At 32.3% G+C, this 576,716-nt stretch overlaps 7 protein-coding genes across 11 annotated transcripts; 4 read left to right on the top strand and 3 right to left on the bottom strand.

Annotated features, from left to right (window-relative positions):
* Positions 1–25,318: 25,318 nt before the first annotated feature.
* Positions 25,319–52,936, top strand: LOC142330359 (enkurin-like). The gene is made up of 5 exons (XM_075375585.1): positions 25,319–25,462; positions 37,474–37,722; positions 42,832–43,058; positions 48,065–48,205; positions 52,549–52,936. Exons 2-5 carry the CDS (start codon positions 37,500–37,502, stop codon positions 52,822–52,824), a joined length of 867 nt encoding a protein of 288 aa, XP_075231700.1. The 5' UTR covers positions 25,319–25,462; positions 37,474–37,499; the 3' UTR covers positions 52,825–52,936.
* Positions 52,937–61,310: 8,374 nt separating this feature from the next.
* Positions 61,311–98,694, top strand: LOC142329984 (leucine-rich repeat flightless-interacting protein 2-like). Its single transcript, XM_075374977.1, has 7 exons — positions 61,311–61,435; positions 75,243–75,375; positions 83,083–83,231; positions 85,956–86,102; positions 89,405–89,521; positions 91,391–91,580; positions 98,472–98,694. The coding sequence occupies exons 4-7, from the start codon at positions 85,995–85,997 to the stop codon at positions 98,543–98,545; spliced, it is 489 nt and encodes a 162-aa protein (XP_075231092.1). The 5' UTR covers positions 61,311–61,435; positions 75,243–75,375; positions 83,083–83,231; positions 85,956–85,994; the 3' UTR covers positions 98,546–98,694.
* Positions 98,644–119,376, top strand: LOC142329983 (uncharacterized). Of its 3 annotated transcripts, none has more exons than XM_075374975.1 (8): positions 98,644–98,781; positions 101,702–101,918; positions 104,932–105,096; positions 106,198–106,376; positions 110,956–111,075; positions 113,987–114,054; positions 115,627–116,334; positions 119,245–119,376. In XM_075374975.1, coding segments are annotated over exons 1-7 (1,413 nt in total). In that variant the 5' UTR covers positions 98,644–98,779; the 3' UTR covers positions 116,289–116,334; positions 119,245–119,376. The 3 variants fall into 3 exon arrangements, with proteins under 3 accessions (XP_075231090.1, XP_075231089.1, XP_075231091.1); XM_075374974.1 differs by lacking the exon at positions 98,644–98,781 and adding an exon at positions 99,707–99,863; XM_075374976.1 differs by lacking the exons at positions 98,644–98,781; positions 110,956–111,075 and adding an exon at positions 99,707–99,863.
* On the top strand, positions 116,326–132,988 carry LOC142330756 (uncharacterized). The gene is made up of 5 exons (XM_075376201.1): positions 116,326–116,334; positions 119,245–119,503; positions 124,393–124,577; positions 126,225–126,693; positions 131,848–132,988. Exons 1-5 carry the CDS (start codon positions 116,326–116,328, stop codon positions 131,880–131,882), a joined length of 957 nt encoding a protein of 318 aa, XP_075232316.1. The 3' UTR covers positions 131,883–132,988.
* Positions 132,989–162,394: 29,406 nt separating this feature from the next.
* On the bottom strand, positions 162,395–167,828 carry LOC142329841 (small ribosomal subunit protein bS21m-like). The gene is made up of 3 exons (XM_075374703.1): positions 167,672–167,828; positions 163,290–163,356; positions 162,395–162,691 (listed from the first exon to the last, which is right to left on the bottom strand). The coding sequence occupies exons 1-3, from the start codon at positions 167,755–167,757 to the stop codon at positions 162,575–162,577; spliced, it is 270 nt and encodes an 89-aa protein (XP_075230818.1). The 5' UTR covers positions 167,758–167,828; the 3' UTR covers positions 162,395–162,574.
* A 16,282-nt stretch (positions 167,829–184,110) lies between these two features.
* On the bottom strand, positions 184,111–490,992 carry sNPF (short neuropeptide F precursor). Of its 3 annotated transcripts, none has more exons than XM_075374874.1 (4): positions 490,938–490,992; positions 286,578–286,723; positions 248,916–249,061; positions 184,111–184,611 (listed from the first exon to the last, which is right to left on the bottom strand). In XM_075374874.1, the coding sequence occupies exons 2-4, from the start codon at positions 286,678–286,680 to the stop codon at positions 184,561–184,563; spliced, it is 300 nt and encodes a 99-aa protein (XP_075230989.1). In that variant the 5' UTR covers positions 286,681–286,723; positions 490,938–490,992; the 3' UTR covers positions 184,111–184,560. The 3 variants fall into 3 exon arrangements, with proteins under 3 accessions (XP_075230989.1, XP_075230990.1, XP_075230988.1); XM_075374875.1 differs by lacking the exon at positions 490,938–490,992 and adding an exon at positions 486,717–486,800; XM_075374873.1 differs by lacking the exon at positions 490,938–490,992 and adding an exon at positions 486,628–486,794 and having other exon boundaries at positions 184,112–184,611.
* Positions 490,993–509,630: 18,638 nt separating this feature from the next.
* On the bottom strand, positions 509,631–510,692 carry LOC142330755 (uncharacterized). The gene has a single exon (XM_075376200.1). The coding sequence runs from the start codon at positions 510,690–510,692 to the stop codon at positions 509,631–509,633; it is 1,062 nt and encodes a 353-aa protein (XP_075232315.1).
* Positions 510,693–576,716: the final 66,024 nt, after the last annotated feature.

Raw genomic sequence — 576,716 nt, 5'->3', positions numbered from 1 at the left:
AATTTAACCAAGGACAAGGAAGAATCACTCTTCCATATCTCATACTACACCTAATCATCCTTTGCTGTAAAGATTACTTCATCATAACTACTTTCTCCTGACAACTCGATAGTCATTTGCCGAACAGGCTTTAAAACAGCAATACAATCGGTGTCGATTATCCATTCTAAGGCATCCAAAAATCGAAGAGCTTTTGGAATTTCAGATATCGTAACGAACAATGGATCTTTAAATAGACTTTCCAGCATCATTAAAATAGAATTCCACCTGGTCCAGACATCCTGTTTAATTTTTAATACAGGTTATCCCACGATCAGTTATTAATTTGCTTGTTGCCGTAACACACTACGTTTAAAATGCGAACAAAATACCTGAATTTTTTCAATAAATCTAAGTACTCTATGTTCTTTTTACCATCATCTTGTACAGGTAACAAGCTTGTGAGCCACACACGGACGGTAATGCAAATTTAAATGTTCATTAATCGCATTCTTTAACTTGCATCCGTTGTCTGCAACTATTGCCACTATTTTATCGGTGATATTCCATTCTTCGAAAATTGTTTTTAACATAGAGCCGATTGCCACTCCCGTTTGAGCAACTGATTTTTCGCGAGTCGCCGGTACAATTGAATGATGTTTGTTACCGCGTGTAAAATGTAACAAACAATTTATTGCCATCGGTCCACCAAATATCGGTAGTTACTGAAACATGTTTTATTGAATTTAAGATATTTTTAACTTTTTCCGACGTTCGAGAATAAATTTGGGGTAGCATTGTACACGATAAATGTTTCCTACTACGTGACGTATACAACCGGTTCAATTTTTTTGTATAATCTAAAAAACCAGAATTTTCAACCGACGATAAAGGTTGAAAATCGGTAGCTACAACCTTAATGTTGCACATATCGATTGCACTTTTTTCTGCGATAGATAATTATTTTCATAGTTGTTTTTTAGGCGGAGATATATTTACTTTATTAAATTTAATTTTACTACCTGGTGTTTCGGCTGATGATATGGAAGGAACGCGATCCGCTATTACTGGTACTGTGCGTCGGTGAGGTTGATTAACCGATGAAGTAGAAGTTTCAGAAGTATTTTCTCTTTCGTTATTATTATTACTCTAAAATCACCTGACCATTCGATAACGTAGACTGGAATAAAATGTTCAACATTTAAAAAAAATTAGTGTTCAAATACAGAGATAAAAGAACAATTGCTAACAGGTACAGGAACCCAACAGCAACAGTATTGAAGTGTTCTTCAATAGAACATATGAAAGAAGCCGTAATAAGAAAGGGAGTCCGACAAGGATGTTCCCTATCTCCGTTACTTTTTAATCTTTACGTGGAACTAGCAGTTAATGATGTTAAAGAACAATTTAGATTCGGAGTAACAGTACAAGGTGAAAAGATAAAGATGCTACGATTTGCTGATGATATAGCAATTCTAGCCGAGAATAAAAAGGATTTAAAAGAAACAATGAACGGCATAGATGAAGTCCTACGCAAAAACTATGGCGTGAAAATAAACAAGAACAAAACAAAAGTAATGAAATGTAGTAGAAATAACAAAGATGGACCGCTGAGTGTGAAAATAGGAGGAGAAAAGATCATGGAGGTAGAAGAATTTTGTTATTTGGGATGTAGAATTACTAAAGATGGACGAAGCAGGAGCGATATAAAATGCCGAATAGCACAAGCTAAACGAGCCTTCAGTAAGAAATATAATTTGTTTACATCAAAAATTAATTTAAATGTCAGGAAAATATTTTTGTGTATGTTTGGAGTGTCGCTTTATATGGAAGTGAAACTTGGACGATCGGAGTATCTGAGAAGAAAAGATTAGAAGCTTTTGAAATGCGGTGCTATAGGAGAATGTTAAAAATCAGACGGGTGGATAAAGTGACAAATGAAGAGATATTGCGGCAAATAGATGAAGAAAGAAGCATTTGGAAAAATATAGTTAAAAGAAGAGACAGACTTATAGGTCTCATACTAAGGCATCCTGGAATAGTCGCTTTGATATTGGAAGGACAAGTAGAAGGGAAAAATTGTGTAGGCAGGCCACGTTTGGAATATGTAAAACAAATTGTTAGGGATGTAGGATGTAGAGGGTATACTGAAATGAAACGACTAGCACTAGATAGGGAATCTTGGAGAGCTGCATCAAACCAGTCAAATGACTGAAGACAAAAAAATAAAATAAAAATAAAAAATAATAAATAAATAATAATAATTCATTAATAACAAAAATATATATGTGAAAAAAATCAGAAGTTATTAATGAAGTAAGATTTTATGTAATTTTCATTTTAAAAAAATATGTATATGTAATATAATAGGCGTACAAAGAAGTCATGTGGTGTCCAGATCAGATATTTCCTGTATGACACAAGTACATCAGGGAGGCTTCATGGAGAAAATCTGAAGTTTTTAATCGAAAGAGTACCATAACTTAGAGGAATACAAAAAAACTATTTTCAAGTTAAAATAAAAAATTAATTAAATCTCTGAACGGGTATGGGGTGGGTTTCGAAGTAAATAATACGGGGTTTTTTCTTTACCTTCTGTTCACTAAAGATCACGTTTCCAAAATTTAGATGGGGCTTGTCGTATGCTAAATATGTGCTTTTATCAGTCACGTTCAATACGGTGTTACTTTCAATATAATTTATTATAAATGTATTTTTTAAATGTTATTAATCATTTTTTTCACAAAAAATGCTTTAATTTTGCTTTAAATTTGTATTTTCAATTAGAATTGCATTATCTTAAATTAATTTCAGTAGTTTTCTTAGGAAGACTGATTATTAGACTAATTAAATAAGTGAAAATCTCATTTTAAGTGAAAAGTTTTTCTGTGTAATATTTTATGTACTTTAATTTCCGTAAGATTGATAATAAGTTTTAAAAATAACAAAAATAATTTAATATTAGACAACATATATAATAGTCTATTGTTAAAAAAATTGATGGTAAATGAAATTTTAGATGGAATAATTTTTCATTTTAATTTTGTTGTTTAAAAATAGTGGTTTGTTGAATATGTCTATCAAGGTCGTTGCCGTAGTGTGGAAAGGCAGAGAAGCTATGAGTGTGTAAATAAAAAACATGAAACGTATGACAATACTATTCGTAATAGGAAGCTTGTATATGATGTGATGGAGAGACGCTATGTTGCCATTTACACTGATTTACTATTGTAACATTTAAACTGTTATGTTGCCACTTCTTCCGTTGTGGTCCCGTAGCCGCCGAGCTTGGCATCAGACAAATCGCCGCTTTGCGTTTTTTCGTATTCAATACGTTTACATAGAAGATGAATAAAAATAATAATTTTTAATATTTTGGAAAAATTTTTATTATCTATTTTTTTAAAATTTAATAACGAATCAATATATTATAATTTTACTATTAAAAAAAAAAAAAAAAAAAATTTCTGCATTTACACCCTCGGGCTGCTGTTCATAAAAATATAGATCATAGGAAAGTAATTTGGAAGCCGTAAAAATATTATGGGCATTTTACTAAAAATGAATTAAACTTGCAAAATTATGATTGCCTCCACTAGTAGTATTTTATGCATAAATTTTTTTTTGGAATCTTTGTAATTTTTTTTATTATTTTCATTTCTTAAAAATTAAATAATAATAATAATAATAATAAATTGTACTTAAGTTGTATTATTTTTGTATCGTTATATTTATCCGAGATATGATAAGGCGTAAATGTTCCTCAGGATTGAACAATGAGCAGCGCCCGTGCGAAGTTAGATACGATAACTAATTGTACTACATTGCATCTTGAGTAAAAAATAATATTACTGTCTCTTTTGACAAATGAAAAATGACAAGTGACAAATGAAGAGGTATTGCGGCAAATAGATGAAGAAAGAAGCATTTGGAAAAATATAGTTAAAAGAAGAGACAGACTTATAGGCCACATACTAAGGCATCCTGGAATAGTCGCTTTAATATTGGAAGGACAGGTAGAAGGAAAAAATTGTGTAGGCAGGCCACGTTTGGAATATGTAAAACAAATTGTTAGGGATGTAGGATGTAGAGGGTATACTGAAATGAAACAACTAGCACTAGATAGGGAATCTTGGAGAGCTGCATCAAACCAGTCAAATGACTGAAGACAAAAAAAAAATATTATTACCCAATTCTTTATTTAACTGTAAAGAATGTTTCCGTTTTAAGTGCTCTTTTAGGTTAGTAATATTGTCGAAAAACATTAAATGGTTTTTTGTTTTTTTTTTTGCAAATTTTACAACAAACACTTTTGTTGTCTTCATTTTTAGTAAACAATGTTTAAACGATCGATGATTTCCCCCTGGTTTCATAATTCTACTTCATAAATAAAACTTAAAAAAGAAAGTTTCTAAACGGCTAAATTATATACGAAAAATAATCAAACTCGATAAAACCAAAGTTTAACGAAATAATCTCTAAACGAGTAAATTCTAATAAGTAATAATTCCTACAATACTAAAATAAATGAAAAATTCTGTAGACCTAATCAAAAAACTAAAGAAACAAAATTGAAAAACGCAACGCTAACTGAAACTGTGACAAATAACACCGTAAGAATTGACCCAATATATAAAAACAAAAAACAAGTTACCAAAATATTAGGTACTGATTGACAACGAGATAATAATTTAAATAAAACCACAGCATCTGAAGAAATTAATGTTTAGGGAGCGATTAATAGCGGCGCCAGTAGCCCGTAGACAGTCAAAACTTATTAAATGATAAATTACTCAAACTAATGTATCTTATTCGATGTTTGTACTTGTGGAAAAAATAAGTAACGTTCATATTTCGAACGAATCATCGATTATTTATATCGTTCCATTACTAATACCTCTATTATTAAAATCAATCGATTTTGCCCATCCCTAGAGACGAGAGTCGTAAAATAAACAATTAATAGCGGAGTTCGTAGTAGCAACGGTATTAAAAGTGACACGATAATAATTGTAGCTCGAACCGGGTCGCTTAGTTTTTAAATCTCTCATCCTGTTCATATGAAAGTAATTTCGCTCCCTAATTGATAATTTTCAGTACGTTTTTGAAATAAAATAAACTGTAAAACAATCGTGTAAAGAATTACTAAACAAATAGTAAAATATGCGAAGTATACGACTTAACTGAATTTCGTTGTAATAAAACAGGTTTGGCTAATTATCCTTTGAATTATTAAAATAAAATCTATTAGGAATTCAGTAAAAATAACGTTTGATAAATTTAGTACGCTTCATTAAAAGAAAATGGTAATAAAATAGAAAAATTCCAGTACGTTACGAAACTTGACTTATTTCTCTACACGTAGCGGCAGCCTATTTGGAAACATCTTGGATTTAAAATGCATTACGATTTTGATTCGACGAAGTAGATGCGTACATTACAGACGCGAAAGAAACAGACCACCGTGTGAGAATTCAGATAGCCTTACTCAACGATCGGCGAAACCGTTAAAAGATAGCATAAAAACCTTTGTTGTACAGTTAAGTTTCTCAGTTAACAGAATAATCTACGAATTACGCATAAAAGGCGACGTAATTTTTTCCACATAAAAGTAATAACTGAAATCGGTCAACCTAGTTTAAAAATTAGTCGGTTCTAAAGTTATTTAATAATAAACTCCATTGCCCGGTCAAGATAGGCCGAATATACATATTTTTTTATTCACCATCGCTTGGGAAGCGAAATAACGGTAAGTACGAGTTAAATCAAGTAATTCAATTAACTGTAAGATAGTTCGTAACAATGAGGACTTTGAATTTAGCGTTTGAAATACCGATGTTTTTTTATTACATTTCATTCGACGTACAAGTGTAAAAATTACTTACGGCTAAAAAGTTTCACACAAATAACTTTCTGATGCTAATCTAACGTGTCACCTACTAAACGGAGAATATTAGAGGAAAATCCTTCATTATATAAAAAAATATAAATATATATATATATATATATATATATATATATATATATATATACACCAACACACACATGCACGCAGCCAACACTGCTCCATATTGTTGGTAAGTAAAGTACACCATATCCCGCCAAAATTTTATTGCACATAATCAGAAAATGTTATAAAACATTACGTATTACGCTAAGATAAAAATAAGAAGTAACAAACTTAATACAAAATAATTCCAAATAGTAATTAAACAATAAACTATACGAAATACTGAGTACTTTAACCCACAAATTACTTTAAATAACCGCACGTGGAAGTCAGTATAATAGCTGTTGTTATATATCAACACAAAAAAATATTCGTGAAATTCAAAAAAAATTTTTAGAAAACTTTTATGAGGAAAAAGGGTTTCCCATTTAATGAAATATACGCGTAAGTTTAACAAACTTTTTAATTATAATATTATATTTCTTAAATAATATTTTTAAAATTTATACTGGGATATCGACTTGGAAGAATTTTATTCGCTATCAAAAATATCATGCGTTCACGTTTAACGATGAAATTTAAACAAGCAAAATAATAAATCGATTTGAAACGGGAAATATTCAAAACGGAGACAAGATGAGGTATATTGTAAATATGTTACCCTATAAAAAATGATAGACCGCTGGAAGCAGTCAATTGATTTATAGAACACCAGAAAGTTTAAATTCGTGTAAAATTTTTGTTCAATCTGGTCAGTTCTTTCTAACGATTGAATTTTAACCGATTCAATTAACTATCAAAACCGCAAAAATCAGATATAGCTAAGCCTGGCGCAATACGCCTACTGCGATGCACGGAGTGGTCAACTGCTGAGCGATTGCCGCGCTCTCTTCTACGTTTGAAAAATGGAATCGCTCCTATTTCTGTAGCGGAGAGAGAATTTTATAAAGTAACTTTTTTCATCGTAAACTCTACGTTAATATATACTCTAAACATTATTTTTTAACACACGTGAAGTCAGTTGAAAATAAAAATAAAAGAAAAAATCTAACAAAAACGGACCCAGAAATGGCCTAATTAAATAGATTTATACGATAAAAACAAACTTGTGTTAATTGTGTATCCACCTACTAAAGGGAAGAAATATTTTTAAGTTAATTACTTTAACGAACAATTATTTTTTTTACGATTTATCTTTTTTACTTATCACACAAACACACAAATTTATGTGCGTTTTGTATATGAAACGCACAACATATGTGTCTCCAGGCACAAATTCAGCGTAAATGAATAATTATATTAAGTAAAAAAATAATATATTTTACGTATTTAAAAACAAACTCGAGAGTATAACAAATATTTACCGATTTGATAAATTTATTTTTTATTTTTTCTAATTAATTACTATCCACCCTCGTGTTATATTTATAATAATCATTACGACAATTTTATTTTAAACGAAATAAATTAGAGAAAAATAAACCGTTTAGAAAAAAACATACACGTAGTGTAGTTCTTTGCATGTATAAATTAAATTATTAACACTGACATATTTAAAACATTTAAATACGGTACGGCAGCTAGGCCCTCCGGGCGGGTTTCTCTGGCGGGCAGCATCTCAGTCCAAAACCGATTACCTCTTGTGTGAAAATGTTTTTTTTTTTTTTGAATGATGATAATCGATCAAGGAAAAGCGAAAAAATATCAGCAAATCTTTGCGATTAAATTTGGTTTAGGCATCTTTTAAAGATAGCACGCTCTCAACATTTTCAAGATTCACAATATCCATGTGTAAATTCACTCGATACGAGAGCTGGAAAGCTTAAATATAAATTAAATTAATTAATTTATCGTTTATATAATATTCGATTTACGAAAAAAATTATCGTAATACGAAACTAACCTTCCTTGACACAATAACAAAAGAAAAGTCGGCTGCAAAATCAATAATTGGCTAAGGAGGATATATAGGATTCAAAAATCTTCTAATTCTGACCTTTATTGTTTACCGTTTGATTTGACCCACGTGTTTTGCCTATATGCATGTTTAATTATCTACAAGGCCAAAAACAAAATCATAAATACGATTTATGATTTTGTTTTAATACTATCGGATAATCGATAGTATTTACTCTATCGATTTATTCGTATCGAAAATACTTGTTTTAAGATATGCTACGATATCGAATGAATTATAGTACGGATTAAAAGATAGTACGATACAAACTTTGTTAGACATTTAAGTTTCTCGATGAGGAGAATAATCTTCGAATTACGCAAAAAGTTAACGTAATTTTTCCCGCGTAAAAAAATTAACTGAAATCTGTCAACCGAGTTCTAAAATCGGTCGGATCCAAAGTATTTTAACAATAAACTCCACTGCCCGGTCAAGGTAGACCGTAATATATTTTCTAATTCATCACCGCTTGAGAAACGAAATAATAGTAAGTCGAGTTGAATCGTGTACATCAAATAACTAAGAAAATCGGTAACAGTGAGGACTTGCAATTTCGCTTTTCAAAATAAAACATTTCATTTAACGTACGCTTGTAAAAATTACTTACGGCACAAACGTTTCACACAAAAAACTTTCTAATACCAGCCTAACGTGTCAGATATTAAATGAAAAAACCACCGTTAGAGGTTAACAAATATGCATATTTACAAAAAAATAAAAATAAACGGTTTTTTTAGAATTACAATTTTGATCATTTTCAAAAATTATATTTTAACACCGAGATATAAATTAAAATTTTAGCGCACAAAAATATACGCAGTAATTACATCTATAACATTAGTAAACCTAAAGGTGATTTTAACTTTAAAAAAAGAAGAAACATGACGCCTCATTGTGCGCAACAGGCGAATTTATTTATTCTTTAAACAAACAGTATATCGCTTGGAATAAATACTTTTCTATTTATAGCCTATCGCCTTCGATCAATTTTCTTTATTTGTACGAAAATAATTTGAAAAAATGGAATAGCATATATTTTTCTGGAAATTTTGAACCGATCCGAAACTTCTTTCGTATACTACATCGAAAATAAATTTAAAAAAGATTTCAAAGGACGTAAATTAAGAAAATTAATTTTGTACAAAAATTTGTTTAACTTGAAACAACGGTTTAACCCGTTTCTTCTCAGAGAAATCTAAAAAATTGTCATTGTAAAAACAAATGTTCTTACACTTCGAACGGCGTTATCCCGCTTTAAACAAAATATTTGTTTAACGATTAACTCGTCGGTTATACAAATTATAGAACAATAATAACAATAAATAAATAAAGACTGAAAAATCGCGTTAAAAGTACGAAAGCCTTTTTTAATGCGGGTTTTAACCCTCCAAAATAAAACTTGGTTCGCGAATGAAGTTTTTTTCTTACAAATCTTATACTTTTTTGTGCAGTCGTAATATATAAGTACGTATCATAACTCTCTCTCGGTGTATCGGTGTTTGATTCTGTTTTCGGCTCGACGAGTAGGAACGGGAAAATCACGTGTTACTCTTCTAGTACCCGCGGTATGAAATATTATTTTAGAGAATACGTATGCTTTTTTTTTAAGAAGTAAAAAAAGTTCTAAATCGTGTCACCTTCTACCGTTTGGTTACAGAATATAACAGACAAAACTTTCTTAGATTTTAAGATAACCCGGCAAAACTACCCAAAATATTATTAAAAATTTTCCGGTTTTATTTTGCGGTTTAAAAACTAATACTTTATTTATAATGAAACACTTGAGAACACAAAAACACCGACCGGGTGTTCTCGAGGAATAATAAAAACAAGCGAGCGAGCGCGGTAAAATTGAAAAGTTAATTCAGGCTAATTTGATAGTCAACGGTATACAAGGAACTACTTTCAGCAGCAACACGCCTGATCTCCTTAAACTACCAACATCAATGTATCCTTCACGAGTCGGTTGGAGAGTTATCGATTCGGTTTACAAATTTTAACCTCTCGCAGCAGGTAGAATTTGAACCGGCAAATTTCACATTATAAAACTAATTATTATAAATAAACCTTCATTCCGATCGGGAGACAATAATACATCATATAGATTACGTCTACAAAATATAAATTACAAAAACAAATTATAAGATAAACAAGACATAAATATTAAAAATAAAAAAACACGACTGCCGAAAAGAACTTGCTGACAAACGTTGTTTTTTTTTTTTTTGTGCAGCTTTGGTTCCATCATGATTTTCTATACTAGTAAACACCCCGTTTAAATTTTGAAAATCGGAAGATCGGTTGCGAAGATATAATATTTCTGAATAACTGTTATTTGTTAGATCGAGAGTGTATATGATAAAACGCAAAAGTTAGCCTTCAACCTACTAACAAGTAGCGATTTTGAAAATCGGACGATTTTTTGCAGAAATATTATAAGAACATCCCATTGCACCCCCCAAATAGCACTTTAGGGGCACCCCGTGTATTACCAATTGTTGGTGATGATCGGTCTAGCCTCGCACGAGGTTTCTGGATCACCTCACCACTCTAGCCTTACCCACAGTCCCCCATGGGAAGCCCGTTATTATTAATTTAATCTATTTAATATTAGTCTGTTAGTAATTTTATTTAACGTAAATGTAATTCTATTATTTTTGTAATATTATTCGTACGATTTCCTTGAATCATTTAGTTCAAACCCGGTTCACACAGCGATAGAGGCTCACAAATTCACAGTTCATTAATTCACTTCATTAAAGTTTGTACTTCAACCGGCAGATCTCCACTATTACATACATATTTATAAAATTTATATATATATATATATATATATATATATATATATATATATAGAGAGAGAGAGAGAGAGAGAGAAAGCCTATGACAGTGGTTCCCAAAATTTTCCGAGCCGCGGAGTCCTTTATCAATTAAAAGTTTTTCCATGGCGGTTTACCCTAAGTATGACTACTCGTATGTAAGAGAAAAATAAAAAAACTCGTGTACTTCATTATTTAATTTTTTTTTTTTTTTCATTAAAATTAATCAATAATTATAAATGTCTTCGTTCAATTAATTATGAAACTTTTAAAATATTTCGCGGCGCCGCTGTGAAGAGGCCGCGGCGCACAGTATGGGAATCATTGGCCTATGACACTCCCGGTAACGAAAGGATTCCAACGTGCAGGCGTACATCTAAATCGGTTCGGCCGTTGAGCTGCAAAGATGGAACATACATACGGACAAACATACACCCTAAATACATTACACTCATTTTTGTGCAGTCGTGTAACAATCGAGAACGTGATAAAACTGAAATTTAAAAAGTACAGCGCGTATAATTACAGTTTGTTAAATATAAGAAAGTCTTGATGCGTTTAGTTTATGAAGGGGAAGGATAATACACCCAAAAGAAATGAGATCGGTATATTTCCAAGAATAATTTGCAATAATGTAGTTGAACGAACGAAATCTACGAATCGCTTCCGGGATAGCAGACGTTTTATCAGAAAACGTACTTATTTCGCTAAACGTTATGTAATAGTATACAGAATGTAAACTTTTACTTGGAAGACGAAAATTTACAAGGTTTGTATTACAATACGGTGTAATATTTAAGGATTTCACTGCAAGCGAAAAAAATAGAAAAAAATTAAAACCGCATCTACATATTTTTTAAAGTAAATAAAACCTAACGCAAAACTAAATAAAACGGATGATATTTACATTTATCGATACAAAAAGAACCAAAAGGTAAATTCAATTACGATAGAACATTTTTGCAACTACGTGTTTAAATACTTCATAAATAATTTTACACAAGGTCCTCGCATGTCTGCTGATAACACCGCACTAATATTTTCAGTAATCATAATTACAAATCGATACAGATTGAAACGTTGTCTCCTCTCTGTTCCGCTTTAAATTTTGAATTCAACATTCGAGCCGCTATAGATGTCCATAGTACGTCGACTACGCGACTTCAAACTTCTATCGCGATTACAAACTCGGAATTTAAATGTCTTGTAGTTCACCGTGAATTAAATCCATTTTCAAGACGAAAAGCGATCGCATCTTAATTTTTCAAGCCGCAGATAATTTGGAAAATATCCATGTTGTTTATTATACTAGTTTAAATTTTATTACACAGTCGTTTTAAATTACTCCTTACAAACTGAAAATCGCTAAGAATTTTGACATTATTCGCTTTAATATTTGTTTATTGTCGATTGAAAATTACATATACAATTTTATTCGACATATTTATCCTTGAAGCAGATACCAAAAGAAACCTTGAGCGCTACCCGCGAGTTCATATTATTGTAACAGAATTATTAAAAAAAGAATTAATGAAAAATACAATAATTATCTAAATAAATATATAGGATTTTTCTAACAAGATAGATAGAAATAAAAAACATAAAAATTTAAATTGAAAAATCAAGTAAAAAAAAATGCACAGCACCAGAACGTAAAATTAGTTAAGTTTACATTGAAATTGTATATAATAAAATACATTTTGGAGAAATAAAAAAAAAATCATTATAAGATAACTACGATAAGACAACAATAAATACAATTATGAATTTATACTGCCTTAGCATTCACTTAAACATATGTAGATTTTTTAATGTTAAGTAGTCTATTATTAATTTATTTTGTCGTATGTTATTCGTTATAATAATATGTTAAATTTATTGTTATTAGTGTAGATTATTTTTGTCTTTCGATGCGGTAATTTAAAATATATATTGCGCTTCACCCGTTCATCTGTTTCTTTTATTAGATTACTATTTATTATTTGGACGTTAAATCGGTCGGGAACTTTTTTAGAAAACATACCGGTGTAATACGAAAATTAATGTTTGCAACGGTTAATTTTGAAAAGAATGCGGTATAAGTATTTTTTCCTGCCGAACGATTGTACGATGTATTTTTAAATTCAAATTCATTTATATATTTGTTTAAAAGTGTAGTAGTATTACTTTCATGCAGCTGGTCGAGTGCATTACGCCAACGAGACTGTTTTGAATAGTGTAGATTTGTTTACGTGTAATTTAATCGTGTAATCCATATAGTTACACGATACTAAGAAATTCATGAATATTCAAATTCGTATTAAAATTACGTTATCAGTCTTTATATTTTGTAGATAAGCATTTAAGCCAGGGGTCGGCAACCTTTTGAGTCAGAAGAGTCAAAAATTACAATTTACAAAATTTCAAAGTTTTTAAAGAGCCACAAAATTTTTTCGAAAATAGGTTTATTAAATAACAATTTATAGGTACTTACACTTATAATTATTATTTTACCTCTAATTTTTAAATAATAAAAGCTATAAAATATATAAATAATAAAATAGGTGATTTATTAAATAATATATTTTAATAAAAACACTTTTGCGGTAATATCCAACAGTAGTACTTTTTTTCTTTTTTAACAATTCTTATAGACTTCAAAAAAGTAGTTAGGTATCTTATTTGGAAAAAAATATGTGTAATATGTATTTTAAAAATATAATACTTATTATGTTACCTATCTTTACTTCGGTTGTTTTATTATTATTATTATATGTACATACATAACTTTGAGAAGATAATTCGCTTCTAACTCTTTTACTTGAAACAACAAACTATACGTCACAGCCAAAGCGCTGTTGAAGACGCCAAATTGTCTTGCGTCGAAAGCGAATTAAAACCTACATAGAAACAACCGACGACGGCGTCATTCGAGAGCTTCTGACGGACTGACAACAGTGACGACGCGTGTCACGGGGGAGGGGTGCGGTGAAAAGCGAGTACAAGTGGAAAAGTGATAGAATCGGTGCCTAATCCTCGTTAATCGATTCAGAACGATTTTTAAATGTTTATTTTTTTTTTATAAAATAAATAATATTTGCGTATGGAACTAAATAGCCGCAGCTTCACATCCATAAAGCACCATGTGGCGCATGTGGCTCGCGAGCCGCAGGTTGCCGACCCCTGATCTAAGCCGATCAGGGGGAAAAATGTATTTCTGTGGAGGCGATCGATTAACGGCAATCGGTTTAAAGTTCTTGTTATCGATTCTAAAATTAATATCGACTGAATTCGCGTTTTGTAACTCTTTCATTATCTCGTGTTAATATTTTTATCTACAAATATAAAATAAAAAAATATAATAATATAAATAAAATATAAAAAAATAAATTATAATATAATAATAAACATTTTTATCTGCAAATATTATCACGGCACGGATGAAGTCCTACGCAAGTACTACGGCATGAAAATAAACAAGAACAAAACGAAAGTAATGAAATGTAGTAGAAATAACGAAGATTATTGAATGTAAAAATAGGAGGAGAAAAGATTATGGAGGTAGAAAAATTTTGTTATTTGGGAAGTAGAATTACTAAAGATGGACGAAGCAGGAGCGATATAAAATGCCGAATAGCGCAGGCGAAACGAGCTTTCAGTCAGAAATATAATTTGCGTACATCAAAAATTAATTTAAACCACACGATAAGATTTTTGAAAGTAGACGTTTTGATCGTAGCTTTCTACGGAAGAGAAACTTGAACGATCGGAGTACCCGAAAAGAAAATATTAGAAGCTTTTTTTTAATGCGGTGCTATAGGAGAATGTTAAAAATCAGACGGGTGGATAAAGAGATAAATGAAGAGGTGTTGCGGCAAATAGATGAAAAAAGAAAAGTTTGGAAAAATATAGTTAAAAGAAGAGACAGACTTATAGCCCACATATTAAGGCGTCCTGGAATAATCGCTTTAATATTGGAGGGACAGGTAGAAGGAAAAAAACTGTGCAGGCAGGCCACGCTTGGAATATGTAAAACAAATTGTTACGGATGTAGGCTGTAGTTGGTATACCGAAATGAAACGACTAGCACTATATAGGTAATCTTGGAGAGCTGCATCAAACCAGTCAAATGACTGAAGATAAACAAAATCATGTTACGTTTATCACTACCATTCCTGTTTGATTTTAATCTGTAAGTTACTGGGTTTGATTCCCAATCTGCCTTGTAATTTTTCATTTGCTGTTAATTGATCCAAATCGTTAAAAATATAATAAACTGACAATAATCAGTCGTGAACCTGTAAACAATAATACACGAAATAAATTTTGCACTTTAAATAAACATAAAAATATTACAACAACAATGTAATATAAAATATGTAATATGTAAAAATGTAATATGTAAAAATATTATAACAACAATGTAATATTATAAAATATTACAACCTGCATAATAAATTACACTTCTTAAGGGTTTTCTGAAATTTTTACGATAAGAATTCGACGTAATACTTCAAACACAATTGAACAGCGAAATGTTATTTAACACGTTACCAACAATTAACCTACAACAATGAGTAGTATTTAAACAAATGTGATGAAAAAAAATCAGTGTTTCCAACTTGTTTTCCGTAGGTCTAAAATTATTGTACCTACTAGAAGACACATCTGTTTTCTTTTTTGTAACATTTTCTTCTGTTTTCGTCGGTTTTGTTGTTAATAAAAGTCGACATGTTTAAAATTTTATTTCTTTTTTGTTGACATTATTTACGTTAATCTTCTTGTAATTAAATTCTCTACAATTTATGTTTAAAAGATCTACGATTTATTGGCAATTTAACAACGTTATTGTACGTAAAAGTAAAATAATGTGTTTTTTGACCCTATTTTTGGCGTTTTACACGAGATATCTTAGAAACTAAAAGAGATAAGGTTCTGGGACCTATTTTTTCGATATCCCAGCTCAAAAACTATAAGAAAAAATTGAACTTGCCCTCTTAATTGACCTTCCCAGAATTTCTGAAAGCCTTAATTTACCCGGAGGAATTGAAACTCGAGCGAAATATTTCACCCCGTATAACTCGCTAACGAAGCGTTTTCGGACCTATATTTATGTAAACTTTTTTCTTATTTTTAGCCTGTAGAATGAGTTGTTAAAGTCGCCCTATCATCCCTGAATCACTCTGTATAGCTGCTAATTAATAAATAACCGAATAAGAAAGATCCAGCAACAAGGGACCGATATCCCGGCTCTGAAATTAATACGGGTATAAATATCACCCCGTGCGTTGTTTCGTTCCGACGCATTCTTCGCTCGTACGTTCGACTTACCGCACACACGTTTCTTATGTTCCCGCCAATGAACTCAAGTTCGGTGGTCCTCGACAGTCTTTATATTTACGGGCGTAGGGCTTGATCTGCAGTAACAGTACGATTTACCCTTTTGTTCGTTTTTTTTTTGTCCGTCAAATTCTCGATTTACATTTTTTCATTTTCTCCCCCTTTCTTATTCTGTCATTTTACTAGAAGTTTCTCTACCCGTTACAATATTTAAACTTGTTTGTCAATACATTTTGTTTATTTTCTAATATACATTGCTTTTTGTACAGAGTAAGTGCTCACGATTTAGTAAACACAATAAACAAAGATGTAACACTGAATGAGCTTGTTTATAAATTTATTTTATTAATATTAACTTATGAAAAAAAGACTACGACATTCATCCTTGTGTTAAAATAATAATATAAATATTTCCATTAGTTATATTAAATAAAAAAATATGTGATGAAGTCGGATTCGAACCGATGTGTGCACGGTTACGGACTCGACAAGTCATTTGCACCACCTATCTACTAGAGCGACGCGAAACAAATGCGGTATATAAAATCTAAGAAAATTTTTAGAGCCATTTTCCTTGAGTATAATTGAATATTGGGTTTTAGTATTTGTGATGAAGACGCATTAACGGTGTCCCGAAGCTCGTGCCTTTGCCTTGTCGGCTACAGTAATATGGATCTTAAGTGCCTATACCGATTTAAATTTTTACAGGAAAAGGTCACTATAGTTATTTTCTTTCATAATTAGAAATAATTTGCTTACGAAAAACAACCTTTTTTTAAACGTTAAGCAGATCTTGATAGGCTTTGGAAATAATAGGCTTGTTTTACTTTTTATACGTTCTCAAAAACGATTAGCCGTAGAATATTAAAATTTTTTGTTTAGGACTGTTGTAACATCTAGTTGTGGACCATCTTCCTTTTTTATTGCAATCGACTAATAACTGAATCGATGATGTTTACGCTGTTATATCTTGTTGTAAAAATCTTACTGACGGCGTTTTTCTTTCAACGATGACTTATTTTAACTATTGACAATCGACTGAACGTAATAATTAAAATTTTATTTTCATTTTAATTCCCATTTATAAAAATTTATATGCACAACTATAAAATTCATAATAAATCAGTAATCTCTGATGATGGAGAAATAATTCGAAAGCGGCTTGGATAGTCAACACTCACAATTGTTGGTAAGTGCATAACATCTTTGTTTATAAATTACAAGTTTTAACAATAGAGTTATGTACTTACTATTACTTCGTTTCACGATAAACAGGAAGTGCAAACTAGCGAAAGAAGAGTGGATTAAAGAAAACTGTTCAGAAGTGGAAAGAGAAATGATCATTGGTAAAATAGACGGAGCATACAGGAAAGTTAAGGAAAATTTTGGTGTACATAAATTAAAATCTAATAATGTGTTAAACAAAGATGGTACACCGATTTATAATACGAAAGGTAAAGTCGATAGGTGGGTAGAATATATTGGGAGGAAATGGTGTTATAGAGGAAGAAGAGGAAGTCGAAGAGGATGAAAGGGAAGAAAAAATACTGAGATCTGAATTTAAGAGAACGTTGATGGGGCGGGGAAGAGAGGGGTGATGAAACGAATGCAGCAGGTGGCTAACTTCACTCTGATTGGCTACCCACGTACAGTACTGGTCACGCGATGGTACAACAATTCAAATACAACCGTAAATGTGCGTACGTGTGTGTGTATTTCTGTCAAATAACAAAGCTAATATCCCTATTATATTTCTTATATAGACGTTCGATATAATTAAATTAAATCAAGATTTGTCAATCATTTTATATCTATTATTACATTTTATTTAAAATAATAATTAATCTCCCTTAATTTTAATATTTTTTTTTAAAATATTACGATTAAATTTATCAGTTTTGTAAAGTAATTTACAAAAAAAAAAGATTCTAATATTACATAATAACAGATAAAATTTTTCCAGTTTTATTTACAATTCGACCTCGTAATCTTTATTCCTAACACGTATTAATAACTAATACATTTTTCTATTTATTTATTTGTACGGGCAATAGACCGACATTCAGTTCGTCAATTACTTTTATTTCAAATTTTAATAAAGCGTATAAAAAAGCCAATTCTGACCGAAATTTGAACATAGAACTTTCTGTCTACCTGCAATTCTGGTGTCTTTTGCCAATGTTTACATTACTATTATTTTTGTTTTTACTATTTATTCTCGTAAATACAAGTTTAAAATTATAATTTATCACCAACAAATTTCAAGCATTTTAAAATACGAAATTTAATATTTCAGAAACGAATAAAAGTGAAATACAAAATACCGTAAGAATTTGGTACGAAATTATATACTTATTTAGAGAATACGATTATCAAAATAAGAGTCGCTCTTGGAAAGTAATAAAACATCACAATCACTATCATCACCCCGTCTCTTAAACCTCACTCTGTCCCAGACAGCGCGAAAATTCTCTAACATTCTCTCTCTCTCTCCTCTCTCTCTCATTCTCTCTGGGTGCGTGTGAGCGCGTAAATTTTGACGGGTATAAAGATCATTTAATTTCTTACCGAAGATGCACTATAGTGGATAATAATTTCTTATCGGATCTAACTTCTCCAGGGCGCTTTCAATTTCCAACCTCCACGATATTTATGCCAAATCGTAGTTCTGTTAAATATTATAAGGAATAAATATAGCCAAATCAAATTTAATTCGAATCTCTGACATATTTTTTTATGTATGTGTATCGATTCTATGAAATTATTTCGTAAGTACAAAAATTATATTTCTCACTGTAACAGGAGAGTAATCCCGTCTAAATTTTTTAAACGTTGAAGTTGATCGTCGCATCGAATTTACAAACTTTATTAAGACTTTTAGTGAAGAAATTATTTTATCATAAATGATGTTTTTAAAAAGGTAATTTTATAAAATGTAAACTATACATTTTATATTTGCGTATTTTTACTTTATATTTTAATTTGTGTAATTAAATATATATATGTATACACACACAAGATGATTTACGAGGAAAGAGAAATAATTTGGGAACCGATTTTAGAGCTTGAAATTAAGAAGAAGGGTTCGTACAAACATATGTCCGAAAACAGTTTGTAATCGAGTTACGGCTAGCAAATTCTTTAAGAAGAATTAGGAAGAAGCCGTTTCCCGTTAAATACTTTACATAGCTAATATATGTTGTCGCGTAACAAGGTACTAACCTACTGAAACTGAAATGATGTTCAGTCGTACAAATGACACCTTCACTTCTTTCACCTCAACGAAGGCTGTATATACCGAGCATCATTACTATCCGAGAAAGCAATTCTTATTGGTACCTCCTATACCAGAGACGGTTTATATTTATCACAATCGCAAGAAAGAATGCGAGAAATTAATGGATTCTTTCCTCAGGAAACGATGTATTATACACAGACTCCAGTTTGTGTGGAATGTATAGTAATTAAGTCTATATCAGATAGTTTTCTACCGATATTATTTATTGTTTCTTAAAAGCACTTTTACAAAATTAATAACAAAAGTTATCGTAATCATTTTTTTTCATAAAATGATCAACAGTTTTGTAAAAAAAAATCGAACTAGCGAGTTACAAATTAAACATTTTAATTGCATGAAAAATGCGTATTATTTTTACGAGTAAATCCAGTATAAACTTTTCTTTATACTTTTGTTAATGATTTTTTCTTTATAAATTAAAAAATTATAGTTTTTATGAATGAAAAAAGTCATGGAAAAGGGCAAAAAGAGGCTTGACATAAGGGTCTCTGATAATTCGAGTACTTAAACAAGCAATAGTTTATGTAAATTTTACGGATAAATAAAATATATAAGTCCAGTTAACCGAGAGTCGGATGTATAAAATCAGTGATTATTTTACTAATTGTATTATAACATAAAAAAAAATTAAAATAAACAAAAAAGTTATCAAGTATGATTTTTAAGTTTTTAACACTAATACATAAACGATAAATATCAAATAAGTTCATTGACCTTATTGTCAAACACAAAGAATTTAACACGATTTAATTTTTTTTTTTTTTTTTAATATATAAATATAAATAATAGTAAAATAATAATATGATTCATTATTAAATTAAAAAATAAATAAATAATAAAAATTTTACAAAAATATTAAAAATTATTTTTTTCATTCATCTTCCTTACTGGTTAGCTTGGAAGATGTGTTCTATGTGTTGAATAACTCAAACGCAACGCTTAAATTACCTGATGCCGATCTTGGCTGCCAAAGGGTCAGGGGGGAAGGAAAACTAAGGTTAATTGGCAACATAGGCACCTGTTGTAGTCACAATGTTAGAGCTGCGATTATATACCACTCCGTATTAAGAATAGTATTAGAAGAGAAGAAAAGTAAGAGAGAGAGACCCTCTGTCTCGCTTCCTCTCCATCATTGATCCCCCTACCAAACCCTCTCTCAATTCTCTCCATCACCCTCGCTCTCTCACACTACCCGCTCTGTCTCTCACTCGACCCCTCTCTCTCCCAGTCACTCTCTCACTCACCCCCTCCGTCAATCTCTCTCGCTGTATGCGGTGGGCTACTTAAACATGTTTGTATTTTTTTAATTTTCTCACTCAAAGTGCATTTTTACAAAAACTTTGTAATAAAAAAATTGACCGTTAAGGTTTTCGACACTTTTTAAATTTATTAATGCCTTTCCGTTCGTGAAAAAGCTTTAAAAAATTTCTCGTTGGAATTATAACAAAAAAACGGTAACTGTAAATGAAAAATTTACGTAAAATTTAACCTCTGATCCAAAGATTTTTCCCGGCGAGAAGAAAAGTTACAACGTCGTTTGTAGTAATAAAAAATTACGCGTATAGAATTTTACTTCGAAAATACGAGTACATCGTTAAATTTTGTTACTTCAATTTTTTTTTAATTTCAGTGCTCCTTTGATCAGCCAAATAAACATAGTTTTTTTTGTAATTTCTTTATTTTGCGTCGTTTATAAATGTACGTAAAGAATTAGATGAACTGTAACCGATAAGGAATGCCAAACGATGCCGAGATTCGAAGCTAGGATTATCGGTATATCAGTCGCTTAATTTATCAACCGATCGATCTAAGGAGGGTCGTTATATCTTTCTTAAAAATAGTTTTCCTCTAAAAGAACGATCGACTATACATTTTCAACAATGTTGTGATTTTTTTTAATTTAGCTTAAAAAATATAAAGTAAACACGGGAAATGTTAAATATAAAAATCTGTAATGAACTATTTGTTGTATATATCTCGTTGTACTGTTTACGAATAATTTCTGCTTTAAATATTATGTACGCATAATTATTAAGATGATACACGATTATACAGAGTCCTTGTCGAACTCATATTATAAAATATTGGTTGCCTTCTATAAACTCACTACCTATGTTTTTTTCCTTTCTTACTTATATTATTAAATATATATGTTAAATAAAAACTACGCCGATAAATTTCTAAAAATATTTTTACAAATTTATTAAAACGATTATTTGTTACTTTCTTTCCTATCAAAAAATAGTTTCTTCAAATTTTTGTGTTATTCCCGAGTATTATTCATTTATTTGAATATTTAACGATATTAATTGAGATCGGTGAACAAACGGTAAGCTATTTAGGTGTCGAACCCAGGAGATCCAGTAAATCGTATATTTTTGATAACGATACAGATGCGAATTATTTTCTTGATTAGCTTCATTCTCGTTACCCGACTTAAAACTTAATATATTTAACACGAAATACATCTAATATATCACTAACGAAATACTCTTAAAAACATATAACTTGTTTATTTTTTCGATATTGCTTAGCCGCTACTTAGAACTATTGAATAAATTATTAAGAGATAAATACAAGAAATTTATTTATTTATTATTACATTTATTTTGTAAAAATAGACGAGAGTAAATTGGATTCTAACATTTTTAATCTAATAAATAATTTGAATAACACATACACAGAATAAAACAACTGCCAATTATTGTTTCAAAAATTGTAATAATATTAAAAAAAAAATAAATACAACTCACCTTAATAAGAAATATTTCAGTAAAAAGATGTAAATTGGATCACGTTACAAGTGGATAGGTTAGGTTAACAGCGGTTACTCGAGGCATTAACAGTAAAGCATATTCAGCCATCTATCTACCGATAATTCCCGCCAATAACTAACTACAAGACAAAACATCTCGGTGAATTTCTTTAATTTACACTCATGACGCGCTTCTCCATCACCCTCCCCCCCCCCCCACGTCAACGGAATCAACCGTCATCGATAGACACATCGAAAGACACAACCACTTGTTTTAAACAACAACAATATTATAATGAAAAATTATTACATCTAAAATTCGGTTCGCAAACTGTTTCTATCACCGTCAATTTTTTTTTAACATCAGACCATCGGTTACACGTCCTCTAATATTAAATTGTTTTTAAAATTTACTATCGATCTCGCCCGACTTATAATTAGATAAAATATTAAAGAGAATAAATTTTCACTTAAAACTATAAATGGACATATACTACAACACAGCCAACCGTACACAAAGGGGTTATAACGAGATTTTTACTTATTATTTAATTGCATGTAATAATCATTTTATATACGTAATCAAGTTCAATATATAGTGCAATACAATTTTGTTATTAAGTGTTATTATATTTTTTAAATATCAAATCAGGAATTTAAAAAAAAAAACAGTATTAATCTTTTTTAGATGTAACATGACTTCCGTGCCATTAGAGAGGTAGCTACTTTACCTGCTAGACTAAAAGTTCCAGATTCGATACCCGGTTACATCTAGAAAATAGGACCTCAGAAATGGTCGGCCTGAGACTGTACAAGACTACACTTCATTTACACTCGTACATATCATCCTCTGAAGTATTATCTAAACGGTAATTACCGGAGGCTAAACAGAAAAAAAAGAAAAAGGTTAACCCGATTAAAAAAAACTGTAGGTACTGGGTTCGGCTCTTTGAATTAACGTTTTTTTTAATATTTCATTCTTAATTTGCACATAAAAATAATTCTTAACCCGACAAGAAATTCAAAAACAAACAAATAAAAACCATCAGAGGTGAAAGCGAACACAAAGCTTAAAGTTATTTTATTTTATATTTTTGACTTTATTTCCTGCCACTGGGTAAAGGGATATATAAAAGCGATAAGACTCTGTTAACCTTGAACGTACGTGATTGGAGTGAAAAACGGTTACATAACTGTGTACAGCAACAAAACGCTGATGAGACAGGGCGGCAAGGAACTTTTCTCTTCATCACGCATTATAAAAACAAATATTCATAATCTATTTTATCTTAAATAATTTATTAATATCAATTGACAACATTAACATCCAGTTATTTTTTCTTTTTAATTATGAAATAAGGATGGCAGTTAACAGTTTGGAAAGAAACATAGTTATTATTACTTTTTTTTTTTAACCTCCGGGATCACCGTTAGGTATTACTTTCAGAGGATAGGATGAATGATTTGTAGCGTGTGTGAAAATGCCATGCCTGACCGGGATTTGAACCCGGGATCTCCGGATGAAAGGCCGAGACCCTACCACTCGCGTCACGGAGGCCGGTTATACTTAGTATACTTGATTACTTTTTTATAATCGTAATTTATTTTTCTCGGAAAACCACAAAAAAAATTCACATAAAATACTGTAATTATAAAAGAAAATAAAAGTTTATAGCAAAATTAAAGCATTTTTTTTTTAATTATTGATTACATTTAAAAAATACGTTTACAATAAATTATATTGAAAGTAGTTTAAAAGTGTTATAATATTTAAAAACACCCTTTCGGCACACCGGAAGGCAAAGGTAGATTTCACCGGTGCTAAGTATGGGATAAAAAAGATTTCCACCTTAATGTTAAGAAAAACTTCATATTTACTCGATACAAAAATAATTTGCACGTGAAAAAAAAGTTTCACATGTTTAGCGTACGACAATTTTAGCAAATCTTACAATTCCGGCAATATTTTGGTCGTCCCTTGCCGTAAGGGTTGGTCATATCAAAAATTGTTTCAGACAAAAGCTTTAGGTAATGTTAGAGGATTAACGATCACTTTAAACAGATTCGATATTGTGCCTATTAAGGGAGGTATGATTTTTTTGTCTTCAAACCCCCATTTTTTCCATCCCCTGGGCCAATAGTTGGCGATATCAAACAACTTTACTTACATATATTTTAGGCCCTTATAGGAATTTGAACGTAAGTTCAATATTTTACTTAATAAGAAAGTTATAGCGATGTTTTGTTTTTTCGAAAAAGCCACCCCATTTCCACTCCCATGGATTTTTCCCATTAACGAACTCGATCGAGATTTTGGGTAGTTATATTTTATGTATCAATTTGAAAGTGACTGGCGCAAAATTACGGCAGTTATCGTGTCCATAATATAAAATAAGTGAAATATATATATATATATATATATATATATATATATATATATATATATATACTTATGATATATCGTTGAAAAGCTCTCAGTGAGGGCTTATTATTTTTTGGATTTTGGGCCCGTTTTGTTCAGTCGATTGCAATCAAAAGGGGAGGTGAACAACTAGATATTACAACAGTCCTAAATCCAAAATTTCAACAATCTAAGGCTAATCGTTTTTGAGTTATGCGAGATACATATGTACAAACGTAACGCCAAAACTAGTAAAAATGGATTCAGGGATGGTCAAAACGGATATTTCCATTGAAATCTGAAAACCGAAATTTTTCGCGATCATAATCTACTTTCTTTAATTCGTACAAGGAATTAAAAACATTAACTCGAAAATTGAAACTAATGAATGCAGTAATCTGTATTATTAATATAAGGAAGTAATAATAAATAAAAAACTAACATTAGTAAAATAAAAAGATGGCTCTGAACAAAATTTACTTCCTGTGGTAACGTTGTACGAAGTGATGATTGTGCACGTGAATGGGAGAAGATAGCAAAATTTCTGGACTATTCCGACTCCCGTCCTTCCCATCTGGTTTGCGCCGTAATTCGTCAACAAAAAAAAACTGCGTGTGTCAAAATGTGTTACGTTGATGAAAAATTATATTTGTTTATAATATTATTACCAATAATAAGCAATGTAGGGAAAATAAACCACAAAATAAACTTATATATATATATATATATATATATATATATATATATATATATATTATCTAATCTTTTCTTTCTATAATTTGTTAAATTAATATTATTGTTATTAACGATTAAAGTTGTCAAATACACCAAATAATATTTCTTTACGATCTGTAGCGTCGTTATTAAAGTCGTATCAGATTTTGTTTACTTGATTATTTGTATTTGGCGAACTCAGTATATATTTAGGAATAATTTATATGAATCTAAACGACCATTCAGAAAAGAATTCAACATGTAAACTAGGTAAGTTCTTTTAATAATGTGTTTTGCATGTATGTTAATTACAAAGTTAGGTTAAGTTAGCAGTAATTGTCGGAATTTAATGAACTAAACGTTTTTTTCATTTGCACACTTTATAAGGCTTTAACAAATGATTATTTATAGTTTAATCAAATATATTTTAATTTAAATAAAATAAAATTTATATTGATTACTTTATACATAATAAAAATAGTTTGCTTTCAAGTAAGTATCGATACACTAAAAGAGACGTTTCTGATTATTTTGTAGACTAAATTTTTTGTATTTAATTTCTACTTAAATGTGTTTTAATAGTTGCTACTTATTAATTATTTCGGGTGTCAATATTTTATTGAAATTCTGTTTTTTGTTTTAAAAAAATTTAGATTTCTGTTAATAACAAAATCTTTTACCTGCGTCTGCATTTGGTGACTAATAAATTAGCTGTATATTTTAGAAAGGTAAATTGCCTTTATTGTTCAGTATGAAATACTTTACACATAGTACATTCAATTTGTATTTTTATTTGAAAATCCTTACCTACCGATTGATGTTTTTTCCATATGTTAGGCGTTTTCCAAAAGTCATTAATCTCAAAAAAACAGACAACTTTTTTTTATTTAAACAATTTTCTAGTACGACTCACCGTTTTGGAGCTGTAGCTTTTGAAAGTGTGAAAATGTTGTGAATCGGGCACGTGTTCGAAACCGGTCTAGTCGCTGAACAATGCCTATCTCCCCGGCTACAGTAACAATAGGACCGCTGCGTTGCCGTTGTATCGCTATAACTCTGGAATGCTAAGTCGTACAAGAAAATTGTTTCAATAAAAGTTGTCTGTTTTTTTGAGATTAACAACTTTTCCAAATGCAATACAGACGAAAAACAATTTTTTCCGGTGAAAAAACCGAAAAAAAACCGTTTTTTCCAACTTCAGCGCCACCTAGTATTTCAATTTTAAATTATACGGCTTAACTTTAAAGACATTATTTATAGAGGAGAATGTCCTCTACATTTTTTGTTTGAAAAACTTTTCTTTAAAATGGATAGATTCAGAGAAAAACGCATTTCAAAAACTTTTTGAGTTTTTCAAAAATCTATGGAGGGGGATATTAAAAATCTGGAGTTAAGCTTCCCTCATCGCTCCTATCGCAATCCAATTTTTGACTAACAAGCATTTTTTTCAGTAATTTCAATCGAAATAATATAAATAAATATAAAAAATAGAATAAATAAATAGAATATAAAAAAATAAATACATCGGTGATGAAAACGTTTGTAGTGTTAAAGGGTTTAATTTTATATTTTTGTATAGTTATAATTTTATAAAATACAGAATATAACTGATGCATTTACGTTCTAACTGTGTAACCTTGAATGGTTGTATGATGAGGAAGGGAGGATTCGGTTTCCTAGCAAACGCTGGTACAGAGTAGCCAAACAGACGTTGGCAGATACATAGCGAGTTGAAAAAAAAGATGCATTTAAGTTCTAACTGTCTAACCTTGAAAGATTGTAGTATTCGAAGTGAGGAAGCGAATTCGGTTTCCTAACAACCGTTGCTACATATGTTACATTCAGATAGACAGCGGGTGAATAAAAATTGTTATGTCTTCCGCGTTACTAAAACAAATACTCTACTGACGCGTCAAAGTGCATCTATTAACAAATTTGAATCGACAGCATATCAACATTAAATTATTTTAATTTTTTTTTATTATGAAATTAATATTTTGGCATGTTAAAAATACAAAGGCTGACGGATTCGGCACCTTTATTTTAAAACGGATTATTTTTATAAACACAAGACCCAACATTGTATTAATATTATACGTATTTTAAAGTTTATGTAATTTAACATTACATATTGTGTAAGGGGCTGATGATGATCGTAAAATAATAATAATGAAAATTATTTTATATTGAAACGGTTTTTTTTGCATTTGAGAAACACAAAACATCTGCTTAGATTTAATACATAATTTACTACGCAAATAAGAATCATAATGTTAGTATATCATTTTTTTTCATAATTCACATATACTTCACGCTCACACATTTACACTCCAATAAAAGTTATGAATTATTATAAAGCTAATCGTCGATTTTTCTTTCTCGCCATAATATCTAAAATTTCATCAGGATTAACAGTAATATCTCTACATGTAATCTATTATATCTCTAAAAGAAGCACAAAGACCGACATCATATTCATATCAATAATATTGCAATTCCTTTTGTATGCGTTTGTAATACAAACATCTTGTTTTGTGTTTGTTTTTTCTGTATCTGAATATGACTGGAAATGTCATTACACAGAGAATGAAAGCGATCATCTTCAACAGAGGGCTTACCTTGTTTGCTCATTTCAACAATTTGCTCTCTGATTTGAAGAGGATTGTACTAGCCACCACTTTTTTTATGTAAAACATTAGTATTAAATATAATGATATTTAAAAGTTGACAGAACTGCTTTTATATCATCCTTTTTGTTGTTTTCTTTCGAGCGGGTATGCGCTCAGCATTTGATATCCACCCTTTCAACTCCATCCATAAAAATATAATCGTTGACAGTCTTTGGAACCATTACCTTCTTTCTTTCTTTGCTACTTCTACTCATTCTAATTATTTGCGTAGTTGTCAAACACAAGACATCTCGTTTACTTGCCACTTCAACAACATCATTTTTCCCACCTTATCATACACAGCATAAATTTCATTTTTATTTAATTTCTTTTAATACTATTCCTATATTCTTTGTGACATTACCTGTAAATCAATATTTCACTCGTTCAAAGTTAGGGGCTCGTTCAGGGGCAATAATATTTGTCAGTGTAAATACAGTAACCTTTCTCTAACAGGTTACTAGTTTCTAAAAGAGTCATGACAATATTAGTGGTATAGCCATGATAAGGGTTGTACAATTACTGTGTCTGCACCGACATAAACTATCAAGTTATATATATATATATATATATATATATATTACAAGTTTCTTATTCTGAAAGAACATATTTCTTAATGCCAAAGTGTGCCAGTTATTACGGTTATATTTAACCTTTTCCAAAATTGATTAAACGAATAGCAACTCTAAATATGTACTTATCAATAATTGGTTATATGTCATTTGTTTGGAATTATAAAAATCTGTTAAAAACAGAACTTTCTCCAGTCATTAACATATTTTTTGCACCTCAAAAAACCAAATACTAAAATTCTTTTATTTTGTTGTAAAGCAGTAAGACTGATAAGAGAAGATTTAGTTACCGGTTTATCCCTGAGATCATCTGATTAACAGTTTACTGTTACTGCTGATAATGCTCAAGATTGCTATCGCTGTTGGAAAATTACTCTCACTTTGTAACAATATGCTGACGTAAAATATATAAAACAATTCAGTGGACTAAAAACATGTCCCAGAAGTGCAATAATAGTAATATTGATTATATGATTATGGCTTTTGTAGATAGGAAGATCTCAAACTGCTTATTATAAATTAGTTATGTATGCCAAATATTCTAGAAAGTGAAGGAAATATTGAAAATCAGAATAAATAAATCAAATCTTAATTATTCACAGATGATATTGTAGAATTAGGAGAATGAGTATTAATTATCGAAGAACTGAGATATCTAGAAATTGGAATGAAGATAAAAAAATGTAGGAGTAGCAATCTGAAAATTCTGATAAAATGGATAAGAATAGGAACAGGCATTATTAAGTTAAGGAAGAGAGTGTGATTCAGTAAATAAATAATGCTTATCGTATGTTAAATTATTATGTATTTTCATACTTGTAATATCTTTACAAATAATCTCATTTTTTTACGGTCTTAACATGTTATCAAAGTTCCTAAGTTTGTAACATTTTGCTAATTTTTCACGGGATGTTTTATAATGTTTGAAATATTTTTCTTATAAATTCTCTTAATGTATTTTTTTTATGAATGAACCGATATCAGCAGACTGTTCTAATGTGTATAATTTTCTGTTGTTACAATTAGATTTTTTGTGATCTTCACTTTCAAATTAGTAGAACGGGCAGGTAAAAACCAGTTATTTTGTTTTACCGTACTAGCTGAAATGTGTGGATATTGTTTTGTTTTTAACATTTTTTATTCCTTGTGTTGTTTCTTAATGGATAAAAATTTCATTTCGGTTGCCAGTATAAAAATAGTGTAATATTCTGATATAATGGAACATAATAAAACAAGTTGTACGTAATAATAGGTTATACATTATAATTTATTCATAAATCATTTTGAATATTAAATCTTGCAAGTCTTTATGACGATAAAATATTTTTCACTAAAAAAAAGAATAAAAAAATTTCCAAATAAATAAACTGGTAAAAATAGATAGTAAAGGACCAGTTACTGTCATATTGTAAGTGTGATTTGCTACTTCTCCACAGAGACTTGGAAGTTTATAAAAGTCGGTTACTACAGAATAAAAATTAGAGGCTATTTATTTCGTCATTGTTGGACTGGGGACAATTGAAGAGGCTTTGAATCCAACTCGGAATAGAAATTGAAAGATCGATTTTGCAAAGGTTAGTAGTGATACACAAATTAGAGCCATCAAGCAAAAAAAATGTGAAAAAATGTAAATTCTACTTTTGCTGTTCAACCAAATTTGAAATAAAGTAGCTCACTATCAGGCCCAATTCTATGCCGATGCTTTGGAATTTTTAAATATGGGGAGAAATTTACATTTAATCAGGGTTGGCTTGATCGACTGAAGTCCTAGACAATTAATAACATTTTGTCAGTGAAAACACTACAAAATTAAGAAAATAACCGATGCTGAAATCTTGAAATTTTAGTAAAGGTTTTCAGATGTGATGAAACTGGTTTAAATGACAAAATAATATCATCAAAACTCTGTTTTTAAAGAAGAAAAGTCAGCTCCTGGGTACTGTGAAGCAAAAAGAGGTTTAACTATCACACTTACTGTTCAAATAAATTGGGGTTTAGTAAGTCTGTTGTCATTGATGAAGCCTAACACCCAAGAGCTTTTAAAAACATTAACTCCCGTCCTGTGAAGTATACTAAAAAAAAAGTGTACGGATGGATTTACAAAATGGTTTTATGAAGATCTTTTTTTTGTGTGAAGATAATCTGCTATATAAATCATTCATGATGTTGGATAATTTTGTCAGATAAAATTAAGTCGGTTAGTGGGAATATCCATGCTCTTTTCAATGTTATTAATGTAAAAGATATACTTTAATAACTGCCAGAATTTTGGGAAGCTGTCAAAACCGATGAATGACAGTTAAAAGTCGGGATAATATTTTAGCTCAACATCAACAAGAAACTGAGCGAGTCAGAAAGTTATCAAAACCTCTTTTATGGCTTGCAGTAATCTACAAACTACTGAGGGTCCAACTGAAAAAGCCATTGATAAGTAAATTATTTCATGATTATGATGAATCTGATATTTTTTTTTTGTCTTCAGACATTTGACTGGTTTGATGCAGCTCTCCAAGATTCCCTATCTAGTGCTAGTCGTTTCATTTCAGTATACCCCCTACATCCTACATCCCTAACAATTTGTTTTACATATTCCAAACGTGGCCTGCCTACACAATTTTTTCCTTCTACCTGTCCTTCCAATATTAAAGCGACTATTCCAGGATGCCTTAGTATGTGGCCTATAAGTCTGTCTCTTCTTTTTACTATATTTTTCCAAACGCTTCTTTCTTCATCTATTTGCCGCAATACCTCTTCATTTGTCACTTTATCCACCCATCTGATTTTTAACATTCTTCTATAGCACCACATTTCAAAAGCTTCTAATCTTTTCTTCTCAGATACTCCGATCGTCCAAGCTTCACTTCCATATAAAGCGATGCTCCAAACATATACTTTCAAAAATTTTTTCCTGACATTTAAATTAATTTTTGATGTTAACAAATTATATTTCTGACTGAAGGCTCGTTTCGCTTGTGCTATTCGGCATTTTATATCGCTGCTGCTTCGTCCATCTTTAGTAATTCTACTTCCCAAATAATAAAATTCTAATCTGATATTACAAAACAGTCATTTTTCCAGAAGTATTATAAGGCGCTGAGTGTTTGGAAATTTTTTTGGATAAAGATTTAAAAAAAAAAAAAGAATTTAAGAAATGTATATGGACCCAATTACCAGAACAGAATTTATAAATTAAAAAGTGAAGCTGAAATTTATAAAAATACGGAAAAATAAAAGACACCATCTGGAGAAGAATACTACAATTTTATGGGCATTTATACAGATTGAGTGAAAAGAGATTAATAAAACAAATATTTAATTTTTGTAACAGTAGAACTATTAAAACTAACTGGTTTAAAGAAGTAGAAAACGATCTAAAAATTTTAAAAATCTCCAAAAAACCTTTTTAAATAGTAACCGATTTAGAAAATTGATTAAAGAATCTAAGTTTCCATAGAAGAAGGATAAGAGGAATGTAGGAAGAAAGTGGACTGCGGAAGAAAAACAACAAAGTAAAAAAATATTGGAAAAACAAAAGAAGTTCTACACAATTATGCAAATGTGATCCTTAGTGGTCCATATGAACAAAAAAAAATTATACATTGTGCACATCATATCAGGAATATGTGCATATGGTACTCCATGGATAAATTAAGGTACTTGCTAACATTTGGTCGAAAGGATTGAAGGAAACTGTGAAAATATTAATCAAAGCAGTATCACAAAATCCAATTTAAATTTTTAAAATTTGACAAGAGCAACAATTATGAATGTACTGTGCGTGAACCAAAAACACCTGATCTGAAGACAATTGAAAATTATTACATAAACCTTATTTTTTTGAATTTAGTTGTAATTTTGGGAAAAATTTTATATGAAAAAAAATCATCTTTTTTCTAAAAAAAGTCTCAAAATTCAAACATACTAGTAAAATTTTCATTAAGACCATCCCTAGATAAGATATGATTCCTGAAATAAAGGGAGGTAATTAAAAATTAAACTGTAATTATGTTACATTCTCAAAAAGGTGTAGACCCCCTCTTTGAGACCTTTAAGCTACAATTTAATAATAATAACAATGCAGCAAATGTAGAAGCCATCCTTACTAAATATGAAGATGTCTGTTCAGTCGATCTTGATTTATTAATCTCAGTGGAGATACTAACACCCATACAATTTCAAATGAACAGATTATACTTAATGTTTTCATTTTCAGTTCCCTGAGTCAGAAACCAGAACAGTAGAAAAATTTTTTTTCACTATTACCTTACTTTCCCCTTTTTATAGTATATATTATGAGGTTGTTGTTGGAGTAAAACACTTGTACAAAGGACAGTTATTAAATTTTGGATTAATACTTAAAAATATATAATGTAATCCAGTTATTTAAGTGTACAAGTAGGACAGCACAACAAATTCTGTTTTGTAATCAGTTTTATTTAAAACCTGTACACTAGATTAATATTGGTGTTTCTAAAGAAAATATTTTATTTTTATTAAATCGGTGATGGAATTTCAAGTTGTAGATAATTTACTTAAAATGTATAAAAGCCTTTTTAGACTCCGTTTCTTGAACAATTTGATTTTTAAAGAGCCATCACCGCCAAACAAAACATTGTGCTTGTATTGTTGAGGATAAATTTTACTTCAAAAAAATAAAATTTAAAGTCTCCCACAATTTGTGTTGATTTAAATCGATTCCAACCTCTACTGAACAACATTCTTGCAAAATAGATTTTTGCAAATAAAATTCAGGTTAATGAAATTACAGCAAATAACATTTGAAGAATAATTTTTCAAAATTTTGGCAGGATTCTTCCTTTTGTAAATAGTAAGACTTTCGGGAAAACGAGCTTTTAGTTAATTTTTTTATAGCAATATTTACCGAGGTTACGCGTATTGTTAATAGTGAGTAGTACTTGTCATAGCGCAGTAAAGATGGATTTCTTTTCATATTATTGAAAACGGAAGGTAAACTGCCTTCAACTCCGTAGTACTACTGAGTTAATGTTACGAAGAATGTAGTAGTGAATACGGCAGGCAGGCTGTGGCCAAAATGCGGTATTAGCTGCAGTATTTGAGTTGCTATGGTCGCAGATTTATTTATTCATTCGGTACTTACCGTAGTTTGTGGGAGCTGAAAAATTATTATATACTATTGATTTTTCATCGAAATTCATTTAATTTTAAAAAAAATATCAGGTAAAAGGTTGATTTACTTGAGTAATTGTTATCAGTATTTTTTTAAAGATAAAAACCAGTTGCTATCAAAATTACGAAGTAAATTGTTAGGTTAGATTTCTCAAAACATTGATAACTGCCCCGTGTGGTTCTAATATAATTTTCATTGTATACTCTTATGAAAATATTCAAATATAAACTATGTGTTATTTATAGATTTTATTTTTCAGAAGTGAAATGAAATTTGCCCGTGCCATTATTTACGTTTATTTATAAATGTCTGCTTAAAAGTATGATTGTTACTTAATATTTGACTTAATCTCAGTTATACTGTAATAACTTTTAATTTTATTTATTTTTCCCAATTTCTGTTTTGTATTTTAGATTTATTTACATTTGTAGTTACACTCAATTAAATGAGGAAACCTGCAGTTTCATTAACAAATGAGTTAAGGTTTATATGTTTGTATAAAAAAATATATTTTTGTTGTGTGAGAAATTCAAGTAGTCAATAACTTTAAATTTTACTGTTATTTTAAAATGAACTTCCTATCTACTGCTGTGAACTATGGATTACAAACTTGCTCCACATCCCTCTTTCCACTTTCTTAGTATTTATAATTTTTTTCTTTCAACATAAACAAAATAATAAGTATATTAAAGTGGAATATGAAAGAGAAAAATGTGTCTTACTTGCACATTGGTCTGTGATATATAACACTTATCTACGTTTATCCCTGTTTTATTTTGGTTTTCATTTTTTATAGCAGTGGAGCTGCTGTGACAACAAATATATATATATGTACTTGTGTATGTATATATATCCTGATGAACCTTATGTTTTGGGAGGCCCCTCAGTATTTTAAATAATCTCCTATTCGAATAAATAGCAGTAATTTGATAAAGATACAGTTCTTATATGTACATTTTTATATTCTTTGATAAGCATAATGAAAGATCCCTATTAAAAAATTGATTACTCACTGAAATTAATATAGATACTATTTTCACAGGAAATAATTTTAGAGCAATTGTGTAGCTTTTTTTTTATGTGAATAATTTTTTATTTTATCCAAAAAATGCATTTACAGTATAAATTAACAGAGCTAAAAATTTTTTCTCACATTTTACTTTAGATAATATAACTAAAGCTATATATTATAATTGTAGTTATGTAACTATAATACATAGTAATTTAATTTTTTAAACATTTTTATAAGATGTTGCACTACATCTTTACATCTAAAATGTAACCCCTGGTTAAACACATTATTTTTAAGAAAAATTCATTTTAAGTGATCCTTTACCTTAAAGTACTATATTTTCGTTAAAATGAATACCTCATATAATTTTACAAATTAAAAATTTTAATTACATAAAGTTTCTCCATGGGACTATGGTGTAGACATTTTTAAAAAGAATTATAAGGCTGATTGAAATTCAAAAAGAGGGACCTTTGAATTAAAGGTTGAGACGCCACCACGGAAATTATCATAGATCATTAGATCATTTTCTGTTTCCAAGTATAAAAGCATATTCTTAGATTAAAATTTTTGGTGTCTGCTGTCAACTGTTTTACATTTTAATTTAAGATGCAAGTTTTTGGTGGATCTTTGTGGATTTTTTTTATTAATAATTCTTGTTTTATATATTTATAGTTGACTAATTTTGTATTATCTGTACATTCCTGACTTATTGTTACAAAAGATACACTATTTTATAATGTATAAAATTATACTGATTTGTAAAATAACCCTATGAATTGATTCAGTGATCCTTTTACATGTACTTATATAATTATAACAACCTACTCACCAACAAACTATTTATTGAAGTTGTAAATACCAGGTAAATTGAATACTCTAACAATGGTAGGTTTACATAGGACAATCAGGGTGCAGATTTTTACATAGTACAAAGAATGCTAAAAATACTTGATTCTTCTACAACTGAATCCACCTTTTGCAAATCATATTATTGAATTGAGTCACTTAACATCAAAAACAAATAAAAACAAAACAGATATCAGGAACCATATGAAATCCTTGTGTGTAAACATTGAAGAACAAAGACTAAACATACTTAAACAAATCAAAATCTACAATTATTTAAAAGTAAAATTCTAAATGAACAAAGAAATATAATTGAACATAGGCTGAATACATCTTAAACAGTAAACAGTTCTAATTCACATACCACCACTGTATCCAATGATATAAAAACATTCATTGGAAGTCTCTGAATTAGATTTGATTTAGAATGAAAGCTAGCCCATACTCTGGTAGAGTTTTTAAAACGTTCACTATAAATTAAAGTTTCCTGTAGATATATGGACTGTAAAAACTGTTTTTAGATTATTTATATAATAGTCAGTCGTACATCAACACCCAGAACGGCTTTTATCGTGTCATTAACTTAATTATATAATTCATATATTTATTAAATGATATCTTCAAGTATTTATTGTTTATAGATAAATTTTAATTAAGAAAATAAAACTACAATCAACATGTATATATTTTTTTAATGAAATTTTATTTATTTAATATTATTCCATAAAGTCATTGTTGGAAATTGTCCTCAGTATATTCGTAATGTACTACTATCTATTAGAGTGGAATAGCAGTATAAAAAATAAGGATATTGTGATTTAAATTGTTACTTGCAAGTGTATTTATTTGTTAGATAAGTAAGTACATATAGATATATATTCCAAAAGTATAAACTAAATTCAGCACAATCCACCAAAGTACAGAATCAATAAGAGCTCTTACTTTATCTTCTCCTTCTATGAAACATGAGATCTTGCTGATGGTGAGGGCTTGAGTGCTCAGTAATACAGAGTAGCTGGACCAAAAGTGCAACCATGTCGGAGAGGTATCTGCTGAGAGCCAGACTAAGGAATATTCCAGCTCTTTCAGTAGTTGTTAAGAGCGTAGGTCAGGAGGACTTAAACGGCCATATCAACACCAACCAATCTTCTGTGTACTGTACAACTGAAAACAGTGAAAAACTACAGCTGCTTTTTTCCAAAAAAATGTAACTCTGCATTTTCATCTAACAGAGATGGAGGCACCTTCCTTGGTAATATATTCCAGAGGTAAACAAGTCCCCTGTTTGAATCTCTGGGTGGGGACTTTAAGGAAGGGGCTCATCAGAAAATTAAAAAATAACATTCTACAAGTCAGGTCATGTTATGTTAAAGTCTAAAAAAGGTTGGTAGGTTAGAAAACTTAAAGAGGTAAGTGGGAATAGGTTAAATTTAGATGTAGTAGGAATTAGCGAGGTTTGGTGGGAAGAGAAAAACAGCTTTTGGTCAGATGATTTTTGAATAATTAACTCAACGTCAAATAAAGGGAGCAGGCAAGAGTAGGTTTCATAATGAACAAGAAGGTAGGGAAGAGAGTATTTCAAAATGCATAGTGATAGATTCATTGTAATAATGATAAATCAAAACCTAAGCTGGCAACGATTGTTTATGTCTATCTATATGCCCCCTACAAGTGTCTCTCTCTCTCTCTCTATATATATATATATATATGAATATTTTTTTATAATATAATTTTTAATTTTTAAATTGATAATAGCAAATGCTTCAAAATTAAATTTTTAAATATTTTTATTGAGAAACATGTTTGTAAAACCAATCATATTTATAAGTATAGATTTATATATAAACATGCACATGTGTGTGTGTGTGTGTGTGTGTGTGAAACAAAACATTTGTAAAGCTACATAAATTTATATCAGTATAATTTAATATTTATAAATTTATTTTTTTGTTTAGAATAATATTTTATAAAAAAATTGATTAAAATGTTTTCAAGATATTGATAAAATGTTAATTTAATTTTTTTTATAGATTTGTGTTTATATTAAAATAAAAAGATGGTACTGGAATTTGATGAAAATATTAAATCACTTATTCCTGAAGTGAAAGTGGCTAAATTAAAACCGCCACTGCATCACTCTGTATTCTCATCAAAAGTACATGACGAAAAGTTAAGTCATAAGAAATGTCATCAAACTATGGGATATGCTCAAATAAAACTTAATCCACCATCATGTTATCTAAAGAAAAAAACACGAATTGTTAGACGACCTCATGTTGGTAAGTAGTGATCTTTAATTTAGTTGTACATACATTCTGTTTATTATATAATAATTTTTTTACTTTTTAAAGTTTGATAAAATAAATGTTGATTAACTAGAGGCAAATGATGATTATTTTGTTTGGGGAGAATGAAACCTTTAATATAAATCTGTTAGAGTAAACACTTATTGTATAGATTTTTTTATTTTTCTTTGTTTAAGTATAGTGTAAAAGTCAAAGTGCACTTCATTTTATCAATTAATGCTTACAGATTAATAATGGTTTTTTTTGTTTTTGATTAACAGAATAACTTTAAAAAAATGGTAGAAGTAATCTTCTTTTACAGATGTCTAGTCCTGTTCCCATTGTTCAGTTTCTTTTGAAACGCATTTTATTACTCGATTATATAGAATATATATTTATGCAGTTACCCAAAGATTTATTTATTTGAACCTGTTTGGTAAGTTCAAATTCAGTGATTGAAGATGCTAAAAGCTTACTGAGATGATCCAATTTTTAATACAACATTAGAATGTTTTGGTTATGTTAGATTTATGGCGCTATTTTTCCAGAATGAAACAAATCTCTGTTTTTATGACTTGATCAGTAGTATTCATTATACAATTATTTAGAAAAATGATTGTGATTATCAGTATCATGAAATAGGATAGGATCCTAAATACATTTGTATAAAATTCCAGTCTATTTCTGGGCTTGATTTCTTAACACGCAAACTGTAAGGAATCTCACGAGTATTACAGTTATCTATTCTGGAAAGTAATGTTAAATTAACATTTTTTTTCTATAAATAATGTGATATGAAATGCATGCTAAAAATTAAAAAAAAAAAATAATGTTTTGAGAAGTTTTAATAACTATGGATTTATTTGTTGATACTATATAGTGTATGTGGATTATTATTAATTCATTAAAATCAAGTTAATTTAGTGTTACTTTAGTATGTGGTCTACCAACATCATGAGGTTACCCGCTATAGTACATGCCATACTATTGTATATGTAATTTGTATGTTTGATGTTACAATTGGACGAGGTTAGCAAGCAAAGCAAGCGCTAGGTTAGGTCCCAGGTTTGAATTCTGGTTGTGCATGGCAATTGCGATCTCTTCTTATTCTCTAAGGCAATAAATAATGGTGGTCTCAGAGGCTTAAAAAAAAGGTTGTTTGGTTAGGTTGATATACAAAGTTGAGTAAATGGAAAATATGTTACCTAACTAAACTCTTAACCTCTCTTTTTTCTGTTTAGCCTCTGGAACCACCATAAGGTATTACTTCACAGAATACGTATGAATGTAAATGAAATGTAGTCTTGTAAAGTCTCAGGTCGATCATTCCTGAGATGTGTGGTTAAATGAAACCCAACCGCCAAAGAACACCGATATCTATTATTCAAAGATTTAGTATTCAATCGATCTAGTATTCAAATCCATATAAAAGTAACTGCCTTTACTAGGACTTGAATGCTGGAACTCTCAACTCAACTTCCAAATCAGTTGATTTGGGAAGACAAGTTCACCACTGAACCAACCTGGTGGGTTAACTAAACTTAATCTAACATTATCTAACCTCAATTAATTAATATTAAATAAACAAACAAATTATATACAATTTGTGTATAATTTACAATATTAATTTACTGTTTCAAATAAATTAGGTGGCCCGATAACTGAGTATATTGGACACTGCAAGAAGACCGCATTGTTAATTCATTTTTTAAATTCAAGATGGCTTGACTGTGTAAATGCAGTGTATTTTAATTAAAAAGTACTATTTATATATTAGGTAATATTTATATATTAATAATAATATATTAAATATATTAGGTAATATAATATAATATAATATAATATAGTATAATATTAGCTAATATTTATATATTAGGTATTTATGTATTAGGTAAGATTAGGCAGCTCTGCTTTACATGATAAAAAATTTTACTCTTAGTTTTCTATTTTTTTTTACAATCACCATATTACAAACAGAATTTTGAATAGTTCAAAGTCATCTCGGATAAATTACACAAATACCAAGGATGAAAAACAGGTTCACCACAACCATAACACATATTCATTCAACCTAGACCCACAGAACATTTACATGGACCAAAAAAATTGGATAATTATAAAATGATTCATTGATAGTATGATCGTAATGAAACAAATAATTTCAGCAAAAAAAGGAATACTTCATAGCCTTCACAAGCAGTGGGCATCCAACCTACGTACAATTCTTCAGGAAGGCAAGATATCTTTACCAGGACGGGAGCAATGTACTTGGTATACAAAAGAGGATACCTGGGTTTTAATTTGTAATAATATCTCTAGGGTTAGATGTACAGTGCTGCTTTAAGGCTAGAATCAAGGAGAAAGAAAAGCAGTTTCAGTTGCACGCATGGCTGCAGATTGATTTCATATCTTTCCACCTGATGGCGCCATTATCAAATGATGACTCCTGAACCGAAAGCTTTCTATGTATTGCAGATCGCTAAATATAAATATAAATCTGTAGTTAAAGTTCAGCATACATAACGTATAAAGTTTAATTGTGATAACTCCAAGCGACAATAACATTTGTTGATGGCTTAATCAGTTCGAAACGACCAGATGTCAATGTAAAGGAAAGAGTACAGGACGACGAAGGGTGTCTGAAGAAAAATGTTGGCCAGCGAGTCTTCTCTGCTTAGTCCTAAAATATCTGTTAGAAAACTGTTACAGGCTTTGAACTTGCAGCATGAAGATGATGACTTTCATGATGGTGTTGTGGTTTAGTGATAGGTCAACATTTTATCTTAGCGGAAAAGACAACACACAATATCTGTATCTGAGGTAAGAAAATCCCCGTGAATTCTTTTAATGTGAATAGGACTCCCCAAAATTAAATGTTTCTGTGTGATATCACCACAGCGAGTTGACAGGTCAACCTTTTTATTGAACCAAGCATAACAGGAGTTACTTATTTGTAAATGCTGCATACAGAGCTCTTTTCTTGACTGCAAGATGGACCAGAGAATTTTATTTGGCAACAAGATAGTGTGCTCCTTCATCGGCCAACTCTGTATGGGATTTTTTCCCCATCCCTGGATTTGTCGAATGGACCTGATGACAGAGTTGCGGTGGCCTCTGAGGTCGCCTGATCTGACCCAATGTGATTTTTTCCTTTGGTGTTTTATCAAGGTTCTTGTGTATGTGCTTCTGCTACCTACTCATCTATCTCATTTCACTTTTGCTTCTGTTGCTCCAAACATGTGGCTAAAGTGTAGGATGAACTCTCCTATCGGTTGGATGTGTACTGCACGATGAAAGGTACTCGCATTGAACACTTGTTGGAAAAAACTGTGTTACTGTTTTATTTTGTGATTCATTACTATAAATCAAAATTAAGAGACATTAAGTAGCTTTAAACTTAGTTTTTTTTTTGTACACCCTGCATTACTGGTCAGTGATTTTTTATCAACCGATTCTCTTACAGATTACTTTTGCTAGTTTTACTAGAGCCAATAAAAAATACGCTCAGGCTCCCTAAGGTCATTTGTTGATACAAAATATAATCGGTGTACCAAGAAGTTGATTTAGTGGAAGAAAGTTGGCAGTTAACAAACTTGTTTAAATTGAAAAAATTATTACGATAAAAATTGTTCTTCAGCACAAAATAAGATGAACAAAGTAGTCCTGTACTGATGTTGATGTTTGATTATCTAGTAAAGAAGGATTTTATTATTTCATCCTTTAATGGTGAAATGATAGTGTTCAAACTACTGATAACCGATTGATTTTTATACATAATTTTTATGTTAATGGTCTAGCTGAAATTTGTTTCACTAGTGTTGTTTAAACTGACCCCTTAGTATCAGCCAAAATAAGTTTAGTTCTTGAAACCGTGATTTCTACAGTACTAAGTAGTTACATCTATGTTTAGAATCAAAGTGCATTAACAAAAAAATGATCATTTATCTCAGTAATGTTTAAAATAATTTAATCTCTATTTAGTTTTAGCAGCTTGGGAGTGACAGTAAGGTCTGCTAAGATCTTCATCTCATAATAAATTAGAACAAGGATGGATTGTTGGATGCTCATCTGTAGAGAGTAATAATTAATTTTGATTAGAAAATTAGTGTGGTAAGACTGCTGCTGGTTCATTCATTGGAATGAACCAGCCTGCATAACACTAGATAAAAGTTAATTAAAAGGGTGGATCTCTGTATGAGATTAAATGTTATAATACCGTACTTTTAATGAAATTTTACAGGCTTCTGATTTAAGAGCCCAGTAAAGATCTTGTAGATTCTCTTCTTCAGTTGCACATAAAGGTTAAATTAGATTATGTTTTCCTAACTGCTGCATGGTATATTCAAGAATTATTTAGAAGAGCAATTCGGAAAATTGACTCCCAGATAGTTGTTGATAATAACCCGGTTATGGTGGCAATGGGGCACGCACAGCAGTCATTGGCAGTTTACAAATTTTTTACACTTAAATGAAATAAAAAACTTGTCGCTTGTTAATAGTGGGATGTGACATTTTAATTTGTTTTTGTTTTTTAAGTAGTAAAATCAAGCAGTGCTGGTTCAATCGATGTGATATGTGATTTTCATGATAATAATATTATGAATTACTATAATATCAGAGTTGGTGCTAGACATTTGAGAGGAGTGCACATCAGGAAGACAAATTTAAGCTGATACTTTCAAACTGAAGATTTACGGTTAGTGTTGTGGGGGCTGCAAGGAAATTTCTCTTTGTAATAATTAAATTTTTTTTTAATTTCTTGCCACAAGCTTTTACACTTATGTGTCGTTTGTTTGAAAAAAAGACTCTTGACACAGGTCTTCCCTTTTATTTTAATGTAAAATGCTTCTCATATAATAATTTTATTTTTCCTACAAAAAATTGATGTTTGATATTTTGGTAAATTTTATTTTCCTCATTCTTATCACCTTTGATTTTTAAAATTGCATCATTGGTTCTGCATACTTTAATTGTCAAGGAAATTTCAGTAAATAAATTACTTTTGTAATCCAGTTTAAAAATTTTTTAATCATAAATTAATATTATACTTGTACGCTAATTGTAGTACTTGTATTTGATTAATTTTTTATTTTTATTTTTTAGAAGATAAAAAGCCAATTAATTTGGAACCTAAACCACCAGTACCATCATTTAAAATTAAACCGAAAAAAAATGATAAAGCATCGGAGAAAAATTTTCGGAAACAAAATATAATACATATGATTAAATCAACTCCTAAAAAACCTACTCCTGCATTAGTGGATACACCTTATGGTAACAAACAAAAATTAAAACCGTCTGGTCTTTTACCGAATTTTATATTCAAAGAGGTAATTATTTATTTTTATTATATAAATAATGTGCATTATTACTTGCATTTTTTGATGAGTGATAAACTGAATAGAATGTTACCATCAACAATAAACTTTGTCCGGTTAAAAACACTGTGTCACTATGGAGCACCTCATAGGATTAACCATCAAGAGGCGGTTATTTGCCATTTGCGAATAGGATATCTAAGCTCGCTCAAACTGATGCACCCATTTGTGTTTGCTGCGACTGCCAACTAACTTTACACCACATTCTTGTGGATCGTGTCTGTTATGCGGCATTGCGTTGCAAGTTTAAAGTAGGGGCTAATGGGCAAAATATGTTAGGGAGCAACAAAACAATTTTATCTAATATTTTATGATTTCTTAGGGCCATAAGTTTATTTCTAAATATTTGAATTTTCTGTAGTATGTTTCAGCTATTTATACCAATGTTAATTTTTAATATTTATTTATTTCCAATATAAATATCATGTCCAGGCGCTGATAATGACACTTTGTTGTGCACTCGGGAAAAAACTTGCATTTTTCAATTGTTATTAGTATTTTTGGTTCCTTTTCCCATATAAGAGAAATATTGTTTAGATGATGTTACTTGTGATAAAAAGGCATTCAACTTTGAACTCTTTTATTTCTTTTTGTCGGTTATTAATTTTCAGAACCCAACTGGCTCATGAATTTTTTTCATTTTACAGAATTGTAGCTGATAGCAGTAACTGTAAACTGTTTAATTAATATGTTGATTAATTTAATCATAAATATGTATCCAAAATTATAATTTGACATAAGGAATGTATATGCAGTTATGATTTAAATGAAGAATAAGTATGTTGTTAGTTATCTACCTTAATGTCATCCCTAATAAAGTTTAATTAACGTGTTCTCATATAAGTGTTTTTCTTAGTTATAACTCGTGTTTAGCTAACTGAACCAGTTGGTTTCATGTTTTACAAAATCATAAATTGTCAGGAAGTCATCTTATAACATGTGTTACAAAAACAGAAGTAGTTTGTTTATACCTAATCACGAGTAATTTAAAAAAAAAGTAGTTCCTGATATACAAATAAATTTTTTTAATTCTTCATATTTTTCATTGTTTCTTATCTTTACTATTGGATGAACCCATATTTCTTGTTTCGGTCCTTATTTCTAACAATAATGCAATGATGATAACAGAAATATTTTCATTTCTTCAGGTATCTTTATTATTTTTCCCTAAGTTCTACAAATTAATAACATAAAGTTCCCTGCATTAATAACATATTGTAAACTATAGATATCACTTCTGGCAAAAGGTTACCACACACACACACACACACACACACACACACACACACACACACACACACACACACACACACACACACACACACATATATATATATATATATATATATATACAGTCAGGGATGCATCCATAAATTTTTCCAGTACAGGAACATTTGATTTTTATTATAGCAGATCACAAAAAAACAATCCACAGCTACAAGCAGGGCTGACTACATGACAATGTTATGAAAAATGCACATTCATTTCGATGTTTGTATTGATAAGAAGCAAACTTATCTTTTTTATATCAGATTTTTAATTTCTTTTAATGAATTACATTTTTAATTATTCATTTTGTTGCCATTTTCCTACGGATATTCAAAATAAATGATTTTTATTATAGCAGATCACAAAAAAACAATCCACAGCTACAAGCAGGGCTGACTACATGACAATGTTATGAAAAATGCACATTCATTTCGATGTTTGTATTGATAAGAAGCAAACTTATCTTTTTTATATCAGATTTTTAATTTCTTTTAATGAATTACATTTTTAATTATTCATTTTGTTGCCATTTTCCTACGGATATTCAAAATAAAGAATATTTTCATGTGGTCTGGTTTTTATAATTTAGTTAATAGTTTATCGGCTCATAATCTGTTAATAAGATAACAATAAAAATAAAAGTGAAGTGAGAGTTAAGAATCAAACCAAATAATTTTAATATCAACAAAAACATTTAATACATGAACATTTGTTATGCAAATTTGTCTTGTACCATTTGAGGAAGTAATAATGTCTTTCATTAAGATATATAATAACAATTAATGTCAAAATAAAACAAAAACCAAACTTTAAGTTAAAACAACCTTTTTTTGCATTCTTGCAGCAGTTTGTCCTTGATATATATATATATATATATATATTTTTTTTTTTTTTCAATATATATACATATATGTTTGTGTGCTGTCTACGACCTTACAATAAAAAAATTTGTTTGGAGTCATCCTTTTCTTTTTCCTGTTTAGCCTCCGGTAATTACCATTCAGATAATACTTCAGAGGATGATGTGTATGAGTGTAAATGAAGTGTAGTCTTGTACATTCTCAGTTCGACCATTTCTGAGATGTGTGGTTAATTGAAAACCAACCACCAAAGAACACCGGTATCCACGATCTAGTACTCAAATCCGTGTAAAAATAACTGCCTTTACTAGGACTTGAATGCTGGAACTCTCGACTTCCAAATCAGCTGATTTGGGAAGACGCGTTCACCACTAGACCAACCCGGTGGATTTGTTTGGAGTCATCCTAGTGAGCCCTTTTGTACTCTACAAATCATCTATCATTAAGAGACACACTTAGGCAGATGTTAAGGACAAATATACAAACAAAAAAACTTTTTATCCAGATAATTCCATCTGAGAAATTAAAAATTACATAAATTTTTTATTAACCTCATATAATTAATTCACAGTTTTTTTCTTTTTTGTTAAATTTCCTATAGAAAGGAAAGAAAACAAGTTTTATTAAAACTTACAGAACTAATTAAATAAAATTAAAATTCAGTTATTCTGATTTTTATAATCTTGCATCATATATTACTCTTTCTCTAAGTTTAATAATTTTTAAATTCTGGGTTTTTCATTCAATTTTTTAATTTCTAATTTGTTTATTATAAAAATAAGAATATTATCATAAGTTTACTAGTAATTCAATTTTTCTTTTCAAATTGAAAACAATATAAAAATTCAGTTTATTATTTCACTTGAAAATTAATAGTTGAAAATAATAAATCAAACCAAATTTTACAAATTATATTTTAATAACTTTCTTCAAAACATTTTCATTTATCCTTTTGATCGTTCTCACTAATTAGTGCTTGCTTGATCAGCATTGTTTCTTAATTTTTATACATTTAAAAAAAAACTGTATCAATTTTTCTAATTAGGTGGGTATATATAAAATGCCAAAAGCTATGTTTTATAGTGTGTAGCTGTTCATTAGTGTTCCAATTAAAGCCCAACAGGGCTAAGAACAGGGGTGGTGGTGGCGACTGGAACATCACTAGGTGGGTGTCTTCCCTTACAGGGTTGGGATGTCCATTAAGTACATTGTTGTGTTTATATATTTCATAAAGTTCAAGTTTGTCAAGATGGATCCTTGTTCTACCCAACCCGATGGCCTTCTATGGGTTCCCCTATTTCTAGCATCCTAACTGAATTCTTTCTACAACACATACATAGCGATAACAAATATGTTCTTCACAAAATAGTGTACCAACACAGTTATGTTGAAATTTTACTATTATGTTTGAACACAATAAAAAATAAATCCTCTTTACCTGTTTATCACAAAAAGCAACAAAAACAGCTCTGTTGAAGTATACGCTACACTTGACAATGTCATTGATAAATGTAATACATAGTGATAATATATATGTTTTACTCTGTTTAATTTTTTCATCTAGACATTAATGGAATGAGCTTCTTAAATCCTATATACATTTATGTAAAAATAAGCCTTTTAATATTTAAGAGGCAAAAATTAAAATAAAAAAATCAGAGATTGTATTATGTGATTAGTAGTGATAATTTAAAAAAAATAAAAATAAAAAAAAATAAGGTTTTACATTTATCAACTTCCCAGTTAAACATTTAATCCCAATATGAAAAAATTGCTTTCTACATTACTTTCTTAATATATTGATTGTAATAAAAAAAATTATCAGTAAAAAATTTAATAATTTTTAAGTTCAACTTTAATTTTTTTTTTTCTTTTCCCTGTTTAGCCTCCGGTAACTACCGCTTAGATAATTCTTCAGAGGATGATATGTATGAGTGTAAATGAAGTGTAGTCTTGTACATTCTCAGTTCGACCATTCCTGAGATGTGTGGTTAATTGAAACCCAACCACCAAAGAACACCAGTATCCACGATCTAGTATTCAAATCCGTGTAAAAATAACTGGCTTTACTAGGACTTGAACGCTATAACTCTCAACTTCCAAATCAGCTGATTTGGGAAGATGCGTTAACCACTAGACCAACCCGGTGGGTTCAACTTAATTTATCACAATGCAACTCTCCTAATACATCTTTAATGTCGTTTAATGTTTTATTTAATTTTTTTAATATTACTATAAATATTATGTACTTGACACCTCTGATTCAATCCTGAACATCTTCGAGTTCTATTGAAAAAAATCAAAAGAAAAAACAGGAAATCATAATACCTATGTTAAATTTTTCTTTTCCAGGAAAAAATTAATCAAATTTCAAAAATAATTTTGTAAAAAAGATTTTTTTAAATTTTAAATTGTTTAATAATTATTAACATTCAACATGTACTATTTTAAAGATAAAATTATGAGAAAAAAATTAAAATATTAACAAATTTATATTTTTAAGAATAAAAAGTTATAAAAATAAAAATTTATCATTGAAATTGTGTCTACACTTTACAAAAAGATTTATAAAATGTATAAAACTATTTTATCATTTTTGAATGGCCAAACACAGCTGATGAGATCAAAGTAACATGTGAAATGGCAAACTAGGTCCAAGGTGATGCAGCATGAGTTGTTTTGAGATTTTTTACTTGCCAACATTGAAGGAGTTAAATTAAAGAATGTTGTGTTAATTGTTCTGAAGTTATTAAGATTTTGGTTAAATATGTTAGTTATGTAATTACAAAAATTACAATGGTTAAAATTATAATGTTAAAAATATTTTAGGGTTTTGGTAAGGTTCCTAATTATTTGTTAATAAGGAAAAAGGAAGCTGAAGATATTGAAGATAGAATTAAAGAGAAAGAATCAAAAATACGACCGCCATTGAGGTATATAACTGAAGATGAGAGACAAGAATTATTAGAGGTTAGTTGTACTTCATATTTTATAAATATATTTTCTCAAATTCATTGGATCATGTTGTAACTTGTAGTAGATAAATCTTTATGGGATGAGGATTGGATCCCCCATTAAACATTTTTTCAATAATTTTTTATTTTTAAATTTATGTTAATATCTTTTTCTGTTGAAATATATCCAAGTGTGTAAATCACAAAAAAATTCATCTTTACCATTTCAATAGGTGAACCAGTTGTAAAAATTTTGAGAGAAAAACAAAAAGCCAATATCTGTCTTTATACAGGCTGGTAGTACACAACCTCAGGACAAGAAAAAAGGGATCTGTAGGTCTCAGTGTTAAATGGTGTATCAGGAAATTAAATCTCTATACATTCCATGATATTTTTTCCCATTTATTTTATATACATTTATCCCTTTATTGATATGTATTACACAGCAAGAAACAAGTAGAGAAAATATTATTCTGGCATCACTGTTTTGGTTCTTGTACAAAGGAATATGAGGTAGGACTATCTGTACATTACTCATATTCTTTTATAAATTTACTTTTTACACTTTATTTACAGTTTACTCCAGAGCATGAATGTGCAAGGTTTGATAAAAAGTAACAAGAATTTTAATCTTTTCTACAAGTACTTCAATGTTTATCCCATCTCCTTCAAATTATTCTCCCTCTGCTATTTAATGTAGTTAACAGTCGAGAAAGACTGGTGAAACATCTCTTTAGGTATTGCCTTGAGCTCAGCTTGTAATTTTGCTTTTATCTCATTTATTGATGAAAAACCTTGCCCCTTGAGTCTCCTTTTAAGTTTGAAAAATAAGAAAAAGTCACTGGGAGCCATGTCTGGAGAATAGGGTGGCTATGTTCTGCCAAGAATTTTTGGATAGTTAAAGCAGTGTTCACTGGTGCTTTGTAGTGCAAAATCCACACGTTGTCTCACCAAAGTTTAGATCATTTTCTCCACAGATTGCCTCAGTTAAATTGCATGAAACTTCTAGGTAGGACTCCTTGTTAACAGTACAGCCTTGCAGTAGGAATTCTTGATGAACAATTCCATTGTAGTCAAACGCAAACTAAGCGTTGCAGCTGGCTGAAAGTTAACATGTACATTACTGATTATACTATCAATATACAGAGAATCAACTCAATTGACAAGATACAATGCATACAATTAAAAATTCTTGTTGCTTTTTGATCAGACCTTATATCAAATCGTTTGATCTCACTAATTGTAAAAATAGGTAGAAAGACTTTTAAAATATATAGAAAACTTACACAACACAAACATTTATTTTTGTTAAATGGTAAAATCACCTGATAACACATACCTTTGTCAGCTTTTCTATACTGAAGAATTCGACAGAATAAAACAACTGGTGAGTAATTGGCTTATAGATACTTGATATGCAACAGAAAATGCATAACTCTTACATATATCAATAAAGTTGTATAAAATGACAACATTTTCAGGAAAAAGTGATGTTATTTTCAAAACAAAATACATAAGATCTCATAGAAAACTAAAAAAAATAAACTTTGATGAATAGAAACCCAGAAGTACACAAATTAAATTGAAGTGATCATACTATATACAGCATCAGACAGATAGGTCCACATTTACCTATGACACATCCAGGCACTACATGTAACAGATTCAAATTTTGGAAATTATTTTATAGAAACAAGATATACAGATAATATGTTAATCATAACATGCTCCTTTACACTGACTTGGTTTTTCATAATACTTCAAATCCTACTGTTTTGATTGTTTATATACGAAGTTTGTAAATAAAGTAATGAGACTGGTTCAGAAAAAGTTTTTATTTACAATCCAATTATACATTGACTCGTGTCATCTTCGAAATAGTTCCCTTGGGAAGTCACGCAACGCTCAAATGGTTTTTCCACTCTTAGAAGCAATGTTGGACCAATGTCAGAATATCCTTCAGATAGTTGGTTATATTTTTTTAAATTTTTTCTACTGTTCCAAAATGATGTCCCTTTGAGGTGTTTTTTAAAGTCGAGAACAGGAAAATGTTGCAGGGACTAAAGTCGGGTGAAAAGGTGGTTGAGGAACTACTGGAATATTTTTCTTTGTCAGAAACTTGTTAATTGAGAGTGCAGTATGACAAGGTGCATTGTCATGATGCAGCATTCAATTGTCTGTGATAGCTGGTGTCAGGTGGGCAACTCTTATCCGCAGTCTTTTAAGAATTTGTCGGTAAACATATTGATTTACAGTCTATCCTGTAGGCAAAAACTCCTTATGAACAATGCCATTATAATCAAAGAAACAAACTATAGCAAGGTTTTGATTTTTGATTTGTTCATATTTTTGCTTTTTTGGGACATGGTGAGTTGAAGTGTGCCACTCCTTGCTGTGGCATTTTGTTTCTGGGTTATACTCAAATATCCAAGATTCATCACCAGTAATAACATTTTTTTAGAAAATCAGGATCAGTTTCAATTCGCCCTGGAAGGTCGCAGCACACTTGTTTTTCGGTTCAACAGTGAGATTTTTTGGGACTAATTTTACACAAACATTTCACGTCCAATTCATTTGTCAAAATTTGATGGACTGGTACGGTTCAAATTCAATTGTTGTGCAATCATTCTGACAGTTAATCGCTGGTTGTACTGTATCAAGTCTCTTGATTCACTCAACATTGTCGTCACTTTTTGACGTTAACGGTCTTCCAGAGCGTTGATCATCTGCAACTGATTCGTGGCCATCTGAAAATGCTTTAAACCACCTGGGCTTGTGACAGAGAGTAATCTTTATATGCCTTTTTCGATTTTGAAAAAGTTTCAGTATCTATCTCACCAAGTTTAACACAAAACTTGATCGCATAACGTTGCTCATAATTAGTATCACTCATTTTTGTAACACACAACAAAAACTCGTTTCACGAAAAGTTTGTTTACGTCTCACGTGGCAACAATAGACTAAAAATATTATCTAATATAAATCAGCTATTCATATATGTGTCCTAGTAACTTTACAGTGTTGCCACTTTGGTTGCCTGACTACTTTATTTATAGACTTCATAGTCATTCAAGTGAAGCTGTGCCTTGTCAGAGAAAAATAAGTCCATAACTTGAATTCACTCAATCGGTTGAATTCGATGATCATAAATTTAACTGTATTATACTCGATGAATATTTGATTTTTTGCAAATTAATTTTAGTTGAAAAGTGTCATTAATCTTTTCTTTTTTTTGATGAGGCAGGTAATTGGTAATTCATTTGAGTGACCAAGTCTGCTGTATTCAACATTTTCCTTGATTTTTCTCTTTCTTGTCTTTAACAAAACCACCAAATTGTCACAATTGTCTAAATTTAGTCACTGACCTCAATACTGATGTATTTTTAGAAATTGGTCTGTCTCAGTACTACTTACAGCAAAAAAGATTCTTGCACTCCAGTCATTGATCGTGTATTCAAGTATGGTTGTAATAAAAACAGATTCCTTCCGTGAAAACACCATCTTCTCACTAAAAGTATTCTGATCGCTTTAAGGCTACCAGAAGTAGTCTTCTCCCGTGGGTGTGATACTCAGATGTCAGATGAGTTCATTCCAGTAAAATGAAGGGGAAGTCAATTCAAATTTTGTAGAAGGCCAGTTAATGAGTTGACTTTTATATAGGACACCCTGTACTTAAATAGCTTTTATGTTTTATATTATTGAGGTTGTAGAATCTTGAAATAAAACTTCCATAAAAACAGGTAAAAAATGTACAGTATACTTTAATGCATAATTTGTTATAATTCTTGTAGATTTGTTTTTAAATAGGTTGAAACTCATAAAAATAACACATAAAAGAACAGTATAACATGATATAAAACTATTTCTTTTTTAAATTGTTTGTAAGTTATAACTTCCAAAGATGAGCTTATTTTGTAAAATAGATATCATATTAGAGTCTAAAATGATTATTGATATCTGTAGCATGTAAAATACTATTTTATTTTAATTTTAGAAATTACTAATAAACATTTAGTTGGGTTTATTAGAATAAAATATGGATTATGATTGATTCAAATAATTGATTAATAAAACAGTTTAGAAATTTTATGCCATTTTCTCATGTCCTTCCCATATAATTTTTTTAACGCTTTTGATAATTATTAATTCTTAGAAGTAAGTTACAGCTAGTTTATTGTTACTAAATTTATCTGTATACCAAGGGAAATAATTAATAGTTTATGATGTTTTCATTTTGTAGCTTGACTTTAAAAACATTTAATTTTTTATTGTGATTCAAATAGAAGTTTTATTTTTAAAAAATCAGTATTATGTACAGAAGTTGTTTAAAGTAATTTTTTTTTTTTTTTTGTGTAATAGGGTTTACATAAGAATTGGCGTGATCTACAAAAGGAATTTCAGTTATTACCTATGGTAACTGACACAATACCAAAAATTAAACGTAAAACTCAGCTGGAAAAAGAATTGAAAGAACTTGAAAAAGATATTGAAATAGTCGAAAGAAATCCGTTAATATATGTAAATGAAAATAGAAAACTGAATCAATATTGTAATGATTATAATTGGGATGGTGATGTACAGAAGGAAATGAATAAAAAATTTGTGCAGTGTTCTTGTAGGAAACAATCTGTGTGATTTGCATCTTTATTATTGAATAATTATAAAAATTTGTTTAACAATGATTAATTAATGTCGTGTGTATTTTAATGTACAACTTTTAATTCCACTCTGCAATAACTAGATGGCAGTGTTAGCATTGTGTTGTTCTAAGCACTCTGTCTTTTTTTAATTGTACTGATTGTATTTTTAATTAATTATAATAAATGTGAAATTCTATTTTAATTAATTTTCACTTTTTTTTTATAAAAATTGTATGCTACAATTTTGTATATTGTTTTGAAAACTTTTTATCTACATTTTACTTTATCCCAAATTAGTACAAAAAAAAGTAATTTTATTTTCAAAAATAAGATTGAATCAGTGTGATTTCATTATAGTTTGTCATACATAAAAAGAAACTGCCTTTACAATAAGAGGAACTTATTGCCGTTTCATTATGGTCTTGCTCTACATGCATTATTAATAGAAAGGATATTTGTTCCTGGTTCGTGTAAAGGATTAAGTAATTGTTGTTATCTACTAATAAGTAGTCATTGAAAAAATATTAACACATTAAGGAACAGAAGAAAACTGTTCTTATGATAGAAAAAAGTTAAAAACATATAAACAAATACATATGTAGAAAATCGCTCATGAGTTTGGAGTAGGACAGAGCATTGTTTGTGATCAAAAAAGAAGAGAACTGAAAAAGTGGTATTCTATAAATTGTTTGTATTCTGAAATACAAATACAAAAAAGGGGTTTTATAAAAAGTTAGTGAAGCATTATTTATGTGGCTGGTACAGAAAAGGACCTCTCTCTTTTTCTGTTTAGCATCTGGAATCATCATAAGGTATTACTTCAGAGGATGATATGTATGAATGTAAATGAAATGGTGTAGTCATATACAAATTAGTCACCGGGTTGGTCTAGTGGTGAACGCGTCTTCCCAAATCAGCTGATTTGGAAGTCGAGAGTTCCAGCGTTCAAGTCCTAGTAAAGCCAGTTATTTTTACACGGATTTGAATACTAGATCGTGGATACCGGTGTTCTTTGGTGGTTGGGTTTCAATTAACCACATATCTCAGAAATGGTCGAACTGAGAATGTACAAGACTACACTTCATTCACACTCATACACATCATCCTCATTCATACTCTGAAGTATTATCTAAAGGGTAGTTACCGGAGGCTAAACAGGAAAAAGAAAGTCATATACAAATTTCAAGGTCAACCATTCCTGAGATGAGTGGTTAAATGAAACCCAACCACCAAAGAACACCGGTATCCACTATATAGTACTCAAATCTATATAAAAGTAACTGGCTTTACTAAGATTTGAACCTTACAAATCTCAAATTTAAAATCGGGTGATTTGCGATGATGAGTTCACCACTAGGCCAACCCAGTAGGTTGCAGAAAAGAGCCTGATTTGTATTAATTACTTTAAGATAAAACATTATATTTTTATGAAGAACTCTCTATTTTATAATGGTGAGAATAATTAAGTAAATTAGCATTAACTATTTAATTCTATAGTTGCCTGTAGTATGCCTGCACACAGTTTTTTCAGTTGTAAGTGATATTACATTACATAATTTTATTTTATTTCTGTGTAGTATATAATAAAATTGTTTTTCATAAACTTGCGATGAATGTAAAAATATACAGCAGTTACTTCAATAAAACTTGTTATCCAAATTATTGTCACTCAATTAATTTGGATAACTACTATAATGGTAAAAGTATTGGTAATAACCAAATTTCCATGAATCTATGCATTTTCAGGATTATTAATAAAAAAATTGTGCTCAAAAATGTTTTGATTGATTTCTGCTTCCTTTTTTTTGTAATTGATCAACTTAGAATGTACTGTCAAGATGACAGTCCATTTATACAAAATACAATTATAAATGTACTTTTAAAAAAATTACTAAAATTGTGTTTGGGTATAAGGCAGTACGTGTTAGAAAGATTGATACAATATTTTGTAACATCAGAAATAAGGTTTTGGTAGAGTTAGAGTATTGAACCAAGGAACTTTGTATGTTTTCAAATGTACATTTGAATAATTTAAATTAAGTAAATTATTTCTTTAAACAGATCTTCATGTCTAAATTTAATTGTTTGTTAATTGTTTTTACATTGCTTTTTTTATTACTATTTTTGGTAAATAATTTTTTTTTATTTTACTGTTAATAAATAAAGCGTATGGATCTTGGAAAAACATTGCAAGTTTTAAGTTTACTACAAGCAATATTAACAAATGAAAATATTAATATCAAAACAGTACACATAGTGTGTCTTCTGTCAGTAGTACATAATTGGTATGGTGAATTTGAAAAATAGTTATAAGGCATTGGATCTGGTGAAGACCTTGAAGTTTATCGTTTAGCCAAGTATGCGATTTCATTATTTAAAAATTGTTTTTTTTTTTTAATTTATTGTTTGATATGTATAAGTGTAGTATACAGTTTTATGTACTGTTAGAAAATAATTTGGCTGGCTAGAAGGTATAGTGAAGCATGCTAGGTTATAAATCAGCAAAGGTATTGTTTTGTATATTATCTTTATATCATTATGTCAAATAATATTGAAAATTAAGGGAAAAAAATAAGAGATGCTCTAATATAAATAGTCTATAAAAAACACAAATTATTAGAATATTTATTTCATTTATAAATTGTCTTTTAATTTAGAATCCCAATAAATGTTTTTTTTTTTTTGGAAATCAATTTATTTCTGATTCAATTTTATTAATGCATGTTTTAACCCATACAATGCCAATCTAAATATTGGAACCTACACTAATGTCTACTTATTATTTATACTGAACATATTAAATTTAGATAAACAATGACAGTTGAAATGTAATGTACATTGGAACATAACAGAGAATAAAATTTTGCACAAAGCAACAGGTGCTGCCAACTTTTCCTCTACTACTAACATTCCAAAACTTGTTCATTCATGTCCCCTCTTTTTCTATCAGTTGCCATTGTTATGGAGTCGAGTATGCATGCCTGCTATGTCAGTTCTCTAAAACAAAGTTAAGTGATTGAATATTTTACAATAGAAAAGTGTATACTAGTGATGTTCATCGTCGTCTGAAAGCTGTTTATGGTGATAAAACTGTTGATCGAAGTACTATGAGTAGACGGGCAATAAAATTTTGTCCATTAGAAGCGAGTAAACAGAAACAGTGGGCAGTCGGTTTCTTTGATTGATTAGAAGCATTTAAAATCGATTCAAAATTACCATTCCATCACACAATGACTCATCATCATCCAGATAGGCATAACAAAAGAAGGAGTTGGATACATTATTTCATAATTGGTTACCGTAAAATCTGTTCATGGTGGGTACCATGCAAATTTAGAAAAAGAACAATGAAATGACTATTGTGACTTAACCTGTAACAACTCCATCTGGGATATAATCAAAGAAAAAACCTCTCATTTGTGGCTATGTTGAAGAGCTGAAAACTGCTGTTAAACTGTTTATATGACTTTGATCATTCAAAATCTTAAACATTGAATAGATTGTCTTAACATATTTGGCGACTGACAAAGCTGTGTGCAAACAATGAAGGAGCACATTCAGATGGAATGAATGTAAGTTTTATGTGTAAAAATATTTAATGAAAATTTGTGTTTATTTCTTTATTTGGAAACGGGCTTGTTGCTATAGTGTAATATGAAAAATTACTTCCTGAGTGACAACAAATCAAATGTAACAGTTTAATCTTAATTTCTAATATATAGCACAGAAAATTGTTTGGTATTTTTTTATTATTACTTTATTGTCTGTTATTTACAAATAATTTTAAGATGTGGGAAGTTTTATAGTATGTGTAAGAAAATATAATCATGAAATAAGCTTTTTATTTCCCTGGGTTTATTAACAATTTTGTGTTTGTACAAGATATAGTTTCTCTATAAAAAAACTCTAGCAAGACAAACATTAGTTTTTGATTAAAACTTAGTAGAACATTTTTTTTTTTAAAGTTACACTAAGTAATGACAATTTTTTGAAATTTTAAATACAATGACAAAAAAAACAGGAACTTTTGAAAAATTTTTAAAATATTTTTATTGGCAGAAACCTAACCATTATAATAAAAAGTATAATATTTATAAAAATATCAACTTATCAAGATAACATAATCAGTTCTTGAAAATTACATCAGGTAGATTTTCAAAAACTGATATTAGGTATCTTGATAAATTTTTACATACTTTAGCAAAATCTTTCTGCTCGGTGTCTCTCACTTCATCATATAATAACAATTTTCAAAGGTACAAGATAGATAGAAGTATTATCGTTAAACATTGGTTATTCAGTTGGTGAATTAAACACCCCATTCATATTTAAGGAATTGTTATACGCACTTGCCATGTTTTCACACCTTCCTAATTCGTCACTACAACATTTTTTAAATATTTACAATGGTTTATTCTCCGAACAAGTATACCCGCCCGGCTGGTCAGAAGCATTTACTATACCAGTACTAAAACCTGGTAAAGACAAACCAACCCGTCAAGCTACCGCCCTATTTCTTTAACAAGTGTTTTGTGTAAAATAATGGCGAGAATGGTAAACCGCAGGCTTACATGGTACTTGGAGAGATATGGCTATCTATCTCCAGAACAGTGTGGTTTCCGACAAGGACGATCTTCCATTGACACTAAATGGTCAATGGAAACAGCCATACAAAACGCTTTCTTAAACCCCGAGCACCTCGTCGTCGCTATCTTCTTTGATATAAAAAAGGCGTACGACACGGCCTGGCGACGTGGTATTCTTAACATCCTCAAAGAATGGGGAATCAAGGGCAATATACTTGCTTTTATCCGTGGATTCTTAAATCACTGAACGTTTCATGTTCGTGTGGACGATTCGCTCTCAAGTAGTGTCATATTGGAGACTGAAGTCCCTCAAGGTGGTGTATTAATTTTCTGTAGCCATAAACAGTATTACCAATTGTGAGCAGGCTCCTGTCTCATGTTCTCTATTTGTTGATGATTTTGCTATTTACATTGCGAGCCATTCTATACCCACAGCAGAGAGACTACTACAGAACACTACATCTCACCTTGAAATTTGGTCCAGGATTACTGGTTTCACATTTTCATCCAACAAAACAAAATGTGTAGTCTTTTCTCGGCTACGAAACCCTTCTAATCCGCAAGTTTTCTGAACGGAGAGCTTATCTCCTTACGTCAAGTTTTTAGGTTTATTTTTTGATAGCCGTCTTACTTGGGTCAGACATATAAAAGAATTAAAAATAAAATGTTCCAAACTTTTAGATATGATGCAAGTCCTTAGTAACACCAATTGCGGAGCCGATTGGTCATGTATGATATGTTTTTACTATTCCTTTGTTCATTCCCGTTTAGATTATGGTTGTGTCGCCTACTCTTCAGCTCGTCAATCCGTGCTGGACGGTGAACATCATGCTTTCCTTCGGCTTGCCACAGGCGCGTTTAGGTCAAGCCCCTGTCTCAAGCTTACTTGTAGACTGTGGTGAACCATCACTTTGGGATAGACGAGACCAGCTCTTATTATATTATTTTGCTCGCCTCAGCGGACAGTCGAATCACCCAGCTTTTGACCCAGTTCTTAAGAATGCTAGTTTGAGGAAGTATGAATACCGTTCATGTTGTACTGCGCCTGTGGGTGTCCGTACACGACGTCTGCTGCAGCGTATGAATGTTGGCACTCCCTCGTTCTTTCCATCATGTCCGTGCTCGAATCCCCCGTGGAGAATAAACCATGTAAATTTTACGTTTGATCTTACAACAACGTATGATAAACTATCAACGTCACCTATTGTTTTCCAGCAGATGTTTCAGTTTCTCCTCACCAAGTCGAACCCAGACGTGGTGGTATACACTGATGGGTCGAAACATGACGGTAATGTTGGTTGTGGTTTTGTTTTCAATGAACAGACTTATATGTTTGGCCTACTCAGTGTTACGAGTGATAACTTCTTGTTACCAAATCTATTTTGTCTCAAAACAGCAATGATCAGCAGAGAAACTATCTACATACAATAAAAAAGAATTGTCAATTTTTTTAAAATTAATTTGTGAAGAGTAAGAATGAATGTAAAAAATATATAAATTGATAAAATTGAGGTACTACTACTTTATTTTAGGAAATTTGTAAAAGTTAATATTAAAAAATACAATAAATAACAGGTGTTATGAAACGAAAAATATTCAATTTCTATATTTTTATTATTATTTTAATTTATTTTTTCAACTTAATTATTTTTTATTCAATATAACAGAATGTGGTTAAACTGTATACTTTTATTTAAAAAAAAGTTACACTGTTTTGAATTTCATAGAAATTGCGTATGCTGAAGATGTTTTCAGAGCTGTTTAACAGCTTCCTACAATATTACTGAATTAAATAAAACATGTTTTTTTTTTGGGGGGGGGGTGAAAAGCACTTTTGCGTTATCATCACCTAAGTCAAAATAATAATAAGAAGCTTCTTCTTAGGTATTAAAATACTTGTAAAGTATTTCTTGTTTTCTCACCAGAGAAAACAATATGTGTAATCTTTTCTCATCTACAAGACCATTTCACTCCACAAGTCCTGCTCAGTGGAGAGCCAACTGCTATCTCTACTGATGTTAAATTTCTAGGGTTACTTTTTGACAGTTGCCTTACATGGACCAAACAGATGTTTAATATTTATTATGAAGAGATAAGCATTAAAAGGCATATAAACTTTCTGGTTTTAGCACTGTTTTATGTTGTCTTAATTTTGCATTTCTAGGTAATTGTTTTTTTGTTGTAAATGTTTTCAGTTAATATATGGGCTTTATTTACTTTTATTATTCTTTCTTCTATAGCTTTCATTTCTAGTCTATCTTCTTCTAATGTTACACCTAGGTATCTGAATTGATTGACTTTTCTGTTTTTGTTTTCATAAGTTTAGGGTGTGGTTTTATAAATAGTCATACATATTGTATTTTAATAGAAATTTGTAGACCTGTTCTGATGATTATCTTATTTAATATTTCTATTTCTGAATTGAATCTAGATCTCTGATAGTAATACAGATCATCTGTGAAAGTTAACCGTTTATTTCTAAATTTTGTTTTTTGGTATCTTAAGCAGATTTGTTGAAGTTTTTATTTCCCATCTTTTTACCGTTGAATAGAATAGGGAATTTTATTTTGTGTATTTATCCTTTGTTTTATTTTTAATTACTTACTTAATACTTGAATGATAGTATCTGCTTGACAATTGAGTTACCTCCATCTAATGACGCCTTTTCATTTATCATAAATGATCCTTGAGTACTTGAACATTTTTTTAACAAGTAATAATGTAGTAGTTATATCTATTCATAATTTACTGATGAGTTACTTTTCAACCTTAATATTAATATTAGATTAATGAATTATTTGTTACAAAAATGTTTACCAAAAACATGTTACTTTGCTAATTGTACTAAAACGGATAAATTTTCATGTTTTAGCGTAAATATTTCAAATTATTTTATAAACTTTTAATTTCATCCTTTGACAGAATGCAATCTAACAAACTATTGTTGAGCAAATTCTCAACTTTTTTATCTCAGTTTATGTTCTTTTGCGATTATGATTTTTTCTGTCAATTTTGGATACAATAAACGAGAATTTGAGCAAATACAAATAATGTATGTTCAGAAATGACTATATTTTAAGTAGGTGCATATGAGATGTTTTTCTTTTGATTGTCGTATGAAGTACAGTTAATATAAAAATAAACATAATTCGGTAGTTATCCCGAGATTTGATTTTGACCTGAATAAGTTATATTGTGTCAACCATGGTTTAATTTAAATTTACAATATCAGCAGTATTTCACACTGCTAAATGTTTAATAGCACGGTTACAATTGACGTTTATAAAAAAATAATGAATAGCAGTACTTTTGTTTAATCACGGATATTAAACACAATCTGCTTATCAGATACTGTTGTGAATTTTGGGAGCTACATTTAAATGACAATATCGTATGCTGACACTCTACAGAAGTAATTTAGTTTTCGGTCAAAGAAGCTCTAGTGTTGTCTAAAATGCTCAAAATAAAGGGTCGAGAGATGGCAGGCACACATGTGTTGTTATATTATTGTTAATCAGTAATTATTATTTATTATGGTTTTATTTTAGTTTTAGTGTTAATTTAATAAAATGAAGTATAGTATTATCTACCGGTCTTATTTATTTATTTTTTAAAAACATTCGTTAAACGACTGCATCGATAAGATCAATGGACCCAAATGAGGTACGAAATTTCATCTTGTCATCTTTAATACTTAACTGCAAGGACTATCTGACGATTATTTTTAGCCGACGGCGGTTTATTAATCCGCAATTGTATAAATAGAAATTATGTGATCTAATACTACAAAGTTAGTTTGTTTTGTTTCGTCTTGCATGTCAGATTTCCCCTATCGGTTAAGAAAGGTTAGGGTCACTTCAAGAGTAGGCCGATTTGAGCTAAACTTGAATTTTATATTTAATACGTAAATAAATAAGTGTAGCACGTAATGAGATGTCAATCAGTGTGTTTTATTTTGAATTATTGTTTAATTGTTTGTTAGGTCGCTTCAAATTTCATCACTATATTTTATCCAACTAGGTCAGTAAACTGTCTTAACCTAGCATTATTTAAATGGTCCGTACTATTTCTTGGTTTTAAGCCATTGTTACTAAATTAAATTAATATTCCTTCTATAACCCAATTTATAATTATTGTTAATTATATGAATTGCAATTGTAATCTTTCATCCTTAAATCTTTGAAATATATTTGTATGCAGTAACAGAATATTTTATTTTACTGCGCGATTTTAAGCGAATTCAATCTTAAATTATCTTATATCTTATTTGTTATATGTTATGTGACATAATTTGTATTAATAGTTTTGGTCCAAATTTGTTGTAATTTAGGTTAGGAATAAGATTACCACATTGTTAATCGTTGATGAAAATATGTTCTTTGTTTTAGGGGAAAAATGTTTTTAAAAAAAACATTTAATTAGATCCTTTATTTGTAATTAATTTCAACCAGAATCATACAATTTCTCATGTTTGTCATATGTTTTCACAATTCCTCAAGGACCAATAAAAATGTTTAAAAGAAAAATATTAAACATAATTTTGATTATTTATTGGTTAAACTGTTGTTTACATGTAAATTTTAAATTGAAGTTGTAATGCGTAAATTGTTTTTTTCATAAAAAAATAGTGAACAATTGCGGATAGTAATTTAATTTAATACAGACAGGTCTTATTATAGAAAAATGTTTAGATTTGTTTTAATTAGTTAAAAAATGTTATAGAGAAATTAATAAGCAGTATAAAATATTTAAAAGTTAAGATTATATATAATTCTTGGTCGTAGACAACCTTCAGTGACTTGTAGGCTGCCTTGTATTACAACTAATTATGAGATTGGTTAAATACAATAGCGTTTCCTAATCCTACAAGAGAAAATGCTTTTCATGAAGCTAGGAAATATTCTCTTCAGTGGATGCAATTTACATGTGAACTGCATACTAATAAAAAACAACAAAATTGATTTGATAATACATAGAATAATCTCATGTTATTAATCTTGCTTCCAGATTGTCGATTATAAATATGACTGTTCTTATTACATTTTAATACTATACATAGCTTACATTATTATCTGATTTATTTATTTAACATTTTTCTATTGAAAATCAAAGATAATAATCAAAAATTTTGTTTTCTAATCAAATATAATAAAGCTTAGCCATTTTGAGCATTTGTAGTACAATAAACTGACAACCTTTGTTCATTACAATAAACACTGTTTTTACCCAACCACTGTCATAATCAGCAGTTATAAAAGACCTACATTGTCTCTGAATAATTGCCTACGACAAAGAATTATACTTATAATTTATACAAGAATTATACAGTACTGATCAGTAATTTCTCCTAAATTTTTTATATTGTCAGTCAGTTTCTCTTCAAAAGAGAAACTGACAAATTTTTGTCAGCCAGTTTTTTTAATCAAATTAGAACATTTCAACAGTTTTTTTTTTTGTAATATATCTGTATTAAATTAAATTAGTAAACTAAAAATTGTTCATTATTTTTTTAAATGAAAACAATAAACAATTTACTAATTAAAATTTGAATTTAAAATGTAAACAGCAGTTTACATCTTTTGATGCCCTTGTGTTTGACTACACATTAAATGGATCTACACTAAGGCATAAATCAAAAATCAGTGACTTCGGGACCACTCTATAGTACAATCTCAACCCTGAGGATCTATTAATAACAGGACTGCTCAAGCTCTGGGTCTTCTTATTAGAATGTCCAGGAGAGATCTGAGTGTTGAAGCGATGAGAGTGGTTTATGTTGCTCATGTTAGACCAGTTCTGTTGTTTGGGAGTGGATTTTTAGTATCCTTGTTTATATGATATATAGGATAATAATTATTAAAAAAACAAACATTTTCAGATCATAACAGACAAGCTGAAAGTTGATCTATATTGAATTATCTATATTGATCTATATTTAATTGTTTCAAGTTTTATAAAACAAAATCTGTTTGTTAGGTCAAGAATTGTTGTATTCAGATAAAATATTCAGTAAACATGGAATTTTTGTAGTTCTTTTTTTACAGATACTTATAAACATTATTATTATTATTGTTATAAATACTATTTAATAAACAATCATCTGCGCTAATTAATATGTAAGAAAAAAATGAAAGTTAAAAAAAGGATACAGAGTTTCAAACATATTTTAATAATGACATGAAAACATTCGCCAGTCAGATGCTGTTGTGACTGTCAATATATAAGTAAGCTGCTTAAATTAAACCGTTGAAAAATCTTTAAACGGTGTTTATTTGGAAACGGGGCTAAGTTGGAAGCTGCCATTTTGGATTTAAAGTAGGAATGCCGATCCTATGACCCTGCTAAATAAGGGCATCAATAAAACCAATTGTAAGCAAACCGCCTGCCCCTGTGAACCTCTATAAAGAAGTGACTGCTCGGTCAGCATGTTACTGAAGTTGGAATCAGGTGATCTGATTTCTTTGGCATTCATCCGAGGAAAAAGAGATAAATAATCAGGAAACAGCGATAGAATGGGAGTATAATAAATCGACCGATAATGAACTACATCTAATCGGGATGGTTTAACAACATCTCAAATTCTGTGGATTGATTGTCTGGGATCAAATTTTTATTTTTTGAGGATACATGACATCCTTGATTTAATCATTTCTTCGCTGTATCTTGCTGTTGATTTCATTAACACTATTATCAGAATGTTACTTTATGTAGTTTTTAATTTCATGAGCTAGGAAAATTTATAATATTTATTATTTTTATTACAATCTTCTAGAATCTTTATATTTAAATTATCATTAGCTTTATTTATTTATTTTTTATATTTGTAACTTTTTTTTTTTTTTTTTTGTCTTCAGTCATTTGACTGGTTTGATGCAGCTCTCCAAGATTCCCTATCTAGTGCTAGTCGTTTCATTTCAGTATACCCTCTACATCCTACATCCCTAACAATTTGTTTTACATATTCCAAACGTGGCCTGCCTACACAATTTTTCCCTTCTACCTGTCCTTCCAAAATTAAAGCGACTATTCCAGGATGCCTTAGTATGTGGCCTATAAGTCTGTCTCTTCTTTTAACTATATTTTTCCAAATGCTTCTTTCTTCATCTATTTGCCGCAATACCTCATTTGTCACTTTATCCACCCATCTGATTTTTAACATTCTCCTATAGCACCACATTTCAAAAGCTTCTAACCTTTTCTTCTCAGATACTCCGATTGTCCAAGTTTCACTTCCATATAAAGCGACACTCCAAACATACACTTTCAAAAATCTTTTCCTGACATTTAAATTAATTTTTGATGTAAACAACTTATATTTCTTACTGAAGGCTCGTTTAGCTTGTGCTATTCGGCATTTTATATCGCTCCTGCTTTGTCCATCTTTAGTAATTCTACTTCCCAAATAACAAAATTCTTCTACCTCCATAATCTTTTCTCCTCCTATTTTCACATTCAGTGGTCCATCTTTGTTATTTCTACTACATTTCATTACTTTTGTTTTGTTCTTGTTTATTTTCATGCGATAGTTCTTGCGTAGGACTTCATCTATGCCGTTCATTGTTTCTTCTAAATCCTTTTTATTCTCGGCTAGAATTACTATATCATCAGCAAATCGTAGCATCTTTATCTTTTCACCTTGTACTGTTACTCCGAATCTAAATTGTTCTTTAACATCATTAACTGCTAGTTCCATGTAAAGATTAAAAAGTAACGGAGATAGAGAACATCCTTGTCGGACTCCCTTTCTTATTATGGCTTCTTTCTTATGTTCTTCAATTGCTACTGTTGCTGTTTGGTTCCTGTACATGTTAGGAATTGTTCTTCTATCTCTGTATTTGAACCCTAATTTTTTTAAAATGCTGAACATTTTATTCCAGTCTACGTTATCGAATGCCTTTTCTAGGTCTATAAACGCCAAGTATGTCGGTTTGTTTTTCTTTAATCTTCCTTCTACTATTAATCTGAGGCCTAAAATTGCTTTCCTTGTCCCTATACTTTTCCTGAAACCAAATTGGTCTTCTCCTAACACTTCCTCCACTCTCCTCTCAATTCTTCTGTATAGAATTCTAGTTAAGATTTTTGATGCATGACTAGTTAAACTAATTGTTCTGTATTCTTCACACTTATCTGCCCCTGATTTCTTTGGTATCATTACTATAACACTTTTTTTGAAGTCTGACGGAAATTCCCCTTTTTCATAAATATTACACACCAGTTTGTATAATCTATCAATCGCCTCCTCCCCTGCACTGCGCAGTAATTCTACAGGTATTCCGTCTATTCCAGGAGCCTTTCTGCCATTTAAATCTTTTAATGCTCTCTTAAATTCAGATCTCAGTATTGTTTCTCCCATTTCATCCTCCTCAACTTCCTCTTCTTCCTCTATAACACCATTTTCTAATTCATTTCCTCCGTATAACTCTTCAATATATTCCACCCATCTTTTTGCTTTTTGCTTTACTTGTAATTATTTTATTATAAATTAATATATATTTTTTGTCATTATTATTATTATTATTGTAATACTACTCGACTGATAATACACGATTTATTATTAGCATTTATTAAAAACGTTTTATTATATTTATTTGATATTTACTGTGTTGTTTGATCGGTTACGCTAATTGTTAATTAATAATTGTACAAGATATTGCTTATCATTTTTAAGCTATTTACAACACTTATCGTTTTTATTGCGTCTAAAATATGATTTTTTGTATTTAGTAATAACATTGTTTTGTTGTCGTTCCAAGTGGATTGTTTTTTTTTTTTCATTGAAATTATTTTAATTATGTTATTTAACGGCAATACTGTGAAACATAATTAATTCAAGGTAGTTATGGTTTTCTTCTGGCTTATTCAGTTTCTTTGTTTTTTTTTTTATATAAGTTGTAATAATATTTTATGGGTACAGAATATTCTATTATTAGTTTTTTTTTGTTGGTATAAATCGTCAGTTTATGGTAGCTGCCCTAGGATAGATCCTGTACCATTCTATCTCCATTTGCTCTATTATTCTTACTCTTTACCATCCTCTGTTCTTTGCTTCTACTGATCTTTTTAGCGCGGTTTTAATTAACCCTTCTCCTTCCTCACCAGCTACTTTTTTTTTGTTTTTTTTTTGTCCTGATTAAGGATCTGTTCACATTTATCACTTAATTTTGGCTATTCATTATTTAATCTCTCCAGTTTTCTCTACAGTCCCATTTCAACTTTTTCCCATCTCTTCTTATTTTCCATGTTTCACATCTTTAAAGAAGTTCATTCCAAATATAATATGCGATAAACACTGGAAATGTAACTCCATCTGATTATTTTATGAAATAATATTTTCTTTTTAATGTTATTAAATGTTCCTTTAACCATTGCTATATTTTTTTTTTTTAATTTCATTTTTGCTTTTTCTATTTTCTATTATGCTACCGGAGTAATCGTGTAATGTTTTCTTATTTTATGAGGTACTCTCAGTTTATTCAGAATACTCGTTTTATCTTATAAAAATCTCATGTCATTTGTAAATCTTTTACGGTTTATTAACTCATATAGTCATATCTTCAAAAAGAAAATTGGGGTTAGTCGATACCGCATCGTTACTTTACTCTTTATCCTAGATTAAGTTATTAATTTTGTGCTGCCTTTTAATTTTTATGGGTGTTTTATGATTCTGGTAAAAAATATGAAGAAATAGTAATAAAAGTTTTGTTATTGTAACCTGTTCATTACTGTTTTCAAAGGAAGTATTTTTTTGGTAGGTGAATAATTGGTAAACACCATTTTTCACTGTAAGAAACTGAAGTTCGGTTTAACATTTCAAAAAATGTTTTGGGCAGATGTACTTTATGTTATATGAAGTATAATTTTTGATCTTATAAAGTTTTTGATGAGCGCAAAAAATTTGGAAGAAAATAAGAGAGAACATTTGTTTTTTTACTAATAGAGTAGGATAGATTTTGATCTGCGAGTTCAAGAAATATTGTAGAAAAAAATTATTGCAAATTGTGTGCGATATATTTTTTTTGTGATAGAAAACAATTTTTCTTAAAAACCAAGTTTTAAATTCCTTGTTGTAATGCAGAATATTTATTTATTCCAAAGCGATTTATTCCAGGCTTATGCTTGGAAGATGGAAAACTTCCTCGGCTTTCACTGTTCTATGCTGATAGGAATATAATCGTCGTTTCTCATCAACCACTCCTTTTCCTTACCTTGATTACATTTTTCCTTATCGCTTCTACGGGTGCAGATCTAACCCATCTAGAACCCTGCTAAGAATGCTGTAATCTTGATGATAGAACTAGTGCGTCGTTTGTGTTATCAAGTAAAGGTCTGCTTGTGAATCTCATTTCCCGTTCATTGATCGTGCAACACAACAAACTAAACAAAGTTCCCATCAGATAAAGCCAAGTACCTCCTGATTTCTTAGTTTTCTCGAAGTCCTCCTCGATAATAAAGAAATGGTAAGGAACTGGCTTATATTCAATTACTCTTGACAGAGCACTTCATTTTACTGCCACATATAGGATTATATAGAAGGTGATTGATCAGTCATGGCTCTGGTTAGACTAGCATTTGCATTAATATCCATTTACACAATAAATTAATGTATTTTTCTTTGTTTTGAGTTAATGCTAATTTTAGATTTTTTATCCCGTTTCAAACAATGTTTGCACATTTTCTTTTATTATTTACCTTTTAACTGAAGTAGAATTTGCATAGGTCATTACTCTTTTGTTCAACAGAATACCTGCTACATTCAGTTTGTTAAGGTTTTCTTTTCTTCCTGTTTGATGTTGGTTGCAACACTTTTGTTTATGTGGGTGTGTGTGTGTTATTATATACATTGGTATATATCTAAATATACTCAGGTGTTTTCTCCCACAATTAAATAAAATAATTATAAGTGAACTGTGAAGTACAGTTATATTATCGCTATGAATCGTCTGAAAGTTTTAAAAATAAAATAAAATTGTATAAGTTTATGTATGTACTGTTACATATTTATTTATTTGTATGATGTTGAAATTGACGTACCGTCTCGGTTATAAAAAAAAAAGTCTGGTTACAGATTTTATTTGTTATCTGGAATAAAATTCATAGTAAAAATGCTTTAAAAATATATCTATTTCTGATGAAAATTGCTTTTGAATGTTTGTTTTATCTCGTTTATTTAATTTTACTTGTTTTAATTCAGACATGAGAGAATTAATCCTACCGTTTGAAATAGTTTCTTTGAAAGTTGTTTACACTTCAGGTTGCTTTAATGTTCATCGCTTGAAATGTTTTGCTAATAGCCATCATTTGACTTTTGTCAGGAAGGAACTGCCCATCGATAAATTTTTAAAATGAAGAAATAGCAAACTTTAATAATATTTTATTCATTGAGATATGAAGCTGTGTTTAGGTAAAAAAAGGTTTATTCAACAGATTAAAACCAGGTTATGTCGTTCTTATGTAATCCTATCTGAACTGTACAACAGTTATAAGTCAAAATAATGCACATAAATTGAAATAAATATAACGGTTGAAGAAAAAACTTTTATGATTTAATTTTGTATGGTAGGCAATAATGTCCAGGCAATAGACAGTCCTCCCCGCTCCGGCTCTAGTCATACTAACATCTTCTGCATTATTTTACCCGTCTCTCAGTAATATATATATGTTTTAACAAATAAATGAATTTAATATAATCTTCTGAGTGATGGGATCTCTTTTAAGTTGACCGTGTATTTTATAGTTGGTCGTGGAAAGGAATTCTTTAACGGGTAAAATAATTTTTAAACCGGTTTAAATATGTACACTTGGTAAAATAAGGAATCCATTATTGTTTGATCAATTTTAAGTCATAACTGAAGTTTTCAGATAATTGATACAAATATCTTGATTTGAGTTCTGTAGATATTTATATTCCTTGTATTATGAATGTACATTTAGCTTTTTGAATCCACGGATCATGAAACCTGGATGTTTTATTAATTTTAACTCGATAACCGACTGGTGGCAGAGGACACTAAGAAATGTTTTTGACTGGGCCTCAAATTATTAACCTTCCACATCAAAACATGTTTTCATGTGGCTTCAGTTTGCAGTTTAGTGTTACAGCAATTAAGTTTAATACTAAAATTAAGTGATTTTATAAAAAAAAAATTACAGTCATTTATCTGGATTGACCCTTGCAAGGCCGAATCTGGATAATCAGAAATCCAGATAGTTGGAAAATTAAAAACAGGTTTTCTAATATGTAATGATCATAATCATTCTAATGTTAAATTGTGTAGCAGACATGTACTCAGTCTGTATAGTTGGATGACTGGAAAATCAGTGTCCCACTATTAGTAGAAAATTTTATAATTTATTAATCAAATCCAGGGCTAGCTGCGCTGATTATAGGTGAAGATGAATTTTTATAATGTAAAAAAAAAAAAAAAAAACCAAAACTGATCCAGAACCTTCAGGTGAAAGGCAAATTGGTTATCAAAATAACAGTTTTTAAAGAAATTCAGCTTTAAATTTTTACAAATATCATTTACGCCTTGGGTGCAAAAATAGTATTATAGTGTTTTGCGTTCACCTTAGGTTGGTTTAATTATTAAAATGTTTCTAGTAATTTGAGATATAAATTAAAATGAGAATTTGCTGTTAAAATAAACTAATTCAGTTTCTCATCATTAATGCATTAATAAAATTATATTACACGTATTTGCGTGCGTGTTATATCAGTTTACTTTGTAATTTATATGTATCGCTTGTGGTTTGTTGGAGTGATGCATGTCACAAGCATCAAATTTCACAAATATCGACATTGCAGTTTATTTAATCTTGAATTCTGGAGATTAGATAGTCAATCTGTAAACATACATTACTATTAAATCTATTTTTATTTTTTTAAACCGGCTAAAACCTTTATAATGGCTACTAATTTTGTATTATATAGGTATGATCCTTTTTTTTTTTTTTTGTATATTTTCCTACCTGAATTTATAAAAAAACAATTTTATTATGTTTTTATTTTTAATCAGTCTTCTGTATTTTTGTATCTTAAAGGAATTTTCATAGTTATTAAAAAGTGTAACTTCAAATTTCTAAATTTATAAGTGAATTAACCAAGTAGTTTTCAATCTGTTGTTTTACATGTTGATAAAATGGCTTCATGTATATATAGATTTAGAATTTCCTCATATGTGTGTGTTTGTATACAGCATAAGGATTTGAATAGTTTTACATTCTGTATTGAAGGTTACCATTAAATTATTTAAGGTGAGATTTATGAATTGTAGATCCCTCTTCCTGCTATGTGAATTTCATCAGATTTTAAATAATTCCTCTCGCACAGCTCTTAAGTATATTAATTTAAATTAGAAAAATGAAATGTTAGGTGCAAAGGAAACAATTTTTTTTTTCAAAAATACTTGAATTAGATTTGTTTTTGTTTTCTATAATATAATTATCATGTAGATATTTTTCTGTTTGATTTTCTTTCTTTAAATCTATATAACATTTCTATAAACTTAAGTTTTTGTTTTTTTTTTTTTTGAGTAAACAATAAAGTTAATTGTCCCGGGGAAGTCGACTACTCTGATCTTAGGTAGACTCTCTATGGATTGGTTGTTACCTTCCCATCTCATATTTATCCTTTATAACTTGCATCAGTAAGTGCCATGGAAGTTGGATCGCTTATCACGTGGCATTCTTTTGGTATCTAGAAGACCATTCACTTCTGTAGTAAAGCTTGTAGATTAATATGTTTAAATTATTGGATATTAATTAGGTTTTTTTTTCATAATTTTTCATTAATCTAATGTTTACTGTCTCTTCAGGATCGTAATGATATATATATATATATATATATATATATATATATATATTATATATGTGTGTGTTACTAATAATAATATTAACAATAATAATACTAATAATATCGATTGTTGGGGTGAGCTGACATGAGATATCGGTCACTTATGAAAATGGTACAGTCATTCCCAGGAGTAAACATCTCATGCCAGGCTTATTAAATATAAAGAAATCGAGAATAACAGGAACTGATATCTTGTTGCCTTCTCAGTGTATACCAAATATACTTTAGTAAATCAGCACGGCAAGTCGGCTGAAATTATATTCAGTCTCTATCTGATCGACAAAACCGATAGATATTAAAGTCTCATTAAGTGAAATCTTTAACCCTTTCACTTAGGTATGGATTAAATAATGAACATCATTCTTTGAAAGATAGAAATCTCTTGATCAGTACCACTTTTCATATCTGAGAAAGACCGAAATTGATAGTTTAATGTTACAAAATTAATTTATTTCTTTTTGTTGGGGAAAAAAATATATGTGTTATTTTTTTCACTTGCTTAAGAAATTGTATTAATTTAAATAAATTTGTGTTTAATAATTATTTTAATTACGTATTTTTTATAATGTTAATAGGATTGAAATTATCTAACTAATGACTAATGATTGGCGGGGTGGGGGAATATAAACTTATAAATATATAAATAAAAATCAGTTGATATTTATCAATTACAAGAAATTTTTATTCTTTAGGCCTTATTAGTTATTTATAAATATAAATAACAGTTTTAATTACTTTTATGTACTGTTATTTAAACAATGTTACTGTTTCTTTCTGTGTTTTTGATAAGCTGTTTGTTCCCTTGTGTTTGTATATATATAAACTATAAAGAAAATATGAACAGTATGCATAATAAAAAATTAATTACTTAAGATTTTTATCTCTTGTTAATTAAAACCATCAAAGAAAAATTAAAATAGGCCGGATTTACATTATGTGGTTGTTTCATTTATAATTTTGCTAATAATTGCTGTGAATAATTAGTTTTAATTCTTCTTTTTTTTTTTAAATTACTAAACATATTTTATATATTTTAGGAAAGAATATATTTGTAATACAACACTATTTTCAGCATAGTCAGGTGGTAATTTATGCTGTTGAATCAACATATTTTAGTAGGCATTGTATTTAAATCACTTTTTTACATAAATTTCATACCTGCATTGAAAGTAATTTTTTTATCGGTCATTTGATGACTGGTTCAAGGCTATTCTCCATAACTTTCTGTACTGTACTAAACTATTAATTGTAATAACTGCATGTCCTACATCCTTGGCTTATCTTTTTTTTATGCCAATGATTATCGTCCAAAAACTTTTATCCTATATATATATATCTGTTAATAAATTTACTATTCTTGGATGTATTAATGCATTTCTACAACCTAGATTGTCTCTTTACAAGATTATGCCACAGATTTCTCATACCTCCCATTTGTTTTGAGATCTTTTCCTTTTTTCCTTTATTACTTCACCAAATTTTCAATTTCCTCCTGTAATCACGTTTCATAATCCTCTGGTCCTTTACTTTCTGTTTTTCCTACCGTTCATGTTTCACTGACACTTAACATCGCATTCCATAGAAATACTCTTAAGAATGCCTTTCTAATTCTTAGATTGATATTTAAAATTGGCCTATTTGTTTTTTTTTGAAAGCTTACTAATCTGGTTTTGATCTCTATAAAATTTTGGCTACTCGAAAATTTTACAGATTTTACTCTTTAAATAATAAAATTTTGTAACTTCTAGTGCATTGTGTTCATTTGTCTGAAAATTTTATAACTCGTCAACCTTTCCATCATATTGAATTACTTTTCCTTTATAATTATTTATTTTCAAACTAAATTTTTTTGTTACTATTAGTTTGTTTTCAGAATGTTGGTTTCCAATCAGCATTTTTATCCTTTCTCCTTAATTAGTTGTCCACTCCCAGTTTTTTTTCTTATATACTTACTGATACTTACTGCCTTTCTCACTACATTCCTACAAACATCCTGACCCTGAATAATTCTCCCCAACCTCCACATTTCCGTCTGATTTATCAACAGATGCTTCTCTAATTGATTAGACCTCCGGCATTCATTGGACCTGCCCAATCCATCTAATTCTTTCAAATTAAATCTAATTCTTTCCCTCTTCTACTGGGTCAGTTCATGTTTCGGAATCGTACATGTCAATGGATCTTATCACAGTTTTATGTATTTTAATTTTCACGTTTTTCCTTTTTTTTTAGAGTATACTGTTTTTAAGAGTTCAGTTTAACTTGAAAAATGTTTTTGGGACTGTGATATTACTATTTCCACCTGTAACCTTTTTGTATATGTATGTCTTGTTTCTATTCTTCTTGGACAAAATTGCGTCGATATATTTAAATTCATTCATCCTTTCAAATATCTGTATAAAAAGTTACATCGTCTGTTTAAGCCAACACCTGAATACTTATATTAGAAGCTACCTCTCCTGGACTTTTACCGGTTGGCTAGCCACCTTTGAAAATACATCTCCCTACCTCAAACTTCTTCTGATTGAAAACCTCTTTGACAATTCCCCTTCCATTCTAATTTTGCATGTTGTTTTTTTTTCTAGAATCAGAACCTCTTTCTCTTATACTCTTATAACTGTTACCTCATTCTAGAACAGATTTTATTATTTTTTTCCTTCTTTTTTTAGAGTATATTGTTTTTTAAGAGTTCAGATGATACGATTCTTTCTATGCAATATTCATTATAGTGTGTGTTCATTATACTCATGTATATTATAAAAAATGTACTGAATGATTTACAACTTGCCCGATCGAGTTGAAAATTTTCATTGGTAATCGAGTTCATAAAATTATATTTTGATTCATCTTTTTAAAAAACTTGTGATCTTCCCTTAACACACTACAAATTTTTAAAATAAGGATGATAAATAAAGGTTATGTTATTGATTTAGTGTAAAAATAATTACAAGTTCTACTATTCACTACTTTATTATTTTTTTAATTACTTTTTGGGGGGGGAGAAGTATTATTTAAAAACAAGCATCACCTTTTTAGTAGTGCCACTTAAAGTGTCAAGTTGAAAAGTGTAAAAAATCATAGTTTACATTATTAGATGGTTGTGTACGCTTTTTTTTTATTTTACTCTTACACATTTTATCTCTGTTTTTATTATAGTTTTATTGTAAAAATGGTAATTTAGAACAGAAGAGTTCAACTTACAATATTTCAACAAACTTTTTACAGGAATTTTTTTTTAATAAGATTAACTTCAAAAAATGTAAAATAACTTCAAAACTAGTAAAATATTTTAAGTAATCGTTTTTCTATTCTTCTTTATATTTTGACTTAAAGATGTCTGATTCAAATTAAAAAACAAACAGATAGTAAAAATGTACTAACTGTTTAATTTGGAACTGAATTCAAATAGTTCAAATTTAGAGACGGATAGAAAATTTATTGTTGTACTTTTTGATACAGTTTAATTTCCTGGCTACAACTATATAACTGTTGCAACAGATAGCTATAAAGTGAAAGTATAGCAATCAGCCAAAATTTCAAGGATTAATAATGTTCAAGGGAGCAAGAATCCCTAAGTCCAGGAAAAAATCTGTGGAAATCTCCGTAAGATGTGTATAAATGCATGTATTTGGCTTGTATTTTGATAATATTTAAAGACTGGCTCAATGATATTCTTTATAAAATTCAAAAAAAAAAAAAAAAAAAAATGGAGGCTTGATGGCATTAAATTTTGAAAAATTAAGGGAGAGGAATAGTTTTCAAGATTTTGAATTTTTTACTTTTTGTATAGTGGTTGTAAAAAATTTAGCTTTTGTAATGCAATAAAAGTTAAAACGGATTAAATTGTTCTTCAGCGGCAAGTGAATTGAAAGAGAACGTAAATTTTTTTTAATTTGATCAAAAAAAAATTATTATATTTATTTGTTATACATAGTTATTGGATTTTATTTCATGTATTTCTTCTTTTTTTTTCAGGCTGAAGCAAGGGTTGCTGCCAAGCGGCAAGCAAGAGCTGAGGCTCGTGAAATAAGAATGAGAGAATTGGAGAGGCAACAGAGGGAAGCTGAAGAAAATGTTGATAAAATATATGATATATACAACACATCAGGTATTTAATTATTGATATTAATGTATTTTAATTCACCCCATAAATAATTTGATAAATTTATTTAAAATTTTGTAATTAAAAAAAAAAAAAACTGTCAAAGGTAAAAATTAATTTTACTGAATTGACATAGCTGACAGAGCTGACCATCGTTGTCGGTAAAATAATAATAAGCAGCGTCAAGAAAGCTGTTTGATAAATATGAAATTAATTATTTTAATAAAGGAATCAGTAGGAACAGTAATCAATTTTTTTTTCAATTATCTTAATTATCTTTGCTCTATAGTTAGGTGTGTGCCTATACTCTTCATGATGTAAAGTGGCAGTACTCCATCTTTCATGTAGAAGGTTCTGGCTTCAAATTGGTCACACATATCATGTGTTTTACATACTGAAAGTTTTTTTTACTTTATTTTTTAATAATTCGGCATGATGAGAGTAGGTTTTAAAATTATTGTAAAATTTCTCTAGCCTAATCCCGAAAGTAAAAATTGGGGAAATTTGTATAAAAAGAGAAAGAAATAAACATTGTCCTCAACTGATCACAAATTAAATTAATTTTGATGACAATTATTATGGTGGAATAAATACTATCAATATTACATTAAAAATAAAAAAATAACTGACACAATGTAATTTTTCTTGACGTATAAATAAATAAAACATTTTTAAACAATTCTGTTAGGTTTGCAATTTTCAAATTATAATGTTGTAAACCCTTACTACATTAGCCTATATTAATGGTTATAAATTGAGCTCATAACATTGCACATCCATCGTTGTTGTAGTCTCAATTTGAGGAAAATGCTTTTGTGAGTTTGTAGATGAAATTAAATCACAGTATTTTAGTCAGACATTTGTTACGTATTTTTGTGGCCTTGAAATTAGACATAGGTATTTCTTTGTATGTTTATATAACCATTATCGTGTATATCTCTAGTGGAGGTATTTCTTTGTTATGTTAATCAACCTGATAGTATAGAATATCTTTAAGCAACATGTTAGAATAGTCTTGAAGCAACTGAAATAATATTTTCAGTCGATAAATTCATTTTTTCTCAGTTAGAAATATATTAAAAAAATGTTCATTATTGTAAATATGTTGTGTAATTTATATAACACATAAAAAAAAATGACGCTTAATGAGTATTTAAAGCCAGGACTTTTCGCGTGAAAGACTTAAATGCTATTTCTATTCTATTGTAGTGGTTGATAGAGTATTATACTAAATTTTACAGAATGAGGAAAAAATAAAAATTTTTCATTCTACTTGCCAAATAACATTTTAGCTAATTATTGTTGGAGTTGAAATTCTAATACATAACACATTCTGGATCAGTTTTGGCATTTTTCATAACTATAATTGGACAGCTAGCGTGTAGTTACTTAATAAATTACAAAATTCCCCTAATTCATGGCCAAACGACTACTGGGAAAGGCTTTCTAATTTAAAAAATAATTTTTTTTCAATCTTACAGTGTATGCTTAATCCAATAATTTTCATAATCCAGTATTTAAGTAATTTTTTCCCTGAATAGATTTATTGTTAGGGTTCCAACTTTTAAAAAAATGGTTTTAAGTTTAATAAACTGTTTATGGATAACATGTGCATTTGTAAAACGGAAGTAGATGTTGTAGAAGTACTAATGTGACAGTGGAAGAAGTGTAGAAGCGTATGAAAATCGACTAACAAAGCGATTAAACTTCTTTGGATTTCTTGACCGACAGTCTAACATAGCCTCAAAATAATGTCATTAACTCATTAGAATATTCTAAATTACAAATGCCACAGGTCTTGAAGTAAAATAACAAAGTTACTAAATATGAGTTGAGCTTTAAATTATAAAATTTAGAATAGCGTATAAAAGATGTGTTTATAAAGCTCACCAAGTATGTTTGTGTTGCTTTTTTCTTCTTCTTTCCTCTCTTATCTACAAATTTTCTTTATTGTCATAAATTGGAGTTGCTTCCATACTTGCGAACTAAACTTTTTAAAAGATTGTTATTATTTTGCTGTTAAAACTTGTGTATTATTATCATCTATGAGGCGTGTTTTAAAAAGGATAATTTTGAATTTGCCACGCTTATACGCGATGTAAACAGATTGCGCTTGCTTAGCTCAGTTGTTTAAATCAATAGTCAGTTGTTAGAAACAATAGTTAGTCATCTTGTTGTTAGTTGTTTATATTCATCCATTTATAATGAGTCTACAATTCATGATGTTGCCGAGTGGAGTACAAGGAATTATCCGATCATTGATGGCGAAAAACAATTCTGTAGCTGAAACTCACAGGTAAGTTTGTGATGTTTACGAGTTGTATAAGTGACACTAAAGTAAGACGGTGATGTTCCATTTCAGAAAGGGCAAATGAATGTTCACAATTTGATTGAAAAAGTTGGTGAAAAATTTTGAGAAAACCGTCATCGTTTCATAATTGTCTTTGATGTTTCATGATCTTGGATTTATGACGTTTTGACTGTAAAACATGCCTATAAAAATTTTTGTGCCAGATGGATGCTGAAGATGTTAACCAACACGGATAAGGGAAAACATCTTGCTACAACACACAAATTTTTGAGGTGATATAAAGATGAAGGTGATGAATGGTTTGATCGCATCATTACCAGACATCATGGATTTCTTATTTGAACACCCAGGCAAAGAAGAAGTTCAAACAATATCATTCAGCAAAGAATCATATGGCTATTTTTTTATTTTTATTTTTTTGAGATAAGTTTGTCTTGCTTGTCAAATTTAGTGATCATGAAACTAACCATCGGGTTGGTCTAGTGGTGAATTCGTCATCGCAAATCAGCTGATTTTGAAGTTCAGAGTTCTAAGGTTCAAAGACTAGTAAAGGCAGTTAGTTTTGTACGGATTTGAATACTAGATTGTGGATACTGTTGTTCTTTTGTGTTTGGGTTTTAGTGAACCACACATCTCAGGAACGGTCGACCTGAGACTGTACAAGACTACACTTCATTTACATTCTTACACATCATCCTCTGAAGTAATACCTTATGGTGGTTTCAGACGCTAAACGGAAAAAGAATAAAGAAAAAAGTGATTGTGGAACTTCTGTGAATACCAATACATATTGCAAAACATTAAAAAACGTTAGAACTATAAATAAACAAATAGTATGGGATGGTATACCATGTGATGGTATTTTCATGTGATTTTGTTTTTTCATGCAATGCCCAGGCACACACGACAAATTTTTAGACAGTGAGATGATTGGAAAATCTTCAGCTGCCTACACTACAGCTCTGACGGTTCTCAATGATTATTTTCTTCTTTTCCACCTTAAACAGTGACCTGTATCACAAAGGTTTGACGATGACAACAATTTGCAAAATGACATTACTGCATGGTTTAAGTTACTGGTGGTTGAATTTCTTGAAAGGGAATGAAGAAGCTTAGTGAAGCACTTTGAAAAATTGAAATTGAAGGCAGCTATGTAAAAACTTAATAAATAAATGTAGTTTGAATGATAAATTAAAGTTTTTTCATATTCTTCAGTTTTTTTTTTTTTTTTTACTTTAAAAACGACCTTACTTTAAAAACACACCTTGTAATTTGTTGAAATCAGTTATTGATATGTTGCGTATTGAGAAATCAACTTAAGATGAATATAATTCTCAGAATATATCTTTCCATTTTAATCTAATTTTAAAATTATTATTAAATAAATTTGTTTTATTAATTATCGGTGAATGTGATAAGACTTCTGCAATCTTGAATGTTATATATATATATATATATTTTTTTTTATTAAGCAAAAAATCAGTTTCATATTATTATGAATTACCAGTGACATCTCATTTATTTTCACTAATGTATGTAATTTCACAATGTGGTTGCAATATTGCACATGGCAAAGCTACTATAAAAATACAAATAAAATTACAAAAAGAACATACTCACTTTATGAAGGCATTTGTATTACACATACTGAGCAGTAAAAGTTCTTTGTTTTTCCTTTTTTTTGTTGAAAGTTGAGGTAGAGAATTCTCTATAAGTCCCAAAATTAGATTGCCATTATTTTCCTAGGTAAAAACGTGGTTTTTGTTTTCCGTGGTAAGATTAGCTTGAATATCACCATTGTGCATGCGCTTGTTTTAATGGTTGTGGAATGAAATAATGTACCAATGTTTCATTTCAAGTTAAAATCTAAAAATTTATCTGTACTTTTTGTATTGCTGCTTAACTTATATGATTGCTACCGATTTTATTTTTTTGTGCTCAGACAGAAAAAGGTGAGGAATTTGCTAGCACTTGCTTTGCTAAATTTGGGATGATCTCTTATTACTATTTCATGTTTTTCAGAGTTTCTCCAGGAGTAATTTGTCATTTATCTTGAATAAGCGATTTGTTTTCTATCTATAAAGCTGTCATCGATAGAAGCCATTGGCCTACGGTGTGCGGCTCATTTTCAATTTTTTCCTGACCTCCGAATGTGTAGTAGCACCATTAATAAACTGTGGATTAATAGAAACGCATTCTTACAATATCACTTTAAGTGTTGTGTAAATTTGTGATGGCCAATTTTGAGAAATTGATAATAATTTTGCTGTGCAGCGTTACTATATTTAATACCTTCTGTTCAGACTTATTGTTCATTACAACTGTCAAAGTTGAAAGAAAGAACAGCCAATTCTACTGATGACAGGTTCAACAGACAAGGATTTGTTCGTTGAGTCGTATTTATCATGTACGGTAGATTATGAAAATTCCCATTAATAATTCTAATGTCCTTACTTATTTTTATTGAAACGTCTTTCTTTATTCCAGGTAAATAACAGTAATCTTGACCATTTTTGGGCAGTTTATGATTTTAATTGTACGAGTAAACTATAGGCAGAATAATTATTAGTTCTTCTTTGTTTACTTCCTTCCATTACTGTTGGTTTGTTTATTACTAATAGTGCAAGCTAGTCCAGGCCGCACTGTCTAAAACTAATAATGCTAAAGCAAAGCAGAAATCCTTAAAAAGTAGCGTAACTAAAAGTACAAACTAAAAGAGGTTACACTACAAAGAGCCTCTGTATGTTCAATTTTAATATGAAATCACATTTTATCTAAAAGTTAGTAGTAAAGTTTATACTATGAATAAGAATTTGAATATATCTTTAGCATGTTCAAATGACATAAGAACTTGAAAATTGTCCATTGCTGTTAGGTTTTTTCAGTAAACTTTACTAAAAAAAAAGTTTGTTACTGGAATTGTTATTTCTGTTGATGCTCTTTTCTGGAATTTCAAAATTTTTATTTCAATTTTGATAGTGTAACAAAAACTAGTTAAATAAAGTCTTTGTTTTTAGTAATATCGTATCAGGAAATAGCCAAAATGATGTTAAAAGTATAAAACGTTGTCCAATGTTTTCAAATTTAAAAATTCTGGCTTTGGTTCCTTAAAAATTATCAAAAAGAATTAATATGATTGGTTGAAAAATCAACGTTCTATCTTCTTGGAAAGTTAATCAAAACAGCGGTCAAAGTGTTTAAGAACAGATTCTAGAAAGCTATTTAAAGTTTGTTATGGGAATACATGCTTGAATGTTTTCAACTTTTTTCTTTTTTTTGCTGAAACCATTGACAGCAAATGGTGGTGTATGTTTTCTTGATATATTGATCAGTCGATTGATATTCTGAGATTGATAAAATCAGTTGTTGATATAGAAACAATCTGTAAATTAATAATTATGTAGTAAATTTAACTCTAAAATCAACCGACCAGTTATTTAGAATATGAACATAAATAAGTAGTATTAAAAATCGTTTTAAATATAATTTCTTAAATGTTCACTAACAGTTTTATAAATTGATTGTTGTTGTGTGGGCAAGATTGTAAACTAATTACCATGATGGGAAAATTATTCTTTCTCACCACCTATGCCCCTATTCTTATCTTAATTCCTCCTCAATTAATGATACTATTTTATCTTATATCGTACGTTGTAGGAAACTCCTTGTATTATTTTATGATAGGAAACTGCCTATGGATTTGATTTTCTATAATAACTGTGCAATAAGGTTTATGGCTGAAATGCCTTTAATATAAAAGTGGGTTTAGCAACCATTTTAAAATTGAGAAAGTTGAGTTAAAATATAAATAATTATGAAAAACAAAAATTTGTAAATTTTTATAATGAAATCAGAAGATAGAGAAGATGTGCATTTTAAATAGTAGATTTTGTTGGCAGCTCTAAAGTTTAGAATGTTTGAAGCATGGGAACAATAACTACTAGAATAATAGAAGTATTGTGTTGTAGAGGATCAACATTCTTTCGTTTTATAAAAATCTGATGTGGACACCATATACTTACTTATATATATATTTTTTATTACATTTTTTTTTTTTTTTTTTTTTTTTTGAAACTGGTTATTGTAAATTTTTTACAATCACAGGTTAATAATCATTAATAAATCAATATATTTAAATTAAAAAAAAAAAAAAAAGAAAAGGACATGAAGTCTGATTCCAATTGATGTGTCTTCCTTTTAAGAACCAAATATTTCATTAATTAAATTTTTTTGGGCTATAACTCTGGAACCAATGAAAATAAGTACAAATTATGATATATCATTAAAAGTTTCCCAATGAGGGCTGCAGTTAAGAAAGTTTTTTTTTTAAATACTTTTGGTCCAGTTGATTGCAATTAAAAGGGGAGGTGCACAACAGAGATGTTGTTACAACAGTCTTAAATCCAAAATTTCAACATTCTATGGCTATGTTTATGAATCATGTGAGATACATATCTATGTACATACATACATACAGACATCATGCCAAAACTAGTCAAAATGGATTCAGGGATGGTCAAAATGGATATTTCCATTGAAATCTGAAAACCAAAATTTTTCACCATTACAATACTTCTTCCTAGTACATATAAGCTTTTCTATCACTGTTATGTTATCATCAGCAAGTCATTTATTACGTTGTTCAATAAATCATTTGAAGTACATTCAGAAGTAATAGCTGATCCATAAAAATTTTCATCACCATCATATCATCTTCACTAATGTCTGGAAAATCTGAATTACAACTTTCCTATAGTTAAATTTATTTGATAAAGAAGTAACAACATCAAAAATCTTTCTTTTCATCATGATTCATCACATATCTTTTTTTTATAAATAATTAAATGCACAAAGGCAACTTTAACTACCCTGTAATGTAGTTAATTAGTAGTATGGAAAATAGTTCGCATATTAACAGTAATATGTTTAAAACATCAACACATGCATAATGAATGCAGTCAGGTTTCTCACACCACAAAATTATTTTTCTCATTTACAATTACTTAAGTTTTGTGTTTTTTTTATATTGGTTTATTGTTACTGTACATTTGTATATCATTACTACCATAGTTGTCGGGGTTAAGAGAGAGAAAACCATAATTTTTTTTTTTAAACAGATATTACTGCATTTTTTTAAAGCAGATGCTTCCTTTGGCCTTCATTTTGTATCCATTTCCTAATTTACTTCTTGACTTGATGGAAAAGGATAGTAGTTGGAAGATCCATTGTATGAAAACTTAGAAGTTATACACTAAATAACAAATTTTTATGTTACTTTTGATGGAATATTTTTGGTAGGAATAATGTTTATCCACCATTTGATAATATATGCGAACATTTAGCTCGATGATCTGGTGTAACGTCTATTATAATTGTATGTATAACAATTTTTTTTTTTACAGATGCGTTGAACAGATCATCTCGGGTGGCAGCATCTGTTGCCAGCCCACGATCATCCAGTGTCCTTTCTGGTGGAAATAACAGTTACCATTCTTCCAGATGAAGTTCTGAGGATTCACTAGAGGAAGTCGCTAGCCTGAGGGATATTAAGGTTATTTTAACATCCTATTAGAATTGTAATGCCAATAAACTGTATCTGATTAGTTTCATATTTTTTATTAGGAACCAGGAAGCCAAATTTGATAAAATGTAGATAGTTGTTTTTGTGTTTGAATGCAATTACTGGTTGCAGATTGAATTGTGATTAGATCTTGACCATTTGTATTGTTAGACCATACCGATTAGGTTTATCAGATCTAATATGGGTTGTAACGAATGAGTGACACACATTATTAAGAATTGTACACTCAATGTGAAAAGAAATTAATGGCCTGATGGGAGGTGGGGACAGTCACGCCTAAAATACGGGCAATAACCATTGTTTAAAGAGATAAACAATTTATATTTAAACTTAAAATATGAAAGCGATTTAGTTTTTAAACATTTTTGTACACAATTTTTAGTTGAAGAAAGAAAATTATCAGTTATATAATTTATATTTTGAATATATGTCATTGTGAGTTTACAAAGAAAAAGCAACCTTTCTGGCAAGAGAACTAGTATATGTTATGTTGATACTGTAAGCATAAAATATTAATTTATGTTCTTTATTTGATCACAACAGTTATGGGAAAATATTTTCTCAGCCACATAAGTTTAAAAAAAAAAAAAATATGAATTTATCTATCTTATAGAGATTTATCAGAACTAGAAAAACCTTTAAAGACTTTTAAATAAGATTGTAAAGGTACATTTAGTTTTGGGAAAATAAAATTTTTTGAAGGCAATTATAAAGTTAAGTAGTAATATTGTCATATCGTTTTGAATTGGAATATTAATTATGTAATTATAACCTGTTTAATACTGGCAGGCTAAATTCTTATAAATGTGGTGACACTGTATTATTCATGGCTAATTTATTTTTTTAGCTGTACTTTGTTCCTATAAACTGTGATTGACCTTTATGTATTGAAAAATTAATGTATTTAACGATCTCTGAATAATTCTGGGATAAGTTAAAATCTATATTCTAGTTTCTGTAGCCTTTAAAAATTGAAGTTCATAAAATTTCTATTCAAAATCTTTATAAACTGTATTTAATTAGTTCTGAAATTTACAAGGGTTGTTCAATAAATAATAAACTGTAGGAAAATTATTATTTATTCATTAACAGTGAAAGTTCTACGCTACTTTTCAACATATTCCCGGCTAAACTCATACATCTGTCCCATCATTTTATGAGCTTTATTATTTCAGTAGTAAAGAATTGTTTCTCTTTGTATATAATTCACTGTTGTCCTACACATTCCATGCAGCCATGAGATGTAGCAGCATCTTGACAATGGTAGAAAGCAAGTTAATGTCATGCAGGACTCTGCGATGGATCGAGTGGGAGTAGGAGGTCTGTCCACCTCTCCCTTGTGGACCAGACCGGAGTCCGTAAGTTAACCAAGTCAGGAGTATGAACTGAAGTTGAGTTCACTAAGGGAACTAGAACTAAATTTTCATTGCTGCAAACAATATTTTTGGTGGTATGTTGTTTTTCAATTTGCCTCGAAATCTATGAGACATTTACAAGAAAGTGGTGTGAGATGTAAAACATTAGAGGGTGAAAGACGACTCCTGTTAAAGCCCATCATGGCTTGAATGGGGGGGGGGGGGGCAGAAGCGTCACAAGGCTAATTCAACATCTTTTGCAGTAATTCTGCTTGTAATGAATAATATGAAATGAACAGTGCACTACAAATTTCTCTCGTTTTTATGCATCTCCTTCAAATAAAATAATTAATGCAGTTTTGCAAAGTCTCAGTCAAAACTTCTACCAATCTTCTATTATGATGAAAACTGGTGATGCTTGTTTTGCCTGATTTAAACTGTTTAATCCACTTACAAAAAGTTTTAATTGTACTATTTTAACTTCCGTAAATGAATTTCAGCCGGTTTTACACCTTCAGAAAATAAAAATGTTATCACAGCAAGATGCTGTTCTTCCACGATACACATATAAAGCAGAGCTGACATTTTGAAATAAACAGAAGAGGTTATAATAGTGGAAATTCTTTTAAAACAGCTTATATTTTCTGTGTGTGGTTCTAATTTGAATGTCAGACAGTTTAAGTTTATAAATAGTTTTTGCCATTTATCTCTTGAATTATTATTGAACAACCTCGCGTAACAGGTATTTTAATTTTCTTTAATTACTGTTTATTTTCCGAAGAATTTACAATTTTCAGAGTTGTTTTTAAGTTCTTAATTTATCATTTATCGTAAAAGAGTGAAATACAACATTAAATTAAAATTAACTTTAAGAATAAATACAGACGAATCTCATCTTTGATTAGTTCTTGTACAGATAGTGATTTATGGATGCAGTAATATAAAGATTATACTCAAAATTTAATGATTTATTGAATACATTCCGATGAAGTAATTCATTATTACTATTACTAAAAAGTGATGAAGATTCAATAACATAGAATAAAAAGTGAATTCCGGTGAGAAAAAAAAGATTTTTGATATGTTTACTGATCTTATGATAATTCTAATAAAAGGAAATAAATAGGAATGAATAGATACAAATCAGTAGATTTGTTTGAAGTGTAATCGCTTGCATAAAGTGGGAATGAAATCTGTATAGTTGCCAACTCTCAAGTAGTTGGTAACTTTTGAATAGAGTAACAAAATACGATTACCACAAACTTTATTTGCTTATATATTACTATTTGTTGTCGAGATATTTCTTTTATTCATATAAAGTTGTATTTTGTTATTACAGCAAGAGTTAAAGGAAGTCGAAGAAAAGTTTAGAAAAGCGATGATAGCGAATGCGCAACTTGATAATGAGAAAGCAGCAGCCGCTTACCAGTTAGAATTGTATAAGGACAGATTGGAAGAGCTGGATGAACAACATTCACAGTTACAGGTATTAATCATTTAAAATTAGTGCTTTTAACAAAAAAAAAAAAAAACAAAAAAAAACATGATGCTGCAGAATACTTTCATATGTTGTATAAGATGTAGAACATTCTATAGTATGTGTGAGTTTTGTTCTGTTTTAATTGTTTTTTTTTTCAGTCTACGTTTTTTTCAGTTTAGAGGTAATATGTTCAAGTTTTACTTTCCCATCTAACACTAGCAGAGCTACAGCTCTGGAAGGGAAAGTATTGTAGTCAGTCCAATTTGGGCTAAGCAGTCTTCACCAGATCTTGACATTTTAACACCTAAGGAACCCAAAAAACCGGATGGAATTTTACCAGATGTACATATGTTCGATGTCGCCCTCTAAATCACATTATATCTCCATAACTACTAGACCAATTTTGACCAAACTTGGTCAGACTACTTCTATATATGCGGCATTGATGCCATTAAATTTTCAGGTTAAAAGGTCAAGGGGATGAGGCTGTAGAGTAGGGTCACCCTCATTATCATGAGATTTTGCATAATTAAGGTCACGTTTTTCTTAGGCGCATTACGTTTGTTATCAATTAAACAATAGCAATATTTTGCAAAAGAAGTTTTGCAATATCACATCCCCACCCCAAAAAATGCTCTAAACTAGAGGATAAGTGGGCATACTGCGTTAATAGTACCTCTTGTCACCACAAGGAGCGCTAGTGTAGCACTGACGTACAGCTATTGTAGTAGTCTGCTATGTTGTGACATAGAATTAAATAAATGAATAATATTTAAAGTGTAAAAAAGTAACTCATCTGGTTTTATAGTAAACAATGAAATATTTATTAATATTAGATTATGAGATATATAATATTACTAATGATAATATATAATATGTCACATTTAAAATGCAGTCCATCTATCAACCTGCTATAAAATTTGAATTTACTACCTTACCCCCTTATGTTATTTGACTATCTGACTATCATGCCACCACAGTACCAATTGCTATAACAAAGTGATGAGAATGCTTAGTACATTGTTAGTAAGAATAGAGAAACATGCTTTTATTATTAATCATACTGATAATTTGGATGAATTTCTTACCTTGTATTAAATTCCTATACTTTGATAAAAATCCTTTTGCCATTGCACTCTAATCTATTAATTCTCCAATGGATGTTCCAGTAGTATCACTATCATATGTAATTATTTCTCAGATACTTTTGACTTTATTTCTAGCGTGTCTAATTGTATTTTTGCAGATTGCCTTCTCCATTTTGATCATTCTGTTTCACTACTGATGTCTTTCTTTTCTCTATATTTATTTACATCCTCTACATTCCTAATCCTTGTACCAAAGCACTAAGATTATTTTTTAGTCTACATCCTCCACTGTATGGGAATCATACTGGTGATGTTGGATCAGGTCTATTATTCTATTGTTAATTTAAATAACAGTTAAAGTTACTTTTTTAAAATTGTTTATTTTAAATACGAATTAGATGACTGTCAGAAATGTTTGTCGATTAACCTTGCAAGTTTATAGTAAACACAATGCATATTAGTAATTGAAACCGGTTGGAATTTTTATAGATTAAAATATTTATTAGTTTAATTTTATTGTTAATTATAAAAATGTTGTAAAGCCAATATATTGTAACTCTCTCTCCCAGTTATCCCCGAATGGAATCTGTTCTTATCTTAATATATCTTGAGGTTAGTTTGTGAGTGTAATGTACAGCATATATATTTCTGACAGTTATAGATTGGGTCGATTAATATTTAGAATAATATATGAATAATTCAAATATAACACATTTGGTATACTGAATACCGATACATAAAACTACATTTGTGTAACTTTTCAATGTACATTAGTATAGGTGATGTGTTCTGTACAGCAGGAATAATTTCATTAAAAAAGGTTATGGTTCATACAGTAATATTTTTCCAGGTTAATGAAGAGGCATAAGGTTAATTATAGGGTATTCAGAAAGTCTAGAGTTACTTTAAGATTGATGTTATGAGTAGAGTAATGCATGAAGTTTGTTTACCGATCATCATATTAATTATAAATGTTGGTTTTGTTAGCACTTTTGACTAACAAAGTGCTTATTATGTTTTGTTATACATTTTACTTGAAAAAAAGGAAATGGAATTGAATCAGAGAAAGAAAATTAGATGCATCTGGATGTTATATAATGGAAAAAGCATTTACCTTTTCCTTCATACGCGACTCCTTCACTGTTTGCAGGGATTCATCCCAATAATTTAATGCCGTTCATAAAACCGTGCAAGATATTTCTATCTGAGTGTAAGAGGACTGTAGAGTAATGAAGAGCCATAAAAATGTAAAAGTCTTTTGCAAAATCTATCTGGAGTGAATATCAATATACGGTGTTGCAACTTGGGATTGCAAAAGACAGGAGAAAAATAAACTACAAGCTTTGGAAATAAAATTTCTAAAATGTTTTTCAGACAAGACACAGAAACATCAGGGAAGAAGGGATGGAATAGGAATAAGAAAAATCTGACCGGTTTGAACACGTTACAAGAATGGTGGAAGAAAGAAGTAAGTGTTGAAAGTGTTGAATTTAATGATCAGAAACCTTGTACATTGTGCGGGTGTTTTTAACATCAAGAAAACCATGGCCATGTAAACTTAAGATCGTTGTAAGTAGGGATGCTGAAGTAGAAAGAATTTTAGGGAATGATGGAGAAATTAAATTAGTGACAATTTATAATGCATCATTTGACCGAGTGTACTTTGTAAGGTGAATTAAAGAAAAACGGAATAATTAAAACTACACCTATTTCTTAACCATTCTGAGCTGTAGTTTAGAAAATTATGCGGTATTTTAAGGTATGCAATTCATTGTTTAGTTGTGCCGCTTTAAAAATTGACTTGCCGTATAAGATTGATAAAATTTTATAATTTCCTTAATGCTAGACATTAGCATTAAAGCAACCCTTTAATAATAATAATTGCAGTTGATCTGCACAAAATAAATGTTCCAAAACAGAACTCTGAAACTATTAATTACAAGAAATTAATCTTTATTAATTTGAAAAAAAAATCATTAGCTTTAAAACCCGATGAAAAATTAAACTTAGAAATTAAAAACGTAAAAGAAATCTGATGTATCAGATCATAGGTTTAGAAAGATAAAACAGTAGTTATTTGCCTTATTATTTATCAAATAACATCCCTCATAAATAATTTTGTAATTTGACTTTTGAGGATTTTTTGTTCATCGTTCATATAATTGTATTCTATTTATATTTATTGTATATATAATAATGGTGACATTTTATCTGTTATAGAGAGAGCATAGGGAAAAATGTAGGCAATTTGAAGCTTTAAAAAGTGCAGCGGTTAAATTGCAAGAAGATTTGGAATTTACTAGAGCACAATTAGAAGAACGTGATAGACTGATCGAGGTAATTTTTGTCTGCTTTCAACAAAAAAAAAATTGGCAATTTTAGATTACTAGACGTATATATTTGTTGGTCTTTTAATTTAATTTTAATTGTTAATAGTCACCAAAGGAACTCATCGTTGAAGACACATTCCAGCCAGCTGACCTTCATCATCTTGCACAGTAAGTCTGAAAAGTTCCTGAACTAAATTGCTTTAGTTAATACAAGTAGCACCATCTCTCAGACAACCAAGGAACTATGTAGTACGATGTCTGACGAGTGTGTGTACAAAATTTCATTGTGTATGTGCACTTTTGTCTAGATTTTTATAAATGATGTCATATAACTTAAGAAATTTCATCTTTAGTTCCAAGATACTTCTAAATCCATACTGTGAGTTGGAGAGAATATTATATCTATTCAGGAAATTCAAAATTCTATTATATAATAATAATAATAATAATAATAGTTTTTCATATATCTTTGAAAAATTAGAGACAAGAGAAATAGGTCTATAATTTCTAGGATTAGTTTTATCACCGGCTTTAAAAACCGGTATAACCTCAGACATTTTCAGTTGATCTGGGCGTATACCAGTATTGTAGCTTAAATTTCATAAATATGTTAAAGCATTTTATGAGTTTTATCAAATCCATACTTCAAAAGCATAAATAAAGAGTAGTAAATATATAACAGTGAAGATTCGTACGTTTGGTGCTTGTATGAAAAATCATAGATTTTTAAAAAAGAACCTGTTCGTTCTTTTAAACAATGAACAGTGTTGTATACTAAGACACCATTACACAGTTAATTGCGCTTCTTGACGATGATGAACATGATTGTTGGTTCCAGCAGAACAGTGCCATGTGTCGCACATTAATGAAATCATGCATTTCTTGCGCTAGAGTTTTGGCAAGCATATCATCTCTAAAGGATTATTACCCCATCATTCACGCGATTTGACTTTCCCAGACTACTTCCTGTGAGGTTGTCTTAAAGGAAATGTCTCTAAAAACGCCACACACACTGGAGGAACTAAAGATGAATATAACAACAGAGATTAGCAACATCAGTATACACGTGTTCCACAAAGTGGCCTCAAAGAGAGCAAAAAGAATTCATACATGTATTACTGAACAGAGTAGCCATTTTGAGCATTTGTTGTGAAAATAAATAAATCTTTAAATATTATTATTTAATAAGTTTTTTATTACTTTGATGTGCATGACTTTTGGATCTATTATGTACTTAAAATATATATATATTTTTTTTAATTCGAATAATTCATCAACATATTGACCACTGTGCTAGATTAAATTTAATATTAAATGAAACTTATGAACTTAGAATGTAAACATAGTATTACTGATTGCAAAAATAATATAGAGATTTTGGAAGTTTGTAATAACAATAAAAAAATGAATATACTTGAAAAATATTATATTTATAAATATAAACTAAAATATGAAGTGATGAACCACCAGGTAACATTTGAAGGATTTAATTAAAATCATAATAAATTATAACAGTTGGCAACAGTGATGTTATGAATAAAGGAAAATGCAACGTTTTAAATATTACATCTTTCCAGTCCTGGGCAGTGTTTGTTCATAACAAAATTCAAGATTATAAAACAGTATAATTTCAAAATTAAAAAAAAAAAACAATTGAATTTAGTGTAATTATAGAATTAAGTACCAACTGAAGATGCGGGATCCCATGAAAATCACTTCTTGGTATTAGTTTGGTATAAAATAATAGACAAAATAAAAATTTATTTTGCTAAATTAATTATATATATGTATATATGTATATATACCAGAATTTAGAAAGGTTTTCTACAATAAATTTTTTAGTGTTAATAAATTTCTTTTTATGCATGTATTACAGGAACAAGGTTTAGTAATAGTTGGTGGTGAATATTCAACAAGCGAGGACGAGAATAGCGACAACGATCAAAATTGTGTAACAAACAACAATAATTCAAAGACAAAGACAAATAGCAAGAGGCCACCAAAACGGGCACTAGTATCTGCACAAGTAGCCAGTGCTTTACAAAATGTAGGAGAAGGTTCATTAGGTCAGTTTTTTTAAAAATACATTGTAACATGTTTATTTTAAATATAATACATAGTTTAGTTATATATATGCTGGGGACTGTCTTCTTCAAGCCTATTGTTGGTGTGGTTGGAATGTTGGACATTAGAAACCTCTGATAATTAGAGTGCAAGATTGTTAAACAGATAATCCAGAAGTCACACAACCCAATGAATTGTAAATAAGATTATTAAATAAAAATAAATATAGTATAGGTATCTGACAGATTCCAGTTGAAAAAAACATTTGTCATTCATGCATCACATATGTATATTTTTGTCATGGTTTTGAAATTTACTGTATTTAAATTTAATTTATATCTTCTGATTTGGACAATCATGTATTTTATATATGTTGATCAAATTTTGTTGAATTGTATTATAATTCAGAAGAAAAACTCTTTTAACTGTTACATTACTTTTTTTTTTTTTTAACAAAATACAACTTTGAAGCAGTTTCAATACCTAATCATAGTACAGAGATTAAAAAACCATTTAGAGCACAATTTATAATAATTATTATAAATTATAAATGGTAGATTGTGGAGATGCCCACCACTGAACCTCTATGCAAGCTTTTTACTCTTTTAAACATATTTGTGAATACTTTTTGTAATGTTGCACTTAGAGTTTTTTCTTCTGAATTATAATACCATTCAACAAAATTTGATCAACATATATAAAATATATGATTGTCGAAGCTAGAAGATACGAATTAAGTTTAAATTTAGTATAGATCTCAAAACTATGAGAAAAATGTACGTATGTGATACACGAATGACTTTCTTTCTTTAATTTCATCGTAAGGAAAAGTATCTCATTATGCTCTCCCTTGTATCACAGTAACAGGAAGAAATTTTACTATGTTTTATGATAACCTTTACATGTTGATAACACATGTAACCTGGGTAAACATGGTAAACCCATGTAACCTCTGGATTTGCCATTTAGCTATTGCATTCTTTTAACTAAAATTAAGTGTTTTTCTTCTGTTTTGAGCTGTAGGTACATTCTACAATTTAAAAATTTGTTTCATTGTTTCACATGAAAAGAATTATAATAATAATTATGTTTAAATTTTATTAATATAAACCACCTAGTACTGAATATTGAGATAGACATATGTTGCCTTACTTTTATCATCAAAGTAGTTTCACAGGATCCTGCAGCCTTACTCATGATTGAATTATTCAATTAACTATATATTAAAAAGATTTTAAGAATACTAAAATAAACTGTGCACATGGTATAATGTTTGTTATATTACTGTAATATTATAATGAAAGTTGTATATTAACTTATTACAGGGGTTATTTTTTTTAAGGTCCAATCATTCATGAAATTAAAACCACAGTGAAAATAAAAAAAATTTTATTTGTAACAAGTACTTGCATAGTTACGCTATTTCTCTACATATTCGCCACTCCGATTTGGACATTTAACGTAGAGTGGTACCAAACTTTTCAATACCCTCGTCATAGAGCGGAGCCACGTGTGTTTTCAGCCACGTTTCTACGCTGGTCTGCAGCTCGTTATCTGTGTCAAAATGTTGTCCTCCTAGCCAGCGTTTCATGTGAGCAAAGAGGGGAAAATCGGATGGAGCCCAGTCCAGGGGGTATGGTGGGTGATCAAACACTTCCCAACGAAAACGCTGCAGGGGCTTCTTTCTTACAGCTGCAGTGTGCGGCCTAACATTGTCATGGAGAAAGACAATGCCTGATGACAACATTCCTCTCCGCTTATTCTGAATTGCCCTTCATAGACGTTGAAGAGTCATGCAGTGATGGTCGTGCCACGTTTCATGAATTCCACCAAGAGAACTCCATTCCGGTCCCAGAACAGAAAGTGTAGCCGTACACTTTCTGTTGGAAAAGGTTCGCTTGAACTTCTTTGGTTTACTGGGAGAATGAGAATGCATCCACTGTTTAGATTATTCTTCAGTTTCGAAATGCACCCATGTCTCATCCCCCGTGACAATTTTGTTCAAAAAATCTTCTCCTTCATTGTGGTAACGCTGGAGAAACGTTAGAGAGGCATCCATTCTCATTGTTTTGTGATCGTTTGACAGCATCTTGGGAACCCATCTCGCATACAGTTTGTGGTACTGAAGTCTCACTCACAATGGTGAGAGAGCCGACCTTGAAATTTCAGGAAACTAATCTCCCAATACAGAAATTGTGAAACGATGATTTTCTCGCATTGCCTCTTCCACTCGCTCAACAAGATCATCGGTTGACACTTGCTTCCTTCCCTGACCGCCTGCATCACGAACATCTGTACGTCCTGCTTTAAAGTTCCTGCACCATTGTCGCACTTTGCCGTCACTCATTGAAGTTTCACTGTACACATTGCTTATTTGTCGATGAATTTCAGCCGCATTACACCCCTCAGCCTGAAGAAATCGAATTACCGCACGCACTTCACACTTGGCAGGAGATGCTATTGTTGTAGACATGTTTACGTGCTAGCTGCGTGTTCAGAACTAAACGAAGTGATGCAGCGTGATTGAAGGCCATACTACAGACACTGCGCTACACATATGTGCAAAGGTTCATCCGATTTTTCCGTAGGTTTTTATTTCGTGACCAATCAGACCTAGAAAAAAAATAACCCTCGTATATGAATGCTGCTATCTGTTGCAGTTTTTAAAAGTCCATTTCCCTCAAATGCTGTCTGATGGTTTATCAAATTAAAGTTTTGTTTGTATTTATATATGTAATATTTTTCTAATATATTTAATTTTGTAATGTTTATTAATTTCTAATATTTCTAAATTTGTGTTAATATCTTTAATAAAATGTTTATTATTTATTCGATGGTCTGCCATATTAGATAAACATAATTTATTATTTTTGTTATTTCTATAACAATGATGAAATTTAGTTTTAAAGGAGCTATTTGTTTTTCCTATATAATTATAATCATAATCATTATATGTTATTTTATAAATTCCACATGGATTGTTTATTTTATTATTGTTAGTTTTGTTTATTAAATATTTTATTAAGTGGTTATTAGGTTTGTATGCTGGTTTAAATATTTCTTTACTGTAAGTTTTAGTATGTTTTCAATGATGTTATTAGTGTATTAATATTTTACGTAAACGTTTTCTTTTTTGTGTCTTATTTTTTGCTTGTAAGGTCGCTTACTCTTCAGTGTAACTGAACAAGCTCAAGGTCAACTGCCTTTGCTCTGTTTATCTGTTAGAATGTTGGTATACGGAAGTATCTCCTACCATTTACCAACAATATCTATTTATCTATTACTAGTTTACCGATTTTAAATTACTATTTTTGTTTGTACTTTGTATTTCTTTCTTACTGTTAAAAGTTACAAAATATTGATAGATATTGTTATTGCAGTCTGCATTTACTACATTCGCTACTTTTAATACAAATAAGTATTGATATCAGAAAATTATTATTATTATATACATACTCTATAAACACATTTGTTTATTTTTTGTATTAACTTTTCAAAATGAGCGAAAGGAGTGTGCTTTGACTTAAATATTGGGTGTATAGAAAATTAATTTGAAGAATTAAAAATATAAGTGAACGATTCGAATGTCAAAATGACTAAGACATTGAACACAGTGTAGATAAGGTGAACGGTCAGCTGTAATTATTTGAAAGAAAATTTGTGATTTAGAGGAGTGTTTTGTAATAAGTTTAATAAATCCCTTTTGAATCAGATCAGTAGTAACAAAAAAGTCATATTTTTAATTCGGTATAATATGAAAATGAAAATATTTTCTGGCATGAAGATTATGGTGTTTGCTTACTAAAGAAGAAACTTTGGTTAGGGTATCTCACTAAGAAATATAAGTAGTGCCAGGAGGTCGATCTGTTTTAATGAGGTTGATTATTATTAAGATATAGTTGCATGTTAAAGTAAACTGTAATCAATATTTCACAGAATTTTCCTATGCAAGTACATCAGAAAGAGAAGCAGTCAGAAAGAGTTATTAGGATTAAGAAAATAACTATTGTGACAAATGAAATATTTTTTGAGACATGATAAACCGCAGAAGTTCAAGCATTCTGCTTACAAGCAAATGAGAATCAATGTATTTTGGATTGTTCCTTGACTGAGGAATGGAGTGATATCTTGGAGGGTCAGCAGTAAAAATATAGGTACTGTCATGTTTTGGAATGCTCAGGGTTTACCTAATTTTAAAGGGATTATACTTACACTATTAGATAAAAATAATTATTGGTTGTGTAAAATGTAGATCACATCAGATGTTATCTTCCAGTCCGTTCTCTCTAGTTTTACAGTGGTTTCAGTTGCACCTGTGATATTAGTGTGATGTGAATATCTATTGTCATATTTCTAATGCTATAATAATTTGCAGTATTAAATTTAATATCTTATAATTTTTTTTTTTTAATTTGCTTATACAATCAATTTTGTTGTAATAAAATATGGTTTATATTGTTTATGCTAACTTTTTAGGAAAATTTTGTTTTATAACAAAAAAATGTATATTACTTTATTACTATTACAATAGTTACAGTTTTGTATTTGTATTTTCTTTGCTATTATGTTTACAATTTTATTTATATTATGAGAAGCTTATTTAATTTATAGGTTTATACTCTGCTGTAATTTAATTTTGATTATAAAATTAGGTTAAACATCTGCAGTTATATTAATTTTTATGTTAATGTGATATTTATATAATGGATGTGATATGTGTTGTAGTGATAATTCTGTTAACTTATATAAAAATTTATAAAACTTTTAAGAGGTGAGAGTTAGGTTTACATACATCGGTTCTGTAGCAGTATGTATTTGTACTTTGATGAAAGCTTAAATTAATTTTTATAGTAGTTCACTCTCACAGGAAAATTATTATAAGGGTCATTCGATAATTAAAGAGGCAAATGGCAACAGTAGATGGTGATGTAATGTGGTGGGAGGAGAAGGCAAAGGAGGAGAGAAGTGAAGGGGCAGGCCAAAGCCCACTTCTGTTAAATTGTCAAGAAGAATAAGAAGTCCAACAAGAATAATCAGGTCAAGAATCAGAGACAAAGGTGAACAGCTCTCTACTAGTGGACAGAAGCCTAAATGTGACCAGGGATTGTGTGGAAAAGTAGTGTTAGTTTCATCGTTATTAAATAAATAATAATTTTCCTAGTCGTTTATCACTTAATCATTGAATGACTCTCGTAACTGCTAATAAATATAAGTAATGACAGTATGTGGATCTGGGATGTTAATGTGTGATCTTCTCTAGATGGAGTAGAATGTGAAGTATATGATGTGATAATATATTTCATAAATATGAGAAAATGCACCATGTAAGTGTTGCATTGTGTATATGCAAGATAAACAGGGTGATATCAAATGTAGATGTATGTACAAAACTGTAATAGATAAAATTAATGTGACACAAGATGAAAATAATTCTAGGTTGTAAAACATTATTTAATGTAATTCGTGATTGTTATATACACAAGCAATTGAAGTAAACATGAGCTGATTTATAGTGTGATTAGACAACCATCCTTTATGTGATCTAACTTCTGACATAAATCTGTAAATATGTGCAAGATTCAAAACAAGTTAGGTTATATATATATATATATTTAATTTAGTAAAATAAATTCTCTTTTTGGTGTTTCGTTCATATCTCCCTCTGTACCAATTAATCCCAAAAGCATAATCAAATTTCAGCACAATCCACTAAAGTACAGAATCAATAAGAGCTCTTACCTTATCTTATTATTTGTCTTTTTCTCAATTTTAATTTTTTAAATTAAAATTGAAATTTGATACACATTTAAAACATTAAAAAGTTTTTTAACATAATATTATTCCATACATGACATAATATATGTAGTCAAAATAATTGAATGTTTGTGGCCAGCTATAAATACAGCACTGTATTAATATGATACAACCTTTACCTAATACCAGCACTTAACAAAAGTGCTGCTGTCTATAGCAGCTTTGATAAGAGTATCATTATCAAATTCTGTCTGCAGATTGATTAATCTGAATTTCTGTCTATATTTATATGTATATAATATTTTTCTAAACTGATCAGTTTTTGATTATTATTTTCTTTTGTGACTTCAATAATCTCCAAATTAGTTACAAAGTCAGTAATACAATGTTTATTCACTATTAAATGGTCAGCAACATCAGTGTTTCATTTCCAGTGAGTATACAGTTCAAGAAGTTATTGTCTACTTGTCTGTATATAGTAAAAAATTCAAACGTGCCCCTGACCATCACATTTTGTGATTCTATTTCTCCGAAGAGATGTAAGCATCTAGAGTGTGCAAAATTCAATTTTTTCAGACACAGTTTTGTGTAGAAGCGAACAAGAAATTTCTGAAAATATACACAAGAGATGTAATGTGAATTGTCTATTCTTAAAAATGTTATTATTAACAACACTTGCTAAGTCTTTGGTAATGAAAAATTGTTGCCCTTTCCATTCGTCATTGTGCACATTTTTACATGTTTCTTTAAACAATCCCACCCCCATCTTTTAATCTTGGAATCGCTCATTGCATTTTCACCATAAACGTTACAAATCTGAGTGTGGATTTCAACCGGTTCATTTGCAGACAAGAAATAAGACCAAATACTGATGCGGTGGCTGTTGATTATCTTTAACATCGTAAATTCTCAGTAAGAAGATTAAATATTTGACAGGTGAATGAAAATTGCATCAGTCTTTTCCTAACATATCAGGTGACTAAGCAAGCACACGTAGAATTACAATCTTATCACTACAGTGGCATTGTTTAGAAATAGAACTTTCTTGGTACTATCTCTTAAATCCATGTTAAGTTTTGAAAAATATTTTTAAGAATTTAAACTAGAATTTATGATCTTTTTTTTAATGCTTGTTTCAGTAGGTGCAATAAATCATCTGATGTGGCGACTCAGTCAGAAACAGTGGGTGAAAAACCAGTTGATTATAGTCTAAAATATAAGGATGATAATACAGTTGACGATAATATAAATAAGTCTCAGCATCATTGCGTGTCTGCGGTCAATGCAGCCACTGATAATGCTGAACATCACGGTCACCATCTTCATCAACATCACAATTTAACGGTTGAAGAATTAGACACGCCTACTGATTATAGTCTTAAATATCATGAAGAAGAGTCGAAAACACATGATTACAATTTGATTGTCCGATACGGGCAGCAGCCAGATGTAAGTAATTTAATTCTTAAGGTAATATAAGTCACCCTTGATGGCATTTACTTAGGTTAAAATTTTATCATCGATTATAACTAAATAACTCCAGCAAAAGAAAATTATTAGTGATTAAGTTTATAGAATCATGTTTTGTCTTCAAGATCAGTGAACTTCTTGTGTTCATTATTGTTTGATTAGTATTACTCAATTTACTGTGCCTTTGGTCCGAGCTGATTATTTTATCTTGTAATACTCATCCAGCTAACATCTTAATTTATTTGCTTTATGCATTCTAATCTTCATCTTCCTTGTAAGGTTTTTCACTTCTTTTTCTACAATAGAACGATAATAACAGTATATCCAATCAAACAAGAGAGATAAACCTGTCTCATTGTGTCTTAGAATTAGGTTTACCTTTTTCTAAGATCAAAACGTAATATCCCACGAAACAACTCTCTCTTTTTCTGATTAGCCTCTGGAACTATTGTAAGGTATTATTTCAGAGGATGAGTGAGGATGATATGTATGAATGTAAATGAAGTGTAATCTTGCATAGTCTCAGGTCGAACATTCCTGAGATGTGTGGTTAATTCAATGAAACCCAACCACCAAATAACACCGATATCCATGATCTAGTATTCAGATCCGTATAAAAGTAACTGCCTTTACGCAAAACAACTATTTTGTTGTGTATTTTGGTGATATATTTTAACTTTAGATTATTTTTTAATTAATAGATCGCATCATCAGAAGTAGAAATTGATCAGCCGACAGATTATAGTCTCAAATACAGAGAATCAGTTATGAGTGGAGGCTGTGATGATGAACAACCGGAAGTAGTCGTTAAAGGTCATACCGTTCCATCTGGAGATGATACAACAAACAGTAGTAATGTTAACGCCGTTAAGAATGCAACACATGTTGTTACCAGTGGCCATTATGCAGAGACTGATTTAGATGAGACTTTAGATTATTATTCTGAAGATAAAGTTCAAACTTATTGTACAGAAGGCACACCTTATGCTTTCTCAACTGCTACTTCGATGTCTGATTTAAGGACGACTGAATCAGACGCACATAATGCTGACAATCAGAAGGTCCGTATTAAATCTATTATTTATAAAGAAATTGTGTTTTTCTTCAACTGGTGGAAAAAATTACGTTTTTTATGATTATATAAATAAATTTCAAAAAAATTACTATCTAGCTGGTTACAATTAAATGAATTTTAAAATACTCAGATGGATGAGGCTACATTCAAGTCTCAATGTCGATTATTATTTAAATTAGGTAGGCGTGAGGCAGAGCGCTACCATGGGATTTTTGATGTTAGTTCTAAACTTCTTGACTGCTTCACTGCAGAGGGCAGGTTGTTTGTAGACTTCTCTTCATGTAAGGTCAAGGAGTATTTAGATGTCCAGCACTGTTTTAAGTGCTCCAGGTTTGGTCACAGGGCTAAGTTCTGTGAACATCCTGCAGTTTGTGTTCATTGTGGTGATGAAGGACACATGAATGAGGAGTGTCCAAAGAAGTCGAAGGTACCGACATGTGTTAACTGCAAACAAATTGCAAATAAGCACTCTGTGAACTGTAAAGATTGTGGGTGTTGCTCTCGATATGTTCTATAATTCTATTGCATTAAATGTTTAGATTTGGTCGGTTAAATGCACTGGGTTCTTACATTGCTCAGGTTGAGTTTGAAGAGATTGCATTACATAGAGGATTGGTTGTTGTTTTGTTGCAGTGTCCATATATTGTGTCTGGTGATCTGCCAGGTTTTTCTTGTTGGAAGAGGTTCTATTGTGGTTCTGGAAGCATGTCCGCTGTTTTGTGCAGAAGGGAACTTGATTGTGTTTTTATTCGATAGGTCTTGAATAATCATCATGTTGTTGTCCATGTGGATGTTCAGAACTTGCATCTGTATGTTGCTAGTTAATATTTCCAGTATAGAGATCCTGCTGATAGTCATCTAGAGGTCTGGATAAAATCCAATGATTTTCTGGCACTGGTTCAATCCTTATAAGTGTGGATGAGAATACTACGTCACTCTTGTGGCATAGTGATCTCACTGATGTTGATGGTGAATTAATAGAGAGCTTTTTAGCTCAGCATGATCTACATGTATATAACGTACCTGGTGAGTTGCCCACCTATGTAAGTATGGTAGATGGGCATCAATTGTTTGGTGGAACGAACATTGATGTTACTGTTGGTAGGTTTATCCCTGCTAATGTTTGTAAATGGAAGGTAGTTAGTTAATGGTTGCTCGAATGATCATTGATTGATTGTCTATCAGATTTCTGGTGGCTTGAGTGAGCGCTACTGATGTAACGTTCCGGTTCAGTAGGGTTGTTTGGAAGAAATTTGTTGATTTACTTTCGTCCAGACTCTATATTTTCAACTTGTTATACTGCTCAACCTTTTGTAAACTTTCTTTTTTATGAGTAAAACTACAGAGACATTACTTGTCTGATCCTCATTACCCAAAAATCAAATAAAAGAACTCTATGTAAAATCCACACCTCTCAGAAATGAATTGTTATAATTGTACTTATTTATTCACTTAGGCAAGAAATATTTAAAAACTAGAAGATAAAAAATACTGATCTACCCACACTTAACTTACATAAAAATAAAAAATAAAAAAATAAATTGTACATGATGAATTTCAGAGTGAAAAAATCTTTGTACATGTATCACATTAGTGAAACGCAATATGCTCCTAGAATTTTTAAAAGGTTCTAACTGTATAATAATCTTAATAGAAAAAATACAGTTTCAAACAAAGATACTGCTAAGATATAAATGTGCTCTTATAATAGTTTTAATATTAAGAAACTTTAAGCGAGTATTTATGGAAATATTGTTTATAATTAATTGAATTATTTACTAGTTAATAAATACCTGTTTTACATATGAAATTTATTATTTGCAGGCAACATGTTAAGACACCAAAAAGTAGCAGTACAGGTGGTGGTGTTATGAATAGTAGATTGCCAAAACCAAGATTAAGTGGAATTCCGATTAAATTTAACCATACAAGTACTGTCGGTTGTACTGGTGTCAGTTCTTCACTGACAACTCGTAGCAGCAGCGGTAGACACAACACCACCGAAGTTTGTGATAGTAATGGCGTGACAACAACTACAAGTGTATGTATTTCATATATTTCAAAAAACAATTGTAATAAAATGCAGCGTGTAAGATAAATTTTTACTTTTGAAAAAATGAGTTGTAATTCTGGCACCTACCTTCACATTGAATGTGTTTTAGTTACACGTAGAATTTACTTATCTTTGTTGAATAACTTGAGGGTTATTAATGGTAAATTTTTTTAAAATTTATTTTATGATAGAATATGATGGTTTTAAAACATATTTAGTAGTAATACTCTACTGTATTTAATACTTAAGTATTAATATTTAATACTGTATTTTGCTAGTTAAGAAAAATGAAAAGTCTGATAAAGAAAAATGGAAATCTCAGCAGAATATAGATGCAGTGTTGGCTGCTTGCATTAATATTATTCGAATGCAGCAACAAAATACTAATAGCAGGTAATCATTCAAATCAGTGATTTAACACGTTGGCTGCAGTATTTTTTTAAAACGTAATTTTTTCACGGTTCCATTGTCCGGTATTTATGTTAGCACTGGTGCATTACAGGACACCTATGGCTTGTAAGTTTTGCTTTTCCAATGCTATCTGTCATTGATAGAACAAGGTCTGTAAAGAAATAATTAAACTTTATTTTTTTTTAATCTTTATTATTAATTTTACAGATTATTGGTCCTTTTCCTCTTCAGTACTCTCCTCCCTATTCACACACTTTTCCCAGCAGTGTTTCCACTTCTTGAAGCAGTCCTGGATAGCTTCATTTGAAATGGCCTTTAAGGGCCGCGATGAATTTGTTTTAATGTAATTAATAGTCTCAGAGTGGCATCCTTACATTACTGATTTTAATTTAGGAAATAAGAAAAAGTCACAAGGAGTCAGGTCTGGCGAGTAGTGAGGCTGAGGGAGGACAGTTGTCTGATTTTTGGCACGAAACTGACGAATTGACAAAGCTGAGTGTGCGGGCACATTATTGTGGTGAAGGAACCATGTTCCTTCACCACGAGTTGTCTTGCCACAACTCTGGTCTCTTTTTGTGCATTTTTTCATGTAACTGTTGTAAAACACCTTGATAGTACGCGTGGTTCACCGTTTCACTTTGAGGAAAGAATTCAAAATTCACAATTCCATTAAAAACGAAAAAACAGAGAGCATCACTTTGACGTTGGAACAAGACTGATGTGCTTTCTTGGGGCGTGGAGACCCTTTGCTTATCCATTGTGATGATTTGAACATTTGTCTTGATGTCGTAGCTGTAAACCCAGCTTTTTTCTCCCGTTATGATCTTTTGCATGAATGTTTCATCGTCAGCGGCTTGTTCAAGAAGTTGCTGACTAACGTTCACTGGATGTTTTTTCTGCTGTTCGGTCATCAAACGTGGAACAAACTTAGCTGTAACTCCTCAATGCACGGTCAGTTTTTCAGTCAAAATGTTTTAGCATGAGATGCTAAATCTAGTTGAGATGCTAAACTCTTCTGCAAATTCTCTGACACCCAATCAACGATTTGCATACACCAGATCGTTGATCTGAAATGGATGTCATTAGTTGAAGTCGAAGGCTTTCCTGGTCGTGGGTCATCTTCAGTTTACTAACGACCACTTTTAAATTGTGAAAACCATCGTAACATTGCATAGAACCCAGAGCATCATCTCCATTAGCTTGTTTCAAAAATTGAAACATTGTGAAAGTTTTCCCCAGTTTCATGCAAAATTTTATGTTGTACGTTGCTCCTGAAAATTGCACATTTAAAAATCGCTACTAACATTTATACACGTTGCACTCAATTAACAATAACACAAACACTAAACAAGATATCAACAATCCAAGAACATGTGGTTACAGAGGAGGTTGTGTGGAATACAATGCTGCCAACCACATGTCACTAAATATCTCCATTGCCACATAATTAAAAATGTTCGGTTATTTTCTGAACAGACCTTGTATGTTGTGAATTTTATATTCAAATAGTGGGTTGTATGAAAAAGAAAAAGTATCGTAATAAAAACTTTTTTATTTGCAGTTTAGCATACAGGTTTACTGTTCTGAAAGTGGCATCAGTTAAATCACCAGCTTGGTAACAAACACGTTCACTCATTCTATGGATAAAATCATCCATGACATGCTCCAGTAGATTAATGTTTATTTTCATTACCCTAGCAAAAATGCATTCCTTTAGCTGCTGGACATTTTGTGGTTTGATATACATTTGACTTCAAGTATCCTTAAAGAAGAAGTTCTGCTGCCATAAGTTTTGAAAATATCACAAGCCAGTTGATGTCTTCAGTTGAATTTACACAGATAAAGTGTACTCTTTATCCCAAGATGTGTTTGCTGTTCCACAGTCCTGATGAAAATAGGCTGTTATCATGGACAAGTAGCAGCTGAACTACTTGTTACTTTATTACTTTGTTAGCATGTTTAAAAATGATTAATGTTATTATTGTGATTGTGGAGTTAAAACGTTTTTAGATATCCTTTGGATTTTGAATTTGTTAGATTTCTTTTACATTACTTGTCTTGCATACTGTTTGGTTTTATTTTGTTTAATTTGATCGGTAATAAACATGAACTATTATTTTTAACAGATTATTCTACATTTCTGATATGATCTTTTTAATGTTAGCTAGTACTTCATAAAAACAAATAAAAGTTTATAAATTTTGCTGTTATGATTGACTCATAATTCATTTTAATGAATTAATTAATTAATCATTTTTGTGAATTTTACTGAAGGGCATTACAATAAAAATGTCCTCAATAAATTACAAAATAAATTATGTTACAAAAAAATCATAATATTTCAGCTGTGTAATGTTTGTTTCTAATTAAAGAATTGGTAGTTCAAATTTAGCTCAGAGAGGTTAAGATTTCTAGCATTTTTGATTATACTTCTGCTGTCAGGCTGGTTAAAGAGTGTCGAGAATCTTGCTGACCACATTATTTCTTTGTCATCTTTTTAACTTGAAATGAAGAAAGTGATCAATCTCAAAAATTTCTCTATGAAGTGACATGAATTTTGGATTTATGTTTTCGTATTAATTTTTTCTAGTTTAATGAAGACACTACAACAGAATTCTGCACAGAAGGAACGCCGGCTAACATCAGCCATGCCACATCGCATTCTGATTTGTCTATGTTGTGTGCTTTGTCTGATGATGGCTCTTCTGATCAAGATAACGTCCTCGCAGAATGCATACAGTCTGCTATGCCTCAGGTTAGTTATAACCATTACATCTTGTTTGTAATCGGGTGTTGGTATATCGACTGTTAAACCGTTATTACAGTGATGTTAGTTTCCAGCCAGATGTTTTATTAATTAGCGTGTGTTGCATTATTAATACCATATAAATTGTTATTATTATACTATATTGGTTGATTGTTACTCTTGATTGACAAATCAAATATGATGTTAAAATGAAGCAGAATAATGATTGTCTATGGAAAACTCCAAAGTTTACTGAAAAATCTTTGAAAGGTATATAAGTCTCTTCTGCTATCAGATCATACCATGATAAAGCTTCAGCTTTACCAGTTTTTCCACATTTTCAGCTTGAATCACTATTAGAGTCTGACCTATATAAACAGAGCTCAGAGTGGAGCGGGAGGAAAATTACGAATAAAGGATGATCTACCTTTGAAAGAACTCTAGTATGAGATAAGCTACATCATCCAGATATCAGCCTCTCCCTTTGGGTTGTAGGAACCCCCGTTCTACCCACATCCATCGGAGGGTAAGGCTTTTTCAAAGGATGAAATAGTAGGTGTAACTGATAAAATATTTTGCACAATCTTATTAAGCATATATTGCAATAGAATTTCTTTTCCTTAAGAAATTAATGAACCGCTTAAGAACAGGTTTAGGTTTCAAAAGGAACGTGTTTGCTCATCCCTGGTTTTGTATGTTTTGAGGAAACAGTAAATATAATAAATATTTATCACAAAAAAAGAAGAAAACTTCAGTATTGAGGGCAGGATTCTCAGGGCTGGATTTGGTTTCATAAATATTAAATAATATTTTATGTTTGTGAATGCTAAAATGCTTTTTAAATTTGTATATACTCATCGTTACACACATTATGAAATGAAGAATTTGCTGCTTTTTTTGTGTAAATCAATGCCACTGTGTTTTTTTTTTAGTAACAGTTACACAAACAAACTGATTTGTCAAATGTATTATTCTCTTTGCTATCACAAAGACTAATTCGACTTCTGTCATTAACTATTGCGATTGAAGTTAGTGCACATTACCGCTTGTTAACAACTTATAAATGATGTAATTGTTAAATTATAAAAATGAATGTAATTACTGTTTTAGGCTAGGCATTTAAAACAGCAACGACAGGAAAGTCGTGTTACACTGATAAAGAAAGAAGTGAAACAGCCTTCCTTGAATCAGTCTTTGGAGAAACACGAACCATCTCCTGTGACATCACAACCGCATAATTCGTCACCTGCTGCTCCGGTACCTAGCAGTTCCCGAATTAGAGAATTAAAGTAAGTATAGTACTGCGGGATAATGCATTTCAATTTGTGTGTGTGTGTGTGTATGTGTGTGAGTGTGTGCACACACTCATGGATGCTATAAGTTGAACTTCAAGACCGTACTGTTTCAATTTTATTCTTTTGTTATTGTTTTACTGGAGTTGTATTTTTGTAATATTTCATTATTTTGGTTAAGTAAAAACTAATTTTCATTGTTGGGTTCACGTATTCCATGCGGTTTTGAATTAAAACAAAAACTCAGAATTCTGGTGAAAAAAATATTTTAAACTACAGTTATCAATTATTTGATACAAACGATAGATTTTTAATTCTGAACAAAAATGATGCTTATAGACTTGTGATATAATAATTTTAACCCGCTGAATATTTTATTGTAATCTGGTTATCTCATTGTACTTATGAAACAAACATCAGCGCAATATGTATAACTCATTTTTTGGAAAGTGAGGCCTAGATTTTCACAGACAGTTGTGAATTTATTTTCGTAAATTTTAATTGTGTAATGTTATTATTCTAATATTGAATTTTTCTTTAAAGTAATATTTATTTTTCTTTGATTGTAATAAAAGATTATTTATATTTGTTATTGTAAATAAAAGTGAAAAATTATTTCTCAGTCTCATTAAATTAAATTATTAATAGATATTATTATTATTAAATAGATATAATTTATAAATAAATTTATTTATAAATTATTAATTTATTAATATAAATAAATTATATAAATTATTATTTTCATAAATTGAGATAAAACATATCAATGCTGTTTTTTTTGTTCATTTTTATTAAATTAACAAGATTAGTATTACTGATTTAAATTTTTGTAAAACTGTTAAGACGAAAAATGTGTACAATTTTTAAAAATTTACTAAAATAATGAAACTTTACATGAAATACAACTCCATTTAAATAATAACAAGAATAAAATTTCAACATTGGACTTAGTTCAATTTATATGATATTATATCATTTATTTACATATATTTAACTTGAAATAAGATGTATCTCAAAGATCAAAATTTTCATAATTTTCAGTGGTCTAGAGTTGTTACCCTGATTTCAAATGTATATTAATTTGAACAGGAATAGATTTATTTTTACTTATTTTCATTTCATTCTTTTGAAATAGATCTAAAATTGTTCTCAGTTCTGATTGTTATTTATCATTATTATTTTAATAAATATTTTTTAAACATTGGTTATTTTTTTATGTAATAAAAAGTGTTGTTAGTTGTTAGTGGGACGTAATTTAACTAGAATTTTGGATGAATATCATTCCTTTCAATATAAATTACTGGGATTTGTTATCATGGGGCCAAAGCCAGTAATTTATGTTACTATCAGGAGGAGATGAACTATCATATTTGAAGTCTAATGATATTGTTTTTGTGACTAGTGATTTCACACACTTTTTGAATGAAGAGAACATTACTCATTTTTATTGAGGTTTGGGAGAACTTGGTGCTGAATTGCATTAATGTAAATTGTATTGCAGCGACCATACCTTGTTAGGTATCGTCTCTGCACAATAATAAATTAATCAAGATTGCTAATATTGAGATATGTAACTCAAGTTGATTATTTGGCTTCAAATTATTAAATTTTTGGTCAACTAAATGCTTGTTTAAGAATTGTGACTAATAATTTTAATATCAAGTTCAGTTTATAGACTCAAGATGGGCCTAACAATTTTGATAGAAATTGTCAGTTAGTCTGTAGTAAAATAATTAATAACTTCTGATTGTTCATTTTAATTCTCAAGGTTTTAAGGGTAAATTTAGTGATATTGAGGAATTTCACTTAGATTACAAGACTGATGTGATGTATTTAAATAAGCGCTTTCTTAGTGAGGCTGAAATAAAGTTACATGTTCCACAACTATATATATATATATACTTGCTAGCTCCTACTGTCAGAAGGGACAGTAAAGTGTAGCTCCTACTGTAAAGGGTGGTTGTTCTATTCTGATTATAGCCCAACTTGTGTTTGATTATATTACTTGGGTGATTTATTGGTCGATAAAGATTTTGAAATCTGTGGGATTTATCTTTTATGTGAAAATATCTTTGTAATTTCAATGTATTGTTCGCTTACTAGGGCTCTTGAAGTTTTTCATTTTTAGCTAGAGTTGTGTTTGGCTGATTTTATAAAAAATAGGCCTAATGCTGATTTTGTCTTACGTACGGATCTTAATAATGATTTCAATGAATCTACAATTACCACATCTACCATCTACCACGTACTAGACTTAGGTTCGACTTTCTCAGGTCCTTTAACTTATACTAGCATTGCTCCACCAGAGGGAAGCCTTGTCTTGATTACATTATTACTACTTTCTTTAAATCTAGTTACAGTGTAAATGTTAATCGGTTGTTAATCAAAATCCCATATTTTACATCTATCACAAATTATTGATAGGGAATGTTTTGAACTATCTTCACCTAATCATTTATCTACCGGTTCAGCATTTTATTATCTACATTCAGAGAGTAAGTGGTGCTCATTCTTACTTACTAGGAGTGAGGTAAATTGGACTTCTTAACTTGGTGGTCACATTAACTTGATTGCTTCCAAGCGTGATGGTTATGTAAATGATGTTAGCTATTCAAGGGTTCAGGTCAGATAGAGGGGTAACTCATAAGCTTGGCCGGGAGCCTATAAGTGAAGCTGATGTACACAGAGTGGTTATGGTGATTGGTGATTACAAATTCCAGGTCCTCCTGTTATTATGACTTTAGTAATCATTTCATTAAGACAATAATCTCTTTACTATTACTTCTCTGACTACGGTAATTAACTTAGGTTTTTGAATTCAGGTGTTTAGTCCATTAAAATTAAATAAAATTATACCTATACATAAGGACGCAACTGCCTGGACTGAACCAGGCAGTTATTGCCCTATTAGTCTTGTTCCTGTCTTTTGTAAGGTCTTTGAAAGCTTGATGAATGATCAATCGTTTAGGTACTTTAATGAATATGAGCTTTGATTGCCTAATCAGTTTGTTTTCTATCCAAACAAGTTTACAACTCTCTGAAATATTTCACAGAATTATTAATAGATGCATTTGAAAATAAAAATGTGGTATTCTTCACACTTTGTGATCTATCAAAAGTCTTTCACATTATATCAATTAACTGTTTATTGAAAAGTTACTGTTAATGTTACATCTAAACATGCATTATGGCTTCTTCAGTCATATTTAAACAAAAAGAAAGCAAGTTATATATATTAACAGGACTTTATTGAAGCTGTGGATGTCATGCATAGTCTCCTGCAGATCAATTTTGGGCCCCTTCCTGTTTTTGATCATGATTAATGATCTGCCTCTGTATCTCAGTCCCTCTCCACTTTTGTACGCTGTTGATACTACTTTCATTGTTATTCATCGTTGTTTAAGTGAACTCGAGAGAATGCAGGTGCAAATGCTATTAAGGGCCAAGTAATGATTTTCCTCCAACCGATTTGTCTTAAGTAAACCCAAGTGATGATGTTTGTCTGTGGGAAATTGTGAATGATGTTGATAGTGTTAAACTTCTTTGCTTTCATTTGTACCCCACTCTTATTTGGAAATCAGATGTTTCATTTGTATGTAATGAGTTATCCAAAGTTTTGTTTGTTCTAAGGAAGTTGAGATTTTGTATTTTAAGAGACTGTTTGTGAATGAATATTATAGCCTTTTTCAGAGCCACTTGATACAGTTTGTTTATCTGGGGTCAGTCAAGTCATATTTTTGATATCTGTATTAGAAGGCATTGAGAATTATCATGAATAAATTACCTAATTGGACACTGTTAGCTACTGTTTTGTAGAACTAAAAATTTTAGCAGTTTACGATCCTTTTTTTTGTTGGAGGTTAAATGTAATTTGAGCAAATATTATTCAGAGATTAAATGTATATGAATATTACATGAGAAATGAAGATGATACAATGTTGCTTACAGCTGTAGTAATTTAAAGAAAAACAGCCGGCCTGTAAGGAGTATTACATTTTTAATATGCTTCCTAAGCATACAAAAGAAGCTCCTTTGAAAAGATTTAAACTAGTTATTTGACTGGCTTGTTATGAACCCTTTGTATTTTTTTAAACGATTGCCTTGAACGTGGATTTGACATCGATTTAGGTTAATGTGTTTTTTTTTTTTTTTTTTTTTGCTTGTTACTGTTTCCGTGTGGTTTTTCTATTCTAATGGAAGGTTGGTCAATGAATGAATATTGAAACATATTAAATAAATAGAACACAATATCAATTCCCATGCGGTTATATTGTTTCAAAAATTTGAATCTGATCTGCTGTAATGGTAATATCTCCTGCCAGTCATTATGTTTATTTCTGACTTGCTGACATTTTTTACAAAATTTTTTGACCTACGCAGACCAGCAAATTTCTTTTCTGGCTAATAATCTAATGATTATTTCATCATTAACTCGACCAAATTATAAAATAAATTTTACTTTTCACAATTATTATTTTGAACAAGATGCACTCTCTCAAATCTAAGAACTATTTGAAAATATTTTATACCGTATAGAGTATAAACATATTTTTATGTTGTCTTTTTTTTCCTATAGGGGTGTTTGTGCTGATGATGAAACAGAATGTTTTGCTACTGAGGGTAGCCCGTGTGTCTTTTCCACCAGGTCATCATTAAGCGACTTAACTATTAATTCTACTGCAAAATGTAGAGACAGGTAATTTTATTGAATTAAATTAATGTATGATAATATATGAAAAATGTTTTATTAAAATACGTCCTTTTGGCAGAGTTAAGAGCTTTCATAATGGAAAACTACTTAATTGGTGACAAGCTGTAATGATTTATCTCTTAGGTTCAATTTAAAGCTGTTTGTAGTTATTAAATCTACCCGATACAAATAATCCATCGTTTTATCATTTAATTAATTATTTAGCTTAAAAAATTCAATAAATACACTGTTAAAATATTCATTCCTGTAAGACCAATGGTTCTTTTAAGAGAAAATCAGTGCAGACAAAATTCCTGGAAATTGATATTTATTTATGAAAAGATTGCTTTGTTATATAATTTTGTTAGCTTGTATTTTATAAAAGATATGAATATTTAAAACCTTTTAATGAAATTAAAAATTTTAAATTATAATCTCAACAAGAGATAAAAACATAAACTAATAAAATTTTTTTTTAAATATATAAAAAATTGTTTAAACTTTACAAAGATCAATTAATTAAAATTAACGACGTCAAAATTAAAATGTAATTAAAACAAAGATAAAAATTACATAATTAAAAATTAAAACCTTTAAAATAAAACAAAAACTTATGCAAAGCAAAATCATGTGCTAGCACAATGAAGTAGAATCAATTTCATTGATTCTACTTTTACTCTGAGTAAAAACAGTTTTATAATTTTTAAATATTTTTATATTTTATGTTTTTGTCTCTTGTTGGGATTATAATTTTAAATCTTTAATTTAAATAAAAGGTTTTAAATTTTTATATGTTTTAAAATATAAGTTAAATTTAATTTAAAAATTAAAAAAAAAATTAATTAGTTTAAAAATATTTTTAACATGAAATTATAACTGAATGGGCGGTATGTTATTAGTGGGTGGTATGGATTACAAGTTTTTGATGGTTTGTAATACATATATATATATATATAATGTATGCAGCCGATGATGGAAATCAAATTCATGAAAGCGCTTAGATAATGAAATAAAGTAAGTCATCCTATTTCAATCATTCTGTACATAGGGTTGATCTGTTAAATATAAATTAATTAATATATACATTATATATATATTTTTTCCCCCCTAACATCTGATGTTGCATCATCAGAATAATGAAAATTATGTGTTCAAATTTATCTTTTAACATGCATCCCTCTAGCTAAGGTGTGTTTTGTGGAGCTAGTTTTTTAGCTTGAGCACTAATGCAAATAAAAAGATAAACTGCTATTTAGAGTTTGTTCATTAACAGGTTTACTGACAAGTAGCTGTATTACACGTGTGATTTTTTAACCAGATGAGTTTTGGTTAATAAAATAATTCTTACTTAAATTTTATTGTATTTTCATTAGTTTTTTCCAGCAAAATCTTAATTAATCTTTTGGTTCAATCCTTTTTACAACATAATCAGTTAACCGATAAGATTATTTGAATCGGATAATTTCATTATATTAGCTGCTAGTGAACCTGTATCATGACAATAACTATTAAAATTGTGCATTTTAAATGCAATTCTGTATTATCTTCAACGTGTAGTGTTTTTTATTTGGTTGTATAAAATCAGTGTGTAGTAATGTATTCTAAAGAAGAGTTTCTAACTATTATCCTGTAATTTTAACATACCTGTCTAAGCTTTGGATAATAAATTATTGTGTGGTAAATTATGGCAGGATATCAGACCAGTCTTCTACTTACTTTAAGAAGCGTTAACTAATTTATAGTTCAATGAATTTTACTTTGAACCACTGTTTTTAATTCTCTCATATTCATTTTTAGACTGCTGCATTTCTAGTTTTATTTCTGAAATGCACATTACAGAGGTCTCAGTTTTTTCATTCTTGTTTCATTACTGTCAATCACTAACCCAATATTTTCAACCATTTCTGAATCTATGGATTATTTGACTGAAAAAGTTGATGGAAAAATGGGAGAACAGCGGTGCTTCATCATATCTCAGTTATCTTTGATGTTTCATGATCTTTGATTAATGAAGTTTTGACTGAAAAATTGGATTATAAAGAAGTTATCCTGGGTTGGTGCAGAAGATGATAACCGACACACAAGAAAAACATCTGCTGCAACACATGAATTTTGTAGCGTATGAAAATGAAGGTGATAAATCCTTTGATCACATTGTTGCTAGAAATGAAACCTGGATTTCTTATTCGAATGTTGAGACAAAGCAGCAGTTGATAGAGGGTGGTGGCATTTATCATCTCCTATACTGCAGAAGTTCAAATTAGAATGTTCAGTAAAGGGACAAAAAGAGTGTTTTGCTTGTCAAATTTATTGACTGTGAAATTACTCTGAATGCCAATATTATTGCAAAATGTTAAATAATCTTAGAAGAGCGATAAAAAACAAATGACAGGAGATGCTATCCTACAGGAATATTTTTTGCACAACAATGCCTCGTTCGGATCACACGTGGCAAATCAGACATTGAGGCGATTGGAAAAATATAGTGTGAAAATCTTCAACCGTTCATCCTGTAGCACTGACTTAGCTCCCAGCGATTATTTTCTTTTTCTTCATTTTAAATGGTGACTTGCATCACAAGCGTTTTATGATGATAAAAAATGGCATTAATGCATGGTGTAAGTCACTGGGATTGAAATTGAAGACAGTTGTGTATACAAAGTAGTAAATAAATATAGTTTTTATGCTTATGTAATAAAGTTTCTTTGTATTTTTCAGTTTTGTTTTTATTTCAAAACTGACCTTCCTTTAAAAACACTGCTGGTATATCTAGGATTAAGCTTTGGTCAATCCATTGATTCATTACATGTGAATATTGTGTTATTATAATGCTCATGCATTTGGTAATTGGGAAATCACCAATAGATTGGAGTATAATGTTCAGATCAGCGTTAAATGGGTACTTTCTTATTTTTAGGTGCCAAGTAGTGTCACCTGCTCCTCCCGATGATGGATCTTCACCACTCAGCTCATTAGAACCAGAAGGTAAGATGATATCAGTATATTTATTATTAACTTTTATTTTAGTCTTATGCTCTATATTATGATCCTTGTCCTGATTTAACGTTATTTTCTGTTAAAATTCTGAAGTATTTCATCATATCCAATGTAAGCGCATTAGATAAATTTTTATTTACCATAAGATAAAGGAAAATATCAACATAAACTTTTCACGCTTATTTAAGTTTTGTCTGGTATATGAACAAACACAAATTTAAGATTGAGTCTGATTTGCTGCTGCAACTATGTATAGTTAAAATTTATTCCGTTCTTTTTTTTAAAATAATGATAGAGGGTAGATTTTATTTATTATTGCATATGGTTTTGCAAGAGTTCTGCAAAACTTAATATGGCAAGTTTGTCGTATGTATGTATGATAAATTGGTGATGTTTGAGATCAGTTCAAAACGCTTTTGTATCCTTCAAATCTACGCATAAGTTGCTTTTCAAGCAAGTACATTCAGCTGGTAGCTTTAAGTTAATATATTTTAGCATTTTTGATGGCAATATTAAATTTACTGTTTTAACAGTTTCTGCATGCATGCTTGGATTTGATAAATATAAATGCTTATATAGATGCTTATATAAATGCTTAATATAGATGCTTATTCTCAGATATATGATTTTTAAAATTTTCTGTAATAAAAGGTATGCATGAAGCATAACGATTTAGGTTAAATAGCTCTCTTTTGGAAAAGATAGAGAAAATTAGTTTTAGAAAAGCTTCCAAAAATTATAATAGCTTATCTTACCAGGGTACTATGGGAAGCCACATAATACAGACATCTGACCACGTTAAATCCATCTTCATTTCCGCTTGCTGGTGCCATCCAAGTAGATAAGATCTCTCTTAAACTTCTTGAATACCACATTGTTTTATTTTTAGGAGATGTCATGCATCATGCAGTTGCACAGCTTGGACAAGACACAAAAGAAAGATCTTGAAACATCTTGAATACTTGTATTCTTTGAAAGTCATACTGTCCCTCAGAGGAAATGGACTTACTTACTGAAAAAAAGTAGATTATTGAAAAACTAAACTTAGCATTGAAACATGAAAGGTTACATAACTCTCGACCATGGATGATGTGAAAACACAATGTTAGTGCTGTAAGATTGTCCAGACTAATAATTCGTTATCATGTAATTCTTATTAATATCATTAGTTGTAACACAGAGATTGTAATTTACATTTACACGACTGCCCAAAAAGGAGGATAATGTATTTAGGGTGTATGTTTGTGTGTATGCATATTTTTTCCATCGTAGCAGTTCAATGGCTAAACTGATTTAGATGTGACCCTGCATTGGAATCCTTGCATTACCGGAAGTTTCATGGGTTGTATAAATTTGTATATATATATATATAATTAAATAAATTTAATGAATTTGAAGAAAAAAATTACATTGTATACAAAATTATCAGCCGATGCTCTTTAATTATCCTATATTAAAGAGCAATTTTTTGTTGGCAGTTGTATTTTTTAATATTTATCTCTTGTTTTTAAATTTTTTATTTGTATTTATTTATAAATTTTTGTAATTCTTTTTTTGCAGTGACAGTATTGTCTCGACAGCCTTCCATTGGATCTCTTAGTGGAGATTGGACTGAAGAACAGGCTTTGTTAGAACAGTGTATAACATCTGGCATGCCTAAGACAAAAAACGGGGAGAATCCGTCTGTTGGTGTCGTACAGGACACTCCAGCAGACGAAAACAACGAAGAGGTGGCAGCAGTAACAACAACAATGGAAACAGCTCTAGAAGAAAGAAAAGAACTACATTCCTTGATAACAACAAACCAACAAGTTCCTTCTCAGCAAGCAATAGACCTGATGCAAGCCAGCGCTGATACGTGGAATGATGATATGTCACCGAACGATATATCGTTCCCGAGTATTAGTTTAACCGCTCCATTGATAGCGTCTTACAGGAGTAATGCTGATGATGACCGAAGTGTCAAGTGTCTTTATGATATTTCATTGACAGATTCAAATATAATTCGTTTAGAAGAAGGGAAAGTTGCAATAATCGCACACATGGAAATGGAATCCAGTTTTATGTCAGATTTGGATTCAGTTAGACCTCCTTCTGCAATGAGTAGTCTGTTGTCACTTACCGCTAGCATCTCTGAAGCCGAAAAGAGAAAAGATAAAATGAGAGGATTTGTTGCAAGGCGTTGCATCAGCTGCAAGGCTTGGAGGCGACTCGAGCCTTAGTTGGAATAACATTGATAGCATCAAGCCGCCTTCTGGAATGGATGAGGTAGGTTTTGTCATTTATTAGATGTCTACAATAAAAGGGGCTTATACCAAAAATAAAGTAGAACTGAAATAAATGAATAAAAATTTAATTTCAATCACTTTCTATTGCATAACAAAATAAAGTTGATTTTTATTTATTTTTCAATATAATCCCTGAGTAATTTAAACATCCCCCCCCCCCCCCTATTGACACAAATATTTATTGTGCATTTAAAAAGGATTTTACTGCCAGTTTATAGTCTCTCTTTCCACTTATTTATTTTTCAGAAATCAATTTCTTGAAAGTTGTTGCTTCACTTCCCAAACTATAGGAAATCAAGCTGAAATGTCAAGCGTGTATGAAGATATTCAAAAAGTTTCTGACTATCTTCCCGATCTCCTAACGGTGTTATCCCACTAATTATGGTGAGTTGCATTATACAAAAACTTAATGTTTTGGGTTTGGATTTCTCAAATGACTTCCTGTAAATTGTGCAAAGTTTTAGTGTAATGATCAGTTTTTGCTGATTTTTGTTAATGAGATGACCAATAAGAGTCACTTTTGTTATGACTTCAGGAGTTTTTTCTTCTTGAGTTGCCAGATGTTATTGTCTTTTTACTTTCTGGAAGTATTGTAGATCAGACTTTCATTCCCTGTGTTAAGATTGTCAGGGTGTTTTTTTTTTAGATTAAGGACTGATAATTATTAGACCTTTTTGATAATTTTTCAGCTGTTGATGGAAATACAATTATTAGATTTAGGTTAAAAGTTCATACATGATTTAAACCTGATTTTAAATTTGACTTTTGTGATTTGATATTATGTTTCTATATTGTAGAAAAACTAACTAAAGAATAGTTTGGTGAATGAAAAATGTACCTGAATAATTTAGATTGTAGTAATTTCTCAGTAAACCATCATAAAAAAATGCAATATGTTCCAAATCAAAGCTTGTTCTTTTCTACATTAATTTATAAAATCGTGTTGAAGTAACAAAAAAATGTAACATTTACATTTAAGAAAAGTGCGGAAAACATAATTTTTGCAGATTTTTTATACATGCTATTTCCAGCCTCTAAATCTTTCACACAAACGTTTTGTGAAACATGCAGTTTACATATATTAAAACATGGACCACTATCTTGACCCTCACCAAGTTTCAGACCATTTTGTAAAACAATTTTGGCAATGGTGACATTTAAAAAAAGATTAATATTAGTTGCAGTATCAAAGTGATTTTTTCAGTAAGTTTTATAACAGAAATTCAAAACTGTTGGACTGAAATTCATTAATTTGGACTGGGTGTTAAAAAGGAGGAGTGAAATTAATTAAAATTCAAATTACTTTGAAATTATCCTTTAATGGCCTGTTTCCATGCAAGAACACTACTTCCCTGTGTTGAAGGAACACCGCTTGCTATATTTTTACTAAGATGTAGTTGCTAGTAAATTTGCATTGATTTTTTTTATTAGAACTATATATTATTTAAAGGAGACAGTTTTAATTTCTTTTTAAGAAGTTTACATTCTGTGTTTAAATTATTTTGGAATTTGAGGTTAATTATTAAATTAATAATTATGTGAAAAATTTTTCATAACCAGCAAAAATGTTTTATTTAGGCTAACATTTCAAATGTATAATGGTTGCAGACAACTGTTTATATATGTTATACATTGACTAATAATAATAAATCAACTCTATTACAATGTATAACCAGTCGGTGATTGTTTATTACTTGATCCCACCAATAGAAGAACAATTAAAACTGTTGTAAAATTAATTATTAATGTGAACAATTTTTTTTCTTACTACAAAAGAAGAAGGAGAAGCAATTTTTTTTTAATTCCTGCAATTGCCAAAATATTAGATGAAATGACCTGAAACTTGATGAGGGACAAGACAGAAATTCATACTTTAACAAATATAAACCTTTTTGACATATGACAAAACTTTTTTTGAAGTTTTAGAGGCTAAAAATTGTATAAAATTAGGGTGCAAAAATTGTGTTTTCAAGTTTTTTGAAAATGTAAAAGTTGCGTTTACAGTTTAAAATAAATTTTTTACGAAGTAGATTTAAAACGAACTACCTTTGGTTTTATATATATTATTATTTTTTTTTTTTTTAACAGTGATTTATTGAAAAATTATTGTCTAAATTCAGGTGTATTTTTTCATTTGCTAGATTATAATTATTTTTAAATTGCATTATAAAACAAAGTTCTGAACTGAAACAATGTTGATTTTTATAGTAAGAAAATGAACTTTAAATTGAAATATTTATTTAGTCTATGTTTTTAAAAACTGATATTCTTGGAAATAAATGTTAAGTATGCTGCTTACAATATTGTAAGAAACGTTTATTATTTTGTGATCCAAACACATTCTTAAATATGTTTTTTCTTTGTAGTCAAAACCTTTCTTACTATTTCTTCTGAAATAAGTGTTTGGTGGTTATTTTATTATAATGTTTTCTTTCTAAAATCCATACAATTAAAAGTCAAGATCAGTAGAGCGAAAATCATAAATATTTTATAAAGGTAGGAATTTTTTTTTATTTACCATTTAAAATTACATGTAGTCTGTGATCTACAATTGTATTAACACTACTCATTAATTTCACCCAATTTTTAAATTTTTTTATAGCACTTGTGATAGATTTTTTTTTTGAAAGAATTTTCAGTTTGACAACTGATCCATTGCCATTGTAAATGTTTATCTGAGTAGAGGTGGGTTCAAATTAATTTTCTTGATATTTTGTATCAGATATTCGATTGGAACTGATGCAACATACTGATACTCCTCTATATTACCTGATCCTTTCTCTATCAAGTTCGACAGTACCTAGCCTACGATCGTATAGTGCAGTATTAATATATGCTTTTTTATTTTCTTGAAACATTCATTTTACATATTATATTTTTTGGTTTGCAGATTCTTGATCTTGAAAACAGTATATTGAGCGTTGCCAGTATTACTTCTGAAGTGGCCGATTCATCATTGCACTCGCATTCTGAAGCCGATTCACACTCAGAGGATGTCACATTAGCTGATAATTTGGATGGAAATTTGGATCCTTCAGCCAGTGCACCTACTTCTGTGACCTCTACAACAATTCAGATGTCTTCGTCACCTCCACAGCGTAGCCGAACCACTCCAAAACAAAAACTTTTAACTGGAAAAGACAGGTATGGTATTATATTATTATTAGCATATTTTTTTTTGGTGCATGATGTTTAATTTATTTTATGCTATTTTTCAAGGGGGTTACAGAAAACACTTAATGCACAGTAAAATAAAACTGTTTTAAGTAAGATAATAATTAGTTAAATATTGCTTAATGCTGTACAAGTTATACAGTAAAGTATACTGTAATAAAAAATATAATTATATATCAGTCAGGCTGAATATTTTTATAATTACTATTAGCTGCTGTTCCTCCTCTACTCGTGTTTTTAACTATTATTAGTTGGAGAACAAAATTTTTATCTGGTAAAAGATTCTGCAAATGTTTATTACAAAGTTGTTTAAAATAAAAGTTGTTATTTGTTGATAAAAGAATATACTGGTGAGTGTTTTGCATAAACATTGATAAAATGTGCAGTTTTATCAGATGGAGTGAGTTTATAGTCAACTCTTGATTATCCGCTAACGGTTTAACTATGTTGTGGCTTAAATGCGATGCTCTCAGAAAAAAATTTTGTTTTAAAAACCTATAAAGAAGCTAATATTTCCTTCATTATTCTGTTGTAGGTTTTATCCTTCATTTATTTCCTACTTGAATGTGTGCTCGTTTTGAATATGATAATGTTATACTGTAGTTCATTGTAGATGTGGTGATAGTTTTTTGATATTATTATGCTAATCAAACTACAAAATTCAATTAAAAGAAAATTTTGTCAGTCTCTAAACAAGAATCAATCGTGTCTTATTTTAAAAAAATATCTGAAAGAGTAAAATACATAATTTATTAATTTTTTTTTAAAATGTCTATTAATATTTTTTCTCGTTAGCTACAGTAGTTTTAATTAGTGTTTGTTAATGCATTACAATTGTAATATACTACTGTATGTACAATCTATGTACATACTGTAATATAACTTCTAGATATTACTTTTACCTGGAACATAATAGTGTAGTTTAGTATACTGTATTTCATTATTTACTGTAATACCTTAATATAATAGTGCATGTAAATATTGTACCGCAGTACGTTATTAGATCACTTCAACACATTACATTATTAAATATTATTTTTGGATTGACCACGATTTTGCTTTGATTTTGGATTGTCTGTGATCCTTTTCTCTGTTATTATTGCGCACAACAGGGAGTTAGCAGTATTTTATTTTATTGCGACTTTTTATTTTATTTTGCCTTCTGAAATTACATGAAGTAGTCAATCTTGGGTAAGTAAATCATCTAAAATCTAGTTCTGTTTAGAAAGACCATAATCTCTTCCTATTTATATTTTAATGTATAATCTACGTTTCAGTTTTGGATTGAGTAGCTGTGGAATTAACAATTTCTATTAAATTTGTTTTGACTAATTTTTGTGCGATTAATGGTCAGGCATCAAGAAAATGGCTTAATTTTATCTACTTATTTGTCTATTTCTGTGATAAGATTACCGGTTCAAAAATGATACTTTACAACTAGTGTTGTATAAAAAAGTTAAAAAAATATTGAAAATAAATTTATAATAGCATGACATCCATAAAGTGATGTCGAGGATCACTCATTAATTGCAGAAACAAGTACCTGTGGAGGCAAAACAGTTTGTAAGAGAATTGTAATATGTTCAGAAAAGTAAATCGGTAGCTCTATGATAACCTATAATCAGCTTTTCAGTAAAATTGTTTTTATAATCACAAAATTTCATTTTTCATTGGCGAGTCAGTGTATGCAAAGTTGTATAAATTGCAAACATTTTTACGAATTTGGTAGAAAAATGTGTCTAACTGGCACTGTTCTGGATCTCCAATTGAAGTTCCAACTCCAGCGCTTGAAATTCGCATTGTCCCTCTCATTCAAGAAGATCAATGGATTACAGTTGAAATTGTATAAGAAAAATTACAAGTGTCTGAACATTTCATATATTATTCACCAATAATATAGCATTATTTAGATAACATAGTCATCTTAAGTACCATAAAGCAAGCACAAGAGTTGGTTGCAAGAGAGTTGACAGATCACCATAAGAAGGCAAGACTTTTCATGTGCACAGAGCTATTACAATAGTACCAGCAGGAAGGTAATGCTTTTTTTCACAGTATTTTAAGCTGTACGAGACAAATTCACAAGTATGATCTGGAATCACAAAAAAGAGCATAGAATGGAAGTGCACAAATACACCGGTCAAAAAATTTTTTTTAATCTGACCATCAGCAGGAAAAATCTTTTGGGCCCAGTTTTTGTCAGTTTTGTAGATCAGAGAACAATAAACATCACATACTAATTGATATGCTTATCAACAAAGTGATGCCAGATGTGTTGAAAAAACATCCTGGATTTTTAGCGCAAGGCATCATTATGCTTCTTGATGATGCTCGGCCCCACATGGCTCAGGTAAATTGAGAAACCATCTACAAATTGTATCGGGACGTACTATAATCACCCCCATACAGTCCTGACTTAGCCCCATCGAATTTCCACTTGTGTGGTCCACTCAGGGAGGCGCAACACGGTAAGTGTACAGATGGGACAAGTGTATTAGTGTTGGTGGGGATTACGTTGATAAAAAAAATGTCACATTGATTAAATAAACCGTTTTAACAACAGAACGGTTTGTTTGTTTTTATTGAATGACCCTCATATTAATACCTGTCAAAAAACAGGGTTCCAAAGAAATTATACGTGCCACATTATGAAAAAAAATATTTACTACTTAAAATATATGTAATTAGATAACCTCAAAAAGAAAAACCCAGAGCTCTGAAGTTATTAAAAAAAAAAAAATATTGCTTGACAACATGAAAGTGAAGTGAAGTCTGAATACTGGCTTCTAATTACAAATCCCAACTTATGTGGTTGTATTTGGTTTTACTTAATTATTTATTATTTTGCAAAAAATATAGTTAATTTAGTTAATCAATTTTTTTTATAAATTTATAGTTTTTAATAACAAAATTTTGAGAATCAACTAAACCAAGTTATTACTATTAAAAAATAAAAACGCTTGTTATAACATTGATTAAAAAAAGTTATTACCTATTTAGATCATTCAGTTTTTTTACGTGAAAGTGGAATTTCGTAGAATAACAGACAAATAGAAACACTTTCAGTTGTATAACAATTTTTCTAAGTTTAGTTGTGGTTGTAATGCAGGAAATTAGAAAAAAAATAATACCATTCATCTAATTTCAACAGATTATCCTAAAATACAGCTTTGCCACAGTTTACAGTTGCTAATCGACTTTAAATATGTAGGTTCAAGCTGTGTACTTTCTGGTAAGCTGTACTTTTCAATTTACCACTCTACTTTCCAATCACCACTGTACTTTTCACGAATCTGGGGTTTGAACTAAGTTGAGTTCAGTAAGGGAACTAGGACTAAATTTTCACATTTTGAAATATAAAAAAACTCCGAAAAGTAAATTCTTTCTTTTGAAATATACAGAGTGATTCATGTAGCGTTACCAGCACTTTTTGAGCTCATTCTACTCGCAAAAATAATGAAAATAGTTTGTATAAACATGAAACTTTGACCATATGCATTGGTCAAGGAATTTTTATTTTTTTACAAGATTGAGTCTAAGCATTTTTATACCTGTAATCAACTCAAGTGGAAAGAATTGAACACACAACAACATAAACGTATTGTTTGGGCGGTCGTGTTGTTTGCAAGTCGAAAAATGAAATAATAATAATAATTACTTGCAAAAATAATGTTTTGGAAAACAGTAATATAATGAGATTTCAGCACGTGATGTCACAAGCTCGTAGATTTGCTGGGGTAACTGTATGACCTTTTAATTTTCATTACAAAAAACATTTCCATTAACCTTTATTGAAATTTGTTACAAAAGTACATACAAGATGTGTTAAAACACCCAAACTCATAAAAACTTTATTAATGTATTTAAATCTTCATATAGGCATGTTCCTTTATAAGTGGTACCCATTGGAGTCAATGGTTTCAATGTTTCTTCCTTTTTCATAACATTTCCAGGAACACATTTTTGTTCCTGGAAATTTTTTGGGATGATGCACTGCTGTGTATTTCATTTTCTTCAATCTTATTTGTGCTCTGAAAACAAAACTTGTTTCATGGTCATCTTAATTTTGGGAAATTAGAAAAAAGTCTGCCGGGTTGAAATCTAGAGTAGTAAACACAACACGGCCAATGGTCGTGTTTTGTTTTGCCAAGTAACAGTGGATGAGAATTGAGCTGTGGTGTGGGCTGGTATATTTTCATGGTGAAATGCCCAACTCTGATTTTTCACAGCCAGGCATCTTTCTGCATTAGCATCCCTCAAATACTGTCTAGGAATATATTTTTAAATGTAGATTTCCTTGTTTACTTTCTGATCATGCAAAACAAACTAATAATGCTCCAATAATTTTGCGGTCAAAAATAACATTCAATATTACCTTTACATTACATATTGGTCAACTTTTGCTTTTTGATCTGAACACCATCCATTTACTGTGAGGATCGTGTCTCGGTTTCCACATCATACTTTTTTAAATTCTATAATGATTTTCAAAAAAATTTACTTTATAAATTCATTGTAATGTAACACTCTATGAGGAAGTTCATATTGATTTTTATATATATATTTACGTATAATGTTTTACACTTAAAAAAAAAAAAAACACATACAAATTTTACACTTTTATCCACTTATTAACAAAAAGTGTTATTTGTGATAAAATGAAATAGTTTGTAAAAATTGTGTTGGTTTTTTTCTGAGTTTTGAAAATATATTTGTTCTTCTTTTATTAAGTATATATCATTAAGGCTTCTTTCATTACGTATTCAGTTAGAATATTCCTTACTAATGAAACTAGGGTATTTACCTTGGTTCGGTTAATAATAATAAATAATAATTTGTAAGATTTTAATTTTTCTATTTATAGAGTTTGAAATTGAGAAGGGTAAACCCAGAGTTGTTAAACCCACTGCTCCAGTATCTCCTGCTAATGAAGGTAAAGGCATTCGAGGCAGAAAGAAAGTCCACAGTCACATTCCAGTTGTTTCTAAACCAGCAACTGCTGTAAAAACCATCACTATAGCTACTCCACCTCCTCCTCTTCAACGGCAGGTAAGATCTATATTTACTGGTATTTTAAGAATGATCATTTGTAGATACCTTGTATTAAAAGTTTTCAGAATATTATCCAAAATTATGTCCGTTTGTATTTTTAGTTAGTTGCCTTTTTAAAGTTCCCTTTTACAGAATCGTTATGGTTTTTACTTTATTATTTGTTGACCACAGAATTTTTAAGAACAAATCTCATCAGATTTATACTGACCACGCTTTCATTAGCGTTTGTAAATTTAATTTACAAAAGAATAATTAATATTTATTTAAAAATTAATTGTAAGTCCAACAAATATCAGATAAAATAAGATTTAAAAAAAATATTATAACAATATTTACTTAATTATGATGAGTGAATGTAAATAGAAAGTACATTTCTGTGCTTAAATGAAAAATAAATAAAAAGCTATTCTTGTATTTTATTAAAGATTTGATAATTAAAATAGTGGTAATAATAATAATAATAAATGTAAATATAGAAGTAAAGATATAGATATAAATTGTTTTGTTTATGATATAATCTTGATTTTGTCAGATGGATTTCTCTTCTCGAAATATCTGATAACTTGTTCAAAATGACAAAATAAACTGTAATAATTCATGGAATGTTAGATTATTTTATGAAATTATAAATGATGTAATGAAAAGCCATTGGTGTTAAGTAAGATATTTAATCGGTAAACTTCCTTGGTTTAGAACTTCTGAAAAGAAGTAGTGAACTGATTTATTGCTATTTAATGATAATGTGTCTATTATTAACACTTAAATTTGTTCTTGAAGAAAAACATTTTTAACAGGACTTCGTTTTATTACCACATTTTGAAAAATGTTTATCATCAAAAAAAAAGTGAAAGAAAATTAGGTTGGTGGTCTACACATTTTCTTTATTCATTGTTAATTTTTAAGCAGCTTGTACTTTTCCTAGTTACTGTAATAATTTAATTTCTTATTGTTATGAATATCAGTTAAGTTAAATTTATACAGTTTTGTTCTGAAACGCCATAATAAAAACTCTTAGCTTGTCAAAATTATTAAACATTTATTACATCTAACGTATATTCTCCTATAAAATATAATTTCATCTCTTGCGGCTTCCTCATAAAGTCACAAGTATTTGAGATACGAAAATGCGGCTGCCAGATTATTATCCGGTGCTCATAAGTAAGGTTGTGTATAGACTTGTATTAAGAAAATTGACTACTGTTTTCTTACAGCTAAGAACTATTTTCTTATAGTTCAACAATACTTCGGCTTATGAGAAAGGTTGTTACTATCCTTCTGTTGCTATTTTTAAGACTGTTGATTATTTAAAAGATCTTCCCACCGCTTTAATTAAAATACAATAAAAAATTTCCTTTTAGAGAAACAGTATTACTAAGTCAAGGAGATTTTAAATGCTAATTAAAATAGTTCATCCGCATCCTGTTCAATGTATCTGTAAAAATATGTGCTCAAAATAACTTTTGTTAGCGGGTTCTGAATTTTAACTATGTCATAGTAATTTTTTATATTTATTGTATTTATCTTAATTTATTTCACGTGTTAGCATTTAAATAAAATTGACTTCAATAACATCTATATTAACTTGAACAGTTTATTGTGAGTCTTTGATGAGGTCATACAATTTAATAAGGCTGCTCTTTACAGGGTACATTTACAAAAGATGATACTCCGACTGCTCCATCTGGTATTCCGGTTCTGGCTAAAAAAGGATCACCAGCAAAAACAGTAAAAAAGAAACAAGGAACTCCTCATAACATTACTAATAACACACAGACCGGTACAACTCCAGCTGTCAGAAAGTTAGCCGGTAGAGGGAGAGCGGGTAGTTTGCCGCGGACTGAAACTTCTAAGAAACCTGCTGCTGGTGTACGAAACTCTGTAAGTAATCAGAGTTTAAAAAGTGAAGCGCTGGGTAGCAATTCGAGTCTTAATGCCAACCCGACTGCGAGTGCTCCGCGTTGGAATAGTAACTCGAACCTTAATTCGGCTAAGAAAGATGCTACCAGTAAAATCGCTAGCTTATGGAAAAAGGTTGAAGATACAAAACGTAAGGAAACCGGAACTAAAGATTCAAGAGTATGGATAGCGCCAAACGGTTCCACATTCCAAACAGGTATAATTCTTTGCTTTTTTTCACAACTATAATGTACATTTGTTTTCCGTTATCTTATATTTAAAGAAATGCAGAAAAAGAAATTTCTTTAGAAAATTTGATTTATTAAGAACTGGATTTTTGCATCCCATTACTCTTATTAGGATTCCCTGCTATTGACACTTATTCTTATTGTTCCTGTTCAAAAAATGTAGGTATTCCTGCAAGCTGAACGGTGTAATAAAATAAAAAAATTAAAATTTAGATATAATTTCATAAAATTTCTTTGTTAAACTGAAGTTTATTATGGCTGTGTGGAGGGAAAAGTGGAATTCGATCGAGTTTTGGAAGCAAATGGAAGTAGAATGGAAGCAAATAGTTATTCTATATAATTTGCAGTGGCACTATGTTACATAAAATGAGTTTATTGAATGTTAGACCTTCGTATAGTCTTTTTCTGTTCTCTTAATCCTCTGTAAGACATCTTTATTTCATACTTCATCGAGCCATTTAGCTTTCAACATATGTACACGCTGCTGTTTAGTAGAGACCTTTATTCTTTCTTTTCAGTTTTCCTGTTGCCATATTTTGCTTCCATAAAGGACTTAATAAAAATATCAACATTTTATTTTCTAATTCTTAAATTTATATTTAACACTGTCAGATTTCTTTTTTTTCATGAAAGCTTATTTACTTGTGCAAGTCTACTTTTGATGTGTGCTTTACTTCAATCATTCTTTATAATTTTTTTACATGTATAACACGATTCTCTTGCTTCATGTTCCCTTATCTTAATACTTAATCTCTCAATATCTTCCTTTCTGATTCATTTCATTTACTTTATTGTACTTGTATTTATTTTTTAAATGTATTTTTTAAACTAATTTTCGGTTTCTGCCAAAATAACATTGTGATCAGTGAATTTATTTTCATGTTTCTGCAGTTTGTTTGGGAAATATGAGATCCTCAGGCTGATATGTTTGGAAATATAAAAATCTGAAATATCTTCTTAGAATTGTTATTTCAGTAATTTAACCCTGCTTCATTTCTTACTGAAGGATTATTATTAGATATTGTTGATGACTGCTTTTAATTTAGGCTTTTGTCATTTTAAAATCAGTAAAAATATTTATTCTTGTATTGTACCTTATGGAATAGGATAAATTTTGTCATCTAGAAAAAACTCTAAAAAGTTTTTTCTAAATGACAGTTATTATTAAATATGATACATATTATTGTATTTATTGATTAAATACAATAATTTTTATTATTAGATGCGTAGTTCAATAATTAAAGAGACAATAGAAAAGTTATTGTTTATTCAATGATAATGGTACTTTTTAACATTGTCCCCCGGCTATATTTATGTACTTGACCCACCTTTCTGTAAGCTTTCTTAATCCAGTTGAAAAGAACTGTTCATCTTGGGGTCTGAGGTATTCTTAGCCTGTTTGTTATTGTCAAACATGTTGTGACATAAAAATCCCTTGAGAGGACCAAGCAAACAAAAATCTGTGATGCGATATTGAAACTTTTAATGAATGTAATAACACCTCCCGACCTAATTTTTGATTACCTACTCGTGTCTTTTAAACGGTATGAGGAGGGGTGTTAGGCGAAACAATTATAACACTTGAGAGAGATCCAGGATGTATCTTCCTTATTGCAGGGTTCGCTTCTTTATAGTCTTAAAACACCATTATCATCACTTTATTGGCTGATGCATAGGTTTGAATTATATCCTGGCGAGTGACCTTGGATGTTTCCATACTCCGTACTCTGACATTTAGATTCTGGCTGAAAATGATGAATCCAAGTTTCATTACAAGTTATGTGATCTAAAAAAAATAAGTCTTTCACTAAAAACAGTTGTTTAACCCGTTGACCCCAGGCTAAAATTTTGATGATTAAAATTGTTTTACCTGAACTTTTTTCAGGAGGTATCCTTAAAAATACTAGTGCTTTACTCATCAAAACTGGCAGGGTATTGGTAAAAAAATTAATTTCTCATCTTCTATAAATGCTACTTTTATAGTTAAGGTGTCAAAATATTAAGAATAAAATTCCCTACTTCCAAGAAGTTATTTTATTGATAAAAATACATTAAATTTTATTTTAAAAGTGTACAATTAAGAAACAAATATAAAATGTAAAAGTAAAACAATATTTTGTAAACTTTATCTAAAAAATAAGAAAGAATTTATTCTTAGAAAACTGTTTTATTTCATTCCAAACATAGTTTAAAATGTATGAAAAAAATGTAAGTAAAAAATTAGTTCACTATACAATTTTTTGAAATTTTATGCAATAATTAAAAAAAAACCATTTGAGATTGACTTATAGGCTGTACAAGAAAATTAAACATTGACTAACCTTATATTTGTATTGATAACCATATAAGCCCTTCTGTTATATAAAAAAAAAAAAAACACACAGGAAAAACTATTTACAATATATATATATATATATATATACTCTAAACTATTTACAATTAATTTAATTTTCAAGGACAGTAACTATTTACCTAAGTGATTTGAAAAGCACTCTGGGTAACATCTGTCCTTAAACTTGATGCAGTGGTGTTCCCCTTTACTACATAACCAGCATGTATTTTCCCTTTCTTCCCTCTAATTTTTCTAGTCCTGTTGTTCTGCTAGTATTGGCATTTTCATGTTGTCAGTTAGCTGTTCCTCGGAGATAACATCAATTATAGAAACACAAAGATGGGCATCGGTTTTCTTCCAACCTGAATTTGAGTTTCTTTGAAAATAATGTAAGAGTTTGAAACCATCCGTCCAAATAAATTGAAAACTACTTTTTCCAGAATTTGACTGTGTCCTATGTTCATCGAGATAAGAAACCATATATTTTTTGTTGTCATTAATTCCTGCGCTGGCTTTGTTTCTGTAGTTGTTCTGCCATGCTTTCTTTTAGTTTTCTCAACATCTTTCACTTCTAGTTTTGATGTTAACAACACAGGTTTTCTTTGTGATTTCTTTTCCCTATACGCTAGGCTATATTGTGTTTTTTTTTTCAAATATTTTACTTGTCGTACCTGCAGCTGATTTGATATGGAAGGTGTTTTCTGTTTTTCGTAACAGTTCCAGTGAAAAATATACAATTATCATACAAATATGTAACCACATTAACACTAGTGAAAAAATTATATAGCTAAAATTTGGTATCCTTTCCTTAGATAATTGCAAGTAGTGAGAAGCTTTCTTACAACTGTCCATCCAAGACCATATTTAGTTCGTCTTGGTCATCTATATTAATTTTCCCTTTCAAGCAAACTAAACTGGAGCAGTAATTTGAAGCTGAATCACACAGTACCCGCAGTTTTGTGCACCAGCGATGGTGATGTTTATCGGGCATGTATTGCATAAATTTTGTTTGACTTTTAATTCGTATAAGAGATTCATCTACAGAAAGCTGCTGATGGCCAGTGTAATAATATCTGAATAATATATTACAATGATCAATCATAAGTTAAAACTTTTGGGCTGGATCATAACCAGGTTCACCAGGTTTTGGAAGAGCCTCATTGATTACAATATGAAAAAACTTAGCAAGCCTCAAACCAATTCCTAGTAAACATATTCTCAAACCAAGGGTTTGATTGTGAATTCCTTGTCGACCGATACAATTTTATAGATCCTTCCTGTTAAGTCCCATGTTTAAAACAACAGCTATGAATGCTTTTATTTCAGGGAGAAAAACTGGTAGTCAGTTGTGCATGAAACTGTTCAAAGAAGAATTGGTACCTCTTGAAAAAATTGTCTGGCTAGCATATCTGTTGGGTTCTGTTAAAAACCTTTAAGCAGTGTTTCAGTGAAAAAGAACATAAAAAATCTACTGTATTAGTTACAGGTGGTGGGCAGTGTGTAGGCCCAGGTAATTCGTGAAAATCAAAACAAAGAGTAATATTTTGGGACTCTACTTAGTTTATTCATTTCCAGATTTCACTACCGTTTCACTTACTTCCGATGAACAAGAACTATTACTAATTTCCTGCCTACTAAGTCTCTGTTGAAGACAAGGCCTATTTGTTGCAGGCTGAGTTGAAGTCGAAGGCCTAGACATAAATGTTGAAGCGAAAGGCTGGTCAATCATAAGATCTGTATCGGTAAAGAAAACATCTCTTACATCAGACTCTGAATCATTTTCAAGAATATTTGTAGACTCCGTGTTAGTTTCATAAAAAAAATTTGAAGTTTCTCAGGCCAGTGATCCATCATCATTGTTTGTAAATGTAGAAAGATTCAAATACAAATCGCTATTCAGATCGAAATAACACAGGAGCACCGGCATTAAAATAATAATAGAACACACTCACTGGCAACATTAGTAAACAAAGATGGTAATACACGAACAGGCTAATAGCAAATTATATAATAAACAAAACAACAGTTGTTATCAAACATCGGCTCTATACAGTCTATATATATATATATATATTTTGTTACAGCACTTTTGAAGAGTAATAAAATATTTTATAACAATTACTGATGTATTAAGAGTAATATGGAAAACAAAGAACATGTATTATTTTCACAAAAATATAAAAATAATGTATAGAAATACCTTGGTGACGATACATCGTTGCCTAGGGTTTAAAGGGTTAAGTTACGTCTGTAAATTCAGATGCCTTTGTGATTTTGAGTCTTCTGTCTCAGAACCCACCTTGAGCATATTTTGTGGTATTTCAGCAATTTGCCAAATTTTATCCGACTGTCCTTGCATTAATGCACGTAGATCATTAATAAAATTTGGGAAACATAAATCTGAATTTTGACCAATATTTCAGTACAATTAAAATTGTGACCTTTATTCTGCCCGATTTAAACTGTTCAATTTATTTATTATAATTTGCACAGTGAATAGACTTTTTATCATACTGTTTTAACATCCCGAAGTGAAATTATTATTTATTAGCAAATAAAAATCTTATAACAGCACACTGTTTTTCCATGGTACATGTTTCTAATGAAGCTGACATTTGAAATAAACAAAAGAGGTTATTATAATGAAAATTGTTTTGAACAACTGATATTTTCTGCGTCAGGACTATTAGTTTTTCTACTGTTACCATTTATTTTTAATTATTGAATGTCCTACTATTATTATTATTATTATTGTGGTACTAATTTTGTTTTTTTTTTTGTTTTGTTTCAGGCTGCTTAAAAATAATTTATATCAAGCTGCAGTAGTTCTTAATTCATTAGCTTATTTACCAGACCAGACTTATTTGTTGTTTTATTATTTTTTTTAAATATCTTTATCAGCATTTTTTTAAAGTATGAAAAACATTTTCCTGTGTGTGTATGTGTATGTGTGTGTGTGTGTTTCATTTAGTAAAGCAAAGCAAATATTAATTAATTATGCAGGATTTTATGTAAATATGTAATTTATTTGATGTTTTATTGTATATCATTTTTATTATTTATTATTAGCTTTGTAAGTTTAATCTATTGCACAAATGGTTATTACTCTTTTCCCCCCTCCAATTTTGAATTATTACTGTATTATTTTAATCATTAAAATAATAAATATTTGCTTTGCCGAGTGTTGAGTGAGAAACAGTTATTGTAGCGGGTGTTGTATGGATTTACTTTGAATCCTATACTTCAATTGAATTTACATTTTTATAAAGTTATTGTAACGGGTAATAGGAGTGTAACATGTTGATAATTACAGCGATAGCTTTTATCGGGGGTCATCAAGAAATTCTACCTGTTGTTTTTGTGGGTAGCACTCATATAGATTAGTAACTGATACGCATGAAAGTATTGTTTTCTCTTCATACTAGCTTATAATTTCAAAATTACCAGTGTTGGGTAACAGATGAAAAAATCTGTTATTTATAAAATATAATTTTTTTGCAGTTGAAATGTAAATGAAGATTAAGTTTGAAAGTTTCTTACAGCCGGTAGTTGAAAGTATATATATTTCTTTAAAAAATAGAACATTGCCCTCGTTTCGTTAAACTTTTGACACCTGTTCATTTTAGTATTTTATTATCTTTTTTTTCAGCTTTGATAACTGGCTTTTGATTGTGGATGTTATTGCACCATTCTTTTGAAAGTTGTCTATAAAATCTGAAAATAACTTAAAATAAATTTATTAACTTAAAATAAATTTATTTATTTTATATTTATAAATTTATTTGCAAACTCAGTAGAGAACTGAGATCAGTCAACAAGTGTTGAGTGCTATCCACAAATTGTTAACACTTCTAGAATTACTCTTGTGTGCATTATATAAATATATAAAATTATATGATATTATAATACCAAATATTGGAATAATGATAAGAATAATTGTCTATTGCTATTATCATTTTATTATTGTTGTTTAAATTATAGCTTTTATTCTGATGTCGTATGTATATATACATATAATTAATTATATCTATGTATTGTATTAAAGTATAATCATATGATATGCAATAGCGTAATAAACTTTGTTATAAATTTATTTTCCACGGTTAATGATCGACTGGCTCCTCTGTTTAAATATTGATTTGATCAGTAAATTAATAATTAATTTTTTGTTACTTTTAAGGGCCGATCGTATATAGATTATTTGGAAGTAAAAAATTTGTAAGTAAAGAGCAAGGAACGTGGAAAGTATTAATTAGAAGTAAACACTACTTAACCGTTTACACTGTTATCACATCCATCAAAATACTAGCCAAATCTAGTTTCAAAATCTGTAAGTTTGTTTTTATGAAGAGATTATTCTTTTTTACATAAAGAAAATAATATATGCTTATTGCAAGTCATTCCATTATAAAATTATACACTGTTTAATTATAATGATCGCCTAATTTAGAAGTAAAGCTAACATAAAAATAAAATTTTTGTCACAAGATTAATAAATTTTTTAATTATAATATTTCTATGAGGGCTGTTATAGGTTTATTATTGATGTATGCTGATGTAAAACAAAAATAGTTGTCTTCTTAAGTTTAATTAGGTTGTTGTTTATGGTCTATTTTTATAACGGGCTGTAACAAAAATTTATTAATTACTTTAAAAAAAGTGTTATAAGCTAAAAATAACCTGATCAATTTTTTCTTACTGTATATTTTATGAAGGAATTTCTCTTGAAAAATTAATTACCTTTTTGTGATTTTTGTTTTTGTTCTGACTTAATAGTCAGAAAAATGTTTTTTATATTAACGTAATACAATATTAAAATATGAGTTGCAAAAAATTAGATGCGTAATGATTAAATTATTTGCAAAAAAAAAAATCATTGAAAAATTATACTAAAAGAGTAGTGTATAATACTGATAAAATAAACAATTTTTGCTAAAAAATGTAAGGAACAGCTTATTCAGAAACAAAGAGAGTAATTAATATTATTTCAATCGATGATGATGTGTTTTCCATGTAGATCAAACCATCTATAAGTATATTAAAGAACTAGCTATTAATAACTATTTTTGAAAAAAAAATTATATATATTTAATGAAACATAATAGAATAAGAAGTTAGTTATTAAATTAAAAAGAAAAAACTTGTATTTAATTTTGAGAAGCATTAGGTTTTACATAACAAAAAGGTATATTAATAGATGTAACAAAATTATATTTTGTAGTTATATCTTGAAAACAGTGATTACCAAAAATTGCAAACAAATTATCAGTTTAAGGTCTAGTTTTGTTGAAATGTGTCCTCTCGACTATAAACCTAACATTGGAAATTAAAAACTTATAAACTGTAAATGAAATCAAAGAAAGTAAGAGTAAATATTAAAACAATAAAAGCAAGCAGTAGTTGAATATGAAGAAATGAACATGATGTTTACGCGGTTGGCCTTTTTTTATCGATAAATTAATATGATTTGATTATACTGTAAATTTAATTGAGTTCTAACATAATGAATTTTAAGTTTTAAACTATTATTTTACTACAACGAATGAAAAAATCTATTGCAGCTATAAAAAAAATAGATGAAACTTTTGTAAATTTTTACAACTTTTTTGTCTCTCGATTGTGATGAGTGTGCATTGGATTCAATGTCCAATATTACTGGTAGGAAATAGTTTTTGGTTTATTATAGGATATTCGTTATGCGATATGCAAGTTCGTGTATTTATTATTAATATATTAAATTATCTATCTACCCAGTGGTATAAACTGAAAGTTGTTATTCATACAACATACACACGTATTGTGTATTCTTATCTTTACATATAGTCTGTGTGGCTGTACTTAATTTGGATTCAGGCGAGATTTATGACATTCAAATTACGATATTAACTTTTGGGTAAAAACAAATCGGCTAATATTTGGTAAAAGATTCTGTTTATTTCCCATTTGTCGGGCATTTAATTTTTTATATTGAGTACGCTAATAAGTAATGTATGATACCCGGCGATCTTAGAACAGCTATAAAAAATAAAGCGGTTAGAGCTGCAGATAGGTACGATGATATGAGATGACTTAAAGCATTCGTCAAGTGTTTTAGTGTATGTATTTCCTTAATGTATAAATCTAGTTAATCGTATAGAAGTAACTATTTCATTTTTTATTTTTAATATTAAGAATGAGACTGTAATTTATAATGAATCTGCTGAATTGTCAAGATTACTGTCTTGTTGGTCAGTTTGTAACGACATACATTTTTGTAATATTTATTATTATAATTCATAGAATTTAGATTATAAACCAGGTTAATATTGATAAAATATGCAGCTTTATTTATTTATATTTTATATAAATATTATATACATACTACTATACATATATATAAATAAATTGTGTACAGAATGATACATTGTTATATTACTCTTTAAATATTTATTATTAATTTTAAAAAAAGTTTTTTCTTTCAAGTTTTTTATTTCTGGTTATTTTTTATTTAAAGTTTATGTTTATTTTTAATTTGTTTTTTAGGATAAAACTTTATGTTATCGCTTTTTACATTTAATTTTCTTTTTGTAATTACTATTTTTTAAATATTTCAATAAATTTTAATTAAATTGAAAATCTGAATTCGCTTCATTAACTGTCTACTCTAATCTTTTATTTATACAAAAGAGAATTGTTAAATTCTTTGAACAGATACTGTTGTTTTTTTCTCTAAATATCTACACAAAATGCTTCACTTAGTAGCCAGTGCAAGTCCAGTTCTAGAATTATATATTCGTCCCAGAATTTTATTAGAGATATTCAGTAGTAACACAGGAATAAAATAAATCGTATTTGCTATATTCTCATAAACTAAAAGAAAATACAAACTCATAACGTAAAACTTACATCATCAAATCTCTCGTTTCAAAAATTATAAAATCACCTTTCTAGATGACTACTGCCTTTTAAAATTCACTTACAAAAAAAGAGGAAATGGAAGAATAAGCCTAGTCAAATAACTTAGACAAAAATTATTTTTTAAAAAGATTGTGCATTATTGTAAAATCTTCCAGTCAAAAGTTTTATTTTTGTATTCTTTCAACTTTTTTGTTATTTTTTTTAAAGGTTTGAAAAGTATTAGTGAAAAGTTCAAAGCCGTAAGTTATAAATAGTTGTTTTATAACTTCTTTTCATATTTTTATTTATGAAAAATGAAGAGTGAAGCGACTAACTATCACTATGTTTTTTAAAATATTTTCTCTGACTTTTCAGAATGTACTTTCAAAATTACATTTTGAAAATTAGTATATGGGAAGTAAAAAAAAGATAACTTTGTACACGATTCTGTTACTTGTTTTGGTTGCGAGTGAACAACACAGCAAATAATGTTATAACAGTCTCTTTGAAAAAACAAGAAACAACAGTCTTGAAAATGACAGTTCTTGATGTCATTCCTAATAAAAGGAACATTTATTTTCAAAATTTGATCAGAGTATAAACCTAAGAGGTAAAAATTATATTGTAGATTTCTACTAATAATTGTTAAGCTTAGATAACTACTTCTGGCAAAAGTTGAAGAATAAACATGACAAAATTTTAAACAACTTCCATTCAAAAAAGAATAAAGAAATGATGTGCAGATTTTTTCACTTTTCAAAATTACTATTTAAAAAACGATGTGGGAGAAAATAATGCAAAATGCAAACTTGGTGTTCTTCATAAAACTGACCGAATAAATAAATTATTTTTTAAAAACAGAATCTCTCCTCACTTTACAAATTTTGCAGAAGAAAAGCGAGAAGTGAAAAGTACTTTTAAAAAACAGCCCCCAGGAATGTAAACTAAGGTTTTGTTTGGCGTATGTCCTGATTATTTTAAACTTCAATAATACTTTTTTGACATTAATCCCGTTTGTTTTTTCTAAGTAATCTCTCGTTCTGTACTACTATTTTTATTTTATTTTCATTTTTTTAATGTGTATTTTCTATTTTACATAAAAGTAATATTTAAATTTATTGTAATTTTAAAGACTGAAACTGTACAGTTGTGTTTTTTAAATTTCGATATTTTTTTTTAACTTGTTTCTTATATACAATTGATGGAATATTAACAGTCTTCATTAGTTCCTCACTAATATGTGTCTGCTCTAAATCACGCGATTAGTTAAATTAACAAATTGAATTACTATAATACCGTACAAAATTGAAGCGTGAATGAAGGCGAAAGTTATGATATACAGTCCTTAATGTAAAAAAAGTTGCTTTAATATAAACAATATATATTTTAATTTATTAAAAATTTAGTGTTTTGAATTTAGCAATACTATTTTACTGCATTTAAAAAAAACCACCTTGTAGTTTTATATACAGGGTTAATAAAAGAATGGTGCGGTTTTGAACATGGTTTAAATTAAAACAGAATCACTTACAGTTTATATTTTTTATTTTTCAAATTTGTCGTCTCAAACATTTTTTTACATAATTAATAAATTTCAATTTGTGCGCCCTTAGTCGCTTGACAAAGGTCCAAACGATACTCAACTTCTCTCCAAACATTAGTTAACATTTCTTCGTTAATGGTTGTCATTGCTTCATTAATCTTGTTTTTTAAGCGGCTTAGGTCGTGAATTTTTTGTGTATAAACAACACTTTTGATGTACCCTCACAAGAAAAAATCGCAAGGTGTCAGGTCTGGACTCCTTGGAGGCCAAAGTATGGGTCCTTGCCGGCCTATCCATCGAGCTCCAAATTTTTCGTTCAAAGCGTCTGTGACCAATGCATTGAAGTGCGGGCGGGGGAGCACCATCTTGTTGAAAATGAAGTCGATGAATCTTTTCGAGTTCATCCAGCTGAGGAAACCAATAATCGGTTAACATGTCAAGATACGCGACTCCATTAATTGTTTTTTCAGTGAAGAGAAAGGCCCTTTTACACGATTTTTCATCACACCACACCAAACATTAATTTTAGGCAAATTGCGTTGTTTCTCAATAATTGCGTGTGGGTTTTCAGAGCCCCATATTCGTAAATTGTGTCTGTTAACACATCCATTCGCATGGAATGTAGCTTTGTCTGTAAAAATTATATCATCTAAAAATTATTCGTTTTCACTTATTCTGTCCGACATCTCAACAGCGAAATTGTAATGTTTTACACCATCATCGGGTTTCAATTCCTGCAGTATCTGGATTTTATAAGTTTGTAATTTCAGTTTTTTATGTAAAACTTTGTGAACTGTTGATTTAGAATATTCCAAAATCAAGCGTTCAAAAAATCAAAATTAAGCGTCGAATTAGGTATTTAATTCGACTCTTTGACGGCGGATGGACTTTCCAGGACTTCTAATTGCCGATTGTCTAATTAGTACAACCGTTTCGTCTGGTACACTTGTTCTGCCAGTTGATTTCTGTTTCTTAACCGATCCAGTTTCTTCAAAATTAAATTTTGATTCGTGAAATGTTTTATTTCGATATTATTTGTATATACAAGGATTAACTTTGTTACTAACTTACGTTAAACAAAACTACATTTTTAACAAAAACTTCTACTTTTATCTAATTTTCTACATAGTATCTGAGTAAATTGGTAATTTTTGTGTGTTTCACCAGATTTAGATTTACATCATAAAATGCATCCTTCTGTTTGCGGTTTGAGAGCCGTCTTTTCGTATTTGTATATATTATTAAAGCAGTGAGTTACAAATTATTACTTTATGTTCGCGAAAAGTACATCCCAACCCCGTAGGGGAAGACACCCGCCTAGTGACGTTCCGGTCACCTCACCACTCCCCCTGTTGGGCTTTAATGGGAGTCGTCTATCGCCCTCTGAATTTTATATATCACAGTAATAAGTCATTGGAATATCGTCAATGTAAATGCCTCGGTAGACATTTGCATCGGTGAATTAATAACTCAGCTTATTGCCTTTGCTGTAGGCCTCATCCGGACATCTTGAATGTCCTACATCGTATCCCTCTGAATTAGCTAACTGAGCTTGCGGAAGCGTGTGAACCTCACGCCTAGTTATACCTATTATGAGCCAATTTCATGAATGTCTTGTAATTCGAGGCAAAGAACACAACATACCACCAAGCATGTTGACTGCAACAACGAAATTTTAGTCCTAGTTCCCTTACTGAACTCAACTTAGTTCAAACCCCAGATTCGTGAAAAGTACAGTGGTATTTGTAAAGGTCCCTCCCTATTCCTGATGTTAAGTGGAACTTAGTACTGGACTGTTCCAGCAGAATTTGAGAATACTTAGCCAGTTTGTGGTTGCACATTGCCGTTTCTCAACTTTTGTAATGTCATATTACACTTTTAAATTGAGTTTGGTGCATCTTCCGTGAAATCAACATACAGTATTCCTATTCTTTCCCAAAAGGCAGTTACCAGAAAAAGTTTGAAAGTGTGTGTTTATGAGTGAATAAGGATGTAATTTGATGATTAACATCATTCATTTTAATTTTATCCAAAATAGAATCACTTTCAGTGGTGTAACTCTACGAAAGATTAATATTGACTCCCCACAAAACTTATGAAAGCATAGTAGTGCTGCAGTTGCTTCATGAAAAACTGAATGAAAGATTTGAGAAAACAGAAAATGTTGATAGGTGAATGAAATTACCTCTAAATGTTTTTTCAACTGATTTATCATTCACAATATTGGGCTCCTTCCCTCTGAATTACAATAACAATAAAAATGGTTGCCTTTTTCTGCACTGTGGTGAAGGATTTGATGGTTAAAATTTCTGGTTAACAGGAATCTTATTACTAAGAATATTCACATATAGCGAGGGGAATTCTCAATCGCACCAAAAATTTTAAATATTGTTATTGAAATAACACAGATCTCTTTCTATCACTAACAGATGGATACAGAGTCCTACTACATTGCTATGCTAAAATGGACAGGAAACCCTTTCCCTTACTCTTACTCTTCCCTTACTATTTTTCTACATATTTGCAATTCACTGCAATACATTTTTGACCAGCTTCATTATTCTGTTAACTGAAACATTCTGTTACCTCCCTCCTGCGATTTAAATCCATTAATTACTGTGTTTTACAATTCCTTATCATCTTCAAACTTCTGCGATGCAAGCCATTGTTTTAGGCAGTCATTATTTTCAATTGAGAAAAACAGAATAATCACTCTGTGGAAAATCCAGACTGTAAGGGGGATGTTTTAAGATTTCCCAACAGAATATTTGTACTTTTTCAGTGGTTTTGTTTGCCGTGTGAGGTCGTGCATTATTGTGGAGAAACAAAATGCTCCCATTTAGCTTTCCGCACCTTTTGTTTTGAATTGAACGTCTAAGTTTTGTTAACATTTCACAGTACATATCGGCATTAACAGTTATAAAAATTTCAATCAGCAATACTCCTTAAGCATCCCAAAAAATTGTAGCCGTAAGTTTTTTTATTGAACTTTTTTACCTAAATAATTTTAGCTTCAGGGAAGATGAATGTCACCATCGCATCGATTGCTGCTTTGTCCCAACATCTAAATAAGATATCCACGTTTCATCTTTGGTAATGTGTTTCCATAAATCGTCACCTTCATTCTCATAGCGTCTCAAAAATCTTTGAGCTGCAGTTAAACGTTATTCTTTGTGTTTCTGCCAACATTTTTGGTATCCATCTGGGGACACAACTTACTGTAACCCAGTTTTTCAGCTAAAATGTAAATTACTGATCGTGTAACAAAAGGAAATTCAATCTGTAATTGAGAAACAGTTAGCCTTCTGTTTTCCATAGATTTTGCATATTTTGAAACCAGAGAAAATTGGATAAGGTACATAATTTTAGATACATGATTAGTTTGTAAAGGCTGATCTTTCCCAATATTTACCTCCGAGTAGGAGAAAACCTACCTACATATTTTATAAATGTGATTTATTAATAATCGGTGTTAATTTTTTATTTAATGTAAAATGTAAATGTTTTTTAACTTAATGTATCATTTGAAAGAAGTGCAGCAAGTAGTTTATTCCTAGGGTTATCCATTATACATTCCTACACAATTTTTTTTTTTTTTTGTAAAAGCAGTAAACCTGTATCAATATCTCGGAAATAAGCTAAGCAATCTTAATTAAATAAAAACTTTAAGATATAGTTATAACATCAATTAAATCGTAATTAGGTCTTAAGGAAAAATGCTAAACTGTTTTCTCCTACAATGTAATAAATAGTTCTATAACATTTTAACATTCAGGAAATGATATATTTTATGTACTGATTTCCTTGAATCACCAAAGTTAAATACAAAAACAAAAAAATGAAACAGTGTCATCAGTTACTGTGGTCATTAGTCACTAAGAAATGTGAACAATATTCTTCTTAATTTCAAATGTATCTTAGGTCAAGGTCGTAGTTATTTCTCCTTACTTTAATTTCTTCAATTTTCAGGATGGTACTTGCTGAGATGTTTAATGTGTCTGAAACAAGCAGGTTATAATGATTGCAGTTTACCATTTTACTCAGGTTAAAAAAAATTGCTTAACATCAACCAATTTTACTCATTTATTATTCGACTCTAATATTGTTTGATTGAATACAGTTGTAAAGTTGATGCCAGGAGGATAAATATATTGGAAACTGAAGTACACTATCAGATTTTGATAGTGTACAGATGTAAAATTAGTCTGGTAAATTTTTAATTTTACGATTACCTTTAAAAATATTTACACTTTCAGAAATTTTTTAATGATTCTGTAGGCAGAAGAATCTGTTTTTTAGTGCAATTCTAAAGTTCTGACTTCAAATCAGTTGTTATGGTACAATCAATAATCTGATTCAAATCTTGATGAATTATTTATTACAGTGCGAATGGGCTCTCAAATCTCTACAACTTATAGTGAGTGGTATGCAACATGATGTCTTTGCTTTGTTGCAAATTTGTTGATATAAATTGAAGATTTGTTTATGATGTACAAATTTTTTATTATATTTAAAAAATTGATTTACATGGTAGCTTCATGGGGATGAGAGTTCAACTTTTCAAAATTCTTTTCGGGTAGCCAACGGGTGTACCTGCAAATAATTATTACCTTAATAGCTGTAAAAAAGCTAATACAATTGTTCCCCTTCTCTTTGAGTAATAATTGCAAAGATCTATTCGCATGAAAAATGGATAAGTATAAAATTTAGTGACTGAAGATTTGCAGTCCATTAACTGCACAACTAATAATTGAATCTGATTAGAGATTTCAAAGTCAATTAGTCAAAGTAATTAAATAAATCCTTGAAATCAGACCTCTAAAGTTAAGTTCTTCTCGGTTTCATCTAAAAAATTTCTCCAAATATATCTTGAAATATTTTTAAACGCGATTGCTAAACACAAAAATTTAACGTACTAAATTTTTATTCACATTTAATGATAATCTGATAGTTTATTTTTGTGATAGTTAACCTCAAACATTTCTGTTCATATACCAGCGGACAGCAATTTAACTTTTAAAAGCTTTGCACGGTAGATATGTAGGTGTAACGCTACCTTTATTTTTGGGAAGGTTGCTTAGATTTTTCATGTTTAAAGAAAACTACTTGTAATCTTGATTACGAAAAGACAGCATTTTATTTTGTTGAATTTCTGTTCACTTAATGTTTTTTATTTATTGTAATTACAGTAGATGAAAATATTTTTGGTTTTTGTAGAATCTGTTACATGTTACTTATGAATGTTAATTTTTATCATATTTAAGTATGTCATCATTAATTATACTTAATGTGGTTACATAATTCCTTATTAATTAAAATTAGTAAAAAAGAAATTATAAATTATGTACAAGACTTAACGGTTTTATAATGTATGAATAGTAACCATTATTATTACTACTGCTATGAAATACCAATTTACTGTAAATGCTTACTCTATTCATCCTTGTTTGAATCTGTTATTCGATACGGCTTGACAACATGGGGATCAGCCGCAGACTATCTCATGAATAAAATAAATTTAATACAAAATAGGGTCCTCAAAGATATTGCTCTTTATGATTCTGATAACAATTATGACACTAATTTAAATAATCTTACAAGGTTTCTGTCAGTTAGAGGTCTATTTAAATTCTTAATTATTTTTAAGAACTTTTACAACAGTGAATACAGGGTAAATATAGAAAGTGGATACAATTTGAGAGCAATGAGCTTTATCACAGATAGATATAATAATACTTACGGTAAACGATTAAAGAAGTACGTTGTTCCTGCATTACTTAATTCTTTACCGAATCACCTCAATAATGTAAAAATAAAAAAAAAATGATTTAAAAAAACTTCTCATTGAGTGGGCATTAATTATAACGTAATAGGTACTAACAGGATTCATGTTGGATTTATACTGGCAGTCCAGACAATTATAACATGATTATAGTTATTATTTTAATGTTGATAATTATTGTAAATCAATAAATAATGTATTGTTGAATGGTTAAAGCTTAGTTATTTATTTTCTTTATGTAATTGTTGCAACAAGATATTAATTGTGTAATTCGTTGTTGTAATTAAGTATAGTTTTGTTTCTTGAATATAATTTTAGTTACTAAATCTAATACATTACAATCATTAAAGAAATAATTTGTTCATTAGTTTTTAAATATTTAGTCTAATTTTGTAAAATTAATTTTTATAATTGTACTACTATTATAAGTATTATAAAACTAATAATATCTTTAGTTGTTACATAAAATTGGTTATTACATTAACCACTTAATAATGTAATAATACTCTTTAGTATATCTGTCGACAGACTTAGGTCTGACGGATGACCATGTAAGTTTTAAATTGTAAATAAATAAATAAAATAATGAATGATAAATTCTGGTTAATAAGTAGTAACTGTTAATTTATTTACCAAATAATATTTCTGCTTGTACTTAAAAATGCATTATTAAGCTTTATGAATTGCTGGAAAAATTCCAGTCATGAAAAGCTGAATATAGCCAACAAAGAAATTTGCATGCACGTTATCTTTCACATCCTCTGCAATCTCTCTCAATTATACTTGTGTGGAGAAACAAATACTTAAAAGCAACATAGAGCATGGCCAACTATCATTCAAGGTTTGTTCTACTGTTCTTGTGAAATATTTTAGCTTTGCTTTCAGCATCTTTTTCTCTTAAAAATTACACGAAAACGAATTAAAATTGGGAATATTCATAGGTTTAAGACCTACAACTATATTGTAAAAATAATAAAGAAGAAATTAAAAGTTAAAAAGTTAGCCTTTTTAAAAAAATAACTTTATTCCGATCAATATATAAAAATCCATTATATAAATCACGTCAATATAAGATAAATAATAAATTAAAACAAATTATAAGATAAAAAATAGATTTGAATAAAATCCATGTTAATTATTTAAATATAGACACTAGAAATAAGGTTAAGGTAAAATACATTGTGGAAGGTGGCCGACTGGGGGAATCCAGGCAGAATCAATTAGTCCCGAGGCATGCTCAACCATCTCTCCGCCCACATATTGACTGGAAAAACAATTGTTATGCATGCTTCAACCTCCAAAACGTCTGAGGCAGAGGATCCATGTAAGAACCCATATTTTGAAAAGCCTTTTTCTTCAGAAACGAAGCAAAGGAAGTGCATAGAGTTTAGCGATAAAGAAGAATTTAGAGTCCAGGAAAAGTAGGATCGAACTAAGTTTAAAGCAAAGAGCATATGATTGATTCCTTAGTATTTAGTAATCAAGAGGTAGGAAGATTATTTCCTAAATATTACTCTTTTTGTGATTACTCGAGGCATCACAGAAGATGCAGGAGAATTTGTAAAGGAGACCAGAAGAACAAGTTTCTAAAAATGGTTATTGACTTCCAATCACTACAACTGCTGAAAGTGAAGATTTTTACTTAAATTTCCAGTTTTTGTGGAAAACTGGAAATTTAATAGTTAATTAAAAAACTAAAAACCCGGACACCACAACTATGTCTTCAAAGTAAAAAGAGTGTAACACATGCTAAAATCGAAACAACACAATGCTATATATCAGTTTATATATTTTAAAAAATATTAAATTATAATTTGCATTACACTAAATGGTATAAATATTTGGAACACACTACAGTAATTCATACATCTGAGGATAAGTGGACGGCTCTAAGAAATTGTAAAACACAAGATAAATCCATATCTTTATTCCCTAGAATAGTTCGTATGTTAGCCCCAGTTGAAACTTGCGATGCAACACTGCATAACAGATATAATCCTCAAGGATGTCAAGCACTGTCAGACGGCAGTCGCAGCTAGCCGAACTGGTGCGTCTGTTTGAGTCATCAGATATCCGTGATTGAGTCTAGTGTGCCCTTCTTTCAAACAGCAAATAATAATTTCTTCTCGATGGTTAATTCTGCCTGAGAAGCTGAAATTCCTATATGGCTGGGGATCAAGCAGAAGCTCACATTGTATTACACCTAATAATTTTTGAAATGACAATGAATCTCACAGACAACAAGGTGTTTGGAGTACACACGTCATTCATCACCTGTAGGGCATTCATGGAATCTGAGAAAAGAAGAACATATTGATATTTTTGGCTAATTATATGGAAGGCCTTCTTAATGGCATACAGTTCTGCAATGAAAATACTTATGATGTTGTGAAGGCCAAACATACGTGTTCTGTTGCCAACAACAAGGCCACAACCAACAGAATTAACATTTCTAGAGTCAGCTGTATAAACGAACGGTTCTGTTTAATGCTAGTGTGCTGTTCTTTTAAACGGCAGATAATAACCTCCTCTCGACCGTTAATTCTGCCTGAGGAGCTCCATGGTGAAACAGTGTTCTTAATTGGGCGAAGTTTGTTGTTAGCATCCCATTCCATTTGTAAGGTAGCGTCCCATTTGCATTGCTAATGCTATATTGCTTATAATATTGTATAATTCGTTCTTTAAGATAACCAGATTTGTGTTCTTTTTATTACATTGACAGAGTGGTAATAACATGACAGGACTGCAAAGGAGGCTTATTACCCTTCAATAACTTGGAGCAACCATAAGGACTGGAGGTAACTATATATATACATAGACCTGAAAAAAGGCATCGAGCTCTTACGCCTAGCGGAGCAGTAGATTTCAGCTGTTCCTGGCATCGATTAAGATGCTGGTCTGAGAATATCACATCAAAGGTTGGATGAGTTGGTTGGGCTTTAATGCGAGCCAGTTAGGAGCGTATCATTTGATTTCATCAATTACAAAGAGATGGCTCACCACCACTGTCCACCAGCTGACTTACCACAGGGCTTGGGCGAAAAGCACCCGTGGCAAGATGAATGAACAAATAAATGATGGACTGCATCAAGCATCTTCAGTGTAGCGGCCTGCGCCAAGAAATAAGCTACACAGCTGTGTAGTCCAAGTGGGAATGGACCAGATCTTAGTAGAAGTGCAAAATGCATACACGATCAGCTACCGATGAGTATTAAACAGAATTCTCAGCATTTCTTACATTTTTAGATATTTTACCTTCAGCTCCTTCAAATGTGTTAACCATGTTAATCATTGGTTAAACGTCATACCTAGAAATCTAACCGATGCATGATTCAACCGGTTCATCATGTAAATATAGTTGAGGGTCAACATGTTCCCTCAACCTGGAAAACCAGATGCAACTTGTTTTTTCCAGGGAAAACATTAATCCAGTAGGTTTACTCCAGGATTCTAACAGGTTTTGTGTTTTGTAGTGACCCCTTACCTCTAAATAACTTTACATGCTATGTAAATAGAAAAATCATCTACAAATAAAGAACACATTACCAGTTTGTTATACTGTTTATGGCTATGGCAAACAAAGTAACACTTCCCTGAGAAACTCCATTTTGTAGTGTAAAACTTTAGACACCATCGTTCCAACTCGGAAGGACTGACTACTGAGGAAACCCCTGATAAATGCAAGGAAATTACCTTGTACACCCCATTCATTAAGTGCAGTTAGGATTCCTCTTTTCCATGCGGTATCGTATACCTTTTTCAAATTGAAAAATACAGCTACCAGGCATTGGCAAAGTAAGATGTTTTGAATAGCAGCTTCCAGGGCAACTACATGATCAAGAGATGATCTGTCCAGGTGGAAACCACATTGTTCTAGGGCAATTGGAGAGTTTCTTTCAAGATACCACTCTAGATGGCGGTTTACTACCATTCATTCCATCACCTTGCACAGATTATTTATTGGTCAAGGATGTAGGATGATTACTTGTCGGGCATGATTTATCCTTACCAGGTTTCAGTATGGGGATAAATAACCAGTGCCTCTGACCAAGATTCTGGAAACACCTGGTCAGAGAAAATTTTATTACAGACACACAAAAGGTGTCGTACTGCACTATCTGGGAGATCTGATAACATACTGAGCCTGATATTATCATTTCTAGGGGAAGTGTCCCGAGAATGATTCAGGACACACATAATTTCATTATGTAAAAGGGTATGTTTAATACATTTTGCGAATCTCCAATCACAAACGAAATTCTTAAATATGTGAACGTCTATATTATTTTTTCTACAGCTGTATTACGAGGCTGGAACCTGTATCATAATGAAATACATTTTCATTGTGACACAAGTGTTTAAAAGCCTATTCTTTTCAAGCGCTGACCAATCAGACGAGGGTAATGTTAATGTGCTGTTTTTTTTTAACTTTGATTTTGATTCGATTTAGCAGTTAGCAAGTACAGGTTAATTTGAATGTACACTGATGAATAACAAAGTTTCTATATTACACTGTTTATAGTTTTGTTAATTATATCAGATTCTGAGGAACAAATGTCTTTAACACTGATGGATATTAAAGCAGAAGCCCAAAACAGTTAAAACAAACACTTGCAGTACGATGAAAATTTAATGAAAAAATTAACTTGTCCCTATTAATTTACTAATCTATTTTTTATGGTTAAAATTTATACTTTCCTGAAAATATCTGAAATTGAATGCTTTAGTCAACATGTACTTATATACTGGATATACACTGAATTATTTTACCAGAAACATAAATTATACAAAAGTGCATTTACATGTGCACTGTGTCCATATATATTGTGTATAAACAAGTTACTGCATGAAGAAAATATAAAAAAAGAAGGGCATAAATAATAAAACTGGTGAATTTGAACTTATTAGAATAGTCATAATTATGAATGGAAATTACTACAAACTGAAGATTACAAGATTACAATGGTTTGAATTGCATGCAAAGCGATTTTAAACAATACTTGTAATGCAAATCGATTAACATGTTTAGGTAAATGTTAATGAATAGATTTTAGCTTTAAAGAATTGCCTTTCTGCCATATTTAGTATATTTTGTTTTAAATAAAAGTTTAAATTCTTAAAATTTTATTTAGATATATTTTATTAGAATAAGATTCTCTATACATTTTGTGTACAGAGAATCAGAATCAACTCGTTGACTGCAAAACTTACCCTGGAGCAGACATTGATAGCGACCATAATTTGGTGATAATGAAATGTAGATTGGGGTTTAAAAACCTGAAGAAAAGGTGTCAGATGAATCGGTGGAATTTAGAGAAGCTTGAGGAAGAGGAGGTAAAGAATATTTTTGAGGAGGATATAGCAAGAGGTCTGAGTAAAAAAGATAAGGTAAAAAATGTAGAAGAAGAATGGGAGAATGTTAAAAAGGAAATTCTTAAATCAGCAGAAGCGAACTTAGGCGGAATAAAGAGAACTGGTAGAAAACCTTGGGTTTCAGACGATATATTGCAGTTGATGGATGAATGTAGAAAATATAAGAATGCTAGTGATGAAGAAAGTAAAAGGAACTATCGACAATTAAGAAATGCTATAAACAGGAAGTGCAAACTAGCGAAAGAAGAGTGGATTAAAGAAAAGTGTTCAGAATTGGAAAGAGAAATGAACATTGGTAAAATAGACGGAGGAAAATTTTGGGGTACATAAATTAAAATCTAATAATGTGTTAAACAAAGATGGTACACCAATATATAATACGAAAGGTAAAGTCGATAGATGGGTGGAATATATTGAAGAGTTATACGTAGGAAATGAATTAGAAAATGGTGTTACAGAGGAAGAAGAGGAAGTTGAAATGGGAGAAACAATACTGAGATCTGAATTTAAGAGAGCATTAAAAGATTTAAATGGCCCAAAGGCTCCTGGAATAGACGGAATACCTGTAGAATTACTGCGCAGTACAGGTGAGGAAGCGATTGATAGATTATACAAGCTGGTGTGTAATATTTATGAAAAAGGGGAATTTCCGTTAGACTTCAAAAAAAGTGTTATAGTCATGATACCAAAGAAAGCATGGGCAGATAAATGTGAAGAATACAGAACAATTAGTTTAACTAGTCATGCATAAAAAATCTTAACTAGAATTCTATACAGAAGAATTGAGAGGAGAGTGGAAGAAGTGTTAGGAGAAGACCAATTTGGTTTCAGGAAAAGTATAGGGACAAGGGAAGCAATTTTAGGCCTCAGATTAATAGTAGAAGGAAGATTATATACTGAAATGAAACGACTAGCACTAGATAGGGAATCTTGGAGAGCTGCATCAAACCAGTCAAATGACTGAAGACAAAAAAAAAATACATTTTGTTGCAAAAATTATAAGTTTGCTGGCAATTTAACAAAATGTAATTTATGCCAAATCTAAAGCTGTTTTTTATTGCAAAACTAATAAAGGTGCAGTTATGGACCATTAATACCTCAAGTATGTAAATCTATTAATTTAGTCTTAAGATTTAATCAAGGCTTCAAGGCAAGATTACCTTTTCATCAAAGATGAGAGCAAAATTTTTATTAACTATAACTCAAAAACAACGATATGGTTTCCATTTCTAATGTGACATGCATCCCTCCTGAAAATTGATTTCATTCCAGACTGTAGCCAGGAAGTCGAGCGTTACCTCTGCAGCTGCGATGTTAATTCATCTTAGCTCAACAAGCTCAGCGGGCAAATTTGTTACATAAACTCAGTATTTAATGAAATCCCACAAAATAGAAAATCTAGTGTGGTCAAAGATGGGGAGTGAGGTGGCTATGCAACTGGACCTTCATTCCCAATCCACCATCCAATATAGGTTACTGTAGGTTACCACTGGGGAGAAGTATGTAGGTGTAGATCGAACGTAGGTCATTTTATGTCTGTTAAGGCTAGTGTAGGTCGATGTATGTCAGAGTAGGGCAAAGTATGTCAATGTATGTATTGCTCATAAGCAGGAATAATATTATAATAAAACTGATGTTTTATTATTAAACATTGAAATTAAAATGACATGAATTAATTCATTAATAAAAATAAAGCCCTAATAAATAATAGAATGTTATGTAACATTAACATGATATTCATCTACGTCCATAAACACAAAGAATAATGTTTAAAACTGCAATGTAATTTCAAGGCAGAAATCACAATTAATTTACTAGTATCATTAGAATGTGACTGTACATAGCAATAGTTTGCAAACTCTCCAAATTTGCACCTCGCCTTGTCGACTAGTATTTACTAATGTTATAACAGGATAATAAACATTTGGTGAGTCAAAACGGTTTTTCTATAAATCTCATTTTCTAAAATTTTAAGGAATTCCAAGCGGGTTCTGAAAACCACTATGTTATGGATTGTCTTCAGTTGAATGTACTGGATCACCATGATAATAAAAAGTATAAGCTGAAAAATTCCACCTTTAATGATTTAGACAGAAAACAATCCCCAAATTATTCATACAATTTATTTGACCAGGTAAGTACTGTTCAATGATTACATTAAATCTACATAATATGTTGTGATTTATGCTTGAGCAACATATACATATGACAAAAATAGTGGTAGCAAATTAAAGTTGAAGTTGATAGCAAGTTAGCAATAAAAATTTGCAAGTTAGGCAGGATAAGTTAATTAAAAGAGTAAAATCATTTATTAACCATTCTTTATTTAACAAAAAAATAACATCTAATTAGTAATGTATATTAAGAAAATACAAAATGAATTATTATTTAAGTGTCATTACTGTCACAATCGAATCTAAACAAACTTAATTAATTACATTAAATTGACAAAATCAAAAAAAATTACACTTCACTAGATCAGGTTTAAATACAACCTGGAAAGGGATCCACTCTATTTTTTCTTAAAATAAATTGAATTTTTCTGCTCATATCTTCATCATAGATGGCTCTACATTTTTCATAATTAACTCTACGTCGCATCTGAAATAGAAATAAAAATTAATGAGCAACTGATACTAATAAATTACTATTAGTAAGGTGCAGCAAAAGAGGCAAATATTTATACTACGGACACAAAATCTAAGACTAAACATAAGTATAGTATATAAATAAATGTTTATTTCAAGTTAAGGGTAGCTCAACTAATGTTAGCGTATTATCTGTATATCTCTCCCATCATAATATGTTAGTCTAGATGCCCTTAACCTTAGCAGAAATAAACTATAGTGCAGAAAACTCAACATTGTGCAGCAAAGCTATTCACAGTGTTGGGTTCTGAGACGCTATGTTAATTAAATTAAGCTTGGTCAGAGATAATTTACCGGGTTCTCGTTATTGATGTTTTAATTTATCGTTAAATAACTGATAAATTAAAATTGTTTCTCTGCGCTCAAGATATCAATTTTTAAAGGCATTTTTTTAATCAGTTTCCACAAGTAAGCAAATGATGAATTTTTTTGAACGAATAATATTTATACCTTTTTTTACATTTAAGTACTGTTATTTCTGTTAGTAATCGACATGATTTGGTTTTTACTTGCATCTTATTTATTGGTTCTGAACAAAAATAATTCAAAACCCCTTTACATTAGGTTTCATCTACTTAAATTTATGCCGATAAATCTTGATTTTTCTATTAAAGTGTTTGTTCGGTATAAGTCAAAGGGAACAAAAGAAGTTACTAAAAATTCATCAAGTGTAAATTTATTTAATCAAACACAGCAATTTAAATGAATGTAATCTTAGTAAAACTTGTGAAATTTTGTAAAAAACATAAATATTTTTATATGCTGTAAGAAACAAGATATAACTCTGCTACAATTTGAATATGTTTTCAAGTTGTTTCATGAGAAAAATCAGAAACCTTCTGATTTCAGTTGTTCAGTTTTTGATGATTTTTATTTGTAAAACATGTTTCAAAGAGGCAATCTAACATTTTTGATTTGTAATTAGCCAGTATAAAAAACTAGAATAACAAAATATCCAAGCAACATGAAAAAGCTGGTGTCCCCTCATCATTTTATTTTTCCATGACAACTTTTACACTAGACTTACACGACAAAACTCACTGTTAATAATTGTCAACCACTAATTATGCTAAATTTAACAAAGCTTGCACATCCAGAATGATAATTATTTTCCTTAAAAATTAACTCAGCATGAGCTTTTTCTACAGCTACATCAGCTTATTTGCTACCTGTGATTTGTAAGTGGCAAGGAGTCAAGTAAAAAGTTGTACTTGTTACAGTACTGAGACAAACGTAGGGGTAACACAGTTACTGGAAGGGAAGTAAACATCAAACATATGGATGTTGCTTGAAGAAAATATATAGAAATACAACAACACACAAAATCAAGTCAGAATCTGTTATCAACATGGTAAGACCACAAACACACAATAGTAACTAATTCAACTGTAAATATTCTGGATCAATGAAGCTAGACTGAACATGTAAACATTAAATGAATGGCCCAAGAAATCGTTCTCCTTAGACTCTTCAATGTAAATCATTACAATCGGGTTTACCTGGAAAAGAGATTAAATACAATGATAGAAAGAGTATAGCTGGTAGTACGAGATCCACTGTGTTAAAAATATGCTCAGCTTGAATGCTTATTAGAGTTAATCAGGAATGTTATAAAAAATGATTAACTGTTGTATATCTACAAATGAATTAATAATATCTGATCACACTATAGCTGGCGGAAGGTTAACTACTCTCGACAATATACTTAACACTGAAAGACATACACAAACATCAACAATGTGAAAATCTTGTACATAAATGATGAAAAAACTATAAACTTTAGTATACAAACATAAAAACGACATTTTAAATGAACAAACACAATTCTAAGTACATCATGAACATCTTGATCCTGAGGGGAAGACACCTACCATGGGACCACCAGTCTACTGCCATGCCCTCCCCCTGTACTTAGCCCTTAGGGGCTTCATCAGAGGTCATCTTCAGTAGCCTTAATACACATATCAGTCTGATTGCTATTAAGATGCCACCAATGTGAATGCCACAAGTGACATTCACATCAGTATGTCACCTAACATGACACTAAACTGATACCATTTATCGGTCTGAAATGAAACCACACGATTGAGCTGCACAACCATTGAGAACTAAATACACATGAGACCACACTAATTAAAACAACAAAGTAATAAATCAAAAGACATAAAACCTACAATGAGAAAACAAGAACAATCGAAGCATTCAAAGATAACAGCACAACTTAACCGTGAAATAATAAACAACAAAACTAACTAAACCCTAACAAGAAGTCAAGTAGAAAACAAAGTAATAAAACTACAACGAAATAACAAAACTATAAAAATATTCAGACAAGAGAACACCTATAAAAATATCAAAACATACAAAATAATAAACAACTAAACCCTAACAAGAAGACAATTCACCAAACAAGGGGACAAAAACTACAACAAAATAACAAAACTAGGAAAATCACGAAGCAAGAAGCAGGGACAGCAACAGAAAAAACAAACAACAGAAATACACGAGCAGTATGATAATACACATTAACAAAAACACAGAAACTTAACGAAACATAAAAGTAAAAGAACTTCAAACTGCTTGTACAATCACCTAGATCTAGGTATGAATCTTGTTACACAACACCCACCTGTGCACACCTACATGCAGGACATTCAACTGACCTACAGTCATGAGATTCAGACTTCCCAACATGGGAACAGTTAACACAATTAGGTCCACCTGCTTTCCTAATTGGACAGTCCTTTGCATAATGTCCCTCCTTGCTGCAGCAGCAACATAGCTCCTTGCCCTAATCTGGAGCATCGGAAGCACCGACTCACTCTAATATAATACTTAATCTTGCATGACCCATAATCCACAAATAACCTACCTTTCCCAAGAAAAACAGCATGTAACTGCTTGTCAAATTCAACTACGTAATGCACATTACAGGTGTCTTTGTTCCTGCATGAAAACTATTTGAAAAAACTTTTTAAAATCATCTTCTGAATATTTTTTATTCTGAGTCCAAACCGCAACCATGAACCCTTGCTCTCTCAAATCTCGTGGGACGTCGTAAACAATCACGGGGTCTCAGGACCTTAGTGGCCACCGTTTTTAGTAAATATTCATTAATCTTCTCAGTGCCTCTGATATTTCACTCAATCTCACTACCATCTGCCACAATCCTGCCTGACACCTTGCGGATTTTCCTTCAAACTGAGAATGTGCAAGCCTTCCTTCCTGGCCTAAGTTCTTTATTACCTCTAGGTTTATCAGTTAATAGTATTTTAGGCCTAGATTTACACTCATTTACCCATCATTTAGGCCTAGATTTACATTCATTTACTCATCCTGGCCCTGAAACCCTCGATATATCCCTGAAGTCGGTCATTCCTCTTAACTGTCAATAAATGTAAAAATCGAAGCATTTATGCATAGCAACTGTATGAATGTTACACTTCTTTTTTTAATATTTTTAAGATTGCCGAGAAATTCTTCGATCTCACCGATTGAACATGCCCACCAGTCTGCACTAACAACCTCATTAGAGACTATGTCAGTGGAACCTGATTGAGATCCCAACTTTCACAATGCTGCAGCCTCAGCCTTTTTGGCCTTCATGGCCGGTAAATTTTGTTTCTCAGGACCTACAGAGATAACGAATATCTCTACTATTCTAGCATCACAATTGGAATCATTCTCCTCAGTTGCCACTACGTTAACCACTCCTTTAGCTGCCCCAGCTGCTTCTGCTTTTCCACAGTTCCCTCTTGCTGTAGTTTATGACCTGACACACCTTCTGCAGTGACAGACAGATCCACCATCGGATGCATCGCTGTTTTCTTCAGAAGCTACAGCCTTAATGACCTGCCGCAGGAATACTCTGTAGTCTGTGATCTACAATTGTATTAACACTACTCATCAATTTCACCCAATTTTAAAATTTTTTTATAGCACTTGTGATAGATTTTTTTTTTGAAAGAATTTTCAGTTTGACAACTGATCCATTGCCATTGTAAATGTTTATCTGAGTAGAGGTGGGTTCAAATTAATTTTCTTGATATTTTGTATCAGATATTCGATTGGAACTGATGCAACATACTGATACTCCTCTATATTACCTGATCCTTTCTCTATCAAGTTCGACAGTAACTAGCCTACGATCGTATAGTGCAGTATTAATATATGCTTTTTTATTTTCTTGAAACATTCATTTTACATGTTATATTTTTTGGTTTGCAGATTCTTGATCTTGAAAACAGTATATTGAGCGTTGCCAGTATTACTTCTGAAGTGGCCGATTCATCATTGCACTCGCATTCTGAAGCCGATTCACACTCAGAGGATGTCACATTAGCTGATAATTTGGATGGAAATTTTGATCCTTCAGCCAGTGAAGAATCTTGTAGAAGTCCACTTCTGTGACCTCTACAACAATTCAGATGTCTTCGTCACCTCCACAGCGTAGCCGAACCACTCCAAAACAAAAACGTTTAACTGGAAAAGACAGGTATGGTATTATATTATTATTAGCATATTTTTTTTTGGTGCATGATGTTTAATTTATTTTATGCTATTTTTCAAGGGGGTTACAGAAGAAACTTAATGCACAGTAAAATAAAACTGTTTTAAGTAAGATAATAATTAGTTAAATATTGCTTAATGCTGTACAAGTTATACAGTAAAGTATACTGTAATAAAAAATATAATTATATATCAGTCAGGCTGAATATTTTTATAATTACCATTAGCTGCTGTTCCTCCTCTACTCGTGTTTTTAACTATTATTAGTTGGAGAACAAAATTTTTATCTGGTAAAAGATTCTGCAAATGTTTATTACAAAGTTGTTTAAAATAAAAGTTGTTATTTGTTGATAAAAGAATATACTGGTGAGTGTTTTGCATAAATATTGATAAAATGTGCAGTTTTATCAGATGGAGTGAGTTTATAGTCAACTCTTGATTATCTGCTAACGGTTTAACTATGTTGTGGCTTAAATGCGATGCTCTCACAAAAAAATTTTGTTTTAAAAACCTATAAAGAAGCTAATATTTCCTTCATTATTCTGTTGTAGGTTTTATCCTTCATTTATTTCCTACTTGAATGTGTGCTCGTTTTGAATATGATAATGTTATACTGTAATTCATTGTAGATGTGGTGATAGTTTTTTGATATTATTATGCTAATCAAACTACAAAATTCAATTAAAAGAAAATTTTGTCAGTCTCTAAACAAGAATCAATCGTGTTTTATTTTAAAAAAAATATAAAAAATTTTAGGCCTCAAATTAATAGTAGAAGGAAGATTAAAGAAAAACAAACCAACATACTTGGCGTTTATAGACCTAGAAAAGGCATTCGATAACGTAGACTGGAATAAAATATCCAGCATTTAAAAAAAATTAGGGTACAAATACAGAGATAGAACAACAATTGCTAACATGTACAGGAACCAAACATCAACAGCAATAATTGAAGAACATAAGAAAGAAGCCGTAATAAGAAAGGGAGTCCGACAAGGATTTCCCTATCCCCGTTACTTTTTAATCTTTACATGGAACTAGCAGTTAATGATGTTAAAGAACAATTTAGATTCGGAGTAACAGTACAAGGTGAAAAGATAAAGATGCTACGATTTGCTGATGATATAGTAATTCTAGCCGAGAGTAAAAAGGATTTAGAAGAAACAATGAACGGCATAGATGAAGTCCTACGCAAGAACTATCGCATGAAAATAAACAAGAACAAAACAAAACTAATGAAATGTAGTAGAAATAACAAAGATGGACCGCTGAATGTGAAAATAGGAGGAGAAAAGATTATGGAGGTAGAAGAATTTTGTTATTTGGGAAGTAGAATTACACTAAAGATGGACGAAGCAGGAGCGATATAAAATGCGGAATAGCACAAGCGAAACGAGCCTTCAGTCAGAAATATAATTTGTTTACATAAAAAATTAATTTAAATGTCAGGAAAAACTTTTTGAAAGTATATGTTTGGAGTGTCGCTTTATATGGAAGTGAAACTTGGACAATCGGAGTATCTGAGAAGAAAAGATTAGAAGCTTTTGAAATGTGGTGCTATAAGAGAATGTTAAAAATCAGATGGGTGGATAATGTGACAAATGAAGAGGTGTTGCGGAAAATAGATTAAGAAAGAAGCATTTGGAAAAATATAGCTAAAAGAAGGGACAGACTTATGGGCCACATACTAAGGCATCCTGGAGTAGTCGCTTTAATATTGGAAGGACAGGTAGAAGGAAAAAATTGTGTAGGCAGGCCACGTTTGGAATATGTAAAAAAAATTGTTAGGGATGTAGGATGTAGGGGATATACTGAAATGAAACGACTAGCACTAGATAGGGAATCTTGGAGAGCTGCATCAAACCAGTCAAATGACTGAAGACAAAAAAAAAATACATTTTGTTGCAAAAATTATTTGTTTGCTGGCAATTTAACAAAATGTAATTTATGCCAAATCTAAAGCTGTTTTTTATTGCAAAACTAATAAAGGTGCAGTTATGGACCATTAATACCTCAAGTATGTAAATCTATTAATTTAGTCTTAAGATTTAATCAAGGCTTCAAGGCAAGATTACCTTTTCATCAAAGATGAGAGCAAAAAATTTTATGTTAATAAAAATTTAAAAGTTATAGTTATATAACTCAAAAACAACGAAATGGTTTCCATTTCTAATGTGACATGCATCCCTCCTGAAAATTGGTTTCATTCCAGACTGTATGTAGCCAGGAAGTCGGGCGTTACCTCTGCAGCTGCGATGTTAATTCATCTTAGCTCAACAAGCTCAGCGGGCAAATTTGTTACATAAACTCAGTCTTTAATGAAATCCCACAAAAAAGAAAATCTAGTGTGGTCAAAGATGGGGAGTGAGGTGGCTATGCAACTGGACCTTCATTCCCAATCCACCGTCCAATATAGGTTACTGTAGGTTACCACTGGGGAAAGTATGTAGGTGTAGATCGAATGTAGGTCATTTTATGTCTGTTAAGGCCAGTGTAGGTTGATGTATGTCAGAGTAGGGCAAAGTATGTCAATGTATGTATTGCTCATACGCAGGAATAATATTATAATAAAACTGATGTTTTATTATTAAACTTTTTTTTTTTTTTTTTTTTTTTTTTTTTTTTTTGTCTTCAGTCATTTGACTGGTTTGATGCAGCTCTCCAAGATTCCCTATCTAGTGCTAGTCGTTTCATTTCAGTATACCCTCTACATCCTACATCCCCAACAATTTGTTTTACATACTCCAAACGTGGCCTGCCTACACAATTTTTCCCTTCTACCTGTCCTTCCAATATTAAAGCGACTATTCCAGGATGCCTTAGTATGTGGCCTATAAGTCTGTCTCTTCTTTTAACTATATTCTTCCAAATGCTTCTTTCTTCATCTACTTGCCGCAATACCTCTTCATTTGTCACTTTATCCACCCATCTGATTTTTAACATTCTCCTATAGCACCACATTTCAAAAGCTTCTAATCTTTTCTTCTCAGATACTCCGATTGTCCATGTTTCACTTCCATATAAAGCGACACTCCAAACATACACTTTCAAAAATCTTTTCCTGAGATTTAAATTAATTTTTGATGTAAACAAATTATATTTCTTACTGAAGGCTCGTTTAGCTTGTGCTATTCGGCATTTTATATCGCTCCTGCTTCGTCCATCTTTAGTAATTTTACTTCCCAAATAACAAAATTCTTCTACCTCCATAATCTTTTCTCCTCCTATTTTCACATTCAGTGGTCCATCTTTGTTATTTCTACTACATTTCATTACTTTTGTTTTGTTCTTGTTTATTTTCATGCGATAGTTCTTGCGTAGGACTTCATCTATGCCGTTCATTGTTTCTTCTAAATCCTTTTTACTCTCGGCTAGAATTACTATATCATCAGCAAATCGTAGCATCTTTATCTTTTCACCTTGTACTGTTACTCCGAATCTAAATTGTTCTTTAACATCATTAACTGCTAGTTCCATGTAAAGATTAAAAAGTAACGGAGATAGGGAACATCCTTGTCGGACTCCCTTTCTTATTAGGGCTTCTTTCTTATGTTCTTCAATTGTTATTGTTGCTGTTTGGTTCCTGTACATGTTAGCAATTGTTCTTCTATCTCTGTATTTGAACCCTAATTTTTTTAAAATGCTGAACATTTTATTCCAATCTACGTTATCGAAAGCCTTTTCTAGGTCTATAAACGCCAAGTATGTTGGTTTGTTTTTCTTTAATCTTCCTTCTACTATTAATCTGAGGCCTAAAATTGCTTCCCTTGTCCCTATACATTTCCTGAAACCAAATTGGTCTTCTCCTAACACTTCTTCCACTCTCCTCTCAATTCTTCTGTATAAAATTCTAGTTAAGATTTTTGATGCATGACTAGTTAAACTAATTGTTCTGTATTCTTCACATTTATCTGCCCCTGCTTTCTTTGGTATCATAACTATAACACTTTTTTTGAAGTCTGACGGAAATTCCCCTTTTTCATAAATATTACACACCAGTTTGTATAATCTATCAATCGCTTCCTCACCTGCACTGCGCAGTAATTCTACAGGTATTCCGTCTATTCCAGGAGCCTTTCTGCCATTTAAATCTTTTAATGCTCTCTTAAATTCAGATCTCAGTATTGTTTCTCCCATTTCATCCTCCTCAACTTCTTCTTCTTCCTCTATAACACCATTTTCTAATTCATTTCCTCCGTATAACTCTTCAATATATTCCACCCATCTATCGACTTTACCTTTCGTATTATATATTGGTATACCATCTTTGTTTAACACATTATTAGATTTTAATTTATGTACCCCAAAATTTTCCTTAACTTTCCTGTATGCTCCGTCAATTTTACCAATGTTCATTTCTCTTTCCACTTCTGAACACTTTTCTTTAATCCACTCTTCTTTCGCCAGTTTGCATTTCCTATTTATAGCATTTCTTAATTGCCGATAGTTCTTTTTACTTTCTTCATCATTAGCATTCTTATATTTTCTACGTTCATCCATCAGCTGCAATATATCGTCTGAAACCCAAGGTTTTCTACCAGTTCTCTTTATTCCGCCTAAGTTTGCTTCTGCTGATTTAAGAATTTCCTTTTTAACATTCTCCCATTCTTCTTCTACATTTTCTACCATATCTTTTTTACTCAGACCTCTTGCGATGTCCTCCTCAAAAATCTTCTTTACCTCCTCTTCCTCAAGCTTCTCTAAATTCCACCGATTCATCTGACAACTTTTCTTCAGGTTTTTAAACCCCAATCTACATTTCATTATCACCAAATTATGGTCGCTATCAATGTCTGCTCCAGGGTAAGTTTTGCAGTCAACGAGTTGATTTCTAAATCTTTGCTTAACCATGATATAATCTATCTGATACCTTCCAGTATCGCCTGGCTTTTTCCAAGTGTATATTCTTCTATTATGATTTTTAAATTGGGTGTTGGCAATTACTAAATTATACTTCGTGCAAAACTCTATAAGTCGGTCCCCTCTTTCATTCCTTTTGCCCAGCCCGTATTCACCCACTATATTTCCTTCCTTGCCTTTTCCAATGCTTGCATTCCAATCTCCAACTATTATTAAATTTTCATCTCCTTTTACGTGTTTAATTGCTTCATCAATCTCTTCGTATACACACTCTACCTCATCATCATCATGGGCGCTTGTAGGCATATAAACGTTAACAATCGTTGTCGGTTTAGGTTTTGATTTTATCCTTATTACAATGATTCTATCGCTATGCGTTTTGAAATACTCCACTCTCCTCCCTATCTTCTTGTTCATCACGAAACCTACTCCTGCCTGCCCATTATTTGACGCTGAGTTAATTACTCTAAAATCACCTGACCAAAAGTCGCCTTCCTCTTCCCACCGAACCTCACTAATTCCTACTATATCCACATTCACCCTATCCATTTCCCTTTTTAAATTTTCTAGCCTACCAACCTTTTTTAAGCTTCTAACATTCCACGCTCCGACTCGTAGAATGTTATTTTTTAATTTTCTGGTGACCCCTTCCTTAGTAGTCCCCACCCGGAGATCCGAACGGGGGACTATTTTACCTCCGGAATATTTTACCAAGGAAGGCGCCTCCATTGTTGCTATGTGAAAATGCAGAGAGCCACATTTTCTTGGAAAAAAAGCAGCTGTAGTTTTCCATTGCTTTCAGCTGCGCAGTACTCAGAGGACTGAGTGATGTTGATACGGCCGTTTAAGTCATTGTGACTCACGCCCCTAACAACTACTGAAAGAGCTGCTGCCCTCTTTCAGGAATCATTCCTTAGTCTGGCTCTCAACAGATACCTCTCCGATATGGTTGCACCTTCGGTCCAGCTACTCTGTATCCCTGAGCACTCAAGCCCCCTCACCAACGGCAAGGTCTCATGATTCATAGAGGAGGTATTATTAAACATTGAAATTAAAATGACATGAATTAATTCATTAATAAAAATAAAGCCCTAATAAATAATAGAATGTTATGTAACATTAACATGATATTCATCTACGTCCGTAGACACAAAGAATAATGTTTAAAAATGCAATGTAATCTCACGGCAGAAATCACAATTAATTTACTAGTATCACTAGAATGTGACTGAACATAGCAATAGTTTGCAAACTCTCCAAATTTGTACCTCGCGTTGTCGACTAGTATTTACTAATGTTATAACAGGATAATAAACATTTGGTGATTCAAAACGATTTTTCTATAAATCTCATTTTCCTAAATTTTAAGGAATTCCAAGCGGCTTCTGAAAACCACTATGTTATGGATTGTCTTCAGTTGAATGTACTGGATCACCATGATAATAAAAAATATAAGCTGAAAAATTCCACCTATAATGATTTAGACAGAAAACAATTCCCAAATTATTCATACAATTTAATTTATTTGACCAGGTAAGCACGGTTCAATGATTACATTGAACCGTGCAACATCAATCGTGGTACATCAATCACAATTGATGCTTGATGCAACATATACATATACATATATGCTTGAGCAACATATACATATGACAAAAATAGTGGTAGCAAATTAAAGTTGAAGTTGATAGCAAGTTAGCAATAAAAATTTGCAAGTTAGGCAGGATAAGTTAATTAAAAGAGTAAAATCATTTATTAACTATTCTTTATTTAACAAAAAAATAACATCTAATCAGTAATGTATATTAAGAAAATACAAAATGAATTATTATTTAAGTGTCATTACTGCCACAATCGGATCTAAACAAACTTAATTAATTACATTAAATTGACAAAATCAAAAAAAATTACACTTCACTAGATCAGGTTTAAATACAACCTGGAAAGGGATCCACTCTATTTTTTCTTAAAATAAATTGAATTTTTCTGCTCATATCTTCATCATAGATGGCTCTACATTTTTCATAATTAACTCTACGTCGCATCTGAAATAGAAATAAAAATTAATGAGCAACTGATACTAATAAATTACTATTAGTAAGGTGCAGCAAAAGAGGCAAATATTTATACTACGGACACAAAATCTAAGACTAAACATAAGTATAGTATATAAATAAATGTTTATTTCAAGTTAAGGGTAGCTCAACTAATGTTAGCGTATTATCTGTATATCTCTCCCATCATAATATGTTAGTCTAGATGTCCTTAACCTTAGCAGAAATAATCTATAGTTCAGAAAACTCAACATTGTGCAGCAAAGTTATTCACAGTGTTGGGTTCTGAGACGCCATGTTAATTAAATTAAGCTTGGTCAGAGATAATTTACCGGGTTCTCGTTATTGATGTTTTAATTTATCGTTAAATAACTGATAAATTAAAATTGTTTCTCTGCGCTCAAGATATCAATTTTTAAAGGCATTTTTTTAATCAGTTCTAAGATCAGAAGGAAATAAAATAATCAAGTTTTAATTAATTACCTTAACAAACAGTAAGTGTAGTATAGTATAAGTTTTACATCGTTTAATACAATTTTTCTAAAAAAAAACATTATAATATATTTACTTAAAATTAATATATACTTACTTGAAATGGTTTCTCATAATAACGAGTTCTTCTATACTGTTCAAATATTCCTTCTTGCCCCAATATCCTGAAATACAAATATAATACTGGTTAGGAAAATATTTATATCATGCTGACAGAACGCAATTTGGTAGACTATTTACTAACAGTTAAAAAAAATATACTAATTTTTTTAGAAAACTACACAATCATGAGAACTTACATAACTGAATTCTGATTGGCTTATAAAAAAAAATTATACATTTAAATTACTAAGAAATCTACATTACTTTTCAACAAAGCCCCCACTCATATTGTGATTTATAAAATAACACCATTAGCAGATCCAGGCTGGAGATTAATAGGATTAATTGCCTTATTTCATTACATAAGCAGAAGTGCTTTTGCAAACTTAATTCAACCATCAGCAGCATTACATTTATATATATATACTTCAAAAACATCACAAAATCACAATATATAATAATAACAGTTATTCATTTATATTTTATTTAAATTTCTTTTAATCCAATTAAATTTTATTAAAATCTTTTAAATTATATTTACTTTATCACACTTTAAAAGCTTATAAAAAATTTAAAAAAACTTTTATTTAAATTAATAATTTCAAATTATAAATCATAACAAGATGTAAATTATAAAAAAAAAACTTTTTAAAAATTATAAAGATTAATTAATTAAAATTATGTTTAAAAATTAAAATGTAACAATTTTTTGCACATGTACACAATGTGATGTCAATATAAACAAATAAATTAAAATTAAAAGTAGAATTAAAAACTTTTAAAATAAAATCAAAAACTTTATATATGAATATTAACTTAAATATAATTTATTTTCCTCTTGATTGGATAGAATTAAATAAAATAAAGACATATCTTAGTGAAAAATATTACCTTTAATTTCTTGGGTTAACCAATCAATTATACAAACTTATAAATTAAATACACGTTTCACTTAGAATTCTCTAAGCTTTCTCAGGTGAAAATACACATCATACAAAAAATTCATACATCCTAAAAAATTAGCTGGTCTACCCATCATAGATAATAATATTTTATCCCCACCCTTGTAATAGATCCCTCTACTCATAGCTGACTGATTTTATCTTTAGATAATCATCTCCTTGTATAATAACCTGATTGCTATTTTCCGTGTATTGAAATCTTTACGATGCACAAATTTTTCTAGAAAATTACAAACATTAAACATTATTTTCCTTAAAACTAAATTTACAATATTAATATGATTTTTTAAATTAAATTAACATATATGTTGCTACTGTTCTGTTGTTGACAGCGTTTACGGTGGTATGTTTTCGTTAAATTGCCTCGTATTTTGAGACATTTACTAGAAATCGGCTGAAATTAAAGGTAGAACTAGGCACAGGGTTCGTGCTTCCACAAACTCGGTTAGCTAGTTCAGAGGTTAACGATATAGAACAATCAAGATGTCTGGAAGAGGCCTACAGTGACGGCAAAAGCCGAGTTTGAAAATCACTGATGTAAATGTCTAACGAGGCATTTACATCGGTAGCATCCCAACGAGGCCTGGCTTATTACTATTAGATGTAAAAAGTCAGAGGGTGAAAGACGACTCCCGTTAAAGCCCATCAGTGCTAGGAACTGGGGGGAATAGCGACCGGAAGCGTGACAAGGCGGGTGTCTTACTCTTTGGGGTTGGGATGTGTTTAAAGTTGATAGAATATATAATAGATTGCTCTTCGCTGGCCACTTTCTGGCGTGGAGATTTGGTGTTGTTGTTCAAAGGTGGCAACAAAGATCCTACTGTTAGTTCTTACCGTCCACTAACGCTCTTGCCCGTGATCGGCAAGGTTTTTGAGAAGGTCCTATATTTGCGTATTAATGTCAGATTGGCTACTGATCATTTGTGAATGGGACAACCAGTATGGTTTCTGACCGAGCAAGAGCACTCAGGATGCCACACTAAAGGTGATGGATATAGCTTCCTCTAGTCCATGTAAATATGTATTTGGGATTTTTCTGGACATATCCAGGCATTTAACAACTTATGGTGGCCCTCTGCCTTGTTTCAGATGCAAAATTTTAAGTGTAATCAAGGTACTCGGTCGTGGTAGGATCCCGGGTGGCTAGGGTTACGGCTTAGACGTTGGATTGGTTGGATAGGCCCACTGTCATCATGCCACGGTTATATTTGTAATGTTTGTAATTCAATTTGGGGCTCCCACTGGTGGGGGTGGCCGTGCCGCCGGGATATGTAAACCCATGCGACCAGGGTGTGGCTTCCCTCCGCCGGTGGCGGTCCTGATCGTGACTTGGTAAAGCCACGCGAAACACCATGATGGGACCGAGTGGGGGTGCGAGTTTTGTCCCTGGCTCCTGCGCGGCCCGGAATGAGGTTGCATTCCCCTTGTTAGGTGACCTAAATTGGTCAACTTATTTGGGTGTAGGTCTGAATTTCTATGTTGCGTAAGACATAATTTTGATCGGTATGAGTGTAGCACTGATTTAACTTTAAACTTGGTCGCTCAGTTTTGCTTGTGTGATGAGGTGAGATTCAGTATTTGATTCTTCTGGAATGTAATTAATATCTACTGATTTTGAGGATTCATCAACTGAGCCTTCTAGCGAATCAGAAATTTCTTTCCAAGAAGTTGGAGCAATCGGAATCGGTAAATCAGCACTATGAAGTACTGGTTTCATAGCTGAACGAACATGTTTAGCCTGAGATAACCACTTTCAGTAAACTTTAAAAGAATGTTATATAACAGGGCCACTTGCAAATACAAAACAGACTTTGTCAAATAACAAACAGTTGAAGAAAGAACATGAAAAGTCTTCAGAAAACTTACTTTCAAATATGTAATGCTGAAAAAGTACAAATTTCTCAAACTTTAAATTTTTCAAAAAGTTACTATTTAAAAAAAACAGTAGGGAAGTAAACAATGCAAGGCAAAACGTGAAAGTATAAGTGTTCTTTAAAAACAGATCAAATATGTAAAGTAGATTTTTAAAAAAATACAGAATCTTTTTTCACTTTACAAATTCTGCTAAGTTAAAAGTAGTTTTAAAAACAGGCTTCTGATTTTAGATACACTGGTTTCAGGAGGTAGATCAAACATTTAAACTCCCTGACCACAAATACACGCACAACATAACAGAACCACAAAATAACCATTGGTGTAAGACTGTATCTGGATTTGCCTAGTATAAGTTTAAAACTTCTACTGAAATATCAGGTGATTTGGGATCTGTTTTCTTGAAGGAAGGCTCCGAGTGAAGGTTGGGAGATTCCAAGAAGGGAAATTGCAAGGATGAACAGAAAATAATGGGTAATGGGGAAATAATGGATAATTTGAAGCCGAGCTTAAAAAATGTGCATTAACTTTGAATATCTAGTATATAAGATATGCATGTAAAATGTTGGGCTTTTATTCAACATATGCAAGATATTCTAAGCAAATCCCACCAATGTATAGAGAAAACCAAACAAAAAGGTTACTTCTAGGTTAGTTGTACAAGTACTTTATGCACGAACAAAAATTACTTAGTATAAATGCAGTGTTCAAAGATTTTACTATAAAAACACACATGATAAGTGGAATAAATGCTGCTGTAAACAATCTGCTATATGGAACACAGATACTGGACTAAACGTTTAGCCAACATACTTAAAATATCCCCTGGAATAGGAAGAATATAATAAACAGGATCCACCAAAGACAATCCAAACATGGATTTAAATATTCAACACATTGAAAGGTAGACCACATGATGTCTGATCATAACTTTCCTCAAGGTTCATATTTAAATTATTGAAAAGTTTGAAGACAAGTTGCTTAAACATTCTGACAAATTTTAGAACATTTGGCAACAGATTAACTTTGTGCATGACATTGGAATATTATAATAACGATTACTTTTCCAAGTTCCATGAACATGTAAAAATCATCACTGTCTGTATAACAAACATGGCTGCTAAAAAAATAAAATAAAATATAACACACCCACATATAAGGGTAAACATATATCAAAAATTATCAGTTTTTTGAAAATGGTCAACGGTGCAGAATTACTTTATATGCTGTAACATACTAAGCAATAAGTGATTAATAAAAAGTCAACTGACACATTAGTTTCAATCTTTTGCTCACTACATTTTCTTCTTATAATTAAACATTCTTGGATCTTTCTTTCTTTCTTTTTCCTGTTTAGCCTCCGGTAACTACCGTTCGGAAAATACTTCAGAGGACAGTCTCGGTTCGACTATTCCTGAGATTGTGTAAACATTCTTGAATCAAATACATTGACATTTCACTATGACATTACTTTCAAGAACTAACAATTAATACAAAGTGATATCAGAAACATACGATAAAACAAATTTTAAAATTTAAATACCTGTTTAAAGTCCTAACTGCTTCATCAACATTCCCATTCCGAACTAAAACTGTTCGCGCAATAAAACGAGTGTGTCTGAATCCCATTTATTAAAATGTAAAAACTAACCTCTTCCGACCTTATACAAAGTAATTCCTACTAGAATAAAATTACAAGAGTAAATTCGTTTCAAATGTCAGCGCTGAAACTGGCGTATTATTGAACTAAATGTAGTCAGTCCATTTTTCTTACTAATGAATTAAAAAAAATCTGTTATTACATTTTCTGTAAATTATAGGTTTATCTTCAAATATAACAGTACGAATCCAAATTTTAATCTAGTCCAAAAATTGCTCATTAATAGAATAATATCTCACAATAAAACAAACAAAAATAAAATACAAAATAAACATGAAATATACAATAATATCACAAAATATTAAATAAAACTAAGCTTTGAAATATATATAAAATTTTCAACCAAAGAAGCAGGTTAAGTAATGAATGAGACCGTCATTCGGGGTTTGAGGTAGACTTGACTTCAGTTAGAAAAACAGACAGGGAAGCCAAACTTTGTCAAAAGATTGTTGAACGTATAGGAAGGATGCCGAATAGTATTCCTTTCTTTCTAGGTACTGATCATACAGGAATTTTAAAGCCTGCTTGATGGACGAATGGCCGCCTCTGAAGCCAAGCTGGTGATCAGTTACCCTTCTCTAAGAATGGCCATAATCTTTGAAAGAGCAGTTTTTCAAAGATCTTTGAAAGGTAGGAAGTAAGCTTATATGAAAACAAGTCATTTATGGATTTATTCGGCTTCAAGACCATATTATGGTCCTGCGATACCTTCTATTCTAAAGGAACCATTTAGTTTAAAGTATCACATTTAATAGGTGGGTTATATAAAGCAATCCCTAAAACTGTAAACATTCACATTTTACCAGTAATCATATTCTACGGTCTTCCTCGACCACTCAATCTAATAATCGGTCGCGATATTTCCGCAGTCGTAACGGGTTTCAACGGGAAGCATAGGGAAGTGGGCTATCCAGGAATTTAATGATAATCTTCATCAACATCTCAATCATGTGCCTTGAACACAGCATAGGTGTGCAGAAAATAGTTCTGCGTTTAGGTTATCGCTGCAAGGCCATTCATTAGGGGATCTTATAGATAGAAACGGCACCGGCGGCCTTTTGAAATTCCTCGTAACCCCCCACAACGAATGTTCATCTCCACCCAGGGCGGATAATCGTTCAACATAGTCTCTAAATGTTTGATTTTATGACTGACTTCAAAAATCTCTTAAGTTTGCGTGCAGACCTGTTCTCAGGATTCCTGTAGTGCTGCCAGCTCCACTGAATTATTCTTTTTTCCTTCAAATTCTTTTTTATCCGCATTGAATTCCATCCCCTTTCTTGGATAATTCCTTCCTTCTCTGCCTTAGTTCATCTCCACTGGCAAGAGTGCCATGCTGCCTCCCACATGGTAGATGTCAAATGAAGAGTTGCGTCATCAATTTCATCTATATACTTCAAAGGAACACCCACTCTCTTCTCAATCCAGAATTGGTAAGAATCCCAGTCTTACTATTGTGGGCTTAATAAAAGGGGATTTCCTATTTCACATGGCTTTTATCCTCAAGAGTCAGTATCACTTCAGAATGATTGGAAATAAAGTCAAGACTGTTTCTGATGTCAGGGTATAGAGGGCCAACTCCCAACCTAACAAAGAAATCCAAGAGTAGGTCAGTTCAAGCCAGGGAAAGTACTGAGTCACACTTCTTTATTACTCTACTTCAGGTAGTTATTAATTTAGATCTCTGGTGGATGTGCTTTGAATTCCAGGCACTCCCTGAAATGAAGCGGCGACCCTAGTAATGAAAATACTCAACATCTCATTTGAGACCACATGGTGAGGAGGTCAGTAGGTTGCAGAGAGCCTATGGCCAAGTCAATCTGTCAACCCAACTGAAGTCAGGATGTAGTTGATTCTGAATGGTGGGAGATGAGTGTGCTTGATCACATTTCTAATTACCAGCACAGTTCCTCTCTGCACCCCGCCGTTTGGCTAGTTGGTCAAGTATACGGAATAACTGTGAATACCGAATTAAATGCAGTTGGTGAGACATATCTCATAAATAAGATAGATAAGATTTATCTTCATAGATAAGGTAAATTATATCTAGTATATATCTTATCTAATATATCTAGTATGTAAATATATCTAGCAAGTATATATATATATATTTTTTTTTGTCTTCAGTCATTTGACTGGTTTGATGCAGCTCTCCAAGATTCCTTATCTAGTGCTAGTCGTTTCATTTCAGTATACCCTCTACATCCTACATCCCTAACAATTTGTTTTACATATTCCAAACTTGGCCTGCCTACACAATTTTTTCCTTATACCTGTCCTTCCAATATTAAAGCGACTATTCCAGGATGCCTTAGTATGTGGCCAATAAGTCTGTCTCTTCTTTTAACTATATTTTTCCAAATGTTTCTTTCTTCTTCTATTTGCCGCAATACCTCTTCATTTGTCACTTTATCCACCCGTCTGATTTTTAACATTCTCCTATAGCACCGCATTTCAAAAGCTTCTAATCTTTTCTTCTCAGATACTCCGATTGTCCAAGTTTCACTTCCATATAAAGCGACACTCCAAACATACACTTTCAAAAATCTTTTCTTGACATTTAAATTAAACTGTTTTTCTGTTTTCAAATGCCTTCTTACATGAACCATTTGAGGTTATTATTTTGCCTAGATATTTAAAATTATCTGTGTATTTAATTTTTCCAAATTTTGTTTGTATAAATTCCTTGTTTTCATTTTAGAAATTGTCATTATTTCTGTTTTAGAAAAGGAGATTTGTAAAGTAAATGTTTACTTTCCCTGCCCTAATTCTAAAAGCAGTTTTGTTAACATTCCAAAATGTTTTTATTTTTTTATCTAGTACTAGGTTGAACAGTATAGAGGAAAGACCATCACCATATCTTGGGCCTGTTTTAAATTTTGAATCACTGATTTTCATATTTATTCAATAGTAAATTATTAACAACAATTAAATTATATCTTTGATTGTATCATATTTTTTTCATCTACAATTTTTTACCTTATTTGGTTCTGTCTTTTTATTTTACTTAAAATATTCTTTTTTCATTTCATGTTAATTTTTTTATCTGGCAATATTTACTAAATCTTGCATTTCAATCTACCTGGTTCACGTAATTTGTCTATCTCTTCTAGATTTATCTATGTATAGACTTAATGTCAGTCATAAAACCTATTTGCAGTGGAGCCTTGAATCAGAAGTATCCTTTCTATTGATACTACTATGAATTTCAGTAAAAATTTAATTTTTCACTATCTAATGGAATGCTATAAATACCAAATTGTAACACAGTACAGGAATAAGTTTAAAGTAATTTTCTCTATTAAAACGTTATTAAGAATCTCTTTCAATGAAAGAGATTATTAACATTATTAACAATGTTCACAATGCTTTTATTTTTATTTGAAAATTAAAATGTCTTACTTTGAAACAAATTGAATTATATCAAAAATTTCTTTTTGGGGCTCAATTATACGGCTTCATTGATGGAGCTGAGATGACATTGTCAATAACATCCTTCTTTTAGTTTTTACAAAACAAATTTACTTAGTAACCTAAAAGTATTATTTTGTACCTTTTTGCACTTGAACATATAACATGAGGTTTAATGAGGGCTAAATTATATTTTCAGATCTACATCATCTAAGAGTTTTATATTCGCACGGATAATAAGAAAGCAATTAATCTCCACAATTCATACCTTTCATATATGTGTTATATTTCTATATTAGAAATAGTTTCTGTGGCTGTTTATTAACTAATGTGACCACAACATTTTCATGTTCAGCCGATATATACTCTTATACTTGGAATTGCCAATCATAATTTTATTTTCACATGATCTGCTCTTCTTAAGGAGCATCAGTTCATGTCTATTTTCTATAAAATATAAAATTTATATTTTATTGAAAATATAAATTTTCTATCAGTTCGCATTATACCAGTGCAATATGTTCCTTTTGTAGTAATGAGAACGCAAGACTGAGGCTGTTGTAGAAGCTATCCAATAGACAAATTACCATAATCGATTCAATTTTATAAAAAATACATGACCACTTTTTTTGTATGATCCTTCACCAACAAAAGATAATATTTTCCACTATAAATAGCGAGTCTTATTTTTAGGCAGTTACGTTCTGAGAGGGAATACATTTTAATCCTGTACTAGCCGGTCAGGCTTGCTTCCCTCACTGGACTGTAGCCAAGGGGCTCTGTTCGTGTATAATATTAAGTATTTTACAAAAATATTTTAAGAAATTTTTTAACAAAAGAAATGTTTTAAGAATGCAAGAAATATTTTAATATTTTTCTGAACAGTTTGGTGTTTTTATATTTAAAATACGCTTAAGGAGTAAGTAGATATAGAATTTAATAGAAATATAACGTTTAACACTAGCCATATTGATAACAGGGAGTTGGCTTAGGGACGCCGTCTTGCTCATTTAGTCTTGTGTGTGAGATTGTGTTAGTTGCCAGTCCAACAGCTGCTATTGCCGCAGAGCAGACCATGTGATTGGTGCAGAGGAGACTGCATGATGCTCTAAGTGGCTGTGTACAAATGACTCTCTTGCTAAAAAGAAATACCTTTTTTTACTGATAAATAAAGTCCTTTCTAAAGCCCTTTCTTTTATTAATTAAATAAAATAAATGAAATTAATAAATAAATAAAAATTCAAATATAAAATATAAATAAATATAATCTACGCTTAGAAATTAAATTAAACAATCTGTAAATTAATTGACAATGAACTGCATCCAGCAGGAGAGAATCGTGGAGGGAGCCGTGTGCAGCCATTTGGCACATCATCATTGTTCCACTCTGTGCCAACAGCAGCTAAAATAAAAATGCGAGCACATATAAACAAAAATAAACAAACAAACCAACGCACCATCATTTTTTATAGAGTTTTTTTGTTTTTTATATATTTGATATCACCAACCGTCCTCATAGCATGTTCTTTGGTAGAAGAGTAAATCTTGAGCATTTTATTGTTAAAGTGAGTGGCCTTGCTTTATAAAGATGATCTGTGATATTTTTACCACCAAGATGATTTTTTATGAAATGTAGATATCTCATAATTAAAAGAAATCGATCACAACTCGTACACTTGAGAAAGCATTGCCCATTAAATAAATGATGCAACATATTGAAGATGGTTAATTCTTGTTGTTCCAGTATGCAAAAATAATAAGCCCACCGGACTGGTCTAGCAGTTAACATCGCAAATCAGCTGATTTCGAAGTTGAGAGTTCTAAGGTTCAAATCCTAATTAAGGTAGTTAGTTACTTTGAATTCCGATTTGAATACTAGATCGTGGATACCGGTGTTCTTTGGTGGTTGAGTTTCAATAACTACACTTCTCAGGAGTGGTCGACATGAGACTGTACAAGACTGCATCTCATTCACATTCATACATATCGTCCTTTATCTTCTGAAGTAATACATTACGGTGGTTCCAGAGGCTAAACAGAAAAGAGAGAGTATGCAAAGATGAACTCTTAAATCTTTTAAGTTCATCTACTGTTGATTCTTTAAACTTTATTATACAAGATTTTTGGCTTTTGGAGGCAGTTTGTGAACCGTATCTATTAGAGTCATTACAAATATTCTCAAGAAATGTATCACATAAAGTGTTAAATTAGTCAGTTGGTTGTCCATCTGCAGCAAATAGAAAAATAATTTTATTTTTCATCGTAAATGGGATATTTTTTAGCCACTAGTCATATTATACTTCAATATTTGATTATCTTCCTTTTTATCTAAGTCTCTTTACGACCACTGTCTGCAGACACACACAAGTACAAATAGCAATAATAAAACCTAACACATAAATAAACACTAAATTAATGATACTGTAAGAAATAATAATAATAATAATAATAATAATAATAATAATAATAATAATAGTAATAATAACTTAATATCCTTAAGTTTTATAAAAAATGAGCTCTACTTTAACATTTAAAAATAATGTAGGTTTGCAATTTTTTTTATTATTTATGTTACAAATATAATTACACTTATTTATTGTCATCTTTTTCATGAAATAATCAGTATTATTATGTAATGTTAATATTCTTTAATGTATTGTTTTATTAATTAGCTAAAAAACTGCTTTTGAGTAAAATTATATTTAATTATTTCTATCATTATATTTAATGTAGCACCCATTCAGTATTTGTGTTGAAATAAAATGAAAAAAACTGGATAGTATCCAGTTTTTATTTCATTTTATGAGTATTATGTATGTTTTGCTCTTTAATTATCTTTTTCATTTTTGTAATTTGCTTATACATTGAAACAACAATACAAGTAAACAATATTTTAAATTAAGATTTACAATAAAAATTTCAGTAACAATAGAATAATCAAACATTAAAATCTCTAAAATAATAATGGTCAACGTGGGTTTTGTCTCATAAGTACCAACATGTGTACTTAATGTAGTTTTTTATTATGTTTTCAAATATGTATTTGGAATTTCTCCATCACTCACAGTTTTTTGTTATTTTAATTTTTTTAAATGCTTTAAAATGTTTTTTCATCCATTTGTCCATTGTCAAGTAAAAGCTCCTAGAGCATTGTAGATATGATGGAACCAAATGAGCTAAATCAAAGGATAGCGTTGCTACTGTTGTACAGGTTCAGATGTGTATAGACATGTACAAATGTGATCTAGTGTAGTACACATTCATCAGAACCATGCCGGTTGTGAGATAGTAGTGAACCAGTGAACATGTCATTGTGAATGATTTGTGTGTCTGAATTATTTTTTATTATGTATTTACATCTTTATTTCTTTTAATTAGTCGTTAGTTACAAAATGCCTAGAGCTTGTTTAAATTATCCTAATAATTTTTTTTATGTGTGTGGTGAAGTGACGCTCAAATCCCAAAGGTGAAAGCTTACTCCATTAGTAAAAAAGTGTTATGAACTTTATTTTGGGTGTAAAGTCGGGGACTAAAGAAGGGCCTGGACCCCACATATCTGTTGTTTATCGTGTTTTAGGCTTCTCGCTGCATGGAAAAATGGCACATGGCACATGCCACATGTCATTTGCTATTCCTATGATTTGGAGGGAATAGTAAGATCACTCTTCTGATTGTTATTTCTGCTTAACAAATGTTAAAGGGATTACGTCAAAATCAAAACATACAGTGGTGTACCCTAACTTGCAATCTGCAATGAGACCAATTCCACACTGTGAATAATTGCCCATACCAACGCCGCCAGAATATGAGGTATTAGATGAAGAGAGCTCAGAGTCTGATGGAAGTAAGGAAGAAAAAGAAACAGATTCTGGTGATACAACTTTTGAACAAAGTAGTAGTTTATCTGAGCCTCATTTACTGAATCAATAAAATCTTAACGATCTCATACAAGATTTAAAGTTATCCGAAAAAACAGTCTGAAATGCTTCCTTGCTTCCTGGCTAAAAGGATGGAATAATAAATCTTCTTTAAAAGAATATAAAGATATGTACTTATCGTAATATTTAAAAGTGTTCTTTCTGAATTTAAAGACTATTTTTCTGAAGAAAATGGCTTAGTGTTTTGTAGTGACACTTCTTCTCTTATGGAGACACTTTGCAATGAATATAACCCAACAGAATGGTGCTTGTTCATCAATTCCTCTAAAGTTAGTTTAAAAGCTGTGCTTCTGCATAATGGCAATAAATTCCCAGCAGTACATCACCTGTGGCTCACTTTGCTACTATAAAAGAAACATATGAAAACTTTAAATTTATATTGAAAAAGCTTCAATATGCAATGTATGAATGGAATATTTGTAGTGATTTGAAGGTAATGTCACTTATTCTTGGTGAACAGCTTGGTTACGCAAAGTACTGCTTTTTTGTGTGAATGGGGTAGGAGGGATAGAAAAAAGCCATTTCACTAGAAAAGAATGGCCTAAACACGAATCACTCATTCCTGAACAGAAAAATGTGAAACATGACCCATTGTGTAATTCTAAAAATGTGTATCTACCTCCATTACATATCAAACTAGGATTAATGAAGAATTTTGTCAAGTCCATGAACAATACCCCTGGTTTCTTTGCAATAATTAAAGGAGAAATATTTGTGGGTCCACAAATACAATTACTAATGCATGAATCCGGAACTACTGAATCCGCTGGAGAAAGCAGCTTGGCAAGCATTCAAAAATGTTACTCAAAGTTTTTTGGGAAATCAAAGGGGGAAAATTACCGTGATATTATCAATGATCTTATAAAAATTTAGGTTGTAATATGTCCTTAAAAGTACACTTCCTGTACTCACACCTTAATTTCTTCCCAGAAAATCTTGGTGCAGTGAGTGATAGTGGTAAGCATGGGAAATACTTTCATTAGGAGATTTCAGCTATGGAAAAGAAATTTCAGCTATTTCAAGGCAAATAGAATCCTAATATGCTGGCCGATTATTGTTGGACCATCAAGAGGGATGCTCCACAGGCAAAATATAGCAGAAAATCGTCATTTCTTACTTTCTAGGTGAGTCAAATATTTGAATATTGTGTAGTTAAGAATGCAGAAAGTATTAAAATGTTTGGAATTATAGATACCTGTCTCTTGGAAAACTTGTGTCTTGGAAACTCTGAAACCTTGCGTGATGGGGAAAACTGATATTATTTTGAATTCAGGAGAAAAAATAGTATCAGAATCACATATTTTTGTCCCTGAGACAAAAAAAATTCTTTTTTGTTCCCCAGTGTAATCTACCATGTTAATTATTAATCATAACCATTATAAAAAACATTTCATCTGAAATTTAAACAAATCAATGAAAATAATGAAAAAAATAATATTAAGTGCATATATTAAAAATAGTCAACACATATCCTTTAAACAGAATAAACCTCCCCCTTTTGAAAATGTATTGCTTCATTTTGTAATGCATAGATATCAGCATATTTTATTTAATTATTTGCAACTTCTTTTATCTTCTGGATCTTATTACATTTAATTTTACACTGCTTCTTTTGATCATTTGAATTAATGCTTCTTTATTCATCCATATCTGTTACCTTTATCTCTTTTCTTTTGTTATATCTGACATTAATTTACTTTTCCAACCGCTTACGTTTAATTTTGAGTAAAAATTAACACTTTCATTACTTTTGCATTCAATAATTATAAAATATATGTAAAGTCTGATGACTATAGAACTAACAAAATTAGATAAAAATTTTAAAGAGAGTAATATACTGAAAGTCTTATAGGTTAATCCAAATAGAATTTTCAAATAAAAAGTTTAGTCTAACATTTATGCAATGGAATGCTGAGTATAGTGGATAAAGGAACAAGGTAGTTTCCTTGTAAATCCTCACAAGGTTGAGAATACAGATGAATTCTTTGATTTAGTACTTATTTCTTATACAGGCACTACTTTGAACATTTTTCTTCTTGAAGCAGAATAATTAAAAAATAAAAATTAAACATTTTCTTATTGTTTATGTAATAATAAAACCAATAGTAGAGTTTTTGGTACATGAAAATCTTAATGTGTTCCTAATGTAACTTTTTATAATGAATTCAAAATGTAGTCAGAAGTTTTGAGTGATAAGACAGTTTTTGAGTGATAACATTTTTGAAGTATTGCTTTTGCAGAATTCTACATAGTTTTTTAGAAATAACTGAAATAAGGGATATCCTAAATGAATTCTAATAGAGGGTGGGGTACAAAAACAACATTATGAAAGCAGTAGCTATGTAAGCATGATTATTCATTTACTATCTGACATGTCAGCACTGATAGTCTTCTAAATCATACAATTAACAGCCTCAGTATTGTTTAAACATTTGTTGTGTGTGCATGTACTGTGGTGTCATTATATTTCGTGATTTACAGTTATTGTGTCAAGTATCTTGTGTTAGTGAATAAATATGTCAAGGAGTGTGTAAATTATCCAGATAACTTTTGTTATATGTGTAGGGATTTGAGGTTAAATATCAACAAGGTTTGACTCCGCTAGTTAAAAAATATTATAACTATATTTTGTTCTAAAGTTGAGTACCAAAATAAGAATTGGGTCCCTCACATCTGTTGTTCAACTTCTGAATCATTAGTCGCATAATTATCATCATCAACTACTGTTCTGTGTGATGGCAAGTTCCTTATGCCGCCGCTGTTCCCATCCATTTATTTCTCAAGCCTTTGTCATCCTCTCCTTTGTCATCTTGTAATTTCCAATCTTCACCTCATCTATTAACTTAATTCTTCTACTTCTCATTTCCTTTCTTCTTCTACTGACCCTTCCAATGCACTTTTCAAGATTTCACTTTCTCTAACCGTATGTTTTAACCGGTTTTCTTTCCTTTTGTGTTTCTTCAAAACTATTAAAGTGTTCTTTCATGTTCTTTGCTCCTCATTCCTCACTTCAACAGTCCATCTTGTTTTCTCCATCCACATCTCAAAAGCCTCAATCTTACAATGAGGAAGGGGGAGAGGGCCTGGATTGTAATTGAATTTGGCTAACAACTTCCTTTGTCACTGCTGTCCTTCCTTTGTGCTCTTCCAGTTCTTTGTCACCACAGTATGCAAATATCTGTAATTTTTTTACCTTTCATGTTTTTCTTTTCACTTTTCATTACCTTTAAATCCTCTTTGTTATTTACTTCTATTTCTTTAATTTATGTATTCATTTTCATTCCTTACTATTTTATTCCTTCCTCCAGGGCTTCATAGGGCTGTGTTTGAAGCGTGTACCATCAGTAAATACACATTTCAAACACGTATTTACCATCAGCTGGAATTACCATATTATCAGCAAACTTTTGCATCTTACCTTCTATACTTTTTTCTTCTCTTTCTTCTAATGTACTCTTATCATATCTTCAATGTAAATTAAAAAAAATTGAGCATAAAACCAATAAAAAAACAGGCATGACATTTCACTGACATAGATTTTCAGAGTTTTGAAAACAATCTAAAATGCTTTTAAAGGAAGATAAAATTTCTACAGGTAAAACTACAGATGATAATCACAAATGTAGACCACAAACTTGTTTAAATATGTAAAATCCTTTTTAAATGAAAGCTGCACTGTGAGGCCAATAAAAGAAGAATATAGAATGAGTTGTGCAAGGAATTTGGATCAAATTTAATGAACCTGAAATGAGTACACTGACTAATTACATTAAAGATGGACTGACGGTATATAAAAAAATATATTTGCATGTAATATACATATGACCTATGAATGAGGTATTTATTCCACAATAAAGTAAATGTGTCATTTGCTAAAATAGATTGATAAACGATTAATTCATTTTATTAGGTGTTTAGTAACACTGTTAAGTAAAGAAAGGAGCATTCATAACCTTAACCGTCCTTCTATTTATGTCACAGCTTTGGTTGAACAAAAATTGGTATGATCTATTTAAGAGGTTTTACTACATTTTATTAGCGACATTTCATTTTCCCAGAAACAGAATGAACAGCTTTACTAAATTTTAATGTTAGATGGTAAAGCTATATAAAGTGAAAAAATGTTTGAATTGCTAATCTAGAATGTCCTTTTAATAATTAACCCTGGAAATTGACAGTTGTATCATGTGAAAATGGTAACAAGAAATCATTCATGATTTTGATTCATATCTTTAAATAAGATGTATGGGTATACATGGATCTGGAGGATATGGAGTATATGTGGATATGGAGGTATACAAGGATATGCACTCATATATTAAAGAGAATATATATATTAAAGAATATGTAATATAATATATTAAAGAATATATATATATATATATATACATATTAAAGAGAATGTATAGCATTCTCCTGTGATGAAACTTGCAGATGAAACTTCCTTACAATGATTGTTTCACATAGAGAACCTAAAAAGCAACGCAACACCAATTTAACAAGACAGCCTATTGGTGACAACTAATAAAATGTTGTCCAGAACAGCCTCTGTGCAGAATAGCCTTTAGCAGCAGTTCGAAAAGAAATGTATAGTTAAAAAAAATGATAGTATTCTCAGTACTGAGCAGGGGCTTAAGGATCATGAAGAGGATTAAGGCTGCATCAGATCGATCATTGCCCTGGACTCCTATGTGGCAAGAAACTTAGATAACCCTGTTATGTTGGTTGCTGTTACTGTATCTAGAGACAGACATAAATATGTCCAAATTTATATGATATCTACTGTATAGGTATGATGAGCACTTAATGAACTGCAATGCGATAGAATATAATCGTATCCATTTAAAAAGGGCAATGTGAATGCCATAAAATTCATCATTAAATAAATACATTAGCAAGGCAGATTGGATACTCTTGATGTGTCGTTCAGCTGTGAATTTGATAAATATCAGAATCAATTAAGTCAATTTTAGTTTACTTAGGAAACAGTATTTGGCCAAGGCACAGCGGTAATATTACATTTCTAAGAGAACCCATTGCTAATTTCAAAAATAGTAGGGAAAGAATTTTACCGTAATTTTATAATCTTAAGTTTGACTTACGCTTTATTAATGGAAATGTCAGTTAAAATATTGCAAACAAAAGTTTTACTAGATTATATTTACAAATTATTATCTGTCAAATAAACAGCAATCAACATTATTTTCCAATTTTACCTCCACTCATAACATTTGGTAGATAACCATGACAAATTTCTTCTGGAATTTAGCATCAAATTTATTTTTTTTCATTTTTGAGGTGAATCACTCCTTGAACCTCACTCTTCATAGTCTGTTTTATTTAGTATACACAATTTTAATTAAGTTGTATTTCATTCACTTCCCTAAGTTATCTTCTTAATAGAAGATAAGATAGTATTCTGAATTAGATATTAAGTATAGAATAAAAGTTCCAGTTCTCTGCTCTTCCATGAAACACTTCTATGGGATAACTGTATTAAAAAGATTGAGGGATATTTTGTGATGGTGAATCAATAATGCATAATTGTCTAAAGATTTATAAAATTAAGAAAAATAAATAAACAAGCGTGGGAAAAAAGAAAAACCTTAGACTGTGCAAAGTAACTGTCAATAATACATGACAAATCATTAATTCCCAAGTTGATAATAATTATAAGAACATTTCTCTGCAATTATTATTACTTTATTGTCTGTCAAGTATATATTCCCCTGTTGAGAAGGAGTGAATTCTCTTAGCAATGAGTATTCTTTTGATTTTTTGTATGAATGAGATTTTTCTCTAAGTTAACTATTTCATTGTTTTTCAAAACTACCGAAAAAGGCTTTTCAGTGCTTTCAGTATTACTGAAAGTATTGAAAAAGGCATTTTTCAATAGACTGAAAAAGGCTGGAAAGGAATTTCCATTTGCAAAATTTTAGTGTCAGTTGAATATTGCACCTTCTATGTGATTAATGGAAACTCAATATACTTTCTCTGTGTTTAATGGAAACTCAACAAGCCTTTTCTGTCAGTGATAGAGTGCTAGTCTTGGCTCATCAAACATCGACAGGCTACAAAACAACTTGATAGACTGTCACACTTTCTAAAAGCTACAAAATCAGACTTGCTCACAATTATTGAACATGGATTCTTGAAAGTAAACCTTATTAACACACAAATGGAAGGCTACAGACTTATTGATGGATTGCCAGGCAACACCACATAATGAAGGTGGAGTTGCAGGTGTTGCTAAAAATAACCTTCAAAATTAATATTAAACTAATAAAAACTAGCAAAGCCAACTCCAACCTCATATGTGAAGTGGCCCTGTTTGAAATAAAACTAAAAAAATATACCTAGTACTTGAAACATACTGGCCGTCAAGTGCTAATCTATACAGCGGCGTAGCAATATCAGAAATACTAGACTGAGCTCTCAGGGTGAAAGATTCTATAAAGAACGACTGGAACAAGGAAGTGAGGCTTCTGTTAAGATGTACATACATCCAGGTACGAGAACAAGAGTAGTATACATATAGTGCAGAAGACAAAAGAGAAAGTAAAAAAAAGTGTATGACTCAAAGCTGAAAAAAGTATGAAAGGAACAAACAGAAGAAGCACACAAGTCCAAAGCATTGTGGACTATTGTAAATAGAGAATGGAAGGCAAACTACTGGTTTGCCTTCCAGTAGCACTCATCCAGTGTACTCATCCTCCAGACAGGAGGAGCACTGCATACAGACCCTGAAGCAGTAGCAAATCACTCAAACATGTTTTTTACTAAAACTGCTGACAGGACTTTGAGGGATGTAAACCAAGGATCTATAGCACCAGGCCAACTCCAGGTCAGGCAAAACCAACTGCTTACTGGCAGGCATCATCTACACCTGCAACCCACCATCCGAGGAGAAGTATGAAAAATTATAAATAGCTTCACGCCTAAGACTTCTGCTGGTGTGAACAATATCTCCACAAAGATGACAAAAAGTTGCAGAGAAGAAATCATAATATCACTGACAGTTATAGTAAACAGATCTTTCAAGCATAGTCTCTTCCCAACACAACTAAAAGTTTCAAAAGTATATTCTAAATACAAAAGGGCCCGACTATAAATGCAATAGCTACTGTCCAATGTTACCTGCTCCAATATAGTGGAAGAAATAGTTCTGACAAGACTTCTAGACCTTCTAGGAAAAACAACTTGTTTACTGATCAACAACATGGATTTTTAAGTAGGTCAACATCAACTGCAATCACTCAGCTTATAGAGTACATCATAGACAAGATTGAATAAGGATGCAATGTTACAAGTAGTAATAAGTGTTTCTGAACCTTAGCAAGGTCTTTCACTGCCTGGATTATGGCCTACTGATAAACAAAATGAGGAGACTTGAATTCATAGGGGAAGCAGCTAACTGATTTAATACTTTAACCACCTTGGTGATAGGAGGCTGCTCATAGAACTGAAACACCCAGTGTTTACTGGGTGTTCTGTTTAGAATGCTACTTAAAGTCAAATTGGCTCTTTACTTCGATCAGTCCTCTTTTCACAAACAACCTACCACACTGCTTGCAAAGTCTGTGTCACATGTACGCCAGTAAACAGTATTAACATCAGGTAACAAGAAAACAGCACAACAAAATACTTATTCGCAAGCAGCCTACATGTAGGTAAAACATACTGTACTGAAAAATGACCTAGTTTTAAACAAGTAAAAAGTATGTAGGTATCTGCAAGGAAAGGATGAGGAAAGACTATCAGACTACAAGAAGGAAGACAACCAAAATATCTGGACATAATCATTGACAGGGGGCTAACATGGAAGCCTCATATAGATCAACTCTGTAAAAATACCAGCATTTGACTGTATGTTATTTACAGAATCAAGCAAATAGGCAGTACTAATACTCTAGAACTGACTAATTAGCTTTACTCAAGTCATACCTAAGATATGCAATAGGTTTTGGGGAGGAGCGGCTAGCATTCATATTGAGAGGGTCATGATTGAACAAAAGGAAGTACTCAGATGCCTGCCAGGCCTTGACTGCCGGGAAAGTTGGCAGCCTGGCATATGTATCAGTGATGTTTTACTATGCACCATCTCCACAGAAAAAACAAGGTTCAGAGATGCCCATAACCGCAACACATGTAACTCACTAAACTATGTGCTGTCATCACATCACCTGTGCTTCTATTCCAAGAGGCAAACTTACAAGGGATTAATATACTTCAAAAATTTGCCAGATGACTTGAAAGAGGCACCCAAGACATTCAAGAAGAAGCAACACCAATGGCTAGAGCAGAAACCCTTCTATCCCCCCCTCCCTAAGGTTCGTAAACTGGAGAAGTAGCTTTTGAATCTTACATATGTATTTATGGTTGAACTGCTTTAATTATATAATAGTATCCATTTCTATGTTTATGAGAATAAAAAATGTTGAATATTAATATCATTTAATAGCCTTATTTATCTATCTCAGTAGTAACCTATATAATAAAAAATGACGAACAAGTTTGGTTATCTGACAGTAACTTTTCCTTTTTTTTAATTATCAGTGAAATTTATTACTTACAAAGTTGTTTTTTTTCCACAGAGACGTCGCATTTCGTTTACAACACTGTTTAAATTAAAAAAATTAATTTGTTCCAAGACTAAGGATATCGGTTTAAAAAAAAAAAAGTTGCTACCTCTCGTATTATTGTTTACAATCCGACTTTTCCTCTTTACAGACAATACAATTTAGTGACCTCTATTGGCTATTACCAGAACTTCATCGTAAAACACATTCGTGTCGGTTATAGGGGTTAGAAGCGTAAGCCAATGTTTACAATAACGTAGTTGTATTAAGTAATAATAGCACTTACATTTTTGTAAAGTAGATAATTCTCTATTTTACCCGGGGAAGATTAAGTTAAAAATATTTAAGGGAATAAGGATTCTTAAAGAAAAAATGAAACACATACGATGAAATACGGCTAAAATTTATTAACTTAATACAATTTTAATATTCATAGCAATTATTAAAAAATAACATAATTACTTACTGTAGTAAAACATATATAATTCTACAAATAGGGAATAATAAATTTTATATTTATTACTCTTTTAACAGTTATAACAAAAAAAGGAAACAATACACCACAACATATTATTTTAAGTGCAACTTAAATGTATAATGAGCAGTAAAAACCGAATTAATTTCATTATATTTTGAAGAAGTAATAGAAAAACAAATATAAAACTATCGCTTCTTTACAATATTTATTTTTATAAATTATATATAATATAATACTGATAAATGTTCACAAATTATTTTTCTTGATATACTCGTACTAGATAAATAAGTATTTTAATAAAATAATGGACTTAATTATTTATATTCATATTTGAAATATATATATTCGGTTGAAAATACTTTTAATTTAGTTTTCACCCAAATTATCAGTCAAAGCGTGATCCAAACTGTGTTCTCCCTGTAACAGAAAGTAAAAAAGAATCAATATGGAATCAAATTATTTATTTTTTTAAACTAATACGCAAAGGAAACGACATAAAACAATTAATTTTATTTATTTACACAGTAACAACAGGCTTACACCCTCTTACAATTACTAGCTGAACGGTAAATGAATTTTGCAGTTTGTGAAAAATGCCACGCTTGACTGGGATTCGAACCCGGCACCGCCGGATGAAAGGTCTTACAGTTCTATCTTTTGCACAACAGCTGAAAAGGAGTGTAATGTATTTAGGGTGTCTGTACGTGTGTTCCACCGTAGCAGCTCAACGGCCGAACCGATTTAGATATACGACCCTGTGTTGGAATCCTTAAGTACCGGGAGTGTCATAGGCTAATAAATAAATAAATATATATATATATATATATATATTTAAAATTTTGAAAAAAATTATACTGTATACAAAATTGTCAGCCGTATGCTCTTTAATTATCCTATATTAGTAATTATACTACATTATAGCGTAATGCTTCTTTTGGCCGTCGTGTTTTTTAATTTTTAATATATTTTCCTAATGAATTAAAAATATGAGGAAATTAATTAAGGAAAATGGAAAAAGTTTGTTATTCCCCTCAGATCAACAAAAAGCAACTGTTTTTGCATTTACCTGGAAAAACAAACAGAAGCCGTGGAAAAATATTGGTCAGAACAGTGTTACAAAATACAAATTATAAATAAAGAAACTGGTGGTTTTGACTACAGAGGGCTTCGCCCTCAACCGTTACTACTCAGGAGAAAAAATAAAAGCAGATCGTTGAAGTAAAAAGAAAAATTATTGTACTCTTTGTTTAGATACGAGACTCAAGGTAACCGCACCTTCCCGCTTCCTTAACCGATTGTTGCAAAATCAAACGGTATCAGTGATCAGTAATCAGAAGTTATCGTTCAAGAAATTTCAGAAGTTATCGTATTTTCCAAGGTCATATGTGTGTTTTTCAAGGACAGTGTAATATTTTCCGCTCATTTCATTTGTGAGGGTCAAAAATTGTCATTCCATTTGAAAGAATCCTGTCTACCTCGAAATAACGGAAAAGGTCAAGTTCAAGATAAAATCCAAGGTCATCCCGACTCCGTAGGGGGAAGACACCCACCTTGTGACGTTACCAGTCGCCACACCACCCCCTCCGTTCCGTGCCCTGAGGGGCTTTACCGGAGGTCGTCTTTAGACCCTCTAATTTTAATGCGAGGTGCATACGTACGTACGTACGTACAGACGTCACGCCAAAACTAGTCAAAATGGATTCAGGGATGGTTAAAATGGTTATTTCCTTTGAAATCTGAAAACCGAAATTTTTCGAGATCTCAGCACTTCCTTTACTTCGTACAAGGAAGTAAAAATAGATTGTGTATAGAAAAACACACGCCGATATATAAATACCGGGTGTTTCATTTTAATACCCGCCGTGCAATTTTTTTGTAAACTACGCACAATAAAAAAGAATTCGCCGGTGGCGGTCCTGATCGTGACTTGGTAATGCCGCGCGAGATTCCATGATGGAACCGGCTGGGGATGCGGGGTTTGTCTCCGGCTCCTGCGCGGACCGAAATGAGATTACGTTCCCTTTGTTAGGTGGCCTAATTTTGTCTATTTATTTGGGTAGGTCTGAATTTCTTTGTTGCGTAAAACATAATTTTGATCGGTACGAGTGTAGCACTGATTTAACTTTAAACTCGTTAATTTTCTGAGGCATTCACAGTCACGAACGTTGCTGTCGGTCTGGACTAGGCGCGGGGTTCGCGCTTCCGCGTTTTGGGTCAGTTAGTTTGAGGGAATCATGTTAGGTCGGATGTAAAGACGTCCGTTTGAGACCTACGTGAAGGCGAAATTTGATTTGTATTTTACTGAAGCATATGTCTGCCGTGTCATTTACATCGGTGGCATCCCGACCGAGGCCTGGCTGATGACAGTGAGTTGTAACTGTTTAACGTATCAGATACGCTCTCGATCGACCGGTTCTTTGTTATCCGGACATTAAATCGTTTAGCCCTATGTTTTGATTGCACTTACCCGCCGTAAAACGTACCGATCCGATCTTTCGCTAAATACGCTCAAACCTGTGCGTAGCTGTAAGGTATAAACCTATGAAGACTAAAATGTAGAGAATAAAGCGTATAATTTTTTTTAAAAACCACTCTTATGTTAAATGCACTCAAAATTAGAAAATAAAGAACATGTAAAAAAAATTTTAAAATCTCACTCTTAAATTAAACGCACTTAAAGGTAAAAACTAATTTTAGGACCGTCCTAAATCTATTTTTTACGTTTTAGTGCGTTTAATTTATTACTGGTATTTAAAAAAAAACTATTTTACATATTTTTTATTTATTTTTAGGATTGTTTTTCTTCATAAAATAATGAATTATAATCAAAACGTAGGCAGCTGAATATACTTATCACTAACGGAGAGTCCCGATTCGTTAGTGACAATTTCTAGAGATAAATTTCTAATTTAACTTTAGTTACGTGAATTTTCATCATTCAAAATGAAAAAAAAAATATTTTTACACAATAGGAAATCAATTTTGGACACCTAATAATCCCATTCCGAGACGCCGCCCGCCAGGGCAATCTGCCTGGAGGGCCTAGCTGCGGAGGTGTGCCTACGGCACGCCCTGCAGCTGGTATATAAATAAATTCTTATGTTAAAAACACCTTTTATTGAAATTTGGTAAACAATTTTTAATTATCTTGATAATAAAAATAATTTTAAAAACGTGTTGGTTGTATGTTTTTTAATTTAAATTGACGGCCATGTTAATTTTTAAATTACTAATAATTTTGAATTATGTTTTATAGGAAAAGCCATATTTTATTATAATTGAACGATAACATGATTATATAAATAGTACTTTAGACGATCGAATAATGAAAGAAAGAAAAAATATATATATAGAAGATATCTTTTTAATTAATGGTTCTCAGGAATGTATTAATAAGTTTTATAGGCGATAGCAAAAGTGTGTAGTTGCAAAAATAAAATAGTTACGACAGAAATTGGAAAGAAGGAAAGAAGGAAGGAAATATAAAAACTTTTAATTACATAACATTTAAGTAAAATAGAGATATTTCAGTAATCTTTTGACGATACAAATACAGAGATATGCGCATGCGTATATGTGTATTTTAAATACTGGAAGAAACAAGAACTACAGATATAGGAGTTAGATTTTTATTTTTGCTTTTCAAAGACGGAAAGCTATTTAAGTTATCGAGAAGGGTAATTTGAAAAAAATAATAAGGGAAATATAATATCCCGACCGTAAAAAAATAAAAAATCGACTTATTTACTTCGCGGTAGGCTATTTTAAAAAGGAAGCGTTTCGTAATAACACTAAGTCATTCGGTAACCGGCGAACAGTGCTGACGTCAATATGTTAGTATTTTTGTAGATATACAAAAAAAAGAGGAAGGTATAAATAAAATTAAACGGTTATAAGAAAGATTTAATAAAGCTTTTGAAAAATGTTATACGATTTTTAACAAAAGGGAAACGTTAGTAAATTAAGTAATATATATTCATCGTTTTTATTGTTTAATACGCATTTTAAAACTTGTAAGGATCAAATTACCATGTTATTCTCCTAATTCACCGTTTCCAGAATCGAATTACAAAAATTCTAATACGTTTCTCTTCGGTTGTATATTTCCATTTTTAGTAATATTCTACTCCTCTCTCTTTCTTTCTCTCTTCTTCAATTTTATTTTAAGGCTTTCTTTTTAATTTATTAGCGCTTTTTTCGTAATCAAGTCAAATATTTTTACTTTCCCAACTGTTGTAAAGATTGGCGTTAGTGATCCTGTTGAAATTGATGTGGCGGTACGTCAAGGAAGTTATTTAGAACCGATATTGTTCTCGATATACATAAAGTCTACCGCGAACTAAAATACTGTAGAGTCTTCATGTATGCGGATGACATAGTAATGTTGGCTGCTCGTAAGTTGAATCGCTTCTTTAGGAAGATTTTAACTCTTTTATGAAACGGTCTCACGAGTCAGAGACTTGATACAGTACGACCGGCGATTAACTGTCTGAATGATCGCAGAACAACTGAATTTGAACCGTACCACAGTCTATCAAATTTTGACAAACAAATTAGACGTGAAAATTTTTGTGCAAAATTGGTCCCAAAAAATCTCACTGTTGAACAGAAAACAACCGAGTGAAAGCGTGCTGCGATCTTCTAGAGCGAAGTGAAACCGATCCTGATTTTCTAAAAAATGCTATTACCGGTGATGAATCTTGAATATTTGAGTACGACCCAGAAACAAAACGACAGAGCAAGGAGTGGCACACTTCAAACTCACCACGTTCCAAAAAAAGCAAAAATGAGCGAATAAAAACCGCGCTAATTCGTTTCTTCGATAGTAATGGCGTTGTCCATAAGGAGTTATTGCCTACAGGACAGACTGTAAATCAATATGTTTACCGACAAATTCTTGAAAGACTGCGGCAAAAGTGTTGCCCGCGTAAGACAACTGGATGCTGCATCATCACAATGCACCTTGTCACACTGCATTATCAATTAATTAGTTTTTGACAAAGAAAAACATTACTGTAGTTCCTCAATCACCTTATTCACCCGACTTGAGTCCCTACGACTTTTTCCTGTTCCGACTTAAAAAAACACCTCAAAGGACACCATTTTGGAATAGTAGAAAACATTTTAAAAAATGTAACCGACCATCTGAAGGAAATTCCGTCTTCTGACTTCCAACACTGCTATGAAAAGTGGGAAAAGCGTTTGAAGCGTTGCGTCGCTTCCCAAGGGAACTGTCTGGAAGGTGATAATGGACTGTAAATAAAATGTTTTTCTGAACCAGTCTGATTACTTTATTTACACACTTGGTATGTTCCATAAGTAACGGATTTAAAACAAAAAAAAATTATTCATCAAACCAGGTAAAAATGATCTATTTGTTGTTTCTAAATATAATAACTTTAACTTATACGGTAGAAAGTCATTGAAAGTTGTTGTTCCCAGTTTATATATAATATATTACCAAAAGAAATAAAATATACGACAAATTATAATTTGTTTAAGAAAAAAGTATTTCGATGACTAGCCTCTGAAACTATAAATATTTAGAATATTTGTTAATCTTAAAGCAACGAACGATTAAATTCTTTAATATTTTGTACGATTGAAATATATATTTTTACGACGCCACTAAATATTTTTCATAGTTAATAATATTTTTATTATAAACTTAGTAGTAAACTACATTGTTTTGTTTTTTTTTTTTTTATAATAAATTTAGTAATAGATATTAATTTTTAACTTTCTATTTTGATTTAATTATAATTATATTTTGTTCTGTTTTAGTATTTTTCATTGTTAATGTATTTGTATTGTATTGAATGGGTGCTTGCCGATATGGCTTAGAGCTTACGCCAGACTCAAATTATTTCTCATAATGAGAAATAAAATATGTCTGTTTCTGTTATAGCATGTACGAAAAGAATTAGATAGCAAAAAAAAAAATTTCGAAATATTTAAAATTCAAACAGGCTTACGAAAAGAATTTTTGACAAGTCTAATGGTGACAAGAAGAACGTTAAATGGTACGAGCAAATTAAAGAAAACCTAAAGGTAGCAAATATAAACGTGACTGATTTAAAATACAGAAGGGTATTTTTAAGAAAAATCTTAGAATTCATTTTTCACACGCTACAAAATTCCAGAAAAAGGGATCCAGAAGGAGAATAATGAATGCGCTAACCTAAGATGGTCGGAAGAAAAAAGGAAGCCGCACAATGAAAGAATGGGGCACGGGAGAGCTAGAAAACTAACCACAAATTAACTATTCTATGTGTTACTACAGCGATCGGTGTCTAAAAAAAAACATTTAAATGTTTTTTAATACTTTAATATCCTCAAAATACTCAAACGTATGCGCTCGCAAGAGTCCGTGTTTGTATGAATACGCATGTCTGCATGTTGATCTATAACTGCTTTATATTTCAGAAACAGTTTAATTTGCAATTATGAAATTTGGTACGGTAGTTTGAGCGCTTGATTCTCAATAAACAGCTGCGATCGTTGTTCGTTTTGTAGTAAGTGAGAATCCTCGGGTATCTTGTAACTTGAATCGCCATAATAATAAAGGGTTCGAATCCCGGTCAGGCATGGCATTTCCACACACGCTACAAATCATTCATCTCATCCTCTGAAGTAATGCTTAACTGTGGACTCGGAGGTTAACGAAAAAAAAAAAATAATAATAATAAAGGTTATGACTAGCTATCGTAGATATCCTAAATAGATCTAAAATTATCTAAAAGCGATCCTTTTTTTTAAAGATAAACTATATATGTTTCACGAAAAAAAATGGTGAACCGAAGGAAAATGAATACTGAAAAGACATTTATCCGCAGGAAAATTTTTGTTTTATTTTGTCGTCTTGAATCGATCCCTTAAGTACGGCCAACGCCTCCCAATACATCCTATATACTCGGAAAAGTAAGTAGGTTTATCTACAATTTTAACGTCGATTATAATCAGTGAAAAATATGTAAACGTGCTTTGTTAAATCTACAGTTTTTTACCTTTGTACGATACAATTAATAAATACATGCATTACATTGTTTTGAGATTGTAGAAACGTAAAAAAAATCGCATCGCCCGTTATCAAAGTTCAAAAAGATACATACGTTTTTATATATACTACTGCTGTACGTTAAACATTAGCGGCGTATTTGTTTCGTCTTGATGAAGTAGCTAAAGGAGAAAAGAGAAATGATAATTTTAAAAATACAACAGAAATGTATATACTACCGTGTCAAAAAAAATTTATAAAAAAAAAGCAAACGTTTCAATTCTAACAACAGACTTTCATCTCCGTACTTTTTGTTTATGTGTACGCGTCTTTACAAATCTTTTGAGGACGTCAGATGACAGGCATTAATGTAACGTTCTTTTGTCGTATACTATTACTTTACTTAATCCTTTGTCAAATCGTATCGCATTCTTTTCAAATTTCACGACTATTTTTTTTTTGTTTTACAGAAAAAATATCGAATAGTTTTTTTAACTCGTTTGGCTTCCTTATTATTTTAATAACAAAATAATTAGTAAACTCAAACGTAAAATTTAAATTAATTAAAATATATAAAAATTAAATTTAACGTTAGATAAATTTATTTAGCGTACTTCCTGTTTAATTTTAACGTAAATATTTACTTATAAAAAAGTCAAACTTTCATTGTTATTTTATTTTGCTATAATATCGAGTAGAAATTTAAAAGAAATAAAGAACATCCGGTTCAGTTACAAAAGAATTACTCTTAATAATTATCTCGTATCGAAAACATTTATCGTTACGATGAAGATAAGATTTCATTACGTTAAACAAGCGCCCGTGGAAACGCACACATTTCATCTGAAAAACATCCTGCTGCATGTAGTAAAATGTAAAGTTTTCTTTCTTACTGGGCAAGCTTAACAAATATTTAATAATTCGTGAAAATAAATTATTTTATTGTTATAAGTAAATTTAAATTTAAAACGTATCGATAAATATAATAACTTAAGTAAAAACTTAAATCTTAATCCGTAAATAAAACTTATTAATAAACTGCAGAATCACATTTTTGTAAGTGTATGTGTGGCGCGTGCGCGGGTTCGTATGTATACATTTAAATATTTTCTCAACAATAGAACGCAGTTAAATATTTATTATTCTTACGATAATGCCGTCTAAAATATGATCTCATCTTTTATGTTCCCTCAAAGAATCAGAAAAATGTTTTTAAAACACAAAAATGAGCAGTCATATAATTATTTGACGTCAATAGGTATGAAAAATGTAGTCCTAAATTAGAAAAATGATCTTCCTTAAAAAGGATATAGCTTTTAATATCATCACAAGACGGGTGGTCTTCCCTTTAGGGGGTCAGAATAAACCGTAACCCACATTTTTTATTAGGAACTTTGATTTTTTTTCAGAGTTATACCGCACAATTTTAAAAGGAAAACTGTCATTTGGTCAAAAAGAATAAATCGACTAAAATTTTTTTTACTGAAAATTTTTATCTTTTACTTTCTCGTCTAGATAGCGCTATAGCACTAGAAGGGAATGTAATGAAATCGGTCCGATTTGGGCGTTGCGGTTTTCACCGGACCTTAACGTTTTCACACCTAAAGAACCCAAACAACAGGATGGAAATTTTCCAGGTGTCACATCACACTCACGAATGTACGTCTGTGTGTTCGGTGTTTGCCTCTAAATCACCTTATAAATCGATAACTACTGGATCGATTTTGAACAAACTTTGTCAGATTACTTCTATGTGAGGGACATTGATGCCATTAAATATTCAACTGGGGGATGAGGCTGTAGAGGAAAGTCACCCTCAGTATCTTAAGATTTCGCCTAATTAAGGCCGTATTTTTCTTAGGCGAATTTGTTACCGATTAGAAAATAATGTTTGCAAAAAAGATATCTTTCTTTTCTTTTTTCTATTTCGGCTCTGGAGCCACCGTAAGGTATTATTTCAGAGGATGATACGTAAGAATGTAAATGAAGTGTAGTCTTGAACACTATCAGGTCGACCGTTCCTGAGATGTGAGGTAATTGAAACCCGATCACCAAAGAACACCGATATAAAAAAAGATATCATCTGCAAAAACGCACCCCGTCCGTAAAATAATCTAAACTATTTCTATAGTTTAGTTAACGAATAATATTTAAAGTGTAAAAAAAGACTCGATCTTGAAACCGATCGCTCGCTTGACTCGGTACCTGGTGGGTTAAGCCTCGCGGCTACACCGGTCTTCCGACCGTACAAGCGAAATTTGTTCTACGTAGGTTTTCAAATTACATTAATTTATTTAGTGCCGACCGTCGCCGCTAGTACCCCCACACCCGCGCGAATTAAATACGGTATGCGCGCGCGCTTTAGTTACAATTTTTAAATTAAATAAATAACAATATATTATATTTAAATAAAATTGTAAATATTTTTAATTAAGTTGTGCGTGTAAGCCGTGCATCAGAAACAGTCCACAGGTTTAGGACTTTCCCGGAACACGGCTTAGCCGCGTGACGGGAAAGTCCTGTCACGCTTTTTTGTCAGCTTTTTTTTGTTTCGCAATTGAATTCTAAATTTTACATAATTAATTCATTAAATAAAAAAATCTAAGGAGTATTTAAAATAAAACTCTAAGGGAAAGAAAGTTACGCTACTACCCTTTGCCGGGTCTTTAAAAAATATTTAATATCCTCGATGTTTAACGTGTACTTACCTTAACATTACTTCGTGTATTTATATTTTAATTAATTAATATGAACTTTAATCTCGTCGTCTTTTAATTTATAGTCGACTGAAATAATTAATTATACGCTATATGTACGATTTAAATGATTCGATAAGAAATGTAATTTTATAAAATATAATTTTGATACCGTTATTTGTTTTATAAAACTTAGAAAACACTTGACAGCTATCGATTAATGAAACGATCTTCCTCCTCAGACGCAGAAACGGATCACATTATGATCGAGGTATAACGTATTATATCCGTCTCGTATATCGATTAATTCAATGATCTTATCGTTTCACGTATCGATAACATCAAAGCGTGTTTGATACTTAATATTTGTATAAAAAAAAGCTGTAAGTTGTCCGGTGTAATCTGTTGTTCTTGACGGCATTGATTTCTTAGAACTACGTGAAACGCGTGACTTTTTGGCTCCATAATCATCATTAACTTTACCGCAGTTATTCTTGCGTATCAAAGATAAAGTTTTAACAGCTTAACATATTATATTATTATACTAAGTTATATAACAAAAGAGGTTCTTCATTTGTAACGCTTTATTCACTCTACCTTTCCACTACTTACTTCGTTTTCAACACATTTGATTCGTTCTAGTCGGCTTGTCTCAACTTATTCTTTACATTTCACTGACGTTTACCCTGATGCTCGCTATAGTATTTCCCTTTAGGCAAAATATTTCTCTTGAAATATTCTAATGAGTTTATGATGTAAATTTACTACCGCTAAAAGTTAAATATATTTTCAACTTGAAATACTTTACAGTTTATATTATCTTCTAACCGTCACTAATACATATAAAAAAGGAACACATATACACGCATATATATATATATATATATATATAATTACATAAAAAGGAAGAGAGTTTTTAATCGTTCGGGATAACAAAAAAACTACTCCAACAATCAGAACCAAATATTTACCCGTGTTTATTGGCGTAACTGAGAAGGATTTTAGATATATTTCATCTCGAGAAACAGAAATGAATTTAGTAGTGAAGATTTGACGGTTGAAGCAAAAACTTTAACGAATTTAATTAATGAACTGTTAACTGTGAGTCTCGATCACGAGCCGGCTATGAACTGAACGATTCGAATCGATATAAGAATAATATTAACAAAATAAAAGAATTAAATTTACGTTAAATAAAATAATATAAAATAAATTTATAAAATTTCTGTTTAATAATAACGGGCTTCCCGCGGGGACTACGTGTTAGGCTGAAGTGGTGAGGTGTGTGAGAACCTCGTGGGTGACTAGACCAATCACCATCAACTGGTAACTAACAGCTGTCGGGGGGGGGGGGGGGAGCTGTTTTGAGAGACGCAATGGTGTGCTCTTATATCTCTGCAAACAATCGTCTGATTTTCAAAATTCAAGTGGAGTATTTGTCAGTAGGGTTGAAGGCTAACTTATGCACGTATCAGGTACACTCTAGATCTAACAGATCACGGTTATTCGGAAATGTATATATATATATATATATATATATATGTTTGCCTGTTAGTTTATTATCGCATCACACGAGACTCGACCACCCGATTACATTCAAAGTTTTAGGATATATTCGTGTTACCCCAGGGAAGGTTTTAAGCCGTCGACCGAGGCCCTAGCTCCCTTAAAGGTTAAGGGTATATAAAATATTTATTATTTCTTCGTCAACAAGGAAGGTGAATTCGTGAATTAAAGATATTCATTAAGAAAAAAATAGGATAATACTTTTTACTTCATCGTTACATTTCTGCCACCACGGCAAATAAATAAATTATAATTTTTCATCGTCAAAGTTGTGTGTACTTTAGTTACCGTAGTTACTATTAGTCTATCATTTGTAATTTTCTTTCTTTTTCAGGTTTCTATAAAGCCTGAATATTATAATTATTATTTATCAGTATTATTCTCACAACCACGAGGATAACCTACAGTGCGGGGGTCCAGGGGGTGGAGCCCTCTCGGTAGATGGGAATGTCGACCGAAGCAAGCTCTGCGGTTGTCCAGGGGGTCGTCCCCCTAGCAAATTGGTAATAGCGAGCGAAGCGAGCTCTACGGCCATAGGTCCCTTGGCCCGGGAGGCCCCGACGAGCCCCTGAATTGGCTCCGGGATTCACTTGGGCTGAGCCTGAGTCCCGAGGGTGCAGGTTCTAGCTAGAAGGGGCGGCTAGTTTTTGTATATACCCAAATCTGGTAAGCTCACAAAAATATTTAACGCTAACTTATCACTGTATAACTAAGCAGTACTACTAGGTAGAGCCACCGGGTTGGCCTAGTGGTGAACGCGTCTTCCCAAATCGGATGATTTGGAAGTCAAGAGTCTCAACGTACAAGTTCTAGTAAAGACAGTAACTTTCATACGGATTTGAATACTAGATCGTGGACACCGGTGCTCTTCGGCGGTCGGGTTTCAATTAACCACACATCTCAGGAACGGTCGAACTGAGAATGTACAAGACTACACTTCATTTACACTCATACATATCATCCTCTGAAGTAATACCTGGACGGTAATTCCCGGAGGCTAAATAGGAAAAATAAAGAAAAAAGTAATACTAGGTGCACTCGCCTGGTTTTAGTTAAGTATTCGAAAAGAGGTGATTTTTATTTGTCAACAAATTTTCTTGATGAAATTTATATTAAATTAAAAGCCGTAGAAACCTTTTTTAATTAAATTCGAACATACTATACAAAAGATTAATTTTGGCTCTCAGACTAATTTAAAAAAAATAACTGAAGGTAATTAATTAAAGCCGCCTATATCATATTTGTAGATCCGAAGAAAGTACTTTACGAAAAAACTAATTTTTTAATTTTAAGAAAAATTGTAATTTAAATAAATGGAAAAAAGTTATATAGAATTTGTACAAGAATCGTGTAGCAGTTACTGAAGTAAAGTACGAAGAAAAGTGGAGTCACGATTCAATGACTGTTCCTGTTGACTTTTCATCTTGTAAATAGAAAAAGCGATTCAAGAATTGAAAAAACTTTTGAGTCAATGTACCCGATTTAAGTAATGTATCCGAGATGAAAAAATAAAGAAGATATAATGAAAGTACCCATCTATCTAATTAAAATACATTGCAATTATGTTCTCTACTTAGCGAAATACGAGTATAATTAGTAAAAAGAAATTTAATTTCAATTTTTTTTTAATAAACAATTCTAGCCGAGAGTAAAAAGGATTTAGAAGAAACAATGAACGCATGGATGAAGTCCTACGCAAGAACTACCGCATTAAAATAGACAAGAACAAAACGAAAGTAATGAAATGTAACAGAAATAACGAAGATGGACCACTGAATGTGAAAATAGGAAGAGAAAAGATATGAAGGTATAAGAATTTTGTTATTTGGGAAGTAGAATTACTAAAGATGGACGAAGCAGGAGCGATATAAAATGCCGATTAGCACAGGTGAAACGAAATTTCAGTCAGAAATATAATTTGTTTACATCAAAAATTAATTTGAGTGTCAGGAAAAGATTTTTGAAAATATATGTTTGGAGCGTAGCTTTATATGAAAGTGAAACTTGGACGATCGGAGTACATGAGAAGAAAAGATTAGAAGATTTGAAATGCGGTGCTATAGGAGAATTTTAAAAATCAGGTGGGTGGATACAGTGACAAACGAAGAGGTGTTGCGGCAAATCGATGAAGAAAGAAGCATTTGGAAAAATATAGTTAAAAGAGACATACTTATATGTCACATATTAAGACATCTTGGAATATTCGCTTTAATATTAGAAGGTCGGGTAGAAGGGAAAAATTGTGCAGGAAGCGACGTTTGGAATATGTAAAACAAATTGTTAGGGATGTTGGATGCACGTGGTATACCGAAATGAAACGAGACTAGCACTAGATAGGGAATCTTGGAGAGCTGCATCAAACCAGTCAAGTGACTGAAGACAAAAAAAAAAAAAAACTATTATAAACTGATAACGAGAAATCGGCAGAGGGTCACAGAATTTTCTCGGGGCTGTTCCTTGTGTTAAAATAAATTTAAAAATAGAAATAATACAATAAAATTAAGTTAAGTAAAATTTATTTAATTTAAAAAAAAAATCTTTAATATTATTGTTACTGGGCTATTACCAATAAAAAATGTCAAACTATATTTAGTAACATTAATATATCTATAAAAAAAAAAAAAAATGAAAACAAAACTTGTGAGTATTAATTTGAAATAAAGTTATAAAGAATAGTGAAAATAGTATTTTTACTGGTATGGCTGATCGGATACAGAAAGAAGATTTGATCCGCAATTGCAAAAAAGAACAAAATGTTTCTAAAAAAAAATTTGGATCCGATATAAACCCTTTGATCAAATGAAGTTTCTATCGTAAAACAATTGGGCTATGTCTGATCGCCACTTGCACGATACCTACCTTTTCTTTCTTTTTCCTGTTTAGCCTCCGGCAACTACCGTTTAGATAATTCTTCAGAGGATGATATTGTATGAGTGTAAATGAAGTGTAGTCGTGTATATTCTCAGTTCGACCAATCCTGAGATGTGTGGTTAATTGAAACCCGACCGCCAAAGAACACCGGTATAAACGATCTAGCATTCAAATCCATGTAAAAATATCTGGCTTTACTAGGACTTGAACGCTGTTACTCTCGACTTCCAAATCAGCTGATTTGGGAAGACGCGTTAACCACTAGACCAACCCGGTGGGTTTGCACGATATCTACCAAACATAACATTTATTACTTAAAAAAGGCTGACAACACAGTTTAGCCGTCGCGCGGCTAAAACCGCATTCCAGGAAAGTAATAAAATTACGGTTTGTTTCTGATGCACGGGCTACACACACATCTTAATTTAAAAAATGTTTATCGTTTTATTTATGCATAATAATATTTTGTTTATTTAATTAATGATTCAAACTAAAGCGCGCGGGCATACCGTATTTAATTCGCGCGGGTGTGGCAACACTAGCGGCGATAGTCGCCACTAACTAAACTAATGTATTTTCACAACTTACGAAGAACAAATTTCACCGGTATGCCGACCGTACGGTCGGCATACCGGTGTAGCCGCAAGACTTAAAGCACCAGGTACCGAGTCAATCGGGCGATCGAGTTCAAGACCCGGCCAGACCGAGTTACTTTTTACTCTTTAAATATTATTCATTTATTCAATTCTACCGTTCACCTGTGACGTCACAAGACTAGATGATTACAATATTTGGGGTGGGTACGATTTTTCAATAATTTTTTTGTTGCAAATTGAATCGTTAACAAATGCGCCTAACAAAAATATGACCTTAATTAGGCGAAATTTCGAAATAATGAAGGTGACTCGCTCTACAGCCCTTGACCTTTGAAGTTGAAAATTTAATGACACCGATGTGCCATATGTAGAATTAATCTAACCGAGTTTGGCCAAAATCGGTCCGGTAGTTTTGGAGATGTAAGGTGATTTAGAGGTCAACACCGAGCGCACGCACATACGAACGTCTGGAAAATTTCCATCCGGTTTTTTGGGTTCCTTAGGTGTCGGCAATCAAGATCCGGTGAAAACGGTACATGCCCGTATCGGATCGATTACAATACTTTCCCTTCTACAGCTATAGCGTTATCTAGACGGGAAAGTAAAAACGACAAAAAATTAGAAAGTATGAAAAAATCAAAAAATTGTTTAAACTGTCAAGCCCGGTTCCATGAGTTTTAAAAGAAAATTAATATCGTTTTAATTCAGATGGATTTTCATTTTTGAAAATTAAAATTCAAAAGATCGATATATTTTTCCACTTGATTTTTTTTGGGCGGTGAAAAGCTTTTTTATTGAAGTAATTATTTTTCTTCCATAAATTGGTCCGATTTGATGCAATGTAATCCAACAAGGATTAAATTCTAGTTTATTAAGTAAAAAATAGTACCATTATGTCCTTTGGTTCGATGGAATCGGAAGTCAGGGCAAAGCATATATATATAAAAAACGTAAAAATTTGTGTGTGTGCGTGTATATATATATATATATATATCCATAAATCACATACACACATACATACGTGTGCTTCTGATTTATGGGTTATCGAAATGTAAGCCAAAAAGTATTTAGAAATAATGTGGATATTCTCCACCCACAAATCCGATCGACTTAAAAGTTTGGAATTTAAAATACATAATAAATATTTTTATTGTACTAAAACTCTATTTTCTACGACCGCTATAAAAAAGTGAAAAATTAAAACCGGCGAAACTACCGCTCCCTCGTTTTGAACTTTGTCCGAGATTTAATGCCACTAATGCTAAATTTATAGGAATTGTTTAAGGTATTTTCAAAGAATTTATGTCGAGCCAGTCCGGAAATATTGATCAAAATGCAGGCCAATATACGTACGAATATATTTATATTTCTTTGAATTTTAAACAATTTATTACTTTCATCGTAAAGCTCAATATTTTACAATCACCATATTTATATGTCCGATCAAAAATTAAAAATGGCCAAAACCTCCGCTCACCCTTTTTTAATTTTTTCTAAAATTTAATATCAATTCCCTGTAAGAATTTATGCCGAATAAGTACGGTGATATAATCAAAATACAAGTCGACGTACATGTCCGTCGGGTTGGTCTTAGTGGTGATCGCGTCTTCCCTAAGAAAACAGATTTGGAAATCGAGAGTTCCAGCGTTCATGTCCTAGAGAAGTCAATTTTTTTTTTATACAGATTTGAATTGTAGATCGTGGATATCGGTGTTCTTTGGTGGTCGAGTTTCATTCAATTAACCGTACGTATCAGGAATGGACTGAGCTGTATAAGACGACTACACTTCATTTACACTCATACATATCATCCTCTGAAATGTTATGTGAATGGTAATTACCGGAGGCTAAACACGAAAAAGAAAAAGGTCAACACGCGTACGTATATACATACGCGTACACAAGTACATTATCCAGAAATTTCTATAACTTTTTTTGTGTATTTTTGAGTAAGGGGATCTTGGACCGTTGATATTTGGAAAAACCCGATACCCAAAATTTTGATCGATAACTGTACTTTCTCTTTATGGCTATGTTTCTAATGCAGCAATAGAGCTGTTGCCGGGAGAGTAAAAATAAATATAACAAAACAAATTAAAATTTTATGTTTAAAAAAACCGTAAAAACAAGGGTTTTTTTTTAGTCAGCTTTGACTTTTTTTGTAATAATTATTTTTTGAATAGTTAGCCTAAAATGTAAAGAAGTAACTACTTACTTTACATTGTCTAAACGGTAACAAAAATAAAAATTTAAATAGAAAAAGCAGAAAAATAGTTTACATATATATTTTTTTTAATCTAAAAACTAGACGCGCATTTCGATTAGTTAATAACCACTATCAATAGATACAGAAAAATTATTAAAAGGAAATATAAATTAAAAAAAAAAAATCATCGTAATATACTTATTATATACGATTTGTACAGAAGGAATCGAGTGAAATTTATATAAATGGAGTGAAAATGACGAGGAAAACTAATTAAAACAAAAAACTGAAATTTCGAACGACTTCGATCATTCCATTCTGGAAATAGTTTTCCCTTTGTTTACGAATTGGGAATGCATTTTAATAAATGATTTCAAAAGAACAGTAATTAAAGTAAAATAAATAAATTTTTTCTGTTAAATATTAATTCCGCCATGCTGCCGATCTCCATAGCGGAGTAGTAGTAATTCATCACCTTCTGTGATGAATTAATTTATCATAAAAAAAGAATATTATTTTTAATATTACAATAAATATCACACACACACACTCGCGCGCGCGCGCTGTGAGTTTGTGTCGGCAATCGCACTGCAGTTTTTAAAAAAAAAATATTATTTAAAATAAAATAGTGTATTTTATTTGACTTTTTCTAAACATCTTAGTGGTTACCGCACTTAGACGACAACGCAACACATACTCTCTCAGGTGTATCGTGTATATATATATATATATATATATATATATGGTACTTACGTATTAACGCCACCGCAGCTACAGCTTTTTTAAAAATGAAGTAGTCAATCGGATTTCGGTGGAAAATGGGCCTATATAGAGTTTAACATAGATTCAAAACAGTCTATTAATTTTAACAAATGGTTATTTATATTTATTTATTTTATAAATATAATTTAACCAAACTTAAACTACGCTCGCTAACCTTGACTAATTAACACCGTAATTTTTTGAGTATTTATTTAATAAATTCAGTAATTATTGCAATTATTTATTATTTAAATAATCAAAACACTCCTGTTAATTAGTCAAGGTTAGCGAGCGTAGGTTAAGTTTGGTTAAATTATATTTATAAAATAAATAAATATAAATAACCATTTATTAAAATTAATAGACTGTTTTGAATCTAGGTTAAACTCTATATCGGCCCATTTTCCACCGAAATCCGATTGACTATTTTTAAATAAAGCTGTAGCTGCAGTGGCGTTAATACGTAAGTACCATATATATATATATATATATATATATATATATATATATATATATACGTCTGTATAAAACATTGATTAAAATCGCGCGCATCATTTGATATCTATTTCATGAACGTCACTTTAATCGTTGAGGAATTATAAAAATACAGACAAAACATAAGGGATTACTCGTACTCCCCTTCTGAGCGTTGTCAGGTAATAAAACAGCAATGTGATATAAAAGCGATCTGCTAATACAATCAATCGAATCTACCATCTGTAAAATAAAACAGATCCTTCTTTTTTATTTCTTTATTAATACAGAGGTCGATATACTTATTTTAAAAATAATTATTTTAAAAATCCATTGCGATTTACATTTTACAGTCAGATGTAAACTTATCGTTTATTAATAAAACGATTGATTATTTGTTTGTTTAAATAATAATGGAAAATTGGATGCAAATTAAAACTAAAATAATGAAAGGTTAATGAAATTTTGTCGGGATTTCAAGTTCACCTCCTCCCACCACTTCCTACTTTGATGTGGATTAAAGTATGGTACCTGTAATGTGATTGGATTGGATTGGATTTCTGCTTTTGTTAATTTTGCGGCACACTTTAATGTTCATACACGTATACAGCCTACAATCAAATAATGATTTACACACACACACACACACACACACACACACCTATGTATATATGTAAGTGTGTGCTGTGTTGTCATTGTCGACATGTACCTTTGATATATTTATCTGTCGTATTCTCTGTATTTGTAACTATACTCCTACCTTTATAATAGTAATAATATCAAATATTATTATTACTATTATTATTGCTATTAATATAAAATCGGAAATGTAATTTCTTGTTCATCCCTACCACTCCACATTCGTCTATCTCTTTCAAATTCTCGCCGAAATTGAAATTGAATTGACCGCATTTCAAATTCTATGTCAAAATGTTACATAAATTATGTTCATGCAGGCAAATATAGGAAATTATAAATTGTAATACATTGACGGTGACAACTTTCATTAAAAAAATAATTGAAATTTTCAATTTTTACTCGGAAAATTATTCTATGTATTAATATATATATTAATTAAACACTAAAATTTTTTTTTTTTTAATTTACATTTTCTCGTTATTTTTTTCATATTTTAATTAAATTTCCTATCGAGTTAACAGTATATGTTTGCATTTTCCCACAATATATAAGGGGTACATTAATTCGTTGCTTTCCATTGTCTATTGCAGTTTTTCTTAGCTTACGGAGATTGTAAATCATATCGAGGTACAAGAGGAACCGATCAAAATTGTTTTCTCTTAGAGTAAAAATGATTATTAATACGGCTAGTTGCTGTGGTGAACAAATTGCAAAGTTGATTATTATCTATATTTCGATGGACTTAAAATGATATTGCCGTTTGTTTGCGGTTCGACAAGGATACTGAGAAATAACACGCGTAAAAATTTCTTTTAGATACAATTTATTACTTTCAAATAATTTATAATGTACAGAATACTAATTACTAAAAACTCTATAATGACTAATAAAAAATAATTACGAATTAACGATAAGATAACGATAGAAAAATCTAAAATTCACATTCTGCGAGTATTATTACTGTTGCTGTTTACAAAAGAACTACCCTACACTTTATGAACGAATAGAATACTGTCAATTTAACTCCTGTTAACAAATAACTCGTCGAACAGCTTATGTTTTTCAATCGCTGTCGTAAATGGAATACTCGTAATGCACTCTTCACTCGTTTGTAACCGAACACTTACTACGGTCGCTTTTATCGCACGCCGCACCGAACTCCAACTAAAAAAACTGTCGCTCCGCTTGTCCCCGGTATTATCTATACCTGCTGGCCTGCAGAACAAGTACCCGATCATTTCTTCTTTTGATTGATCAAGCGTAATAATTTACATTATCTGCACGTTTATACATTTTTCTATTAGTCCTTTCTTAAAAATAGTCCCTTTGTTATTTTTTTCTAGATTCTTCTTTCTTTATTTCTCTCTCTCTCTCTCTTTCTTCTGTCTGAAAGCTTCTCTTTCCGTTACAATATATTTCTCTGGATGAAGAAGGCTGAATTTTGAGTATCAAAATCATTTCTTATCTTTTCTAGTAATCTTGGAACGGAATGCTTTTTTTAATATTGATTGAAAAATAACTTAGATTTTACGTTTTGGAACTTAACATAACACATAAAACAAGAAATTTTAGAAAAAGTAAGTAATGAATTGCATCTAAAAAATAATATTTTATAAACAGAGACGTAATTCGTCGATGAACCTTTTAAAGAAGAACGCTTTAATAAAAATGTTAATTTTAGGTGCGATTACGATGCAGTGAAAAAATAAATAAAACATATTTGTAATGAGAAAAAAATAAGTAGAAAAAAATCAATTCGAGTTGCTAAACCGGTAGCGATAGGGCATAAAAAAAATTATTTCAATCATTTTTATCGCATTAATTTATACATTACGGAACTTATACAACAGAGAAAGAAATTCGAGCATTAATCATAAAATTTCGTTCAATTATTTAAATGCCATTATTTTGTCGAATCATGTTTATTTTGTATTAAGAATAGTAACGAGTAAGACGTGTGTGAGAAAATGAATGAATCTGACTTTTTACTTACCAAAGTTTATATTTTTTCAAACAACAATATTATCGCCTTCAAAGTGGTTCCCTTGGGCAGCTATACACCTGCGGAGTGGTTGTTCCCACTCCTGGGAGCAGCGCTGGAAGGCTTCAACTAGTAGGGCTTTTAACCGGTCGGTCACAGTCATTTGAATGTTCTCCAGTTCCAAAATGACGTCCTTTTAAGATATGTTTCAATTTCGGGAAAAGGAAAAAGTCACAAGGACTCAAATCAGGTGAATAGGGGGATTGAGGAACCGTACGAATGCGTTTTGAGGTCAAAAATTCCGTGATGGAAATGGCCGTCACGGGGCATTTTCACGATGAAGCATCCACTTGTCTGCAATGTGCAAACTCTTGGTTGTCAGTTTATCCTGGAGGAACAAATTCTTTATGCACGATACCCCTACCGTCAAAAAAGCAAATCGGCGCGGTTTTGTTCTTCGATTTGCTCGTTTGACATTTTTTCGGTCGAGGAGATGACGGAGTGTGCCGCTCTTCGCTTTGCCGCTTTATTTCAGGGTAGTACTCAAATATCCAGGATTCATCACCTGTGATCACACGATGAAGAATTCTTGGTCGTTGTCGATCCTCTCAAGAAGATCACCGCACACGTTTCTTCGATTGTCCTTCTGTTCCGTTGTGAGGTTTTTCGGCACCGATTTCGCACAAACCTTTCGCATGTCCAAATCTTCTGTCAAAATTTGATGTAATATTTAGCCGTTCACTCATCATCCTTATTGTTAAATAACTGTCTGATCTCACAAGAACCCTCACACGCTCAATGTTTTCGTCAGATTTTCAAGTTGAAGATCTCCCTGAGCGAGGTTGATCTTCAACTTGTCCTCGGTCTTCCGAAAATGATTTGTGCCGGTGGAAAACTGGTTTTCTTGATAAGCAATGTTCCCCGTAGGCCTGTTTCGACTTTTCAAAGAAAAAACTCGCGGATTCCCCAAATTTAACGCAAAGCTTGATCGCACAACGTAGGTTCTAAATTCTGATACTCCATTTTCGTAACGCACAACAAAAACACAACTTCACTGATGGCGCCGTCAAAAATAATGTGTTGGCTGAACGGAGTTGAAACTCGTACTGAGCATGTGGAAGGGATGAACAAACCGGTTTTACACAGACCGGTAGACATAGCGTTGCCAGATCGCTCGCAGTGTTACAAATCTCATTATTTTTCTTACATACCTCGTATTTTACTTTCTCTTATAAAAAGTTATTTCTACTTGTTTAAAAAAAAAGAATAATAATTTTTTAATAATTTCTCATGTTTATTTATTTTTCAAGTTAATCACTATCGAGCAAGCAGGTCAAATGGGATCCGAATTTTTTTAATTAAAAAAATTTTTTTTGCAACTGTTCTCTAAATACCGTACAATTTTGATAACAAAAATGTTATCGAGTCATACGAGTCAACCGTGACCAAAAATGTTTTATTAAAAAAATTTTATTTTCCTCACTTAAACTTTTAATACTGCATCATTTTTATCGCAAAAAAGTCTTTGATTAAGGGGTTAAACTGAACCCAAATTTTTTTATTTAAAATTTTGATTTTTTTTTGTAATTTTATTCTGTAGGAAAATTAAGTCATTAATGTTTAAAACCTGTATGGGTATGAAATAAAAATCTGTCAACAGCAAAGTCGGAAAATTATGCAAAACTTTGCCGGTCTTTTAAATAATTATCATTATTAGCTAATTATTAATTATATTGTTAATTATTAATAATATAAAATAAATTTTCTCGATGGCAGATCGTGACAAATAAGTATTTACATACGACATAATAAACAAATCAGACGATTTATTGTATAGCAAAAAATAACCAGTTAAATTATAGAACTCGCTGATTCTATATACAATAGTGTGTGTGAAGAAGCATCGGCATTGCTAATATCAGAGTAGAGGGAGATACTATACAGAGATTGGACGTCGTAGGTAGCAAGAAACCAATCGTTTTGTTGTACGTGTTTATGTTGGTATCCTATGTTGTTTTATGTTGGTATTGTACAGAAGCCCGTCTGTCCAATCACTACCATGCGCGTCAACTGAGCATTCTAACTTTTGATACGGAATAAGAAATATGTTTGGCTTATCGTCTGATTAGACTTAACGTACGCAATGTATCAGTCGCCTCGTCAGGTTCCATTTACGGTCTAACGATTTTTTTTTTGTCTTCAGTCATTTGACTGGTTTGATGCAGCTCTCCAAGATTCCCTATCTAGTGCTAGTCGTTTCATTTCAGTATACTCTCTACACCCTACATCCCTAACAATTTGTTTTACATATTCCAAACGTGGCCTGCCTACACAATTTTTCCCTTCTACCTGTCCTTCCAATATTAAAGCGACTATTTCAGGATGCCTTAGTATGTGGCCTGTAAGTCTGTCTCTTCTTTTAACTATATTTTTCCAAATGCTTCTTTCTTCATCTATTTGCCACAATACCTCTTCATTTGTCACTTTATCCACCCGTCTGATTTTTAACATTCTCCTATAGCACCGCATTTCAAAAGCTTCTAATCTTTTCTTCTCAGATACTCCGATTGTCCAAGTTTCACTTCCATATAAAGCGACACTCCAAACATACACTTTCAAAAATCTTTTCCTGAGATTTAAATTAATTTTTGATGTAAACAAATTATATTTCTTACTGAAGGCTCGTTTAGCTTGTGCTATTCGGCATTTTATATCGCTCCTGCTTTAACGATTTTAATTAACGATTTTTAAATTATTACTATAATTTTTAATTTTATATAAAAAACTTTTATACTCTTTTGATAAAAAATTAAAAGGTTATTTTTTTGTAGATTAAAAAACGAACAATTTTTTTTACTTACACGATTAAAAATAAATCTTTTCGTTGCGATTCAGCAGAATATAAATTTCAATACGGTTTTCAATGATTTTAAAAAAAAATAAATAATGAGGAAATGGTATAAACTTGATATTGATAATATAATTAGTCCTTTCATTACGGTTATACAACGAAACATTCCATTTTTGATGGCAGTTCTGACCGCAGAACACGTACTAACATAAATTTACAAAAATGCCAGGAGTCAAATGAAATTCCTATTTGTAAAAATAACATTCATTCATACAAATATGTAAAACTTCGCCACATTTGTATTTAAATTAATTATAATTCTTTTATTATATTTCTGTAAATTTAATAATTTTATAATTTGCGACCAATTTTCTTCTTATTGTGCTTTTTTCAACTGTATTTATTTATTCTTTTTATTATCCCGCCTCTTAAGTAATTGTAGCTAATGTACTACCGGGTGTCCCAAATGAAACTCCAAAATGAAAGCATCTTATTATTAATCAATAGAATACGATTTAATGTATTTTTTGATACTGTCAGAAGTGAAGTTAACAGCTGACTTTATTCACAGCTGATTTCCATTTTTTATTGTTGACAATATTTTTTATTTCTATAATCAGTAAAATTCTTTGTTTCCAGTACGTAACCCAATTTTATCTCTTTAAAGCTTCCTACCATTTTAAACCTATCGAACCTTTAAACCTATTGATTTCCAGACATCGATGTTCCGGGTCGTAATTACGTTAAAAACTAGATCGATAAATTCCGAGAAACTTTCTACGTCAAAGTTATGGATGAATGATGTTTCTGATCGCACAGCTGGAAATCCAAAAAAATCTATCAGAAAATTTGCACAACAAGCAGGAATTTCAAGAAGTAGTACGCACAGTGGCTGATTAAATACAGTCATCGAAAAAGGTTGCGGCAATTTAAAAAGATCCTATTTCAAAAACTACTAGAAATAATCAAACGAGTATTTCTTTTAAGTTCACCGACTCAAAAGGTTTTTTTCATATCTTAGAATGCTTCAATATGTCGACTGCAAACATTCAGCCGATAATAGACTTCTGCCCAGGTCCACTGGTAGAAATGGACGTGGAAAGCGACTTTCCATGTCAACGGTTGTGTCAATCGACATAATTGTAGGATATAGGGATCTCACCAATCCAATGAAATTATTGAGATGTCAGAGATTCTTAAAAAATAAACGAATAGTGCAGTTTGATATCGTGTGAATTGCTCAATCGTTTTTCATGAGCCTACAATCACAGCGAATGTTTATTTAGCTACAACTGCACATTGCAACTGCTACAACTGTACGTTTTTCCGTAAGCTGATCAAATTGAACAAGAAAGTAACGTTTCTGTAATGTTTTATCATGACGGTGCGCCCCCACACTTTAACCTACGCGTTCGACGCGCTCTAAATGACAGATTCCTTAATTGTTGGATTGGTAAGGCCGGTCCTGCGCTTTGGCCTCCGAAAAGCCGAAACTTGACAACCTTAGACTTTTTTCTATTGGAATACGTTAAAACCACTGTCTACAGTGAAGCAAATCAAGGATGTACAGCATTTAAGACAACGCATCACTGGCGCTATTGTTACAGTTACGCCTGCGTTAATCCGGCGGACCTGAGCAGAAGTCGATTATCGGATGGATGTTTGCAGCCGACATACTGAAACATTCTAAGGCACGTAATAAGATTTTTTGAATTTGTGAATGTTTAAAAATTACTCGCTTGATTATCTCTAGTAGTTACTGAGATGCGATCTTTTGAAATTGCTTTAACCTTTTTCGACCCTGTATTTAAAACTACACTCGTGCGAAATAATTTTAGTGCAACGGTTATACGAGGGTAGGTCAATTATTATCCGCAAGGTAGTTATCAATTTTATTGCGATACAAATAGGAAACTTACATATACATCATTTTTCAACATAGTTCCCTTGCATTTCAACGCACTTGGTCCGTCGTTGCACAAGCTTCATGATGCCCTCATAAAAGAAGGTTTTCGATTGAGCTGCGAGCCAGAAATCCACCGCTTCTTTCACCGTTTCGTCCGAGGTAAATCGACGGCCCCTTAATGCCTCTTTGAGGGTACCAAAAAAGCGGTAGTCAGAAGGAGCAAGATCAGGACTATACGGAGGACGAGCCGGTACTTCAAAGTTGAGTTTCTGGAGCGTTTCAGCAGTGCGGGCAGCAGTATGTGGACGGGCATTGTCGTGCAACCATACAACACCTTTCGACAGCAGTCCTCGGCGTTTGCTTCGAACTGCAGGCTTCAGCTTGGCAGTAAGCATCTCACTGTAACGCGCACTGTTTATTGTCGCGGCCCTTTCTTCATAATGTTCCAGTACTGGGCCTTGTGAGTCCCAAAAAACCGAAAGCGTCAGTTTTCCTGCGGACGGTTGGGTCTTGACCTTTTTTTGCAGGGCGAATTTGGATGTTTTCATTCCGTACTCTGCCGTTTATTCTCCGGCGCGTAATGATGGATCCGTGTTTCATCACCGGCGATGATTCTGTCTAAGAAGATGTCCCGTTCGTTACCACAGCGATCCAAATGTTTTCGGCAGATGTCCAAGCGCGTCTGTTTATGCGACTGTGTAAATTGTTTTGGGACCCGTCTTGCACAGACTTTATGAAACCCAAGTCTGTTTTGGATGATTTCGTAGACAGAACCGTGACTAATTTGCAGACGATGTGCCGCTTCATCGATAGTTACTCGTCTTTCTAAGTAAAATATGTCACATGCACGCTCAATGTTTTTCTCATTTGTGGCGGTAAACGGTCGTCCGGCTCCTTCGTCGTGCGTAACACTTGTGCGACCGTTTTTGACTTTTTCAATCCGTTCGTAGACACTTCGTTGCGACAACACACTGTTCCCGTACTGTACCGAAAGTCTTCGATGAATTTCGGCCCCTAATACACCTTCCGATCACAAAAAACGGATCGCTGAACGTCGCACTTCTTTGGTGCAAACAGAAAGCGGAGCGGCCATGGTTAACGGCAGAGCGGCGATAATGGAACTAACCTAGCAGCATCAAACCTGCATAGACATAACAACAATTACACCACGTATGCGACATCTACGCAACACGACAGTACTACCAATATAAACAAAAATATAACTAAATTGCGGATAATAATTGAATTACCCTCGTACGATGCTCATTTTCCTAAACATTTTGAGTATTGCCAATGGTTTTTGGATTTTATACAATGCGTTCGGAAAGTCGCTGGCAGTATGCTTTAGCATTATGTGATGCATTCTGTTCTTTCTGCTTTAGGTCGGTTGCCGTGTGGGTTCGCTGGGCGTTGCTCAGTAATAAAATAAGACATCAATTGTTGAGTTGTGACTGAACGTACTTCGTTGTTATTTCGTTTATCGGAATCAATAGTTGCGAGAAACGTGATGGTTCTTTCGATAGAGGAACGCATTTTTCGTTGATCACGTCTTTCGTACAACAAGTGTACTGATTTAGTGAAGCTCAAATTTTCTGAAAAGTTTCAAAATATTCCTGTTCCTTCACCGCAATGCAGTTCGAACTCTCGTCGACAAATTTCGAGTAACAGGCTCTGTTGAAGACGCTGATCGAAGCGGAAAATCACCTAAACTAAACAAATAGAAGTCGCTTTATATTTCGGATGCTATGACCGAAAGCCCATCAAAGTTAATGCGTACGTTAGCACAGCAGCAAGACATCGGACATAAAGCTCTAAGAAAAAAACTGAAACTTTTCCCCTACAAAATAATTTGTGTTCAACATCTGAAAGCTACAGATCATGCCAAAAGACTAAATTATTGTCCACGGTTTAAAGTTTTATTGACTAAACTTCCGTAGGTATCCTCGACATTACGTTATTTACGGATGAAGCGTGGTTTCATCTGGGAGGGTTTATAAAGTGACAAAATACACGACTGTGGTCAACAATTAACCCGTCTTTAAATTATACGAACAATCTTTACACAAAGCGAAAATTGGAGTCTGGGTCGGTTTAAGTAGAACGCGCATTGTGGGTACAATCTTTTTTGAAAATACAATTAATAGTGATCGTTATTGTTCTATGTTAACAAAACTCATTAGTCAACAGAAGGGAAATCAATCACATCGGTTCCAACAGAGAGTGCCACAGCGCACACTGCTGCTAACAGATGAATGATTTTTTTTCGAAATGTGTTTGGTGAACGAATCATTTCGAGGGGTTTGTGGCTTGCTCGATCCCCGATCGGACTCTCCCAGATTAAGTTCTACGGGGCAGCGAAACAAGCAATGTATTACAACTGATCGCGCCCGAATGACGAACTAAAAACCGTAATAACGGAATACGTATAAGATATTCCAGTACATCAGCCGGTTAAGGTGTTGGAAAACACGTTGAAATGTGTGTAGTGTTGTATTGATGTTGGAGGGAGTCATTTTCAACACCTTTTATAAACCTTTTCGGTTATTGTAATATCCGTTTCTAAAGACATATAAAAAAATAAAAATACCAAGTAATAATTAAGAAATTTTCGTCACTGCATTTCCATAATTCCAGTGAGTAGCAACTTTCCGAAAGTATACGTAAAAAAATTAAAATACGTAAAATTCTTGATGTAAAATATTTTCAAATGAAAGGTGATTTCATTTTTTCGGGCCCTTAACAACAGCCTAAACAGTCGGGTGTGGTTTTCAACAATCTTCACGAGTTCTAGGAATGACCATTACACAACGAAAAAATTTAAGTTCTGTGTGATAATTACACGTTATTAATTTTTTCTAGAACATTATAAATTCCAAATATTATTGTAATGAAATCAACATTAAAGAAACGAACGGAAAATCATTTTACTACTCGTCCTCCTCGGCATGGCACCGGATACTTGTTATCCGATGGCTGTGTAGTGTTTGGAAGTTGTGGAAGATCCTTTCATATTCTGGCTAATGAGGAAGAAATTAATTAACCGTACTTCTAAATAGATGAGCGACAGTGCACACCACCATTGTTTCGTCAGCCTTGCCTGGAGTCAAGTGGTGGCTGTATCGCACATCTGAAATATGTTGAAAATGACGACCTCATGGTCGCCATTTTCAACATATTTCTTTGCACTCTTCTGTACTGCTTTTGTTGATCTTTTTACTTCTTCAGGGCTGTCCTTAAGTTGTTCAATCGCATCCGTAATGCGGACAATTCCTCACGAGAAGGTGTTTTTTTCTATACGATATTTTTCATTATTCCCAGACGCAAAAATCTAAAGGACTTACATCAAGCGATCTTGGTGGTCAGAAATATGAACTTCCCCGTTTCTCGGGGAAATGATGATTTAAGCGAGTGTAAACGGCACAAGAGAAGCGAGGAGGCGCCCCATCGGGTGGAAGTATACTTTGCGTCTTAGCGTTAGAGGACACCTTCAACGACCTGCGGCAATTCTTCTTGAAGAAAGTGCAAGTAGACCTTAGCATTTAAGCGGCCATATGAACGGTCCAAACAGGTTATTGCAAAGAAGGCCTGCACATTCATCGACGTTAAATCGGCGTTGAAAATTGTCTTCCACCGTTTAATGAGGATTTTCTTCTACCCATGTACGAGGTAGAAGAACGCGAAATACCCTCGAAACTATCGAATGCGAAACTCCGATCCGCTTAGAAAGACTTCGGGTGACATCAATAAATGAATGAATATCACCTCAGCTTATTCTTCTGTTGTAAATAAGTACGGCATTACTTAGATGGCAAACCGATCACGTTCAAACTAAAATTTACAGAAAAGTTCGGTAACGACAGTCGGTTCACAATACCCGATCTACTTAATGTACATTACAGAATGATTTAAACACATAATATTGCGAGTTGTTGATCCTGTTATTTTATTGCCGAAGTTGAATAATTAATTTTCCAAATAATTCATTCTGTTTCTGTCATTAATAAAAAGATTATTGTGTAAGTAATTTTTACTTATTTATTATTTTTTTTCAACCGTTGCGTAACTCTAAAAGTAAATTTTATTTTTACAAACTTTTCACATCGCCAAAAAATAATTTGGTTTTTATTTATATTATATAAGTAGTTTTCTGACAAATGTAGTGATGTACTTGTTTTAAATAAAATTCCTATTTTTCTAACTTTTCTTTGTTTTATTTAACTTACCTTACACCATTTTGTTTAAAAGTGTTACGTGTTTATTACTCATTTAAGAAAGTTATTGTACGTGAAACATAAAAACACGTTTTTTTTCACTTTAGATTTCCTAAAAACTTGCAAGTACGGTTCTGGGACCTATTTTTTTCGATTTTTCCAATAAGTAAAAACCCGTGAAAAATTACAAATTCTGCTCCTAAAAATTTCAATACCATCACATTTCACCTGGGTAGCCGAAATCCAAGCGAAATCTTTCACAAGCCGTAACTCTCAAATGAAGCATTTTAGAATGTATGCTTATATGAACTTTTTCCCTTATTTTCAGGAGTACAATAGGTAATGAATGTCCCGGGAGAACTTCTTGATGCATTTTGTACACAGAGTTTTTTCTGTGTACTTATCAGTGAATAATGACTATTGTCCCCTATTCATCATGAACTCGCCGAACAGCTTCTTGTACTTGTCTCTCTATCTTATCCTCGCATTTCACATTACCGTAAGCTTCTCCATCCGTAAAAATATTATAACTGTGTAACCTATAAACTATATTTGTATTTTGCTATGAGATGAATATTTTTTATTTCTTTACTGTACATGAATTTCTTTTTATTTTTTGTTCGTAATAAAAACACAAAAATTATAAACAAGATTAAAGTAACGATTTTTTATTTCAATGCGAGTGTCTGTTTGAAGGTCGGGATTAAAAATTCCTTAAGGTCCTCACTTCGTCTTTGAATAGCGACGAGTACATTTCAACAAAAAAAGGTTATTCATTTATTTTCTGTACATCATTCTTGCCCTCTCGATTAATTTTGCCCTACAGGACATCTTTCTTCCTTAACGATTAAAATAAATTTTGTATCTTGTAATTTGTTTTTTTATTAATTGACACTTCATTTAAAAATTTATATGTTTCTATACAGAATGATTCACGAAGAATGCGGCAAACTTTCAGAACATATTCTACTTGTGGAAATACAAAAAGAAAGTCGATATAAACAAACAGGTACGACGGTTCGAAAACGCTTCGTTAGCGAGTATCGGCTGGCGAAAGATTTCGTCCTGATTAGCATTGCCAACTTATCGGCTTATGAAATAAATTATTTAAAACAAATTTGGATAAAATTAGTATTTAATTAACTTTTAACATGTTTAAGAATAGTTTTATTTGATTAATTATGTTTCTAAAATATTTAATTCTTCCCTTTAATAACGAAAATTTTGTTTCGTTAAATACCCAGTAAAAATCTACCACATTTCGATATATATTTTTTTTAATAAACTTCAAAATTCTTACATTTGTAATTTCTGTAGACTATATTCGTAAGCAGCATCATCAAAAAGTTGGAAAGTTCAGGGGAGACCACCCATCCACAATTACCTCCAGTTTTTAGTTAAATTTTCACGCTGAAAGAATGAATTCACTGCAAAATACATAACAAAACACGGGTTTGAGATGACCCCAAAAAATTACTACAAAGAACCAAAAACGTTTTTCAACAGGTCAAAGGCCAAGTGATGTCGTATGTGGATAGATTTTTTCACGGGTTTATTTGAATACATAAAAGAACGACTACTTTCAATGATGAATGTTTGTTCAAGTTAAATTTACATGTTCAAACAGTTGATTTACTGAAAAATTCATAGTAAAACATATGTTTTAACTGAAAACACCATGATTAATTTTAAATTTAAGATGATGATGTAGGTCATCATTACTTTCAGCGATATAGGTGTTTTATCACTAATCATTATTTAATGTATACAATGATCATCATTTACGGTTCAAACTTCAAAATCATCCATGTTTTTTCTATAATCTAACAGCTACTCGGTTAACGCTCTAAATTGGTGTTCTGCATCAATCTGTCATCATTACTTTCAGTGAAAGCGGGTGTTGTGAAATTTTAATTTTTTATAGTTGTGATAGCTAATTGTTGACAGCTGATGTTATTTTATTTATATTTTTTTAAGAAAAGGGATTTCTCAGACATATCTTTCATTAAATAAAAAAATGGCGTATGTCGAAAACGGTGCGTCCTAGCCCAATTCTAATGCAATTATGAAAGGCTCAACTCATTTGCGGACGCTGGAAACAATAGGACCTAGTCCCATGCGTCTAGCGCCCACCGTTCTCGAGATACTAGCACGAGCGAAATTCGCAAATGTCAATTCAGCTCAAATCAACTTTTCAGTATGAGTTATTCAATAAATTTACTTCTTCATCTTGTAAATTTAACAAAAACTATGATGAGGTTCTGATTAATCGGTCATCATTACTTTCAGCGAAAACGGGGTTCAAACATATGATTCTTTATTGTATATGCTCCTTCAGATTTTCGAGACTAAAATAATTTCATATAAAGCTGCAAAATAGAGTAAAATTTATCCATCAAACAGCTTCTACTTCACAAATCATACATTGTTATTAAATGGCTTTTATTATAACATACTATAGACTGTTTATGACTTCAGGGGATTCTCCGTAGCAGCTGTCAATCATCCATTAAATGAAATAATAATTAGTTGTTTGTTTTAAATATATTGGTGTTTAGATAGATATTACAACAGCATTGATATTTGATCTCTACTTAATGTAGTTTTACTACGCATGCGCAGTAGGATATTAATCGACGTATTTCACAAATAAATAAAAGATAACTTTTCGTATGGTATTTTCACAGACTATTATCAATACAAATACGGGTTTTTTAACACTACAAAATTATGTCAAAATGGTGGGAAACAATTTAAAGCACGGTATCGTAATAAAGAAAAGAATCAAAAGAATTAACTGAATTTTAAAATAATAATAATGCGAGGTTAAATGTGAAAATAAAAACGAAACAACTAAAATTATTACAGGTACGTATGTTTATAACAAATTATTATTTATCTAAATTTCAGATACATTAAAGAATGAAAAAAAAAAAAAAACGAAGTCGGTGAGTTTCGAACCGCCTAAGTATAGCACGCGGCCGACTGACACGTTAGACCATTCGGCTACATCAACGCCAGGAAACACGTGCTAAAAATTACTTTACATAAGTTATATATTATCTTTTACGTGTAGTGAATGTTAACAGAAATACCATATGATCATTCCAATTGTTCACCTTATTATTTTAGATGTGTTATCATGTCGGTTCTAAATACTCGGACCAAGTAATAAAAAAAGAGTGCCTATTTTTGTTTTTACCGATAAAAAACTTTTTAAAAAAGTCATTGTGGATAAAATAAAACTTTTTGTTATTTCAACTAGATCTTATTTTATTTATTTTTTAATCGCAATGCAATTACGTGATAATGTTATAAATCTATATTTAATACATTATATAAATATGGAACATCAACACCCTTATATACGAATATAAAGATCTTTTGATTGATTAGTTTCATTCAAATCTGATTGTGTAAGATCATTAAATCTATATATAAGCAAAAATTATTTTTATTCAAATATATTATTGGTTACAGCGGTCGACTTTTCAATGCTAATGATTCTTTAATGCATCACTCGCTTTTTCACCTGGAATTCCAGCTGATGAGATAACTTAATGTATTTAAATTTAGACAGTCGGAATTCAGACCACCAAAATATTTCATAAGTCATTTTTCCAACGCATCATTATCATTACTTTCAGCGAAAGCGGGTGATGTGGATTTTAAATTTTTTACGGTTGAGATATCTAATTATTGACAGCTGATGTTATTTGATTTATATTATTCATAAGAAACAGGATTTCTCAGACATATCTTTAATAAAATAAAAATTGGCGTATTTCGAAAAGGGTGCCTCCTGGGCCAACAGTAATAATAATTTCATGAAAATCTTAGATATTTATAATACTTCTAATTTGGAAAAATAAATATACTGTAATAAAAAAAAAAATTAATGAAAAAAATTGTTTAAGTACTATATATTATTTAAAACTTTATGTATATATAAAGAAGTAGTCTAATCGCATAATTATCTTTGTTAACGTGGTTCCGTTTGATGAAAAAAAGCCGGGGTCGGGATTCCGGCTTCGGCTTCGGTTAAAGAATTACTTTTCCTTTGAAAATATTGTTGATGATAACGTAAAAATAAATTTATCATATTTAATGCTATTAGTTTACTATTTCGAAAAAAATAAGTACTCCTATAACTTATCTTTTACATTATAGTATTTACGTAATGTATAATTTTCATTAACCTGTTGATCTATTTATAGTTCCATTCATGTTGTGACATATGCAACAAATATGTAATATCATTCATCGTTTTTAATATGTAATATTTTATTGTATTTTAACTGTATGTAAAAAATAAATTTACAAACTTCATCAATAGTTCAAGTCTTCCAAATCTGAAGGAACATATGAATTAAAGAATCATTATCTTGAAAAATGATGTTTGCACCCCGTTCTTGCTGAAAGTAATGATGACAGATCGATGCAGAATCTCATTATAGTTTTTATTAAATTTACAAGATGAAGGAGTAGATTTATGGAAAAAGTCATAGTAAAGAGTAGGTTTGAAGTGAATTGACATATGCGGATTTCGCTCGCGCTAGTATCTCGAGAACGGTAGCCGCTAGACGCGTGGGACGACCTATCTTTCCGGGTGTTCTCAAAGTAGGTTTCGGATAAGCCTTTCAAAATCGCATCCGAATATGGCCTAGGACGCACCGTTTTCGAGATACGCCCTTTTTTATATTTAATGAAAGATATGTCTGAGAAATCCCGTTTCTTATGTAAAATATAAATAAAATAACATCAGCTGTCAATAATTAGCTATCACAACTATAAAAAATCCACAACACCCTCTTTCGCTGAAAGTAATGATGACCTACATCATCATCATCATCATAAATTAATCATGGTGTTTGTACTTAAAACATATGTTTTACTATGAATTTATTAATATGCTAATGCGCCTGCGTAGAAAAACTGTAATTTACAAAGAGATTAAAGATCAATGCTATTGTAATGCCAATATATAAAAAAAACAACTAATTATGAGTAATTGACAGCTGCTACGGGAAATCCCCTGGAGTTACAGATAGTCTACAATATGTTATAATAAAATATATTTGATAACAAAGTATGATTTGTGATGTAGAAGCTGTTTGATCAATACATTTTCCTGTATTTTGCAGCATTATATGATATTATTTTAGTCTCGAAAATCTGAAGGAGCATATACAATAAAGAATCAGATATTTGAACCCCGTTTTCGCTGAAAGTAATGATGACCGATTTATGCAGAACCTCATCGTAGTTTTTCTTAAATTTACAAGATGAAGAAGTAGATTTATTGAAAAATTCACAGTGAAAAGTGGTTTTGAGGTGAATTGACATTTGCGAATTTCGCTCGCGCTAGTATCTCGAGAACGGTGAGCGTTAGACGCATTGGACTAGGTCCTATTGTTCCGGGTGATCGCAAAAGGGTAAAGCCTTTTAAAATTGCATCAGAATTGGGCTAGGACGTGCTGTTTTCGACATAAGCCTTTTTTTTTATTTAATGTAAGATATGTCTGATAAATCCCGTTTCTTCTAAAATATAAATAAAATAACATCAGCTGTCGATAGTTAGCTATCACAACAATAATAAATTAAAAATCACAAACCCGCTTTCGCTGAAAGTAATGATGACTGATTGATGCAGAACATCATTATAAATTTACAGCGTTAACCGAGTAGCTGTTAGATTATAGAAAAAACATCGATGATTTTGAAGTTTGAACCGTAAATGATGATCATTGTATACATTAAATAATGATTAATGATAAAACACCTATATCCCTGAAAGTAATGATGACCTTCATCGTCATCATAAATTTAAAATTAATCGTGCTGTTTGCAGTTAAAACATATGTTTTCCTATGAATTTTTCAGTGAATCGACTGTTTCAACATGTGAACACACATTCATCATTGAAAGTAGCCGTTCTTTAATGTATTCAAATAAACTGGTGAAAAAATACGTCCACATACGCCATCACTCCGAACTTTGAACCCCTGACAAAATTTTTTGGTTTTTTTTTTCAATTTTTGGGGTCATCTCAAGCCCGTGTTTTACTATGTATTTTGCAGTGAATGCAGTGTTTCAGCGTGAAAATTTAACTAAATACAGGAAGTAATTGTGGATTGGTGGTCTGCCCTGAATGTTCCAGCTTTCTGATGATGACGTAAAAGGTCGAACTGATGCCGTATGCGCACATATTATACTATTTTCTTGCCATTTTACTGAAAATCAAACGCTACATATTCTGGTAAATAGGTTATTACTCATTTAACAATGAAGTAGTGCGTTTTTCGATTACAGTAATTCATATTTCATTAATATGATTCATATTATCTGAACTACCGTTCAGATAATACTTCAGAGGATGATATGTATGAGTGTAAATGAAGTCTTGTCTTGTACTGTCTCAGTTCGACTGTTCCGGAGATGTGTGGTTAATTGAAATCCGAGCATCAAAGAACACCGGTCTAGTATTCAAATCCGTATAAAAATTTCCGACTTTAGTAGCACTTGAACGCTGGAACTCTCGCCTTCCAAATCAGCTGATTTGGGAAGACGCGTTCACATCTAGACCGACCCGGTGGGTTAAGAACTACAGCCTAGTTTAATTTTACTGAAGTCGTACAAATAAGGGCGAAATCTTACGTCAGCCGACTCTCACTAACCAAGTGTTTCCGAACCTATTTGTATAAACTTCATCCTTCGCACTCACTAGTAAAATACGTCCTGAAAGTTTGTTATATTCTTCGTGAATAACTCTATGTATAAGAGAAAATATACGCATATACGTAAAATTTAATAATTTTAACTTTTATTATATCTAACATTGAATTTCGGAGGTATCCGATTATATTTTTGCAATAAAATTTTTTTTATTAATCAGTAGAAGATTTACAAATTGGATTCATCGTATTTAAGAAAAATAAATCGCTTACACAATTTTAAACGCCTTACGAAAAAATAAAAACAAAATTATATAATAAGAGGGAGTCAAATAAACAAAATTTCCCGACCGAACAGGAGTATTTCACTTAATCAAAAATGGTTTTCTCACTATTCTTCGATAAGACGTAATAAGCGGAATATTTAAACAAACCTTTTTATGTGTATCACAAGTTAATTCAGAGATTACAATTGCGTTGCGATTTTAATCCGGGTAATTGATCGAGCGCGTTAAAAAAGATAAGATGTGATATTTATAAGTAAATCAAATTTATTAAAAAAATATTTTAAAATTAATATCTTTGCTAAAAATTCGTTATATAAAATTTGAGTATAATAGGTTTTAGTTAAATGAAAAAAACGTCTTTAGATATTCGGTATAAAGACAAGGAGTGACACAAATTAATCGTCATATTTAATGGCAGGAATTTCTTGAGTAAATGTGATATATAAGAGACAGAAAGAAAATAACGTTTAATGATTAAATGTCTTTTATTTTTTTTAACATTAAAATATTAAATAGCGTATTTAAAGGGTGTATTAACTAATGAATAAATGATTGAACAAATACTTTTACGATTAAAAATTAATTATAATGTGAACAAAAGAAGAAAAGAATATCAATTTTATTGTATACATGTATTATATACGTGTAAAAAAAATATATATATATATTGTATTTAATTTTAGTAAAGTCAATAAAATTCTGTTCTCATTGATCGTAAATTTTTCAAAGGTGGAAAGAGGAATGATATATATATATATATATATATATATATATATATATATATATATATATTCTGCAAATAAAAATTAAATTTTTTTTTAAGAATAAGGTAGCAATAATTGGTAAACTGACGTAAAGAACCAGAATGACGAACTTTTGTTATCGTAAAGTTTATAGCTCTTTATCATCGAAATATTTAAAAATAATAAGGTCCCAAGTGAATTTAACATTGGTTTTTACCGGATAGTTACAATAATAAAAAAATGTAATTAATGCTATACCATTAAATTCTTACAGAGATTCTATCGTAAATTAATTTTATTATTGTAAAGTATTACGCTTGATAAATATCTGAAAATAAATTTTACTTGTATATACATAATTTTTTTTGCTGTAATTTTAACCGTAAAGTGTAAAATGAGAAGAAATAAATTTATATACCTCATTTATATAACATTTAATCGAATAAGATAATATAATTTTAATAGGGCTGTTTGCTTTTTATCACCGCTGTTGTGATAATCAGTTTGACGATCAATTTTTAGTGGATACAGTGTACGGTCGAATTTGTAACTTTATTTTCCCGATATTACGGAACAAAATACCACGATTATAAGGGATCAACATCTTGAATACTTCGTTTTTTTAAAAATTTCTCGATGTTTTGAAGTCCTCCTATTATTTTTACTTCCCGGCGAATATAGCTATTATATTAAAGGAAAAAATATGGCGATCTTGTCGTAAATTGGGTATCGGTATTTTTACAAATCTTTACGTTTTCTTAACCCGCCCGATTAGTCGAGCGGTTAAACTCGGTCATAACAAAATCAGCTGATTTTTGAAGTCTAGAGTTCTAAGGTTGAAGTTCTTATAAAGGCGGTTGTTTTTCTACGGATTTGAATGCTAGACTGCGGATACAGGTGTTCTTTGGCGGTTGTGTTTCAATTAACCACACGTCTCAGGAGCGGTCGGCCTGAATGTGTTCAAGACTACACATTTACCGTTACATTTACACGTCAGACTCGAACAGATACCTTGTAATCTCTGCAGAGTTCTGTTGACATCATATCACTGCGCTGTTACTATGTAACCCGGTATTACATAAATAAATAAATATAGTCCAACAAGGTAATCTAGACGAAACCGAACGTGTGTCGCACTGCTTTTGACCTTATACCTCCAGACTGACCAAACCGATTTTTAATTTCCCGTGTAGGTAGTACTGTAGAAGAGCTATAGCTCTAGAAGAGAAAGTATTGTAATCGGTCCGATTTGGGCAGATGCGGTATTCACCGGATCTTCACGTTTTCACGCCTAACGAACCCAAAAATCAAAAGACTGTATGGAAATTTTCCGGATGTTAATGTACGTGTGTTCGGTGTCGGCCTCTAAATCACTTTATAACTCCAGAACTGCTGGACCGATTTTCACCATACTTGGACAGATTACTTCTACATACAGGGCATTGATGCCGTTAAATTTTTAACTTAAAATATGAGGAGGATGAGGCTGTAGTGCAAGGTCACCACAGTATCTCGAGATTTCGCCCGATTAAGGTCATATTTTTCTTAGGCGCATTTGTTAACGATTAAAAAATAACAGTAATTGCAAAAAAAACTTTTGCATAATCGCACCCGCACCCCAAAAAATTCTCTAAAGTTTGAAGCTTTTTTGCGATCGATATGATGGTTGTTTTTCATACTGTTGAATTTTTTTTACTGTCGTCTTATTACGCATATAATTTACAAAATCGGTAGGCCTAAACCCCACCGAGCGGCCGGCCCGACCAAAAGTTGTGAATTTTTAAAACTTTTTCTTATTTCCCTTTTTTTATTGTAATCAAGATTGCTTTAAAAAATATTTTTTTATAAAATTGAACTTTGACTCGCGCTTTGGGACTCGTGCAAAAAGTAACAAACATAGGCGTGTGAGGTATCGATTTATGTATTTCCAAGGGCGCTGAAAACGATTTTAATATTTAAAGTTGAAATAAAAGCTTTTTTTTTTAGTAATACCAGATTTGAAATTTGCTGTTTTAACCTCAAGTAAGTATTACAACGTGAGGTTTTTTCAATACGTCATTAATGTACTAATTATATTTTATTTATAAATAGCCGTGTGTCGGGAAAGTTCTACAATTGTGTTGTGAGCTTTTTTTCAAATTTGGCTCAAATATTTTTGTATGTAGGGGTGAGCATTGATCATATTATTTTTTTTGTAATTAGTAAGGAAGAAGGATATAGCGAAAAAATTAATTCCGATTTTCTTTAGAAGTATTTTAGAGAAAACTTTATTAAAGTCAATTTTTTACCTATAATGCATATTTATAAATAATAATTTTAAAAAATCCAAAAATCAAGTCTCACCTCTTAAAATTTAAATACATGTTTTTTGTTATTTTTTCCCCCCTTTCGGTTTAAATATTTTTCAGAAATATGTTGAAAGTTTATATTTCACATATAGTACTACCAAGAAATATACATCCAAGGAACCGAAAAACTGGATGAAAATTTACGCATATAATTTACAAAATCGGTAGGCCTAAACCTCACCGGGCGGCCGGCCCGACCAAAAGTTGTGAATTTTTAAAACTTTTTCTTCTTACCCTTTTTTATTGTAATCAAGACTGCTTTAAAATAATATTTTTTTATAAAATTGAACTTTGACTAGCGCTTTGGGGTTCGTGCAAAAAGTAACAAATATAGTCGTGTAAGATATCGATTTATGTATTTTCAAGGACGCTTAAAACGATTTTAATATTTAAAATTGAAATAAAAGCTTTTTTTTTAGTAATACCAGATTTGAAATTTGCTGTTTTAACATCAAGCCAATTTTTCAGTACGCCATTAATGTATTAATTATATTTTATTTATAAATAGCCGTGTGTCGGGAAAGTCCTACAACTGTTGTGAGCTTTTTTCAAAATTTGGCTCAAATATTTCTGTATATGGGGGAGAGCATTGATCATATTTTTTTTAAATTCGTTAAGGGGGAGGGATATAACTAAAAAATTAATTCCGATTTTCTTTTGAAGTATTTTAGAGAAAACTTTATTAAGCTAAATTTTTTACCTACAATGCATATTTATAAATAATAATAAAATAATTCCAAAAATCAAGCCTCAGCTCTTAAAATTTAAATACATGTTTTTTGTTATTTTGCTTTTCCCTTTCGGTTTAAATAATTTTCAGAAATATGTTGAAAGTTTATATTTCACATATAATAAGTACTACCGAGAAATATTTACATTTTTAAAAATTATTTTTATTTTAAATGTAAATTTTTAATTTTATATTTAACATTATAATGTCTGATTAAGAAAATCAAAAAATTTGGTAATCAAAAAGGTTTTCTTATCGGTCAGTACAATTTTGTTATTGTTTTATAAAAAATGAAATTACTTTATTATAAAAATCAATCGATTGTAAAAAATTACCGGCGAAGCCGGAATTTGCAATGAAAAAGTTATGCAAGGTAGTGCAAGACTTAGCTCCGTAGCCGAGAAAGTCATGCAATACTATACCAGCTTTTTTTAATAATAACTGTAAAGTTAGCCATCTTTATTTTCTAAGTATCTATCTGAATCGTGCTTATATGTGCCAAACAATGATCTGACACACCTTTTCCTTTTTTTTTTTGTATCGTGCAAACTCGTTCTGACTTTCTGAGAAAGCACGAATAAATGATATGTTTCAAATTGTAATATACTTACGATTAATAAATATTTAATATTAATACTAATATATTATAAAATAAACAAAAAAGTAATAAAAAGAAAGAAATAATAAGAAATATTAATTACAAATAAACATTATTTATTAGTCGTAGGAAATATTACTTTTAGGCGCGAAATTCGATTTTTTGCGATATCCTTCCTTCTCAGTAACGAATTAAAAAAAATTTAATAACCGTACATGTAAATATTTGAAGTCAAATTTAAAGATTCCATCGGACTGATCTAGCGATGCTTAAATCGTCTTCGCAAATCAATTGTTTAAGAGCTGATTTTCGAAGTCGATGGTCTGAGGTTCAAATCCTAGTGAAAGTTATTTGCTTTTATACGGATTTGAAAACTAGACAATGGATATCGGTGTACTTTGGCGGTCGGGGTTCAATTAGCCACACGACTCAGGAACGGTCGGCCTGATTCTGTGCAAGTCTATACCTCGTTTACACGTCATACATATCATCCCCATTTCAATGGCTCGTGATGGAAGTCGCTTATATTTCACTAGTTGAACAGATTGCAACATAAATATTAGGAAAGAGAAGATAAATTTGAAGAAATTGGTTCGGTCAGTCCCGAGATATAAAGTTAAGAGCAGCGCCGACATACGATGTGTGTGAGAAAAGTAATGAGATCGGTAACACTACGAGCGATCTGGCAACGCTGTATCTACTGGTCTGTACTAGACCGGTTTGTTCATCCCTTCTACATGCTCAGCACGAGTTTAAACTCCGTTCAGCCAACACATTATTTTTGTCGGCGCCATCAGTGAAGTTGTGTTTTTGTTGTGCGTTACGAAAATGGAGCATCGGAATTTACAGTGACGTTGTGCGATCAAGTTTTGTGTTAAACTTGGGAAATCCGCGACTGTGACCTTTGAAAATTGAAACAGGTCTACGGGGAACATTGCTTATCGAGAGCACAAATATTCCGCCGGCACAAATCATTTTTGGAAGGCCGAAAACACGTTGAAGATCAACCTCGCTCAGGGAGAACATCAACTTCAAAATCTGACGAAAACGTTGAGCGTGTGAGGGTTCTTGTGAGATCAGACCTTCGTTTTAACAATAACGATAATGAGTGAAGAGTTAAATTTAAACACTTTCACCGTACATCAAAATTTTACAGACGATTTCGACATGCGAAAGGTTTGTGCGAAATTGATGCTGAAAAACACACGACGGAACAGAAGGACGATCGAAGAAACGTGTGCGTTGATCTTCTTGAGAATATCGACAACGACCAGAATTTTCAATCGTGTGATCACAGGTGATGAATCCTGGATATTTGAATACGATTCTGAAACAAAGCGGCAAAGCGAAGAGTGGCACACTCCGTCATCTACTAGACCGAAAAAATGTCGAATGAGCAAATCAAAGATCAAAACCGTGCCGATTTGCTTTTTTGACAGTAGGTGTATCGTGCGTAAAGAATTTATTCCTCCGGGACAAACTGTCAACCAAGTATTTTACAAAGGTGTCCTTGAAAGGCTCAGGAAAAGATTGATTCGCGTGAGACCAGACATTGCAAACAAGTGGACGCTTCATCATGACAATACCCCGTGTCACCTGGCCATTTCCATAAGGAAATTTTTGACCTCAAAACGCATTCCTAAGGTTTCTCAACCCCTATTCACCTGATTTGAGTCCTTGTGACTTTTTCTTTTCCCGAAATTGAAACGTGTTAAAATGACGTCATTTTGAAACTCTGGAGAATATTCAAAAGACTGTGACCGGCGGTTAAAAGCCCCGCTAGTTGAAGCCTTCTAGCGCTGCTACCAGGAATGGGAACAACGATTCCCCCGGTGTATAGCTGCGGATACTATGGTGTTTGAAGGGGATACTATGGTTGTTTAAAAACTTTGGTAAGTAAAAAGTCAGTCTCATTACTTTTCTCACACACCTCGTATATACGTACGTACGCACGCAATTACATATGTTTTTTGTCGAGATGATGGCCTAGATAAAACTAAAGGTTTGAAAAAAGAAACCCGATATCCCATTTTTAATACGATTACCGTACTTTCCCATCTAATATAGCTAAAATTTTCACAATATGTTCAATTTCCTATAGGAACATAATCGATTTGAGTGTTATTTTCTGTCCTTCCTAACACTGTCGTTCTACATTTTTAGTTTTCAGGTTTCGGAGTACCTCCATTCTCAAAACTACTTTTAGCGTTCCTCTTAGAGTGCTAAGAATCAAATAATAATATAGCTATTCTAGCTACATTCGCTGGAAAAGAAAAAACGATAACAGCACTCACCTCTATGAAATCAGACAAAAGAACTGTTTTCATATGACCGACCATTCTTCTGCTCAGAAGAAAGGGGCCGAGGAATTGTGAGTTATATGTGAGCGTTGAATTAACTGTACGATACAGTTAATCAAATATAGTTATGATACAGTCTGTATCATAACTACATTTAACTTTGGAAACGGTTGAAACTATCTTTATTAAATTATTTTCAATAATCGGTTGTGATGACGAGGAAGATTATTTCAAAGATAGGTTCGGCGACACAGTTTTGAATGTAATCGAATATAAATAAGATTCTGTACTTTTAGAAACTGCTCGCCCTAATAACTTCTATTTTAGGAAAACTGGTATCATTACCGGTTTTGTAGTTAATCGATCGTGAAAATAAATTCGAACAACGTTCTGATTCTCTTATCTGCCGGGATGACACAGTATTAGATATGAATGAACATAGACTATCTGTTCTTTCAGAAATTATTAATCTAATAATTTTTTGGCAAAAAAATATTGTTACCGATTTTACAATTATTGATGAAATGAATTTCAGCGACCGCTTCAGTACCGCAGATGTAACGGAATACAAAGAACAGGTATAGGCAATAGTTCTGAATCTTTAACATTTTCAGAAATTGACGTAGACCCGAAACTGTTAACAGTTTTAATTCCTATGATGTAGAAATGTAATTACTGTGAAAACTATCACTCTTCTATTTATTATTATTATTATTTATCGTCAAATGATCAGTCGTATTTAAAGAATGTGTTAACAGCTACAGTTGATAATCGATTGTGAACAAATAGGCAATTATCATGAACGATGTCATTATGTTAAAAATTGCTTGTAAATGTTTTAAGTGTGTTAACATATGGCTTGAATTGAATTGTTATAAAAAGTACCAATCGATAACCTTATTACGCTCCAGTTATCATTTTTAATGAATTATCTTATTATTTAAAAAAAATTGTCTCGACTTATTTAAAATACAACTAAAAGATTTTCTTTTATAGGAAAAATATTACTCTATCGATGAATTTTTAAATATTACTAATTAAAGATAAAAAAAATCCCCGATATTTTTTTTCCGTTTCAACGTGCATAAATATGTTCTCAAATAATTTTCATTGTGCTTTCTCAATTGTAATTTATTTTTTACTTACTTTTATACTTAGTATCTTCACGCGTTTATTTTAAAGTCACCTCTTGAGGTATTTTTTAAATAAATAATACGAACTTCAATGACATCTAGTTTTTATTTCCTTTAATTAATTGTGTATTCTGTGAAGCTGCTGCGATCAAGGTTTTACCACAGTTTACCTTCATCATTTAAGAAAATCGAGGTAATATTTTTTCCTTTCTCAGTGGAATAGCATATTTTTATTATTTCTTTTTAATTCGACCTTGAGGCCGAATCTGCTAAATACGATCGTAACCTCAAGGGAGACTTAGAAGAAATTATTCGCCCCTGAATTTCTTCCTCTATCTTTTTACTGTTGATCTTAACCGAAATCGTGAACATAGCGTGCAACGATCGTTCGGTCTGCAGCAAGTTCAGATGATTTTCTCTACGGTAAGCGCGTCGAATTCTGTCTTTCATGCTTTTCTGTGCTGCAAAAACCGATCGCAAACATGAACATCGACTGTCCTGTTCTATTCTCTTCCTCGCAATAATCACATTCCGCGGAAGCATCCGTGCGCGCAGATATGCCTAAAAATACCCGCGACCGGTAATGAATCGGGTCGACTCGTAGTTTCCCCGTGTTTGCGGTACAGCTATCTCTGAAGGTCAGGAATCAGTCTGTAGATCCAGCTGCACATCGTCGACCGATGTCATCTCTCCTACCGCCTGCGGACAAGCTACGTTACCGCATTCTCTTTACCCGATTCTCTGTGTCACCTGGAAATCCTCATGCAGAAACAACCGTCGAGAGGAAGCTATTATTTTCCGTTTGCGATTAGGGCGCATTAACGTCTTTCATGGAAATCTGATGATACAAACAGATTCGTCCGTTTGCGCACGCTGCGACTGCCAACTAACAGTGCACCGCATCCTTGCGGATTGTATTTGTTATGCGCATTGCGTCGTAAGTTTAACCTAGGGGCTAACATGTGAACTATTTTAGTGGATAATGAAGTGTTATCTTATATTTTACGGTGTGTGCCTATCTTATAGGCCGTGTGTTTGTATTCAAGTATTTGAACTGTAGTAGTTTGTTTTAGCTATTCGTGCTAATCGCCCGGTAATTTTATTATTTTGATCGAGGTATATATTGTGATATATGTTAACAAATACACCGTGTCCGTGCGATGATAACGCGGAACAGTTTTTCGCCTAGAAAAAAAATTCTCTGTTCTATTTCTTCTTTCTTCCGGACGAGGAGATCCAGGAGCGCAAGTCCGATCACTACACTGGCGGCATCGTTCGAAATTTTCCTATACCCGCGGCCCAAGAGAGACGCCCTTTTCACCCGGCTAAGAAATGCACGGGCTATTCCCTTTCTCAGCTCGACGGACCGGACCGGTGCTCCACACAAAACGTGTGAATGCACCGCGGGGAAAAGACACTCCGCTTCGATGTGCGGGAACCCCCGACGTCGGTCATTACCCGACCGATGGCGCCGTCAGCTCTTTTCTCGGCTTTCATCGACACTTCTACGCGTCTCTGAAACGCGGCGTTCTTATCTATCCACCCCTCTACGCACTTCACTGCAAAGTTAGCTTGGACTATCTCGGTACCGATTCTAAATGAAATCGGGGTCAGCTTACGCCTGTGTGGAGCGGCTTATGTAACACTTCTAACGCGATAGTGTATTATTGTATACAGATTAAAAACAAAGTAACGACATTTATATTTGCAAATAAATTAATCGTAATAAACATTTATGTTCGTTAAGTAATAAAAAAATTCCTTAATATTACGAAATGGAAAGCGTTCTGGAAAACTTAACGCACCGATTCTTTGTTAACAGATTATCGTTATATAAGTCTCTACGGCACGCTATCCGCGGTCTACTTCTTCGCTAATAATTCAAAAGATACTAAGGAAGTACTCTTTGACTCTTTGCATCGTTCATTATTTTATAAAATAGCGCGGTCTCACACCGACTGCTACATTTTATCTTATTAACTAAGCCGCTATTATGTTTGTCCTTCCTGGAATTAATTGAAGTAATATCGGCATACATCTTAAGATTTGATTCCACTACCGTAAATTAAATTCTACCAAAAAATTAGGTAACGATAAATATTTTATCCGAGTGTTGTACAGATATTTTATCAAATATTTAGGTTAAATATTGACAAAAAAGGAGTAATAGTTTTTTTAAAAGAAAAGAAAACCGAAGAAGCTTATTTTTAATTAAAAAATAGAAAGTTTTTTTTATTGTAATTTTACAGTAATTATCAGACAAAATATCGGTTTTTTTCCAATTCGATCTTAAAAAAATTAAATATTTTATTTTTAAAAAAATATTCTTAATTTTTTTATGTCGTAAAATGGGGAAATCATAAAAGTAATGAATGAAAATAAATATTTATCGAAGAGAATATTCATATAAAAATATTTTATATTTATATGCTTTATTTTTTACTTAAAAAAAGGCCGGTTTATTGAGATTTATTTTTATAAAGCGTTCAAGATTTAAAAAGGAAAATAAGATGGAAAATGCATATATTATATTTAATTCAAGTGCCTCTGGAGTATCCTTTTGACTTCAAGTTTGAATAAAAGTGAATTATACTCGTATTATGGAAAATGCCTTCATAAATTACATAAACTGAACGATCTTTATTTTTATGCAACGAAAATAGTCATCCGTTTAACGTTCTGTACCGATAAGTAAATTCTTTTTACGATTACGTATAGAATTTGTTATGAAATTTTATAAAATTAAACATACTAGAAATTTTTTAATGGATAAAATAAATTTTTATACAGTTTTTATAAATTAAAAAAAATCTCTTATAAATCTAAATTAGAAGCTTTTGAAATGCGCTGCTATATGAGAATGTTAAAAGTCAGACGGGTGGATAAAGTGACAAATGAAGAGGTATTGCGGCAAATAGATGAAGAAAGAAGCGTTTGGAAAAATATAGTTAAAAGAAGAGACAGACTTATAGGCCACATACTAAGGCATCCTGGAATAGTCGCTTTAATATTGGAAGGAGAGGTAGAAGGGAAAAATTGTGTAGGCAGGCCACGTTTAGAATATGTAAAACAAATTGTTAGGGATGTAGGATGTAGAGGGTGTACTGAAATGAAACGACTAGCACTAGATAGGGAATCTTGGAGAGCTGCATCAAACCAGTCAAATGACTGAAGACAAAAAAAAAATAAATAAATCTAAATAGATCGATTACTTAATATTGAAAAAAGAATACTTTAAATTTCATAAAATCATTGTTTAGTTAAAAATATTTATGTACATGCGTATTTGTCCGGTTACGTTCATTTACTACTACATAGACAATAAAAACAAACAGAAAGCGGATTCACAGATTTAAGTGGAAGGCGGGACAGGTTGTTCTAGTCTAACCTTATCGTGTAGAAAAGAGCGGGTAAATTTAGCGGTTTTGTGTGAAATCTTGCCTAAAAAATTGAGAAAGTCGCAGAACTGTATTTTTAGTATTTTTCGAGAAATCTGGGGTAAAAGGCAAAAAAGACTGGGGTCGAAAAACACACTATATTATTCTTAGGGTAAAATAACTTTGTTAAACGAGTAATAAACAAACAAAACTTAAAAAAAAAAACTTGTAGAGAACTTTCTTATTTGTTTTCACCGGTAGAAAATGTTCTAAAATTTATTAAATTCTTCGTGAATCACTTTGTATAACGATCCTAATTGTATTTATTCAAATGTTTACGGGTAAACATTTTTCATACGATTTTTTGTTACCTCACCCGGCAAGTTATATTACGCTTAATATAGCAAATCTTATAGTAACATAACCAACATAAGTTACCGTAAAATTGTTCAGGGATATATTCTGTATTCATGTACATGTGTATGTGTGTGTGTGTGTGTGTGTGTGTGTGTGCGCATGCGACCGCTCATGTATGTACATTTCAATATTTAAAATTTTTGATTTTCATTCTTGCTCTGGTTTTTTTTTAAATAAAAAGATAGTATATTAGACGGATTAATTTCACTTCACTATGTTATACAATTACTACATTATAGTCGAAATATTTACGAAAAAACCTACATTTTATAGAAGTTTATACGAGCACGAAGTATTGTATTTTATTTCACAAAAAATTATATGTTATACTATCCAAGAGATAATAAAAACGATCCTAGAAGTAATAAAAATACTCGTACAATGAATTTTTCTTATGGTCCATTTTTTACAATTTATATAAACTGTTAGTAATAAATAAAAGAAAAATAAAGCTTCTTTATCATCTCAGCGTCGGGTTATGAAGTCTAATACGCGTTAAAAAATAAAAATACTTTCTTAAAATATTTAATAAAAAACCCTTCACCTTTCAACAAAAAAAAAAACTAATTTTCTGATTAAAGTATTTTAAACCATAATTGTTGTATTTAAAAGTCACGAGAATAACTGACCCGATCCCTTCTTTTCGAAATGAATTAATAAAAATAAATATTCCATACTTAAAATGTATATATATATATCGAGTGGCTGAAAAGTAACTTTCTTCCCCCTGTAATTTTTTTTTATTATTGAGATAACAGGATGCGGTTTGAGGCATTCTCCCTTGTACCAAGGGGCTACTTTAATGAACGTATATTTCACCTTTTTGATTTTTGTGCGGCGGGTGGTGGAGGGCAACTAAAAAATTTCAAACGGAACCGACGGTCATTTCATATATAATTTTAAACAGCTCGATGAGAGGAGAAAAATGATACAATTAAAACTAAGTTCCGATCGTTCAATCCGAAATGGCGGCCGACAATGTGTTCGTTACAGACAGCTAGAACTGCGGTTGTATGCTCCTCATTAATCTATTTGTTATTTGAGGTATCCCGTTTCTCTCTTTGGAATTTGTTTCGGTTCCGCCTGGCAGCTTACGAGCTGTGCGTCTGCGGGGAGGTCCAGTCTAACGAAAATATGATGTTCGACTACCCAGCTCTTGGTGGGGGCAGAACTCAGGCCACCCTATAACTTAGCGGCCAAGGGGAAAATTGGCCACTCATAAGCGGCGAGTCAATGTGGCGTGAGCCGCATTTTCGGACCGTGTGGGTGTTTCTTGATGCCGTTACTTTGTTCAACCGGCATCAGTAGTTTATTTAAGGGGAAGACTCCTACCTCACTGCTGTAGGAAGCTACCCGAGAGTTACGGCTGGCCATCAGCCAATTAAAGCTCCAAGCGCTTTAATACTGGTGGACAGATACTTGCTGGCATTCAGCGATCTAGGCGTGACAGCGAATTTCTGTCTTGACGTGATAAATTTAATTTATTGAATGTTTTATATATTTTAGTAATTGACGGGGTGCGCCTACCCATTTTAGTGATATATGACAAGTGAGCGGTGGAACACGAAGCAAGTGGTGTGTGGCATCATGCTTAGTTCGCTCACGCAATTTGGTTAGTTCTAGGAGCTATGTTAGGATACCGGTCGCTAAACTGATTGGAGGCTCGGTAGCCGTTTGTGGCACGGACATTCGGTCTTATGCTTTAGGGCGAGCGAATGGGGTGGTGGCGGGAGAAATGCCATGCAAATCAATCACTCTTTGGAAATCTTATCCCGTACGAGAGGGTTAACTCGGTAAGCCTCAATCTAGATATTCCTCCTTGAGGAGGGGGTGGTGAAGGGCAGGAGTGGCGCAAAACATTTAAATGGGACACGTGGCATGCGGTACATTGTTTTAAAGGTTATTGCGAGACAAGAAAAACGGTATAAAAAAAAAACTAAATTCAGACTTTTTAAATCAAACTGGCGACCACAATGTCATTACATTAATTAAAAATTTGGAAAAATTAATAATTAAAATTTTTCAAATACTTCTTTTAATTAAAGTGACAGCCTTGAAAAATTTAATTTAAGTAACAGTGCAATTTTTATAATTAATTTTTCAATTTTTGAGTTTCCCCCACCTCCGCAGCCAAAAAATAAAAAAGAGTGAAATATACGTTCACTGAGTGAATATACGTCTATACCTTTTGGTGTAATGGAGAATGCCGCAAATCGGATCCAGATATTTCAATTACAAAATAACTTAAAGGGAGTGTAAGTTACATTTTATACATTTTGTGTGTGTTTTGGGGCATTGTAGTTACTGTAAATGTTATTGTTATATTCATATAATAATGTGTATAATAATATATACACACATATTGTTATATATAATAATAATAATAATTATATATATATTTATTATTATTAAAATATACATATTTTTTTACCTTTGAAAACTGTTGCTATAATTCTTGTAACTTGTAAACTTACACAAGCGCTTTCGCCATGGCCATGGATTTATCAGATGTTGTTATTGTAATAAATGGAATAAACATTAAAGATATTAAAAATTATAGTGAATATGTTATACTCTCAAGTCACTCAATTAAAATTGAATTGCTATTATCCAATATATAACAATACAACAATTAAAAGCCTAGAAAAGGCTTTCGATAACGTACACTGGAATAAAATGTTCAGCATTTAAACAAAAACTAGGGTTCAAATACAGAGATATAAGAACGATTGCTAACATTTACAGGAACCAAACAGCAACCGTAATAATTGATGATCATAAGAAAGAAGCCGTAATAAGAAAGGGAGTCCGACAAGGATGTTCCCTATCTCCGTTACTTTTTAATCTTTACATAGAACTAACAAGATCCGGAGTAACAGTACAAGGTGAAAGGATAAAGATGCTACGATTTGCTGATGATATATTAATTCTAGCTGAGAGCAAAAAAGATTTAGAAGAAACGATAAACGGCATGGATGAAGTCCTACGCAAGAATCACATGAAAATAAACAAGAAGAAAACGAAAGTAATGAAATGGAGTAGAAATAACAAAGATGGACCGCTGAATGTAAAAATAGGAAGAGAAAAGATTATGGAGGTAGAAGAATTTTGTTATTTGGGAAGTAGAATTACTAAAGATGGACGAAGCAGGAGCGATATAAAATGCCGAATAGCACAGGCGAAACGCGCCTTCAGTCAGAAATATCATTTGTTTAAAAATTTGTTTCAAAAATTAATTTTAACGTCAGTTAAAGATCTTTGAAATATATCTTTGGAGCGTAGATTTATATCGAAGTGAAACTTGGACGATCGGAGTACCCGAGAAGACAAGATTAGAAGCTTTTGAAATCTGGTGCTATAGGAAAATGTTAAAAATCAGGTGGCTGGATAAAGTGACAAATGAAGAGATGTTGCGGTAAATTCGTGAAGAAAGAAGTATTTGGAAAAATGTAGTTAAAAAAGAGACAGACTTATAGACCACCATATTAAGGCATCTTGGAATAGTCGCTTTAATACTGGAAGGACAGGTAGAAGGGAAAAATTGCGTAAGCAGGCAACGTTTGTAATATGTAAAACAAATTGTTAGGATGTAGGATGTAAGGGGTATACCGAAATGAAACGACTAGCACTAGGTAGGGAATGTTGGAGAGCCTCATCAAACCAGTCAAATGACTGAAGACAAAAAAAAACTTTCCCAGCTACAGCTGTGTTGGTGTTGGATCAGCGAAGCTATATATTTAAATATACAAAAAAAAAAAAATTATGTTGACCTAGTGTGGTGCAATTTAAAACTAATCCATAATTTTAATCTTTTCTTAATTTTTCTGAACCTCTCTTTCTCATCAATTGCTCGTTTATAATATCTTTATTATTATTATTATTATTATTATTTTTAATTATATATAAGTTTTCCAATGTCACTGTTTTAAAATGACCTCACAACTTTAAAAGCATATAAAAATTTGTTTAGATAACTTACGGTCTCGGTTTAGATCTCATTTCATAGCAAAACACAAGTTTTGATTCAGGTAGTTCATTAGTACCGAATTTGGCCGCCAGCACTACCACCAGTGTTGTTAAAAATGCATATTTTTACAGGTGCGGAACGAGCTTGCTGTGGGTTTTGGTTTCACTATTTGCAGTCAGAAACTGCTGTTTAATGTAATTGTTGAATAAAATAGATTCTTCAACTTGATTCGAGTAATTAAAAAAAAAAAAATTCTATTTACCCCTTAATTTAAATTCAAAGAATTTTAATGCGGTTTAATTTTAGATTGGACACAAAAACCGGCGGAAATTTTTTTTCATAAGCTGTAATTTAAAAACAAAACGTTTCTGGATCCATATTTATATAAATTTTTTAATTTATTTTCAGTTGTAAAACATGTCCCGAAATTCTTTCTGTTTCTTTGTGAGACGCTGTATATTTAACGTATAAATTTATTTAGACTGTCTGAAGTAGAAGTGGCTCGCTAGGAAAACGCTCACATTAAAAGAGAAAAGTAAAAAAATGAAAAGTTAAATAGATAAATTACAATTCTAATTTTTTTGTTAGGGTATATCTTGATAAGATAGATGCATATTATGTAGGTTACAATCGCTCATTAAAGTAAGGTAAAACGGAAATAAGGTATGTATATTTTACTTTTATTTTTAGCTTTTGAAAAGCGTTTGTTTTTTATCGTTTATATCGGTTAATAAAATGCTCGTTAAGAAATACTTCAGACTTCAGTTCCTTATTTCTTTACAATACTGTAGTAAGGAGGACGTCAATGATGTCAGAGCTATAACGTTTTATATATCGTGTTACGGTTGACCGGTAGCGCAGCCAGATGGAAAGCGATGAAAATATAAGAAAAAAAAAACAATGCCACGTGCCTTGTTATAACATATCAAAGCACTCTTTTACTGTTCTTTATAAGGTGTGACATCTTTCTTTACCGAGTGAAAATAAAATAGTTACACGTATTACAATATAAATTATAAAATAAAATGAGAAATTCCAATAACATTACGATTAAAAATCGGTTCGTAACTTATTTCCGTTAATTTTTGTAAATCTTTAACTAAGTTTAATAAATGAAGTAAGTTTATAATCCGACTCGTAATGTTTTCTGCTTAAGAGTATATTCAAAGTATTTTTTGTTCTTCTGTAAAGAATTTTTACTACTGACAAACGGTCTGATTACTGAAAGTAAAATAAAGTTTAACTTTGGAAGCTGATCGCTCGACGGTTAAGCTTCATTAAAATTTATTATCCTAAACGTTTACGACTTAGTGATCTCTTGTCTAAGCTCTTCTCAGTATTCGTAAGTGATCGATCGATAGGAATGTAAATAATGTTATAATCTCGGCGAACGAAATCGTCTTTACGTTTGTTTGTCTTGTTTCCAGTGGAATCGCCCGCAAAATCTTATTATAATATTTCGAACGTAAACGGTTTGGAAATTTATTAAAAATCGCAACCGAGGCAGACATATTTCGTTGAATGATTCGAAAACAGGTTTTTTAATAGGTAGGGAGAGGATTTTGGCATTTTTAAGAATAAGCGATCATTCTTTTTAGCAAATATTCTTGCAAGTTCATAAATGTACACAAACATTTTTAATTTATTAAATACCGCTCTATCATAATCATAATTATGAGCGCCAAATAATGATCAGACAGCCCATTTTTGTCTCATAAAGATACATTTGGAGTTTTTCAGGATATTCTAAATAATGATTAAATATAAATAATCGTAATAAATATTTAATAATGATGAAAAACTAAGTTTTCTATTTAGACGCTTCAAAGGAAAACGTACGGTTTAATTATTATTAAAGGAGACTTTTTCTCTAATAAATACCCAAAAATTTGCTTTATGAATAATAGGAATACAATCGTTAGTGAGAATTCCACCCACTCAATAGCAATAATGTTACGATCTCATGAGAAGAACAATCCAACGGTTTTATTCACGTTTAAAGTTAGGTGGTTATATAATCCATCCATCCAGTACCTTCTTCTTTTTTTCCTGTTTAGCCTCCGGTAACTACCGTTTAAATAATACTTCAGAGGATGATATGTATGAGTGTAAATGAAGTGTAGTCTTGTACATTCTCAGTTCGACCAATCCTAAGATGTGTGGTTAATTGAAACCCGACCGCCAAAGAACACGGTATCCACGATCTAGCATTCAAATTCGTGTAAAAATAACTGGCTTTATTAGGACTTGAACGCTGGAACTCTCGGCTTCCAAATCAGCTGATTTGGGAAGACACGTTCACCACTAGACCAACCCGGTGGGTTATCCATCCAGTACCTGGTGTAGAACTTTCAATTCCCTTTAAATAATCACTTTTACACACACACACACACACACATATATATATATATATACATATATAGTCAGGAATAGGATTTTACCGGTTTCATAACTTTTATCAAGAAAAATAACGCAAAAGGATTTTTTTTTCTTAAGATATTTCTACCGATAGTTATATTGAATAATATTATTATGCGATATATCTTATATTCATCCGTACTTAATTTCACAATTGTTCAATAATATATTAGATGAAAAATTATCTTAAGTAGCGAGGGTGATTGATAAAGCCTTACAAAGTCAAGACATGGGACCTTGCAATACATTACTGAGATCATTTTTAGTTTCCCTCATCTCTGCTAGGAGTATACATCAAATTTTTTTTTTAATTTCAAATTTTTATTTACAATCCGTTACATTTTTGTAACAATCTTAAGTAAATTATATCACATATATTCACGTTAAAAAGGAATCGACGTTGAAATTCTTCAAAAATCATACACTACTACTATTTATAATTTTCCAGTAAAGAATGTACGTGCACAAGGCAGTTTTGAAGAACTGGATCGTCAATAGTATAGCGAAAAACATTAAATAAAACAAGAAAAGTAAAAAAAAGGCAGATCGATGAAACACGTAGAACAGAAAAAAATAAACCGTAAAAGAAAAATGAAAAATGAAAGTGTAAACAGAAACAAAGAGGAAGGGAATGAAGGATTGATTAATGCGCAAAATAAAAGCAAGTATAATTACACTGTGGAGTTACTAAGATCAAGAACGTGTCGCCGTTTAAGTCTTCTAATATCCTCACCGGTGTCTAAGAGGTTTACGGCCGAACGGTTAATACGGTCGTTCAGTTGAAGTTCATATTTCCCAACTGAAACGTTGTATTTCTTCTTTGACCTACCGTAAACCCAAACGTTCGGTAATTTCACTTTCTTTTAGCAAACCACGGCGCCTCAGCTGTACACTTCGCTAATTTGTTCTGAAACCGTTGTGTGATTTCAACATTTGTTTTTCCGTGCCCCGTACGGATGGCCGTTGAGTAAAATATGTCCATATCGGTTTCAGAATTGTCGAGTATAAAAGTAGCTTATTACACAAAAATGGCTCAGACCTCCTGCTCGGCAGTCGGTACACGTTTCCTTGAATTTCATGTAAGTCGATTTCACTTTTCTCTCGCATGAACCTTGCACGTCAAACGACGATCCAGGTGATGACCTTTACGCTTTATGCGATGACCTTACGGTACCTTACGCTTTCGGTATGCGAAAATAAAATGCCTTAAAGGTGAGACCCTTGTAAAAAATGGATGAAAGGAAATTTTGCGTGGCGATCAAACATTACTTTTTGAAAACCGGATAAGAAAGTAACGGTAAGCCGGATAAATACTACGCCTAGTCGAAGGTCCGATATTACCGAGCGTTTAATTCACAGAATCGCACAGTTTCGCGGGTACATATCGATAAGGTTTCTTTACAAGTAAAGTTTAACAGATTTAAAATTTAAGTTTTACTGTTAATACTACGCCGAGTCTATTCCGTCGATTAGAACAATTCACAGGCGGTTTGTTTATTTTTGAAACGATCATATACCTTGGACGTCATGTTGAGGTTAGAACTGCAGAGAATATTAAAAACATTCACGATATGGTGATGAAAGATTGAAGGTTGAAAGCGAGTGAGATCCCTAAGACGACAGAGATTTTAAATAAAAGGACGCATCACATTTTACATGAACATTTACGAATTCCTGTCCCTAAGATGGGTGCCGCTTTTAACCACAATCGGTCTAACTAATAAACATTTTTAAGCGCGGTTTAAGGCTGTTTCAACGTATCCGAGAGGAATTTTTGCGCTACTTCATAACGATCGATGAAACTTAGATACATAAACCCGAAACCGAGGAACAGTCAAAACAGTTTCGATCGGGGAACTCGCTCTAAAAAAGGCGAAAGCCGTTCCCCATCGTTAAAAAAGGTTATTGGCATTGTCTCTTGGCATGCTCGGGGCATAATGTTCGTCGATTTTTCTGGAAAATTAAAAAAATTACAACCGTACGCTATTATTCATCTTTTACGTATAGTCCGAATAAAATAACAAAAAAAGCGACATTCGACTAAAAAGCAGGTTTTCACCGAGACAATGGACCGGCTCATTCTTCTACGAATGTAACAGTAAAACTCTTTGAATTTTGCTAAGAAATTCTTCTCCATTCTTTCTACTCGCCAGACCGATCGAATTAGGACTACCTGTATCAAAATATTAAGAAATGACATTTGGAAAGAGATTTATGCGAATCGATGAAGCTATTATTGAAGAGCTATCTATTTTGAAGACTTCAATAAATCATACTATAAGGATGAAATGAAAAAATTTGAGCGGTGTTGGACCAAATATATAGACTTGAAAGAGGAGTTGAGAAATAAAAAAATACCTTTCTCAAAAAAAATATTTACTAAAATAGGTAATTACTGAGATCCTTTACGTAAAAATGAAAGGGGGATTACCTGAATCGTACACGTTATGCAGACGAGTTTATTAACACGAACCCATTAATTAATATGAGATCACTGTCAGGACGTTTGGAATTATTATCAGACTGAATTGCAGTTACGCGGATCGCATTACGCCCTGTCATAATGAAGATGTAAGTATCAAATAGTACTTTTTTAGATCGTATATTTCTCTCGTTTCACAAAATTATATCGCATTATTTATTTAGATGCTTTTTTCCAATTTAACGAATTATAGCGACGAATACTTATTTTTTATTTATTCACTGGAAAAAAGAACTTTTAAAAACAAACGAAGAATATTTCATTTACAGATAAAATATTCTTTTAATAAACATTTAGCTTTTTTGAAAAAGTAATAAATAAATATTAAAAAGGAAACAGACTAAATGTATAAAAAAAGCGTTCGACATAATATTTCAATTACGGTTGATGTAATTTATGTACTGGAGTGCCAACTAGCAAGGATATTGTCTATAAATAACCAGTACGTCAGCAAAAAAAAAAAATAAATAAAAAATATGGAAATATTATTTCAACGGAAATTAATTTAATTTGCTTTAATATAATAGCATCGTGTACAAACAGTACATTTATATACATTATATAATGACAACAAAATTTATTGTTTCACGTAGTAAGCAACAACAATTTAAAAAAAAAATAAACGGTTGTTAAAATAAAACAATATAATATAAATATAGGATAGTATACACGATACACAAAGCGTGTTTACGTATGTGTATCCAATCCCCGTAAGGGAAGACACCCACCTTGTGACGTTCCCGGTCGCCACACCGTCCCCTCAGTTCCGAGCCCTGAGGGGCTTTACCGGAGGTCGTCTTTAGACCCTCTAACTGATATACATGTCACAGTCATCAGCCAGGACTCGGTCGAGATGCCACAGATGTAAATGTCTCGGCAGACATTTGCATCAGTAAAATACAAATCAAATTTCGCCTTGACGTAGGCCTCAAACGGACATCTTCACATCCGACCTAATATGATTCCCTCAGACTAACTGACCGAAAACGCGGAAGCGCGAACCTCGCGCCTAGTCTAGACCGACAGCACCTTTCGTGACTGTTAAAGCCTCAGAAAACAAACGAGTTGAAAGTTAAATCAGTGCTACACTCTACCGATCAAAATTATGTTTTACGCGACATAGAAATTCAGACCTACACCCAAATAGTTCGACCAAATTAGGTCACTTAACAAGGGGAACGTAACCTCATTCCGGTCCGCGCAGGAGCCGGAGACAATCCCCGCACCCACAACCGTCCATCATGGAGTCTCGGGCGGCATTACCAAGTCGCAATCAGGGACCGTCACCGGCGGAACGGAGCCGCGCCATCGGTCGCACGGGCTACCATATCCCGGCAGCGGGGCCACCCCCACCGGCGGGAGCCTCAAATCGAATCGCAAACCATAGCGATATAACCGTGGCACGATGCCGATGCTCATATATCCAACCGATCCAACGCCTAGGCCGGAATCGTAGCCACCCGGGATCCTACCTCGATTAATCTCCTTCTACAAACCTACACACCGCAAGGACGCGAAGAAAACCAGCCGCTACAGATCACTCCTCGCGGATCATCCAGTTAATACGGAGGTCCAGAAAGGAATGTATTCTCTCGAGTTCCATAACAGCTCGTGAACGTTCGACCTTATATCGGGGACAGACATAGAGGACGTGAATCAGTCAGTATCACAAGTATCATCTGTCCCACAATCCGGGCCTGTATGTGTATTCGAGTGTTTTGTATATGAATGCGTGCGCGTGTAGACACGTGTGCTTAGCATTCGATGACTATTTATTACATGAATTTTGAACTGGCCAGAGAAGGAGAAAAATTAATATTGAAAATAAAATATTTTTAAAAAAAACAATTTAAAAAACACAGTAGTAGGACTTTCCCATCACGCAGCGAAAGCCGCATTCCGGAAAGTCATACAACTGCGGGTTGTTTCATAGCTTATACACACAACATAATTAAAAATATTTATCATTTTAATTATTTATAAAAATTTTATTTATTTTACCACTTGTTTTACTAGAATTAATTATAATTTAATTTAATTTTAAAATTGAGGATTTATATCTGTACCTATAAAGCAACGTGTCCTGAGTTACCGATTCATTCACGAACCTCCACCAAAAACTACTGAAGATAAATTGATGAAAATTTGTGTACATGTTTTACTTACGATATAAGTGCACACTAAGAAACGACTTTGAAATTCCGAGTTTAAAGGGTTAAAATGGAGCGACAATGAAATTTATTATTTGTTTTAATTTCTCGGTAACATACGAAGATATCTGCTTGAGTTTTGGTGTGTAATCTTCACGTGTATATCAAAAAACCAATTTATAGATTTCTCGAAATTCAATTTTGAAACGGGTGAAGAAAAGTAAACAAATTTTGAACAATATTTGCAAATTTTTTCCATTTCCGACTACATTAGACGAGATATTCACTAGATTTGGGCTTGCAAATACTCTTCAGATAAATATCTAAAAACTATTTTTGGTTTTTTTAATTTAAATTTTTTAAGGGGTGCGACGGTGTACGGCGCGACGGTTCAAACAACACAGCACTGCCACTGTTGGTTATATGCGAAGCGATCGGCTGCACTTGCCTCCGGTTACGTGTTTAAATATCATAAAATAAAAGTAGTTAAAAAATGAGAAACGAATTACGGTCATCCTCTAGCGACCGTAAGACCCCCCTAGTGGTGTTTGACGGATAACGATAAGAACAGGGCAAAATACATTTACCCACACGAAGTACGTGTAACCAGTTATAACTATTATTTTTAAAACGGAGGCCGACTGTTTTAGACATTCTTAGATCGCTCAAAGTTGCGGGTCCTGTACTGACCAAATTGAAGAAATTACATTGATGTTTTTTATAAATTAGATTGGCTTTGATATTTATTTATTATTACTATTCTCACAAGCGTGAATTTAATGATCAGAGCGGGGTCCAAGGGGCAGAGCCCTCTGGTTAGTCGGGAAGGGCGAGCTATACGAGCCATGATCGGCTTAATATCCCCTGACTGCGAAGGGAAAAGCAAGTAACCATATTGCTCGGGTGAAGCAGCGAAAGGGGTACTAATGTGTGTGTGTGTGTGTGTGTAAATTATTAATAACGAAGTTAAGTTGTTTTCTTTGTGCATGTTTAAATTGTACTAAAATATCATTTTTCCAAAATAATGAATAATAAAAATTTTTAAATGTAATACGTTTAAGCGCACACGCACACGCACACGCACACGCCTAGGGTGTAGGACAATATCTAATAATATTGTATAATGAAACTAAATTTATGTAGTACTTAATTTGTCCATTAAGAAACCAAGCTCTTAAGTGCAGAGAACGCACGGATAAAACAGTTATTTTTAAAAGGGATATAAATATAGAAATAATCTTTTTATTTATAAACGGGTCAAATTTGTTTGTTTATCGATGCGTAAATAAGTTTGGTAATATTTTTTTTATAGTTAATTTAACAAATCTTGTAAAACATTTCATTATAATATAAATATTTAAAAGATTAAAACACCACCTTTTATTATAAAAAAAAATTTTTAATTATTAATTAATTTTTTATGAAATAGTAAATATCAGAATACATTTATTAATTATTTAGGTTATTCAGTTCGTCTAAAAACAGAATAAAATATTCAAATCAATTTTTCGTTTATTTTAAAATTATAATCAGACTGGTAGTCGGCTGTACATAAAGGACTTATTCAGGAAATCAAAATAAATCAAAAACATGTGATAAAGGCCGTGTTTCGCTTCATCCTTTCTCTCCGCTCCATTTTGTATTATTTTAATAAAAATTTATATCTTAAGATCGGATTAAAATATTTTAATGAGATTTGGTGTGCATGCCCTGAATCGGTCCCCTAAATTTGGTTAACCTCTCCGGGTACTAGCTGTATCGAGAAGTATAACATTTTATTGAATTTGTTTTGAAGTCGGTTTAATTTTAAAAAAATTAATTCTACTTTACGTTTATCGGTTTCGTTTAAAATGTTGATAGATCTACAAACGAATGCTATTTAATAAATCCCCGAGCAAACAAAATCTAAAAGGGTGATATCTGGAGATCTAGGTGGTCATACTGGTATACTACTTCGTCCGAACCAACATCCGTTGAAAATGTTGTCCAAGAATACGGTATCATCTCGATGAAAATATAGTAGATCATCATATTGTAAGGGACTGAAGCCTGAAGGAATCTGAAGAACGGCAAAGTTCTCGAGCATGTCGTGGTACGTGTACTGCCACAGTAGGCTCCATGAAAAAACGGACCGAGGACGTCATTTTTGTGCAGTCCTAACCAGTCATTGACTTTCCGTTTATCCCTTTCATTTTCGATTACTATATGGAGTTTTCAGTACCCCAGATTCTACGATTTATTGTGTCTGTTTATTTTCCCGCACATATGAAAGGTTGCAACGTATCAAGGATAATTAGGATTTTTTCGCACGGTGTATTACCTCTTCAGCAGACTGTAATCGCAGGCGGTGATCATTTAATTTAATGTTATGAACGAGTTACAACTTGTACGCTCGTAAACGGAGCGACTTATGAACAATGCCGTGAACTGTGGAACGAGGAATTTTCAGTTCCTAACTAGCCCGCTTAATTTACTATTCAGGACTGTCAGTGAATGCATCTTGTAGACGATCCACAGTCTCGTCACTAAATGAAACTTTTGGATGATTTCCGGTTTGTGAAACCAAGCTTTATAGAATCGGATGTAGGAGGATCGATATTCTATTCGATTCGTACACGCCTGTGAACACGCGTAACTGATTAAAACTCCGCCAACCAAAGCACATATCGAACCTTCTGTTGTGGAATCTACATCTCGACCGACTAAAATCGCACTGTGACGGCTTGCCTGCGCGTGCGTACTCCGCTGATCTTGAGAGCATACAGAACAAATCTTGGAGATATTTCTTGTCGACTAAACTTACGTTTCAGAGATTACAACGATCGGTTTTCTAAAAAATATAGGCCATCATTTTTGGATACCTTTAGCACGGACAACCTTACAGGCCAACATAAATAAATTTTTCCGGAATTTTCCATGATTTTTTTTTTATTCGGAGAAAGTCATGAAACGTCGAGATTTCAAAAAATTCTCGCATCAAAGTTTCCACCGATCACCGTAATTTCATTTATATCCATAGCTGAAACAAAAAAATATATAGATATCTATTACCGGGAAAGTAAAAATATATTTTTAAAAAAAATATCGATGTTAGAGAGAACCTTTCCTTTTATTGAAGTAAATAAAAAAAGAAGATAGTGGTATTTTATTTATTTTATTATTTAAAGGTAGTGATGTTTTAAGTATTAACGAATGTAACTTAAATATTTTTTTTCAAAGTCACGATTAAAAAATATCTTATGTTTGGCACCCGAGATGAAGAACAGCAAAGTTCTCGAGCGTGTCGCGGTACGTGCGTCCTGCCACAGTTGGCTGTATGAAAAAAACGGACCCAGGACGTCATTTTTGTGCAGTCCTAACCAGTCATTAATTTTCCGTGTATCCCTTTAATTTTCGATTACTATATGGGATTTTCAGTACCCCAGATTCTTCAATATATTGTGTCTGTTAACTTTGACGGGTGGATAAAGTGACAAATGAAGAGGTGTTGCGGCAAATAGATGAAGAAAGAAGCATTTGGAAAAAATATAGTTAAAAGAAGAGACAGACTTATAGGCCACATACTAAGGCATCCTGAAATAGTCGCTTTAATATTGGAAAGACAGGTAGAAGGGAAAAATTGTGCAGGCAGGCAACGTTTGGAATATGTAAAACAAATTGTTAGAGATGTCAGGATGTAGGTGGTGTACTGAAATGAAACGACTAGCACTAGGTAGGGAATCTTGGAGAGCTGCATCAAACCAGCCAAATGACTGAAGACAAAAAAAAATTGAAATAAATACAAAAATAGTATATTTAAAAAAAAACCTGTAAAAAAAGACCGCTAAGGGTTGTGTAACCCTTTGAAGACAGCCATTGAAAGAATTTTATTTCAAATACACTATAAGGTTTTTAAATATTACCGATTAGATTATGCAATATTAAGAGTGCAACTGCAAAAAATATCATAATATCCAATTAAAAAATTTTGATTTTCAATCAATGACGTTTTTGCCTTAAAAATTATGCGTATTAAAAATATAATTTAGAAAAAAATAAGGATTTTAATAAACCTTTTTGGTCCCGGTTGACATCCTTCACTAAATGATGTTTCTGTCAATAGAATTATACTGTATTTATATGTAATTTTTTTTTTTTTTTTTTTTGAGTGGGCAAAAAACACATAAATTTTATCACCGCATGGAACAAACATAATACAATATTACAAAAAAAAAACTCAATAATAATTGTATATAGCCGAATAGAAATAGCTCGGCCTTAGGAAACAACAAGATATTCGATAGCATCCTGATATAGCTTCCTAGAATATGTTGGATGTTAGCTCCTAATTTAAATTTACGACGTAATGTCGCATAATAGACGCAATCCACAAGGATGCGGTGCATCGTTAGTCGGCAGTCACAGCGAGCACAAACTCGTGCATCTGCTTACTCATGAGATATTCACAAGCGAGATTAGCTATTCGCAAACGGCAAATAATAACCTCCTCCCGAAGGTTATTCTTGCACGGGATGCTGCATGATAGTACGCATGATGTATCGGAGTTTAATATTTACTGCAGCGTTCCAGTCACCTTACCGCTTTCCTCAAAGAGTATGTTTAATAAAATTAATAACATCGGCAGTAGTAACCCTTTGTCATTTAGTAGTCATAAAATATTTTTAGTGATAGACACAATAGAAAAATAAAATTTCTAAATTCTGTCGCTCTAAATTCCGATGCTCCATTTTCGTAACGCACAACAAATACAGAACTTCATTGATACGCTGTCAAAAATAATGTATTTTTATTAGCGGTAGACACAGCGTTGCCAGATCGCTCGCAGTGTTACCAATCTCATTACTTTTCTCTCGCATCTCGTATGTTGTAGTTTCATTCTTCTACAGCACACTTTTTATGATCCCTATACAAAAATTAAAATTCCCTTCGTAAACTATCCTTCATCTTTTTTTTAATTTGTCCAAAATTAAACGGCATCATCGAGTTATAAATAGAAACATATATCTTCCGGAAATTTGTTTTTTTGGAGTAACGGTGTTGAAACATCGACATTTTCAAAAACTCCGATAACATTTTGCTTCTTTTTTAACTATTTGGTTGCAACAGAAGCAGAGCTATAGCCGGGAAAATTATTAGTCTACGATAAATTTTAATAGAAATTTATAATAAATAAAAGCTACTGCGAGTTCGGTAGAAAATATTTACCGGACTTATAACTAACTGACGGTTCATCTTCTATTAATAAATTAAATAATTACTATGAGGGGATCGAATTGAATTTCTCGTTTTAAAGTTACCGTCACGGTAAAATCTGTACTTTACACCTTTTTAATATATTTACCTGCGAGTAGAGGAGGGGATCGCTGCGCCTTCCGAATCGAAGTCTTAACGATGGGCTCCTGTTATTCTTGCGAACTATGCGATGGTTCAGTAATGAATCGGCCAAAGCTTCTCGCTGAAGTAACACCTCGTACAGATCTCGGACACCTGAAAACGAAAAGTATGCGTGTGTAATTAATAAAACGATAGAGTAATTTATTTAGCTTTATAAATGAATATTGAAAATTTTGTTCCCTTTAATACAAAGTTAAAATCTGTCCCGTTTATATGTGTTTTGTTATTAATAAAATTCTGTATTTACATTTTGTGAACTTTATTTATACCGTTTTAATCAGAATAAAATACGCTGCAAGTTTTGTTTAGTTTAAAACTTTTACCGTTTAATATTCGTTTAACGCAAGTTATTTTACGCTAAACATAAAGTAGAGTGGGTTGCGATCACAATATTCTGTCTTTTATTACAAAATTATGGAAAACTACTAAAAATACAGTTGTTCTGCGGCTCATTTTTCTGCGATTATTCAGGTAAAATTTCATATGAAATCGCAAAATTTACCCCTTAATGTGAATTCCAAGAATTACAGTCCGGTTTAATTTTACCGAAGGCGAAGGAATTAAGGCGAAATCTTTTCCGAGCCTATTTTTATATGAACTTTCTTCTTTATTTTCACAAGTAGGACATATCCTGAAATTTTGTCACATTTTTCGTGAATCATTCTATATAAAAATATATACGTTTTTAAATGAAGGGACAAGCACGAAAAAACAATTTTCAAAGTGCTTATGTTTAAATTATTTAGGAAGAAAAATGTACTGTGGAAAAAAATTAAGCGAGAGGACAAGAATGTGGTACAAAGAACGGTAAATGAATAAGGCTTTTCTGTTGCCGTAAAGCAGTTTAAAAAAATAAACTCGTAGCTATTCAAAGACAAAGTTAACACCGTAAAGGATTTTTTTACACCCGACCTTCAAACAGACAATCGCACCGAAATAAAATGTGTTACTTTAATCGTTGTTTTTAATTTTTGTTTTTTTATTACGAACGGTAAATAAAAAGATATTTATGTACAGAAAAGAAATAAAAAATTGTTATCTGAAAATAATTACGAGTATAAAAATACATATGCTTCCTGAATCATCTAGATATGTATATGTATTTGTTGTTTCCAATCGGTAGACGAAAGGAATAACAGTTGTACTTTTATATATTCATGTAATTACGATATAAATTTCTTTAAAACATTAATTAAATACCTGGTGACTTGAAATACAAGATGTATAACAACCTATAGAAAAGAAACTGAGGAATTTTTTAACGTAAATTAAAATAACTTTTATTTACGTAAAATATTCTTTCTTTTCCTTATTTTAATAAAAAGTGTAATAGAAGTAACATTTTTTAAACCTCATTAAAAAAGCTTCAAATTTCTTCCGTTATCAAACCACACCTGATCTTTTTTTTAATATTACTGGAAATAAATTATGAAAACTTTACTATTAACTTTGGTGTGTTCATTTATCACCAGAATTATTTCTTTTTACGTTTTTCTCTTCGTTATTTGAATCTCTTTTATAACATCGACCTTCTTTTCTTTAAAAACTCTTTGTATAAAAATAACTTTTTGTTTTTAATTATTCTTATATTTTTTTATAAATACCAAACGATAAACTTTAAATTAGTTTTGAACATTTTATTTAAAACAGGATAATTTAACGGACGGTAATTTCACAGGAGTAAAATGAAATATTCTTTGATTTAGAAAGCAATTGTTATTAAATTGCTACGCCGCTGATCTACGTGGTGGAGCGGTAACGTTCGAATCCCGGTCAGGCGTAGCATTTTTCATTCGCTACAAAATTCTATTTCCATATCGTATTCCTCGCACAAGCTTCAAGCTTATGTGGAACAACATCAAAACAAAAAGAACCTTTAAACCCATATAATAAAAGTTGTAGAAAATGTTAAAGCTGCAGTTGTCTATACCGCAAATAGTAATATAAATTAATATTCGGCATTACAACAGAAAAACTTTAAGTAAAATAACGCGTTCAAAAAAAAACTGTTTTATCACATCGGAATATATTTTTCAATTAAACTGAAAAATACGAGATAAACAGATATATATTTTTCAAAAAAGTGTTTGATAGAATTTTTGAAAAAACCGGGATTTGAATATTAAATCGATAGAATTACTCGCATGACGATAACTAGAAGGCACGAGTCACAAAAGCGTAAATTTTTTATCGAGTGAAATACACTAAGTCTAGGAATATTAATGCATTTCTAAATCTTCCCGGTTCCATATACTTTCAAATTTAACGGGGAAGATCTAAAGAATATCCGAAGATTTCTTGATTTTGAAGAGAATGTTTGGTTTACCTCAAAATATCCCCGACTACATTCCGTATTTGAAAACGGGATTTAGTCTTTATTATGGAAATTCTATAAAAAAGGAATTTAAAATGCGTTTTCATTGCGCTCAATCTGCCTGAAAGTAGATTACCCGATATTGTTATTAGGAAATAATTTATTTGGCAGTCCGATCGGATTCACAAAATAATGGAAGAGATTGTTAGAAAGTTATAAGTACCGATGGAAACTTGGAAGAATGGCTACGGGCAGCGCGCGAAATGATTGACGGAATGAAAGAAGCGATTGCAAACAAATGCATACAAGGATCGTGTTCCATAATATATACCTCATATATTCAATAATTAAATAGGTAGATAATACGGACTGTACACAGAATTAACAGCAGAAGATTCGCAACTTTTATTTTTAAGCCTAGAATTCCCCGCGATGCCGCTCTGAGTAGGTACTGATTAGTACCTATATAGGGAGATAAAGCAAAAGAACAAAAAAACATATATATATATATATGCTAAAGTAAAACTTTCCTTAAATCTAACAACCCCTTCTATGGAGGCTAAAGTACGAAAAAGGAGAAATCTCAAAAAAAATTTCTACTTATTAGATCCGGGATCTATAATTAAAAAAGTAGACATTTCTTACCCCTGGATATGAAGATAAACTCAAAATATTTTTGAAAAAATTAAATCGAAGGGAAATAGAGCAAAAGAAAAAAAACACATATATTTCAGAGATAGGGGTTGATTTAAAAAAAAATATTTTATTATTTACGCATTATAGGTATCAAATTTACTTTAATTTTTCTGTAAAATGCCTCTAAAACAAATCGTAATTTTTTTTCGCGATATCATCTACACCCTTAACGAATTTTGAAAAAAAAATTAATACGATCAAAGCCCGATATTTTAAAATATTTGAGCCAAATTTGAAGAAAATCGGTTTGAGTAATGCTAAGATATAAAGCCAAAATTAGTTTGACCCTAAACAGATTAACAAAAAATCAGATACTACATTTTTAGGCATGATTACCATACATTCCCCTTCAATATAAATATTCTAGCTAATTCTCCGGGAAAGTAAAAATTAAAACTATAAAAGTTAACAAAATTCAAACGTACAAATAATTTTCAGAAAAACGAAATATTTTTAGCTAAACTGATGAAATTGAAACTAAACAGTATTAAAATATTTTTTATGACCAATACCATGACTGATACATAATTCTTCTAGGTTGAATAAAATTTCGATAATAAAAACTATAAATTATAAATTATACTATAAACTATAAATTTCGATAAAAGAACAATATATATAAAAACTAAAATTATTTAGTAAAAACATTGCGAAGAAAATAATAATAATTTGTTAATAATAGACAAAAAAAGGTTCACTCTTTTGACAAATTTATTACTCAAGATTACATCTTCTTTGAATTAAATTTGTAAAACTTCATCCTTTTTTTATTGTCGTTAAGAATTTGTAAAAGCTTTGTGCGTCATCGGGTGTCAGTTTCATTGATTCTAATAAATTTTCCATTTTCACTTTAGACCAAATTTTAGTTAAAATTATACTTTACAGATCAGTCGGTTTAATTCAAACTAATTCTAACGAGTTTCGTTGACTCTTATATCTATTGAAACGTTTCGTTGCTTATCGAATCATTCTTAAAAAAAGGTATGCCGGAATAAATATCATAGAATAAGAAATAGAGAATAACTAAAAAAAAAAGAATAACTAAATATACATATACTACTACACAGAGAAAAATAGGGTTTTTGTTTGTTCGGGATAAAAAAAATCTATTCGATCGCAACCAAATTTTTAGCCGTGTTTATCGGCACAACTAAGAATGTTTTAGATATATTTCATCTCAAAAAAATTTCGAAAAAATATATGTTGAAAAAAAGATTTGCCGGTTGAAGCACAAACTTTAACGAATGAAGTGTGAATTGTGAGCGTCACTGTATGAGCTGGGTTTGAACTGAACGATTGGAATCAATCCAGCACATAATATTACAAAAATAATAGAATTAAATTTACGTTAAATAAAATAAAATGATATTAAATAAATCTCTAACAACAATGGACTTCCTGTTGGGACTGCGAGTGAGGCTTGAGTGGTGCGGTATGCGAGCACTTCTTAGGAAAGTACACCGATCGTCACCATCGACCGGTAACGAACGGGGTGCCCCTGGGGCGCTCTTATAATATCTCTGCAAACAATCGTCCGATTTACAAAATCAAACAGGGTATTTGCTAGTAAGTTGAAAGCTTTTTCTTTTTTTTCCTGTTTAGCCTCCGGTAACTACCTTTCAGATAATACTTCAGAGGATGATATGTATGAGTGTAAATGAAGTGTAGTCTTGTACATTCTCAGTTCGACCGTTCCTGAGATGTGTGGTTAATTGAAACCCGACCGCCAAAGAACACCGGTATACACGATCTAGTATTCAAATCCGTGTAAAAATAACTAACTTTACTAGGACTTGAACGCTGTAACTCTCGACTTCCAAATCAGCTGATTTGGGAAGACGCGTTAACCACTAGACCAACCCGGTGGGTAGGTTGAAAGCTTTCTTTCTTTTTCCTGTTTAGCCTCCGGTAACTACCGTTTAGATAATTCTTCAGAGGATGATATGTATGAGTGTAAATGAAGTGTAGTCTTGTACATTCTCAGTTCGACCATTCCTGAGATGTGTGGTTAATTGAAACCCAACCACCAAAGAACACCGGTATCCACGATCTAATATTCAAATCCATGTAAAAATATCTGGCTTTACTATGACTTGAACGCTGTAACTCTCGACTTCCAAATCAGCTGATTTGGGAAGACGCGTTAACCACTAGACCAACCCGGTGGGTAGGTTGAAAGCTAACTTTTGCAATCTTCACGTATACTCTTGATCAAACAGATCACGGTTATTCGGAAATGCTGTTATACCTTCGCAACCGATCTTCTGATTTTTAAAATTTAAACGGGGAATTAGTTAGTAGGTTGAAGGCTAACTTTTGCACGCATCACGTACACTCTCGATCTAACAGTTCACGGTTATTCGGAAATTTATGTATATATATATATATATATATATATCCACGTAAATCCGTGTAAAAATAACTGGCTTTACTAGGACTTGAACGCTGTAACTCTCGACTTCCAAATCAGCTGATATATATATATATATATATATATATATATATATATAGTTTATCTGTTGTTATCGCATCACGCGAGAACCGACCGATCGATTACATTCAAATTTGCAGGATACATTCGTGTTATCCCAGGGAAGGTTTTAAGTTATCGACCGAGGCCCTAGCTCTCTTAAAGGTTAAGATATTAAAAATATTTATTATGTCTTTGCCCGTCAAGGAGGGTGTGAAATCGTGAATTAAATATATTAATTAAGGAAATAATAGATTAATCAGTTTACTTAATTATTATATTTCTGCCACCACGGCAAAGAAATAAGTTGTGAATTTTTCGTCGTCAAAGGTGTATGTACTTTAGTTATCGTTATTCTATCTTTTGTAATTTATTATCTTTTTAACGGTTCTGTAAAACCTTAACACTATAATTATTATTTATCGGTATTATTCTCACGACCGTGAGGATAACGTACAGTGCGAAGCCCTCTGGGGGGCTCAAACCGGGTAGCCAGGGGGTGGAGCCCCTCTGGGTAGACGGGAATGGTGACCGAAGCAAGCTCTGCGGGTGTACAGGGTGCCTTTGGAAAATTAGGAATTATGAGTGAAGCGAGCTCTTCAGGGATGCGGTAGGCCTTTTCATCCTCGGAGGCCCCGAGGAGCCTCTGAATCGGCTCTGGGATTCCCCTGGACTAACCTGAGCCCCGAGGGTCCCGGTTGTGCCTAGGGCCGGCTAGTATATATAAATAAAATATAGAATAAACATCTTAAAAGATTCTCAACCGGTTCGCTTTCCTAACTTCTTATAACTGGTTTTTTTATTCAAACACCTTGAAGCGATGAAGATACCGATATAAATTCTGATACATTCATTGTATTAATTATAACTTTTTAATTTTTTTCTACAGTTTTATACCGCAGTGATATTGTCTATATCAGTAAATAATCTTTGCTGAATTTTCGGTGTACAAATTATGAGATCTACAAATTATGAATCGTTTGGTAAAAATGTGTGCGTTGATTCTACACCACAACGATACATTTTGTAATAAATAACTAGTGAGTATTTTCACAAGAGAACAAGTTAATTACTTCGATTCTATCCCCCCCCCCCCCCAAGAATCAGAACAAGCGCAGTTTATTAATTGCGCTTATATATATAAAATTGCCCAATATTTTTAAGTTTAATTTAGATTTATAGTACATTACTTTAGTAGGTCGGCTCCTTTTGAATAACACTTAATAGGGTAAATAAAGACATTTTTAAAATAGATTTTGTGGTTTTTTTTTAATATCGATGTTTGAATCGTACCGTTATTGCAATAACTTCAGAATTCTAAATAGAATAGTAAAATAATTTAATAAAAATTTTTTGTTTTTTGAGAGTTAGCTTCTTATTGCGTATTTATGTTTTGCTTTTATATTTTCATACAGACGAAAACTAAGGTAATTTATATTACTCTTTTTGAGAAAACACATTTATTTACAAAATTTTAAATTTATTATTTAAAAGATGGACGGCTTAAAAAACAACATAACTGCGTATTTTTGTAATTAATTTGAGTAATCGGGTAGACAAAGACGAATCGAGTTACATAAGATAGCTATGAATAAAGATTGACCGCCTACCGATGCAAAATTCATCATTTATATATGCAGAACTCTGTTATGCATTGCAGTGTTGGTAGCCTACGAGTACAATGCAGTGTCGGTAGCCCCATGCAAACGATTAACAATACACTCGCATACACTTATAAAATACATATGCAGACTCGCACACAACTTACGAAAGCGATTGAGGAGTAGCAGTTTGAGCTATACAGATCCCTCCCGTTGAAAACGTTCACGCTTCACAAATTTGTACCGCTTTGTCAACCGATTTGAAATAACGTAGCATTAATATTTACTAGTTTATACTTTTTTTACGCCGTACATATCAAATTTTAGTTTAAAAATAAGAAATAATTTATTTATATAGTAACTACACGCTTTTCTTCCTCTTACATTTATCGCGTGATAATTGAATTTTCTAGCGCGTGAAAATAGTGACTGAACGGGATCCGTATCCCTCCGGATTAATTAATAACAATTATTATTTATTTATTTTTGTAAATTGTAAAATATTGGTTCCCGCTAAGATATGTCTTATCTGCAGGTTTCCGAAAAAAAAAGTTATAATTTATTTATTTGTTTGTTTGAACGCTGATCGAACGCAGCGTCTAACGCCAATCGCTTGAAATTTAGTGTTTTTCTACAGAAACATACATAAAAGGGAGAAACAACGGTTGAAGTTGATAAGCTTGATAAAACTTTTAAAAGTAGACGTGCAGCATTCATATTGGGTTTAGCTGAACAAAACGCTTTATTTGCTGAATGCTTTAAACCAATAATAGATTCCGTAAAAGAAATTAATGAAAAACTGCATCAATTAGATGAATTCATTAATGAGATATCTTTTTTTTTTAATTAAATAAAATTTGTTTTAAAGATTTATATTGACTATGGATAGCATATGTGAAGATCTTCAACTCCTAATTTAAATACGTTAAAGAAAAATTACAAGATTACTGTTTATTTAAAAAAAAATACTTTATATGAAATATTTTGGTCTAGCAAATCTGCGGGGCCGACATATACATTAAAGAATCATTAACATTGAAAATGTTGTAGATTAAAAATTTGTGTTTATTGTTTTATATGAAATATTTTGTCGTGTGTTCCACCCGACTAAATTTAGATGTATTAATTTTAGTTATTTCGTCTTTGTTATCATCTTTAACCTCATATAAAGCCGATGCGTGAATGTGCGCGTCGGCTATATTAATATAAAAATTCAATTAATTCCTTTGTTTCTTTGTTACATCGCGTTACGGAAGTTCTCTTGAAAGTTGCCATCACGACATATGTAGAAAATGAAATTAAACCTATTGTTGAAGAAATTATTCGCGAAAACGATACGACAAAATTAAAAGTACTTCGTAAAACATAGTGTATTTTATAGTTTCAACCGGTTCAGTATAATTAATCGTGAAATAATCTGTTTTTTCGATAAATTTATTGTATTTTTTCCCCGCCAACTAAATTTAGATACATTAAACAATCATTAACCGTGAAAATATTGTCGTTAAATATTGATGTTAATTGTAAAAATTTGATGCAAAAATTAAATTGTCGTATTAAAACGAGATATCTTTCATTTTTACTATATACATAAATAAAAAAAACATTACACAAGATTTATTTTTTTACATTATAAACTGTTAACGTACTTATCGTATAAATTGTCCGATTCACACCTTAAAATGTTAACGTTCATTCTTGTGTGAAAATTATTAGATTTCCTTTTAAAGTGGAACCGTTCTTGGATAGAGAAGATTTTACCCTCTTCGGATCTTTTAATTTTTCGTATACAGTTTCACAATCCGGAAATCTTTTATTAAATTTAATAAATGTAGATTCTGAAAAATCATATTTAACGCTGGTAGCATAATATTTTTATCGATCATCCGGTTTTTTGTTATCTATAATTACAAGAGAATTATCTTCATTATCACGTGTAAATGGAATAGCTATAGTTTTAAGTCTCTGAACTCTTTTGTTTAATTGAACGTTTTCAAATATACGATTGGAATTTTCACGTACAAGTTGACTGTTTTCTATTCCTAATCTTTCCACAATATTTTCAAGTTATTTTAATTTTGTTTCTAATTGAGCATTATCATGTTAATATCTGTTAAAATCTTTGATGAAATAATCTTCTGTTATATCGTAACATTTATCGTAAAACGTTTTTGATAACCTCGAAGGAATATCAAGTAATAATTTCTTATAAACATTAAATTCCTATAAACATACGTTTTAAATTGTACATATTTAGATAATGTATTAAATGTAGATTAATTACTCCTTAACTCGTCTAAGGATTTGACACACCAGGCTTACCCACGCTCCTTTTGAACCAAACTTATATCTGGGTTCGGATAAGAAATTTCTATTAAACCAGAACGAAGGTGTAAAACGTCTGTTACGGTTCTTCTCCTACAGTGGAGTGAAAAATACGATTTAATGATTTTTGGGTGATTTATGTAATTTATTTGATATTTATTGTTGTTACTTGTTTATGTTTATTCTTTATTGTTCCTGTTTATTTTTGTTGTTTTATGTAATAGTACATGATAGTGTTACTTTAGTCGCTAATGACTATAATTGTTGATGCTACTGTAAATAAAAGCATTAAAAAGAAAATGTAGATTTATACCATTATCATCACATAACGCATTGTGGCTCAAAAAAAAAAAGATAGATCTAGCTGAAATAACAAAAAGTTTTATTTTATTCACAATGACTTTTTAAAAAGTTTCTTATCGGTAGAAACAAAAATAGGCGCACTCTTTTTTTGATTACTTGGTTCAAGTATTTAGGACCGACATGAAAACTCATCTAATATAATAAGATCAATTATAATAATCATATGATATTGCTATTAACATTCACTACACGTAAAAGATGATATGGAACTTATATAAAACAATTTTCAACTGCTGCTCTTCAGTGTTTCGGTAGCCGATTGATGTAAGGCGACAGTCCGCGACGTATAATACTGAAGCGGTTCGAAAACCCGAAGAGCCAGTTTTTTTTATTTTCTATTGTGTGCGAAATGTAGATTAGAAATGATTTCTTTCTTATAAACATACATACGGGTGGGTGGTAATAGTTTTAGTTGTTCGTCTTTAACCTCATAAAAAGCGATCCTCGAATGTGAGGGTCGGCTTTATTATTGTAAAATTCAATTAATTCTTTTGATTCTTTTCTTTATTACGATACCGTGCTTTAAATTGTTTCCCACCATTTTGCCATAATTTTGTAGTGTTAAAAAACCCGTATTTGTATTGATAATTAGCTTAAAATCGGTAAAAATACCAAACGAAAAGTTATCTGTTTGAAACATATATCGATTAATATGCTACTGCCCCATGTGTAGAAAAAATGTAATTTACATTAAGTAGAGATTAAAGATAAATGCTACTGTAATATCTATCTAAACCAATACATAAAAAAAAACAATTACGATTGATCGATAGCTACTATGGGAAATGCCCTAAGTCATAAACAGTCTATAGTAGGTTATAATAAAATACATTTAATAACAAAGTATGATTTGCGATATAGAAGCTGTTTAATCGATAAATTTTACTGTATTTTGCAGCTCTATATGAAATTATTTTAGTTTCGCAAATCTGCAGGAACGTATACAATAAAGAATCATTAACTTGAAAAATGATGCTCTGATTAAGAAAATTTATGTTTTTTAAAATAATATTTTATTTATATTATGACTAACAAGATTAGATAATGTAATTTTTTATAATATACATATGTAATTACAAAAAATAATATATATATCTGTATCTATATAGATGTAGATATAAACGATATGTACGCTAAACTGCATGCTCTCGCCCTAGCTTGGGGTTTGTTGCGCCTTTACGGCGGGCGCGACACTAAAGCGTTCATGAGACGTGTGAATTTTTTTTCTAGAACTCTGTCCGTTCCGGGATTCCTAAGGACGTTCGAGCCGCGTAAAACGACTCGGCCGTTCGGGACACTTTGTTTGCGTACTTGGAACAGAATATATGGGGATGCGGACCTAAGTGTAACACAAACGCATCTAATATAACAGATTGAACAGTTGTAATGATTATTGTTATTAACATTCACTATGTATTTATTTACACGTAAACAGATTACCAACAACTTATTTAAGAAAATTTTTACCCGGTCTCGCTCGAACCGGTGTAGCCGAACGGTTAAAGGCGCTAGTTAACTAATAAAGTGCAATAGTGAATGGGGTTCGAATCTCATACCAGTAATTTTTTTTTTTCATTCCACGCATGTTTTTACTACGAATCGTTCAGTAAATCAAATTTTTACGATTTAAAACTATTTAAAAATTAAAATAGATTTTAGGGGAGAGCCCCACAATAATAAAGCATATGAATTCATACAATTATAACCAATATAAAAACAAAAAAATTTAAAAATCTCGAAAATAAATCTTACAGGAGTGAGTGAACTAAAAAAAAACCTTTACTTACACAGGCGCGCGCGCGCGCGCGCGCACACACACACACACACACACACACCAACTACGGACCGTCTCCTGGGTGCAGTTGTTGAATTGGCTGTTTATGATAAGGATAAGACTTCGTTTGTTTAAGTGTCCTCTAAAACATCGATTGTGAAACTCCGATCCGCTTAGAAAGACGTCGTGTCGTATCAATGAAAGGATGAATACCATCTCAGCGTGTTCCTCTGTTATAAGTACGGCGTTACTTAAATGGCAAATCGATCACGTTCAGACTAAAATTCACAGAAAACCTTGGCTAACGACAGCACAGTTGACAGCACCCGATATACTTAATTTAACTTACAGAACGATTTAAAAACTAGTACAGTATTGCGTATTGTTGATTAAATGTTATTTTATTGCCGACTTTGAAATAATATTTTTTCAAATAATTTATCGTATTTCTGTCATTAATAAAAAAAATTATTATTGAAGTAATTTTTATTGATTTACAGTTGTTCTGTAATTTGCCGTTTATTTTATTTTTTTATTTTTTAACAGTAAATTTTGGTTTTACAAATTTTTCACATCACCAAAAAAGAATTTGGTTTTCGTTTACGTTAAATAAGTACTTTTCTGACAAACGTACTGATGTACTGTTTCTAAATTAAATTCGACATATTCTTATTTTTCTTTGTTTTGTTCAAGTTATCTTGCAGCGTTTGTTCAGAATTAAATATTCTACAAGTTTTGTTTAAAAATTTTTACGGTTTATTGGCCATTTAATAAAGTTATTATACGTCAAACATAAAAACAGAGTTTTTTTTTACCCCGGTTTATTGGTTTTCACTCCGGATTTCTCAAAACTACTGCAGATACGATTCTGGGATCTTTGGCGTACTTGGAACAGAATATATGGGGATGCGGACCTAAATGCCAAACAAACGCATCTAATATTACAGATTGAACAGTTTTAATGATTATTGCTATTAACATTCACTGTATATTTATTTACCCGTAAAAGATTACCTACAACTTATCTAAGATAATTTTTACGATAAGTTGCATAAGCTGGGGTAGCCGAACGGTTAAAGGCGCCAATCATGCAACGTGGTAGTAATAGGGAAAGAGGGGGTTCGAACCCTGTTTCTTTTTTTTTTTCATTCAACGCATGTTTTCCTATGAGTCGTTCAGTAGCAGTAAATCAACTTTTTCCAATTTAAAACTATTTAAAAATTAAAATAGATTTTAGGGGAGAGCCCCACAATAATAAAACATGAATTCTTACAATTATAACCAATTTAAAAAGAAAAAAGTTTTTCTTCGGGTCAAAAACCAGAAGAAATCAAATTCTGTCTCTTAATTAACTTCCTAATAAAAATTTCAGTACGACCTCGTTTCACCGGGGTAGCTGAAATCCGAGCGAAATCTTTCGCTAGCCGTAACTCGCAAACGAAACGGTTTACATCGAGAACATCGTGGTACACTCTGTTTAATATGCTGCAATTAAGATTTTTTTCCATTTCCTTATCTTCATAAAATTCTACTTCTCTTTTGTTCTTCTCAGTGAATCTTAATTTCTCACTTATCTACCGTAAAGTAAATATCCAAAAATTTCAACATTATGATAAATACTCTTAATTTTTTAATTATTTTCTAAATAATTACTTTCAATAAAAAATAAATGATATATTAATGCGTTATAACTTCCTTACTATTTTGGAATATTGTTATAAATATTACCAGACTGTTGAACATCGAAAAATTATACTTTTAATTCGACTATAATTTAAAAATACGTATCTTTTTTTTGTCTTCAGTTATTTGACTGGTTTGATGCAGCTCTCCAAGATTCTCTATCTAGTGCTAGTCGTTTCATTTCGGTATACCACCTACATCCTACATCCCTAACAATTTGTTTTACATATTCCAAACGTCGCTTGCCTGCACAATTTTTTCCTTCTACCTGTCTCTCTAATATTAAAGCGACTATTCCAGGATGCCTTAATATGTGGCCTATAAGTCTCTCTTCTTTTAACTATATTTTTCCAAATGTTTCTTTGTTCATCGATTTTCCGCAATACCTCTTGGTTTGTCACTTTATCCAGCCACCTGATTTTTAACATTCTCCTATAGCGCCGCATTTCAAAAGCTTCTAATCTTTTGTTCTCGGGTACTCCGATCGTCCAAGCTTCACTTCCATATAAAGCGACACTCCAAACATATACTTTCAACAATTTTTTCCTGACGTTTAAATTAATTTTTAATGTAAACAAATTATATTTCTGACTGAAGTCTCGTTTCACCTGTGCTATTCGGCATTTTAAAACAGTGACATTGGAAAACTTATATATAATTAAAAATAATAATAATAATAATAATAATAATAATAATAAAGATATTATAAACGAGCAATTGACAATTGATGAGAAAGAGAGGATCAGAAAAATTAAGAAAAGATTAAAATTATGGATTAGTTTTAAATTGCACCACACTAGGTCAACATAATTTTTTTTTTTTTTGTATATTTAAATATATAGCTTCGCTGATCCAACACCAACACAGCTGTAGCTGGGAAAGTTTTTTTTTGTCTTCAGTCATTTGACTGGTTTGATGAGGCTCTCCAACATTCCCTACCTAATGCTAGTCGTTTCATTTCGGTATACCCCTTACATCCTACATCCTAACAATTTGTTTTACATATTCCAAACTTTGCCTGGCTGCACAATTTTTTCCTTCTACCTGTCCTTCCAATATTAAAGCGACTATTCGGATGCCTTAATATGTGACCTATAAGTCTGTCTCTTTTTTAACTACATACTTCCAAATGCTTCTTTCTTCACGAATTTACCGCAACATCTCTTCATTTGTCACTTTATCCAGCCACCTGATTTTTAACATTTTCCTATAACACCAGATTTAAAAAGCTTCTAATCTTGTCTTCTCGGGTACTCCGATCGTCCAAGTTTCACTTCGATATAAATCTACGCTCCAAACATATATTTCAAAGATCTTTACCTGACGGTTAAATTAATTTTTGGATGTAAACAAATTATATTTCTGACTGAAGTCTCGTTTCACCTGTGCTATTCGGCATTTTATATCGCTCCCGCTTCGTCCATCTTTAGTAATTCTACTTCCCAAATAACAAAATTCTTTTACCTCCATAGTCTTTTCTCTTCCTATTTTCACATTCAGTGGTCCATCTTCGTTATTTCTATTACATTTCATTACTTTCGTTTTGTACTTGTTTATTTTCATGCGGTATTTCTTGCGAAAAAAATAATATAAAAATAATTTTTATATTTCTATACGTAAAAATACGTTTAGAAATATTTAAATTATTATCGTGAAAAATTAACAAAATAATAGGAATATCAATAAACCGGTTCATTTTATTATATTAAAAGTCTTCTATTTTGAACTGCCATAAACAAGGTTTTATTTTTTTTCTTATTAAGCAGAGAGACAGGTATAACATATAATTTAATCCTCCGATAAAGTAGGTTAAACTTCACGAGTCTGTAGCAGCAGTGCTTTGTTATTATTCTGTAACTGTCATACACAATAATAATATTTAAGTACCTCTTAGTCGTATAAATACTAGAATAATTCACCGACTCACTGTCCCGTTCTTTGAACAATTAAAAAGCTGTAATTTAATTATTCCCAAGAGAGATATTTAGGAAAAGTAAAAAAAAAAAAAAGTTATCTCGACAAAAAATAAAAGGTTTATAAAGGACGATAAATAAGGGGTTTCAAATAAATAAACAATTATTATTTTATTTTTATCGGTATACACTACTTTCCCGTCTAGATAGCGCTACAGCAGAGCTGTGAAGGTCTAGAACGGAAAGTATTGTAATCGGTCCAATTTGGGCAAATGCGGTTTTCACCGGATTTTACGTTTTGTTACCTAAGGAACCAAAAAAAACGGATGGAAATTTTCCAGATGTTAATGTTCGTATGCAAGTCCGTACGTCTGTTCAGTGTCTCACCCGTTATATATACAGAACCACTCGACCGATTTTGACCGAAGGGAGTCAGATTACTTCTACATATGGGGCAGTGATGCCATTACATTTTCAACCTAAAAGGTCAAAGGGGTGAGGCCGTAGAGCAAGATCACCCGCAGTATCTCCAGATTTCACCTAATTAAGATCTTGTTTTGTCAGACACATTTGCTAACGATTAAAAAATAGTAATACTTGCAAAAGGATTTTTGCAAAATCGCACACCCATCGCAAAAAAACGCTATAAACTAATGCTGTGTTGTGACGCCACAGATGAACGGTAGATTAAATAAATGAATAATAATAATAATAATATTTAAAGTGTTAAAAGGTAACTCGGTCCGGCTGGGTTTGAACTCGATCCCCCGGCTGACACGGTACCTGGTGCGTTAACCCTCGCGGCTACACCGGTCTGCCGACGGTTCAGGCTAATTTTGTTCTATGTAAGTTGTGTAATTACATTTTTTTTAGTTAGCGCCGACCGTCACCGCTAGTACCGCCACATCCGCGCGCGATTTTAATTTTAGTATTAACTAAATTAACTAAAGCGCGCACGCGCGCTTTAGTCAGAATCATTGAATTAAATAAACGAAAAAAATACTATATTTACATGAAATGATAAATATTTTTAATTAATTTGTTAGAGCCGTGCATTGGAAACAACCCACAGTTGCAGGGCTTTCTCGGAAAACGGCTTTAGCCGCGTGACGGGAATTTAAGACTGCGTTGTCAGCTTTTAATAAAAGCTATCGACAATTTGTATTAATTATCTGGCATCGGCTATTTATTCTTATATAGTAGAAAAATAATTATACATACAGAAAGTTTAAAAAATAAAAAAAATAGATGGTTTTAATCATTGACTGGCACCCTCATCCCCCAAAGTATACTTTTCTTGATCCTCTGTAGTACTTTTATGATTAGGAAGACGTAAAGAAAATTCGGATGAAAAATAAAACATAGTTTCTCGATTTTTGTGGAAGGGGAGAATTTGGGTGAAATTCAAAAAAGAAATATTAAGAGATAAGCTTGCAGACATGTACCGAGCTTAATGTAGTTTTCTGCAAGACTTTGAGAAAATTTATTCTAAAATCTACCTACTCCCTCTAGAGATATTGACTCAAAAATGTTACCTACAAATATACCATAGTATAAAAATGCAAAATAAAAAAAACAAATTCCACTTTTTGACAGATTACCGTACTTTCCTTCTTGCAACGTAGCTCTACGGCTATGATGTCAGAAAGGTTAAAATTGAAACAAAGATAATTTCAACGGTTTGATAATTTTATTAAAAATGGCAACGGAAGTATAAGACTCTTTCTCATAACCCGAAGGATTCTGTTTAGTTATACAAAAAACAGTTTCTTTTCTGGTTTGTTAGAGATAAGTATTGTTATTTTTTTAAGATCGAGTGACCGTTCTTTTTAGCAAAGATTGCACGTTCATAAATATAAATATATTATATAAATATAATTTAAGTTTTAATTTTTTAAATATCTGTTTACACGAGTCATTATTATGAACGCTAAACAATAACGTGGGAATCCAATCTTGAATCTTAAAAAACTCGTTCAGACTTTCTGGGGGAGCTCCAAGAAATGAAACCGGGTAGGAATACTGTGTGTTGTTATGAACAATCTCGCCCGAAGACCGTTAACACGTTGTAGTAGATTTTAGAGCGGGGTTGGACTATATTTTCATAGGTGATGAATTGAAACGCCTTGTTGCTTGTCGAATAACGGTTTAATGAAGTTTCGTCTTGACAGTTGACGAAATGAATTGTAACATAACGTATAACTCGACATAAAAAATTAAATACAACATTAAAGCTAACGTTCATCCGAACAAAGAACGGAGTCCATCCGGACTAACAGTACAGCATATCCATCTCCGATCGGATTCGAGCGCCGAATGAATAAGTCACTCCCTAATAATGACCACGCCCTACAGCATTATGACGTAACACGGCGTGATCAGGTCGCCTGACCAAGCTTGCTATGGAGACTCTAGCACTCGCTAGGTAGCAGCACCCGACTGCAAAGTGGAACGTAACGCGTGTAAGAACGCTCGTGATTAAATTATTCCGGTATCCAGATAGCTAGAAAATAAAACTTTAGCGTACTTATTCAAAACTAGAGTTACAACAATCCTAAATCCAAAAGTTCAACTTCTACGGCTAATCGTTTTTGAGTTATTAGAGATACATATGTACATACGTACAGACGTCAAGTCGAAACTAGTTAAAATGGATTCAGGGATGATGAAAATGGATATTTCCTTTGAAATCTGAAGAACACGCACATACCAATCCGGAAAATTTTCATCCAGTTTTTCGGTTCCTTGGATGTATATTTCTTGGTAGTACTATATGTGAAATATAAACTTTCAACATATTTCTGAAAAATATTTAAACCGAAAGGGGGGAAAAAATAACAAAAAACATGTATTTAAATTTTAAGAGGTGAGACTTGATTTTTGGATTTTTTAAAATTATTATTTATAAATATGCATTATAGGTAAAAAATTGACTTTAATAAAGTTTTCTCTAAAATACTTCTAAAGAAAATCGGAATTAATTTTTTCGCTATATCCTTCTTCCTTAACTAATTACAAAAAAAATAATATGATCAATGCTCTCCCCTACATACAAAAATATTTGAGCCAAATTTGAAAAAAAGCTCACAACACAATTGTAGAACTTTCCCGACACACGGCTATTTATAAATAAAATATAATTAGTACATTAATGACGTATTGAAAAAACCTCACGTTGTAATACTTGCTTGAGGTTAAAACAGCAAATTTCAAATCTGGTATTACTAAAGAAAAAGCTTTTATTTCAACTTTAAATATTAAAATTGTTTTCAGCGCCCTTGGAAATATATAAATCGATACCTCACACGCCTATGTTTGTTACTTTTTGCACGAGTCCCAAAGCGCGAGTCAAAGTTCAATTTTATAAAAAAATATTTTTTAAAGCAATCTTGATTACAATAAAAAAAGGGAAATAAGAAAAAGTTTTAAAAATTCACAACTTTTGGTCGGGCCGGCCGCTCGGTGGGGTTTAGGCCTACCGATTTTGTAAATTATATGCGTAATAAGACGACAGTAAAAAAAATTCAACAGTATGAAAAACAACCATCATATCGATCGCAAAAAAGCTTCAAAGTTTAGAGAATTTTATGGGGTGCGGGTGCGATTTTGCAAAAGATTTTTTTGGAAATTAATGTTATTTTTTAATCGTTAACAAATGCGCCTAAGAAAAATATGACCTTAATCGGGCGAAATCTAGAGATACTGAGGGTGACCTTGGACTACAGCCTCATCCTCCTCATATTTTAAGTTAAAAATTTAACGGCATCAATGCCCTGTATGTAGAAGTAATCTGTCGAAGTATAGTGAAAATCGGTCCAGCAGTTCTGGAGATATAAAGTGATTTAGAGGCCGACACCGATCACACGTACATTAACATCCGGAAAATTTCCATCTGGTTTTTTGGGTACGTCAGGCGTCAAAACGTCAATATCTGATTACAACCGCATACACCAAATCGGTCAGATTACAATATTTCCTCTTCTAGAGCTATAGCTCTTCTACAGCACTAGCTACACAGGAAATTAAAAATAGGTTTGGTCAATCTGGAAGTATAAGGTCAAAAGCAGTGCGACACACGTTCGGTTTCGTCTAGATTACCTTGTTGGACTATATTTATTTATTTATGTAATACCGGGTTACATAGTAACAGCGCAGTGATATGATGTCAACAGAACTCTGCAGAGATTACAAGGTATCTGTTCGAGTCTGACGTGTAAATGTAACGGTAAATGTGTAGTCTTGAACACATTCAGGCCGACCGCTCCTGAGACGTGTGGTTAATTGAAACACAACCGCCAAAGAACACCTGTATCCGCAGTCTAGCATTCAAATCCGTAGAAAAACAACCGCCTTTATAAGAACTTCAACCTTAGAACTCTAGACTTCGAAAATCAGCTGATTTTGTTATGACGGAGTTTAACCGCTCGACTAATCGGGTGGGTTAAGAAAACGTAAAGATTTGTAAAAATACCGATACCCAATTTACGACAAGATCGCCATATTTTTTCCTTTAATATAATAGCTATATTCGCCGGGAAGTAGAGGCCGATACCGAACATAAGTACATTAATATCCGGAAAATTTCCATACAGTTTTGATTTTTGGGTTCGTTAGGTGTGAAAACGTGAAGATCCGGTGAAAACCGCATCTGCCCAAATCGGACCGATTACAATACTTTTCCTCCTAGAGCTACAGCTCTGCTATAACACTACGTAGACGGAAAAGTAAAAGTAGCCTAAATTTCATTATTTCTTATATGAAAAAAAGAGTACTTAATCTAATGTAGTTAATAAGATTGTTAGCTTTAATTTTAAGAGAAAAAAGTTTTTATCTCTTAAAATCAAGAGAGGGTAAAATTTTACCCTCTCTTAAGAAAACCGGTTTATAAAAAATGATTTACACCCTTATGAGGAAATATTCAAGGTACGAAGAAAATTAAATAGTATTCTTTTATCTAACTAATTTTTTAATGCCAAAATGAGAAGTCCCATCTCAACATTCTCGGAAAAAATTTCGTATCAAAAAAGGCCCGGTTTCAGTTAAGAGATTTAATTATGAGAGCAGTTAGAATTTAAAATAAATAAACAAACGCGCCTTAAAACAAACAAATTAATTCCACTGCAATATTACAGAAAATACAAAGAACCATCCTGATTTAATTTTAATTCGGGTATGATGTGTAGTATATATATAAACTTCTACCTCTATCTACTGTGTTATCGTTTCGAGTAAAAACTAATTGGAAGATTGAATTAAATTATTTGGTTTTGATAGGATACGATTCTACGAGGGCGATGGCAGTACCGTTGGCGTTTGTATCATTTAATTTGAAACAGAGCCAGAATAGAACCTTTTAGCAAGCCCCGATCGACATTATGTAATAGTACGTAATAGAGCGGTCGCGGTAGAACGGGGTACTGCTGATGCTGTTCTCATATTACGATCAACTAATGTAACACAATATGGCTGCGCCCTCTTTGATCATGTATCGCCTACAACTAACACGAAACCGTTACAAAAATTATCGGTTCATATCATCATCATCATCATCTTGTGGATACTGGAAACTCTATAAATTATATTTCAGTAAAATCAGACTTAGTTAACTCATTAACTCTATTATTATTATTATTTAAAATTAAGTGCAATCAGATTCTATCACCGCTAAGATATTATTTCGGTTTTAATACTTATTGATTAAATGGTTTTGGAAAAACAGAACTGTAATGTCAATCAAAGGAAGGTTAAACTAGTTAGCACAGAGGGAGCCGAGAATTGTAGTTTTTTTTTTATTGATAAATTTAATTATTAGAAAGGAATTGTTTTCTTCATATTTCAGTTTTTATGTTTTTTCTTATTATTTTTTTCTATTTCTTTTTATTCTGCTGTATCATTATTAATTAATACTACTATCTATTTTTTGTTTTATTTTTTATTAATCCGTCAACCAGACCGAAGACCGTATTAGAAAGAGTTCAAAAAGTGACGCAAAGTCATAAAAGAATGTTTCCTTCTTTTGTTGCATGTTTAATCGAGGTAAAACGGATTGAACAATGCAGCAAAGAATAAGCATTATCTCCCAAAACAGTTGTGCCAGCAATCCCAGACCCAGAATGCCTTCAGAGAAAAGTACGACGTGGATGCATCAAACAAATCCTCCATCAAGCGGCTATACGACGAGTTCCAAGAGACAGGAAAGTACGGCAGGTACAGTCAAAAGCGGTCGACCTAGAGTGCTAACACCAGAAATCTTGATCGACGAGCAAGTTGTCTATTTTGTTAGTCCCAAGAAATCTGTACGACCAGTCTGGTCTTTCCGTCGGTAGAATTCACACGGCGCTGCGGAAATGTTTAAAAATGCATCCGTACAGAATTCGTGTTGTTACCTGCAGACGCTGGGAAACATGTAGTTTTCTGTCAGCGGTTCATGTCATCTGTAACGCCACACGGGGAACAAATCGACGATTAGTTTCGGTCTGACAAGGCGTGGTTCCACGTTGATCGATACGTGAACGTACAGAATTCACGCATTTGGTATACGGGAATCCACATCGGCTGCACGAATCTCCTCTTCACGGACAAGTGAGTGTTTGGTGTGTAATGTCATGTAGGCGAATCTTCACATCTTCAACGGCACAGTGAACAATGACCGCTACGTAAAAATGATGCAACAGTTACACTATACCTGTGGACCTGCTAAGTACAACTGTTTTTAGAAGAACAGCGGTACGGTTCGTACAGCCTACAACAGTATGACTTTCTTGGATCGGTGTTTTCACGAACAAGTGATTTGGAAGTGATTGTGAACCCCTCGGTCTCCTGATTTATCCACTCCTGACGTTTTCTTGTGGAGATACCTTAAAGATGCCGTTAATCCTGACACCGTTCCCGAATTTCAGAGCGAATTTGAATGATGTATCGTTAGAATTCCTCAACAAACGAGAGCATTGCAACCTCATATTCAATTATGTGAATGGCATAAGGGAGGCAATTTTTAATAATTATTGTAACTACTTACTTTCCCATAAGATTGCGTCACTTTTTAAATTTTCTATATATTCTGGTGCGGGGTAGATATTGAAATTATATTTACTTATATGACCGCGATTTTTTTTTGTTTTTCTTAAATGTTTTCTCTTTTGTAAACTTCTTTTAAAAATTAAATACGCACTTTATTATTGTTATTATTACTACTCCTACTACAAATTATCTAAACCGATGGACAAAGATATACCTATCAGATAGATGTTACCGTAACATACGAGGTGTGTGATAAATACAATGAGACTGACTTTTTATTACCAAAGTTTTAATTTTTTTCAAACAACAATATTATCCCCTTCAAAGTAGCTCCCTTGGGCAAATATACACCGGCGGAATCGTTGTTCCCACTCCTGGTAGCAGCGCTAGAAGGCTTCAACCGATAGGGCTTTTAACCGATCGGTCACAATCTTTTGAGTGTTCTCCAGAGTTCCAAAATGACGTCCTTTTAAGACGCGTTTCAATTTCGGGAAAAGTAAAAAGCACAAGGACTCAAATCAGGTGAATAGGGGGATTGAGGAACCGTAGGAATGCGTTTTGAGGTCAAAAATTCCGTGATGGAAACGGCCGTGTGACACGGGGCATTGTCACGATGAAGCATCCACTTGTCTGCAATGTGCAAACTCTTGGTTGTTAGTTTATCCTGGAGGAATAAATTCTTTATGCACGATACCCCAACTGTCAAAAAAGCAAATCGGCGCGGTTTTGATCTTCGATTTGCTCGTTTGACATTTTTTCGGTCGAGGAGATGCCGTATGCCGCTCTTCGCTTTGCCGCTTTATTTCAGGATCGTGCTCAAATATCTAGGATTCATCACCTGCGATCACACGATTGACGAATTCTTGGTCGTAGTCGATCCTCTCAAGAAGATCAACGCATACGTTTCTTCGATTGTCCTTCTGTTCCGTCGTGAGGTTCTTCGGCACCAATTTCGCACAAATCTTTTGCATCTCCAAATCGTCTGTCAAAATTTAACGTACGGTGAAAGCGTTTAAATTTAACTGTTCACTCGTCATCCTTATTGTTAAACGACGGTCTGATCTCAAAAGAACCCTCACACACTCAACGTTTTGTTCACGAAGATATCAAACGATAGATAGCGGTTACATAATAGTGTCGACTTTCTAGCCGTTAATCCGCTAGACAACAGCTAGGATGTCCGGCGACTGAAACGCCCACATGTGCTGAACTTGGAGGAATCTGAGCGATTCTTAAGCCTGTTCAATACCGATGAGCTTCTTTCTATGCCTTCATGAGGAACCTAGCCTCTTTTCATTTATCTCCGTGAGCTTGTAATATTACTGCAGTTACTCGGTATCAAGAATGCGCGTCCTTATTGGCGTAACTCTTTACGGGATCGATTGAATGAGGTTTTCTTCAACCGTTTCAGTCGCAATGGACCCGATGACAGAGCTTGTTCGCGATCGCCTTAAAGATGAACCTATTAATTCGTTTGGGATTTTAAAGTATTAAAGAATCTTGTGTATGCGCTTCTGCTGCTTACCGATCTACCAGATTTGAGTAGCAGAATTGAAGAGGCTGTCGCCTCGATTACTCCAGACACGCCGATTAAAGTACGAGACGAATACTTTGCGGCGTGGCAATAGGTATTCTGATTGAACACTTGTAGGGTAAAACTGTACGAGTTTCACTTTCATTTTATTTGCGATTTATTACTGTAAATGAAAGTTACGAGAGATTAAATAGCTTTAAAATTACGAGATTAATTTTTGTACGCCCTTTATTTAATTCTTCGAGAAATAATTGAGACAAAATACATCGTCTAAAAAATTTATACGGTCGAAGACCTTCCTTTAGGGATAAGTAAGAACGTGGAGGGTACGTTCGTGACTTTGCAAACCGTATCGCATTAAAATATTCAATCTTTAGTACAAATAAGTTATTAAAAGTTATTCTTTCCGATTACTGACGGAAATCATGACGTTTATTTCAAGTGCTATTTAAAAATAATCGACGGTATTAATAAGTTTAGTTTAATTTAAACTTCTTAATCTTTACTCGTTGAAAGTTTAAAATTATTTAACTTTTTCCTTGAATACTTTCAAAAGAAATTATTTAAATGTAACATCAATTTAAAGTCCGATCAAACAGGAAACGATCTCTAACAAGTTACGTAACAGTTTTCTTATACTTCGCAATTGTATTTGTTAAAAAAAATTTCTTGTTTGAAATGGACTTTTTTCTTATTATTTAATTTAAAAAAAAGTATTTCGTCAAATTTCTTGGTTTCCTTTTTTTTTAATAGGTCATTTAGTTTTATTAAATAGAAAAGTAATATATTCTTATTTCATTTATATAAATAAAAATCATTATAAAAATGCTTAAAACAATCTAATTTTAAATTATAACGAGGAAATCATTTAAAATAATACAAAGGGTTTACAAATGTTTAATGGAAATTAAGTTAAAAAAAAAAACACATTTATACTAATATAAAAGGGAAAATGAAAAATAAAAAAAAATGTAATCTAAATAAAGATTGTTGGTTACTGAGAATCAAAATCGGTCATTTATATAGACAATACAATTATATTTAAGATTTTAGAAGAACAAAATCATTCTAGTGTATTATCAGTTTTTAACAGGAAAAATTAAACCGCTTTTGTGCAAGAAACCGTGTACACTATGAACTCTAACTCATTAATTTCATACTGAATTCACACACACACACACACACACACACACACACACACACACACACACACACACACACACACACACACACGCGCGCGCGCGCGCGCGCGCGCGCGCGCACACGCACACACACACGCACGCACACACCACACACAAATAGAATCGTAATTTCGCAATCAGACCGACCTGACAATCTTATATAAATTATTAAATTTCAATTAACATAATTAAAATTTCTTCTGAAATAAACCTTTACAGTTTTATTAAGTTAAAACTTTTGGATAAATAACCTTTTGAAGTTAATATCGTTAAAATTAAAAAGTAAAAAAAACCTTTGCCAGTAATTAAGGTTAAAAAGAAAATAATCTAAACATCTAAAATGATTAAAACTTCTTCCAAAATCAATTTTAATACGAGGTAACTCGAAGATGTTCTTTCTTGAGATGTTATTTTAAATAAAATTACTGCAAAATAAAACGAAAAAGTAAAAAAATTAGATTAAAAGATCGTGATTTATAAGATAAAATATTTTTATTTGATTGTGCTGTTTTTAATAATAATCATTTTAGTTTTTCATACGTTTTATTATTTGCATCGGCTGCTGCGGAGAAACTCACACCTCACATGTCCGATAAAGTTCTGATATACAAAGCTATCCTACCACTGATAAGGACTTACGGTGTGATGTTGCGGGGAACAAGTAATAGTAACGTGGATATCATACAATGCTTCAAAAACAAGGTAACGAAAACGATTGCAGAGGCGCCACGGTTCACAATGAACGATGACATTCACGAATATTTGGAGCTTCGACGGTTCGTGAGGTTGTTAGACAGCAAAGAATTAGATATCAACCATATCTAGAAAATAACGTCAACCACTTCGCGATCAATCTGCTTGATAACAGCGGGGACGTCCGAAAGTTCAAACGTCTCCACGTTCTTGACTTAGGGGTCTACTGAGTGACAGTTTACAATTACTATCGCCAAATCTAGTGATGTTGTTTTTGTTTACTTCTTTACTTTTTTTATTTTTAACTACAAGTTGTAAGGTTCTTGTCAATTTCGATATTGTTCTGTGTCTATCGACTCGCTACCGCTAGATTATTTGTTTCTTTTTATCGACTATTTATATGTTTGTCGGTTATTATCTGTTTATTGTTTGTTTTTATGGATTATGAAGGCAGAAATATTTTTTTCTAATGAACTTTAAGTTTACTGCTTAGTGATAACTATTATTATCGATTAAATTATGGGAGTTCCTTAAAAACTCCTTATCATGTACTTATTATCAAACGATTTACTTATAGTTCTACTTAATTAGCCGGCCAGTTGTGGAACAAAAATAAATTTATCATTTTGCAAATAGTAATTTACAGACATTGTAGTAAGCCTATTGGATAGTTTTATATTTACATATATTAAATTGTTGTTAAATATACTGCTAAATACGGTTTTTTTTTTTTTTTTTTTTTTTTTTTTACTTTTCCGTCTAGATAGCACTATAAAAGTAGTTTCCCTTCTTCTAGAAGGAAAAGTATTGTAATCGGTCTAATTTGGGCATATGCGGTTTTCACCGGGTGTTGACGTTTTGACACCTAAGGGACCCAAAAAACGGGATGGAAATTTTCCGGATGTTAATGTTCTTATGTACGTGTGTGTGTTCGGTGTCGGCCTCAAACCACCTTATATTTCCAGAACTACTAGACCGATTTTGAACAAACTTCGTCAGATTACTTCTATATATTGATGCCATTAAATTTTCAACTTAAAAACTAAACGGGGTGAGACTGTAGAGCAACAACAGTCACCGTCAGTCCGCATTTAGCCTAATTAAGGTCATATTTTTTTAATGCACATTTGTTAACGATTAAAAAATAATAATATTTGCAAAATCACACCCAACCTCAAAGAATGCTCTAAAGTAGTGGCTAAGTGGGCATACAGCCGACTGTCAACACAAGAAGCGCTAGTGTCGCAATTTAGCCATTTATATATATATATATATATATACAGGAGGTGAGAGAGAAACGTAATGAGATTGATAACACTGCAAGCGATTTGGCAACGCTGTGTCTACCGGTCTATGCTAGACCGGTTCGTTCATCCCTTCCACATGCTCAGTAAAAGTTTAAACTCCGTTCAGCCAACACGTTATTTTTGTCGGCGCCATCAGTGAAGTTGTGTTTTTGTTGTGCGTTACGAAAATGGAGCATCGGAATTTACAGCGACGTTGTGCGATCAAGTTTTGTGTTAAACTTGGGGAATCCGCGAGTGTGACCTTTGAAAAGATGAAGCAGGCCTACGGGGAACATTTCTTATCAAGAGCACAAGTTTTCCGCCGGCACAAATCATTTTTTGAAGGCCGAGAACAGGTTGGAGATCAACCTCGCCCAGGGAGACCTTCAACTTCAAAATCTGACGAAAACGTTGAGCGTGTGAGGGTTCTTGTGAGATCAGACCGTCGTTTAACAATAAGGATGACGAGTGAACGGTTAAATTTAAACGCTTTCACCGTACGTTAAATTTTGACAGACGATTTGGAGATGCGAAAGATTTGTGCGAAATTGGTGCCGAAGAACCTCACGACGGAACAGAAGGACAATCGAAGAAACGTGTGCGTTGATCTTCTTGAGAGGATCGACAACGACCAAGAATTCTTCAATCGTGTGATCGCAGGTGATGAATCCTGGATATTTGAGTACGATCCTGAAACAAAGCGGCAAAGCGAAGAGCGGCACAGTCCATCATCTCCTCGACCGAAAAAATGTCAAATGAGCAAATCAAATATCGAAACTGTGCCGATTTACTTTTTTGACAGTAGGGGTATCGTGCATAAAGAATTTGTTCCTCCAGGACAAATTGTCAACCAATTGTATTACAAAGGTGTCCTTGAATGACTAAGGAAAATAATGATTCGCGTGAGACCAGACATTGCAGACAAGTGGATGCTTCATCATGACAATGCCCCGTGTCACAAGGCCATTTCCATCAAGGAATTTTTGACCTCATAACGGATTCATACGGTTCCTCAACCCCCTATTCACCTGATTTGAGTCCTTGTAACTTTATTCTTTTCCCGAAGTTGAAACGCGTCTTAAATGGACGTCATTTTGGAACTCTGAAGAACATTCAAAAGACTGTGACCGACCGGTTAAAAGCCCTACCGGTTGAAGCCTTCCAGCGCTGTTACCAGGAGTGGGAACAACGACTCCGCCGGTGTATAGCTGTCCAAGGGAACTACTTTGAAGGGGATAATATTGTTGTTTGAAAAAAATTAAAACTTTGGCAAGTAAAAAGTCAATCTCATTACTTTTCTCACACATCTCGTATATATATATATATATATATATATATATATATATATATATATATAATAAATATATATAAATTAAATATTAAATTATATATAAATATAGAGCATATTTATGCTATACATTTGGTACATTTTTCTTCGGTGCGAAACCTAATGAAATATATGGCTTGATGTAGAATTATGAAATATTTTCTCAGATTTTGTGAATGCATCGTTTAAGTTTAATTTTTTACAAAAAAACAGTATTCCAAGAACGCTTTTCTTGAAAAACAAAAATAAATATATAATTAAATAACTAAACAATAAAAATTCATACTAAAATATTAATATAATTTTTTTTTATTAAAATAATTACTATCAAAAAAATAATTTTCAATTATGCATGGCTAAAATGAAAAGCATGGGGTGCGCTCTCATATACAGCCATTTAATAATTAAAGCGCGTCTCACAGTTTTTTTTTTTTAGGTTTGCTTAAATAGAAAATCATTTTAAAAGTAATTTTTTTTAAATAAAAAAATGAAAACTTTTATTATTTAGTACGAATTGTTTTTATTTTTGTTATTTATTTATTGTTTTGAAGAAAAGCATGTTTTTAAAAATTAAAAAAAGTTTTTTTATTCCTCCACGGAACGGAGTTGTTTGAAATCATATTTGAACAAATTAGATTTTGTTTAAGTTATAAAATTTTTTTAGGAACTATCGGCAATTAATAAATGCTATAAACAGGAAGTGCAAACTGGCGAAAGAAGAGTGGATTAAAGAAAAGTGTTCAGAAGTGGAAAGAGAAATGAACATTGGTAAAATAGACGGAGCATACAGGAAAGTTAAGGAAACTTTTGGTGTACATAAATTAAAATCTAATAATGTGTTAAACAAAGATGGTACACCGATTTATAATACGAAAGGTAAAGTCGATAGGTGGGTAGAATATATTGGGAGGAAATGGTGTTATAGACGAAGAAGAGGAAGTCGAAGAGGATGAAAGGGAAGAAAAAATACTGAGATCTGAATTTAAGAGAGCATTAAAAGATTTAAATGGCAGAAAGGCTCCTGGAATAGACGGAATACCTGTAGAATTACTGCGCAGTACAGGTGAGGAAGCGATTGATAGATTATACAAGCTGGTGTGTAATATTTATGAAAAAGGGGAAGTTCCGTCAGACTTCAAAAAAAGTGTTATAGTCATGATACCAAAGAAAGCAGGGGCAGATAAATGTGAAGAATACAGAACAAATAGTTTAACTAGTCATGCATCAAAAATCTTAACTAGAATTCTATACACAAGAATTGAGAGGAGAGTGGAGGAAGTGTTAGGAGAAGACCAATTTGGTTTCAGGAAAAGTATATGGACAAGGGAAGCAATTTTAGGCCTCAGATTAATAGTAGAAGGACGATTAAAGAAAAACAAACCGACATACTTGGCGTTTATAGACCTAGAAAAGGCATTCGATAACGTAGACTGGAATAAAATGTTCAGCATTTAAAAAAAAATTAGGGTTCAAATACAGAGATAGAAGAACGATTGCTAACATGTACAGGAACCAAACAGCAACAGTAACAATTGAAGAACATAAGAAACAAGCCGTAATAAGAAAGGGAGTCCGACAAGGATGTTCCCTATCCCCGTTACTTTTTAATCTTTACATGGAGCTAGCAGTTAATGATGTTAAAGAACAATTTAGATTCGGAGTAACAGTACAAGGTGAAAAGATAAAGATGCTACGATTTGCTGATGATATAGTAATTCTACCCGAGAGTAAAAAGGATTTAGAAGAAACAATGAACGGCATAGATGAAGTCCTACGCAAGAACTATCGCGTGAAAATAAACAAGTACAAAACAAAAGTAATGAAATGTATTAGAAATAACAAAGATGGACCAATGAATGTGAAAATAGGAGAAAAGTTTATGGAGGTAGAAGAATTTTGTTATTTGGGAAGTAGAATTACTAAAGATGGACTAAGCAGGAGCGATATAAAATGCCGAATAGCACAAGCTAAACGAGCCTTCAGTAAGAAATATAATTTGTTTACATCAAAAATTAATTTAAATGTCAGGAAAAGATTTTTGAAAGTGCATGTTTGGAGCGTCGCTTTATATGGAAGTGAAACTTGGACGATCGGAGTATCTGAGAAGAAAAGATTAGAAGCTTTTGAAATGCGGTGCTATAGGAGAATGTTAAAAATCAGACGGGTGGATAAAGTGACAAATGAAGAGGTATTGCGGCAAATAGATGAAGAAAGAAGCGTTTGGAAAAATATAGCTAAAAGAAGAGACAGACTTATAGGCCACATACTAAGGCATCCTGGAATAGTCGTTTTAATACTGGAAGGACAGGTAGAAGGGAAAAATTGCGTAGGCAGGCAACGTTTGTAATATGTAAAAAAAATTGTTAGGGATGTAGGATGTAGAGGGTATACTGAAATGAAACGACTAGCACTAGATAGGGAATCTTGGAGAGCTGCATCAAATCGGTCAAATGACTGAAGACAAAAAAATAAAATAAAAAAATAAAATAAAATGTCATCGTAAAGTGTGTGTTAATTTTACAAACTCTTTTTTTACTAATATTTAGTATTGTACAATATTTACATTATTTAGTATTTGTACAATATTTAGTATTGTATTTGTAATCTGACAAATAAGTTTTTACTACTAGTTCTTTTAATTCTTTAGCAAACAAAATAATATTTATATGCAGTTTTTTCTATATTATAAGCTGTATAATTAGTTTCCATTATTATAAATGATACCGGTTATCTATATCTAAATCAGATGATTAGCGTACGTAAATTCTACAAGGTAAATTTACATTATTTATATAAGATCCACTCAAAAGCGATCTATTCGTATCGAATCGACAGTCAAAAATCAATCGGATGGATAGGTACATCCTATCGATTCAGCTTCCTTCCTCAAGATGTTCCCCTTTCATTATATATAGAAATATATGAAATTAACAATAGAATGTTGTATTGTCTTCTGATTTTCATCGCTTTGTAAAATTTCATCACCGTATGAAGTCGGGAAGTGGATTTAATTAAGATTAAGTTGCAAGATTTGAGGAGACGGTTGAACCGTTTTATGTTAAAAAAAAGCATTTAGTAAATATAAAAAATAGAATGAAATTTTTGTTAAAAAACCAAACTTCAATCTTCGGTTTACCGGTAACGGTGTAATTTTAAATGTAATTTAGAGATATAACAAACAATTTATGGCATTTTCACATTATAATGCGCTTCATAAATTCAAATCGATTTAATTTAAACGCGATATAACAATTTATTATTATTACTGTTTATTTATTTATTGTTGTACCGTAAAGTACAACTTATTCAGTTACAAAAATGTATTCGCAGAATAAGCGATATCTATCAACACTAACCGTTATAAGTGGCAATATTCTGGACTATAAAATACATGAGGGCAAAATCTATTATACAGTAACGGAAATACAGTATTCACTTCAATTTTAAACTCGTATTTATTTAATGTATTTATTCTGTTTAGCAAAATAGAATTGATATTTAGAAAAAAAATATATAAAATAAATTGCAGTTCGAATGTATACGCGCTTGTCATCGGAATAAATGCGATTTGATAAGCATTAAAACACATATCATATTAAAACTAGAAATGATATATACTATTTATGCTGAAGCAGTACTATTTTAACAAAAATAAATAGATAAATAAAAGCCGGCTAAGAGTAACACTATCGAGGGATTCTCTCTGCAACAGAGAAAAATAAAATGGAACGTTAAAGTATGTAAGTATACGAATAAATTATTCTACTCTTTAAGTAAAATGTCGACATATAAAACGATGTGAGCTTATCTAACAAACCCCGTGATCTAAAACAAAATTAAATGTAATCATTCAATTACATTAAATAAAAAATCACTTCATCTTCTCTGAATATGTCAGGCAAAAAGATAAGTAACGAAAAAGCAAAAAAAAAAAAAAATTACGCTTATTATTCCCCACCCTTGAATGAAATTGCACAGATACATAACCCGATCGCAATAATAATGTAATGGAATCATCAAATTAGCTCAAAAATATGATAATAGTTCGCAAACGACAAAATAGGATTTTTTCCACCCCTTTATGGAGAATTAATTAAAAATCAACACCGTCAGAAATTATATTAACTATGTAAGGGGCGTTAAATTATGTGAAAAATTTGGCCTAGTTCTACGTCGAGTACTTCTTACCTTCATTCTTTCATCGCATGTTGATGCGTTTCAAATTAATTGTACGGATACTTTTAAATTTCTATTAATCTTTACATAGCGTTTAGTCGACCTTCCTGTATTTGACGTCATGCCTTATCTAAATATAGGGAGGGGTGTCGGCTATATAAAGATTAACAGAAATTTAAAAGTACCCGTACGATTAATTTTGACCGTGGAGTGGTTCCGAAACGCGTCAACATGCGATGAAAGAATGAAGATAAGAAAGGTAAACAGTATTCGACGAAGAAATTATAGCGATCTTAGCAGAAAAGATTAGCGATTGTTATTTTATTAAAAACAAATTTTGAGATACGGGACCCGTAAGCCTCGTATTTCCCTGTCCTTTAATCGATTGTCACGAAAATTACACGGCATCAAAACCCTTTGTATAGAAATCAGATTTCATAAAAATTGGTCAATCAATTTGAAGACATCAAGCAAAAGACGGGCCAACATACATAGCAGATATGGGTTGCATACGTCGAAGCCGGCACAGGTTGACGCGTGCAAGTACACTCGGTTCCATATAAATGTATATAATTTCTTACCGTTTTCTGTCAACGTCATTTCCAACTAAAGTTGACATATTTTATATATTAAATTATAATAAAAGTTTATTTATTTCTATAAAGAAAAAATGAAATAATTTCTTACTATTAACATTATTAATAATCTTTTATGATAGATTACTCATAAATATAGTTAAAATAAGTAATTACATGTTAGGCATGTATAGACTAGGTAAGGGTGCTTTTGTGTATGTTCTTATATGATACACCTTTCGGCCGATGCGGTTCAAAATCAGACCGAAGTTGGATATAAATAATTAAATATTTGTGCCGAATTTTGTTTTTTTTTTTTTGGTCAACGATTTTTCGAGTTATGAGGGAGAAATAGTTTAGAAAGAATGTTGAATATCATCTAACCCTAAATCCGATCGACTTAAACTTTACAATTTTAAATAACTTAACAACTTTCATCGTGTACTAAATCTTAATTTTTGTACGATCTCTATTCGAAAAAAGAAATAAAAAAACAATGAAAATTATCCTTACTTTTTTTTTAATTCTGTCGGAAACTTAACGCCATTAATGTTCCATCTACGGAAATTTTTGAAAAATTTATGTTAAGCCAGTCCATAGATATTAATCGAAGTACAAACGTACTTACATGTTCTGAAAAGTTTCATAGTTCTTTCTTTGTGTTTTTTTTTTGGGGGGCTAAGGGATATTGAAACGGAGATTTTTGTTTAATCTTACTATCCAAATTTTAACAAAACAAAAGTAATGAAATGTAATGAAATGTAGTAGAAATAACAAAGATGGACCACTGAATGTGAAAATAGGAGGAGAAAAGATTATGGAGGTAGAAGAATTTTGTTATTTGGGAAGTAGAATTACTAAAGATGGACGAAGCAGGAGCGATATAAAATGCCGAATAGCACAAGCTAAACGAGCCTTCAGTAAGAAATATAATTTGTTTACATCAAAAATTAATTTAAATCTCAGGAAAAGATTTTTGAAAGTGTATGTTTGGAGCGTCGCTTTATATGGAAGTGAAACTTGGACGATCGGAGTATCTGAGAAGAAAAGATTAGAAGCTTTTGAAATGCGGTGCTATAGGAGAATGTTAAAAATCAGACGGGTGGATAAAGGTGACAAATGAAGAGGTATTGCGGCAAATAGATGAAGAAAGAAGCCTTTGGAAAAATATAGTTAAAAGAAGAGACAGACTTATAGGCCACATACTAAGGCATCCTGGAATAGTCGCTTTAATACTGGAAGGTCAGGTAGAAGGGAAAAATTGCGTAGGCAGGCAACGTTTGTAATATGTAAAACAAATTGTTACGGATGTAGGATGTAGAGGGTATACTGAAATGAAACGACTAGCACTAGATAGGGAATCTTGGAGAGCTGCATCAAACCAGTCAAATGACTGAAGACAAAAAAATAAAAAATCCAAATTTTTTGCCGATCGCTATACTTTCCCTTTATATCTATGCTGCTCTACATCAATAGAGCTGTAACCGGGAAAGTAACAGCAGTTGAAAAAGTAACCAACATAGAACACGCCTGTAACATACGATATAGTATTGCCTTTTTAGGGTACAAAAAATTTCGATCGATACGACAACTGCAAAATTCGAGGATAAAGGTATGTTTACAAAGAAAACAAAAAAGAGAAGAAATGAAAACGTAAGTGTTCGAAGATTTTAGGGATTTTTTTTAATAAAATATTTTATTACTTTCTACAAATCTTTTTTCTCCAATTCCGTTTGATAAATGTTGTAAAGGAATTTTTCAAATTATTATTTTCCTTAAAATCCTCTTTTAAAGGAATTTGAATTACTAAACCTATTCTGAAACATTTCAAAAGGATAAACACAATTTTTATGAACGGAATGAAAAAAAACCCCGTTACAGATTCTACAAGATATTACACACTTTTTTAATCTTAATTTAATTAATAATAATAAGTATATATAAGAAAATTCCAGACAGATTATTAAAAGAAAGTTATCTCGAATTAAGTATTATTTAATTTTGTTTGACGTTTAAAAGTTTTTTTTTCTGAAACAAAATACGGATGAAGAAATTTTTATTAAAAAATATAGCCGAATATTATTTTATTTTTATAAAACGAAGGAAAAATGAAATAAAAATTAAGAATACTTCAGGAATTTAAATAAGGAAAAAATTAATTTTTAATTTTATTTTTATAATTTCATAAAATTATGATTATAACGTCTAACGAGAAAAAGATTGCTTACAAATCTCTACAGAGAGAAAAGAAACAAAACGTTTTACACGAGAAAGGAATTTGTACGTTCTTTTATACAGAACCAGTAATTGGTATACGTAATGTTTCAAAGAAACAAGATATTTACATGCGCACACACACAAGCGAATATATATATATACACACACACACACACACACACACACACACACACACACACACACAAGTTAAGTTTATTAACAGAAAAGTATTAATAAAGTATATTAACCTTTAAATAACTTTTGAACATTTTGGGAAATTAAAAAAAAACGATAGATTCTATTTTGTTTACCAAGAATATTTACTAGAAGTAGAATTTTTAATTGAAAAATGACCGTCGTGCATGAAGTCACAAAAATGTACACGCACCGTCGAAACTGGGTACCAACACCGGTTCCACTTAAACGTTTTCTACATTTTAAACGCTATATTTTAGGCAAAAAATATATGCGGACTATTTATTTTTTTTACCAACGGTTCGGGTGCCCCATACGTAAACATTTTGCAGAATAATTTGCCAGATCTTTTGGAAAATGTTCCTCTGAAAAGATGATTTTCCAGCAAGGCGGGGACAAATCGACAATTTTTTTTCTAGCAGTTAGAGGATTCTTAAATGCGACTTTTTCAAACGAGTGGCTCGGACGTGGCAGACCTATCCAAGGTCACCGACTTAATACCTCTCTACTATCTGTGGAGCAACTTGAAATCATTAGTGTATGAACAAAAGTATAAAACAAGAGAAAAATTAGTTGTTAGAATTCTAATTGCGGTACACCTAATACAAAATAATCCTGTTGAAATACGGAGAGCCACCAAAAAGATTGCTCGTCGCGAAGAATGCCGTATCCACTGTAGCGGAGGATATTTTTAGCAGTTCATTTACGAGATGTGTGAGAAAAGTAATGAGATTGTTAACACTGCGAGCGATCTGGCAACGCTGTGTCTACCGGTCTGTGCTAGACCGGTTTGTTCATCCCTTCCACATGCTCAGTACGAGTATCAAATCCGTTCAGCCAACACGTTATTTTTTATAGCGCCATCAGTGAAACTGTGTTTTTGTTGTGCGTTACGAAAATGGAGCATCGGAATTTAGAGCGACGTTGTGCGATCAAGTTTTGCGTTAAACTTGGGGAATCCGCGAGTGTGACCTTTGAAAAATTTGAAACAGGCCTACGGGGAACATCGCTTATCGAGAGCACAAGTTTTCCGCCGGCCCAAATCATTTTCGAAAGGCCGAGAACACGTTGAAGATCAATATCTCTGAAGTTGAGACCTTCAATTTCAAAATCTGACGAAAACGTTGAGCGTGTAAAGGTTGTTGTGAGATCAGACCGTCGTTCAACAATAAGGATGACGAGTGAACAGTTAAGTTTAAACACTTTCACCGTACATCAAATTTTAACAGGCGATTTGGACATGCGAAAGGTTTGTGCGAAATTAGTGCCGAAAACCTCACAACGGAACACAAGGACGATCGAAGAAACGTTGGCGTTGATCTTCTTAAGAGATTGATAACGACCAAGAATTCTTCAATCGTGTGAACGCGGGTGATGAATCCTGGCTATTTGGGTACGATCTTGAAAGATAGTGGCAAAGCGAAGAGTGGCACACTCCGTCATCTCCTCGACCGAAGAAATGTCGAACGAGCATATCAAAGATCGAAACCGTGGGGATTTGCTTTTTTACAGTAGGGGTATCGTGCATAAAGAATTTATTCCTCCGGGACAAACTCAAAACCAATTGTTTTACAAAGGTGTCCTTGAAAGACTCAGGAAAAGAGTGATTCGCGTGAGACCAGACATTGCAGACAAGTGGATGCTTCATCATGACAATGCCCCGTGTCACAAGGCCATTTCCATCAAGGAATTTTTGACCTCATAACGGATTCATACGGTTCCTCAACCCCTTATTCACCTGATTTGAGTCCTTGTAACTTTTTCCTTTTCCCGAAATTGAAACGTGTCCTAAAAGAACGTCATTTTGGAACTTTGGTGAACATTCAAAAGACTGTGACTGACCGGTTAAAAGCCCTACCATTTGAAGCCTTCCAGAGCTGCTACCAGAAATGGGAACAACGACTCCGCCGGTGTATAGCTGTCCAAGGGAACTACTTTGAAGGGGATAATATTGTTGTTTGAAAAAAATAAAAACTTTGGTAAGTAAAAAGTCAGTCTCATTACATTTCTCACACACGTCGTATAATTTAGTATTAAATTTGCGTTCATTTTTTAATTGATATTTTCGTGTTATTACAGTATAAAATACATACATTAGTATTTATTTATTAGGTGTTGTTATAAAATGTCCTAATCTAGGATTTAATTAGCCGGGTGAGTCTTTTGTGCGATTACTTTTACACCCGGGTACTTGGTATGCGATTCGGAACCGTCGAATTAAATCACTGATCGGTGGTATTTAAAAATTAAAAACGATAATACTTACTGTCATAATCGTAGTTAGATGGCGCCGATGACGCTAATTCAGTCATCAATAACATAACGCACAATGCGACGCTGCAGCTCATTATCACCTGTGATTTGTTCATTTTTCTTTATTTATAACCGACTGACAGCGGCAGATGTGAAATGCTGGAACAAAATATAAATAAATTAATCGACTTACTAAAAATAAAAATGCTATTTATATATTTTCAAGATTAAAAGTTTAGCTATAATCTATAATTATATTAAACACGATGATTGCAAGTATTCAGTGGTTTGCGGTCAAATATAAATAAATCCTTTGTTCTGATCGGTATACCTAATAATAAATTATAAATATAATATATATCGATCAGGAACAGGCAGATATGCTACTTCACTAATAATAATAAAAAACTGTCAAAAACATTTGTTTGAAGAGACGTGAAGGAAACCGTAGTAAAATTTTAATCGAAACAAAGAACACAAATTACACAATTAATTATAAAATCGATTACGGTTAAAGTTCATATTAACTATTTAAAATATAAACGAATGAAATATTATTAAAACGTGTAAGTACCTAAGTATATATAACTGTGAAATAAATCACAACTCTTAATAAATATTATTTAAGCGTATATTTATTACGTTAAGTGTAGAAAATTCAAATTTAAAAATAAGTGTTATTTAACTTTTATAAATATGATTTTTGACTCTAAAAAAGACAAATTTTTAATTATATTTTAAATAAAATAGCGCGAACGTTTTTTAAACAGTTCGTAATTTAATAAAATTGGAAACGAAAAAAACGGAAATTATTTTCCTTTTTTATTCCGTGGTGATTCCTTTTTAACTGCAGAAAATTCAAGTGTTTAAAAATGTAATTAGCATTAACTAAAGATTCATCGACAAAGTAATATCGTTTCCGTAAAAGAAAATCATAATTAAAGAAAATTTTTTTGGGATATTAAACGGTTCGGTCATTTATTAAAAATGACAAAGGAAATGTAATAAGATTCTTTCTCGTAAGTCGAATCGATCGTGTTGAGTTACGAAAAAGAGGTTCCGTTGTACGGTTTGGTAAAAGTGGATATTGTTATTTTTTAAGATACTTTTTAAAAAAGATTACACATACAAAAGGTTAAATTAACGTTTCTTTTTTTTTCAAATATCGGTCGATATGACCCGTACTTTTGAGCGCCGAACGATGATCCGAAAGCCTGTGTGTATCTTAAAAACATTTTGAGGGAGCCCCTAGAGATGATAATTTAACTTAGATGGAAGAATATAAGTAAGCGTAAATAAATATGTTTGTAAAAATTTCAAAATGCCCCTTTTATGAAAAATTGAAAAGTCCTGCATGTATTTCTGTAAAACGTTACGTAATATATATTTAAAACTGCAAAACGGTATAAAGTTTTTAAACATCGATGTACACATTTCCTTTAAATTTGTTATTTGTTTTCCAAGCATATACAGAACGTAATGCTTTATTTTAGAAATAATTAACGTCTTAAAAGATCGATAAGAAAATAAATAATAAATAAGACGAGTTAAGTAATTTTTTTTTTTGAGCCGGTTAAAAAAAGGTTTCTACTGATATATTTAACTTGAAAATTAAAAAGCTAACGACACAGTTGTAGGACTTTTCCGTCACGCGGCGTTTTTCTGATGCAGGGTTTCACACGCAACTTAATTAAAAATATTTATCATTTTATTTAAATATAATATTTTTTCGTTTATTTAATGCAATAATTCAAACGAAAGCGCGCGCGCATACCGTATTTCATTTCCACAGGTGTGGCGGTACTAGGGGAGAAATATTTTTCTACACTTCAAATAACATTCAATTAATTAATTCTACCGCTCACCTATGACGTTACAACATAGTAAAGGACTACAGCAACTGTATGTCTGTGCTACACTAGCGCTCCTTGTGGTGACAGGAGGTACGCACTATACTCGCTTAGCCGCTAGTTTATTTAGAACATTATTTGGGGTGGGTTGAAAACAATTTTTTTTTGGAAATATTATTATTTTTTAATTAGCAAATGCACCTAAGAAAAATATGACCTTAATTAGGGAAAGTCTCAAGATACTGAAGGTGACCTTGCTCTACAGCCTCACCCCTTTTAACCTTTTAAGTTGACAATTTAACGGCATCAGTGCTCTATATATAGAAGTAAGCTGACCAAATTTGGTCAAGGAGATGTAAGGTGTGAAACACACACACACACACACACACACACACTTACAAGTGAACATTTCCATTCGGTTTTTGTCTTTTTTTGGTTTCTTAGGTGTCAAAACGTTAAGATCCGGTGAAGATCGCATATACCAATATATATATGTAATCAGACCGATTACAATACTTTCCCTTCTCTTTAGAAGGGAATGGCCTTTATACCTGTGCCATAGTGCTAGACAAGAAATTAAGAATGAATGTTACGTTACTACCACACTCATTTTATTTATCGTAAACTACGAGTAGTAACAGATTTTGTTTAACGATTTGTTAATTAATAAAAATAAAATTATAACGGGTCGATTGCCGTGAGTAGGTAGCCTCTCGGCAGTTCTTACGAAGATCCGGGGTGTGAAAAGATTCCACGGTATCTTTTCATTCGCTACCGATTTCCACCGGTCTGATGACCACAGCTGTTGATGTCTGCAATTTCATATATATATAAAAAATAATAATTTAATAATAAACCAAATTAAAATAAAACTTTTTTTATTACAACCATTTTAACCATAAAATACTATTAGCTGTTTTATCAACAGATTTGAACAAATAAGGTGTCATATTGTTAACATAATAAAACCGTAATATTTTATCCCATAAAAATCATAATTTAGTTTAACTGATATATACGGAGCTATTATTAAACATTTAAATAGCTGCCGTTTCAGAACTTTCAAAGGTAAAATTGTAATTTTATATTTAGAATATATTTATATTATATTTTATTCATTCTGATATCCTGAATCAAACCCTTAAGTTGACCAACAGCTGCCGGAACACTCTTTATACGTTGCTTTCAACAGGAAAAACAAAATCTATTAAATTGAAACGTTTAATGAATTTTTTTAATAAAGATAAATTTTCAAACGATATTATTTATTCGAGTAATATATATGTATTTTTTAGCTAAAAATAAAAACGCCGCGCTTGTGAAGATTTTCAGTAACTCCAATCTTTTTCTAGGTATAGTAATACGCAATATTTCACCACCTCTCATCCGACGTTTTAAAAAATTTATAAGAAACAATATAATTTTTCAGAAGCTACCACGCTCATATTTCACGATTGTAAGTCAAAACGTTCCTGATACATAAAACTAACGCAAATATATATAAACACGTACGCAATCTTACAACCAATATTTTATTATTTTTATACCGACGCTTGGGATCTCAAAACGTCATGAAATATAAAAATATTTACGAGGAAAACTTTTGACCGATAGAAACCATTTCCTCTTGTTTGTTATAATAATATATATAAGTTCCTCCAACGACCGAAAAAGTAATACATTTGTACAATTTAAAAAACTATACACGAATTTTACCGTTTCTTTCTTTAATTAAAGTCGTTGAATTACGTATTACATTATCATAAAAATGGTGTTTTTTCCCAATCAATTATTTAAAAAAAAAATAAATCGAATAACCTAATCGCTCATAATTGGCGCTCGACAGCTGATAATTTAGCTACCGAGGATTTCGCCCTCACCAGACTACTGCTTAGGAGGAAAATTGAAAGGAAGGTTAAAGTTTTTAAGTAAACTATTTTAAAAAAAAAGAATATTCTACTGTTTGAGTAAAATTTTGAGATACAGGATCCACGGGTACCGTATCTTCCCACCGCCTTGGTCGATCACAACTAAAATTAAATGACATCAATGAACTGTAATCAGAAGTCACGGTACAAAATTGTATAAAATTCTGTTATTCCAGCGGTAAGATATCAAACGAGAGAATAATCGACGAAAAAAGCAAAAGTTAGGTTTATTATTCCCTACCCCTGGATGAAATCGCCCAAGTACGTAACAGACGTAATATACTAATGCGATGGAATCATCTAATCGGTACAATAATGAACTTTGAAAGCGTAAACGACAACAATGTAAAAAACTCTTGCGCAATTCTGCGCAAGAGTTATCGTTTCCTACTATTTCGCAGTTCCTACTATTTCACTATTTTGCAGTAAGAAACGCTCTGATTTTCAGAATAAAACGTATTCCAATAGACCCTATACACAAGCTTCAAGTTTCACTCGCTCGTCCGTATGACTCGGTGCATAAGCGCGTTTGAAAAATACGCAGCTACAGGCGGCTTTGTCAGCGGCTCTCCGAAACTAGTCGGCAAAGCTGAGTTTCCGGTCAATCACACCGAGTTTCTTCGCGGCAACCTCTTCATCGACCCACCGGGAGAGGAGGGTGTCGATACGCTTCTTCGTTAAAACCACGATCTCCGTTTTGCCGAGGCGTATAGACAACCCGTGGTCGTCCAGCCAGGCACTGATCCCGTGCATACCTCGGCTGAGCCTCAGTCGGGCGCGCTCCACGTAGCGGTCTGCAACAAATAACACAACTTCGTTAACGTGTCCAACCAAGGCCGACTCTTCAGATACCTCCAGCCACAGCATAGACGGCGTTCCAAAGGTCGGGGCCGAGAATCGACCTCTGCGCCGCCCCTGATGTGATCATCAATAACAATAATATCAAAAAAAAGGGTTAAAACTATTTACATTATAGAAATAAAAGATTTTAAAAGTAGACCTGATTTTCAGTTATTAAACAATCGTTTTCGTAGATCGAAAAGAATTAGTAAAGTTAGACATAAAAAACGCAAAACTTAATATAAATTAATGAGTGTGAGAGAAATATTAACAATAAATAATTAACTAGAAAAAAAATCTGATTATTTTCTTTGTAAAATAATAAGAATAAAAATAATTGCAAAAGTATACGATAAAATTTTAGGCAGTCCAAGTCGAAAGTGTAAAGTTACTAAAATAACATAACCTATTAAAGCTCACTAGTCAGACTGACAAAAGTATTCCGTCTTCTTATTATTCTATAAAAAGAAAATATAAATACTCTTTTTGTAATGTTTCAGAAGTAATATTTGTTTATTTATTATTTAAACATAAAAAATTTATTTTTATTTTCAGGAAATGTTCTTTTAACACTTTTTTTAAATTTTATTTTTCTATTTTTATTTATTCCTATTAATCCGATGTTTAAAAAAATTACAAATTTTAATAAATGATACATAACTGATTTAATATATATATATATGTATATGTGATGACGTTAATTTCAGAAGTTCACATTTTGGTATTTAATTCACATGAAATTAAATTTGTAGAAATAAAAAAAAAGAAGTTTTATGGGTTTCATTAAAACATGATCGAAGAGCGGTCTGTCCCTGCGTCTCACTCTTTACTTATCCTTATTCCTTATCATCTTAATTATTAATAATAGATAACAAATTTATTTATTATTTTTTTTGAGAGCCTGTTAACTTTGAAATTTGAATGTTATAAAATCTATGTTAATTCAGTTAAATAAGTTAATTGCTTTTAATATGTTCGTACTTCAATGATTTGGTTTTAATTAACGGCACTATCTCCGGAATGTAAGCCTGAGCCTGGACGGTAAGATTAACAAGTAGTTTGAAATATTATAACCGCTTCCCAACGTCGTCGAGGAAATTACAACACATGTACGAAGTGTGTCTTTATATATACACATCTGAATATCACAAAATCCTTGTCGAAAATAATAGAGAATTTACAGTTTTTTGTCTTCCAGAAAATATAAAGCGGCTGAGTACGGGTGACCCTGAGAAAAACAGTTTTTATCGGTTGAATTTTTAATACTGTGAAATACTGTGAAATCTACTGACAGCGCTCAAACGGTATTCCTTTGAGAAAAATATTTCTTTAATACCTTGTCTCTCGTCTATATATCCTATACACAGACAGTATACTACACAGATATAAATGTAAACATCGTACAGCTAGAATACGTACGCACACTAGCGTATATGCGAGTACGCTTTAAGAAGAGGGAGCAAAGTTGCATTGTCATTTGAGAGTCAAATGTACTACACATAGTTTTTATTCAAAGCGAGTACGTTATTTTATAACAAAGGAATAATAATAACTTTTTATTTTAATAAAAGTATCCCGTTCATGTACGTATTAAATTGTAAACGCGTATGTTTTTCACTTTTTAGTTTACAATTTTATTTATTTCAGTTTATCGTTGTTTTAATATTGTTACTTAATAAAGTTTAAATTGTTTTTACTTACAAACATTAAGATACGAATAATATATTTAAAAGGTAGGAGGTATACTCTGTTTAAAATTTAAAGAGAAACGTTCGTTTGTTTTATTTTATTATTATTATTTTTTTAAATAACCACCCTCGGTAAATCTATATAGATTGTAAAGTGAATAGCGAGTTAATTAAAAATTATAAATACCTAATCTTCATAGTACTGAAGAGGAAAATAAATTCTTTTACCGAGATAAAAAATCATTATTATTGATTAATAAAACCGGTATAAAGTATACTATGAAAAGGATATGTAATACCACACGTAATATTTGTCTATACAAATAACTAATTCTACGGAAGAGAAGCCATAATGGACTTTTAGGTTTTTATTATTATTTTCAGTATTTTCGATTTTATTCGAAAGATAAACAAGGGATTAGGATTATTTTACAACCTCCAGACTGGAATCGGAATCGTTGGATCGGTCAGTTGGCAGCCCCACCTACCCGAATAAAACCAGCAAGATAATAACTGTACTGGTTTTTGCTTTTTTTTGGACCGGTGGAATGAAAGATTAGGAAGAATGAACGATACGGAAAACGGGTAAAAGAGAATTGCAAAAGTAATTCCGCTTAAAGGATAGCTTTATCATGTAACGGGTATCCATCCTGCGCCGAACGATCCCCAGGGATATTAAGATATTTTTAACGGTATTGGGATTAGCATATTATTTGTTAAAAATATACTGACCGGCTTAAATGTTTAAGACAAACAAAAATTGCTTCTCCTTAAAAAACCGCGATTAATTAACGGGATGTCTAAAGGAACAAATTTGTCCATCTTCGGGGTTATGTTCGTTCGTAAGGATGAATCCGACTAATAAATTTAAAGAGCGGGTCTCTAAGAGTGTTAGCGTCTCGGTCTTTCATCCGGAGGTCCCGGATTTGAATCCCGGTCAGGCATGGCATTTTCACACACGCTTCAAATCATTCATCTCATCCTCTCAAGCAATACCTAACGGTGGACCCGAAGATTAAACAAAAAAAACAAAAAATTTAAAAATGTTCGGGGCCAGATCCCTTCTGAAGTGATAACAGATATTGCATATGGACTCTTTGCCGTAACGAGCTAACGGTTGAACATTTATTTCCAAAATAGTAAACCCGATCCTAAAATAAAATAAGCATCGCATCCCAGGCTTACTCGGAGACTGAGAAATAAATTAGTTCGTACATCTGAATTCTAATTCCATTGAAATAAAAGTGATATTCGGTGATACAAGTGACACCTTTACTCTGGTCACTATAAATAAATAATCCTTTATTGCTATCTGAATATAATAATATTTTATACAGATCTTGACAGGATGGGTAGATATGGCCCCAATTGGGGACATTGGGGACATCAGGACGTGGTGCCGGAGGACCCATGGCACGCTGAGTTTTGAGTTAACGCAATTCCTGGCGGGTCATGGGGGATTCAGGTCTTATTTGTATAGATTCGGGCTCGATCAATCAGAAAATTGTCCGGAGTGTGAGGCGGAAGTGACCCTCCAACATGTTTTCTTTTTGTGTCCGCGATTCAAGCAGAGACACTCTGTTCGTGCGTCTGATGGTGGCTACTGGTAAGTGGTGTGACTATTTAAGATTTCTGTCTTGACGGCTGTGTGGGTGTGTAACACGTGGGTGTTGTGGATGTTAGTAGCGTGTCCTGTTTTCTGCAGGTTCTTGTTGTCGGTGTATGTATTTGACGTGCTGTATGTGTTGCTTCCAGTAGTGTTGTTTGTGTGGTGTGTGGGCGATTCCCCCTTCTTCTGATGAAATGTTTTTATAATCAGTACCAGGAAGGAGGAAGCCAGGGGTGGAGGTTTAGTCGGTATACATATGCCCTTGGTTATAACTGGCGGAACCTGTTAGCGAGCCCGACACTGCTTAGGCGCCCGTAAATGGGGTTCCTCCACCTCTTAAAAAAAAGGACGGGTAGATATGCTAACCTAGTAATAAAAAAAGGGCTCCTCCAGCATTTGTCTAGGTACATCGAGGGAGACCGTGGTAAACCACGTTCAAATGTTTGGCTAGCGATTGAAAACAAAAGCTAATTATTAACCGCTTTGTAACGAGGATCCACCCGCACAGCTACACAATAGTGACGAAAACTGCATCAGTCGAGCGTGTACAATGTGCTAAGCAGCGCTTCTTTTATTCTGCAGTCACATAATGTACATACTAATTTCGGTGATGAAAAAGATACGATATTATATTAGGAGAAAGAAACAAGAAAAACGATTTTGAGTTCTTCTGTACATCGAAAAAATACATCCGCTAAAATCTATTCGTAGCAGCAAAAGAGCTCCAACAGTTTCTAAATTTATTATTTTCTATAGATGTCGAAACGGTAGTTTTGCAATCGAGTACTCCTGTCGTAAGTCAGCAAAATCCAAACATGAATTTTGCTGACCTTCATCCAGAGTTCATATTTGAGGTAATCTGTGCCGGACGAAGGACGCTAGGAAAGTAAAGATGCTAGATGTCCGGGAAGCCTGGTACATTGGAGCTGATTTCTAAGGATTACTAACGGGTTTGTCGAAGTTTGTTTATTTTTCTGTCAGTCTGACTGTTTGTTTGTTTGTTCTCGCAACATGAGAGAACCAACCGACCGATTGCTTTCAAATTTACATTCATGTTATCCCAGGAAAGATTTTAAGCCGTACACCGAGGCCCTAGTCTTCTCGGCGGTAATGTTGCAAATAAAGATATTATTAATTAAAGGAAATAAAGATTAATTATTAAAATTATTAACTTTACCTTCGGACAAAATTACTACTTTTGGCATTTTTAGATTGCTTAAGACCCAGAAAAATTCAAAATAAACGGCGTTATATATAAAAAGACGTTATAACTTCATATTCACCTTTCTCATGAATTTAAAATAGTATTTATTATACATATTTAACATAGATTTTAACATTTGGACAGGTCAAAAGGTTATGTCAAGATCTGAAAACCTCGACATTAAAAATCTGACCCTAATACATTCTTTATATGGTACTGTAATTTTCAATAGATATAAATTAAATAAAAGTATTATCTTAATGCGTTGCTGGCTCGGTTCTTTTATAGAAAAAAATAAAATACATAAATCACACAAAAAAAGTTCTTTGATTAAAATTTTAAACAAAATTCCGGCTATTATATTTATACTAATGCTGGGACCAGAGAAATCCTGACGGATCTATATAATGGCTGGACTTGTAACTACGATGACTTTTACTTCATGGTAGCTGGCTGGAAATTGCCTGGAAAAAGCTCAGGAAACTGGACGATTTGAGAAACCACTGTAATATTTAAAATATATTATTTTTAAAAAAACAACCATGAAGAAATAAATTTACTGAATTTATACAAATTACCGATAAATTTTTATAGCGATCAAATAGTTAATGCGTATTACCGTACTTCCAGTTTCTTTTCAAAGTCTCCACCTCTCATTAATTTAAGTAACCGAATTAAGGAATTTGTTTTATTTTTTTTGAAAAATATTATATTATGAAAATACACTGTGCTGATCAAAGGAATACCTTTAAAATTTACCATCTAATAAATAATTTTATTGATTACACAGCAATCCTATGAATTCTCAAATGTATTATTGTGTTACTAAACTAACAAAATACAACAAAACTTTTTTTTGGGGAAACTACATTGTTTGTAATCGGTACAAGAATAAGATAAACAGTTGTTAAGATGACAGGAGAACGAAATACAATAAAAGTTTAAAAATTTTGTTATTTAACTGGTAAAAATGACTAAGAATACATGTTATCTAGAACAGACTGGCACAAGGAGAGATCTTTCACACTGCTTAAAAACGTTGCTTACATCAAATACATTTAAAAATTAATAAGAAATTAAAAAAATATATATTTTTGTGGAACTTAGCTCTATATGTAGCGGAACGTAAATAATAAGGAGAGGTCTTTGATGTGCGATGTTTCAGGAGGATGTAAAAATTATTTGGGTCAATCAAATTCTAAAATTAAAAGCTCCTAAGTCGAATAAGAGAGGAGAAAAATTTGTTGCAGATTCTTCTAAAAAAAAAGGAACTGAAAATTATAGAAGGTTATATGGACGGTAAAATTTACAAAGAACATACAAATAAAAATCTGCGGCTGTAAGATGCGGGATATAAATTAAAAGATGAAAGGTCAGCAATATAGAGCAGAAAAGAATGACGGTAAGGTAAGCCTTATACACACTGTCATGCTCTCACCTTATGTATAAGTTTATAATAATCATTCCAAAATTATTATTTTTATTTAGTAATAGTTAAATTTTATTAAATGAAACCCTTTTTTTTGTATAATTCTATATTATAAGGTGTAGCAACTTTGGAGCTTTATTGTTAAGTTGTTAAATGATTTGTTAAATCCTTTTTCCGTTCTTCGAAACGTCTTTTTCAGATATATTCCATAAAAGAATATTCCTAATACAGTTTTTCTAAGAATTTGAAATATCGTTATCGATGTTTTAAATTGTAACTGTCCTTATTAAATCAAAATTAACTAATTCGACGTATTATATATCTATTACGTCCTGACTGATTCATCAATAAACAGAGGATTGCTTAATCTAGGTAAGTGAATTTTGGAAAGCACATTATTTTTATTAAGTCGGCATCCACTAAGGATTTTGGACCAGTTTGTCTATAAAGGGGTGAAAAGGTTAGGCAAATTTTTTAAAGAAAATTCGATAGCTCACGAATTTTAAAAAAAAATCACACTCCTTTGAAAATAAAATTTTACGCATTTCACCGTTTTTCAAAAATTCAATTTGCACGGACCAAACTCTGTATGAAAATTTTAAATCTTAACAATGTATAATGAATAATGATTGTATTCTAGAAGAAATTCCCGATCCACTTTCTCTTTTTCTCATTGGTCTTATCGTTAAAATTCGATTCAAAATATTGTTACTTTATCGCTCGACTAAGATTTACACCAATTTAAAGTCGTTAGTCGCTATGACCACTACATCAATGTTAAAATTATTGTAGAATTTTAACAAAAATTTAATATCTTTTGAAAATTTGTTCTAGGTACGACTCTATCCGGGCGAAAGCTGTGGGAAATAGTTAATGAGGCCGATTAGTTCTGAAGAAATATAATAAATTAAACCGTAATAAAATAAATATAACTCGGTAATTCCGTCATTTAAAAATAAATGTTAATACCGTTAATCGTATTTAAATATGATTCCGTCAAATCATGGACACCTGTTTACCAGAAATATTCGTTTATTAGCCCTGTTATTATTATTATTATTATAATTGATCAAACAATAACTCCGATTTAATTAGTATTCTCTTCAATAACTAATTAATTAGAAGTTCTAGTAAGTTGGGAGTTTGATAAATTAATGAAATGTACGTCCTGATTTGTACAGAGGTTGTTAATATTAACATACCTGTAGCCTCAGTGTCCTGGGAATATAATAAATAAGATATTAGCGCTCACACACACACACACACACACACACACACACACACACACACACACACACACACACACACACACACACACACACACACACACACACACACACACACACACACACACACACACACACACACACACACACACACACACACACACACATTTACTTTTCAATTAAAACTTTGATTGACTTTACCACCTTACCAAACTTGTTGCCTTCTTCCTAACCAAATACCCGTGCCGCATTCTGATTAAAGGAAAAGTTTTTGTTTACTAAATAATTTATTAATAATCTCAGTTAAATCTCTCAGAGTTATATTTTAGCATAATTTATTAAATTTATGTACGATATAATTTTTAATTTTAAGGAGATTAAATTATAACTTTGATATATGTATATTTCATAGTTTTATATATATAATAAAAATTACACGAATCGACGAGTGTATGAAAATTTACAGAGATAGATTACAGAAAAGTTTTATTTTAAAATGAATTTATTTGTCACTTGATGACTTCATTATCATTATTATATATATCATTTGATCATTTTAAATGATAATGGAGTCTTAATTATTGTCAATTAGTACTGTTAAATTATTTTTATTTTAATATGGAGGCACTACTGATGTAACTGATAGAAATATAATACTGGGCATTACAAAGTACGGCAACCTTTAAATAACATTTTGACAGTTAAACGTAGCGGCAAAACGAGATCAAATCAAATACTTCTTCTCCAAACAGTATATTTTTTTGTTACGATTCTACTAAATTCCTAAACCCTATGGGCCAAACATTTCAAACAAAAATATTAGTGAAGCGTTATTGTAGTATCATTAAAAATAATTCTGACGTAAAAAACTTTAGACTACGACAACCTTAAAGAAAATGGCGACCGTTTAACATTTTCACGGCCAGTTTTTTAAAGCGGTGTACAGTATACACAAGTAGTGATTTCACATCGTAAAACAGATCGTTGACTTGTGGAGAGTCTGTAGCGAGGAAGAGGTTTTATCTTTATGCCTTGTCCAAAAGTGAAGTATTCAAATTTAATGTTTACCATATTAGGTAGAAAATATATTAACTAATCTGAATAAACTTGCAAAGAATAGGCAACTGGAAAAAATTGCGCGATCAAAAATTTGCAGCTGAATTTAGAATATAATATTCCTTGATTACTAAAAACAATTTTAATTACAATAGATGAAAAGCTGAATAAATTATTGCCAATTATTCAAACTTCATTTGCTGTAGAATAGTGTGTATGTAGTGTTCGCGCGCGCACGAATACACACACACACACACATAGACACACACCCGAAATATAGACATATAGTACATTCCAAGTAGTGGTCTCATACTGAAAAATATATCGTTGTGAGATAGCAGAGTTTGATAAATTTGATTCTTTTTTCGGCGTATCACTGCCGAGCAGTTTTTTAAGAGGTTTTAATAGTAAACCACTTTTAAAATTGGTCGTGAAAAACACTAAATGGCCGCCATTTTCCACGAATGGCCTGAAGGATTTTAAGTCAATATTTTTTTGTTTTTCAATATAAAGTTATGCGTATAATTCTACCCTTTCTTTTTAAAATTTTTAGTGGCTGGTTTTCTTCGCGCCCTTGCGGTGCAGAGGGAGTTTAGTCGACGAATCTGATGTGGCAGGATCTCGGGTGGCTAGGGTTCCGGCCAAGGCATTGGATTGGTTTGAGGTAGGCGCATTGGCATCGTGCCACGGTTATATCGGTATTGTTTACGATTCGATTTGGGGCTCCCGCTGGTGTGGGTGGCCGCACTGCTGGAGTATGGTAACTGGTGCGACCGGAGACGTGGCTTTGTTCCTCCGGTGGCGGTCCTGATTGTGACTTGGTAATGCCGCGTGAGGCTCCATGATGGGACCGGTTGACGGTGCGGGGTTTGTCCCCGGCTCCTGCGCGGACCGGAATGAGGTTACGTTCCCCTTGTTAGGTGACTTAATTTGGTCGACTTATGTGGGTGTAGGTCTGAATTTCTACGTTGCGTAAAACATAATTTTGACTGTACGAGTGTAGCACTGATTTAACTTTCAACTCGTTCGTTTCTGAGGCATTCACAATCATGAACGGTGCTGTCAAATCTGGACTAGGCGCGGGGTTCGCGCTTCCGCGTTTTCGGTCAGTTAGTTTGAGGGAATCATGTTAGGTTGGCCGCGAAGATGTCCGTTTGAGGCCTACGTTAAGGCAAAATTTGATTTGTATTTTACTGACGCAAATGTCTGCCGAGGCATTTACATCGGTGGCATCTCGACCGAGGCCTGGTTGATGACTGACATGTAGTCAGATGTGTCAGTTAGAAGGTCTACAGACAACCTCCGATAAAGTCCTTCAGGGCTCGGAACGGAGGGGGTGTTGTGGCGACCGGTAACGTTAGAAGGTGGGTGTCATTCCCCTACGGGGTTGGGATGCATACAACCCCCCCCCCCCCAAACTCATGAAGGCTTACAGTGTATTGTCTCTAACCGAAAAATCGATTGGTTCGAGGATTTTCTAAATTTAATTTTTCTATTTTTAAGGAATTGAAAGTTATACTTGATTAACAGTCCGATCATTTATCTAGTGCTAACAGCGTACGAGTTTCTGATTTTGTTTTTTAAATCGCTTAATACATGTAATATTTTCTTTTATAAATTTTAATTACCAAGTTTTGCGTTTTAATATTATTTTTTCAAATAAAAATATTTTATTGAGCATTAAGTCATGTCCTGGTACGTGTTGGTCAGAGTTAAGCGATTGATTTATCTCGCTTTATTTTCCATACGTCTGTCACTTTGAGTTTTGTCGATAAATATGTATACTTAAGAACGTATTGAGATATTTAAATGGAATTTAAACGATATGTATCTGAACAAAATCTTCTATGAAATAAATAAATTTGAGAATTTTACCTTTGAAAATTCCATAATGGCGACCAGTGTCTAATCAAGTTTACTAATCATCAATAAACTTGTAAATATTAGTTATACCGAATTATATTTTTTAGATAAAATGTTAAGCTTTGTACTGTGAACAAACTGGCGTTTCATTTTTTCGAATCTGTGGATAAACAGCCAAGGTATGGAGGATCGCAAAAATTATATAGTTGACAATTTTATGCGTGTTTTATATTTCTTATCTTATGAAGTCACCTCAATCTAGACGGAACTAATTTTTCTATTTCTATACTCACGCGAAGTTGCTTCTGTGTGTTTTCGTGCGCATAAACGAATGAACATCTAACTGATAATAATCAACATTCATGAATTTTTAACTGTGATATTTTGTGTATTAATGATACTGAAATTATAAAACTTTTTCTACACGAAATTATCTACTCAGATTCCACGAGTGCCTTGCAGTCGATTAGTGACATGCAATCCGGAGACGTTTTTGTTTGTGAGATTCAGTCTATTATTTCTGAAATTACTCAGCGTAATACAAGTGTGAGCTTCTGCTGGATCCTCAGCCACACTAGAGTTGTGCACGATGATAGTGCGGAAAGAGAAGCTTGTTTCCAGCTTGCTTTCATTAATCGCGTTGTTTCGAACGATTTTGTTTGTTTTCTGTAGAGTGGTCGTGATGAGTGGCAAAGTGAACCGAATGCTACCATCAACAATAAACTTTGCCCGATAAAGAATACCGTGTCACCGTGGAACTCTTCATGCAGAATAACCGTCGAGAGGAGGTTATTATTTGTCGTTTGCGAATAGGATTCAGACCGATGCACCCATCTGTGTTTGCTGCGACTGCCGGCTGACGGTACATCGCATCCTTGTGAACTGTGTCTGCTATGCGGCATTGCGTCGGAAGTTTAAATTAGGAGCTAACATCTGAAGTATTTTAGGAAACGATGTTATCGAATGTCTTACTTAAGGACAACGAAATAAATTTTGCTATGGATGTCATACATATGTTTAGTAGTCGACGGGATGCCCCTACACGTTTTAGCAAATGTATGACAAGCGAGCGGTTGGGACACGTAAGCCGATGGTATAAGACACCACGCTTAGTCCGCTCACGCTGTTAGATAAGCTCTAGGAGCTACGTTAGGATACCGATCGCTAAACCGTTCGAGGCTCAGTTTCTGTTTGCGGCACAGACATTCGGTCTTATGCTTTAGGGCGACCGAATGGAGTGGTGGCAGGAGAAACGCCAAGCAAACCGATTCCTTAAGGCCGTGCATCTAAATTTCAATATTTTATTTTCATTATAATGTGTTTCGTCTATTTACGTCGTTTGGCGTGTACCAGATAGTGATTTTTTTTGTTTTAATTTACATTTTTACTACTGATATTTGATTGCAGTTTTATTTCGCCTTTAGCATACGGCAGAGTCACTTTACTTCTATGCTGTAGTATGAGGGATATTTTTCATTGTGATATTGTGCTTTTTAATCGGTAATTTCGTTTGTTTTATATTACTGTATTTACTTCATAATTTTTGTATTGTTAACATAGATTGTACATTATCATAATATTGTATGCAAAAGCTAATAACGTTTCTTCGTTGTGCGCTCAAGAAAATGGAAAAAAAAAAGATATAAATATTTTTTCTAAATCAAATGACCGGACGGGAGAAAGGTAAGGTAGTACTGTAGTAAAGAGGGAAATAGTTTTTACGAAACAATTATTTATATATATATACGAACGTGATTGATGGTAGAAGAAAACCCGCTGGCTAAATTTCGTTAATTTTAAGGTCAAAGTTTAAAATTTGATGAATAAATAGGTAACGCATTTCACTTCCGCAGTACAGTACCATCGATCGATTTTTTAACGCGTTAATGAACAGCGATGGTGGGAGATGGGGTTAACAAATGGGCGGGGATAATGTGAAACACATTTCCTTTAAGTTCTATTGTTACGCTCATACTTCCTTTTGAAACACATCTAAAGATATCAGCGGTCGAAGAGGGAAAGGTACTGCTGGAACACAGGGTCAGTTTGTAACGAGGGATACGGTGAAATGAGAATTATTGGCAAACTTCGGTTCGCTCCCGTTTTCTGTTCTTGATTTAGAAAATTACATTAAATGCAGTAATGGAGAAAGGACACAACTAAATGGCCCTTGTCCTTCTCTTGAACGTGTTCAAAATTTCATTAAACGTCTTCCCTACCGATCTAAAATTTCCCCCTTTAATACACACGCACGCAAAATTTCTAGCTTTCATTATTGTTTGCGGGTTTAAAATTTAAAATTACTATTAGTATTACATTTTCAATTATACATCGGCGCTTTTGTATGACATCGTAAACTCAAAGGTCAAAGAAGAAAGTGCAGATGCTCCCCGAGTCCAAATTAAATCAGCATTGTCGCACACTGTGGACATTCTCTTTCATTCAAACAATATATTAATTAATGAAAATGTATATTATATTAAATTACGTTTGAGATACGAATTTACCGTTAAAGGTCCCAAGGGATTAGCATCCTTCTAAACTAATCGGCATATTTAATCTATATTTACCCTTTCAAAGAAAAACTTTTATTTTCATCGCAGATTTATAATAATCATCTTGAAATGAGTATTTCAACAAATACAAATATACAAATATATACAAATATATTTATTCGTACTTTTGGAAAAATTAGAAGCCTGTTTTTTAAAAGTACTTTTCAACTTTTAATTTCCGACGTTTTATTTACAGAATTTGTAAAGCGAAGAGAAATTATTATTTTTTCCTTTTTTTTAAATATAATATACCGTATTAAATATAATATATCGTATTTTGCATATTTTATCTGCTTTATAAGCTTTTCATTTTGAAATATTTACTTCACTGCTGGTTTCTTTAATATTAATTTAAAAAATGAAAAGTAGAGTTAAACCGTAAAATTTGGAAAAATTTGTAGGCTACGCTGTTTCTGCATGCTGTTTTTGAAAACTTTACGTTTACTCTTTTCCTATTCTGCTCGTTATTTGGTCAATTTTCTATTTGCAAAGCGACAATGCTACAAATATTTTTCTTAAATTTCGCTGGACCGGTTATCACAGCTTAAATATGGTTCGAAATTGACGATTTAAGTTTTATCTCTTCGGTTTAAATTTAGCAAATAAAATATTCTTTTATTAAAATGACCTCAATAACTGTCACTTTAAATGCTACTGTTTCGTTTTACTTTCTCGTCTAGATAGCACTACAGCAGCTACAGCTCTAGAAGGGAAAGTATTGTAATCGGTCCGATTTGGGCATATGCGGTTTTCACACCTAAGGAACCCAAAAACCAGATGGAAATTTTCCGGATGTTAATCCTCGTGTGTATGTTCGGTGTCGGCCTCTAAATCACCTTATATCTCCGGAACTATTGGACTGATTTTGACCTAACAAGGTCAGATTACTTCTACGTGTGGGGCATTGATGCCGTTAAATTTTCAATTAAAAAGATCAAGGGGGTGAAGCTGTAGAACAAAGTCACCTTCAGTATCTCGAGATTTCGCCTAATTAAAATCATATTTTTCATAGAAACATTTGTTAATATTTAAAATATAACAATATTTGAAAAAAAACAAAACATTTTTGCAAAATCGCATCCCAACCGCAAAAAAATGCTGTTGCAGTCATCTGCTATGTTGTGACGTCACAGGTGAGCGGTAAAATGAAATAAATGGATAATAATTAAAGCGTAAAAGATTAACTCGAACCGGCCGGTTCCTGAACTCGATCGCCAGGTCGACTCGGTATGTGGCGCGTTAAGTCTCGCGGCTATACCGGTCTGCCGACCGTACAAGCAAAATTCGTTGTATGTAAGTCGTGAAATATATTAGTTTCGTTAGTGCCGACCGTCGCCGCTATTACCGCCACACCAGCGCTAATTAAATACGGTATGCGCGCGCTTTACTTAGAAACACGAAAATAAAATGATAAATATTTTTAATTAAGTTGTGTGTGTAAGTCGTGCATCAGAAGCAACCCACAGTTGTAGGGCTTTCCCAGAACGCGGCTTTAGCTGCGTGACGGGAAAGTCCTGCAACTATGTTGTCAGCTTTTTTTCAAAGAAACTGTTTATATTTTTCGTCTTTGACAAAATAATTTTATATTTATGACAGTTATATATTATAGTATAGACGGGGTGCGCCTACCCGATTTAGTTTAATGTATGACAAGTGAAAGGCTGGACAGAAAGCGAATGGTGTATTGTACCGTGTTTGTACCGTTCACGCCATTAGATTCGCTCTACGAGTTAGTTAGGAGACTGGTCGTATAAACTATTTGAGGAACAGTAGCCGTTCGCGGCACAGACATTCGGTCTTATGCTTTAGGACGACCGAACGGGTTGGTGGCGGGAGTAATACCATAAAATATATATAAGAAAAAGGAGTAAATTAGACAGCTACAGGAGTGGTGAGATCCATTTCACCGCGCCTTTTAAATAGGTTGTCCACAATCTACCTATGAAATGACACTAACTATAAAAGACAATACGATGCGAGAAGTATCGGTTATCAATAAATAAGTCGTTACATCCCAGATGCGCAGTCATGGAAGATTACTCTAAACTTTTTCTATTCATTTACAGTCGTACATTTACATCCTCATTCATCCTCTGAAGTAATATCTGAACAGGTAATTCCCGGAGGTTAAACAGGAAAAAAAGGAACTCTTTCTATCGTTTATCAGAATCACTCGGTGAAGAAGAAAAAGAAAAATAACTATGAGAACTAGAAGGAATTTCATAAAAGTGTGGCGGTTTAATTGATCCTCAGGGAATTAAAAGTAAAAAATAAGTTTTTTCATTTATTGATTCTTTAAAATCTGCTTTCTAATGTGACTTTTTTTCTATATTTTAACTCTAAATATTATACAGAGCGTTTCATAATGTTCTTCGGAGTTTCGAAAATTCATTAACAAAAAACAATTTCACTCATAAGAATAAAACAAGTACTGTACGAAAGATTACGTCAAATAGTTATTTTCCACATTTACTAGGTAGTTAGTAAACCATTTTCACGCTAGGCGTCGACAGTAGAGAAAATGGCTGCCACGGAAGCGAGAAGTCGTTTTGCGTGTTAGAATTTCACTTGTTAAAGTCAGTAATTTCTGTGCAACCTGCGTTTCGGTTGAAATTTAATAAGGAGCCACCAAGTGACAATTCAATTCGTGCACGGTATAAACAATTCGGTGAAACCGGTCGCTTGTGCAGGCGAAAATCAACCGGTCGTCCATCAACCTCAGAAGTCAATGTCGAACGTGTGCGTGCAAGTTTAATTCGCAGCCCGTCAAAATCGACTGCGGCTGCAGACAGAGAATTAGAAATTCCGAAAACAACGGCGTGGAGAGTTCTCCGTAAACGTTTATTATGCAAACCGTACCGTCTTCAATTAATCCAGCGTCTTTCTGATGGAGATAAAACACGTAGGCTCGATTTTTGTTCACAGTTACAGGAAAACATGTTGTTAGATGAAGGTTTACTAAACAAGATCATTTTCAGCGATGAAGCTACTTTCCATATTAACGGCAAAGTAAACCGTCATAGCGTGCGAGTTCGGGGAACTGAAAACCCACACGCTTATGTGGAACGCATTCGGGATTCTCCGAAAGTAAACGTTTTTTGTGCGATCTCTCTTGAGGCAGTGTTTAGGCCGTTCTTTTTTATTGAAACGACAGTAACCGGCACGATATACCTGGATATGTTACAATTATGGCTTACGCCTCAGCTATTCAACGACTTCATTTTCCAGCAAGATGGTTGTCCTGCCCGTTTTCATAACGAGGTTCGACAGTACCTTAACACAACATTACCTCGGCGCTGGATAGGGCGTGCGTCTGAAGTAGAGCAACACATTATGCGGTGGCCAACAAGATCACCAGACCTCACGCCATGTGAGGCTCCTACTTCAGGTTCAATAATTTTAGCGATTTCTTTCTCCGGGGTTACGTGAAAGATAAGGTGTTTATCCCACCGATGCCGCACGATATCGCTGAGCTAAAGGATCGCATAATCGATGCGATCTACTCTATCGAAAATGACATGTTAGAACGAGTTTGGCAAGAACTAGACTTTCGTGTTGATGTGTGCCGTGTCACTAGAGCAACATATTGAACATTTATAGATTTTAACAAAAACTGTTCGAGTCCTTGCATCACCTCGTACAACTTTCACTTAGATAAGTGAAATACTTTTTTTGTACTGAATTTTTGTAACTCCTAAGAGCATTATGAAACGCTCTGTATATATATATATATTTTATAGGTCGTAGCAAGTAAAATTTCTTCTTTTTAAACAAAAAATTTTTCCATTTCTAAAGATTTATTTATCGGGTTCAATAGTGATACGTAGTTCATTTAGGTTTATTTTAAAGGTTATTTTGTCTTAGTAAAATCTTTTTCCTCCTTATAGTAGCACCAAATTTTGAGTAGTACAGTTGTTTGTGTCGTGCACTTTTGTTTACCGTGTAATATTTTGACAAATACTTTTGGATTTTTGACGTAAATTATTCGCATCGTATCATTAATTACTGTTTTTTATTTCACTTTGTGTAGTTATTTAGGTGCCGTATTTAAAACATTGTTCTCATAATTTTGTAGTATTTAGGTTACTCGATGGCCGTAGGTTATAGGTATAGACATTTGCTTTTCTTTTCTCTTTTTTTGTTATAATTTTTATTCGATCAGTTTATTAATGTATAAAGTAAATTCTAATACGGGACCGACAACATGCGGTACATGCGGCACTTTAGATGGTACCGCAGTTTGAAAAATTTTTGTCTAAAGTACGCTAGTGCCATGTGACTCGATATAACCATTATATTACCGTTTTTATAACCGTTTATATTTATTTTATAAATATAATCTAACCAAACGTATCCGACGTTCGCTTCGCTAGTTAACCTTGACTAATTAACAGCAATGTTTTAAGTATTTGAATAACAAATTCAGTAATAATGGGGTTATTTAAGTAAAACATTACTGTTAATAAGTTTAGTTAGATTATATTTACAATTTTAAGCGATGACGCTTATATTTTTAATATGTAAAATACGTTAATATGGAGAACGTTTAAAATGACCGGTATAAAACACCATGTTAGAGTGTTATCGGTTATTTCTCCGACTTGGTTATCGTTAACATCAATTTTCCTGCTAATTTGAGTTATTTCCAGGTGAAAAATTTGCAAACTTTTGGGGGGAGAAACAAAAACTTACCGAAATTTTATCACGTAAAGTTAATAAATACCAAGGGATAACTTTATTCTCGGACTGCCCTAACGTAAGACATGTGAAAGCGACGTTGTGGCGTTTCTATTTTCATATATGTTAACCAGATTACGGTAAAGAAAACGCACGAATTAGTCTTTGTGTTTTCTGTCTTATTAGAAGCTTTTAATCCTGTAGTTATTAAAATTTAAAGAGAAACTTACTCTACTTTAATTTTACTTAATCCGTTTTTGAATACATAAATAATTTATTCGACGCTGAATTATATTACCCAACTAATTTACTTTATAAAGAACAATTTAACTCTCGGCTTATATTAAAGTCGTAACATTTATAGTTCCAAAGGGGTTATATTAGCGGTGAATTACGTGCTTTAATTTTATTTTAGTAATTAGGTTATTAAAAAAAAAATAAAATAAAATAAATCGAGTTAATTTTAATTATTTAAGAAATATAATTTAAAACAATAAAATCAGAATATTAAATCTCTAATTTTATTATTTTCATTTTCTTCTCGTTTTTAAATAAAACTTTTTTGTTAAATGTTAAACTACCATTTATTAAGAGAATAATAAACGCCTAAAATATTCAGTAAAAATTGTATCTAATGTCGCTTTCACTTATGTTTTTTAGGGGCGTCACAGCTTTTCATCCAAAGGTCCCGGGTCGAATCCCGGTGACGCTTTTCACAATCTACAAAATTACCGTTTCATCGCCTTCTCTGAAAAAATACCTTACGGTAGTCACAGATGCTAAATACAAAAAGCTTTTCCAAGGGAGAAATTATTAAATCGGTTAACTTATCCGTGTCTTTATGTTTTTGAATACGAACTCTGTTAAAATTAAGTCACATATACTTAAGAAATAACAATAATCACATCTATCAAACCGTGCAATTGTTTTCATGTAAACCCAAACACAATATTTATCGCTGCCGTTATTATTATTATTATTTTTTTAAATAAATTATCAAACCGTTTAAAAAATCTTCCGACCGTTTCTTTTTTAAACACAATTAAAAACAAATTATTTTTTCGAACAATATTATTAGTATGTTGAAAAAAATAATAAATTTTTAAATTTTAAATAACACTAACTTTTAAAATAATACCGATTTAAAAATCTCAGATTCTTCTTCATCCCGTTCAATATATTTTCTCAAATTATTATTTTATAATTAATTGGATTTTGTGATGCATCTCTGATCAAGGTTTCACCACCGTTTTCCCTTCATCCATCCAGGCAAATATTGGAAACGTTTTTTTTTACCGTGGAGGATCGTATCCTCGACGAGATTTTATGTAATATATTTATTATGAACCGATAATAAAATAAAAATATTTTTTATTTAAATGCTTTTTATCATTAATTATGAGTAGCGTATTACAGGACAATGACCAGCGATATAAAATTCTTCACCTGACATCTGTTTTGAAGTTGAAAACTGGCAATACGTTTCAATGTCTTAGTACTAAAAAGTTTTCCAGTTATATTTATTTTAGGCTCTTTGTTTTATCTGAATATATATATATATATATATTTTATTTTTTATTTTTCGAATTAATCAATTACTGAGTGGTTGGTGATGCTTCGGAGTCATTGTGTAAGAAGATGCAGTTTCCCAGCTTTGTATCTTTTTTTTTGCCTGATGAATTGAATCATCACAAAAGCTACTCATGGAAATCACATTTTTTAGCGTATGAAAAATGCCAAATTTGACCGGGATTTGAAACCGGAACCACCGAACGCTACCATTCAGCCACGGAAATCTGCTTTTTATTACTATTGATTTTATTGAACAATTTTATTAAAAATTAACAAAATTATTTGATAAACTAAATTAACTACGAAAAATTCCACGGAATGTTACAATTAAATTCCGTGAAATAATAGTGCATTACGCAAGGAGCCACTCATTAATGCACGAATGCGACACGCAGACACAATAAAAATTTAAGCTTGACATATATTTTTTTTGATTTTATTTTTAGCATAAACTTGAAGGTGGAATTTGTCCGTAGAATACCATGTGGGTAAAGTCATACTTGCTCCTAAGTAATCTTTTTTTTTTAAAAAAAAAAGATCAGTGATCACTAATTTTAAAAATAAATTTGGGGACAAATTTCTGTTTTGAAATGAGAATATTACGTTATTTATCGGTGTATCGTTATTTTTACGGTGTTTATCGGTGTGCCGCGAAATTCAAACCTTATAATACAGCCGCAGAAAAAAATATTTATTTTATAGTAGTTAGCAAATGCCAGAAAAAATTGAATTATTTTTACGTTATCGATCTTTAAATAGTTTTTAATTTCAGTTAAAGTATATTCATTTAAAAAAAAAAAAACTTTATTTTCCAAAAACTTCCAATAAAATATTGAATTATCGAAGAATAATTTACATTATCGGTGACAGATGGATTCTAAATCGGAGATTTAAAAAAATAATCATTTTTTCTTTTTATATTTATTTTTGTATCCGAAGAATTTTTTTCACGAAACAAAAATTAAATTGGTTTATATCAAGGTTATTAGTACCTCTTTCTTTTTCCTGTTTAGCCTCCGGTAACTACCGTTTAGATAATTCGTCAGAGGATGAATGAGGATGATATGTATGAGTGTAGTCTTGTACATTCTCAGTTCGACCATTCCTGAAATGTGTGGTTAATTGAAACCCAACCCACCAAAGAACACCGATATCCACGATCTAGTATTCAAATCCGTGTAAAAATATCTGGCTTTACTAGGACTTGAACGCTGTAACTCTCGACTTCCAAATCAGCTGATTTGGGAAGACGCGTTAACCACTAGACCAACCCGGTGGGTTAGGTTATTAGTACCTGAACTAATTACGTTTTACGTTTACTAATTACGAACAAAAAATTTACACGGTTTTCATTTTTCTCTATCTGCAACCTTAACAAATTTTTAGATTTTTTTTAAAAGAAATCCTAGAAACTTCAAATAATTGTGGAACGAGTTAAAAAACAAATAAAATATAGACAATGTATATTTGATATTACCTTAATATCGGTTTATAATCGATCTCCGGGTCGGAGCGGTAGCGCCTAGATCTTTCATTCGATGATTCTGGATTCGAATCCTGATCGAGCACGGCATTTTTTATTCGCTACAAATTTATATTTTCATATTCCTACGTACAACCGTCTTTGTAAGTTTCTGTGGTGAATTAATCCATAGGTCAAAAAAGAAAAACTGAATTTATCGATAATAAAATTTGTACACTTTTACATAAAACGAGTTACCGTTTTTAAAATAAATAAATGCTTTATTGTAATCGGTACGTAATAACACATTACGCGTATCACATCAGGAATGCGTAGGTATGCTACCGGATTTTCCAGTTAAAGCGGTGATAAAACTTCGATTGCAGAAGCGTAAAAATATACATAATTATTATAAAATAGAAGCGATTAGAGATCCAAATGAACTATTTACAATAAACACAAATAATATAATGTAAATATAAAAAAATAACTACACAATTAATCGCAATTTAAAAGACGTTAATAAAAATTATTTGAGCACTTATTGAACCGGATGCAGAAAATTCCGTTTTACTTTTCCTCATATAGATCTACTGGAGATGCAGTTGGACAAATATAAAGGTAAAGTATAGAGGATCATCCAAAACTTTGGATATCTCACAATTTGAGTATTTGCAAATACCAACGTTTCGACAAACGTCGGTTTTTGACATCGTCCAAAAAACCCGAAAAGTAAATAGAAATATCTGGCAGATGTATGTACGTACGTAAATATGCGGGCCTGTATTTTGATTAATATATCTAAACTGGCTTGACATAAATTCCTCTAAACATTTATATTTATGAATTAAATTTTGGAGAAGATTAAAAAAGAGGCACTAGTTTCCGCCATTTTTGATTTATTACTTTTTGTATAGCGGTCGAAGAAAATTGAACCTTAGTGCGATGAAAGTATTCATTAAGTTAATTAAAATTCCAAAGTATTTTTTCGATCGTACTTAACGGGTGGAGGGAAATTCAATAATACTTTTAAACAGTTTTTGCCTCGAATCTTGAAAACTCGTAAACCAATAACGTTTAAATTAGGCTGTACATATCTCAGCTTTGGCCTGATTTTCGATTTTATCATACAAGGAGACATCACGGGAACCATTCTTTTTTTTTTTAGTAAACTATAATTGTTTTAGCGTTGATGAATGACAGTGCACCAAATTATTGTGTAAATATGATAAATAAATTTTTAAATCCCAAAAACGTGGGGGCCGAATGGGATCTATACTTAAAATGTATCTAGTATTAATGTAAATGGCGTGGGAACTTTTTATAAAAAGGAGTTCAATGGAGTCGGCTTAAGAATTTAGAAATGTTTCTGTAATCGGTTGTAATTTTTCATACTTTATCGGCTGTGGGTGTTAACAAAAAAAAATTAAAAGAAAATTATAAAATAGCTTTCATGCAAGGAGGTAAAACAAAATTCAAATATTTACCAAAAAAGTTGATTTTTATTTAAGCAGTTGCACTATAAATAAAGTATAATTTTGATTATAAAAACTTAATTCAATCAACAGAATTAATTGTTTAATTAGAACACAAATTTTCTAAGATTTTGTTTTTTTTCTTAATTATAATGTTAATACTACGTAACTGTTACGAGAAAAAAAACGTCATTTGATTAAAGGAGTCAAATCGGGCCCAAAATTTGTTACAATTGTAATCTAAATATCGCATAATTAATTTATCAATATTAAAAATATTGTTAAGGGCGAAGCCGAGTAAGTTATGAAACTCTAAATCGGTTTTTATTAAATTCGTTGGTTTTAATTTTTGACTATAGCTGACGATAGGATCGAGATAAAATTTAAAAAAAGTTAATAAAATAGAATGCCAATAGACTCTAAAAACCTACGGCCTAGCGAAGGACGCATACAAGAACAAAACGGGATGTCAAGGACGAGCAACATCAGACACAATACAACGGTAATCCGACTAGAAGTTTTATACGCGGCAGAATGCGCCGAGGGCTCTGAATCAAGGTGAAATAGATAAACCGGTACCTGCTGAAAGACGAATACTACGGAAAATCTTGGGCGCAGAAAAAATAATAAAGGTTAGAAATTAAGGAAGAACGATGAACTTTACCGGGATCAGATAGAATCACGGAAGCGATAAATAAGCGAAGACTGGGGGCATTCTACGGTCATCTGACAAGAATGGACTCAAATAGGCTTACGAAGAGAATTTTCGACAAGCGTAACGGTAACAAAACGAACTTTAAACGGTTCAAGCAAATTAAAGAGGACCTAAAGGTAACAAATATAAATGAGACGGGTATAAAAGACAGAAGGGTGCTTAGGAAAAAAATCTTATAATTCAAAGGGATTCACAAGGAGAAGAAACGATGCGCTAACCTAAAGCGGTCGGGAGAGAGGAGAAAGCGGCCCAGTGAAAGAATGTAGGAGTAATGGAAAACTAAAAATCTAACCAGAGGTTAAATTATATGCGGTCCTACAGTGACCGGTATTAAAAAAAACTGAATGCCAATCAAGATGTAGTGGTTCAATAAAGACTTCCGAAAGTTCAATTTAAAGAACAAGGAGAAAGTTATTTTTTTGTATGGGTTTTTTAACGATTATGTTACGTTTTGTCTATTTAATTATAAAATAAATAAATGAAAAAAAATTAAAAACCTCCTTATCGCCTATCTTCTCAATCAAAGAAGGTAGCACAAAATAAAAACTGGAAAAGTTTATCGATATCGTTACAAAACTTTTGTCTTTTTTAGATAAATAAAAAAAAATCACTTTTAATTATTTTGAAAAATGATCTAAGCAGTATAGTAAAAATATTACTTTTATTTTGATAAATCTGTTTTTCTTTCGATATAATTAAACTTAAAAAAATAGATGGTTTCGTTAAAATAACCGGCGTTTAATTTAGTCTACATTGTTATCGTCATATCTAGTACCACTTACCCGCCTACGCCATCTAGTAATGATCTACAAGTGGCTATAAGGTATCTCTTGATTAGTATACGGTGTAGCGTAGCTTATGAGAAGGTAGTTGACGGCACGGTAGACGTCAAGGAGGGGGTATTACATTAATTACTCGCTATAGTTAATTATAATTAATTGATACGAAGACGATGACGACACTGAGGAGGTAATTAATATTCCCTATTTTCATTACCAAAGATAATGTACACACATTCAATACTCGTATATACCTAAGGTAAGTATTACCTTTCCAAACCTGCAGCTATCGTTAATGCGACCGGTCTTCCGTTTGAAGTATCCGTTTTTTTAGATATCCAGAAATACGATCGAGATCCAGATAATAATCAAAATTTAAATAATTTGGTCGTTCTTCCGAACGCGTAGGAATTATTAAAACTGGTAGATATTGCGTGGTTTTGTTTTAAAGCTTTTAATATCTGCAAACGATTTTGCGATAATGATAATGAACTTTCCTGGTATTTATTTTTTTCCGGTTTAACATTTAACCGTTCACCGATGACATGTTGAAGAGCATTCCTTATTGACTTAGCACTTATTTTTAGGTAGATTTCCCAAGAAAGCTATCTACTGTAATGGATATCATGATTCGACTTCCGGAAAATTTCGACGTATCTTCGTGTTTCACATCCCCCAGACCCCAAAACCACTGTAAGTTCAAAATTATATATATATATTTCACTTTCTTATGGACACGATAAATGCCGTAATTTTGCGCCAGTCACTTTCAAAATGATACATTAAATATAAGGACCCAAACAAAATTTTGTCGAGTTCATTAATGGCAAAATCGGATCGTGGGGGTGAAAATGGGGGAGAGTTTTTCGAAAAAATTACATATCGCTATAACTTTCTTATTAAGTAAAATATCGAATTCGTTTTAAGTTCCTACTATTTTTTGGACAAGGGCCTAAAACTCTAAGTAAAGTTTTTTTAATATCACCAACCGTTGGCCAAGGGGTGTACAAAATGGGGTTTCGAAGACAAAAAAAATCATACCTCCCTTAATAGGCACAGTATCGAATCGGTTTAAAGTGGGTGTTAGTCCTCTAAAGATTACCCAAAACTTTTGTGTGAAACAATTTTTGATATGACAAACCCTTACGGCAAGGAATGACCAAGATATTGCTGGAATTGTAAGAAGACGGGGCTTGTCGTATGCTAAACACGTGAAACTTTTTCCGCATCCATCCGTTGTCGTATTGAGTAAATTTGGAGTTTTTCTTAACTTTAAAGTGGAAATCTTTTTTATCCCCTACTTAGTACCTAAGTGAAATCTACCTCCGTCTTCCGGCCTGCCGAAAGGGATTTTTGATTAAAAGAAACACGTTTTTTAAAAAGAAGTTGGCAACACAGTTTTAGGACTTTCCCGTTACTCGGTTTTTTCTGATGCACGGCTTACACACACAACTTTTTTTTTGTTTCGGCGGGAAGGGGAAAAATCTGCTGTCAGACGCTCGTTTGCTCTGACTATTGAGCGTGCGAGGTTTCCCGCTAAAAACTCACTAAACGGGTACTCGCTAAAAAACTTAAAACTATACTTAGTATACTACACTATATTGTAATATCATAATACATAATATAATAGATATTATTTATTTATTTTTTTTTTTTTTGTCTTCAGTCATTTGACTGGTTTGATGCAGCTCTCCAAAATTCCCTATCTAGTGCTAGTCGTTTCATTTCAGTATACCCTCTACATCCTACATCCCTAACAATTTGTTTTACATATTCCAAACGTGGCCTGCCTACAAAATTTTTCCCTTCTACCTGCCCTTCCAAAATTAAAGCGACTATTCCAGGATGCCTTAGTATGTGGCCTATAAGTCTGTCTCTTCTTTTAACTATATTTTTCCAAATGCTTCTTTCTTCATCTATTTGCCGCAATACCTCCTCATTTGTCACTTTATCCACCCATCTGATTTTTAACATTCTCCTATAGCACCACATTTCAAAAGCTTCTAACCTTTTCTTCTCAGATACTCCGATTGTCCAAGTTTCACTTCCATATAAAGCGACACTCCAAACATACACTTTATATTATAGATATTATAATTTTATTTAAATATAATATTTCTTGTTTATTTAATTCAATGATTCTAACTAAAGCGCTCGCGCATACCGTATTTCATCGGCGTGGGTGTGTGTACTAGCGGCCATTTTTCGCTTTAAATATTTTTCATTTATTTAATTCTACCGCTCACCTGTGACATGACAACAGATGAGCAGACGATTACAACAGCTGTACGTCAGCGCTATATTAGCGCTTCTTGTGGTGAGAAGGGGAACTAATGACGCTGTATACTCAGTTAGCCACTATATTATTTAGATAACTTTTTTGAGTGAGGGTGCAATTTTGAAAAAAAAAATTTTTTGGAAATATTATTTTGTAATTGTTAACAAATGCGCCTAAGAAAAATACGACCTTAATTAGACGAAATCTGGAGATGCTGAGGGTGACCTTGCTCTACAGCTTCACCCCCTTGACCTTTTAAGTTTAAAATCTAATGGCATCAATGCCCCGTATATAAAAGTAATCTGACCATGTTTGGTCAAAATCGGTCGAGTAGTTTTGGAGATATAAAGTGATTTAGAGGGCGACACCGAACATACACACGTACATAAGAACATCCGGAGAATTTCCATCCGGTTTTTTGGGTTTCTTAGGTGTCAAAACGTAAAGATCCGGTGAAAACCGCTTATGTCCAAACTTGACCGGTTACAATACTTTTCCTTCCGAATCCATAGCTCTGCGCAATAACGCCAGACGGGAAAGTAAATTTATATTATTATCAAACCCGACAGTTTTTTTTTTTATAGCTAAGTATTACTAACGATAAAAAGTTAACCCCGGATTTGATGTTTTTATTTTTTGACGTTTTTAATATTTTCTGAATCCGAAAGCGGTAGAAAAAGGTTTTCCAAATCGCGTATTTCTTTTCCTTGTGTATGGACCGGTATGAATTTTACAAACCTTACTCTCGATTTTGATGATTCATCTTTTTATTCTGCGGCGATTCTTTTTAAATTGGAGAAAATTCAGGTATTTAAAAAAATAATTAGTATTATTTAAAAATTCATGGACAGAATAATATTGTTTCTGTAAAAGAGAATCTTAAATAAACCTTTTTTTTTGTTGAAAGATTTATTAAACGGTTCGATAATTTATTAAAAATGGCAAAGGAAATATAATTAAGTTCTTTCTCGTATAACAAAATAGTGTGTTTAGTTACCCGAATAAGTAATCGTTCTTTTTAGCATAAATTGAAAATTCATAAACATAAACGCAACAGATGCTTTCGAAATTTAAACCGGTCTGAGACAGCGTGATGCTATTTCAAACCTATATTCTTTAATCTAGCAGTAGATGAAATAATGAAAACACTTTGGAGTGTTAACAAAACTTGCTTTTGGAATCGGGCCACGCAAAGAAAAAATAAGAGCAAAATTTTTTAGCTTTCGCAGATGATTTAGCTTTACTGGCGAATTCAGAAAACGAGACAATTTCTCAGGTTGAGAATTTGAAAATAATTGTCGAAAAATCTGGCTTACAAATTTCCTTTTCTAAAACAGAAATAATGAAAAATTCTAAAGAAAACAAGAAACGTGTAGAAACCAAATTTGGAAAAATTAAAAATTAAAAAATAATACGGATAGATTTATATATCTAGGCAAAATAATAACCTCATATATTTCGAATAAGAAGGCGTTTAAAGCAGAATAATAATTTCTAAGGGACTGAAATTCTTAACAAAAAAAAAAAGTATGTACAACAAGAAAAATTTATCTATAAATGAAAAATTGAGACATTATAATACAGTATTGATACCGGTAATCCTCTATGGGATAGAAACCTCCAATATTATAAGTCTAGAATCACTCTTAAAAACCGAAAGGAAAATAGTAAGAACGATTCACGAGCCAAGAAAAACGAAAGACGGGAACAGAATGAAGTCAAACAAAAACATTTATAAAATTAAAAAAAAAAGATAACTCTTTTAAATATTTTGAAACCACAATCTGAAAAGAAGACTAAATTTTGTGGGGCGTATGATTCGAATGGATTCAGATAGACGAATGGATTCAGATAGACCTAACAAAAAACCTTTTGAAGTAAAAAGTCCGCCCCATAGATAAAGCAAGTAAAGAAAGACCTAAGCACAGCAGATATAAAAGTAAAACATTTTTAAGAGAGAAAAAAAATCCGCTAATTAGAGGTTCTAAGCAATGCAAAAAATAAAACAAATCGCATGAGGTACACGAACGAAAAAACGACGAAAGAACTTACGAAAGAACGAAAAAAAATACGAAGAACAAGCATAGTAAAGAATGAAAGAATTTTGGAAGAGAAAGAGGGAAAATCAGAACAGAAGGATATTTACGTTGCAGGCCTAAAACAAAGATAAGTTAACATTTTAAACTTTTCTATATATCGGACTATGCGATTCATAGTTACGGACACCAAAAAATGATCTGCGGTAGCCCATGTTTGTATCTTGAAAAACTAGTTTTGACTTTTTGATGCAGCCTCAAAAGGTGATATATTCGTACTTCAGACGGGAATAGTAGGGAACAGTAGTTTGCTTAATGGAAAATACTTATACCGCGCTGTTGTAGGAAACTAACCGAGAGATATGACTGGTTATCAGCCAGATTAAGGCTCCAAGCGCTTTAATGGTGGATAGGTACTTGCTGGCATTCAGCGGCCTAGGCGTGGCAGCGAATTGCTCTCTTGAGATAAATTTAATTATCGATAATCATATATGTTTTAGTAGTTGACGGGGTGCTCCTACCCATTTTAGTGATAAATGACAAGCGGGCGGTGGGACACGCAAGCGAGTGGTGTATGTTAGCGCGCTTATTCCGGTCACGTTTTTAGATTAGCTCTAGGAGCTAATTAGGACACCGGTCGCTAAACTGTTTCGAGGCTCAGTAGCCGTTTTTGGCACAGACATTCGGTCTTATGCTTTAGGGCGACCGAATGGGGTGGTGGCTGAAGAAATGCCAAGCAAATCAATCTTCTAAAAAAACAAAAAAAAAACACAATCTTCAGACGGGAATATATGAAAACATAATAAATACTTAACATTGATGAGACAAGCTTTTAGATTCTTTCAAGGTGCTTCAAAGCGAAAAGTACTACGATTTGGTTATTTTGTAAAGAAAAACATCGCAAAAGAATTTGAGATTTAAAAAAATAGAAGTTATGGAAACAAAAATACTACCGTTATCGTTAATGGAATCGCGATAACTATTAGCAATTTTAAATTTACTTGTAAAGTACGAGTATATTGCAACCGTTTTTACATATTTGAATCGGATGGTTATAGTCTATGTAATTTAGTTATATCATATATATTTCTTTTGTTTATATAAAACAAAGGAAATATGGGTCGAAATCGGCCCATTTTATGAAAAATAAAACTTAAAAAAAAGATACGCAGTTGAAATCGAAAACCTCTTTTTTCTTTCAAGTCGTTTAACAAGGATATAATTTTAAAAAAATTTGAAAATTAAAATATAAAATCGGAAGAAGGACAACAAAAGAATGGATTATAGGTAGAAGAAATAATGATGAAAGAGTATGCAGTAGCGGATAGTAGCGATCCCTCACGGGAATCGAGCGAGACACGAAGCTGAATGTGTGTGCACACTACAAGGTAGACGATCTCTTACGGCTCAATATAGAGACGCTAGACATCCTCTTCGGTTCCTTTGGGAATATTCTAATATGATTATAAGAATATAGGGCCGGCATTCTGTATTAACACCCGCACGTACACATGTATATAGAAGCGATCACTAGTCGCCAATTTTTATCTGCACCACCACAATTTTCCGACGATATCAGATTTCCTGCTATATCTTTTGTGTGAAGAAACCGCATCGTAAGGCGTTGTTAAAGAATATAAAATCACGGCATATAATAGTTTATTTTACACCAAAAAAAAGGACAATTTTCCAGGGTACATATATAAGTACGTCTTTTTCTTTTATACGGTCGGTAATAAATACTTTTATTGTTGAATTTAACACCGTTTCTGACAGAATTATTTATAAAATCGGTGCTACTGATTTCTTTTTTTAAAAGCTATTCTTTTATTGCTAATTTTATACATCTTTTTCTTTTAGAGAATCTTTAGTAATATTAATTCAACATACACTAATGTACAGAATGCTTTTCAGCAACTGAAAACGTAAAGCGTACGTGATGTGTAAATGTCTTTAACATTTCATACGTGCTTTTTACTAAGAGCACGTTTTATCGACCGGTATTCTTTGTATAACATCTTCTTCTGCCTTGTTCCTTCGTTCGTTGACTTATACGTATAATGTTTTTAAATTAAGGAAAACGTAAAATATAATATTATATTAAATGAGTAATAAATGCACGGATACTTCGTTGTACGCTAGATTCATTTATAATCCGGATATCCTACCGTACTAAAGGGCATTTGTATGTGTGTGTATGTGTGCGTCCGCTTTAGGTTAGCAGAAGAATGTACCTATCATTAGCTGAGAATACCGATTCGTTAGATCAATTTCTAATTTAACTTTCGTTACGTGAATTTTCATCATTCAAAAAAAAAATATTTTTACACAATAGGTAATCAATTTTGGACACCTAATAATCCCATTCCGAGACGCCGCCCGCCAGGACAACCAGCTCAGAGGGTCTAACTGTGGAGGCGTGGCGTAAGCACGCCTCCACAAATTACATTTTAATAAAATATAAATAAAATCGTTAAAAAAAAAAATGGTAACTAGATATACGTTCTGATTATTAAAAAATTAATTCTTACGAAATAATTTATTACTTTAAAAACATTAATTAACAATATGAAGAATAATAAAGCCACTTATACAATACTTGCTTGAAGAAGGCGTTTGATAATGTGTAGTGAAAATAAATTGTTTAACAAATTAATTTTCACATATCGGTTTGCTTGACATTTCTCTCGCCACCACCCTATTCTGTCGCCCTAAAGCATAAGACCGAAATTCTATGCCACAGACGGCAACTGAGCTTCGAACATTTTAACGACCGTTATTCTAACTTAGCTCCTAGAGCTTACCTAACAGCGTGAGCGGACTAATCGCGGTGCCATACACCACCGGCTTACGTGTCCCAACCGGTTACTTGTGATATATTTGCTAAAATGGGTAGACGCACCCCATCAACTACTAAAAATATATATACGGCATCCATAATAAAATTTGTTTCGTCTAGGCAGCAACTCGCTGCCAGGCCTGGGTCGCTGAATGCCAGAAAGTACCTGTCCACCATTTTATAGCGATTGGAGCCATAATAATTGGTTGGTGGTCAACCATACTCAGGGTTAGCTTCCCGCGGCAATGCTGTAAGAGTCTTTCCCTTAAGTAAACTACGGATGCCGGTTGAACAAAGCAACCGCATCTAGGAACTCCCACACGGTCCGACAATGCGGCTCTCGCCGCTTGTGAGTCCAATTTTTCCCTCGACCTCTAAGTTCCAGGATGGCCCTGTCTCTGCCCCCTCCCCAAAAAGGGCAGGGCAGTCAAACATAAGGTGTTAATTTGACTGGACCTCCCCGCAGACACACAGCTAATCAGCTGCCAGGCGGAACCGAAACACATATTGGTTGAAGTTAGCGGGGTTGGTGAGCACCTGGGCACCCGTTGCCCTTAAAATCGAGCTCGAGGCATACCATCCCCCCAGATCCTGTACAAGGAACTTCCCTTAGTCGTGGTGTCCGATTCCAGCTGCCATGCTGTCATCGCGAGGCTCTGCAGCCTCTTCCGCAGGCGGGAGATGGACAACCGAACGAAATTTAGGAGGTTGTTTTAAAAACACCAGTGCATACAATTAAGGCCTTGCGCTGGGCACTCCTTAAATTTTAAACAAGTGCTCTATTCATATCCAACCTATGCGCCCAAACGGGCGCCACGTAAGAGGTCATACTCTCGAAGTCACCTCGGTACACCATGTACATTTGACGGCCCGACAACCCGTAGTCTTTCCGAACAATCGTTCTAAGTTTGTGCATCACTGAGACGGCGTCTGCCGCTACTTGCCTAATGCGGTTGATGTAATGAAAGGTTGCCGTATAACCTTTCATCAAACAAAACACCTAGGTACGTATGAACTCTAATTCGGCTGATTATACAGCCTTTATACTTAATACGGGGGTTACGACAGTAGGATAGTTTGTCTGCACCCTTGAGAAGCATAAACTTCGTCTTGGGAACAGAAATCTTTAAATTTTGAATGTCCATCCAGCCCTCTGCGGTTGTCAAGGCCGCCTGCGCCCGGTCTTCTACCTATGGTCGTGAATTACCATTAATTAAAAGGAAACAGTCATCGGTAAAAGCCTGGGTCGTGATCCCTCCTGGAAATTTCAATCCCAGAAATCCGTTGAATACCAGTTTCCGCAACAGGGGACCGAGAACGGAACCCTGCGGGCTTCCCCCGGTAACGGATTTTTCCAAAACTAGGCCCGCATTCTTAAACAGAGCCGTACGGTTACACAGTCACGTAACACGGCCTGCAGGGCTACGGAAACATTGCGGCGTTCCAACTCATAGAGGACAGAACTTCAACATAAGGAAGGAAATGCCGCCTCTATGTCTATAAAAATCGTTCTGATACTAAGAAACCCCAAAAAACGGGCGATGTTAATGTTCGTCTGCACGTGAGTGTTCGGTGTTAGCCTCTAAATCACCTTATATCTCCAGAACTGCTCGACCGATTTTGACTAAACTCGGTCAGATATCTTCTGTACATGGGGTATTGATGCCATTTAATTTGAACTTAATAGGTCAAGGGGTGAGGCTATAGAGCAACATCACTGTCAGTATCTCGATATTTCGCCTAATTAAGGCCATATTTTTCTTAGGCGCATTTGTTAAAGATTAAATAATTACAGTATTTTCAAAAATATTTTTTGCAAAATCGCAACCCCACCCCAAACTTTCTGATGTTAATTAATGAAAAACCGCGTAAGTAACTACGATATCGGCTCGCTACATTCATATTAGCATCTTTGAAAAAAATGATCAATGGTGCCATCGGGACAAATTTTCACGACGCTTTAAGAGCGCTTTGAAGGTGTAGGGATCGTTAATGGATTAATCTGCGGTTCTCCATGCTCTAAGATCGACTATTCTGTTCGTTTGCGTGTTTACGTATCGTTAAGTGTATTACATTTTATTTATATTCGGAATTGTCATTATGGAATTGTAACAACTTTGTACTTCATTTAAGACGATGTGCACAGTAACTTTCTTAAAGTTGTTGTTCGAGTTGAATTTTATAAGGAAGAAAACGCAAAAAAAAACTATTGGTCGGATTACCGTTGTAGATTGTACACGTCCTTCGTTAGGCTATAGGATTTTAGAAGTTTTTCTGACTTATTTATAGCCGAATTAAAAATAAGTTTACGCAAACGAACTGTTTTTTTGTTTTTTTTTTTATTTATTTATTATTTTTAAATAGTTGAACCATTATTTTGTCATATAATTACAAGTATTACGTTTAGATATTAATAGGAATTAGTCTCTACACGTAATCGCTTTATTAATTATTTATTTTTTGTGATGGTGTTTTGATCAAGGTTTTTCTTTAATTCTTAACGTTGGATTAGTTCATTTTTAATCTTTATTCATGAAGCAATTCATTTAATAATATTTAATTATATATCGATCTGAATGTAAGTTTTATTAATCGGATCAGTTAGCAAAAAAAAAGAAAAAAAAGTAGTAATATTTTGGAATTAAAATATTAATAATAGAGAGGAGAAAGGAATGTAACAATTAGAAGTATGCCAATCCAGCCAGACTGACGGATAGTCAAACAAAAAAATATATTTTTAGACTATTTAATTGACGTTTGGGTTTTGAAATGGAGTAACGTGCGGAGATTCCTTTAGTATTTAAAAATAATAAATGAATCTTTAAATGACAAAGATTCTTTTTATTAAAAAAAAAAATAAAAGTAGATTTAATAAATACTAGTTAGTTAAATTAAAAGAAAAAAAAATGGAAATTTGCTTCCTTTGATCTTTAGTTAAAACACACGCGCGCACACACACACACACACACACACACAACATCCTCACAAAGAGTGAATATGTAGACCTTTACTTATTAGATTCAGCCGATGAAAAGTAACGTTCGTGATTCGTGAACAATTAAACCTCAGACCAGGAAAAAGTTAAAGCCGCAACGTGTCAGCGTGTCACTTCATTCAGTTTAACTTTCCTCAAATTGCCTCGATAGAATATTTTACTTTTTTTATAATTACATTCATTTCCTCCCTTTTTTCAAGGTTTTTATAGCTAGCTCTTTTTTAATTCATATCAGGTTTACGTAAACGTTAATATTTAACGTAAATTTTATAAACTAACTTTTCCTTTTTAATAATATAATTTTTTTAAAGTTTTTTAATTAAAAAAAAAAAATTAAAACTAAACGAATGTATTTTAAGGAATGCCTAGGTCGGAAATTAGGCCTTTTAATTCTTTAAAGTGTAACATTTTATGATTCGTTAAAACGAAATATTTACATTTCTAAGCATTTGTACGCATAGTTATGTTGTTAACAATAGAAGGATGGTGCAATGCCACCTCAATTCATTTCCTAATCAGAGCACTGTAGAAGTTTCTATATGTAGGTTTTTTGCATTGCTTTTCATAATTTTACTAAAAACACCAATGTTTCTCGACTTTATCATTTTTTTTTTTATAAAATCTGACGATTAATCTAAATTTTAAATAAGAATTGTATATCTACATTTTTTTAAATTAAAAAAAAAATTAAATTATAAAAATGTGTAAATTTTTAAATAAAAGCATCTAAATTGAAAAAAAAAACTTTTTTTATATAATCTTTTATAGTGATTTTCAAACCGGTAAAAAATAAAAAAAAAAAACATGAAAATTTAAATCCTATTTCGAGGGACTCTTGTTAAGATGGAGTAAAAAAAACAATTACTTACAAAAATCTCTAATAATAAATAACATGTCATTTGTGATAAACGGGTACATCACGTCAAGGTTACGCAAATATACTTCGTCACAGCCTTACGTGAATTCGAAAGACGTCATTGAGAAACCTTTTTTCCCAAACAACGGAAGAGACCGAATCATAACTCGGCTGAGGACCGAACACACAAAATTAACCCACACCCATCTATTTGGTTCTCCTCAGCAGAACTGCGAGGAGGTAATGTAAAACGGTCTGTAAACCACTTACCCGTAGACCGGCCGATGTTCGGGACTATTCGTCGTCGATTAAACGCGGGTTTAGATGCGAAGGACTTGTTCGACCGGGAAAAATGCATCAAAAGACTGTTGCGGTATCTATATAATGTAATGAAAAATTCAATTTAGCGGTTTTGCTTACGAGAGATCCCTTACGGAGAACTTTGTGCGCAGTAAAAATAGTCTAGCGGTGATGTTCCTGTTTCGATATTTGTTTCCTAACGTTTGGTGTTTATCGCCTAATTATTTATGAACGCTTAGTTTTATTTAAGTCGCTAATGTCGTTTTTAAAACGCTTCGGAAAATACGGTTAGTAACAAAATCGGTCGATAATTCTATAAGATATAGCAATTCCTCAACATTATCCCGTATCTTTTTCCGATCTTTTCAGTAACCGGATTGAGTTTATTCCCTAATACACGAGGTAGGTTTATAACACGTAACATATTGTTACTGGTTAAACCGTTTCTTAGACACGAAGCAAAATATATGCAAACACACACGTACACATGCACCTAGAAATTATTCTTTTTAGTCACGATTAATATTTTCAAGTTCACTTTCAACTTAGAGATATACAAAACCTCCGGAGAAACAGACATCTTTAGACCGATTACAATCCCCTCTGTATATATCTTAAAAACAGCCATGAATTTAACAAATAAAAAAAATTAAAATTTATCGGACTGAACTCTTGTAACGTTAGATACATGAATATTATATATATATATATATTGATTATTTTGAAATAACCAAGACTAAAGGGTTGTAATTGTCGTTGATCACGATCTTATCTACATATTCTAGTTCCGTACCTACAGTTACTGAATATATAATACAAAGCTTACGATAAAAGAGTTAAGAAAATTAAATTAATGCAGATTCTCCGAAAGTAATCAGGTGAACTCGTTTGGAATGAACGTTTTTAAACTACTCAGTATAATGTTTTATAAGGCAAATTCTTCAAAAATATCTCTTTGTATTTAGTCTGCAGTTCAATTTAATTCTAGAAGCGTAAGAAAAATCAAAAGAAATAAAAAAATGTACGCAAATAAAACCTTTGTTCAGAAATTACTAAAGCTGGTCCTTTATTTAGCGACTCGTTAGTGCTATGAGTTTCTGCATTCATAAATTACGTGTAATTTATAAACGAGAATATATATAAAAATTTAAATTTGCATAGGAATAAAACACCACTTACCCCCGTCTTGTATGTTTACATAATGAAAATTTACCTTTCTCTCTTTTTCTGTTTAGCCTTCGAAACCACGAAAGATTAATTTTAAGCACGGCCTGTTGATATTAATAAATACATTATTTACGTAATAGCTGTCACTTAACCAACAATCTTTAATAGTAATGTTCGAGCGCTTTCAGAATATTAATCCATCCTCAGGAACAATGATTTGTTATAAATTATAATTATTTACTTTACATATCATTAATTATACTAAACTGAAATTTATAAAAATATAGATAAAACAATCGATTGTCAAAAGGTAAAATAAAGTTACCGTTATCTGTCATGTCACTATGAACGTCTCAATTGTTATCTCAATTGTTATCGTCGTAAGGCATTACTTCAAAGAACGAATGAGTGAGTGTAAGTGAAGTGTAGTCTTGTACAGTCAGAAGTCGACCGTTCCTGAGATGTGGGCTTAATTGAAACCCGACCGCCAAAGAACACCGGTATCCACGATCTAGTATTCAAATTCATATAAAAATAACTGCGTTTAATAGGATTTAAACCTTAGAAATCTCGACTTGGATATCAGCTGATTTGCGATGACGAATTAACCGCTAGACCGACCCGTGGATTATATTGACCTATATTTTTTTTTAACTCCGGGACCACCGTTTGGTATTGCAGGGTTATATTGACCTGATTTAAGATAACCAACCAACAGATTTAAACAAAAAAATATATATTCCCTAAATTGATATTTTTAATTTTAAAAAAAATATTGAGGTAAAAAGCCTAGGCTTATAATGTAGATTATTTTTAAAACTTTTAGCAAAATTCAATGTTTAATCACCTTCTTACGTCTTGTCGATAATTTTTTTTAACAAAAAAAAATCTGAGCGGACACCGCATGACTTCCTTGTACGCCTATTAAATTACATATACACGTTTTTTTTTTTTTTTAATGAAAAGTACATAAAATTTTATTTCATTAATAACAGCTGATTTATTTAATTTTTTTATTTTATTGTTATTATTGAATTATTATTTATTGTAAAACGTTTTTTACAATCAGAGGTTAATAAATAAATCAATATATTTAAATCGAAACAAATTTACAACAAAAGGACACGAAGTCGAATTCGAACCGATGTATCTTCCCCTTGTAAGATTCAAATATTTCATTAATAACTCTGGAACCAATGAAAATAAGAGCCACTCATGATATATTGTTAAAAACTCTCAACGGGGGCTTATAAGAAAAAGTCCATAATCTAATTTTTCTGGATTTTGGGCTTTTTGGACACTTTTGATCTAATCGATGAAATCAAATAGGAGGTGCAAAACTATATGTTACAACAGTCCTAACTCTAAAATTTCAACATCTTACGACTAATCGTTTTTGAGTTATGCAAGATACACACGTACGTATGTATGTATCAAGCCGAAACTAGTTAAAATGGATTCAGGGATGATCAAAATGGATTTTTCCGTTGAAATCTGAAAACAGAAAATTTTCGTGATCATAATACTTCGTACAAGAAAGTAAAAAGGAAAATATTTACGGTTAAATCGAAAAAAACTAATTTTCAGTTCATATAAACTCATATTTTATAAATTCAGATTCACTTTCTTCCTTTAAAGATTAGCTCATAACCGTGCCCCGACTTCAATCCGTCGTTTTCTTGGTTTCCCTAGGTGGCATCTACCGGTGCAACGCCGAAGAAAAATCCTGTTAAACGTGGCCCACTCCACACTAATGTACGGTGTAAAGGTGCGGGCCGAAGCCATGGTATACGCCAAACACAGGGGAATACTGACGACATATCACAGACGGTGCTGTCTACGGGTCATATACGGATACCGGACTGTCTCAGGAGCGGCTGCAGAGGTTCTAGCGGGACTTCTTCCAATCGATCTGGTGGTTGAGCGACGGAGAAGGATGCGGGAGATTAGGTCTTTCCCACATTAACCACACATCTCAGGTATGGTCGAACTGAGAATGTACAAGACTACAGTACTTCATTTACACTCATACATATCATCCTCTGAAGAATTATGTAAACGGTAGTTACCGGAGGCTAAACAGTAAAGAAAGAAAGGAGGTCTTTCCCACCAGAAGAGAGAAGGTCAAAATAATAACATAACGGTCGAGATGAACAACATACGGCAGCGGAGATGGGGCCGGTGCGAGAAGGGACGGTGCACACATCGGATGCTTGGTGATTTCAAGCGATGGAGCGGCAGACGCCAAGGCTCTGTAGATTATTACTTACGTAGTTCCTGACGGGCCATGGAGGGTTTAGTTCCTATCTGTTCAGGTTCTACCTGGACCATTCCGATGAATGCCCAGTCTGCCACGAGGAGGAAACCGCCCACAATGTGTTTTTTAAGTGCGCAAGATACGATCGTGAGAGAAAAGATCTATTAGACGTCATACATAAAGAGGATATGATCACACCAGAAGTGCAAGATATATTATTGCACTCGGAGACGAACTGCAAGGCTGTAGCTGACTATACCAGGACACGTGGGCGAACAGGCCCTCGGCCGAGCGCGTGGGGGTCGCCTTGGCGAGATGAAGCTGCGGACATTTCGCACAGGTATTGGATGGCAGCCTGGGTGGCTTGGTATTTTAGGTAGGTACTGTATCTGTGAAATGAGTAACAGCTGTGTACAGCTTCTGTGGGTTGCGCTTCTGGTGTGACATACTCTGTATTTTTGTTTTTATCTTCTAGTACGTATATAATGTTTAGTTTTAGGTATTATGTAACATGTATGTATGCTATTTTGAATGATAATATGATGTTTAGTTTTTACGTTTAGAACTTACATTGTTTGTTGTATATGGTTAGCTGTATTTGTACATGTATCGTGTATAATTTGTATCGCTTTATGTTTATACTGATTGTATAATGATCTCGTGTAAGAATCTTTATTGTGTTTTCAACTTCTGTACTTGAAATATGATATGACGTATGGCTGCGTGTGTGGGCGATCTCCTCCTACCTGATGGAATGCGTTATTCGCTATGCCAGGGAAGGAGGATAGCCAGGGGTTTAGTCGGTAGTGCGCAGGCACACATACGCACTTATACCATCTTGCGGAGCGGAACCTGTTAGCGAATCCGACACTGCCTAGGCGCCCGTAAATGGGATTCCTCCACCTCTTTAAAATAAAACAAAAAAAAGTAGTAGATATTTTAAAGCGTGTAATAAGATAATACTACGCTCAGTTATTCGCTCCGTATGGTGAGTTCATCTTTCATGTTACTTGAATAATAATTTTTCTGCTAATATTTCTTTCCTGTGTAGCTCGTCTCAGATATCCCGACTTCTGTTATAGTCATTCAAAGTACGTTATTTTTTTATTTATTGGATCGACATCGGTCTCTGTCGAATCCCAATGAATAATTTTACTTATTGATACCTCTTTTCTTTTCCTGCCAGTACTTTTTAATTTTGCACAAGTTTTTCTTTACTTCGGTGTTTGTTCTCTTCCTCTAAAATCAATCATATATTTTGGGTTTTTGGCTGACGCGTCTCTGTTTGTGATTTTGAATGTTTCAATCTTTGCTTCTTTTAGAACTTCTTTGGCCTGTTTGCTTCACTTGTTAGTTGTCTTTCTGTTGTTTCTTCGGTCAAAAATTCCCTTCGTCAGTCTGTTTTCGTCCGTTCTCATAAAGTGCCTGTAGAAAGCAAGTCCGGTTTTCATAATCAGGTTTCATAGTTCGTCTACCTTCCGGTAAGAATCGTGGTTTTTTTCGTAGTTTCCAACCGTCTTTAGCTTTTTTGGGTCCCAATATTTTCCTTTCTTTGTTTTCAAGCTTGTTTATTTCTCCCCGGTTTATTTCGGCCGCTTCTGGTACATTAGGTTATACCGCTTTTGTGTATTGCCTCAGTTTCCCCGTCATTGAGATTAGTTTTATTTTACTAAATCATTTTACGGTGTAAAAAAACCTAATTTCAGGGGTTTCACTTCGTCGCAGGGATTTGGTTTTTTAAATCTCAAGTTTCATTACTGTAAAACTACATGTCGTACGATTTGAGATGAATCGTGTCTTTATTTTTTTTATATATTAAATGTTCTATTAGTATCGCCATTAATCGATTAAAATATACCCTCCTTAAAACTTTCCAAATCTTTCAGTGAATCGCAGTCCAGGAATGTGAAACGTGTCACCTGTTCCAGCACCTTATCCTATAAAATATGCGACTCGTTTTTTGAGTCCTAAATGATTATCTGATCATCAGAGCGGTAATGCTGAATTCAAGTAATTGCCGTCTTCCAAATCAACACTAATTGTCAGATTGAATTTCCGAGGTCGGATAATATCGTCCATTGAAATATTAAAAAAAAAAAATACGTTCAAACTTTCCATTCTTATCATTTCCTTACCTTTTTTAACTATTTTTATTATTAATAAACACTAAAAAAAAAAAAAAAAAAAATTGAAAAAGCTAAGAATGAATTCACCGTACAATATATACTGCTTTTCCTCTATGTAGTAAAGAATCCTGAGCCTGAAAACATAAGTTAAGGTTTTCTTACGGAAAAACTTGCACGTCCGTTAGATAACACGGTAAATGAGAACTATTTATTTAAAATATGTAACGTTCAGTAAAATTCCTGCTGCTGTGTCACGATTACAAATGAAGATCCTCTTATCGAGTAGGATGAAGAAAATAAAAAAAAGAGGTAAACGTACGTGTATTTGAAACGGAAATTTAATTACAAAAATAAAATGTTTATTGTTTTCGTGTTGATAAAATTGTATACCGAATAGCTAATCTATTCTGGTAATTTGTTATTCTGAGGTTGACAGGTACATTACAGATAGGTGTTTGGCCTAGCGTCATCATCGGGTTGGATTCATATTTGTTTGCGCGCACGGTTCTGAGTGTGTGTGTGTGTGTATGTGTGTATGTGTGTATGTGTGTTTGTGTCAGTCTTGAATGCATGCGTTCATTATGTGTACCGGACAGCTAACATTATACTGTATAATTTCCCCTTATATGCCACCTGCATGACAAATCTTCCCCGTAGGCAATCAAACCCTGTTACACATGATCAACTGCACGCCTTTTAAAAATAGAAAAAAAATTAAACAAGATTAGTTGTTATTTTACGCGCTTATTCGTCGCTTAATTTATTTATTCTTTACATACAACAAATTTATTTAAAAAAATTATTATTTCACCGCTCTACCCGGCTGATTTTACGAATTTTTTTGTTATTAAACACCTTTTTTAAGAGTATTTTACAGAAATTTCAAAAATGCTGATTTTCTCGGCGAACCGGCATAACATATCTCATTTTTTAACCGTTGAAATGATAGAATCAGGACTTTTTTTAGCGATATCTGTACCCAGAAAACTAGAAATTTAGTTGCATCAAAGCGTAAAAACCGTAAATTTATGTCAGAAGTGTCTTGAATTTGTTATGATTAACACTTTCCTGCTCTCGCTTTAAAAATGAATTCCTACATAAACTGTATAACGGAAAACTGTAATAACTATCTATTTCTTTCCCTTCTCTTTTCCTTTTTCTTGTTTAGCTACCGTTTAGATAATTCTTCAGAGGATGAATAAGGATGATACGTATGAGTGTAAATGAAGTGTGGTCTTGTACATTCTCAGTTCGACCGTTCCTGAGATGTGTGGTTAATTGAAACCCGACCGCCAAAGAACACCGGTATCCACGATCTAGTATTCAAATCCGTGTGAAAATAAGCGGCTTTACTAGGACTTGAACGCTGGAACTCTAGACTTCCAAATCAGCTGATTTGGAATGACGCGTTCACCACTACACCAACCCGGTGGGTTTATCTATTTCTTCCCAAATCAATTAATACCCATCATTTCGATGAAGGTTCACATTACATCATAGGAGTCAAGTTGTGCAGTCTGTTTATTTGTTTCAGCTACAAAAAAAAGTATTGTATATTTCAGGTGTTATCGGTTCGACAAAGGATATTGAACGATTTTACATGCGTTTAAAATTCTTACTAATATTCGATTAATTTACGCCTTAGTATTTTCAAAATAAGTAAATTATATGCCGCAAACAATAATTGTGAAATTTAAAATAACTAATGAAAAATTAATACAAATGCGATTATAATTACAAACTCGATAAGTTTTAATTCTATTTACAGATGTAACTAGCTTAAACTAGGCTTTTATTAATGAATAATGTCAGTTTGTCCCTATTCATACAGAATTCGTGTAACAGCTTCTGATGCTCTGCTCGTTCACAAAACAGAACACTGTTGCATTTGAATCGCAAATCGGATTACGTTCGTCAAGCACTTTCGGTCTTACGCTCGACTATTATTGCACGTACAGTTTGATGTTATCACAATACATTCCAAGCGGAACACTAGAATATCTGGGAAAGATTTATCCCGCTACAATTCTGCAGATCCTGGATATTAATCCCTTCGTGCTCAATCTTTCCTTTTAGGCGGCGAGTATATTAGATTTATATTAGTTTTATTCGCTTTTAACTATAAAAACGAATAAATCTTATATATAAGCAAATAACTATAATTTAACATAAGCGAATAAATTCATCCATTAGGATGAATTTTTATTGCCTTCCGATTCTTTTACATCGTGAATCTTTGAATATTTTTTACTGGGATTGTCCTTGGAAGAATCGCAAAAATAATGGCCGTTAAATTTCCCCTCCTTCAATACGTCTTCTGAGGATCTTTAGTCTAACAGGAATGCGAGCCGATCGGCCCTAGTTTGGTGAACGGAGCATTCTCTTAATGAAGAGAGGTACATAAAGAGGCTGAGGCAGTCGCTACTGTCACCAGTCCTCGGCGGTATTTATATCCCGGGCGTAAGCCTTGTATTGACGTAACAGCAGCCGATCCGTCTCGATTGTTCAAGCGATAGTAACGATTTCAAAACATCTATTGTTCGAACCTTCTAAGCGATTCTATAAATTGTTTTCGTCGTTCTTCGGTGTCGTTTCTCGATTTTATTTACGGTTTAAGTTTTTCATTTTTCTCTTTATTTCCTAATCTCGTGCTTTCCGTTGTTACAAGATTTTTCTTTGCGCATCTGTATAAATGTTTTTCTCTTTAAGACATAAGCCGCCTTCTGTCGACTGAAATATGCTACCGTTTAAAATACTCCGGAAGCTGAGTCAGGATTGGAATTTTCCAGCGAAATTTTTCCAATCGCCCCGTTTTGTATTTGACGAATGCGGTCGGGCATCGTCGTGCGAAAACATAATCCCGTATCTATACAGAAGTTTTTCAACATGTGTAACTTAGTTTTTAAAAAATATACGGTACATTATACTTGCTGTGTAACGGTAAAAATAAACACTTTAAAATCCATTCGAAACAAAAAATAAGTTTATAAAATAAACAAAAAAAAAAATGTGTTAGAAACACGCAAAAAGAGACTCAGGTCTCTTTCTTTAGAAGAGTTGATGAAAAAATTTGCCAATTTTTTTTTGGACCCGATTGATTTTATTTTCGTTTTCGAGCGATTAGTTTTATCGACTATAATATAATAATTGTTTTAATGGAACTTTTATCTTTATTTTATTAATACTAGTTTCGCTTCTTTTTTTTCAAGAAAAATATTCTGTCGGCATACTGGTTTACCTATTATCTTTGTGATGTATTGTTATTTCTGATAATTCTATTATATCCTGGATTATCTGTATGTATATCCATTAGCGAGATTGTTGATCTAGTCGCTTAACATATTAAGTTATCAGTTATTCATTAAGTTAATAATACAAATCGCTTAGTATTTCAGTAAGTGTGTGAAGTAATTACAGTCATTTAGTGTGACAATCTTATACAAATATATATATATATATATATATATATATATATATATATAAATACTTACAAAAAACAAACATACTCATACAAAACTAAAGAATCGTACCTTTAAAATCAGTAAAATCCGAGTAAAAATAGCAGAAAAATTGTACATCCATCATTAAGTCTAGAGATAATACAAAAATCTAACTTCCAAAAAATGAAATTTGTAATAAAAAAATAAAACTTTGCTTAAGTAAACCAATTACTTAGTTATTATAAAAAAAGAATAATAACAGTGATAAAATAATAGCGTAGAATGTAGTGTGTGTTTGTGTGTGTGTGTGTGTGTGTGTGTGTGTGTGTGTGTGTGTGTGTGTGTGTGTGTGTATGTTTGTAGCGTGTAACCATTACGATTTATAAAATTATTTTTGATAACCGGCTATTCATAAATCAAATCGCTATGAACTGAAAATTGAATGGTGTTGTTTGGAATTAATCCTTTTATTACATTGTACAATTCAGATGATAAATCGTCCAACGATTCAACACAGCCCGGTTCAGAAAAGAGCAGATTTATTTATAAAGTGGGTTTAGATGTACAGATGTAAGAAGGAAAAATAATAAAAGAGTGTGAGAAGAACAAATAATGAAAAAAAGAATAGTCGAATGAATGAGAAAATATTTTAAAATAGCGTTAAAGCCCGTTACCCGAGAAAAAGAATACAAGAAAATGTAGAAAACAGTTGTCGGGAACTTCTTTTGATTGAAAATGCGGAAGTGAAGAAACAAGGGTGATAATCTTCAGGTGTTTCTACATTTTTTGTTTGTTTTATAATTCCTTTTTTTCTCTTTTTCCTTCTTTTGGGTTGTATGTTTTAAAATATTTTACTGTTTCTTAGTACGAATAACATGTATTTTATATGTGCTTAAAAATCAGTAATACAAACTGAAACATTACTCGTAAGACTTATTTTATTCAAATTTTACCTGAATCGGAGAAGCCTTTACGCGGCCCGTGGATAATTTGTACTTTTAAATCACCAGAATATCGCATTTTTTACAACGCGATATAAATGAAAAGGATAATATCGTAACAGGACTAGAATAACGGACCGGGGTAACGGATTTCTTTCGATTAGAAAGAAAGAAAGAGAAAATAACAACGAAAAAAAGACTCCAGAAGGAACTAAAAGGGATTCTTTTCTCAGACAAACGTGTTCGTTTAACAATCTGTTCTTTGTAATACAGACAACGGGACCTCCAAAAACTGTTCGACCGGAAGGGTTACCGGACGACCGGAATAAGATTTTATAGAAAAACGTAAGGACGCGGACGATGGAAATTATTACGTTTCAGCAATTAAAGGGATGAGGCTGATACCGGTCCTGCAGGCCAGAGGATATAAATACTGCTAGGGACCGACGGAGAGGGTCATAGACCAGCAGCTGCATCAAGTCCAAATTTATATATAATAGGGGGGCGTCTTATTCAAAATTGTCACCACCCCGGCACACGGGCGCTCGAAAAACAACCTGCGTTATGTATATCTCTCCTGCCTGCCCTTACGGCGGGCAGACATCTATCCCTTAATAGAGGTATATCGCGCTCAGACTAGTAAATCCCAATCTATTTTCTACTGACTGAGATAGCTCTGGGACGCAACGCCCCAGAGCAATCCATCCAATCACATTTCCTTAATTCAAACCAGGTTAAATTGAAGTGAATTAAGTAAATGACAAAGTGTAAGCCCAAAAATCGCCTCCGACGTACTCTCCTAAAAGAGAGGACGCCCACCTAAATTAAGGATTTCAGCCCACTATAGGTTGAAATGGAGTGCGTCATGGAAGATAAGCTTATTAGCACATCGTTCCATCGGGCCCCTACCGACAAACCCTCCATCGGATCGGAACGCAATCCAAACTTCACAAAACGAATAAACGCCAACCATTATTAATAACCGCCAGTCCATTAGAATCACCCAGCAGCAAAGGACGAAAGTCCGTATACTGCGAAAAGTAGGAGGGTATTGCACCCTCCGACATCCTTGCGTTCCGTTCCGTTCCGGAGAGGGTCAGTAGTTCTGCGTGACCGTGTTCGACGTAGTCGTGATAACAAGCGATGACAGCGAGCAGTTTCGCAAGCCCGAGTTCGACGCGGTTGCGTGACGGCGATATCGGTAAGCGTGTGATGACAACGAGTGGAAAGCACATCGCTAGTATTTTAGCGTGGACAGCCGGTGAATGCAGTAAGTTATTCGGTGAGTTATTGGAAAACAGTAGTGACAGACAGTATTCTACTTATTCATAAAGTGTAGGATAGCTCTATTGTAAACAGTAAAAGTAATAATAATATTTGCTGAAATTGAGCTGTAGGAATTCTAGCCATTTCTAGTGTTGTTAACGTTGTTAATGTAATATTAGATTCTAAGGGTCATTATAACGTGTTGAGTAAATTGTACTGCATTCTAGTTTTATAATTTAACTATCATTAAACAAATTTTATCATCCTTTTTATTTGAATTATATTAATTGTTATATTTTGTATGTTAAATATACGTATTTATATGTCATTATTATTGTTATTATTATCATTTTTAATTCTTTAGAATAATAAATTGTATTTATAAGAAATTTTTACTTTGTTAGTCTCTCAATATCGTAGTCGAACCGCGAATATTATAGTCAAAAGAATATACTAAAATTCTACGGACACAAATTACTTCCAATATTTCCAAGAAAAATATAAAAAAAGAACTGGAGTCGAAAAACACGTCTTTTTTTAGGTCTGGCGTAAATCTGTTTTATTGATTGCCAATAACCAAATACAAATTTAAGACAGGAGTTATAAAAAAAATTTATTGTAAGAAAATATAGTAATAAAGCGAGTAAAAATCAAATAAACTTTTTTTGAATTAAATTTTATTGTAAGCAAACAATTTTGAAAATCTTGCAGATACTTTTCCATTATTATAATTAGATGAATAAAAAAAGTATGATAGACATCTCCTGAAACATTTTTAAAAAGTGATACACAAGAACTGTAATTTTTAAATAAAAGCCAAATGATCTAAACTGTTCTTTGTGTGTGTTATGAAAGAGCGGGTTACGGTCTTAGCCCGGTGAAAATTGGTAGCGTATGAAAAGATGTCATGCCTGACCGGGATTCGAATCCGAGAACTCCGCACGAAATGCTAAGACGCTATCTACCCCGCAACGGAGATCGGCTAAACTATTCTTCACGTTCACAACTCATCTACTCGTTCATAAATTTTTCTTTAGAATTAAATTCTCAACAAATTTTATTACAATTTTTTTTTTTTTTTCAGTTTAACGAAGTTGTTATAAGATAGTGTTTGGTGACACCAGTTTTTTATGTTTTACAGTGATTCTCTTGAAGATAGTTTCTACTTAGTACTACTTTTGAAATCTGTTTTTGCAGATAAAAACCGTGAACTCATCAAAACTATCCAGTAATTTAAATTCTTAGAATTTCAGTACGGCTTCATTTTACCCTTGGAGTAAAAATCAGGGTGAAATTTTTCGCATGTTAAAATTGAAAACGAAGCGTTTCCGGACCTATGTTTATATGAACCTTCTTCTATATTTTCATTTTTAAAATATAACCTGAAATTGTTTCTGTTTATTTGTAAAACACCCTCACACACACACAAATTTGAACTCTGTATAACATTTTTGTGTTTTCCGGATTAGTGACTACTAACTTTTTTTATTTAATTGGCTAATTTTTATACTACTGATTTTTATTTTATACTACTCCTTCGAGGGCATCTTACCCTTCTAAAGAGAATTTGTATGTGTATCTCTCCCCCCTCGCACTCTCTCTCTCTCTCTCTCTCTCTCTCTGTGTGTGTGTGTGTGTGTGTGTGTGTGTGTGTGTGTGTGTGTGTCCGTATCCCTTAGCTTAACACCGGTAGAAAATCGCCATGTGCAAAATACTTGGTGTGTGGTTCGAGAAATCGGGGCTGTTCGGAAAACACTTGCGAGAGATTTGCGATAAAGCAGAACGGATCACACACAGTTTAGGTCGACTGATAGAGAATACACCAGTCCCACGTCCATCTAAGCGTAAACTACAAATGTCAGCAGTCATAGGGCCAATTTACTAAGCGCAGTATCGACAGGGTTTCGGCGTTGAAAATAAAACGGAAAGTGAAGCAGCTGAAAGTAGTACAGCGCCGAGCGGCCTTGAAGGTGATTTCAGGGTATCAAACCATCTCCGTGTAATCCCTGGTTTGCCGCCGATATACTTCCAGGCGTTGTTCAGGAAGCGAATGTACGAAGGGTTGGCTAAGAACACAGCCGGTCAACTCCTACGTCAGAAATGGAAAGAAAGATAGTCTATTACTACGAAGGGTATGTGGACACACGAATTAATACCAGAGTTGAACATATTGCTCAAGCGTAGACACGGGGAGACTAAGTACCACGTGATCCAAATGCTATCACGACACGGAGAATTTAACGAGTATTTCCACCGCTTTAACAGGTGGCCGGTTGGTGAATGTATATACTGCGGGGAATGGGATTCCCCGGAATACACGTTTTTCCGATGTCCTGAATGGTCGGATGTATGAAGGGATAAGCAGACGCCTATCCCTTCAGTATTAGTAGACACTAATGCTGATGTCAGAGAATAGAGTCGTCTATATGGTAGGTGACCCCCAACAGTGACGACAAGTTGAAGGCCTAGTTATCCACATCATTATGACAAAGGGGGAGGATTATAGGCTCCGGTCTGCAGAAGCGTTAGGAAATACCTGACTGAGAAAGTGAGGAGCGTCGACTCGAAGGGAAAGACCCGACGACCAACTATATAGATACCTGTAATCTGGAATAGAAAGCGACGATCGCTCTGGTCCGAGGTAGGGGTCCAAAAAACGGCGTAGCCGGACCGGACTCCTCTTACCAAGAGCTAGGGAAGAGGAAGCTATTACAGCGGCGGAAGTTGAAGTTAAGCACCGCAAAAAAGAAATATGAAAAAACCCAAAAGATTATCCCGGCTCCTGATGATGGTTCCTGGGAAGAACATAGCTGAGCTTAGCAGTTCCATCACCGGGGATTTCATGCGGGTGAAGGAGAAAAAATCCGGAAACCGGCGAGCCGACCTGTTATGCCAGACTTATAGTCGGTAGGCGGGGAGGGCCGTTACAGTCGGTGGGACACCCCCTGGGATTGAGTATTAGTTGCTTGGATGCGGATCCTTCCGAAGGGGCAGAAGGAAAAAAACGCTTAGCACCGGAATGTACCGATCACTAGCGGAAAAATCCCGATTCGTTAGTACGTGTCTCGTGGTGGTCAGGTGTATACTTGTTATATTATTATATATCGATATATATCGACATATGTGCGAAATATAAGGGTGTCTCTTAAATGGTGGGCTGGCTATACTTTTTTAGATTTTACTTGTAGAACTAAACAAAAAATATCCTTAGGAACGGCAATTTCTCCTTCGTTCTCCCACTGTCCGCCATTTTGTTATTTTTATATAAAAATTTACATCTTAAGTTCGGATAAAGGAATCACATTAATATTTGATAACCGTCTTGGTTATAAAATTTTAAAGTTAGCAAAAAATCAGTACTTAAATAACTTCGCAAATTACAAAATGGCGGCCATGTTTATTTTTATATCTCCATAAATGTTAGTTTTATCAAAATTTATATTATTTGCTAAAGTATTAAGCCTTTTATTTTGAACAAAATTACATTTTATTTTTTTAAATCGGGTCAAAAATAGACGATTTACGGCAGAAAATTGATGTAATTATTTATCTGTCCTCCACTTTACGTTCAATTCGATGAAATATTAATTGTTTTCATTTATTATTAAGTTCGGTATTGTAAATTAGAATCAAATTAAGTAATAATTTTCTCACAATAATAGACATAATTATGACACAAAATTACATCAATTTTCTCCATATCTCGACTATTTGAACGTAGGTACGCTGTTCTTTTAGAAAGCAAATTATCGCTATCTGTAGCAGTAAACACAAGTGATATAACTTTCGTTATATTAATTTTCATAATTCATAAAAAAAATATTTTTTCACAAGAGGTAATCAATTTTGGTCTCTTAATAAGCCCATTCCGAGACGTCGTCCGGCAGGGCAACCCGCCCAGAGGGCCTAGCTGCGGAGGGCGTGTTTACGGCACGCCTCTGCAGCTAGTATATATAAAAATTAATGACATTTATTAATATTAATTATTCTGTAAAATATTAAATAAGTTTTTTGGCATTTATATAGAGTAAGAAGAAATTTTTATGAGAATTGTATAATCACGTAGCGAAGATCTCTGTATGCAAATACTGGCTCTTGACTTAATAAATTACTACGAGTGAAACAGTTATGCGCTACTAAGGTAATATCGGACCGTAGCTAGTTTAATCTATTTAAAATATGAGAAATTATTTACCTTTCTGTTTTTAACCTCGTACTTTTCTGTTTTACATTATGTAAAGGAGAGAAAATAATTATCATAAAAAGAAAAATATTTTTTTATTCTCTTACAAAAAAAAGCGCTTCATCTGCAGTTTAAACGCATCTTGAATTTTATACTCATTATTTAAGATAAATGATAAATATGTAAAGCGTAATAATATCACCCCTTTCCGTTCTTGAAATGATTTGCTTAAATATTTTGCAAGTTATAAGTTATACGGTAAACGATTTTAACACGCTAAAATGCGTTTAAGGCAGAAAGTTTCTTAATTTTTATTACAAGAGTAGAAAAAGGTATTAAATCAAAAAAATATTACTATTACAAGCTACGTATCACGTTTGTAATATACATTAAAGCTAATATTAAAAATAAACCGAGGTAGCCGGTCATTTATCAAATTTTTAACTCAACCGGTGCAAGAAAACTCGCATAATAAAATATAATATGCCTAAATCAATGTAAAACTCCTTTGGGATGTGTTATAACAGCCTAAATTAGTTAAACGGCGCAAAAGTAATTTTATTCTTTTTTTTAAAATTATATTTATATATTATCACATATTAATATACTGTAACAAGACCGGTATAACGGATCTGAGTAACGATTACTGCCAATTAAGAACAATAGTAGAAAATATAATAACGGGAAGAATCCAGAAAGAGGCTAAAAGAAACCTTTTTAGTAAAGCTAACAGATCCGTTTAACAATCGTCCTTTGTAATACTGGCCGCTAACACACACCAAAATTGATGGTGTTCCGTGAGAAGAGTTACCGGGCCGGGTAGGAATTTCATGGGAAAATGTGAGGATGGACGATCATTCTTACGCTTCGAGTTGGGTCCGGTTCTGCAGGTAAAGAGGATAGGAGTATAAATACTCCGGGGAAGACCAGTTGTCAATCAGTTCTGCGAGAAGAGAGTCAGCGAGAGAGTTCTAAGCGAGGCGTTATTACGCGAGTTTAAAGCGAGAGTTTTCTTCGAGGAAGTCAGTGAAGAAGCGAATTTCTATCGCATACAAGTTCGACGCGATTAAGGTGACGTCACAAGTAATTCCGGCGCATAAAAGCAAGCAGTGGTTCGGTGAGTTACTGTTAAGACTATAAGTGAAAAAGATTATGTTGTAAATTTCATTCGTAAATTGTTGGGGTATTTTTATTTGTGAACAGCAAAGGCATTTGCAGTAAAAGAACTTTATACGTGTCTTATCTACTGTACTGTTGTTAATACAAGACTGATATTTAAAAATATCGATTTTTTGAATTTATTAAAAATCCCTTTTTTTGTTAATTTTCACGCATCATTATTTTTTTCACTAAATAAGAATAAATAATCGATGCCAGAAAAGTATGAAAATTTTGTTATCAGCTTATTTGCATTTGACAGTTGAAAAGTTTTTTAAGGCTTCCCATACTTTACTAATCTTTTCTGTCTGTCTCTCTGTCTCTCTCTCTCTCTCTCTATATATATATATATATATGTGTGTGTGTGTGTATACGAGTAAATATATATATTAAAAAAAATAAAACGTACACAATACGGCATAATGCAAAAACTCAATATATAATGACTCGTCCAAGTTTAGAAAGCGTAAACTGATTGATGCGCTGTAGTTCTTCCCGGCGTGTCTGAAGTAGTTTTGGTACTGTTAATATACAGTGGAGGGGATCGTGTATCGCGACAGGAAGTTGTAAGTACGAGAAACCGTTCGCCGGTCCGGTAGTGTATCCTCACTCTTCGGATCGACTGAACTTTCTAAATTTTGACGAATAATAATATAATACAATGTAATTAGAAATAAAGGTAAGTTGAAAAATAATTTTGGTTTTACGTTTTGTCGAAATTATTTGACGTCAAAGCGTTTCTGAGATGTAAAAATAGATACGATAAAAATTTATAAAAAGAAAATATTTTAATCTAGATTTTACCAATTTTTTGCAAAATAAATTTTAAACTCAAGAAATATTACAATATCCGAGATTAAAATATTTTACTAATAGAAATACTTTCTTGTTGCTAGATGGATTGTAACCGTTGGCAAAATAAAATCAAATGTTAACCGTTAAAAAAAGAGTGCACGTGTTAAGTTTAATAAATTTCTTTTCAAACGTAAATAATTATTACGTAAAATATTTAATGTGGTTTTTTTACCTTAAAATTAATTAAAATTTACGAACTATTGTCATAATATGAAATATTAATAATGTTAGAATAAAATAAAAGTAAATCATGAATTGTAGTTAATTTAAAAAAAAAAAAATTATTTAATTATCTTGATGCAGTGTATGTAAATTTAAATAAACAGTTTTCTATTATTATTACTATTGTTTGAACAAAGTAAAAGAAAAAAAAACGTTATAAACTAAAAAGGTCAATATTTTGATACAGACTGATTAAACTTTGCCAGTACTAAAGCTAACACAAAATATAAACTGTGAGTTTTCCAATAATATATGAAAATTTTTTGTTAAAATAATATTTTTTAACTCTAAAAGGATTTACACGGCTGACGTTTTATCAAACGAGTTATTTTTTCGAATATCTCAATTTATCGATACACTTTTTATTTATGGATGATCACTAAATCTCCCTAGAAATTTCAACATCGTGTTATTATTTTAATTATTATTCATTCTTTTTAAAGTACAGCGTGTAGTTATCTCCGTAACAATATTTACTTATTTCTAGCAATACGTGTTTTTCATATTATCTATTATGAAAAAAATGTTCATTATTTTATATATACATATATATAATTAAATAGTTCGTTACCTAAGTGCCTACTTATAATTCCAGAACGATTATTTTGATTTTTAATAAATAAAAATATCAAACGATTGGTTTCGTAACATTTGAACCCAATTTAAGATTTACGATATGTTTTTCCAGATATGAAATTTTAAAATAACCGTATATAGAACAAATCTAAAGCTCGTCAGCGAATAAAATTATTAAGAAAAAATTAAAAATCAAGATTTTAACAAAGTATGGCAACTCTTAATAAAATTTTCAATTGTTAAATGTAGAAAAATTTAATTTACATCAACTTTTTCGGTACGAGACTAAAACGTACCGAGCACTACGGGGACCGCCGCGGGAGGGGAACTCAATAATTTTAAAAGAATATAAAGTTGTGACGCATCACATTAAAAGGTATTAAAAAACAAAAAAAAAAAATCGAAGTAAAAAATGTCAGGCTATGACCATCCTATTTAGATTGGCGATCGTTTAATATTTTTTCCGGTTAATTTCAAAATGACATATAGTACAGCCTAAATAGTAGTCTGATCTGAAAAATAGGTTGTCATGAGGTAAAACCGTTTTCTAACTTTTTATTTTTAGTGTTTTACCGTTGAATAATTACTTAATAATAATTACTGTAGACTGTTTAGCTCTGAGAGTTTTTAAACGGCAGATTGCTGTGAGGATAGTTGTACTCTGAAGTTTCTGTTTTACAATATTTTTTAAAATGATATATCTCAATCGTATTCTTTCGATTTAAAAAGTATTTGAGTCAGTTTCCCTAAGGAGGTGCGGGGACCGGTCTCGTACCGAAAAAAATAAATCGTTTCCAGGCAAGAGCATTTTTAAAATTTAATTTTTCTTCATATAAATGTCGAAAGGTTATTTAAGGGGTTCCGTACTTTATTTTTTAATTATGAATACAGCTGAAAATACAAATTGAAAACTCGAGGTAACGTAATTCATAAACTAGCTGAAAGCACCTGGAAACGGATGTACTTCGAACGCCTTAGCCTATTCTGTGGCCAAATCCGTAAATCCGTGCGGTTGAATAGCTACCCTATTGGTAAGCTGGATATTGAATTAAATAAGATCATAAGAGCAATAACTGGTACAGCCTTCTTCCCTCCACCCCGCGATTAGATGGATCCCGGTACCGGCTATTATACCTCCACCGCATCTCAGACGCCGGAACGCTTCCGTATTACTCTGGAAAAAAATACCGGTTCAGCGGCACCGTTCGATATGACCGTTGGTGGATCAACTAATCGGCGCTTAAAATCGCAGAAACTGTCGTGAGAACCGGCCCAAAAAAAAGTATATAGAGGAGGATTTTATTAACATAAACAACGGCAGATCTTGGCGATGATAACTACGGCCGCCGATGGATTTAATCCATCGGCGATTGCCGATGGCGAGTGCCGGGTTTAATCCGCCAAGACGGTTACGGTGCAGACTTCATCGAGTAATAACTGGTCACGGTTAAAGTAATTACCTTATCAACAAAGAAACATGTCACCTACGGCCGTATGTCACAACCTACAGTTGTATGTGTGATAAGCCAAACTGTTCAATATTTAATTAAGTACAGTCCGCAGCGAATATACAAGGGAGATCCCCAAAATGTACATCGTGTTAAACTACATGAAACCGAGCGGCTCAAAAATCTGGACGTTGATTTTTGGTATATGTTGAAATTTGGACTTATATTTACGAGGTGTGTGAGAAAAGTAATGAGATCGGTAATACTGCGAGCGATCTGGCAACGCTGTGTCTACCGGTCTGTGCTAGACCGGTTTGTTCATCCATTTCACATGCGCAGTACGAGTTTCAACTCCGTTCAGCCAACACATTATTTTTTATAGCGCCATCAGTGAAACTGTGTTTTTGTTGTGCGTTACGAAAATGGAGCATCGGAATTTAGATCGACGTTGTGCGATCAAGTTTTGCGTTAAACTTGGGGAATCCGCGAGTGTGACCTTTGAAAAGTTCAAAATCAACCTCGCTGAGGGAGACCTTTGATTCAATATCTGACAAAAACGGTGAGCATGTGAGGCTTCTTGTGAGATCAGACCGTCGTTTAACAATAAGGATGATGAGTGAACGGTTAAATTTAAACGCTTTCACCGTACATTAAATTTTGACAGAAGATTCGGACATGTGAAAGGTTTGTGCGAAATCTGTGCCGAAAAACCTCACAACGGAACAGAAGGACAATCGAAGAAACCTGTGCGTTCATCTTCTTGAGAGGATCGACAACGACCAAGAATTCTTCAATCGTGTGATCGCACGTGATGAAGCCTGGATACTGGAGTACGATCCTGAAACAAAGCGGCAAAGCGAAGAGTGACTCCGTCATCTCTTCGACCGAAAAAAAATCGAATGAACAAATCAAAGATCAAAACCGTGCCGATCTGATTTTTTGGCAGTAGGAGTATCGTGCGTAAAGAATTTGTTCTTCCAGGACAAACTGTCGACCAAGTGTTTTACAAAGATGTCCTTGAAAGGCTCAGGAAAAGAGTGATTCGCGTGGGAGCAGACATTGCAGACAAGTGGATGGTGGATGCTACATCATGACAATGCCCCGTGTCACACGGCCATTTCCATCAAGGAATGTTTGACCTAAAAACGCATTCCTACGGTTCCTCAATCCCCCTATTCACCTAATTTGGGTCTTTGTAACCTTTTCCTTTTCGAGAAATTGAAACGTGTCTTAAAAGAATGTCATTTTGGAACTCTGGTACGTCATTTTGGAACTCTGGAGAACATTCAAAAGACTGTGACCGACCGGTTAAAAGCCCTTCTAGTTGAAGCCTTCCAGCGCTGCTATCAGGAGTGGGAACAACGACCCCGCCGGTGTATAGCTGCCCAAGGGAACTACTTTGAAGGACATAATATAGTCGTTTGAAAAAATAAAACTTTGGTAAGTAAAAAGTCCGTCTTATTACTTTTCTTACACACCTCATATGTAAATATTATACATACATTTGGTGTTTATTGTGTATGGATGTTTAGTTTTAATATCTCGGTCGTAGCACATCTGTATACATACGATAAATCATAATTTTTTTTTTACTCGATATAATTTAAAGTGTTGGAGAGAATGAGAACAATTTTGAGGCAATTATTTATTTATAGTCACTTTATTTTTTAAATAACAATAGAAGTAACACGATAAAATTCTATGAATACAGTTATCGGTGTTTCCCTACAATCTACTTCAATATTTGAAAATAGTTTCTATGTAGAAAAGGCCTTTATTAAAAGTCATTTACTACTCCTGTTCGATCATGTCACCAAATTTTTATGAATATACGTATATTTAAAAGCTTTCGTCTCATTAAACGTTGAATTACATTAAAATTTAATCGGTATTCACCGTTTTTATTTATTCATTTTATAGTGTAATATATTTTTGACTTAAAAGATGTATTTTACGATTTGATCACAATGAAAAGCACTTTGAATTATATTATGTTGCTCATAAACTTAAGGTTAGTTAACACTTTTAAATAATAATAACGATAAATAAATAAAATAATAGCTAATTTATATCTTTTCAGGATAAAAGGTATTTTATTATACATATAAAATATGAACACTTTAAGAAATCTGATATAATATGCTCAAAGTTTTACTATTAATATTTTAATGTAAATAATGTTAATGTTAAGATTAAAATATACTTATCCGTTAAACAGATCAAGTAAAGTGTAATTATTAACCGTGGAGCGAATTGATTTAAAAAGTAGTACCCAAATATCATAAATTGTGAGGTAACAAGCATTCCCGGCAATTGTAAAAGCCCTGATGATTTGATTTAAAAATAAAACATTATACAATTAGCATATAAATATAGTCATTAATGCACGAATGTGAGTTAATATCGATCGGTGTTAAAAAAAATGTCTTCCTCAGAATCCGACATAATTAACGAAAGGATAAACACTGTAATAGAACTTAGTTACCTATCGGTGCACTTTCAAATTACTTCTGCTTGCTAACTACTAAGTCTGATTAAAATCAAAAGTTAAAAAACAGCTGATACGTTAAACAATATTCTCTTCTGATCGTTCAACGTTTGAAAAGGGTAAGCTTTTGATCGGTATAGTAATTTATTTTTTTAGTCTCTGAGATCACCGTTAGGTATTACTTCAGAGGGTGAGATGAAATGAACATTTTTAGCGTGTGAAAATGCCATGCCTGACCGGGATTCGAACCCGGGTTATTTTTACGGTCCCGTCTTTAGCTACGAAGAATAGTTAAAGAAAAAGTATAGATTTTTGTAAATTTCGACGTTTCAAAACCGCCTTTCTACAAAAAAAACAAAAAAAGGCAAATAAAATTTCCGAAGTTGTAGTGTTGGCCTGTATTTTGATTAATATCTCCGGGCTGGGCTCAACATAAATTGTTTGAAATGGTTCAACAGATCCCTACATATATATCTATATATATATCTATTATATACGAGTATATATATATCTATATATATATATATATATATATACTCGTATTTATTTTCCTAATGTGTATGTTGTAATCTATTCAACTAGTTAAAAATAAGCATTACCCCCCACGGTCCAATGAGATGAAGATTATATATATATATATATATATATATATATATGTAAATGAGATGTAATCTTGTCCAGACTCAGGCCGACCGTTCCTGAGAGGTGATAGTTAATTGAACCACAACCACCAAAGTACACCGAACGTTTGCTAGGATATGAACCCCAGAACTCTCGACTTAGAAAGTCATCTGTTTATTAAATAACTGATTTGCGACGTCCAGTCAATCGCTAGACCGAATCGGTGAACTACATAAATGGCATTAAATTAAAAAAAAAAAATTAAAAACTGGGAGAGCGGTTTTGGTAATTTTTAATTTTTGTATAGTGTTTAGAATATTAAAGTTTAGTACAATGAACGTACTTAAGTTTTATAAATTAAAAATTTAAAGTTAATCAGATTTAGGGTCGGGGCAATACGACATTATTATTTTAAAAGAGTCTTTGGCTTATATTTTGAAAACATGTTCATAAAAAAAACCGGCGCAATTGTTTTACATATATATCCCCCAGCTTTGACCACATACGTCGAGGGAACATCACGGTACCCATATTTTTTATATTTTTAGAGAATAATTTTTTTAGCGATGTTGAATAACATTCCCCCTAATTGGCTCGACTTATGGTAATTATCTATTGGGGTAATTATAGATAATTACCCCAATAAATAAAAATCAAAGCGTATAAAAGGGGCTGAACAGGACCTTTGTTTACTTAGATTATAATTTTTTTAAACTTTACGTTTCAAGATTGAAAATTCATCTGTGTCTAATATTCATCTATGTAGTCGATATGGGAACGTTTTTAAAATAAAAACGGGATCCCATGAGGCTAGGCTTAAGAATTTTAATTTTTTTTTTGGTTTTTGATAATTTATCTGTTTTTAAAGTTATGGCTGTTATCAAAAATGTTATACGATCTAGAAACGTTTTTATCATTTTCATTTTTTATCGGTTACACTTCATAAACAGTATATAAACCTGTTTTTGTAATATTTATTTACACCATATATATACACATTAAAAGGAATTTCTATTGAAATTTTTTAATAATTATATAATAGTAGTATATACAATTTCCGAGGGTAGAACGTACGTACACAACGCAATTTTAAAGAACTGTTTTACGACTAGTATAGTAGAAAACGATAACAAGAACTGTAAAAATAGCAGACCGATGAAACACTTGAAAAGAAAAATGAACCAAAAATTAAAATTAAAAGTAAAAGCAGAAATCGAGAGGAAGGGAATGAAGGATTGAATAATGCACACACTCAGCGCGTATAATTACACTATCGATCTACTAACGACCACAACGTGTCCCGCTGTCTTCTAACACCGTTGTCTAGGAGGTTTCCCGCCAAGCGATTAACGCGGTCGTTTAGCCGAAGTTCATATCTCAAACTGAAACGTTGTTTTTTTTCCTTGACGTACCGTAGACCTAGATATTCGTGATTTTACTGTTTTTAGCAAGCCACGCGCCTCAGCTGTACACTTCGTTGGTTTTTTCTGAAACCGCTGTATTATTTCAATATTTGACCTGCTGGCATGTCCCGTAGTCAGACACCATATAGTCATATCGGTTTCAAAATAGCCGAGTGTACAAGTAGCTTATGAGACAAAGATAACTCAAATCTCCTGCCCGATAATCGGTACATTTCCTTGAACTTAACGTATAATTTTAATGATAAAAATGCAATCTGCGCCGCACGGGTTTCAATTAGGAGTCAACATATCTTACTGATAATATTGATTCTTTTCACGACAATTATACTTTTAATAATACTTATTTTAAAGGTAAAAACATTATTAACTAGGGAGTCAAATCGAACCCGTATGTTTTTACTGAATATTTTGACATTTTTCGTATTGGTACTCTAAGTATTGTATAACTAGGTAATGAATACGAGGGTAAATCAATTATTAGTTATATTTGCAATTTAGTTATATTTTTGTTTATGTTGGTAGTACTGTCGTGTTGCGTAGATGACGCATGCGTGGTTGATTTGTTGTTATGTCTGCGCAGGTTTGATGCTGCTCGGTTAGTTCCATTATCGCTGCCCTGCCGTTAACCATGGCCGCTCCGCTTTCTGTTTGCACCAAAGAAGAGCGACGTTCAGCGATCCGTTTTTTGTGATCGGAAGGTGTATCGGGGGGCGAAATTCATCGAAGATTTTCGGTACAGTACGGGAAGAGTGTGTCGCCGCAACGGAGTGTCTACGAACGGATTGAAAAATTCAAAAACGGTCGCACAAGTGTTACGCACAACGAAAGAGCCGGACGACCGTTTAACGCCACAAATGAGGAAAACATTGACATGCACGCGTGGACGTGACATGGTTTTCTTAGACGGACGAATAACTATCGATGAAGCGGCACATCGTCTGCAAATTAGTCACGGTTCTGCCTACGAAATCATTCACAACAGACTTCGGTTTCATAAAGTTTGTGCCAGACGGGTCCCAAAACGACTCACACAGTCGCATAAACAAACGCGCTTGGATATCTGCCAAAAACATTTGGATCGCTACGGTAACGAACGGGATATCATCTTAGACAGAATCATCGCCGGTGACGAAACACGGATCCATCATTACGAGCCGGAGAGTAAACGGCAGAATACTGAATGGAAACATCCAAATTCGCCCTGAAAAAAAAAGTTCAAGACCCGACCGTCCACAGGAAAACTGACGCTTACGGTTTTTTGGGACTCACAAGGCCCAGTACTGGAACATTATGAGGAAAGGGGCACGATAATAAAAGGTGCGCGTTACAGTGAGATGCTTACTGCCAAGCTGAAGCCTGCAATTCGAAGGAAACGCCGAGGATTGCTGTCGAAAAGTGTTATGTTGTTGCACGACAATGCCCGTCCACATACTGCTGAAACGCTCCAGAAACTCAACTTGGAAGTATCGGCTCGTCCTCCGTATAGTCCTGATCTTGCCCCTTCTGACTACCGCTTGTTTGGTCCACTCAAAGAGGCATTAAGGGGCCGTCGATTTACCTCGGAGGAAACGGTGAAAGAAGCGGTGCATTCCTGGCTCGCAGCTCAACTGAAAACCTTCTTTTATGAGGGCATCAGGAAGCTTGTGCAACGACCGACCAAGTGCGTTGAAATGCAAGGGGACTACGTTGAAAAATGACGTTCATGTAAGTTTCCTATCTGCATCGCAATAAAATTTATAACTACATTGCGGATAATAATTGACTTACCCTCGTATTTAAAGACCCTACGACGTATTTGAAATAAAAATATATCAAGGGCCAACCGGGAAAGTTATGCGAGCCTTCGGTAGCTTTTTTAAAGTTTTATTTACAACTATTCGATTAATTAAATATATTTTTTATAATTTATATACAGAAAATGAAATCTTATTTTATTTATTTTCTTTTTCAATTAAAACTAAATTTTTTATCAAAAAATTTATACAAGCAGAAAAAATAACATTCCCGTTTTAAAAATTATGATTAAACATTTAAATTAAAGGGTTGCAACTTATTTTCTGCTCGACTAAATCTTCCATTAAAAAAAACACAGAATAAAAAAAAAACATTTTATTCGGTACAAAATAAAGACAAACATTTAATTAGAATAACAGATCTAATTAGAATAACAGAATGGGAAATAAAAAGAAAGGTATGTGTTTTCCTTTTTGTTTAATTTAAGGATAAATTAAAAATGTATATAAAAAATATATTTTATATGAAATGAAATAAGCAATAAATATTAAAATATTTGAAATTGCAATATAAAATAAAATTAAATTTTTAACGTAAATACATTGTTTAAAGAAGAGGGATAAAATTTGTACAAATGGAAACTTTGTGGTTTTCTAATTTTGTCGTATTTATAATCAACTAACGAAGAATGTTAAGATTGCTCTTGTTTAAACGAGTTTACAATACATTAGCATACATTAAATTATGTATTTGCATAAGCTTGCATTTTTTTTATAGATATTATTCTATATTGTAACTTAACAAAAAAAAAAGAAAGAAAAAAAAACAAATCCTCTTTTTATTAGATTTATTTTTCTTTGTAATTATACAACTGAAATATTTTACAATGAACGATGTACAGACGCTAGTAATAATAATAACAATAATCACACGGACTTAAATTTTTAATTCTAAATTAATTTAAAACTGAATATTTATACCCATTGTACATAATTTATCCTTAACTACATCAATTAATAATCCTAAAAAAAAGGCAGTTATTCTGTTCACTTTCCCATCGCTTACATACACGTAATTCGGAAGTTCAACCATAATCTCCACATTTAGAGATAATGTTTTCTCTCCTTTGTATAAATTCTAGGACCAGCGTTAGGTATTACTTCAGAGGATGAGATGAATGATTTGCAGCGTGCGTGAAAATGACATTCCTGATCGGGGGATTCGAACCCGGTGAGGCATGGCATTAGATTTCACTCACGACCTTAATTTTTTTTTCAACAACGGTCACTGCAGGACCATATAGTACAGTTAACTTGTGGTAGGGATTTTAGCTCTCCAATACTCCTTCATTGTTTTATTGTACGGCTTCCTTCTTTCTTACGACCACGTTAGGTTAGCGCATTCTTTCTTCTCCTTCTGGATTCCTTTGAATTTAAAACAGTTTTCCTGAGCATCCTTCTCTCTTTTAAATTTGTCACGTTTATTTGCAACCTCTTTAACTTGCTCAAACTGTTTGTCTTGTCACCGTTACACCTGTTAAAAATTCTCTTCGTAAGCCTGTTTGAATCCATTCTTGTCAGATCTCCGTAGAATGCCAGTCTTCGCTTACGTAATACTTCCGTGATTCTATTTAACTTCCGGTAAAGTTCCTCATTCTTCCTTAATTTCCAACCGTCATTACTTTTTCCGGATCCTAGGATTTTCCTCGGTATTCATCTTTCAGCAAGTTTCAGTTTTATCTATTTCCCCTTGGTTCAGAGCTGCGTATTCTGCCGCGTATAAAACCTCCTGGTCGGATTACCGTTGTATAGCGCCTGATTTTGACCGTCCTTGAGATCCGTTTCTTTTTGAACACGTCCTTCTTTAGGCGACAGGATTTTAGAATGTTATTAATCCTGACCGTGTTTTTTCACTTATCCGTTCCATAAGGTTGGATAACTTTACCCAAGTACCTAAATTTGTTCGTCTTCTTACTTTTTACGAACTCTATCTGTTAAAATACATTTGTTACTACAATATTTTAGGTTATTTTAGCGCAAAATATTTAAATTTACCTTCTTCTCTTTCGATAAAAAGAAATAATAATATAAAATAACGTTTAAATCTCTTTAGTTAAAAAAAAAATCATTTTTCACTGAATTGGTGTACTCGGTGCCAAATTACTCCTCTGTGTTCTTTTGCGAGGTCTATGCAATTTACTCTGCTTTGAGAGTTATTGAGGCCAGCGAACATTCAGTTGACGACAGCCTTCTGATAATAACCGATTCTAGGAGTGAACTTGAGAGCTTGAACTCAAAACTCAAGAAACAAATTCAAAAATTTAATAAACTTCTAATGAAAATGTTCCCATCTCTCTTGCTGTGGTCCGCTTTTGGAAGCGCGAGGCTTGACAGCTTGAATTAGCAGACGATCTAAGCCCACAGTTCAAATTATCTACTACAACCTCTCAAGAGTAAATAAGACCACGGTATTCATACGGGTCCCTGACCATTGCGGCATCCTTGGCGACGAACGAGCGGATAGACTGTCAAGAAATCGAGAACAAATGACCTCCGATTGGAATTAACGAGTGGGAGCGACTTCACTAAGGTAGTCCGTGTCAATCTACATCCTCAGTGTAATAAGCTCTGGGTGCTGAGTCCTCCCAAGGCGTCGGGAAAAAGTTTTCGAAAACCTTTTACCCCAAACAACAGAAGAGACCAAGTCGTCCTAACGCGGATGAGGATCGAGCACACAACGCTAACCCAATCTCCCTATTTGGTTCTCCTAAGCAGAACTGTGAGGCGTGGAATTAAAACGGTCTGTAAACCACTTACTTCTAGACCGGCCGATGTTAGGTACTATTCGTCGTCAATTAAACCTGGGTTCAGATGTGGAGGATTCGTTCAACCGGAAAAAATGAATCAAAAGACTGTCGCGGTATTTCTATTGTAGTCGGATGAAGAACTCAATTTAGCGGTTTTATTTACGTGAAATCCGTTTAGAAGTATCGTGTGCGCAGTGAAAATAGTCTAGCGGTCATATTGCTGTTTTGATATTTGTTAATCGTTGTTTGATGTTTATTACTTAATTACTTATGAGTTTTAGTTTTATTTAAGTCGCCCAAAATATAAAAAATTGACAAATAAATTTGTATTTATATAAAAATAAAAAACGGACGACGAAGAGTTACGTAAACGGTCTATGAAGAGTTGTAAACATTTAAAATCGTACAGATATAGATGCAGAATATTTCTATTAGCGGTTATACAGTAGTACTGTCATGTTAGTAATTAGGTAGAGGGGATATTTACCGCAACATGATGTCGTAGGTAGCAAGAAGCCATCCGTCAATCCAGAACTCATCCTAACCGGAAATCCAATATCGTCCGCGCGTCAACCGTACTTTTTAAAATTTGAGAAAAATTAGCTATATCTCTTCTATTAAATGCAAAAATATGCTTGTTTCCTATTAAAATTTTTTCACCAATTTTATTAGAGTTAACGTGAAAATGCTATAGAGTTACAGATCATTTCATTATAACAAACCAATATTAAGCAACAATATCGGCGAATATTTTCAAATTCTGTGAGCAGACTTATAAAATGTTCGTTTACAAAACGTTTACTACTTACATTTAAGTGAATACAATTTTAAAGGGGACTACCAGAGAAACCTTCTACAAAAGCAAAAAAAAAAAATCATTAAAACCAGTTCGTTTTAAAAAGCGTAAGGAAATATTTCTTGTAAAATTAATATAAATAAATAAAGATCGAATTTTAAAAAAAAGACTATCTAAAATCTGTTAAAATTAGTTTCAAGTAACAGATTGAAAGATTAAAATTATAAAAACGATTACTGTCCGATTTTTATTGGTAAGGAAATAGTCTCTAATCCTCTGATTTCATTACACTCTGAATTTTCAATCGTAATACAAATTAAAATTACTCTCGTTCAGATTTAAAAAAAAAAAAAAAAAATTAAGTTTTAAAGTTTCCGATGATATTTTTTTTTGTTGATAAAAATACGAAGAAAATTGGGAAAATAGAATTACGAAGTCCCTTAGTTTTTAGGGAGATGAATTTTCCCCCTCTACAAAATGTCGAGGGATTAAATTAATAGAAAGATGGATTACTGAGCGAATACTGCGCGGTATAAAGGAAATAGCCTATACTGTATCATAATATAGTAAAAATTAACCAGAAAAGGTTGTTATAAGAAATAAAGAGCGATCGATATTTTGTGTGATTTGATGAGTCCTATTCGCTTATTAAGTTTGTGAATTCCCTTTTTTTTATGTTCAATTTATAAAGAAGCGGGAGTAAAATGAACTTTTCTGCAAAAAATTTATAAGAAATTTTAAATTTTTCCGAGTCGTTTTGTTGTTTTACTTGTACAGTAAAAAGGAACAGAAAAATAATGCCTTTGTATTTTTTGACGCAAAAGGAATATTTTTATTCTCGTCTCTTTCAAATAACTTTATAACTAAAGATCTTAGAGCAGTTTAATAGTTTTACAAAGAATTTTACAGGATGCGGTTTCGTAAAAGAAATTATGAGTTACGCAGAACATTCTAGGACGTTTTGCCGTACTTTATAAAGTGCATTCCTTTCATTAAATTAATAAAAAAATTCATCTAAACATCGATTTTGAAATTCTTTGTTTTAAAATTACGACTATTGAAAAATTTCGTATACATTTCTGCTCTAACGATCAATTAATGCTAAACTAAACTTTACGGAACAAACTGTCGAGCACAATCTTTTACAGAAAAAATTAAGAAAAGCTCCCAGAACTGTATCTCCAGTAATTTCTAAGAAATTTGTTGCAAAACACCAAAAACTAGAGTCGAAAAATACGCGTTTTAGATTTAACGTAAATTTATTTTGTTATATTTAAATTTAAAACTTTCAGAGAAAATTTACAAAAAAATTTAATTCCGAGAAAATTGATTGAACTTAATAAAAACTGAATACAGTTTAAAAAATTTATTTTTTATTGATAATCAAACATAACAAAATAAACATAGTGAAAATCTTGTACAATAAAGTAAAAAAAATGTTCTACTATGTGCATTGTATTTTATTTTTTATTTGTCCAAAACAAATTTATTTTTTTTAAGTATTCTTTGTGTCAAAAGGGTGTTTATCAATCTCGGAAACTGCTGGAGATATAGTGTTCTGAGATATCTTTAGCTAGGTATAACTGAAAAACAAAGCGTTTACAGATGAATTTTATATAAACGTTTTTCATTCCTTTGATAAGAGTAATACACATAAATATGGCAGAAAATTTCTGAAATCCTATGTACATATTATATATCTACAGCATTTCAGCATGTATATATATATACAGCCTTTGAATCGTTACCCCGTAGTTGGCTAATCAAAGTTCTAGAAATTTACAATATATCTCAGACAGTCTCTTACACAAATCATGCGGACATGATGGACCAAAATCCATCTGAAACACAGATTGATCCGCGTCCAAACAGATGACCTCTACATGCGACGTGGGATTTTCCAAAGAGACTCGCTCAGCGTCCTCTGGTTTTGCCTCTACCTCAAACCTTTTTCAAATAGACTCGACAGTACAGACTGGGTGTTCCATATCGGACAACAAAAAACAAACAGTACAGAATTCCAAGTCCTTCCTCTACACGAACGACATTAAACTATTCTCAGCCGCAGAAACACAACTAAAGGGATTCCTCAAAATCACGGAAACTTTCACCTCAGACACCCGTATGAAGTTCGGAATAAGTAAATGCAAGGTACTCCATATCAACAGAGGCCGATTGGAAAATCTCTCCGAAACGGAAACTGTAAATAATGAAACGCTTGATAACAAGCTCAAAAACGAAACGTGCATATATGTAGGCTTACATCAGAATATCAAAATCGATTAAACACACGTAAAAGTGCGATTCAGAAACAAATTCCAAAACCGATTTATTAAACTTCTATAAATAAAACTAAACTCCATAAACCTCATCAAAGCCATCAACACATTTACATACCTGTCCTTACATATTCCTGCGGCATCATCAAACGGTCACATTCAATGCATAAAAAACATCCATATCCTCGTCCGCTCGGAATTCACTGAGCACAGGATGTCACACCAAACACGTGGAAAGAAAAACCCACCGTACAGGGAAAAGAAGAGGGACAGAGGAATCGTAGATGTACAGTCACCGCGTACAAAACAAATACAGTCACTCAGGAATTTCTTCCGTACGAAGAAAACCAGCCTACATACAGCATTAGTAAAAGCAAACAAAAATTACACATCCCTCGCCCTATTCCACACAAGTCAGGAAGCAGACACGCAATTAAAGCAAGGAAAGATGAACACCTAGTCACAAAAACACTATGTAAACCGCATCACAAAAGACCAAAACAACAAAATCCAATCGTACATCGGTTACAGAACGGTAATCTTTTTCCCGAAACAGAAGGTTTCCTACTTGCCATCCGAGACCAAGTCGCAGCAACCCGAAATTAAAAAAGGTGCACGATTCCATCTTCCACAAATGATACATGCAGAAGATGCCATTAACAAAAGACAAACACATCACAGGTGGATGCAAAGCTCTAGGCGGAGCCAAATATACAACCAGACATAACGATACAGTTTAAGTAGTGTAAAAAGCACTAGCCACAACATACAAACTTTTTTTGAAAACACGAATTCCTACTACACGCTTCCAACATCCGTACTCGAAAATACTAAATACAAATTATTCTGAGTTTTTGACATTCATACTGATAAAACGATTCCCGCCAATAGGCTAAACATCACCTTCCAATCCAAAAAAAGAAAAATCACCTACTTAGTTGACGTTGCATCCTAAACGATAAAAACATCGGTCTAGCAATAGAAAATAAAAAGGCTCTGAAAATAAGAAAAGTCATCATCATCCTCCTCATTATGTCCGTCACGGGAGTCACACCACATCTAATACGGTTAGAGCTCAATTCATATATTCAAAAAGACATCCAGAAATCGGTCATTACTCAAGACATATTGTCAAAAATTGTCAAATCTTTCTTTAACACGGAATATTTGTACTATTTGTACTCGCTTGGCATAGCCCGTTAATGAAAATTAAGAACGCAATCACGATAGGGAGATTTAACAACAACAACAATGATAATAATAATATCACAGATCTTCGTAAGATCACGGGGGAAGCGGAGACACTGGACGTATTGTCCATGCGGCCGGCCTACGGGAAGACACATGCGGTCATGGTTGCAGTGCCACCCATCCTTGCCAAGTTGTTGGCTGATGGCCGAATTCGAATAGGATGGATGGTCTGTAGGGCGTTGAGGCGCACTGTTGAAGACCGTTTCTTTCGCTGTTGGTGTCCGGGTCACAAGGCCAAGTCTTGCGGCGGCCCGGATCGCAGCGGTCTCTGTTTCAACTGTGGAGAGGCCGGCAACGTGCGGAAGGTTCGACATCCTTGGTGCAACATGCACGGGCTCGCACCTGCGGGGAGGGGCTGCAAAGCCTCTCCTTCACAGTGAAGGCGTGGCGCCTGCTAGTGACAGCCCCGTCCGGGAGGGGTGGGAGGCTCCGGCGGCGTTTTATCGCCGATAAACGGGCGGGGACTCCGTCGCATTGGCACTGGGGGAGGGGGGAATGTAAGACCGTAGTCCCGGTAAGGGATCCCTTTTGGGGTTTCTCATTAGAGGCGTGGCATCAAGACCGAAGTCCCGGAGAGGGGATCACCTTGGGGGTCCGCTCAGAGGTGTAGCATTCTAAGACCGAGTCCCGGCTTCCCGGGCGGTGCCTTGGGAACGGTGTTAGCCGGGCCCAGGGTAACCGCCAAGTTAGTTTGAGGCAATGGCACCCGCCGGCGTTGTGTTAATGCTTAATTGCTGGTCCGAGTCCGAGAGGCGAGGTGAATAAAAACAATAAAAAAATAATAATATTAACAATAACACCAAGATAGCACTTTGTGCAATTTGCCTTTATTTTCTTAGGTGTTGTAATCACAAAAAAATTATACGGTAATGGGTTTTTAATTAGCAAGTTTATTTGCGTTGAAACTCACTGTATGTTACGAGATCGTGTTACCCCTTCCGTATAAGGTATATAATGATGGAGATAGCTTATAAAAAATAATATTTCTATTTTATTTACTTATTTAAGGGTTAATTTTATTCAATGATTTGTAAAAATGTATTATTTCGAAAACTGATAACGAATACCGGTTGTTAAAAATAATGGTGCTTTGATGCACCTTCGGCTTACGGAGTGATGAGTCGAATCACACGCTGGGTGTGCAACGCATTATTCTTACATTACAAATAATAATTTTACAATCCCGCGTTGTACATTTTAATGTTAAATTTTGTTTTGATTTTATACTATTTTCATAGAAATCGTTATTGTATCGATTTCTACGATAGTCGATTTCATATTTTAGCGAAGTAGTGTTTACTTTGTGATATACGTGCAATATATTTAAAGGTATTAATTTTCTTTTATTGAAGCGTAAGAATTTGTTAAATGTGGAATTTTGAAAAATCTGACCACTTAAAGAATAAGTAACATCGATAGCAATATCGATGTAACTTACATTCCATTTAAAATTAATGAAGTTACTGACGAAGAAGATATTTATGAAAATTTTCTAACCGAGAGTCCTTCGGCAGATACAACCGATATAGCAGCTAAGTTTGCATACTGAAAAAGACATTGATGTTAAAAATCTAGTTGCAGGGAGAAACCAAAAAAAACAAAAACTGTACACCTAAAAGAAACTGTCAGAGGAAATAGGCTTTCTAATCGCCCATTAACCGGGTCTAAGGAATTTTAGAAAATGAACAGAGGTACATTTAATGAAAAAACCAATTGTTCAGTCCCTAGATGGAAACATAATGCAGCGGTGACAGTTAGAGATAATCACAACGGCATATATCCGTTATCAAATAAGGAAAGATACAGCCGAAGAAAGGATAAACACCACTGTTGATCAGATATTAATGATAACAGAATCAAGTACAGTCAAGTAGAGAATAAGCCAATATACACACATACGTACGTACATATATCTATATATAACTTCTAATCGTAGTATTATGTTTTTTAATTAGAGGGGCTGACCCGATTAGCATATTTCCCCTTATACAGTACACTCTCAAGATTTACAAGGTGTGTAAGAAAAGTAATGAGATTGGTAATAGTGCGAGCGATCTGGCAACGCTGTGTCTACCGGTCTGTGCTAGACCGGTTTGTTCATCCCTTCCACATGCTCAGTACGAGTTTCAACTCCGTTCAGCCAACACATTATTTTCGACAGCACCATCAATGAAATTGTGTTTTTGTTGTGCGTTACGAAAATGGAGCATCGGAATTTAGAGCGACGTTGTGCGATCAAGTTTTGTGTTAAACTCGGGGAATCCGCGAGTGTGACCTTTGAAAAGTTGAAACAGGCCTACAGGAAACATTGCTTATCGAGAGCACAAGATTTCCGCCGGTACAAATCAATTTTGGAAGGCCGAGTATACGTTGAAGATCAATCTCGCTCAGGGAGACCTTCAACTTCAAAATCTGACGAAAATGTTGAGCATGTGAGGGTTATTGTGAGATCAGACCGTCGTTTAAAAATAAGGATGGTGAGTAAACGGTTAAATTTAAACTCTTTCAGCGTACATCAAAATTCAAATCGTCTGTCCAAATTCCAAATCTGTGCATCTCCAAATCGTCTGTCAAAGACGATTTGGAGAATGCATTGGACATGCAATGGAGATGCATCTCCAAATCTTTCGCATCTCCAATGCGAATTGGACATGCGAAAGATTTGTGCGAAGTCGGTGCCGAAAAACCTCACAACGCAACAGAAGGACAATCGAAGAAACGCGTGCGTTGATCTTCTTGAGAGGATCGTCAATAACCAAGAATTCTTCAATCGTGTGATCACAGGTGATGAATCCTGGATATTTGGGTACGATACAGGACAAACTGTCAACCAGGTGTTTTACAAAGGTGTCCTTGAAAGGCTCAGGAAAACAGTGATTCGCGTGATATCAGACATTGCAGTCAAGTGGATGCTTCATCATGACAATACTCCGTGTCACACGGCCATTTGCATCAGGGAATTTTTGACTTCAAAACGGATTCCTAGGGTTCCTCAACCCCACCCCCCTGTTCGCCTGATTTGAGTTCTTGTGACTTTTTCCTTTTCCCGAAATTGAAACGTGTCTTAAAAGGTCGTCATTTTGGAACTCTGGAGAACATTCAAAAGACTGTGACCGACCGGTTAAAAGCCCTACCAGTTGAAGCCTTTCAGCGCTGCTACCAGCAGTGGCAAAGATCCTCCGATGTATAGCTGCCGAATGGAACTACTTTGAAGAGGATAATATTCTTGTTTGAAAAAATATAAAAACTTTGGTAAGTAAAAAGGTAGTCTCATTACTTTTCTCACACACTTCGTATATTGTGTACCTATATAATCCGAATGTAAAAAAATCAACAGCCTTAATATATATATATATATATATATATATATATAAGTATTCTTTGTTATATGTGTGTGTATTAAGGATGTACACTATTATTTGAAACAGGCTTTTTAATATACTAAGAGGCAACTTTTTTTCTTCATACCTGTGGGCGTCTACATTTGTGTGAAATGTAGACACACACAGATATGAAGGAAAAAGATTTGTTTTTCAGAGAAACAGTACTCTGTAATATTATACAGAGTTAAACCTAATAATATTTTCAAAAAAGCATTTATTGTGCGGGCGTGTACACACACGCGCGTGCGTACATATATATATATATATATATATATATATATATATATATATATGTAGAGAGAGAGAGAGAGAGAGAGACTGACAAAGTAAGTACTAGTAGAAATTCGATTAAAATAAATGGACGCCTTTAATCTTCTTAGATCTGATGTTTCTCATTGTTTGAAAAAGCTTTACAAATTCAGTTATACGTATCCTTTGTGACAGGTTAAAACATTTGTTAATATTAAAAGCTAAAATAAGATATTTTATTTAGAGTAACAGTTTCCTTTATATATTATACTAATGAATTAAAAACAAAGTAGTCTCTGTCAATACATTAAACAGATTGTGATTTTGGTTTGTATGCGTTTCCCGAATATAAATCCTTTTAACCGTTTAAGAAATTTGTTTAGCCCGGTTAAGGAAAATATCTAAAATATGTTTAGAAAAACACCGCCATTTTCATAGATAAATGGCGGTTGTTTATCACAGTTTGATAAATGACAACGCTAAATCTAGCTATATTATTTTTCATTTTTTATTTATTAATGTTTTGTTTTTGTGGACTAGTATTGGCAGAAATATTTTTTCTAATAGACTTTAAGATTATTCGTAACTATTATTATTGAAGTTCCTTAAGAATTCCTTATCAAGCGACTTACTTATGGTGCCACTTAAGGGGCCGATTGTAAATATACTGGCTGTTAAAAAAAAAAATCTTCATAGTGGTCGGAAAAAAATTACCGGTTCATCTCTCCATGCAAGCATAATATACAGCAGATTTATTCTTTTTGTAATGGAATTTTGAGGCTAATTTTATGTCGGCAGAGATTCAAAATTAGGTTGTAGATTACATAAAATGTATTTTGTATTAATTAGAACACGTTTAATATATTCTTGCTTGAATATTATTTCACCAAAAATATTTAAATTGTATAATCTATTTAACCTTCGAGATTATCATAAAACATAGATAAAATGTTAGAGTCGCAAATTATTTATGAATATTTATACTTTTTTTTTGAACTCATGAAATATCGTGATGCGGCAAAAACCGCTAATAAAAATGTATATACATACAGTTGTTAATAAAGTACAGGAACCGTTAAATAACTTTTCAAAAGGAAAACATAACAAAATGAAATTTAGCAAATTCTCCTGTCTTAAAACCACCTATTTTTCGGCGTGATACCATCGCAGCTCAAGCCCCCCCCCCAGAGGGAACAACTCATACATCTTAAATGAAAAAGGTACAATTATGCACATTATTTTAAAGTGCCTTGTAAAATAAAATAAAAACAACTAACAAATCTCAGTTCAAATCAAAATGGTGAATATTTAATTCTTTTCTCAACTAGTTTAAAAAAATAGTCTACAGTACCTCCTAAATAATGTGTTTCAACAAACAAATACTAAAAAATATAAAATTTATCGTAACTGAGGTACCGATAAAAGTTTTACTTCTTTTTTCAATAAGATCTAATTTATATTTAGATTTTTGTATATATTATAAATCGCAGTTAAAATTTGTTGTGAAAAATATCAAATACTCGTAGCTGTCATTTAGTTAGTTTTTGTTTTTGTTCTACGGGCTAAGGTCATTAGCCCACGTCACATTCTTAAAAAGAGGTTAATATCACCATCAGGATCGTCATATGCAAGGGTGTAAAGGGCCCTTACATTTTTATTTAAAAGCACAAAGTACACAAAACATTAATCCACAACAATAAACGAACAACACTTATGGGGTGTAAAGGGCCCCGATCTTAAAATTTAAGAAAATAACACAAAGTACATAAATGGAAAATATGTCTTTACAATCCCATTATCTCCTTCTACCCGTCTCATTTATTTATTTATTTAAGCACCCTCGGGCTGACCAGAACCGCCGTTAAGCACCATATCAGTCGCTCCAGGATGCCGTGGCAGTTGACTTCCCCCTATAAACAGTCCCGTAGGACGTAACCCATCGGGGTCCTCCCAGGGTTATAACAGCAATCTGACCGCCTGTTCAGGACGGCCAAAAAGCTCCTCGGCGGGGAGGCTGCCCTTCCCGGTCCTGACCTACTTGGCTACAGGCGTGCATTGCGCTTACCCATAGCCTCGCGCCCTCAGTCCACCATTGAGGATCTCCCATGCCATCATTGGACACACCTCGACATTTAGTTAGTGTTGTAGTAATCTGAATCTTTTTAAGTCAAAACGTATTTTTTTTTTTTAAATGATACGTCACGATTCTACATTTATGTATTTGTAATGTGTACGTTACAATCTGTTCAACAAAGATAAGCAATACCCCCCTCGTGGGGGGTGGGGGTATTGCAATGCGATGAGGATAACATGTGACATGCAAATTAAGTGTAATCTTGTACAGACTCAGGCCGACCGTTCCTCAGACGTGTGGTTAATTAAACCCCAACCGTCAAAATACACCGGTTTCCGCTGTCTAGTATTCAAATCCGAATAAAAGCAGGCGATGTTTACCAGGACTGAACCTGAGAACCTTCGACTTCGAAAATTAACTGTAAACAAATAATTTTACAACAAGTTTACTAGTAAACCTAGGGCGGGCGATTGTACATTTTACATTAAAAATATTTGAGATGCCCCCCGGTATTGGATTCTGTAACGTAATGGTAAATCATGTAACAATATCTCAAAACTTATTTTAAACTTTTATTTCTCATAAAACCAGGTCAGGAGATTTTATTAAGTTTCTTTTTAACTATGAAATGTAATAATTAAAAGAAGTTATTATAGGTTTCGAGTAAAATTTAATTATAATTTTTGAATTTTAAAATGTTTATTGTCCGTTTTCTGAGTTTGGTGTAATTTTACGTTTCAAAATGACCAGTTACCAATGTAAAAGTTATTCGCTTATCGTCTCGGTTCGATAAAATTATTAATAAAAATAAATTAGTATTATTAAAACTTAAATAAAAGAATATAAAATATTATTTTTTTTAAATCTAAAAAAAATAATAGTCAAAAAATGCGTGTTTATTAACACGCGTATTAACACGCATTTTATAATACGGTTAGAAACTCAGGGCTTCTATCTGTGTTAGAAAATGAGTATTAAATTACATATACACGTTTAAAAAAGAAAAAAGGAAAAGTACATAAAATTTTATTTCATTAATAACTTCTTATATTTTTTCGTATTTTTTTTTATTGTCATTATTGAATTATTATTTATTATAAATTTTTTTTACAATCAGAGGTTAATAAATCAATAATAATTAATATAATTAATAATTTATATAATTATAATAATATAATAATTTTATATATATATATATAATTATAATTAATTATTATTATTATTATAATTTATAATTAATAAATCAATATATTTAAATGAAAAAAAAAGAGATGAAGTCGGATTTGAACAGATCTTCCACCTAGTAAGATCCAAATATTTCATTAATTAAAATTTTATTTGGCTATAACTCTGGAACCGATGAAAATAAGTATCACTTATGATATACCGTTGAAAAGTTGTCATTGAGAGCTTATTACTGCAGTTAAGAAAAAGTCCAAAATTCAACTTTTTAGATTTTCGGCTTTTCGGACACTTTTGGTCCAGTCGATTGCAATCAAAAGGAGAGGTGTACAACTAGATGTTACAACAATCCTAAATCCAAAATCCTGCGGCTAATCGTTTTTCAGTAAGGACATACGTTTTTGAGTTTATACGAACGTACAGACGTCACGCCAAAACTAGTCAAATTGGATTCAGGGATGGTCAAAATGAATATTTCCGTTGAAATCTGAAAACCGAAATTTCGCGATCATAATACTTCCTTTACTTCGTACAAGGAAGTAAAAAGAAGACTATCAAAAAAAAAAGAAAGAAAAAAGTACATAGTGTTCTGTAGGCAGTGCAATTTAAAGCGACATTGTAAAAAAGGGCATTGTATAATAAAAAAAACCAACGTAACAAACCTCAGTTCAAAGCATCCTTATCAAAATGGTGAATATTTAATTTTTTTCTCAACTAGTTTAGAAAAAAATAGTCTAAAGTATCTCCTAAATAATGTGTTTCAACAATGACATACTAAAAAATGTAAACTTTATCATACCTGAGGTACTGAGAAAATTTTCTGCCACTGGTACTGACCACCACCTTTTATATACAGTTTGATGCGATAAGAATATATTTCAAGAAAATAAACAAATTTTTAACGGTTGTATTTGCCATAAAAGTAACGGTTTCTGCTGGCAAAAGAGGTCGGGTTCATAGTGAATGTTATTATTATTAGAGAAAAGCATTTTACCTTTTTAACCTCAGCGCTTAGCATCGATTAAAGAAACAAATTTCAACTCCTTTTTTTATCTAAAACCAATATGTTTTTATTATTATAATGAATAAGTCTAGGATATATTTTACTACCTCTTTTTAAAGTAGAGTTGAAGAGTAAAAAACTAAATTTAGATTTTACCACGGTAACGATCGGTTGAATTTTAACTTATATTTAAATCCTGAAAAAACTTAAAAGAAAAAGCAGCTCTTAAAATCTTACCGGACATTATTCTCCTTTTAATGAATCCAAAACTGATAGCCAGATAACTCGGTTCCTTTTAAATGAACTTAAAATCAACCGATAAATTTTCTCTTTAAATAATAATTATATTAACAATTATTAATGACTACTGCAAAAATATAAAGATTTTTGTCCAAATATTTGTATACCACAGTTTTGTAAATACTTCAGATCGACTATAGTACTTAATAAAATTAATTAAAATAATCGGTAATCGAATACCGTACGACAAACTCCAGTGTACGTACAAATTTCAATAAGTTTTGTTATTTCTGTATGCAGAGTATACGATAAATTATAACTACGCGTGTATAGCATATTGACAAACTGTAGATGCCACTGGTAGGGACTCACCAAGACATCTTGATATATATATCTATATGTAAACAGGAGCTTAAAGGTCCGCTATTAATTACCAAAACCAATTACAAGTTTCCGATTTCCATGTCTGTACACGTATACATAATTAGTACTATTTTACTGAGAAATCGTCGCTGATCGCTTCGCTCGTGTTATCAAGACGAGAAATTAATAATTGTTAAGTATTTATTACATAATTGTACGACTAAAAAATTATTAAAACTGAAAATAAAAATGATAAATCGTAATAAATCTGAAAAAAGTAATCGGCTGAAACATTAAAGTAAATTCATTAAATTTATTAATGAGATTTTAGAGAAATGAAAAAAAAGCAAAAAAAATTTACACTCGGAAAAATATTGTGCAAACAAAAATTTATTAACTAATATTTCATAGAATATCGAACAATATTTAAAAAAAAAGAAATGATAACAGGCAAAGATTTGCAAAAATTTCCCCGGCTTTACACTCGACAGATGTTTATTTCAGATACATCGCAGGATTTTTAAATATTAATAACTAAATTATGAAAATATGTTCGTTAAAAAAATTTTATTCCCGTTTGATTTCCTTGATGAAATGAAGTTCGCTTCCTTAAAAACTTTACAGTATTGTAAGTAGAATTCAGAAAAAAAAAATCAAAATTATTAGTGAAAAACGATGAGTTCTAGTCGATCCTCTTTGCCCAAATGAATTTTTTATTATTCAGATTTTACTGTGTTTAGAGGTAAAAAAAAAAAAATCAACAAACTTTTTAATAAAAACGTTGGGTCCCATTTCATTCCTTCTCCTACATTTATTTTATTCATAAAATTTTATGTGATATTGAAATATGCAGCTTAACATTAAGTTCAGTGAGATATACTGATCGCTAAGCAGAAGATCGCAACTATACTTATCTTTTTTTTTCCTCTACTCCTCTAGGTCGGTTCGGACTGTTGGGTATAACTCCAGCCGGAGGAGTGTCCTAACAAGCAATTTCTATACTCAGCGGTCCTGAGAAGGATTTAGACCTATAAAATCCGAATGCTGGGTACGAAAAGCGAGAGTAATATCGAAGTCGTACAGCGATTCCGGAAAAAGCTATTGAGAAATATAACAGAAGCGCCGTGCTTTGCGAAAAACACAGAAATACACGATTATCTGGAATCGCCGACAGTTCGAGAGGAAATTCGGTACAAGATACAAAATGAGAATGAACAAACAAACATGGGAACTGGCTCGCGGTTAACCTCCTGGATAAAAGCGAGAACGCCTAAAGCGTTTGCGTATATTAGATCTGTAATTTCTTCGGGATGTGAGGTGAATCAAGCTCTATTTTAAGGTGTTGTGCGTCTTCAAAATTCTTCATTTCATTTCGCCACTTACTTTTATTTCCTTGATTTGTTTCATTTTTCTTTGTTTGATTAGTTATTCTTTGTGCGATCGATAACACTTTTTTATTTGTTTTCTTTCTTTTTTACGATCTGAACTTTACCGATGTTCTTTAGACATATCTTTGTACGTTCTTATTTATGTTTATTATATATTTATGTATACATATGCGGTTCTTCGAGGGATTTAAATGAAAACCCCTCTCTGCATGTCATTTTGTGCTTCATTGCACGAGTACAAGGAAGTATTGTAATCACAAAAAATTTCGATTTTCAGATTTCAACGGAAATATCCATTTTGACCATCCCTGAATCCATTTTGACTAGTTTTGGCGTGACGTCTGTACTATGTACGTATGTATCTCGCATAACTTAAAAACGATTAGCCGTAGCATGTTGAAATTTTGGATTTAGGATTGTTGTAATATCTAGTTGTGCACCTCCCCATTTGATTGCAATAAACTGGATTTTGGATTTTTCTTAACTGGAGTAATAAGCCCTGATTGACAGTTTTCCAACGATATATCGTAAGTGGTACTTATTTTCATTGGTTCCAGAGTAATTTTAATTAATGAAATATTTGTATCTTACAAGGGGAAAGATGAATCGGTTCGAATCCGACCTCATTCTTTTTCTTTTAACTTGTTTTTTTTTTATAATTTAAGTTTATTGATCTATTTATAACTATTAACCTCCGATTGTAAAAAAAATTACAATAAAGAATAATTCAATAATAACAATAAAAAAAGAATACGTTAAAAAAATCAGAACTTATTAATGAAATAAAATTTTATGTACTTTTAAAAATGTTATACATAATTTAATAGGCGTACAAGGAAGTCATATGGTGTCCACATCAGATTTTTTTTTTTGTATTCTAATCTACTTCTGGTTCTGGTAAATTGAAACCGATTGTAAATTAAAGATTGCGGCAAAAAAAGCTAAAATATTACATACATCACTGAGCATTATCTGGACGAACGACTTACCTGAAATCATGTTAAAATGTAGCAGCTAATCTTGAAAATATGCACGAAGCAAATCTATATAGATTCATGCAACAAAGTCACCTATTTATTTATAACAGTTATTGTTGCGAAAGTCTTTTCTTAAATCCATCTAAATGAATGGTGCTCATATTTTTTGGCAGTTGTAAAAACAATGTTATTTAAAATCGATCCAAGACAAACGATCAAAATTTTCCGTTTTTAAAGATAAAATTAAACCCAAAGAAAGGTGGGCATTTTTAAAAATTAGAAATCTTATCTGCAATTTGTCTTAATTTGGGTAAAGTAAAAGAAAAATTGAAAATTGAAAAAATGAAATTGAAATTAAAAAATTTAATTGGCTGATTATAAGTATACAAGAAAAGAAAACAGAAATTAACATCGACTGAATACTGGTCCCAAAATTATTTTATTAGAAATTATAATTTAAAAATATATGTATTAAACGAAGATCAAAATTGGGAAATTTACTTTATCAAAAGCGATAAAGAAAATTCGTTGTTGATCAGTTGTTAAGTAACCGATACATAGCTTTTTAAATTTTAAATAAATTTATTCAAAAAATCCCCTTTTGTGAAATGAAAATTGTTTACTATAAAAGAATTAAACGGTTCTTCCCTCTCTTAAATTTCATTTATAAACTGAGATATTTCTGCGATCGGTTTAAAGTTTTCCCGTCTTCTGGCTAATCTACTACGGGAAAAATTGCAATTGCAAACAAATTGAGTCATTTTATTTTGAAACAAATTATGACTACGATTTAAAAATGAATGCCTACTACCTATAAATTTACTATTACTAATAAATACGACGTGTCTGAGAAAAGTAATGAGATTGGTGGTAACACTGCGAGCGATCTGGTAACGCCGTGTCTACCGGTCTGTGCTAGACCGGTTTGTTCATCCCTTCCACATGCTCAGTACCAGTTTCAACTCCGTTCAGCCAATTTTTGACAGGGCCGTCAGTGAAGTTGTGTTACGAAAGTGGAGCAGCGGAATTTAGAGCAACGTTGTGCGATCAAGTTCTGTGTTAAACTTGGGGAATCCTCGAGTGTGACCTTTGAAAAGTTGAAACAGGCCTATAGGGAACATTCCTTAACAAGAGCGCAAGTTTTCCGCCGGAACAAATCATTTTTGGAAGGCCGAGAACACGTTGAAGATCAACCTCGCTTAGGATGACCTTCGACTTCAAAATTTGACGAAAACGTTAAGCGTGTGAGGGCTCTTGTGAGATAAGACCGTCGTTTAACAATAAGGATGACGAGTGAACGGTTAAATTTAAACGCTTTTACCGTACGTTAAATTTTGACAGACGATTCGGACATGCGAAAGGTTTGTCCGAAATCTGTGCCGAAGAACCTCACGACGGAAAAGAAGGACGATCGAAGAAACGTGTGCGTTGATCTTCTTGAGAGGATCGACAACGACCAAGAATTCTTCAATCGTGTGATCGCAGGTGATGAATCCTGGATATTTGAGTACGATCCTGAAACAAAGCGGCAAAGCGAAGAGTGGCACACTCCGTCTCTCCTCGACCTAAAAAATGTCGAATGAGCAAATCAAAGATCGAAACCGTGCCGATTTGCTTTTTTGACAGTAAGGACGTCGTGCGTGAAGAATGTGTTCCTCCAGAACAAACTGTCAACCAAGCGTTTTACAAACGTGTCCTTGAAAGGCTCAGGGAAAGAGTGATTCGCGTGAAACCAGACATTGCAGACTAGTGATGCTTTATCGTGACAATGCCTCGTGTCACACGGCCATTTCTGTCAGGCATTTTTTGACCTCAAAACCCATTCCTACGGTTCCTCAACCCCGCTATTCACGTGATTTGAGTCCTTGTGACTTTTTCCTTTTACCGAAATTGAAACGCGTCTTAAAAGGACGTCATTTTGGAACTATGAAGAACATTCAAAAGACTGTGACCGACCGGTTAAAAGCCCTACCAGTTCAAGCCTTCCAGCGCTGCTACCAGGAGTTGGAACAACGACTCCGCCGATGTATAGTTGCCCAAGGGAACTACTTTGAAGGGAATAATAGTATTGTTGTTTGAACATAATAAAATTTTGGTAAGTAAAAAGTCAGTCTCATTACTTGACTCATCATACACCTCGTATATGATGTAAGCAGGTTTAATATAATAGTCAGAAAAATTAATTAATTCAGCTTTAATAGAGACAAACAAAAAAAATCTCTTAAGTGGGATGTGGGTTATTGAGTGCTTAATTAACATTATTTAAATAGCGTGCATTTTACGTGAAAACGATTAATACACAATATATTATAATGAGATTTTATATGTCCAGTATTTAAATTATCAATACGGTTAATTTGTAATCAATTGTGACCGTTACCTTTTACCTTATACATTTATTACATAATTAAAATCTTTACTAATCAATTTGTTAGTTGAATATCAGCAAAATTAATTGTTTTTTTAAGAGATATACACAATACGTTACATTTTAGACAATTTATCGAATTCGTTTGATCAATTATTTGTATATTAAAGGTAACTTATTTGTACTTTTTTTTCAAATTGAACCTTTTATGTAACATTCAGTTCTAAAGTACACGTTATGTTTCGTCTGATATTCCCACTCCTGTTGTGAATAGATTTGACCTTAAAACTTTTATATGATTTAAATAGAAAACGATTAAAATAAGCCTCTTGTTATTTTAAATAAATTTTTTTCTGGAATCGGCAACAATTAAAATAATTCTTTTGTTTTGTAATCGATTATATCGTTTCACGAATATTTAGAATTTTTTGGTCGACACTCACTTTAGTGGTTTGAAGAGATTTCCCGCCTATTCTGCTGTAATTTCTTAATTTCAACGTCCAATATTTTTAACATTTATAGCATTCTCCTGCTATAATTTCACACGCTTTTGATTGTTATAGGGATAGAGATGCTCGCAAGAAATTTCGATTTAACGAAGTCTTGTTATAGAATCGGAAACCTAAACACGAAAATTAAAAATGAACTGTGCAAGATTTTTATAAAATCAATTTCTTATCCGCCACTTCACCCCTCCCCCGCAAATTCGCAAATTTTAATCGGATTTCATCACACTCACTTTTAAACATGCGTTTTGTGAGCGAATGAATTGTCCGTCCGGCGAAAAACGATACGAAATATGTGAAATATTTTTAAACAAGAGAAAACTGTTAAAAACTAAAAGCACGACTGCCGAAAAAGTATTGCTCTTTTTCTTTTGGTTTAGTTCCATCTTGATTTTGTATTATATTACCAAATACCCCGTTTGAATTTTTATAATCGGAAGATCGGTTGCGAAGATATAACAATATTTCCAAACAACGGTGATCTTTTTTCTTTTTATGTTTAGCCTCCGGAACCACCGAAAGGTATTACTAGTTCAGAGGATGATATGTATGAATGCGGATGAAGTGTAGTCTTGTACAGTCTCAGGTCGACCCTTCCTGAGATATGTAGTTAATTGTTGAAATCTAATCGGAAAAGAACACAGGCATCCACGATGTAGTTACGATAACCGTAATCTGTTAGATCGAGAATGTACCTGATCCATGCAAAAGTTAGCCTTCAACCTAGTAACAAATACTCCGTTTGAATTTTAAAAATTGGACGATGTTTACCGATTTATTATAAGAACAACCCTCCAGTTTGTTACCAGTCGATGATGATGATTGATGTAGCCTCCCAAGAGGTGCTTACCTCACCACTCTAGCCTCACACGCAGTCCCCGCGGGAAGCCCATTATTATAAAACAGAAATTCTTGTTAAACAAACATCTTTTAAATTTATTTAATGTTATTTAATTCTATTATTTTTTAATATTATTCATTCGATTGATTCGATCAATCAGTTCAAACCAAGTTCACACTCACAGTTGACAATTCATTAAATTTGTGCTTCAACCGGCAATACCCACTACTAAATAAATAAATAAATAAATAAATAAATAAATATATATATATATATATATAAATATATATATATATATATATATATATATAACATTACCGGTTGAGGGGCTACGGCGGAACAAACATACATAACATACACTCTAAATACATTACACTTCTTTTTGGGCAATCCATAAAAATAAAATCTAGTGAAACAAAATACAGGTTTTATAAAAAATAGAATACCGTTTTTTATTTTTTTAAAAAGTCGTGAATTATGCGCAATAAATATGATAGGAAATTTGGAAACGTGCGCAGGAAAGTAACATAACAAAATAAATCAAGAATAGTGCCGCTCACATGTATCGTAGCGTTTAGACAGTGAAAGAAACTGCGCGCCACCGAGCAGTCGAGTATAAACCCTGGGACGAGTCTTGCGATGTTCTGGCATCGTAATCGATATTACTTACAGCAAGACTTTTAAGTAAAAATACAAAAAAACGTTGTAAAGATATTAAATTAGTCAACAGAACCCTATAAGACGATAATCGATCAAAACTATAAGCTTAATTTTAAATATCACACCAATAAACATTTTCAAAAGAATGTCCTTAAAAAAATAAATTCGGCATGCGAAGTTTGCAATCGCTACGTTGCAGTTTTATATACATCGGTCGTAAAAGAGTACAAAATCTTAATTCACCGACCGTCCTTCTTTCCTTCACCTTACAATTTTGGCCTATTGTTGGCACATGCGACCCCCTCCGGAGAAGGGAACGCAACGCATTCTTCAATAACTAGGGTCCCATCAGGCGCATTCCTACTAGACGGAAAGGCTCTAGCACAGTAAGACCTTCAGTGGACGGACCGAAGGGAAACCCTTCCGGGAGAAAGCGCAGATACATTGCTAGTCTCTCAAGGTCAGCCCGAGTAATGATATTTTAATTTGATCTCTAAGGATCGGAACGCAATCCACAATTCCGTCCGTAAACAAAACCAATATATAACCGACATTAAACAAAGAAATATCCGTCCGATAAAAAGAAAGACCCAGCAACGAGAGACTGCTATTCAGGTCCTGCGATGAGTAGGGAATATGTATCCTCTCCTATCTCGACAAAAGATATGCTACTCGGCAGATAAAAACTATCTTCAGCATGTTTACGCAAGGACTAAGGGAAACTATGCAAAAACTTTGATTAGAGGAACATAAAAAATAAACAATTTAATTATAAAATGAAAAACAACTAGAATCGGAAGATATTATAAAATTTGAGATTATCGAAGGGGATTTAGAAAAGGTAGATCATGTCAAGAAAAAATCCTCAGTTTAAAATTACTGACTAAAACTCGCATGTTACAAAGCAAACCGTTATGCATTCCATTTATAGATTTTCAAAAAGCACATGACTCTTTGTATGCAGGGTAAGATTAATCAAATGTTTAGAAGAATACAGAGTTGATCAAAAGACAATCGATTTTTTAAAACTTACTCTTATCGATACGAAATCCAAAGTTAAAGTCTACGGAGTAAACCGTTTCAAATCAAAACGGGATGAAGACAGGGAACCGGTCTATCATCCGAACTTTTCAATACTGTATTAGATAAAATTAGGAAAATATTTTGGAAGAGGAATAACGAAGGAAAAAACCGGGCGCCAAAAAGGAGGGGATTAAATATCTAGCATTTTACAAAAGTACAGAAGACAAGTGGATTTTATCAGAGTGAAAGAAACTTGGCCGGGAACAAGGAAGTATACCTTTGCGATGTAAGAGAGTTATATATAAAGCCTCTTTTGTGCCGATTCTTACCTACGCGGCAGAAAACTGGACGGATGGCAGAAAGATGAAGGGTTGAGTTCAGACAACAGAAATTAAATTCAAGAGAAGAACGCTAGGGAAGACAAGAAGGGTTAGGGTAAGGAGCAGTATGATCAGAGAGTAACTGAAATCGGCAGTCCATATCGAGTCGACCGGAAGATCAAAGCTCAGGTGGTTTGGGCATATTGAAAGGACGGATGAGAAAAGATTACCGAACAGGATGCTTTTTCAGAGGAAACAGGTAGAAGACCAAGGGGTAGACCGAGAATGAAATGGATTAATACGGTAATGGAGGTAGTAAGAAAGAGCGAGGATATGTTGAGAGCAATGGAAGAGAGATGGTTTATGTATAGAGGCAGGTGGAGGAATTTTGTACAAGACCCAACCCGAGGAAATTTGAATAAAAGGGAAGTGAAGATGATTATGAATCAATAACAATGGAACAGACAAAATTCCCTAAAAAAAAAAAAATAATGATAATAATAAATATGATTTTTAATGCTGAAATAAGTGTGTAAATCCTCAAGAAATATATCTCATACTCTAGACTGCGTAAACCAGCTAATTATAATTTATCTAACGTATAGATTTAATTGAAAAGTGTGACTGAATACAGCGGAAGTGGAAAGTTTCTATCGGTTGGTTCGTTGCCACTGTGATATTGTAAAACCGCCGTTGTCTACCGGTTACACTAAAACGACAAAAAAGCGCGTTCACTTGGAGTTTCATCGAACCGTTGACATCATTTACTACGAGTAATGTATCTTAGAAGAATGTTATAAAATCAAATAACCTACGGATCGTTGCCGTCAATCTCTCTAATACTCTCTCTCTAATACTCTATCCTAATCTGTTTCTCTTTACTTTAGCGTGAAAACTTGCAACTCCGTAACAACTTTCTTAGATTAAATGGCTTCTCGACACGCAACTTCTTCGATACAAACTTTTATTTTACGTATAGAATGTATGTGCGTAAGGTTTATAAATCTATTTAAGTAAAAGCGGAAAAAACATTTACGAGTAAAGTAAACCTAACAGAGCGGAGTCGAAGAGCTCTGGTTATTAAGTCGGGGGATAATACCGCCAAATTTTAAAAATATTTTAAAGAAGATTAATTTTCTCCTTGCTTTTAATCTTACAAGAAGTTATAACTCAAAAGTGAATTAAAAATGAAAACTTTTAATCGATTATAATAATAACAATAAGCGGTCGGGGCGTTAGAGAGAACGAGTGTATTATCCCAAAAAGTTTTAATTTTGTTATAAATTTTATTCCTCCTGAACTGTAAAAGAAAACACCGTAAGAATTATTTTTAAAGGCGTGAATTTTAGAGAACGATTTTTATATTAATTTTTTCGGGAATTTAATTCAATCCTATAGAAATCGCATTTCTTTATGATTGAAATTGTTCTTAATTAATAATAAAACGATAACATAAAATTATTTGTGTTCTCTCATTACTCGTTATGTTTTATCTTAAAAATAAAAATAAATTAAGTCTTTCGAACACGGCACCGTTGGTAAAACGGCGCAGATGTTCTTATTTGCTTATAATATAAGCTACTTTAACTTATGACTTTAACATTACAAAATGACGATCGATTGTTAAGTATTTAATTTTATTATGTGAATTTTACATTTTTGTATATTTTAATTATAAATTCCTCCTGAAGATGGCAGAATAGCCGAAAGCGCTTGAGAAAGTCAAATGGAATTTTGGTAAGCCGTTCTTAAAATTATGTATTATAAAAATAAATGTTGAAGTGTATAAAAAAATATTAAGCCTGACCGGTGTAAAACCGCCTGGATGAAAGATGATTTTTAACATCTGAAAAATTAGATAAATGCTACCATCAAAAGCGTAATTTAAATAGAAAATAATTTTGGGTAACATTTTTTTTTTCTTTCCCGATGTGTAATCGCAATATTTTGTCAACTATTGATCGATAAGCAACCCTTCCACGCGGCCTAATGAGATGAGGATGATGTGAATGACATGTAAATGAGCTGTACAGGCTGAGGCCAATCATTCCTAAGATGTGTGGTTAATTGAATCCCAAGAACCAAATTACACCGGTATTCAGATCCGTATAAAAGCAACTAGCTTGTTTAGTAGGATTCGAACCTCAGAACCTTCGAATTAAAAACGACTTCGACTTATAAAAGCTTTATAATTCAAAAATATTTCTGGCGATGTACATTTTCAGTCTGGAGACAACTAATTACGAAGAAAATTAAACGTTTGTAAAAATAATTATAATTATACGTTTTTTTCTTTTTTTTTTAATGGAGGTCGACACAGGAAATACAATTTTTTTTTTTAAATTACTACGTCCCGATTTTAAATTTTAAGTTTAAAAAAAAATATATTTTTTACTGAAGGCATTTTATTGAAGTGAAGTTTTTTTTTATAAGTTTCTTCTACTTCAGAATATTTTTAACTCGGATTGATTGACGGCAATTTGAATTTGAAATCTTAATTATGTAGATGTTTTTTAACGTTAATTTTTTTAAGTTTTCGCTTCGATTCAGAATAACTAAAACAACAGCAGTAGTTTTTAGTTTTTTAATATTGTTATACAGCGCGTTCGGAAAGTTGCTGTAAAGTGGAAGTGTAATGAAGAAACTTTCTTTATTACTTTGTATTTTTATTTAATTATTTTATAGAAACGGAAATTACAACAACCGTAATAGTTTATAAAAGGTGTTGAAAATGACCTTTTCCAATATCAGTACAACACTGCACACATTTCAATTCGTTTTCAAACATTTTAACCAGCTGATGCGCTGAAATGTCTCTATGTATGCAGTTATTACGGTTTTTAGTTCGTCAATCGTAGGTGGTATGTTGCGATACACTGCTTTTTTCGCTACCCCCGTAGAAAGTAATGCGGAAGGGTTAGATCGTGCGGGACACAAATCCCTCAAAATGATTCGTTCACCAAAGAAATTTCGTAAAAAGGTCATTGAGTTGTAGGCTGTGTGCGCTGTTGCGCTGTCTTGTTGGAACCAACCGTGATTAATTTCCTCTTCTGTTAACCGACTAATAAAGTTTGTTAAAACAGCACAATAACGATCGCTATTAAATGTATTTTTAAATAAAGTTGGACCTACAATGCGCGTTCTACTCACACCGACGCGGACTCCAATTTTCGCTTCGTGTAAAGATTTTTCGTTTAATTCATGGTAGTTAATTGTGGATCGTAGTTGTGTATTTTGTGAATTAATATACCCGTTTAGATGAAACCACGTTTCTTCTGTAAAAACGTAGGGCCGAGGATACCTACAGAATTTTGATCGATAAAACGTTTAAACCGTTGACGATAAGCTAGACTTTTGGGGCGATCTGCAGGTATCAGTTCTTGAATACACTTTGTAGGGAAAACTCTCCGTTCTTTTATAACAGCTTTATGCGCGGTAGCAAGTATGATGTCTGGACAGTCAACCTAACACCAAAAGGATAGAATGCACCACATAATTCTAAAGCATACTGCACAGCGACTTTCCAAACGCTCTGCATAAACACAGGTACAGATATTTGCATTATATTATATATAATGCATATTTCGGAAATATTTAAAAAGAAATCTTTTATTAACACGTTTTTTAAGATTAATAATTTATTTTTTACGTGATATTTCGTCTACATCAATGATCGATGCTGTTTAATAATCGAAACGGTCACTCAGTTTTAAATCTTAAATAATTTTTTACGGAAATAATTTATTGATTGCTTTCCAATGTATAACTTATTAAAATAAATAATTTATTTTTTAAATAACTAGCTCCCAGTCGCAGCTTTGCTCGCGCTATACGGTTACTTGCGTTTCCTGTGGTGGTCGATCTTTTTATTTTATATTTATTAATCAAGCAATCGGAGACAGGTGCAGTCAGTCACACATACAGTAACGGTGGGGTATCGCATTTCCCGTCGCTCAGTTGTTTCAGTCGAGCGGGATTGAACTGTGTGTATTCGGTCGCTTTCCAATCTTGACTGTCTTTCATCTTCAGTCTCTGCCGCACGAACGGTTTTCATCATACGTGCTTTTTTTGTATTTCTCCCGATCGAAGAATGTCTTTTAGGCGCGGTATGATGTTTCGTAAAAAGATCACAGAATTTAAAAGATCGCAGTTAAATACTTTACACGCTTTAAATTAGTAACACACACATGATGAACAAAAGCGGCTATTTATTTATGCTTTTAAACGGCTGTAAAAAATTGTAAATGAATGAATCGTAAAAATTATATATGCATGTGCGCTAACTCAATTGAAACTTAGGAATAACTGAACGTTAAAACCTCAGCCCTTTTCAAAATTAATCGATTCAAAAAAAGTTAGCTAAAAATTAAATTTTTCTAGAAAATCAAAGTCATTTTGAAAATTAAATAAGGTTTAAGGAAGAAATAAAGTGTTTTAAATTTCGTTGTAAAATTTCGTTATGTCGGAGGTACAAAAACATTAGCCTATGTTCACCGCAGGGCTTCAAAGTGTAGGTGTACAAAGTTTTAGACAAATCTGTCCGGTAGATCTCGAGTTAAGTTGGAACAAACTGACAAACAAACCTTGATTTTTATATATATAGAATATAAATAACAAATAAACTGCGACGCACATAAATCGTTACGCAGTGTTGTAAAAACTGGATTTGTGTATATATATATATATATATATATATATATATAAAACCCAGTTATATGTGTGTATATATATATATATATAAGTGGGTTATGTAAACGATAATAATATTTTGCGTTAAAAAAAATATTTTTATTAAAGAAACCATTCGCAAGTACGACTGTGTCATATTTATAAAAGGTTTCTTTTTTTGTGAAAAAAATTGATTCAAAAAAGAAAACGTTTATTTATTTTATTATAAGGAGTAAGGCTTCTTCCAAATATTATCTATTAAAAATAAATAAGTAAATAAAATGAGTACAACAAAAGCTAATTTACATATAAAAGAAGATGGAAAATACAATTCAATTTTTTTATGCAGTAAAAAAATTCTAACGGATATCACTTTATATATATTTACAAAAAACGGAATAAATAATTTACTACTATTATTAGGAGGCACCTATACGATTATTTCTTTCTTTTCTTGAAATTTTACATATTATTTAAGTATGTCACATATTTTATACGATCGTATAATAAAAAACAAACCATATTTCTATGGTTTCGCTATCATATTCCGTATGCTATCTCTTTTCTCGTGCAAGCGATTCTTTGCGCTTGTAAAATAAAATAATTTAAATTTACTTTTATTAAATCACGAAATTATTCAACGGAATTGTAGGTCAAGTTTTAACCGAATTAAGAAACAAAGTACGAGTAAAAAGTAAACCGAGTAATCTATAATACGATCGTTTGTTTTAGTTCACGGGGAAGCTGGTCTAGCGGTTGTCATTGCGCCAAATCGGTTTTTTAACCGCTGATTTTCAAAATCGAAGCGTTTTGAGGTTTAAATCCTAGCAAAAATTACTTACTTTTATACTGGAGGATTTCAATGTTAGACGATGGATACCGATGTACTTTGGCGGTCGGGGTTCAATGAAACACACGTCTCAGGAACGGTCGGTCTGATTTTAAACAAGACTTCTCATTTTCTTATCACACATAACATCTTAATCTCATCGGGCCATAGGGGGGTTGCTTACTGTTCACTAGTTGGACAGATTACAAGTAATACATTAAGAATAATAATAATAATAAGTAATGAACGGGGATTGATTTTAAAGAAAGTTTCGTATTAATTTACCGTTTTTATATGCGATGTTAACAGTTGGCGCTTGGGTAGCTCAGTTATTTCAATCAATAATCAGTTTTTACCAAAAATGGTTTTATAATTTTGTTGTTAGTTTATATTTATCCATTTATTATGAGCGCAGCGATTCGTGATCCCGCCGAGTATGAAGATGAGGAATAATCCGATTTTTCATGGCAAATTCACAAGCAAATTAGAGAAGTTTACCGGCCAAATATTATAAATGATGCTAAAATAATAAGATGTTGCCGTTCGTTTCGAAAAGAGAGAACGAACTTTCAGGTGACGAACGTAGCCGTCGGTGATGATCTGATTGAAAAGTTGACAAAAAATTTCGAGAAAAATAGAGCTTCGCTGCGGCACACCATGAAGCGCCGGTTTTGTTAAACCGGTGTTGGTTTTCTATCTAGGTTTTTCAAGCGTCGGTTTTCTCCAGATCTTTAATTTATGAAGCTTTGACTGAAAAATCGGGCTATAAAAAATTGTGTGCCAGATAGGTACCGGAGATGTTAACCGAAACGCACACAAACAGGCGAAACGGTCTTGCTGCAGCGCGGCGTTACGAAAATGAAGTACTTGCATTTCTTGCGGTACTCTATGCGATATCGGTATTCATCTTCTTCTAGACCGTAGAAGTTCAAACGAGAAGGTTAGGTAAAGAAGCTTATTGTTACCATTTATTTTTGTGGATAAAAAGGGTGTCTTGTTCGTCGATTTTAGCGATCCCAAAACTACTGCGAATGGCGATACGTATTGCGAAACGTTAAAAAACGCTATGAAAATATTAGTGAAGTTGAAGACAGCTATGTACAAAATTAGTAAATAAATGTAATTTTTGCGCGTAAGTAATAAAATTTGTTGATATTTTTCACTTTTGAAAAATTACTTAAAATTTTGGCCGACCACTGCGCTTTTCCCTTTTTAACTGTGCTACTGCAACAGCAGTAGAGCCGGGAATAAAAAAGCAAAAATCTAAAGCTAGACGTACATTGTGAAAATATTATCTTACGTATGTACTAATGAAAGTAATAAATAAATAAATATATATATATAAAAGATAAGTTAATAATAATAGAAAAGCGATATTGAAAAAAAAACAAACGTATTTCTACAACGTACGACTGAAGATATTTTTATATGCGGTAAAATCTACCCGAGAAAAAAATATTAAAGTTCTGCGACTTAAGAGAAATAATAATTAAAAATGGATTCCATGTTTATCGGAACTGTAATAAATTTACCTCATTTCATGATTTTATATCGCGTTATACTTTACGAGAATTTGAGTAAATTATTTTATAAAGCCAAATAGAGGACGAAACAGTCAACATATGCATATAAATAATAAGCATTTCCTAACGGACAGTTTAATATACTTAACGTAAGTAACCAACATACTTGGCGTTTATAGACCTAGAAAAGGCATTCGATAACGTAGACTGGAATAAAATGTTCAGCATTTAAAAAAAATTAGGGTTCAAATACAGAGATAGAAGAACAATTGCTAACATGTACAGGAACCAAACAGCAACAGTAATAATTGAAGAACATAAGAAAGAAGCCGTAATAAGAAAGGGAGTCCGACAAGGATGTTCCCATTTTCCGTTACTTTTTAATCTTTACATGGAACTAGTAGTTAATGATGTTAAAGAACAATTTAGATTATGAGTAACAGTACAAGGTGAAAAGATAAAGACGCTACGATTTGCTGATGATATAGTAATTCTAGCCGAGAGTAAAAAGGATTTAGAAGAAAGAATGAACGGCATAGATGAAGTCCTACGCAAGAACTATCGCATGAAAATAAACAAGAAGAAAACAAAAGTAATGAATTGTAGTAGAAATAACAAAGATGGACCACTGAATGTGAAAATAGGAGGAGAAAAGATTATGGAGGTAGAAGAATTTTGTTATTTGGGAAGTAGAATTACTAAAGATGGACGAAGCAGGAGCGATATAAAATGCCGAATAGCACAAGCTAAACGAGCTACAGTAAGAAATATAATTTGTTTACGTCAAAAATTAATTTAAATGTCAGGAAAAGATTTTTGAAAGTGTATGTTTGGAGCGTCGCTTTATATGGAAGTGAAACTTGGACAATCGGAGTATCTGAGCAGAAAAGATTAGAAGCTTTTGAAATGCGGTGCTATAGGAGAATGTTAAAAATCAGACGGGTGGATAAAGTGACAAACGAAGAGGTATTGCGGCAAATAGATGAAGAAAGAAGCGTTTGGAAAAATATAGTTAAAAGAAGAGACAGACTTATAGGCCACATACTAAGGCATCCTGGAATAGTCGCTTTAATATTGGAAGGACAGGTAGAAGGGAAAAATTGTGTAGGCAGGCCACGTTTGGAATATGTAAAACAAATTGTTAGGGATGTAGGATGTAGAGGGTATACTGAAATGAAATTTACTAGCACTAGATAGGGAATCTTGGAGAGCTGTATCAAACCAGTCAAATGACTGAAGACAAACAAAAAAAATAAACGTATGTTCACCTGACAACATCAAGAAAAGCAATAAAAAAATACCAAAAATAATCATAGCTGTCGTTTTTAGAACCACAAGAAAAATTGGAAATGTATAGCATCAAATGTATATAGCATAAAGTATAAAGCATCAAATTTCTTACCGTTACCAACATATTAAGATAAAAACGATAAGTTTAGGTAACGATTATATGTAAATACGCAAGTGTTTTCTGTTCAAATAAGAATTTGGTTTGCTTGAAAGAAGGGATCAAAAAATCCGTTTCTGTTTATCATACCGCATGTTCTTTGTCGTGTATGTCAAGAGATTTAAATTTTGCATAGGTTTTCTTCATTTTAACGATTTTAAATTTTATTTTACCAAGAATAAATTTTTAAATAATACTAATAATAAAAATAAGTAATAAAAAACATTTCATATTTCACGTGTTTATATTGTAAATAATTAACACGGACTTTAATTAAATTTATTACTTTCCCGTCTGGATAACACTAACGCCGAGCTATAGCTCAAAAAAGGAAAGTATTGCAATCGAACCGATTTCGGCATACGGTTTTGACACTTAAGGAATCCAAAAACTCAAAAACCGGGTGGAAATTTTCCGGATGTTAATGTACTTGTGTGTATTCGGTGTCACACTCTAAATCACTTTTTATCTCCAGTACTACTGAACCGATTTTAACCAAACTCGGTCAGATTACTTCAATATATGGGACTTTGATGCCGTTAAATTTTCAACTTAAAACGTCAAGAGGTTGAGGTTGTACGGTAAGGTTACCCTTAGTATCACGAGATTTCGCCTAATTAAGGTTTATTTTTCTTAGACGCATTTGTTAGCGATTGAAAAATAATAATATTTGAAAAAAAAATTTCAAAATCGCACCCTATCCCAAAAATTTATATTGTAGCCGGCTGCTATGTTGCGGCGTCAAAGGTGAGCGGTAGAATTAAATAAATGAATAATATTTAAAGTGTAAAAACGTAACTCGATCTCCCGGTCGACTCGGTATTGTTGCGGTAAGTCTCGCGGCTACACCGGTCTTCCGACCGTACAAGCGAAATTGTGAAATTGCATTAGTTTAGTTAGTGCCGGCCGTCACCGTTAGTACCGCCACACCCGCGCAAATACGGTATGCACGCGCGCTTTAGTTAGAATCGTTGAATTAAATAAATGAAAAAATATTATATTTAAATAAAACGGTAAATATTTTTAATTAAGTTGCGTGTGAAACCGTGCATCAGAAACAACAGTGTCGTCTGCTTTTTTAAATATCGAACAGTAAATTAGGCGAAGAGAAATATTTATAAATTTATTGTAACGCGAAATAGTAACCGCCTACTGCTTAGTAAGATTATATATAATTAAGAAATTTAGGTACGACAGATAGGACGATTATGTATTTCATTTTTAGAAATTAACCGAATTAATCTTTCAAGTTTTCAAGAATCGTTAATATTTATTTTATTTATTTATTTACAATTTAAAACTTACATGGTCATCCGTCAGACCTAAGTCTGTCGACAGATATACTAAAGAGTATTATTACATTATTAAGTGGTTAATGTAATAACCAATTTTATGTAACAACTAAAGATATTATTAGTTTTATAATACTTATAATAGTAGTACAATTATAAAAATTAATTTTACAAAATTAGACTAAATATTTAAAAACTAATGAACAAATTATTTCTTTAATGATTGTAATGTATTAGATTTAGTAACTAAAATTATATTCAAGAAACAAAACTATACTTAATTAAAACAACGAATTACACAATTAATATCTTGTTGCAACAATTACATAAAGAAAATAAATAACTAAGCTTTAACCATTCAACAATACATTATTTATTGATTTACAATAATTATCAACATTAAAATAATAACTATAATCATGTTATAATTGTCTGGACTGCCAGTATAAATCCAACATGAATCCTGTTAGTACCTATTACGTTATAATTAATGCCCACTCGATGAGAAGTTTTTTTTAAATCATTTTTTTTTATTTTTACATTATTGAGGTGATTCGGTAAAGAATTAAGTAATGCAGGAACAACGTACTTCTTTAATCGTTTACCGTAAGTATTATTATATCTATCTGTGATAAAGCTCATTGCTCTCAAATTGTATCCGCTTTCTATATTTACCCTGTATTCACTGTTGTAAAAGTTCTTAAAAATAATTAAGAATTTAAATAGACCTCTAACTGACAGAAACCTTGTAAGATTATTTAAATTAGTGTCATAATTGTTATCAGAATCATAAAGAGCAATATCTTTGAGGACCCTATTTTGTATTAAATTTTTTTTTTTATGAGATAGTCTGCGGCTGATCCCCATGTTGTCAAGCCGTATCGAATAACAGATTCAAACAAGGATGAATAGAGTAAGCGTTTACAGTGAATCGGTAATAGGGGTGAGATGTGGTGGAATTTCATAGCAACCGCTCTTAAATTTTTACATATATGTTTTATATGGTGATCCCATCTAAAAAAAAGAGTCAAAATGTACACCCAAATATTTGTATTTGTCAGCATTCTGGAGATGTTCACAATTACAATTTATGTGGTAATTTTTTATACAGTCACATGTATGACAAATAATTTTTATCGGTCTTTGGGATTGAAGATAAGGAGATCTTACATGTAAAACAGTAGTTTTTTTAGCGTTAATAATTAGGCCTTTGTCATGAAGCCACTTTAATAGATTATTAAAATCTTCTTGCATTAAAAACTCTGCTTCTTCCAATCGCTTATGTCCAAATGCTAAAACACTATCATCAGCGTATTGCAACAGACATGAAGATATAAATATGTTTATATCTGTAGTAAGGCGATAGATAGTCTTTGGTGGATTTTGTTATTTCAGGACAATAATCGTGAAATGTGTTCATATTATTTCGCAAAAACGGTTTACCTATGTATAACCTTGCTTTAAAAACCTCCATTATTAAAATACGTTTGTGTGTATATGCGCGTGAGCAATCTAACTCAAAGGATTACTGTAAAAATCAAAATTTTCTTACCTTATTTTTATAAAACATTTTTTTCGACGCCACTTATAATGTAAAATACCATTTATTTTATTTGTGTATAAACAGTTCACAATAATGGTTTTTTTTGTTTGTTGTTTATTAACATCGTTATTAATAAAACTAATATTGAATAGTTTTAACCTAAAATTAATTAATATAAACATCGAGAACAAATGCGCGCTTTAATGAACAGCATAATCAGTAAATATTGATTAACATTAAATCAAAATTATTGCTCCGGGTAAGTAAACACTTTGACTGAATATCGAACAAATAAATATAATATACAACCTCTGTGATTCTCTTAAATTTGCACTACAACGTCACTCCAGTTAATCAAACCGTGTTGAGCTAGCATGTCTCTTCCATTCAGCGCACTCTGCGTTCAACTAGACAGCTGTATCGGCAGTCAATTAACAAAACAACTCGACTGTCATTCTGCCACTCTTTATTTTTTTTTATAACAATTTATTTTACCGCTAATCTCTGTTCCTTTCTGTTCTGTAAACTTCATTTTATAGAATAATTTAATTTACCCGGTTTTATATTCAAATGTGATCTTTAATTTATCGAAATGTTTACGTTTGATTGACATCGACATCTTTGTTATGTAACGAATTCTTTTTCCTTGATCGTATCGTTATAAAAATACACACACTATGTCCGATAATAATTTAATTCATTTTATTATTATTATTTTTTTTTATTGTAATAATAATTTATTCATCCTAGTATCGCGTTTTTTATTATTTTAAATTTAACAATTTTTTTTTTTTGAAATTCAACGGCTTATTTGTAATTTTTCTTGTATAAATCGTTAAGAAGTAGAAATTTTGCATCGTTATTTTGCATAATAACGTTATACTGATTTTTGCTTTTGATTATTTATCTGTCAAAGGAAAAGTTTAAAATAAAAAAATAAAAAACTGACTACACAGTTGTAAAACTTTCCCGTCACGCGGTATTTTTCTGATGCAAGGCTTACACACATAATTTAAATTGAAATATTTATCATTTTACTTAAATATAATATCTGTATACAGCTAGCTGTACGTCAATGCTACGCTAGCGTTCCTTGTGGTGACAGAGTACTATTGACGCAGTGTAGCATTTTTTGGAGTGGGATTGCAATTTTAAAAAAAAGAAAAAGTTTTTTGAAAATATAATTTTTTTAATCGTAAACAAATGTGCCTAAGAAAAATGCGGCCTTAATTAGGCAAAATCTTGATATTCTGAGTGTGACCCCCTTAACCTATTACGTTGAAAATTTAATGGCATCAGTGCTCCATATATAGAACTAATACGACCGAGTTAGGTCAAAATAGGTCGAGCGGTTATGGAGATATACGATGTGGCATACTGAACTCGCATATACGTACATAAGAACATTGGAAAATGTCCATCCGGTTTTTTGGTTCCTTAGGTGTGAAAACGTCAAGATCCGGTGAAAACCGTTTACGCCCAAATCGGACCGATTACAATACTTTCCCTTCTAGCTGTAGCTCTGCTATATCGCTAGACGGGAAAGTAAAAGAAGAAATAACAAATACGTTTTTTTAATTTTTAACTTTTTTATCGTAACATCATTTTAAGTACAGAGAACTAAAACGGTCGCCGAGTAGAAACTCACAGTTATTATTATCTAATGAACTGTTGATCTACACAATTATCCTTAAACCTATCTGGATGTACGGGATCCGGCTACGAGGTACGACGAATAACATCAATATCGAGCTAATTCAAAGATTCCAAAATAAATTACTAAGGAATGTAACACAGACGCCGTGGTTTGTTAGCGGTAGAGAAGATTCATCGCTATCTAGGATTACCTTCTGTTTACTAACAGATTCAAAAAATTGGCTTGCAGAAGAAGCAGAGGTTGACAGACGTGTAAATTATCTGGCGGTAAATCTGTTGGACAACAGCGATGACATCAGGCATTTCCATGCGCTCGTCTTAGGGGATGTAACCGGAGGAGCGACCTAGAGAAGAAACCTAGGAGTGGGTACACAGGATGATTCTATCGCCGTGTAGCGAACGTCACTTTGATAGACTACGAATTACAGCTATTTTTATTTACCGATGAATATCTGATTTATTTATAGTGTTGTTTCACACATAGGTAATGATGATATTGGTTTTTATTTTTTTATTTTTACCCGTGATATTTTTCTAGTGTTAATAAGTATTGAACTTTGGCCGGACAACTTATACAAGTGTTTTTTCTATACATGAGGTGTTGTACCTTTGTACGCTTTAATGAGGGATATTGTCAGGCACCTCTTCACGCGGTTCAAGGATCAAATTTATTTATGATTCCCTATGAGAGATATCGATTGTAAATGCTACATATATATATATATACATTAATTTCTATTTTATTAGTTAATTACTGTGTCTCAATATGATTACACGAGCACAGAAGTGTATCACTACTTATGTCGTTTACTTCGAATATCTTTGGTAAAATTATGGCAAATATGTAAATTTCTTCTAAGTCACAAAATTTAATGTAATTTTGTATTCGTATTTTCATTTCATTCGTAAAATGTTGCGCCTCACAGATATGTTTAGTCCGTAACGTTTCGTTTTAAATTTTTCACCCTGTACCATGACAACCTTGAAATTATCATTTACGGAATCAGTAGGCGTACAAAAAAAAAAATTAAATATGGCAGTATAATTACTTTTTAATAAAATTTATAAAACAAAAACACGATCGGCTAACTGATATTGAATTGAAAAATGGTTCTGTATTCTTATCGCGCAGTCTACTCTTATATATATATATATATATACAGACCTAATTTAAATCTCGGCTTTTGTTTTCTGTTTATTTAAATGAAGATTGTTTTACACAATGCATCCTGATAAATGAATTATTTACGCTTGCGATCACTGAAACAAAACCGGAGATATCGTTTTATTTTTATCTTTATTACTTTTTGCGCTCGACATCTCTTCTTATCCGAATATTATAAATATAATTATACTCTTAAATTAATATTTAATTGTTATTCTAAAGAATTACTATCGTAGGGCGAGCGAAACGAACCGTTTTCGTCCAGTCAGTCGAACCCCTGCTTTATTCGTTATCCTCATTTTTGTGAGAATAATATCGATAAATAAAATTAAAGTATACAGACTACAAATACCTGTAAAAGAAACTAAATTAGAAAAGTCAGAATAGTAATATCTATATTAACTGAAGTACATAGATTAATGACGAGGAAAAATTCACAGTTTAACCACCTAGAGGGTTAGGGAATCGGTTTATAAGTAAAAAATTCTCTGGAATAACTCAAACGGATCCTAAAAATTCGAAAGCAATCGATCGGTTGGTTTTTGCGTGATGCTGTTGCAAACGGACAGACAGAACCCTCTACAAACTTTCGTATTTATATATTTGATAAAAATTATGTTTATATCGCTGGCGATGTATTGGAATTTTAATAACTCGTTTCGTAACGATAAAAATAATAATAACAAAACTAAATTTAACGATAAGATAGGAAAATATGAGGATTCGATCAAGTTAGGATTTCTGGGAGGCAGAGAACAGTGAAAATAGTTCCTGTTCCGTTGATTCTTGGTACCGCAAGAGAGATTTCATTACGAAGAGGAAGTCACTGGAAACAATAAGAGTACTGTTGAACGCCAAGTAAATCGTCGTGATAACGATGAACGTCGAGTGATACAACATATTCAGCGTCGCCTGGTCACTAGTACAAGGCGATTTCAAAACCAAATGTGGCGCATCCTACGGAGAGAAAATTTGGTACTTTACTTATTTATTAACGCTACCGCAGCTACAGCTTTATTTAAAAACAAAGTAGTCGATCGGATTTCGGTGGAAAATGAACAGTCTCTTTATTAATTTTAATAAATGGTTATTTATATTTATTTATTTTATAAATATAATTTAACCAAATTTAACCTACGCTCGCTTCGCTCGCTAACATTGACTAATTAACATCGTAATTTTTTGAGTATTTATTTAATAAATTCAGTAACTACTGCAATTATTTATTATTTAAATAATCAAAACACTGCTGTTAATTAGTCAAGGTTAGCGAGCGTAGGTTAAGTTTGGTTAAATTATATTTATAAAATAAATAAATATAATTAACCGTTTATAAAAATTAATAACGAGACTGTTCATTTTCCACCGAAATCCGATCGACTACTTTGATTTTAAATAAAGCTGTAGCTGCGGTGGCGTTAATACGTAAGTACCGAAAATTTTTATCCTTTCCGGCTGCAGAAGGTTAAAAAATTGGAAAGTTCAAAAGCTCGAATTACGTAAGAAACCACCGACTTTACTCCTTAATTTGGGTTCTAAAAATTACAGTAAAACCTTCTTTTATTAGAAGAGCTGAAATCCGGGCGAAATCTTTCGCTAGCCGTAACTCGAAAGCGTTACCAATCCTATGTTTACATGAACTTTCTTCATTATTTCACCGATAGAACACGTCCTGAAAGTTTCTTCGTTTGTTGGCGGGGCACTCTGCGTATAAATTTATTATCGTATAAACGGTAAGTGTAAATATTACAAAATTGGAATCCAAAAGGAATTATTATTTCATAATAATTTACAAACGGTTAATTTAACGTTATTAATATCAGTAAAGCGGATTTATTTTGCTAAAGTGAAGTAATACTGTTTTATTTTTCGGTTGAAATGTCTAAGCTATATATTCATCTGTTAAATTTGAATTTAAAGTAGCACTTATAACTAAAACATTTTAAAAGGCTTTGACGCTATTGAAAGCTTAACTTAAATCTAAATTCAAACCGTGTGTGAACGATATTTGAATAAAACCTTATCGTTTCCGATCATGTAAACAGAAATATCTTCGTCTTTTAGACGATAAATATAACCGAAAAGGGTTTGTTTAGTAATAGAATATTCTTCCCCATATATTAACCTAAATACATACATCTAGTAACAACAGGCCTACCTGTTTTTACTCGAATTATGTCAACTAGCAATAAAATATATACGATGCGACAGATAAGATTTTCTTTAAAAAATATTTATTCATTGTAAAACATCCTTAAAAACATTTTTTCGTTTTAAGGCAGTAAATAGATTCCCTTTTTATAATAATAAAGAATACAAAGGAAATTAACACAAATTTTTTAATTATTTATAAGTAGTTTAAAAGTTTGCACCCTAGCAGTAGAATATGATTCTGTTTGCAGATACTGCGGGTGACCTTGCTCTGCAGCCTCACCCCCTTACAAATTTATGGCATCAATGCCCCGTATGTAGAAGTAAGCTGACAAAGTTTGATCAAAATCGGTGTAGTAGTTCTGGAAATATAAGGTGATTTAGAGTGCGACACCGAAGACACACACACTTTATCGTACGAACATCCGGAAAATTTCAATCCCGATTTTTTTTGATTTTTTGGATTCCTTGGGTGTTAAAACGTCAAGATCCAGCGAAAACCGCGTATGCCCGAATCGGACCGATTACAATACTTTTCCTTCTGCAGCTATAGCGCTAGACGGGAAAGTAAAGGCTGACACCAAAGTTATTATACTATCCTTTGCCGAGAAATTTTTTTTGATTTGTTACTTTTAGTATGTTAAATGGAAAAAATAATCTATTGATAAACGTACAACCAATAAAAGTTCTAACAGACAGGGAATGCGGCAGATGCAGCCAAAAGTCGACCGAAAGTGCTAACACCATGATCGACGTGCAAGCTGCATATTCTGTTTGTCCCAAAACGTCTGTGCGATACCTGTCTAGCTTCTCCGTTTATAGGGCCCGCACGGCATTGCGCAGAATTTAAAAATGCATCCGTAAAGAATTCCTGTTGTTCACGAGTCACCTGCTGGCACTGGAAAACGTGTAGCTTTCTCTCGGCGGTTCATTTTATCTGTAACGCCAGATAGGAAAGAACCGGATTGTCTGATGAGGCACGATTCTGCTTTGACGGATACGTGTGCACAGAATTCACCCATTTGGAGTTCGAAAAATCCACATCAGCTGCACGGAAAAAAGGTGGGTGTTGGGTGTGCAATTTCACGAAGGCGAATCTTCTTGATCTCTCTCACGGCTCTGTGAACAGTGAGCGCTGTATAAAAAAAAATAGTTTTACAATCGGTCAAGAATGTTGCAAACAGATTAATAAAATTTAAAAACCCCGAAGAAAGACCGGAATATATAAAAACAGCAAAAGATCTATTAATAAATCATAATTATCCGGAAAATATCATAAATAAATTTTAAAAAATACAATTCATAAACGCTATAATAATATATCGGCTAACCGTCCTGATAAAAATAATAAGAATGAGAACTATGTTGCATTACCGTTTGTCGCAGATCTGTCAGAAAAGATTAAAAATTTGCTACAAAAGGATTTCGTAATAACCAATCAAAATTACAACAATCTGAATAGTATGTTTTCTAAATTAAAAACGTCGATAGAAAAAATCAACAAGCCAACGCAGTATACAGCACTCCACGTAAAGATTGTAACGCTGCGTACATGGACAAACATCTCAATACCTTAAAAATAGAATAGAAGCCTATAAATATAGAAAAAAGGAAGTGATAGCGCTCACAAAACATACAGTAGAACATGAACTCTCATTCGATTTCAACAGCGCCAAAATATTAGACAAAGAACAAAATACATATAAAAGGACCACTCTAGAAATGATATACATCGAGAAAGATACAAACGCTGTCAAAAACGACAAAAAATAGCAACATATATGTTAATTTAATTTAAAAAATCGTATTTATATTGTATATTTAGTTTTAAGGAAAATAATGTTTAATTTTTGGAATTTTTTAGAAAAATATGTGCATCGTAAAGGTTTCAATACACAGGAAATAGCAATCAGGTTATATAAAGAAGTAATTATGAAACGATAAGATGAATCAGGTACGAGTAGGGGGATCTATTACAACAGGGGTGGGGATAAAATATTGTTATCTAAGATGGGTAGACCGGTTAATTTCTTAGTATGTAACAGAATTTTGTATGATTTGTATTGTCACCTGAGGAACCTTAGAGAATTCTAAGCGAAACGTTGTATATTTAATTTATAAGTCTGTATGATTTATTGGTAATAAAAAATATGTCTTTTTATTATATTTCAATCTATCCAATTAACAGGAAAATAGATTACATTTAAGATAATACACACACACACACACAGAGAGAGAGAGAGAGAGAGAGAGAGAGAGAGAGAGAGAGAGAGACAGAAAGAAAGAGAGAGGAGCGGGAGGGGGCAGACAGACACACACACACACACACACACAGAGAGAGAGAGAGAGAGAGAGAGTGAGTGACAGAAAGAAAGAGAGAGGAGCGGGAGGGGGCAGACAGACACACACACACACACACACAGAGAGAGAGAGAGACAGCGAGAAAGAGACAAAACAAGTTTTACCTCGGAATGGAAGGATTTCTGTTGGTCAACAAAATGAACAATTTTGTCGAAAAATTTGTTTAGAAAATTGGAGTCGGTAAACCAATTAAATTTCTACTTTTACCCTTTGGAAAATGGATGAAAACTTTTTAAAAAATTCTTCTTCCGGCTAAAATACCTCAATTTTATCGTATTAGAAGTTCAGAAGGTTTTGATTAATGACTAGAGATAGTAGATTTCGTATTTATATCTAGATATGTGCGAGTGAGAGAGACCGCACGTGTATGCGAGTGCGGATGATCGTATTGTATTTATGTGCGAAGAGTACATTGAATGAGTGAAGATGCAATGTTTTTGTAAAATAATAATAGGTGAGAATACTTTTTATTTATGACGCGCACGTGGCTTCTATTGTAAAACGGGATCGTTTTGTTAAACCATTTTTTTCTTCGCTTTTTATTTATCTCCCGATGAATTTTGTTCTCAATCTATCTTCCGTGGCTGAATAGAAAGATTTATACCTAAGTAAAAATGTTCAACACTTGTCAGATGCATACTCTGTACCCGCTTTTTTATTATATGTATATATATATAAAAAAATTAATATAACGGTATTTGCAATCTAATCCGCTTTTCTCAAACCGTAATTCAGCTTCGAATAAAGCATATCCTTCCGACATATATTATTAAGTTTTTTTTTTGTAAACGCAAAACACTATCGTTGGAATATTTAATTTTCATTAAAATTTATTCGTTTTTAACTTTTAAATTAAATTATTATACCGTTAAAATTCTGCTCAAACGTATTGTGAAACACAGATTGTGAAAACGCATCGGCATAGACGCGTTTTTCAAATTACTCTAAAAACTTCTCTCGTTTATAAAAAGGAAGAAAACTTTTACGTGTAAATATACTCGTGTCATTAGTATTTACATTTCAAACTAATTGGTACTATTAATTAAAACAGTACTTTCGCTAATAAGCTACTCCTATGTACATTAAAATAATTTTAATTTAATTAACGATTAATTTGTTTACTTTCCTACTTATTACTTTACAGTTAAATTATATTTGTCGCGTTAAATGTGTTTCATTACCGATACAAACTCACCACCGTTTGTATTTTGAGACGTATTTTATATTAAATATACGCGTGCATACATTTTCTTTCCGTTGGGGAAGGAAAAAGCTCTGCCAGCCCCGTTTATTATGCGCCTCGATAAATATGTGTATATTTATTTACAATTAGTATAATCGCTAGTATAAACATACTACTCGTACTTTAAAGAAATTAAGGGGCAAGAGTCGCTTAAAGTTACCCGACTTTGCCTTTGACAAAATTATATTTCAAATACGTTTTTAAATAATAACGACTTAATTCCGAAATATTTAGAATTCAATCAGAAAAACGTAAAACTATTTAATAAAAAAAAATATTAAAAGCGTAATTAAGAAAAAAATCAAAATTCTCAGTAAAATATTTTAGATCTCCGTCGAGCCCTAGATACACCGATATTTTATCATCAAAATTATGTTATACTATCCGGCACGTCTGACAGAACCAGGACTTCCGGGCTTAAGTCAACCCAAGTGAATCCCGGAGGGCAACCGATTGGCTCCTCGGGGCTTCCCGGGGTCAAGGGCTTACCCCGTGCCCACAGAACCCGTTTTTCTGGACGTTCCCAATCTGCCAGGGGGGCCGGCGCACTGGACGCTAACAAAGCTTGCTTCGGTCGCCATTCCCATCTATCCAGAGGGCTCGAACCCCCGGAACCCCCAAACTGTACGTTATCCGCAAGTTTGTGAGAACGATGCTGATAAATAATAATTATAGTATTCGGTCTTTATAGAAACCTGAAAAAGAAACTAAATAACAAAAGATAGAATAAGAGTAACTACGGTAACTGAAGTCCAAGACTCTTTGACGACAAAAAATTCATAACTTATTTTTTTTTGCCGTGGTGACAGAAATGTAATAACAAAGTAAAAAGATTAATCTACTTTTTCCTTAATGAATATCTTTAATTCACGAATTCATCCTCCTCGGGGGCGAAGAAATACTGAATATTTTTAATATTTTAACCTTCAAGAAAGCTAGGGCCACGGTCGACGGCTTAAAACATTTCCTGTAATAATATCGCCTGATGCGATAACAAACAAACAGACAAACTTTATATATGCGTATTCATTTCCGAATAACCGTAAACTGTTAGAGAGAGAGTATAAACATGATGCGTGCAAAAGCTAGCCTGTAACCCACTAATAAATACCCCTTTTGAATTTTGAAAATCCGACGATTTTTTGCATATATATATATATATAAGATTTCAGCTACCAAAATAGCGCCCCAGGGGCACCCCGTTTGATGATGGTCTAGGTCCTATGAGACGGTCGCATATCTCACTACTCTAGACTCACACGCAGTCGCCAGGGGAAGCTCATTATAGTTAAACAAATATTTTAAATTTAATATTATTTTATTTAACGTAAATTTAATTCTATTATTTTTGTTATATTATTAATTCGAACGATTCGAGTCGTTCAGTTCAAACCCAGCTCGCACAGTGATAGAGACTCACAGTTCACATTCCATTAATGCATTAAAGTTTGTGCTTCAACCGGCAAATCTATACCGGTTTCGTTCGAGATGAAATATATCTAAAAATCTTATCGGTTATGTCAAGAAACACGGGTAAATGTTTGGTCGCCATTGATCGAATAGTTCTTTTGTTTATTCCGAACAAACAAAAATTCTCATCCTCTTCATATAATAGTATAGATAAGGATAAAATTAACAATAAAATCAAGATTCTTTTATTAATAAAATATTTTATTTTAAATTAGCAAATATTTGATGAAATTGTAATACTAACTTTCATTTTATCCGATATAACTTTTGACCTACAAAAAATACAGCTGGTTAAAATGTTTAAAATTATTTCCCTGATTTTTTTTTGTAAAACGCCTACCTAGCGTAATCGACGACTTTGTTTATAAGTTGTTGTCGTTAGTAATAACGATTGTTTATAACGAATTAAAATATGTCATATTTGGTTAACCGATTCTGCCGATTTGATAAATTTAAATTTTGGCCGATACTTGTGATCGTACTGTATTAGTAAATACGATTTTACCTTTAATAAGTTATTATTTATAATTAATATTCTTTATTGTAAAAATCTTTATCGTCTGTTTTTCAGACATCTGAATATATTACTTGCTTTTACACAGCGATTATATTACTTGCTGTTTTATAATACGATAAAAATTTAATTCTGTAATTCGTTCGAAATGAAAATCCTATCTGGTATTCGGACCTGGAACCGCAATGAAAAGGTGAAATTCTACCACGTATATTCTGATTGTCTTTAAAATATTATCTTTTCAATTAAGCATATTCAATTAAACATGTTTTCCTATAATTTATTTAATAACATTTTATTTTGTTCAGTCAACTTTAAGTTTTAAAAAATATTTAACACTGATTTTTATGCATTCTTACTACAATATTCCTTTTTTAAAGGACTGGGAAACGTGTCTCGGAGTTAAAATGATCTGATAACTATCGAAATTGAACTGTTACGTAAACATTGTTTTGAAAAAAATATAAAATTTTTTAAGTTATATAGAAATTTAAAAACGTGCGTGTAACTGAATAAAAATAAATATATTTGAATAAAACGAAGATATAATACAACGATAAGTTGTGGATACCTGTTTTTAAATGTAGCAGTGACGTAATTGAATGTCAAAAACATTTTTAGGTTTAATTCTTTTAAAAAAGAAAATACGGAAATGAAATAATAAATATTTAGCAATGGAAAAATTAACTTACTGTTACTAATGTATTCATTGTTTTTTCTTTTTCACAATAAAAATAATATGATAAAACTAAAACGGATTTAAAAAAAAAATTTAACCGTTTATTTAAAAAGAAACAAACTAAAACCCCTTTAGTAAAAAAAAAAAAAAATTACGTTAAACACTCGATTTATTTATCGTTGTGTAAAGAAGTTCTGTAATGGGTGAGAGAGAGTGAGAATGTATGTGTCTGTTTATTTGCCAGTGTGGCGCGCGCGCGGGTATGAACGAAGCATGATAGATGTATGTATAATTTAATACAAATCTTTACCGTTGGCAGTGATTAAAAATAAATATACAACCACTGTGAAGAGGCGGTACGAGAGTCAAAAAATGACAAAACAGGCTTAGGAGCCTCTATATCGGGTAACCTGTAAATGGAAACTGCGCGAAAATTCCGGCCGCAAAAGTAATCGTTTTCGCAATTAAATTTTGTTAAAACTATAAAAAGCTAGACAACACCCCACACCGTCACGCGACGAAAAGACCACAATTTCATTTGGTCAGCATATGCGACTCCCTGCGGAGGACGGGGCGCATTTCTCCCTCCAAATAACTAGGGCTCCGGTAGGCGCACTCCTGCTAGCCCGTAGGTGCTGGTACCGAAAGGACTTCCAGCGGAAGGACTGAAGGGGAATCAAGCCGGGATTACTAGCCTCAAACGCTTGGTCTCTCACGGTCAGATCCGGTAAATAAATTTCACGCTGGCCCATACGGATAGGAACGCAAATTACCAAATCCGTCCGTAAATAAAACTTAAAATTTATAACCGCCACTAAATAACAGATGAAATCCGCCCGATAATAGAATAATACAGCAGCAAGGGACTTTTTTTCCCGTTTAGCCTCCGGTAACTGCCGTTTAGATAATTCTTCAGAGGATGAACGAGGATGATATGTATGAGTGTAAATAAGTGTAGTCTTGTACATTCTCGGTTCGACCGTTCCTGAGATGTATGGTTAATTGAAACCCGACCGCCAAAGAACACGGGTATCCACGATCTAGTATTCAAGTCCGTGTAAAAATAACTGGCTTTACTAGGACTTGAACGCTGGAACTCTCGGCTTCCAAATCAGCCGATTTGGGAAGACGCGTTAACCACTAGACCGACCCGGTGGGTTGCAGCAAAGGGACTTTGTCCAGGCTCTGCGATCTGTAGGGAAAAATATTGAAACTCCCGCCATTCTTGCGTTCCGTTCCGATCCGAAATATACAAAATCTTTTTTTTAACGCATTTAAAAACTTTTTTCAGATGACTTTTCCTAGTCGAAACCCTTTTACCAAATGACATTTTTACCATCAAAAATACAAATTTTCCTCTCTCAAATCGTTGAATTTTTAATTAATTTTTAAGAAAAAAGTTTCGTTTTCGATGTCCTTTGAAATGACGTCTCAGAAGTATATTCTTTTTATTTAGTTACCCCTTACAAGCTCGGCGGGGGTTGTAGATTTGCCGATTCAAATTTTTCTTCTTTCAACGAATGAGAATCTATTTAAGGGTTCTCATACTTTATAAAATCTTCTTTAACTAAAGTTAGTCCGATAAATAATCGCTAAGATTGACTTTACTGTCACGTTTGCACCTCATACAAAATTAAAACAAAAAGACCTTTTACTACATCGGGTTTTTTAAAAAAAATTTCCAGTTATCTTCTTTTTTTTTTAATGTTTTTATTTACAGTATCATCGATTACAGTATCGATAGTACATCGATACTGTAAACCATCAGTTAGATAGTACATCGATTTAAGTATCACTATCATAAAGTACACTATCATGTAGCGTTACATAAAACAACAAAAATCATAAACAATAACGCAACAGGAACAATAAAGAATATAGACAAGTAACAACAACAAATACAAACTAAAATGCATAAATCAGAAAATTATATTTGTCATTCTACTGTAGGAGAAAAACCGCAACAGACGTTTTATACCTTCTTTCTGGTTTAGTAGAAATTTCATATCTGAACCCAGGTCTAAGTTTTCTCGGATGGTTCCAAAAATTGGGCGATCAAAGAGCAGATGGTGCACGGACCATTTGACCTTGCAAGTTATCCCGTTATCTTAATTTAAGTCTGTTTATCTGTTTGTACAGGATTACAAATGAATAACATAATCTGTTTTAATGAAACCTTGTGATGAATTTAATAAGTTTCACTTTATTTGCCGGTAAGGTGTATATATATATCGCTTATTAATTACTTTATTAAAATATTACAACGGAACCACGTTCAAGAGATTTAATAACATCTTAACTAATAATATTATTCCGCTCCTTCAACAAAAAAAAAAATTGAAATTTGCTCGTTCAGGATGTACTTAGAAAAAAACTAAACCGGATATGTTTTTTGCAAAACTTGTAATTTACCCTCTTACGATGAACGTTAGCAAAACTTTAACGTGATTTACACAAATATTAACGTATAAAATTTGTCTCAAAATTTTCTTGAAATTTGAAACTTAATTTCCTTATCTTAAGGAAGAATTTCTTTTTTGTTATCGACATGTTTTACTTGGTGTAGATGAACGAAACGAGTAAACTAATTCAGAAGAAAAAAGTTAAAGCGAATCAAATTTCAATGGATTTTAATAATAATTTATTTTTTTAACTTCGACAACAGTTCTCTTTTCGGTGATAAATAATATGTAGCGGTCGATAGAACGCTAGGTAATACGACTCGTTTGAACATGTATTGTACTTTTTTGTTCATTTTTTTACGGTTTCTATTAACTTTAATGTAACTGTTAGTTAAAGAAACTGCTTAATTCGTTAACAAAATAGTTTTAAATTATTCGTAAATCTTTTTTTTCGTAAAACAATCTACGAGCACTCTATATATATTTATAAATTGTTAAAATTATAATTGCAATACCCTATAGTGATGAGTATATGTTTTTAAAGTTAGTAAAATAATCCATAGCGTAAGCTATCGATTTATTTAAAATAATATTACGAAAAAAAAATGAACGCAACGAAAATCCGTTAACTAATTCTACGAACACGAAAGTTCAATTTAATTTTTAAATATATTTTTTCGGTTGAAGTAAGGTCTTTCTTATTTTTATTTTAATTCGGTTTTTTTTTACGATAAATTAGTACTTTAAGTTTCATACTGTTTTCTATTATATATTACATTTACAAAATGAATCTTTTAAGATAAATAAATTTATATCGATTGAAGTACGCAAAACAGAAGTATAAATTTAATTAAGAAATCTCCTTTATGTTAAATATAGTACGTCGCTTTTAAAAAGATTTGCAGACTAATTCGTATTATTAGACTGTAATTTTATTATTACTTAAGTTCGCTGAAAAGGATACAAAAAAAAAACACACGATTCAAAAAAAAATATTTCAAAGAAGGTATTTCTGAAAATTAAATTACAGTTAAAATTTAACTTTGTAATAAACGCTTCCTTTATCAATTATTTAAGAAAACCAAGCGAATTAAAAGTCGAAACAAATTGGTATATTCCAACATAACTTGTCTGTCCGTAAATAATTTATATAATTAAATTATCCGAAACGTCTAAAGATTCACAGCTTTGCAGTAGAATTTACGGCTATTAAATCACAGATTCTAGGTTTGAATTCAAATGCTTTGTATTTTAAAATTTCCATTTAACAATAATAAAAGATATCGATCGATATTTAAAATAAAACTCCGATCGTCTAAGACGTCTATAAGCGGTCAAATAAATTTTAATTTATTTCAAATAAGTTCGTAACAGAATAAATTGCTTATATTTTATATTAATAGCGACCGACGGACCTCGATCATTTCTACGGTCTACCGGTATTTTCTTACGGCGTCTTACATTTAATAAAACCCCGGATGTAATTATAAAAACATTTTTACTCTATAAATTTATAAATAATTAATACTTTCAAATTTTTTTGTTATCGCAGAGACCCTATACGTAACCCATCGGGCTAGTCTACCGGTGAAGTCGTCATCGCAAATCGGCTGATTTCGAAGTCGACAGTTTTAAGATTCAGATCCTAGTAAAGGCAGTTACTTTTATACGGATCTGAATACAAACTGGTGGATACCGGTGTTGTTTGGCGGTCGAGTTTCAAGTAAGCACACATCTCAGGAACGGTCTGCCCGGGACCGTACAAGATTACACTTCACTCGTACATATTATTCTCTGAAGTAATAACTTACGGTGATTCCGGAGGCTAAACAGAAAAATAAATAAAGATAGAGGCGCTGTACATAATGCGTAATTCTCCCATCCTTAGAAATAATTATTTTTTGTCTATTTGTTAGCATATACAAATTCGATTCACGATAATCAATTGAAAAGAGATCCCCGACTCTTTAACTCTTCATTAAAGCTTACAAAAGTTGAACGCTTCATATATAGGAAAAACACTTGTATATGCGGTCCGAGTAAAGTACAAATCGAGCCTTGTGACGTTTACGATTAGAATGGATGATTGTTTAAGGGTCCGCCTAAATGACATCTAAATTTCTCACACGGTTAGGGTACGAAACCTTGGCTTACATTTGAATGGGCCTTCCGCGTCGACCGACACGAAAGGGCCGCGTAAAAGAGGAAACTGCTTAACATCAACTATAGGGAACTAAATCGCCGGGTATAAACTCACAGTTATCGTTATCTAATAAACTGTTGACCCTCAGAGTTAAATTTAAACCTACCTGGACGTACGGGATCCGGCGATATTGGGATAATTCAAAGATTCTAAAATAAATTGGTGAGGATCATATCAGAGGCGTCGTGGTTTTTTAGGGGTAGAAAAATCCACGATTACCTACTGTTTACGTAGAGATCCAAAATACGGGTATTTTTTGTTTCTCTCCCGCCATGGTTTTTTTAATGAATAACTATTTAAACTCATTAAGAAATTAATAATTGTTATTTTTTAGTAACTTACCTACATATTGACATTAAAAATTACGCGTAATAAGTTTTTAACAAAGCAAATTTTTCTAAACTATTTTATTTCATTTCTATCGACATTAAAAAAAAAAAAAATATATTAAAAATATAATCATTATCGCTTAAAAATATAATCTAATCTAACTCAACCTACGCTCGCTAACCTTGACTAAATAACTCATTCCTAATTCTTCAGTACAATAAGCAGCGGTTGTATATTTTTTAGTCCGTGAATAATTAAATAAACGATCGTGTCAAACGGTAATTTACTAGTCTGTAACCAAGTGTTCTTTCTGAGACCGATTTCAGTCCTGCAGCATGTTTTGCTACACCTCCGTGCATAATTTTTAGCAGAAAGATGTAATATCTCGTGCCCGTAATTGCAATTCCTAGGGTTATGAAGAATCCCTTTCGGTCGCAACAATTCAACGCCTTTCTCTTTTGAATCGATTTTCCTAACTAAATTAAACGACGATATCTTCATAGCGCATAGCGCAATGACTAGATACAGACAGATAATAAGCAGCGAGACTATTACTAAAACGATGTCTAGTCCACTGCAATATTAAAATACTGGAATGGGAACTGCCTATGTCTAACGTGAGCGGAAAACGAACGCGAGACAGATAGATTTAGAGGTCTAGTTGTCATTGTCGCACAGTGCAGCGCATGCGCATTGTACCTAACGTACCGTCCCTTCAGAAAGTAATTCCGTAAAACTTGTAGTTAATATTAAGCGATAAAATCTCATAATTCTATTTAATTAATAGAAAATTTTCAACGCTTATGAATATTAAATAAATGTTGAGTTAATCATTTTACCATATAAATGTTTTTATAATAACTTTCTACAATAACTTGAATTATGAAAGATAACTTGCGATTTGTGATGAGAGAGATCGTCACAAACTTTTTGAGCGGATTATAGACAAAGATTTCTAACGCTACTGCCCAATCCAGTATTTCTATATTTCAGTGGTCTAGTCATATTGTATTAAATAACGAGACATGTTTAAACACGACCGATTCCTAATACGATACAGAAAATGCCTCCCAAAAATCGGCTCGCAGTACAGACATAGGTTAGGTAACTTATCCGGCAGTAAATCTATTAGACAACACCGATGACATCAGATTGGAAACGATAAAGCGTCTCTACGCGCTAGACTTGGGAGATGTAATCGAAGGAGTGACCTGCAAAACGATCGATTTTTACGAATTACAGCTATTTATATTTACCGACGAATATTTGTTTTATCTACTGTGTTATTTTCATATATCGGTATCGACGATATTATTTTAATTTTTTTGTTTCTGTGATTTATTTCCAGCGCTACATTAAGTAATGAACTTTTCTTGAACCACCCCTCAGAATTTTTTATCGTTTTAAACTCTCTCGTTCAGTCTTTCCTACGGTTGTGATAAAGGTGTGTGGCAGGTGGGTAGATTGATTATAGGCTTATTTAAAGGTTGTCCTGCTCGCCTTAATATAAATACAGAAATTGTTATTTTTCCACTAAATATTTTTAGATTATTTATTTATAAATCAGATATTGCGGAGAACGGAATATTCCCGAATCGAAACTGGTGTTTCCGGTTGATTTCTTGCTTTGTTGTAATTACTTCTAAATCCAGCACGTTTCTATAAATATACGTACGCGTATAAATACAATATATTAATATCCTACGACGTTTATATCGATATACAAACGTTTCACTATAACATTAAATTAGTAAATTAACTGCAAAGAAAAAGGTAAATTATTTTTTAAATTTAGCCTATATTGAACGTGCCTAGAAATAAATCCAAGAATAAAAATTTAATTACTATTTTTCTTTTAAAAAAGCTTATTTTGTTCATAAATAAACACAAAATCGGTTAATTTCCTCTAGATTTTCAAGAAATACTAATAAATTACGTAAGTTTTTGCATTTTGAATTATACAGGCGACAAGTTTTGTATAACGTATTGATCGATTACGTTATTTAACTTTGAAAGAGACTGTGTAATTAATCTCTAATAATAATTATTAAAAATACATCTAAAGGCTTTTTTTTTAATGCCTTACTTTAGATTAAATAGACCAATTTCGATGATGATTTTTTTTTGCTGATATTGTACGTTTTTTTCTTTTACTAGTAACCTTTTTCAAAAATTTATTAATGAAAAATTAAATTATTTAGATGAAAGATTTGAAGATATCTATTTTTATTTATTATTATCTTTGGCTTAAAGTTGAATTGTTAAAGAGTAACGATATGTAGCCGATTACATTCTCGTATTCAACAAATTTTTTTAACGAAAATTCAAGAAAATTGGCTGGAAAAATTTACGGTAAAAAGTAACATATTTTTCGTATTTCAAAAACCTTACGTTACATTCATTAAGTATAGTATGCGTAAATAATTTCTCTGCGTTCATTTTTATTAAAACGAGACTTTGACTCTTCACGCAAACGGATTTGTTTTATACGAGTAGCAATTTTCTGCGAGACTCCAAATTTTTAATAAAATAAAATAAAGGTTAAAAGCAAGATTTAAATAATAACTGGGGAATGTTATTGTTATAGTCGCATACTATAATGTTATGCAACAATATTATGGAACTCTCCGCGGAAAGTGATTACGACCGTGGCAGCTTTTATAAGACGGCAAACCCGGGTATATTATACGGCTTTAGAGAGTTACCTTTACAAACTTAACGGTTCTTCATTCCGCAGATGGTTACGAAGAAAATTTGGTGGGACATTTCAAAACTATAAGCGCATAATAAATAATTATGCGAAAAAAATTATTCTATTTTTTGAATAAAATTATGAGATACGACGCGATTAGTGTATAATCAAATCACCTACGATAAAAAATCATCTTAAAAAAGTCAAACAAATTTTTACGATGAAGAAATTTCATAAAAATACGTTTAATCAATTTGAAGGTGTCAAGGCAACACAGTTATAGGACTTCCCGTCACGCGGCTAAAGCAGCGTTCCGTGAAAGTTCTACAACTGTGGGTTGTTTTCGATGAACGACTTACACGCACAACTTAGTTTAAAATATTTATCATTTAAATAAAGTATTTTTTCGTCTATTTAATTCAATGATTCTAATTAAAGCGTGCGCGCACATATCGTATTTAATTCGTATTTAATTTTAGGTCGCGCGGCTGTGGCGGTACTGGCGATGACGGTCGGCACTAACTAAACTAATGTAATTTCACAACCTACGTAGACCAAATTTAGCTTTTACTGTCGGCAGACTGGTGTAGCCGCGACGCTTAACGCACTAGGTTCCGAATCGACCGGGCAATCGAGTTCGAGAACGGTCAAATAGAGTTGCTTTTTTACACTTTAAGTTATTCATTTATTTAATTCTACCGCTCACCTGTGACGTCACAACATAGCAAACAACTACAATAGCATTTTTTAAGGTTGGGGATTCGAGATTTTACAGAACTTTATTTTTACACATATTTTTACTGCTATTTTTTATTCGTTAACAAATGCGCCTAAGAAAAATACGATCTTAATTAGGCGAAATATCAAGATACCGAGGGAGATCTTGCTCTACAATGTCATTTGACCCTTGATCTTTTAGGTTGAAAATTTAACGGCATCAATGCCCGATATATAGAAGTAAACTTACAGAGTTTAGTCAAAATCGATCCGGTAGTTTTAGAGATATAAGATTACTTATAGGTCGACACCGAACACCCGCACACGTATATACGAACATTAACATTCGGAACATTTCCGTCCGGGTTTTTGGGTTTCTCAGGAGTCAAAACGTCAAGATCAGGTGAAAACCGCGATGTCGAAATCGAACCGATTGCAATACTTTCCCTTCTAGAGCTTGCTCTGCATAACGCTATCTAGACGAGAATGTAAAGCGATAATTGAAAAAATTATCTTAAAAATTAGGCCACCGCTGAATATATACCGAGTATATACCAAAGCGACATACTTATACAATAGAATCGTGTAATTAGTACAAAAATGTCTGTTCTTAAATCCGTAAACGAAAAATAACAAAATAAAGGTTTTTTGCTCCACCCGTTTATAGTAATTTAAATAACACAGAATACCGTTAGAAAGCATCTTATCTACCTTACGGTTAAAACAATTTATCTATCTTTTAAGAAAAAAATTGAAATACAACAAGGCCCACCTTCTACTATAATACGGATTCTTATAGGAGATACGAACCTTACGGGTAAGGTCCGCATCACCTCTTACATCACGGCCCACAGTGAACAAAATCGCATCAACGTCCCAAATACAGAATCATCTTGCCAAATTTCATCTGAATCGATCCATCCATTCAAGGATAAATCTAGTTTTAAAAGCAGGTTGATATTACGCGCGAACGAGAATAAATTAAATACGAGAATAAATTTACGAACTAGTAAATCGTCTTCAACTCGAAACCGATTTCAAATAGCGCAATTTAAAATATTAAATAAATATTATTTTTCCATATTTTTAACCCATATTTTAAGTTGTAATTTTAAAAAAAAATTATAAATAACGAAATAAAATCACAAATCAAATTCACATTTACTGAAATACGGTGTAAGATTTGAAAAATTAAACGGATCGAAAAAATTTTAATAAAAAAAAAAATCTAAAGACAAACAATAGATGAAGAAATCGTTACAGAATCGCACGGAAAATAAAAACTGTAGCGGAAAATAAACATCGATAACTAAAGAAGCAGGATATAGTAAATACGCCGAGGTTAAAAGATTAGCAGCGATTAGAATCGAGGATAGTTTTAAACGATCAAATGAATGAGGTCTAGAAAAATAAAATGGCATTTCAGATGTTCGAATGGGAATTACTAAATAAACACAACGCGATACTATATTTTATTTTGTCGCATAATAAATTTAATTTCACAACAAATCCCTTTTCTGCATTTATTTTTATAAAATATATAATAATTATGATAAACGCACAGTTTTATCTAAATAGTAAGTAAATTTATACGTCAATTTAATCCCCGTTTACCAGTTAATCTGCTGGCTTTTTGGCTACATATAAATCGCAAGCTTAACAGCCATATCTGATTATGTGAGTTATTCGGTTTTCACAAATTGTAATAAACAGCGGCCACATGCGTATTATAGCATAATGAATATCCCTTGAGGTTGATTTCGCTATTTATCAACTAATTTGATGTAATTTTATGTCTAAATCCTAATCAACAGCTGTATGTATTTATTTAGCTAAGGCTATTTCCCGCTGATAATAATAATAAATTTAATAATATTGTGATTAACGTTGTGCGATAAACACGCACTTTTTTTGTTTTTTGTAAACGAAAGATAAAACTTGGTTCAGAACCCGCGTAGCATATCTGTATGTATTCGTATAAATATGAATTTCAAGTTTTTTATTTATTTTGACAAAATATATTGAATCTATTTTGACCCTTCTTCTTTAATACGTTCAGAAACAATTGTATCTCAAATTATATTTACAATCGATTTCGTACGTTAGAAACCGTAAGTAAATTTTATGGTAATAGTAAAATTATAAAGGAGTTTCCTTTGAAAAACCATAATTAATACATTCTAAAATGTATAAATGTATTTTGATGTTTCGATTGTAAATATAATTTGAGATACAAACAAAAAATGAAAAACAAAACAGAACCAAACGGGGCAGAAAAATACTGTGTTATGATTTTAATAGATTTAAATTTAAGTTTCAAAGATTTCAGGACGACCTCATTTTATCTTTAACGTCTCTGATTTTGCCTTCACGATTATAATTTAAATTTATAAATTAGTTTTTACTTGCTATTTTTAAAATTAGTTTTTCTGAAAGAGTAATAATTTTTTTCAAATATTTTGCTCCTTGATTTGTAAAAGGTTCGCTTTGTGAGATGAATCTCGGTCTGGATTTTTACGAGTAGAATTTACGCGTTCGTCGATGAGGTAAGGGCTGTGAAACGTTTTCCTAAAATTAATTATTTTTAATAGAAATAATATTAATTATTTAGTAACAAGTAAAGGAGATTGCCATCGATGTTTCTGAACGTATTAAAAAAGAAGGGTCAAAATAGATTCGATATATTTTTTCAAAATAAATAAAAAACTTCACATTCATATTTCTACGAATTCATACAAATATGCTATGCGGGTTATGAAACCAAGTTTTATCTTTCGTAACATAATACATCCATAATAAAATACATTCTACACATCGATAGTAAATCAAAGGTAGCATGAGCGTATTGATAAAATCCAGCCGGTAATGAACTAGAAATCATAATAATGTCCAGAAGAAGTGTTAGGAGAAGACCAATTTGGTTTCAGGAAAAGTATAGGGACAAGGGAAGCAATTTTAGGCCTCAGATTAATAGTAGAAGGAAGATTAAAGAAAAACAAACCGACATACTTGGCGTTTATAGACCTAGAAAAGGCTTTCGATAACGTAGACTGGAATAAAATGTTCAGCATTTAACAAAAAATAGGGTTCAAATACAGAGATAGAAGAACAATTGTTAACATGTACAGGAACCAAACAGCAACAATAACAATTGAAGAACATAAGAAAGAAACCCTAATAAGAAAGGGAGTCCGACAAGAATGTTCCCTATCGCCGTTACTTTTTAATCTTTACATGGAACTAGCAGTTAATGATGTTAAAGAACAATTTAGATTCAGAGTAACAGTACAAGGTGAAAAGATAAAGATGCTACGATTTGCTGATGATATAGTAATTCTAGCCGAGAGTAAAAAGGATTTAGAAGAAACAATCAAAGGCATAGATGAAGTCCTACACAAGAACTATCGCATGAAAATAAACAACTACAAAACAAAAGTAATGAAATGTATTAGAAATAACAAAGATGGACCAATGAATGTGAAAATAGGAGGAGAAAAGATTATGGAGGTTTAAGAATTTTGTTATTTGGGAAGTAAAATTACTAAAGATGGACGAAGCAGGAGCGATATAAAATGCCGAATAGCACAAAATAAACGAGCCTTCAGTAAGAAATATAATTTGTTTACATCAAAAATGAATTTAAATGTCAGGAAAAGGTTTTTGAAAGTGTATGTTTGGAGTGTCGCTTTATATGGAAGTGAAACTTGGACAATCGGAGTATCTCAGAAGAAAAGATTAGAAGCTTTTGAAATGCGGTGTATAGGAGAATGTTAAAAATCAGACGGGTGGATAAAGTGACAAATGAAGAGGTATTGCGGCAAATAGATGAAGAAAGAAGCGTTTGGAAAAATATAGTTAAAAGAAGAGACAGACTTATACTAAGGCATCCTGGAATAGTCGCTTTAATATTGGAAGGACAGGTAGAAGGGAAAATTGTGTAGGCAGGCCACGTTTGGAGTATGTAAAACAAATTGTTGGGGATGTAGGATGTAGAGGGTATACTGAAATGAAACGACTAGCACTAGATAGGGAATCTTGGAGAGCTGCATCAAACCAGTCAAATGACTGAAGACAAAAAAAAAAAAGTCCAGAATACGAATAAAACCTCAACGCAAAAAGAAATAACAGTAATACTGGTATCGATAACATTAATAACATATATGATCGTAAACATAAATACTATGATGTTGCACGATTTAACAAAAGAGGCCTCGTCCTGAGTATCGCTATTAGGTTCCTAGGTCCAATACATGTACCGGCTTTAATCGTCTTACATCTTCCCCTTTGTCTAAGAGGTTAACGGCTAGATAGTTAGCTAAGTCTTAGTTTGTACTTAATTGTAAATCGATCGACTTCCTCTCAAACATTCGGTCACCCTAAGTGATCGTTAATTTCGTTTTTCGTACGAACCGTGGGGTCTGTGTAATGCTCTCGCAAATTTATTTTGAAACGATAAAAAATAATTAATTTTTATACTTCTGATATTCGCCGTATCCCAGAGTCGGATTCCGTATATCCAAACCGGCATTAGAATCGCTTTGTACAAAAGTAACTTATTAGATAGGAATACCTAGCCCACCAGGTCTGTCTAATGGTAAACGCGTCTTCCCAAATCAGCCGATTTGCAAGTCGAGAGTTCTAGCGTTCAAGTCCTAGTAAAGGCACTTTTATACGGATTTGAATAGTAGATCGTAGATATCGGGGTGTTCTTTAGTGGTCGGATTTCAATTAACCAGATACCTCAGGATTGGTCGACCTGAGACTGTACAAGACTACACTTCATTTACACTCATACATATCATCCTCATTTATCCTCCGAGGTAATACCTGAACGGTAATTCCCGGAGGCTAAACAGGAGAAAATAAATAAAGAAAAGATAGGAAAATTCTTGCGATTTTCTGTCTAATAACCTGTATAGTTCCTTAAATTTGATATCTATCTGTTTCATTTTTTCATTAATTTGTACCTTCATTTTTGACAACGATCTGGGATCTGGAGATGATCTGGGAGACGTACGCTTTCAGCTCGCGGTATGTAACCTCCATCATTGTTTCTCAAACTTTTTCTCCCGCCACCCACATTCAGAATCAAAAATTTTCTAGCTTCCCCCAAAATTTTTAAACTTACCATCTGTTAAAAATAATAATTGTAATCGCTGTTTTCAAGATGTGTTCTTAAAAACAGCAATTCCAATTAGCGTTTCTAAACGTGGCATACCATATTTCTGAATTAAAACTTACATTTTAATTTGAAATATCAGGAAAACATAATTTTTACTTTTTTTTTTTTTTTTTTTTTTTAATTAGCCATCGCCTTCCTAGACCGTCTGAACCCTCCTCAATTTTTTGTTGGCCTTCTTCCGCCTCTCTCCTGAAGGCCTACAGCGCCCACAAAGGGGCGTTATCGCCCGCTTTGAGAACGAATGATCTAAATGCATTCCTGGGCAGTCACCTCTTCTCAACACGAATTTCATGCGAGTCCTTTTCGCTTGATCGACCTTTATTTTCTATTTATTCAACCGCTCGGAATAGAAGCTCTAACCCCGATCGTTGGATCACGATTGATATCCACGATTGACATGACGTCGGCGAACGAGCAACAGCAATAGTGAATTTATCTTCAAGTTCAAATTTAGATTATCTCAGAAAACACATAAATTTTTCAAACTATAATTCGAAAACGAAGCGTTTTTGGAACGTGTTTATATGAAGATTTTATTTTTTCTTGAATGTCTTTCCATTTTGTTTGCCAGACAAAGAAAACGCAACTTCCGATTTTCAAGAATCGGGTAAAACTTTTAATTTTAATTTTTATAAATAGTTTTATTAATGCCATAAATCTTATCGTTTATAGAAAAAAAAACTTTTGAGAAGAAATCAAATTTTTTTGTAGGAAATAATTTCCGAGTTCGAGAAAAATATTTTTCCAAATATGTTGTATTTTACGAATCCCACTAATCTGTATAGATCTACATAGAAACGTCTAACTCGTCGTCGCAAATCGGTTATTTAACATATTATCTTTTAAGTCGAGAGGTCTAAAGTTCAATTCTAGTAAACGTTACTTGCTTTTATAAGGATTTGAATACTAGATAACGGATAACGGTGTAATTTGAAGATTGGGGTTTAATTAACCAGAAATGGTCTCAGGAATGATCGGCCTGTGTCTATACAAAACTACATTTCATTTACATGTCGTACGCATTAGGAAAAGAAAATAATTATTATATATTATTAGTTTTACGTTTCTTTTTTGAACTTATTACGTATCCGGATATACCAATACGTCTAAAAAAAACATGTATTTTATCAATTTTGAATAAAGACCTCTAAATTTTCAAAGTACCTTCGAACACAAATTTTCCCGCAGTAGGATAATACTGAAAAAATCTTATCATTAAATAATGTAATTTTGTTTCCGAATAAAACAGCTTTACCTTTCTAGATAAATTATTTTTTACTATACCCGATGTACGTGTCGTGTTTATCATATCGTTACGAGTATCATGAGATATCCGGTATTTGAAATTAAAATTCCAAAGTACCTAATCTCGCTAAGAATCTTTAGACGCTGACTTATATAGATGAAGTTATATTGATTAGTTGTTCCGTAATATCGCAGATAGACTCGCCAATCAGTGTCTAAAACAGCTCGGTTGAGATTATAAACGCGCCCCTATCTGTATGTGTTTCTTTTGTTAGCGTTTGTGCTGTAACAAGTAGATACAAGTGTTATTTTAAAAGTGAATTTATGAAATGGAATGTTTTTCATCTTATTTTTGGATTTTACATAATATTTCTACATATAATAAATAAATGTCGAAAAATATATCGCGTCTAAAAATAAAATAGAATATCATATCTTATTACATTTTGTCCTGTATACGAAAGTATATATATATAATATATATATATATATATATATATATATATATATATATATAAACCATATACAAATGACAGTAAGAAGGGTTGGAGAAATGTACATATCATTTGGTTGTCATATAATTTTCACACATCTTTCCCACCGACTTCACACTTCCTTCATATTATCGCGTCTAGCAGTCTACCGGCTTCCCTTACCGCCTTTTATAAATAAATAGTCTTTGGAACGGTGACATATGTCTGGTCTGTTGGTTTTGATAACTTTTTACTAAGGAAAAATTTATTAATGATATTGAATAATATAACGCTTTCCTTAGAAATAGTTCTAAAATTGTATATTGTTACCGTGAAACTCGATACTCTTATATACAAGTATCAAACTTTACTGGAAAACTATTTTTGATTTTTTAACGGGTTGACTGCTAGGTCTTAGATTACATGTGCGACTTGGTTATGAGACCAAGTCTCTTCTTTGTGCGTTTTCTCACTCAAAAATTATTAAGCTATTCCCGAAAATGATAAACTTTATATTATTTTTATAAAATAACAGTTGATTTTACAAAATAATTTTAATTTGTGGAATAACTTTGTTATTTAGATCAACAGAGTTAATTCTCGTTTGCCGACACATCTCCGACAGACAATCGGGGATGTGCTATGCAAATATGCTTGGACTATAGGTAGATTTCGTAAAACTCTACGTATTGTAATAGTTACCATGATTCTACTTCCGGAAAATTTCGTCATATCTTCGCGTTTCACATCCCCCAGACCCCAAAATCATCGTCAGTTCAAAAGTTTATGTATATACATTTATATATATATTTCACTTTGTGGACACGATAACTGCCGTAATTTTCCGCCAATCACTTTCAAACTGATACGTAAAATATGACGACCCAAAATCTCGGTCGAATTTGTTAATGGGCAAAATCGGACCGTGCGGGTGGAAACGGGGAACTTTTTTGAAAAAAACAAAATATCGCTATAACTTTCTTATTAAGTAAAATATCGAATTCGTTTAAAGTTCCTACTATTCGTTGAATAAGGGCCTAAAACTTATCTAAGTAAAGTTTTTTGGTATTACCAACCGTTGGCCCTGGGATGGACAAAATCGTGCTTCGAAGACAAAATAAAATTATTTTTTATTTTTATTTTTTTTTCCTGTTAGTGGGCGAAAAACGCCTGGGCGTTATCATCGTCCGGGATTTTATTAATAAAAGGGTAAAATAATTCCAAAAAAATAAAACTAATAAGGTGTAAAATTAATATTAATCGTATAATAAAAATTTATTAAACAAGAGTCAAGACTGCAGTATGACTTCGTCATACTGCAGACGAAGTCTTTAAAATATAAAAATTAAAATAATCGAATAAAGAAACTATATAAAACTCACCTAATTCCGATGGGTTGTGCAAAAGGCTCCGTTGTCGGATAATAAAATTAAAGACATAGAACCAAAAAAATCAAAATTGAAAATAAAGGTTAAAAATTATCGACAACCCTTCTAGCGTAAAAATATATATGATAATATTAAATTTCTCGCAGTAACCTGGTACTATGCAAAAACAGAAACATCCGGTCCAAAATTTCGTTATTGTACAAGAGATCACGGATGTTTCTAGGTAGATTAAACTTACGACGCAACGCCGCATATGCAGTTCACGAGAATGTGGTGCACTGTCATGCGGCAGTTGCATCGTGAGCATAGGGGTGGGACTTCTCCTGACATTAAGTATTCGTGTGTGATCCTCGTATGTCCTATCCGTAACCGGGATAGGACCGCTTCCTCACGACGAGGCGTTCTGCAAGAGGGGCCCCATGCCAACACTGAATCTTCGGAGAAGAATCCGTCGGAGTTTATTATCAACGGTAGTCGCCCAGGCGCTTTGCCACCTTGCTCTCAGCGATTGTTTTACACGATTAATAAAATCAAAGGTAGTAACTCGGTTGGTGAAAGGAGGTTGAATACACGCTTCTTTTGCAGCATAATCTGCTCTTTCGTTACCTTGAATCCCTTCGCGGCTAGGGACCCGGCAAAAACTTACTTCTGCGTTGCGATTACCTAACTCGGCGATCGCATCATAAACGTCAATGACGACAGGATGTTTGGAATAAAAGTTTTCTAACGCCTGGAGAGCACTACACGAGTCACTGCAAATAAGAACGTTTCTATATTTAGGGTTAACGATATGTACAAAAAAATTATACCTCCCTTAATAGGCACAGTATCGAATCGAATTAAAGTGGTCATTTGTTGTTCACTAAATATTACCTAAAACTTTTGTCTGTAACAATTTTTGATATGGTCAACCCTTACGGCAAGGGATGACCAAAATATTGCTGGAATTGAAAGAGGCTTGTATGCTAAACACGAGAAACATTTTTTCACACGCAACCATCGTCGTATCGAGTAAATTTGAAGTTTTTCTTAACTTTAAGGTAGAAATCTTTTATATCCCCTACTTAGCACCGATTAAATCTACCTCAGCCTTCCGGCGTGCCGAAAGGGATTTTTTTTAGATCATTATTAGATCGAAATAATTATATCAAAAATAATGTATAAACAGTATTCGTAGATTTCTTTTAAATATTTTTAATAACTGCTACTTTCGTTAAAAACATTTGAGTTTTTCACTTTCAAAGTTCCATTTGAATTACGCGCTTTTACAAAAGTGACAAATAAAGTAAGAAGTCAAGTTTTTTGTTCGGCAGTGTTTAATTTACAATCGGATGCAATTTACCGGAATCCTAAGTAAATCTGAATACAAAAAAAAAAATACGCAGAGAGGGGTTTCAATTGAAATCCGTCAAAGAACTGCATATTTATACATATATCTGTATTTGTGTGCGTGTGTAAATATATACTAAACATAAATAACTACATGCAAAGATGAATCCAAAGAATACCGATCAATGTCCAAAATTCAGAACATAATATGATCAACACCGTTCGGTAACTGATTCACCTAAAATCTCGGAGAACTTACAAATCTAATAAACGCGATCGCTTTAGACGCCTAACGTCATCGCTGTTATCCAGGAGGTCGCAACTATTATTACCTAACAAGCAATTGCTGTACTCAGCTGTCCTGAAATCGATTTGGACCTACGGAATCCAACTACAGAGTTCTACAAGCGATAGTAACATCGAATTCGTAGTGCGATTCCAGAAGTTAAGCGATGTAAAATTCAATAGATGTAACTGTTTTTTCAATCCTTGTAAACAAAATGGTTTTATAGAGGAAGAAGAGGAAGTTGAGGAGGATGAAATGGGAGAAACAATACTGAGATCTGAATTTAAGAGAGCATTAAAAGATTTAAATGGCAGAAAGGCTCCTGGAATAGATGGAATACCTGTAGAATTACTGCGCAGTGCAGGGGAGGAGGCGATTGATAGATTATACAAACTGGTGTGTAATATTTATGAAAAAGGGGAATTTCCGTCAGACTTCAAAAAAAGTATTATGGTAATAATACCAAAGAAATCAGGGGCAGATAAATGTGAAGAATACAGAACAATTAGTTTAACTAGTCGTGCATCAAAAATCTTAACTAGAATTCTATACAGAAGAATTGAGAGGAGAGTGGAGGAAGTGTTAGGCGAAGACCAATTTGGTTTCAGGAAAAGTATAGGGACAAGGGAAGCAATTTTAGGCCTCAGATTAATAGTAGAAGGAAGATTAAAGAAAAACAAACCGACATACTTGGCGTTTATAGACCTAGAAAAGGCATTCGATAACGTAGACTGGAATAAAATGTTCAGCATTTTAAAAAAATTAGGGTTCAAATACAGAGATAGAAGAACAATTGCTAACATGTACAGGAACCAAACAGCAACAGTAACAATTGAAGAACATAAGAAAGAAGCCGTAATAAGAAAGGGAGTCCGACAAGGATGTTCCCTATCCCCGTTACTTTTTAATCTTTACATGGAACTAGCGGTTAATGATGTTAAAGAACAATTTAGATTCGGCGTAACAGTACAAGGTGAAAAGATAAAGATGCTACGTTTTGCTGATGATATAGTAATTCTAGCCGAGAATAAAAAGGATTTAGAAGAAACAATGAACGGCATAGATGAAGTCCTACGCAAGAACTATTGCATGAAAATAAACAACAACAAAACAAAAGTAATGAAATGTAGTAGAAATAACAAAGATGGACCACTGAATGTGAAAATAGGAGGAGAAAAGATTATGGAGGTAGAAGAATTTTGTTATTTGGGAAGTAGAATTACTAAAGATGGACGAAGCAGGAGCGATATAAAATGCCGAATAGCACAAGCTAAACGAGCCTTCAGTAAGAAATATAAGTTGTTTACATCAAAAATTAATTTAAATGTCAGGAAATGATTTTTGAAAGTGTATGTTTGGAGTGTCGCTTTATATGGAAGTGAAACTTCGACAATTGGAGTATCTGAGAAGAAAAGGTTAGAAGCTTTCGAAATGCGGTGCTATAGGAGAATGTTAAAAATCAGATGGGTGGATAAAGTGACAAATGAGGAGGTATTGCGGCAAATAGATGAAGAAAGAAGCATTTGGAAAAATATAGTTAAAAGAAGAGACAGACTTATAGGCCACATACTAAGGCATCCTGGAATAGTCGCTTTAATATTGGAAGGGAAAAATTGTGTAGGCAGGCCACGTTTGGAATATGTAAAACAAATTGTTAGGGATGTAGGATGTAGAGGGTATACTGAAATGAAACGACTAGCACTAGATAGGGAATCTTGGAGAGCTGCATCAAACCAGTCAAATGACTGAAGACAAAAAAAAAAAAAGTAAACAAAAGAGTGTACTGTAATTATAAGACCCCTAACTTTAAGTCTCATTCCCGAAATTTAATTTTTTTGTGACTAATTTGTGTCTCGCTCACTGAAATTCTGTTAGGACAAATTTTTTTTATCAACTTATTCAGAATTTAAGAAATTTATAAATTATAAAAATAAAATTCGAGAAAAAATTTATGTAACAGTGTAGAAAAAACTATCGTTTGGAGTGTAACAGTCGACCTGTTAAAATTTTAGGGATTTCAATAAATATTTGAATTCGTATTTTTTAAATGTTTATTACAGACATATAACCACGCCAGGCACAAACGTGGAAGTTATATTCTCTTTATTTGAATTGTAATTTTACTCTGGGGGAAACGGTACAGGTTACAAAGCTTTGTCGCTTTGATGTAGTAGGACAAATATGTACCAGGTCGTTGTGTAACACAGTAGGTAAAGGGAAAAAACAGTGTACTACTCTTCTGTTTGAATTTATATACATATATATATATATATGTATATATATAAAAGTTGATATTGTACGATATACACAAGTCCACTTAGGTAAGATCATATCGATTTTAATTTTTTGTCATAATAAAAATGAGTGTGTGGATGTTTGTATATCCGTTAAAAGAGAAAATTGTGTCGTTCGTATGTTAAAAATTAACTGAACTCCTATATTATGAAACATTTCTAAGTACAATATTTGTGTAATTCCGTAAAATAGAATATTTTTTTTCCTGCCAAATAATTTTTTACTTACAATCGGTTACATTTTTGTAAGAACTTTAAGTAAATTATATCATAGATATTCGTATTAAAAATGAATCCCCATTGAAATACCTCAAAAATTAAACATTAGTACTATATAGAACTTCTGAGGGTAGAACGTGGAACGTCTACATCTTGACGAATACATTTGAGGGCAAGGTTTCGGGTAAAAAACCAAGAGGTAGACTGAGAGCAACCATCATCAGTAATGTTAAAGAAGAGATGGGCCTTGGTTCGTATAATGGACTTGAAGAGAGAATCGGGGATGAGAGTGACGCAGCTAAATCGACAAGGTGAATGATGAATAAAAACTTAGTGAATTTAAATAAAATATTATATTTTAAGAAATATTCGACTACGTTTTGAATCATCTTTACCTCAGTTCATCAGAGCAGTTCCAGTCGAATTAAGTAATCGAAGAACAAATAATAATTCTGTAGATCGATAATTACGTTTGATGTTTTAAGCGTGAAATTTTTATTAAGTTATATAAGTTGCCGGTTTTATTAAATATTTACTGCGAACGAACAATAAGAAACATCATATTAACCGTCAGAATTCGTCTCACAGTAGCGGGTGAGAGGAGATGAAAATGTTCCAAGGAAAGTGAAAACGGTACCGTCTGCAGAAAAAAAAAACATTTCGGGTTGTTACTGAAACAACCCGTGACGTACGATTCTAGGTGCTTCCATATGCACTGTACTCTCCGGATTTGCTTGTTTCTCAACTTAAACCTACGTCTCGTCGGATTAAAATTCTATTTCAAATGATGCGGTCGAAGTGATATGTACGGTTATTTTGAAAGTTAAGCAAATCGTATTATAAAGAAGGGATAATAAAAAGTTAAAAAAGTCGTCGGTCTAAATCGCATAGCGACTACGATAAAAAAAAAAATTTCTGAAAGTCGCGTTTTCTTTATCGGGCCGAAAATTTTCATCGTAGTACAAGGAGCGAGAAACCAGATTTGTATATCTCATCTGTTAGAGGCTATAAGATCACACGTACTTATATACAAGTTATACTTGCACTGTACTTCTACACAGTTATATTTGCGTGTAAGTAATATTTTGACACGTATCAAAATGTATCCCGTTCTGTTTCAAATCGATTGATTTAATACACTGCTTCTAACAAGAGGAATCTTTAGCGTAAAAAAGTATCGTTTCTTTAATATTGTTTTTGATTTTTTATTGTACGATCTTTAAAAGCGAATTTAAAAAAAATTAAATCGCTCGGATAACCAGAAGAATATACTTTGAAAGTAAAATTTAAAAGATGAACTTTAAAGTTGAAGAAAGGCACGTAAAGAATATAGAATACTATTTTTTTTTGTATAAGGCTCGAATAATAAACTCGTAAAACCCATTTCCTTTTTTGCATACCGCTCTTCTCTATCGCTATCGCCAAATCGTATAAAAAAGCATTTCATAACCGTTTTCCGTATATCACAATCGATAATCATACGATACAGTTCAGCTACCGGCGGCTTTATTCGCTATTATATTTGATCTAAGGGTTAAAAGATTTTATCTTGTTTATTATATACATCGGTAAACGTCTGGTTGAGTATATGAATAGGCGCATATGTAGACCAGGTGTATCGTCATTTATTCTATTCAGACCGCTGAATTTATTGTATATAATGTATTTTATATACGTTTTCAGCTTTTACCTTTGACGGTCGGTATTAGAATACACAAACTACTTTCAGCATAATAGAGGTTCCTTTGTACCTCGCTTGTTTTTTATTCCAAAACAGTCGTTTAAGAATATCGAATGTAGAACCGTGTAAATAAAAATAGAAAACATAACCTCTACGACTAAAAGATTTTCGCTTTGTGCGAGATAATTTATTTTATCTTTTGTTCGGATAATTTTTCACTATTCTCATTTCCGATATATTTGAAACGGCATTTATTATTTATTTATTTACTCGTAACCGGTAAAGGGTAAAAAAAATCGTTTCTGAAATTTCTTTTCGGTTTATTTTTCAGTATTTCTAAGTCATTTGAGATTCATAACTGTACGTTAATAAATAAATCTTTTCTGATTTTTTAAAGTCGTATCGCAGCTGTTTTGTAAACAACGATGCCGGTAAAACCGGCAAATTTACCAGTAAAAACTATTCTTGTTCGCATAAAACTTCTCTCCTGATTTCTATTCTTCAAACTATAAAGCCGATGTATCAAAGTTTGTCTGATGAAGATTTGTTCAAAGGAAACGCTTGAGTTTGAAGTACACGATACGATGTCAACATTTAATAACGGAAACGTTACCGGGTGTGAAATTCTACAGCATTTTGGAATCGATCCGTTCTTAATACCGTAAAAAATTTAACAAAGATTGACAAGGAACGGCTAACCCGAGCGGAAAAAGGCAAGACAGATAACCAGAGAATAAAAAGCTAAAGCTAGAAGATCAGGAAGTTACACTGAGACCCGTTTTATGAAACCGGGCAGTTTTAAAACAGGCAGCATAAAAACTTGTTTATGTAATCTTTAAATCGGTTTTCCAAAAATCATATTTTACTACATCATGGCCCGTTATCTTAGGAATCGCTGAAGATAACAACTTGAATTTTTTTGTTATTATTCTATACGTATATATCTTTCAATACATGTAGAATTATGAAAATATATGAAAAATTATCCGTTAAAAATATAAAAATTCCTAAAAAATTATTATTAATTTATATTTCATTAGGGAATGTTTTAAAGTTATAATTCTAGAAGCATCTAATCTACTTATAATACCAAGTATCCAGGAAACAATTTAAGCCTGTAGCATTAATAGTTTCTGAGATAATGGGTCTTCAATACAGCCAAAATTAACATAGGAAAGGATAGGCGGTTGCCAGTGCCCTTAATATAGGATCAAAGTTTTTCCAAGATAAAAAACCCAACGAAAAATATAATTAAAACAAAATATATTTATAAACTTTCATAAAAATAAATAAAAACCGGTTTAAACATTTTTCCAGTTGTATTCAACGACCATAAAAAACAAAATTGCCTCCTTCCGCCGTTGTACTTAAGATTCTCTGGTCTCTATTAGTTTAAAACCGCTCTTTATAGTTATTTAAAAAAAACAACTTAATTTTATTATTCCTTTCTTTATACTTCACTTCAAGCGCTTTTGCAAATATATCTGCCTCTTCAGAACACATATAGGTGGTAACAAAGTACGGCAACCCTTAACCAATATTTCAGTTGTTAAACACAGACCTACCCTGAAACAATCTATTTTCGGTACGGGACCGTTACCTTCGGTATACTGTAAGCCACTTTTAAAAGTCAGCTGTGAAAAATATTAAGTGGTTACTTACCATTATGATTAAAACTTTTTTTTTTTGTCTTCAGTCATTTGACTGGTTTGATGCAGCTCTCCAAGATTCCCTATCTAGTGCTAGTCGTTTCATTTCAGTATACCCTCTACATCCTACATCCCTATCAATTTGTTTTAATATTCCAAACGTGGCCGACCTACAAAATTTTTCCCTTCCACCTGCCCTTCCAATATTAAAGCGACTATTCCAGGATGCCTTAATATGTGGCCTATAAGTCTGTTTCTTCTTTTAACTATATTTTTCCAAATGCTTCTTTCTTCATCTATTTGCCGCAATACCTCTTCATTTGTCACTTTATCCACCCGTCTGATTTTTAACAATCTCCTATAGCACCGCATTTCAAAAGCTTCTAATCTTTTCTTCTCGGGTACTCCGATCGTCCAAGTTTCACTTCCATATAAAGCGACACTCCAAACATACACTTTCAAAAATCTTTTCCTGACATTTAAATTAATTTTTGATGTAAACAAATTATATTTCTTACTGAAGTCTCGTTTAGCTTGTGCTATTCGGCATTTTATATCGCTCCTGCTTCGTCCATCTTTAGTAATTCTACTTCCCAAATAACAAAATTCTTCTACCTCCATGATCTTTTCTCCTCCTATTTTCACATTCAGCGGTCCATCTTTGTTATTTCTACTACATTTCATTACTTTTGTTTTGTTCTTGTTTATTTTCACGCGATAGTTCTTGCGTAGGACTTCATCTATGCCGTTCATTGTTTCTTCTATATCCGTTTTACTCTCGGCTAGAATTGCTATATCATCAGCAAATCGTAGCATCTTTATCTTTTCACCTTGTACTGTTACTCCGAATCTAAATTGTTAGAACTTTAGAACTTTACTATCGATAAAAGCGAAAATAAGTATGATCGATCACTTGTTTCGACGACAAAGCAACTGACCGAAGCAAGCATTTTTATTACGTGAATGGGTGTAATAGAAAAAATACGAGGCAAGAGGAGGACCTATACAGGATATTCATGCATGAAGTGAAGGAAGGAAAACATTATAAGGAATTTCAGAAACCGGTTCTTAACAGTAAACTGCAAGGCCACAAAACTTTTGAATAAGAAGAAAAATTTTGGTTAGGTTGTCGTAACCCGATTTTTTCGGCAAAATTTAAAATAATGTGTCGTAATCCTACCCTTTCTATTTAAGTTTCTCCCCTTGGTGGCCGGAGGATATGGTGGTCTCATAGTTTGGTATTTATTCAAAATAAATTGTGTCGTGACGAAATCAATTGATAAATTTCATTCTTTTACGTTTAACTGATGTGTTGAAAAGTTATTTAAAAGTTCTATATATACCTAAAAATCTCTAAATTTTTTTATAGTTGAGATAACTGGATGCGGTTTGCAGTATTCCTCCTTATACAGAGGGGCTACTTCAGTGAACATATATTTCACTCTTTTTGTTTCTTGAACGGGTGGGAAGGGATTTATCATCTAAAACGCTACCAGTGCGTTGAAATTTTTCTATTAAATTTGTGGCTGCGATCCTCGAGATTGTATGATTAGAATGCTGCTCGTTAAATTCGTTAGCTGTTCCTTTGTAGGTTTATATTTCTTCAAATAGAAATAATATTTCTACTCTTTCTTAAATTGAAAAAAAAAAAATTATTTTTTACCGAAAAGTTTTTTCATAGATATGGTTATTTAACAAAGTTAAAAAAACAAAACCAGTTTTCTAAATCAGTTCAAACTTTTTAATCTAAATTAAGTCTGTTTTAATTGTTGATTTTTTTTATTTTCTGTATCTTGTTTTATTGAAGTGAAAACTTCTTTAGGCGCGTTGTGTCAGAATTTTTTGTACATACGAATTACAACAGCACATGGGGAAAAAATCGCTGACTCGTAATCAAAATCTGTAACGTAACGCAAGACGCTAAGCATATATATATGAAAGAGAAAAAGGCACACAGCGAGAATATATATACGCATATATAAGTGCAATGTATAATGTGTAGCAGCACAGGATGGTTGGTGGGAGAAAAAACTGCCGGTGATTCACAATAATTCTTCCTCTCTATCGCTCATAATAAGAAAAAAAAAATTGTTTAAATTCAATGTAAATGTAACATAATATTTTTTTGTGGAGATTTTCAACACCTAATTTACACGCATTAAAAAATTATTAACCTTGAAAATATTGTCGGTAAAGATTGCTGTTTATTGTTAAAAAATTACTTTATATGAAATATTTTGGTCCTGCCATTCTGTGGGGACGAATTTCGCTCGCACTAGTATTTCGAAAACGGTGGCCGCTAGACGCATCGGACTAGGACCTATCGTTCCGGGTGATCGCAAAGCGCCCTTTCTGGTTAAGCCATTAAAAATCGCGTAAAAATTCCCTAGGACACACCGATTTCGAGGTAAGCCCTTTTTTTATTTACCGAAACATATGTCTGAGAAATCCCGTTTCTTATGTAAAATATAAATAAAATAACATCAGCTGTCAATAATTAGCTATCACCTATACTAAATTAATAATCCACAATGCCCACTTTCGCTGAAAGTAATGATGACTGATTGATTCAGAACATCGTTAATAATTTACAGCGTTAACTGAGTAGCTGTTAAATTATAAAAACCAACGATAATTTTGAAGTTTGAACCGTAAATAATGATCATTGCATATATTAAATAACGATGAATGATATACTCACGTAGCGCTGAAAGTAATGATGACCTACATCGTCATCATAAATTTAAAATTAATCGTAACGTTTGCAGTTAAAACATATGTTTTACTGCGAATTTTTCAGTGAATCGACTGTTTCAACATGTGAACACACGTTCATCATTGAATGTAGCCGTTCTTTAATGCCATTCGATTAAACCCGTGAAAAAAGACGTGGAGGTCAATAGCCAATTTCTTTGTTGCAATTTTTGGGGCATCCCAAAGCCGTGTTTTAGTACGTATTTTGCAGTAAATTCACTCTTTCAGCGTGAAAATTTAACTACAAACAGGGGATAATCGTGAAAAACACACGTTCAAATTGGTTCTAGAGGTCAAAGGTTAAAGTGGCTATTGAATGTAAACATTATATGCTACTTGTAATATATATTAATTCGAAACGATTGTGATCCCATACAAGTTTTGACTTCGGCCGTGAGGTCTTAAGCACACACATTTTTTTTTAACCTTTTCAATTTAAACTTTTTTAAGCTTAATTATAAAAACAAACACAAAACTCCATCCAAAAATAACACTTCAACATCTGTTATTACTTACTTATCAAAAAATCAACAATGAATAAAAATTTTGAAAAATGAACTTACCTTGTTTAATTGTTGATCAACTTACGAAATAAAAATTACTTTTTAAAATTTTCTTACAAAATAAAATTAATGTAAAAAAATATGTAAATTAATTATTATATAATTATTTTTAAATTCAAGATTATAATTTTAAAGAAAAGAAGTATCTGAAAAATTTTATTAATTTTTCCAATTTTTAGTTAACATTTGCGGTCACCATTTTCGTGTAGATAGCCAGAATTTAATATTTTTTGATACCGTTTTTCTTGTTTCGCAAAGACCTTTGAAACAATGACATGACCGAATGTGTCTGCCCCTCTTCGTTACTTGAAGGCCCAATACTCTAAATTGGAGCTTACTTAGATTGCATTTCTTATCGGTAAAGCTTCCGAAAGAAAGAATCGGGATAGCTCAAATAATAAAAAAATTAAAGGGGAACATTTAACTGTATTTCTAGCTATCTGAAACAAACACATTGTTGGCCGCCGTTTTGAATTGGACGATCGGAATTTAGTTTTAGTTGAATCATTTTTCTCGTCCGATTGAGCTCTTTAAAATGACGTACACGGCCGCTGGTCCCATGTGAACCTTTTGTGTTACCCCATCCCCCACCGCGCCACCTCACCGTAAAAATTTTAAAAAGGGTGAAATATACTTTCATTGAAGTAGCCCCTCGGTACTAGAAAGAATGCTGCAAACCGTATCTAGTTATCTCAATTACAAAAAAAGCTAGAGGGGGTGTAAATTACTTTTCAGCCACTTTATAGACAACATTTTGTACGTTTTGAAGAAGCAGACATCTCTGGTAAAGTACTTAATTAGTTTTTCAGATAAATATATTCTGTTGGTAGGATACAATTTGCTAAAATATTATATTGACTTTTACTTAATATGTACGTCTATTTAAAAGCGGAAAAAATTAAAACCCTCGATCATTTGGATCAATTTTTTCAAAGAGGATAAAAGAGGAAATACCGTTGTGAAGTGCTGTGATTTTCACGTAAATCTCTTAAAATCAGTTTTTCACGTATACCAGTGATAAAATCTTTATGATTCTTTCGTTTCAGAGATATTAAAACAGAACGTTCGTCATAACACGCAAAAATTTATTTCCATACGCACCGAATTTTGCCAAAATTTTTGAACCCTAGAAATCTTAAAAGTAGAGAGTAATGCAATAAAAATTGGTTATCCAAAATTTTTATTGGATTGTAGAACGGACTCTACTGTCGCCGCATTTGAATCTAATGGACTTTTCATTCTGGGGGTATCTGAAGTCACGGAAGTTCAGCGTGTAATATTCACGATGTCGCTCACTCGCGCACCACGATTCATGACTAATGCCATCCTATATACAATCATTATGGCTCCATGATGTTAAACAATCTGACATTTTTCGAAGAAGCCTGTCTGGAATTTGGCAGAGGATATATAAAACAAATATTGTGACTTTGCCTACGAAGCGGGATTTTTCGGACATCTGTGCATCAAATTCAATAGTTTTACATTAATACGTTTAAAAATTGAAAGTTAAGAGTTAGGGGAGATAAATCTTAGATTTCTGTGTAGTTTTTCTATAATAAGAAAATTAAACGGTTCTCCTCTCCCTTAACATTTTTATTGGGAGGAGAAATTTCTGTGATCGGTTGGGGGTTTACGATTGGTTCATACTATTTTTATCTTTCTTATGATAAATTTTTATCTCTTCAACTTCCATAAAGAGAGCGCATTAAATCGTTATGGACTGGCTCCAGCCTTCTCTTTACACTCCACATCGCCAAGAAAGTGTACAAATACCTCCGCTAAACAAGGTTGCCTACCGGCAGAAAAATTGCAGGTAAACCACGAAGGTTTTATTAATCGCTTAGGAAAATGACGTAACTCTGCGCAATATCCCAAATTATATAAAACAAATTTACAAAAAACCGTCACGTGACTGGTACTTAATAAAAATCACTCTTCGACGAGGGACAAATGTCCAGGCGCGTAGGAGGTTAACGCGCCCTTTGGTACACTTGTATTTCATTCCGACTCTGAGCAATCCGTGTCGCAAATTTTAGTATTTTAGATCTTTTATGCCAAATTACGGTAATTATTGGTGTTGCTTAAAACGATAGTTGTTTTTATTTGTTACGCTTACTTTAAAAAATCATAATCTAACGTTCCATAAGTATCGTTTATTTTTTATTAAGTAAAATATTTGTACGCGAAATTTTATTTTCAAATTTATTTTTATTGTAGTTTTAGTACTCGCAGCATTATCCATCTGATAATATTTTCTTCCGACTCTTTACATTTTAAAATACGATCTGTGAAAATTTATATTAGTTTTAACAACGGTAGCGTAGCAAGGATTAGTAAATAAGTAGCAGGTCAGGATTGTTTTTCTGAAAATCGATGAAGATTCTAAGGAATTTTTCTGCTATATTAAATTTTTTTTGTCTTCAGTCATTTGACTGGTTTGATGCAGCTCTCTATATTAAATAATATCATATATATATAAATAATTATATATATATGTGATATGATATGATATGATTTACTATATTAAATAAATTTATCATATTTCTTATAATAATATAACATTTATTATAAATTATTGGATAAACCGATTTCAGTTTTTATTTTTCTTATATATAAATGAAAATAAATGGTCTTCATTCCTATTTTATGGAATACGAAAAAAAATGTATAGCGAAGAAGTACTTAGTTTTACCATCAATCAATTTATTTTTTACGTATGAAGGACCCAGACTGAAAAATACTTAATTTTACTATCAGGCTGCTTGAAATACTTTTTTGAATAGTTTAATATTATTATTGTATAAGCAAAATAAAATAAATACTTGATCGTCTTAAATTCGTTAATTGTTCAACATTTCTAATAATAATGTCATATATTTAGAGTTTTTTTATATATTACTGGTTAGTCATCACTAATTGGCCGCTAGTTTAATTAAATGACAATCAAATGTAACGTAATAAATAAATAATGAATATATAAAACAAGATTAAATCAGTTTGATAATTAAAAAAAAATCTATTAAATAAAACAGAATAGAAATAAAAAATACTCGAAAAAGTAAAATAGAAAAAACTAAATAATTTATCAGTCTTTCGACTTATTGAAATCTATCCCGAATTAACTAATAGTAAAGTTGCTGGTAGTTATATTTTTCATTTAGCGCCGATTCCAGAAAATAAATTTATTTATACAATAATAACAGCTATTATGTCATGACTAATTGAGGAATCGAACCCGGAATCTCAGGATGAAAGGCAGAGACATTTTGAAAAAAATGAATGTAAAATGAACCGATAAATTTTCACGAATGTAATTGTTTTTGAGTAATATTTTTTTTAGTATCATTTTTTTTTAGGTCGTAAATGACCATATAAATCGAAGAGAGAACGGAGAATCAATCAATAAACTTTTTAATGGATATTACTTTGAAAATGGATCGAGATATCGATTCGCGATTTTCACTAACACAATCATTTAGTCAAAATTTTTATGGAAATTATGTAATATATATGATAATAATATCACTTTTTTTTATAGTTTATTCGGGTCTCATGGGTTACACGACCCATAAATAAATATAAATATAAAAAATAAAATAAAAAATAAAAACGCTCTTTATATTTATTTTAAAAAAGCAATTTAATCATCTTGATTATTTATAAAATAAAAAAAAATATCTAAATTTTGTGTAAGAGGTTAATAAAAGAAAAATAATAACAAGTAGAAGCATAAAAATATGTGCGATAACAAATTAAAATAAACTTAACCTACGCTCGCTTTTCTCGGTAACCTTAACTAGGAGAAGGTTAGCGAGCGAAGCGAGCATAGGTTAAGTTTAGTTTGATTATATTCATACTTTTAGATTTATTTAGGGTGTTATCGCACATATTTTTATGTTTCGCAAATATTTTATGTGGCGGTCGTATAATCCACGAGACCCTTTTTTTCTAATGTAAACCGGGTGATTCAAAAAGGACTTCACAAATTAAAAAGCATATAAAAGTTTATTGAGATAAAGTACAGTTCGGTTAAGGTCTCATTTCATAAAAAAAACATATCGAGTTTGTCACCCAATATTCAGTTTTGCTCGATACGACTTCCATTTGTAATGCGACATACCTCTCATCTAAAATCTACTTCATTCCGGACTGCACCCAGCGAGTCTAGGTGCAGTCTGGAGTAACCTCTGCAGCAACGACGTTGATTTGAAGTCTTAACTCGACAAGATCGGCAGGCAAAGGCAGTACACCACAAACCAGATCTTTAATGAAACCCCACAAGAAAAATCTAGAGCGGTCAAATGTGGAAAACGAGGTGGCCGTGCGATTGGACCTTACCGAATCACTTGCCGATCTGGAAATCGAGTTTCAAGAAAATCTCGAACTGCTAGGAAGTAGCGAGTGGTTTGCCGTTTTACTGATATCAATGTTTGTCCATTTTGGTCATCATCGTCTAGCTGAAGAATCGGAAAATTTTGAAGCTCTCCCAGATAAACAATACCGTTTACGATTATTTCCAGAAAGAAAAACGGGCCGTTCTGACCGGAAGAAAAAGATTCCGTTGTTGCGATTAACATTTTTAGTGGTATGCTGTAATTTAATTTGCCTCGAATTACGAGACGTTCATAAAATTGGCTCACGATAAGTAAAACTAGGCGCGGGGTTCTCTCTTCCGCGTGCTCGGTTAGCTAGTTCAGAGGAATACGATGCAGGACATCCAAGATGCCTGGACGAGGCCTACAGCGAAGGTAATAAGCCGAGTTATTAAATCACCGATGCAAATGTCTACCGAGGCATTTACATCGGTGCATCCCAACGAGGTCAGACTTATTACTATGAGATGTAAAAAGTCAGAGGCCGATAGGAGATTCCCGTTTTCTATCGTTGCCGTCGTAGGGTAATTAACAGGGGTGGGGGGGGGGTGGCTTCAACCGGAACGACACTAGACGGGTTTCTTCCTTTAAGGGGTTGGGATGGAAGGTTTGGTGAGAAGTGTATATTGTACGCCTACTGTACTAGGAAGCTCCCTACCAAACTCTCTATAAAATTTACGTTAAACTACACTCGCTGAATGCAAATTGTGAAACCTAAACGCACAGTGAGGAGGTTGCGCACCAGTAAATGTATTCATTTTTAATGGCAATGGTGACGGTGCTGGTGGCCGAATTCCGTACGCGATTCAATACTGATGTATTTTACCGTGAAGATTAAGTGCAATTTGAGATTCTGAGGAGTGAATGTCTATTGTCATTGGTTAAATTTTCATCGGCTTTCCTATTCTGTTTAGATAGTCGCAGAATTAATCTTTGAGGGGGGTGAGTGTCAGGTGTAATCAGAATTACGGAAGAGTGAATGTCTGTTGTCGTTGGTTTAATTTTTATCGGCTTTCTTATTCTGAATAGATAGTTACTAAATAATTTCTGACGGCGGTAAATGTTAGTTGAAATCTGAGATACGGAGTTAATTTGCTATGAAATGAGACTTAAACGAATGTAACTAATCTCAATAAATTTTTACATGCTTTTAAAGCTGTGAACTCCTTTTCCGATCACCCGGTATATCGCAATCTTTTCAACTTGTGAAGAATAAGCAACCCTTTGTGACCCCATGAGATGTCAATGATGCGCCTGACATTTAACGGAGGTGTAGTCTTGTGCAGACTCAGGCTGACCGTTCTTGAGATGTATGTTAATTAAATATCAACCGCCGGTATCCACAGTCCAAAATTCAAATCCCTGTAACAGCGACTGACGTTTACTAAAATTCGAACTTCAGAACCTTCCACTTCGAAGATTAGCAATTAAATGACTGATTTGTGACGACGAGTTAACCAGTAGACCGGTCCGGTTGGCTGTAATGCTATTTAAAAGAAAAGAAATTAGTTTGATATAGTGGAAGCAATATGGCAGCCAACATTTTAGAATAAATTAAAAAACAGTGTTTTTGTCCAAAACTGATATCGGACAAAACATCGATCAGGATTCTCTAAAATAAAAATTGTAGAAAAAGTAAGGGAGGGTAAGTTACTTTTTATACGTTTAGTAAAATCAGAAATTTTCGGTATCCTATTCCACGAATAATAAAATATTGACCGTTCCATCCGGCTTTTGAACAGCTAAAACGTATCTAGAGAAATTATTATAAATTCTTATAAAAATATCGACGTAAAAAACATTCAGAAAAAACTAATAAATATATTAAACGATACGAGTATTATAGAAAATGAATGAAAACGGTAAATATAAAGTATAAAATATAAATCGAATGCATATTTATTTGCATAAGTTAAAACAGGTGACGTAATTACCCACGTGTTCAACTTAATGTTGTTTTTACCCCGTATGCTAACAGCGTGCGATACCTAGGACTGTATCCGGATCGCAGTCTGATGTAGAAGATAGATGTCAGGAAGAAAGGGACGCTGCTTAAAATTAAGTTCAGAAAATGTACCGGTTGTTAGGCAGACGGTCGCAGCTATCATTACCTCTCTTTTACTGTTTAGCCTCCGGAACCACCGTAAGGTATTACTTCAGAAGATGATATGTACGAGTGTAAATTAAGTGTAGTCTTGCACAGTCTCAGTTCGACCGTTCCTGAGATGTGTAGTTAATTGTTGAAACCCAATCACCAAAGCACTTTTAGTATTCAAATCGGTATAAAAGTAACCGCCTTTATTAGGATTTGAACCTTAGAACTCTCGACTTCAAAATCATTATAATTACCTACCGAGCGATGCTGTGCTCAACGGTTCTGAAACCGATTTGGATTTATGAAATCCAACTACAGGGCACGACAAGCAAAAGTAACATCAAAGCACTTGGTGTGTGTCATATGAAAATAATTATTTTGTCAGGTTTCATACAGACGGTGGATATTGTAATTAATATAAAAATAATTATATACGATTTTCGTTAAATGAATATTTGTTCTTAATTTAATATTAATTTTCATAATGTAGGAAGTAATAGGTTTTTAAATTATATTTTTTTCGTTTAAGCGAAATAATATTGTATACTAAAGTATCTAGTTTCATAAGCTGTGACATTAAAGACCCGAAGTTTTGTATTTTCTGTAATGATATTTTTTCTTTTTCCTTTGTAAAATTAAAATTGAAAGTTTATAGTTGCTTTTATTTAAATTTCTAATTTTATGAAAGTAAAAGAAAAAAAAACACTATTTTTATTTCCATCAGGAAATTTAATTTCATTCCGATGTTATTTGTCGAAAACATTCTGATGTTATTCGGTTTATTTTTAAACCAACAAAAAATTGTTTTTGTTTTTTTCATTTTACAAAAGTTTTTATCTATTTTTTCCTTTTCTACGTTCAATTATTCACCCGTGCGCTATTACAGCACGAATTTCTGAAGGACTTACTGAATAATAAAAAATGTAAAGAACGTTTACAAAGGACTTAAAAAACCATCCAAAATAGAATATTAAGAACTCTTCAGATTAAGCCCCAGTCGAGTTTTCCCATTACTCCATTAAGTTGCGTAAAATTTGATACGATGAAATCAATCAGAATATTTTTATATATTTTTTCTTCTAAAATAATAAAATAAATATTGACTTTTTTAATAAAATTGACCCCGTTTGGTTAATTTTCGTAAAAATAATTAAATAATTTTTTAATTACAGATTTTTATTTTTTTAAATAATTTTCTTCCAGCACTTTCGCTGAATCCTCTCTTTTTCAGAACGTTTTTTTTATTACAAAAGAAAAAACAACATACTAACAAACATACGTAATCAAACATTAATCGTAGAAGCATAGATAGTTATTATTCAGTAGTTAAAATATATCTACATCATCGGTAGTAAATATCTATTCTACAAGTTTAAAATCTAATTACCGTGTACCGCCACCCGGGTTTGGAAAATCGAAAAAGGAACAAAATATTTTTACATAATCCATTTTAACTTATTATCAGCACTTAGGGTTTATTTTCTTAAAAATTAATTTTACCCGAACGGTTTCCTCTTGATAAATAGAAGTCCTCAAAATGAAAAAAAATCTTTTTTTCCACCATTTCAAACTTTTAATTCGTACTCAAAACTATTTTGTAATCGATAAAGTCTAAAATAAAATAGTACTTTACTTGTTTTTTTTATTTCGATTTTAATTCAATTTTAGTTAACATTTAAATCATCAACCAAGGCACCCTGTTGCATTAACTCCAAAGCGTTAACTTTCAAAAGGCGGAAAGGCATTTTTCGAAATTTTGATGCTAATAAACTAAAATTAAAAATGTAGCTTATAAATTTATTTTTTTGAGCATCTTAACTTTAAAAATTAAAATAAAAAAATTAAATATAATCAAAATGGATTTAAATGTATATTCAATTCATCGAATATTCCTTACGTTATGAGATACTTCGTCGGCTTTTTAAAATAATATTTGATATCCTCCTTTAATTAAACAACTTTTGTCGTTTTCTCAATAATTTTATATTTTATCAAAAACTATGCGGAAAAAAAATTACCCCTTTTACGTAATACGTAGATTTAAAATCTGGACAGCGATTCCATTCCATTACTCTCTTGGTAAGAATGCGGCTTACTTTTTACAGGTTAGCTTCTCCATTTGTAGGGTTATATATGTTTTAAATAAAATCAAGTAATTTTAACTTAAATTAAAAAAAAAAATCAGAATTATCGACCTAAATATTTATCGTTTTTTAGTTCTTTAAATTATTAAATCGTGCTATAAAATCGATAACTTTTTCTAAATTTTATGTCGACTACAAAATTCAGAGGCGACAAAAGTGTTTGACATTCTACAGAGGTATTTTATAAAATTTATTTTATTAGTTTTTTAAATTTTATTTTTTTAAAATTCAACAATTAAAGTTCTATCTACTCTTTACCGCTATTATTTTATGGTGAAAACAACTAGACATTTAAAAAAATATTTTTATTGATCGTTTTATTTTGGAATCATCAGTCAACCGGTTTTATGATATTCATTCCTTTCCATTCGGAGCTAATATTTTAACCCCAACGTTTATTTTTAATTGCTATATTCTTAATTGTCTGTTTAATACATTCCCATTTTTGTATTCCTCTACAATTTGTAATTTTTACACTTCCTCCAATCACCAAATTAATTAAACCTAGGTATCTTATAAGACAGTGTCTTTAGCCGATATTATAATGTTGGCTATCGACTCGTTCATTTGTTAACGACATTCGATAGCAAATTTCTCCTGTTCATCTTAAGAGCTCTTCGATTTAAAATTTACTGACCGGTCTAGTTTTCAACATTCTCCTGTTATAATACCGCATTTCAAAGGTTTCTTGCTCTACTTTCCTGTCGTTTACCTTTCATTACAAATATTTTCAACAATTTCTTTACTATTCTTTGATTTACATATTATAACAACATTTGTTTTCTGCATGAAAATTCTTCTAACTTCTTAAACCACCGGGTTGGTGTAGGGGTGAACATGTTTTCCCAGATCAGCTGATGTAAATGTCGAGAGTTCCAGCGTGCAAGTCCTACTAAATTTAGTTATTTTTACACGGATTTGAATACTAGACCGTGGATACCGGCGTTCTTTGGCGGTTGGGTTTCAATTAACCACACATCTCAGGAACGGTCGAACTGAGACTACAAGACTACACTTCACTTACACTCATACATATCACCCTCATTAATCGTCTAGTATTATCTGAAAGATAATTACCGGAGGCTAAACAGGATAAAAAGAAGTTTCTGGCCGTGTATTTTTGTATTATTTGGTCCAACCTTCGTAATTTTATTCCTTAAACGTCAAAATTCTGTAACTTTTGGTTTAATGTGTTCACCTTAATATTTAATCTCTCATCATCATCCTTTCTGTCATATTTCATTACTTTTATTTATTTATTGTTATTTAATTCGATGAAGTTCTCTCCTAGTTATAAATCCACGCCGTCTAATATTTTTTTCTAATTAAGAATAAGTTGGCGAGATCCGTTGCAGAGGCATCGTGGTTCACACGGAACAAAGAAATTCACGATCAGCTAGAATTACCTTATGTTTGCGAAGAAGTCAAACTCGATTCGGTTTCAATAGTAGACAACCGTGTGAACATTCAGCAGTTAATCTGCTAGACAACAGCGTGGATGTTCTGGCGACTGAAATGCCTACTTTTGCTAAACGCGGTGGAATCTAAGTGACTCTTAAGCCGGTTCAATATTATATATGCGTTGATCATCTTTCAATGACTTGATAAGGAGCCTAGCCTCCTTCCATTTATCTCTATGAACTTGTCATTTTACTATTTGTTTATCTTTGTCTATCGTTTAAAGATCTTATAATTTTTTTTTGTTTTTCATTACCTTTTCTGAACTATTGTACCTATGTGGTGTTATTCAGTGCGATTGTACATACGAGGTGCGTGAGAAAAGTAATGATATTGGTAAAACTACGAGCGATCTGGCAACGCTGAGTCTTCCGGTCTGTGCTAGACCGGTTTGTTCATCCCTTCCGCATGCTCAGTACGAGTTTCAATTCCATTCAGCAACACATATTATTGACAGCGCCATCAGTGAAGTTGTGTTTTTGTTGTGCGTTACGAAAATGGAGCATCGGAATTTAAAGCGACGTGCGATCAAGTTTTGCGTTAAACTTGGGGAATACGCGAGTCTGACCTTTGAAAAGTTGAAACAGGACTACGGGGAACATCGCTTATCAAGAGCGCAAGTTTTCCGCCGGCACAAATCATTTTTTGAAGGCCGAGATCAGGTTGAAGATCAACCTCGCTCAGGGAGACCAACTTCAAAATCTGACGAAAACGTTCAGGGTGTGAGGGTTCTTGTGAGATCAGACCGTCGTTTAACAATAAGGATGATGAGTGAACGGTTAAATTTAAACGCTTTCACCGTACGTTAAATTTTGACAGACGATTTGGACATGCAAAAGGTTTGTGCGAAATCGGTGTCGAAAAACCTCACGACGGAACAGAAGGACGATCGAAGAAACGTGTGCGTTGATCTTCTTGAGAGGATCGACAACGACCAAGAATTCTTCATGCGTGTGATGGCAGGCGATGAATCCTGGATATTTGAGTACGATCCTGAAACAAAGCGGCAAAGCGAAGACTGGCACACTCCGTCACTCCTCGACCGAAAAAATGTCGAATGAGCAAATCAAAGATCGAAACCGTGCCGATTTGCTTTTTTGACAGTACGGGTATCGTGCATAAAGAATTTGTTCCTCCTGGACAAACTGTCTACCAAGTGTTTTACAAAGGTGTCCTTGAAAGGCTCAGGAAAAAAGTGATTCGCGTGAGACCAGACATTGCAGACAAGTGGATGCTTCATCTTGACAATGCCCCGTGTCACACGGCCATTTCCATCACGGAATGTTTGACCTCAAAACGCATTCCTACGGTTACTCAACCCCCTCCCCTATTCACCTGATTTGAGTCCTTGCGACTTTTTCCTTTTTCCGAAATTGAAACGTGTCTTAAAATGACGTCATTTTGGAACTCTGGAGAACATTCAAAAGACTGTGACCGACCGGTTAAAAGCCCTACCAGTTGAAGCCTTCCAGCGCTACTACGAGGAGTGGGAACGACTCCGCCGGTTTATAGCTGCCCAAGGGAACGACTTTGAAGGGAATAATATTGTTGTTTGAAAAAAATTAAAACTTTGGTAAGTAAAAAGTCAGTTTCATTACTTTTTTCGCACACCTGTATGTATGTTTCAATTTTATTTATATATATAACCCCTCATCATTTGCTTTTTAATTACGATGACTCGCGGTTTCTTACTCGGAACCGATTGTAAATAATTATTGTTAAGAGACATAAAAATCATTTTTGGTTTCTACTGAAATAATATATGGCATCAGGAAATCTTAATACAACTTACATCTAAATATTATTCTTAAATGTTATTATTACTTATTACTGCGCAGTGCAGGTGAGGAAGCGATTGATAGATTATACAAACTGGTGTGTAATATTTATGAAAATGGGGAATTTCCATCAGACTTCAAAAAAAGTGTTATAGTTATGATACCAAAGAAAGCAGGGGCAGATAAATGTGAAGAATACAGAACAATTAGTTTAACTAGTCATGCATCAAAAATCTTAACTAGAATTTTATACAGAAGAATTGAGAGGAGAGTGGAAGAAGTGTTAGGAGAAGACCGATTTGGTTTCAGGAAAAGTATAGGGACAAGGGAAGCAATTTTAGGCCTCAGATTAATAGTAGAAGGAAGATTAAAGAAAAACAAACCGACATACTTGGCGTTTATAGACCTAGAAAAGGCTTTCGATAACGTAGACTGGAATAAAATGTTCAGCATTTTAAAAAAATTAGGGTTCAAATACAGAGATAGAAGAACAATTGCTAACATGTACAGGAACCAAACAGCAACAATAACAATTGAAGAACATAAGAAAGAAGCCCTAATAAGAAAGGGAGTCCGACAAGGATGTTCCCTATCTCCGTTACTTTTTAATCTTTACATGGAACTAGCAGTTAATGATGTTAAAGAACGATTTAGATTCGGAGTAACAGTACAAGGTGAAAAGATAAAGATGTTACGATTTGCTGATGATATAGTAATTCTAGCCGAGAGTAAAAAGGATTTAGAAGAAACAATGAACGGCATAGATGAAGTCCTACGCAAGAACTATCGCATGAAAATAAACAAGAACAAAACAAAAGTAATGAAATGCAGTAGAAATAACAAAGATGGACCGCTGAATGTGAAAATAGGAGGAGAAAAGATTATGGAGGTAGAAGAATTTTGTTATTTGGGAAGTAAAATTACTAAAGATGGACGAAGCAGGAGCGATATAAAATGCCGAATAGCACAAGCTAAACGAGCCTTCAGTAAGAAATATAATTTGTTTACATCAAAAATTAATTTAAATGTCAGGAAAAGATTTTTGAAAGTGTATGTTTGGAGTGTCGCTTTATATGGAAGTGAAACTTGGACGATCGGAGTATCTGAGAAGAAAAGATTAGAAGCTTTTGAAATGCGGTGCTATAGGAGAATGTTAAAAATCAGACGGGTGGATAAAGTGACAAATGAAGAGGTATTGCGGCAAATAGATGAAGAAAGAAGCATTTGGAAAAATATAGTTAAAAGAAGAGACAGACTTATAGGCCACATATTAAGGCATCCTGGAATAGTCGCTTTAATATTGGAAGGACAGGTAGAAGGGAAAAATTGTGTAGGCAGGCCACGTTTGGAGTATGTAAAACAAATTGTTGGGGATGTAGGATGTAGAGGGTATACTGAAATGAAACGACTAGCACTAGATAGGGAATTTTGGAGAGCTGCATCAAACCAGTCAAATGACTGAAGACAAAAAAAAAAAAATTATTACTTACAACGTCCTCTTGAAAAATAAGGACAGACTAAATTATAGTCTCATTGTCTCACTCCTTTATAAATCGTTGCTGCCCTTCTATTTTCTTTTATTCTTATAAATGATGCTAGAATCTTTCTATACTATAATCTTGATAACTGTCTGTACAGCAATGATAAGTACAACTATACGTAACAACAATACGTAACTATACGTACAAATCAAATTAAAATTTTAAACACTTATATTCTATTCTTAAAAGTTTTTCTGTTTATTAATTTCTATTATTACTGTTATTATTATATTAATATGAGAATTTTATTAAGATTTATTTCCCTTTTCCATCGTCAGGATAATATTTTATAACTTATGGTGACGCAGTGATTACTATCATCGACCTGTCGAATCCATATATTAAATGATTTTTTAAAAAAATATTCATAAAAGATAACGGATAGTTTAAAAGTTTACGATAAAAAAACCAGGATTTTGCTTGCTTTAAAAACAAAAAAAGTCTAGCGAAATTAAAAAAAAAAACATCATGACTTTACGTATACTCTAATTTTTTGTTGTTTTCTATTTAGCTTGTAAAAAAATAGTAAAGCTTTCTTTATTTGAAAAAATTCTTACGTAAAACGAAAATAAAATCTTCACCGCAGTGTTTTAATAACAAATAAACGTTTAAAGGTACAGAAAATATATATTATATTTGGGTGGCGTAAGGATGTTAAACGAGGTAGTGTTTTTAGCGGTCTAGTTGTGATTTAAGAGCGAGGGACGGAACTAAATCTACCTACTTATTTCAACTATCGTTTATTTTTTTATGAATGCACTGTATCAGTATAAACGATGTACGAAGATACGGTCGGTTTATTTACATTATTTTAAATTGCAAATTCCTTAAAAAACGGTAAACGAGCAAAACTTTTCAAACTGTTATACGTACACACGCGAATACAAACACAAACACTCCACGAGTATATTCATTCGTTTTAAAGTTAACGAATATAGCCCGTCCGGGTAAGGCAAACCCTTTAGAATAACCCTGAACCGTATCCGTAGTTAATACCGGAACTCGCTCGCATTTACCCTAAGTTAACAGCTGCAGATATTCACTTTCGTTCTACTACCAAAACGGTTTCATTATCGCTTCTGTCATCCCGCGCTTACGTTCTAACCCACCGACCTCATTTAAACGTTTTAAAAACCCTTTTTTTCAATTTTAGCCGACTGTTTGCTTAGCCGAGAGGATGGCTTTTACTTTGATATAGAAAAGCCGACGTTAGAACATCCATATTAAGTTTTTTTCTCCTCTCCGAGTAAATTCTTCCTTTTATTATTTCACTACGTTATTAAAAATCAAACGAATATTTTGTAAACGTTACATTTATAAGCCGGACAATAGTTAAATACGGCTACAAACTGTTTTCGTCCGGTTTCTCTCTCGGCTATATTTTTTTTCCTGTTTAGCCTTCGGGAATCACCGTCAGATATTATTACTTGAGAGGATAAATGAGGATAATATGTGTCGGTGTAAGTGTAAAACCAAAACCAAAAAAGTCCAACAATGCCCAAAATCAAAAAAAAATTAATTTTGGACTTTTTCTTAACCGCTGTAATAATTCCTCATTGACAGCTTTTCAACGATATAAATAAGCGGTACTTATTTTCATCGGTTCCAGAGTTAAGCCAAATAAAATGTAATTAATGAAACGTTTGGATTTTACAAGGGCGAGGGATATCGGTTCGAATGCGACTTAATTTCCTTTTTTTTTAGCTTAAATATATTGATTTATTTATAATTATTATCCTCTGATTGCAAAAAAATATAATAAATATTAATTCAATAATAACAAAAAAATCAAAATAAAAAAATAAATAAAAAAATCAGATGTTATTAATGAAATAAAATTTTATTTACTTTTCATTTTTTTTAAAAAACCTGTAAAAGTAATTAAATATGCGTACAAGGAAGTTATGTGGTGACCACATCAGATATTTTTTCAATATATAAAATAAATCGTTATTCAGAAATTGTTTGCACTTTAGTATAATTAATTACTATACATATTAGTATTATTTTAACGATTTATTTCCAGTTAAATATTAGTAATTTGAAGGAATAATTTGCAACAGAATTACCGTTATCGTTTGAAGTGTACACCAAACATGATTATTCTACGTAAAATACGGTACTTAAAAGAAAAACGTTTGTGATCAAAGATTTTTAAGCCGATACGTAAAATTATTCTTTATTAAAAAGTTAAATCGACTCGGAACACGAAATGCATTGTCTAAATAACGATATGTGTATGTAGGTATATAAAAAAAGTTAAAAACAAATAGTACTTGAAACGCCACGTACAGGTGAAATTTAGTGCGATTAAATTCTCTTAACTTATAAAAAAACAAGAGAAGAACAGGGTGATATTGTAACGGGGAAGGGAGTTTGTCCTTTGTATATCGTTATAATTAAATGCCATGTCACACGATTTGAGGCGGAACACTTGAAATCAATTAACGAGACAGGTAGCTGTCGTCGTAGAACGCGAGAAACAATATAATACTGCAGTACTATAAAGCGTAAGTACAATAGAGTCGGATGTAACGTAGGAGGAGGTGACTGTACAAATAATCCAAAACGGTATCGTTATCTCTATTGACGAGACAAGTAATTTCCCTCTTCATTCGCTCGGTTTACGTTTCTTATTCGATCTCTAACCTCGTCGTTATTTTAAATTTAAATAAATTCACAGTTGCGGAAAACACTTACATTTCGACGATTGTCGTATTTCATTACCGACTTTAGATAATTGAAATTCCTTAATAGTTTCTTCGTTGTAGAATTTTTTGACTTTCAGTAAAAATCAAAATTCGTATTTTTATAGAAAATAAAATTGCATTTACGTCGGTAAAATTAAATTCTCTGTTCTTATACCGGTAATTTTTTCTTCGATTAAAAAAAATATGTGGATTATATAATTACTATATAGTGTCCCATATAAAACGCAACCCAACCTTATATTGGTAGGTATTGAAATAATAAAAAGGCATGTGTAAATGTAAATGTAATTTTTATTATTACCATCCATTACCTTACATTTAGAGTAAATGTTGGAAGTGGCTGCCATCTTCTTGAATACAAGCTTCAATTCTTTTTACAGCATTTCTTGCCACTTTTTTCAAAGTTTGTGGCTAGCTATTTAATACAGCTTGTTCAATATTGACTCTCAATCGTTCAAGTGTTTGTGGTTTGTTGCTGTAGGCTTTTTCTTTGAAAAAAATCCGCCGCAGTCAAATCTGGAGATCTTGGTGGCCACAAGCCTCGACCGATGGATAACACGATTACCTCACGAATTTCTCGACGAAATCAGAAGTTGAACCTGCGTAGTGCGACGTCGCACCGTCATGTTGTAGCCAGCAGTGTCTGTCTTCCTCTTCCAAGAGTGCGATGAACCGAAATAAAATATCCTGATTTCGTTCTGCATTAATGGTGTACTCGAAAAAAATAGGACCGATTATTTTCTTCCGCGATATCGCGTACCACACGCCCGACTTCTGCGAGTGTAATTGTTTTTCGTGATAAACGTGGGGATTTTCAGCGCTCCAAATTCTACTGTTTTGGCTGTTTACGTAGCCGTCCAAATGAAACCGTGCTTCATCTGTGAAAAATAACGAATCCATAACGTTAATTCCCTCACGCAGAAATCGACGGAACCGTTGACAATATTGTAGCCGTTTTTCTTTGTCGGGCTCAAGAAGTCGATGACCGTTTGTGGCTGGCTATTTAATACAGCTTGTTCAATATTGACTCTCAATCGTTCAAGTGTTTGTGGTTTGTTGCTGTAGGCTTTTTCTTTGAGGTAGCCCCGTAGAAAAAAATCCGCCGCAGTCAAATCTGGAGATCTTGGTGGCCACAAGCCTCGACCGATGGATAACACGATTACCTAACGAATTCCTCAACGAAATCAGAAGTTGAACCTTTCTTTTTCCTGTTTAGCCTCCGGTAACTACCGTTTTTTAGATAATACTTCAGAGGATGAATGAGGATGATATGTATAAGTGTAAATGAAGTGTAGTCTTGTACATTCTCAGTTCGACCAATCCTGAGATGTGTGGTTAATTTAAACCCAACCACCAAAGAACACCGGTATCCACGATCTAGCATTCAAATCCATGTAAAAATAACTGGCTTTACTAGGACTTGAATGCTGGAACTCTCGGTTTACAAATCAGCTGATTAGAAGTTGAACCTGGGTAGTGCGATGTCGCACCGTCATGTTGTAGCCAGCAGTGTCTGTCTTCGTCTTCCAAGAGTGAGATGAACTGAAATAAAATATCCTGATTTCGTTCTGCATTAATGGTGTACTCGAAAAAAATAGGACTGATTATTTTCTTCCGCGATATCGCGCACCACACGCCCGACTTCTGCGAGTGTAATTGTTTTTCGTGATAAACGTGGGGATTTTCAGCGCTCCAAATTCTACTGTTTTGGCTGTTTACGTAGCCGTCCAAATGAAACCGTGCTTCATCTGTGAAAAATAACGAATCCGTAAAGTTAATTCCCTTGCGCAGAAATCGACGGAACCGTTGACAATATTGTAGCCGTTTTTCTTTGTCGGGCTCAAGAAGTCGATGAACCGTTTGAATGCGATAAGGTCGTAATTGTAATTGTAATTGTTTGGTCGCCCGATGAACAGTCGATTTAGACAAATTAATTTCAGCAGACAAACGTCTTATCGATTTATTTGGCGAGGCGAGTAATCGGTCTTTGATTTCAGCGACTGTATCTGTATTCAACACCGATGCAGATCTTTTGTGTTCCTTGTTATTAACAGAAGCTGTCTCTCTAAATTTTGCAACTAACCTTAATACTGATGTTATGTTAGGAGCCGGTTTATCTGGGTACTTATGGCGAAACCAATCTTGTACTGCAACTGCTGATTTCGTACTGAAGTACGACTCGACAATGAAAACACGTTCATCTAGCGAAAACACCATCGTGTCACCAGCGATACACTGAACGTTATGATTGCCTTGTTGTTACTGTCGGTAGTGTTCTACTAGCGTCGCCGCGATGTTCAGATGTTGGACGAGTCCATTTCAGTAACGAGTAGGGGAGTAAGCTTGACTTTTGAAATTTCATGGATGACTGACTGATGGGTTGCGTTTTATATGGGACACTCTGTATTTCTTGTTCGGGTATTATCATTTAATAACCGTGTTGATTTACTTAATAAATGATTATTACGTTTGAATAAAAGAATAAATTCTTCATTACGTAATTTCATTATCGAGTACGATATCCTAGCAAGTAACAGATCATAATTAATACAGATATATAATAAATAAATACGTATTTTAATCTGATCGGTGCATAAAAATACGTTATATACATCAGTTAGATAAATCTATACTACTATATAAAGACATTGAGGTTTTTTGTTCGTTCGGGATTAATAAAAAACCTACTTGATCGATCGCAACCAAATTTGTACCTATGTTTGCTTTTGAAATAACTGAGAAGGTTTTTTTATATTTCATCTGAGAAAATCTGAAAAAATCTATAAATATGTAGTAATGGAGATTTTCCGGCTGAAGCGCAAAATATAATGGATTGAATTAATAACTGTAAGTCTCTATCGCTGTGCGAGCTGGGTTTGAACTGAACGACTCTAATTAATCGAATGAATAAAGTTAAAAAAATAATAGAATTAAATTTACTTTAAATAAATTATTTTTAAAAAATTTCTGTTTAACAAGAATCGGATCCCGTGGGGATTGCATTTGAGTCTAGAGTGGTGAGGAATGCGAGCTCCTCGTAGGAGCCTAGACCGATCGTTACCATCAACCGGTAACAAACGGTGTGCCCCTGGGGTATTGTCTTGGGTTGCGCAGTGGGGCGCTCTTATAATATTTTTGCAAACAATCGTCTGATTTTCAAAATTCAAACGTGGTATTTGTTAGTAGATTGAAGGCTAACTTTTTCACGCATCAGGTACACTCTCGATCTAACAGGTACAGTTATTCGGAAATGTATATATATATATATACACAAATAGATGAAGAAGGAAGCATTTGGAAAAATATACTTAAAAGAAGAGACAGACTTATAGGCCACATACTAAGGCATCCTGGAATAGTCGCTTTAATATTGGAAGGACAGGTAGAAGGGAAAAATTGTGTAGGCAGGCCACGTTTGGAATATGTAAAACAAATTGTTAGAGATGTAGAATGTACAGGGTTTACTGAAATGAAACGACTAGCACTAGATAGGGCATCTTGGAGAGCTGCATCAAACCAGTCAAATGACTGAAGTAAAAAAAAAAAAATATATATATATAAAGTTTGTCTGTTTGTTTGTTAACGCATCACGCGAGAACTGAGTGACCGATTACATTCAAATTTGGAAAACACATTTGTGTTATCCGAGGAAGGTTTTAAGCCGTCGACCGAATCACTAGCTCCTTTGAAGGTTAAGATATTAAAAATATTCATTATTTCTTCGCCGCCAAGGAGGGTGAAGTTGTGAATTAAAGATATTCATTAAGGAAAAAGTAGTTTGATCCTTTTACTTCATTATTATATTTCTGCCTTCACGGCAAAAAAATAAGTTATGAATTTTTCGTCGTCAAAGGTGTGTGTACTTTAGTTACCGCTACCATTTGTAATTTAGTTTCTTTTTCAAGTTTCTATAAAGCCTGAATACTGTAATTATTATTATTTATCAGTATTATTCTCACAACCGTGAGGATAACGTACAGTGCGGGCGTCCAGGGGATGGGACCCCCTCTAGATAGACGGGAATGGCGACCGAAGCAAGCTCTGCGGGTGTCTAGAGCGCCGGTTTCCCTGGTAAATTGGGAACGGCGAGCGCGAAACGAGCTCAAGGGGTGAGCTCCTTGGTCCCGGTAGGACAAGGAGCCCCTGAGTTGGCACCGGGGTTCGCCTGAGATGAACTAAGTCCCTCTATCCGCCTCTCCCTTGTAGACCAGGCCATAATTTAACCTAAGTCTGGGGAATGAACTAACGTTGAGTTCAGTAAGGGAATTTAGGACTAAATCACGTTGTTGCGATCAACAGTTTTTGGTTGTATGTTGTGTTTAAATTTGACTCGAAAATCGAGACGTTCACAAAATTGGCTCAATATAAGCAGAACGAGGCGCGGGGTTTATGCTTCCGCGAACTCTCTTAGCTAGTTCAGAGGGATACGATATAGGACATTCAAGATGTCCGGACGAGGCTAACAGCAAAGGCAAAAGCCGAGTTAATAAATCACCGATGCAAATGTCTACCGAGGAATTTACATCGGTGGCATCCCGACGAGACCAGGCTTATTATTATGAGATGTAAAAAGTCAGAAAGCGATAGACGACTCCCGTTGAAGTCAACAGAGCCGGAAGGGAGGGGGGTGGCGACCGGAACGTCACTAGGCGGGTGTCTTCCTCTACGGGATTGGAATGACCTAAGCCCTGGGGGTTCAGGTTCTGGCTAGATTGGCCCGCTAGTTATTAAATATATAAAAAAATTATAAGGTGAAAAATAGATGTGTTTAAAGTCTACGTTAATTATTTAATACCGACCTAATATTGTGTTAAGGCGAATCTATCGATATAAAAAATTACTAAAAAATAATTCACAATTCAGAAGACGAATTAAAGATTACTTTGAACATTATGTACACGTTGAAGGGGATGTAGATAAATCATCATTTGTTGGTTTTTTTTTTTTTAGTTAGTATTGTTTAAATATTCATCTACAGACTAATATTGTAATCGTGATAGAAAATCTTCTAATACTATTTTAAATAATTTGGTGGGAAGATTTTCTTAACGGTTTAATAATTTATTAAAAATAATTACAGAACCGTAATAAGTTCCTTTCTCCTAAGCAGAGGTATTTTGTTGAGTAATACGAAAACAGTTCAGTCGACTGGTTTTGTAAAGTGATCATTCCTTTTAGAAAATATTGCATTTGTAGATATAAACACAAGAATAAGTTAACGTATTTCCTTTTTTTAAATATATCGATGTTCAGTTGTCATTAAATCATTTTTTTTAAATACAAGTAAAACATTTTCTTTTACGGAAACAATATATATGCTTTAGATGAATTTCTAATAATATTAACTAAAAAAAAACATGATTCATCTGCATCCCGTTCAACCTGCAGATATGTGCTCAAAGTAATTTTCAATAGTATCTTCTGAATTGTGAATTATCTTGCAGTAATTTTTTATATTTAACGTATAACATTATTTCATGTATTTGTATTTACATAATTAAAATGCGGACTTTTTATTCACATCTATTTCTTATCTTACAATTTGTTTTTATATTTATAATTTATCAGGGTGGGGGATAAATAGGCCTATTTCTTTTCTTTTTTCGTGCGATTTACTCGATATTTTTGTTTAATTTCCTACTGGAGTAACCGATTACTAAAAAATTTTGTATTATGACTTCTGAATATAGGGCATGTTATTAATTTTGATTACAATCGTTTGGAGAGGGGAAAGTACTGTACGTCAAAATTTTACGCAGGGTAAAATACTCTTTTCCATAGTTATTACTCGGATACTTGATGCTTGTATGTTGCGCTTAATTTTCCTGCTAAGCATTACTCCTTTGAAAGCTTCGACTTAGACCATCAACCCGGTGGTTTTCGTTACCAGGAAATTCTTAAGTATTTTTAACATGAAGCTTCCGTTTTACGTTTTACCATACGAATACGAGATTTCAGTATATGTCCAGATTACAGAAATGTTGAACAGAGTCCGACTAAGATTGATCGTGAACAAAATATCGAATGAATTTCATATAATACGAATCTAATTCTAAATTCATATTTTTAAAAGCAATTTATTTTAAAAAAAGTAGTATAAGATAATTGCGACTGCGACTAACTTTTTGAAATAAACTTTTTCTTTTAAAAAGATACCGTGTTTAAATCGAATGAGATGCGCTGAATTCAAATGAGCTAAAGTACTTTCTAAAACCTGTTGAAATAACGATATGAATACGTATTGATTCTAGGTGGATTATTTATGAAAAGAATTATCTTTAAAGAACCGAATAGAATATATTACAAAGAACTTTTTAATAACTCCTAGCGGATGAAAGAATACGTAATTATTTTGATACTGATGGCATTATAGGATTTTTTTTTTCAGAGATGTAATAAGCTCGATAAATTTTGTCGGTACCGAACGTTAAATATACATTACGAACACGTTTTTTTATTAAGACGTTTTTCCAAAACTTATCTTAAAATTCGTTTCTAATAAATTTAATAACAGAAATAACTTTGTCAAAGACATTAAAGTAAATCGAGAGAGGAATTTTTAATAGCGACTGTAAAATCGGTTGACGATCGGCAACAGTCAAACGCATACGCGTTTAAGAAAAATAATAAAAATAATACTCGGTGATAGTGTACATTAAAATACGATCAACAGATGTAAGGTCAGAAATGTCAAATTGAAATATTTCTTAGATTTTACGAGTTATAAAAATACGACCTTACGTCATCTTTGAAATATTAACGGTATCGTAATGTTTCAAGTCTTTTTATATCGGGAAAGAAATATTATAAAAAATAATTATTTATATCCGTAAGTAAAAAATAATTAAAAATACATGCAGAACCTGTTTCGAAGAAACGGAAAGAATTTCGGTACGTGAAAATAAAAAAAAATCATATAAAAATGATTCAAAAATCTTTTTTTTCAAGCGGTTTCGAAAATTTCATCCTCGATTTTTCCTCCGAATGTAAGATGAACCCGTATGGAAATTCTTGGCTTTTATGTTAAGAGATATATATAAAAATTAAAAATTTTTTTTTTAACTTGAAAAAATTGAATAAAACAGGTTCAAGAACTGTACCTCTAGTAATTATCCCAAATCAGCTGATTTGGAAGTCGAGAGTTCCAGCGTTGAAGTCCTAGTAAAGCCAGATATTTTTACACGGACTTGAATACTAGATCGTGGATACCGGTGTTCTTTGGTGGTTGGGTTTCAATTAACCCAACCACACATCTCAGGAACGGTCGAACTGAGAATGTACAAGACTACACTTCATTCACACTCATACATATCATCCTCATTCATCCTCTGAAGTATTATCTAAACGGTAGTTACCGGAGGCTAAACAGGAAAAAGAAAGAAAGTAATTAATAATTAGAAAATTATTGTAAAACGTTAAACATTACTACAATTTTTTAAGTTTGACGTCCAATAACTTCATTAAATTGCCAAAAAAAAGAGAAAAGAACATTTCTAGAAAATTTAATTATGAGAAAATCTATCGTAACTTCAACTGTACATGCAGAAAAAAACGTAAGAAATTTAATTTTTATTAAAAACATAACAGATCGAAACCTGTCAAAAAATTACCGTATACGTCAAAAAATAAATAAATCTTGAAGCTTGGACTGCGACGGCTAGTATGGTGCCTATTATCCAAACTGAAAACATCAACTTTAGTTTTCACACGCAGAATGAAATTGCTTTCTTGTAAATACAACTTATTTTATATTAATGAATGGTATTATGGATTACTTTTAAGTATTTTCTAATTTTGCTGTTTATACTTTATAAATGATTAAATGATTTTTGCCGTAAAAAGAAATGTTACGGAATATGCTTAAATGTTATAGAAATGTTGCCTCCTACTCAACAAGTATTATAATTACACCGGCAGACAAACACTAAAGGATAAATTAATTAATATTAAAATTGTCTGACATATATAAACATAGGTATAATAAAAATAAATACGGATAAGCCAAGTATTATAGCTCAGAAAATAAGTCACCTTCTTAGAGTCATTTCGAGAAACAATGAAACAACGAAAAACAATATTGTTTGCTAATTGTTTACGATTAAATTTGAAAATGTAATAATGTTCAAAATGTTAGCTATATACATTGAGGTGACTAAAATTTCAAAAAAATTACGTTCTGTAATCCAATAGTAACACTACAATACATTTTACGAAGGCCCATTCGCTGGTAGGTAATGAAGTAAATGTTATGCTAAAAGAGTAGTAGAATGATTCGAACAACGGCTTTCGCTGCCGTGACACCAAGCATAAAGATCGGTTGCCCCGCCTGTATTTTATTATTGTTATTATTACTGAAAGGAGTCTAAATACATTTTAATTGTTCAATATCCAATATTAAAATAAAAAGTTTATTACAATTCAGAAAGTTTTATTGGCTGGATTTTAAGCCTCTCATCTTATTCCACCCAAGAACCAGTAACTGTTTGCTGATATTTCAGGAAGAATTTTATTGGTTTATCGCTTATCGAAGAAGGGACGAGCGATTCTTTATGTTGAACACCTTCAAGGCCACGCCCAACCAAATAACGTAAACGAATCGCTAGAAACCACCCTCAAGTTGTTATTGTTTTACCGATAATTTTTTTGTCATCTAAATTCTTTAGTTCATACAATACTTAGTGCCCCCTAATCCATTAAAATACACAAAAAAAAAATTAATAATCTTTATAAATAAGTCGTAAATCACTCGTGAAAATGCTTCTGTCATTTCAAGAAGAATAAAAACTGAAAGTATTTTCAAAAGAAAAAATCTGATGTGGACACCACATTACTTTCTTACACGCCTATTAAATTGCATACACGCATTTTTTTAAATGAAAAGTACAAAACATTATATTTCATTAATAACTTTTGATATTTTTCATATTTTTCTTTTTTATTGTTATTGAATTCTTATTTATCGTACATTTTTTTTACAATGAGAGGTTAATAAATCAACATATTTAAATTAAAAAAAGTTAAAAAAATAAAGGAGCTGAAGTCTGATTTGAACCGATGTGCCTTCCGCTTATAAGATCCAAATATTCCATTAATTAAAATTTTATTTGGCTATAACTCTGGAACCGATGAAAATAATTACCGATTATGATATATCGTTGAAAAACTATCACTGAAGGCTTATTATTGCGGTTAAGAAAAAGTCCAAAATACAAAGTTTTTCTGGATTTTGAGCTTTTTCGGACACTCTTGGTTCAGTGGATTGCAATCAAAAAGGAAGGTGCACAACTAGATGTTACAGAAGTGCTAAATCCAAAATTTCAATATCTTACGGCTAATCATTTTCAAGTTATGCGAAATACATACGCACATGCGTACGTACGTACGTACAGACGTCACGCCGAAACTAGTGAAAATGTATTCAGGGATGATCGAAATGAATATTTCTGTTGAAATTTGAAAACCGAAATTTTTCGCGATCTCAATACTTCCTTTACTTCGTACAAGGAAGTAAAAACCTCAACCGAAGGAAAATTTATTTATTTTTAATGAAATTCTTAAAAATGTGATATGTTTTAGATTTAAACGATAACAAATATTTAATTATCTGTAATTATTATTAATAACAACAATAATAATTACAAGTTATTTTTTCTGTATTTTTATAGATTGAAATCAAATCATTATTTACTGAGGATTAAATGAACATCGATGTAATATAAAGAAAACAAACGAACACTCTGCTTTATTATAAAATATAATTTATTAAAAAAGTGTATGTTTTACTATTAATGTTAACGCCGCTCGCACATACACATGAAAATTTGCACATGCACATGTACACACATTTACCTGAATAATATTATCTATTGTTGAGAACGGGTATATCGGTACCTATATTCTACTTAATAATGTTCTACTTGGAATAAAAATAATATTAAAAACTAATACGAGTACATCAGAAGGTAATCTGCTCTAACCCCTCCCCCAAACCGCGACATCATTTTTTAATATTCTCTTTTACTTTGATAGTGATTAAAAAGTGCATACTCATATATGTCTTCGGATTGTAAAAGGGAAGAGATAATAATAATAATAAATTTATAATGAAAATGAGTAATATTATTAGATAGAAGGTATAGATTATATACCTTGATGTAAGTAGAAGTAAAAGAAGCTGACAATATAGTTGTTTTTTTTACCCTCCGGATCCACCGTTAGGCATTTTTCAGAGGGTGAGATGAATGAATTGTAGCGCGTGTGAAAATGACATGCGTAACCGGGATTCGAACCCGGGACCTCCGGATGAAAGGCCGAGACGCTACCGCTCGCACCACGGAGGCCTGCTGACAATACAGTTGTAGGCCTTTCCCGTCACGAGGCTTTTACAATCGGGATGTTGCTGATGCAAGGCTTATAAACACATATACACACCCGACTTAATTTAAAATATTCATCATTTTATATAAAAATAATATTTTTTCGTTTATTTAATTCTACGATTCTCACTAAAGCGCACACACACACCGTATTTAATACGCGCGAGTTGTGGCGGTACTAGCGGCGACGGTTGGCACTAACTAAACTAATGTAATTTCACAATTTGTATAGAACAAATTTCGCTGGGCGATCGAATTCGACACCCAACCGGACCGAGTTCCTTTTTTACATTTATTTAATTCCACCGTTCACCAAGCGGTAGAAATGCTGTTTAATTCAACAGCTTTTTTTTCGGATAAGGGTGCGATTTTGCAAAATATTGTTTTACAAATATTTATATTTTTTAATCGTTAACAAATCTGCCTAAGAAAAATATGACCATAACTAGGCGAAATTTCGAGATACTGAGGATGACCTTGTTGACATTTTACCTCACCCTCCTTGACATTTTAAGTTTAAGTTTAATGGTATCAATGCCCAATACGGATTACTTGGATACTTGGTCAAAATCGGTTCAGTAGTTCTGGAGATAAGGTGATTTAAAGTACAACACCGAACACACACACACACACACACACACACACATATATATATATATATATGTATATATATATATATATATACATATATATATACAGGGTGTCCCATATAAAACGCAACCCAACCTTATATTGAAATAATAAAAAGGCATGTGTAAATGTAAATGTAATTTTTATTATTACCATCCATTACCTTACATTTAGAGTAAATGTTGGAAGTGGCCGCCATCTTCTTGAATACAAGCTTCAATTCTTTTTACAGCGTTTCTTGCAACTTTTTTCAAAGTTTGTGGCCGGATATTTAATACAGCATGTTCAATATTGCCTTTCAATTGTTCAAGTGTTCGTGGTTTGTTGCTGTAGGCTTTTTCTTTGAGGTAACCCCGTAGAAAAAAATCCGCCGCAGTAAATCTGGAGATCTTGGTGGCCACAAGTCTCGACCGATAACACGTTTACCGAAGAATTACTCGACGAAATCAGAAGTAGACCCGGGGTAGTGCGATGTCGCACCGTCATGTTGTAGCCGGCAGTGTCTGTCTTCCTCTTCCAAGAGTGAGATGAACCGAAATAAAATATCCTGATATCGTTCTGCATTAATGGTGTACTCGAAAAAAAAAAGGATCGATTATTTTCTTCCGCGATATCACGCACCACACGCCCGACTTCTGCGAGTGTAATTGTTTTTCGTGATAAACGTGGGGATTTTCACCGCTCCAAATTCTACTGTTTTGGCTGTTTACGTAGCCGTCCAAATGAAACCGTGCTTCATCTGTGAAAAATAACGAATCCATAACGTTAATTCCCTCACGCAGAAATCGACGGAACCGTTGACAATATTGTAGCCGTTTTTTTTTGTCGGGCTCAAGAAGTCGATGACCGTTTGAATGCGATAAGGTCGTAATTGTAATTGTAATTGTTTGGTCGCCCGATGAACAGTTGATTTAGACAAATTAATTTCAGCAGACAATCGTCTGATCGATTTATTTGGCGAGGCGAGTAATCGGTCTTGATTTCAGCGACTGTATCTGTATTCAACACCGATGCAGATCTTTTGTGTTCCTTGTTATTAACAGAAGCTGTCTCTCTAAATTTTGCAACTAACCTTAATACTGATGTAATATTAGGAGCCGGTTTATCAGGGTATTTATGGCGAAACAAATCTTGCACTGCAACCGCTGATTTCGTACTGAAGTACGACTCGACAATGAAAACACGTTCATCCAGCGAAAAGACCATCTTGTCTCTAGCAATACACTGAACGTTATGATTGCCTTGTTGTTACTATCGGTAGTGTTCTACTGCGTCGCCGCGATGTTACAGATGTTGGACGAGTCCATTTCAGTAACGAGTAGGAGAGTAATCTTGACTTTTGAAATTTTTTGGATGAGTGATTGATGGGTTGCGTTTTATATTGGACACCCTGTATATATATATACACGCATACACGTGCGCATACATACGAACATCCGGGAAATATCCATCCGCTTTTTAGGTTTTTTGAATTCGTTAGGCGTAAAAACGTGAAGATCCGGTGAAAACCGTACATGCTCAAATCGGATCGATTACAATACTTTTTCTTCTAGAGCTACAAATCTACTGTAGCGCTATCTAGACTGGACGGTAAAAATATAATACCAATGTTCATGTTTTTGAAACATTTTGTAGAGTTTTGATTTTATAAAAAAAAGTAAATAAATAAATTACAATAGAGCTGTTAAAATCGACCTGTTATGTTTATCATAAACCTTTTTTGTTTTTACAATTTTATTCATTATTTAAAAATATTTCTTTGATGAAACTTTTTAAATAACGAACTGTTAGATAATAATTATAATTTCTTCGTTTTTTGTGGTAGAAAGAAAGGAGAAACTGTCACAAAAAGGTAGAGAGATGATTTAGGTATTTCTAACGATGATGTACGCTGTAGTTTACGTAACTTTTTTTTTTTAAATTAATTCTTTAATAAAAACTTATAAGTTTATCAAAAAAAGATATTTATATATACAAAAGATAAAAGTTTGCAAATTTTTTTTTAATTTTACCTATTTATTTAAAATTAAAAAAAAAGTAAATGCATTTTCCTCGTTTCAGTTTGTTAAACTTTAGTTATTGGTTACGGTTTGTATCTGAAAAGAAAAAAAACTTTTGCATATAATATCGATATTATATAAAGCGATAACTTTTTAAATAGAAAATTCAGTTTTCCTTTGCCTAAACTCCTGTTAGTTTTTGTCTTTGAAAAAAACAAAAACAACAAATAAAGGAGAAACGAAAAGAAAAACTTATAAATTTATATAATACAATCATCTCCTTTGTTTTAAAATACCATTATCATTTCAAATATAACTTTTTAATTATTTATAGAAAAAGTCATATTTTTTCTTCCGAAATTATATTTATAGAATAATTAATAGATCTAAAAATAAACAGTAAATAATAATTAAATCTATTTATAAACCGATTTAAGTGACGTAATATATTAAATGTTTAAATATTAAAAGTAGAATTAAAGAACACAGTAATTTTACAACCACCTATTAAAAAAAAACTATAAGCGATAGAGAAAAAGACAAACGAAAAAACTTTGTGTATATATGTTGTGTAAATCTATTTTTATAGTATTTTTTATTTATCCTCAAGAATGTGAATATTAAAAAAGTATGGAAACGCCAACTTTTAATCGCACTCCCAAATGTCTATTGCAAATATTTTAAATGGAAAGGGTATGTACGAGTAAAAATCTATTTTAAAGGGTAATACTAATGATGAAAATATTTTCATATAAAAAATTTCAGGCTACAACAATACTAATCAAAACGGCGGCCATCTAATATTTTTAACAGCTAATTTCAGAATAGCCTTCAGTACATACCAAATAGTGATTTAATACAAAAAACAAAATCGGTTTGAGGTATAATCATTCGTTAATTTCTTTTTATTTGTTAGTCGTGAAAACCATTAAACGACAACCGTATCGGTTAGAATTGTCCTACTTCGTTGATTTTTACATCAAACGATTTGTTTTTCGATTCTTTTAAAAATAATGACACAATATTTGAACCGCCTCCGCGAATGCTTGGCTGTAATTTTCTCATTCCAAAAAACACATAGTTTCGAAATAGGAGCGTTTATTAAAAGTGATCTTTCTCTGTTTAACCGTTAAAAATGTTATTTAAGGGTTACCGTACTGTATTGAACCGTATACAAATATATATAACTTAGCAGATCGCATTGTAGGATCGGAATGAAATTATTTATAAAAATAAAATTTCTCGATTCAAAGTCTGCTAAAATAACGAGAGAATCTCGTTCCTCTGAAACAGCTGAAGCGGGTGATTCTCGATTAGCTGCTGACCAAGAGCGCGCTACGCTCAGACTCGAGCTGCAATAAATTTGCAAAGCCGGTAGCAGTTAAATTCCTCACGAAGTTCATACTGATGTTGTAGAACTACCGCAGTCATATAAGGATAAAAGCGGCTTTAACCGTGATGTACAGATTAAGTACATCAAAATGCGATCTCTCTCGCTGCTGCTTGGAATTCCATTGACGATGCTTTAATTCGAGTATCATGGAAACCTGCTTTGATTAAAGATAATGAAAATATAGGCGTTAAGAAAGCGCGATAGAAGCGACTGCAATTGTTAACCTTGAACCGGAAATAACAAAAGAAGATATTACGTAGACGGGAAATAACGTTTCCGATTAAAATCCGACGATGACATTATTGAAGCGGTACGACAAGGGTTAGATGAAAATTTTGAAAATGATGAAATTGAAGTAGGAGCGAAGAGCGTAACGAATAAAGAAGCGGTCGACTGTTTTGACCCTTGTATTCCGTGGGCAACAGAGAACAACATTCCACTGCATAAACTACTTTCATCGACTCAAGTACGCAGTAAAAAAATCACTGACTTCAATTAAACAGACGAAAATCACAGACTTTTTAAAGAAACCATGATAAAATCCACTTTTAGAATGTAAATATCAATACGGTAATAAAAGCGATGTTTGTATACTAAAAGAAAGAGTTTAAGCATTTATATCGAGTTCTAAAACTCACTTCGATACCCTACCTTGTACCTTTAACTTGACCCGTTGTTTATCCGAATTTTTCTTAATCTAAACAGCCACAGATTTTTATTAATCCGGATTAATCAAGGAGGCTTCTGTATATATAAATTTAAACTGATTATTTTAAAAGATTGTGATTTTTTCTTAAAAGGTCGAAACGATAAAAAACAACTGTAGTAATACAAAAGAATGTTTTCGCTTGTCGGGCGATAAAAATTGTAAATTTTGTTTAAAAATATCTAAACCTTTGTAGTAATATATACTACCCGCCAGTTTATCTAATAAAAGATAAAGTCAACATTCAATCAAAGAGATATTCCCGCCCGTGAAAGTTTTTACAAAACGATATTTATTAAATTTTAAATTCAGAAAAAAATATTAGACATCGGTCTCTAATCGTTATTCATCGATGAAGTTTCTGCATCGCAACGGGATCTTTTTTCCCCGCAACTCATTGATAATATTAATTTTTTTAAACTTTAATTTCCGGTAAACTAATTTTATGAATGAATAGTTTCCGGCTAATTTCACGATTATTTTATATTTATATCGAACCAAATACTATTATTTTATTCTCGTTTCATTGTGGTCGTTTAGTTTGCTCCGCCTATTCTAAATTTCAATAATATAAAAATTCCTTCACTTTTGACAGATTAGTTTTTGTCTTTTGGGAGGATAAAGTCAAATTTCCGGGGAATGTTAAAGTTGTGATTTTTTAAAAATATTTTTGATAGTTAGGGGGAATATGCAATTTTTATGAATATTTTCTGTGAACCTTCTTCTTTGTGGTTCTGAAGAATTGTTTTATTAAATTTTTAATCGATTCTTTTCTATTATGCCATCAATAGACTTTCTTGTAAAATTATTGACCTTTATGCTTAATAAAATTTATTTTTCTGTAACACTCCGCGTCACGCATGTACCGCTGCTACATAATAGCACGGCAGCTTATTAAAATATAAAAATAAATGATGTACAACACTTTGATGTTAATAAACTCGATTTCCCCCCTTCCCGCTGGGGGGAGAAGGATTTAATAAACTGTATTTATTTATAATAATAATAAAAAAAAATGAAATAAAAGAATAGCTTAAAACAACGTTTCCTTCTAGATTTCATAAATCAAACAGCCGTAGGCGTGTTTATTAAAGACTCCTCCTTCTCAGAATCTTAGCTTTCAATAACTTATTGCTTTACTTCACCCTACCGCCATCCTTTTCTCTCTCTTTCTCTCTTCATTTATGTACACACACGAGCAATATTTTTATGAAATACAAAAAACGAAACCGATATGAAAGATTCTAAACAAACAGTAGCGGGAAAGCCGATCGTAAATGTTTACAATTAAAAGTAAACTTTTCGTATATATTTTTTAAAATGTAATACTTAAAATTTCTAAATCTTAAGTAATTTAACTTAAATTTATATTTTTATATGTTGAAAAAGTCGTTATTAATATGTTTTTAAAATATTTTCTCTAGTTTTGTGTTTGTTTTTTCCTCTTATTTTTTTTTTTTTTTTTGTTTCTTGTAAAACATATTTTAATATTTTTCCTTTTCTAGATTTTTAGCTAGAATAGATTTTTATCGTTTCTATATTTTTCAAATTAATCGGACATTTTATCAGCATAAACCCGATTAATAGACTGTATCTCTTTATTAATGTTCCTTATGTTCTGTATTTTGTTCATATGTTTAAAAATAGCTAGCTTATCTACGTCTCGACCTTTCATGCGGAAGTCACGGGTTCGAATCCTGGCCAGATTAGGCGTATATCATACCTTATTTTTCATTTATTGTTGTTATACAGAGGGTTTTTATAGCCGATATGGGCCTACGAGATACAACTTTGGGGTACGGCAAGCGATAGCAATATCTACATCATTCAAAAGTCCCGGACCAAAGTGTCGAGGAATATTTTGGAGGCGCCACGGTTTACGAGGAAGAAGGAGATCCACGATCGCGTATGGATGCCACCTATTCGTGAAGAAATCCACCGACCGAGTTCAAAGTATGTATTTAAGTTTAAGACGCACGAAAACCGTTTCGCTGTGTTAACCTTTTGGATAATAGTGAAGATATGAGACGACTAAAGAGGCTGCATATATTGGAGACAAGGAGATATTGGGGAGAGAAAGGACTGGGGTCAGTGTACCCGTTTTTCTCGAAACGAGAAAAAACATCATTCTGCCCGTGATACCACGAAAGTTCAGAGTTTCTGTACACGTAATTTTTTGTACCCGTTTTGAGAGCGGTACATTACCGACCGACGATTTTGCGTTTACCGGCTCAAATACATACAATAATAAATTAATATCTCTCAAATACAGAAAACATATGTTTTCTGTCAGCGTAAACGTGCTGTCAATTTGGTGGTCTCAACTGTTGTTCAGTCTCGACAGGTCTAACAGTTGACATAACCAATTTGACAAGACGTTTGCATTAACATAATTTTAAAACATGTAACGACCAACTGTTTTTAAGCAAATATCAGAATTTTTTATAATTTTACATGTGAAGTTTTAATTAATATTATAATAGGACGAATATGAGCGTTCCTGAAGATGGAATTTAATTCCGAAAACGCCTGAACGCTTCGAATTCAATTGTTATTAAGCGGTGTTTTTGTACATTAACTTTAATTATATACTTATACTAACGGGTCATGCTTAACAAAACTATTATAACTTCTGATTTTTTTTCTAATTTTTTTTTTATTACTGTTACTGAATTATTATTTATTATATTTTTTTTACAGTCAGATGTTAATAATTAATTATTAATAAATCAATATATTTAAATTTAAAAAAAAGTCGGAAATGAAGTCGGATTCGAAACGATGTGCCTTTCCCTTCTAAGATCCAAATATTTCATTAATTAAAATTTTATTTGACCGTAACTCTGGAAACGATGAAAATAAGTTTCACTTATGATATATCGATAAAAATCTCTCGATGAGGGATTATTATTGCAGTTAAAAAAGTCGAAAATCCCATTTTTTTTTGATTTTGGGATTTTTTGGACACTTCTGGTCTAATCGATTGCAACCAAAAGGGAAGGTGCAAAACTAGATGTTACAACAGTCCTAAATCCAAAATTTCAGCATTCTAATCGTTTTTGAATTATGCGAGATACATACGTACGTACAGACGTCACCCCTAAACTACTCAAAATGGATAATTCCGTTGAAACTGAAAACCGAAATTTTTCGCGATCACAGTACTTCCTTTACTTCGTACAAGGAAGAAAAATAGAACATAATACCTTATTTTGTAAAAACAAACGTTATTAACATCTAATTGAAAAATATTTTGTCATTTTATTCTAACGTATTTGGAGAATACCATCAAAGTTCGGTGAAATACCATAATTAATGCCAAGAGCTTTTAGTAGCTCTAATCTTTTTCCTGTTTAGCCTCCGGTAACTACCGTTTAGATAATTCTTCAGAGGATGAATGAGGATGATACGTATGAGTGTAAATGAAGTGTAGTCTTATACATTCTCAGTTCGACCATTTTCACAACTATAAGGAGACATAATTTTAAAAGCTGCAGCAATATCTTCAGATGAATTTAAGGATATTTATTTTGTATAACATCGACGACCCACATAAACTACGCCTTAGAAACATCATCGTCTTTATAAAAGAAAGAAATATTTGTGTTGTCGTTTTGCGTATATGAAGTCGAGGATTCAAACGCATCATCTTCTGTTGAAATACTATTACTCTGACCAGAAGATCCAGGCAAAGAACGTAACGTTTCACAACTGTTGATCGCAGTTTTGGTCTGCTGAGTCGAAGTACCGCTGGGAGATAAAAAGGTTTTCAGCGAAGGCTGAAAATTCCTTACCTTAATTATTTCATTACTCTGCTTTCCTTTACTGTTCGAAGTAGCTGCCTTTCGGCTCATACTGTCCAGTTCAAAATGTTTTTTACACGCATCAAAAAAGCAAGAAATACATCTCTTCTCGAACGACTAAATTCTGGGTGTAAGTTTATATCTAATCGCGGTTATTAAATAAAGTCTTTTTAGATGCCATTTAAAAGCGATTAATTAGCTGAAATATAAAAAAAAAAATTCAAGGTACTTTGAGAAATATTCCACGAAAACCGTTAAAAACTTTAAAATTTCACCGGTAAAAAAATTAACTGAAATTTGAAATATTCCTTCTTTAATATAAAAGAATAATTAGGGAGTGTAAGGAAGAACAAGACCTGTGAATGGCTGCTTGACGTAAGTAAATCAAAGTAATATCAAATATATTTTAGCATTACTAAAAAAAATATTTTATTAATAACTAACACAATCTTTATCGGGTAAAAAAAATGCAATTCTCTGAATTTTTTTATAATTTTTCCTGACTTTCCCTGATTTTTCCTGCCTGTGGGAACCATTAATACGTAATAAATCTATTTTATAATAATTTTAATTGTAGTTTTAGCGAATAGAATTGTTTTATTTTTATTTTTTTATTTTTTCATTTTACTTTTACTGCTTATTTTTACTGTTACTAACTTTGTTACTCTTCAGTGAACGCATTCATAAAAAGAAAATAAAGAAAAAAATTACAAAACAAAACTACCGAAAGGGTAAGGGGATCTTTAATACATTCTGTTTTCTGTTTACAAGGTAAAGAAATGCTATTGAATAGAGTAGAATAGATGCCAAAATGAAAGAGGAATAGAGATGTCTTTCATTATCCTAACGACAACGAGCGTAGCTAACACATAAAATGATACCGAGGAAGGAAAGGAGGTTACGAAAGGATGTCAGAGAGAGCTACGGTAGGGCAGGGACAAAAGGGGTAGGTGACATTCTATCAGGAGATTAAAACCGTTTCGTAAGAAGTACGTTAATGCTATAGTATCAATAATATGGGCCGCTGCACATACATACAGATGAATTAGTGTAATGTAATTCTGTAACGCACCAGTTTTGTGTGTGTGTGCGCATGCGTATATATATATATATATATATATATATATATATATATAAGGCTTATATTAAACAATACTGTGCAATAAGAACTAATTGACCACTTCATGTGGAATACATATCGTTTTATCTTCACTCTAATCCCCTCTTCCATCTCTGTTTGTCTTCTTTTCTCTCAATATTATTCTCTCTCTGTTTCACGCATCCGTTTTTATTTTATGATTGATTCTTTAATCAATCAATCAATCAGTCTTCGCTTCTATCCTATTACCGCCTACTTTATACACCCTTTTATCGGTATTCCTTATTTTTATAGAACCAATACAAAACACGTACATTTTTTTCTGTTATAAATCTATTTGTAACTTATTTGGACAAAACCCTATATATAAGAAATGAATATAACGGGTTTTTTTTTGCAACTTAGTAAAAAGAAACACCTGTCGTGTAACAGATATATATTTTTAAACATCTGAAAAAATTTTGCGTAAACTCAATGAAGAAGAAAAACGTTGAATAAAACGTAAATGAATTTTAATGTATATTAATTTTAAGAAACATGTATGTGAACGCGATTACTATGACGGAATTTATAAACTAAAAAGCGAGACAGAAATTTATAAAAATATAAAAAACACCATCCGGAGAAGATTATAATTTTACGGGCGTTTATACAGAACAGGCGAAAACAGATTAACAAAAAAAAAAAAATTATAAGTTTCATAACAGTAGAACTATTAAAACTAGTCGGTTTAAAGAAGTAGAAAACGAATTTAAACTTTAATTAAAAATGTCCAAAGAAACTTGTTTATATAGAGACCGATTTAGAAAATTAATCAAAATCTTAAGTTTCAAGAGAAGTTAAAGAGGAATATAGGAAGAAACTGGACCGAGGAAGAAAAACAACAGAATGAAAAAATTAAAAAAGAAATTGAGAAAACAAAAGAAATTCTTAATTATTACGCAAAAGTAATCCTTAATGATCTGGAACGCCGTGGAGAAAATGGTCGGCAGAATTCTGGGTACGAAGGAAGAGGAAGACAGACTCGGAGAGGCGGCTCTACGAGGCTAGGAACAGGACTTGATGAGGAACGCTTACTTTGAGGAAGTAACGGCCATGCGATGCTTGATGACGCCGCGAGCAAGGGAATTTTTATTTATTTATTTATATATTTTTTTATTACTTTATTATACAAGAGAAGTAGGGTGAGGTACACTTATGTATGCGTGACGGAATGTTGTAATTTAAACAAAAAAATAGGGTCGAAGCGTAGTGACGTGCAGGGTCTGGGAGGTAGTCTTTTTACCTAGGATGTTCGGGTCCGCCCACATTCAAGAGTGGAGGGGTCAGGACTCCCCGGTGATGGCATAAAGAATCCTCACAGTACGAACGGGTCGCGAAGTGAAGGATGTGCGTAACGTACATCATCTGGAACTGTTAGATTAGGGACAGAATGGGTAGCTCCTTAGTGGAAGGGCATAGCGGCTATCCGGAAGAGGAATGTCGGTGTGTTCTAGTGAAGGTGGGGAGACCCTGGTGGGAAATCCCCCAGAAGGCGGCTAGCTAGGGGGGACAGAGACTGCTCCCACGATCGACTCCGAGGTGACTATGTTTTGCTTAACGGCGAGGACCGGTTGCCTTTTGGGTGTTATTAGATAAGTAGTATTTAATGTAAAAATAAATCCTTAATGATCTGGACGAACCAAAAAAAAATTAAAAACAGATAAGTTGCGAATAAATGTCAAGTATGAAGGCTACAAGTTTAATTTTTCATACATCAGTTCATTATCTTTATTCATTACTTTACACGTAAGAAAAAAAAAATTATAATTTTTTAACCGATAACTATTATGGTACTCCTACAGGAAAATGTCGGGAAATCCGTCGATTAGAGCTGAGCGAAAGCATTTTATATTAATTAATAAAAAATACGATTAATTTTTGGTTCGTACGTACAAGGAAGTATTGTAATTGCGAAAAATTTTGGTTTTCCAGATTTCAACGGAAATATCCATTTTGACCGTTCCTGAATCCATTTTAACTAGTTTTGGCGTGACGTCTGTAACTCGTATAACTCAAAAACTATTAGCCGTAGGATGTTGAAATTTTTGGTTTAGGACTGTTGTAACATCTGGTTGTGCACCTTCCCTTTTGATTGCAATCGACTGGACCGAAGTGTCCGATAAAGCCCAAAATTTAAAAAAATTCGGTTTTGGACTTTTTCTTAACCGCAGTAATAAACCCTCATTGAAAGCTTTTCAACGATATGTCATAAGCGGTACTTATTTTCATTAGTTCCAGAGTTGTAGCCATATGAAATTTTAATTAATGAAATATTTGAATCTTACAAGGGGAAGGCACATCGGTTCGAACCAGACTTTATTTCTGACTTTTTTTTAATCTAAATGTATCGATTTATTAATAATTATTAACCTCTGATTGTAAAAAAAATTACAATAAATGATAATTCAATAATAACAATAAAAAAATTGAAGTTATTACTGAAATAAAATTTTATGTACTTTTCATTTTAAAGAAGTGTTTATATGTAATTTAATAGATGTATCAAGGAAGTCACGTGATGTCCACGTTAGATTTAATTAAATGTATTGAAGATGTTTAAAATAACATCGAAGAATTAATTTATAACGCAGTGGAGGTCGGATTGAAAGCTTTACTAATTTAATAATACTGGCAATTTGTCCCGTATGCTATGACTTCAGGAAGGGTCATTTTCACAGGGAACTATTGAAGGCTTTTCGTAGAACAAAAGTTTTATTAGAACCCTCTTCTTCGGTCCATACCTGTGATGTCAGGATGATGAGAGTAAATCTTACCGAGTCTACCCGGGAACGTTAACCCTCTACATGCTGAGCGAATATTCCGATATACGATACGCAGTAGTTTGTAGTTTGATATAGCAATGTTGCGACAATTTTATGCCGATCGGTTAAAAACTTTGTTGTATTTTATTAATTCTTTCGTTATATGAAAAAATAATTTTTAGCCTTCCCATAAAAAAAATATTCTTTTCAATCATTATCATTATTTTCAATCATAATATTATCATTATCATTATTTTTAAATGAATGATATAAGCAGTTTTGTGGTTTAAAAAGAAAGGTTTTTTCGACAGTCATTTTTTGAAAATTACCAATATTCAAGTTTTTATAATTCGTAAATCATTTATCAAAAGATAAATTTACAACTCCAGAAAAAAGCTGACAAATGTGGGTTGTTTCTGATGCGCGCGTACACACACACATACATAACTTAATTTAAAATATTTATCATTTTATTTTAAAATAATACTTTTTCGTTCATTTAATTCAATAATTGTAACTAGAACGCGCTCGCGGATACCGTATTTTATTCGCGTAGGTGTGGCGGTACTAGCGGCGACGGTCGGTACTAACTAAACTAATGTAATTAAACAACTTACATAGTAAAAATTTTGTTCTACGGTAGGCAGACCGGTGTAGCTGCGAGGCTTAACGCATCAGGTACCAAGTTAGGGCGATCGAGTTCGACACCCGGCCAGACCGGGTTACTTTCTTACACTTTAAATATTATTCATTTATTTAATTCTAACGCTCACCTGTGACGTAACAACATAGCAGACGACTACAACATAATTATCGGGGTAGAAGTGCGATTATGCAAAAAACATTTTTTGCAAATATTGTTGTTTTTTAATCGTTAACAAATGCACTAAGAAAAGTACGAATACGACCTTAATTAGGCGAAATATCGAGATACTGAAGGTAACCATGCTCTACAGCCTAACCCCCTTGATCTTGATTCTAGAGCTATAGTTGTGCTAAAGCGCTACCTACGCGGGAAAGTAAAATCGCTAAAGTAGTAGTTTGCTATTTTTTTGTGAAAGTTGCGATAAAAGTTATTAAAGAATTTTAATAACGGTTTTAAAAAGTTAAATAAAAATATAATAACTCAAATCTTACCAAAAATAAAATTTGTGCTTCTTTAAAAAAACCATATACTATAATTACAGAATAAATGTATAAAAACCTACAGAATGCTACTTTTTTACGGAGAATCAAATATTTTCTTCGTGAAAAATTGTAAAAAAAATATAATATTAAAAGGGTTTCATTCTGTCATCCTCAGGATTCTGTTGAGGGTGGGGAATGTTTTCAAAACTCTGGAATAAAATTTACGTTTCAGGTAATTGACGCAAAATTGTCAATCGTAATATTGTTTCCGTACCGAGTAAAAAATCCCCGGTCGTACTCTGAGGGTTTGTGAGCCCGTATAGAATCTCTTTGAATAGAGGTGGTACACCTTTGGATGCTGCTAATTGTTTCATTTAATAGTCTCTAGAGAGGCGAACATCTATTTTACTTTTCACTAGATACCTTTCTTTATTGTACTCGACCCTTTCCTCACTGTGTGTTTTAAAATGTACTTTGACTAAATTTCTGGTGTATCGTCGCTAACGATACAGAAATATACAGAGGTACTCCGTCATTAGAACTTTTTTCGTTTTGATGGTGATGGATGCGGTTGTGGCCCGTCAAGGGGGACTCCTGTTAGCTGTACAAAACCCCAAAACATGTTTGAAGTGCTTAGCGTATTGCAAGATCGAGTGTCAAGAAATAATTATCGTATCGGCTGTAATCGATTATTTTGCCGATCCTATGTATCGTTAAACATCGAGGAAGTTAAAAACTTTAATTCCTGAGATGTAACAACGTAAGAGTAGTTTTTAAAATTAATTAGAGGGGTGCTTTGTTAACGAGACAAAGTTTACGAATAAATATTTTTTACGACGGTTACGTACGTTAAGTTATTTATCCGAAACTAACCCGAAGTCATTTACCGCGGTAAATGACTTCGGGTTAGAGGAGATTTAACGGGTTTTATATGTCGGGAGATTCCAGGTCGTAATAAAAGAGTTGAATAGCGTTGCATATGCTCATTAATATGCCAGAATAACGGTAACAATGTCATTTATTTACGTAATTATAGTTTACTTCGTAATTCGATTATTAAAAGACCGAGCTGTTAAGCGGGCTTCTTGTTATTCGCAGGAGGAAACTTCATATTAGAAAAGGAGAGACGGAAGTAAATACTCTTATAGTTACTATCGCTCGGTTACAACCAAGTCGGTTGTTATAACTGCCGCTAGATAGCTCCGGTGTTGTTATTAACATTTAAGATTGGATTTACTGTTGCACGAAGTAGGTAAGGTAGGTTTAATAAAGGAACCTCCCGCTCGGACTGTTGTGTTTTGCCCCGAGGAGAAAGGCTACTCTTCCGAGAAGAACCCCTTGCCTCTTCGACATCGACATCCACCGACCGTGTCAGTAATACGCTTTTCCTCTGTCTCTACCGTTAGGCTATCTACTTACGACACCCTTAATAATCACAACAACCCTAATCTCAACTTTTTACCCCGTTTCAAAAGTATTCTCCTTAATTCCAGAATAAATAATAAAAAACGTATATATTTATAAATGTAAATATTAATTGTTTTTTTTTCGTACGGAAAAACATCGAAAGCGGCAACACACTCGAGTATTTAAAGCGATATAAATTAAGTTTAATATAGTCGGTCTACTGTTTTTAATTAAATACGAGGAATTAAAATTTTGTTACGAGCATTGAAATTTACGTTTAATTAAAACAATAAGGTCGCCTCGGTTATTACTAAAATATTGACCGTACGTCGTTTGAGTTCTTTAATAAAAACGTTTCGTTTAATTCATTCGTTCTCAAACTGGACGATAACGCCCCATTGTGGGCGCTGGAGACCTTAGAGGGGGCCGGTAGAAAGTGGACAGAAAATTAGGGGCGTTCAGGCGGTCTAGAAAGGCGATGGCTGATTAAAAAAAGGTCAAAAATTATGTTTTCCTGATATTTCGAACAACATTAAATACTTTCTACAATAGTAAAAAAAAATCAAAGGGACACCTTATATAATATATGATTTTATTATCATAATTTATGAATTTATGAATAACAAAAGTAATGAAATGTAGTAGAAATAACAAAGATGGACCGCTGAATGTGAAAATAGGAGGAGAAAAGATTATGGAGGTAGAAGAATTTTGTTATTTGGGAAGTAAAATTACTACAGATGGACGAAGCAGGAGCGATATAAAATGCCGAATAGCACAAGCTAAACGAGCCCTCAGTAAGAAATATAATTTGTTTACATCAAAAATTAATTTAAATGTCAGGAAAAGATTTTTGAAAGTGTATGTTTGGAGTGTCGCTTTATATGGAAGTGAAACTTGGACGATCGGAGTATCTGAGAAGAAAAGATTAGAAGCTTTTGAAATGCGGTGCTATAGGAGAATGTTAAAAATCAGACGGGTGGATAAAGTGACAAATGAAGAGGTATTGCGGCAAATAGATGAAGAAAGAAGCGTTTGGAAAAATATAGTTAAAAGAAGAGACAGACTTATAGGCCACATACTAAGGCATCCTGGAATAGTCGCTTTAATATTGGAAGGACAGGTAGAAGGGAAAAATTGTGTAGGCAGGCCACGTTTGGAGTATGTAAAACAAATTGTTGGGGATGTAGGATGTAGAGGGTATACTGAAATGAAACGACTAGCACTAGATAGGGAATCTTGGAGAGCTGCATCAAACCAGTCAAATGACTGAAGACAAAAAAAAAAAAAAACTTTATGAATAAAATTACTGTATTCAAACGATTTAACTTTGTAACCGAGAGGCTTAGAGAGACGAATAAAAAATTAATAATGCTTAAACATTCAACTTTTTGACAGCATACATCGGATTTCAAAAATCATCAATTAAAAAAAAATTATCAGCGAGAAGAAAAGTTTTAAAAATTTGAAAGTTTTCCTTCGTGTTTGATCAAGTTCATAGGGAAAACGATATTTTTTTCAGTAAACTACAATAAAATCGTTTAAAAGCTTAAGACTTTAGCTTTAATTTCTTTTTTTTTGTACGTCCTCTACGATTTTTCTGCACTGAAATATTCCACTTTAAAGACAATAGGCCACTTTTTTTATTAATGCTGCATATTTTCCGATCTAAGCAACCTATCGATATAAATAAATATGGAAATTAAAGGATTTTAATCTTGCAGATCTAGCTTTAATGACAAATTGTGACGTCTTTCCTGTAGCGTTGCGGTTTTTGGCTTTTGTTCATTTTGTGCCGAGGTATTGAAATCTTTAAAGATTGAGACGGTAATACATGTATCACCCGCTCACAGCTTAACCCAATATCATGTTACATTCCAATCATTAAAGATTTCAATATCTCGGCACAAAATGAACAAAAGCCAAAAATTGCAACGCTACATTAAGATCTCACATTTTGTTATTAAAGCTAGATCAAAACCCTTTAATTTCCATATTTATTTGTACAGATAAAACTGTAATTTTTTTGAAAACAATTATAATAAAAATAATTCCAAATATGCGTTTTAATTACTCTTAGTTTCAATTCACAATCTAAGTTTCAATTCAGAATAGGATATGCCACATTTAAACACGATAATTGCAATTGCTATTTTTAAGAGGGCATCTTAAAAACAGCAATTACAATTATCATTTTTAACAGATGGTAAGTTTAACAATTTTGTGGGGCGCTAGAAAATTCTGGATTCTCAATGCGGGTGGTGGGCGAAAACGTCTGAAAATCAGTGGTTTAAATCGTAATATCGACGCGTCGATATTCGATAATCGTTATTTATTTTCGCTATTATTATATAGACGAAATATATAATAATTTGAAAATTTATGTAAAATCTTTATTTATTAGACGGTATATGACGTTAAATTTTAATAAAAATACGGTTTAGCCGTACCTAAACCGCGTAATGAACGCTTTTCGCGAATGTAGTTTTGATTATCACAAAATTTAAAGGCATATCATTATTTTGGCATATCTCTAATATTATCTCCCGCTTTAATTACGGTTAATGTGCACAGCGACTCAAAAGTACCCTTTCTAATTTTGAATCTGTTTTATACGGACACTTAGACATTCGAGAGAGTTTTTTTCATCAACCCGTCGAAAGGATGAAAATCCTTCCGTCAACCCGATAAAAATAAATATTATTGAACGCAAAAAAAATTATCTCTTAAATAACCGGTTAACCGTTAATTAATAGGCTGATGTCCATCTTTATCTTCGATGAAGATTTTTTGAAAGCTATTTATAATGTTTTTACTTTTATTTTCCTATTGCTGCTGCAGCAATGAAAATTACAACTATCGGAAAAACTTTTGCGTTTCGGGATTTTTGAATATATCAACATTTTAATACCCTTTAGTATAAAAAACTTAAAAAAAATTACATAAATTTCCGGATATGGTCCGTACACGTGTACGTACATAAGTCGCCCTGTATTTTGATCGATACCTCCGGACAGGCTCGATAAAAAATCTTTGAAAATAGATCAAAACCTTTTTACGTATGCGGCCATTGTTGACGCTAAATTTTGGACAAAATTAAAAAAAAAGTGGAGGATAGTTTTCACAATTTTCTATTTTTTACATTTTGTTCAGTGGTCATAAAAAAATGAAAAAAAAAGAATTTATTATGCTAATTAAAATTCCAAAATTTAATTCGATTGGATTTAAACAGGATTTATAAAATCTCAAAAAACCGTTATCTATTAAAGTCGAAATTTGACACAAATATATCAGTTTTTATGATGATGTTCGCTCAATCGGTTTAGGTGACAGGGTACCCGTAATTTTTTTATTAAATAAAAATTTTCTTTTAGCCTTCTTGAATAACTCAGTACCAAATATTGTCTGACCGATTGAAGTAACTAATTACTCTTATAAATAAATTTTTAAGCCCCAAAAATCAAGGCATTAACATTTAAAATAACTACTTTTACTTCCTTGTGCGAAGTAAAGGAAGTATTGTGATCGCGAAAAATATCGGTTTTCAGATTTCAAAGGAAATATCCATTTTGATCATCGCTGAATCCATTTTGACTAGTTTCGATGTGACGTCTGTACGTATGTATCTCGCATAACTCAAAAACGATTAGCAGGTAGGATGTTGAAATTTTGGATTTAGAACTGTTGTAACTTCTAGTTGTGCAATTCCCCTTTTGATTGCAATCGACTGAACCAGAAGTGTCCAAAAAAGTCCAAAATCCAAAAAAAAATTAATTTTGGACTTTTTCTTAACTGCTGTAATAATCCCTAATCGAGAGCTTTTCAACGGTATGTCATAAGTGGTACTAATTTTCATTGGTTTCGGAGTTATAGCCAAATGAAATCTTTGGATATTAGAAGGGGAAGGCACATCAGTTCGACTTCATCTACCTTTTTAACTTTTTTTAAGATTTAAATATGCTGATTAGTTAGTAACCTCTAACTGCAAAAAAAAGTTACGATAAATGATGATAATTCAATAACAAAAAAAAAAAAGAAAACAATATTAGAAGTTATTAGAAAAATAGAATTTTATGTATTTTTAAAAATCAGTATATGTAATTTAGTAGGCACACAAGGAAGTCATGTAGTGTCACAGATATTTTAAACTTTAATGTAAAAAATTTTAAATCCAATTTTATCTTGTACTCGTGTACATAAGGGAAATTGGTACTTACGTATTAGCCCGTCGATCATAATCGTAATGATTCCGTAAATTTGAAAATACTTCAAAGTTACATATTTTACATATTAAAAATATAAGAATTATTGCTTATAATTATAGATATAAATTAACCGAACTTAACCTAAGCTCGCTTCGCTCGCTAACCTCGACCGTTAATAGTAATGTTTTGATTACTTATATAGTAAATAATTGTAATAATTAATGAATTTAATATTGAAATATGCTTACTCAAAATATTACTTTGTTAATTAGTCAAGGTTAGCGAGCGAAGCGAGCGTAGGTAAAATTATATTTATAAAATAAATGAATATAAATGGTTACAAAAATGGTAATTAAATGAGCGATATTGTCGGGTAATATTAACAATAGCCCAAAAGGTTGCCAATTTATTAGTCGACGGGCTTATAAGCAAGTACCGGGTAATTTAAAAAAAGGGAGTTCCACGGGATCCTAATAAAGAATTTAAAAAAACCATTTGAATATTTTTTTACAATTTCTAATACTTTATCTATTTTTAAAGTTATAAATAATATATAAGGTAGCTGTCGAGCAAGAGGGCTAACTGGATTCCAAACATTTTTACTAAAAACTTAGAAATTTTTTTGGCGATTGTGTTCTAAATAGCGTATAATTTTAATGATGAAACATATTCACGATATTTATAAGATAAAGCAACATATTTAATAATAATATTCGCTAATTTTATTTTCATTAATTTTTATTTTTTTATTTTATAAAATTATTAAATTCATGGCTCCTATTGTCTGATTTTGATATTCTTAAAAGCCGAATAATAATAATATTTACAAATTTTACTTAATTTGTTTTATTTTATTATTTCCATTTTAACATTATGTTGGGCATAAGGGCACCGATTAGATTTTGAATTTCTTTGCTATTTTATTTTAATAAATAATCTCGATTTTTTATTTTTTGAACAGAATTAAACTGTCGGTTAATTCTGATTTTTGATACCGTACTTCAGCATCATATTGAATAATTTCGAAAAAATGCAGTTTAATAACAAAGTTATTATGGTATTGACGTTGAGTCACAAGAACAGTTGAACTTTACGTTCAGTTTACAGATTTTGTTTTTAAAGTACGATAAATCTCAAATTTACGAGATTGTAGTTAAAAAAATTACAATTATTATATTCTCATTCCTCCAATTATAAATCCTATTAATTGTATTTATATGATCGCTATTAACATTATAATTATAATTATTATTATTATTATTACACTACTAATTACAGTTCGCGGACACCCACGTTAAATAAATCGTTGCTGTTTAATATACATTTAGTGGATATGGTCCATTATTTGAAATATTTCAAAATATGTTTATGAAAAATATATGTTTTTTAAACATGAAACGAAAATTTTGTTTATCGTAATATAATTACTAGTTTTAAAAAAAAATATTGGCATTAAATGCGCAAGTTATTTTAATTTCTGAAACTTCAATTTTCTCTAATAAAAAAAAAATTATGAGTATGTTTAAAACCACACTGCTGAAGCGAAAACTTCTTTGGCGATCGTAATCGTTTCGAGGTAATATATATAAATTTATTTATTAATTTGTATAATATAAATAACGAAGATGGACAACTGAATGTGAAAATAGGAGGAGAAAAGATTATGGAGGTAAAAGAATTTTGTTATTTCTGAAGTATAATTAATAAAGATGGACGAAGAAGGAGCGATATAAAATGCCGAATAGCAACGCCAAACGAGCCTCCGGTCAGAAATATAATTTGTTTACATAAAAAATTAATTTAAACATTAGGAAAACATTTTTCAAAGTATATGTTTGAAGCATAGCTTTATATGGAAGTGAAACTTGGACGATCGGAGTACCTGAAAAGAAAATATTAGAAGATTTTGAAATGCGTTGCTATAGGAGAATGTTAAAATCAGACGGGTGGATAAAGTGACAAATGAAGAGGTATTGCGGCAAATAGGTGAAGAAAGAAGCATTTCGAAAAATATAGTTAAAAGAACAGACAGACTTATAGGCCACATATTAAGGCATTCTAGAATAGTCGCTTTAATGTTGGAGGGACAGGTAGAAGGAAAAAATTGTGCAGGCAGGCAGCGTTTGAAGTATGTAAAACAAATTGTTAGGGATGTAGGATGTAGGGGTACACCGAAATGAAACGACTAGCAGTCGATAGGGAATCTTGGAGAGCAGCATCAAACCAAATGACTGAAGACAAAAAAAATATATATATATATATATATATATATATATATATTAATTATACTAATATTACGGTTGACATTATTTGGACGAATCAGGCACAAGGTACATAAATTAATATTACATATAAATATATATTATCTTGTGTGCGTTATGAACAACACGCTCTGAAATATTATACTATCTCACCTCATATAAACGAGAAATAAATATTTCTACTTACATCACAATGACTGAATTACTCTTCAATAATATTTTTCAGTATTAGAACTACGATGCACTAAACGTACACACTGAAAGCTAGGTATAGTAGTCGCACGAGTTGTTACGCGTACACTAAACAACAATTACAAGTGTATTTAATGTAAAACAAAACACAGCCGGGCACGGCAGCCGCGCACGTTTTTCTCTCGTTCGGACAACCTCGACTCCTCCGTATTTACTCGAGTGTGCGTATCTCAACATAACCTCATAATTATTCACTACTCAGCAAACTCTACCGCGCTCGGCTAAAATCGGCTCACCCGACTTCATACGAATTAATATTTCACTTTTGAGCCTGACGGATTAAACCTTTTCAATGCCCATCTGTAAAGTGGGCTTCACTCTTAAAGAAGTTGTACATTTAAAAACACTTCTAACCCAATACGGTCCAAGTATATACCGATTTGGACTATTCTAACATGGCAGGTTTTTTTTTTTAAAAAACACCCGAAGATTTCCAAAAAATCAAATCCTGTATTGTTTTTATTTTAACCAGAAGCTTAGTTTACTTTTCAATGAGCGTTGAAATTACGGCAAAGTGGTAAATGTTTGTGTAGAGTGATCTACATAGGTAGAGAATTATATTTCAAACAGAACATTTTTTATTTAATCGGAGACTTACATTAAAAGCTCACTGGAATTTTGCTCCATGTTATTATCGGTATTATTTATTATATGGACTCAAAGGATGGAAGATAGAAATACGTAACGATTGAACTCCTTCGAAATACGGTTGTACAGAAGCATTCTTGAAATGTTTTATATAGGTAGATTAACGGATTCAGAGTCCTTTAAAGGATCTAACATGCACGATAGGATCTCTTGTAAGGCCGGGTCGAAACGTTGATGTTTACAGATTATTGCCGACTTCTATTGATAAGATGGAACCGAATAAGGTGACGTTTTTAAAATAAATTTCTAAAATATAACGTTTTTATCTTAATAAGTAATTTTTATTATTGAAACGACCGTCCGATCGGGTTTCGGATAAAAAGTTAACAGCGTACTTGGAAGAATCATCACCGTACGGTTCAAAAAATGGAGAAAGAGTGTTCCTAAGCCTGTACTCAGGTGTCGCTTTAGTTTCTAGATAAAAAAGTACATACGATTAAGATGACCGGCAAAAATTCATCGATAATTAATTCGCTCTTGTCGGGACTGATCCCGCCGACAGAGAAAGTAGATTTTCAAGTTAGCCTTTATGTCAAATCATTTTTCTAGTATTTCGTGAAGCTTCTCCTCTTCCTACTACACCTTTTTCATCCGTTGTGTCGAGTCTTCTATATCTACACTTAAATCTGTACCGGCGAACTACCCTTCAACGAACACATACAACAAATTGAATCGTTCACTTTTTTTTGCTGAAATATTCATTCGTTCCTTAAAACCATTATGAATTTAAATCAATTTATATTTATAAACGTAAGATAAAAAATACATGATAACGTAGAAAAAATATTTTAAATCGTTTTTCCTTAAAGTGTTCTTTATCAATTTGTACAGGGTTTCCACCATCTTTTTCGCAAAACAAATTTTACGATTTTACCAACCGAGAAGACAATTTTCGGAACATTTCAAGCGATAAAAATTAAACAATTTTTATGAAACCTTTTTTATTTTAAACATTGCCGAAAAATGATTTTTGTGATTTAACGTCTGGAAATGAATTTTATAAAACGGTTTTAGAGGAACAAATACTAAAGCGAATAAAATTTTAATCGATAACTCACTTTCGGTTAATAGATATCAATTGTTACCCGTAGGAACAACGCGTAGTTACGAATCAATGACGTCGATGGTTAGAGAACAGTTTTCTCTTGCGGAAGCTTAATACCAGAATTTTTCGTAAAGAGTCTTTACAGCGCATTAACGTTACAGATGCTCGAGTTTAGTTAGCCGTTTCTTTTTGGCGATCGAGTAAAGCAAACGTTGACATTTTCTGTAAAAAAGATAAAACTAAAATTCGAGCCGTTATAAAGTACTTTGTTTCAAAAGATATAACACCGACTCATGTACAAAGACAGTTAGATTCCACTTTAAAGGGTCGATCTCCTTCATTTTCAACGGTAACAAAACGGGCTGCTGAATGGTTGTCCATCCATTAAAGATGATGAACGCTCAGCGCTTTAAAAAACCGCTATGACCGACGAAATCTTCACAAAAATCCACAATACCGTATTAAACTATCGTTGTATACGAACTTGCAGACATCGCAAACGTCTTGATAGACCGTGTCCGCTACATTTTACATGATATTTTGGATATGAAAAAGCTTTCCGTTCAATAGGTGCGTATACCTATTTCACCGTAAACGCATTTCACTGAACGCTTCTCGAAGGAGTTTAAACTTGTTTAAACGCGATTCCACCGATTTTCTTCGACGTTTTATAACAGTAAACGAAACACGTATTGACCGTTACATACCAGAGACCAAACAGCGGGTGGAAACAGATGAAATTGCACCGAAGAAAGGTTAGGATTTTAATTAACAACGCATTCCGGCCTTGAGATCGGAACTTGTTGTTACTCGTTACACGAAAGCTACGGAATCCTAATCGAGAACTGTACTAAATATCTGGCGACTTTCGGAACGTAGTAGAATTCTACAGAAAATAAAAAAACGGGTATTTCAGTTTGTTTATATTTAAAAATTACACTCTACACCGTCGATATATTAAAGTATAAAATGCCGGCAGTCTACCCGTGAAAAAATACGAATTTAAATAATTTAAAAAATAATGTCATCTGTCCGGTAATTATTATTCTGTATAATCGTGTAGGATGAAAAAATTTACATACTTTGTGTGATGACATAAACGAGTAGTCGCATGTCGATTAGCGGTTATCCCAATTTTTACGCCGCTTTAAATATATGACAGGAAGTGATATATACGAAAAAATTAACTACGGTTTTGTACTGAGCCCTTTTTGATTGATATGTAAATTTTTACTGACATCCAATTAATTTTATTTTGTAAAGGATAATATTTGTGCGGGTATGTTAGTGTATGTATATATGTAGGTGTAAGACATGATACAGAGTGCTATACGCTCTCGTACGCAACAAAAATTTAAAATGTGATATTATAGTATTAAGTGGAGGCCTATACGCCCTCGGTGAAAAATTAAAATATATATTGCGTATGACACGCAACGTAACTTATATACCGTCCGTATTAATAAACGGTTAATCCAATACACGGATAAAGTTGACTTACTCGTATTAGATTACTCTTTTTATAAAAAAAAAAAATAAAAAATAAAAATACCAGAATTACATAAAATATTAACTGAAAATTTTCTATTTATTTTACAGACGTATATAAAAAAATCTTTTATAACCAACTATTACTAAAATTTGTTCCGTGGAATCAAAAGTTACCGACCCTCTCGCTGGGAATAGATTTAAGATACGATTAGAGTTACAGAATATCTAAATCACCGGTAAGGCTTACCTAGTCGCTTATAGCTCTACTTTTTTCGCTTTCTACCCTAACAATTACAGTACAGTCTGTTTACATACAGTATCTTCTAAATAACATTTACGACTATCAATATCGTAAAACCGTTAATATAAAAGTACCCAAAAGTAGATACGTATTTCAATTATTAAACGATCATCATCAGTAGAGATATATAAGCAATTCACAGATATTTGTGAGTCGTGCTAGTAGAAGATTGTTAAGTCAAAATCTGATGTGGACACCACACGACTTCCTTATAGGACTATTAAATTACATATACACTTTTTTTTTAATGAAAAGTACATAAAATTTTATTTCAGTAATAACTTCTGATATTTTTTCACTTTTTTTATTGTTATTATTGAATTGTTAGTTATTGTAAAACATTTTTACAATCAAGAGGTTAATAATTATTAATAGATCAATATACTTAAATTTTAAAAATATAATATATATATATATATAATAATAATAATAATATAATATATTTAAATTTAAAACAAAGGGGATGAAGTCGGATTTGAACCGATATGCTTTCCCCTTATAAAAGCCAAATAGTTCATTAAATTTTTATTCAGCTATAACTCTGGAACCAATGAAAATAAGTACCACTTATGATATATCGATGAAAAGCTCTCTATAAGGGCTTATTACTGCAGTTAAAATAAAAGTACAAAATCCAAAATGTTTTTGATTTTGGGCTTTTTAGGCACTTTTGATTCCGTCGATTGCAATGAATAAGTATTGAGACTAGAAACTTAATTAAAAAAAAAGAAACTTCGGAATAGAAAATCTAACTTTTCGGAACATATCTTCAATGAAGTCAGGTTATTTGAAACATTGCTATAAGGATAATTAAAAGGTAGAAAGAAGAAAGGTCGGATAAAAGTAGAAATGATAAACTATCTAAACGGAAACGGAAACTATCAGGATTTTAAAAAGTTTAACTTGAAAAAGAAGAGAATTTACACGCTGAAAATAACCTGCCGATAATAAATATTATCGATAAAAAAATAATTCATAAAAAATCATAATATAAAACGAGTATCTTATCAGTATTTATAAAACAAAAGTATAAATAAATTAAAACGTTTCCTATTGTCTACACAGTCGTATATTCATATCATTCCAAGTAGACAGTTTTAGTCATTCCAAGTAGAAAGCGAATTTTTTTTGTCTTCAGTCATTTGACCGGTTTGTTGCAGCTCTCCAAGATTCCCTATCTACTGCTAGTCGTATTTCGGTAGACCCCCTACATCCCACATCCCTAACAATTTGTTTTACATATTCCAAACGTTGCCTGCCTACACAATTTTTTCCTTCTACCTGTCCCTCCAATATTAAAGCGACTATTCCAGGATGCCTTAATATGTGGCCTCTCTTCTTTTAACTATATTTTTTCAAATGCTTCTTTCTTCATCGATTTGCCGCAACACCTCTTCATTTATCACTTTATCCACCCGTCTGATTTTTAACAATCTCCTATAGCACCGCATTTCAAAAGCTTCTAATCTTTTCTTCTCGGGTACTCCGATCGTCCAAGTTTCACTACAATATAAAGCGACGCTCCAAACATATACTTTCAAAAATCTTTTCCTGACGTTTAAATTAATTTTTGATGTAAACAAATTATATTTCTTACTGAAGGCTCGTTTAGCTTGTGCTATTCGGCATTTTATATCGCTCCTGCTTCGTCCATCTTTAATAATTTTACTTCCCAAATAACAAAATTCTTCTACCTCCATAATTTTTTCTCCTCCCATTTTTACATTTTCTTCGTTATTTCTACTACATTTCATTACTTTCGTTTTGTTCTTGTTTATTTTCATGCGGTAGTTCTTGCGTAGGACTTCATCCATGTCGTTCATTGTTTCTTCTATATCCTTTCTACTCTCGGCTAGAATTACTATATTATCAGCAAATCGTAGCATCTTTATCTTTTCATCTTGTACTGTTACTCCGGATCTAAATTGTTCTTTAACATCATTAACTGCTAGTTCTACGTAAAGATTAAAAAGTAACGGGGATAAGGAACATCCTTGTCGGACTCCCATTTTTATTACGGCTTCTTTCTTATGTTCTTCAATTATTCCTGTTGCTGTTTGGTTCCTGTAAATGTTAGCGATCGTTCTTCTATCTCTGTATTTGAACCCTAATTTTTTTTGTAATTTCGAAAGCGAAAAGTTGGCTTAAATATAATACGGTGATATCGACAATGATGAAGTACAATTTTGTTATAATAGTTTCCATTAATTAATTATTATTAGAAATACAACTAAAGAGAATTGTTAAACAACTTTTCAAACGTTAAACGTAGAAAAATGAAATTTAGTAAACGTTCCTTCTACGAAACGATATATTTTTCTGTATCAGATTACCACACGCCTACAAGTAAGAACCCATTGTGAAGGCGATTGAATAATTTTAAATTAAAAAGATAGGGTTGGCGATAAACCATTTTAAACGGCACTGAAAAACAAAAAAATAAATTGGCATAAAAATTTCAAGTTACAACCGTAACCAAACCGGTAGCTATTTATTATTTTTCTTACCCGGATTTTAAAGCGGCTTAAAAGAAAAACCCGGTCTTGTATAAAAAAGTAGTTTTGAGGAACAAAAATTTGATAATTTTTTTTTCAGTGTTTTACTGTTAAGCGGTTATTTAAAAAGTACTAGTGATCGATCCGGTTTTGAAATTACAGTGAAATGTATAAACTGGCCGTCATTTGATTAGGATTGTCGTAATTCAAAGCTTTTAACAAAAAATATTTTCCGATGTCCTTTAAAATAGCGTATTGCAATCCTACCCGAACTATTTAGAATTTTTAAGCACCTCTCACGGGGTCTGCTTGATGCTCAGAGTTTCGTGATTTCATATTACAAAAATAGATCGTTTCAATATAGGATGTTGATTGTTTGCTTATTAAAATGCAAACAATATTTAGCTTACATTACTTATTTAGCTTCCAATATTTAGCTTACATTTCTTTACATTTTAAAGCTAAAGGAGTTTAAACGTGACAAATCTTTTTAAATATAATTTTTTTCACAATAAACCGTACGAATCCTTTCAAAAGGAAAAAAAAATCATAATTCAAAATATTTTTAATCATATTTTCGACCGCATCTAGTGTTATACGTTTTTAAATAAGTCTTATAAGAATTTGGTTCAGTTTGTCAATGGAAAAGCGTATATTATTATATTATTCTTATTACTGACCGTAGACAATAGTAATAAGATTAATTAATCAAATAGACAGGAATATACTGAACGGCAATTTTTAATTGTTATAGCCATACTGTGTAATATTTATTTATATAGCTATACTGTGTAATATTTATGAAAATGGGGAATTCCCATCAGACTTCAAAAAAAGTGTTATAGTTATGATACCAAAGAAAGCAGGGGCAGATAAATGTGAAGAATACAGAACAATTAGTTTAACTAGTCATGCATAAAAAATCTTAACTAGAATTTTATACAGAAGAATTGAGAGGAGAGTGGAAGAAGTGTTAGGAGAAGACCAATTTGGTTTCAGGAAAAGTATAGGGACAAGGGAAGCAATTTTAGGCCTCAGATTAATAGTAGAAGGAAGATTAAAGAAAAACAAACCGACATACTTGGCGTTTATAGACCTAGAAAAGGCTTTCGATAACGTAGACTGGAATAAAATGTTCAGCATTTTAAAAAAATTAGGGTTCAAATACAGAGATAGAAGAACAATTGCTAACATGTACAGGAACCAAACAGCAACAATAACAATTGAAGAACATAAGAAAGAAGCCCTAATAAGAAAGGGAGTCCGACAAGGATGTTCCCTATCTCCGTTACTTTTTAATCTTTACATGGAACTAGCAGTTAATGATGTTAAAGAACGATTTAGATTCGGAGTAACAGTACAAGGTGAAAAGATAAAGATGCTACGATTTGCTGATGATATAGTAATTCTAGCCGAGAGTAAAAAGGATTTAGAAGAAACAATGAACGGCATAGATGAAGTCCTACGCAAGAACTATCGCATGAAAATAAACAAGAACAAAACAAAAGTAATGAAATGCAGTAGAAATAACAAAGATGGACCGCTGAATGTGAAAATAGGAGGAGAAAAGATTATGGAGGTAGAAGAATTTTGTTATTTGGGAAGTAAAATTACTAAAGATGGACGAAGCAGGAGCGATATTAAATGCCGAATAGCACAAGCTAAACGAGCCTTCAGTAAGAAATATAATTTGTTTACATCAAAAATGAATTTAAATGTCAGGAAAAGATTTTTGAAAGTGTATGTTTGGAGTGTCGCTTTATATGGAAGTGAAACTTGGACGATCGGAGTATCTGAGAAGAAAAGATTAGAAGCTTTTGAAATGCGGTGCTATAGGAGAATGTTAAAAATCAGACGGGTGGATAAAGTGACAAATGAAGAGGTATTGCGGCAAATAGATGAAGAAAGAAGCATTTGGAAAAATATAGTTAAAAGAAGCGACAGACTTATAGGCCACATATTAAGGCATCCTGGAATAGTCGCTTTAATATTGGAAGGACAGGTAGAAGGGAAAAATTGTGTAGGCAGGCCACGTTTGGAGTATGTAAAACAAATTGTTGGGGATGTAGGATGTAGAGGGTATACTGAAATGAAACGACTAGCACTAGATAGGGAATCTTGGAGAGCTGCATCAAACCAGTCAAATGACTGAAGACAAAAAAAAATAGCCATACGTGAAAAATATTTAGTTTTCATTTCATTTTATTATCGAATAAAAAATAAAGAGAGATGTTCAACTATTAATTCAACACCGAGTGGTACAAACGTTTATGAAATTCTTTATTTTCCGTAATATAATAAATTTTACAATCTTTACTTTCACGATTAGATAGCAGAACTACACAAGATATCTATAGCGTTGCAAGAGGTCTATAAATATATATAGCGTAGAAATCGGGCCGATTTGGGGCTATGCGGTTTTCACCGGATATTCACGTTCTGACACCTACAGAACCCAAAAAACCGAATGGAAATTATGCGACTGTTAATGTGTTCGGTGTGGCTTTTTAAATCACCTTATATCTCAGAACTACTGCACCGATTTTGACCAAACTCGATCAGATTACTTCTATAAATTGGGAATTAATGCCGTTAAATTTTCAACTTAAAAGGTCAAGGCGGTGAGGTTGTAGAGTAAGGTTACCTTCAGTATCTCGAGATTTCTCCTAATTAGGGTCATATTTTTCTTAGGCGCATTTGTTAACGATTAAAAAATAACAATATCTGCAAAAAAAGTTTTAAAAATCGCACCCCATTCCAAAAAAATGCTGTTGTAGTCGACCGCTATGTTGTGACGTCACAGGTGAGCGGTAGAATTAAATAAATGAACGATATTTAAAGTGCAAAAAAGTAACTCGGGGTGGCTGATTCTCAAACTCGATCGGCCTGGTCGACTCGGTTCCTGGTGCGGTAAGCCTTGAGGCTACACCGGTTTTCCCGACCGTACAAGGGAAATTTGTTCTATGTAAGTTGTGAAATTATATTAGTTTAGTTAGTGCCGACTATAGCCGCTAGTATCGCCATACCCGCGCGTTTTACTTAGGATTTTTAAATTAAATAAACGAAAAAATATTACATTTACGTAAAAAAATTATTTTAAATTAAGTTGTGTTTGTAGCCGTGCATCAGAAACAACCTAGTGACGAAAAAATCCTACAACTGTGTTGTCAGCTTTTTTTTAATTTCATTGTACGTATATTCTGAATAATATTATGATTACTCAAACGCATTTATTTATTTATTTTTTTTTACTTTTTGTATTTTTATTAAGCGTTTTTCCATCCAAAATTATTATTAAGTACGTGTGATAAACCTTTTTTTAATTTTATAGTTATCCGGGTTTCTAATCGTAAAGATTTCGACCCTACAAATGTCAGTCTGGAGAATCAGCGTTCCAATATATTAATGCCTTTTGATATTCTTTTAAAGAAATACTATAAAAAATAACGTTTTAAGAAACGAAACGAACATTATTTTGTTCGAACTATTTACTGTTACGTAATGTTTATCCAACGATCGGTTTTGAAATCACTTGCTGTAAATTACTGTAAAATAAATATTGGTAATTTTAACAAAAGATTAATATTATGATTTTTCTTTTACTTCCGTGTACGAAGAAAAGGAAGTATTGTGATCGCGAAAAATTTCGGTTTTCAGCTTTCAACAGAAATATCCATTTTAACAATACTGAATCCATTTTGACTAGTTTCGGCATGACGTCTGTACGTATGCTTCTTGCATAACTCAAAAACGATTAGCCATAGTATGTTGAAATTATGGGGTTAGGACTGTTGTAACACCTAGTTGTATTCCTTCCCTTTTGATTACAATCGACCGAACCAAAAATGTCCAAAAAAACCCAAAATCCCTAAAATTTTGAATTTTGGACTTTCCATAACTGCAGTAACAAGTCCTCATCGAGAGCTTTTCAACGATTTATCATAAGCGGTACTTATTTTCATTAGTTTCAGAGTTATAGTCAAATGAAAGTTTAACTAATGAAATATTTGTATCTATAAGAGGAAGACACATCGGTTCGAATCAGACATCACCTTTTTTATTTTTTTAACTTTTTTTTTAAATTTATTTTTTAACATTTAAAAAAAAATTAAATATATTGATTTATTAATCAATATAATAATTATTAATTATCCTGTGATTGTAAAAAAGGTGTTTACAATAAATGATATTATTCAATTATAACAATAAAAAAATATATATATATATAAATCAGAAGTAGTTACTGAAATAAAATTTTATGTACTTGTAAAAATGTGTATGAGTAATTTAATAGGCGTTATAACAGATTTGGTGAAACATCTGATTATTTAATATTAATTGAAAATTATAATTTAGAATCTTATTATTTTTGGATTTTCTAGTTTAATTTCTGTGTAATTTTAGTTAATTATTCTGAAATTTTTGTTTAAGTTTATCTACATTAATGTTAACTACAGAGCGACTGAAAAATAGACTCTCACAAGAAAAACATATAGATTGAAGCATATATGATCGAGCTTTAATAAACTGCGAAAAATTCTTATCTTTTAGTTCATTACTTTTAGTTCTGATTTTGCCGAACAGTATTATAAGTCGGAGTTGATCATCATTTCCTTTATTTGTTTTTTGTCGCCGATCATTTAATCGCTCTTTGGTTTGACATAATTCTTCTAATATTAATTTGTATACTTAATATTTCTCTAATTTCAGCAACTGCGTAACTATCCGCTTAATTGAAGAACTGGAGGATCGTATCTCGGTTTCAAATGAAATAAGTTTAAATGACGTGCAGCAAAAAAAGTGTAATTTTAATAGGCGTACAAGGAAGTCATGCGGTGTCCACACAGATTTCATTTTCGGTTATGAAAGACTGGGCATCAAGAGCTACGTTTATTAGCTTGGTGGAAATCGGTAGCGTATGAAAAAATGACCTGACCGTGATTCAAACCCGGGACCCCCTCACAAAGTGCCAAGACGCTAGCTACTAAGCCACAGAGGTCGGTGTTAATATTATTATTATTATTATTATTTTTTTTAATCAAACGTTTCCAATTTCATTTCTAGGAATAATTTGCAAGACAACTTTTCGCTGTGTTTTCAACTCTGCGCCAATTATGATTATTTTAAATAATATTCGGTACCGAAAAGAAAAATATCTCTCAGAATGTTACGTTCAGTAAGTATGAAGCAACAATTTTTTTAATTTTCCAATTATCCGGATTCGGCCTTGCCAAAATCAATTCCGATAATTGGCGTTACACGTCGATATATTTGAAAAACGTATTAACAATTACCTAATCTTTTTTTAAAACCAATCCGACTTTCAATCGGAGACGCTCAGGAACATATGGCATAAAATAGGTACTCCCTGGTACATAAAATAAGAAGTAATACTTTTTTCACTTCTTTTTTAAATTTTGGTTTTTTGAGATTTACGCAAAATTACAGTTGTTAGCAGTTTTTAATTTCAGGCTGACTTCTAAAAATAAAAAAAAAAATAAAACGAACTGAAAAAGTGTTACTAATATTTTAGCCCTTTTTTTATACATTTTTAAAAAGTTTATTTTATTGATGACGTAAGTGGATTTTTTATATATATTTTATGGTACCGGTTAATAAAAGTTTTCTAGAAATCAACTCTAGAATTTTATTACACCAACAAAATAATTATTTTGTCAGTAGGATTAAATAAAACTTTTTTGACTCTTAATAACTTTAAATAAAAGAGACAAGTTATTATATATATATATATATATATATATATATATATATATATATATATATATATATATACCCACACACACACACACCCATACCACATATATATTTTATTATTTCTGTGTAATTATTTAGGAAGAAAACATGATCGCATAGATAGATCGACGATACCGGCTTTTTTCTAGTTTGATAAATCTTATGATTCCAAAAGAGTCAAATTAAAAATAAAAGCATGAAATGAAATAAATATTTAATTATTATCTAATTCGGAAATTATATATACTATAAATGGAAGGCCGGAAAAGTTCTTAAAAAGAGATTAATATATATATATATGTGGTTAATTAATTATATAACAATCAATGGGGAGACTCCTCTGAGGGCCCCTCATTAAACGACCGAGTCCCGGCTGCCTGGGTTGGGCTTTCTTCCCGCCGAGGTAGTTTGAGGCGATGGCACCCCTCGGAGCTGAGTTTATGTCTGATTGCGTGTTCGGCTCTGGGGGGGCAGGGAAAATAAAGGTGTAACGTAATAATAAATAATTAAAAAAATAATCAAAATATATAAGTCCGTGGAATATTAATATTTTTTTAAAATTTAATTAAAATAATATTTTTAAAAAAAATTACGAATTGCCCTCTTTATCTTTAATTTTTCTTTTACGAAAGACGGTTTTGACATTTAAAAAGAAGTAGTTTAACTTTTCTAATATATGTAAATATAAAATGACATAATAAATATTTAATAACGATGACAAATTTAACGCTTTATTAAAGACGATTCAAAGTGAAATATGATCTTGTTACTAACGAGATCTTGTTTTTCACTTATTGCAAAAATTTGATCATCCCGAGAGAATTCATCGAATAAAATATCGAATAAATTATAACTATTATAGAGTTATAATTAATTATTATATTTAAAAATATAACTTAGCACAAATATAAATTATATAACGAAACAAACGTATAATATATATAAATATTTATATATTTTATTTTAAATGAAATATTAATTTAAATATATTTTCATTAAACAGTAACATTTATCTAATATAAAAGTAAAAATGATATTAAATAAACCTTACTGTAGGCCGAAATTAATTAATATACCTTTAAAATGAAGTTTGTTATCGAGCGGATAGTATGTTCTTGTTTTTTGTAGAACGAGATTTAAATTTGAAAACATGTATCGTTTAAAAAATATAAAATATGCCATGCGAGATATTAAATTTCTATAGTCTTTCAAAGAGCCATTTAAAATTCTTTTACAACGATCCTTACATTTACGACTTTTTGGATAATTTCCCTTACCCATTTTGTTTTTCTTTTGAGTTAAAATCTTTTCAAAAAAACATTTAATAATCTTTAATAAATTATAAGATTGTATATTAATTTTCGTACCTGTTATTTAAAAGTAGTTTGAAACTGCCTGAAAATATGGAAAAAGTAGATTTTTTTATCGGATAGTTGACTTCTGCAGTATAAATTACCTTTGTATTAATCTGTTATAACGGCGGTTAAATTTGTAGTCTTCTATCGGTAAAGATTTGCTGCTAGCGGTAGTTATACTGTAGAGCAAGCTGAGGTATCGCTTCTCGACCGCTACGCTTTTATATAGGGGTGGCCGAAGCGAAGCGTCGCGACGCTGCGCATCCGACACACCTGTTGATTCATTCACGTTGGAGACCGTCCCCTCCCGCTCCATACATCGTCGTAGTTACCCTCCTTTAAATCGGTACGGTCGACATCTATCGCGCCTGTTGCGGCTATTAATTCGACACGAATGTCCTTAATAATTAATCAGATCACTAAACACTGAAAATTATATATTTATACGGATAAATTTTACGAATAAATAAAATAATTTACTTAATTCGTGATTCATCGTTTTCGAAATGTTTTATCGCAGTTTTTTATTTATTTTCTTGACTTAATTAATACTTAAAAAACGGATTTTTGTATTTCTCCACTTTTGATGTTTTCAAAATTCAAACGTTTTATGCTCTGTATGTAGCATGAATGTGTCTTTTGACCGTTATTTGGGCGTGTTATGGTAAAATGGTTCTCTAAATATGAATATTAAGTGTGGTGGTCGCTTTTTAATTAAGGCGATTGTGTTTTTTATTATTATTATTGTCGGTGGTGGCTGAGGACTTCAACTTCAGGGCGGTGGAGTTGGGTATGGCGCATACCAACTCCAGAGGGAAATACATTCTTGACATGGCTGCACGTACTGGACTCGTGATCCTCAATACGGGGAACACGACGTCCAGGATATTTGAAGACCGTTCCCGATATTTCTCTCGCCTTCGAAGAGCCGGTCACGCTCGTCCAGGACTGGAGAGTTCTCTAGGATTACACCGGTTGCGACCACCAATAACTCTCGTTTAGTCCTAGATGGTGCACGGGAGCGTCCGGGGCTTCCGCGGCTGATGAAAAGCCGTGGGAGCCCCAAGGCTTCTCGTCAATAAAATCGACGAGAAGAAATTCAAAGGAAAGATCTCCTCAGGAGCGGTAGCCTCTGAAAACATTACCGACAGGGGGACGCCGGGGCTGACGCCGTAGTCGCTTCCACCATGCGCCTGATCGCTTCTGCATGTGACGCCTCCGTGCCCCGCTGGGGACCGAGACAACGGAAGCGACCCGTGTACCGGTGGACACCGGAGATTGCGGGGTTGCGCCGAGAGCATCTTCGACTAAGACGAGTGGCAAAACGCGCCAGGAATCGCACGGACGCGAATGCCAGGTCGGCTGAGCATTAGACGGCAAAGAAGCGGCTCCATCGAGCCATAAACATGAGCAAGGCGCACTGCTGACGAAAACTGACGGAGACCTTTAGGGGCTGGGTTACAAGCTAGTAACTCGGCGATTGGGGGTCTCGCGGTCACCGGCTTCATTAGAGGAGGCTAAAGCGCAGCACGTCGTTAAGATGTTGTTCCCGGCCCGCTCGGTCCGTGTCGAGCGGGACTTCGGCGACTACCCTCTCTGCTCGATGGAGGAACTGGAGGGAGTTCTACGGTCGCTGAAGGCCAGAAAAGCCCCTGATCCCGACGGCTTACCGGGCGAGATGCTCAAGCCGATGGGGCGCTGCACAGGCCTGTCTGCTTCTAGACAATTATAATGAGTGTACGGAGCACAAGCGGCTCCGTTTGCGAGCGTACAAGTTACAACTTCCTCATCACGTTAAACCAAATGATCGCCGCCTACGATACTAGTTTGGTGCACACATAATGCACCGTGTCGTAAACCTCCTGATTATCTTGATAAGTTGTTACTTAGCGATGAGGCGACCTTTCATACGTACAGAAAAGTTAACAGACACAATTGTTCAGATCGGGGTACCGAAAACCAACGTGCAGTAATCGTAAATGAAAAGGGAACGCCGAAAGTCAATGTCTGGTTAGGACTAAACAAAAATTCCGTTATCGGTCCGTTTATTTTTATGGACCCCGCTGTATCAGGACATATCTAGATGCGCTTAAGAACTTTTCTGTTCGTCAGAATACTGCAGGCTTCAGTTTCCAATAAGGTGTACTCCACCGCACTTTCATCGAGATGTTACCGTGTTCTTGAGCAATATTTTCCCCGGATGTTGGATCGGACGAGGAGGTCCAGCCGCATGGCCGCTTAGATATTCTGATATCAATCCTTTGGACTTTTTATCGCTTGGGAATTTGTTGAAAGTTATCTGTATGAAAGGAAAGAGTTCTAGATTTGAACGATTTAAAATAGAAAACTGTTGGTATATTAGCGCCGAAGATACTCCAAAACACCTGGCAAGACTTAAATTATTCTCTAGACGTCTGACGAGGTACAAAAGGTGTACGCATTGAATTTGACTAACCTACATTAAAACTTGGTGAGTTACTGAGTTGATTAAAAAAAAATTATTAAATTATATTAACCGTTTCACTTTTGGATATCTATAGCCCGGGCACTCTGTATAGTTATATAAATTTATGATGTTGAAATTTTGAGATTGTTTTTCCAAAATAATTTTATTAAAGAAGAAATATTTTTCAGTCGATATAAACGTGGTAAATATTACATCTTTTTAAAAGGTTTTTTCATATAGTTTAAAATCCAAACACATCGTCATTAAAATACTTTACTGTTTATAATGCCGACCTCCGTAAACGGAGTGGTAATCTTTCTGGCTTTCATCCGCAAGGTTCTGAATTCAAATACCAATTAGATTTTTGTATTTTACACGATACAAATTTCAGTTTTATCATCCAAAAAAAAAAGAAAAAGATAAGTAGGTGACTTTAACTTACAGTAGGTCTATTGTTATCGGAAAGAGAATAACAAATATCTGATGCGGACACTTCATGCCTTTCTTGTACGCCTATTAAATTTCAAATATATATTTTTTTTTAAATGAAAAGTACATAAAATTTTATTTCATTAATAATTTTTGATATTTTTTCATAATTTTTTATTTTTTATTGTTATTATTAAATTATTATTTATCATAATGTTATTTTTACAATCAGAGGTTAATAATTATTAAAAAATCGATATATTTAAATTAAAAAAAAAAAATTATTTCATTAATTACGATTCTATTTGGCTATATCTCTGGAACTGATGAAAATAAGTACCTCTTATGATATTTCATTGAAAAGCTCTCAGTGAGGGCTTATTATTGCAGTTAAGAAAAAGTCCAAAATCAAACATTTTTGGATTTTGGGCGCTTTTGGTTCAGTCAATTGCAATTAAAGGGGAGGTGCACAACCAGATGTAAGAACAGTCCTATATCCAGAATTTCAACATCCTACGGCTAATTTTTTTTTTGTACGTACGTACGTACGCACAGACGTCACGCCGAAAGTAGTTAAAATGTATTCAGGGATGGTCATAATGGATATTTCCGTTGAAATCTGAAAACCGGAATTTTTCGCGATCACAATATTTTCTTTACTTCGTACGAGAGAGTAATAATTTAAGACAAAGTTAAGAACAGGATTACGTGCATGTCTTTAAAAATTCTTATCGGTTTAAAAATCAATCAAAATTCACTGTCAGAAGGTACAAATGGAGATAAGGATAAGATGTACCTCCTGAACCGTTACGTTTATCTCAAAATGACTAAAAATAAAAATTTCTTAGAATTACGGGTTGTACCGAAAATATTATTCTAAGATTCTCATTTAAAGAAATTAAGTTGGCTATGGTATTGGAAAAACAAATTTTTTAGTGCGGTTAAATATCAAGGAGAATTCCCCGTTTAAAATTTGTTCTTGTTTATAATACCCTTAAAATTAACAAGCTGTGTAACAACGGTCTTTTCTCAATACACTATCGATTATTTAATCTTTTTTTTTTTTTTAAACTATTTTTCATTGTTCTTAATTTGGATATTTTATTTATGCAAGAAAAAAAACGGAAACACGGTTTTTTAATGGAAATATCTCTTCGGTAATTATTAGTTATCTCTGGTATAAAACCTTTACAATTTTCCTAAAACAAAAAAATTATTTGTTGTACTAGATAAACCTTTAAAAATCAATTACTTATTTTCTTAACTTATTTTAAACTATTTAATTTCTTTGTTGTACACAGTCGGTGAAATTCGACAGAATAGAAAATTAGCGAGATGTAGCGTACACGTAATTACTAGTAAATAATTAAAAAAATAACTATATTAAAAAAATCAAAATTAAAAATTAAAAATAAATAAATGATTACAACATAAAATATTTGATTACCTTCTCTCTATCCCTTTCGTATCTAGCGCGAACAAAGAAACTAATAAGTTCATTTATTACGTGTTATAATTATAAATAATTATAAGTACAGAAAAAATAATAATGACAATAATAAAAGCCGCAGACAAAAGATAAAGTGGTTTACCAGATATGTAATTATTTCCTTTAATTTGTTCACTTCTCTTGAATTCTCATAAATATAAACAAGACGCCTATGTTAATGTTTTAAAGTAGTTTTTAACTTTTCATTCACTCGGTTATTTTTTGTTGTTTTATTTTAAAAGTTTGAAACGTAGAGTGAAAATTTGTAAAGTGAAGAACGCAAAGCGAAAAAAGAGAATAAAAAGTTATTTGTTTTATATAAGATTTTACACTTTTCAAGTTTTGCTTTATCAAAAATGAAGAGTCGTTTTTGTTTTTTAAAAGATTTTTCTAACTGCTCAGAATGTACTTTTCAAAATAATACTTAGAAGATTAGCCTATGAAAATTAAAGATGGGATATCTTTACAACCGATTCCGTTAATTATTCTGGTTGGACGCAAAGAACATGACAAACAAAGTTAAAACTAAAACAGTTTCTTAAAACGGCCTTGAAATGACAGTTCCTGAGATCATTTCTAACGAAAGGAATATTTTATTTGCAAAATCTGAACCGATTTAACTATCCCCTTTTTTTCTGTTTTGACTCCAAAACCACCGAAAGGTATTACTTCAGAGAATGATATGTACGAATGTAAATGAAGTGTAGTCTTGCACAGTCTCTGGTCGACCGTTCCTATGGTGTGTGGTTAATTGAAACCCGACCACCAAAGAACACCGGTATCCACGATTTACTTTTTAAAACGTAAATCGTAAAAAGTAAATCGTAAATCGTAAAAGTAAATTTCGAAATGTCGAAATCGGCTGATTTGCGGTGACGAGTTCACCGCTAGACCGAACCGGAAAGTTATGAACCGATTTAACCCAAGAAATATAAATTATGTATTTCAATAAATTATTTTTAAACTGTGATAACCAATTCCTGTGAAACTTTAAGAGAAATATAATGTAACGCGGTTATTTACAAATACAAAATAAACTTTGTCAAATAATGAGCAAAGTTGAACGATAAACGTGAAAAGATTTCTGATAACTTACGTTAAAAAGATAGAATGCAAAAAAAAAAATCTCCAACTTTCCATTTTTTAAAATTACTTTTTAAAAGCAAAGGAACAGACGTAAACAATGCAAAGTGAAAAGTTACTATTTTTCATAAAACGATTCAAATATGCAAAATTTATTTTTACTTTTCCGTCAAGCGCTATAGATTTAGAAGGAAAAGTATTGTAATCGGTCCAATTTGGGCATATGCAGTTTTCCCAAATTTTGTTTTAATACCTAAGGAACCCAAAAAACCGGATGGAGATTTTCCGGATGCTCGTATGTACGCGCGTGTGTTCGGTGTTGCACTGCTTATATCTCCAGAACTACCGCACCGATTTTGACCAAACTTGGTCAGATTACTTCTATATACGGGGAATTGATGCCATTAAATTTAAAAGATAAGGGTCAGGCTGTAGAGCGAGGTCACCCTCAGTATCTCGAGATTTTTCCTAATTAAGGTCTTATTTTTCTTAGGTGCATTTGTTAACGATTAAAAAATAATAGTATTTCCAAAAAAAGATTTTTATAGAATCACAATCCCCCAAAAAACGATTAAATAAACCAGCGGCTCAGCGGGTATACTGCATGTATAATACCCCATCTCACCACAAGGAGCGCTAGTATAGCACTGACGTACAGCTGCTGCAGTCGCCTGCTATGTTGTGACGTCTCAAATGAGCGGTAGAATGAGATAAATGAATAGTATTTCAAGTGCAAAAAAGTATTTCAAGCGGTCGCTAGTACTACCACACCCGCGCGAATGAAATACGGTATGCGCGCGCACTTTACTTAGAGTAATTGAATTAAGTAAACAAAAAATATTATATTTAAATAATACGATAACTATTTAAAATTAAGTTGTGTGTGTATGTATGTTCAGCCGTGCTTCAGAAAAAAAGCCGCGTGATAGGAAAACCCTACAACTGTGTTGTCATTTTTTTTTTTTTATTACAGAGTAACTCTACAAATTCTGCAGAATGAAAAGTTGTAAAGCACTTCCAAAAAAGCAGGCTTCAGTTCCGTCGTACATTCTGCAGCCAGTTAACAACCCAGCGGTTGGTCTAGTGGTAAACGCGTCTTTGCAAATCAACCGATTTCGAAGTCGAGAATTCTAAGGTTCAAATCCTAGTACAGTTACTTTTATATAGATTCGATTAGTAGATCGTGGATACCGGTGTTCTTTGGTGGTCGGGGGTTAATTAACCACACATCTCAGAAATGTCGACCTGAGACTGTACAAGACTACGCTTCATTTACATTCGTACATATCATTCTCGGAAGTAATACCTTTCGTTGGTTTTGGAGGCTAAACAGAAAAAGAAAAGTTAACAACTCGTTTTTTGTAAGCCTTATTTCGAATATTAAAAAGTCATTAGAATGAGAAAAATTGTCCTATATAATATCTAGGTTATATAAAAAGATTCCTAAAAGAGTTTTGCTTAGGCCATAGGTCTTGTAACCTGTTGTCAGTTACACAGCACGTTAAAATTTAGTGTTGAATCAGTTTTATGATACCTGTACGATTTTGATTAATTTTTAAATAAGCTATTTAAAAAAAAAAAAAAAAAAAATTTTTTTTTTTATTTAAAGTTGGAGAACGTCTGATATTTTAAGTAGGTCAAAATGCAAATCGACTGAATTAAGACGATTAATTTTGAAAGTTATATTATATAAGGTTTATCGCTTTTATAATATATAAAACTATAAATGCTAAAATTACAGTTATCCGGTATCACTAATTAAATCTACATCAAGCGAGTTGAAAATTACCTAGTTAAAACGGTTTTCTCCAATTATGTGACGTTACATCAATACGTATTACATTATATACGTTTACTGTAGCATCTAAAAAATATTTATTTATTGTAATTATAAATGTTTTTTTTTACCGGTTAAAATTAATCACGTCATAGAAAGATTACTGCTTTCTTTACCGTAAGGCACTGCATAAAAATATCGGACGGGATTGTTTATGACAAGCAATCAAATTTTGCAGCAGCATGTACGACGAGGTGGAACGTAAACGTAACTTCTGGACCGAATGTATATGTTTGTTTGTTTGTAAGTGTGTGTGTGTGTGGGCTGTGTGGGTGAGTAAATATGTATGTTACATAATTATAATACGTTCAGTAAGTTAACTTGTTGAAAATGAATGTAGAGTTGTGCGGTTGAAGTAATTTTTCAGTAACTCTAAAGATTTGAACTACACTTAGTTTTCCAATTTATCAGAATAAAAACAACTGAAGTTATATAATTTGTCACAAACAACTTGCTGCTGGTTTTGTCACCCTCTCTTAAATATATATATCATATATTATAATTTATATTTATTTATCTTTTGTCTTGTTTTTGTATATCAAAATATTATTCTTTTTTGTATTTTTAATGGATGGCTTGTGTTGTTCTGAGTAGGTAACAAAAAGAAGCCTGGTAATGTAGATATTGCATGCGGTCTACTTTTTTATTGTTGTTTATCTTTCTTATTCAGATTTAAATTTGTTTTAAAAGTATTGTTGCCACTCCTCAGGCGATCAAACGACCATCAATGAATAATCAAATCTGTTTTATTGTATCGTTTAGTTATTTGTATTTAATAAAATCACTTTTATGTTTATTATTATCGCTCAGGAAATATTTATATTTTAACTTCGGTTGAATAAATACATTATCCAAATACAAATTATACGTTCAACTAAAACATTTCATCTGCAATATATTACAAGAATGTATTTTATTTTATATTTATCTATTTATTTCTTTTAACGAGTAATGAATACAAATAAAGATTCGGCGATTACAACTAAACTAGATAGGAACTTCGCCTCCTGAACCCACGGGGTCCAGGCGAAGTCAGGAGCCGATCCACGGCTCGCCGTTCCTGTCTAGCCGATGGGACTTCACCCCCTGGACCCCCGCATAGTCCGCTTCGGTCGCCGTTACCGTCTAGCAATGCTACCGTCCGCAATGTTCATTAGTCGTTATTGTTGTGAGAATACAACTTCATGTTATGAGAATAACACTGACGATAACAGTTAAAGTATTCAGGCTTTACAGAGACCTGAAAAAGAAACTAAATTACAAAAGATAGAATAGTAGCGACTACGGTAACTAAACTACAAACATCTTTGACCACGAAAAGTAATAACTTACTTCTGCTGCCACGGTCACAGAATAATGAAGTAAAAGGATTAAACTTTTTTTAAAAATTAATATCATAACTTCAATCCCAAGGGGGCTAGGGCCTCGATCTGCAGTTTAAAACTTTTCCTGGATAACACGAATGTATCTTGCAAATTTGAAAAAAATCGGTCGGTTGTTCTCGCGTGTCGGATAGCCTTCAACCTACTAACACATTGCTCGTTTGAATCGAGAAAATCGGACGAATTTCTCGATTCGTCCGAGAAATTTTGCCTTATAATTGTCCGATTTGTCTTATAATTTTGTATTATAAGACAAATCGGCCTTATAATATATATTGTAAGAACCCACCTGGTTGGTCTAGCGGTGAACGCGTCTTCCCAAATCAGTTGATTTGGAAGTCGAGAGTTCCAGCGTTCAAGTTCTAGTAAAAACAGTTATTTTTACACGGATTTGAATACTAGATCGTGGATACCGGAGTTCTTTGGCGGTCGGGTTTTAATTAACCACACATCTCAGAAACGGTCGAACTCAGAATGTACAAGACTACACTTCATTTACACTTATACATATCATCCTTATTCATCCTTATTCATCCTCTGAAGAATTATCTAAACGGTAGTTACCGGAGGCTAAACAGGAAAAAGAAAAGTATATATATTGAAAAAGCACTCCGCTGCACCCACCCAAATGGTCGAAACCCAAATGTTTTCATGACCGAAAACAACGTTGCCCTGAACGATACCCTCATACCTAATTAATGAAAAAAAATCAACCCCAAAAACAATAAGATCTGTTATATCTGAACTATGACTGTAAACTCAGGAATTTTAATATAATGTAAATAATTAAAAAATTTTGTTACGAAGATTATTCCTCTAAAACGGGCAGGTCCGCCCTTAGAAAAGGAGTACAATATTTTCATTTAGTAGGAAGATATTTGTATTATGAAGATGCCTCTAAACGATAATTACTTAAACGATAGTGATATAAAAGAAAAGAGAATACAAATAAGATCTTCAGAAATAATAATAACTACTGTACTAATAAAAATAATTAAGCTAAATGAAAATCAAACAGAAAAAAATTAATAAAAATAACAATAATCAAATAACCAAAGAGAATTTTTAACAACATACGATTATTGACCGCAGCATATCACGTAATTTAACCGATACTCGTAAATATTTTCAGTAAAAAAGTAGTTCCAAATTTGAATTAACATCATGACTCAATAACTTCTTTTTTTTTTTTACAGGGAATTTAAAATTAAAATTAGTAATTCTATTACGTAAGCTTTCTGGTAATAAATAATCAAATTTTGCGGCCAAAAATTATAATGCCCATGCCCAACCGTTGCATTCCTTTTAATAATTATTATTATGAGACCAGAAACGGCTATTTTGTTTTGTATTCTAGTGACAAATATTTGTAATTTCGCTTTTTCATTATAGAATTTTTGACGGTTAATTTTTTTAATACTGAAGACTCGCATCCATTTAAATAAATAGTATTAGGGGTAGCGAAATATATAGATAATTATAAATAAAATGGCTCGTTTAACACTTATCGGTTCAATAACGATTGAAAAGGCTGCTCCCTTTCTGACTGTTCTGTATCGCAGAATCGATTGAGCTAAACCTAAATAAATTACACGTATAACATTCATTGTCGCTTGATATCGTATTCTTGTAAATGATAAATTAAATACCTAACTCTCTTAACTAAATTTCCCACGTGAATATCCCACCTCGGTTGTTATTGCGACCGTTAAATATTTACAGCTCCTAACTTTAATAACTTTCGTACGACAATTACAAGAAGCGCTACTAATATCTCCCGATCTTAAATTTATATACGATTCTATTGGTAAATGAAAAGCTCACGTAACAAGATCGTCCTTTAACTCAAAATAATTAGTTACTGAAATAATTTTTTGTTTTCTCGACTACAGTTTCATCGCTGCAGCATCGGCATAGCTATAAAGAGAAATATAGCGATCAGCCGTAATTTCAGAACCGGGAGTTTTGCAAATGTCGGCTTTTAACGACCCCAAACAGTAAAAAAAAAAAATGTTTAAGTTTCAGAAAGTCGTATATACGTGTATTGGTCTGTATTTTATTACGTAATATCTCCGATTTGGCTCGACATAACATTTTTGGTTAATTGTTTAAACATTTTTTTATATGAGGTAAATGTGGGGGGGGGGGGATTGATAGTTTTAGCCATTTTTAATTTTTACTTCCTTGAGAATGTTAAAAATCAGATGGGTGGATAAAGTGACAAATGAAGAGGTATTGCGGAAAATAGATGAAGAAAGAAGCATTTGGAGTAATATAGTTAAAAGAAGAGACATACTTATAGGCCACATACTAAGGCATCCTGGAATAGTTGCTTTAATATTGGAAGGACAGGTAGAAGGAGAAAATTATGTAGGCAGGCCACGTTTGGAGTATGTAAAACAAATTGTTGGGGATGTAGGATGTAGAGGGTATACTGAAATGAAACGACTAGCACTAGATAGGGAATCTTGGAGAGCTGCATCAAACCTGTCAAATGACTGAAGACAAAAAAAAAGAAAAAAAAATCACTCATTTATATAGGGGTCCCATATAAAACGCAACCCATCAATCACTCACCCATGAAATTTAAAAACGTCAAGCTTACTCCCCTACTCGTTACTGAAATGGACTCGTCCAACCTCTGAACATCGCGGCGAAGCAGTAGAACACTACCGATAGTAACAACAATGCAATCATAACGTTCAGTGTATCGCTAGAGACAAGATAGTGTTTTCGCTAGATGAACGTGTTTTCATTGTCGAGTCGTACTTCAGTACGAAATTAGCGGTCGCAGTGCAAGATTTGTTTCGCCATAAGTACCCGGATAAACCAGCTCCTAACAACTAGCACTATATAGGGAATCTTGGAGAGCTGCATCAAACCAGTCAAATGACTGGACAAAAAAAAAAAAAAAACTTCCTTGTACAAAATAGAAATCTGATCTATAGTACAAACCCAAGTAACGGTGTAATAACCAAAAAATAGATCGTTTTGCGGTAGGAGCGTGTGATAAATATCATTAATTTAGCGTTTCACTGTCGAACACTTGAGTTCCCACCCTTCCTACCCTACTAAACGGCATTTGTGAGTGTGTCTGTGTGTACGTTTCCCTTAGCTTAGCACCGGAATGCACCGATCACTAGCGGAAAATCCCGATTCGTTAGAACATGTCTCGTGGTGGTCAGGTGTATACTTGTTATATTATTATATATCGATATACCGTATGTATATATATGCTAAATATAACCGAAATTTTGGGAAAATTTACTACTTTTTAACCGCATCCGAATTTTCGGACGAATATTGATGTTATTTTCAAGCGCCCCCCAGGGCGTAGTTCGGAAACTGGAGGGGGTGCGATGGAGTGCCATTGTAATATCTCAGCAACCACTCGTCCAATTTTCGCGATTCAAACGGCGTGTGTATCAACAAATCGAGCGCTATCTTTTTAACGTATCGCGTACACTCTTGATCGACCGGATCTTAGTTATCCGGAAATTAAATCGTTTAGCCCTATATTATGATTGCACTCGCCCACCGTAAAACGTACCGTTCTGATCTTTCGCTAAATAAGCTCAAACCTGTGCGCTAGCGCAGCTGTAAAGTACCGCGGCATCCCGCTCTTTAGGCCATTCATCACGCATATGAAATAATTAGCAAAAAAACACCAAATCTTTCATTTGAAGCTAATACTTTCAGGTAATCTTACACATCACCATCAAAGCTTGTTGTCAAATACATTCTGAGATACCGTCCTAAAATTATTTTTTTACCTTTTAGTGCGTTTAATTTAAGAGTGGTGTTTTAAACTCTTTATTTATATTTTTTATTTATTTACGCGATTGTTTTCCTCATAAAATATCGAACTATAACCAAAGAGTAGGCACCGGAATGTACCGATCGCTAGCGGAAAATCCCGATTCGTTAGTATCAATTTCTAGAGTTAAATTTTTATTTAAATTTCGTTATATCAATTTTCATCATTCAAAAAAAAAAATTTTTACACAAGAAGTAATCAGTTTTGGACACCTAAAAATTTCATTCCGAGACGCCGCCCGCCAGGGGGGTCTAACTGCGGAGGCGTGTCATAGGCACGGCCTGCAGCTAGTACTTATATTAATGTATATTTTTTCTCTTGACCGTAGTTATCTATCCTGATATACGTAAATTATACCGTGTAAGAAAAGAATTTTGCGTTTCGAGACAAAGTTTGCACGTCGGGATGGTTATACAAATTTTAACGGTTCAGAAAAACATATGTATACACATAAATGTTTGCCGTCTTTTATTTCATATCCCCAGAATGGATGGACCGATTCGGATGAAATTTGGTCCGATAATTTCTATATGTAGGGGATTGATTCCGCTTAATTTTAGATACAATTGGTCAAGGAGGTAGGGGGTTTCAAACCTTACGGGGTTTATACCTCAAACTTTTACTCGCAGGATAAGTAAATATTTCAACGTAACTCAATGTCTATTAGGTAACTAAGATGTTTTCCGACGGTGTTTTATCTCGTTCAAAACCCCATAACGGGTGGGGGTTTGAAAAAGATTTTCTTTTTTGTCATTTCTAGACTCAAAGTCGCATTCTTGTTAAAATTTCACAATATTTTTATATTTTGGCTAGGATTATCATAATCGATTTAAGTATAATATTTTGCTCTTCTAGCGTTGTCGCTCTAACATCCGTAGTTAACGTGTTTGGAGTTCCTCCATTTTGCATGACAGTAGGGATGAGAAGCGAGAGGAATTTAACATCGCTATTGATTCCACGATCCCAACTCAGGAAGACTCAATTTTAATAGTACTCCGAAACGCTTCAATTACAAATGTTAGAGCGACAATGTCCTCTCTCTCTCTCTCTCTCTCTCTCTCTCTCTCTCTCTCTCTCTGTGTGTGTTTAACCTCAAGGACCACCGTAAGGTATTACTTCAGAGGATGAATGAGGATGATATGTATGAATGTAAATGAAATGTAGTCTTGTATAATGCAAGGAAGAGCAGAAAATAATACTCATATCAATCAGATTCTTGTATTAATTACATCAGTATGTTACTTTAGTTTTATTTTAAAGGATTTTATTCACGAGTGAGGGTCAATTAGCTTAATTTTTTTTTTCTTTTTTCATCGGTCTCCGTTTGTTTTGCTTGACATCTTTCGATGACATTAACCGTTTTTTTTTTTTTAATTTTATACGATGACTTTTTAATATGTCACTGATGCCGTTTAAGTTTGGTTACGATCAATGTAGGGGGCGATGAGGTACGGTTACCGGGGTTTGGCATCTTAAAATTTTACTGAAAGAGTAAAATAATCTTTTTTACAACATTTTTTACTTGAATAATTTTCCTCCTAAGCAGTAGTCTGTCGAAAACGTAGCTCTCAGTAGCCAGATTTGCGTAAGTTTACCGGCCGCGGGAAAGTTATTCAACTCTGTCATTTTTTGTATCTATTTCATTTTATTGCTAAATTTTATAATTTTATCTTAATAATCGTTAAACAGTTAAGAAGTGTCTTCTTTTAAATCATCGTATACTGTTCTCTAATTATCAGAGACATTTTTAAAGTAACTTCAATCAAAAACGGTTATTAAAATAAAAGCTGGTACATTTTGAATAACTCAAGTAGAAAATACGTATTATAATTTAAAGTAATTATAATTGTTAAGCGATATTTGTATTAATATCGTGAAAATAATAATAAAAATGCAATAATCAACACTTTTAAACGTCGATCTTCTAGGCGGAGCGGTAGCATCTTGGTCTTTCATCCGTAGTTTCCGGGTTCAAATCCCGGTCAGGTACGGCATCTTTCACAGCTAAAAAAATACCATCCCGTTATATTCTCACGGCACAAGCTTCGAGTGTGTGTAGTAAATTAATTATAAAAAAGAAAAAAAGTGCGACTCCATTTTTCAATTATTTATGAGCAATACGAAGCGCCTAATTCTCCTGCAAGTTGTATTACCAGCCGGTAATGAACGTTATTTATATGTTTTATACAATACTTTTCTCTCTGTAGAATTATTTTAAAGTAATATTTATTAAATACCATCATCTTCATCGAAATACTGCTTTAATTAAACTTACATTATCGGTAATTAAAGATAACCATTCCAGACCTAAAAGTTGTTAATTAAATATAACATAACTTAAATACAGTTCGTCCAAAAGAGTTCACATTTTAGGAAGGCGGCGAAAAAGTTTGTAATTAGCGAGTTAATGGGCATATTTTTAGAATTTTTTTGATGCGTTTCATACAGGAATATTTGCGTTAGGTTTAAGCCTTTTTTCCTTATTCAATTTTCAAACGCAAATTTTTTGATAACACTGATATTGGGGGGAAATGTTTTTTCGTATTCCCCCGGTAGATTGCTTTAGAATCGTATTCTGTTAATATTAAATAATTTAGCAAAAGGAGTTCTTTTGCAAGGTAACATAACAGTAAGTATTTTAGAAATTAACGATATGTTTGTTTATTTATTTAAAAATTATTGCGCTTTGAAAACGAGGAAATGACAAAAGGTGGTCGATCAAAACGGCACTTATTTATTTTTAAAAAAAACTCTTTTTTACTTTTGCGTTAAAATATGAAGAAATTTTTTCCAAAATTCACGTAATGAAACTACCAGGTTAAAAAATATGATTTGGGAATAAAATACGGACATTCGATTGATTTTTTACCGTTATTCTAAAGCGAACAAATAAACTACAAATATAAAAATAACCTTACTAGTTCAATATATGTGTAACGGGGTTTAATCCAGTACCTCGCTCAATATAAGGTTTCGTAACTAAATACCGGACTTTTCCATATATCCAGCGGCGTTAGGGAGGTTATTTGGTAAACAACTCTGTAGGTCTACTAAACATCATTATTGTAGGCGTCACGTACACCATTATTTATCGACAATCAAACAATACTTGTTAAAAGCCGATGATTAATTGAAGTTAAATTTTATTCATCTTTTAATTATACTATATTGTGTTTCATCAATTAAAAGAAATAATAATAATAACAACACAAACATAGAAAGTAATTAAATAATAAATGGAAATATCGCTGGTAACTGATTTTTCGTTAAAAAAAAATCGACGTATGTTTTAATGTATTGTGATGTCATTTTATATATATAAAATATTTGTTTGTGTGTGTGTGTGTGTTTACTAATTTATATGATGTGGGTGGATTGTATTAGATGTGGTCAAATGATCCATTAGTAAAGCAATCATTTTTTATTTATTTTTTTACTGACATTTATGGATGTTTTTTTAATTATTTAATGTAATTTGTCTCTTGCATTATCTACTTTTTGCTGGCTAATTCATTTCTGAAATCATGTTATAATAATTTGGTATGTTTGATCGGATGCTGTTATACTGAAATATATAATTAAGTCGTAGGCTATTGATTTTACCGGTTAACTAGTTGGGGCTCGGTGGACATCATTGAATAAAGATTAAAAATGTCTGTCTTTTTTTTAAGGCATCAGAATGTCTTTAATGCTGTTACAGAATGCCGACTGGGATAAATTCAAGAAAATCATTCATTTCTGCTGGATTGATGATAAACAGCAGATAGATAATAGAAAACAAATAAATGAAAATATTACAGATTTCACGGATCTTATAATATATGCTGCTGATATCAGTATACTGAAAACATCCGGATATATTTGTAAAAAACGTATCCCTCGGTGAAACAAGGAGCGCAGGAAAGCGATGCAGGGTTTCAAAAGTGCATTCAATAGATATAAACCACATCGAAATGAAGTAGCGTTTTTGGAATACAAAAAACTTGGTTTAAGTCTAGAAGACTATATAAAAAAAGAAAACGTTATCGTGGTATAATTTCCTCCTCTTATTTAAAGTAAAAAAATAGGGCCGTTCAGATAAGTTTTAAAAAATAAGAAAAAAATAAATGTTATCGATTCTTTTATATTGTGAATGTCTTCAAATATTTAGAGCAGATTTCTCGATTCGGAATCTGCAGGTCGCTGCGTACATGTAATTAGTGTAGGTACGTGTAGCTCGTTATATCCACGGATTGTCAGGCTAGGACATATCGTTTATTAAAACCCAGAACGGTAGCTGGGAACAGCATCCAGGAATGCGATAACCGTTAGCTTTAATAAATAATTTGCTGGGTCGGCCATCAATCGATACACCTCAGGCGGTACGGCTAACGTTAACTATTTATCCGACTCAGATGCACGGTAACGTTACAGTGTGTTTCGATTATTATCTATATCGCATTAAACCGTATTCGAATTGCGCTATTACCGATAATAAAAAATAGACTGCTATTATTAAATATATATAAATTTTCTTTTCTTTATACTTTCCCGGCTACACTTATACTTATAGCCATAAAAAAAGCATTCGATAACGTAGACTGGAATAAAATGTTCAGAATTTAAAAAAAAATTAGTGTTCAAATACAGAGATAGAACTACAGAGATTGCTAACATTTACAGGAACCCAACAGCAACAGTATAATTAAAGAACATAAGAAAGAAGCCGTAATAAAAAAGGGAGTCCGATAAGGATGTTCCTTATCCCCGTTACTTTTTAATCTATATAGAACTAGGAGTTAATGATGTTAAAGAACAATTTAGATCCGGAGTAACAGTACAAGGTGAAAAAATAAAGATGCTACGATTTGCTGACGATATAGTAATTCTTGCCGAGAGTAAAAATGATTTTGAAGAAACAATGAACGGCATGGAATAACTCCTACGCAAGAACTACCGCATGAAAATAAACAAGAACAAAACGAAAGTAATGAAATTCATTAGAAATAATGAGGATGAAACACTGAATGTGAAAATAGGAAGAGAAAAGATTATGGAGGTAGAGGAATTTTGTTATTGGGGAAGAAGAATTACTAACGATGGAGGAAGTAGGAACGACATAAAATGCCGAATAGCACAGGCGAAACGAGCTTTCAGTCAGAAATATAATTTGTTTACATCAAAAATTAATTTAAACGTCAGGAAAAGATTTTTGAAAGTATATGTTTGGAGCGTCGCTTTATATGGAAGTGAAACTTGGACGATCGGAGTACCCGAGAAGAAAAGATTAGAAGCTTTTGAAATGCGATGCTATAGGAGATTGTTAAAAATCAGACGGGTGGATAAAGTGACAAATGAAGAGATGTTGTCGCAAATGGATGAAGAAAGAAGCATTTGGAAAAATATAGTTAAAAGAAGAGACAGACTTATAGGCCACATATTAAGGCATCCTGGAATAGTCGCTTTAATGTTAGAGGGTCAGGTAGAAGGAAAAAATTGTGCAGGCAGGCAACGTTTGGAGTATGTAAAACAAATTGTTAGGTATGTAGGATGTAGGGGGTATACCGAAATGAAACGACTAGCACTAGATAGGGAATCTTGGATAGCTGCATCAAACCAGTCAAATGACTTTCCCGATAAAAAAAAAGTTTCCCGACTACAGCTGTGTTGGTGTTGGATCGGCGAAGCTATTCAGGAAAGGAATAACGAATTTTTAAAATTTTGAGTATGAAGATTTTTGCAAACGTCGACTTTTCAAGGTAGCCTATACATACAAAAGTTATAAAATTGTGTGTTGGCCTGTATTTTAAGACATTGTACCTCTAATACGTGTGGACCGGCCCGACATAAATTCTTCGAATTTGCTTAAAAGATTTCTATATAAGAGGTATGTGGTATATGAGGGAGTGATAGTTTCGTCATTTTTAAATTTTTACTTTTTCAATACCGGTAATAAAAAATTGAACTTTAGTATGATGAAAGTAATTAAATTATTTAAATTACAAAGCTTTAAGTCGATCAGATTAAGGAATGCAGAAGATATTTAATATGTTTTTAATATTTTTGCCTCCTATCTCAAAAACCGGTAGAAAAAAATTTAAATTTAAATATTTAGCTGTGTATAGGGTGGCTAAAAAGTTACACTCCCTAAAACGTTTTTTTAAAATTGAGATAACTGGATGCGATTGGTGGAGGGAGGGGTCGACTGAAAATTTCAAACGGAACCGAATGTCATTAGGTATATCGTTTTAAAGAGCTCAATGGGACGAGAAAGATGATACGATTAAAAATAAATTCTGATCGCCCATTTAAAAAGGGGCCAGCAATGTGTTTGTTTCAGATAGCTAGAACTACGACTGTATGCTCCCCTTTAACGTTCCTGTTATTTGAGGTACCCCGAGTCTCTGTTCGGAAATCTTTTCTGTTAAGAGAGGCTAACCAGTTAAGGCGCAATCTAGAGTATTCCCCCTTTAGCGGGTCGGAGGCTAGGGGCTACTCAAAAACTTTATACGGAACATATGATCGTGCGATAGTTTATTTTAAACGTCTTAACGAGATAAGCAGAACGGTAACAAAAAAAAAGTAAATAAAAATAAATAAATTCTGACTATTTAAACTGAAATAACGATATCCAAATTTTTTCTTATCGTTTCATTTTATTTAATAAAATTATTAATTTCGTGAATAAATAATCGTTTGATTTCGGCATCGATAAAAGCCAAATAACATTAATATTTATAATCGCTATTTAAAATTAAATAAATCTTTCTTAATAACTTAATTTTATTATATTAATTTTCATTTTGATATTTTGTTGAACGTATTTTAGCGGAAAGTTTTTCCATATTTTACCGGCTTTTTTAACTTTTATTTTAATCTAGACTGTATTAGAACGTACCGACAAAATATTAAATGTAAAAATATGTCAAAAAGAAGTAAAAAAAAAAATTGAATAATATTTATACATAACTAATTTTTAAAATAATTTTAAGGAAACGGAAAAAATTTACTGGAAAATATCTCTGTCGATAACGGAATTTAGACCGGAACTTGAGGGTAACTCTTGTATACCGTCTTTTATGAAAGAAACTGTTAAATCAAAATATAATGAACGATTAGAGATGTACGAGTAATTTGAGAAATCGGTGACGACTTGAACAAATGTCGGTTGGAAGTTTTGGATAGATTTTAAACTAATTTATTTGGTAGAACCAAAACTTTGAGCACCGTACATTTAAACGGGTTTACGGAAAACGTTGTACAACAATGACTATAATTCTAAACGAACGGCTTATCTGCAATCGATGAAGAAATAGATTTGCTTAATACGTATGCGTCGAAGATAAAATTCTTTTTAATTTACGATGTCGCTAGGTAAGCCGTACATCCGGTCCAATGAAGTACGTAATAAATCGTAGTTTGAGTAAATGTGTAATACGTATTTAAGATAAATTTGCATTACGTAAGAAAAAGAAAACCGTATCTTTATTAAAACTACGTATGGCATTCGGTCAAGTTAAAAGCACGGGTATGTAATATATAAAACGGTATCGGTATGTGGCCCTCACCCGCAGATTTGTTTCTCGAATATAGCATAGTATAGTATATAGCATAGTAGAGGCCCGCGGCCGATCTTTGTTAGTCGGTTGTAATTGTAGTTAGTTGTTAGATAGCGCCGCTGAGAGAAAATAAATTAAAATTATAATCCGCTTTACATAATAAATAAATATAATTATAAATATAATCTAGCCAAACTAACATATGCTCGTTTCGCTCGCTAACCTTGACTAACGAGCGAAACGAGCGTAGGTTAAGTTTATATTTATATTTTTAGATTTATTTATTATATAAATTTATTATACAGCGCACCTACAATTTACGCGGGTGTTACGCTGCGGAAAATTTCCGCGAATAATGAAATCGCGTAAATTGAGACTAACATTTCATAAAAAAAAAAAAAAAAAAAAAAGATACAGAGTTTGCAGAGATACAGGTTTTTTTTTACCTCTGGGACCTTTACTTTACTTTCTTTTTCCTGTTTAGCCTCCGGTAACTACCGTTTTTAGATAATACTTCAGAGGATGAATGAGAATGATATGTATGAGTGTAAATGAAGTGTGGTCTTGTACATTCTCAGTTCGACCAATCCTGAGATGTGTGGTTAATTGAAACCCAACCACCAAAGAACACCGGTATCCACGATCTAGCATTCAAATCCATGTAAAAATAACTGGCTTTACTAGGACTTGAACGCTGGAACTCTCGGCTTCCAAATCAGCTGATTTGGGAAGACGCGTTCACCACTAGACCAACCCGGTGGGTTTACCTCTGGGACCTAGGTATTGCTTCAGAGGATGAGATGAATGATTTATAGCGTGTGAAAGTGCCATGCGTGAGCGGGATTCGAAACCGGGACCTCCGGATTAAAGGCCGATCCGCTATTACTCGCTCCAAGGAGGTCGGCAAGAGAGTTACAGGTTAGGTTATTGTTAAGTTATACAGAAAATTACTGTACTTTATTTTACTATTTTATTATTATAGTAATCATTGTATTATTACTTCTTTGTACGAAGTAAAGAAAGTAATGCGATCGCGAAAAATTTCGGTCTTCAGATTTCAACGGAAATATCAATTTTAACCGTTCCCGAATTCATTTTGACTAGTTTTCGACGTGACGTATACATACCTATGTGGTATGTATATCGCATAACCCTAAAACAACATCCTACGCATATATGTATATCGCTTTTCAACATCCTACGGCTACCATAGGATGTTGAAATTTCGGATCTAGCACTTTTGTAACACCTAGTTATGCACCTCCCTTTTCTATTGCGATCGAAATTAAACTTAAAATTTTAATTAATGAAATATTTGAATCGTACAGGGAAGGCACATCTTTTCGAATCAGACTTCAATCTCATTTTGTCTTTTTTTTAAACTTTTTATTTATTTTTTTTAATTTAAATATATTGATTTAATAATTATTAACCCGTGATTGTAAAAAAAAAAATATTTACAGTAACTAATAATTCAATGATAAAAAAAAAAAAAAAAAAAAAAAAATAAATGAAAAAAATTACTAAGGGAATAAAATTTTACGTACTTAAAAATGTGTAAATGTAATTTAATAGGCGTTATAACAGATCGAGTGAAACATCTGATTGTTCAATTTTAATTGAAAATTATAATTTAGAATCGTATTATTTTTGGATTTTCTTAGCAAATTCTTACTAAAAGTGTATATTTATTTTTAAAAAAATTATATTTTTATGTTATTATTTGAAAGAAAAATAAAATATATTTTTGAATTGTATTAAATTTAAAGCGATTGCTGAAAAATTTTTTTCAGTTGTGCGTAATATGTACAAAATTTCTGGTGTGTCGTATAAATAAAAGTTGATAATAATTAAACTATTCCGTTTAATGAACTCCTGTATACCGGTTACAAATATTAAATTCGACTTGACGGTATAGAATAATCAATTTTTACTATTGGATTATTTGGTAAACACTTCATTTAAAGAATAATCAAGGGACTTTACTCTATCCTAATATTTCATTCAGGTAAGCTTGTTGAATTAATAATCGTATAAATATTTGATGTTAATAGAAACTAATATTTTAGCGATCGTGTAACTATCCGCTTTTTTATTAACGAATTGGAGTTTCGTATCTCACTTTCAAATGAAATAAATTTAATTGAAGGGCACCAAAACTGTGTATATGTAATTTAATAGACGTACAAGGAATTCATGTGGCATCCACAACGGATGTTTTTAACATTATTACAATAGAACGTATGCAATTAAAAAGAAAAAAATATGTACCATTTATTTATTCCTTTCAGCGGCGCCATCTAACAATTACAACTACAACTGAGTAACTACAGATCGGCAGCGGGCATCTTTTTGAAAAGTACCAATGTTACTATTCACACCTTATGCACTGGTAAGATGTATCTTTAGAAATATAATATAGTTATTTAGAATAAAGGAATGTATTTAAATAAATAAACAATTATTTTTTTTTATTATACAAAATTATAATTTTTATTTTTACGAAATAATGAGCAACCTTATAACAACACAATACAATTGTAATAATAAACTTATAATATTAAAACAAAGACTTCCAGCTCTTATTTTTAAAACCCTGAGGTTTTTTTCAGTCGTAATATTTTGATTATAGTTTATTTTTTAAAATAAATGCTCTTAATATTAATATAAGAACACTATTTTTTATCAGATAAAATATATCACAAAAAAAATATCGTCTTACTTTTACTTTCAAACAATAATATTAACTTTGGTAACTAGATTTAAAATTTGCGGTAGGAAAAGTCGGTACGTGTTTGGTTATAACGGATCGATTGACTCCCACCGCGATATAATTTACGGATTGAAACCTCAAATAATAGTAATATTCATATCGGAAGAAACGCGTTTAATTTCACAATTTTTACGTATTTAAACGTATAAAATGAATTTAAATAAATCGACGTTTTTAAATATACTGGCAGTAGCATGTATTTTTTTAATAAGTCATTATAATTAGCGATGACCACCTAAATGGAAAGACATAGAAGAAGTCGCTTGTCCGTAACCGCCATGAGAACCGCTGCTCTGATGATATTCGTGTTCGTTATGGTGAACTTTAACGGGAACGTGTACGGGTACTTTAACTTCTACCGGATAAGGAACTTTAACGGGGACTTTAATCGGTACCTTTACCGGATAAGGTATTTTCTTTTCGACGGTATAAGGTACCGGTTTTAAGACGGTCACAGGGTACGGTTTGGGTACTTCTACGCGATACGGGCGATCGACTGGAACTTTTACCGTGTACGGAACTTTCTTTTCTACGGTGTAAGGTACCGGTTTTTCGACGGTCACGTGCACCGGATAAGGCTTATCGACCGGAACTTTTACCGGATACGGGATGTGTTTTGTTACGGTATACGGAACTTTCTTTTCTACGTAAACGGTGTACGGCTTCGGTACGTAAACCGTGTAAGGTCTATCGACGGGAACTTTAACGGGGTACGGTACTTTTTTCTCTACTGTTACGGGGTAAGGTGCGGGTACCGAAACTTTTACGGGCACGGGAACGTGCTTTTCTACGGTTACAGGGTAAGGTTTCGGTACGTGAACGGGATAAGGACGGTCGACTGGAACTTTAACGGGGAACGGAACATTTTTCTCGACCGTAACGGGGTACGGCACCGGAACTTCTTTCGTAACGGTAACGGTTTTGACGTGATGTTTATTCTCGTAACCGTGATGGTCTTCTTCTCCGTAACTTCCTTCTCCGTATCCTCCGGAATATCCTTCGCCGTCGTGATCCCCACCGCCGATACCGCTATCGCTGTACCCGCTGTTATCTTCATAACCGTGTTCTCCACCTCCTTCCTGCCCTCCCTCTGCGTATCCGTGTCCTTCGTTATATTCACCGCCGTCGCTGGACTCTTCGTATCCACCGTCGCCAAATTTACCGTCTAATCCTCTTTTATCCTGTTTCTTTTCATCGTTTACACTCGCTTTAGTCGACGTTTCTTCGTTTTTAATTTCGTCTGTGGGTACTTTCAAGCCATCAACAGCGAGCAATAACGTCATAAATAAGAAGACGATTATCTGAAAAAATAAATAAAAAGATTACGCGCTGAAAACTTTACATAAAGAATAATAAATTTAAATTCTAATACATTCTTATTATTGGACATTTTTCTCTAAATGTAACAATTTAAGTGCTACACTACATCTCCGCTTGTATAGACAGTGTATATACCCGACGTACATAACTTGAACGTAAGTTCACAGTGTTGTAATTTTATTTTTTAAACGGATTAACACTTCATTATTTTGGGTAACTTTTAAAACTGTACACTTTTAGGTAAATTTCTTATAAGAAACCTAGCTACTGTAACGGGTACCGTGATTCGACTTCCAGAAAATTTCGACATTTCTTCGCGTTTCACATCCCCTAGACCCAAAAACCACCGTCAGCTCAGAACTTTATTTCACTTTCTTTTGGTCACGATAACTGCCGTAATTTTGCGCCAATCGCTTTCAAATTGTTCCCTAAAAAAAACTCGAGTCAAAAATCTCGATCGAGTTCGTTAACGGCCAAAATCGAACCGTGGAGGTAAAAATGGGGTGGCTGTTTCGAAAAAAACAAAACATTGCTATAACCTTTTTATGAAGTAAAACGTTGAATTAATTTTAAGTTCCTACGATTCTTTAGATAAGGGCCAAAAAACTTACATAAATACATTTTTTTAATATCACCAACCGTTGGCCCAGGGGGTGGAGAAAATGGGGTTTTGAAGACAAAAAAATCATATCTCCTTTAACAGGTATATCGCATCGGTTTAAAGTGGTCGTCAGTCCTTTAAACATTACCTAAAACTTTTGTCTGAAGCAATTTTTGATATAACCAACTCTTACAGCAAGGGATGACCTACATGTTGCTAGAACTGTAAGATGGGGCTTGTCGTATGCTTCTCGTATTGAGTAAATTTGAAGTTTTTCTTAATTTAAGGTGAAAACTTTTTATCCCTCCTTAGCACCAATGAAATCTTTTTTCAACTTTTTTTTTATATTTCATTATATTGATTTATTAATAATTATTAACCTCTGATTGTAAAAACGGTTCACAATAAATAATAATAATAATTTAATAATAACAATAAAAAAACATATGAAAAAATCAGAAGTTAATAGTGAAATAAAATGTTATGTACTTTTCATTTAAAAAAAAAAAGAAATAAATAAAGTCGGATTCGAACCGATGTACCTTCCCCTTGTAAGACGAAAATATTTCATTAATTAAAATTTTATTTGGGTATAACTCCGGAACTAATAAAAATAAGTACCACTTATGATATATCGTTGAAAAGCTCTCAATGAGTTCTTATTACTGCAGGTAAGAAAAACTCCAAAATCCAAATCTGTTTGGATTTTGGACTTTTTTGGACACTTTTGATCAACTCGACCGCAATAAAAAGGAGAGGTAAATAATTAGATGTTACAACAGTCCTAAATCCAAAATTTCAACATTCTACGCCTAACAGTTTTTGAGCTATGCGAGATACATACGCACATACGTCACGCTGAAAATAGTCAGAGTTTCATTTGACCATCCCTAAATGGATTCAGGGATGGTCAAATGGAAACTTCCGTTGAATATTGAAAACCGAAATTTTTCGCGATCCCAATACTTCTTTTACTTCGTACAAGGAAGTAAAAACCGATATTTATAAATAAAGTTAATATTTTAATCGGTCCCAAATTATTTTTATCGGTTACTGGTCCCTGGTAATTGAATTCACTGCTATAACTATTTGATTTCGCAGATCTTGAAGAATAGCAGGCTTAATCGGTAAACCCAGCGGTTCGGTCTAACGATTAACTCGTCATCGCAAATCAAGTCATTTTGAAGTCGAGAGTCCTAAGGTTCAAATTCTAGCAAAGGCAGGAATAACGTTTTTACGGATTTGAATACTAGATCGTGGATATCGGTGTTCTTTGGTAGTCGGGATTCAATTAACCACATATCTCAGAAACGGTCGACCTGAGATGTAGAAGACTACATACACTTCATTTACATTCACACATATCACCCCCATTCATCCTCTGAAGTAATACCTTACGGTAGTTACGGAGGCTAAACAGAAAAAAAGATAATAACCCTGAAGTAAAAGAATATATATAAAAATAAAAATAAAAAATAAAAAAAAGAAAAGAAAGAGAAAAAAAATAAGAAAAAAGATAAAAGATAAAAAATTAATAAAAAAATATTATTACTATTGCTATTTAAAAATTAAAGAGATAAAACGCATCACTTTATATTTAAATGACTTGAAAATAATGATATGGTATTTAAAAATTAAATGTCCGATGTTTAATATAAACGAGGCGTGGATTTAAATGGTATTTTAATCAAAATCAGTTAAAGATCTTTAATAATTAAAAATAAATTATTTTTTTTTTTTTTTTTTTTTTACGTAAAATGTATATTTTTCAAACGGAATTAATTATCCAATTTTAAGGGATGTAAATGCGTAAAACCCCCCAAATTACAAAATATCATTATATATTTGGACAATCTAATGTATTAGGTATTTCATAAGAAAGCTACCAACTGTAACGTGTACCATGATTCGACTTCCGGAATATTTTGACCTATCTTAGCGTTTCACATCCTCCAGACCCAAAACCACCATCAGCTCTAAAGTTTATATATACATTTATATATATATAATTTCACTTTCTTGTGGACACGAGAAGTGCTATAATTTTGCGCCAATCGCTTTCAAATTATTCCCTAAAAAAACTCGACCCAAAATCCCGGTCGAGTTCGTTAACGGCCAAAATAGGACCGTGGGAATGGAAATGGGGGGGGGGGGGCCCTTTTTCGAAAAAACAAGATATCGCTATAACTTTATTACTGTAAAATATCGAATTCGTTTAAAATTTCTACTATTCTTTGGATAAGGGCCTAATAAAACTTTTTAATAAAAGTTTTTTGATATCACCATTGGCCCTGGGGGTGGAAAAAAATCGGGTTTCGAAGTCAAAAAAATCATACCTCCCTTAATAGATACAGTATCGAATCGGTTTAAAGCGGTCGTTAGGGCTCTAAACATTACCTAAAACTTTTGTCAGAAACAATTTTTGATACGACCAAACCTTACAGCAAGGGATGAACAAATTTTTGCTGGAATTATAAAAAGAAGAGCTTGTCGTTTGCTAAACATGCGAAATTTTTTTTCGCATGCAACCGTTGTCGTATTGAGTAAATTTGAAGTTTTTCTTCATTTTAAGGTGGAAATATTTTTTATCACCTCTTAAATCTACTTCCGCCTTCCGGCGTGCCGAAAGGGATTTTTTTCTTATCGTAGTAGGTTTAGAGTTCTTTAAATCAGCGGCCCACTTGTTCTTCTAGTAAATATACGAGAAAAAAAATTTGCAAAATAGTTAAGTTTCACTTCAATTTACGAAAACAAAACTATTACTTTATATATTAAAAAAAAATCTGACAACACAGATGAAGGAATTTCCCGTCACGCCGCTTAAGCTGCGTTCCGGAGAGGTCCTACGACCACGGGTTGTTTCTGATTCACGGCTTACATACGCATACACGCACAACTTATTTTACTTATGTTTATTCGATCGTTTATTTAATTCGATGATTCTAACTAAAGCGCGCGCGCATACCGTATTTAATTCGCGCAGGTTCGGTGGTGCTAGCGGTGGCGGTCGGCGCTAACTAATTTAATGTAATTTCACGACTTAAATAGAACAAATTTCACTTGTACGGTCTCGCACACTGGTGTAGCCGCGAGGCTTAACGCACCATGTACCGAGTCGACCGGAAGACCGAGTTATTTTTTTACGCTTTAAATATTATTTTATTTAATTCAACCGCTAACCTGTGACGTCACAACATGCAGACGACTATAACAGACTTTTTTGGGGTAGGGGTGAGATTTTTCAAAATTTTTTTTGCAAGTATCGTTATTTTTTAATCGTTAGTAATTCCGCCTACGAAAAAAATAATATGAATTTAATTAGGGGAAATCTCGAGATACTGAGGGTGAGCTTGCTCTACAGCCTCACCCCCTAGACCTTTTAAGTTAATAATTGAACGACATCAACGCCCCATATGTAGAAGTAATCTGACAGACTGCGGTCAAAGTTGGTTTAGCAGTTCCGAAGGTGGTTTAGAGGCCAACATCGACACACGTACATACGAAAATTAACATCCAGAAAATTCCATCCGGCTTTTTGGTTTATATATATCGGCAAATAATTTTTATTAAAACTTTTAGTAAAAATAAACAATATTACTTTAAAAAAATAACAAAATTAAACAAAAAAATACCCGATAAAATTTACGTAAATAAATTTACAATCATCCGTAAAAATCTAGGCGAGTCTCAATTTTCGAGAAATAAAAATGTTAAACAATATTACGGCTAGAAATGAGGTATTGTAACTCCCGATCGGTCATGTTTAGGGGAAAAAATATCGTAGTATCATATGTTGTATCTGAAAATTTTATAAATATCGGGTTTTAATCTATTTATTTATTTTTTCAAACGAAGATAGCTTCCGTACTGGAAAAACCGTGGAGATTTTAAATACGCAATAGGGTATTTTTTAAACGCTCAAAAAAACGAGGAAAAGTTCTTTATTTAATGTTCTCGTAAGCTTTGCTTATTTAAGACATATCCTAACTGAAGCGCATTTAAAATAAATGCTCAAACGTGACGCGTCAGCAGTTTATGATTTACCGCAAACGTTACACGTTACCTTTAATTTTTAAAACGTATAAATATTATTATTATGTCGATAAGGAATTAAACTTTTACATTTAAAAAAATTAATTTTTTATTTTTCTTACAATATAAAATATTATTTGATATCGTTTTTTAAACGATTTTTGTACTTTACAGTACAGTAGAATTAAAATTAGGAGCACATTTTTTTATTTCCTCCCGAATTAGAAATCAATGTAGAGTAAGTTTAAACAATTTTTTTTTTAATTAAATAATACGATAAGAAAATACAAAAGAAATAATAATAGTTTTCAAGTTAAATTTTAAGGTTTATAAAAATTGCAATAAAATTCACCAATATCTTTGTCAGATTTAAAAAATACAAAATAATAATAATAGGAATTATTCCGTTATGAAATGTAAAATATTGTAATAAGTATTTATTAAAAAGTTGTTACTGAATAGAAAGCGAGCGACAGTGAAATTTATTAACTTGGTTTATTACTACTTTTTCATTCACTGTTTTTTATACTTTTTAAATTTATTTCCTGGAAGATTAGACGCATTCTAGTGTGGTTATTACGTAAATATCATACATATTAGATTGTGTTTTTTTAGTTATAATTAATGAGTAAATGAATGCGGTCTTTAGACCGTCACATATTACTCGCACTTTCGCAATTCCTACCGCATCTCGCTCGGATATGCAATCTCCATTTTATCTTATGAACATTCGTTTCCGCTACGTCTTCCACGTTCATAAAATAAATTAAATCGTAAGTCACGATACGATATGCGTATCGAAGTTTCTAAGGATTTTTTTTATTATAACGATAATTATTATTAATATATTAGCGCGACCGATATATGATTTTTAAATTAAATTTATTATAAACAGACAAGTTTTCGAATATTTTGACGTATTAATGTTATCATCAATAGAGACATTAAATCGGCTGAAAAATGTCAATCTTGAATTATAACGGTCTTTTTTGTCATTCGACGAATGAAATCTTACATTAAAATGTAATATAATAAATACACGTAGCCTACCGGGCCGGTTTAGTGCAAATCAGTAGCGTAACAGCTAATTTTCCTAGTCGAAGGTTTTCGGTTCAAATCCTAGTAAAACTTAGTCGCTTTTTTACGGATTTGAATACTACATCCCGGATACCGGTGTACTTTGATGTTCGGGATTCGATTAACAACACGTCTCAGTAACGGTCAGTCTGAGCCTGTACAAAATTACACGTCATATACATCGTCCTCTAGTCGGGCCGCGAGAGAGGCGATCGCTTACCGTTCATCGGTTAAACAGATCGCGACGTACACGTTAGGAAAATAAATAATTAATAAATACGCGTACAAAACAAAGTAAAACTAATCTTACGTGAAAACAGAATATCGTTATTTTTACAAAGCTTTTTAAAAACGACGCGCACGAACGACTTTCACGATACGAATTCATAAAATAAACGTAAATAAATAAATCTTTTGTTCCGAGTAATACAAAATAATATACATCAGATTGCTTCGGAGATAAGCGGATATGTTATTCGCGTTTGAAAAAAGGAACCGTTCCTTTATTTTCCTGGATCGATTAAGGGAAACTACGGTAAAGCCTTGATCAGAGCGGCATCACAAAACACATAATTATAAAATTATTTAAAATTTAAACAAGAACAAGCGTGAATTTCAAATATAAAAATTAGCCGTAACATAATATACAGTACAATTCAGAAGGCGTTAATGAAAATTATTTGATCGTATAATTCGCAAGGCTAAAAGGATGCAGAAAATTCTGGATTTTTTGTTTTAATTAGTTTTATTTAAAAATTCATCGACTGAATAATATTGTTCCTGTAAAATGAAATCCTTTAATCGTATTTTAAACGAATCGATCGGAAATGGTTTCAAACGGTTCGGTAATTTATTAAAAAAATAGTAACGAAGGCGTAATAACACGAGAAAAAGTACCGTCTTAAATCACCTGCAAATAGCTTTATTGTGTTGTTTAATAAAGCAGGTTGTTATTTTTACGAATAAACGGCTATTATTTTTAGCGTAGATCGCACGTTTGTAGATATAAACGCGATGATAAGTTAAAATTTTATTTTATTTTCTGACTATCGGTCTACGCGATTCGTACATTTGGGCACGAGATAACGATCTGACATCCCGTTTTTTTATACCTTGAAAACTTATTCTGACTTTTTGAAAGAGCCCCGAGAAATAGTATTATACTGTAAACGGGAACATACATATATTTAACGATGATGATGACGTTTTTGTAAAGGCGCTTTGCGACAAAAACCGGCACGTTTCTTTTTTTTTAAACGAAATCGATTTGATCGTTTACAGAGAGAATTTTTCATCCGATAAAACAACCAGAAGTTTCACTTTTACGGGCGACAGAAATACTATAGTTACCGTTAACGGGAATTCTATCCGATCGATTAGCGATATTAATCTCCATGATAATCACGATACTACAGTTTTATTCATATTTAATGTTAGATAGTTAAAATTTATCCGACAAATAATTTTCGGAACTTAACGTACATCTTTTAAGTTTTTTAAGATAATTATTTTCTACGCGTTCTCTACGTACTGATTATTAAGAGTTTTACGTTTGTGATATTTCAGTCTAATTTTATCAGATATTTATAGATTTTCAGGTCTGATTTATAAAACGTATTTAATTTACCAAACTCTAAGTTAAGTTTTATAAATAAATTTTACCTTCGGATTGTTTAAACTCGTTTAATTTTTAAAGGAAAACGGTAAACAGTAAAAATTAATTATTTGCGTATATACACGACGAGATCAGACGACTGCTAATTAAACTATATTTAATTCAAGTACGATACGTGTTTTACTTTAATTAAAATAATCGATAATCTATAAGACGGCGTGTTATAGTTTATTATTCTACCGACAACAACCGACTCGTCAAGTCAACAAGAAAACTCAACCTTTACCGACTCTACATCCCTTGCGGCAAATTATATAACGGTTTGTAAGTAGACGATCAATTTTTTGAACAATTTATAGGTAATTCGCTCCGTGTATGTTATCGTGCGAACGTAAGACTACACGGTTCCGTTTTTACTAAAAATATCTTCTTAACGATCCCGAAATACTAACTTTTCTTAACTCAAATTATTTGAAATAATAACGATTTCAAATTCATTTAGAATAGAATTGATTAATAAACCGGTTAACAGTACCGGGGATCTGATAACAGCCGATTATTCCCGAGAATAATAAGCGTACCGTACCGGGTTTATTAAAGAAGTAGAAAATTAAATCGTCTCTCGATCGATCTTCGTTTACCGGATCGAATGTACTGTTGCGCATCAGCACTATATACACCCTATGAAATGAAATTATTATTTAAACGTGCAAGAAATAATATTCCGTTTACCGTACGGATCGCCATATAAGATGGAAAATATCATTTTCAGAGAAAGCAGATTTTTACCTCTTTTTCTCTTTTATCTGATTTGATAGAATCGAATATCGTTTAATGTACAAGTATATATATTCGTAACTAAAGAATTTTTATTATATTAAAACTTAATTTTGTTAAATATTTTTGATAACTTGTAATAAAATATTTTTCTAAATACGGATCTTTGCTTATTATTTTAAGGGAATAAAACTTTTGTGCGATAATTTGTAAAAATATTTTTTATATCGGTAACCAAATTTAAAAGAATAAAAAAATTTAAATCGATCGAAAAACTCTCAGGACCGGTAAGATTACCTACAGTGAAAGTCCCCGGCTTCGATTCCCGGGAAGAATCTTGAAAATCTATAACCGCAACGTACTCATCGATAACTAATATTTGATGCGACTTAAGAAATAAATAAAAATAACGAAAGAAGTTTTGTTTTATAGACTAATAAATTAAAATCTCCTTTTTTGTGACGGCTCAAATAATAATTTAACAATTTTAATCACGAATAATATAACTTTTTTATTATTATGATGGACGTGATTTTTTACGTATTTTAAGCAAGTAAATAAGGTGTATTAAGAGAAATATAAAAATATACTATACTATTACTTAGAACTGAACCCGAGATCGTGTGATTTTAAATCCAAAATGCTTTGCTCTTTAATTCAGTAATAACAACCGAATGAAAAGCAAATGCGTTATTACTCCACCAAAGACACGGTAAAAGTTTATATAAAATTTTATCATTTGTTTTTTATTCAATTTTGTGTCTGCTTTCAAAATTACGCTCTCTCTCTCTCTCTCTCTCTCTCTCTCTCTCTTTTCATTTTTATTTATTCTTGAGTATAATAATAAAACTAATACTACAATGGATTATCAACTGTATAAAAAAAATTGGTGTCGAAGACACAAGGTCACACAGTCTTTTATTAGTAGACGAATACTCAAAGTGCCGAATTGAGAATAGTGGCTAATAGAAAAACAGATTTATACTGTTTATAAAAAAAAATTCGATTTTATATTTTTGTTAATCTCACCGGGCTGGCAATCGGTTGTTTTAACAGCTGATTTTTGAAGTCGAACGTTCTAAAGTTCGAATCCTAGAAAAAGTTAAGTTACTTTTATATGGATTTGACTTATAGACGGCGGATACCGATGCAGTTTGGTGGTCGGGGTTCAATTAACCACGCGTCTCAAGAGCGGTCGGTCTGAGTCTGTACAAGACTACACCGCATTACATGACGTACATTATGGTCCCCATCTCATCTGCCTGTGGGGGTTTGCTTATTGTTTGCTAGTTGAAGAGATCGCGACATAAACGTTTGGAAAAAAAATATTTTCGTTAAATATATTATTTATTTTAGCAAATCCAAACGCCGCATCGGCTTTTGTAAATTATTACCGGTCAAATATAGCGTTTGACGAGTCGAGAAAATATTTTGAACGAATAATTTGCGTTAATCGTTTAAATTTTACGGAAAATCTTAATTTTATATTAAAATTAAATAATATATAATAATTTTTACTTACCTTATTTTTCATTTTAATTGTTTATTATTCCTCGTGATAATTTAACTATAAATAACTTAATAAAAAAATATTTCACTATAAGATATAAAAGAAAACGTAGAAGTATACGAAGATTAAACTGTAGATGAACTGATTTAAATCGTGATACCGTACGATAGTTTATATAGTAATTATTTCCCCCTAAAAGTAGCAAACCGTCCACCACCACGACTTTACAACGCATACCATCGATATGTAAAATAAAAATTATATTTCCTCTACGATGTAATAAAAAAAGAAAAAATGTTAGTCCCTTCTCTTAAACAATATCACACGGTTATGTATAAACAGTATAGAATGTATTATGTAACAAGTGCAGCGTTAAAAATATGCCCGCTAATTATTTCCCTGTACCGTTTAACATTATACTATCTCATTTCATCTTATTTACGTTACGTTCTAAAGATCGTTCGTTACATCTCTTTTTCCTTTAAAGCATACTGCACAATCACTCGACCGGACGATATGCTAGTCGTCTCAGTTTTACATCAATGAATATGTTTGTGTGTGTGTGTTTTTGTTATACGCCTCCGGTTACCGTATGTGATTTCCTAGCAGGACTATTACGCTCTGTTGATAGTGTAATAAATGATAATGATGATAATAATGATATAAATTATAGGATGTTTTATATATATAGTTTTTTATTTCTTTTACATTTTTACAACAGATACATACATAAATTGAAATATTATATCTATAGTTAAAAAATACATTCATTCATTCGAGTCCATTTACACTGAAAAGAGAAATGTAATAAACGTGTAACGCTTTAAGCTATTATTATTATTATTAAATAACGATAATGCAGTACATAACAATTGTATCGAGATAAAGGATGCACGTAACATTTTAAGGATGTATAAATTAACTTGTTCTCTAAAAAAAAAAAAAGGAAGTGAATCTAATTTATTATAAAAGTAAATATTTGGAATACTTTTAAAGACACCTTCCTTCATTCTTCTTTTGATCTATATTTTTTAGGCGGGTGGAGGAATAGCGGGCATCGACTGTTACGGTCTCATTAGCCCTCGTCTCAAACTAACCCGTTCCGATCAAAAATAGCGACCGAGTCGAAAGACCGGTCTCGTCATTCATCAGATCATCCTGAAAACAGACCCGTCATAGTACATTAAGATGACAGATGGCCCTTACCGCTTAAAAACATACCATCCATTTCTATAGAAATATCGTCAAAACTATCAAAACAGGTGTAAAGGACCCGCAATTATTAAAAACACATCCTCAAAATAAATTGTTTAGCGGTTTGGAAAACTAACTTCGTAAGATTTAATGCCTACGATTTTCCTTAGGCTAAACTTTTTTCTTTATCTGCTGACGGCTTCCAGCTCTAAACATAGGGTGTCTGAAACCTCGGAGATAAAATCTTCATCGGTCTCCGATACCGGGGATAGTGGTCGAGAGGATGTTTCGCGGCCGGGGTCCATTATCTTTGCGATAATCTCATCGTCTTTCTAACTTCACTGTATGGGGATTTTCTTTACCCGAGTAGCATTAGGTTAAACTTCTTTTGTACTTTTGCTTCATTTTCCTTCATATTTTGAGTAGTCGGAGGCTCTTTTCCGGTTAGCTTTATTTAGTAACATCTGATGTTTTTTTGAAATTTTTTTTGACTTTTCTTTGGTCGATCAATTTTTTCATTAATAATGCGTTTAAACATACGTAGAACTGGTGCTAGATCAGAGATTACGTCTTTCGGTTTGAAAGAAGTTGCAGAAGACGCAGCAACCAGTGCGTAAGACGGCGTTACGTTTCGCGATCTACTATTTACGATTCTCTTTACTTCGAAATAGCTGACCTTTCGTCTGGTTTTTACTTCCCTAAATGCTGCTTCTTCCTTATACATCGAGCGGTATCCAGATCTTGCCGGATGAGTCCGTGACAATTAACACAGGTGGATTCCTGCACGGGTCATCCGGATGCAGTGGGTCACCGCAAGCACAGATTTTTTGCCTTGTACATCGTGCTCACATATATCCGAATCTCCGATATCAAAAACATCGCAACGGTGTAGGTAAGAACGGACGGCCTTCCGATCTATGGAAAACCTCTTTATTTTTCCCGGACTCTTCGGTTTATTAGACGTGAGAACATGCAATGCCGAGGGTACAACTTTTCCGTTGCGGCCGTGAGTTTAATCGTCGGTACAGTAAAACTCCTTGTTGATTAAGCTCTCCTAAGATTTCCTCTTCTATGCGGTTCAACAAGTCCCTGCAGGCAACTGCTCCCTTTGAGGTACTTAGAGTACCGTGCGGTTCAATCTCGTTATCCAACGCGCCAACTTTCTCGGCTTTGACTAACAGTAACGATTGTAAATTATTAGCGTTTTCGACAAATAGTACCGTAGTAGTCTTTCTTAACCTCCCTTACCGGTCCTCCTGGAACTTAATCGGCTAATCTTAGTAAAATCCCCTCGATAGGGTTCCTTGATAACGGTTCCGATACCTTGATTCACGGGAAACTCCCTGCCAAGCGCCGAGGTGACCGGCTCACGCTAAACGACGCAAGATTTCGGTAGAAAAACCCTCATCAGCTCACCTCCAACCCAGTTTCTCCTACCGGAAAAGCGATAAGCACTCTCCGCTCGCACGAGGCTCGACCCCCGAAAAAACAGATATCAGTCATACCACCTCGCTTTCTGACAAGCAGTGAAATTCGGAAGACTTGGAACAGCCACTCCTCTGCAAGGGGAACTCCATAGCAAGACCATCGCCCGGTCGGCCGATGTGAGTAAAGGTACTGAAGTACCATGTCGTTTCCCGTCCGAACGTGTACGTAGATGTAACTGCCGGGATATAGGGTCGGATTTTATCTAGGGCGATCGATTAGCTATTAGTTATGACGTTAAAAAAAAGGAGGATATTTCTACTCGGTCTTTTATATAAAGAGAAAAACTTTATAATTAAATTAGGGAACAAATAGTTTAATTTCTTTGAAATATCTAAAGGTACTGGTCGCTGATGTTTTTGTTAGTGTTGATAAAAAAACTACACTAGAAACTAAAAAAATATATATGACAATAAGCGAGGCGTAAATGATGATTTTTTATGCAGGCTTTTGTTTTCAGACGATCAAATATTTATATAATGAGGAAAACCGATCGAGATGTGCAGGAAGTGGTGTATAATTATTCATTTTAATACGCAATACTATTTACCGATACGGCGGTGGTGAGACGAAATGTATAAATGTAAGGCAAGTGTAATATCAAATTACGAGATGAATGTAGCCAAAGATATTTAGGCAACAGGTAGGACAAGGAAGAAAGGTTATCCGGATATTAAATTCGATTCTTTTAGTTTAAAACTATTTGGAATGAGAGTAAAAGATGAACTGGAAATTCCTTCCCAAAAACATCCGCTTTCATTAGATACTGGGTCGTTGGAGTTAATAGAAGGTCTCGGCTACCCAGATGGATCGGTTGAGAAGAATCAGTCATCTTGTGTTTATATCTATGAATGTGCGAATCTTTTATTAGAAAGGAATGATAATTTATTTTTAAAAAAAAGTATCTATCTCTGTAAAAACTAGAAAACAGAACTTCCATCTTAATTATGCTTCCGTGGGCATTTTTAATAAATTTCTCAACCATCTGAAAGATCTTCCTACAAATTTATTTAAAATTAAAAGACTTTCGTTTATGGATATAATTTTACTATATTTTGTTAAAAAAATAAATAAATAAATAAAAAACACGAATTCTCTGCATCTTGTTTAACGAATACATAAATATAAGCTCAAAATCATTTTCGGTATCGTCTTCCGAACTGTGAATTATTTTTTATATCGGATAGATTCACCTTAACATTATATCAGGTCGGTATTTAAATATTAAATAATTAACGTGGACTTTAAACACATCTATTTTTATCTTATACGAGTAATTTGTTTTTTTTATTTATAATTTGTCTTTCACCGACGTAATTTATATAGCGTATTTTATGCTTTTCGTATCTCCGGACTAGAGCTTATAAGGATTGAACAGGTTATAAAAAAATATTAAAAGAAGACGCTTAAAGGTACGGTCATCTGGGAAGGACGGTTAGAGATAATAGGTAGACCGATAAAGCGTTCAATCGACTTCCGTTGTAAAAAGGAAGAAGAATGTGAAACGGTAAATGAACGGTGTTGTAAAGGTAAAAGGAAAATTCAATTTAGAAGAAAATAATCGGGAAGATAAACAAAATGGCGTCCGGGATGTGAAAAACGACACGACTAACAACTAACAACTCGAAAAAAAAAATTTAATGTATATTTAAGACTTATAATTATAAAAGACTTACAGTAATATCCAGTGATTTTCATTTTTCTTTTACTCTTTTCTGGAGAAAATTTCTCCGGTAGTACTTTAATAAGTTTTTCTGTAAATACACACACCGCGTGGCTGAAAAGTACGTTGCACCCGTACTTCTGAAATAATTGATGCGGTTTGAGGAATTCTTCCTTGTACCGAGGGACTGCTTCAGTGAACGTATATGTCACTACTGTTGAGTTTTGGGTGGCGATGGGCGGAAGGCAACACAAAAATTTCAAACGGGATCGACGGTCGTTTGATATATCATTTTAATCGGCTCGATGAGACGAGAAAAGTAACACGATTAAAACTAAATTTTGATCGCCCAACCAAAACGGCGGCCAACAATGTGTTTGTTTCAGAGAACAACAACTACGGTTGTGTGATCCCCTTTAATTTTGTTGTAGTTTAAAGTATCCCGATTCTCTCTTTGGAAATCTTCTCCGACAAGAGAGGCTAACTCAATAAGCTCCAATTTAGAGTATTCGGGAGCAGGAGCGGCTCAAAAATTTTAAATGGGACATTTAAAACGAGGTGAGAAGCGATAATAACATTTTTCAACTGACATAATTTTTTTTTTTTTTTTTTTTTTGTCTTCAGTCATTTGACTGGTTTGATGCAGCTCTCCAAGATTCCCTATCTAGTGCTAGTCGTTTCATTTCAGTATACCCTCTACATCCTACATCCCCTACAATTTGTTTTACATACTCCAAACGTGGCCTGCCTACACAATTTTTCCCTTCTACCTGTCCTTCCAATATTAAAGCGACTATTCCAGGATGCCTTAGTATGTGGCCTATAAGTCTGTCTCTTCTTTTAACTATATTTTTCCAAATGCTTCTTTCTTCATCTATTTGCCGCAATACCTCTTCATTTGTCACTTTATCCACCCGTCTGATTTTTAACATTCTCCTATAGCACCGCATTTCAAAAGCTTCTAATCTTTTCTTCTCAGATACTCCGATTGTCCAAGTTTCACTTCCATATAAAGCGACATTCCAAACATACACTTTCAAAAATCTTTTCCTGACATTTAAATTAATTTTTGATGTAAACAAATTATATTTCTTACTGAAGGCTAGTTTAGCTTGTGCTATTCGGCATTTTATATCGCTCCTGCTTCGTCCATCTTTAGTAATTTTACTTCCCAAATAACAAAATTCTTCTACCTCCATAATCTTTTCTCCTCCTATTTTCACATTCAGCGGTCCATCTTTGTTATTTCTACTACATTTCATTACTTTTGTTTTGTTCTTGTTTATTTTCACGCGATAGTTCTTGCGTAGGACTTCATCTATGCCGTTCATTGTTTCTTCTAAATCCTTTTTACTCTCGGCTAGAATTACTATATCATCAGCAAATCGTAGCATCTTTATCTTTTCACCTTGTACTGTTACTCCGAATCTAAATCGTTCTTTAACATCATTAACTGCTAGTTCCATGTAAAGATTAAAAAGTAACGGAGATAGGGAACATCCTTGTCGGACTCCCTTTCTTATTAGGGCTTCTTTCTTATGTTCTTCAATTGTTATTGTTGCTGTTTGGTTCCTGTACATGTTAGCAATTGTTCTTCTATCTCTGTATTTGAACCCTAATTTTTTTAAAATGCTGAACATTTTATTCCAGTCTAGGTTATCGAAAGCCTTTTCTAGGTCTATAAACGCCAAGTATGTTGGTTTGTTTTTCTTTAATCTTCCTTCTACTATTAATCTGAGGCCTAAAATTGCTTCCCTTGTCCCTATACTTTTCCTGAAACCAAATTGGTCTTCTTGTAACACTTCTTCCACTCTCCTCTCAATTCTTCTGTATAAAATTCTAGTTAAGATTTTTGATGCATGACTAGTTAAACTAATTGTTCTGTATTCTTCACATTTTTCTGCCCCTGCTTTCTTTGGTATCATAACTATAACACTTTTTTTGAAGACTGATGGAAATTCCCCATTTTCATAAATATTACACACCAGTTTGTATAATCTATCAATCGCTTCCTCACCTGCACTGCGCAGTAACTCTACAGGTATTCTGTCTATTCCAGGAGCCTTTCTGCCATAATTGACATAATTTTATTAAGCGGTATTTTTAATGTATAAACGTACAGAAGTTTTTTAAATTAAAAATAAAATTAATTACACACGAACAAGTAATTAAATTGCAACTTTTATTTGCTTAAATTTAAAAAAAAATACTTCAAGACTTCAATACTTCAAAAATTAAAAGAAATATTCGAGAAATTTTAATAACTAATTCTTTCAATTTTTAATTAACGTAATGATATTTACGATCGATTTAGGTTTAGTCAGAATTTAATTTCTTCGATAACGTTTTGTTAATCTCGCAAATATCTTTAAAATAAGCTACCAGGTGAGCATATTAGCCGATTAAAAGTTCTGAGCCCTCCTGCCCGAAGCTCCCCCTGACGGCCGAATACTCTAACCTGGAGATTAACGAGTTGCCATTGTTAACGGTAAGAGTTGCCTTTTGTAAGATTTTTAGAAACGGGATACCTCAAATAATAAAAGAAATTAAGGGGAACGTACAACCGTTGTTCTAATTATCTGAAACAAACTCATTGTTAGCCGCCATTTTGGATTGGACGATCAGAAATTTAGTTTTGTGTCATTCTTCCCGTCACATCGAACTCTTTAAAAAGATATATCAAAATTTTGAGTTGCCTCCACCTCCGCTGACCAAAAATCAAAAAGAATGAAATATACGTTCATTGAAATCGCCCCTCGGTACAAACCGCATCCAGTTATCTCAAATATTTTCCCAAATTAGCTAATTTGGAAGTCGAGAGTTCCAGCGTTCAAATCCTAGCAAAGGCGAGAATAATTTTTTTTACGGATTTGAATACTAGATCGTGGATACCGGTGTTCTTTGGTGGTCGGGTTTCAATTAACCAACATCTCAGGAAAGGTCGATTTGAAACTGTACAAGACTACACTTCATTATCCTCACACATATCATCCTCTGAAGAATTATCTGAAAGGTAATTACCGGAGGCTAAAAAGGAAAAACAAAGTTATCTCGGTTATAAAAAAAATTAGAGGGGGTGTAAGTTACTTATCAGCCGCCCGGTGTGTAGGTATATATGTATACATATTTAAACTCTTAAGTATTTTTAAGAAAATCCCTACAAAAAATAGAGTTATCTATGATTTTTATTTTTATTTAACTTACTGTTCTAAACGGTTAATAAAATTTAATCGAGATTCATCAGGGTTATATTTTTACATTCCCGTCTAGATAGCGCTGTAACAGAACTACAGCTCAGAAGAGAAATTATTGTAATCGGTCCGATTTGAGTATATGCGGTTTTCAGCGGAAAAACGTCTTGACGTTTTGACACTTAAGGAACCGAAAAAACCGGATGGAAATTTCCAGATGTTAATGTTAGTATGTACGTGTGTGCGGTGTAGGTCTCTAAATCACCTTATATCTCCAGAACTACTGGACCGATTTTCAAGAAACTTGGTCAAATTACTTTTATACATGGACATTGTTGCCGTGAAATTTTCAACATAGAGTGAGGCTGTAGAGGAAGGTCACCCTCAGTATCTCGAGATTTTGACTAATTCAAGTATTATTTTTCTTAGGCGCATTTATTAACGATTAAAAAATAAAATATTTGCAAAAAAATATTTTTTACAAAATCGCCCCCCATTCCACCCTAAAAAAACTATAACTACTGCTACGTTTTGACGTCACGGGGGAGGGGTAGAATTAAAGAAATGAATGATATTTAAGGTGTAAAAAAGTAACTCGGTCTGGCAGAGTCTCGAACTTGGTGGATCGACTGGGTGCATTAATCTGGAGCATTAATCCTCGCTGCTACACCAGTCTCCCGACCGTACAGCGAAATTTGGTCTATGTAAGTTGTGAAATTACATTAGTTTAGTTAGTGCCCTCACACCCGCGCGAATAGGTATGCGCGTGAGCTTTAGCTAGAATCATTGAATTAAATAAACGAAAAAATATATATTTAAATGAAATAATAAATCCTTTAAATTAGTTTTGTGTGTGTAACCCGCGCATCAGAAACAACCCACAGTTGTTCGCGGAATGCGGCTTTAGCTGCGTGACGGGAAAGTCCTGCAGCTGTGTTGTCAGCTATTTTTTTTAAGAACCGGGATAGCTCTTTCTCTCGATATATGAAAAATGAAATGATACATACGAGAATTTTTTTCAAAATTTTTGTTAGCTTCAGCTTTTTGTGTTTAAAAAAATCGGTAAAGATAGGTCTTTTTTATGAACATTTTTCTGGATAACATTATATTAGATATATTATCTTGACTATTACTGTCTTTTCACTGCCAAACAGTCTTAAAAATCGTTAAATAAAGTTAATGTGAAATCATTATTTACTATAGTTGTAACTGTAATAACCTTTTTTTTAAAGTATGACGATTCAATTTTTTTTTAAATTTGTATTAAACATTTTCATCTCGATTGTTTAATATTTCAAGTGTTATTCACCCGATTTTGATAGGAGAGTAATGGATCTGGCAGTATTAAAAGTATGTTTGTGTACCTGTAGGTTGTTATGAACCCACCGGGTCGGTCTAGTGGTGAACGCGTCTTCCCAGTAAAGGCAGTTAGTTTTATACGGATTTGAATACTAGATCGTGGATACCGGTGTTCTTTGGCGGTCGGGATTCAATTAACCACATATCTCAGAAACGGTCAAACTGAAACTTTACAAAACTAAACTTCATTTAGACTCGCAAATATCACCCTCTAAAGTAATACCCGAACGAAAATTCCCAAAGGCTAAACAGAAAAAAGAAAAAAGTAAAGGTTGTATGTACGAATCGATCCTGCAAGCGACATTAAATATATAACATTAGATATATATAGGAAAATACTATAATTTTTTCCTTCTACTCTATCCACACGATTCTTCGTTATTTATTTACTCTCGAGGTACGAACATTATGATGGAAGTTCATCACAAAATGAGGTTTTCTCGTAGACGGGTTTTTTTAAATAAATTTTTATCCGAATATTGCAGGAAGAGGATGACATTTTAAATAGTATTGTTTATTTGTAACCCTACAACTGCAAAGTGGCTAAATAAATATTAACAAAAGAAACTTCAAACGAAATATCACATTTCGGTGTTGGCCGAGCGAGTGTCTTTTAGAATATAAGATTTGTAATAACCAAAACGGTAGAATTTAGAAAAACTACATGCGCCACCTTCATCCGATTATTTTCTTTTTGTTATCGCAATTCGATTACTTACGATCAGCTCTAGGAAGGAACAGTAAGTAAATATGGAATGGAATGGAATGCAAAGTTGGCAGGAGTCTATTACTCCCTACTTTATCGCAGAACCTGGACAGAGTCCCTTGCTGCTGGATCATTCTAATCGGGCTTGTTTTTTTTTAAAAGGTTATTTTTTAATCTCGGATCTAATTTTTCAAGTTTTGTCTATTATTATTTTAGTGAATTTAAGACGGATTTAATTGCATTCCAATCCGTTGTTAAACCAGCGTTATCGAACCCATTTCATGGGCCGACCGCGGAAGGCTAGGCTTATAAAGCCTGTCCTCCCGACGTAATTCCCCTTCAGACCGTCCACTGAAGTCCTTTCGGTGCTAACTCTTTAATAGGCTAGCAGGAATACGCCACAACGGGACACTAGCTATAAGGAGGGAGCAATGTGTCCCCTTTTCCGGAGGAGTCGCAATTGCTGGGTTATTTTATCTTACTGTAAGTTTAACTTACAGATGGTGATACCTATTCGCGATCGCGGTTTTGGGGCGGCGATTTTCTGGAAAGAAGTAAACAGTAATTATTCTCTCCACGTAATTATTAACCTTCAGACACGCGTGTGTCTGAGAAGGGGTTGGGGGGACCGCGTGGCCGCAGTGAAGAAACCATTTGTTTTTGTGGTGGCTGTTGGCATCTGCAAGAAAAGAAGCAGAACACACACACGAGAAAAAAAAAAAAAAAAAAAAAAAATTTTAATTTTTACTTTCCTTTCGACTGGCAGGATGAGACGGCACGACGTGTCGTTCCACATCCACGTTTCTCCCGTTTCTGAAACAAGAGAAACAGAACAAAACACACGCGAGAAAAAAAAAAAATTTTTTAGACCGCGTTTTTGTTTTGTGCGCGACTTACCGTATTTGAAGTCTTCAAACTATATAACTCGCGAAAAAACTATTCACTCGCGACCCCGGAAACGCGTCTGACGCACTATTCCGTTTATGGCTCATGCGATATGGAGGCCCCTAAGCCTGGTTTGTCGTAAGTAAATAGAGTTACAATAAGCGCTTGATTAGGATTAGGGGTTTCCATTGATTCCCCTCAAAAAACACACGTACACATAATACAACAGTTCAGATGTGATTAGACAATAAATAAATACAATAGTTCATTTGACCGGGTGGACCAGATAAAACCGGTGTCGGCTACCGAACACAGTATATATAAGAAAATGGTATGTTTGTCGCGCATGCTATTAGTCGAAGGCGATCGACTCGCTCATAAGCCTTCAGCCATCCTCTCCCGATAGGTGAGCCTATTGTGTTCCTGCATCACGGTGTATTAAACTGAATATCGTGTTTTCATTGCCGAGGAATACGTTCGCACGACTTCAATAAATTATATTCCTGAAAAGTTTCAAGGGACGTATCCTATACGTAATATTTCTGCAAAATCAACTATTCAAGATTTAGTAAAAAAGTGGCGAACAACCGACACAATCGGAAGAGAGTAAAGCAACCGACCGTTCAAACTTCCGATGTTGTCGCCGATATAGCGAATCGTATTGGAAGCGTTCACTTCACGGTTTACGAACGAAAGCCTATCGCGTGAGCGTTGTGCGCGAATTAAATCGACAGGATAACGGTAAACGAGTAAATTACTACCGGCGGATCTTACAGAATATTAGCGAAGAATTCCTTGATCCTTTTCTCTTCACTTCAACGGATGAAGCCGCTTCCATTTGTCAGGTTACGTTAATTCTCAGAATTCGCGGCACTGGGCTACAAATAACCCAAATGAAACCGATCAGAACCTACCCCGTAATTTAAAAGTCGTGCTATTTCTGGAAGCCCATATTATTTGAGAACCTTGTTAATACCAAGTCTATTTACGATTATACGAAGAATTTAAGCGTAAATTGACTCCAGAAGAACTTTCTTACGGATACTGCCGACAATACTGTCGCACTTACTGATAGGTCTCGCTCGAATTCACCGACATTTCACGAAAGATAGAACAGCAGAGTTATCTCCTTTCGATTTTCACCTTTAAGTCTGTCTGGAAGGGACAATCTACAAGAAAAATCCAAGGATGTGAACATTATTCGCCGCGCTGAACTTTGTATAACGGCTGGCGGTGATTATTTTGAACAGAGACTTTAAAACGACATTACAGTATTGTAAACATTTCTTTTTTCAAAAGCGCTGTATCGTCGATCGATAAATTTAAGTAATTTAATATTACGTTTTTCCTTTCGTTTTTATTTTCATTCGTAAATTTTGATTTCCCGGGACCGGTTTTATTTTGCCCGTTGTGCATAAATGCACTCGAACAGATTGGCTTGATAAAAAGTACAAAATTCGTAAAACGCAAACAAAAAACAAAATCAAATAATATTAAAGAACAAAGTAGAAGAAAACAAAACGTACGTAATTAGCTTATGAAGGAATTTATACCCTTCATAAGGCGTAGAAAAGGTGCTTATCACTTAATGAATGTCTTCCCGGCCCAAGAGTCGGTCAGACTGCTGAGGTCCGCACGTGAAGGCGTATGAGTCGCCCTAAATCGTACGGCCAAATGTCTGTGCCAGAAACGGCTACTGAACCTCGAACGACCGACCGGTATCCTAAATAGCCCCTACAGCTTACCTAACAGCGTCCGAACCGAATCGTTTGATTTCCTCGTGGATATAAGACGATTTCAGATAGTTATGAATTTCCTCGTTCCGTGTGAACCGCGGCACCTCTCGCCGACTTATTCTGGAGCGTTGTAAAACCTTGATGTTGCTCTTGGTTGCCGTACCCCGTATCTGTAAACCTTACGTCTAAACGGGTTTAAGAATGACATTGTATATTACATGTTTGTTGGACAGCGACAAATGTGTCAATCCGATCCAATGCGATCGTATAAATAAATTCAGGTTTTTGGTATTAATAATTAATTTAATAAATTAAAAGCTTTTTTATTTTGATCGATATACAATGTGTTATAATACAGAAATATATATAATTGATTATAAGATAAAAAATACACGTGGTAATTATTTAAATATAAACACGTGAAATAATGTTAAAGTAAATAGATTAAATACTAAAAAAAATTTACAATTTAGAGGACGCGATTACGATTAAAAAGTAATTTTACGCGTACTACGCATATTCACGTTGAACGGATAGAGAAAAATCAGTTTTTTAATAAAATTAGTACTATTTAAAAATTAATCCTCCACAGGCGGCATAGAAATCCATAATTTTCCCGGCCCGTTTGAAACAGCCCACCGGACCGGTTTAGTGGTTAACTGGTCGTCGCAAATCAATTGTTTAACAGCCGGTTTTCAAAGTTGAAAGTTGTGAGGCTCAAATCGTAGAAAAGGTTAGTCGCTTTTATAGGGATTTAAATGCTAGACGGTGGATACTAGTGTACTTTGATAGTTGGGGTTCAGTTAACCACACGTCTCAGGAATAGTCGGTCTCAGCCTGTACAAGACATCTCATTTACATGTTATACATATTCGTATTTTATCGGACTGCGAGTGGGGTTGCTTATCGTTCACAAAATAAACAGATTGCAACGTACGTACACATCAGGAAAAAAATAATTTTATTTGAAATACTTAATAGGGATTTTAAAAGTATGCAGTATTAAAAGTACAATTGAGAAAAGATTAAAATGTTCGGTAAAAAAATTTGGCTACGATTTGGCCCTTCGATCAGATTACTTATTCTCTTAAAAGTTATTAAGTACCAAAAGTAGAGTCGAGAAATACGTCAAAATTCTTATTTTGGTTCCCGGTTAGCCTTCTATAACCCAAAATTATATCGTATTTAAAGAGTAATCGCTATTAACAAGTGATAAAATTAAAAATTTTTAAAAACCCACGAAGCCGTTTTGAAGAAACATATTTACTGCAGCGCCCCTGGCGGTTTACGACCGTAAAACTAGTCCAAGAACCTGCTCTGAGGTGATACCTATGCAATACAAAAAACCCGCATCAAAATCGGCCCAGCCGTTTTAGACAAACACATCTACTGCAGCGCCCTCTGGTGGTCTATAACCGTGTAAAACATGTCTAGAACTCGCTCTGAATTGACACAAATGTAATAGAAAAAACCGCATCGAATCGGTCCAGTTGTTTTTGAGGAAAATTGTAATAGATATACACACGAGCGCACGCCATCACGCGCGCACACACAACCTGTTACCGCAATCGCATTTACCGTTCCGTTCAGTCTTTGATAAAAAATTCAAAATTTTTGCTAAAAATATTTGGGCTCTCTGTTCGACCACAACCTTATATAATATTTTCAATAATAGCCGCGACTTGAAGAAGAAATAACGCATTAGAAATTATTAAAAAATACCAAATTTTCCTCCTTTTTTAAAAGTTTCCGTGTCGTCAATATAAAATGCTAGATGTAGTTGAATTTTTAAGTACAGATCTCATTCAGCCCATTTGTTTTTTGGGGTGTACAAGTTTATTTATAGAAGTAATTACTTACATACATTTTGAAGGAAATTTCTATATTTTTTTGTACTAAGGGGGTTATACAAGAAGCCGATATTTTTAAAACCCCAGATACCCGAAATTGTTGGTCGATCTCTATACTTTCCCGTTATAACTACGTTACTACAGAAACAGTAGAACTATAACCGGGTAAGTAAAAACCTATAATATATTATTTAATATATTCACATCACTTTATCTCGTACTCTCTCTCTCTCTCTCTCTCTCTGTCTATCTCTCTCTCCCTCTTTCTTTCTGGTTTTCTGTCTTGATGACGAATCTATAACAGAGTTATCTCCCTTTTTAAGATAAATTATTATCGCACGTTGAATATATTGTAGTAAAAACGGTTAAGAACAACATAGAGTATAGCAAGAACGACGAATACAACTCTAAACTGGACGCATTACGTAAACGAAAGCTATAATAGTCTTCCTGTGACCCGTTCGTTAAAATAAGACGGTAATTTAATTCTATTTAAAACCGGATCGATTATAGTGAAATCTGTAATTTCCGTAATTTAATTAGTGTGACAAAAGTATATGCAATATGAATCTGGAATCGACGCCTGAAATCTCCAATAAACAGCCTATGTAATTCTTGTGTCCTTTTCCTTTTTTAAATTTAATCGTTTAGTGATGTAATTTCCTGTTACAAAAATTGAATACATTAACTTAAATAATAAAATGATATTTATCATACGTTAATGATTTAATCCTCAATTATCTCAAAACTCTTTAGTGAAGAAAAAAGTTTATTTAACAAAAATTTTAAATAAGGGAGTACGATCTAGTTTATATTTTCTTTTGACACTAACACAACGTAGAACTTGATAATATCTTTACGGGCTTTCTGCTAGATAGTTATGACCCAAACAAATCTCTAGATGATACAAGTTATAAATCCGCTAAGGTTTGTTTCCAACAGCGAAGTACATCGTTGAATACGACCGCTGTATGTTGCGTTAATATCAAATCTAATGCAAGCGGCGTCAAGTATCTCCGCGATAGGCTGCAGGCTATTCACTTTCTATTTGCACAAAACAATTTTAAGTCGTTTTCACCTACCGAGATTGCAAAATAAATCAAATTTAGCTATCAGAATCCCAGACTACCTTTCTGAAAGACGAACGACGAACGAAGAATCAACTCTGCGGATTCAGCGGGTGGGATTATTTAAGATAAACTCGACCCGATGTTTACCGTAAGCTTCAGGTACGGCTTACTTTTCCTAGGAGAACTTGTATTTTGAAACTTCTTTTAAACTTTTCCGTCTTCTTTTAAATCTTTTCGCTTGTAAAGTCGGCAGACTGGTGTATCCGCGAGGCTCAACGCACCAGGTATCGAGTCGACCGGACGATCGAGTTCGAGATCCAACCAGAACGACTACAACAGCATTTTTTTAGGCGGGGATGAGATCTTGCAAAAATATTTTTTGCTATATTGTTATTTTTTAATCGTTAACTAATGCGCCGAAGAAAAATACGAGTATGATCTTACTTAGGCAAAATTTTGAGATACTGAGGGTGACCTTGCTCTACAACCTCATTCTTAAAGTTGAAAATTTAACGGTATCGATGCTCCATACGTAGAAATAATCTGGCCAAAGTCGGTAAAAATCGGTCCAGTAGTTCTGGAGATATAAAGTGATTTACAGGCCGACACCGAACACACACACTCGTACACATGAACATTAACGTCGGGAAAATTTCCGTCAAGCTTTTTGAATTCCTTAGGTGTCAAAACGTCAATATCCGGTGTAAACAGTTATTGTAATTCCCGATTACAAGACTTTCCCTTCTACAGATATAGCGCTATCTAGACGGGAAAGAAAAAATTGATATTTAAAGTACGCGTCCGGTTCAATTCCCTTGCTTTTTACGGCTTATAAGTTTATTTATTGTAGTAAATATTTACTTAAATAAGTAGGCACGATTTGGTGCAATTTTATTCAACAAGGCTATAAAAAAAATTATAACTTACTAAAACAAAAATATACACGGTGATGCCCCGTTTTACGATGGAATGGAGAATTTTCTGAGATTTTAATTTAAAAGATTGCAATTCCCAATTCGATTGGTATTTGCAATCACAATCGATAAAGCTCACGGTCAATCTTTAGAATTGTGTGGTTTAGATTTAGATGGGGATTGCTTCTCACACGGGCAACTGTATGTTGCGTGTTCCCGAGTCGGCAAACCAGATAGCCTTTATATCTACGCAGACGGTGGAAAAACAAAAAAATATTGTATATCCACAAGTATTGCAAAATTAAACTTGTATGAAACTTGTATGAACTTGTATGAAACGTATGCTTTGTTTTGTTTCTCATTTCTCATCCATGCAACCACAATGTGCCACAGCGAAGCGTGGCGGGTAAAGCTAGTATTAAAATAAATTTTCTTTTTTTGTAATTTTTTATTTTTTTTGTTTAACCTGCGGGACCACCGTTAGATATTGCTTCAGAGGATGAGATGAACGTTTTGTAGCGTGTGAAAATGCGATGCCTGACCGGGATTCGAACCCAGGACCTTCGGATGAAAATCTGATTAAAGAGTTAATACTACAAGAAAAATAATATTTTAAAATACAGGGAGTTTATTCTCTTTTTAAGCTTTACTGTTTCTTTAATAATGCAATTATGTGTATAAATTTACGCCGAACAACATATATATGTTAATATTTTTAAAATATCATTTTTAGATCGGTCTAGTGGTTCTAAAATTTTATATATTACATTTTATTTAAATAACTCGTAATACGTGCAAAGAAACGAATAGATATTCTACTCGATATTAAGATGTACGAAAAATAGTATCGTTGAAAAACCAGTCTATATTGAAATGAAGCTTCTTAACGCAGGCTTCAATGTTACGTTTATTTCTAAGTTTTGTGTAAATAAATATTTTTTTATAATACGTATATTTCATTGTCAGTTCGTATTTCTTATTAATAAAAATTTCATCGTTTGTGTGGTTATACGTTATTTTACACCATTAATAATTCATAAAATATTGAGTAAGAAGCTTCGCTTCTGTCATGTGTCCACGTAACGACGCACTTTAATTTCTTTTAATGGCATTTTTGAAAACGATAAAAACCTTTTCTATTTAAATGTTATAAGCATTAATAAATTCATTTATTACTAAAAGTCCTAATTTCTTAAATTATTTCTTTGTCATCGTGTCGCTGACGAAAAAGATTTTAAAAATGCAGAGACGTGGTGGTGACGTTTTTTATAAGCGTATTACGTTTGGGTAATTCTATTTTGTAACGTTGAAAAGTATCGAGCAATTATTTATCGCTTTAGTAAATTACTTTTTTAGTTTAGAAAGTAGTATAAAGGGTAAAAATAAACTTCATGCGAAGTAATATTACGGACCCCTAAACGTATTTGTATTGTGTCGGCCAACACATTTACTTTTACAGAGACGTTAGAAATTATTGTTACAAGAAAGGAGTCAAAAGAACTGCCATATATTATTTTTATTCTCGTCGACATATATTAAATAAATAGACATTGTTCATGGTTATGGAGTATTTTACAAAAAGCCTACTCAAACTTTAATGTAATAATATTTTTCAAATATATGTAATAACGCCATATACTCGTCAACAACTACTTCATAGACGCAGATGTTGTTTTGTCTCTTGATATTAAACGCATATAAATTCACTACAAAAAAGTGCCACACTGATGTGTAACTATTTACAACCCTTTTGAAATTAAATTATTCTGTTTTTTTCTTTATTCTTTTAAATATTCTCTTCTTAAAAATTAATAATATATAAAATTTCTTTTTGAATTTTACTTAAAAGAAGAATGTATTATCTATTTATTTGAAACTAGCCGGTCAGGGCTCGCTTCGCTCGCTCAACCGTATGGCCAGGGGCTACACACTCTAGACTCTAGACGCGTTCTCTATCCTCATGTTTGTGAGAGTATTTATATGTATTTTACAGATATTCATTAAAGAAAAAGAGATTAGTAATTTTATTTATTTTTCTGTTGCCAGGTGAGAAACATATGAAGTAAAAGGATTAATACATTTACATATTATGTATGTACATCGTTCGTATCAAGAAGCACGGTGCTTCTACACTTATTTATATAAAAAATTTCAAAAAAAGCTTGTCTACACAAGTTTTTTTTTTTAACAAAATATAAAAAAATAATAAGTGTAATAAATGTTAACGTAAAGAACGTACTGTTTATAGAACGCAATACTATTTATTACACAGTTGTTAGTTCAATCTTTTTCCGCTAGATGGTGGCGCTCAACAACGGTTACGCGCAGCCGCCCGGCGAACCACGTGGTGCGCTCAGTGCCAATAGCAGCTAAAATAAAAATGTGAGCGCATACAACAAACAAATCAACGCACCATTTGTTTTTATTGAAGAGGTAAAGGATTATATATACACAAAAGCTTCGTGCTTAATAAGTTTTCATCATTCTTATAACGTTCTAAAATAAACCATTCATAACGATAAAGAAGGTTTAATTTACCGTTAAAGATTACAATTTCGATTATCTCTTACAATAATACAGAGTGAGCAACATAAAACCGAACCCATAATGAAACCGCTACCCAACACTATTTATGAAACTCTCACACAACTAGCGCGACTAGTGGATGTATATGTTACTGCTGATTGTTGCTACCGTTTGTCAGGTGATTACGCTTCAGTGCAGTATACTTTTGTGGCAGTACAGTATTGTGAGTGCGGTTGTGCTTGTGTAAAATGCCTTATTCACCCACCGGATTGCTCTAGTGCTAAACGCGTCTTCCCAAATCAGCTGATTTAGAAGTCGAGAGTTCCAGCGTTCAAGTCCTAGTAAAGACGGTTACTTTTATACGTAGTCGTATTTGTTGTCAGATGAAGCACGATTTCGTTTATCCGGCCGTGTTAATTCGCAGAACACCAAATACTGGACGGCGAGAAATCCTCACGAGATATTCGAGCGTCCACTTCACGATGAGAAAATTGGTGTTTGGTCTGCCGTTTCCGGTAATCGTAAAGTGGAACTAATATTTTTTGACCGGACTGTCAATACACAATTTTCGAAGAATTCTATGCGCAATTAACCGATAGTGAAAAAGGATACGGCTTCTTCCAAAAAGACGGATCAACGTGTCATATATCAAACGTTTCACTGAATCGCGTTCGTGCAGCTTTCATAAATGAACGGGCTGTGAGCAGAGGACGGTGGCCTCCACGTCCCCAGAATTGTCTACTTGCGACTTTTCCCATTGGTGCTACTTAAACGAGAGATTTTATGCATCTAATGCCCCCAAAATTGATGTACTGAAGGTGAACATTCAACAAGAAATCAACGCGACTGAAAACAACGCTTTGCGTCAGACGACTCTCAATATGAACATAAGTCGAGCACAAAAGTGCATCGATGCCCAGAGTGGTCATTTTGAACATATTTTGTAACAGCGATTAAATAAATGTAACATTTAAATTATGTTTTATGTTTTTCTAATTTAATTTATCCGTATCGTTGATAAAATTTAATTCTAACATAACCTACCGATTCTGCAGCGGTTACGTTAAAGGTTCGGTTTTAATTTGCTCATTCTATTTATTTACTATTTTATTTGTGTATTTCCCTATGATTTAACTATGATTCGTGTATTTCCCTGTTAACTCTTAATGTTGAAACGAATAATATATATGAATATTAAATGCAATTTATTACAGTTTATTTTCCCCTTGATTAGATAGAATTATGTGTAATAAAGACATAATTTATTTAAAAATATTACCTTTTATTTCTAAGGTTAACCAATCAATTGTACAAACTATAATACAATTTATATAAATTGATTAATTACAGTTGATTGGTTAACCCTAGAAATAAAGGTAATGTTTTTTAAGTAAAATATGTCTTTTTATTATATATATATATATATATATATATATAGAGAGAGAGAGAGAGAGAGAGAGAGAATATCTCTCTCTCTCCTTTATATAATATATAAGAGAGAGAGAGAGATAGAGGAAGGGCGAGAGTGTGTGTTTATAAAGACTGTGTGTCACACAGTCTTCGTGTAAACGTTACTACAATTAGTTAATTACATGAAACAGGAAATAAAGCGGACTATATTTTTAATTTTTTCCACTTCCATATCACAATAAATGTTTATAATATCAACCTTAACTTTAACGCAACTTGTTTCTTCGTGTTCTGTGCAATTTACCTTAGAACTGCTGAACTTCTGTCATCGATATTTCTTTCGATTCATCCAAAGTATGAGGGTCGTTCTTAAACACTTATTTCCTTTCAGAAATAAGTACCCCGTAAATAAAACTCTGAACTACTCGAAAGTGAAATCGGTAGTTTGCCGATAAGTTATAGCACCGTCTTCCTGTAATCAGTAGTTTTGCTTTACGAAATTTTTAATAATTTCTGAATAATGCTCTAGTGTTAATGTGTAACAAGAAAAGGGTTCTACACATCGAAAAATCGCCCGTCAAACACAAATATTAGAGAAACACCTTTCCCGATAAATGTGAGGACTCTCAGAACTATATACTTTATTGTTTTCACTGTTATTGAATTCAGAAGGATGGAATTACGCTTCATTTGAATAAAAAATTATCGTTAAAAACACGCACACCGCTTGTAATGAAACGTTTCAACCGTCTGTATCACTTAAGTCGTCTGGTAAAGTTAGGTTCGCTATTCGAATTGAATACGTACGTAACTTGTAGCCTTGCGAACAACCGCGACAGAAAATCCAGTTTTTTGAGTAAAGGTGAATGTCGTGCAAACTGTCATCTTGTATCGCTGACGGACAACAACGATCAAAGTTGCATGAAGATTCTCTTTTAAAGATCCTATAAGACGTGTAAACTTCATTTATGATCGGGTACATTTCCTGCTTCACGAAATGTAAACGTTAAACGAAAAACAGTTTATTTAATTCTGCACAATCGCGTAGATTAACCGTAAAAAATGCCGGCAATCAGAATAAAACCGAGCGATTAAATAAGATTCTTCAATAAATATACGAAGAGCTTTTAAAAACTGCACGCTTGTCGTGTGTACTACTGCAAAACTACCGACTGAAGAGGATGGACAAGTCGTGTGATGTATGCGTTTTGATTTCGTTTATTGTAATCTCAGAAAAATATCTCCCTCGCCAGGAACCCTGTAATAACAAACATACAAGTGTAGGATCGGCGTTCCTTTTTGATTCCATGACTTTGTGTACGCTCTGTATATAGACGGCTGTAGAATTTTTTCACCTTTCAATCCGTTCATCGCATCTGCATTGTTAAAATTTGCGTATAACATGTTCGAGGTTGTATTACTAACTTAAAATAAATACAATTTATTATTTAAAAGCTAATTAAATTATCTACGATTAAAATTATAAGTTAATTTTATGAAAAATATATAGATAACATTACAAAATTTAGAGTAGATACTAAAACCTTCATTATAATATACAAAGGAAAACATATGAAAAGGGGTGAGAAAATATTGAAACTAAAAATTCCTATTTTCATACGCCCACGTACAACCTTCTCTAATAAATTAATTCGTCAGTCAAAAGATAAATAAATAACATTTGTAAACATTAATCGATGAAATAATCCAAAATTATTTCAGAAGTAGAGACAATTACTGTAAGGAGCAAGCTGAGGAAAAGGACGTGTAACTTAGGAGTAACTCCAGTACAGGAAATATAACGCTTGCAAAAAAACAGGAAAGACACACTTCCAGGCAACGAGCGCCCGTTTCACCACTAATCCCTCGGGAATACAGATCATTTTTTCCCGGTTAGAAACAATACATACCGATAAGTAATTTTCCGTTTGACAAACGGTCAAAGTTAAAAGATACTTTTCTTTAATTTAGATGAAAAAACTGACATCAGTTCTCCTATTCCTTTAACCCGTTTTTCACAGCTTTAACCGCGTTCTGGAAAGTCCTACAAGTGCGGGTCGTTTCTGATGCACGGCTTACACACGCAAAATTTAATTCAAAATATTTATCGCTTTATTTAAATATAATATTTTTCGTTTAATTCAATGATTCTAATTAAAGCGCGCGCGTATAACTTATTTAATCGGCGCGGGTATGGCGGTACTGGCGGCCAGCATTAACTAAACTAATGTAATTTTACAACTTACATAAAACAAGGTTGTTTCATTTTGGCTTGTACGGTGAGCAGACTGGTGTAACCGTAAGGCTTAACGCACTAAAACAAAACCCTTTCGGTCATTCGACCATCCTCAGGAGAGAAATGTTTTCGTAATTTAAAACATTAAAATTAAAAAATTATAAAACATTTTCATAATAACTGGTCGTCGTTGTACAAAATTAATTACGTCGTTAACGAAAGAGTGTCTCAGTTGTTATCGGATTTTATTAAGGGTTTCAAAGCATAACATTACTGTTTGTTACAAAAGCAATCGATTTGATCATCCCGACAAAATTTCTCATTTATTAAAACACGGAGATATTTTTCTTTCTGGGCAACGGAAATAGTACTATTATGAAATCAATCGATGCGGCTAACACCGTTCCGTATATCTGAGAAGTACCACGCGACGGTTTTACTATTAAAAAGATATTAATGTGCAGTACGACGCTGTGAAATTTAGAATCCAAAACTTTCTAAATTAAATACTAATGAAAATAACATTATTTTAAACCGCTAATAAAATAACTAGCGTATTGCAATATATACGTAATACCTATAGAAAAACGTATAAACTAAATTAACATAATATCCTGTTAAATTAGGTTACGTCAAATTTAATTAAATTAATTAGGCAAATATACGGTTTTTAATTACTGCCGCTGACAAACAATGGCTTTTGATGTAAAAATTAGGTAATCTGGGCTTCTTGCGGTTGTCATTCAGCGTGCAACGCTCAGTAATATAATAACTAAACTAGTACGGCCTCCCGCTTGCTAATTTTCGGTCCAAACTGCACGGGCGTAGCGGTTACAAAATAATTGAATTACCCGACCGACATATTAAATTTTGATAACTCAATACGATTAAGTAATCCATCCTTTAAGGAATTTACTTATTGAAAATTAAAAATAGCCTTCTGACAATACGATGCTTTTATTTTCTTTCTAAGATGAACAAAGTGAGAGATTATCATCGCCTTAGAAGTCTGGGTAATAGAACTCCAAACCGTCATTATAGGTAAATCTTTGATCAATAAGTCCAAATTACAACAAAATATTCCATTTTTTAGAATGTAAATTTAAAAAAAAAGCGGTCTCTAAAACAAGGAAAAAACAGAATGGTTCTCCAACTGTAAAAAAATTTACAAGCATTAAAAATTCTCGAAAATCAGAAAATTAAGAGTATCAAAATGTTAATATCTCGAAGTAATAAGGCTAAACGCTCTATAAAAGGAAGTTTTAAAAGAGCGAACGTAGAAAATGACGTTAGCTTTCGACTTAACACGACATTTATACAATAAAAAATCGCTTTCGCGTAATGCTAAACGCCGACATTACAAAACAGTAATTCTTCCGGAGGCGTTATATGACGCTAAGAGTTTGCAAAATGTTTCGGATGAAGACCTTTTTAAAATATAAAAAAGAATATTAAGAAACATATACGATTACCGGGACGGAATTTATAACCGTCCCGGATTACCGGGACGGTTTGTGAAAGAAATTTATAAAAATACAGAAAAAAAAAATACGCGTTAAACGCACCGTCCGCAGAATAAGATTACAGTTTAACGGGCGTTTATACAGAACGAGCGAAAATAGACAAATAAAACAAATATTTAACTTTTATAAGGGTACAACTATTAAAAGTACCCGGTTCAGACAAGTAGAAAACGATCTTAAAACTTTAAAAATCTCCAAAGACAGATTTAGAAAATTAATCAAAGAATCTAAGTTTCAAGAGAAGTTAAAGAGAAATATAGGAAGAAAGTGGACCGAGGAAGAAAAACAACAGAGTGAAAAAATTTAAAAAAAAATTGGGAAAACAAAAGAAGTTCCAAACTATTATGCAAACGTGATCCTAAGTGGTCCGGACGAACAAAAAAAAATATAAATAAAATAAAATTTGGCAAATTCTCTTATTTCGAAACGATCTATTTCAATACATAAAACCACTACCCTCTGAGACAACCGTTAAGTATTACTTTAGAGGAAGAGATGAATGATTTGTAGCGCGTGTGAAAATGCCATGCCTGACTGGGATTCGAACCCGGGACCTCCAGATGAAAGGCCGAGACGTTACCACTCGCACCACGGAGGCCGGCTATACATAAAACCACTACTTCGGCTAAAATACACACACACACACACACACACACTTATATATATATATATATATATAAAAGAATGTTTATTTGTCCCGTACGCGTTCTTATACCATTCATCCGATTGCGATGAAACTTTGGCGTGTTGTTGCGCGCACGCCCGCGAACGTTTCTGAATTAGTTTGGATCCGCTACGTGGCGCCGGGGTATAATCTCGAAAAATTGTATTTACGGTCCGATATGGCTCGTACTCGTATTCAGAATACGTGTTACTTACACGGAGAGAGATACCTCTGCAAAAAAAAGATCCGCTAGATGGGGCTGGGGTCGAGATATTTGAAAAAATTGCATTTACGGTCCGATTCGGCTCGTACTCAGAATATATATTAGTTAGGTGAAAATAAATTTTTGCAAAAAACTATACGCGCTAGGCGGCGCGTAAAAAAACTACTGGACTGATTTACGCGCGGAAAAAAAAGAAAAAAAATGGAAATAGGGAGAAAAGGGAAAACTGGAAAAAGGAAAAGGGAAAGGGAAAAAGGTAAAAGAAAATGGGGAACGGTAAAGAATGAAAAGAGGAAATGGGATAAGGGAAGGGTAAAGGGAAATGGGAAAAGAGAAAAAGTAAAAGATTGCATTTTGTGAAGTTCCGTTACGTTCAATTTTTAATATTTTATCAAACTTTCAATTATGTTAATTTAATCTATATACATATACATATATATACGCAAATCTGGCAACAGCGAAGCATTTCCGGGTCAGCTAGTAAGTTATAAAAAATATTAAACGGCTACTATTTTGTCAAAATTGTTACTTTTTAATGTTGTTTTAAATGACGTGATGTAATCCTTCCCTTTCCGTTAAAGATTTTTGAATCGCTTCCCGATCTCGTATCTCAAAATAGACTATTTATTTTAAGATAGGAAAAATTCCGTGATTTAATTTTTCTATTTAAAAGGTTGAAAAACGTATATATATATATATATATATATATATATACATTGTAAATGTAATTCTTATTATTACCATCCATTACCTTACATTTAGAGTAAATGTTGGAAGTGGCCGCCATCTTCTTGAATACAAACATCAATTCTTTTTACAGCGTTTTTTGCAACTTTTTTAAACTTTGTGGCTGGATATTTAATACAGCTTGTTCAATATCGATTTTCAAGTGTTCGTGGTTTGTTGCTGTAGGCTTTTTCTTTGAGGTAACCCCGTAGAAAAAAATCCGCCGCAATCAAATCTGGAGATGTTGGTGGCCACAAGCCTCGACCGATAACACGATTACCAAAGAATTCCTCGACGAAATCACAAGTTGAACCTGCGTAGTGCGATGTCGCACCGTCATGTTATAGCCGGCAGTGTCTGTCTTCCTCTTCCAAGAGTGAGATAAACTGAAATAAAATATCCTGATATCGTTCTGCATTAATGGTGTACTCGAAAAAAATAGGACCGATTATTTTCTTCCGCGATATCGCGCACCACACGCCCGACTTCTGCGGGTGTAATTGTTTTTCGTGATAAACGTGGGGATTTCCAGCGCTCCAAATTCTACTGTTTTGGCCGTTTACGTAGCCACCCAAATGAAACCGTGCTTCATCTGTGAAAAATAACGAATCCGTAACGTTAATTCCCTAACGCAGAAATCGACAGAACCGTTGACAATATTGTAGCCGTTTTTCTTTCTCGGGCTCAAGAAGTCGATGAACCTTTGAATGCGATAAGGTCGTAATTGTAATCGTTTGGTCGCCCGATGAACTGTCGATTTAGTCAAATTAATTTCAGCAGACAATCGTCTGATCGATTTATTTTGCGAGGCGAGTAATCGGTCTTTGATTTCAGCGACTGTATCTGTATTCAACGCTGACGCAGATCTTTTGCGTTCCTTGTTATTAACAGAACCGGTCTCTCTAAATTTTGCGACTAACCTTAATACTGATGTTATGTTAGGAGCCGGTTTATCCGGGTACTTATGGCGAAACAAATCTTGCACTGCAACCGCTAATTTCGTACTGAAGTACGACTCGACAATGAAAACACACGTTCATCTAGCGAAAACAATACTTAAAAAAGTAAACTTAAAAAGTAATGGAGATAGGGAACATCCTTGTCGGACTCCCTTTCTTATTACGGCTTCTTTCTTATGTTCTTCAATTGTTACTGTGATATTTATGTATGGAAACCAGCTTTATACTGGATATCCGAATGGTATTTGAAAACAGAAAGAAATGGGATTCTACATAGTTAAAAAGAGTTTTACTAGTTTTAATTTTTGTCCGCCATCTTGGAATCTTTTGATCTGCGGTATCGAATCAAACTTAATTTTTTTTTTGCATAGGGAGGTGGACATACGACAATTTCGATTTAAAATTTTATAATAAAAGCGATAGTGAAATTTGTTTTTCTGTTAACGTTTTAGTTATCGAGTTATAAGCATTCAAAGTTGCAACGACGGAAAAATCGTGTTAACACTAAAACGAGGGAAAACGCTCTGCAAGAACAATCTTATTGCGTTTTACATTCAATTTTCTGTTGATGAAGGCACGAACAGAAAAACGGGTTTTACCATTGTTTTTCTTATAAAATGTTACATCGAAATCGCGCGTCATATGTCCACCTCCTTATTTAAAAAAATTAAGTTTGATCCAAGATATCTGATAAAAATTAAAAACCCACGGTAATACAGAATTTTTTTAACTATGTAGAACCCCATTTCTTTCTGCCTCCAAATACCTTTCAGACGTACAGCATAAAGCCGTTTCCATAGTTAAATATCAACCGGTGGTATGATCGCTCGATACATTATTTTAAATAGCCCGATAAGACGAAAAAATTGAAACGATTAAAACTAAATTCTGATCGCCCGATCCAAAATGGCGGCCAATAATGTGTTTGTTTCGCACAGCTAGAACTACGGTATATGTATACTCGCTTCATTTTTTTTGTTATTTGAAGTATCTCGATTCTGTCTTTGGAATCTTCTCCGATAAGAGAGGCTACCTCAGGAAGTCCCGATTTAGAATATTCGGCCTCCAGGGGACGGGGGGCTCATATATATATATATATATAAACGTATATATACGTTTTTCAACCTTTTAAGTAGAAAAATCTTAAAATAAATAGTCTATTTTGAGATACGAGATCGGGAAGCGATTCAAAAATCTTTAACGGAAAGGGAAGGATTATATCACGTCATTTAAAACAACATTAAAAAGTAACAATTTTGACAAAATAGTAGCCGTTTAATATTTTTTATAACTTACTAGCTGACCCGGAAATGCTTCGCTGTTGCCAGATTTGCGTATATATATGTATATGTATATAGATTAAATTAACATAATTGAAAGTTTGATAAAATATTAAAAATTGAACGTAACGGAACTTCACAAAATGCAATCTTTTACTTTTTCTCTTTTCCCATTTCCCTTTACCCTTCCCTTATCCTCTTTTCATTCTTTACCGTTCCCCATTTTCTTTTACCTTTTTCCCTTTCCCTTTTCCTTTTTCCAGTTTTCCCTTTTCTCCCTATTTCCATTTTTTCTTTTTTTTCCGCGCGTAAATCAGTCCAGTAGTTTTTTTACGCGCCGCCTAGCGCGTATAGTTTTTTGCAAAAATTTATTTTCACCTAACTAATATATATTCTGAGTACGAGCCGAATCGGACCGTAAATGCAATTTTTTCAAATATCTCGAAACCAGCCCCATCTAGCGGATCTTTTTTTTGCAGAGGTATCTCTCTCCGTGTAAGTAACACGTATTCTGAATACGAGTACGAGCCATATCGGACCGTAAATACAATTTTAATAAATATATATATATATATATATATATATATATATATATATACATATTTTATTATGTGGGAAGCACATAATAAAATATGTGGGAAGCCTTCAATAACTTTAAATAATGTTTCAAGATTCTTTTAAAGAATGAATATTATTAATTATGTCAAGGAATAAGTGTTTTAAAAATATTGACTAAATTTTTTTTTAGTTCTTAAACAATTTAATTAGTCGAGATAATTAATTAACTTAGTAATTATTAAAGTGAGACGTAGTGTATAAATTAATCATTGAATATAAACTTTCACTTTAATGACATAAAACAAAATGTTTTATTACCAAACATCGGCAAACAGTATCATTATCAACTCTTCTCCATATTCTGGTAATAAACCTACTTTTTATTATTATTATTATTATTATTATTATTATTATTATTATTATTATTACACAAATAATTAAGATAGAAATATACCAAATGGTTTTCTAAATGTATATAGGTGGTCTGCTATCGGACAATATTATCATCCATACCGCTTTTTAAACCTTGTTTAACTTTTTAAAATCCACTTTTTTAACTTTGTTTAATTGAGGAACACTTACGAGTTCCTCCATTAAAATTAAAACAATTATAACAAAAACGATCCGCTCGCGCCTTTAATTCATTATACAGCGTGTTTTTAAATTAGTTAAAAAAAAGTAACCTTTAATAATAATGAAAATAGTAAAAATACAGAAATATAAATAATAATGTTAGTCTGAAATTAAAAACTTAAATTAATAACTAAATGTTATTAATTAATCTGTTATTAATAACTAAATTATACCGGTTTACATTTTTTATTACAATTACGTAATATTTTTAAATACCCGCATGAAAATTATAGAATTTAAATTAAAACTTTCTCTTATATTAAACATTTTAAATATAACAAAAAAGTTTCGGATTTTTTCAAAAATCCAAGTTTACATTTCGACGGATCTATTAATTTTGTAGGTTTTTTAATGAAATAAATAGATCCTTTGATTTTATTTTTATAAAATAAATGATAAATCCGTTTTTTTTTTAATTATTAAAAATAGATTATATATAGATCACGTTGATTAAAAGTAGCCGATTTCCGTAGCTAAGTAAGCAGCGTCTCGGCATTTCGTGCGGAGGTCACGGATTCGAATCCCGATTACGAATGCCGTCTTTTCATACGCTACCGATTTCCATCAGGCTAATGATCGTAGGTTTTGATGTCCGCCCTTTCGTAACAAAAAAAGAAATAAATTATAAATATAGAAACATAAGTTGTAGGATAAAAAAAATGCGATCAAAGTTCGTATTAATTTTTACTTTCGCGTCTAGACGGCGCTACAGCAGAGCTATAGCTCTAGAAGGATTGCGATCGGTCCGATTTGGCAATACGCGGTTTTCACCGGATCTTAACATTTAAAACCTAAGGAACTCAAAGAACCGGATGGAATTTTTCCGGATGTTTATATTCACATGTACGTGTGTGTGTGTCTGTTTGGTATAGGCCTCTAAATCACCTTATACCTCCGGAACTGCTGGCCCGATTTTGACCAAAATTAGTCAGATTACTTCTGTATATGGGGCATTGATGCCGTTAAATTTTGAATTTAAAAGGTCAAGGGGGTGAGGCTGTAAAGCAAAGTCATCCTCAATATTTCGAGATTTCGGTTAATTAAGGTCGTATTTTTCTTAGGCGCGTCTGTTATCGATTGCAAAATAACAATATTTGCAAAAAATAGTTTTGCAAAACCGTACCGCCACTCAAAAAAAAAAAATATGCTCTAAACTACCGCTAAGTTGTAACGTCACAGGTGAGCGGTAGAATTAAATAAAACCGGCCGATTTCGAAGTCGAGAGTCCTAAGGTTCAAATCCTAGTAAATTTTAATACGGATTTGAATACTACATTGTGGATATCGGTGTTCTTTGACGGTCGGGTTTCATTTAATCGCACCGTCTCAGGAAAGGTCGACGTGAGACCGCACAAAACTACACTTTACATTCATACATATCATCCTCTAAAGTAATACCTTATAGCAGTTCCAAAAGCTAAACAGAAAAAGAGAGAGATGTAAGCGGTAGAATTAAATAAACGAATACTATTTAAACTGTAAAAAAGTAAACCGGTCTGGCCGAGTCTCAGAACTCGATAGCCCGGTCGAATCGGTACCTGATGCGTTAAGCCTTCGCTTTTTCTACGTTAGAAAATAATCGTAACGTTGTTCTATGTAAGTCGTGAAATTATTAGTTTAGTTAGTGCCGACCGTCGCCGCTAATACAGGCACAACCGACCGAATTAAATACGGTATTCCCCCGCACACATGAGTTAGGATCATTGAATTTTATAAACGATAAATATTTTTAATTAAGTCGTGCGTGTAAGCCGTGCATCAGAACGACCCGCACTTGTACAACTTTCCCGGAACGCGTCTTTTTAGCCGCGTGACGGGAAAGTCCTACAAGTATGTTGTCAGATTTAAAAAAAATATATAAACATCTGAAATAATGTTAAGGTAAATACATTAAATAAAAAAAAATTACTACATGCTAACACAAAATTCAAAGGCATTTACTGAAAATTATTTTGCGTACAGATTTATACAGATGTTGAATAGACGTGTATAAAGTACGGTGATAATTTTTAGTTTTTTTTAACTAAATATTATTTTTTATTTAAACGATATGGGAATTTTTGATATTTTTTTAATAAGAATCATTTAATTTTTTTTGGTTTTTCTGGGCGAAGAACGCTTCAGCATTACCATCGCCCCGACACGGTGTAAGCGTTAAAAACTATGTAAAAACAACAAAATTCACGATTAAAAATTTTAAAGAAACGCACAGAAAACAAAACGTGTAATATAAACTCAAAACAATAGTATAAAAAAATGAAAACTCAAAGGAGAAATTTAAAAACAAAATCGAAAACCAAAATATTAAAATAAAGACAAAACAAAACTTAAAAATGTTAAAACACAAAAACTTTCAACTACCGCAAAAAAAAACTACAGTATTAAAAAATGCGTAAAATATTATCATCCCGAAGAAATAAAAACACCCGGTCTAAAAATTTATTATTGCCCAGAATTTGACGAAAATTCCCGGAAAATTTTAATTTACGACGCAAGACCGCACGCATATCGTATGCGTTCAAGAAGAATGTGGCGCACAGTTAAGCGGCAATTGCATCGCATGCATACTGGTGCGTTTACTGCTGACATCAGCTACCCGTGTGTAGATCTTGTACGTCCTATCCGCAATCGGCAGAGGATCGCTTCCTCTCGGCGAATTTTCCTGGGGGAAGACTCCCACGGCAACACAGTATCTTTGATACAGCGAAGTTTCTTGTCGTCTGCGGTAATCCGGTCGTTTTGCCATCTCGCGCGTGTTTGACATAGTTAATAAAGTCGGATGTAGTAACACGGGTAGTGAAGGACGGTCGACTACATGCGTCTTCAGGAGCGGAATCGGTACGTTCGTTACCCGGAATCCCCGTACGGCTAGTAATCCGGCAGAAACTCACTTGTGCGTTGCGACGGTTCAATTCGGCGATGGCATTGTAGATTTCGGTGACGATAGGATGTGCGGAATAAAAATTCTGTAAGTCTTGCAGAGCGCTACACGATTCGCTACAAATAAGGATACGACGATATTTAGGGTTAGCGATATTTAAAGTCTTATGAATAGCGTACAGTTCAGCACTAAACACACTCCTAGGACCGGGTACAACCGACATGTAAGTTCGGTCATTAACAATAAACGCGCATCCAACGGTATCGTACTGCTTTGACCCGTCTGTGTATACTATCGCGTACGGGTTCGTCTCGGAGAGAATATGGTGAAACATTCAATAAATTGAGGTTAAAATAATTGTAGATTATTATCTACGTACTATTTACCGCTTTGCAATTTACTACTTCAGAGGACGAATGAGGATGATATGTATGAATGTAAATAAAGCGTAGTCTTGTACAGTCTTAGCTCGACCGTTCCTGAGCTGTGTGGTTAATTAAATTCTAACCGCCAAAGAACACCGGTATCCACGATATAGTATTCAAAAATAACTAGGACTTGAACGCTGGAACTCTCGACTTCCAAATCGGCTGATTTGGAAGACGCGTTCACCACTAGACCGACCCCGGTGGGTTAAAGGATTATTTTTATTAGCATTACGGAGACTAACGTTTTATTCAAAACTATTATCATTATTCTTTGGTTTGCGGGATAAAGGGGAATTTTTTTTAAAATTAAAGTTACAGAAGAGATACATCACTTGATAATTAGATGCGATCAATATTTTGAAAGGTTGTTCTATTTTAGAAGCGGTTACGTATATTAATAGCTTTTATTTTCTATGTGAAATAGTGAAAATATTTGTTTTTTATGACGCTTCATGATTACTTTCACTTTCTCGGGTAAATGTTTTACTGTTTTAATGTTACGTTTACCGTTATAATGTTTTACTGTACAGCTACAAAGTGAACTGAGGAAATTATAGTGATCAGAGTCAAATTTTTCACGTCGGGTTTTTTTTTACAGATTTTCACGTTTCACGATCCTTTCCAAACAGAGAAAAACCAGAAATTTAGCATTGAAAAATTTTAGGACGTACGTCGACTTTTTTATTTCAAACGCCTACCGAGCGGATAGACCGATCACGATGAAATTTGGTTCGATGATTTCTGTACACGGAGTATAGATGCGTTTTAAGTTTTGATCGCGGAGAAGGAGACGGAGAGATTATACACTTAACCGGTTTCACATCTCAAAATTCTACTTGAACAGTAGGTAAATTTTTTCGGATAATTTAAATATCCCTTTAGGAGTCAAGATACTTTCTGACGGCGTTTGTTCTTGTTCATATCCTCATAAATGAGCAGGTGAAAAAAAACTTTCTTTGTCATTTTTGGACTCAAAGTCACACAATCTTGTTAAACGATTCCGTTACATTTGTACGTCCCTTTCGTTAATATTTGGGCGATTTAATTCAGAGGTTAGGAATAATAAACCTATTTTATCCATCCGTTTTCGTTTTTTGATATCTCCAGACTGGATTAACAGATTTTATACGATGGCGTTGACGGTATTTAATTTTAGGTACAATTAGTCATTCGGTGTAAATATACGATCGCAATGGATCTTACAAAATATTATCATAGTAGTTTAATAGTCATATTTTTACATAAATTTGGGCTAATGCCCGCAGCGGTCGAGCCTATTATTTCAATAAAAAAAAATTACATAATTCTTAATTTTCCTTCAAAGTATTACTTTGTTGAAAGCGAAGTCAGAAATGCATATCCTTCTCATCTTCATCGGAAAAAGTTACACTACTATTTGCCAGCCTTTATTTAACTAAGTTTATAGAGAGAGATGGGATCTGAACACTTTATCCAGAGAAATCTGTAATATTTTTACGATTCTTCTATTATACGCATTGATTATAATTTAATGCGCGTAGTAAAACAACTATCCGAAGTAAAGGTCTTGTAGTTACACCGCATAAAATTCAATTTCTTATTGTTAAAACCGATTAAATGTCGATCATAGAAATTAACAAAAGTATATATTGTAACAAGATCGGCACAGCGGGCCTGAATAATGGATTCTTACAAATTATTCTGAAAGTAAAAAAAAAAAAAATAATAATTAATCGGGAGAATCGAAAAAGGAACAAAAGTAGAGTCCTTTTTGCAAAAAATAGGTCCGTTTTACAATTGTTTTTTGTTATACTGCCCGCTAACACACACTGCACATCTGTTGTACGGCGAGAAGAGACCAGGCTTGGAATTCAAGGAAACAAATCCTCTGTCTCTTCTCACTCTTCGATAGCCGCTAGCAGTATAAATAGCCCCGTAAGACCAGCTCAAAGTTCAGTTCGGCAGAGAGTTCTGCGAACCAGTCTAGCGAGACGTACAACGACGGTCCAGTGTGGAGAGTCACAGGTGTGAGTCTGCGAGACGTCAGTGCGGCGAGGAGAGTATCCAGTTCTATAAGATGAATGTGACGCCACGAGTAATTCAGTAGCCAAGAAAGTACAATCGATGAGTTACAGTAAAACTATAAGTGTATAAGTGAAAGAAATAATGCGACAGACTTCATTCGTAAACTGTTAAGAGGCAACAAAAGGGATTTGCAAGTGAATTTTATAAGATTGTTTGTTAATGTGAAATATGTGAAAATAGGAAGAGAAAAGATTATGGAGGTAGAAGAATTTTGTTATTTGGGAAGTAGAATTACTAACGATGGAGGAAGTAGGAGCGACATTAAATGCCGAATAGCACAGGCAAAACGAGCTTTCAGTCAGAAATATAATTTGTTTACATCAAAAATTAATTTAGTCAGGAAAAGATTTTTGAAAGTGTATGTTTGGAGCGTCGCTATACGGAAGTGAAACTTGGACGATCGGAGTACTCGAGAAGAAAAGATTAGAAGCTTTTGAAATGCGGCGCTATAGAATGTTAAAAATCAGTTGGGTGAATAAAGTGACAAATGAAGAGGTGTTGTAGCAAATGGATGAAGAAAGAAGCATTTGAAAAAATATAGTTAAAAGAAGAGAGGCCACATATTAAGGCATCCTGGAATAGTCGCTTTAATATTAGAGGGTCAAGTAGAAGGAAAAAATTGTGTAGGCAGGCAACGTTTGGAATATGTAAAACAAATTGTTAGGGATATGGGATGTAGAGAGTATACCGAAATGAAACGACTAGCACTATGTAAGGAATCTTGCAGAGCTGCATCAAACCAGTCAAATGACTGAAGACAAAAAAAAAAGTTTGTTAATGTAAGACTCGTGGTTAAAAAGGGTTAAAACTAGCGCTTCGTTTGTTAATGGGTCTAAATATTGGTTTTCTGTTTATACACCTGAAATAGATTCCAAACGATTATTTATTTTGAACTCTGCTATATGTATAACCTGTATTTATTACTTACTATTAACCTTACTATTGCTATTTGATGTGTAATAATTTTGATTGTTATCTTTGTTGATTACATTATGTATTTTTGTCTGTTTTTATGTCATGTTTACGATTTTGATTATGTTTTGTATGATGTCTTGTAATAATCGTTTACTACTATTAGTGTGGTTGTAATTACTGTATTAATATTTGTGTTCATTAACTGTTTTATTATTATTATTATCATTATTGTATTTATCAGTATTGTTATTATTATTAATTTGCCTGGTTGTAATTTGAACATTTTAAATCAATAAACTAAATAATATAAACATTATAAATCGTCAAAAACCTCTCGCTAACCTGAATGAGCTGAGCGGAACCACCGCCATGCGACAATATTCACTCTCTTTTTCAGAAAATATATCTACTTTATTATTGATAACTCAAAAATTTAATTAAATATTCCCTTCTTGGGAGTCTTCTTTCCGCACTTCGTTGCTCTATCGATCATTGCATCAAATACAGTTTTCTTTTATTAGTTACAGAGACTGAAATTCTTGTCGTTCAAATCATTATAGCTACAGCTACTCTTTATGTTCATCGATATCCTAAACCAAATAAACTTAATACAGAGTAGATGAAACGCATTTGACTTGACTAAAGATGATAAAAAAGGCATTATGAGTACAACATAAAAGCTGCAACGAATGGTTTTCCTTATTATCAGAGTTAAAGGATTCCATTTACTAGTAATTTTTTTTATCGCATATTTTATATGATGGATTCTGTATCCTTTCTCATTTCTTTAAGTAAAAAAGAAATAGAAATGAAAAATACTGTGTTGTTTATTATATAAAACAACAATTCCTCTTTAAATTTCAATTGCCGGTTGCATTGCTTCACGGGAGAGACATGTATTAAGATGAATGCTGTTCTCAGTAACCTTTTTTGTACAAATATAAAAATCACAAAATATTCTACAAGCTTTATTTTTATTTTGTGTGAATCTTATTTTAAATTCATCTCAAACACATTTCAACAAAGATCAAAATTCATAAATAATGCATCTGTATGCTATAACTATAAATAAGTAAATATTTTTTCCAATTGAACCGCAGTTTTCCATTATGTAGATTATATCAGAAACGGATAGATGCTACTCACGCACAAACAAAACGAACCAGATACTACCCCAACATCTATCGCAAAAAATCAAATGAAATCACGATTACACCTGTGGAAAAAAATAATAGCGATTAAGATCAAGCTTATATTAATACTTAATTAATAAATCTATTACAGTATAGTAAAACAAATACACAAAAATAATATACAAATAAAATAAGAACGAAAATCTTGGAGAAACCAGTAATAAAGATATTTAAATGGGGTTTAATTATAATTTTTTTACTAGAATTAATTAAATACTATATTAATATCATTTCAAAATAAAATCTTTTTAATTTTATTTAAGTAAATTAGTTAGGAGATCTTTTGTGCAAGTCAATAATTTACCAAAAATGGCAATGAACAATAAACAAGGTCTTTTGTAAAGTATTGTAAGGATACAGGTTATGAAAATAGAATTCTGTTCTCTGGTTTGAAAGAAATGAATATTGTTAATTTTAGAATATTTGTTGAATTTTAGGTTAATGTTAAAATAATCTAAATTAACTTAGAATTACAGTTGAATTTTTTTATCGGATTTGAATACTCTTGTAATTTAATCAAAGGGTTTCAATTAATTCAAACGTAAATGTTATTGTGTTACGCTGCTTTATTATTAAAAGGAATCCCTGAACTGTGATTGAGCCAACAGTCTGTTTTTGAAGCATTATTATCTACAATAGATAAATGTAAAACATATTCTCATCATAAATCATTGCTGAGTCGCTCAGCTGTAAGTGCAACTGATTAATGTACCGACGGATCAAATTATTACTTACTCCTTTTATCTTTGTAATACAGGAAAAAAACAACAATTTGACAAATGTTTACGGTTTTATTTGACAATAAATGGTTTTACGGTTCAAGCAAAACACCATCGGTATGCTTTAAGAAAACATTTAAACGACACCGGTGTATTAATCGTATGACTCACAACACTGCTCTGTACTGACATGTCAGAACCTGCAGTAAATGAATAACCTATACGGCTATCGCCTTCATAATGTTACGTTTGTATCCTACCCTCAGTTAGAAATCATTTAACATTTTCTTTAATGGACATAAAATTCTGCAAAAGTAATAAATACTTCAAGAACTGTGGATGATGGAGAAATTCTGATTGCATTTTTATATTCAACATAAAAAAATACATCAGGAACAAAATAAAACTTTCACGGGCCAAATATTAGCGAATGTATAAGCATGATGCTTAAAACTTAACAGAATTTTTAAAAGTTAAAAATTAGCCCTTCTCTAACAATGATGCTGAAAATAATTAAAACTAATGACATTAATTTTTTCTTTTTTTTTTGGTGTGGTGGGCATCAACTACTGTGGTCATTAGCCCACGTCCCAAGCTAAAACTTTCCCACCCTGATCAAAAATACTGTAGTGACGAATTCAAAATACCAGTCTTGTCAAACTGACCATCCTAAAAACAGACTACTGATGACAGACTTATTTTTAATAAAACATTAAAACCCCAAAAGAAAACAAGGTGATAAGGGAGTATAAGGCCCTTACCGCTAAAACACATACAATTATTTTATAAACAAATTTGTTACAACTATCAAAACCGGTATAAAGAGCCTGCAATTATTAAAAACACAACCTTAAAGTAAATTCTTCTTGTTAGCTTAACTAACAATTTCCTCCTCTGTGCAGTTCAATACGTCCCTGCATACGACTACTCCCTTTGAGGTATTTAGAGTACTGTGTAGTTCAACCTCAATATCCAACGTTCCAATCTTCTTGACTCGAATAACTGTTACAATTGTAAATCATTGTTATTTAACAACCCCATAGTAGTCTTTTTTAACCTCCTTCACTGGTCCTCCTGCAGCTCATGACACCTCCTGCAGGTATGTGACACAAGCTATAACAAACTACTAAGTTAGTTAAGCTAAGTTAGTGAAACCCCGTTCACTACTCTTGATAACTAACTATTTTGGCATCGCTATACTACTCTTTGGCCGAAACTTGGTTCGATCTGTTTTTTCTAGATCGCTAAATTCTACGCTCTTTCTTTGCTTTTTTGGAAAGACAAAGGCTCTCCAGGACGAGGGTTTTTATGTGGAACCTCTAAAACAGAAAGTGTAGAAGTAAAAGAAGCCATCCTAGAAAAATCACCACTAAGATCTCACAAAGTACTGTTGGAGAGGTTCTCTCCAACAGGCACACACCGAATCATTGACCCTGCCTGGATTCTCCAGTCAGCCACATTTCTAAACAGATTTAATCTGGACTGGGGAGTCAGATACTCCCTGAGTTACTATACTGACATCTCAGGGCTCACACTTAGCAGTAAGGGTTTCAATCCTTTTACCCGGAACACTCCCTGACAAGGGGTGAAGTAACTGGCTCACACTGACTAGCACAAGAATTTGGAGAGCAAGCTCGCATCGGCTTAACTCCGATCCAATTTCCACTACCAGAAGGAGGATAACTGCTCCTCTTCGCACTCTACCCGATGACGGCAAAAGCATATCACAGTCATGCCTACCTCACTGCTGTAGACGGAAAAACTGAGAAGCACTACCACAATAAATTATAAAAGCCATTCCCAACAATACATTATAACAATTAACATTATTGTTTATACATAATATAACCGATTGCTTCTTGACATGTGGCTCTATTCATCATAAATACATGTGTGATTCTTCAAGTTTTTGCAAAAGGTTTAACACAGAAAAAGTTCAGCTAAGACAAAGGTAAAGTTTATTATAATTTTTAATATTTAAAAACTACACTGTAATCTATTTTTTTAAATTTCAAGCTGTTTTATACCTTTCTTTAGGTTTGGCTTATCATTTTAGAAAAATAGTACGACAAAACTTAGTTTGATATATTGTCAAGGTAATGAATATGAAAAAATAATGGAATACATTATTTGTAAATGAATAACTTAAATTTAAGTTCTACACAAATACCAGAAAACTTTAGCAACATTGTTGCCAGCATTTTTATTCCTTCATTATGCTATGAATTTAAAATATTTATTATAAAATTAACTGTTATCCTATCACTTTTTCTTTTATCAATCTATAACCTAATATTTGATATGTAAAGTAATAATAAAAAAAAATATATATACAAATAAGTTGATTTCAGTGTACCAAATTTCTTAGCAAGTGTTCCTCATAGAAGTAGTAACAGTTGGGATTTTATGGAGAAGAATGTATTTGGTACTAAGTTTCTGTAATTTATTTACTCACCTGTAATACTTTTTCATTTTGCAATAAATTTTAACAAGCTTCTTCTTTTTAATCTATAATGAATAAAGTTTTAATTATTCATTACTATATTATGCAGTTAATAAAATGTATATCGATCTACTTTTACAACACAGTCTTGTCTTTTAAGTTATACAGCTTCTCATACAGACCTTATTATAAAGCCTTTGTCAGTAACTTATTTAATTTTTTTGAGTTTTCTTATTGTGAATTTTGAATAGAAAAGAAGAAGGTGGGGACTTCTTCTTTTCTCTTTGAAATCTCATTATCTTTTCTTCTTCATGTTTCAGTTCTTCGACCAAGTTCTGCCCTTTACAAGTAATATAGTAAAATTATGTACAGAACAAACTAAATTAATAAATAATTTCAGTTTGTATGATGAATTATTTGTAGTTTAGTTTAATTATTGGACCGAAATAGTTTGACAATAATGAAAGTTATTTTAAGATTAGGGAAACTACACGCATAAAAGTTTCTTTGATAAAACTTTAAGTAAACATTTTCTCATAAAAAAAATGTTTAGAACGGTCCAAAATAAAGTAAATTTTTTAAAAGTTATATTAAACACATTGACCTGTATAATGTATCCTATGCGGTACAGATACAGATGTCACTCCTGACATTAATATAGTCATTCTCAAGATAAAATGCATTTCTTACCAGGCGCACAAAAAAAGACAAGAAATGAAAGTGTTTCCCTATCGGCTTCTTTATAGTACCAAATGTTTTGTTGTATACTAATACACCAAACCTAAATAAATCAAACTGCCTCAGAATTTGCCTGGACTAATCATAGAAATTCATTTTAAAACCTTGATTAGAGCACCATCACAAATAAAATAATAATAATAATAATAATATATATATATATGATTAAATGGGCATATTATTTAAGATCAGACTTTGTAACGCTTCTACAAAATAAAAACTTTAACAAAAGTCTGATTGAGCCTCCACAAGGTGCCCATGGAGGATATATCTGGAACAGATAGAAGAAATTTGTCTGGTGAACTGAATCCAAATAATCTTCATAGATTCATGTATCATCAAATCACACCTCATTAGATCACATCTAGAGTTGTAACTCAGGACCGAGACCCGACACAGGTGATCCCTTGACAGTCAATCACGAAAGTTCTTTAAGGAATCTCCACCAGCTGAACCAAGCAACACCAGAGTTCAGAGAAGGCAGAATTCAGACACATTGGGCTGCCACATAGAAGATAACATGCGATCAGAAGCATTAGAATTCCCCAACACTACACGAACAAGAAAAATACAAAGTCCATATCAAACCAAAGCAAATTGCCTAGATTTCCACACACAACGTAAACTTGATCGTGCAGACTAGTAAATAAAAATTAATAAATGGCCTAACGGACCAACACAAAATTCTCATCAAGGATCTGCAGGAAATAAGAAACACCAACTAGGAAGTCATGGAATCTCAATGATACAGGCCTAAAAAGGTATACCTGGGAAGAGAGCATGGAAAATGTCCCACAGTTTGGAACAGGCTTTTTAGTCAGCCTCAAAATAATAAATTCAACATAAGAATTCATATCACAATCCTCAACAATCTCAACACTCACCCTAAAAGCATCTAATAAAATCTACACTATAATAAACACCCATACACCCACTAATAATAAAAATAATTCTCCAAAAGACTGGAAAGAAACAGAAAAATTCTGAGATCTACTCGACGTGACTATAAATAACATCCCCCAAAAACCACGTTAAAGAATTAATCAGACTTCAATGATCAACTAGACAGAGAAATACAGTGACATCATCGGAAAATGGCCCGCCCAAATGAAAAACAAAAACGGCTGGAGATAGACAACCACAACCTAAGCTTGAAATCCACATATTTCAAGAGGAAACCTCAAAAACTCAGAACCTGCAAACACCCTGACTACACTGAAAGAGAATGGCAACTAAACCATATCTTCATGGACAAACAGCACCACAAGGAGATCTACATCACAAAAGTTCTCCAAGGAGTAGAAACAGGCTCAGGTCACTATATAGTCAAAATAAAAATTAAATTTACTCCCCAAATAAAGACAAAACCAACCCCTTAAATCTAAAAGAAAAATGGATTCTACCTAACTAATCAAGAATTAAAATTACTAAAAAGCAAAGGAAAAAATAACAATCGTGTATAAACTAAAAAATCTAGTCAACAACCTTAAAAAAATCACAGAAGAATTAGCCCCAATAAAATCCCATAAAAAACATCAATGATAGAACAGTGAATGTGACAAAACAGTGGAGGAAAGACATCAACCATGGCTATTTCATCAATCCCAAAAATAAGAAAAATCCTTCCAAAATCTAGTAAAACAGAAAAGAAACCACCCGAACCCTAAGTAGAATAAAAAGACAACATCATAAAGACACACTTTAGTCAATAGAAGACGAATTCAATAAAACACAGTACAAAGACTAGTAGAAAACCTTCAAAACTCAGCTCCAAAAATACGTACCCCCAACCCTATTAATAAAGAATGTAACGAAAAAATGACCCATAAGAATAAAGACAACACAGAAATCCTAGCTAAATATTTCCACAAAGTCCTAAATTTCAAAGAAACAACAGAATTCCTAAACTTCAACAACACCATCAGAAAACATCAACCTTCCCACAATAAAAGAAGTGTACCAAGCACTGGGTGAGATGAAGAATTACAATGTAGCGGCAGAAGATCAGACTTTTGAAGAGATCTAGAAGTATGGAGAAAGATCAGCAAAAATTGCCCTTCAACAGCTTGTCAACATCTGGATCAAAGTAGAATTACCAAAACACTGGACGACAGATCTCACCCATCTGCTACACAAAAAAAAGGGGACAAAACAAACCCTAATAATTTCAGGGGAATCTAGTTCCCTGCAATCTTACTTCCCAGTGAGATTCCCCTGTAATTGTTAGGGTCACACATACAAAATTCTTTCAAAAATCATTCTCAACAGGATCGGTTTACAACTCGAGAAAGAAGTAGAAGAATTCGAGGGAGGTTTTAGACCCTGAAGGAACTATCGAGACCAGATCGTGGGTCTCAAGCTAATAATGGATTACAACAGGAAAAGAGACATGATGATAACATTTGTAGATTTCAAAAAAGCATATCACTGCATCCACAGAGGATCCGTACTAAAAAATCTAAGACTTCTCGGACTACATACCAAATTAATAAACGCAATAAAAGTGACCCTCACAAATACTAAGTTGTGTAACAGCTCAAAAAATGACCACAAAAGTAAAAATAGGTCGAAAAATCAAAACAAACTGTTTTGGTTTCACCGATGACTTGGCATTCCTTGCAAACAACATTGACAAAGCTGAATCACAAATAATAGAACTTCAAAACATTGCAAATAAAATTGCCCTTAAAATATCATTTGAAAAGATAGAAATTATGCCCCAAAAACACACGATTAAATGAAGTAAATGTAATATAATCAAAATAGTAACCAAATTTAAATACCTTGGAGAAATAATAACTAACAACCTAAATGAAAAATCCTCAATCCAAGTAAGAAGAAACAAACTAGCTAAAGCTCAAAAATTAACCTGGTACATTTGGTTCACTAAAAATGTCTAACAATTAAAATATATTATCAGTTAAAAGACTTCTGAAACAACTAGTACAGTATAATATCGACTCAAAAAACAGCAAGACAGGATGCAGATGAATCAGAGAAATGAGAGAGATCTAAGTAAATTGGCCTTACACCACAAGACACCACAGATAAGATTAAACAAGAAAATCAAGAACAAAAACTCGCTTCACACTAACAAGAAAAAACCCACAACACAAACATTTTCAACACTAGAAAGGGCACAAAGATTGGAACGTACGAAGTATTGGGAGGACCGCAAGCCTCAAATTTTTTTTGTGTGAAAAACACTTCTGCTTTATCAATGTCCAGGTCAAAATAATAACAAGAGGCTTCTTCTCAAATACCAGAATATTAGTAAAATAAGGTTAAAACCATGATGAAAATTAAGATAATAATAGGAAAAACTGACATAGTAAAAGAAACATAAACAATTAGGATAATTCAACATTAATATCAAAATTTTGATGGGTTAAAATCTTATTAAGTATATTAATTCTTTTTTAGAAGCAACAATACCCAGTCCAGTACATTCTATTCATTTCCTAGAATGTGCCGTATGCAGAAACATCACTCTGCAATTTAAATTTGCAACGTAAGGCTGCATAGCATATGCAGTCCATATGGATGTGATACATAGTGCACAGTCATGTGGCAGTCACATCGGACACACAGTAGTGCACTCTCTGCTGACATCAGGGGTCTGCGAGTAGCTCTGGTATATCCTAATAACAATCGACACAGGACCACTTCCTCTCAGCGAATTTTCCTGCATGAAGAGTCTGATGGTAACACCGTGTCTTTATGTGTCAAAGTTTATTATCTGCTGCAGCAGTTCCGTCATCTTGCCACCTTCTTCGAAGTGTATGTTTATTGATATAAAAAATTGATAGTTGTAACTCGAGTGCAGAAAAACATTTGGCTACATACATCTTTAGCAGCGGAATCCGCACACATTTGTTACCTACATGGATTCCCACATTGGCTAGGAATCCAGTAGAAATTTACCTGATTGTTATGACAATTTAATTTGGCGATTGTATTATATATTTCAGTGACAATACAATGTCTGGGATACAGATCCTCTAACGCTTGGAGAGCACTATAAAAATCGCTATAGATAAGGATGTGATGATATTTTGATTTAATGATATTCAAGGCACAGCAGAGCAAGAATATGGACTTACAATACAAGATCTACTTCCTTGAAGAACTCACCTCAACCACCCCCCTGGACACCATTCTATAGGTGGCTGCTACTCTGATGCAATACATCCTGTGGATGGATTCCAATTTACCACTGTACTTGGAAAACCTAACAACACCTGCCCACAACTCAGCGCTATATAGAAGGGCTAAATAGACCACACCAGTAAGCAGTTACCTACTTTGTTGAGTGGACCCTCTTGTATTTGGGAGTAGGCTAGCAATAAGCTCGCTCATTTTCTTGCCTTTTCACAAGCCCATAATACATAAGTACTAAACCTTAGTCTAGAGTCAACCCAGATTCCCTAATATTTTATGGCCACTTGGGACACAATTTCTCTGCTATCAAGGATCAGACATAAAGTTGGTCTCCTCCTGGCAACAGAGATCACCACCATCTCCATCTTTTCAAGAGCCAACTCCAGTCCTACCCCAGCCATCCACTTACTAATCGTTGTATAGAACTAAGTTAACTTGCATACAGCCTCATACCTTGTTTCTGCCTCCTCTAGCAACGCTATATCATCAGCATACCAAATAATGTAACCGCTTGTGGAAGAACAACCCAAAATACTCCATTATAAGCCATGTTCCAAAGGATTGGTCCAAGGACCAATCCCTGCGGCACCCTTCTATCAAGATTCTTCTCAACATACCCATCATGCAGTCTAAAGATCATCTGACATCTGATGAGGTAATTTTGCACCAGCCATCGCAGGTAAGAAGGAACATGTAGGTCCTCCAGTGCTCCCATTATTGCTGAGTGGCAGATGCAATTAAACATGTTTTGTATGTCCAATCTAACTAGGACGCAGATCGTACAATCACCTCTCCTCAAGACTCTCCCCGCCAAGTTGCAGACAGCAGCCACAGCATTCAGGGTGGACTTACCCCTGCGAAATCCATACTGATTTGCAGAGCCCACCTTACTCTTCCAGAACACCAACTATCCTAGCACCAGCCGCTGATGCTTCCATCTGCCAGGAAAAACCGCCTCTTCAAGACTGTGATTCTGTGTTTCTTTTCAGATGGACCACTAAACACCATGGTGTTTATCTCATTAAAGACTCACTATGTAGAGCCATCCACCCATCAGCATGATAGTGTCCACCTTGGGTTACAGTTGCATTTCAATACTCAATAGAATGTTTCTACAATAGAAAATCTTTTCTAGTTTTACTCTAAATGAATCGGTTGGTTGAGTAGTTACTGACTGCAAATGTAATAAGAAACAGTGAAGAACGCTGTTGTTTAGTTGTGTAGAGGTATATGTTGTAATTGGTGTAATGTCTTTGGCGGAGGATATATGTATATGTAAAGTGTTCTGCAGCTGTGTGTGTAGTGGGAAGACAAGCTGCAGAGGCTGGGCCTGTGGGGATGCCAACCCTCAAAATCTTAAAGAATAAGACTCCCCATCAGGGTGCAAGGCCCAATAGTTCCATCAAAGAGATTTGGATAATGGACTGACTAAAGTGATCCTATTCAGTCATAAAAGATAATAATAATAATAAAGATGATGATTAAAGTTCAAATTAATAATTTAAAATATTAACATAAGAAACAGTACTTATGTAAAATATGTGAAAATATTAAATGAATAAAATAAACACAAAATAAATCACAATTCAGAAGCCATTAACGAAAATCATTTGAACATATATTTATGTACTTACATACTTGTTGAACAGAAGTGCATATAATTTAAGTTTTTCAACATTTCTTTTTAATTGTATTATTTAAGAATTCATTAGTAAAGTAATACTATTTCTGCAAAAGAAAATCTTTTAACTGTACTTTAAATAAATAGGTGGGAAGATTTTTTAAATGGCTCAGTAATCTATTAAAAATTGTGATAATAAGGTCCTTTCAAATAAGTTGAAATATTGTGTTTATTTACATGAAAACAGTTCTGCTACCTGGTTTGATAAAAGTGGATGATTTTGGTATTAATTATTTTTTTTTAAGAACAAGTATATCACTGACTGCATGCACATTTATAAATACAAACATAGGGATAAGTTAATACTTTTAATATTCTAAGTATTGGTCTGCATGATTCACACTTACAGGCACCCATCAATATTTTTATTGCCCATTTTCTACCTTGAAAGCTCAAATTTTGTACCTTGACATTTAGGGGAAGCCTCAAGAAATGATATTATACTTCTCATTGCTATATTCATAAGCATATTACAAATTACAAGCTTAGCATTTTACTAAGACGCTTTAAAGAAAAACTGAACGGTTGGTTTCGAATTATATAGTAAATTAATAATAATTAATAACAGAAGATTTAATAGTAGTAAATTAATTGTGATGATACTTATTAAATATAAAAAAAATAATAATTCACAGGTAATTAATGAAAATTATTTGAGCAGATTATATACATATTAAACAGAAATGCTGAAAATACAGGTTTAAATTTTTTCATAACAAACTCAATAGAATACTGTTTCTACAATAGAAAATCTTTTCTAGGTTTTCTCTAAATGAATTGGTTGGTTGAGTAGTTATCTGTCAGAAATGGTAATGGTATCATAATAAAAAAATTTTTTGTAAGCCGAAGTTCTGTGTTGAATTACAGCAAAGTGTTTTTGTTGTGTGGTTTTACAGAGATGTATATTGATTTGTTTTAAGAGTGACTACTTTAACAGACAAGAATTTATTATTTTATTGTTTATGATTGTTTTTATTATTCATTTTGAAATTATGTTGATAAAACTGAAAGTCTCCACCCAAAAGATTTTTGAAAATAACCACCGCATCAGTTTCTGAATTGTTGCCGAGGTGCACTTCTTTGTTTACCATGTTTTCAGTTCATGAAAAGCCACTGTGTTTTGTGACGTATCAAACTGAAGTTAAATAGGTTTAGTTCAAGATTCAAGTGCCTTTTGATCGCATGAAAATAAGCTTCATGAAAACAATGTATGACACTGGTTTGAAGAAACACGATCTGTTGTCAGAGATCACCTGGAAGTCCCGGTATCAGAACACAAAGTGCTGAACAAATTAGACTACGTGCAACCAGACCTCCTAATAAATCCATCGCTCATCAAAAGTTTAAGTTACAATTTCCAAAAACAACTGTTCATAAAGCTCTACTAAAAGGTAGCACTTGTAAGCATACTAAATTCAACTACCATAAGAAATAAACCGTCTGAAAGAGAAAACTTTCCAGTACATTTTTAAAACTTCAGACAAAATCAGTGAAAACAAATCATTTCTAAACAATGTAATTTTTACTTTTTGTCTTAACAAATTGGTTAATAGACACACTTCGTGAATATGGAGATCTAAAAACGAATATGAAATCTCTGAGAAAGAACACAATACGACTTAAGTTAATGTCTGGTGTAGTTTAATGAAAAATGAAGTAATCGAATCTTTTTCCTTTTATGAAAAGGAAAAAATAAGGAAGCAATTACAACCATAACAAAAGATATGTTATATTGTATATAGGCAGAAAGTGAATATCAACTGAACATTTGCTAAGCAACTAAGGGCACACATCTTGAAATTTATTGATTGTGTAGCAAAACTATTTGAAATGGAGAATTTAACAAATAAAACAATACAACTGAAAGTATTTCTGTTTTTATTTCATTCATACCTTAAACTCCACCGTTACTTAACAATGGCTCTGTACATAAAATTACGAAATGTTCTACTCAAAAAATATAAAAATATTAAACACAATCTCAAACTGACTGTTTGTTAGCTATCTTTTATACATGATTCTAAATTTTATAGTCCTTTTCAAATTACTCAAAGGGTTTAGATTTTGTTATTTTACAACGAATCTAAATGAATTACTTATAATAAAATGTCCTTACAGTATGCATGAATATTGGCATATAATACCTTGTACTTTTATCTGATATTACAAAGATATGACAGTTTGACCGATACAACTTTTACAACTTTTACAACTAATACAATATCGATCCTTCCATTCCAACAACAATGAGTTTTCCTAACACTGCTGAACAACAAACAATATTAATGACTTTGTAAAGTCAATAAACACAAAACATTTGGTAAGTCACTCAAGCGACATACTAAGATTCTGTTCTTTTAACTTTAGGTCGGTTGCCCAGTGGGTTCGTTGGGCACTGCTACACGAGGCATTTCAGTACACCAGCTGGTTAAAATGTTTGAAAACAAATTGAAACACGTGCAGTGTTATATTGATGTCGGTCATTTTTCAACACCTTTTATAAAGTATTCTGGTTATTGTAATATCTATTTCTATAAAATGAAATAAAAATACTAAGTAATAATTAAGAAAGTTTCATAGTTATACTTCTATAATGGCAGTGCATAGAACTTTCTGAACAAACTGTACAATTAAAATACGATGTAACCAAATTCATATCTATGTAATTAAATAGTTATCAATTAGATATACTGTAGTAACAATAATAAGCTTAGTTTGTCATACATTTATGCACTGTAAATCAGAAGAAATGTAACTTTATATTACATACTCTATAATAATAAAAATATTGCTAATATAATAATTAAACGTAAATATGAAAGGAAATATTTTTTCTCATTTCCAAAGAAATTCTTAATGACTAATGGTGACTAATTTTACGTACAGTACAATGTTTTAATAATAAGAAATAAATGCTCTCGGTTAAAGATTCTAACGACTGAAATCACAGCTTGAACAGAACTGCTCTTATTCGCAATAATGAATAACAGATAATGCATCACTAAAATGAAAACATGAGAAAACAGAAACATTTGTTTTCTATTTCAATAATGCACATACCTTTTTATTACTTATAGATTTAATTCCAACGGATGACTCAGAAATTGCAATCAAAAATGCTTATAGCAGTTTTAATAAATCCAGAATATACACACAAGCCAAACAAAGGAAAACTAAATTATTATTTTAGGCTTTATAAAAATCTGGTTAGTATAAATAAAATCATAATTTTCTTAAAATTCTGAACTCTTTACACCCATTTTTTAACTATAAACTTAAATATTTTAATTATTTTAAAAACATTTATCTGTTTAAGTAAGAATCTTTAACTTAAAATCTCTTAAAACTTACTTTTAAACTCAACTTCAATTTAAAACCTTGTCTTTTTATCTGCAAGTAATATTTGACACAAATATTATCCGTAAACATCAGCTCCTTTATTTGTGGAAAAATTATTTAAAATAACACACTAATATCTAGTTTTATATAATATGGAACAAAGGACAAGAAAATTTTACGCCTGGCATAACTATTCAAGGAGAAAAAAATATTAACATTATTAATGACATCTTTTTTATTACATTAGAAACCAAAGACACTTTAATTACTGAATAGCATAGATTTATTTTTAGGAGATAAATGAGATTTAAACTTTGAATTTAAAAGATGAGATTTAGAAGATTTAAAACAGGTATTAAATTAAGTGTAAAAATAAATACAGGTAAAATAAAAATTAAGAAATGTGATTGAAAGAAGCATAATGAAATGAAGATATAGGTTCTTAATATACCAGAAGCGAAAGGCCTTTTGTTATTTATGTAGTAAAATTACAAAAGATGAACAAAATAAGATGATCAATTGTTTGTTAAATTAATTTGGTTTTAATAAGTAGAATTCTTTTTAATTTGGTTCAATATTGCTAACAATAGATACCACAAATAAATAACTGTCAATGTTTCAACTTGCAGCATCATAAATGAACCACGCTTCTAACTTATTCTGCTCAAATTTTTTCAACCTTAAATTGAATGTAACTCATGAACGACTCAACTAATCTTCAGTTTTCCACATGCACAACAGTCAAATTTTACTGTATAGTTGTGTAAGTGGAACATACAAAACTACATTTATAATTTACACAACTGACAAACATAATTTGTACATATTTTTCATACAACATACACACATTTCATACAATTTATATTTTTCATACAACTGACATTTATATTTACTTTCCGTGATTTTTATACACTTATGTTTGAAATCCTACTTTCAATCTTAATCTTTAGATCATCAATTGTGTGAGGGTTGTTTTAAAAACTTTAATTTTTTAAATGTTTTCAAAGGATAAATTCTGGTGGTAAGATCTGTAAAAACACGATAGTACTTCAGTATGATGTTGGATTTAAACTTTTCTCATATCAACAAAATAAAAAAAAAGAACTCAGGGTTGGTAAATCGGGAAATTTTATTATTTAAGATCTTACTCACCGATAAATGCATTAAAAGTGTTGTTCCATTCTTTTATCTAGGGTAGTTTTGATGGTGTATATAATTTGGAATCATCATTGCTGGTGAGGCAAAATCACTTAATGCGATTGATTTCAAGAAGGGGGTAACAAAGGCGGAATCCTTATTTAAAGAACTTTGGATCCTTCCCTTAAATTTTAAAAACAGGACACTATCAAGGCAGCACCATGACTGAAGAAGAGTTCAGGTACTGCTTCAGTTTTCAGCATCTTTGGTGGCATCTTCTTCAGTTTTGCTAAAGAATAATTAATTAATAAGTTTTATTTAGAGAATTAACAATTTAAAAAATATAGCTGTTAATGAAAATTTTAAAAAATTTCAAATAATTTCATTTACATTGCATTTAATTCCCTATGAATTTGTGAACAAAATTTTTGGAAAGTTTTCTATACTGTATTACTTAAATCTGTAGGCAGCTACATTATTTTTAATTTGACACTGAAAGAATATTTTTAACTGTACGTTTACAGTGTTACGCCTAAGCCCTGCGGGCGTGTTGCCCTGGCGGGCGGCGTCTCGCAATGCAATTAGTAGAAGTCCAAAATTGATAACCTATTGAGTAAATTGTTTTTTTTTTTTTTTTGAATGATGAAAATTGATCAAGCAAATGCGAAAAATAATCAGCAATCATACCAAATAAATTTGCTATAGATCGGTTTAAAGATGACGATGATGATCGGTAAAGATGCCTAAACCGATCTATTCTAGATTGCATACCCATCTACTCTAGCTAGATTGTGTACTGTCAATATTTTCACCAAAATCCATTATATTCATATGCAAATTCACTCAATATGAGAGCTCGAAGCTTAAATATAAATTAAATTAAATTAATTAATTTATTATTTATGTATTATATTTAATTTACGAAACAAATTATCGTAATACGAACTAACCTTCCTTGACATAATAACATAAGAGAAGTTGGCTTCAAAATCTACAAATCGCTAAGAAGCATATGTAGGTAAAACATTCTTCTAATTTTGACCGTTATTGTTTACCATTTGATTCGAACCACCTACTTTGCCTATATGTATGTTTATTGTAACAAGGCCAAAAAAAATCATACATACGATTCTAAATCGACAATCGATAGTATTTTAATATCTATTTATTCGTATCGAAAATAGTTGTGTTTTCAGATATGTTACGATATTGAATTAATGAATTACGGTAGTAAATTTTTTAATTTATTTTATAATTATTACAAGATCGACTAATAATAGGGCATTCATTTAATAAGAGTAAGAAAAAAGTGAGAATTTATAGAGTAAGAAAAAAGTGAAAAATGTTTATTTTTATAAATAAAAAAGGAGAATATGAAACCTGAATATTAACATAAATAATCGATTTTATGAAGAAAAACAATAGCGTAAATAAAAAACTCACTGATTTCTACATAACTGGATAGGGCGGATTCTTATGGCGTAAAATACAATTAAGTGTTCAATATTGAAAGATACTTCAGCGCCGCAGAATGAGCGGCTGGGAACTAAATAAAACCGTTGTACGCTTGCTCGATTGTTATCGTGATATTAATTTTACGTAAGTCAGATAACCGATAGAACGGCCATTTTCACAACACATGCAGAAATTTTCGGACAGCTATAAAAGATTTATATAGGATCAGCGTTCAAAATACAAAATCAGAACCCTTCTACGCATCACTCTAAAACGTGGTTTTATCCCTACTCTGACAGTTACCTCTACGCATGCGCCGTTTCACACAACATATAATTATTAAACTAGTCTCGGTTACACCGTACAGTCAATTTTTAAACTTAGCTGAAAACTAAAACATCGTAAATGATAATAATAAAATTTCTTTAACAATTCTAACTGAAAAAATTTTTTTTCACTAACTGTTACCGAATCTCCAATTTTAACTGTTTCTAGAAACTTAATGAATACTTTATAAACAAGAATTATAAATTAGTTTAATTGAAAATCAAGTACACACAGCGATCTTGTAAAATTATATTAAACGCATACAATATTACAAATAGAAAAAAAGAAGATTCCAATTAGTTATTCGATAAAGTGGATTCATCTACTTATATAATTATAAGCGAATACTTCTATTAATTTTTCATAAGGCGGTTGAAACTTATAAATTGTATTTTATCAGATAATATTTATATAAACTGATCTTGCTAAATAAAAAATCTATTATTTTAAATTTCATCCGATATTTTAATTTTTAAATATTTTAAGGATTTCTTCAAAAAAATAACGTATGTAATCTGATCGCACATAGTAATGTATTATAAAGATCATATCAAAAATAGGTAGACATAAAATATACCGTCTAGCATTTGCCTGGATGGTCGAAGGGAAACAGTGGTCAAACCTTTTTCAGAACAACATACAAAATAGAAAATTTATTATAATAAAAAAAAAAATAATAATTAAAGCGATTAAAGTCCATATGAATTATTTAAAGTATAAACACGTGAAATATAGAGAAACAAAGGTCTAAAATAAAAAACAACAGAGATTTTAAGAAAATAGCGACTTCACCGGCAACAAAAGTTAACTGAAGTTAAAACCGAAGGCGATAGGAGTAAGAAACAGTAAAAGAAAGTCACAAATAAGATGATAACGTTTGTATAAAAAATTGATTAACTTAAAAAGAATGTTAATTATAACAATAATAATCGATAACGGTGAGGCGGGTATAGCGAGGTAGAAATAGAGAGGTGGATCCCCCAACCCGATTACTTTTTTCGTTTTAGTATCAAATTTTAGATTATTGTAGTAGATATTTTACCGTCAGAATTTTTAATACGGTTATCATTTTTAGTAATACACCTTGTGGTTTTAATCGCCATTAAAAATAATTAATTCAGATTTTATAAAAGTAGCAGATAAGTAATGAATCTAAACAATAAACGATTAAACAATAGAAAATTGTCTTATTATCCGTTTCATACTAGGAGCAGTATTCCCACTCTTGCTACTTAATTACACCTGAACAAAATACGTTATCTATTTCTTAAAAAAAAAAAATAATAATAATAAATAAATAACCTAATTTTCAAAGAATTACAGCTTTGAACAAAACTACGATCAATAAACAAGAAACACTTTGGTCCTACTACACTGACTGTATGACATCTCTTGAGAAATTTCAATTATAATACGATAATTATGATTTATTTTTATTAATTAGTTATAATGAAAGATAATTTCAGAGTTACGTTTAGTTTTAGTTACTTATCTCTGGAAAGTAGCAATTAATACCTTATCGCATATTTACATCACACGAGACAAAACTCTTGTAAACCGACCTCTTATGGAATCTTTTTTTAAAGCGGTTTTCATTAAAAAATCAACTAATCCAGTAATATAATTGATTCTAAACATCTCAAAATATAAATGCGGGAAATAATGGACCATTAATTTTGATGATATCGTTATTTAAAACAATAATTATATAAAAACTGCGTTTCTCTTTACCAAAGTGTTTAATCCATCGATTTTAATCTTGTAATCCTGATTCTTTTAAGTACCGGCTTCTTTTTTCACTATACGACCTGAATTTGTTATTGCTCTATTTCATAATGTATTTTAAAAGTATAAAATTTTGTTAACGGCAACTAATTTCTTGTTGATTATGAATAATATTGTTTTTCACATCTAAGCGACTGTTTCTCTTTTAGTAATTTTGAATTATCTTGGGCGTTCTCAGTTTAAAATTAATCGTTCATTAGACTCGCATACAACAATAGTAATAATCTTAATGTTTCGGTCAGATCAAATTTTTAATTTCTTTGAAGAAAGTGAAACGTATCTTCTTCTGTTTACGTTTAAAACAGTTCTTGTTTCCTTAAATGTTGTGACATTAGTATGTACGACAAAAAAATAGCGGTACTAACAATCGATCGTTATTTGTTATTAACTACAAAAATTAACAATTTTTTGATCCTTAATTGAAATTAACATCAAGTCTAAAAGGTTATAACTAGGTGATCGGTTTTTACGTACATTATTCACGTTGTTACAAATTATTTAAGCTTAGATTATGTTTAAGCTTAACCGCTATTTTATTTATACGATAACAAAATACTCAGAGTTAATAAGGATGCGATTGTACGGTTAATTGTACAAAAAATGTTCGGGGAAATTTTATTTTCCCCCTATCTTTTTCGTATTAAATTTCTTATATAACACAAATTCGGCGTTTGAAAAAAGTTTAAAAATATTTTTCCGGTTCCTGGTAATTTATTTTCTTATCGCAGTCTATCGTTTCGTTTACTTTATAAATTTCTTAAATAATTTTTGTTTTCTTTACCTCCAACGATCTATTTTCACAAATAAAACACGCATACTTCCTCACACACCAGAAATGTGTAATTTTAGAAGTATCAAATTGAAATATAAACTGTTTTTTTTTTTTAGGTAGGATTTTTTATTTCCAAAACTACCGTTTTGGAACTGTAACTTGTAAAAGTGTGAAAATGTTGTGAATTTGGCACGTGTTCAAAACCGGTCTAGTCGCTGAACAATCCCGATCTCCCCGGCTATAGTAACAATAGGATCGCTGCGTTGCCATTGTACCGCTATAACTCTGGAATGCTAAGTCGTACAAGAAAATTGTTTGAATAAAAGTTGTCTGTTTTTTTAAGATTAACAACTTTTCCGAACGCAATACGGACGAAAAACAATTTTTTCCGGTGAAAAAACCGAAAAAACAAGTTTTTTACAACTTCAGCGCCACCTAGTATTTCAATTTCAAATTATACGGCATAACTTTAAACACATTAATTGTCGAGGAGAATGTCCTCTACAATTTTTGTTTGAAAAACTTTTCTCTAAAATGCATAGATTCAGAGAAAAACGCATTTCAAAACCTTTTTGAGTTTTTAAAAATCTATGGGAGGGAATGTTAAAAATCTGGAGTTAAGCTTCCCTCATCGCCCCTAACGCATGGACAAAAGATCAATCGGTAGGTAAGGATTTTAAAATACAGCCTATTTTGATTACAAATTGCCTGTACTAAATTTCACCGGTCGATAGTATTTAAATAACTTTTTTCTCAGTATTGTCGTATAAAATAATGTTATTAAAAATACAATAAGCAAAACTCTTCGTCTTTCTCATCTCTGTTATTTATAATAGTTATACTCTGTGTAATATTACGAATGAAAATGGTTGTCATTCCTTTGTTCCTTCTTTCTAACCTTAACTTACTTTTACTCTTATTTCTTTCTGTGATCTTTATTTACTCTTCTTTATAGTGCGTCAGTAAAACACGATCAGAAAATTAGGATCTTGTAAATCTTCACGAATCGACAAGAATTGTCGATAAGATTCTAAAAAAAAAAAGGAAACAAACGATAGTAATACAACAATTCATCCGTTCAAACAGGCTTACACAACTATCCTTTTTTTTTTTGTCTTCAGTCATTTGACTGGTTTGATGCAGCTCTCCAAGATTCCCTATCTAGTGCTAGTAGTTTCATTTCAGTATATCCTCTACATCCTACATCCCTAACAATTTGTTTTACATATTCCAAACGCGGCCTACCTACACAATTTTTTCCTTCTACCTGTCCTTCCAATATTAAAGCGACTATTCCAGGAAGCCTTAGTATGTGGCCTATAAGTCTGTCTCTTCTTTTAACTACATTTTTCCAAATGCTTCTTTCTTCATCTATTTGCCGCAATACCTCTTCATTTGTCACTTTATCCACCCACCTGATTTTTAACATTCTCCTATAGCACCGCATTTCAAAAGCTTCTAATCTTTTCTTCTCAGATACTCCGATTGTCCAAGTTTCACTTCCATATAAAGCGACACTCCAAACACACACTTTCAAAAATCTTTTC

This window comes from Lycorma delicatula, chromosome 9 (assembly GCF_047948215.1).
Source record: "Lycorma delicatula isolate Av1 chromosome 9, ASM4794821v1, whole genome shotgun sequence".
NCBI classification, from domain to species: Eukaryota; Metazoa; Arthropoda; class Insecta; order Hemiptera; family Fulgoridae; genus Lycorma; species Lycorma delicatula.
The sequence above is the reverse complement of the archived record's forward strand: the minus strand, read 5'-3'. Positions and strand labels throughout refer to the sequence as shown.

Excerpts from the sequence above, each read along its gene's own strand:
- sNPF (XM_075374874.1), bottom strand. The coding sequence starts at position 286,680 with ATGAACAAATCACAGGTGATAATGAGCTGCAGCGTCGCATTGTGCGTT. Across the intron at positions 249,062-286,577 it reads ATCTAACTACGATTATGACA|GTGTCCGAGATCTGTACGAG; the intron begins GTAAGTATTATC and ends TTTCGTTTTCAG. Across the intron at positions 184,612-248,915 it reads ATCCCCTCCTCTACTCGCAG|GGAGAACACAGTTTGGATCA; the intron begins GTAAATATATTA and ends TTTCTGTTACAG.
- LOC142330756 (XM_075376201.1), top strand. Across the intron at positions 119,504-124,392 it reads AACTGGAAAAGACAGGTATG|AGTTTGAAATTGAGAAGGGT; the intron begins GTATTATATTAT and ends TTCTATTTATAG. Across the intron at positions 124,578-126,224 it reads CTCCTCCTCTTCAACGGCAG|GGTACATTTACAAAAGATGA; the intron begins GTAAGATCTATA and ends TGCTCTTTACAG.
- LOC142329984 (XM_075374977.1), top strand. The coding sequence starts at position 85,995 with ATGATAGCGAATGCGCAACTTGATAATGAGAAAGCAGCAGCCGCTTAC. Across the intron at positions 86,103-89,404 it reads AACAACATTCACAGTTACAG|AGAGAGCATAGGGAAAAATG; the intron begins GTATTAATCATT and ends TATCTGTTATAG. Across the intron at positions 91,581-98,471 it reads TGTAGGAGAAGGTTCATTAG|TAGGTGCAATAAATCATCTG; the intron begins GTCAGTTTTTTT and ends TGCTTGTTTCAG.
- LOC142329841 (XM_075374703.1), bottom strand. The coding sequence starts at position 167,757 with ATGGGATTCAGACACACTCGTTTTATTGCGCGAACAGTTTTAGTTCGG. Across the intron at positions 163,357-167,671 it reads GCAGTTAGGACTTTAAACAG|GATATTGGGGCAAGAAGGAA; the intron begins GTATTTAAATTT and ends TTTGTATTTCAG. Across the intron at positions 162,692-163,289 it reads ATTATGAGAAACCATTTCAA|ATGCGACGTAGAGTTAATTA; the intron begins GTAAGTATATAT and ends TTTCTATTTCAG.
- LOC142330359 (XM_075375585.1), top strand. The coding sequence starts at position 37,500 with ATGGTACTGGAATTTGATGAAAATATTAAATCACTTATTCCTGAAGTG. Across the intron at positions 43,059-48,064 it reads CGAATTTTATATTCAAAGAG|GGTTTTGGTAAGGTTCCTAA; the intron begins GTAATTATTTAT and ends AAAATATTTTAG. Across the intron at positions 48,206-52,548 it reads AGAGACAAGAATTATTAGAG|GGTTTACATAAGAATTGGCG; the intron begins GTTAGTTGTACT and ends TTTGTGTAATAG.
- LOC142330755 (XM_075376200.1), bottom strand. The coding sequence starts at position 510,692 with ATGACGTTATTGCTCGCTGTTGATGGCTTGAAAGTACCCACAGACGAA.
- LOC142329983 (XM_075374974.1), top strand. Across the intron at positions 111,076-113,986 it reads ACTGCAAAATGTAGAGACAG|GTGCCAAGTAGTGTCACCTG; the intron begins GTAATTTTATTG and ends TCTTATTTTTAG. Across the intron at positions 114,055-115,626 it reads CAGCTCATTAGAACCAGAAG|TGACAGTATTGTCTCGACAG; the intron begins GTAAGATGATAT and ends CTTTTTTTGCAG.